This window comes from Falco cherrug, chromosome 4, assembly GCF_023634085.1.
Source record: "Falco cherrug isolate bFalChe1 chromosome 4, bFalChe1.pri, whole genome shotgun sequence".
NCBI lineage: Eukaryota > Metazoa > Chordata > Aves > Falconiformes > Falconidae > Falco > Falco cherrug.
In genome coordinates this window covers 51,228,603-51,786,930 of record NC_073700.1, presented here as the reverse complement: position 1 = coordinate 51,786,930, position 558,328 = coordinate 51,228,603, and the positions used below count along the sequence as shown (strand labels likewise).

The following is a 558,328-nucleotide window of genomic DNA, read 5'->3' as shown; positions in this document are numbered from 1 at the left end:
CCATGACATCATCCCTCCCACGGCATCATCCCCCCCATGGTGTCATCGTCCCCATGGCATCATTGTCCCCACTGCCCTTTGTCCCCCCACAAAACCAGAAGCAATGGCAGCGGGGAGGCAGGGAGGGAAGGAGCTGTAAAAGAAGGGCCTTGGGAGGGGGTCAGCTTCCGAGGGACCCCCCTGTGACAGTCCCCTGCTCAGGGGGGGTCCAGGCACTGGCCTCTGCTGTGCCACCGGCGCTGTCACCAGCAGATCAGAGTGGGGACATTGGGGCATGGGGACACAGGGCCCCCTGCACCCCAAGAGTGGCCAGCCTGGGGTCACAGCTGCAGCCGCAGCTCCAGTGGTCCCATGGGACCCTGGAGATGTCTCCCCTGTCCCCCCTGTCCCCTCCAACCCTGCAATATCCCAACGGTCCCATGGGCCCATGCCCCACATGCACCCCTGTGGGGACCCCACAGCTGGTACAGGCTCCTGGGGACCCCCTGCCCCCCGAGGTGTCTCACTCTGTCCTCCTTGAACCCTCAGGAGTCAGGGTGGGCATGATGGAGAAGTTGAGATGCCACAGGGAACTGATGGGGATGGGGACGGGGACAGGGTGATGGCACCCACCAGGGCAAGATGGCACCCATCACCGGGTGCCCAGCACCAGCCCAGGGAGGAAGCATCCCCCCTGCACCCCTAAACCCCTCCCCATGCAGAGGTTCTGGTGTCCCCATGGGTATGCCGGGGGATCCGGTGGTGTCCCCAGGCTGTGGCACTCACCGGGGTGAGCTCAGGGTCAGTGCTGAGCAGCCTGAAGGCACCTCAGGGTGCTGGCTGAAGGTGTAGTGAGGGGGGCCGAGAGGGCACTGCCAGCACCAGCACCCAGGAGCTCAGCATCCTTGTTCCCATGGCCATCCCTGTGTCCCCTTTTATCCCCCCGCCCTGGGGCTCTGCTCCTCCCCTCTGCAAACAGCCCACGGAGTGGAATTTTAGGGGGGAGGACAGGAGGGGGACAGGTTGGGGGGGGCCTGAGTGCGTCCCATCTGCAGATGGTGACATGTCTGTTCCCCTCGGGGACACAGCCCCACTCACGATGGGTCCCCAGCCCTCAGAGCCCCTTGGGGGGACTGTGGGGCCCCATGGGGACCATCCCCACTCCCCCCAGCAGAGACCAGGGTGCCACCGGGCATGTTGCAGGGACATTTATTGGAAGCGGGATGCCCGGGCGAGGGGCAGGGGTGGGGGGCACCCGTACAGCCCCGCTCAGGCTTGGGGCTGCTTGAGGTTGAGCTTGTCGCGGATCCAGATCCTGCTGCACTGGAAGAAACCCCTGAAACGCTCCTTGATCCTGGCAAAAAACCCCGCGAGCCTCGATGTCTGGAGGCGGCCGAACTGGGAGGAGGAGAAACAGCAGCGTGGGACCTCGGGGGGATGCGGGGGAGCCTGTGTGACCCCCCTGGGGATGTGCCCCACTGCAGCCAGGGCAGGGAGCTGGTGGCGATGCCAGTGGCGATGCCAGAGGTGACGGTGCCATGTCCGGCACCTTCTTACCGTGCGGGGCACCCGCTCGCAGGAGAGCTCCGCCGTGGGCTGCCGCAGCTCCAGGAAGACACTGCCCCGGCACCAAGCCACTGCCTGCGGAGAGGCAGGGGGGGCATGGGGGAGGTGAGGCCGAGGGGAGCCTGAACCCCCTCGTGCCTCAGTTTCCCCATCAGCCACTCCCCAGTTCCGCGCCAGTGGCATGCGGCAGGTGGTCACTGCCGGCCACTCACCCTGGGCCAGCGGCCCTGGCAGGTGGTCACCGCCAGCGGTGCACGGCACGAGGTCTCCTCCACGGTGAAGCTCAGCTCCTGCTGGTGCTGCAGGTCCGCGGCCTGGGAGAGGGGACAGGACCTGTCAGGGACCCACGGCACCGCTGCCCCCACCATGGGCTGGATCAGCCCAGAGAGGGGCCACATCCAGCCTGGAGATCAACCAGGTTCAGCCCCAACTTGGGTGGGGCCCAGCCCCAGAATGGGCCAGATATAGCCCAGAGAAGGGCCAGTTCCTGCACCACCCACACTCAGGGCACCTCCCGGCATGGAGGAGCTCAGCACCCACCCAGCCAGGCCGGGGCTGGGTGTCCCGCAGCCGCAGGACATAGGGACTGACAGGCCTTGTGTTGAGCAGCTCCACGGCTGCCGAGACGGCGTCCTCGTAGCTCACAGCCCAGAGCCCCGGTGCGGATGGCAGGATGGATCCATCCAGCCCCAGCGTGGATCCCTCCGGCCTTCGCGTGGATCCCTCCAGCCCCACCGTGGATCCCTCTGGCCCTGGCATGGTGGCTCTGGCCAGCCCCAGCAGCAATAGCAGCGGCACCACTTGGCACGGCCTCATCCTGCCCACTGCCACCCGCCGTGCTGGGCAGCCCCTTTATGGCAGCTGCCTGGGATGTGCCGCCACCGCCAGCATGGGTGGTACCGCGGGCGGACGCTTCCCCCTCTGCCACTGGGAAATTCCCAGTGGGCTGAATCTGGCCAGGAGCCAAGCCCATCCCACTGTCCCAGCCCTAGGGACAGGGGCTGCCAGCCACTGGTGCTCAGCAGAGAGGTCACAGGGTTTGGGGTCCCCCTGCCATGGTGGTCCCCGCAGGAGGGCACTTTGTGCCCGGGGAGGGTGACAGCGAGGACAGGTGTGATGTCAAGGTGCCACTAGAGACAAGCCTGGGGGCAGCACGCTGGTGTTGGAGGGATGCTGTGCTAGCGACATCCCTCGGTCTGCCACCTCGGTGCGGGTAGGGGATGGCGACCCACGCTGTGGCAAGGACACAAGGGTGACTGATGTGTCTCAAACCATGGAAGGACTTGAAAACACTACGCAGGAATTAGGGCTTCGGCCCCACCCCCAAACAGGTGGCGGGATCAGTACCCAGCTGAAGGGCTGCTACCAGTGCCTGGGGGGCCAGGAACGCCCATGGGACCCCGGGGTGCGTGAGCAGTGTGGCCATCAGGTCAAGGGAGGGGATCCTGCCTGGAGAGGAGCAGACTGTTCAGCCTGGAGAGGAGCAGGCTCGGGGGCCCTTATCGATGCCCACAGGCGCCTCCAGGGCGGTGGCAGGAGGACGGGGCCAGGCTCCTGCCAGGGGTGCCCAGCGGCAGGACAAGGGGCAGCGGGCACAGGCTGCACCACAGGCAGCTCCTGCGGAACCTGGGGACAAACTTCTTTCCCCGGAGGGTGCCGGGCGCTGGCACAGGCTGCCCGGAGAGGCTGTGGGGTCTCCTTCTCTGGAGCCATCCCAACCCGCCGGGACGTGGCTCTGTGCAGCCTGCCCTGGGAGAGCTGCTTCAGCAGGGGGGTGGGCTGGGGGGGCTCCAGGGGGCCCTTCCAGCCCCGGCCAGGCTGCGATTCTGTGATTCTGGGTAATGGCCACAGCATGGGCAGCAAACAGGAGGAGCTGGAAGCCATTGTGCAGCTGGAAAACTAGCTGCCATCATGGAATCACAGTGGGATGACCAGCACAACTGAGTGCTGCACTGGGTGGCTACCAGCCCTTCCGAAGGGACAGGCCAGGGGGGAGCATCACCGCAGTAGCCCGGTGCCTTGGGAGTGTTTTGCATCCCTAGAGCTCACCAAGGGTGCCCGTCGGGTTGTGTCTGTGGGTCGGAACGGGAGGGCCAGCAGGGCAGATGTCCTGGTGGGAGTCTGTTACAGACCAGCAGCCAGGACGAAGAGGCAGATGAAATGCTCCACACCAGCTGGGAGGAGTGTCACCATTGCCAGCCCTTGTCCTCATGGGGGGCTTCAACTTCCCTGCTATCTGCTGGAAATACAGCACTGCAGGGAAGACAGAGCCCAGGAGGACCCTGCAATGCGTGGAAGAGACCTTCCCAACGCCAGCCAGGGAAAGTGCCCCACGGGACATGTTTGTGAGCAGAGGAGGACTTATGGGAGATGTGATGGTTGGGGCCATCCTGGGCACAGTGACCTCGAAATGATGGAGTGTTTGATTCTCAGAGGAGGGGGCAGCAGCACAGCCACCTTGGGCTCCTGGAGGGCACGGTGGGCTGCGGGGGAGCCTGGCTGGCAGCACCTGGCTGGCAATCCTGACGGGCCAAGGGGGGCGGGGAGGCTGCGTGGTCTTCAGGAAGGACATCTTCAAATGCAGAACCAGGTCGTCCTCATGTGCCAAAAGACGAGCCAGTGGGGAAGAGCAGCCTGGCTGAGCAGAGAGCTTTGGGTGGAACTCAGTGGAAAAAGAGAGTTTATGAGCTTTGGAGGAAGGGGCAGGCAGCTCGGCAGGGCTGCACCGGTGTCCTGGGGTTGTGCAGGGACAAACCCAGAAGGGCCAAAGTCCAACTAGAACTTAACCTGGCTACTGCCGTAAAACACAATAAAAAATGCTGCTACAAATATGTTGGCAACAAAAGGAGGGTGGAGGAGAGCCTCCATCCTTCATCGGGTACTGGGGGGAACATCGTGACTGAGGGTGAGAAAAAGACTGAGTGGCTTTAACGCCTCCTTTGCCTCACGCGTTAATACTCAGAGCAGCTGTTCTCGGGGTACCCAGCCCCTGAGCTAGGAGATGGGGATGGGGAGCAGAATGAAGCCCCCACAATCCAAGAGGGAATGGTTGGTGACCCGCCCCAGCACTGACACACAGCAGAGTGTGGGGCCAGGTGGAACCCCCCAGGGCACCGAGGGGCTGGCAGCAGCACTCACCGAGCCACTGCCCATCGTCTCGCAGCAGCTCTGGCTCATGAGGGGTCCCCAGTGACTGGGGGTCACCCAACGTGACACCCACCTCACCTGCAGGAAGGAGGATCTGGGGAACTACAGACTCTCAGCCTGACCTCAGTGCCGGGCCAGGCCCCGAGTGCCACCACGTGACACATCCAGCACGACCAGGCGGTCAGGCCCAGCCAGCGGGGATTCATGAAAGGCAGGTCCCGCTCGACCGACCCGATCTCGGTCCACGACAAGGTGACCCGCTCAGTGGATGAGGGACAGGCTGTGGGTGCTGCCCGCCTGGACCTTAGTGGAGCCTTTGGCAGCATCTCCTGGAGAAACTGGCTGCTCACGGCTTGGACAGCTGGACCCTACACTGGGTGAGAAGGTGGCTGGCTGAGCAGTGGGGAGCGGAGCCACGTCCCGCCGGCCCGGGCACACGCGGTGCTCCCCGGGGCTCAGCGCAGGGGCTGCGACTGGGCCAGGGGGCCGGGGGCACCTCAGTGTGTGCAGGCACCACCGAGCTGGGGGGAGCACTGACCTGCGGGGGGGCAGGGGGCTCTGCAGGGGGTCTGGGCGGGCAGGCCGGCCGAGGGGCCGAGCCCAGCTGTGTGGGGGTCACCCCGGCCCTGTGCTGGACCCTGCCCAGGGGTCACACCAGCCCCAGGAGCTGCGGGCTGGGGGCAGGGGGCTGGGCACTGCCCGGCGGGGAAGGGGCTGGGGGGCAGCAGCTGGGCACGAGCCCCCCCATGCCCAGGTGGCCAAGGGGGCCAGCAGCGCCCTGGCTGGTGTCAGACACGGTGTGGCCAGCAGGGCCGGGGCAGTGCCCGTCCCCCTGCGCTGGGCACTGGGGGGGCCGCCCCTCGGATGCTGGGCTCAGTTTGGGCCCCTCAGCACCAGCCAGACCCTGAGGGGCTGGAGCGTGTCCAGAGCCGGGCAGGGGGCTGGGGAAGGGGCTGGGGCACCAGCCTGGGGGGGGCTCAGGGGGGAGCTGGGGGTTCAGCCTGGAGAGAAGGGGGCTCAGGGGGGACCTTCTCGCTCCCTGCAGCTGCCTGACAGGGGGGTGCAGCGAGGGGGGGTCGGTCTCTGCTCCCAGGAACAAGTGACAGGACAAGGGGAAACGGCCTCACCTTGCCCCAGGGCAGGTTTAGATTGGGGGTTGGGGAACATCTTCCCTGAAAGGCTGGTCAGGCACTGGGACAGGCTGCCCGTGGAGGTGGTGGGGTCACCGTCCCTGGGGGCGTTTAAAAGACCTGTAGATGTGGTGCTCAGGGACATGGTTTAGTGGTGGGCTTGGCAGTGCTGGGTTAATGGTTGGACTTGATGATCTTAAAGGTCTTTTCCAACCCAAACAATTCTCTATGGAGTCTGCCTGCCCTAGGTACCACAAGCCACCATGCTGGGGCAAGGTGCACCTCAAGGTGACCACCAAAGAGCTGACCCAGGTTTGATGGGGAGGTAGGGTGACACCACGTTGAGGTTCTCACTCCTGTTCTCCCCCAGGGCTGGATAAAGAAGCCACCCTGCCCCACGGCCGGCTGGGGCTTTCTAGCCCCCAGGGTGGTGGTGGTGGTGGTGGTGTTTTATGGCTGGGCGGAGCGGTGAAGACATCCATCCCTCATGGCAAACAAAGTGGGTTTGACCAAACAACAGCCTTGGGAGCGGTCACCCTCTCCTAGGCCAAGCAGGAACCTCCAGGAAAACATCAAGGAACCCTGCCCAGAAGATGACCCTCTGTTCAACCCCCACCTGCTCCACCATGCACAGCGAGCAGAAGCCCAAAGCCACCCAACAAGTTCAGATCTGTGTGGCCAGTGGAGACCATCAGGTATGTTCTCCCAGCAGCTTGTAAATCAAGCAGAGACAAGTGTACCCAGGTCAGAGCTGGTGGGTGGCATCCGGGAAGTCCTCAGGGACAAATGCTGTCAATCACAGACCCATAGGACAGCTTAGGTTGGCCCTGGAAAGATCCAGGTGCAACCAGGTCCAACCTTCCATGAAGAAGGGACCCTAGATAGGATTGATTATCTTGCAAACCATCCAGGTTCGTCCTGAGGACCTCTAGCGATGAGGACTCTACTGTGTCCCTGGAAGGTTCTTCCAGGGAACAACTGGTCTCACTGTACAACCCAAGTTGAGATGAAACCTCTCCCAGTACCCACTGCCCCTTGTCTTGTCCACGTGGCTCCTTGGAAGCCTCCACCATTTGAGTACTGGACTACTGTGATGAGGTCCCCTCACAAGTCTTCTCTCCAGGGAGGAGAGACCAAACTCCTTCAGCCTTTCCTCCTACAGCAGGCTCTCCAGCACTTTGACCATCATTCTGACCTTCCTCAGGACCCTCTCCACTCTGTCTGCTTCCTTCTTGACTTGTGGGGACCAGAACTGGACACACCAGAGGTTGTACCCAACAAGAAGGTGGTTGGGAACCATCAGCATGGACTGAAAATGGGCTCAAAGGACAGGCCTGGAGGGTGGTGGTCAAGTTCAGGGGGAGGCTGGTCACTGGTGGTGCTCCCCAGAGGTCCACACCAGGTCCCATCTTGTTTCACATCTTCGTTAACAATTAGGATGATGGGACAGGTGTACCCTCAGCAGGTTTGTAGCTGACACCCAACTGGGAGGAGTGGTTGAGGCAGCAGAAGGTTGTGCTGCCACCCAGAGCAACCTCAGCAGGCTGGAGAGATGGTCAGCAGGAACCTCACGGGGTTCAACAAGAACTGCCACATCCTGCACCAGGGCAGGAACAAGCCCAGGCACCAGGACACAGTGGGGAATGCCCAGCAGCTCATCACATGTGGCCCTGGGGGTCTCAGAAGACACTAAGGTGACCATTAGCCAGCAGAGGAACCTGTTGCTCAGAGGGGTTGTGGGGTCTCTGGTTTTGGAAGATACTCAAAACTCAACTGGAGGCAGTCCCTGCCAGCCCTTCCGCGCTTCTTCAACTTGAGACAAGTTTTTGGAGGAGGCAAATTCCTCCCAAATTCTCCAGTTCTTCCAAATTCCTTCCGAATTCTTCAATTATGCAGCAAATTGGGTTTGGATGAGACACCCAGCACCAGAGGTCCTTGCTGGGGCTCCTACCCCTCTGCAGCACAATGTCAAGGTGACCAAAGTCGGTCACCTTTTATCAGAACCAAAATCCTTCCAGCTCTCAGGAGGGAACATGTGGCCGAGCAGCACCCACTCCCCACAGGGAGACAGCGCTCAGTGCAGCGGTCCGGGTCCCACGGGAGGGTGTAGGGCACGCGAGGCCTCTGAAGGAAATTTTTTTCTCTTTTCCTGCAGCTCACACTTAGGATTTAGCGGCCACCAAAAACAGTTATCAAGACCTGCAAGTAGTATTTTTAAGCGCCCTGTGTAAACCCCTAGCAGGCTCATGTATTTCAGAACAGACATGAAACCCTGCCAGGCCATTTTGGGAACAAAAAGGGAAAATTTAGTGAGTTCTGGTCAGGGTAACCCCATGCTCACACAGCTACTGCTGCCCTTCTCAGGGCAGCACCCCCCACCAGCTGGGAGGAGGATCAAGTAAATCCCCAAAACCAAACACCAAGGCCCCGAGCCGTGAGAAATAACACGCTCATAAATCAGTCTCTCACTTTATTTGACCACCACCCCATTGCGTTGCCCCTCATTCCTGGCATCTCACATATTTCTTTGTCGTTTATTTGTTCCCACAGCCGATCCCTGACCTGTTTGGGCAGCGATACGGTGAGGGAAAGCGCCGCGGGGAGGCCGGGCAGCCCCGGGTAACCTTACCGGCCAGGCCTCAGCAGCGGGGGGAGATCACGGCCAGCGGGGCTGGAGGGGGGGAACCCTCCCCGCCAGAGGCCGGGCAGGCGGAGGGGCTACCGCGGAGAGGCTCTGGGGGGCTGAGGGGGGAGGGGCGGCAGCGCGGGGGCACAAGGGCCCCGCCGAGTGGCAGCTCCACAGCAGCCTGGCCGCGCCCCCCCCCACTCCCGCAGCGGGGCCGGTCCCGCCGCTTCACAAAATGGCGGCCTGGGGAGTGAGGCCGGGCCCAGCCCGACCCGCGGCCTCGCGTAGGGCCGCCCGCCGCGCCCGGGGCCCGACCAGCCCGCCGGGGCAGCGCCGAGCGGCGGCGGAGGGCGACAGCCACCGCACGCCTCGCACCGCCCGCCCAGGCCCGCTTCGCGCCCCGCGCCGGAAGTGCCGCCGCCTGAGCCAATAGGCGCTCGGCGCAGCACGATGACGTCAGGGACTGCGCCGGCGCTGCCAATGGAGAGTCGCCGCGGCGTCTTGACGTTGTCGGTGTGCGTCGGCGCACATGCGCGCGGGGGCTCCCTGCCGGCCCGGCGTGCGGCTGGGGCGGGAGAGGTCAGGCCCGGGGGGTGGCGGGCTCGGCCTGGGGGCGTAGGACCGGGCCCGCGGGGTGGGGGTGAGGGCCCGGGGGGCGGGGGTGAGGGCCTGGGGGCGGTGGGCCGGGCTCGGGGCCGTAGGACTGAGCCTGGGGGACGTTGGGCCCTGTCCTGGAGGGGAGGGCCGGGCCTGGGGGGCTCTAGGAGTAATCGGCCAGGCCCAGGGGGGCTCTGAGGGGATATAGCCCCATGAGATGTGGGCCGAGCCCGGGGGAGTCTGAGGGGAATCGCCCTGGGAGGGGTGGGCCAAGCCCAGGGGCTCTGAGGGGTACGGGCTGGGCAGGGAAGGAAGGAACCCAGGGAGAGCGGTGTTTGCAAAACTGAGAGTAACTGGGGAGATGGGGCTGTGTCCCTGGAGGTCTGGGTGAGGCCCAGTTGAGACTGGTGAGGGGCTGGGTGTGCTCCAGACCCGCTGCCAGCCACTGTGGAATGGCTGTGTGCTGCCTTGGAGAGCAGTGCTGGAGTTTGGCAGCTCCTAAGAGGGGGTCTGGCAACAGGTTAGCCCCAGCAGGGAAGCACATAGCCTCATCCACAGCAGTGCTTTGCCATTCGATCATCAGAAAGCTTTCACTGCCTCTTCACATCCAGTATTGCTGGTCGAAACAGTCTGTTCCTCAGAACCATTACCAGAAGCTGGCTGCTTCCTCTTTTTTTATCTCTGAAATTCTCCTGCTCCTAAAGTGTCTCTTTTCCTTTCATAGAGTTCTTGAAATGTGGCGCTGACCACCAGCTGGTTACCACCCCCGACCTTCCTTTCCCCCATGCCTCCCACCATGGCAGCCCGCTTGGTGCGACGCTGCTGCTGGCGGCACTTCAGTGCCTTCATCTCTCCCCCCTCGGCAGTCCCAGCCTCTCTGCTGGTGCCATCTGGGAAGGTGGCAGTGGCAAGAGCTCTGCCTCAAGCACCTTTTGCTTCATTTCATACTTCGAGCCCTTCCAGCTGGGCAGATGGATTCTCGGTTAAAGAGCAGGTGGAGGACACCACCAGAAACCCAGAGCACAGAGTGATCGTGGAACTTATTGAAACAGCCACGAGCCCTCAGGACCTCCTCCAGCTGAGCGAGCTCCATGTTCTTAACAGCAACCAATCCTCCCTAGTAATTACTCAACTTTCCCGGCTCGCAGCAGAAAAAAACCTGGAAACTAAGAGCATTCTGCAGGATGAACGTTTCCAACAGCTCATTGGCATCATGGATTCCCAGGTAAGTTCCCTCCTGGCTGCAGAAGCGTTTTGGGGAAAGAATACAATGTGGAAAGCAGAGAGTGCTCCTGGGATTGAACAGCGCGGGCAGCTGGAGCCAGCTGCTCATTTAGGGTTTGTACTTCTCCCTTTCCAAGTGAAAAATGAAGTTGAGGGGACCAGGAGGTGAAATTACCAGCTCTAGGCAGGATACCTGATTGCTTCTATCTAAAAGTGCTGCTTCTCATATTGGAGACAAAACGGAGCAGAGAGATCATCTTCGTTAAAAGCTGCCTTGCTCCTGCTCCTGTGAATTTTCAGTTCTGTCAGTAAGATAAAGCTGCATCTTTGCCAGTTAGTGGCAAAGGTACATCAGAGCTACTCAGGCAAACAGCAGAGAAGCCAGCAGGTAAGATGGGGCATCTGAAGGGAAGCAGTGCACTGTGCCTGGCACATTGTGCTGTCAGACCTCAGCAACCCCATCAAATTCAGCATCATCTGCTGTGGTTGCTGCTGGCTCAGCCAGCTGCTGCAGAAATACCTGCAGCTTGTGGGCCCCACATCATGGGGTTACAGGATGGTTTGGGTTGGAAGGGATCTTTGAAGACCATCCAATCCCAGCCCCTGGCACAGGCAGGAACCCCTTCCCCCAGCCCCGGTGGCTCTCAGCCCCGTCCAGCCTGGCCTTGGGCACTGCCAGGGCTGGGGCACCCACAGCTGCTCTGGGCAGCCCGTGCCGGCGCCTCACCACCCTCACAGGGAAGGATTTCTCCCTCAGCTCTGATCTCCATCTGCCCTCTCTCAGTGTAAAGCCATTCCCACCTTGTCCTGTCGCTACAGGCCTTGGTAAAAAGTCTCTCTCGGTCTTTCTTGTAAGCCCCCTTTGTATACTGAAAGGCCACAAGATGGTCTCCCTGGAGCGTTCTCTTCCCCAGAGGGTAGAGTAGAAAGGCAGAGCCCCCTCCCTCACCCTGCCAGCCACGCTGCTGGGGATGCAGCCCAGGGCACGGGGGGCTTTCTGGGCTGCAGGTACACGTGGCTGCATCATGTCCCATTTTTCACCCACCGGTACCCCAAGTACTTCTCTGCAGGGCTGCTCTGAATCCCTTCATCCCCCAGCCTGTGCTGGTACTGGGGGTCACCCAGACCTGTGAACCTGCCTCGTTGAACTTGATGAGGTTCCTGGCAGGGCTCTCTCTTGGGGTACAAGTGTTCTGCAGATGCATCATATTTCTCCTGATCCATGATCTCTGTTCCTCAAAACCTGACAAAGGATAGCAGAGAGGTAGGATTTGTCCTGAGGGTGCCCGGTTAGCTCCGTTGAGCTGAAATGCTTCCATGCTGCTGTGTTTGGGGTGAAAGTACTACTCCAGCTGATCTACACGGTCCTGTGTCACTATCACCGCAGATCAAAGGGGTGCCCGTGTCCCTGGGGACCCCTCAATAGGGAAGGGATGCCCCAGAGCTGGCAAAGCCAAGCTGGTGCGCTGCAGGAGTGATAATGACAAGCAAGGCAGTGTGACCGAACTGTAGGAAACTGCCAAGAGGGATGTGGCTAGGGATTTTGAGCTGTAAAGAAAGCAAACTTGCTGCAAACACTATTATCCTTCTCCAACAAGCTGTTAACTGCAAACGCAGTCGTAGATAACCAAATGTAAGAGGTCACTGTGTAGATGCAAAGACACTCTGATGGAAAAAAACTAAAATTAATTGGCTTGCAATGGCCTCATGGAGAGGAGCCAGAGATTTTGAGCAGTGTATGAGGTGTGGGCCAAGACAGTATTGAGGGAAGGGGCTCTTAACAGACTGTGTGGTGAGTTTTGTACATGTGAGTGGGTGACAAAGGCAAGGGATCAGCCAGGGGAGCCATCGGGTTCTCATTGTGACCTTCCAAGTAACCCCAGGCAAGTGACAGGAGCTGCTTGTTTTCTCAGCTGCATCCTGGTCTGTGATTTTTCAGATTTTAGCAGAACAGCCTGGCAGCACTCAGGCCGTTCTTGTGCTTAGGGTGCTGAACCATTCCTGAGCACCGCTTTAGGAATTTGCCATGGCAGTGGAAGTGCTGGAGTTTGGACAGGCCAGAGTGTTAAGCCTTTGTTTGTCCAAACCCGCATGGTGTCTCCTGTGTGAAATTTAACATCTCATGGCCCTGCCTCCCTTGCCTCCTTGCACGGTCACTCTGAGAAGCAACTCCTCGTTTCTGAAATAGTTTTGTAATATTGGGATGTTCCGTCAAGCAAGCGCTGCGCTCTAGCGGGGCGGCTGGCACAGTGATGCTTTCTGAAGGGCCCGTTAGAACCGATGTTGTGCTAAGGATCAGGTTTGGTTTTACACAAATCAGAAGAGCTTTCAGGCTGGAATTGCCTTTTAGTGCTGCATGGCAGCAGCAGAGCACAGCTGGGGAAGCTTGGGCTGGAAATAGAGGTGCCTGGCATTCCCTGATGGGTGCTGAAAGAGACAGAAGCTGGAAGATCAATGGCTGATGAAAAACCACAAGCTCTGCCTTGCATCAGCTGCTGGTGGGAAAGCAGCCGGCAGTGGCCAGAGAAGTTCAGTGGGCAGTGTGGGACTGGGCAAATCCTGCTGCTCTCAACAGTGGGATTAGTGCACAGCCTCCTTTCAGTAACATGGAGAGAAATCGGGGCTTTTAGGGTAAACCTGAGGTGCTGAGGTGAGTCAGAGTCCCGTGGCATTCTCCTAAGACCCTCAAGTTTCTGCCCCTGAGCTATAAGACTTCCCCACTACTCTTAGTTTTACCAGCCCCACCAGCTTAAGTGCCTCTAAAGGAGCGGAAAGTCTAGTTAAATGTTTCACCCAGCTGGTGGCAAATCTGTGTAAGTTCCTCCTCTGAGGCAGAGAGAGTTCACCACCCCTATGGCAGCTCTGTAAGCGACGTGCGGTTACCTCTCGAGGCTCATCCACGCTGCTGGGATCAGTGCGTGCCTTCAGCTTGTGGTACAGGCATTGAGGTTCCTCTTCCTCACCAGGGCACCAGGCTGCTCCAGTCTGTATCACGACTGTGCAGGAGCACAGGTCTCGCGTCATGGTGAGGGACAGCTGGATGTCCTCGGACTGAGGAGGACTCTTGCTTCCAGCTCGACGCTGTGTAGCTGTTTCTGGAGAGAGAGCATTGCCTGGTGTTTGGTGTGGCTGGCAACTGAATACTCTCGTGCTGTCTCTGATCAACACCTTTCTCTTATTTCCCTTTGCTGCCAGATTTCTCAGGTGTGGAATAACACTTTGGTGAACCTCCTGAAGAGTCTCTACTCTCTGGGGATGGACAGAAACAGGAGGGAGATGCAGTCGGTGGAGCAGGAGGTGCTGTGGCGACTGCGACGCCTCACCTTCAAGCAGCTCGCCTCTCTGGCAGAGTTCTTGGTGATCAGGCTGGGGAAGGAGAGCAGGCTGCTGAATGAAGTCATCAAGAAGCTGGAGCTGCGTTGGACGGAGCTTGAGGGCACCCGAACTGTGGTGATGCTGATGAGCAAGGTCGGGCACATCTCCCCGACTCTGATGGACCGGCTGGAGGACAAGGTACGGGCTGGGGCTCTCCTTTCTGCCTCCGTTCCCTTCAGACAGGCCACCTCCCGCAGCTGATGACAGTGGGAGGGAGAGCCCCGTCCCCTTCACCCATCCTGCATTCTACACAGGCTGCGCTCGTCGCTGCTCCAGAGTACTTCGGTGTGTGGTTACGAGTTGCTCTTTAAGCAGCTTCCCATGCATGGGTGCTTCTATCAGGGGTTTGCATCTGAGGAGCCACATAGGTGGGGGACCTGGCGCTCACCAACCCCTTCCAAGTCCATACTGGTGCGAGTGGGTGCTCACACTGGTCTGCATTGCTGGAACGTGGGCTGAGATGATGCATTTTACTTTGCAGCTGTGGCAGTTCTGCAGAGAATGCGCTCAAAGTTCCTTAGCTGGCAAGTGGTAACTTGCAGAGCCAGCATAATGCAGCTGCCAAAAATGTCATCCTTCGCTTCCCTGTACAAGCCAGGCTGTGAGGGGAGCTAAGACAAGGAGTGTCCATACTGTCCTTGCCTTCTGGCTGCCCTGGGCACCTGTCATCTTCAAAGGGGACAGGTCTGTCCCCTCCGGTGCTCCATGGGTCCCTATTTCTGTCGCTTGCAGGAGCAGGGAAATGTCCTTTGGGTCAGAGCCGCTACAGGAGCCCTGACTGCAGCTGCGTCAAATTCAGTCCTCGTCCAACCCGTGCTGGGGACTGGCCAAACAGCTGCCACAGCAACAGCTGTAGCTCGTAAGCCCCGCTGTCCCTCTCCCTGGACTCCGGGCATAGATAAATGCTACAGACACAGGTGTGTGACGAGGCAGAATGCTGTAGCTGGATCTGGTGGGGGTTGTCAGCCTATGCAGAGCCCAGACCGGCAGTGTTGGGTTAGCATCCTGCAAATGAGATGGAAATTACAGTGGAAAGCGGGGTGCTGGTCCGGCAGCGGGTGCCTTTCCTCTGTCGGCCTTTGCCTGACAGGGTGTTGCTGTGCCTGGGTGCCGGACACTGAGGTTCTGCCAGCTGAGGGAGGCAGAGCTGGCAGCAGGGAGATCCTGGCTGAGCTCTGGTGAGAGGACAAGGGTCTGCTTCCCTTTGCCCTCTCTCTGTGTGAGCTGCCACGCTCACTGCCAGCCGCTTAGCCTCGCTGCATGCTAAACACTCGCCAGTTACAGTCCCCATCACCCTTGGAGGGGCTCAGCCCGTGGCGACGGCGCATCCCACTCCGTATAAAGCTGGTATCTGCACCTTGCTTTCTGCTTTCCCTTTACATTCCTGCTCAAAACGTTTCTTGGCAGGCTCTGGAGATTGCTGAGCAGTTCAACTCTGATGACATCCGGAAAATAACACTGGCTCTAGCCTACCAGAACCGGCGCTGCGTGCCTCTGCTCCGAGCCTTGTCCTATCACCTGATTCAGAAGCACTCTGAGCTCAGCCTCAACGTCCTGATGGACCTGATTTTCGCCTATGGTAAGTGGTTCGGTTGTACTGGGACCTGCTGGACCTTACGTGTGGCAGAGTCCAGCTGATTCTGGGCACTCAAGCAGGGATTTGATAGCGTTGCTACCACAGCCAGATGAAGGAGAAAGGCTGGCAGGGTATGTTAGGGTGGACCTAGTGTGTCAGCCAGTGCAGCTGGGCAATTTCCAGCTCCAAGCACAGGCAGAGTGAGCCCAGGTACGCTGTTTTTCTTCCAGTGTGTGGAAGGAAGGGGACTTGCAATGAGAGAGTGCTTTGGAAGGGTGGTTGAGGCTTTAGGGAGCCCCTCTCCCTGCAGTGTAGGCAGCTAGTGAGCCAGGATCCCCACAAATGGCCCCAAATCCTTTCTCACCTCCTCCCGTGGCCAGGGATTTTCTTGGGGAGCCCTGGCCCCTGTTACCTCACTTGCAAAACGTTCCTGGTAGCCTTAGTGAGTTCAGGGCTCTTCTGGTCAGAGCAGGATCTGTAGATGGAGACACTGGGGCTAAAATCTGCTACTAGCACTAGGTGGAGGCTGGAGCCATGAGCTGGCGCTGGGACTGAGAGCTGGTGGGTGCGGCAGGACACGGCAGAGACTTGGTCTGACCAGAAGGAATGGGGCCGAGGCAGCTGGGGGAGGCAAAACGGCTCTCTGAGCCTCCTTGGCTCCTAATGAACAGTTTTGTGCTTTCCCTTGTGCCACCACCACCCATCCAGGCACGGCTCCCATGCCAGCTCCTTGTAAGTGGCTGCCGCTTTCTCTTTGCTTCTTTAAGGAAAACTGAATTTCCACCAGCCCCAGGTCTTCCAGAAGATAGCCACCGACCTGCACCCCCACGTTGCCACGATGGCGCCCATCGAGGTGACGCGCTGCATCAGATCCTTCGCCCTCCTCAAGTGGCTCAGCCTGCCACTGTTTGAGGCCATCGCACAGGTGAGGAGGAGAGGGTCTGGGGGGGACAGGGAAGCCCCCGCTGCCACCAGTACAACAGTACAACTGTTATCCACCCCAGTTCCCAGATGGGAGCAGTTTCCCCCCACCTCTCCAGAGATGCTCTCTGGGATGTCATCACTGTTTTCCCTACCCAGCCAGCGGCTGTAATTGAGTCTGACAGGACTCGCTGTTCGTCTTCTGCTGAAGTCAGCACTGGGAATCCGCACTGAGCTGGGGCCAGTCTCAGCTCTGTCTGAGCCTCCAGCCCCGAATGCCAGCGCCGCTTCCCTCCCCAGGTGCCTTCCCAGCTCTGCCCCAGTTTACATGTCTGCATTTTTGCATCTGTACCAGACTGTTAACAGAGCTCTGCTTCCACTCATGGCTTTCCCTTGTGCCAGTATAAAATCCCAGGGAAGGACTAAAAGATCTTTGCCTTGCGTTTTTCCCATCTTGCCACGGGGCTGGATGCATCCTTGGCTGACGCTTTAAATCTTTTCCTGTCTGTACTCAAGTAGGACAGATCTAAACCTCTGGTTTTGCCCCCTGTATCTTCCAGTATGCCCTGGACAACACCAAGCAGCTGCCTGTCACCCTCTTGTGCAGTATCATCCTGTCTTTTGCTCGCCTCAACTTCCAGCCCAGCGGAAGCGAGGACTTCTTCAGCATGGTAACCTTCCTCCTTTCCCCCTCTTCGTCAACCTTCCTCCCTCCCTAGTCAGCAGAAAGGCAGCAGCAGATCTCCTTCTAGCACGTCCCCGTGTGAGAGTGGGTGTCAGATGGCTTGAGCCAGCTGTAAATGGTGTGGGAAATGGGAAGGGGGAGCCCAGAACTCAGGCCAGGCTGAGAAACCTGCACTGCACTGCCCTGGCTGCGTGCGGGGCAGTAGCTGAGCCGATTAGTCCGTGACTGGCTTGAGCCCCACGGGCTCACTTTTCCACCAGACACAAGCAGTGTGTGGGTGTTTACGTTCCCTCCTGAACTCTGGTTGCTGTAATTAGCTCTTTATAATGAGGCCATAGGTGTTGATGGTTGCACGCCCGTTGCTGGCAGAGCTGTGTGGCTTCTCCCAGCTGTGCCAGGCCCCCAGTCTGGTAGTGCTGGGGCTGCTCTCCCGGCTCTGGGGAGCTGTCGAGAAGGATAGAGGCTGCCGCAGGCAGACATACTCGCTGTCTGCCTGGTTGGGGGGAAGGTTGCTGCATCCTGGGGCGAGGAGGCTTGATCAGCTGGAATAGCCGAGCAGAGGGGGAGCCTCCTGCACGGTTCGGCAAGAGGCTGGCAGGAGGTGAGCATGGAGCAGACGCTGTCCTTGGCATCCTCCTGCCTTCCCTGGCTTGTGGAGGCAGCCAGGCTGGCCTCTGAAGTGGAGGAGGGAGTCACCTTGACCTCCCTGGGGACAGATTTATGCTGATGATTTCCAGAGAGGAGCTGCATTGTTGCTGAGTAAGCGGGCATTGGCCAAGCACCAGGCAGAGAGGGAGCGTGGCCTGCCCAGCCCCCCTGCAATGGATGCGCAGTTTGAGAAGGGGACCAGGTACACGGGTGTTCCTAACCAGCAGCACGCTGCACCCCACCCCAGGGCAGCCTCTCCCTCGTGGCCAGGCCAGCCTGGGCAGCAGGTCTCCTTGGGGCTGTGAGAAGGGCAAGGTGTGGAAGTAGCATCCAGGGCTCTGGGCTCCCCCTGCCAGCATTACTCGTGGTCACTGTGAAGGGGCATTTTGTAGCAAGTGCAAAAGTACTCGGTTTTGAGGCATTGTGGAAAAGTTTTCCTGGTTTAAAGAGTAGAAACCCCTGCAGGGTATAGAGCTTCAGGCTCTTGCTGTGATTCCTGGACAGGCACAGAGACACCACTGATACAGTTTCAGACCCCTCCAGCTCTGCTTACAGCAGGTTTCCATTGCAGACCCCGAAGGGGTTTATCACCTCCAGCCCTCCCTTTTCTGAACGCTACCCTTGTGGCAGGGCTGGCCGCAGTAGTGCATTACCCCTGGCTGCTGCAGCGACACGGCAGCAACACAGCATCCCGGTCCAGCGACCCACAGCTCGTGAGCTGCAGGGCCATGTTAGAGCGATCTTAAAATCTTTCAAATGACCCAGGGGAGAAGTACAGCTGTGGAGGAGACAGCACCCATCAGGTGCACCATAATGCTTCAGGGATCTGTCAAGCTGCCAGACCTGCGTGTTGACCACAAGATCAAGGCATCAGCAGCGTTACGCTGAGCTGAGCTGTTTGGTTTCTCTCTCTGCAGGTCCACGAGGAACTCCAGGGCCAGCTGAACAGCCTGGAGCCTCACCTGCTGACGGACCTGGTATGGTCGCTCTGTGTGCTGCAGCAGGCCAAGGCTCCCTACCTGCAGCGAGTGCTGGCGCCTGACTTCTGCGCTCAGATCCGAGGTGAGCCGAGTGTCTCTGCCGGTGGGACGGGGACCGAGAACCTCAGACCTGGGACAGGAGTGGGGATACTGAGCCTGGTCTGTCTAAATTTGAGTTAACAGGTTGTTAACTGTTAACCAGGAGGGACTCTCCCAGAACTGTGTCCAGTGGTGGGCTCCCCAGTTCCAGAGGGACCAGGAACTACTTGGAGAGGGCCCAGCGGGGGCTGCGAGGCTGATGAGGGGACGGGAGCCTTCCCCACAGGAGGGAAGGCCGAGAGGGCTGGAGAGGAGCAGACTGTTCAGCCTGGAGAGGTGCAGGCTCGGGGGCCCTTATCGATGCCCACAGGCGCCTCCAGGGCGGTGGCAGGAGGACAGGGCCAGGCTCCTGCCAGGGGTGCCCAGCGGCAGGACAAGGGGCAGCGGGCACAGGCTGCACCACAGGCAGCTCCTGCGGAACCTGGGGACAAACTTCTTTCCCCGGAGGGTGCCGGGCGCTGGCACAGGCTGCCCGGAGAGGCTGTGGGGTCTCCTTCTCTGGAGCCATCCCAACCCGCCGGGACGTGGCTCTGTGCAGCCTGCCCTGGGAGAGCTGCTTCAGCAGGGGGGTGGGCTGGGGGGGCTCCAGGGGGCCCTTCCAGCCCCGGCCATCCTGTGAATCAATCTCACTGGGAGTGGTTCTCATGGATCCCCCCCCACAGCTCTGTGCAGGGCAGCAGCACCAGCGGAGCTGGGCTAGTGAGAGCCATGGCCTCCAGCTCCAGTAGCCCCTTGGATTTGTGCCTGCGTGTGATGGGGGCGAAGGAGAACAAGACAGTGATGGCAGAGGGGATCCACTCAAGCCATCCTCCTCCATGCTGTGCTGCTCGTGCCTTCACTGCTCGTTCCCTGTGCTCTCTTCTGCCTGGCTCCCTGGGTTGGGTTCTGCCCACTGGCTGCTCTTCTGCCGGCCCCTGGCCCAGCCTGAAGTCGAATGTTACATGGCTGGAGCAGCGCTCGCAGGGTTGAAGCACAGCAGGGTGACACGTTGCCCCCGACCTTGTGGTGGCTATCACATGCCCCGATCACAGCTTGCAGCTCTGCTCCAGCACTACCTGTGTGCTTCCCCCAAGACCTCAAGAAGAGACAGGAAGGCTTGGTGTCTCCTGACAAAACGGTGACTGCTGGGGATGTGCAGCCCTGTCAAATTCAGTCCTGGCCTCCTCTGTGGCAGGGACTGGCCAGCCAGCTGCCACAGCAACCTCGGTAGTGTGTGAGCCCCACATCCCCCGCTGTGGGACCCCAGGGATAAAATCACACCACAGACATTGGGCTCCAATGGGGCTGCCCCCACCAAACGAGGAGCCTGTTTGGCTCGGCCAGCTCGTGGTGGCTTCCTGCGAGTGCCCAGAGCTGGAGCAGGGCCAGGAACTCCCCCGGCGTTTGGCCTCTGGAGATCTGTATCTCCATGCCAGCAGGCTGGGACCCATCACGGGGGCATCAGAACCTGGAATCCCCATCGGACAGGCTATGCAGGCCACTGGATGAAGATTCAGACCCTGCTATGGGCCATGTCTCTAGCTCTGCTTCTCTCCTCCTGCCAGGTGATCAGTCCCTCAAGGCCCAGAACTTACAAGTGAAGCTCATTCACATCAATGCTGCTGCCAAGCTGGAAAGTCCCGGCTATCGGGGGCCATTCCTGCCACCGGAGATGCTGAGTGCTGCGGAGCCAGCGGGGGAGAAGGTCACCATGCTGCAGAGCTATCTGCGGGAGGCATTGGCAGGGGTGCTGGGGAACCAGGAACACGGGCGCTTCGATGTCAGCACCATCTACGGCTGGCAGATCGGTGAGTATGTCCTCTCCTCACCTCCGCAGGCAGCAGCGGGACCCCACGGGGCTCTGCCTGGGGGAGGGAGCTCAATTTGAGGGCTCAGATACGGCTGCCAGGCTTTATCCCCCCTCATTCTTTAGCCTCACGCCCCTCTGCCTCCTCATCGCAGCTGCCCTGTCTTGTTTCATCTCCTGCCAGAATCTGACTCTCAAGGCAGAGCAGAAACCACAGCCCAGGGCATGGCTGTGGGTAGCAGATGCGGGAGAAAAGCCCTTCTGCAGCCGGGCAGCACCACGGCTGGTGCCCCTGCCCTCCCTGCTGCACCCACGGCTTTTGCAGCCCACCCAAGCTCCCCCAGCTCCCTGTTCTCCTGCAGCCCTGTCAAATTCGGTCCCTGCCTCCCTCCATGGTGGGGACCGGCCAACCGGCTGCCACAGCAACTTCCGTGGTCCACGGGACCCACGTCCCCTTACTGTGGGACACTGGGGGATAAAATCACACCACGGACATGTCTTCTGCCCAGGGAGATCTATAGGAAGCAGACGGTGCCCTTTGGCAGTGTGAGGAGGGTACTGTACCCTGGCTGCGTGTGCGGTGCTGCTCCATGGCTTCAGCAAGGATGGGGTTTTGGCAAGGGAGCATGGGACCTCGCGCGCTCTGCGTCACCAGCCTCCGGGCAGATGGTGTGAGCAGTGTCCAGGTGGGTCTCAGGAGTCCTTCTGTTCCCTCCTCTCTGTGCAGATGCCGAGATGGTGGTGAACAGTGAAAATAAACCTCTCCCCCTGAAGGACTTTGCTGCTCCCCATCTGCTCTGCTCAGAAGGGACAAAGCCACTGCCGCCGGGTGCCAGGAGGTGGGTCTGGGCTCAGCTGTGCCCCGCCGTCTGGGTAGGAGCTCGGGGGGAGAGGAGGGGGAGGGCTGTGCCTTCGTGGTGCTGAGGATCTGTGGGCTCTGCACCTCCTGGTCACCGTGGCCAGTGGCTCATGGCAGAGCTGCAGGGGTTGCCAGCGTGCTGAGGATGCCGTGCCCAGCTACGTCCCCCCCTTGCTTGAGAGCAGGAGAGAGTGGGAACAGGACAGAAATTGGGGTAGAGCTCTGCCAGTGTCCCTGGGGTAACATTTTGGAGCCAGAGGCTGCTCTTGCCAGCCAGCCCAGTGGAGGCACAGCAGGGGAGGGGGGCACATACTGGTCATGGCAGTGGTTTTCTCTCTGAAGAGAGCTTCTGCCAGGGCTGTCTACTACAGAGCCCGGCTGTCTGCAGGGCCCTGGGGACTGAGCTGCCTCTTTCCTGCCTGGAAAAGGCATCATTGCCCGGCTCAGCTTGCTGCCAGGCCTGGGCTGTGGATAAATTGTGCTTGAGCTGCTGTCCTGGTGCTTCTCTGATGGCTGAGAGGCAGGATAATGGCTCCAGCAGGACAAATCTGTGTCCCAGTGGCGTGGGGCAATTGGCAGGGCCTGCAGCGCCAGGACAAGGGGGAATGGCTTTGCGCTGAGAGAGGGCAGATGGAGATCAGAGCTGAGGGAGAAATCCTTCCCTGTGAGGGCGGCGAGGCGCCGGCACGGGCTGCCCAGAGCAGCTGTGGGTGCCCCAGCCCTGGCAGTGCCCAAGGCCAGGCTGGACGGGGCTGGGAGCCACCGGGGCTGGGGGAAGGGGGCCCTGCGCGTGGCAGGGGTGGGACTGGGGGGGCTTTAAGGGCCCTTCCAACCCAAACCAGTCCATGACTACAATCCGGGCACTGCTGCCAGCCCCACTTGGGCTGCATATGCTCAGCCTCACATCTCATGGCCTCCTGTTCCCCCGTGCATCTCCCAGGGTCGCCTTCCTCCGGTGGGAGTTCCCCAACTTCAGCAACAGAAGCAAGGACCTGCTGGGTCGCTACGTCATGGCCCGGCGCCACATCCAGGCGGCCGGTTTCCTCGTGGTGGACGTGAGTAGTTGTGGGGAACATCAGGGGGTCTCTAATTCCATGGAGATGGAGGAGCGGACACCATCCTGAGGGGCACACCAGCTTCCTTCTTGCTCCCCTCCCCTTCCTGATGGGTCTGGGTCCCACACAGCAGGGCAGAGCCCCACGTCAGCCTGGAGCGCTCCATGGTGCCCACAGCTCCCTGTGGGGTGGCTCAGCACCCTGCCTGCCCCAGGATTAGCTGCCATGATCCCCTCCAGGCCACCTGTTAGGCAGCCCGGAGGTGGCAGCGTGGGGATCGGTAATCGAGGAGGACAGCAGACAAGGTCTTAGGGCGCTGATCCCCTGCACCGAGGCCCTGGGCTCCAGTGGGGTCATGCGTTATTTAGCTTCCCGGGGGTAATTATAGCTCTCCTGGCAGGCAGCGAGCCCTGCTGTCCTGCGGGCTGCTTGGGGGGAGGAGGGTGATGGCTGGGTGCTGCCTTCACAGGCAGGGAGCCGTCCCTCTGCCCTGCGGAGCTGGGTCAGCCCCAGCTCGGCTGAGCTGTGTGCCAGCAGCATGGCTCCTGGGCTGGAGGGCCACGTGTCCCCCCAGAGCGGCATCGCCGTTTCCCCAGAGTGGTCTCCCTAGCCTGTCCTCTGCTTCCCCATGAGGGCCCCGAGCTTCAGCACCTCCCCAGTGTCCTCCCTGCAGCCCTCGGCGCTGCTGCCGTGCTTTGAGGCTGATGCGAAGTGAGGTTTGAGGTTCACCGGCGCTGGTTTTCCCAGGCACTTGCATAACCCACCCCCCCACAGCCCCCGCGCTGGCTGGCTGGGGCAGGGGGGAGGTGGGAGGAGGAAGAGGAGGGGAAGTATCACTTCCTGCAGCTTCAGCCTTGTCTCCTGGCTACTAAATCCAGAGAGGGGTGGGCGGTGGGATCCCCCCAGACAGGGCTGCTCCCTCGTGCAGGCTGCCGGAGCACTGCCGAGGAACGGCGTCCCGGTGCCGGTGTTTTCACGCAGCTGGAGCCGTCCAGCCAGAAAGCAAGTGCCAGGCTCTTGAACCTCTTCCCCAGCCCTCGTGCCCTCCTCCTGCCTCAAATTCACTCCAAATAAACATTCCACCTGGCTTTCGCCAGGCTGGGGCTGCTGGGAGCAGCCATGGAGAGGAGGATGGGATGGGCCAGCGGTAGGACCATGAAGCCCTGCACGTCCTCTGCATCTCACATGAAAAATTAAGGAGGTTTTGGTGCTCAGCGTGGTCCCCGAGGTGGAGGTGCTGCCCTGAATCAATCCTCCTCTGCCACGGGGAAGGGTGGTCACCGGGGCTGGCCCCGCAGCCGCTCAGCCCGTACCACTTTGGAGCTTTGTGCCATCCCAGCTGCTCACAGAAGCCCGTTGTTCGGTGGTGGTGACACGGGCTAATTTGGGGACAGTCCTGAATTGTCTGCATTTTGGTCCCCTGGGTGTGGACGCCACTGCTGTCATATCTCACAGCCTTGTCAGATTTGGTGCCCACTTATGCCACGATGGGGACTGGCCCAATGGCTGCCACAGCCACGTCCATGCTCTGTGGGCCCCCTGTCCCTGCCATGGGACATCAGGGATCTAAATAAATTATGGATGCTCCTTGGTGGCCAAATGCTGGGCTCTGTTTGTGTCTCAGGGGCTCTGATGGCGTCTCCTCTTCTCCCTGCTGCAGGTTCCCCACTATGAGTTCCTGGACCTGAAGCTGGAGCGGCAGCGGACAGCCTACCTCAGAGACAAGCTCAGCAAGGCCACGGCCAAAGCCATGGCGAGCTAACCGCACCGCTCTGCCGGCCTCTCCGGCAACACCTCTGTTGGAAAACCTGTTCAAATAAATGCACCGCTGTACAGTGCCACAGTTGGGGGGGCCCCCGGTGGCACACCGCGACGTGTTTTCCTGGGGGGGGGAGGTGGCACTGCACCGATGCTTGCCAGGACCCTCATCCCCACAGCTGTGGCTCAGCTCCTGGAGGAGGCAGGCCGGAGCCAGGGTTTGGGATGAAGAGCCATCCTGGCTTCTCTTATTGCTGTCAGTGGGGCAGCTGGGGGGCAGCGCAGTGTGTGGGGAAGGGGGCCAGGCTGGCTCCTGCGCTGTGCCGCTTCCACCTAGAGCGGCGGGACCCATGGAGTGGGCACGGGAGGGCCCCTGTGCTCTCTAACTGGGGAGGGTCAGATCCTGCTCTGGGTGCTGAGCATGGCCCAGTGACTTCATGGCTTCCCCCTCTTGCCCCAACAGGCGGTGTCCCCCGTGTCCCGCAGGACACGTGCACCTGGGCTGGGGGGGGGACAAGGTGGGTCAGGAAAACCCTCGGTGCCATGACGCACCGGAGCCGGCTGCCAGGAAGGGCTTTGGGCACGGATTAGTGGCCATCTGGCCACCGCGCTGCTGCCGGGGCCCTTGCAGCCCCTCCGGCTGAGGGGCACGGCTTGGTCCCTCCAAGCTGCCCGTTTCCCCTGGGGGGGGGGGCACACGGTGCGGGGAGGAGGCCGCGGCGGCGCCGGAGCTGCTGAGTCACGGCGCGGGGCTGCTCCTGGCACCGGTGTCGCGGCCGGGTTGGCCCCGGTGCCAGCCGCGCTGCGTGCCCGGGGTGGCTGCCAGCCCCGCGCCGTGCCCGGCGGCGGGCGCCAGCGCCGTGCCTCAGTTTCCCCCTCCAGCATCCTTTGGGGGGGGGGTGTGGGGTGCAGGCAGTGGGATGAGCCGGGGGGTACCAGCTCCAGCCAGCCGGGGTCTCCCCACCGCCAACCTCAGAACGCGGGGTACCGGGTATCACACACACACACACACACACACACCCGTTGCCAGCAAACCATCCCCATCCTCACCACGGAGACGAGAGAAGGGCCGTTCCCATGGCGACAGCGGAGGTACCCATCCTGCCTCCTCAGCGGTACCCGGGCGATGCCCTGGGGACGCGCAGGGTGGGGGCACCACGGTCCCCCTCCCATATATGTGGCATCACCACCGGCAGCTTCAGGAGGGCTCTGCCCACTGCCCCCCCCAGCAGTCACACCCAGGGTGCCACTGGGTGCTCAGCACCCATTTTTTTTTTGCTTTTTGGGTTTTTTTTTGGGGGGGGGCGGGAATGGATGGAATCCCGGCTCCATCCTCTTTCTTATCAATCCCAGCCCAGCTGGGGAAACTGAGGCCGGGCCCCCCCCGGCGGAGCTGATGCAAGCAGCGCCGGGGTGGGTGGGCCCGCGGGCCCTCCCCTCCCCTCCCACCGCCGCAGTGCCTGGCACACACCCCGCTTTCTCCCTGCCGAGGGGGGGGGGGGGGGGGGATAATAAAAAAAAAAATCAGAAAAAAAAGGCGGGGGGGGGGGGGGAGGGAGGGAAAAAAAAACCCTGAAAAAAAAAAACCTGCTGACATCATCTGGGATGACGGGGCTGATCCCGGCGGCCCCCCCGCAGCCCCGCTAATGCTCCGCTCCCGCCGGCGCAGCCGCCCTCGCCCAGCGCCAGCCCCAGCGCCAGCCCCAGCGCGGCGGCAGCGGCCCCGCGGCCCGGCCCCGCCATGCCCGGGGAGGCGGTGAGAGCGCAGCGGCCGCGGGGCGCCGCCGGCAGCGGGAGCGGGAGCGGCGGGAGCGGCCCGCAGGGCGCGGCGGCAGGTGAGGCGGGGCGGGGATGTGGGAATGGAAGACGGAGGGATGCGGCGATGGAGGACGGGGGGTGCGGGACGGGAGGATGCGGCGATGGAGGACGGGGGGTGCGGGACGGGAGGATGCGGCGATGGAGGACGGGGGGTGCGGGACGGGAGGATGTGGGACCGGCCACAGCCAGCGCCCCCGGTACCACCCCGGGAGGTGACTGTGGGGACCCCCCCCTTCAGCAATGACCAGCCTTAGGCTGTCCGTCCCCCCCCACACACACACACACGCACCCACCGGGAGGCCTCAGCAGAAGCAGGGGAGGCAGAGGCTGAGCCCCCCATCCAACCCCCCCGGGGAGCACCGGGCGGGGAAACTGAGGCACGGGCGGCGCGGAGCCGCGGCCCAAGGTCACCCCGCACGCGCGGCCCCGGGGACAGCGGGGAGGAGGCGGGGGGGCTCCTGTTGTCACACCCCCCCCCGCGTGCCTCAGTTTCCCCCCAACGGCTTGGGGGGGATGTGGGGGCTCAGCCCACAAAGGGGCTGGTTTGTGCAAGGGGGGGTGAGGGCTCCCCCGTGCCCGGGGCAGCCGGGGGGGTGCAGGGGCCTTAACCCGCCCCCCCAGCTGCGGGGGGTCTGGCCAGGTAGCGGTGGGGAGGGGCAGGGCTAAGGGGACCCCGGCCCCCTCACCGTAGGGGGGAGCCAACCCCCAGGCGATACTTCGGGGAGACACAGCCTAAGGGACACCGTGGGCAACACATCCCCCAAATTACCCCCTTAAGCGCCCCCAGGAATGAAAAAGCCCAGGGGAGGGGGTACCCCTCTGCTCACACGTGCCCCGGGGCAGGGGGCTGCCCGCTAAATGCCCAGGTGGGGCCCCGCCCCCTTTCCAGCAGCCCCCGCGGCCCTGCCCCGCCCCCTCACCCCTATATAAAGTCCCCGGGGGGGGCCATAGGCTTCTGCTGGGTTGGGGGCTTCGTCCTGGTTGTTTCTGCCCCATGGATTTGCCCCTGGGGGTCTCAGGTAGTGTGGAGAGTGAGTTGGGGGGTTCTGAGGAGCTTTTTTGGGGGGGGGGGGGTGCTGTGTTGCTCACACCTGAGCGGAGGGACCGAGCACCTGCAAACCCGGTGCATGGGTGAGCGTGGGGTGATGCTGTGAGGGGGGGATGTGGGGTCCCCCTGTTGCTTAGGGCTACCTCGGTCTGAGCCCCCTGTAGTGCAGCTATAGCCTTGTGCCCCTAGAGAGGGGCTGAGGGAGGGGGTGGGCTGTTGCGGTCCCCCCCACCCCACCCCCAGAGTCACCTCTTGGTGTCACTGAACCCTGTGGCTGGCCCCTAGTGCTTTGCTTTGGGTGGGGGTAGCCAGTTCTCCCCCTCCCCCCAAGTCATCCCTGGCATCATCAAGCCCTGTAGGTGCTCCTCCTAGGTGCTCTGGGTGGGGGGGCACCCTGTTCTGGCCCCCCCGCGTGGGGGGGGGTGCCACCAGCCTGGCTGGGTGACCCTCCATAGCAGCACCCTGGCTGTCCCCTCCCTATTCCTGTGCTCTCTCTCTGACCCTGGGGGGGGCATGGTACTGAAGGGGGGGTCTCCCCTCTCTCCGCAGCCCCCCTGCCGGCCACGGGCCCCCCAACGATGCCTGCCAAGGAGGAGGCTCGCCCACAGCCCGAGGGGGCCAGCTGCGACCCTGGCCCCCCTGCTGCTGTGCCACCCGACGAGACCTGCTGCCCCCCACTGCCTGCAGACCCCCTGGACACCCGCATTGTCATGGGCGAGGAGACACGCTCCCCCACCGCCCCTGAGCTGCTGGGGGGGCCACCCCCGCCTGCTGTGCCTTGCCCCTTCCCTGCTCCCACCAAAGAGCCCCCCCAGGGCAGACCCCCCACCGCCCTGGACCCCGACCTCTTCTTCACAGCCCCATCCACCCCCATCCGCGTCACGGGGTCCCGGCTGCTGCAGCCCCCCCCCGAGGAGCAGACGGATGGGGAGAGTGAGGGTCTCTGCTCCCCCCCCACCTCTCCCTCCGGCTCCTACATGACGGCCGAGGGGGGCAGCTGGGGCAGCTCTGGCACGGCCAGCACCTCCCCGTCCTGCTCCCCCAACCTGGTGGCAGAGGCCGAAGCCATGGCGGCGGCTGAGGCTGAGGAGGCTGAGGCTGAAGACCTGGTGGTGCTGCCCTGCCTGGAGCATCCCCCCGCCTTCACCCCGCCCTCTCCAGAGGATGATGATGAAGAGGAGGAAGACGGACCCTTTGCCCCGCCGGGGGATGAAGATGATGATGATGGGCAGACGCTGGAGGAGGAAGAGGAGGATGAGGAGTGGGAGCTGTCAGGGAGCGCAGGTCTGATCCCGGCGGCACTGCTGCCCTTCCGCGGCAGCCTGCTTTTCCAGGCCGAGGCGGTGGAGATCACCCCGCTGCCCGCCGGCACGGCCCCCCTGCCCCTCTCCGGCGAGGAGGAGGATGAGGAGGAAGAGGAGGAGGAAGGTGGCAGCACTTCAGCCTCCTTCCTGCACTCGCTGTCCGAGACCTCCATCACTGAGGGGGTGGACGAGTCCTTCGCCTTCCACGACGACACCTCCGCCTCCTCTGACTCGGCTGCTTACGACGGCGAGGAGGACGAGCGGCTGTACGGCACCGAGCGCCATGCCGTGGGGGCTGAGGGGGGGCCCCCCAGTACCAGCACTGCTCCCCCTGGCGCCGTGGCCTCGGGGGACGGTGGCATCGAGCTCCACCTTCATGCCGGGATGGACCTGGCTGTCCCCCCCTCGCCAGGGGGGTCCCCCTGGCATCGCCGTGCCCAGGAGCCGGTGCCTGCCATGGAGGGTGCCAGTGCTGAGGGGATGGAGCTGGGGATGCTGGAGCAGGATGGTGCTGGGACCCCCCCGGCACACTCCAGAGAAGGCAGCGTGGAGCCAGACGGCGAGACCTTCCTCACATCCTCCTCTTCCTCCTTGGAGCTGGAGGAGGTCTCAGCCCTGGAGCCTGATGTCCCGTGGGAGCCAGATGCTGTCTTGGGGGGCTGCCCCCTGCTGGAGCCCCCCCAGCTCCCCGAGGAGCCGGAGGTGATGCCAGGTGCTGAGGAGGAGCCGGTGCTGAGGGATGATTCCAACGCGGCAGTGCTGGGAGAGGGGCCTGGCATGGAGCCAGCAGTGAGCAGCAGCATCCTGCAGCCCCCCAGCCTCTGCTCCGGGGAGCCCTGGGACCCTCAGACTGACAGCCTGGGGGATGTCACCATGGTGCCAGCCAACGGGGAGCCCCAGGGCGGCCATGGGAGTGATGGTGACAGTGACAGTGAACTTGGCACTGTGAGAGTGGGGAGCACTGAGCTGGCAGCCGCTGATGGCCATGATGAGCCAGACACTGCAGCCACCAACCTGGCACCATCGGTGACGCCCAGCCCACCAGGTGAGCCAGACACCACAGCCGCTGACCTGGCACCATCAGTGACGCCCAGCCCACCAGGTGAGCCAGACACCACAGCCGCTGACCTGGCACCATCAGTGACATCCAGCCCACCAGAGGAGCCAGACACTGTGACCACCGACCTGGCACCATCAGTGATGTCCACACCGCTGGACGAGCTGGATGCTGTGGCTGCCAACCTGGCACCTTTGATGTCCAGCCCACCAGATGAGCCAGACACCGTGGCCACTGATCTGGCACCATTGGTGGCACCTGGTGTGCCAGATGAGCCAGACACCGTGGCCACTGACTGGGCACCATTGGTGACACCCAGTGTGCCAGATGAGCTGAACACCGTGGCCACTGATCTAGCACTGTTGGTGGCACCTGGTGTGCCAGATGAGCCAGACACTGTGGCCACTGACCTGGCACTATTGGTGACACCCAGTGTGCCAGATGAGGCAGACACCGTGGCCACTGATCTAGCACAGTTGGTGGCATCCAGTGTGCCAGATGAGCTGGACACCGTGGCCACTGACCTGGTACCACCAGTGATGTCCAGCCCACCAGATGAGCCAGACACCGCAGCCACCAACCTGGCACCATTGGTGACGTCCAGCCCCCTGCATGAGCCAGACACTGTGGCCACTGACCTGGTACCACCAGTGATGTCCAGCCCACCAGAGGAGCCAGACACCACAGCCACCAACGTGGCACCATTGGTGACGTCCAGCCTGTTGGATGAGCCAGACACTGTGGCCACTGACCTGGTGCCATTGGTGACGTCCAGCCCCCTGCATGAGCCAGACGCTGTGGCCGCAGATGTGGAACCATTGATGATGCCCAACTCACCAGATGAGCTGCACACTGCAGCCACTGTCCCTGGCCTGGTGCCATCGGTGACACCCAGCCAGCCAGATGAGCCAGACACTGCAGCCACTGACTTGGTGCTGTCAGTGATGCCCTGCCCACCAGAGGAACCAGATGCTGTGGCCACCAACCTGGTGCCATCAGTGATGCCCAGCCCGCCAGATGCTGCAGCCACCGACCTTTTGCCATTGGTGACACCTAATGAGCTGGACACTACAGCCACTGGCCTGGTGACACCCAGCCCACCAGATGCTGCAGCTGCCGACCTGGTGCCATTGGTGACACCTGATGAGCTGGACGCTGCAGCCACCGACCTGGTGCCATTGGTGACACCTGATGAGCTGGACACTGCAGCTGCTGACCTGGTGCCATCGGTGACACCCAGCCTGCCAGATGGCATCATGGCCCCATCCCCACCTCCACAGGACATGTCCCCCAGTGCTGCCAATGAGGAGCCAGAGGATGGGACCACCTCGGCCAGTGAGTCCCTGGAGCCACCAGTGATGGTGTGTCCTGCAGTGCAGGGGATGACGGTGCACATCCCTGGGGACATGGGTGAAGTCCCGGAGGAGTGGGATGCCACCACCGCCTCCTCAGAGGAGTCCTCCCCGGAGCTGCTGGAGACGTCCCGCTCCCGCACCGACTCCAGCTTCTTCACTGCACCTGAGGACAGCGCGGGGGAGGCGGCTGTGCCCCCCAGACCCCCATCCGAGGAGGATGAGGATGCTGCCAGTCGCTGCCTGGCCCTCTGCCTGACCCCGTCGCCCCCCACCATCCCCCCCTTGGTTTTCACCGCTTCGGAGCGGGAGGTGTACGTGGGGGTCCCCCCGGCCCCCCTTGAACTGCTCCAACCACCCGGTGCCTTTTCGGAGAGCGGGGCGGCCTGGCAGCGCCGGGAGGACCGGCAGCGGGTCACCGCCATGTTACAGGGCTCCTTTGGGGACCTGCCAGCCCCTCGCCTCCTCCCCAGGGCCCCGGAGCCCCCCGAGTTCCCAGCAGAGCCCCTGGAGGGCCCCCCCAGTGATGGGGGGAGGGAGGAGCCCCTGCCCCCCCATGAGCCCCCCACCCCCCAGCCAGGCGATGAGCCCCTGGGCCAGACTGCTGGGGACACTGATGCCAAAGTCCTGGGGGCGGACGCCCCCCCCAGCGAGCCCCCGGCACCCCCCAAGCAGCAGGAGGAAGAGGAGGTGATGGTGGGGGCTGAATCCAGCCCCCAGCCCGCTCTGGGTGCCGGTGAAAGGGGGGATGCTCAGCCAGAGCCCCCCCCAGAGCCAGTCAGGGAAGAAGCCCCCCCAGAGCCCCCCAGCCCACCGTGGGCCCCCTCCCCTCTGCTCCCCGAACTCAGCCAAGTGCCTCCTCCTGCCGCCGCGCCACCGTCACCGTGCCCGGATCTGGCCCGCGGCCCCCAGGACACCTCAGGGCTCCCCGCCGGCGAGGAGCGCCCGTCCGTCTTGCCACCCTCCAGGAAGCACCTCGAGGGTAAGAGACCCCCCCTGACACCTACCCACCCATTGCTGTGGGGCTGGGGTGGGCATCATCCATGGTGGGGTGCTTGGGGGCTCCCTTTGGGGGTCCCAGGGTGGGTGATGGGGTGGTTCTCACACATGTTGGGGTGCTGAGGGTCCCCCTTGGGGGTCCCGGGGGGGAGGTGGAGTGAGCAGGCTGAGTTCAACACCATGGAGGGGGTTCTGGGAGGCGGAGGGGCACCACCAGCTTGGCACCCCTCATCCCCCCTTAGCTCCTGCAGCCATCCCTGGCTGCTGTGGGGTGTTGAGCGGGGCTGGGGTGGGCATCCCCCATGGTGGGATGCTGGGGGTCCTCTTTGAGAGTCCCCGGGTGGGTGACAGGGACAAGCAAGCTGGGTTCAACCCCACATAGGGGATTTTGGGGGGCACCAGCAGTTCAGGCCCCCCCCTGCTATGGGGTGTTATGTGGGACCAGGGTGGGATCACTGGGTGCTGGGGGTCCCCTTTGGGGTGTCCCCAGGTGGGCGATGGTATGAGCAGGGTTCAGACACACATAGGGGAATTTGGGGGGGCGGGCACACCACCAACCCAGCCCCCCTGCAGCCCCCCAGCCTTCCCCCTGCAAGGAGAAGGAGGCCCGAGGCAGGCAGGTGGGGATGGGCAGCCGGGGGCCCCCCCGGGGGTCCCTGCAGTCGGAGTCGAGCTCCTCGAGTGAGGCGGAGACCCCCTACCCCTGCCCCGAGATCCAGCGCCTGCGGGAAGCCGCCGGCATCGCCCTGCGCCAGGACAAGCAGCCCCCGGCCCCCCACCGCTGCGAGGCCAACCATAAAGGTAAGAAGGGGGGGCCCTAAGGGGTTCCCCCATATTTTGGGGGTGGTTAGAGGGGCAACCAGCTCCATCCCACCCCTCTGCTTGGCCCCAGGGTCATGTAATGAGTCGGAGAGCAACGACGAGTCCATCCCTGAGCTGGAGGAGCCTGAGGGCTCGGAGCCGCCGCCGGCCCAGACCCAGGTGTGTGTGTGTGGGGTCTGAGGGAGCTGGGGGCAGTGGGGACCCCCCACCGAGTGGTGGGTCAGGGGCTGCCCTCACCCACCCATCCCTGGCAGGCACAGCTCACCCACTCACTGGGCACCGGGGAGGAGACCGTCAGCAAGGCGAAGCAGAGCCGGAGTGAGAAGAAGGCTAGGAAGGTGGGACAGGGCCCGAGGGTGGGGCTGGGGGTCCCTGGGGTGCTGGCTGTCCCCCGTGGCACTGGTGTCCCCACTCCAGTCCCCACATGCGATTGGGGTTTCCTCATCCTGGACCTTGGGTGGGTGAGGGGGTCCCCCATGGCACTGGGGTCCCCATCTTGGTCCCTGGGTTGGGCTGGGGACTCCCAGGTGGGGCTGGGGGCCTCTGGGTGAGGGTCCCCCATGGCACTGAGGTCCCCATCTTTGTCCCCAAGAGGGGCTGGGAACCCCTGGGCGGGCTTGGGCATCCCCTGTAGTACTGGGGTCCCACCCCCTGTGTGTGTCTGGGGGTCCCCCATGACACTGGGGTCCCTGTCCCATATCAGGGTTTGAGGGAGTAAGATGGGCTGGGGGGGATTACCCCAGGCAGGGGCAGTTGTGGGGGTGTTGTGGGGCTTCCCCCCACTCTGGGGGGGGCTCCCTATCCTGGGTGGGGGCCCAGCATTGCCCCACATCCCTGCTTTCACCGTTGTCCCAGGGCTCTGGGGTGTTGCTGGGGGGATGGAGCCCCCTCCTTGGCTGCTCGGGGGGGGGGGGGGGGGCACAGGGTGACCCCTGTGTGTGTCCCCCCTCCCCAGGCCATGTCCAAGCTGGGGCTGCGGCAGATCCATGGTGTCACCCGCATCACCATCCGCAAGTCCAAGAACATCCTCTTCGTCATCACCAAACCCGATGTCTTCAAGAGCCCCGCATCCGACATCTACATCGTCTTTGGGGAAGCCAAGGTGTGTGTGTGTGGGGGGGGCTAAGGGGTCAGGGGGGTCCCATCCTTGGGGCTGGTGGCCTGTGGGGACAGGTGGGTGACCCTGTGCCCCTCTGCCACCCTGCTGCAGATCGAGGACCTGTCACAGCAAGTGCACAAGGCAGCAGCGGAGAAGTTCAAGGTGCCGATGGAGCACTCGCCCCTCATCACGGAGACGGCCCCAACTCTCACCATCAAGGAGGAGAGCGAGGAGGAGGAGGAGGTGGGTGCTGGGGAGGGGGGCGGAGGGACCCCTCCTGCGTGTCCCAGGGACAGTGAGGGGGTGACGGTGCTGTCCCCTCAATGCAGGTGGATGAGACGGGGCTGGAGGTGAGGGACATTGAGCTGGTGATGGCCCAGGCCAACGTCTCGCGCCCCAAAGCCGTGCGGGCACTTCGGCACAACAACAACGACATTGTCAACGCCATCATGGTGAGTGGCTGGGCTGGGGGGGGGGGGGAGGGGGGGGTTACAAATGGGGGTGTGTGGTGTCTGCTGCTTGTCCCAGCGTGAACTGGGGGTGCTGCAGGGGTCTGTGACACTCTGCTCTCCCTCTCTCCCGCAGGAGCTGACCATGTAGCAGCCGGGGGTGTCCCGGTCCCCTGTATAGATGCACAGTTACTCCCCCCTCCAGCCCCCACCATCCTTCCTCCAGCCCCCCGCATCCTCCTCTGAGTCTGTAACGCTCAATAAACGGCCTCATGTATCACTTGGATCGCACACCGCCTCCCAGCGTGGTGATTTGGGGGGGGAGGGAGCTGGGCCGCCCCGTGGTGCCGGGGGTCTGGTCCCTGGGGGTGCTCAGGGGGTGGTCCTGGGGCACCCTGGTTCCCAGCAGCGGGATGGGGTGATGGCTGTGGAGAGGCCAATGCGGTGGGACAGCTCTGGGAGCCCCACGTGGTGGCACCGGATGGGGTGGTAGAGGCCAGGATGCTCTGGAAGGCATCAGAGCTTTGCCCCCCGTTGCTAATTCAGAGGCGCTTAAGGAAGCCAGGCTTTGGCAAGGGCCAAGGGAGGTGAGTGAGGCCTTTAGCAATGAGACAAACCACGGTTGGGTGCAGAATTATATTTACCGGTAACAAATACCCCGTACAGAAGGCAGACACGTACGTACATCCATCCATCCACCACCCCTGCTGGTGCCGGGAACGCTGGCGGCAGAGCCCCGGTGGCAGCCACTGTCCACTCGCTCTGAGTGCTGCAGCGCAGGGTTATTTCCAGAGTTAAGTCCCATTTCCCACTGAAGTATATGAAAACAACAACAACAAAAAAAAACCCCAAACAAAAAACCAAACCACTGCGAGCTGTTACAGCTTGTTTTATAGTTCTCCGTATACAATCGTGTCAAAAATAGGGCTTTTCTTTTAATTCCAAATTTCCTTAAGTCTTTAATGACTTGAGCAGCCACATGTGCAATTTTTTAATCTGTAAATCATAAAAAGGCACTAAAGCTCCCCCAGCTCTGTGCTGGGCTGAAGAAGGAAAAAATCCTGGTCCCTGAGTCCCAGGGACACTGGAGCTGGGGGACAGAGCCGGGACCATCTCCCCCTCCTGCAGCCAAAACGCGTGCCAGGAGGAGGAAACCGCGAGCTGCTCCGTCCAGGTTTGTTCCTAGGGAAGATGCTCTCCTGGATGGATGTGTCCTGGCCAGATCTCTTCCTTCAGTTGCTGGGGGACCCCCTTTGGGACGTCCCCTGCCTCTTTCCTGCTCTGGAATTTATCAGCCTCGAAAAAGGAAGGGAAGGGCTGTCTGTCGGAGGATGTCCAGGCTGTGTCCCTGCCCTGTCCCTGGCACTGGGGTGCCTTGACAGTGTGCCCCCCTTAAAGTCCTGGGGGTCCTTAAAGACCCCCCAGCTGAAATCAGGTGAAATGGGATGGCAGCTGCGGGCTGGATCGTACCGAGGGCCGGCGGCTGCGATCCCGGGAAGGCAGGTAAGAAATAGCTGGAGCAGCAGGGCTGGGGAGGGAGAGGATGGAGGGATGAAGGCTGCTCTCTGCCTGGGCTGGACAGACAGGATGGCGGTGAGGAGACACCAGTAAGGGTAATGGTGAAGTGGGGAGTTGCTGGCAGGGAGTAAGGGGGCTGGAGTGCGGCCCCAGGGGGGTTGCGCAGGGAGAGCCAGGGTTGAAGGCACTGGGGGGCTTTGGGGACAAGGAGCAGAGGAATGCACAGGAGGAGGCCGGACCCCCCCAGACTGCTGAGCCACCGGGGCCAGCCAGCCCCCTCCCTGGTTCCAGCAGCTGGCACCTGCACAAAGGACCTGGCCAAAGCCACTCATGGGTGCCAGAGACATCAGCAGACCCCTGGGTGCTGCCACGGCTGTCCCATCCCTTCTCCAGCCCCACCCTTTGCCTGGCTGTGGCACCAGGATAACTGGGGACCCCCCAGACCCTTCTCTCAGATGCCCCCCTCCCTCTGCAAACAGCATCTCCCTCTGCATGGGAGTGCTCCTCTGGCAGGGGATACAGATTAAAAAAATAAGTGTGTATTTATAACGGTATGTAAAATATATACAACATGTACAGCACAACTTGTGGCCCCCCCATGAAATTTCCGACAGCGGGTCCTGGATCAGCTGTCCTGTCCAGGTGGGGGCCCCCAGGGACAGCATGGTCCCCAGGGAGCCCCAGCAGCCGCCCCATGACATCCCACCAGCACCACGAACCCCAGACCAGGTGCCAGGGAGGACCATGGGGTCTCCCAGACTTTGGGGTGGGGGGTGCGTGGGGCAAGTCCTTGTGCTTGGCAGGAAGGTGACGCCCTGGCAGGCACCAGCAGCTGCCTGCCTGGTGTTGGGGGGCCAAGAACAAGCCCAGTGGTGGGTAACACATGGGCTGTGCACCCCTGTGCCTCCCTGGGCCCCCCCGTTATTCCTGAGCAAAGCCGGGGGGATGGGGTTTGCGGGCCAGGCTGCAGCAGTGTAAGCAAAAAGCTCACGGTGCAGCCGGCGGCCGCCACCACCATCGGCAGTTTCTCCTGCGAGTCTGGAGCCGAAATGCTTCGACAACATCAACAATAGGTTTAAATAATTCACATTGTGGTAAACTTCATTCAAAAACAGGGGGAGGAAGAAGAAGAGGAGGAGGAAGAGAGCAGTTACAACAGGGATACCATGTGCAAAACTGTAAACCAGGCAGAGGGTTGTAGCCGACTTGTCTCCCCGCTGCACTGGCAAAACCAAACCAGAGGCAGCTGCAGGCCAGGCTCCTGCCCTGGGGTCCTCTGCCGCAGCGTGCCAGCCTGGCGAGAGGGCACTGGCTGCTGCCCAACAGCCACTTGGAGCCGTTAACGAGGATGGGAGAGTAATTACATCCTGATCTAGCCCCAAAACCTCTTCCAGAGCGACGGTCACTGCTGCGGGGTCTCTCTGGGAGGGTGCCAGAGTGAGCCCCCCTGGGTGGGGAGCTGCCGGGGCCGTTCTCCCCCAGCTTGCTCTCAGGAGGAATCGCGGTCCATGCTGCACCCCAGGGCCTCGATGTCGTTGCTGATGTGTGAGATCATTCGGTCCCACTCGTCCTCCTCCGAAGGGACGGACTGATCATCAGAGCTGCCGGCAGCGCCGTTGCCATTGGTGGTGGAATTGGAGGTAGTGCTCAGCGTCCGCCTGTACCTCCCGAAACTGTCTGTGATGATGCCCCGGCCATCCTTCACCCCGATGGTCTCCAGGAAGTTCTCGAAGTGTTGGCTGTCCTTCTCAGGAATGAAGGGGCGAAGACCTGGATCAGGGAAGAAAACACGAGAAGGAAACAGTTATCATCATCGTCATGAGTTCTGTACAGCACAGGCACGTAGGGGAGACACCCGGGGACAGATTTCCACATGGATTTGCCCAGCTGTCTGAAATTCCCCAGGGATTCTGAGCCTTCCAGCAGAGGCCAGCTGCAACGCTGTGCCCCAGCTCCCTGAAACAGCCCAGGGTTTGGTGGAGGAGCCTGTTTTGGGGGGCTGGGGCTCCCAGCTCACGGCCACATTTCCCATTTACACCCCTGAGAATGGCAGCTGCTGCCCACTGAGGACAAAATCCTGCTAAAGTGGGATTTTCTGAGCTCAAAAGGCTCATCATCTAATTCCTCACCGAAACATATTGCCCAGCTTTACTGAGCTTATTGCTCTAACAGCACCAGCCCTGACGCAGGCCCCCGAAGGAGCACAGCCAGGGCGGCTGCAGGAGCATCTCTCCTGTCTCCCTCTGTGCATCCCACCATGGGCCAGCATCGCTGGTGGGGTGGCTGTCACCTGCTGCGAAGCAGAGAGGGTCATTGTGACACAGGTTAGACATGCTGCTTGTTTTATTGGTAAATTACCCTTTGAGGATTTTAAGTAACAAACTCATTTCTCTTTCTAATTAGAGGTGTTTCTATATTTTTATATATATATATATAAATATATTTATATATATATAAAAAGCTAAGGCTATTTAAATGTCTTTTCCTCCAGATGGGCCTGATTGTGCTCCAGCTGCAACCACAGAGCTGCTGCCAGGCTGAGCATCATTCTTTTCCCTCCTCTGGCCACGGTGTATGTCCTTACTGGCCAAAACTGAGGTGCCCCCCTACTCCCTCTAGTCTGTTCCAGATTTAAGACTACAGTCACTACCCAAACTGCTTGGAAGAAAACCTGGGGTATTCAGAAACTTAAAAAAAAAAAACAAACTTTTACAGGTTTCTAGCACAGTCTGGGCAGAAGATCTGCTTCTCCTTACTTCTCAATCTCGCACGGATTGTGGGGTGCCCGAGGAGAGCACGGCACCAGTGCGATGGCTCAGGTTGGGAAAAGCAAGTCGGCTCTGCTCTTCAATGGCAATATAAAGTCAGCCTCCCAGCACAGCTACCTTGCTGTCATGCCAGCTTCAGCAGCGGTGATGTTAAAAGCAAGCTGGTTGCGTGCGCACCACAGAAAGAAAATGCCTTTGTGCTGGCGGAGGCGCCCAGCTGCGCTGCGAGATTCCCAGAACAAAGGAAAGAGAAGGGGGCTGGGGGAGCCCTGCCTGCCTGCGGCCAGAGCACAGGCACCCACTCCGGCCCACATGTGCCTGCCCCAACTCCACAGGCTCTTGTTACTGATTCTCCTTCAGCTTATAAATGCCAAAATCAAAGCAGAGAGTCTGAGCAGGAGTGACGTGAAGAGCCTCTGACACTCCCAGCCCCCTTTTACTGAAGGGGAACAGAAGAGTGCTGCTCCCTGGCAGGGCATGCGCCCTCCCTCCGGGACTGTGAAGCTCCAGGGAACGCAGGTGCCCAGGTGAACGGCACCTCTGAGGCCAGAATCACCTGGTGTCAGGTGCTGCACCTGGGCAAGGGCCAGGACAGTTGCTCCCAGCAGGCACAGAAAAGCCTGGTGTCTGGGCTGGAGAGGGCACCAGGCTCCCTGTGCAGTCAGGAGGGAGAGCAGCCCTGAGGAGAGGGACTGGGGGTGCTGGTGGGCGAGAAGCTGGACGTGACACGGCCACGTGTGCTCGCAGCCCAGAAAGCCCCCCGTGCCCTGGGCTGCATCCCCAGCAGCGTGGCCGGCGGGGCGAGGGAGGGGGCTCTGCCCCTCTGCCCCGCTCTGCTGAGACCCCCCTGCAGCGCCGCCTCCAGCTCCGGGGCCCCCAGCATAAGGAGGGCACGGACCTGTTGGAGCGGGGCCAGAGGAGGCCACGGAGATGGCCAGAGGGCTGGAGCCCCTCTGCTGCGCAGCCGGGCTGGGAGCGCTGGGGCTGTTCAGCCCGGAGAAGGGAAGGCTCCTGGAGACCCTGGAGCACCTTCCAGCAGCCAAAGGGGCCGGCGAGGAAGCTGGGGAGGGGCTTTTCCCAAGGGCCTGCAGCGCCAGGACAAGGGGGAACGGCTTTGCGCTGAGAGAGGGCAGATGGAGATCAGAGCTGAGGGAGAAATCCTTCCCTGTGAGGGCGGCGAGGCGCCGGCACGGGCTGCCCAGAGCAGCTGTGGGTGCCCCAGCCCTGGCAGTGCCCAAGGCCAGGCTGGACGGGGCTGGGAGCCACCGGGGCCGGGGGAAGGGGGCCCTGCGCGTGGCAGGGGTGGGACTGGGGGGGCTTCAAGGTCCCCAGCCCAAACCATTTTGGGATTCTGTAATGTTGAAGCGTACTCAAACCTCTGAGACCAGCGGCTGAGCTACATGGACCCAGGTGTCCTCAGGAAAGAGGCATCGCCAAGGAGAGGTGGGTTGAGCTGTTGCTCCTTGCTTGGTGACACCCCAAAGAATCATTATGCCATCCACACCCAGCCTTTCACCCCCCTCACATCCCGCCAGACTGCCCATGGTGCATCAGCTATGGGCACCAGGCATGGGCCAGGGCTCTCCCTTTGGTCGGTCACACATGACTAATCCCTGGCAGCTGCTACTCACCCAAGAGCAGGAACTTTCTGCTGTCCCCGTAGAGCTGCTTCAAGTTGATGCAGAATTCATGGATCGAAGCCCCATTGCGATACTCGTGCAGGAGCATTGCGAACTGCTGGATCTCTTGGGAAGAGAGTTTTGTTCGGAGCTACGGAAGAGAAGCACACCGCAAACACTGCTGATTTTTAAGGAGGAAGAGATGATGGGAAGCCCTGGGAATGTTGGTGATTAGATTTATTACTGTTTGGTAAGAGCTGCAGTAATGAACCAGCTCATCCTGATGGAAAAGCAGGACAGGCTGGTGCAACCCACTGCTGAGCTGGCAGCTTTCAAATGGGGACAAGCTGCGAGCGTACGCAGGGCTGTGAGTCACGACGTGATGGACCTGGCATGCCGTGGATGGCGTGACATGCCTTTACATGGTGAGAGGGGACAAGGGGGTGGGGATGCTCCTGCAGGAGAAGGAAGTGAGCCCATATTCAGGTCCCACAAGGCCTCCAAGCACAACTTGTATGAAAAGGAGGAGAACGAGGTGTTCCTACACAGCATAGGCACATGTTCCACACGCCAAGGCAATGAACCCAAATCCCAGGAGTGCCAACACCCTAAAGGGAAGAAAATCCCTCCACCCTGTCCTGAGACCCAAGGACACCCTACCGTCATCATATAGTCCTGGAGCAGCTCTGTCGCCGTGGTGCTCAGCTCGCTCTCACTCACTGTCTTAATGTGTGGAGACTGTTGCGTGGAGAAGGAAGAGGGGGAGTTGTCACCTGCATCCAAGGTTTCTGGAAAGGAACTGAAACACAAACAGATGGTGAGTCCTCCAGAGCTCCTTGGGTACCTTCTGCCTTGCTGTCACTGGTGGCTGCGGCATGGGAGAGCCAGAACAGCAGAGGCACGTGGAGAAGCGCTCTCTCTGCGATAAGGCTGGCAGCCTTCGGCTCGCAAGGGCATCTGAAGGCTCCCACACAGCCAGAGGACTTTAACTATATTGGTTTGGTGACCTGCTGAAAACTAAGCCCTGTGTGGGCAAATATCCCCTCTAACTGCTTTCTTATCTTGGAACAGTGCGCGGAGAAGTCTCAAAACACCTCATTTTGGCATTAAATGTGAAATTTTCAAACAGCATCAGTCAATTTTAAACAACTGGTTTGTGTGTCAGGTTTTCAGCCCACAAACGCTATCAATGTTTTCAGCAGTCACCGACTCAGGAGGCAAAAAGTTTCCAAAATAAAGGGTTTTGGGGGAACCATTTCTTGCAATTCCAGCTGGACTTCATCAAGACAAAGCAGCCGGACGAGCATCGTGGCCCTGCTTTGCTGACGCAGGGGACTGTGCATACATGGTGTACACGACCTTCTCTGGAAACCTGCGGTGGCAGAACAATCCAGCCACGGACGCTGCGGAGGCAGGGACCATGGCACTGCATGCGGACAGTAAAAACACCACCCAACGTTTCAGCCAGACTGAGCAGAAGCTTTTCAATGTGCAGACTGCAGCAGTTCCTGCTCTAGGGGCTTTAAACCTGGCAGTGAGGCTGCACTAATACGCCCAAGCGCCCCGTGAGTTCAGTGTACCGCATTTAACTTACAAAGTGCTTGCTTCCGTTTCATAAGGTTCCTTAACATCCACTTTTGTAGAAGAGTCATCTGCAAGGAAAACATTCGAGACATGGAGTTTGAGAGGCAGAAACTGGGTGCTCTTCCCAGCCCATGACCTACGTGCACAGATGTCTGACTCAGCTTTCACAGCTGGAAGGTGGGAGGCAGTGGGGACGGGGCTGGGCTGTGTCAGGACCGGATACAGACTCAGCAGAGATGCAGAACCGCAAAGGGCCTGTTTTATTAAGTGCCTGCGTCCAACAGGAATAGAGAGGCAAAGGGTATGGGGAAAAAGGATTGATGGCTGATGTCCCATGGCCCAGCTGGGGAGACATCTGCAGGCAGGAGATAGCCCTCGTGCCCATCCAACTCAAAATTAAAGCAGAGGAGGGTGGGTTTTTTTTTAAATACTTCACACAAGGCTGGGCCAGGCTGGCTCTGACCTCAGAGCGTGGCAGAAGAGAGGTGATGGATACCAGTGAAGATGGGGAGAGACCCTCACGAGGGCCCGGTAAGAAACAAGCAAAGCGGGAGAGCACAGACTCACCACTGTGTAAGGACATGTGCCGCGTCGGTGTGGATGCCCCATCAAATATTGCTCTGTCCAAGAAGTCTATCGTGGACTCAGTGTAAACTATCTGGAAGACTTGGCTGAGAAGTGAGCACAGCTCCTCGGCAGTCACCTGGGGAGGGAGCAAAGAAGGGCTGGTGCAAGGCAGAAGAAACCACAGCGGCCCTTCTCTTCGGCTCCCTATGGTGGGCACACCACGTGGGACAGCAGCGTGCTGTATTTGTGAGGGGGTGGTCCTCCCAGTGAGGACAGGGAACTCACTCATCCAAGATCCCAGACACTGCTTGACCCACAGGGTCTCCAGGGCTGGAGGTGACAAACCTCAAATCTCATTAGCTACCTCCCATGGGATTTTTCCTTGGTGTTACAGCAAACAAACTCCTGAGATATATCCCCCCTCATCACCCTCCCATACTGCCAGAGGAGCGTTCCAGCCCTCTTCAACTGGCTAGACCCAAGCAATGGGAGATTGGATGCTCCATCAACTCGCAGCTATTAATTAGCACACGGATTTCATACCGGTGCTCTGTCCTACTCCTCAGTTCAGTTCCCTGAGCTTTTCACTACATAACCTACATCCCAAATACGTGCAGGTACTCAAGACAGTGTTAGAGCCAAAACCAAGGTGAGCAAAACTCCACCCTGAAGGAAAAGGGTTCCTGCTGTAGAAGTGGGAACACGCAGACCGAGATCAGAATCTCTGGATGCAGACACCGGATGAAACAAATTTCCAGGTCAGCATCAGGAAATGCCCTGGTTAGTAAAATCCTGTTGTGAGACAGATTCACTTGTCTTCACAGATTTTCTGCTGCTGGAGAAAGCTCTGGGCAGCAGGCACCACCACCAAGGGACAACCATCTTCTGATACCCTCTCGTGTCCGAATCAGGTCCCGGAGCTGGGGCAGGGACCAGGTTTCCTCCTCCAGGTAAGCATCCTGTGCTCCAGCAAAGCCCAATCCACACCCTGCAGTCTTAAAACCAGGCCTATGTGTGTCACACAATGTATGGCCAGGTAAGTACCTGGTCACGTAACAGAGGGGACACTTGAGGGGTGTAGGATGAGGCCACCCTGGGGCTTGTGGCTCTCAATCACCCAAGAAGTTGTGGCAACCCTGGTCTAAGAGTCAGAAAACCTCCCGGTAATCTCAGTCCCAAGTTTTTGGATTGGAGGGTGACTCTGGAGGCAATCCCGATGTGGGATGGAGTTTTAATCAACTGTTTTGAGTCTTACTTTGTTCTCCGTAGCCAGGACCACCAAGCAACAAGCTTCGACAGGAACCACTCCACTCTCAGACAGTGAGCTTGAAGTAAGCGCTTTGGAGCTCTCCGCACAGAGACTCTGGCTTGGGGAGATCCCAGGGTCCTGAGCTGAGAAAGAGGAGAAGTCATGATGGAAAGGCTGAGGCAGGGAGAGAACAGCAAGGAGTCTTTGCACGGCAAGCTGTCCTCTGAGCAGGCGGCTTGTGGGGAGAGCAGAGGATCCCACAGCCAGGAGAAAATGCCCTGGAGGAGGGAACTCTCAGAAGCCCAGGAACTCTACCTGAACGCTGCCCAGGGACAAAGTCTCTGAATGGAAAGCCTGTAATTTAGAGCTGGTTTCTGACAACTCTGTAAATCACTGGCTTCATTTCCATGGCTTAGTCAGTCTCAGAAATCCATCAGCAGAATTACAGTCTTCTAAGTCACTTACTCATTTATTCTATAGACTGTCCTTTGTTGTCACGGGGTTTATAATCTGGTAAATCTCTGTCATTACATCTTCTAAGTAGCTCAGTGTTCCCCAAACACTCCAGCCCAAAACCACGCAGGTTTGACACACGGCAGAGCTGCTGGGGACAGACTCGAGGCCCTCTCCAGGTATTATAAGAAGTGAGGTGTGTCAGAAGCGGTAGGTATCACCCTGGTTATTCAACATGGGCACTTAGACATCGAACTTCATGGCAAAATCCTCCCAGCAACCTGTACAAGGGCTGCAAAGAGCAGGGCAGGTCCAACACGCATGGGGACCAGGCTGGAGGAGCTGCCTCTAGCTGCTCTCCTTGCTTTTCCTCTTTGCTGACATCCACAGAGGACCCCACAGACTGGAGCAGGATGGGCAATGCAGAATAAAACTGTTACGTTTTCCTGCGAGTCAGTAAATGATAGCTCTCAGCTGGGGGTTGGCAGTTGCCAGAGGACAGGCTGCGGGGGGAATTTCTAAGCTGCGCATGAACTTGCACTTCATCTCCAGACTCAACCCAGCCCAGCTCCAGAATCCTTCACCTCTCCCAGTGTGCTCACTCCTCTGCGAGTCACAGCACCCTCAGAAGACACATATATCCCCAGTCCTTCCTCCACCCCCGCCAGAAAAGGATGGATTAAAATAACATGAGGCAGGAGACAAGATATGAGGGAGAAATCCTTCCCTGTGAGGGCGGCGAGGCGCCGGCACGGGCTGCCCAGAGCAGCTGTGGGTGCCCCAGCCCTGGCAGTGCCCAAGGCCAGGCTGGACGGGGCTGGGAGCCACCGGGGCTGGGGGAAGGGGGCCCTGCGCGTGGCAGGGGGGCTGTAATTAGATAATCTTTAACGTCCCTTCCAACCTAAACCGTTCTAGGATTCCGTGAAGGACACCAATAGTTTTGGTCTGTGCTCACCCAGTGTTGCCTGTGTCCTGTTTCTGGTCAGGCCAGCTGCCGTCCCACACATGGGCAATACCGGCTGCTGTGGGCTTCTGCCCCACAACCCCAAAACACACGGCAAACCCCAACCACAAGGCTACAGCCTGCCCGTGCCGGCCACAACCTACCTGTTTTCAGCACAACCAAATGAGAGGAGTCATCTCGGATGTAGGAAACAGATGCGATGTCATGGATGGGGACCCTGAGGATGAGATCTTCTCCATCCCTCCACACCAGCTTGATGTTGTAGGCAGAGAGACTGATGACAGCATCGTGTTCTTGGGTCAGCTGCCCTGGGAGCTGGTGTGCTCTCTAAAATAAACATATTTACACTGATTTAATGAATTATTTTCCCTTTCATAACCGTCTGGTAACGGGCTTCCCTCCCACATTTGTAACACCAGGATGGAGGGCACCAGTTAGACCAGGAACAAGCTCCGAGGAAGCTCCATAAACATCTTTTTTTCCCATGCTGGATGTTAGAGAAAGAGTACGCAGAGCAGGTCATTCAACACGCTGAGCACTCACCTTTGCATTATCGATCAAATGTAGGATTTCCGTGCGGCTCGAGGGATTCAGGTACCCCGGGATGGATGTGAGTTGACCTAAATACTGGAAAAGAAGAACCAAACCGTTAACAGCATGTGCACGCTAAGCACGCCCCTGAACACACCAGCTACTGCAAGAAAGATGCCATCAGCGCAGAGCAAAGGCATAGTGGCCCAAGACCCTATTTAGAGGCTGCTAAATGCACCTATATATGGAAGATCTCTCATGCCTTTATACAAGCCCCAGCCATGCAGGTGTTACCTTCACTTCTTTCTCGATGTAGTCATTCAGCAGCACATCTGGTTCAACGCGGTCAGGCAGGGACACCACCACCGTATGCAGAGGCCGTCTCTCCGTAACCTTCTCCTGGGCTTTTTTATCCCGACCTTTTTCGCCCTTTAGGAAGACTCGTTTGAAAGGAGACACTATTCCAGGCTGAGGAGGGAAAGGGAAACACCAGGGCATTGAGGTCAGGGGTGAGAGAGAGAGTTTCTGTGCCAAAAAGGGGGGGAACCAGCAGCACCCACTGCCCAGTGCTCCTCCAGCCCATACATCTGTCCTTGCAGCCTGGTTTTACCAGCCCCAACCACCCCATGGACAGGCTGGTTTCAGAGCTATGAATCCATGAGTGCATGATCTTCCACTGAAAATCCCTTTCCTGCAACATGCTGGGAAAGACCGCAAGTGTTGATAAGCGCCTGCTACCAAAATGGGACGTTCTTCCCCCAAAGTCACAATGCCCAACCTTTCAGTTAAGGATAAATACAAATATATATACAGACCAAGAGCTGTAAGAGTGAGCAAGCCATGGCCACATGCAAAACTGGCAGGAGGAATCCTCACCTCAGCGCAATTTTATATTTCGTCTAAGCATTTGCTGCGAGCAACTTGATGAAGGATTGCAAAAGGAAAGGCAAGAGAAGCTGCAAACTTGTCTGAGGTCTCTGGGGAGACCCACAAACAGAAGTAAACACCCCAGGAGACAGCCTCCCCTGGGAAAAAAAGGTCTGTGCAGTTCCCAAACCATTAAGCGCTGGGTTTGGAAAAACACTGGAGCCAACGCAAGTCCAGCTGGTGGCAGCGTGCACCCACAGACTCCCAGCTACAGAGGGAGCATCACCGCCGTCCTACCTCGGCGCTGGGTGGACAGCCCAGGGACGCTGCACACCCAGGGACTGTCACCAACCTGTAGTAGATCCCCACTGAGCTCTGCACCAGCCTGCCCGACGGCTAAACGACTGGCAGCGTGGGCAGACTTCTCCAATTCCAAGTTTACCAGCTCAAATGGATGCTTTGAAGCAGCCAGATCCAAGGCTCTGCACCCACAGCAGTGTTGAATGCCCACTGCGTGGTGTGGAGCAGGAAGGCAGAGCTCCTTGGTGGCCTCGCTGGCTGCCCAGCCACCACCAACACTCAGCTCCAGCTGCCCAGCCCCATGGCAGTGATGCTCTCTGCTTCCCACCCCTCTGGGCAACCATGCTTTGGCTTTGTTGATTCTCACCGGCAAGAAAAAGGACTGTACAATCTGCAGAGGCAGAAAAGAGGTTTTGAAAGGCAAATTAATTAAATATAAACCAAGAGCTCCTGCTCAGAAAAGCGTGGAGTACTTTGCAACCTCAAAGAGCAGCAGCCTGCAGCAAATTGAGCTCATCTCTTGCAGCCGCCCACTGCAGGACCTTGCCTGGGAAACCACTGTCAAGAACTGCTGCAGACCCTTCTCTTGAACTGCTTGAGACTTGCTATGGGACATCATATTTGGTGGAGGAGTGCCATCACCGCGTCACCTACTCCCAGCAGTGTCCCTCCCTGCACAGCAGCTGATGCACTGTGCTCAGGAGCACGCGTGGGACCTGCTCCCATCAGGCAGCTTCAGCCTCTCCTGTTGGCTTTTCTTAATGTAGATGAGCATGAAAGATCTACAGGAACAGGGCAGACCAACAGAATTTGAAACCATTGGACTAGGATGGGAAAGTGGGATGGAAAAGCTCCTGGTTGGTTTACCGGCTCCCCGAGTGAGCCAGGCACTACAAGGACGTTGGGGACAGGCTGGCCCTGAAAAAGCGTCCCTTGGACCAGGGAGATAAAAATAGAGAGAATTTATAGGACAAAAGGGATCGAAAACACAGCTATATGATGCTGACCTCGTGAAACAGCTCTGCCTTTAGAGCAGCAGGACCAGCACCGTCAAGCACCACAGATTTCATCCCTCTTTTCTGTCAGGCTCCTGAAATGGAGCATCAACCCAGCTGGCTCCTGCCGAGGGGCTAGGACTGCTCCTGGCTCCAGAAAGAAAATCCTCAACACAACAGGTCTGTTTGCCAAGACCAGAGCATGGGGCTCGACCCCAGCTCTGCCCCCCCCCAGCTACAAGGGTATCCAACCCCAAACCTCAGCTGCTGGTGCATGAAGACCTCATTCCCTCAGCCTCCTTTAGGAATCAAGAGCAGAGTGATGCAGAAACCTGCCGCCGGAGTCAGGGCTGTACCACAACAGTCCCCCAGACGCTTCCCCCTCTACCAGCCACGGTCCGGCAGCTCCAGCTCCGTTCACGTCTCTGTGTCAAGGCTGCCGGATCCAGCCCAATCCACATGGAGCAAACCAGAAAGAAGTCTCGCTTTTCCCTTGAGGATGCAGGCAGCCTCCATAGGGCTGGGAGAATGCTGTGACAGGACCATCATTTCTCCTTGAAGGAGGATTTGGGAGCCCAAATCCATGGCGGAAGCCTCACCCAGCGTGATGCAATGTGGAGCAACAGCTTCTCCATTTCTGGGAGCCCATATAAAACCAGCACCTACCTCGTTCTCCATCAAAGTACCCAGCCACAGAGAGCAAAACCAAACCGTGCCAGCACAGAGCCTTTGGTGGCTCACCAGCAGCACCTCCCGAGGGGAGAGAGGCTGCTACCCTCGTCTCAGGGGCTTCCAAAGCTCGCCACCCGTCCCAAAGGACTGGCAAACGCATGAGCTTTCAGTTGCCTGCCGGCTCGTGGCCAGGAAGTGCAATAACCGCAGTTTCCTTCTGTTACACGCAGCAACAGCGACAAAATAAAGTTGTTAGTTGCGAGGTTTATCAGCAACGGGGCCCGGCACAAGGCAAGGTGAGGCACAGAAACCTGTTTTTCAAAGCTCAATCCCATTCCTGGCTCCCAGCCATGCTGTCCCACCTCCTGCACCCCTAAACCCCAACATCCTTTGCCGCTACAGCCTGGACTTGCACTGGGATGGAGATATCCCCAGCCCACAGGGATTTTTAACCCTCGTTTCTCCTCTGAGTTTCAGAGCTATTTTGTTCTCTGACATCTATTGAGACCAAGGGCTGTAAAGCTTTTTCAGGACCTGAATTTTGAGTCCTTAAGTTTCACCTGTGAGAAGCAAAGCTTGGAAATGAGGTTAAGAGCTCCCTGCTGGAACCAAGGCCTCCCAGAAGACCCTTTGGGAGAGTGCAAAGTGTTCAAGTGAGTCTTGCTGGGCTCAAACATGAGCCCAAGAGTCAGGCTCAGAGGATTAGTGAAAACAAGGTGCTAATTTCACAGATAAGGCAGAGGCTGGTCATTTCCCTGGTGATATCCACTCATTGAGCAGAGGCGTTGAGGAGGTTGGTTGGAAACACAGCACCTGAAGACCCGCCAGGAGCCAGTCACCTGGCACTTGCATCAAGCAGACTCCCATCTTAGACACAAGCAAATCCCACCAGCACGCTGCCTAGTTAGTAGGTCAAGGAAGAGAAGGATCCCATCTCTCCTTAAAATCCATAAAATAAAAGTTTGTTTTTCTTTTTTCCCCCACTCCTTGCCCATAACTGCAATCCCTGAAGGTGATCTCCCAGCCCACCTCCCTGCGGTCTCTCTCCAGTCTGGAGCCATCTGCACCAGGACAGCCTGGGCTGTAAAAGCCACTGGGATGGGGAGCGGGGCTCCGCCAAAACAACAGCTTGTCTGGGAAGGGCAGGTCCCCCGTGCCAGGGCACTGGCCAGGCACTAGCAGCACAGCGCAGGCAAGAGCTGCCAGGAGCTCGTTCCCACATGGTTTGCTTCTCAAACACATTTATGTCTTGAAGTCAGGAGAAAGCAGCAGGAAAGGGGTTACATGAACACCTTGTGCCAGCTGGGACTTGGCATTTCATGGACAGAGGCAGCTCCTGGCAGAGGATGGGCCAGTGTGGTCATCCCTCAGGGTTTCCTGCTGCAGTCAGCTCTAAAATTCAGGAGGAAAACAGTAGTTTCATCCATTTAATGAGGCACTTAAGCCTTGACTAATTGAGAGAGTGTCTCACGGCTGAGCTTAGCCCACCAGGCCAAACCAACAGGGAAAGGCATGCCAGTGGGCAGGGGAAGGGGCTCTATGAAGAACAGCAGATGGGCTTTGGCTGGATTTTTTTTTGGGAGACCCAGCTCACCTGATCTACATTCATATATGTTTGAACAAAGAATGCTGGTGAGAAACTGCGGCGGAGCATGCCACACCAGTGTCCCCCCAAAACCCACAAGGGCCAGGGCACATGTCTCTAGTGAGTGCCAGGGCCTGGCTGCCACCAGGTTCCAGGGACACTCCTGGCCATGGCGAGCCCTTCCTTGGATTTGGTAGCCCAGGTAAAAGAGGTTGCCTTGGCCAAGCTACCTGCTAATGCTCCAGGGGCTGAAAATTCAATGGAAATAAGACAAACTCTCACGAAAAAGCCCAGGAGACCAGACTTAGCCTGGGGCTAAGCCCCCCAGCCTAGATGGGACACAGCCATGAGCTGCCAGGAGAGAGATGGAGACACAGCACAGTCCAGAGAACCTCTCACCATCCCAAGCTTGCATCTGTGTCAGTGTGATTCAGCTCTCCGACACCATTTCTCCTGTCTGAGGCCAACAAAACATGTAACGGGTTTCACCAACTCCACCAGCTACATTAGGACCTGCCTGCAATTCCCTACCTCTCTCTGGCACCGGAGACTAGCCACTGCTGAGGTGTGAGGCAGAGATGACAGAGGCAGCTCCCTGCAAGGGCTGGCACTGCTCCTGGCAGCAGAATAGGCCCAGGGAGGTTGTTAAGCCAGTTAGTACTCAGGGAAGACAGTCTGACCCACCATCAGACCTTCAAGACACTGAGCAGGAAGCTCCATGCCCTCCCCTCCCTGAAAGCTCTCAAGGTGACCAGGGGCGTGAGGAGTTAAATCAAAGGAGTTTGCGACCTCATTAATATGCCAGTAAAGCTCTCTGCGCTCCCCCAGCATCTCACAACATGGAGACTTCAAAAAACACTTTATTTGGTGCCCCAAATAAGCAGCCCCCACCTCAGGCAGCAAGACAGGGGCTCTCTCGACGTAGAGCACAGCAGTCCCCAGTCCTGTTAGAGGTAGGATGACCGATGACGTGCACCTTCCCCCTGCTGCTGGGAAAAAAAATCAGTCATCTAGATCAGCAGCAGCACCCACTTCATCAGAGTTTGCTCACCCATCCCATGCTCCCCTGCAGCCCCTAGCCAGCTCTGTCCCCAGCCTCTGGAAATCCCAAGAAAGCCATTTTTGGGAAAAGAGAGGATTTAAGTTTCATCTAGATCATTATTACTCCAGCTGGAGCATTGGGAGTTTTTAGAAAATTTCTTGTGCTGCTTTCACTCAAAGCCTGGCTGCTTGTACCAGTCTAAAAATCACTGAGGTCATGGACAGCTTCTTTAAATACATTCAACACTTTGAACTGAACACAAAGAACAAGCATCCCACTTACTAGGAAACAGCTTCTTAATCCCCTTGCATGGATTATCTCGAATGCAAGTTTGTAAGGCTAATTCTCCCCCAGCACGTCTGCATCATGGAGTTTAAGGGAACCCAAGCTCTTAAAGGCCACCCATTGCTGCTGCTGGCCAGTATGCTCTATGTCCCCAGGGACAGCCTGCACCTCCAATCCAGTTATCCTGCTCCTAAAGGGACACACTCACCTGGGTAAGGGCAGCACGCTCTCCTAGAGAGCTGCCGGCAGCACCCCAGGACCAGGCTATGCTCCTGGGCAGATGGGAAAGCCAACCTCAAGCATATTGATGATGCGAAGGCTCAGCAGAGGAAGTATCTGCACAAAGGGAGCACGTGGTATGGCAGCAGGTGAAATAATTAACTAAGCCCAAAGGGGCTCTGGGTCAGCTTACTGTTAGCAGAGGAAACTAAGAAAAGGACTACAGTGGTGCATGTGGAAGGACAAAAAGTCACAGGGAGGTGCCTGTAATAGTAAAAATGTGAAACCAAGCAAGAAAAACCACATTCAGGGTGTTTAGAGAAGGCCTGGCTGTTAAGAAAAACTCCAGCCAGCCTCCAGCATGGCAATGCCAGAGAAACACGGGCTCTACAGGTTCGGCATCGCCTGGGCACAGCTGGAGCCCAGGCCAGGCTCTGCAGCGCTGGCCGCTGTGTTCTGCGAGCAGAGGGTAATGAGGACCTGTGTGAATTCTGACCTGGGAAAGCCAGACACATGATGAGTACATACTCTGTATCCTCAAAGTAAAGCTGCAAGTGCACAGCCCTGCCAAAAGAAGGGTTTATTACTTATATTTCTTTGCTCCACAGATAAGTGCTCCACAACACAAGCAGGGCTAGGGGTCTTGGGTTTTTTCTCCCAGGAAACCCAGGCAGAAAATAGCCTGGGTTTACCCCAACCTTCGCATTTGCTGTTCTGTCACACCACCTCAGCACAAACACAAGCACCCAACACAAAGCTGCAAACTACCACAGGTACATCCTGATGAAGCAGAGATTTAGCTCCAAATGACTTCCTATTCCTCAGCCTGTTGGCAGAGGGAAGCCGTAACAGCCTTGTTTTTCTCTGCCTGACCAAGGTGGGTCCCCATCCAGGTGGTGAAACACTCAGCAGCTCCCTCCAGCCCGGTGCAAAGCCTCTCAGACAATAGACCACCAGCTCTCCTCATGACCTGGCAGTGATGGAATTACAGCACCAGCTGCTAAAAAACCATCTTAAATCCCAGCAAATGCCCTGCTGCCTCAGGAACAGGCTGCAGACCTTGCACAGCCCGTAACTGCCAGATTTCCTCACCCTTCCAACGTCAACATCCGGGTCTGTATGGCAGCATCGTGCACCTACAGGCACAGAGGCTTGGCCAGGAGTACTCGGGGGAAGCAGAGGGCCAGGACCATGTCCAGTCAGGCTTTGGGCATCTCCAAGGATGGAGAACCTGTGAACTGTGGGGCATCTCATCCAGTGTTTGACCATCATCACATTAAAGAAGGTTTATTATGCTTGAATACAAGTCCCTGTGTTTCAGTTTGTGCCTGTTGCCTCTTATTCTGACACTGCAAAGAGCCCAGATCCTCCTTCCTTTCTTCACTCCCCCTATGAGGTGTTTATATACTTTAATAAAATCCCCTCAAGCCTCCTCTCCTCCAGGCTGAGCAGTCCTAGCTCTCAGCCTTTCCTCATACAAGAGATGCCTTAAGCCCTTCACCATCTGCTGAACATGCTCCAGTATACCCCAGTCTCTTGTACCAGGAGCCTAGTGCTCCAGGGGATCACCTCTTGCCCCAGAGGAGCCCAGGAGGCTGGTGGCCAGCCCTGCCATGAGGACATGTTGCTGGCTCACCCTGGAGCCTACCAAGATCTTTTCTGGTCCTCAACCAAGTACTGGGAGCAGCTATCGATGTTCAGGTAGATGTGACCTTTTCCAGATCATCCCGTCCCTGTAATTAGGTTTATTTTGACTTTGCCAGTACTCAAGCTCTTCCCCAAAGCAGCCAGTTACGTATGTGAACTCCTGTGCTTGCTACACAGAGGACCGAGCTGCTCAGGAGGCTGCCTTAGATGTTTGGCTTTTAGATGGCAGTCAGAGCGCAAGCCAGAATTCACGCTCTACAAGCAGCTCAGCAATGCACACAGCAAAGCCAAGCAGTTTTACCGTTGTTTTGACCAGCAACAGCATCCAGCCTGCTGCCAGCAGCCACAGCCCTGAGCAAGAGCAGGGCCCTCTACACGCTTAACTCCACTGAGATGGTTTCATAGCAGAACATTTGGTGCAGACATGCACAGTAGGAAAGCAGCTTTCAATAAGATGGGCTGGTGCCCAGGACCCCCAAATGCACCATTCAGATCCCACCACTGCAAGGAAAAATACACCGAGAGCTCAGCAGCTCCACAGGAGCCACAGAGCCAGCTTGGGAACCCCCTCAAAGCTCCATGGGGTTCTGGACTGAAGATCACCCATGGGACACATTCCTGTTACATGCCCCTTGCTGCTTCCTCCTCATCCCACTGCCAGGTTCAGAGCATCAATGCCACAGCACACCAGCTGGCAACATCTTCCCACAGCCCTTTTATTCCACCTTCCTCCCATTTTTGTCAACAGGAAGCATTTGACGGAGTAGTAAACTGGCACTGGGGGACTGATTTGCACAGGAGGTGCAGAAAGATGAGGATGTGTCGGCATTCACTTTGAGAAACTCCAGACAGGGTATCTCTGGGTTCAATGCTGAACTTGGCACAACAACAGTGCTGCAGAAGAGCTGCTCTCCTCCCCACAAAGATATCTGGATGCTAAAACACTAAATCAAACTATTATTCAAGAGATTCCTTTATGAAGCTGCAAGCTAAGAACAGCTTCAGCTTTTTATCAGCTTTAGCTAAATGCTACAGCAAGGATTTCAGAGGGGGGTTCTGGATAATGATGCCAGGCACAGAGTCAAAAATTAATCAAGACCAAAGCTGCAGGCAAGGTGCCAAGACTATGCAGAGGAGGGTAGGCATTGCAGGGCTGGATACCACCCATCCTCCTGACCTTTGCTAGCTTCTGTCTCTCTGCAAAGCCACGGTCACAGCCACAGACCCTGCTCCCTCAGCACTGGGAGGATGCCGAAGCCAGATTTGCAACTCCAGCACCTGAACATAGCACAGAGGCACTGCAAAGTGCCCTCGACTTTGTCTCATCACGCTGAGTTCCACTGATGCTTGCCAGGATGAGACTGTTGGTGTAAAGGATCTTTGCAGCCCATCCACAGCGTCCCCCATCAGCAGCAGGCTGGCCAGAACAGCATTTCAAACTTCACCTGCATTAGTCCAGGTGCTTAGCCACAGCTTTGCATGTGGAGTGAGAAACAACGTACACAAGCGTCCTCTGGTGGCTTCCACAGTGGGCAGAGCACGCTCCATCTACAGGAGCATCATCCAGGCAGTGGAGTCTCCATTGCTGCTGCAGACTTCAGCCTCCTCATGGGTGAGATCTACCTGTGCCTGAACTAGACAGTTAAGCATAGGGAACATCTAAGCAAGGAGGATGCAAAGGATCACCTGGGGATCTGCAGCTTGACCTGCAGCTCTTACTACATCGTGCTGTGGAGTCTTCTTGGACAACTCTGTTCCTGTGTCTGGCAAAGCCAGCGACGTTCAGCTTTCCATCCGTTTCATGCAGCTTCTCCGGTGCAACACCTTACTGCAAGCTGACCGCCAGAAAGGGCAGTTGTAGCAGTGTCCCCTCCTCTCTCTGAGGAGCTAAACATCTGAGACCACAACCCAGCATGCTGGGCATCAGAAAAGGGATAAAACTCAATTCCTTTGATGCAGAGGCTACAGTCCTCTTGCAGCCTTGCCTGCAGAATGGATAAGGTGCAACTCTTGCTTTTTAGTGCCAGGTAAAAATAGCTTCATACCCACTAGGGCATGAAGGAGGGGCTCTCATTGAGGTCACTGTCCTTCCTCACCCCACCCTGCAGGCAGTTTTCCAGCTCCATTTGTGCCACATTAATCATCCACCCCCCTTCTAACTGCCACAGCTTTCCTCCAACCCAGCCAGCGCAAAGATCTTCTTGGAGATCACTTTGACCAGCTTGTAGGGAAGTCTCTGGAGGCGATCCTGCCACTCTGCCCAGCAGTTTTCTGGTGGGACAGCCCCTCACATAATTCCACAAGACCTGGCTTCACCTTCACTGGGCTAAGTTAAGGAACAAGGGGTTCCTGCTGGCCCCAGGACCTCTCACTCCTCCCCAGCTCCCAGCTGGCTGGTGTGGAGCTGACACTCACCAGTGTGGAATAAGTAAGAAATTTGTATTTCAGCCAGAAACGCTGCATTTGATTTCAAACACACACATTATTAAATCTAAGTAATGTAAGAAACACAATTCTGCTAAAAAGTGAGTGGCGCCCACATCCATCTTAAAAAATCCCAAATAACATAGCAGCTCAAGACTAAGGACAACAGTTGCACAAAACCCACTTACAAAACAAGGCTCGGCTCCCAGTTTTCACATTTCAGACTGCCTTGCCAGCTAAGCCAGGCTCCAGACTCCCTGACAGGATTTTCCTCTACAGCAAGAGGAAAGGAATTTTCCCCAGCTATTTTTAGCAGAGCCTTGTTCCTCCTCCCAAAGAGATTCCTAACACCCGGCTCAGCCCTCCACCCAAGCTTTCATCTCTGGGCATGCAGCTGAGCCAGACTGAGCTGATACATCTGGAGCAAGAGGCTGGAGGCAGAGACATGCAGGAGGCTCGCCTTGACTCAGCTTAGCAGTTTGTAGTGGAACTTCCCAGCAAGCAGCTTCACACTGAATTCAAGAGGGAAGGGAAGGCATCACAGCCTCCGACTAAATCCTCATCCTCCTCTACGCGCAGTGCTTCCTTGGGCTTTACCCCAAGTCATTTCATATTGTGGTACAAGCAGCTCAGGATCTCATGAAATAACAGGTCACAGGCTTGATTTAACCTCTTGCCATGTCCCTTCCTGGTTTCAGGAATCCACACCTGCAGGACTGAACAGAATTTAAGCCCATCTTAGATTGTTAGGTGCGAATACTGCCATTAACACAGGACACTAGATCATTTCAGTTCACACATTAAGCCCCCTTCTACTCAATATTATTAACATCAGCTGCTTGCACAATAAATGTTTATTTATGCCAAGGAACGAACCTTTAGATCTAGTACCCTCTTTACAAGCAAGGTGCAGGGGAGCGATCCCCGATTTACCTGACACATTTTTATCCAAACCCAGATTAAGTTCCAAGTTAAATTTAAGCCCTGTGGGCAAGAGGCAAGAAGCCAATGACTTCTTGCTGGAGCAATCCAGACCTGGCATGTCCCCACTGCCTCTCCTCTGATTATGTTGATATGGAGGGGTGCTAGCGGTAGCAAACAGCCTTCTGCTGGTACCAGCAGCACCCACCAAACAGCTGGTCAGAGGAGGGTCTTCAAGGGGCACAGTGTCAGCACTGCCTAATGCCTTTCATCTCTAGCACTTAACTGATATTCGTGGGGCAAAAGGGTGGCAAGATCAGCTTATTTGCAGCCTTCATGGCCCCTGCAGCCCGCTTTGGAGGGAGAGTTACTGTTTTCCACAGTTTCCAGGGGGTCTTGCCAAAATTCAGAGATCAAAAAGGTGTCAGAGTGCAGAAACCAAGTGGAGTTGTAACACAAGAAAGCACTGGAGCTGCCTGGCCACAGGCAAGTCTGCTCATTTCTGTTACAGAACCATATTTTTCCATTTCTGGCTGGGAAACATGAGCTTACCAGCTTCCCTGAGTCCAGCTGATTCCTTGGGATGTGACATCTTCCCCCTCCCTGGAGGAGTACCAGCTCCTCAGGTGAGCCCAGAGGAGTGAGGTGAGGAGGAAAAATGAAGCTCACTTACACTGTTCTCCTTTCCCTATTTCCCGTGTTTAGCTACACATACTGCTGTTAACACTGGACACTAGATCAGTTCATGCATTAAACCCCCTCCTACTCAATAATTATGAACATAACTGCTTGCATGGTAAACATTTATTTATGCCAAGAAGTGAACCTTTAGATCTAGTATCCTATTTACAAGCAAGGTGCAGAGGAATAATCCCTGATTTGCCTGACAAGTTTCTATCCCAGGTATCCAAACTAAAGAATTTTGAACACACTCCTTTCAAATTTGAACATTTGCTTTACATCCCTAAGGTTTTTTTCTGTCCAAAACTAAACCTCCAGGGTCTTCTCCTTAAGTCCAGCTTCTAGAGTCGCACTAAAGTTGAGCTGCATGCAAACAAACCCCCAAGGAGAAGGTTACCATATGTCCAGCTGCAAAGCCTCAAGGTTTTCCAGCATCAGAAACAGCTCCAGGAGGTCGCTCCCACCATCTCTGTGCTTCTCTCAGCTGTGCCAGCCCAACTGGTCACACAGCCAACGAGGTGGTGGAAGCAGCCAAGAGTAATGCAGCCATTTTAATTGGTGTATTAAACAGTGCTCAAAGAACAGAGTCCCCCTCCCCACCCCGCTCCCGAGCTCCCAGCCCTGCACAGGTCAACCTGAGGCAGAGCTGCGCACACCTGTCCCCAGCGAGCCTCTGCTCCGCAGCGTTCAGCACCAGCATTGTCCCAACTCCCACAAGCACCACACAGGTTTGTGGTTCACAGGCCCCCCCAGCGAGCTCAGCCAGAGCAGTGCTGTTACTCAGCCCTTCGCCCACGTGAAAGACTCTTGCAGAGATCCACCTGCATCAGTCAACACTTCAGTACAAGCACCCCTGAGATCACACATGTCATCCTACTTTCCAGTGCTCCCGGGAGCCTGCTGGCTGCAGGGATGATTTAAAGGAGCCCATCTGCCTCTGCAAGTCTTGGAAGCAGATGTGAGAGGCCACCCATGCCGGAGAGATCAATACCCCAGGTCCAGGAGGTGGATGGCCACCACAGGGAGATCAGGCAGCAGGGCACAGGCAAACAGACACCACCACAAGGCAGCCACAGATAAGGTGAAGTTCTGGCTTACTGGTGGTTTTCATCCGAGGTCTCTTCCCACTGGCAGACCACCCAAGATCCCAGTAAAGCCTATAGCTTTGGTTCCACAGACATGGAGGAAAGCACCCAAGATGGTTTTGGCCTAAAACCAGCATGCAGCCTTTTGGCATCTCCCACATACAGCCAAGGCAGTGGATTTGCCTTACAAGAGTTTGTGCACAGGTGAACACAAAAATTAGGTTTATGGGAAGACCGACATACAACAGCAGATGTCACCACCATCGGGGACACAAAGCTTTGAGAGCGAGGATCACAGGACTGACGTCACCAGGCAGGACAGTAAGGGCTGTATGGCTGCAAACAGCATCCACATCAACACACAGCCTGCAAAGGTCTTCCCTGAGCTACACTGGCAAAACACATGCATGTCCCAGCATCTAAAAGCAGGTAACCTATTTATCCCAAAGCTCAACGGTGTTTGACACAAACTTTACCCTTGCATAGTCTACAAAACCCACACCACTCTTGATTAACCAAAAGACCGCTGAACCTCAATGCAGTGCACAAAAGCACTTGAGAACACCAACCACTCCAAGGCCAAAGACCCAAGAGCTGGAGAAGGGAACGGCGCAGCAGCCACAGGAATGTCAAAGCTCCCCCATATCCAAGCTGGAGGCCCATCCTCCAGCACAGCCACTTTAGTTCCAGTTTTCAGCAGATTATTCCTATTCTTTGCATACTGAAAGAAGAAACATGAAACACCCAGACCTGCAATCATGTAGTTTATGGCTGGCTGCTGAGGATTGTTTCACAGGGAAATACCCTTTGCATTGACTTGGTGTAGACCACCTGACAGGTTTTTGTCTAGAAGATAAAGGATCTGGGGAGATTTCTGGTAGTAAGAAATAAGGCCTGGTTTGTTTTAGCCTGTTCTCTGAGATATGCTGCTATTCATTTTCATGAGTCCAAGGAGCCAAACCATCTGCATTAAGAACACTGTTTGCAGCTGATGGGCCTTCAAGCCCTTCTTTCCTTCTCAGGACACAGACTACACACAGCACTAGGGACACAAAGGGACTCTTTCCCATAAAAACAGAGGATGCAGAGTGACACCAGCTCCTTCAGGAGTCCTCAGAGGAAAGGTGATTGATGCTCCCACACAGCAAAAATCTCCTCTGCAGTCAGACACCACTAAAGAGAGTTTAGAAGGGCTGCTCACCCAGGTGTGGAAGCCAACGGACTGATGCTGCCAGCAGCCAGGGAGCCAGCTGCAGGAAGAGATCCCTGAGCTGCTTTTCCATACCAGAGCTGCTCAAGGAAACCCACAGAGGTGCTCAGTGTATCCTCTCCCTGCTTGGCTGCTGCCTTAAGCTGTGCAGCTAAAGGGTGGCGAGTTAATACCTGTGTATCTTCAGCAAAAGCTATCTAGAGACTGTTAATTTGGGCAGCCCACTCAAGAACAAGTTCTCCAGATCCCAGCTCAGGATATCCGTCCTTTTAGTCCTATTGAAGACATAGGGAATTCACAGTGTCCCTGGGGAGCCCCAGCACACCCCAAACCCAATACCACATGGAATCATGATTTACAACGCAGAGGAATAGAGGAGTCACATCGGGCAACCCTGGTTTGCATCAGCATAGCTCAGGGATGACTTTCCAAGATATTTTAAGACACCCTAAAACTATCTCCTCCTCCCAAAGCCAACCTCCTGTGCACAAAGACCTCTCAGCCAGTGTTTTCCATGAACAAAGCCAGCTGACTATGCAGTGGCACTGGTTTCCCCATTGTAATCGAGCACTAGTCCCAGGCAGGTCCTGCAAGGAACATCTCCTGAGATGACAGCCAGCTCCCCAAGGGCAGAGCTGCTCCCCTAAGTCAGCACTGTTCCAGCTTCAAGGGCAACTCAGCTTTATTGAAAGTCTTCCAAAAAGCAGCTCGCAGCCTGTCTGGACCCACACAGCCAGGCACTCCCGTCAGAGCCAAGGCAGACTGCTCGTCTCCCTTGGATGGAAGCAAGCATTGTTCTGACAGGTTGCATTTTTTTCAGCAGTAAACAACAAAAAGCTTTTACCCACAGGGAGGCACCTCAGCCTTCCTTCTTTCATGCCAGAGACTGAAGACTTTGTGGCATCTTTGAGGAAGACTTGGCAAATGCAGCTTTTACTGGTTAAGTTCTTCCTTGTCTTCTTAATATGGACCAGCCCTTTCTGCCCAGCCAGACTACCCACACCACGCAGGGTGGCATACCCTGCCAAGCTTGACTGTATTTGAAGCCACTACACTGCAAGATAAATCACTTCTCAAAGCAGCACCGATTTTTAAAAGAGATATGGAATACAGTCCCCACACTAGCCCAGCCATCCCAGCATCTCCTGCAACACCCAGAGCAGGCTTATCTTCAGTCTGGCACCTTCCTCTCCACCAAAGCTTTTGGTCACCACACCACACTCATCCCACTACAGCTCCTGGCTTTACCAGCTCTGTCATCTTCTTTAATAGCAAAATCCACAGAAACGTGCCTATCAGACCCATCCCCAACAGCCCAGCACGCTGTCACACCCGGTGTGGGGTAGAGAAAAAGGATGAGACCTTACTCTTCAAGCAGCACCAAGCTGCCAGACCAGGTCAAGTCATCTCAGGTGACTACCGAGGCTGAAGGCTCAGAATTGCAACCAGGTCCTCAAGCTCCCCCTGTCTAGGGCTCCATTCAACCAGCACACCACACTTCCCAAGCTACACACCTACCAACACATACAAGAGCTTAAAAAAGGGGTCTCTGACAGTAGTGGGATTTCCTAGAGAAACACAAACCACATTTGTTGTGTTCAGCTCCTGACCTCCACCAGCAGCTACTGCCTGGCTTGTGCTACATGCTGGTGTCCCCCACCCTCAAACACCTCCTTCCAGCGCTAGGTCTCACCCCAGGCAGCCGCAGGTCTGCTTCCCTCAGCTCGCCACTGCTGCACCCAGGTCTTCACAACGCCTCAGCAGAAGACAAGTCTTTGGCGCTCTCCGTGCTGTGTACAAACCGATGTTGCCCTAAAGCCCTTCCTGCTCTGTGCAGGCAGCCCTGAGCTATGCTGATACCCTGACAATATTACTAATGAACCCCTCTAGCACAGTGCTAACGAGGCCTCAGCTTTTGATTCCTGCAAGAAAGGGATGTGGAGCCCTGAGCACTCCCACCCAAGAGCAACATGAGTAATCGGTGGTTGGAAAACACTCCTAAGGAGAGATCACAGGAAGCATGCTTTGGGAAGCGAGCCCCTAGGTCTACTGTAACAGTGGGGTCCCTTCAATCCCTGCCAGCAACATCAGAGAAATGTTGTTCAGTAATTACCCTCCCAGTGCAAGAAGGGGACTGGATCATCTCCTTCCAGCCCACTGCTGAGGTCCTTCAAGTCCTGCTCCTCCTCCGAAGACTCAGCGACAGGCACGACCCCACAGTCCCATTGGGATGGTGGGTCATGAAGGCAGCATCCCACCACTGCCAGCTCTTCACGTCAGCTCAGCCAGGCTCCAGAGATTTTCCACATTTTCTGCCTCTTGTGCACGCTGCTCTCAAAAGAAGCTTCACACTTCAAATTAAACCAGGAAAGGTGGGCATTTCCTCTTTTCAATGAAAAAAATTACTTATTTTACTAAAGAAGGTTACAAAACAAAAGTGGGGAAGCACTGAAGTTCACTTAGCCCGCTGTCCATATCTAGTGGCATGAAGTGACTTTCCACATTGGTTTTTAGAGCTTACTATGTTTGCTTCAGTTAAGACAAATCTGCTTGGCAAACTTTTACTGCATCAGCACAGAAAGGGTTTGGTATTATGTGTCTGGCTAGGTAAACAGGAAAGTACTTTGGGAGACAGGGAAGCCTATTAAAATGCTGGTGACCAAATCTGCAGACAGAGACCAGCTCACTGAGGCTAAGCAAAGAACCTGAAGGACTTCACGGAAAACATAGCTGTTAAGTATCTCTACTGAACAGTACCAAAGTCAGTAAACCAGGATAAAGTAGAGCAGAATTTTATGCAAGTTAAACTAAATTTGCAGAGACATTTCAAGAAGTCTCTGATCTCTCTTTTAAAGACCTGGGCTTACCAGATATTCCCTGTGTCCTCACCGGGCCAGGCTCCCGTGCACGCCCCATGTGGATTTAGCTATCCACTGAGCACAGATACAGAAAGTGCTACTAAAACAAACTCCCAAAGCTGTTTTGAAATTAAGTAGACAGAAGCCATGTTGCAAGACAACAGCTCTCAGGGACATGAGCATACACTTCTGGAGGGTAGGTGACAAGGCAAGGGGGTAGTGCCCCAGCCCACCCTCTCCAGAGCTCATCGCCCTCTGATACAGCAGCATACCTGCACATGCAATGGCAAGAGCCAAGTTAGGAAGCAAAGCAAGCCAGCACAGACCAAAACTCATGAGGGTTTTTATGGTAAAAGAAAGCTTGACAGACTCAGTAGGGACCCACGCAGGCTGTAGGATGAGAAGCAGGGAGATGGAAGTGAGAAGCCAGAGCAAGAAGTCCTTGCCTGGCTCAGCTGCAGCTACCTGACCCAAAAATTCTCTGCAACTGCATCCGCTGCAGCTCCCCTCTGGAGAGGCAGCATGAATCAGCTGTCTCTGGCTGAGGTGAGGCAATACCTGAAGGATGCTGATGGTTCAGGCAGGACAAGGCTTCCCGACCTCTGGCACATGCATAAGACAGCAAGGTCCTGAGCTGGCTATGGGCAGAGTCCAACGCCTACAATTTCGCTCAGCCTGGCTCCTGACATTTCCTCTGTTAGGAGCCAACCGCTTGAGAATATTTATTTACTTAAAATTTTGCCAAGACTTTGAGAAACCAGCCATTTAGGGTTCCTTTTACCATCGGTATTCCTGCCCAGAGGAATTCAGTTGCAGAGGGGATAAGTACAAGCTCTCATTACGCAGAGCCCACAGGCAGGTCAAGCAGGCTCCGACCCTTAGGCTCTGCATACTCTGGTTTCAGCAATTAGCTTGGCAGTTCCATTGGTTTCCATAAATCATTTCACTGCTTCCCTGCCAAAGTTCATTTATTTCAGGGTTGTGGGGGGGGGTTTTGGTTTTGTTTTTTTTTTTTTTTTAATTTACAGTGCTCTCTGTCCTGGGAATACCCGGGCCGACCCACCTGAGACAGCAGCTGCCTCCAGCCCACTCCAGGTCAGACCCTGACCTCCCATTTTGCCCAGTTCAACCACCCAGAACCAAGATCTGCGTTAAGGAAATCACACAAGCTCCCCTTACGCTACAGAGCATAATTAATCCCATTTATTTCATCCCCTAGTTCTGCTTTTACCTGCACTTAAGGCACTGTAAGACAGTGACATCAGGATGGCCAGGGCTGCTACAATAATTTTACAGAAGCTCATCTTCCCTTGGAAGTACCAATGGAACTGATGTGGTGAATTTCGGTTATCCTACCTTGCCCCTGGGGAAGCCTTAATGTGTTAAATGCAAGATTAAGACAGGAAGCAGCTGTAGTTTGAGATCAAGAATGTGAAATGAGTTAAAAAAATCATGTGTCAGGCTCCCTGTGAAGTCCTTCACTAGTGTCTGTGCTGGTCCCATCAGCATGGAGTCACCCAGCTTCTGGAGAGGAGGAAAGGGCAGCCCCATGCTGTGCACCTCAGGCTGGAGAAATAAGCTGTTTATAAAGCAAAGTGCAGCGTTTGACTCCCGTTCTTTCATCTCCCATCAGAAACAGGTACACAAGCTCTACAACCAGACCACCCAAGTCCCTCATCTGAGTATCCTGATTAAAGTCCCATTTCTGGCTCACCCTGTTGAACGGTTCCAGAGCTCTGCCAGATTCACAGAGGGGATTTGCCAAGCCGCATGGACCGTGTCCGCAGCACATCTTGCAATGTTGTCTGCCTGTCATCGCCTCTCTAACAGCTGCCAGTGCCAAGCTGCTCACTGAGATCTACCTCCTCAGTCAGAAGCTTGTGCTTCCCTGCTGGAGGTGCTGCCTGGGACACAGGTACAGCATGGCATGGAAACACACAACAACCAGGTAGAATTCTCAGACTCGGAGGTGAGCATCATGAAGCTTCTTTGGAAAGAAGAAAGTGGAACAAAGTCACCCAAAACCTAATGATCAGAGGGCTGGAGCCCCTCTGCTGTGCAGCCGGACTGGGAGCGCTGGGGCTGTTCAGCCCGGAGAAGGGAAGGCTCCTGGAGACCCTGGAGCACCTTCCAGCAGCCAAAGGGGCCGGCGAGGAAGCTGGGGAGGGGCTTTTCCCAAGGGCCTGCAGCGCCAGGACAAGGGGGAACGGCTTTGCGCTGAGAGAGGGCAGATGGAGATCAGAGCTGAGGGAGAAATCCTTCCCTGTGAGGGCGGCGAGGCGCCGGCACGGGCTGCCCAGAGCAGCTGTGGGTGCCCCAGCCCTGGCAGTGCCCAAGGCCAGGCTGGACAGGGCTGGGAGCCACCGGGGCTGGGGGAAGGGGGCCCTGCGCATGGCAGGGGGCCTGGAACTAGATAATCTTTAACATCCCTTCCAACCCAAGCTGTTCTAGGATTCTGTGATAAGACAGACAGGGGCAGACATTTTAGCAGGGTTTGTAGTGACAGGACAAGGAATAACGGTTTTAAACTAAAAGAGGGTAGATCTAGAGTGGACATAAGGAAGAATTTTTATTTTTTTTTTTTATGATGAAGGTGGTAAGGCACTGGCACAGGCTGCCCAGAGCAGTGGTAGATGCCTCATCCCTGGAAACAATCAAGGTCAGGCTGGACAGGGCTCTGAGCAACTTGATCTAGTTGAAGATGTCCCTGCTCATGACAGGGGGTTGGACTAGATGGCATTTAAGTCCCTTCAAACCATTCTAGGATTCTAGCAGCAAGAGAAATTCAAATGGATGCTGAGTTAAGCATCAAATGCTCACCTTTGCCAGGTGTATTGGCTACAGAGAAGGTTGCTCCTGTTCTGCTCTATATTCATTGACTCTCAGCAATGCTTCGGTCACACAGAGCTGTCAGGATGCTTACTGCTACAAAGAGCATCTTGTTTCCACCTTAACTTTGGCTAGAAAATACCTGCACGGGTCACAGGACAAACCATTGGAGAAGCCATCAGTGGCTATCAGCAGCACTAGAACACAAGACCTCAGGCAGATGTGAATGCATTGGGCACCATGAACCACAGCTGCCATGGCAGTGTCAGCACCCAAACCTAAAACAGGCCAAGGAAAACTTTCCAGTTATCAGCCAGATGTGGCTTGGCTTCCAGCAAACTCCAGCTGAAACCCAGTCTGGCAACCGCTCCCCAGGTAGCGGCACACCTTCCTACAAAGCAGCATTTGCTGCTGTATTTTTAGCACCTACCATGGGCTGAGCTAAAGTGAGTCCTGAAGACCTTTGCTGAACACAGGGCTTGAGGCTTCTGAAGCTTCCCAGCAATGCCAACCCACCTGCATCCCCTGCAAGTGTGTTCTTACTACCTACAAGGATTTAGTGGCAGAGCATCATGAGGTACAAGGTTGCGCTTATTTTCATGTCTGGTCAGTATTAGGAGAGCACTTCACTGTGATCACTGAGAGCATGACAAGACCTGTGTCACCCCTCCTTACACACACACCCCCTGCCCAGCTCTGGAGCCACATTAAACTCTTTGGTTCTGCAGAGCACACTCTTCTGTGATTGACTTTTCCCAGCCCCCCCCCCCCCCCTGCAACTAAATCCTAGGGTGAAAGAATCAAAAGGCACTGAAGGGTGATACAGCTTTGTGAAAAGCAAAATAAATGGGGATTAAGCCTGTGCAAGAAGGAAAGGCTGTCCTCGGAGCAGTATGCCACAGGAGGCTGGAGAAAGGATTAGAGCTCTGCAGAAGAGCCACCACTGAGGAGTGAGTCATTAACCCTTTACTACGTCACTGCTTCAAGACTTGTCATCCTGGTGGTCCTACAGCAAGCCTGGGGGCTTCCTGGTTGCACCCCTGAAGAACCAGGCTCTGCAGCCTGCCATAGGTCCACAGAGATGAGCCTCAGACTGAAATACGTCCCACAGTGTCACAGCACTCTCCAAACTATAAAGCTGCAACAAGGTCTTGTACTGTCTCATACCATCACACTCTTCATACCAGTCCCTCTGCTGGCTTCGCCTCATCCAGGGCCCACTCACTCCTCACTGCTTCTTCCTCCTCTCTTCACTGACTGCCCAACCCCTTAACCAGCCACAGCTGCACCTTACCTACATCAACCAACCCGCCACCCCTGAAGCCAGCCCACAGCTGTATATTATCAATGCTAATTAACCCAGCTTCATTCCTCTACACCACAGGGCAGAGCTTTGTGTCTGCCAGCTCAGCCAGCCTGCTGAGTCCCCATGCAATGAGGCAGCCTGCTGGAAATACAGAAACTGCTCAAGTTCAAGGAGATGTGTGGGCTAGACAGATGCCATCTCATCCCGGAGCACTACTCTTGTGTGGCTTCAGGCTTTCACCAGCACAGAAACAGGCTGCACCTCTGAAACAGAAAACATTATCTGCTTTCTGGATGTTACACACAAAAAAGGAAGACAGATGCTCAAACGCAGAGTATTAGGTGTTGCTCTTCAAAACACAGCTAACGGGGGCTGTGGGGTCAGGGATACCTCACTGTTTTATTTGGGGCTGGAACCAGACTTGTCTTGGGTCAGGGCTTCCATCATGGCAAGTTTTATGGAGTACACTTTTGAAAGCTGGTATCATTACTTCAGCCAGCATCTTGTGTGAACAATGCAGTTTTAGGAAGCTTCAGCTTTGTCTGCCATTCTCTAACCAAACAGCAAAGCAAGTATTTACCCAATTACATGGTAGAGTTATTTTGTACCAAGCAAAACCCACAACAGCAAAACTATTTTGACACAGGCATGCAAACCCAGGAAAAATCTGGGTTACATTAAGCTCTGCTGCAGGACCTGTCCTTTCCCATGCTGGCCTCAGCAGCAAAGCAGCAGTTTGGTGTCCAGTGAAGGTTACTGAAGGCTGAACATCTGAAGTGGGACCATTAGCTTCCATGATTGTAAAGCCTTAACTGGAAATAAGCGACCCCTCTCATTCCCCAGCCCCAGGCCACAGCCATCGCTTGCCCTGGATGAGCTCCCCAAAGAGATGGTCCCACCAGCCTGACACCCTCATGCTGCTCCATCCTCAAAACCCATAGGGGCCACAACCAGGACATGCATGGAGGTGGAAAGCAGCAGGGGTAGACACACCTGGGTAGCAAGAAGCAGCAGCCAGGACATTCCCTCTGCCTCCCACCACCACCCAGGGGAAGATAATGCGTTTAAGCTGCATGTGAGCATCAACCATAGCTTTCAGAAGAGGCACCTCCCCAGCCTTGGAGGAGATGCCTCACTGCCCTGCTGGTGCTCTGTTTGGGCGAGTATTTCCATACATCCTTGCAGGTGAAGGCAAATACAAACCAAACACACCCCCAGGAGCTGTTGGGAGCCAGAGCATCCAATACAGGGCACCTGATTACACAGGCCACGGCCAGCTGGAAGGTGTTTCCTATAGCTGGAAGTCAGGATACTGCTGCAACTCTGAAGCAGAGCTTTGTCCTCCCCAGTGCCTCCCATCTCAGGGAACTCTCCTCCAGTCACCGCCGCTATTCATATCCTGGTGCCAGCTGGCACCGAGGAGGACACAAGGATGCACAGGAAAACTGAGGCGGAGCTGTTAGCTCCTGCCAAGGCAGAGCCACTCAGGGTCAGAGTCTGTCTTCATGGTGGGGTGGACATCACACCCCAGGAACCTGTCTGGAAAAGGGACACTACTGAGGTGGCAGCGTTAACTGAAAACATTATGCAAGGGTAGCACCAAGAAGAACAGAATATTTCAGGTTTTCTGAAGCCAAACAGCTGGGCAGAGGCAGAGCCTGAGCAGTACCCAGAGCAAGACAGACAACACACTGCCCACCTCACATACTCAGCAGACTCTCGCCTGCTTTCACCCAGGAAGGCACCACATTTCTTGGAATCACCACCCCAACACGAGGGTCTGATCTGCCCGTTGTATGGGGACAGGGGAAGACTGGGAAAGCCAGAAGGTGTTGAAGGTGGGGGTGACCACAGGCTCAAAGGAGCTGTGCAACTCTGACCAAGCCTCCTTCAGCCTGGACAAGCAGCAGGCCCAAGGAGATGCCACATGCAGACACCTGCAAATCAGCGTGGTGGGTGTATTTATATCACACTGATAGATATGACCTGCCCACTGCCTCTCCCAGTTCAAGTGGGGGGAAGTGCCACTATCCTGAGTGGGGTCAGCCCAAGGATGGAGACAGGCCGCTGCCCAACAGCACGCCATGGAGAACCTGCCACAGGACAGGGTGCAGAGCAGCTCGTGAACCTCAAAGGTCAGCTACAGACATGGCACAGGCTCAGTACATCCCCAATCTGATAAGGGAAGCAAACTGGGAAGACATCCCTGTTCCCAGCCACCGTGCCAGTGCCTGCTGATGGCCCTCACTGGTTTTAGGAACAGCCTCCCTCATCCTGAGGCTGACCACAGCCCCGACAGCAGACCCACTTATCTAGTGGCTGCCTAGAGGAAAGAGCTGTCCTGCTCCTACCACAGCATAAGCCTGACAGTGCAGGAAGCCAGGCAGGCAGAAGATGAGCCCTGGAGCGAGTGCCAAGGGCAAGACAAAGCAGGAGCTGGGGCAGAGGGAAATGGGGCTGCCCCTCCCAGCACCCTCACCACCACAGGCCACTGCCCTCAGCCACAAAAATGCCAGGCATCCTGTGTTCAACCAAGCTCAAGTGGCCTCTCAAGCTTCCAGTATCCCCATTTTGAGGACATGCACCATGTCCGAGACATTGTGCTTCCTCTCCAGCCCACCGAGGCCTGGAGCAGCAGCACACCATCATAGCCACATGACTGTTGTTGGGTAGGATGATCCCACCTCCCATGAATCCCAAGGTCACCTGGATATGACCAGTGCATTAAGAACAGCCCTGCCACAAAGCCCTCCCATAGCACCCTGGTCCTCAGGACAAGCTCCTCCTGAGGAAGCACCGTGAGGTGTGCTCCAAACCCACCTACACCCACAGCTGCTCATCTACAGCCGCTCTTGGCCATCCAGCCAGGAGGTGTAGACCTAACCAGGAGAGGGGCTGCTGAAGATGTTCTATGCCACAGCTGCCACCACCTCCAGCAGCTGAGGCCCCAGAGCAGGAAGAGGTCACCCACCACACAAGGGGAACTCCCCAACAGCATCCCAGACCCTAGGAGAGGTAGAAGCAAAGCTCCACACTGCAGAGCAACACCAACACGTTTTTTTTCCCCAGAGTCCTCCAGTCTCTCCTGACACCACAGGTCCTCACTTTGCTCCAGACAAGGTAGAAGGTCTCCAAAAAGGGCACCAACGAGACTGAAAAACCCCACATCCTATATGGAGACAGACTCACACTGGACTTCAGCTGGGCAAGTCTCAGCTTTCACAGGCCTCGCTCAAGAAGCACAATTAAGCTTAGTTTAAGTAATTTTTAAAATTCCTCCTTGCTGCAAGTTGGACAAGTACAGCTGTGTGGCACCATGAGGTCCACCAGAACCATCCAAACTTTCAGGCCAAGATTCAGCAGCAGCAAGAGGAAGACGCCACCACCCAGAGTGGGCCACGAGCCTTGCTCTGTTAGATGCCAGTGCCAAAGCCCCATCTCTCCTGCCCCTTTGCCCCCTGCAGTCAGATTTTACCCCACATTAACCCCACTCTGGGCTCCAAGCTGAAACCCAGGATGATCACACTTCCATTCAGCCTCTGCTCCTTGTATTCCAGAAGATTTTTGGCCTCTTCCAGGGGCAGGAGGAAGCACTGAGAAAATGAGCAGCTCCCTGCTTGTAACTGGGAAGAGGCCAAAAGCAGCCAAGAAGAGCAAGGACAGGACTGTCCCACTGAGCCCCGCGCCCCACAGCAAGCCAGGCACCAGCAGTTCAAAGCAGAGCAGCTGCTAAAACCCAGTCTAGCAGGTCTGCTGGCTTCCCCAGGAAGACTTAGATCATGAGACAGCTCTCAAAATGAAAAGCCCGTTTCCCAACCCAGAGGCCACCCCTTCAGAGGGAGCAGGAACACCAAATTTAGTCTTTATTGAGCTGCTGAACACAGGCAGAGATTTTAAATGCAATTAGGGAAACGCTGAGTTGCACTTGGGAGTTTTCCCAAGCTTCATATGAAACAGCACTGGGGTTTGTAACTGCAACCATTAAAGTTTAACAGGATAAGGAGTGGAAAACTGGAGGATGTCAAATTGCTGTATCCAGATCTTTGGTTGTTCTCACCTACATGAGCCCCACTTGGCTCACACAAAGCAGTGCAGCAGACAGATCCAATATTAGCCATTTCAGACAAGTCTGTTGGCTGGAAATGTCAGCTAAGGTACATGGCAAATGATGTTCTAGCTACAGAGGAAGACCGGAGACTGCCCTCTGGGCAGGAGAGCCAAAGACAGCCTCAGAAGCGCTGTTCTGGCTGAGCTCACCCAGCTTCGTGGTGGCAGCCAAAGTGCCCGGGCATGTGGATTAAAGCACAGAGCTGGAAGGGCAGTGCCTTGACCAGCAATTCACTACCCATATGCCTCCACTTTGGGAGCTTGGTGCGCCTTGAGCCTTGGTAAGAGGGGAGAGGCAGTGTCCAGAAGATCTCTCACAGCTGGATTCCAGATGTATTTTAAACTGCATCATTTTAATCAGCACAAACACTTCAAGCTAGACCTGTCAGTGAGAGAAGCTCAGAAGCCAGGCTCCTGTTTTAAGACCTGCAGGCACCCTCACACCAGCACCATGCTGGAAGAGGCAACAGTTGCTGCTGAGCTGTCCCCCAGTGCCAGCACACCAAACTGCACCATGGCAAGGGACGAGGGCAGCTGGCCTTACCCTGCCAAGCCCTTCCAGCAACTGAAACCCAGCCCTCTGGTTTCCTCATGCTCCCCCAGTTACCCACCACTGGGGCAGAGCCTGGGCAGCTTCTGCTGTGTTTCCTCAGGTCACATCAGCTGGGGACAAGGGACATGCCAGGAGCAGAGAAGGTAGCAGTGCTCGACACCTGCTGGAACTGTGGACTCTGCAGTTATTCTGGATAAAGCTTTCCATATTACAGCTCAGGCTCCTGCACAGGCGCAGAGATCAGAGACAGGGACTAAACACCCATTGTCATAACCTTCTGCAGCCAGGCTTCAGCACAAGGTGTGAAGCAAGCAAGCAGCCACTGTGCCAGACCATGGCAGCTAGAGCTTTATCACAGTCGCAGCCTGCCTAACTTATCCCAAAAGGACTGGGGATCAGGTCAGGGCTGCTGCATCAAGTCTCAGACTAGCAGAGAGCAATGGGTGATGGGCAGCCTACAGGAACGATCTCCACGTGGCTTGCCTTAGCTGGGAGTACAGATCTAGGCTCTGCATGCAAAGCACCACAGGATCCAAGTACTCATGGGTGCTTTCGTTAGCCTAAAAACCTCCCAGGAAGCTAAAAATACAGATGCTGCATTCACTCGAGTGGCCTAAATAAGTGAAGTCATGGAAGAACCATTCCTGCAGCAACAGTCTCAAACATGAACATGGGTGCAGGGCTTGTCAAAGCCCAGCGGTTATTTCAGACAAGAACAAGCTAGATATTCAGGATAACGAAAGAAGCTCAAGTGATTTGTCCTGCAAGCAGAAATTCCCACAAAACTGTGACTCCAAGCTCAGCCCCTCTGTATTTATGTTAAGGCTAGATGCTCGCCCTGTGCCACCCAACTTCAAGACCCAGCTCTGTCTCAGCTATTTAATAACCACCTCGCTGCCCCTGAGAAGCTTCTCGGCTTTCTATTCACCTCCACACATACCAGCGCAGAACCCGACCCTGCTGCCCAAGGCCTCTGGTGTGGAGCGAAGCACACTTTGGAGTTACAAGCTCAGTTTTGGCAGACATTTTGCAATGATCTGCACAAGAAGGAATTGCTGGACTGGCCAATATCCTCAATATTAACCAGCATTTTAAACCACAAAGAATTCAGTACCACAGATACTGATCAGTTTTACGAGGAAGATCTGGCAATTGCAGAGGCAGCTGCTGTAAGAGGCCTGGGAACAGGCGAAGTGAGCCAGCATCAGAGATCTAGGGCATACCCGAGATGGAAGAGTCAGGAATTTTATGCAAACATCTGATACCGCCCACAGAGAATTACTTCAGGAAAACCATGCAAGGATTTCACACTGCATCACCTGCAGCAGCCTGGCAGCCATTGCACAGATGTGAGATGTTTCCTGCGACACAGGCCAGCAGGAAAATCCTCTCTACAGGCAAATAACAACAGGGCAGCCAAGAAATCTGCCTTCATCCTCCCTCCATCCCTTCTCTTTCCAGGAAGGGGCATGCCAAGAACAGGCATGCCAAGAACATCCATCCTCGCCTGAGGCTCCCAAGCATGAGACCAGCTGCTCTTCCAGCCCCAGGCAGGTTCCCACAGCCCAGCTGACTGCAGCAGCAAGTGCTGAGGAAGCCGCGTGGCCTCATGGCACAGCCAGAGGCAACATCCTCCAAGTCGATCCATCCTTCCTCACAATATCAGAGAGAAATGTGTGTTTTGCCCCAAACCTGTCTGAGACACAGCTCTCACAACCACAGCCAAAAGCTGGCTGGACATGCTCCATCCCACCACTGCTGTATTCCGGTTGGGATAACCCCACTGGCATGAGCCACCAGAGGCAAAAGCTAAGGAAGACAAGTTCCTGGCAGGATTTCCAGGGTTCCACTTTAACAAGTACATGCTTTGTCTAAAGCTGCAGTCAGCCCCAAAGCAAGGCTGGGATTTTCTCCCTAGTCCTGACCAAACCTGCCCTAAGACACCTTCAGAGAGGCGTTAAACAAACTCAGTTGCCCCATTTCAGCCCATAATGCCACTGGCAGAGGACCAGGACCTGCCTTCTGGAATGATCCACAGCATATAAAAGACACAAAGAGTTTTCCCCTGCAGCTGGGAACTGCTGTGGCACAGGAGATTAATAAGCCCACCTCTGCAGCCAAATTAACTGCGTTTGATAGTAGTCCAAACTCAAAAGAGCCGCAGGCATCTGCTTCAAGGGTTAACTAACTACCACTATGATGGAAAAGTACACTGAGAAAGTACTGTAAGCCCGTGGCTTGGCCCAGGAGATGCTATCCCTGTGCAACACAGAGTTCCTCAGCTGCAGCCCCACTCCTGCGGGTCTCTGCATGTTCCTTGTCCATTGGGATCACCAACAATGCAGCAAAGAAGCAGATCAGGGGGATTGGAGCGGCCAGGTCTGGGGTCACCAGTACAGGAGAGACTGGAACATGTGAGAGCTGGCCCAGAAAGGGCCATGAGTATCCATCACACAATGAGAGGCTGGGAGAGGTGGGATCATCCAGCCTGGAGAAGAGGAGGTCGGGGAGGGATCAGATCAGTGTGTACAAGGATCTGGTGCAGGAGGAAAGAGGAATACAAAGTCTTCCCAGTGACAGAACATGAAGGAACAGGAACACTGCAAATCCTGTTCATAGAAAGAAAAAAACTCAACAGCTTTCTTCACTGTGAGGGTGAACACAGAGCAGGTTGCCCAGATAGACTGCTAATTTTCCATCCTTGGAGCTACGCAGTACTCCAGAGGGCAGTCTGCTCCCAGCAGAAGACTGAACTGGGCCATCTCACCCCGACACCTCAGCCACCCCGAGGATCCACAGGTACAAGAGTTAGCTGCCTCTTCTCACACTAACACAGTCCCAGGTTACACCAGCCAGCACAACAACGCTCTCTTCTCCTACCACCCCGGCCACACAAGTAAACAGCTCTTCTGGAAAGCACCATTTTGCAAGGCAAAATCTCCCAGGTTTTTCCAAAATAGCAGAGAAACATTTTTCAGCAGACAAGAAATGATTCCGCTCCTACAACATATCACATCTTGTCTACGTATTTGAGTTGCGCACACTTCTAGCCCTGCAGTCACTCCCTACCACGAAGGGGCATTTGCCTACATCTATAAAGTTACTCTACAATTATCCACGGCCCCAGGAACAAGCACCTGGAGTTGTTTCTTCTTGAAAGGAGGAAGACAACATATCCTGATGAGTAACTTCTCTTTCCACCTGTGCTGCTGATCCTGCTGCACCACACGTGGTTCACCAGACATCACAAAGGGACAGTCAGTGGTTTTACTTCCCAGATCTGGCTCTGTGGGAAGCCTGTACAGTAACTTCAGAAAAAAACCAACCATTCAATATTTCTCATTCTGTGTGTATTCTGTTCGTTTCAAACCAGTTTCAGCAGGAGACTCTGCTGCCACCTTCCGAGATCACCGTTACTGCAAGTACCCCCAAAACCGACTAAAAATAGCTTGTTTCCCCCCAGTTATGTCATCAAAGCAAGGGAAGGGTTGTTTCTTTTGCAAAGAGCCAACCCACCCCCAGCTCAGGGAGCACCACTCTTAGCAAGTGTCCCAGCCTCAGTCCCCAGCTCCAGCTTCACCTCCTCCACACAACATAAAAATACGTTTAAACATGAGAAAGTAGAGCAGCCTGTTTGCAGTCAACACAGACAGAGCTTGCTGACCTTTGAGGCGCTTACAGTGCTGCAGTCCTGACTGTAGCTGACTGAATATATGCATATAAACACATAAACCAGATGCATGTGTGTATAGCATGCCCAGTTTAGTGCCACTGTCAGCAGACAACAGGCCAGCACTACTACAGAATTCATTTTAAGGTGCTTCATTGATTATTTGCCTCATTTATTGACTGGGGAGAAAAGCAGAAGGGTAAATCAGCCCCTGACCGGTATCAAGGCACCAGCAGAGTGGTGGGAGCCAACCCATACCGTGGTTGAAGACAGGGCATGCCTGGAAGGCAGCTGACCCACAGCAGCGCTCCCCCCAAGCCCACCACGAGAATTTTAGCAGGAAGCAAGGCCCCGGCCCCCACAGCAGTCACAAACACAGGGAGGTGCTCAGCTCAGACAGGGCCACACCTGGAACCACCACAGGGAGGGAACAAGGATCAAGAAGCCAAGAGAGGGTCCAGCTACCCCTGCGAGGGTTCCAGGACAAGGAAAGCCACGAGTCCAGCGCCAAAGGGAGCCCAAACAGCCTCAGCCCAGGGGATGATGCAGCACCCCAGGCCCGGAGGTGAGGGAGGACCCCCTCTGCCAGGGGCACGGCAGGACCCGCCAGCTACCCTCCACCTCCAGAGCAGCGAGGAGGCCCGGTGACGGCCCATACTCACCTTCTTGCCTTTCTTGCCCTCCTCCTCCATGTCTCCGGCGGCGGCGGCCCCGGCCCCCCCCGGGGCATCCCCGCAGCTGCCGTGCTCGCCCGGCCTGTGAGCGCGGCGGGGCCCAGTAGCTCGACCTCACTGGCCGGCAGCAGCCATAGACCAACCCAGCTCCCACTCCCGGTCGCGACCCGCCCGCAGCCGCCTCAGCACCACCAACAACTTTTCAATCCTGCCGCCATCTTGGGCGGCGGCTTCCCGGCGTGCACCGCGCTCCGCCCGCCGCCAGGAGGACTGACGTCAGTCCTCCCCGGCCGCGCGGGGATGGCGGGGCGCTCCGCGCATGCGCCGACCCCGCCGCAGCCTCGGGTTGGCCCCGCCCACTGCCGTTAGCCCCGCCCATTCAGCAGCAGGTTGCGCCCCCTTCGTAGGTCACCGCACCACCAGCCCCGCCCATCCAGGAACGCCTGGAGCGGCGGGCGCTGCGGCCCCGCCCAGCGCTCTAGCCACGCTCCGTCCCCAGTCAGGCTCCGCCCCCCGCGGCGCTGCGCATGCGCTGAATCCCTGCCCCGCTGCTGGGTGGTGCTGGCGTGCGGCGTGGCGTCACGCGCCGGCGTAGCTCCGCCCTCAGGCATGGCGACGATTGTGGCAGCTGTGGTGTGGCGTGGCGCGGCCCAGCGCCATCCGCCGCCATCCGGGGCCGGGGCTGCTCCCAGGGACGGGGGGCGAACTGAGGTCTCTCTGCGACAGTGCGGCGGGAGGCGCTGCACTGCCAGCGGGCTCCGCCGCCGTGAGGTGCTGTGGGCGTGGTGCATGCTGGGAAGAGTAGTTCTCCGTGGGCCGCATGTGGCCGCCCGCAGCCTAACCGGGGTGGGGCAGGGGGGTTCTCACGGCGGGGAGCCGGGATCCGGGGCCGGGGGGGACTCCCGGGGGAAGTGGGGCTTATGGAGTTGGGGGGGAAATCTCATGGGCCGGGGGAGTTCCCTGAGGTTGGGGGAGGCCCTGGGGCTGGGGCTCACTGGGGGAGCGGGGCTCATGGGGCCGGGGGTAGATCATGGCGGGCAGTAGGGCTCCCTGGGCTGGGGGGGGGCTCCCAGGGGGGAGCGAGTCTCATGGTGCTGGGGGGATGTCCTAGAGCCGGGAGGGGCTCACTGGGGAAGCGAGGGGTCCTGGCACCGCGGGAGGCTCACTGGTGGAGCAGGAGGTGTTGGGGCCGGGCTCACTGGGGAGCGGGGCTCAGAGGGGTGTGGGGGGTGTTGGGGCCGGGGGGGCTCGCTGGGGCAGCGGAGCTCATGGGAGCGGGGTGTTCATACTGGGAAGTGGGACTCCCAGGGTTAGGGGGGTTGGAGGGAAGTTCACGGGCCTGGGGGGCGCGTGTCCCTGGGGCGCGGTCCCTCCCACCCCCCTTAGCAAGCCTTCCAGCGTGGGGGGGCCTGGCGTGGCCCCCACCGTTCCTGCAGCGCTTGCCAGAGCAGCCCGGGACGGTTTGAGGCCCCTCCCTGCCCTACCCGGGGAGCGGTTATAGACATCCCGGACACCCCCGGGCCGTGGGGCAGCAAGGGGGCTGCAGGGCCAGCTGCCACCACCCTGTGCCGCTCATCCTGTTCTTCCCCATGCCAGGCTCCTGCTCTGATGCTCCAGAGGACACTCTTGGTACTCCGGAGGATGGATGTAGGAAGCTGCTAGGAATGAGAAGGTGGGTTCAACGGGCTTGTCACTGTAGTTAGCCTGTTTCTGTGCAATTAGCAGCTGCTGAGGCCATTTTCCCCTTGTTAACAAGGGGTTCAGTGCTGAAATCTCACGGGACAGCTGCGGTGTGGGGCACAGAGCCACTCCGCAGCCTTATCCCACTGGGATTTATTCAGCAACTGCCACCTGTCCTGGGGAATGGTTCCCTGCTCTTTCCCCTGTCACTGCAATTAGCCTAATTCTGCATAATTAGCCCTGCCAAACCTCCTCAGCGACCCAGCAGCCCCACCATGGGGCTGTGCCCCCTGTGGCTTGCGGTGCCAGTTCTGGGGCCACTGCATGCCATGAGGCTGCGCTCCCCAGCTGTTCCTGGGGCCCCCCTCGCTCTGCTTGTGCCATCGGGCTCAGCACCACAATGCCAGCAAGGCCTAGCCATGCCGTGCCACCCAGCTGGGGCATGGGGAGCCCCGCTGCCGGCAGCGCCATATGGTGGCATCCCAGTGGGTTTCTTTGGTGTCGGGTACCCACGGTGCGTCCTTGCCGCAAGCCTCCCAGCATGGGGGGGGCCTGGTGTGGCCCCCACCTTTCCTGTAGCGCTTGCCAGAGCACCCAGGGATGGTTCGTGGCCTCGCCCCGCTGTGCCGGGGGGGGGTTGTATACATCCCGGACACCCCCAGGCCTGAGGGAGGGTGCGGGGACCCCTGGGTGGTGCCCAGCCTGCTCCGCCAAGCACAGCAGTGCAGGCTGCTGCCAGCGCTCATCCTGCGCTTCCCCCATCCAGGTTCCTGCTCCAATGCTCTGGAGGGATGTAGGAAGCCACTGGGAGTGAGGAGGTGGGTTCAATGGGCCAGTCACCATAATTGGCCTAATTCTGTGTAATTAGCAGCTGTCAAGGCTGTGTCCCCTCATTAATGAGGGGCTTAGTGCCAAAATCCTGCAGGAGAGCTGCAGTGTGGGGCACAGAGCTGCCTGGCAGGATTTATTCAGCAACCACTGCCTGACCTGGGGAGGGGTCCCCTGCCCTCTCCCTGGTCACCATAATTAGCCTAATTCTGCATAATTATCAGCTGCTGAGGCATTGTCCCCTTGTTAACTGGGGGCTCAGTGCCAAAATCCCACAAGCAGGGTCAGTGCTTGCCAGGGCAGCCTGGGGGCGGTTTGAGGCCTCTCCCTGCCCTCAGCACCCCCCATGTGCTCCTGGCAGCATAATTAATCCTGCAAATTAAACATACAGGCAGACAAGCAGCACCTGGCTGTGCAGGTGGAGGGAGGAGCTTCCACCGGAGCACGGGCAGAAGGCAGCACAGTGTGTCCCCCACAGGACTTCCACCGGGGCTTCGTGCCTGGGACCACGATGCCGCAGCTGCAGGGGGGAACGACACCAGCGTGGGGACCAGCGTGACAGCGCTTCCGGCAGTGCAGCAAGAGCTCTGCCGAGTCCCGCTCATGGTATGAGGAGTGGCACAGATTCAGCCCTGCTAAGAGCCACTGGTGTCGGTGGATTCAGTATTAACCCTTGACTTCCCCCCTTGTGACTCTAAACCTTTTTTTTTTTTTCTTTGATTTTAGGTGAAAATCTGGTAGATCGCCCCATTTTCGGGAAAACCACTGGGAAAACCAGGTGGCAGCCTTCCGGCAAAGCCTGCCGTGCTCCTCACTGGCTCGGTACGATTGTTTTTTGGCTACTGGGCTTTACTGGGAGTAAACTGTTAAAAACCTGGGAATATTGGCGAGTGCCAGTTTGCCATAATAACTGTGAGTGGAGCTGTGGAGTTGATAGCCTGGTGATGCCGCGGTGCGGGGCTGTTCTGTGCCTCAGTAGTGCTGTAATCCCCATTGTCTTAACACTTCCCCTCCCTTCTTTTCTAGCTGGATACCAGCATGGAGCCCATCTCTGATGATCTTCACCTTGCCTTGTCCTTCCCAGAGCTCCCAGTTACACCAGAGTTTTAACTGGGGGGACTGGGATGAGAGCGGGTGATGCCAGCATCTTAATAAATAATAGATTCCTCAGTGGGATTTTGGCGCGCTGTGGTAACGGGCAAGGGTGTGGGTGGCCCCAGCGATGATCACCGCCAGAACGGCACCGGAGGGAAGTTACCACCCCATAACCGCAGTTGGGGGGTGGGGACGGGACAGGACAGGCGTGATGGCTTGAGGTGACCTAGCCCCACAGCGTCCACCCCACACATCCCTCACCCCACCCTTCCCATGCACCCCACTGCGGGGTCCCCACCCTTTGCCATGGGGTGCGTGCTGCCAAAATCCGCCTTGGGGGTGGGGGGCTGAGTCCCCACCCTACAAATGTGGGTGTCCCTAGCCCCATGGCCGCCCCACTGAAACCCCATGGGAGGTGGTGACACTGCGCCCCCCGCGCCTGCGCCGCTGTCTCGGCGGTTGTTGGCGCAGGAAGCCGGTGCAGCGTAGGGGAAGTGGGTGCCTGGCGGGCGCGGCATGGCGGAGCTGGAGGGTCCCGAATTTGGCAAAGCTGACTTCGTCCTCCTGGATGAGGTGACGATGGAGCAGTTCCTGCAGAACCTGCGCCTGCGGTACGGGGGGCGCACGAGGGGGGGCTGCACGGGGGGGCACCCCAAGGCGCTGCCGGGGCTGGTGGTTCCCACCGGTGGGTGCTATGCTGCGAGACCCCCAGCATCACCCATGCAGTATCATCCATGCAGTGGCTGGAACGTGGGCGCTGCCAGGCTGGGGTACACCAGGCACCCCGAGTCCTGCATGGTAGCACCAGACTCCAGCTGTGCAGGAAACATCTGGGCGGTGCCGCGTGTCCATGGGGGGGAACTGAGGCACATCGTGTCCCCCCTGGAGCAGGTTGGGGGGTGCAGGGTGTGGAGGGGCTCACAGGGTGTGCAACCACGTGCTTCCTGTGCTCTCCCCGCTGCCCCACAGCACCGCTCAGTCCCACAGCAGTGGGTGGCTGTGCCCCATGGCGTGGTGCTGCGGCACCGTGTGTGGTAGGGTGTGCATCCTGCCCTACAGCACCCTGCAGGATGTCATCTTTCTGCACAGCACCCAAGGCGGTGTCCCGCTCCATAGCTCAGCACCTTGCAGGGTGCCGCCCTGCCCCCCAGCACTCAGCAGGGCGCCATCCTGCCCCCCATCACCACACCCCGCAGAGTGCCACCCCACAGTACTATACCCTGCAGGGTGCCATCCTGACCCACAGCACCCCATAGGCTACCACCCCATGGCACAGCACCCCACAGCACTGTACCCTGCAGGGTGTTATCCTGCTCCCCAGCACCACTCCCTACAGGGTCCTCTCCCAGCCCCACAGCACAGCACCCCGCAGGGTACCATCCTGCCCCACAGCACTACATCCTGCAGAGTGCCACCCCACTGAACTGTACCTTGCAGGGTGCCACAGCACCCCATGGCACAGCACTCTGCAGGGTGCCGTCCTGCCCCACAGCCTACCCCACGGCCACCCCTGTGCAGGTTCTTGCAGGGCCGCATCTACACGTACATTGGGGAGGTGGTGGTGGCGGTGAACCCGTACCGGGCGCTGGCGCTGTACGGCCCGCCGGCAGTGGAGCACTACCGTGGCCGTGAGCTCTACGAGCGCCCACCCCACCTCTTTGCCCTGGCTGATGCCGCCTATAAGGCCATGAAGCGCCGTGCCAAGGACACCTGCATCGTCATCTCAGGTAGGGGCTGGTGACGCTGGGGGGCATGTGGGTGGAGGGCACCCATGGGTGGGTGCCCTCACCCAGCCCCTGCCGTCCCTGCCAGGCGAGAGCGGGGCGGGCAAGACGGAGGCCAGCAAGTACATCATGCAATACATCGCCGCCATCACCAACCCCTCCCAGCGCGCCGAGGTGGAAAGGTGGGTCTGGCCCCATGGTGCCAGCAGGAGGCTGGGTGCCAGCTGGGGGGGGTCCCTGGTGGCCCTGGCTGTGCGGCGAGAGCCGGGGTATCCAGGGGTCCCAGGGTGGGGGGGGGCGGGCAGATTCTGTGTGCATCAGTGAAGCTGCAACACTGCGATGCTGCGGTGTTCTGTGCCATGCTGTACTGTGCATGTGGTGCCACGCCGTGCCATGCTGTGCCATGCAATGCTACACCATGCTGTGCCTTTCATGCTGTGCTGTGCCATGGCTGCCACAGCATGCAATGCCATGGCACACCATGCCGTGCTGTGCCATGCCAGAGTGCTATACTGTAGCACTCCGTGCCGTGCCGTGCCGCCCCAGCAGAGTGAAGAATGTGCTGCTGAAGTCCAACTGTGTCCTGGAGGCCTTTGGCAATGCCAAGACCAACCGCAATGACAACTCCAGCCGCTTCGGCAAGTACATGGACATCAACTTCGACTTCAAGGGTGACCCGACTGGCGGCCACATCCACAACTACCTGCTCGAGAAGGTGTGGGGCTGGTGCGGGCGGGTGGACACTGGGCTCACCAGCACTGCCTGGCACCCACCTGGCTCCTCTTCCAGTCCCGAGTCCTCCAGCAACAGCCAGGAGAGAGGAACTTCCATGCCTTCTACCAGGTGTGCCGGGAATGGGGCAGGTTGGGGTGGGGATGGAATGGGATGGGGATGGAACGGGGACGGGGACGGAACGGGGATGGGGATGGGGATGGAACGGGGATGGAACGGGATGGGCATAGAATGGGATTGGGATGGGGATTGGGATGGGGATGGGGAGAGACAGGACTGGCTGCAGCAGGGTAGGGGGACACACAGTGGCACCAGCCAGTCCAGGTGACACCGGGCCGGGGGTCCCGGCCCCACCATGTGCTGACCCCCCACCCCGCAGCTTCTGCTGGGCGCACCAGCGGCACTGCTGGCCTCGCTGCACCTCTGCCGGGACCCTGGCACCTACCGCTACACCCAGGAGGGCACCCCGGGCAGCGTGAGTGTGGCGGGGGGCAGGCTGGTGGGGGGCTGGGGGGGCAGGCTGGGGGTCCCGGCCCCTCACACCACCCCTGGCCCCTCATGCTGCCCCAGGCCTGCGGAGACGACGCGGCTGGTTACCGAGCGGTGGAGGAGGCAATGTCCATCATCGGCTTCTCCCAGGAGGAGATGGGCTCTGTGCGCCGGATCCTGGCTGCCATCCTGCATCTGGTGAGACCCTCACACCAGTACGGCCCCCTGCGCATGAGTATGGTCCCCCATGCACCAATACAGGGCCCCACCATGCACCAGTACAGCCCCCCTGCGCACCAGTGTGGCCCCTCGAACACTGGTACAGCTCCTGACCACCACCACTGGTATGGCTCCCCTGCACACCAGTACAGCCCCCACAAACCAGTGCAGCCCTGTGCAGTGCAGCACAGCTCAATGCAAACCAGCACAGCCCAGCATAAACCAGCATAGCCAGCACAGCCTGGGGCAAACCAGTATGGCTCAGGACAGCCCAGCATGGCCCAGCTCAGCCCAATGCAAACCAGTACAGCCCAGCGTGGCCCAGCCCAGCCCAATACAAACTACTATACAGCCTGTATGGCCCAATACAAACCAGTACAGCCCAGCGTGGCCCAGCCCAGCCCAATACAAACTAGTACAGTGCAGCGTGGCCCAGCCCAGCCCAATACAAGCCAGTACAGCCCAGCACAGCCCATGGTGCGGGAGGGGCTGATGCTGGACTTGCGGGTGTCCCCCCCACATTCACCCACCAACGTGGTGGGTCTGCTCCAGGGCAACATCGGGTTCATGGCAGAGGGCGAGGTGGCAGCAGTGGAGGACACGGCGCAGCTCCCAGTGCTGGCCGAGCTGGTGGCCACAGCACCTGAGAACCTGCACCGGGCACTGCTGACCCGCACGGTGGCAGCCGGCGGCGGGGAGCTGATCGAGAAGGGCCACAGCCCCAAGGAGGCTGCCTATGCCCGGGATGCCTGTGCCAAGGTAGGGAGGGGGACATGGGGTGACAGGTCTCCCCCCAGCACCCATGGGTGCCCACCACCCTGTCCCTGTGTCCAGGCCATCTATGAGCGGCTCTTCTGCTGGATCGTGGGGCGCATCAACGCTGGCATCGCCACCCGCGGCTATGATGCCCGCCTGTACGGCAAGAGCACTGTCATTGGCGTCCTCGACATCTATGGCTTTGAGATCTTCGACACCAACAGGTGACCTGGCCCAGGGGTGGCAGGAGGGACACTGGAACACGTGGAGGGACAGGACCTGGAAGGAACAGGGTGGGGAGATTGAAGATGGGAAGGGCTCGTGGAGGGGACAGGGGACACCTGGGAGGGACACAGGAGGTGAGAGGACTCAGGAGGGACACATGGATAGGACAGGACCTGGGAGGGACACAGGGAGGGAATGGCATCCAGGAGGGACACATGGAGGGGACAGGGCTTAGGAGGGACACATGAAGGTGGCAGGACCCTGGGAGGACTCAAGGAGGGCGACAGAGCTTGGGAGAGACATGTGGGGGTGGGGATGCCCAGGGGACATGCAGAAGGGGACAGGACCTCAGGGAATACATGGAGGTGACAGAACCAGGACCAGGAGGGACCCATGGAGGGACGGGACCCAGGGGGGGCGGCAGCAGGGCCACGCATCTTGGGGAGCACCCAAGGGATGTGGCAAGGGGGCAGCTGGCGGGGCTGTCCTGACCCCCTGCCCACAGCTTCGAGCAGTTCTGCATCAACTACTGCAACGAGAAGCTGCAGCAGCTCTTCATCGAGCTGATCCTGTGGCAGGAGCAGGCCGAGTACCAGCGGGAGGGCATCACCTGGCAGAGCGTGAGGGGACGGGGGGGACAGGGGGGGCATCGCCTGGCAGAGTGTGAGGGGACGGGGGGGACAGGGGGGGCATCGCTTGGCAGAGTGTGAGAGGATGGGGGACGGGGAAGACGCAAAGGAATGTGGATGTCATGGGGGAGACATGGCGGGGACATGGGGACAACGCTTGGCAGATATGAAGAGCTTGGGAGCAACAGTGGGAAGTGGCGGGGCACGGATGCATCACCTGGCAGAGCTTGGGGGACATGGTGGGGACATGGGGGACATTGCCTGGCAGAGCTTGGGAGACAGGGGGACATGGGTGGCATTGCCTGGCAGAGCATGAAGGACACAGAGGGACTTGGCGGGGACATCACCTGGCAGAGGGCGAGCAGCTTGGGGGGACCTGGGGGGCATTGCCTGGCACAGCGTGGTGGGGACATGGGGAGCACAGTGGGGACGTGTATGTCATCACCTAGCATGGCGAGATTTGGGGTGTATGGGGGCAAATCAAGGTGCCTGGGGGTGGCAATTTGGGGTGCCCACCCCCCCGCCCTCCCTAGATCGAGTACTTCAGCAACGAGCCCATCGTGGAGCTGGTGGAGCAGCCCCACCGTGGCATCCTGGCGCTGCTGGACGAGGCCTGCCTGGCCGCGGGGACCGTCACTGACTCCCTCTTCCTCGCTTCCATGGACACCCGTCTCGGCTGCCACCCCCACTACACCAGCCGCAAGGTGCTTCTGGGGGGGATCAGGGGCAGCAGGGGTTCTGTGGCAGGGGGCTGACACCCCCCTGCTCCCCAGCTCTGCCCCACAGACAAGACCATGGAGTTCAACCGGGATTTCCGCATCAAGCACTACGCAGGAGATGTCACGTGAGGGGACATGGGGGGCTGTGGGTGTCAGTGGGTGGCCCTGGGGCTGTGGGGCACCATGAGGGACCTTGGGTGGACATGGGGGCCACTTGGGACCATGGGGCTGTAGAGCACTTGGGGGTCTAGAGTTGACCATGGGGCTGTGGAGTTCCATGGGGGGCCATGTGGGAGCACAGAGGGGGGGTCTTGAGGGGCTGTGGGAGGTGGTTTGGGGTCATGGGGGACCATGGGCGACTGGTGGGGGCTCGGCTCGGGCTGTGGGAGTGTGGGTGGCCATCGGGGACTGTGGACATCATGGGTGGCCTTGGGGTCACGTGGAGCCTGGGGAGGGCATGAGGGTCATGGGGTGTGGCCACGAGGGACCATAGGGCTGTAGGACTTTTGAGGGTCTAGGTTTGACCATGGGGCCATGGAGAGCCACAGGGGGCCACGTGGGAGCACGGGGTGGGGTCTTGAGGAACCGTAGGGGTGGTTTGGGGCCATGGGGGACCATCAGTCTGTGGGGAGCCACAGGGGACTGGCGGGGGCTCAGCTGGGGCCATGGGAGCATGGGTGGCTGGTGGGAACTGTGGACATCATGAGTGGCCCTGGGGTTGTGGAGGACTGTGGGTGGCCTTGGAGCCACGAGAGACCTTGGGAGGGCCATGGGGACACCCAGGACTGTGGAGGGCCACAGGGATGTGGGGGCCCTTGGTTGATCGTGGGGCTCTGAGGACCCATGGGGGATTGTGTGGAGCCATCCAGGACTGTGGGGGGACCATTTTGGGGACTGCTGAGGTCCATGGGGTCTGGGAGGTCCCCAAAGGCCATGTGCAGCAGGATGGGCTGTGGAGGACGTGCCATGCCATACCCTGGGGACAGTGGCGACAGGCTTGGGGGACTCTGCCCATGAGCACTGAACCCCACAGCCCCCTGGCCTCCATGGGTGCCCCCAGGGCCACATGTCACCCCATCACAGGGGTACCCCCAGCAGCCCCTGGCTCACCATGGGGTGGAAGGGCAGCCCGGACACCAGGATCCCACAGGGTGCAGCTCCCCCCCACCCCCCAACACCCCAGGGAGGCCAGAGGAGCCCCCCAATGTGCTGTCCCCCTCCTTCAGGTACTCAGTGGAGGGTTTCCTGGACAAGAACAAGGACACGCTCTTCCAGGACTTCAAGCGGCTCCTCTACAACAGGTTGGGGACACAGGGGACATAGCTGGGGGGTTGGTAGCACAGCTGGGGGGGGGGAGCGGTATTGCCAGCACCACGTCAACACTGTCCCCAGCGCGGACCCCGTGCTGCGTGCCATGTGGCCCGATGGGGAGCAGAGCATCACCGAGGTCACCAAGCGCCCGCTGACCACCGGCACGCTCTTCAAGAACTCCATCGTGGCCCTGGTGGAGAACCTCGCCTCCAAGGTAGGGGACTGGCGACAGCCAGGCATGTCCCCTGTGCCAGCCTGGCGTGTCCCTGCACTAACCTAGCATGTCCCCAGCCCATCTTGGTGTGTGCCCATGGCAGCTGGGCATGGCCTCAAGCCACATAGGCATGTCCCTGTGCCAGCCTGGCACATCCCCAAGCTAGCCGAGATGTATTTGAGCCAGCGGGGCATGTCCCCAGCCAGCCCAGATGTCCTTGAGCCAGCGGGGCATGTCCCCAAGCCGCTGAGCCCTCCTGTCCCTGTGCCACCCATGCCCGATGCAATGCCCCGAGCCCCCCAGCCCCGGACACCCATGGGCTCAGTGCCACCCACAGGTGCCACCATGGTGCCATCCCCTCTGTGTCCCCGCAGGAGCCCTACTACGTGCGCTGCATCAAACCCAACGACCAGAAGTCACCGACGCTCTTCGATGAGGAGCGCTGCCGGCACCAGGTCTCCTACCTGGGGCTGCTGGAGAACGTCCGGGTGCGCCGCGCCGGCTTCGCCTACCGCCAGCCCTACCACCGCTTCCTCCTGCGGTATGGCCTGCGCCCCCCAGGACACCCAGCCTCCCTGGGACCCCCAGCCCCCCGCACCCCCTGACCCTGCTCTGCCCCCTAGGTACAAGATGACCTGTGAGTACACGTGGCCCAACCACCTGATGGCCAGCGACCGGGAGGCCACGCAAGCCCTCCTGGAGCAGCATGGCTTCCAGGATGACGTGGCTTATGGCCACACCAAGGTCTTCATCCGCACACCCCGCACCCTCTTCTGCCTGGAGCAGGAGCGAACACAGCTCATCCCCATCATCGTCCTGCTGCTGCAGAAGGTGGACATGGGCAACATGAGCTGGCTCGGTCTCCACTCCACCGGGGTGACACAGGGTTGGGGGACGCCCAGGGTGCCGGCTGGGTGCTGGCGGTGCCGGCAGAGCGAGCAGACAGCCAGGGCTCTGCCTACATGGGGAGCTGCTGGCACCACAGGCTTGGAGTGGGGCAGGTGGCTGCTCCGGGCAGGGTGTAGGGCACAGGATTGTGCAGAGTGTGGGCTTGGCATGGGCAAAGCATGGTGTGGGGCAGGGCGTGGGGTGTGACATGGGGCATAGTACGGGGTGTGGGACATGGCACCTGGCATGGGGCAGGGCACTGGGTGTGCTGGGGGACATGGCGTGGGGCAGGGGTGTAGAGCATGGTGTGGGGCATGCTGTAGGGCACAGTATGGAGCACAGTGTGGGGCAGGGCATGGGGCGTGACGTGGGGGGTGGCATGGGGCACAGCACGGAGCATGGCATGAGGCAGAGAACCAGGCCCTGCATGGGGCTCAGCTTGGCACAAGGCCGGCTATGGGGCTGGCTGTGGGACAGCCCGTGGGGCCGGCCAGCACAGGGCACAACCCAGGACATTTCTTCGGAGCAGGGTGTGGGCCCCACTGGGGTGGTTTGGAGGGGGGAGGGGAGCAGCATTTTGGGGGCCTCCTTGTGCCGGGTGCCCCCCGGGTGCCACAGCCGTGCTGCTGATGGCACCCAGGGGCAGCACCGGCGCTGACGGGGCACTCACAGGCCTGGCGTGGTGCCCTGGCACGCCGGCGCTGCCGTCACCTGCGTGCCGCCTACACCATCATGGCCTGCTACAAGCGGCACAAGGTGAGGGCGTACCTGCGGGAGCTGCTGCGGCGCTTCCAGGCTGTCCGCGCCCTCCCCGATTTCGGCAAGAGTGTGGCTTGGCCGGAGCCACCAGCCGTGCTGCTGCACTTCCAGGATGCCAGCCAGCGCCTCTTCCGCAGGTACCATCCCAAATCCTGCTCCGCTCCCGAGCTGGGGTCGGGATGTGGGATGAGGACAGGGATGTGGAACGGGAACATGGGACGGAGACATGAGATGGGGACATAGGATAGAGATGTGGGATGGGGACAGGGATGTGAGACAGGGATATGAGATGGGGACATGGGATAGAGCTGCAGGAGGGGAATGTGGAACAGGAACATGGGATGGGGATGTGGGACAGGGACATGGGATGGAGACAGGGACTTGGGACAGGGATGTGGAACAGAAACACAGGAAGGGGATGTGGGATGGGGACAGGGACACAGGATGTGGACGCGAGATGGGGACGTGGGATAGAGACATGGGATGGGGATGGGGACATGAGACTGGAATGTGGGACAGGAACGTGGGATGGGGACATGGAACGGGAACATGGGATGGGGACATGGGATGGGTATGTGAACATGGGATGGGGATGTGGATGCAGGCAGGGATGAGGTACATGGGATGGAAATGTGGACATGGGATGTGGATGCAGAACAGGGAAGTGGGATGGGGACATGTGACAGGGAGATGGAACATGGACATGGGATGGGAAAGTGGGGTGGGGACAGGGGCATGGGATGGGGACACAAGATGGGGATGTGGGATAGGAACATGGGATGGATAATGCGGGAGGGGGACATGGACAGGGATGGGATGTAGGATGGGAAAGTGGACATGGGACAGGGACGTTGGACTGGAATGTGGGGTGGGGATGTGGGATAGGGACATGACATGGAAAGAGGATGCGGGCCGGGGGCATGTGAGCCAGGGGTGCAGGATGTGGACGTGGCATAGTGACATGACCGTGCCATGTCCCCCCGCCGCAGGTGGCGAGCACGGCAGATCATCAAGAACATCCCACCCTCTGAGATGGGGCAGATTCGGGCCAAGGTGGCCGCCATGGAGGTGCTGGAGGGGCTGCGGAAGGACTGGGGCTGCCAGCGCAGCTGGGTGCAGGATTACCTCTCCTCGGTAAGGGCTGGTGGTGGGTTTGGGGGTGCCCCATGGTGCGCCCCAAGGTGCCATCCCTGCCCCAGGGTGCCACCCCCACCCCATGCTGTGGCTCCCCACAGCCCAGTGAGAACCCCGGGCTGGCGCTGCCCTTCGCCCGCCGCCTCCAGACCCTCAAGGACAAGGTGCATTTTGGCTCTGTCCTCTTCTCCTGCCACGTCCGCAAGGTGAGTCAGGGGGATCCTGCCCGGCTGCCACGGTGGTGTCACCCCCCTGGCATGTCCCCTCACCTGTCCCTGTCCCTGCAGATCAACCGCTTTGGTAAGAGCCGGGACCGGGCCATCCTCGTGACGGACCAGCACCTCTACAAGCTGGATCCCCGGCAGCAGTACCGGGTGATGCGGGCGCTGCCCCTCAGCACCGTGAGTGTCCCCAACCCCACTGGTGACCCCAGGCCATGGGGAGACAAGGCCACCATCTCCTACACCCTTGCCCTGGTGAGCCTGGGATCAGGGGGACCCAGGTGTCCCAGCTGTCCCACTCCCACCCAGAAGCTGGAGATCCCTCTGTGGTCCCTGTGGCCAAGCACCAGGGCCATCCACATCGGCATGGTGAAGTCCCCTGGAACAGAGGTGGGATGCTGTCCCCACTACACTGTCCCCAGCTCTCTGGCCATGCTGTGCTGTCCCCACAACACTGGCTGTGCCACACTGTCCCCACCATGCTGTCCCCACCATGCTGACCATGCCATGCTGTCCCCATGACACTGGCTGTGCCACGCTGTCCCTGCTATACTGTCCCCACCATGCTGGACACAGTGCCTTGGCCATGCCATGCTGACCACGCCGTGTCCCCAAGCCCCCGAGGCAGCCATGGCTGTGGCAGTGATACCCAGACATCCCCACAGGTGACAGGGCTGAGCGTGACGAGCTGCCAGGCACAACTGGTGGTCTTCCACACCCAGAGCCAGGAGGACCTGGCCGTGTGCCTGCACAAGATGCAGCCGGAGAGGGACAACCGGGTGGGCGAGCTGGTGGGCGTCCTCCTGGACCACTGCCGAGCGTGAGTTGGAGGGCTTGGGGTTGGGCGGGGCTCATTGGGTGCTGAGACACACCCCCCCCCCCCCCCCGCTGATGCTGGGATGTTGTAGGACCAAGCGGGAGCTGCAGGTTCGGGTCTCTGACTGCATCCAGCTGAGCCTACGTGGGCGCCGGCGGCTGCTGACAGTGGAGACGCGGTCGGATGCAGCCAACCCCGATTTTGGCAAAAGCCGTGATGGCTTCGTGCTTTACTGGCCCGGGAGATGAGGGGGGTGGGCAGTTGCTCCGTCGCCGCCCGGGCTGCATCCTGTCTGCCCACACCCTGCCCCCCTGGCCTCTGCTTTGGACCCTATGGCCCCACTGCAGCCCTGTGACCCCCAACCACGTGTCCCCCCACCCCACGGCCCCCGTGGGACAATGCCAAAGCCTCTGCGTGCACTGGGAATAAAGAGCTGGATGGGACCCCCACGGCCCCACCCCCCACAAGCATGGCTGGGACCCTCAGGACCCCCAGCAGCCCCAGCATGGGGCTGGGGTCCCCCAGAAACTCTGCCCAAAGTTTGGGGTCCTGCTAGCCTGGGCATGAGTGGGGAGCACAGGTCAGCTGCAATGGGGTTGGGGTGGGGTGGGAAGGAGTGGGGGGCATGGATGGAGGTGGGATGGGACTGATGGGATAGGGTGGGATTGATGGGTTGGGATCAGTTGGGATGGGATGAGATGGGATGGGATCTATGGGGTGGGGTAGGATGGGATTTATGGGATGTGTGAGTGGGACAGGATCTCTGGGATGGGGTGAGTTGGGACCTGCATGATGGGATGGGATCTGTGAGATAAGGGTAGGATTGATGGGTTGGGATCAGTTGGGATGGGATATATGGATGGGATGGAATCTGAGGTGGGCTGGGATCTGTGGTATGGGATGGAATCTGTGAGATATGGTGGCATGGGATTTAGGGGGTGGGAAGGGATGGGATCAGATCAGGTGGGATGAATAGATGGAATGAAATCTCTGGAATGGGGTGAGCTGGGACTTATCAGGTGGCGTGAGAGGGGTGGGATGGGATCTATGAGATGGGGTGGGATGGGGTGAGGTGGTTGGATGGGCTGGGATCTATGGGATGAGGTGGATGGATGGGGTGGGATGGGATCAACTGAGATGGGATGAATGGATAGGATCTAGGGGATGGGGGTGAGGTGGATGGGATCAGATGGGATGGGATGAATGGATGGGGCAGGGTGGGCTAGGACCTGTGAGGTGGGATGTGGTAAGATGGATGGATGGGATGGGGCAAGAAGGGCATGGGGTGGGATAGTAAGGGCAGGGCAGAGCTCTCCCCCACAGTGCCGGGGGGGAAGCTGGGACCTTTCAGCACCCCCCGAGCTCAGGGTGCCCAGGAAAGGGGCCAACCTGCACCCCCAGCTCTCTGCCAGGGGCTGACAGAGCCCGTGCCCGCCCCCCCCAGCAGACCCCCACATGTCCCCTATGCCAGGCACCCCCTGCGCACATGTCCCTGTGGTGCTACCCCACAGCTGGGGGCCCTGGTGCCCTTTGGAACCCTTGTGCAGAGGACCCTGGCTCCAGGGGTCCCTGTCCTCATGTCCCCAGGTCCTGATGTCCCTGACATCTGGTGTCTTCATGCCCCCACACCCCAGGTCCCAATGTCCTCGTGTCTTGGCTCCCAATATCCCTGAAATCCAGTGTCCCAATGGCCTGGGTCCTGATGTCCCCAATACCTGGTGTCCCATTGTCCCCTTTGTCCCAGGTCCCAATAGCCCTGACACTATGTGTCCTGACATCCCTGGGCCCTGGGTCCCCTTGTTTCAGACACCTGGTGTCCTAAAGTCCTCATGTCCCTGTGTCCCAGATCCTGATATCCCTGACACCCTGTTAAGGGAAAGTTGAAAAGAACTTGGAAGAGAGAGTTCAAGCCTTGTGATCGAGGCCGCAGCCCGTGGGCGGTGTGAGGCCAGTAGCGGCTGCCCGGCACGTCAGGCCCAGGGCTTCTTGGGGTCTGGTTGCTTGGGAATGCAGCCCAAAGCAGGTGGTAAACTCCATCTAAGGCTAAATACGGGCATGAGACCAATAGCCAACAAGTACCGTAAGGGAAAGTTGAAAAGAATTTTGAAGAGAGAGAACACACGCCCTGGATGAGGAGAGACTAGGAGAAGGCAGCAGAGGGATTGACATGAAGAGTATGTTGGTATGAGATGGTAAAAGACCTTGTTGCAGCCAGCTAGCTTGGCGAGTGCTGCAACACCCTGTGTCCTGACATCCTTGTGTCCTGGATCCCAATGTCCTCATGTTATTGTCTCCCTGACACCCCATGTCCCTGTGGCCCTAATATCCCTGACACTCAGTGTCCTGATGTCTCTGTGTCCTGGTGCCCCCACGCCCTTGGTCCTGATATCACTGTGTCCCAACATCCCTGTATCCCAGATCCCAATGTCCCAACGTCCCTCTGTCCTGAATCCCTGCGTCCCCAAGACCCAATGTCCCAATGCCCTTATGGCCTTGATGTCTGTGACACCCATTGTCAGCATGTCCTGGCTTTCTGATGTCCCCAGGCCCCAATGTCCCTGATACCCAGTGTCCCTGTGCCCTCGTCCTGTGTCCCAATGTCCCCGACCATGCACTGGGGAGCAATGAATCAGAAGAGGGATGGGAAAGCTGCGGGTGGGATTCCTCACGGGTGGGAGAAGGTGGCTCCAGTCCCACTGGTATCTGGGGAGCCTTTGGCACTTGGGAAGCTGCTAATGAGCCGAAGAGCTTGTCCTGTGCCAGAACTCATCAAGCAATTAAAATAACGGGGTATTGCAGGAAAAAAAAGCCACCATCATTGTGCTAATAACTGCATTGTCAGAACAGACCCGGCACTGTTCTCCTGTGGGAGATGGGGCATCACCGGGGGCCCGCTGGGGCATGGGCCTGCAACCGAGCGTGTAAATATGGAGTGTGTAAATACACCTCGTGGTACTGGGGGGGTGCAGATCAGAGGGAAGGGCTGAGGAACTGGGTTAACCAACTACACCAATTCAACGGAGAATGCTTTACAAGTATCCAAGTCTTCCAGCTCGGGAAGAATTCACATTTCGATTATTCAGTTAACCTCTCGGTTGGCAGATAGCTGAGCCATTCCCACCAGGACCCGGAGGCTTTCCCGCTGGAACAGGACACATTCCTTTGCCCGCCCCGGTCAGATGCTCCAGCGGCACTCACACAGGGCAGAACAGGCGAGGTTTCATTTGGCACTGATTAATGTCACATGTTGCTTGCCAGGAACTGTGTCCGGGGGCAGGAGCCGGGGTGGGGAGGTTGGTGAGGGGATCAGTCGGGCACCAGTGGAGTCCAGTGGCCCCAAACGGGGCTCCCAAGGCCCTCCCAGCTGCCCCCAGCCCGCACCGGGGCCCAGCCCCAGGGGAGCCCCGGGCTCTGGCCCAGGCCAGGCCTAGGCAGGCCTGGAGCTGCCCTCAGCTGTGGGGCCGAGGCCTGCGGGGTCACTGCGGGCAGGACCCCACGGGGACAGGCCCCAGCAGCGTGGCCGGGGGCTCCCGCGCCCGCAGCGGGCCAGGCCCGACTGGGGGCGGCCGTTGCCATAGGAACCACCTGTGCCCTCCCCGGGGGCGGGGCGTCGCCATGGGCATAGCTGTTTGGCCCTATCACCGAGCGAGGCGTCGCCATGGCAATGGCCCCTGCCCCGCCTTCAGGGGTGGGCGGGGCGTCGCCATGGGAATGGCGATACCGGAAGGGGCGGGGCGGGGCGCGGCCGGAGGACTCGGTTTCCCGTGAGGCCCCGCGCGCGGTTCCGGCGGGCGGGCGGTTCCGGCGGGCGCAGGCCGGGATGGAGGCCGTGCCCCGCATGCCCATGATCTGGCTCGACCTCAAGGAGGCCGGGGAGTTCGCCTTCAACGCCGCCGTCAAGAAGGTGGGGCCGGGGAAGGGACGGCTGGGGCCTGTGGGGGGCCCGGGGCGGCGGGCGGGCACTGTCGGGGCGGGCCGGGGGGGCTGTGAGGGAGGGAGTGCCTGGGGGGGAGGCGGGGGTCCTGTGCGGCCTGTGTGGTGTCTGTGAGGGAAGGGGGAGCTTGGGAGGTGTCTCGGGGGCCTGTGTGAGGTCTGGGAGGGGGGAAGGGGCGTGGAGGGCTTTGCGGGGGGTATGTATTGTCGAGGGTCCTGTGAGGGAGGGGAGTGCGTGGGGTGTGGGGCAGGGGGTCTGTGAGGGAAGGGAATGCTCGGGGGAGGCACGGGGGATGTACGTGAGGCCTGGGAGGGGGGAGAGTGCTTGAGGTGTTGGGCCAGGGGGGCTGTGAAGGAGAGGAGTGCATGGGGTGTGGGGCAGGGGAGCCTGGGGGGCTCCGTGAGGGTTGCTTGGGGTCTGTGAGGAAAGGGAGGGCTTGGATGGGGTCTTGGGGTGGTGTGCGGGAGGGGAGTGCTTGGGGAGGGTGTTGGAGGGCCTCTGAGGGAGGGGAGTACCGGGGTGCAGGGCAGGGGGGGGCCTGTGAGGGCAGGGAGTGCTTGGGGGCTGTTGGAGGGGGTGAGGCCTGTGAGGGAGGGAGTAATTGGGGGTGGTGGTGTCAGGGGGGCTGTGAGGGAAGGGAGTGTGTGGGGTGGGGGCTCTGTGGGGGTGTTTGGAGGGTGGGAAGTCTTTGAGGTGCGTGGGGAAGGGCAGTGCAGAGGGTTGAGGATCTGGGGGGACCCTGGTGGAGCTGGGAGTTCTAGCAAGGGATGGGGTGAGTGGGCTGTGGGCCAGGGTGTTAAGGGGTGGGGAGGACTGGAGCAGGGCTGCTGGGAGCACTGGGGCAGGGAGGGGCTGAGGTGTGGTAGCTCATCACCTGGCTGTCACCCTGTGGTGGCTTTGCCCTGTATGGCATGGAGGGAGCAAGGCCGTGAGCACATCTGTGCCCCCCTCGGCCCCATCCCCAGCTTGGCCTCACTTCCCTCACTGCCTCCTTGGGGGGCAGGGTCAGCGTGGTGCTGCTGGGGGGCAGAGTTTGAGATGAGAGGAGTCCTCAGAGCGCTCCCCATCCTGGACAGAGCCTTCCCCGGCCACCTTGGGGTCAAGTGGTGAGCTGGCAAGTCGGTCCCCACCACATGTGACTGCACTGACTCCCAGTGCCACAGCTGCCCCTCCTCGAGCCCTGCCACCGGATCTGGCCTCCCCCAGTTGTCATTAATGCTGTGGCGGGTGTCGTTAGCGATCCGTATCTGCTATGGCTGATCCTTTGTGTCTCCTTTCACTCTGCTCCCACGAGCTTGTTTGTGTAAAAAGGGGAACCGAGGAAGGGAGAGCTGGCTCTCCTGCTGCCAGCAGCCCAGGCTGACCGATCATCAGTCAGTTAAAAGCTCTGATCCCTTTGTGTTGCCGTTGGAGGAAGGTTGAGAGTACAGTGGGTGCGAGACAATGAGTTCCTTCCTTCCCAGAGGTCACCTAGGGCCATGGGGGACACAACCTGTCCTTGCTGCCCCAGTGGGGATCAAACCAATCGCTTAGGGGAGATGCAATACTTAATTAAGCTTGTAAACAAGCTCCACCTAACTGGTGTTTCCTAGTGCTGCCTATGGATGAAAAGCGTGATTTGTTGACGTGGAAGGAGAATGGAGGGTGGGAGTTCTCCTGTGTTTGTGTCACCACCTACTTTCCACCACGCTGTTTTTTTGGTTGCTGAGGGGGGGCATCCCGTCAGACCCCAGCAGCATTAGTGTGGCTGGGACGTCCCTGTGCTGGGAGGAAGGCATCGCGGGTTCGCTGAGCTGAGTCATGCTGTGCCAGCTGGGATAAGGTGTGGCAGCCGTCGGTGTGGCTCCAGCCCCACTGTGCCTGCCTGCGAGTGCCAGGGGAGCCGGCGGTACCGTGGGCCGTGGGGCAGCACCTCACGGGGAGCTACAGCAGAGGGGACAGTGGCCTCCAGATCTGAACTGGGCCTGGAAAAGTTGAATAAATTCCTGTCCAGAGCCTTGGAGGTTCCTGAGCTGGCTGTGGCTGGGAAGCACTGTGCTTGCTGACAGCATTGCAATCCGAGGGATCTTGAAACCCTCACTAGAGGCAGGTTTTGGGGGAGCTCTGTCCCCACGGCTCCCTCCACAGCGGTGGGGAGGTGTAATTCATCACTGAGCGCCTTCCTTGGAGATCCAGAGCATTTTATTTCTTAATGAGCATCTTCTGCCAAGCCTTGGCACCCCTCCAGCAGGGGCTGCGGTGCTATGCTGTTCCACATAGGCAGGCACTACCCCGTTTCGTTTCCCTTTCTGCTCTGGCCGCAATGAGCCGCCTCCTGGCCAACTGCCAGCGCGACATTCCCCTCTGACCATGGCAAGAGGCTTTGCTTTCATTCAAGCACAGAGGGGTATTGGGTGTGAATCTGGGAGCGACTTCAATTCACTCTGTCCTGTTCACTGGTGACAGCTCAAGACCTCATGGCCGCTTGATTCCAGTTTTTCCACCCTAGCTCTGAGGTCCCTGTCAGCTCCTGGGGTGCACTGGATCGGTGCCTTTCCCCAGGGTGTTGTCTCCACAGGACCCTGAGCCCTGGCTTTGTGTTAAGCTGAGGTTCAACAGGAGCCGGGCAAGATCTGGGGGGGTGGGGGTGGGGGGGGGGTGTTGTGTGACAAACAAGCTCTGAACTAGGAGATGCAGGACCCCATGCCAGTGCCTGCCCCTTCACACTGTCAGACCCGCCGCGAGGGCTTCCCCCAGGCCTCTCCAGAGAGAACTGCTGGTTGTCGCTCTGGGGCTGGGAAGGTGCTGCAGGGTGTCTCACTCCTCTCTTCTTCCTCCAGTTTGTCCTGAAGAACTATGGGGAGAACCCAGAGAACTACAACGAGGAGCTGCGGAAGCTGGAGCTGCTGCGGCAGGTAAGCTGGGCTCGTCCCAAATTGCTTGCAGCCCTGGTGACATCTCCCAGAGCTGAACTGGGGGAGCTGTTTCATCATCTGCCCCATGCTTGAGGATGCAAATGCTGGCTCCCACCACCTCCCTGGACTGGGAGCTGTGCTGGAGCACTGCTGTGGCTGCTCCTCTTCCTCAACTGTAGCCCACGGAGGAGGCTTTCAGCAGCTGGGTTGCATCTTAGGCTCCTCATATGATTCAGGCTTCCCGAGGAGCATGCAGGGGTTGGGCGTTAGGGCTTTGCTGATTCCACTTCCCTGAATTTGCGAGGTTTTATGTTGAATACCAGTTCCCTGTTGGGTGGAAGAAATCACTTTGTCTGGTTGGGCTGGTGCCTGAAGTCTTTGCAGGGAATAAATCAGCCCTTCACGCTCTGCTCCAGAGCCTAAACAATTGTGTTAGTCACTGGGGTCACCAGTTTTGGGGGTGCTGAGCTGGTTAGAGACAGCCTCAGCCCCAGACAGCTGGTAGCTGAGACAGGGACAGTAAAACCAGGTGGTGACAGTCAGAGACTGGCCCTGAGCCAGGACTGGTGCTGGTTTGTGTCACACTGAAGGTTTTGTAGCAGGGCCATAAGCCTGATGCACAGAGTGTAGCTGGGGTAACTCATGCTGGCACCGGGGTCACCTCACCAGCGTCTCCAAAGCATAGAGGTGGCCTTCCAGTAAGGAACAGAGGTGGGTGGGTGCTTCAGCACCCACAGCTGGGGATCTGTCCATGGGCTTAACTATGAACCTGGAGGCTGGGAAACCTTTTCTGGGTCTCTTGCTCTTACAGCTTTGCCATAGCAGTGGCTCCTGTGCCCTGTCCAGGACACCCCCATTTCAGTCACTCCCAAATTCCTCCCGTTTTTCACCCTTAGGAGCCTGTGCTGGGGAGAGCAGAGACTTTTCCCAAACCGGTTGCTCTAGATCCATAAAGTGGCTCCCTCCAGCCTCGTTTTTAGGTGAACAGACCTGTTTTTCTAGCTGTGTTACATCAGTTTTTTCTGTAAAGCCTGGCTCCTTCCTGCAGTGCTCCTTCATCCCGAGGGAGCCGGCTGATGCCCAGCTCTGGCTGTCCCCTTTGTGAAGGCTCCTACTTCTGCCTGCGGATCTCACCACAAATCAGGCAGGCTGCCTGATGTTCCTGCCTGACGTGTTACCCGTGAGCCTGTACCATGTTACCTGTCCCCAGGGCAGCCTCTTCCTCCTCCTCTCTCCCCTCCAGAGTGCTGTCAACGTGCCCAGGGACTTTGAGGGCTGCAGCACGCTGCGGAAGTACTTTGGCCAACTCCACTACCTGCAGAGCCGCATCCCCATGGGCGCCGAGCAGGAGGCGGCGGTCCCCATTGCATGGTGAGGAGGAGCTGCTTCCCTGTACCCTCTTTCTGGCATGGGACTCAGGCTTTGCAAATGGGAGGATCGGCTCCCAGCGGGAGCTTCCTGAAATGCAGATGCTGACCCAAAGCAGAGCATCTGCTTCCTCTTCCCTGCGCATGTCCTTCACCAGCATCTGATATGCTCCTCCCTGCCACCCAGCAGCTGTACCTGGGTGTCCTGGGGACCTCTTGGGAAATGGCGTCCTGCCCTGGGGATCTGGCAGGATGTCTAAGCCCAGCCATAAGGCAACATGGTTGTCTCTGAGGGGATACAAGGCAGAGGCAGGACAGTGTCACCGTGCAAGGTGACAGGGCTGAGATCACCCTGGGCAGCAAAGATACTTGGCTGTGTGTAAAGGGGATGTCTGCGCTTACAAAGCCAAAACAAGCCTGCCATGTGGAGATGCACCATTCCAACCGCCTCTGGCACCTTGATTTGATGCCCAGGGTGATACTGGGCATGAGGGCCCCTTCCCTGAACCTCTGAGGGATCATGTCGCCTGACAGAACCATTTTCTGGCACATGACCTGTGCCCAGGAACACCAGTAACTCCATCTACAGCTGCTAACCAGGCTTCTCTCCTCACAGGACTGAGATCTTCTCAGGCAAGACAGTGACTCATGAGGACATCAAGTATGAGCAGGCGTGCATCCTCTACAACCTGGGTAAGGGCCTGGGAGACCGGCTGCCCTCTTGGTGCAAGGGATGTCCCTCCTCTCTGCCCGGCCTTTGCTCCACATCAGCATTCCTCGGAGCGGCCAGGCAGCAGCTCAGCCTGCCTGGTCCCACCAGCAGCCGTGGCTTAGCGGGGTTGTGCCTCTTCCCCTCCTCCATGCTGCCTGTGGGGCTGGGTGCTCAGCAGTGGAACTGCATGAGAGGTTGACTTTGGCTTTTGTCAGAAGCTCCTCTCCTTTCCCTTCCACTGTGAGCATGCCCTACATCTCAGTCAGAGGTTGCACCGAGGAGGCTGACATCAGGTTGCAGCATTGCAAGTGCCCTTTCTAGCATGGTGACAGCCTCAGCCAGGCTTTGTCCAGCTCATCCCGCATCTCGTCTCCTCAAAAGCAGCAAATGGATGTAAAGCATCAAATCTAATGCTTGCCCCCCTACCCGTGCTCTCCAGCCATGGGCAATCATGGCTCAGAGTGGGGCTTTTTTGGTAGCCCCTGAGGGGAGGTGATGCTCAGCCCCTGGCCACTTAATGCACCTGAAAATACTCCCATCCCGGGCGTTGCCGCTGTCCCTTTCACTGCAGCTCAGGAGGTGGCTGTGCTTTCCCAGCCCACCATGCACAGAGCAAAGCAGTTTAGTTTAAAGCCCAGCCCAGCGCTGCTCCCTGAACCTTGAAGAAACACGTCTGCTAAGCCAGGAGGGTGTTTGCTATTTGCTTTTCCATACTGAGGGTTTGTTTCCAGCCTGGGATTTGTCTGTGCCAAACAACTTGCATGTGCAGCCTTTCACTCCTCTGGTGCCCTGTGAGATGGGGACTCTGAGTACTGCAGCTCCCTGTGTCCCGCTGGCCCAGGGAGCCAGCTGGGTGCTGCTGGGTGGCTGTGGCCCGCTTGTCGCAGATTTGGGCTTCTCCAGGAGCGGTGAGTGGCTGCTGGCAGGTGCCCTCACCCTACTGAGCCGCCGTCCTCTTTCCGCAGGTGCGCTACACTCCATGCTGGGTGCCATGGACAAGAGAGTGTCCGAGGAGGTAATGATCCCCTGGGTCCTCCCTTAATGACTTTTCTCTCCCTCGTGGTTAACAGCCACCAACCAGTAGCACCAAGTACTTTTTCCACCGTAACACGGGTAGTTACAAGCATCTCAACATCAGACACCAGCTTTGGATGTCTGCTGTGACCTAGTGTGGCTGTAGAGTGTTAGGAGGGGCCACCCCCTTCATGGCTGTGTCCCCCCCTGCCCCATCATTGCTGTCCCTGCTGTGGCAAGGCTCTGCCACAGAGGTCAGAGGGGGGAGGTCTGACGCAGCTCAGGGCGTGCATAGCTGGGGAAAGCGCCGAGCTGTTTAGAGCCCTGTGATCCCCAGGGATTTGCTCCGGGTTTGTGGCAGCTGCTTTCTGGGGTCTCGGAGGAGGCACAGGCAGCACGGGGAACATCTAACCCCTGCTGAGCTGGGGTTTATCACCCTAACCCTGCTGTGTGAAAGGAGGTTGCTGCTTTTCCAGTCTGACCGAGGCTCCACGAATTTGGTACATGCCTACGGATGTCGGCTGGCTTGGCGTGCGTGCAGGAGGGCTGTGCGCACCTGACACGTGTTCTGTTCTCTCAGGGCATGAAAGTTTCCTGCACCCATTTCCAGTGTGCTGCCGGGGCGTTTACCTACCTGCGGGATCACTTCCCTCACTCCTACAGTGTAGACATGAGCCACCAGATCCTCAACCTCAACATCAACCTCATGCTGGTAGGAACTGGATTCTGCCTCCACCAGGGTGCTGGTTGCACTGGGACGGCTCCTTGCACACCTCAAGGGCAGCTGCCACTCAACTGGGCGAGGGGCGTTTGTAGAGTTGGGTGCTCCCTGTGGAGCTCAAGTGCTTGGAGCTAGCTGAGGTGGGACCCCGGTGCCCCTTGCCAGGGTCTGTGCTGCTGTAGGCAAGAGGGGCTCCCACCTGCAGGAGGGAAGGAGGTCTGGGGAGGCAGCGGGGAAGTGGGAAGGCTCTGTACCACTCTGCTCATCCCTGGGCTGTTTGGGCATCCCTTGAGGCTGGCGTTTGCTGGGGTCCGCTGCCCTGTCAAGGAAGGGGCTGTAGCTGGTGGGTCCTGCCAGGGGTCAGGGCCTGGCGCTGGTTTGGATACCGGAGTTGTTCCAAGGTGGAGAGGAAACAGAGTATTCCCCTCTTGTCTTTGGTAGGGCCAGGCACAGGAGTGTCTCCTGGAGAAGTCCATGCTGGACAACAGGAAGAGTTTCCTTGTGGCCCGGATCAGCGCCCAGGTGAGCTCCTGAGCACTTTCTGCTGTGCCAAACTGGCTGATTCAGCCTCAGCGCTTGCTGTTCCCGGCACAGCCACGCTCCTGCTGCACAGAGTGACGCGTGGGCTTGGGAACATGGGGAGGGTGTCCCGCATCCTGCATGGCGTCAGTGCAGTCAGACAGCAGCATGGGCTGCTTTCGTTGCCTCGGGCTTCAAGCACAGCCATCAGCTCCTCAAAGGAGAGCTTGAGATGCTCTAGAGGGAAGAGAAGCCATCCAGAGGGGCCTTGAGAGATGGGCCCCTGTGACCCTCATGGGGTTCAACAAGGCCAAGCACAAGGTCCTGCACCCAGATCAGGGCAATCCCCAGTGTCACCACAGGCTGGGCCGAGAATGGATTGGGAGCAGCCCTGAGGAGAGGGACTGGGGGTGCTGGTGGGCGAGAAGCTGGACGTGACCCGGCCACGTGCGCTCGCAGCCCAGAAAGCCCCCCGTGTCCTGGGCTGCATCCCCAGCAGCGTGGCCGGCGGGGCGAGGGAGGGGGCTCTGCCCCTCTGCCCCGCTCTGCTGAGACCCCCCTGCAGCGCCGCCTCCAGCTCCGGGGCCCCCAGCATAAGGAGGGCACGGACCTGTTGGAGCGGGGCCAGAGGAGGCCACGGAGATGGCCAGAGGGCTGGAGCCCCTCTGCTGCGCAGCCGGGCTGGGAGTGCTGGGGCTGTTCAGCCCGGAGAAGGGAAGGCTCCTGGAGACCCTGGAGCACCTTCCAGCACCCAAAGGGGCCGGCGAGGACGCTGGGGAGGGGCTTTTCCCAAGGGCCTGCAGCGCCAGGACAAGGGGGAACGGCTTTGCGCTGAGAGAGGGCAGATGGAGATCAGAGCTGAGGGAGAAATCCTTCCCTGTGAGGGCGGCGAGGCGCCGGCACGGGCTGCCCAGAGCAGCTGTGGGTGCCCCAGCCCTGGCAGTGCCCAAGGCCAGGCTGGACGGGGCTGGGAGCCACCGGGGCCGGGGGAAGGGGGCCCTGCGCGTGGCAGGGGTGGGACTGGGGGGTCTTCAAGGTCCCTTCCAACCCAAACCGTTCTGGGATTTGGACCCTCTGTGTGAGGTAGGTTTACCGTGGTGATGTCACTAGCCCTGGCTCTGACCCAAAACTCATGTGCAAGTCCCCCATGGCACATTTTGATGTGCTGGCTGGGTGATCCGAGTCCTTGGGCGCAAACACCCGTGCTGGTGCATCCTCTTTCCCTTGCTGTGCTCGGTTCCACCTAGGATCCAAATTTTTGTGGGGTTTAAACACCCATCTCTCTCTCCCTAGGTGGTGGATTACTACAAGGAGGCCTGCCGCGCACTGGAAAACTCGGAAACAGCCTCGCTGCTGGGAAAGATCCAGAAGGACTGGAAGAAGCTGGTTCAGATGAAAATCTACTATTTTGCTGCTGTGGCCCATGTAAGTGGGGAGACAAACTGGGGGGCTGCTTGGCTTTGGTGGGGGGACCTGGCCTTTGCTCCCGTCCCAGTTTGGGTTGCTCAGTCGTGGTGAGTACCCCTCAGCAGCAAAACACCATCAATAAATGGGCTCGGGCCACTGTGGGATTTTATTGCCCGTTTCAAAGATTTCCCTGGAGTTACAGAGCTCTGCGTGTTTTCTTGCAGCTGCACATGGGAAAACAGGCTGAGGAGCAGCAGAAGTTCGGGGAAAGGGTAAGCAGAGCCATGTCGGCCTGTCTCCTGATCCAGGCTAAGGATTGTGTCCTGCCCTGGGGGGTTGAGTCCTGGCAGAGATTGTCACACCCACGATGCTGGGTACCCACGCCCTGGGGACATGAATGTATCACCAGCGATGTCCTGCCTCCTGCAAGCGTTTGTGGGTATTCTTGGAAAGCCCAGTTATGCTGTAGGAAGCTGTGGGGACTGGTGGTGCTGTTCCTGTGCAAAGCAAGGGCATCTACTTCTGCACCAACCCTAATTCCCAGTCTCTCTGCAGGTCATCTACTTCCAGAGTGCTCTGGATAAACTCAACGAAGCTATCAAGCTGGCAAAGGTGTGTTCCTGCCCCAGCTGGGCAGGGTTTTTGAATTGGGTTTTTGAAGCCACTGTGCTGGGCTCGAGCTCAGGCTGGTGGGATGCCAGGCTGGGAAGATGAGAACTGGTGTCAGTTTAGAAGCTTTCCTTGCCATTCAGAAGCTCGGCAGACCTGTGCTGGCTTCTCAAAGCATCACTTTGCTTCCCTCTGGGACGTCCAGCCAAGCCCAAGGCCCTGGTATCTCCTGGCTGCTTGGCCTACCAAGGTTTTAGCAGGGTTGTTTTGGTTTTAGCTGTGCAGGAGCACATGGGCAGCGGGTCTGCAGCGCTCAGCCCTGCCACCTTGGTGGGCTCCCCACAGAGCTACTGGTGCCTGCACTGGGGAAGCGCAGCCCGGTGGCATGTGAAACTGGGACACAAAGGATCTGGGGCCTCCAGGCATCTGGGTTCCTTTATGGGGCACAAGGAGAGGTGGCTGGCAAGGCTGCTGCCGGCTCATGGGCACGCTCGGGCTGTGGTCACAGCACACAGGGCTGCGATCAGCTGCTGGGACAGCGACACCTGTTCTCAGCCTGTGCTAACTCACCCTCGTTTCTGCAGGGCCAGCCTGAAACTGTCCAGGAAGCCCTGAGATTCACCATGGATGTGATTGGTGGCAAGTGAGTCTGTGCATGGGGCACCGTCCTGCTTCTCTGGGTGTCAGAAATGCCCAGTGGCTGGAGCAGCCCAGGGAGTGTCCCCAGTGTCCCCCGACACGCAGAGCCAAGCACCCCGTGCTGCCTGAGGCTCTTGAGACATGAGGAGGTTGCTCTTTGCTCTCTCTGGAGCGATCCCAAGAGACCCAGGGCCTGACCCCACTGGGAGTGAGCTCAGGGAGCCGGGGATGCCCTCCGCTTCTCATCGGCGTGGCATTGCTGCTTGTTTCTAGGTACAATTCAGCCAAAAAGGACAACGACTTCATCTACCATGAAGCTGTGCCTGCACTGGACACCCTGCAGTCTGTGAAAGGTGAGGGTGGGCAGTGCCCTCTCCTGCCAGCTCCTGAGGGGAGAGGGGCACACAGTGAATCCACAGGGCTCTGGGAAGCCAGTGGGGCTTCACGCCACAGTGCTGGGCTTTCCGGGGATATGCCAGGAATGGCAGTGTTGAGAAGGAAGAGCTGTTTTGGGAATAATCTGTTCACCATGGAGGTTTCTGACAGGCACATGTTGTGTGTTCAACCCCCAGGTGCCCCGCTGGTGAAAGCCCTCCCCGTCAACCCCACTGATCCGGCCGTCACCGGCCCCGATATATTTGCCAAACTGGTGCCTATGGCTGCCCACGAGGCCTCTTCCCTGTACAGGTGTGTCCGGGGCCGTGGCACAGGGGGGGCACGGCTCCGGCCGGAGCGGGGCAGCCTGCCACAAGCGGTCACGGGGCTGGGCGTGCAGATTTCCAGCACTGAGCTCCCCAAGGAGCCCGTGCCACCACCTGTCCGCAGGCTGAAGGGAGCTGGAGGGGACCAGACAGGCCGCAGCGGTTTCCTTGGGGAACCACCGCCGTCCCCGAGTTGTCCTCGTGCCTGGCTCCTGTCCAGCGTCCCTCCTGGCAGCTGGCGCTGGCCTTGCTGCCCCGAAGGCCCAGGGATGGGCGAGGCTCTGGCCGATGCCCACAGGGCTCGGAGTTCTCGTGACTTACAGTCCTGTCGCAGTACTGAAGAATTATCTTTTTTCTCTTCTCTGTCGCAGCGAGGAGAAAGCCAAACTGCTGAGAGACGTGATGGTGAAAATCGAAGCCAAGAATGAAGTGCTGGAGTACGTGTGAGCCGTGCCTGCGTGGGGCTCCCTGTGGCCGGGCACAGGGCTGTCCCGATTATCCCCTCGCTGGGCTCCCACCCCAGCCCCGATGCGAACACGTGCATCCCTGATCTGTTACCCTCGTGCTGAGCATGAGCAAGTCCCAGTTTGCCCAGCTGTGGGCAGACCCTGTCCCCCAGCAGGTTCCAGTCCTGGTGGCTGGTCCCCAAATTCACCCTGCAGCTTTGCATAGTCCATCGGGGACAGTACCGTGGTGCTGCGCCCTGAGCTGGCTGCCACTTGGGATGGGGGTGACCTGCAGGGGGGTGGGCAGGCTGTGCCACCGCTCAGGGGCTTCTTTTCTCGCCTGCAGCCAGTTCATGGACTCCATGCAGCTGGACCCTGAGACTGTGGACAACCTGGACATGTACAGTCACATCCCCCCCATCCTGATGGAGAAATGTGCTGCGCTCAGCGTGCGCCCCGACACCGTCAAGAACCTCGTCCAGTCCATGCAGGGTAGGGACATGGGGACCCATGGAGGAGGACCAGGGGTGTCTGGGCCAGCCCTGGGGGCAAGCATGCTGATCCTCAGTTGGCGCTTGGTGTTGGGAATGGCCGCTCTGACGGCTAAATTTTTGCTGACATGAATTCCTGAACCCCGAAGTGTTTTTCCCATTGGCTGGTTGTGGGGGGATGGTGCTTCCTCACAGGCTGGGCCAGCGTCACCTTGCCGGTGGCTGCAGCCTCCCAGGGGCCGCAACCAAGGAGGTCAGTGCTGTCTGGAGCCCAGTGCAGGCCCTGAGCCTGGCGCATCTGGGCTGGGTGTCCTTGTCTCCTCTGGGTGCCCACAGCCAGATTTACTCCTTGGGCTGCTGTGCCGATGCCTGGCTGCGCGCTTGGAGCGGGTGGGGGACCAGGAGAGCTTGGGAGTAGATGGTGGTCCAGCCCTTGGGCAGCTTCCGTGTGTCTCCCCTCCAGTGCTCTCCGGTGTCTTCACTGATGTGGAGGCTTCTCTGAAGGAGATCAGAGATCTCCTCGAGGAGGACAAGGCCCAGGAGCAGAAGCTGCAGGAGCTGCTTGGGAAGGTCCCACCACCCCAGGGGTCCCCCCCACCGCCGTCCCCAGGGCTGGCTGAGGTCAGCAAGGAGTGTTCCAAGTACATGGAGGTGCACGAGAAGGCCAGCTTCACCAACACCGAGCTCCACAAAGCCATGAACCTGCACATCAGCAACCTCCGCCTGCTCAGCGGGCCACTGGAGCAGGTCCGGGCCGCGCTGCCCTCGCCCACCCTGACCGAAGGTGAGCGGTGCGTCGTGCCGGGGGGCTGCCTCCCCCTCGTGCTGCCCTGGGCCTCTGCTGGTGCTGCATTGGCATTGGCCAGCTGGTGGTCCCTTGCGAGCTGGGGGGTGGGGTTCTCCCCCTGAAAAATGTGCGGAATGGGACCCTGGTGTGGGGGCAGAGGGGGCACAGGCCTGGTTACTGTGCCGGCAAATGCCTGGCTTCCGCCGGCTGTGCCAGGAGAAGCCACGGGCTGGGTCCTTACCCCTGCAGTTCCCTCCCTGGGCTGGCAGCATGGCCCATGAGTGGGCTCAGGCTGGGGAGGCTGCGCCGGGCTCGGTGGGGTTTGGCACGGCTGCTCAGCCCTCCCTGTCCCACAGATGACAAGCAGGTGCTGCAGAACCTGAAGCGAATCCTGGCCAAGGTGCAGGAGATGAGGGACCAGCGGACATCCCTGGAGCAGCAGCTGCGTGAAATGATCCAGAAGGATGATATCACCACCTCGCTGGTCACCACCGACCGCTCTGAGATGAAGGTGGGTGCTGCCGCAGTGTTGAGGGAAGCCCTTTCTGGTGCCGCACGTCCCGGTGAGGGCTGCAGCAAGAGCTCCACTCCCTCGCAACCCACCCCGAGCCTCCCCAGCCGCCTGCGGCCCCTCAGGTCCTCCCCTCTCTTGTCAGAAACTCTTTGAGGAGCAGCTGAAGAAGTACGACCAGATCAAGGTCTACTTGGAGCAGAACCTGGCTGCCCAGGAGAACGTCCTGAAGGCCCTGACGGATGCCAATGTCAAATATGCGGCTGTACGCAAGGCGCTGGCCGAGGTGGAGCACAAGTGAGTGGTGTGCAGGGTGGCTGCAGCGCTAGGGGGGGAGTATTTCCTGGTGTGGGATCTCGGTGCCCGGGAACAGCCCTCGCACTCCCCAGGGGAGCGATGTGGGGTCACTGCCAGCTCTGTCCCCGTCCCACCGTGCTGCTGGGGGCAGTTCTGCACCCGGTGGGTTCCCCAGGAGTGGGGACACCCAGCTTTGGCCTGATGTTCAATCCCTGCTCAGCCCCTCTGCCCTGTCTTTCCCCAGGTGGAACACCACCGTTCAGACCTTGGTGGCCTCCTACGAAGCCTATGAGGATCTGATGAAGAAATCGCAGGAGGGGAAGGACTTCTACACCGACCTGGAGGGCAAAGCCGCCAAACTGCTGGAGAAGGCCCGGGCCGCCTGCCAAGCCGCCGAGGCCAGCAGGCAGCAGATCTTGGAGAAGTAGGTGGGGCCGTGCCCGTGGTAGAGACGTGCGGGTGGAAGGCCAGGCTTGGGGTCCCCAGTGTGACACCCTGGGGGTGGGAGGCACCTTTGGGTGCTGCTGGGTGATCCAGGCTGTGGCCATGGTGCGGGGGCTCCCTGCGCCCGAGGGGGCGGTGGACATCACCCCCTAGGCCCGCTGGGTGCTGAGCTCCGCTGCCCCCCGGCAGGGAGATGAAGAAGCAGCCGCCCCCTCGGCCCACGGCCCCCAAACCTGCGCTGCAGAAGAAGCCGCTGGAGCTGGACGGTGGCGGCGGGCTGGACGCCGGGGAGCTGCCACCGCTGGGCTCCCTGGTGCTGCCGGAGCTGCCTGAGGAGCTGCGCAGCCTGCCGCCCGACGTGCTGGCCGTGCACCTGGCTCGCCTGCCGCCCCCCGCGCTGGCCACCCTCGCCCTCAACCCGGCCCTGGCTGCTGGGCTGCGGCCCCCCCGGCCCCGAGCCCTTCGTGGCCCAGCTGGCCAGTGCCCCGCTGCCGCCCTTCACCCCTGCCCACCTCCCGGGGCCCCCTGTGCTGCCCGGGCACTACCGCCTGCCGGCAGCGCCCACCTCGGCACCGAGCCCCTTTCCCCCTGCCGGGGGGGGCCCGGTGCAGCTCCTGCAGCCCTCTGCCCCGCAGGTGGCCGGGCCTCCCTCCAGCTCAGCCCCCTCCGCTGCCCCCCAGCTCTTCCCGGCCGCCCCACTGATCAGAGCCCCGGTGCAGCCCGGCTACGCGGGGCCACACATGCTTCCCCCGCGCTCGTCACCGCAGCATGCCCCCCTGCCCGGCTCGGCTCCCGCTGCCTCCTACGGCCTGGGCCAGCCCGGGGTGCCCGCGTCTGGCCCCCTCAGGCCCCCCGCCCTGGGGCTGCCCATGGGTGCCCAGCCAGCTGCTGGTGGCCCTGAGCCAGCCCCAGGCACCCGGCCGGCTACCACCACGGTGGACAGCATCCAGGCCCCCATCTCCAGCTGCACCGCGCCCCCACGAGTCCCCAGCCAGGGGCCGGCCGTGCCCCCAGGCCCCTTCCTGGCCCCTCAGCACCCAGCGGCAGCCCCAGCCCCCTTCCCCTATGCCCAGGGTGGGCTGCAGCCCTTCGGGCAGCCGGCTCAGCACCCCTTCCCCCCCGGGCAGCCCCCGCACGCCTTCGCCCCTGCAGCGCAGCTCCAGCCCAGCGTGGAGATGCCCACCCGGGCCCAGGGCCCCCAGCAGTTCCCCCCGCCCCCCTATTTGCCCCCGGGCAGAGCCCAGGTCCCGTTGCAGTTCCAGCCCCGCGCCCGGCCCCCGTTGCCATCCCAGGCCCAGTTTGCCCAGCAGCCCTTTGCCGGCCCTGTGGGGCAGCTGCCCCCAGCAGCCCCTGGGCAGCCACCGCTGCCCCCGCAGCTCTACCCGCTCCCGGGGCAGGACAAGCTGCCTGGGCAGGGCCTGGCCCCGCACACGGGGGCCCTGCCCTTCCCCAGGGCCCCCAGCCAGGCCCCACCCCCCCCCCCAGCCCCTGCACACCGCGCTGGGGGGGCTGCAGCCGGTGCCCGCCAGCTCCCCGGCTCTGCCCTTCTGCCCCAGCGCTGCCGCCCCCAGCAGCCAGCTGCCCCCTGGGACCATGGCTCTGGGCCCTGCCCCGGCTGCCCCCGCCAGCCAGGCTGGCCCCCACCACGTCGCCCCCTCTCCCAGCCCCGGCCTGAGCCAGGTGCAGGGCGCAGTGGTGGTGCAGGGCCCCCTCGTCCCCTCCCCGGCCCCCTCCCCGCAGCCAGCCTTGCCCATGCAGCCCCTGCCACAGAGACCCCCGCCCTCACTGACGCCGGGCACGGCTGCGCTCCCCCCGGGGCCTGGCGAGGCCCCCTTCCAGCGGCAGAGCTCCTCCACCGACGACCTCCTGTCGTCCAGCCCCGAGAGCCAGCACGGCGGCTCCAAGGCGGCGGTGGGCCAGCCCCTGCTGCAGCCCACCAAGGCGGACGCCAAGGAGGGGCAGAAGCCCAAGGCGGTGCAGCTGATCGAGAACGACCCCTACGAGAAGCCGGAGCGAATCTTGCGGCTGCTGGCGGAGCTCGACCGCTTCCGCAGGCTGGTGGAGGGGCTGGAGCAGCCGGGGCCTGGTGGCGGTGCCGAGCTGGATGCCGTCTGGAAGGAGCTGCAGGATGCCCAGGAGCGGGACGCCCGGCAGCTCTCCATCGCCATTGCCCGCTGCTACTCCATGAAGAACCGGCACCAGGACATCATGCCCTACGACAGGAACCGCGTCGTCCTCTGCTCGGGCAAGGATGACTACATCAACGCCAGCAGGGTGGAGGACCTCTCGCCATACTGCCCCACCATCATCGCCACCCAGGCCCCGCTGCTGGGCACCGCTGCCGACTTCTGGCTGATGATCTACGAGCAGAAGGTCTCCGTCATTGTCATGCTGGTGTCGGAGCAGGAGCTGGACAAGGTAGACGCTTCCCTGGACACGCGGCTGGTGGAGCTGGCTGGGGCGGGACTGCGGTGTCACCCTGCAGTGGCTGCAGGCCTGAGGGTCCCACGGCAGCCCCCCGGGGGTGGTGTGTGGGATGTTGCCAGGGGTACACAGGCCCACTGCTGACGGTGTTGCTGTGTTCCCTCCCCACAGCAGAAGGTGCTGCGGTACTTCCCTGCCGAGCGGGGCCAGCCCGTGGTGCAGGGCCCCGTCACCCTCATCCTCACCAGCCTGAAGGTCACCCCCACCCATGTGGAGCGGATGATCACGCTGCAGTACCGGGACCAGAGCCTCAAGCGCACCGTCATCCACCTCCAGTTCACCTCCTGGCCGGAGCTGTATGCCATGGGGCGGGGGGGCAGAGGGTGGGCCGCTGGCATCCTGCGGGACCCCCAGCACTGCCCCATCTCTGCTGGAGGCAGGGGTGCCTCAGGGCTCCAGCCCCAGCGTGGGGGTCCTGAGGGGGTTGACAGCAGGACCCCCACACCTGCCACGTGTTCCCTCTGCAGGGGCCTGCCCGACAGCAAGGGGAGCCTGCTCCGCTTCATCCAGGAGGTGCACAGCCACTACCTGCACCAGCGCCCGCTCCACACCCCTGTGGTGGTACACTGCAGGTGAGCGGGGCCGGGGGGCTCCCGTGGGCCTGGGGGTGCCCCCGCTGTCCCTTGGGCCCGTCACAACTGGAGGGGTCTCTCCGCAGCTCTGGGGTGGGCCGCACCGGGGCGTTCTGCCTCCTCTATGCGGCCATGCAGGAGGTGGAGGCGGGCAACGGCATCCCCGACTTAGCCCAGCTGGTCAAGCGGATGCGGCAGCAGCGCAAGCACATGCTCCAGGAGAAGGTAGCGGGGCATGGGGCTGAGACCCCCCCGGGGCTGTGGGGCTGCTGCCTGCAGGGCCTCATCCTGCTCCCCTCCCCTGCAGCTGCACCTCAAGTTCTGCTACGAGGCCGTCTTGCTGCATGCCGAGCAGGTGCTGCACCGCCACGGCGTGGGCGCCCCCGCCACCCCCAAGGCCACCAACAGCGCCTCCCCCAAGGTGGGTGCAGGGTGGGGGGCGTCCCCGGGTGCTGGGGGGCTCCGCTGCTGACCGGGCCTCTCTCCCGCAGCTCTACTTCCACCAGGACCTGCAGGACCTGGTGCTGGGGGGGGACATGCCCATCAGCTCCATCCAGGCCACCATCGCCAAGCTGAGCATCAAGCCGGGGGGATCCAGCACTGAGCCCGGGGCGGGCTGTGGGCCGGATCCTGCCCCCCTGCCAGACACCACCGACCCCGAGGTGCTGCCTGATGGTGTGATGGACGGCGGTGGTGCCCCCAGCCCCGAGCCCTCCCCACCGGGGCCACCCATCCCTGAGCCACCTGCTGACATCCAGAGCAGCAACCATGTGGCGGAGAGCCCCGAAGCACCCGGGGGGCAGCCGGTGGCCCCCCCTGCCGCCCCCTCCTCTTCGTCACTGGAGCTGCTAGCCTCCCTGACGCCCGAGGCCTTCAGCCTGGACGCCTCCCTCAAGGGCAAGCAGCGCATGAACAAGCAGAACTTCCTGCAGGCGCAGACAGGTGAGGGGCTGCGGGGACCCCGGCCCAGCGACGACCCCCTCAGCATGCTCGACCCGCTCTGGACACTCAACAAGACGTGAGGGGGCAGCGGGGCCCCCACCCCACCCCCCCCCCGAGCCAGCACTACAGCTGCAGGCGCTGCCTGCTCCCCCTGCCTGCAGGTACTGCCTTCCCCAGGGGGGGATGGGAGCACCCCGGGGTGTGGGGGACACCGGGGGGGGGCGGTTTGCCATCCCCTGCGCCCCCCCAGCCCCTCTGCTTTGTACAGGTGTAACACTGGCACTTGCCATGTTTGACTCCAGTTAGAACTGACTTTTTCAGCTCTTTGCTACTAAAATAAAGAGTTAGACCCGCAGCCATGCTGGGCCCGGTGCTGCCGGTGGCGTGGGGTGCTCAGCCCCTCCGGGTGAGGAGAGGTCGCCAGCGGCACAGCCAGGCTCGGGTTAGTTCTGTTTAATGGAGGTGTCCTCGTACACATTATAAAACACGATCTGGTACAAAAAGCGTCCCTGTACGGTACAAAGCGTACAGCCGGGCTAAGGCCACCCGAGGTGCGGGGCGGCGGTGCCGGGGGTCCCGGCCTGCCCCCAGCCCGGCGCTGCCTCTACAATCACCAGGCTGCAATTAACAGACATCATCGGTGTTTACTGGAGGGCGGTGAGCAGGTGTTAGCGGCGGGCTTGGCCCCGGCTCTGCTCGCAGGCAGGGTTGGGACCACCAGGCTCATGCCCCCTTCCTGGAGGGGGCGGTGGGGCCTGTAGTGCAACCGGGGAAGGGGGGCCGAGCCCTGCCGGCGGTGGCGGGGGAGAAGCCCGGTGGTGGGGCTCCCTGCTGCAGCCCCTAGCCTCGGGTGGGGGGGCTCCCTGCCCGGCTCCTGCGGGGACCATGGGGCAAGGGCTGCCAGCCTGAGGCCTCTGGCCCCACAGCAGCAGCAGGAGGAGGAGGAAGGTGCTGTTGCCGCAGGCTGGGTGAAGGAGGAAGGGGCAGCTGCATGCGGGAGCAGGGCTGAACTCCCTGGCTCCGCCACTGTGGCTTGGTGGAGCAAGGGAGGGCGGGCGAGCTGCTCCCGCGCTCTCCTGCCATAATAAATAAATATATACAGCATATAAATAAATAGGGCAGGGACTGCTGCAGCACAGAGCCCGCGAGCAGCGGGGCAGGCCCGTGGCCAGGCCAGGCGGGATGTGGCCCTGCCTCTGCTCTAAGGCACATGGAGGCTGAACCAAGTGCCCAGGCGAGGTCAGCCCCGGTGGCACCTGCCGGGTGAGCTGAGCAGCCACAGCCAGGCTGGGCTGTGACCAAGCTGGAACGCGCTGAGCCAGAGCAGGGCCCAGCGGAGCTCTGCTGCCCCAAGGTAAGAGGCCCCGCTGCCCCACTAGCCCTGCTGCTGCCCCTCCCCAGGCAGCTGGCACCACCGAGCAGGGTGCTGGGGCAGAGCTCAGCACCTTGGGTGCCCCCGTCCCTGTGGCTCCCCCGTGTCCCTCCGCACCACCCTCGCAGCCCCAGGATGCCCCAGTGACCGTGCAGAGGATGGGGGAAGTGGGGATGAAGACGCCGGCTCAGGCCCTGCGGGCTGCAGGTGATGAGAGTCCACTTTACGAGGCGGGGAGGCAACGGAGGTGCGGACAGAGCAATGGAGCTGGTGTCCCCGTCCCCTCAGCCCCTGCCTTCGACGGCAGCAGGGGCCTGGGTGCCCCATCCCACCTGCCTCCCTCCACCTGGGCTCCAGCACCTGCCCCTCCTCAGTCCAGCTTCTCCAGCACCGAGGGCACGTAGACCAGGCTGAGCTCGCTCCCGAAGTTGCAGACGATGGCAGCATTCTCCAGCACGAGGATCTGCCGTGCTGGCTGTGACTCATTGCTCTTCCCGAGGTAAACAGTCTGGAGCAGGTCCCCGTAGCCGATGTCCCAGAAGGAGACGCAGCCCTGGCCTCCCGTCACCAGGAGGTTGTCGGAGATGACGCCCAGGCTGGCGCCACAGCCTATCTCCTGCGTGGAATGAGGGTATGTGAGGGAGCCGAGCGCAGGCAGACAGCCGGGAGGGAGCTCCTCTGCCGGCCCACGCCGCTTCAGAACAGGCCGATTAGCCACAGCCCCTCTGCCACTGGCCCCGCAGGCGCAGCCGTGCTGGAGCGGGGCCACGGAGCCGGGCGATGCGCACCGGCCGGGCAGCGGGTTCGGTCTTTTTGGAGCTTTTGCACATTGCATTGACAAACGGGGAAGTTTAACCGGAGCTCGCTTCAGCCCACGCACCCCGCAAGGTCCAGACAAGCCGAGGGGCACCCTTAACCTTTCCCTCGCAGCTCCCCCGCTACCAACCTGCTGGATCGAATAGAGCTTGATCCCTGAGCTGCGGTCCCAGATGCTGATCACATCATCCAAGCCGCTGCTGATGACACAGGAGGTTGTGCAGGTGAGGGAGGTGACGTCCCCTCGGTGGGCGTACATGTGGCTGACCTTGCTCCCTGTCAGCACGTCCCAGAGGCAGATGGCACCATCCTGGCCCCCGCTTGCCAGCACCATCGTCTGCAAGGACACGGGCAGAACCAGTCAGGGACCCCAGAGGACGGTGGGCAGCCCCTCCGTCACCGCGGGAGCTGCTCAACGCCCTGGCCCATCCCGGATACAAGCACCTCCCGCTCCCGAGCTGCAGGGAACAGAACCCCAAGCCCGCCAGGTGCAGAGGAACTGAAATTCATTTAACGGAGCTGTGAGGCGTATGGGTGTGGCGCTGCTGCTTTCTAAGCACTGCCCCTATGCAGGACACGCTCGCTCGGCCAGGCCCTGTCGCTGCCCTTGCTCGCTAGGCCGTGCAGGCTCTGCGCCAGCTTGGCTAGGTGACATTCCCAGAGCTGGGAACATTTCCTAGGCCGGTTTCAGCCCCGTGCTCCGGGCTCCCTGGCCCCAGAGCTGCGTTCACAGGGCAGTTCGGGTACAGCGGGACTGGGGCTTCCCTGCTCCACAGGGGGCAGGGAAACAAACAGCCCCCAGGGAAAGGGACTGCCGCACTCAGGTGAGCTGGATGGGATTATCCCAGTTCGGCCTGTAAGGCGCACAGTGACAGTGGCCCCTCCGCGTCCTCAGCGAAGCACTATCAGTTCCTCTGGGTGCAAACCAGGCGGGGTCCCAGCCAGGTCCCTCTGGCTGAGCCAGCAGCTGTACACGCTGGCGCTCTGCCCGCGCAGACCAGCTGCACCCTACCTGATCGATGTACACCGCTGTGATTGCTCCTGAGTGACCCTGCAGCGTGAACAAACAGCACGAGTCTTCCAGCCGAAACACCTGCAGGGCAGAAGAGGCAGATGTGTGTCCCCAGGCAGCCGTGCCGCAGAGCGACACCACCTGAGCCTTACCGCTCCTGCTGCCGAAGCAACAGCCTGTGCTTTGTCTTCCCTACTGCCATCCCTGCCATGCGGCAGGGACAGAGCCTGCCAGCCATTCAGGACAGCAAGGCCACTGGACGGCAGTGACGGGGCAGGGAAGCAACATGCACAGCTGAAGGGGACAGCCGCTGCTGGAAGGGATGAGGAGAAGACAGGGGACACCCCAAAACTCAAAGCCTGCTATTCATATAGTCACCCAGCCCTGAGCAAGAGGATCTCGCGCTCTGCGTAGGACGACACCTGAGGCAGGGCTCTGCCCTCCAAACTGCTGAGGGGCCACATCCAGGCGGATGAGTACGACGCAGGAAGCTCCAGGAATATGCTGGATTGGACTCCAATCACCTTACCCCAAACACTTGCTGACCTTTGTGCACGTACACACGTCAGCTTTGCCCCCTGCCCGCGTATAAGACTGGCTCCCGTCAGCACCCAGAGGGCGGGCAGGTGCCCAGCAGCAGCTCCCGACTGTGGCCGAGGAAGCCTTACTCTGAGAGTGTGGTCCTGGCTCCCTGTGACCAGCCGTCCAGCCGCCGCCTTCAGCGCCGTGATGGGCTTCTGGTGGGCGCAGGACACGGTGTGGGTGAGCTGACACATGATAATGTCGCTGCTGCTGAACATGGGGGAGGATGGGATGCTGCTCCTGCTCGGGGCTCCTGTGGTGAGACACGCAGGTAAGTCCTCGCTGCAGCAGACGCAGCCTTACAATCCAAAACTTACTATCACCTAGAAACGGTGTGGGCTCAGGGATGCCTGGATGCTGAGCTTTAAGGAATTTGAACCTGGTCCTCCAACAAGCCAAACACTCGGCACTCTGGCTGACACCAACAGGAGCTACAGCCACTCATGAGCTGGAGGGAGGGTCTCTGATAGGGTCCTGGGCAGCAGAACTCCCTTCTGCAAAGCAGCGACTCCCAAAGTCTTTATGACTGATCCCCCCTGAAGCCCAAGAGCGCTGCAGTCACCCGGGTCAGAGGCAGGACAGGCAGTGGGACATACCACTTTACACCCCATGGGGGAAAGTCAGTTCCACAGCCAGGCCTTCCCTGCAGAGCCTGCTCCACTTCTGGCCCTACAGCTTGCAGGCCCCTGGCCACCCCTCCAGGAACGTGAGCGTTCTCCCAGAGTAAAGCTACGGCTGCCTCCCTCCAGGCCACTCCAGAACCAAGTGCCACTGCACTGCAAACCAGTTACCGCCACAGACTAGCGCTGTGTGCGCTGTGATTGTGCTGAGGCCCCGGGCTGTATCGTGACTGTGGGGCCACCAGCTGTGTAAACAGGCGAGAACAGACCTTGCTGAAGGAGAAAGCGAGACAGGGGAGAGGGCAGAGGTGTGTCTCAGCCTACAGCCCTCTGCACTGGGGAAAACCAGCACTCGAGAGATGCTCTCCCTGCATAGGGAATCCCAAAGTATTCCTCACCTCTCCTCAGCCCGTTCAGCAGCTGGCAGTTGTGGAGTGGAGCATTATTACAAAAGCTGAAGCAGGTGTAAGGAAGAGCCAGCTACAAGACGGCAAGGGAGGAGGAAAAGGCCCAGCAGCGCTCAGAGCAGTGCACGGTGTGCTCGGACACTTGCTTACCTCGGAACTGCAGGTGGTTCAAGGACGTGTGTGTCTCTAGTGAAAAGAAATCTAAAGAGCCATTCAACCGGGCAGCAACGATCCTGAGGGAGAAATGCAGGCACATAAGGGGAGGTCCTTCCCCGCTCTCACAGGGTGCAGAGCCCTGAGCCCAGACACCTTCCGAGGCGGAGCACAAACCACGCAGGCTCCCCCTGTGAGGAGGCACTCCTGACTGCAAGGAAGAGGACTCGTAAATTATATTAAACTCAGACAGCACAATAAACTGGCCGACAGCAGTGCCTCTTGAATAACAGCACACAGAAACCAAAGGCCCCATCTCCCAGCCGTGAATTATTCTCGATATTCAGCTACGAGAACGACTGAATATCTGTATGAAGAAGTGAAGCTGCTGGAACAGATCCGGACCCAGGAAAGCTCACTCCACCATGCCCAGCTTGAGAGGTGGCGTGGGAAGAAGAGACTTTCCAGCTGAGCCTTTGCTACCTGGAGCTGCTGGACCTCCGTGGCAGGAGGGCGGGAGCTGGGGTCCTGGCTTACACTATGTGTCCTCCTCCCCTTGCAGATCACCGAGCACAGATGCAAAATTACCTGTTGTTCAGGAAGACGAGCGCTGTGATGCCAGATTGACCTTCATCATTACTGCTGCGGAGGGTCCCCTCGATAGCATCCCAGACCTGGAAGGAGAAGGGGCTGCTGCAGTGCTGCTGGCTGGAAGGGCATTGTGCACCGAGGAGCCGTGACCCTGTGCTGGGCCACAGAGAACCCCGGCCCCCTGGGCTGTCTGGTCTTACCAAAGGCACCTGGAAGGCAGCTCCCACTCAGCACTAGTGATTACAATCATCAGTGTCCTCCTATCTTACAGTGAAGCAGCAAGTTCTCAAGTGAACACCCTCTTGTTTGACAGCAGGAATGATAAATAGAATTCTTTTCTTCAAATAAAATCCTGTAAGAGCTCTAAGGACCACAGTGCCAGGTGCCCTCTCCAGACACAACCCGCACTGCGTGCTGTGCTCAGACCAGAGGTCTCTCCAGTGCTCACATGGGGCTTCCCGCAACAGGAGGGACATAAGATCACACTATCTTCTTTTTCCTTCTAGTGTTACTTCCAGTAAGTGGTATTTTAATCAAAACTTCACAACCTGCCTGCCCTTCTTCCTGGGGTCACAACAAATGCTTGCCCCAGTGCACCACACGCTCACCCTGGGCAACCCCGTTCCCCGGCCCGCAGCACCACTCCTCACTCCCTGTCAGCCCCACATCCGCCCTGTTCTGAGTGCGAAGTGCTCTGCATTTTGAAGCAGTATTATGATGTGGACTGAAGACAAGATCCAGCAGCAGAACTCAGTCAGCATCTCAAGGCAGGTGCTTAGGAGAAGGCAGCTGAGCTCACAAGCATACTTACAGGACAGAAAAACCAATGGAGTGGCCTGCCTGTGTCTTTTTGTTGGGAAGAACGAGAGCCACTCACATGCAGCACAGGTCAAAAATAATTAAAAAATTTATTTTAAAACATATCTTTGTTTAAAAAAAACCCCTGCATTTGTTTTGAAGCAAAAATTCTAACTTAATTTCCAAAAATTAAGTTAATATTAAAATAATTCTGAAAGTTTGTCATTGGAGATTTAAATTACAGATTAGAATTTGCTTCAAAACCTGTATCACTCCTATAGAATTCCTATTCATTCTACTTTATCTCATGACTGACCAGCCACGCTACTCAATGGCTTGGCAATCTTTAAGGTTATTCAGTCTCCAGCTGCTGCTGGCAGCTCACCCCGTGCCTGGGCTGGCAGCCAGCCTTGCTCCTCACCTCCAGCTTTCCGTTGCTCCGGCCGGCCACAATCAGGTTCCCTTGCAGGTCCAGGCTCCAGACAGAGCTCTCCATGTCTCCTCCCCAGGAAGGAAGCAGCAACGTTTTATCAAATCCCGTGAAAGACTCATCCCCCAGGCTCCTTCTGCGGCTGCTGCAGCCTCCCTCCTCGGTTCCGCAGCCCAGGGAGCGGGGGCTGCCGCTCCCCTCACAGAAACCAGCCTGTCCATGCGGGGCGGGGAGGCCAGTGAAGCTCCTGCAGCTGGAGGTGCCGTGCTCTTCGTACACCTTACCCACCAGGCTGCTGAAGTCATACCCGCTCTCCTTCTGGCGACTGCCCACAGCGCGGAGCCGCGTCTCTGACTCTGCCACCTTCACCTGTTCGGAGAAGTTGGTGTCGATGAGAGACGTCAGGTCTGGCTGGTCACAGAAAAGTAGAGGCTGGGGAGCGCTGAGCATCCTTTTGAGCTGGTGAGCGCTCTCAAAAGAGTCATCCAGACCATTCTTGCCATCTGGACTATGATCCCAGTTTTCCTGGTAATCGAAGATGCCGCTGCTGTCTCTTCGCAACCTAAAACACAGTGATAAAAGCTCATTTATCCCCCCTCAGCTCATTTCTTACAGAGGGGCTTGCACCAGCCGCAGAGCGGCACCTGTGGAGGGGTCTGCCCGTGGCTGAACGATGTGGTATGGACACACGTACCTCGGTTTGGGAATAACGGTGAGGCAGTCACCAGTCTGAGCATCCCACACACGGATCTGGCCCACCAGGCAACAGCTGACAAGCAGCATCCCATCACTAGCCAGACATTCGATGTCCTGGGAAGGAAAAACAAGCACAGCTGAGCATCTAGCACCATCGAGGCCTCTGCATTCTGACAATTGCCTTGCATGTGGTTGAGAAACTGTATGGATGATAAATTTTATGTCAAAACTATGTGGCTGGCTTAGCAACCATAGGGGTACTCTGACAAGATGGGTACATCTTTGCCCAGAATCCTAGATGTGTACTAGACTGCTGCAAATCAAACAGACTCCATCTGTCCTCCCTTTCCCTGACAAAGTACAGCCCAAAGAGATGGCAGGATCAGGAACGGAGGTGCAGCTTCTCTGGAGGACATGGCACAGCATTTCAAACTGCCAGACTGGATGCTCGAGTGCTTTGTTTCATCTCAGAATGGGAAGAAACGTCCTTCCCCTCAAGAAAAAATAGAGTGAACTGAGCAGCAACACACTTCTGTGTGAACCCACCGATGCTTTTAGCACTGGAAACACCGTTTTACAGCTCAAACGTGCACTAACTTTTGGGAAGCAGGAAAAAAGGATCCAGTAGACATTAAGTATCAGGAATCTAGAGCTACTGCAGCAAACACGGCTAGATCAGCCCAGCCAATAAAAGCTGACAGCTGGCTACACAGAGAAGGTAGTAACAGCAGTTGCAAAAAGCTCAGAGCAATTCCCAGGAAGAAATGGAAAAGTGCTGCAGGGAACTCCATGCTACACTATCCTATAAAATAAATACATACATACATATATATCATTTGCCCCGGCTGTTAGCCTCCACAGCTGCACTGCACTAAGGCTGCGTAGCTGGTCTGTCCTTCATGGAGGTAGTTATTTAAATAAAACAAAGAAAACAGAAGATGCATGGTACAAGTCAGTAAAATGCCTTGCTTCTAAGGACTGTCTCGTCCGACCTACCATGAGGTGACCTCTGAGAACCAAGGGGACGATCTCAGTCTCAGGTGGGGAGTAGCCGTAATCGTCACAGGGCAGGTCCCCCCTCTTCCTCCTGCTGTGTGAGAGCCCGTTCTGCCCATAGTTCTTGGGGCAGAACACCCTGTACAGGCAGAAGAGCAGGAGGACCAGGATAATGCCTGAGGCCAGACCCAGAGCAGCCACCCTGGTGGGAAAGACAGACACAAAGACAAAAAGAACATGAGATAAAAGATCCAATTGTTAGTCCGTGGATCGAGTCTGACAAATACTGGGTAAGTATTATGCATGTTGCTGGTCTAAATTTTTCAGCTGAGAAAAATTTCCAACAAGCTATAGTAATTTGTGGAAAACTGAAGTGGTTTTTTTTAATGGGAAAATGTCAATTTCAACAAGGATTTCAGACTTTTCAGTAAGAAAAGTACATAGCAACTAAGACTGAGAAAATCAGTAGCTGGGGATCAGGATAACATAAAGTGCATTCAACGCAGCCAAAGAAGTGCAGATTCAGCCGCCAAGCCGTGAGCTTGGCCTCGCAGGAGGAAAGGAAGGTCCCTGCTTGCATGAGTTTGATCTGACACCCAATAAGCATTACTGCATCATGACATTTATTCCCAAAGACAAACTCCTATCCCTGTTAGCCAGTGATAAACCCCATAATGTATTGTATGTGCTAACAAGCTGGGAGGGACACACCACCTCCTGCCAGGGGACTCAGCTGCTGAGAAAAATAGTGCCGGGAGAGATTAATTTAACGCTGCGCTAGAGTGTCCTGAGTGTTACAGGGTTTTGTGCTGAAGCTTTATAAATACTTTTTGGTCTCCCGCCAGGAGAAAAGCCAAACAGCCAAAGAGCAACCTGTGTCTCCAAGGGAATTAAGGCATGGTCAGACCCTGGGTCAAGGACTCTCTCACTTGTAAAGAGTGACATCCTGGTGCCCTTGCAGCTTGGATGAGGCTTGGTCAGGCTGAGCTTCAGCGTCCAGCTTCCCACTGCTTGCAGATAAGAAGGGGTGGTAGCGGTTAGCCTCCTGGGGATGCCGCACTTCTAAGGCCTCTTGTGGGTTCAGGTACAATGTGACAGGGATTGCTGGAAGGATGCTGATGTACCTGAAGGAATGGAAAGATGAGAATAGCTTAAGAACAACAAACACAAGAAGAAAGAAGAATCCTCATAGGTAAGCCAGCTCATCTTCTCACTAGCAGCCAAGGTAGGTCTTAGTACGTGCTTCCAGTCCAGTAGTTTTAGGTGTTCTGAAGAGCTGCTCTGAAGTATTTATCTATAAAGATATTTCCCAGGTCTTAACCCTTAACTCTGTGGGAGAGGTTAAGAGCCAACAGTGGAAAAAAACTACTGATGAGATCAAATGGATCTTACACAGATTTAAGTAAGGATGTAACGATCTGGTTTCCTGTGCACTGCAGGACAGGAGATCTCACCAAGAAGTTTCTTAAGCTCAGATGTGTCTATTCCTCACATGTACCATCCTCATCACTTACAGATCACAGAATCGCAGCCTGGCCGGGGCTGGAAGGGCCCCCTGGAGCCCCCCAACCCACCCCCCTGCTGAAGCAGCTCTCCCAGGGCAGGCTGCACAGAGCCGCATCCCGGCGGGTTGGGATGGCTCCAGAGAAGGAGACCCCACAGCCTGTCCGGGCAGCCTGTGCCAGCGCCCGGCACCCTCCGGGGAAAGAAGTTTGTCCCCAGGTTCCGCAGGAGCTGCCTGTGGTGCAGCCTGTGCCCGCTGCCCCTTGTCCTGCCGCTGGGCACCCCTGGCAGGAGCCTGGCCCCATCCTCCTGCCACCGCCCTGGAGGCGCCTGTGGGCATCGATAAGGGCCCCCGAGCCTGCTCCTCTCCAGGCTGAACAGTCTGCTCCTCTCCAGCCCTCTCGGCCTTCCCTCCTGCGGGGGAGGCTCCCATCCCCTCATCATCTTCATAGCCTTCAACTGATAAATTGTTTTATAAAAATTCTGAGCTTCACCTCCAGGGTGAAGGAAGACAACAAGCTAATTACACACCCAAGAGCACAGAGAGAAACACAACCCTTATTCTCAGACAAACAGCCCTGGAGAGTTTGGTAGCTCTGCACCGCGCAGGAGGGCAGGTTTAATAGTCTCCTCCTGCAGACACATTTGGAGTAAGCTGCATGGAACACAAATTATCTAACTCAGAAGGACGAAGGACAGAAGAAAGAATAACGCTTGGGGTCAGTTCCACAATTCCAAATGCCTGCAACACTCGATGTCAGCCCACTTGCCTTTTGGCCAGAGTGATATTGTAGTAGCTGAAGAGAGATGGCCAGTGTCTGAAGGAAAGCTTCCTCCAAATCTCCTCATCCTCTGCTCCCCAGGTAACCTCTGCTTCAGCTCCAAGCTCCATCTGTCCACTCCCTTTGCCCTCTGGTCCTTGGGCCCAAGTGTGCTGGTTTGTTTCCAGCCTGCTCAGGGACTCCAGCCCTGACTTCTGCTCACGCTGCTGCGTCTGGTTTTCCAACAGCTGTATAGGGTCCGATGGGAAGACTGAGAGATCAATCTTGGGGTCTCCAGCAGGCAGGACCCCTCCAGGAACAGGCATAGCAGGCAGACCCGCTTCACCCAAAGGACTCTGTTCGGTGACCTGTGATGTGAGGTAGGTGCGGAGACCAGCAGGATCTGTGTAAACCAGGATTCCAATCCAGATCACCGTCCCAGCCTGCACACGATGAGCAAAGAGACAAGCCTGTTTAGTACACGGCCTTCACACTCCCGACACCTCCTCAGCTGTCTGAGCCCATCAACAACATCCCAACCAAGGTACGCCCTGCACTCAGTTAATAGTCTTATTCCCGGTAGACACTTATCCCCTAAGAGGATTGGGAGAGGTTGCGCAGCACACACAAAAACCAAACGCGACTTTTCCATGAGCTGTCCAACTCAACCTGATGGTAAGAACCCCATTCCTCCCACACAGATGCAGAGCAGGGACGAGACTGCTTGCTGGCAGCTGGCACAGCACCTCTGCCACTCTCAGACAGGGCAGGAAAGGCTTCATTCAGGGTTCTGGCTCAGGAGCTCTGCAGGACCTACTGTAGCAGCCATGGCTCACAGACCGATATATTAATTTAACTTGAACTGCCATCGATGTAATTGACAGTAACAGACTGGACTATGGTTTGTAGAGCTGAGGAACACACAAATTCCTCCACTTCCATTACAGACATCCAGAACAGGAAGTGGGGGGACAAGCAGGGGCAGTAACCAGTGTAACTGCTGCAGTTACACCTGCAAAAGGAAAAGCCTTAGTCTTTCATGTAGCAAAATACCTCCATGTCTTTAGTCCACATTATCTGCAGAAAGAAAACATGATTTCTGCTCTATAAAAATCTTTTCTCTCCACTCACATGGTCCTTGAAAATCTGCTCATATAAAAGCAGATTTTTGTCTCAAAGCAATTATCAGAAAATTACCCACTACCACCCAAACATCATGCAAGCGGCAGAGGCCTGGAGCCAATGCATGCAGAACGATGTTCTTAGGGAAGTACTTCTTGAACTGTGTTTACCGTGGGCAGCATAAATCTTACAGGGGAACAAGGACGCATGAAAACATTGGGCTTTCCCTCCCCCAAAGCCTATTTGGGCTGGGTTCATGTCCAGCAGGAAGGGGCAGCAGGTGACAGACACCACATGCCGTACCATGATAAGTCTCTGGGCCAGCCGTGTCCTGGCGAAGAAGTAAATGACCCGCAGCCTCTTTGGCAGGCGCAGGTTCCTGAAAGATGACGGCTGCAGGGTGATGGTGTGGGGGGTGGCAGGTCGCATAGCTGGCTGGCGTTCGTAGCGCTGAGAGCGGCTGACAGGCTTCGCTGGGGGCATGCAGGCTTCTGCTGGCAACCGTTTGTTCAGATCAGCGAGCTGCCAAGAGAAAAGCAAACGTGTGAGAGCCGAGGTGGTGAGGTCCCTTGAAAGAAATGTGCACGCATGCCTGTGTTTGAGTTCCCACCTTCACCTTGATGTCAGTCTGTCCCAGCTTCTCTCCAGCACACACTCTCTTCTTCATTCAGCTGTGGTCATCTGCTTTGTGACCATGTCTCCTTCAAGCCCATCTACCCTAAATCTGCACGTTTTTATATACCCAAGGATGCCTTGTTTCCTCAAGTGTCCTGTCCCCAGTCCCTGCATAACCAAGCAAGTACTGCCCTGGAACTTACATGACTCTGTTTTTTCTGTTTAGAAAATGAAAAATCACGGGCTGTGCTTCCTTTAATCCTTCCGCAATAGCAGAGAAGGAAAATCCAAGGAAAAACCCTCGGGGTTTTTTTTTTTTTAAAAAAAAAACAAACCAAAAAAAAAACCAAGAAAAAAGCGTTCTTGGCCCTTCCTTACCTCCATACGGCGAATGTCAATGGACAGCACGGTAGTGAAGAAAAACATCTGCAGAAAGAAGTCAGACACCAGGCCGACCACAGCGAAGAGGCAGAACTCCTGCAGACAGGACACACTGATTAGCTACGGCAGCTGCGGAGACAGCGGTAAATATTTCAACTTCAGAAAAAGGGAAACTCAGCAAACTCTTGCCCAGAGTGCAGGCCTGAGTCTATTTTACTGACAAATCCTATTATCGATATTTTGTAATAGTTGAGAGTTCAGTGCTAGAAAAGTCCATGTGAGAAGCCAAGAGCGTATTTATCCGGATTCGCATTCCTTGTTCTTCTTAGCCATAAAACATCAAAGCACCACAGGAAAAACCAGCAGAGGATGCTTTCCCAGTTCACAAAGCGGTGGCAGGGCTGCAGCCAGAGCTCTCAGCCTCCTGCCCACACATTCAAATCATAAGGCCAAACAGCCCCCAACGGTGACAGTTTCCTGAACTTTATCAATAAACCTCAGCCCTGATTTAAAATTCCTCCAGGAACACAGGTTGCTCAGGAACCGGATCAATCACTCTCCAACCAAAGACAAACCGACCGCTGGAGTCACTGCACATCTACGTACTTGCTTGTAGCCGTTCTCCAGGGCCCCAGCTAAACCATTTCTGTTTAAATCACACTTCTGGTTAATGTGTGCTTGACGGGCAAATTTCATTCCTATGCCCCTGGAAGAAAAGTTCCATGCCCACTCTCAGAGAGTTCTCTGAACAACAACCACATGGGAAACGTTTGCAAAAACCGGTGTTCCTTAAACTTCTTGTAATGCTCCACTTCCCCAGCAGGTGCCATTGCAGAAATCAGGATTATGACACTGCCCAGCGGCAGAAATGCTGTTGACTCCCCTATCATCCCGATAAAACAATGTATCTCTTACCCTAATCCCCATTACTGCCAAGCGCCATCCTCTCTCCCCCACTACATTCAAAACTTCCCAGCAACATAGAACTAAAATATTTTTGAGAGGCGTCTGGCTCCCCTTGGAGGTACAAATTTCTACCAGGACCCAAAAAGGATCTAGTAAACATGGAGAGCTCAAGAAAGCTGAACGTAAGCAGGAGTAAGAACCTTGGGCTAAACAACAGATTAAAGACTCTGGCCCTCACCTGCAGTACAGAGCTGGCAAACACCGGCTGCCTGCCTGCTGGTGCCTCAGGTGTGGCATGCTCACTGCCTGCACACCAAGCCAGGGCACATCCACCTAAGAGGGGGAGGAGAGAGGCCACAGAGATTCATTTCTTTTGTTCCCCTCCTTCCCATGTGTGCCTCAGCTTCTTGCATAAGGCTGGATGTCCATATCAGCACAGGGAAATGGAAAGGGAGAGCATGAAAGGCTATCCAAAACCTCTTAAACCCTGAAGCCTCCCCATCATGTCCAAACTGTTCAACATAAGCAATCAGCTGCTTGTTGTCGAAAAATCGGTGTGATATGAAGTGAGACTACCCATCAGGTCAGCTGCCCCTCCCGAAACCTCCCAGCAAGAGCAGCAGGTTCCAATGTTTTTTTTCTCTTTAGCCCCTTCCACAACATCTAGCAGGAGAGGGAAGTAGAGGGATGAAAACACAACACAGGTTCCTCTCTCAAGGAGAAAACCAGAAGGAAATCAACAGCCATCTGGAATTCACCCAGACCTCTGCAAACAGGCTCCACAAATGGCAGGCTCTGCATCGAGAGATACTGATTCTGTTAATACCTGCACTTGCTCCGCTTAGGGTCAGAGACATCTGACGCTGCGCTAGGCCTGGAAATCTAAAATCTTCTTACACTTGGATACCGCACACCCTATGGCAAACCCAAAGTGATCTCAGTGGGTGCAGGACCGGGGTATCGGTGTGTGAACTTCAGCACAAGGTAGTGGGTAAGGGGTGGGAAGCACAGGAGGAGCCCTCACAGCATGCAGCCCTGCAGCACCTCAGGACCAATGGTGACACTGTGCCAGGGGAAGAGGGCTCTGACCCACCGCAACACAAGGCCAGTTCACGGCTGCTCACAGTTACAAGGGATTTAAAGCGAACGCACAATTCTCATCTGAACCCAAACTCTATTTTAGGACAAGGAGAGCCACGGAAAACAGAAAATTCCCTTCTACTGAATGCGCTGCACTGCCAAGGGGTAACTGAGGAAAATGACAAGACCCATCACAGCCGCTGGGGCAGGTGAAGCCCTCTGCGCAGGAGCGCCTGCCTCCCCCGGCGCTGCCTCTGCCGGCCAGCACCTGACCGACCCAGCACTGCCCCGCTCCCCGGCAACCTGGAGCAAAGGTCCCTGCCAGATTTACGCAGCCTGGCTCTCTTCCTGCCAGTGTCCTTGGACTCCGCAACGTGAGTACAGCACTTATCTGTACAGTGTCCTTCACTCTCAGGGATGAAGACAAGGGGCAGCCAGCCCCCACACAGCAGCCAGCAGACTTTAACAGCATCCAGCATCCCTGCAAGAGCCCCCCTCTGGAGAAAGCAAGCATCCAAGGACAGAGAGGACTGCATGGAGCACAGAGAGTGGATGTCACCACAGGTGTCAAAAATACTGCAACAAACAGGAGTACTTTAATTGCAGTAATATGGGGGTGTGGTGTGGTGTCCCTTTTTCCCATGGCTCTACTGACACTGTTACATGGCTCTGACCCGTCCCTTTCATCACACTCCTCCAGCTCCTGCCATCGGTGCACCCTGGCAAGCTCCTCGACAGCAGAGTGCCACACGGAGCGAACTTCCCAGCGGTACCCAGACACCAGGGCTCCTGGCACCACACTCGCTCCACACATACTGTCAGGTTTCACTTTCTGAGGTCAAGCAGAGGCCAAAAGGTGCTAATACACCATACAAATGAGCCTAATTTGGACTCAAAGGGTGGATCATGCCAGCATTTGAGCTGAGCAATCTCTGCAGTAGGCTTCAAATAAAAAATATTAGGCCACAATAGGTAGCCGGCTGTAGCCTGGGGAATTCTACTGTAGCTCCTGTCTTGCTGCCCTCTTGCATATAGAGAGAGAAGCTCAGGAACGGTGACGCTCAGCCTACAATGCTCCAGTCCAACCTGAACGTTTCATCTTCTTGGATTATAATACGTTCTAATCTGCAGACTCTACTGGTGAGCCCCCAGTGTTAAAGCAAGGGTACACACAACCCACCCCTCTTCACGCAGGTCACGCATGGCCAGTGAGCACCTAACGAGTGCCCAGAGCAGTCTCCAACTATGTAGATGCTGGGGTGCTCCTGCCTTCGCTTGCTGACTGCGCCTGCTAGAAATTTCCAGAGACAACAGGCTGACACCTCTCTGAAGCCTGGCTGCAGAGGTGCTATGGAATTGGTGATGAAGATTTGTCTAGATGGTGCTTCTCCTCATGTAGCTCACCAGGAACAAGCCCTGCTTGGTCAAGGATCAGAAATCAAATGGGTCAGCTTCCTGATAAAACTCTGCAAGCACAGTCCTGAAAAGAGGACTGTACAGCAGAGAAAGTAACACACTGTGATCTATTTTCAGTGCAACACAGACCGAATGACATGACCCCTGACAGATCATTCTACCTTGAGATTTCAGTTCACCCACGCATGAAACAGAGACAGTGCTATCTGTGGTTGTAAAAACCTACAGATTTCAGTCTGGTGAAAGAGCCCCAAATAGACTGTCCACCCTAATTCTTGAAGCAGATATTCCGCAGCAGGGTTTTGTTTTTAACTTCCATCCACTTATAAGGTGAATTAGCCAGCTCACAAAAGGGCACTTGAAGGTTGGAATAAAGGCATGCCCACAGCAAAGGCACTGGGCAGCGTTAAGTTCTGTGGTAGGAAGCTCATTTCCACAAACACAGGGAGCATGAATGGATGGGGGAGAGGGAAATGACTCCCTGCTCCAGCTCCTCCCAGGGCTGTCACAGCAAAGCGAACAGCCCTGTGGTCCAGGGGTGACAGCCATCATGGCGAGTCAATGAGAGAGGCTCTCCAAACCCACACATCCTCTGTGCACCTGTGCTCATCTGTGGTGCCGGCAACTGGAACAAGCAGGGTCTAAGCACCAGCAACTGGAACAGGTACCATGGGGGCACAGGAGCCCGTGTGTCTGGGTCACCAGTGACACAAGCTCATCGGAGTATGCATGTCAGGCTGCGATCACTAGTGACTACTGATGAGCAGGGGGAGTGGCCTGGGAGGGGTGTGTGTAAAGCAGCTGGGGAGAGCAAGGATGCAGCTACTGGATGAACTGAATGTGTAAGCCCAGCTACTGGAAGGATCCCAACTGGGGAGAATGGGAATCCAGGGGTAGCTGCTGGACAGAAGGCTAGCTCCTGAGGGATCCACATTGTATAGATGTACATATTTCCCACTAAAAGACTCCTAATCCAACCAGTCAGAGAGGAGCAGAATACTGCACGCTGCATTCCTGCAGTGCCTCCAAGCCTCTGTCCTGCAAACTCAGGCTGATCAGCCATACTCACCTGGATGGCTGGGACAAGGGTGAAATACCCGATCAAGATGATCCCAAGCTCTGTCGCCATATTCTTCATAATGGACCAGCTCTCATTGCTCAAGCCTGGAGAAAGGACATGCAAAGCCAGGTAAAAGGAGACTGTTCACCAGTGGACAGACATGAGCATAGCAAAAAGGAACTGATTTTCCTTCTTTAAAATTAGGCATCTATAGATGACAGGCAAAAAAGGCACTTTCAGGCAAAAATTCATCTGACCTGTTTTGAATATTGAAGTCAAAGAACTGGGCTGTAGACTCCCAATGTCTTCATTAGCAGGATTATCATTAACTACAGAGGGAGCTCAGGATGACTTTCTCAGCTCACAAAACTCTCCCGATTTAAGCAGTCCGAGAGTACTGCACAGGGCAATACAGGGATTCAGAAGTGTAAAGGACCAATGAGTTTTGAGTCCTGTTTTCGATCCTGGATACAAACCACCTGTATTTTCAAAGCTAGGTAGATTTTTCTAGCCAACACTCCAGAGTCTCTCTTCCCTGACTTTTAGAAACACCTTTTAAATTTGCAAACTCCCTTTATCCATGGTTTGTGCACACTCAAATCCTCATGCAGGTACAGAGTGTATACATAATAGAGAAGATAATTTTGTCACAGGCTCAGCAGAACTTCGTATGACCTGTGGACTGCACTTAGGATATTCATGACACAAAGACAAGGTGCTAAATAACTATACCAGGAGATAGAGCTCTCCCTTACTCATGTTTTAAAACTTGTTTAGCTGATGCATCAGTCAACAATCTCAAAAAGCAGTGCCCACAGTTACAGGCTTATATTAGATCTTGGAATTAACGAAAACAGTACAAAACGACTAATAGAATACAATTCACATTCAATACACACAGCTCTTGTTTCCTTCACAGAGCAGAATTAAGATGATTCCCCATCTCCCAGTCCTTGGGTTGCCCTAATTTGCTTTCCCTTAACAGTTTTCCAGAGCAGGCTGCATACCTTGGGCAATGCGTAGCTTCACTTCCAGGTCAACGGGCGTAGAGACAACCGACTTGGTGAGAACCAACACGTTCTCTAGGCCAATCACTACAACCAAGTACGGAAATATCTCTCTAGAGGAAACAGAACCAGAACTGAGAATAAGATCCTTGGTGAAAAAGAAGGGAAGAACGAATGTTAAGCAGCAAACACACATCCTAAAGTCAAGGTAACAAAACACTATCCAGTGCTCTTAGCCGAATCTCTTCTCATAAAATACTGCTCTATGATGAGGTAAGGGTTCTGTATTTCATAGGCCCTGGACAGATATTAATATTTTTGCAAAGCTGCGTGATTTTCTGGAAAATGGCCACCGTAGACCACCACTAAACCAGTCTTAATGCTTCCCAGTTTGGGACAGCACCCCTCTAAGAGTCTCTCCAGCATGTAGTACAAAGAGGTGCAAATCAAAAAGGCAGGCTTCAAACACCACTGCAATAGACTCAGTAGGAATCAGTCAGCAAGAAAGCATTGCAACAAGAGGGTAGGGAGCACGTCCCATCATCAACAGTGAAAATTCTGATAAATCACAGCTAAGCGTTATATTATACAAAACCTTCCCCAAAAAATTCTCAAGGAAGAGCATGGACAGTGCCTGGTTTAGACACCCAGTGGGCACAAGCTTCCACACCTTGCAGCTGCTGTGAGCAATCCAGTCTCAGACAGCAAAGGAGACACATGAAGGAGCTTCTCTGTTTGGAGGAGATAAATTAACATGCATGGAGCTCTGTTCTCCAGCACTCCAGGCAGCTCAGAAGACACAACACTGAGAACAACATGAAATGTACCTATGCTTTGTGCATAAATAAATTCTGCCAGGGATGGTTTCTACCCAAGAGTCAAGAGAACACACTGAAATGGATCTGCCCTTCAGAATACGTGCATGCAGAAAAGACTACCCAAGGTCACCACCATGAATTTATCCAACTCTTTTTTTCACCCCTAAATTTTTTTCTCTCCTTTCAACTACCTGCAGTCCGGATCAGAGAGAAAAAAGCTGTTCTGTGCCAGAACATGGTAAATAGCAAATCTCTTCATTTTCCTTCAGGTAAACTTAAGCAAAACCAGTAAAGCTTTCCCGGCAGAAGGGTAATGGATTTGTGCTGTGCTAGTATGTACGGGTCCAAAAGGAGAATGTGCGTGCATGCGCACACACCCCTTGGCACACCACTAACAGCCAAGAGGGGTAAACAACAGGGGTTCAGAAGAACACCACCTGCTTTCTGTCATTACCTGCCATAACCCCCAAGGACAACCCTCCCAAATGCTGTTTTTGATCGCCTATGGCCATCTGACATGGGCTTCAACAATGTTTGCACAGATGTAGCTGTCAGCAGCCTGTACCTTACAAGCTCAGCTGGGGAAAAACACTGCTAACTCAGCTACTTCATTCCAGTTGATTCCTTGAACAAATGGCAAGCCGAAACAGTAAGAGCTCCATTGAAAGCAAGACTACATAAAAAAACCCAAACCCCTAACTTCACGCACCCTTCTCCAGGTATCCTAACTAAATTTTAGCTCTAACAATTCTGCAATGCATTGGTCCCTTCACCTCCTGTTTTAAAGCTGTGCAGGCAGTGGATTTCCATAGTGAGTGAAAAAAAAATAATAGATATAAGCCTCTCATGGGCCACTTCTTGTTAATGTCAAAGAATCCAAAATTTAGCAAGCACAACTCAGTCCTGCCTTTATGTAAAGCATTTTCAGTTCATAACCTGTGTCACTCCTCCAAGCAGTACTTTAGGACAGGAGACAGATGTGAGAAAAGCTCTTTGTAATCCTTAGGGATGGAAATCTCTAAATAAAGAGAATGTAGCAAACATGAGGGAGACCTCTGGTGCCCAGCACAGCAGTGTACCATCCTGCAGAGCATGTTATCTGCAAGGGCATGCTCTTGCAGAGTCCTTGCAGAGTCATGTCCTTATACACAGTCCTGCAAGACAGGCAGGGGGTCTAGCACCATTTGCAGAAAAGCTGCAGTGAGCCTTCAGAAGGCAGTACAAATACGGAAAAGAAAACTCATAATTCTCTCATCAACTATGTCCTACTTAAACCGTAGCTTCTACTGCAGGAGATAATTAACTAATAGTCCCAGGTTATGAGTTTCAATAGTCCTTGACGAGTCAGCAGTTTTCATGTTAAATAACTGGCAGTTTAAATGCAACGAGACATCAGCTTTTCTTGAAGAGCAATGTGACTGTGCAGGACAAACACAAGCTGCTCATGCCCTGCAACTCCAAAGCCTAAGTTCATTTGTCCCCATTCAAAGCGAGGCAGATGGCAAGAGATCCTCATTGTATTTTCTGCCATACAGTGCCAAACACTGAGAAAGAGCTTACAAGAGGAAGAGCAAAGGGAGATGCCATTATCATATCCATCTACCAAAACATTTACACTTCACTTACTGCTTTGATGCCAGAAGGTGCTGCATCATAGCATGATCCAGCATCCCAGAGAGTCAAGAGAAACACTACTGTTAACTCATAAAGAAAACAGATCTTCTCTGACTCCATATATATTTCGGAACAGAAACAACCTCTGGTTTATCCAAAATGTCTGGAAGATTTACCAATTTATCACACCTAAAATGCAATTGTCCACATTTGAGCTAGTCAGTTTAGGTCTTTTTTGTATAGGCCACAGGGAGTAGTATCTTATCGTTTCAGATTGTGATTCCTCTAACCTAGCTGAGATGCCAGCTTGTGGGTTGGTGCCTTGTGCTCTGGGCTCTAATCTAAAGACTCTCCCAGTCCACCAGCACAGAGGAATCCCACATCTAGTGAACTCCTGGCACTCTCCTCAACTTCACTATTTATTCTTTCTTCTATCCTGCACAGATCTTGTCACCTATTTCCACTTAGTTTTCTTTCCTGTAAAGTAAGACTAATGCCTACCTCACCTATAATCATTTTGCTACATTATAAAAATTGAGTGATACTGGTTAAGATCCAGCACAGATATCCTATCTGTGGCAAGCAAACACTGACCTCTAAGCAGCAAAGCTTTATTTTAATATCTTACAAAAACCAGTGAGGGAAAAAGGCTTATCATAAATACAGGTACCGTTCAAAATGAATACACCCACATCTGGAAGGCTCTGCTGTAAACAAAACAGACAAAAAAAGGCTGAAAGGCTGATCAAAGTTTAACCAGACTGCAGCCTAAGCTGGCCAAATCCTAGCACGCCGCCACTGGTATATGACACACCAAGAACACTCTGTTCCCACCGGGGAATCATGTAACTAGAGGGAAAGTGCTCCGGCAGGCACCAGAGAATCAGGAAAAGGTCACTCACCAAAAGTAAAAAAAACCTCAATGTCATCACACCCCATCACCACAGAATCCAAGGGTCTTCCACCTAATCAGACATAATCTATGAAGTACTGCAAGAATTAAGTTTCAACCCCACACAAAACTGTCCATGCAATCATTTAATAATTTCTAGAAATAAGGACTGAATTAACTCTTTCTATCCTGTAGGAGGAATAACTAGGTTAGTTTAGCCCTTCTGTGTGACAACAGTAAGGGTGATAGCAAAGGCCTTGGTCATTGCACTAACCAAAACTGTTGCCTTGGATTCCTCCCACTCATCCGCATCCAAGTATCACCTTTTTTCTTGCATTAAAATCATACAACTCCCAGTGGATCCTATCGGGTTTATTTGTACAGCTCACAGAATAACACTGTGATGATCCACAATTAAAAGTTCCAAGACACCACAGCAGTAAAACCAGAAACAACACATATTTCATTTTCTGAAGCCGATTATTCATAGCCCTTTTAGGCTTCTAGGAGAGGAATTCTTTCACTTGTCTCTGGCTTCTGGTAAACTATCACCAGCACTGAGGAGTCTTCCTTGTGGGTCAAGACTTTTCATTGTTCCTATGGTATATAGCTGCAAGGAGGAGATGGGAAGAAAATGGTAGATATTTCCTTAACTACTTAGGAAAGGGAACTGAAAATCAAAAGAACAATCCTGAACTGAACTTTAATTAATGAGTAATGGGTAGGTGAGGTGCCAGTTAGAGCATTCTCAGGGGTTTTCAGCTTGGCACAAATACAATGCACGGCAGTAACCACATCAGAAATCCCAAATGCCAACTCTAACACATACAGGAACCCCAGTTAAGAGAAGAGCTGACAGCTATCAGCGGTGGGGGCAAAGTCACCCAGGTAGCCTCCCAAGCACAAATAAACAGGTCAGTTCTGCCACCTTTAAAGATTTTTCTGAGTAAATGTAATAAACCTCCATCAGCCAGAGAAACAGTAACAAGCCCTTCTGGATGCTATGACAAGTCACTGCAGGAGGAATGTATGTTGGAGCCTATGTAGCTGCCAGGAAATCAAGTTATGAATAAGACGTTGTCCCAACAACTCCCTTCTGCTTTAGGCAGAAAGAGCCAACAGCTAAGCAGTCAGGCATCCCCAGGAAGACTGAGACCCAGTCAGGGCAATCTGCTGGCCAGCAGAGACACATGGCCCACATTCAGCCCAGGAGAGCATCTGATGGTGATTCTGCACAGCAGTGTGTAGAACAGTATCACATAAGCTTATTTGAAAAATACAAGGTCTTAAAGATTAAGCATTTCACAACTGTTTTCAAGTGATTTCACCTCCCTCTACCCTTCTTTAGGAAGAGGCTTTGTGATGGAAACATACCCTCCATTAAGAGTAGGTGTCAAACCAAACAGCGTGCACAGCCCAACGGACATGAGCAGAGAGCTGAGCACTGTCACGACTGCTGCCAGTGCCAGACCCCATTTCGACTTCACCATGTCAATCTTCCCTGAAAAACAGAATGCAAAATCTCAGTTACCAAGCAGAAGAAAATTACATATTAGTAAAAAATTAAGAAGGGATCCTCATCCTGACTTGTATCAGCAGGTAGCTTAATAGCCTGCAACCCAGAAGTCATGGTAGTTCAGTCTCAATGTCTGAGATGCAGCTCCCAGCTCCTCCCAGTAGGTACGAGGTACTGTAACAAGGGTGGGACAGAGGCTAATGCACGGCCTGGAGCTCCCAGCTAGTTCCAGTACAGCACTGTTGAAGCATGAAAAAAGGAAAAAATGTGGCTAGTAAGGTCTAAAACCACCAGCTCAGAACATGTATTTGACCTGTCTGACAACAAATTCATCTCTATAAACTGGAAAAAATGTCATTAGTATGGCATTTTACAGCTGCCCAAGACAGCAAACACCTCAAAATACATCACAAGGAATAACACCACACTGGCTAAGAGGGACAAATTAGCCAAAGTCACATAAACAGGACTACTAATTCTCTACATGACAGTTCAGGGTAAAATTTCACCAACACCTTTCCTGCTGGAACAGGAGGGAACTGCAGTGCTATGGACAGGAGTCTCTCTTATCCGCAGCCAGGGAAAGGGCACCGCACCACTGACCCCTTACATATATTCAGCTGGCAGGTGTACAGGTGACTTATTAGCTTGCTCTCCCCTCAAGGCTCTCCACCCCACAAACCTACGTGTGGAGAAGTAGATGTAAGCGAAGAGTATAATGTAGGTGGTGACGAGGGGTATCAGCTCAGCAATGCCAATCTCTTCCTTGAAGTGGACATGAACAATGTTCTCTTCTCGCAGTGTGCAGTTAGGGCTGGGATGCAGCAGCTTGAGGCGAGAGCGGAGGCTGCTGAGGAACCTGAGGTGAGAAGCAAGCAGGAGGATGTCACTTAACACTGTACCCAGCAACCAGCACACAGTTCCAAGGAGGAGCTCAGTGGGTACAGAGCAGGTAGGAAGAAACTCCATAGGTCCACACAGACTTCACACAAAAACACTGTTCTCCCTAGGCCTGACTCCTAAGTCTGCTCCTCTGTAGACCAAACTACATCTGTCACATACGTACTGTGGCAATCTCACAGACCTTGATTTCTACGAAGATTCAAAGACAGCTGTGAAGACTCAGCAAAACTGTTTAAAGCAAAGGCTCATCATCCAAAATCTTGGCCCTGGGGGGAACAGAGCATGCTGTAGTCTCAAACATCCCCTGAATTTTACATAAGGATATCTGATGAAAGGTGCTACTGACAGTCCTTGAGGCTGAAGGGTGCCTGCATGGGCAGCAGCAGAGCAAGTTTCAACTACTGTGCTGCCAATTCTGTCCTACGCATCCCTTGGGGAATTCTGTGCAGCACTGCGCAGAGCATTTAGTCCTCAGATCCACTCAATCCAAGCCAGCTTTGCCAGCAGTGCCAAAGGGGTTTCACAGTTTGTACCAGCTGAATTAGTGCTTACTGGAAAGCAAACAACTCTGTGTAGCAGGAACTGGGTCAAAACAGACCTACTGGGCCTTGGCCGCAACAATGACAGCTCTGTGTGCAGATGCTCTGATGAAGCCATCATCAGAGGAACTCCCATTGGCAGCTTTGGTTATTTTATATATATATATATATATATTATATATATATATATATATATACACACACACACACTTCTTTAAAGAAAAACTGAGAACTGATAGTATTTTATTTCCTTAAAACACAGCAAGTTTTCTCCTAAAAACAGCAACTTGTTTTTCCACAGCACATTCAGAAGATCCTAACGTACTCTATAACACACATGAAAATGGAGATCAAAGCAGAATATAACAATAATCAGAGCAGAGAAAACAGCAAACTTGCCAAGAACTGAACAAGGGATCCCTAACACAGAACTAGCACAGCTAAAGCTCCTTACCTGGAATCATATCGCTGGAGACCCAGTGTGACAGTGTATGATACCACTCGCTTCCTATTATAGAGGTTCACCCCGCTGTACTTCCCAGGGAGTCCAAACAACAGATCTGCAAAACCACAGTATGAATGAAACATTAGGATAACAACAAATAAACAAAAAAGATGGGATACAGGAGGTGTTCATTGTGAAGAATGCCAAATGCCGAATGTTCTTATAGGAAGTGCTTTCTCAGTGCTCTGGTGAGACCTTATTAATGTGGATAAATATTTTATGCAGGAGAGTAAAGCAGCAGCATCTCTTCTCAAGGGTGCCCACTGATGGGACAAGAGGCAATGGGCACAAATGAAAACACAGGAAATTCTCTTTAAATGCAAGAAAAATCTTCCTTCCTGTGGGGAAGTTGTCTGTCATCTTCTTCCTGACTGGGCAGTCTGCAGCAGCCAAGGTTTGCCCTCTAACCCTAACCCATAAGCTCTCAACTAGCTCTCTTGCTCCTAAGCCAAGGTCCACATGTGCCCGCTGCTCACTCACACAAAGGACAACTCCTCACCCTCCCGGCATGTCCTTCCTGAAAAGCCTGTGTCTCCCTACCTACAGCAGCATTCCAGTATTGCGAACTACCCCACACCACCTCTGTCAGCTGGCTGAGGTTGTAGCCCTCCAACTGCACACATTTCCAATTCCTCCTCTTCGCTCCCCATGCTCTGTGTGTTAGCATACAGGCACGTCAAGTGGGCACCCAATCCATCCTTCAAAAGAGAAGACTGGCATCATCTTTAAGGATGAAGCCAAAAAAACCTTGGATGCTTGGTTTTTGTGCATGTCAGTGTGTGATTTGAACCAGAGGTTCCAGGAAGACTTCGCATTGTAAAGGACTATTTAATGTCTCCACTGTTTAAACTTGCGCGCTAAAATGCAGACTTACAAAAAACCACCCACAATGAGAACACTGTCACTGTTCTCAGGATCTCCCAGGATACTGTGGATCACTATCTCGTTTGTGAATGAGTTCTCAAAGAGAGGCTCCATGCGTCCAAACCACAGCGTGCATGCACTCTGTATGTTCAAAAAACAACCTTTAAAACAACTTCCTTTAGGGTTATGAAATCACTTTTCAGACATGACACATGACAGGCTTTCTGAGATCTATAAAGTTCCTTTAAAACCAAAGGAACAGCACTTTCTCTGGCCTTATGGAACCACTAAACAGTATGATCCCAGACACAGCCAGAGGTGGGTTTTTTTAATTAAGAGAGAAAAATACTTTCATAATATCCAGTGTCAGCTTGGGCTATATGCAAGGAGCTATCAGTGAATGCACAAGAGGCCACAGGATGAATGTTCATTTATCTGTGACAATGAGGCAGTCTTTGAGTACAACACACAGTAGCACGACAGAAAAAGACAGAGCATATGTAGACTAAGGGGAACAAAAAGACTCAGACAAGTTACCCGCTATTTTTACACCTACAGAAAGGAGTCTGAGTGAATTAATTCACTTTCCACAAATAAGAGAACTGGGGTCAAATACAGATATAAAATGAGAAACGACATATATTTGGTAGCTTTGCTTCAGATGCTGTGAGTAACAAAATGCCACCCAATTTGGTAATATTGCCCATCTAGATGTTGCAGATACCAAGGACAAAACAGCGATGCAAGCTGTAGGCATTCATCACAGCTTCTCTGGCACTCCATTGTTTTACCTTTGAGAGTAGCTGATGTTTGTAATGTCTTTGGTTCATGCTGGTGGATGGTTTTGATAATATCTGGGTCAGCATTAAATCGCTCTCGGTCATTCTGCCAGAAGTTCCCTGGAGACAGTAAGAGGCAGCCGTGTTCGGGGAGCAGATTCCGCAGCTTCTTGAGGCCAGGCAGAAGATCTGTTACCTGAAGGCAAACTTCCTCCAAGCTTTTGACACCAGAACTGAAACACAAATGTTAGACACTGCCGTGTGTGTTGCAGCTCTCACCAACAAAAGGCAAAGGTGCCGAGATGAATACCCCAAGGACCTGCAATCACCACGTTACTGCCTTTGTTCTTTATAACCAAGGATCGAGAGCCTCGGGCCATAGAGCAGGATCCCACTGCAATGGGTGTACAGACTCTAGAACCCCACTGCCATTTCTCTGCATACTGTCTGGCCACCCAGCTTTCACTCTTTGCCCATCTTGCGTGCCTCAATTTTCAGTTCCGCATTTAAGATACCCCCAGTTGACAAAAGAAACTGTCTCCCTGGAATTCTTCAAAGACCTTAAACTCCTCTGCATACCTCTTTCCCCACTGGCGTTGGGACATCTTACAGAAATCTTTATTAGCCTTCCTGAGGTGGCGCATTTAAGGTGTACAGAGTGCTCTAAGATGTACAAAGGATTCAATATCAGCAGCTGTGCAAAATGTTTTCAGAATTCCTCTGCATTGTATGGAACAGAAAAAGCCTTACAGGTTCAGAAGTTAATAGAGGTGTAACTGGTATGAACTGGAACTTGTGTTTGTTCCCCCAACTTCATTTTAACACAATTACATAATCCTTATCAGCTAGTAAAGAAGCAAGACTCAGCTTGGGCTCACAACGGGATCTGATTGCGAACGTTTAGTGCCCAAACCTGCCAGTGCGCTCTTTGGCTAGATAAGAAAGAGCTGCTGGTCCAGAGGAGAACAATTCCCTCAGCATGAGTTGGGCAACCGGTGGGATCTGCACAGGACGGGTATATTTAACAAAGGCTAAGTTAAGACACAAGAAACCAGTCTTCCCTGGCTCCAGCCTCACAGATAACAGAGAAGGTGGCTCCAGAAGACAGATCAGTTAGAGTCCTACTGTAAAATGCCTTCTCTAGAGGAGTTTTTTTTCTATAATGACTACAAAGAGCAAACGTGGAAACCAACGATGATTTGAGCTATGTCTTTGTGAAAACTCCCTCCAGAATCTATACCCTGTCACCACATGGCGAGATACCTAGGAACGTCACAGCTATCAAAAGAAAATACTAGAAAACATGCTCAAAAATACTGTGTTTACAGGAATAAAAGCTTTCTGAAAGATAATTTAAAGGAACTGATGCAGTGATGCTTCTGATAATAGCTCCAGGAAGAGTAAGACAGCTCTTCTTTTGTATTTCAGCTTTACCCAACTCTGAAACAGAACAGTGATGACAGTTTATACTGCAGATAAGCCTATGTACAGTCATTTCTGAAGCAAACACATGCAGCTAACATCCCTACCAGTAGGTTGTGGAAGCAGTGAGACCTAAAAACATGAACTGAAGCAAACTACAAATTTCAGGTCACTTCTGGCTTTTTACTAATGATGGCTGCTCAAAGTTGTTAAGCACTCGCCTTGTGTTTCCCATCCAGTTATCAATAATCTTCAGCTCCTTCTGTACTTTAGTATAAAAGAAGGCCTTTTTTCATATTAAGAAAATCAGTTGCACTTAACTTTGATACTGAAAAAAGCAACTGACAACAAGGAACTTCATAATGACTTTTAAGATACCTTCACTATTTGTCTCAGAGTTAGATGTTTCCTGAAATATCCAAGTCTGTCACCAAAATGGGAGCTCTTATCCCAAGGTTTCGGTCTAAGTGCTTAAGTCTTTTCCTTCTGGTGGCTATGTAAGATTAATTTTGCTTCCACGCTGCATTGCTGTTCATCAAGGGCAACACCAAGGGGAGATAATGAGAAGACAACAGACTCCCTGGGAGTAAGCTGTTTCTAACTGCAATTGGCAATTACATACAGATTACTATCAAAAGTCACACATATGATAAAGGAGAAGACAGACTGAAAACACAGAAAGAATGTCAGTGCCAAGGCTTTGTGAGCTGGTAGGGAAGAGCTCCAAATTTAACAGCATAAACGGCATTTCTAAAAAATGACCACAGAGAAAGCAGACAGCTAGCTTGCAAGGAATGGTTTAAAACAAAGGACAAATCACCAGGAAAAGTAGTAAAGCAGACACTCAAAAATGAAGCAATGAAGAACGCTGTCAAGGAAGTATGAATAAACAGTAAATCTTCCCTACCCATGTGAGTTAGGGGACAAAGAATAAAGCAAGCTCCTGGCTGAAAAGCTAGGAGATGATCAGACTCTAATCCCACCATTTTTCACCACACTTGGCCTGTTCTCAGCATCATTATTCCCACTGAACACAGAGAGACAAGTAAGGAAGCCTTTTGGTCCTTAGAAAGTAAACACAGCCAAGAATCTGACCACAGATAAAAACTCAGAACTTGAAGGAAAACTTATTTCAAAAAAACTCAGAGGCAAATTAATGTGTGTAAAATGCATTCTTGGTTTACAAAGAGAGAATATGCCAAACTAATCTGAGCTGTCTTTTCTTTAAAATGCCTGACTTCTTGGATGGGGAAAGCACAGCAGATCTCAGCTACTGGGGCCTCAAAGCTTTTGATGCAGCACCACACAGAAAATGCTTTAGTTCAATTCACAGGAAAGACATGAAAGTTAGCACAAAAATCGTGATGCAGTAAAGAACTAGGTTATGAGGGAAACGGTCATGTAGCTGCTGAAAGGAGAACCACCAGTATCAAGGAAAACAAAGTGGAATTTGTCACAGATAGTTCAGAGAACCAGGGTTTTTATTTTTTTTTTTAAATAACCCTGGAATAAGATATGGGGACATCTGCCAACAACACAAAATAGAGAAACACTGTTAATACAGAAAAGGAACAGAGTATCTGAAATGGATGATGCGAGGGCTGGAATAAATTTAATCCCCTTTCTATTAACAGTACAAATTACAAGATCATGCACTTGGGGACTAAAAACAGTTTCTGCTATAAGGCAGGAGCTCATCAGCTGGAAATGACAGAGCAGGACATGGGAGACATTAATCAATCACTTCATAATGTGTGAAATTGATGTGACTGGCCATGAAAAATGGACCTGCAATCTCACTGTATTTCAGGAGGGGCATTTCCACAGAAAATAACACACAAATGAGACTTCTCTGAGAATACTGTCTACAGTTCTCATCTCCCACATTCAGGAAGGAAATGCTAACAGTGCCAAGAGGAGGAACCAGGATGACAAACTGAATACAGAGCTGTCTTACCAGGGTAAGCCAAGAGTTTCATATGTTTAGCTTAACAAACAAGGATTTGGGGTGGGGAGCATGAGTTGTCCCTGTAAATATCTGGAAGCAGAGGAAAACTGATTTTGTACAAAGACTGTGTCAGGACAAAAACAAGCAGGTATAAACTGGTCCTAAATAGAGCCAAAGTGAAAAATCAGAAGAAAGTTCCTGACCACCTGAAATTCTAGATCTTCACAGCAGGCACAGTAGGGTCAAATGAACTTGCTTTAATATGAAGCTTGCACACTTAAGAAGGGATTATATGACACTACTGTCTCCTGTAACGGGTATAACCTTGGAAGCTTCCAGACCTCTCTGCCTAGGACTCTGACTGGAAGGTTCCTGACAATTTTAGGTGGCTAGAGGAAAGGCAAGTTCTCTAGCACAAAAGGCAAACAGCTCTAAGCACTGGATGGATATGATATCACTTGTTAGCAGTAACATCTCTTTTTTTTTATTTTTTTTTTTTTATTTTGAGAATCTTACAAAATTAAAGCTAATAATCAGACATGTGTGGTAATTTAGAAGCTAGGTGTGTACAACAGTGGCCAGTCTGCCTTCTACACAAACTTCAACAAACAGTAATTACCTGTCTCTCAGGGCATGGTTTCTGATCTCCTCCACTAGCTGGAAGACGCGGGAGAGGGGTGAACGAAATACATCAACAGCAAGGAAGTTCTTCTGCCATGGGGAGACTGTAGCTTTCACAAAGATCTGCTGAATGTAGGCCACGGGAGCACCAACATACTGTGGGGAAAACGAGAGGGAGAATGAAAACACACAGTGAGTGGGAAGCTGCTTAGCAGAATTAGACCACAGCTTGGCAACCTTTCAGGAAGGGGTTTGCCAGCCTATATTTTCCTTTCCCAAATTAGAGGTGAAACATGACAGTACCAACCTCGCAAGAACAAAAAGAGTCTGTTTCTCAAAAAGGCAAAATGCCACTGACCATTTTGGCATCAGTCCGTTGCACTTCTTTGTGAGGCAGAGGCTCCCAGCTCCTGCTGAATTTGGTACTGGGATGAAAGGCAGGAGCAGGGACTCACTGCCTCTCACAACACTGCAGATCCCCCAGCCTGTGTCGATTCTGCTGGGTGCCGTTTGAATCTTCCTGGTCTCTGTACCCAGGCTGCTGACCCTGCTCTAGGGACTGCAGCACCGACGTGCTGTGGCAGCCAGAACTTTTGTGCTCTATTAGCTGAACTATGCAACAAAGCAAAGGGAAGATTTAATCAGCCAGCAGCAGCCTAAGTTAACAGCATAGTGCAAAAAGCTCTCAGTGGCACCAGGGAGCGTAGAAGGCAGCAAATTATTTCACTCACAGTGAGAAGAGCACACAAGCAGAGAGAGCAGATTGCTGGAGGCATCAAAAGCATTAAGCCAACAGGTAACTTCTACTTAAGAGACACCCCGGAATGAAAAAGAACAATGCAGGTTACAAAGGATGATTTTAGAATTGTTTCCTGATTTCCTGGACTAGGTTATTAGCCTTCTTGGGAAACATCAGGACTCCCCAGTTTGCTCATGCAGAAGAAAATTAATTTCTTACCCTTAACATAAGGATATAAGTCTCACTTACCTGCACGATACATACCAGTCAATTAAAAAAACCTCAAAACAAAAAAACCCCTCACTTTTAGATTACGCTCAATTCACTAGGTTCTTTAAGCATCCCTACACCCTGTAGACCAGACTGTAATAGCTAGCTCCACAGGGAGTGTCTTTGGCTGCCCAAATTAAAATTCAAACAAAACCCACTTGATTATGACCTTAAGAAAAAAGCGTGTGTCTTGAAGGTGAAGCCTAGAGTACCTACACCATCAGAAAAAACCCTGGTAGATGCAGTATTTTTGAAACCAAAGGAGAAAAAATTGCAAGAGCTGAGGAGCTGGACAGTCTGCCGTCCACCTCCAGGCCAGACAGACATTCCTACTCTGACAGCTAGTTACTGATCTTTGAAGCTGGCTGACAGCCAGAATCCAGATCCTTTCAGAGAGAACCACCACCATAATTATTGGTAGCACCTCTGCAAACAGTTACAGCAGTAAAGGCTCACCAAACCCTATCCTCACCTTTCAGAGAAGGCCAAGGGCAGGAAATGTGAAGCAGGGTCAGCAGGAGGCTTGTCCTCCTGCTCTAGGGAAAATGCATGCCTTCATATGATATTAGGAAATTGGGGGCCGTTATCCCAGAACCCATCGTTAAACTTATTTAAAACCTAATAATGCTTTAAAAAATGTACTATTTACCTTAGATACAATTACCTTTGAAAAATAGGCTCTTAACCAGCATTTCAAAGCTTTTAACTCTCCCAAATGCCTAGCATCCATTTTTCTGACAAAGCAATACAAGACAAATAAAGCCTAAACTTAGCAGTTACACAAAGCACCACCTCCCCACAAATATTTTCCATTGATTACAGTAACGTGCAGGTAACACAGCAGGGATGGCTCACCCCCTCATCAACCCCCTCCAGCACACCCCGCCCCTAGAGCACAAGACTCACCCAGTCAGGACGCTCACTGAGATCCCCCTGCTGCAGACTCAAGTCTGGAGAGGGTGGTGAGTAATCCTTCACAGGGGTGCTGTACTCCACAGGTCCTGTTCCAGGCAGTGGCAGCTTCAGCAGTGGGTAACTATGGGTAAGACATAATTAAAAAATATTATGCTTTTATTAATTTTTTTTTTGTTAAATTAGGCTTTTATACAGAAGAGCTCAACAAATGAATGGGCCATGAAAAATGAGCTTGCTCCAGCATAAGCTGAACTCCGCAGGACAGGAGACACAGCTGCAATACAAGAGGGCTTTAGCTTTCATATGAACTGTTTGATGTGTTTCAGCAACACAAGAGGTAACTTGGTCTTCCTCCTTTGGAAAGGGGCAGCTAAAAGTTCCAGAAGAAAAAGAAGGGAAATTCTTGCAGGACCTCGCCTGAACTACTCTCCATCACCTGAAAAGTTAGCAGTGCTAAGAACAGTAAGAACAGCCATGTCTCAACTGTTCTGTAGCCTGCACAAAAAAAAACCCCCATTTGTTATACTCAGATGGCTGCTTTCCTGACCCAAACCCTAGACTAATTACCTAAATCTCTTCATTAAGATTTAAACTATTTCCAGTATTTTTCATTAACTTCATTGGTCCTCAAAGCACTTTTAATAGCAGCAATGAGAGACACCATAACAGCTACAAAATATTTATCTTCTTTCGCCTTTGCTACTACAATCGTCAGATGATTGTAGCAGCTATCCCACAACAAAGGCTTCAAACCATTTGCAAGTTGAAAAAATGAGGTTTCAGAGAGTTTAGAACAGTGGGTTTAGCTCCAGAGGTTCTCAAAAGTGATTAAAACCATATCAGAATTGAACTGGTGGAAAAATCAAGCCTGCTGTTATAGAGGTATCAACCAACAAGCTGGAACTGCCAGCATCAAAACAAACTTCTTTTTGTTGTCTGATGCACAACAATCTATCAGGCCTTAAATTTCTGATGTATTTTCCTGTTTATAGCTGAACTTTTCTTGCAATATTGCCAGGATAAATATAAAGGCTGTGGAATTGTTTTCGTGCAACATTGTGCCCACTTCATTAGAGATTAGCTTGAATCATCAAAAGCCATGGACAGGACAAGCAACAGCTAAAGACAAAGCTCCAGACCAAACAACAAAAGGCTGAAAAAGAACAATGAAATCAAAGGCAAAGCTTCTTGGATTTATTCTTTTATTAGTCTGACAAAAATAAAACATCTAATTATTATCATTTCATTGTGCAATGCAAGGGAAGAGAAAAAGGAATAATAAAATCAGGTCATAACACTTCAGGTGAAGATGCCCAACAAAAGTCACAGTCTGGAGACACAGCAAAGCCTCTTTTCTCTCACAAGCAGCAATCAGTTTTAGCCCTTCTGAATGACATGTGGCACCTGCTTGTCACAAATGATCTGCTGAAAACAAAAGCCTGGGGGAGATACATCCTGTGTCTGACTGAGGCTGAGACAGACATTAATACAACCGAGTATACATGATAAAGAAAGCAGAATGAGATGAACAAGTGACTGTGGAAGAATGATTTTTTCATTAAATGACTTTGATGTTGATGACTGTCCAGAAATCTAAGGAAAATATTTTCAAATTATACGACATGCTTATCCAAAGATGGATTTCCCTATGTAATCACCTGTCAGTTTTAAGGAGTCAGAACAAGAGTCTTTTCTAGAATTTAACTCATTCAAATTTAGAGGCACTGACTCTAACAGACAGCATGCTGCAGGAGTCACAATGGGACAGGCTGGTTTTGCCTCACCAGCACTGATGGAGCAGCTTAGGCTTCAGAAGCTTCTCTTCTGCAGATTGAATCTGCATCTCTAAGACCAGGCTACTGCCAGACAGGCCAACACAGGCAGTGCCCACGCTGCACCGCTCAGGAAGCCTCGATACCCAGAGGCTGCAGAAAAGGCTGAGAGCAACACAGCTGACGGTCCGTGGTGAAGACCTGTCTACTGCCAGAAGTCATGGTTATGTCACCAAGTAAAAGGTGATGGAAACGCTGAGCTGTTCCGGATGCTCAACATTTCACAAGTACTTCTTCCTAGTTGAGCAAGATTGCTAGGATGCAATCCTACCTTAAAAACTCTTCCCACTCTTACTGCCTTTCAACGCAAAAATGCCCCAAATCCTGGCAGAGGTGTCACTTGCATGTGGATTCTTTTCACTTCCCAAAGACCTGCTGGGATGCAAGGATTTGGCCTTCTTATTAATTGCCAGGTGGGGAAAGCTAACTTCTGTAGCCAGAGATGAAGGTCATTTCAGTGGGTGCAATGAGCTTAGCCTACAGAAGCAAGAAATTGCCACCTCCCAGAAGATGACTGCATCCCTCCCTTTGTCCCAGCCACCCACAGGTAGCCTAGGGAACAAGCAGCCACCCCCCCTCACCCTGCTTATTCACTATAGCACCCCCAAACCCAGCGTGAGCAGGGGGGGGGTTGGACCAGATGACCTCCAGAGGTACCTGCCAGCCTCGCCAGCCCATGCCCCCACAGCCAGTCCAGTGCAGGCCACCAAAATGGTGACATGGCAGGAGAACACAGTGCAAAAGGAGATACTGGGTTAACTGGACTCATTCAACCTGGAGGAGACTGAGAAGGGATTCTAAGATGTAGTCTTCAGCTAATTAGTTAGTGGTTATAGCGAAGATGACCCCAGACTTGTCTCAGGGATGTACAGGGAAAGGACACAAGCTGCAGCAAAGACAATTCCAAGTAGACATAAGGAAAAAACCTCTTCACAATAAGAGCAGTCAAACACTGGAAAAGGGGCCAGAGTAGCAGTGGACTCTATCGCTGCAGATATTCAAAAGTCAATCACACAGGGCTCCAAGCCTAAATCAGGGGTTAGCCCTGCTTCGAGCAATGACCTCCATCATCACAGACCCCCGCCACATGGAAGGGGTCTCTGGAGGGCTCCAGTGCAAACTCCTGCTTAAACCAGGGCCCAGAAGAGCAGGTTTCTCAGAGACACATTCAGCCTGGGTTTGCGCATCTCCAAGGACTGAAGTCCCACAGCCTCTCTGGGCACTTATTCTAGTTATATGATAACCCTCATAATAAACGCTTTTTTCCTTGGATCTATTTAGAATTTCCCATCTGTCCATTTTCTCTTGTCCTTCCACTGCATACGCTGAGAAGAACCTGCCTCCTTCTCTACACCCTCCCAATGAGTAGCTGTGGGCCAGCAGTAAGATCGCTACTTAGGGCTGAAGACAGTTGGTCTCCTCAGCCTCTCCTCCCCCCGCCATGGTACTCCACAGCTTCTCGTTCTGATAGCTTGGCTGGACGTGCTCCAGTATGTCAATGCCTTTCTCATACTGCAGAGCCCCAGAGCAGATGCAGAACTGTGGTTTCACAGAAGCCAAGCAGAGGGAAGACTCCCTTCTCCTTAACCCTGCTAGCTACACTTGCTGGGGCAGCCCAGGATGCAGCTGGCCGTTCCATTGCAAGGACATGCTGCCTGCCTCACGTCCAACTCGCTGCAAAGCTGCTTTCCAGCCTGTCCTGCTCCAGGGGCTTACTCCATCCCAGGCACAGCACTCGGCATTTGCCTTTTTGCCTTTGCTGAGCTTCCCAACCTGTCCAAGTGTCTCTGAATGGCAGCTGGGCTCTCCACCGTACTGACTGCTCTCCCCACTCTGGCATGATCTACCAACTTGGTGAGCACATGCTCTGCTCCCTCATCCAGGTCATTAACAGCCCTGTTAAACAGACCTCACCCCTGTTCCTGCACTTGGGGGTTAACATGAACTGCTGGCTGAGCTGTGGGGCAGAGGGACAGGAGAACAGCTGCGAAAGGTGAGTGACTGAAATTTCCACAGCTGTCTGCAAAATAACAACCTGGCCACAACCATAGATGTTCAGTCAGTATTGAGCATGTCACATCAAGCAATTCCGGATTCGGTTACGCCTCTTCTGTGCTCGAGGCCGTAAGGTATGACCTTAACATGTCAGCTTACATACCACAGAAACTTGGAAAAAAACCAGATTTCTATGTTTTAAAAAAACCTAGCCTCTGGAGATGGTTGCCAGTTGCTCCACAAAGTTGGTCTCAGCCACTAGCATATTTACACCTGAATAAAACTACTTCATAACCAAGAAACATGCCTGTTGCCAGAGTGGAGAGGGGATGTGTGCTGACTCCTCCTCTACTATTTAATGATCTCCTCCGACATACACACCTGCTCTTTGCAGTAGCCATGGGTTTAGCTACTGAAGCTACCAGAGAAGCTAGGAAGGAGGAAAGTTCATCTAAGCAACGACAATCCGTATACAGCTGCCAGTTGGCTCAGGGTTCCATGAGGCCTCAGAGAAAGATCCAAGACAGGACAAGCTGTCTGCTAACAGCTAAAAAGAAAGTTAGCTGAAAATCCTTATTTGCTTTTTCTGTTGTTAAAAGAAGTTTAATTTTCTGTAGAGGGGAAAAAGCAAACCACTCCCATCCTGAAGTACAAGTCACCTCCCAAAATACAGGATGCAACAACTCACAGCACCTTAATGGCTATTTTTGAATGACCAAGGGGGTTTGGTTTTGTTTCATTGTGTTTTATTTTTTGTGTTAGGATTTTCAAACTTGTCCAAAAAACCTGAAAGCACATGCAGACGCAATGCAGGGAAGAGTAAATGGCACTTACTAGAAGACTCAAAGGCAACAAAATGAATGGAAGAACAAAAGGGAAATTTCTGACAAAGAAAAAAAAATAATCTACGGATGTCTGTACGTGGTTGAGGACTGTATCCTACTGCAGCTGTCAGCAAACCAAGGCAACTGACACTCCCATATTCCACCATCTTCTTCAGGCCTGTGGTCAGGGTAGATCTGTTGATATCTAAATCAACTTCAGCATTTACCTGCAATTTGATTAAATCAGTAATATGGGACAGGATTTACACTTTAGGAAAATATCTACATGCTCCCTCTCATCCATATTTTTAATCCATCCTGACATTAGGCAAGGAAAAGGAAAGTAGCACCTAACACTGCAGTTATTCAAACTGTTTGCCTCTTGCTCATGTGATAAAAAACAGCATTAGATTTGCTCTATCTAGTCTAAAATTTTCTGCAGGTCACACTGATGGGCTCCTTCAGCTTCCTCTACACTTCCAGGCTGATCAGTCAACAAAAGTCATGTTGCCAAGTAACACAGTTCTTTTCATTTCCCTATAAGCTAATGAGTCCTAATTCCAATACTCATCATTGCTCAAGACAATGAGGCATAACACTTTTCAGTCATGGCTGTACTCTCACACGTTATTACTTCCATCAGGAGCAAGAGCTTTTGTCTTTGGTGATAATGTCTTCATATTTTGAAAGAGGGTAGATTTAGATTAGATATTGAGAAGTAATCCTTCCCTGTGAGGGCGGTGAGGCGCCGGCACAGGCTGCCCAGAGCAGCTGTGGGTGCCCCAGCCCTGGAAGCATCCAAGGCCAGGTTGGATGGATGGAGCAACCTGGTCTAGCTGAAGATGTCCCTGCCCATGGCAGGGGGTTTGACCAGATGACCTTTAAACGTCCCTTCCAACCCAAACCATTCTAAGATTCTGTATTTTACTGAGACTAGAAGAGCTGTGTCAGCTGTGGTATTAGAAGACACCAATGTGCGCCCATCAGTAACAGGACTTCCTAGCAGATTGTCTGGCACACTAAAAAAAAAAATAAAAAAAAATATCTGGAACTATTTATTATTATAATCCTCATGTTGAGCAACTACCTTCAGAGAAAAGGCCCCATAGGAAATCCATGTTTAGAAGATGTAAATAAAAGGTTAAAACAGACCCTGCTGTCTGTACACATCCGTTTAGCTCCTGTAGTCCTCACTGCAACATGATCTAGACAGTGCGGATGGCTCATGGTGTTGTTTTGCAGCAGAGCTCAGGAACAAGACCTACTATTGGGACTCTTTTTCAAAAGCTCCCTCATTTTGAGCCAACTACAATGTAAATATATGTCCCCATGAGGGAAGCAGGAGCATATATTTACTTACAACACAGTGATATTTGAGGATTCATGTTTATGAAAGGTTTTGAGACTCTCTGATGGAAGAACACACACAGCACACGTTCTAGATTACACTTTCTGTAAGTTATTTTAGTAAGATGCTAAAACATTAGTTCTTGAATTTATTTGGCCCTATATAGGCATGTGATACCAGCTGATCTTGTCAGCGATACTTGAGACAGACTGACAGCAGAAATAAAAAAGGACAGAGTAAAAAAGAACCACTCAGCCATACAGAGAAATTCAATGTAACTACTTCAGACATCAGTGTCAAAGCACGTTTTAAGTAAAGAGATACTTAAAAAAACACCCAACCAAGAGCTGCTGCTGAGTTGTCAGAAGCATCCTGGCTTCCCACAGACACTAGATGCTGCAAGGACTGCCAGATGCGGCAGGCCTACATCATTTCCAAGTGCAGTTCTTACCAAAGGTGAGAACTGCTCCAAGTGAGTTACAGCGAAGCGATTTCTAGCACTAAGGTTTGATTCTCCTCATATTTCCCTTTGTTAGAGATTATTTTGACCATCAGGGAAAGAGGTGAACACCAGAATGGAAAGCACAGAGAAAGGAAGAAAGAAAAGTAGGATCTAAAACAGATGACAGGAAAGCTCAAAAAGAAGTTTTTGTTTTGAGAAGGTTTATTTTTAGCTGCTCACTTAACAGTGCACCCTGACACCCTTCTGCAAATCCAAAATAAAGGAAAAATAGATCATCTACAAGTTGGTATCACTGAATTCGAGCAAGTGTGCATTTTAGTTACCAAGCATGAGGTAAATTCAGGCAAAAAATGTTCATCCAACTACTTTACATATTTTCAAGACAGCTTAGAAGGCCAAGATGGAGAACTGCCAGGTCAGCCTGAGGCAGCTGGCAACTCAGCAGAACTGCAAACCCTACAATTGCATATTCCTCCTTCTCAGAATCAAAGCGGAGATCCGCACCACCCCAGAACAGTCTTCAGCTGGTAAATATGAAGGGAAGTAGAGAGCTGCCAGGTCTTAGGTAACAGGGAAGGTGGTGATACGTTGCCTTAAAATAGCTACCACCTCCATTCTGCACACTGCAGAACAGGCTTTTAGCCTGTTTCCAGCCTAAACTAACACAGAAGATAGAGCAACCTGAAAACGCATTGCTAATGAGAGATGAAATTTCATAAAAAGGGTCTTGCCAGAGGTAGAGAAGGCCAGATATCCGACAGCGAGTTCCCTTTTTAGCCTCGGTGAACACATACACAATACCCGTTTCTGAGTAAGTGATGTTTGCTTTGCTCTGTTTCCCACTGATAGGGCCTTCAAATATCTGCACTGCCAAAGTAAAGATTCCCCTTGCTCTGTGCTGCCGGTTTCTTTTCTCTGCAAAGCAGAGCAGAGGTCTCATTACAAAGAATTTGCTTCTAATTTCACCACGTGATCCCACAGGAGGCTGTATTCTCTGTGGATTTGGAACATAAAGAGTCTGACTGCAACTCAGCTCCTGTGGTTATCACACAAGATACAGTACAAACCCATCAGATAATGGAATGTTCTTTTAGAAAGATATATGCATACACACACAAGAGGGCTCTGATTCCAGTCAGTTCTACAATTCTTTAGTAGCAGAAACTAGTGCTTCAGTAAAATAATGACCACCTGCAAAGAGTCACCCTGTTTAATTCCCCTAAACCTGCTTCAGAGGGTGAACTGTTTGATGTAAAATTCTTACTTTACCTAAAAACTATTCTTCACAACTACACAGGAATTTCAAATTTACCCTGATTACCACATTTATAGATATCATCTGTTCTTCTCTGAGCTGGGGAGGAGGAACTACTCCTGTGTCAGATAGACTTAAGCAGCACTCTCATTCTACTAAGGAAAAAAAAACCCCAAACATGCAGATCCACTTAAGTGGGATGACGAAAATGAATGCCACCTACAAAAGGATACACAGTAAAACAAAAAGTTAACAAACAAGCCCTACATCTACCAATAGCTAGTTCAGCAGAAAACCCTCCCTCTGAAGTGAAGAATCACTTGGATTTTGAGGCTTTATGACTAGGGAGTATGAGTCATAGGGATTTTTGCTTTTGCTTTGAATATTAATTTATTAACAAAACCAGATATGCTCTCTTGTCTATAGGTGACATTAAAAATTGTGTCTACACAAAATACTTCCAAGGTTCCAGACAGAATACATTCAAACAACCTGCAACAGACACTCTGTGGTGACTATACTGCCTGATCCTTGACTCCTGACCCTTAGAACAGGAGAAATACCTGCACGCTGGCTGTTGTCACATCAGTTGAGAACCAGAACTGATGATAAATAAATTGTAGACTATGTGGTTTATTTCAGCTTTTAAAAAATTCATCTGAACCCAAAGATGGTCAAGTTTTACTAATATGTGAAGGAGGAAAATGAGAACAACTGAGTTAACTGCTCTGCAGCAGAATTTTACAAGCTATCCTTGCATACAAACGGAGGAAAAGCCTGTTTTACCTCTCTCAAGAACTCAAGATGTAACTCCACTGTTGCTTGCTTGAACAGTGTAAGTACTTATTAACCCTAGTTTAGGCTGAAGAATACAGAATGCTTCCTTTTTGCTTTACTACCTTCTACTTTTTCCACCCATTTCTTCAGGGACTGGGACTAACCTTCTCAGCAATGTCAAGGATGTTATTAGCTCTTTCCCTGTTGACAAAAGTCAGTATGAAACTGCTGGATCACTTTTTTATCTTCTTTCCTCATTAGAAGGACTTGTAGTTCTTACTACTTAATTGGTCCATGCTTGTTTCAGACATTAATCTACATCACTATGCCAGCAGTGCTGAGGGTCTCTTACCAATCATGCTGGACAGAAACACCACCTAAATGAGCTTCTACTTCAAAGCTGGGCCTTGGTTATTTTTCATCAGCTTCTTTCTTGAAATTTCAGCACATTTCTCATGCATTTTTGCAGTGAGGTGGTCGAGATGAATCAGTGAGATCTGTCCTAAGAAAATGAAATTCTTCTGAAGAGCTCAAATTCCAGCAGTAAATCGGTGCCAAAGACCATTACTCAGACTCCTCACAATATGACGACAGGAAAAAATACAGATGTGACACTTTGTGGCCATCAGTGAGTTCTTCCCATAAGCAACTCTGCAGCAACTCCTGCAGACAGCACCCAACCCACACTACATGCTGAACACGCCCCACAGCTGCCAGTTTTGCATTCTGGAAGGCTATTCACATGGACGTAGTCTTAAACCAAATATACATACAGCTAGCTGTGCTGGGTCAGACCAAGGCTCCATCTGCCCAGCAGCCAACAGCAGGTGCATAGGAAAGAGCAGAACAGGGCAGACAGGTTACGCATGAAATGCCCAAGATTACGTAGTTCCAGGACTTACCTTCAACCTAAAGTGGGTTAGTACATTAGCTAAAAAGTAATTTTCCCATGTAATTCCTACAATACTTTCAGTATTTCCTGCCCCGCCCCCCCAAGTAGCCAGCAGTCAGAGGTGACTGTTGATCACTTCCGTTTTCCTCTTATTTCATATCACTTCATATATTCAGGCATCCCGATTAAAAAAGAAATTTGAGTCTTTTTGTTGGCCTTGGCACCCTGACCCCCCCAAAACTATACAATTTTATTATATCTGATGAAAAGACTTGTTTAGAAGGATTCTGGCACAGTACAGCCTGAAAAAGGTACCAAGTATCTTGCGCCAGGTTTACATGATCATAGTCCCTACCCATTTGTTAAGGGATTAGCGTTAAATAGCTATAGTTGCATAAACCACAGAGCTAACAACTGCTTGCAGCCACACACCACAAATATCAGATTATTCCACATAAAGCAAACAAGGAAGAAGCATCTCAGACTTCTAAGGATACTTGTCAAATGTTCACAATAGAGAGCCGCCCCTGAATTTGAGCTCTGGCAAGAAAATACCCAAACTATAGCACAAGCCAAGGAACCTGAAACGTACAGTACAGCTGGTAATGTAACTTCATTTTAAGTAGATATAATAAGTTTTATTACTCATTTTAAATGAATGAGTAATATGTGGGCTGCAATTGCCAAGCTACCTAGCCAAGAAAAGAGGAGTTATTTGCAAATTATCCAATAGCAAGGATGTATGATCCCTTTAGCACTGCTTTCTTTTACAGCTTGGAAAAAAAACACAAGACAGAAGGAAGAAAGCATGAGGGGAAGCGCACATTCCTAGCACCTTGATAAATCAACTGGACTTACACTGGAGAAACTAAAAAGGGAGATAGAACCAATTCTCCTATGTAATTTTGCATTGCACAGCTCCTTTACGAATTTTACAGGCAGACTAGAAAGCACGCAGACAGAACAGAGAGCTGAACCTGGAAATCAGCTCCAGAGATCACCTAGGCTAAACCTGCCTGGAGGAGGATCTGCCACAGTGGGTGCCTCAGGGCTGTGTCTGAGCATCTCCAAGGATGGAAACTCCAACACCACCTCTCTGGAATACCTGCTCCACTATTCAACAACCTTAAAGTAAAAAAGTATTTTTTCATGTGTAAGCAGGATCTCCTGTGTTTCAGCTTTGTTGCCTCATGTCTTGTCACTAGGCACCCACCAAGTGGTAAGCCTGGCTCTGTTCTCTCTACACTCTCTCTTCATCTATTTATATATGGTGGTAAGATCCCCCGAGACTTCTCTTCTCCAGGCTGAAGAGTCCCAGTTCTGTTAGCCTTTCCTCACAAGAGATGCTCCAATCCATCATTTTCATGGCCATTTGGTGGACCTCCTTGATTAATTCCATGTCCTCCTTCTAATCGGAAGTCCAGCACTGGACCCAGCACTCCAGGGGTGGCCTCACCAGTGCCATGTGGAAAGGAAGGATCGCCTCCCTCAATCTGCTGGCAACGCTGTACCCCTAATGCAGCCAGGATACTGCAGACCACCTCTGCCATGAAGACACAGAGCTGGCTTGTGCTCAATTTGGTGTCTACCAAGACCTCCAGGGCCTGTTCTGCAAAGCCACTTTCCAGACAGTTGACCCCCAGCCTGTACAGATGCCTGGTGTTATTCTTCCTTTCACATTCCCTTGTGTTGAGCTTAGAATCACAGAATCGTTGAGATTGGAAAAGACCTTTAAGATCACCAAGTTCAACCATTAACCCAGCACTGCCAAGTCCATCACTAAACCACGTCCCTAAGCACCGCATCTAGGTGTGTTTTCACACCTCCGGGGACAGTGACTCCACCACCTCCCTGAGCAGCCTGTGTCAGCACCTGACAAATCTTTCAGTGAAAAATTTTTTCCAATCCCCAATCTAAACCTGCCCTGAGGCAAGGTGAGGCCATTTCCCCTTGTCCTGTCACTTGTTCCTGGGAGCAGAGACGACCCCCCCTCGCTGCACCCCCCTGTCAGGCAGCTGCAGGGAGCGAGAAGGTCCCCCCTGAGCCCCCTTCTCTCCAGGCTGAACCCCCAGCTCCCCCTTGAGCCCCCCCCCAGGCTGGTGCCCCAGCCCCTTCCCCAGCCCCCTGCCCGGCTCTGGACACGCTCCAGCCCCTCAGGGTCTGGCTGGTGCTGAGGGGCCCAAACTGAGCCCAGCATCCGAGGGGCGGCCCCCCCAGTGCCCAGCGCAGGGGGACGGGCACTGCCCCGGCCCTGCTGGCCACACCGTGTCTGACACCAGCCAGGCTGCTGCTGGCCTCCTTGGCCACCTTGCCGGCTCAACGTTCAGCCACTGTCAGCTGACACCCCTCAGGTCCTTTCCCACCAGGCAGCTTTCCAGCCACTCTGTCCCAAGCCTGTAGCATTGTGTGGGGTTCTTGTGACCCAAGTGCAGGACCTGGCACAAAACTTCATAAGGTTCCTCTCTGCCCACACATATTAGCCAGTCTCCCAGTTTTCATCCAGTTTTCCCACTTTCCAGTTCAGGATATATTAAGTTTTTATCATCCACAAACTCACTGAGGGTGCAGCCCACCCCATCATCCAGGTCAACAGTTAAAGAGTCAGACCTCAGGCTCTAAGAGGAATACTTGAAGACCTGAACCCCAAACTAAACTTCCAATAAATATTTCAGTGTGTCCTGTGCACAGATATCCTGTCAGAGTTCAGTCTTACCACACTAAAGTGCTCAAGTGTAGAACGGCCAGACTCTTGGAATAGTTTTGACCTAGTTAGTAATGCCACTTCTCAAGCCAGAATTAATGCCTAGTTAAGACCAGTTAATACAGACCAGCTCAAAACAGGAACTGAAACAACCTCAAAAATTGCTTCTAAAGTGGGAACACTTTATCTACACTTTGATTTTTTTTGGCAAGGTATTCTTGCTCTCAGAGGGTAGCACAGTATTGTTAAAACCCTGCCTCTCCTAGGGCCATTTTTTGCTTTTCTATTAAGTGACAAACTCATTAAAGGAAACAAGACTATTCACTTTATGCCTGATGGTGTCTTGGACAAACTTCTGCAGCCTAAAGGGAACCAACAGCCACAGAATCCTCAAATATCAGCACCGAGTAATGCAGACACTTCCACAAATACACAGTTACCAGCAGCTACTCTGTCAAACACAACCTAGCTTGAAGCTTCAGAGACTTAATGGAAACACCTTAATTCACACTGCTTGAACATATGACTAGCACGGCAGGACAGATACCAGTTCTGACCTAGTGGTCACAAGGTTCCCAAGAAGAATGAGGACAGCTGCTAGTAATCCTAGATCAGATTCCTCCTGTCTGGGAAACCACAAGTTTAGGAAAAGGAGTAAGCACGCAGTTTTTGTATTGAGCTCTCCCAAAATGCAGCACTTGTTTAGATAAATGTTTTATACTGAAGCAGTTGTCTTGTACTCCTGCGTTTATCCCCAGGCAACAGCACCTGAAAGATAACTGAAAAGGGGAGCCTAATACCACTGGTAGCTCTGAGAGCAATTCGTAAGCAAGAGTAGCGCTGTGGCATGGGGACTCAGGACTCTTGGTGGAAGTCCATTTTGGCTCACGCAGGCCTGACATGTGAAAGCAACATCCAGCAAAGCTGAAGGCAAAAGACAGAGCCATTACTTGTAACCATATTAACAAAACTAAACTGAATGTAGAATCCACTTGCTTAGACCTTGTAGAAGCTTCATATTTCTGCAGAACAAGAGATCTGAAAATAAAACTATTATCATTGACAGTTAGAAGAATTCATATGAAGCAGTGAAAAAACAGAAAAGCAACACCTTGGTTCCTGCTCACAAGCTTGAAGAGTCACAGGCATGAGAAGCAATCTCACAGGTTTTGAAAACACAAAAATCGTCGCTTCCATAATTTTTAAACTGTATATGTGAAAGAAGTCTGCCTTATTCATAGCGGTGCTCCAAGAAGAATTTACATCTGTACTAAAACAGGTGGAGCTTTTCTAAAGGCAGAGTAGATCATCACGTAGGGTTTACTTTGACCAAAAAAGACGAGATGCTTAGAATTAACCTGAAGGTAGAATCTGTATATGCACACACATGTGTCTGCACACAAATCTGAACACAAAAGTCTTCTCAACACCAGCAATAACAACACCTCATTGGAAATGATTAAGAGACCTGTGTAACATTTCTGAGAGTGAAATTACATTCAGTTGCAACTCATATCCCAACTAGAGTCCATAAGGAGAGCAAAGAATTTGCAAACACACACAACACAAGTGAGCCAAGGCAAGAGTTGAAAAAGAAGAGTGCAAGCTTAAGGGAGAACAGAACAGGCAACTATGGAGAGAAAGATCAACTTTCCTTCTCCCCATTTTTAATTCATGGTTTTGGAGTTCACCACCAGGAGTTAATTCTATTTTATTTATTGCTTTACTTCACTTACTCAATTAGGTTTTCCTATTTACTCATTAAACCACAAGAAGAAATTTCATCTCTCTTTTCTTTTGTCCCACAAAAAGGCATAACAAAAATCTATGAAGGTAAAAAAAAAAGCAAAAAAAAAAAAGCTTCTGGGATAGCCCACAAGACAGGGAAACCAGAGCATGTTCATGGCGTTGCTATGAAAACCCCACAAAGCAGCAGCACCCTGTGACAACAAGTACTTTGCATGACTTACCAGCAGGCCAGAATACAGAGACCAGTAAAGAGGATGATAGGAATAGGGTAGGAAGCACACAACAACCCGTGGTTGTAGAATGCCCGCGATATCCTCTCGCGCAGTTTTTCAGTCAGGGTCATCCTCAACTGCCGTCACCTAGCTGCCATCCCGGAATACATCAGGGGGTCGGGCAATTCCAGCATGTGCAATGCTTCAGCAAAGGCACTGTGTCCAGCTGGAAGTGGGAAAGAAAGGAAGCTCGTGAGAAAACCAGATAAATAAAAGAAAAATAAACATTACCAACTTGTTTTAGAAGACTTGCAGCATTCTTCTTCCTTCTCTCAGAAGGGAGAAACACCAAGCACTCATGAGCCTAGAGGTAATTTGATCAAGCTACTGGATTTTGCCTAAGGGAAGGAAGGGCAGAGAACGGCCACCAGCGGAAGAGACATCAGGCACCACTGCTGTGACCCGCTGGTCAGAGAGAATGCGCAGGAACGGAGCTAGGAACCAAACTGTCTGAAAGGGAGGAAGAAAAGGAGCTTAGCAGTGAAAGAATTAAGCAGTACTCTGAGGAGATGCCAAAATGCCAATTAGAAAAGAAGGACTGAGGCTAGCTGTCAGCAACGTGGTCTTAAGGGAAGTGCTCTTGGACACAGACTGAAGCACTTTCAGTGCTTTAACTATTAGCAACACACCAGTAACAAGAGAAGAGACCAGAACAGGCTTTACAGCTAAGACAATCTAAAGAAAGTTATTTTTGCATGGGGAACAAGGGAGGGAAGCATAAGCAGCCACAGTTCAGAAGACTAAGCCAGAGTATGCTACACAGTAAAATAAACTAATGCAGATACTTCTTGTCAAAACGTATTTTGACTTGACTGTAAGACTTTTGACTAGGATGTTTACCAAGGACAAACTGAATCGCAGATGTCAGAAGCAGTCAACTTAAACTTGCGATTTGATTTACAAAGTATAAAAGATGCAATATAAAAAGCCCTAAGAAAAGGTTAAGATAATATATTAAAACAAAACACGAACCAAATTTCTAGGAAAGATGGAGCAGAAGAAACTTAGTCTCTTTTTTTTTAAAATCTCAATCTAAATGGTGTGGTTCACAACAATGTGCTGAGAAGTGAGAGGCTTGAATGCAAGACAGAATTTTTTTTTAAAGTTCAAAGCTATGATTATCCAAGATTTTTACATTTTTATCTGAGAGGAAATAGAGACCTTTTTCCTGGCTTCTCCAGACTAAGACTGGGACAATAAGACACCCAAAGCATATGAAATAAGCCATTTTGTCCACAGGAAAATACCATTAATGATTGCACCAGTGAATTCAATACAAGACCTAAACACAGGCTACCCACTAAAAACAGGTGGTCATTTTGAACAACTTGCCTTCACCATCTTGATTATAAAGAATACTAGAGGAGAAGCTCTGATAAGTTCACACAAGCAAGAAATCCATTAAGGGTTTTTATGCATATCTGGCTTAGCAATTCTGTAAGCCTCAAATGTTTAGAAGCTGGGGGAGGCACCACAGGCGCTGTTTTGTTTCATATTCTTTCCTAAGAATCCATTTTCAGCTATATGGGAGAAAGCATATAAAGGAAGACAAACCCTAAGTACAGCCATTATGCTTTTAATTTCAGATTAAATTTTATTTAATGCCCACAGGATTGTTTTACAATGATCTACCTATTTTTTCCCTCACCAGTAATACAACTAAAAATAATCAGACTCCTAGCAACAGAAGCACCAGAACACTGGCCTAATGACCAAATGGAAAACCTGAAGAAATATTTTTGCTCTTATCTTTTAGCAAGGCACTACATCTTTCCATAAGAATCAATATCACTTTCTTGGCTGTAGGCAATTTCAGTATGCCAACAGTCCAGCACCAGCATGAACATTCCAGGATTTTGGGAGAGAGGAAGCATGAGAAGTGTGTTCTTGCTGCCCAGAGACCTTGCAATGCAAGGGGTAAGGCTGACAAGCAGGCCAAACCACTACACATCATGGTCATGCAGAATAGAAAGGTTTTGTCTTATAGTCATGTGGGGAACCTAGAATACGGTACCCCGCAAAGCAACAGACACATGGTGTGGAAGGAAGTTGCAGAGACTACATCAGAAAAAGCTGGGGATTTACCCTTTAGCTTGTTTTGGTCCAGTAGCAAACGTGACATGTTTAAATCAAGTCCAAGGCAAATGTAAAAAAAATAAAAATTGTTTTTAAAGGTGCACTGAAATCACCAGAAACATGGACTATCTATTCTAAGTCTCAGGAGCAAGTAGAAAAATAAATAAATTTTAATTTAAAATTCCAATGGCAAAGCCCTCTTCCAGAGCTGTTCAGAGTGGGAAATATGACAGGAAATCCCCACATACACATGCCTACTCATGTACATACTCAGACTACTGAAAAGAATAATCAAAAAATACCTTTTGAATATATGGCAGTAACTGAAATGAAAAAAACACCGTCTGAGTTACCTGCTTGTAACTTCCTTTCCAGTTCTGGTATGCTGGAACAGAAAAATTCAGGGATTCACCTCACTGGTGATTTTTTTCAGCATGAGTCTTGCTAGAGCTATGTTATGTTGGGACTCACAGGATCATATCCCTAATCTAAGGGCAGAGGACAAAAAGCAAACATGAAATAATCCTTAAAAGCAAAGCCAGCACTGAGCACACCACAAAACCTCTGGTTATCAGCACCCAGACTCCATGGCTGTCCCATCACAACAGCAGATCTGATCCCTTATGACAGGACACAAACTAACCTGATTGCTCAGCTAAAGCAAGCAGAGAGGAGGAAAACACAAATGTGCCTCATATCAGCCTCATGCACATTAGAAATGAAAGTTTATGAATGCTGCAAGTGCAAGAATTGCAATTATGGTAAAAGCTTCAAGCGCTAAAAGGTAGTTGGACTAGATGATTGCTGCAGGTCCCTTCCAACTGAAATACTCTATTCTAATCAGTCACAGAAGTAAGGAGCAGGCAAAAAAACCCCACCCAAGCCTAGACTACTTAAAAATTCAAGTGGATATACCTAACATCCACAAAATAAAGCATAGGTCTAACATGAAGAAAAATTCTCATCCCTAAGAAACCAGTTTCCTCACATGCTGTGCAGACACCATCCTGGCTTCATCCCCACAGTTTAACTATGTGGCATTTGATTCTCCACCTTTACCTTCAAGTGCAAATAAACTGCCATTTCTCTAGAACGACAGTTCCTCCCCACACCTAACCAGTGAGCTAGGTGTGGCAGTCTAGAAAGACATGACCAAGCAGATCTGATCTTGCTGTAGGGCTGAGTGTCAGGATTGGACCATCCCTTCTGATCCCTGTTCTATGAGTAACTTGGGAACAATATATTCTACTTCCGTAGCAGAAAGATGTCGTGACCAGCTCTTTGACCAGCCTTACATTCTAACAGCAATTCTGGTTATTAGCACTGCACTGGGAACCATTTCTACTAATTGCAAAGAGAAAAACTTCCTATTTACTTGCTTCACTTGATGTGAAACACCAGCATTCATTAAGGAGAAAACATTAACCATTCCAAAGGTAATATTTGCTTATTAGTTTTTTGGGTATTGCAAATTAAATTCCAAAATCTTCATTAGCTCTATGTTACAACAGTGCGCGTAAATGTTAAAAGCGGGAACCGCTTCTGTTCAAAGTAATTTTTGCAAACAAAGATTAACTAACTGAAAGAAACCCTCTGATTTTAGGACAAGTGCTAAAGGCAAATCCATTCAGAGTTGTTCTTTTTGCACAACTGCAAATCCAAGTCAAAGTCTGGCTGGAAACAAGAGGACATCAGGACATTTCCTTAACCTTGCAACACAGTATGCTGCATTCATGGTTCACTTCAGGTACAAGAGACAGATATACAATGAAGTTCAGATAAATCATAGGAAACAAAAGCAATCAGCAAGGTTTAGCTTTTAAAGTATCTTAATTTCTAAATTAAGTTACACATCAAGCAATTGCTTAGGCTCTCTAGTCATTCCTTCCATTTACACAACTGTAAAACATTATTATCGCCAGGATTACACAAATTCAGCTATGTACGAGTGCTGCTTCAGTTAAGATGCTTTTGCACATGCACACACACATCCAATTCCAGTGTTTCACTTAGCTGCAGCACTTCCCATGGTAACTATTACCCAGGGGCTGGCTGGGGCACGCGTGGGGATGGGGGGCCAAGGATCAGGGTCTGTGGAGGGAGCATAGGTGTGGGAAAGACACCTTGTACCAAGGTTACTCATCCATGCCTGGAGAGACAGATGTTTTTTCAGCGCAGCCTTGCAAATGTTTCAAGTGAGATGCAACACAAAGGCTAGGGGCACAAATTTGTCACAAAGTGGAAATTCAGAGCTGCAGCAGTGCTGCAGGCAGGAAATGGATTGTAATAATTCACAACACCTAGTTACATTAATAATTCTATCTTGTAAACAGAATCTTTTCTCCCATTTTTGTGTTACATAAAGGAGAAAAAGCAATTGCTGAAACAATCCGATTGCCATCGCTTCACTGGTAATTTGCTACAAACCACAGCAGATTACATTGTATAAGGGACTAAGTACACCTCACAGCCAGCGTGCTACAGGCACACGTACATACCACAGCTCAGACATGCACGCACACCACAGCTTGGCTGGCAAGAAGGTCTTGAACCCAAATCCTGAAAATCCTAATAGCATGCGACTAGTTGACGCGGCAGCAGACGCCCAGTGAAGATGAGACACCAGAGCCAGCAGGCTCCCTGTGCCCAGCGTCCCTCGCTCTCCTGCCCACAGCAGCTGAGCAGCCAGCTCCTCCAAGGAGAATTTTCAGACAGTCTGGCTGCTCAGCCACACAGGTCAGAAAAGCACACTGCCTGTGTCAGCTGGCATGCCATTTCCTTCTGAAGCCCCTTCCCTCGCCCACAGACAGGAAGGGAAATATGACTAAAAACTGAATTTTTCTCTGACACCATGTTATACACCACTTTTTCATACTTTTTTGGGTGTACTACACCCTCTGCCTCACACACACACACTTGCAGATGAGTTTCTCCAGTAGCCAAAAACTCTTCTCATACATAATACTGCAGCTCCAGAACGAGGGCTTCTACCATCTCATCAAGAGAAAACATAATCATTTATTTGCTGTTCATTCACAATGCAAGACAGGTAGAGAGAATATTAAAATGTCCACAATACTTTTAAAGCCCCAAGGCCACCCTTTGTGAAGCTGATCCTTATCCTGATCAGCAAGTGTGTTATGTTACATACCACTTAACACAGTCCATGCTGACTGCTGCCATAAGATAAAACAATTTTTCAGCTGGAATTAAGCACCAGCATCAGCACTTAACAGCACAGCATCACGCCACCTGCTCCCTGCCTCGCCAGCCTTCCCTGCTGCTCCCACAGCATATGCCAGCACAGCAGCTCTTCATCCATACCCCTCAAAAACTAGTTCTGGCTCGCCATAACTTCTAGCTAGCTGACAGGAGGTCAGGCTCTTCTATTTCCCACCTGTCTGAGAGCTGAACAGATGATTCACTTCTATTTCCGAAGCTTTTATGTAATGAGGAGGCTTGCGGTGGCCAACTCTGCACCAGACAATGAAGCTGCACTGAAGCTGAACGCAGGCAACTTCAACAGACACAGCAGCCTGGCAAAGGCTGGCAGGGACCTCAGGACATTGCGCAGGGTGACCTGGGGCAGGTTGGGCAGGGCCGTGCTCAGTCAGGTTTCAGCTATCTCCACCAGTGGAGACTCCACAGCCTCTCTGCAAACGGTTCCAGTGTTTGACCACAGTAAAAGAGCAGATGCCAAGGTGTTCTCCAGAGGTTAGTCCCACATCATGTTGTGGAAAGCCTCTACATGGAAAGACTTGCACTGCCACTTCAAAACATGCAGCAGTGCTTACGAAGCACACATCTAATCGGTCTTAGTATGACCCTTTTGGTAACCCACTATATGGTTCTACAAGCCTCACTAAGGTTTAAGAAATATAGCGCAAGATCCCTACGTACAGAGAGCAGCTTTTTCATCCCCAGCTGTACCAGCACATGAGGTTTGCAACACTCAGACACAGAAATCTTACATTTCCTTCCTAAATGAGTATATGACCAAGTCCAAACTAAGGTAATATTACACTGCGCATCTTGGCTATTCCATAGCATTACAGATCCTGGAACAATTATACTTTCTTGGAAAAATCCTACTGGTGCTGTAGTTTGCTGGCACTACTGCAAATTCTTCCAAAAACCATGACATACCAGCAAAGGAAAAAGTGTAGAATTTCTTCTTGCTGGAAAAATAAACTCAGCCTTACAGACGCTGAATGATATTACTTTTCCCCCAAGACAAAAGCTTTTATCTCACTTAACAATAGTTACATGTTCCAAATTCTTTACATTTCTGCCTGAAAGCATTTTACCGCCTTCACAGAAAGGCTCCCTTTCCCACCGAAAGCGCAGGAAAATGCAGCTGATAGCAGCAGCTCAGACAACATGAGCCCACTGTAAACTTAGAGGCAAAATCACCAAATTTATAAAATCTTTTCCCTTTACTATAAAGAGTAACCTGTTTTTTTCAAGTATACTCAACATCTCAGTTTTCCATAAAATGTTATTGAATCAGGCCTTAGCATTAGGTGTCACAAAAACATATAACCAAGCTAGTGAAGAGTTGGGGAGGGATGGACGGGGACACAGGGGACACAACACACAAAACAAGAAGTAAACACTGTTCTGTAGTAATTTTTCTTGCGCTTCAATACATACAATAATTTGCTCCATCTTGTTGTCTATAGCAAAGTCCTGTATCTAAACTTTCAACATTAATTTTAACCCAGCATTTTCCATTTAAAACACCAAGCTTGGTAAAGCAGGAATGGATCCAACATGGTCCCTGTGTTCCCAAAAACCCCCACCACCATCCGCATCGCCTAACTGGGACGTAACATTTCAAACGCAGGGCCTGTCACTCCAACGCACCTGTTCTTCACGAGGGGAACAGTACATGACATCACTCTAGCAGCCCCAGATGAGGTGCAGAATTTCAGAAGCTTTTGTACCAATGCTGTGGATTTGGGGGAAGGACAGGGGAGGAACGAAAGGGAAAGAACAAAGAGTTTACTAAAAATTAGGATTTATGAAGGTCACTCAGTTGTTGTCTGCTGTTGCCAACAGAGCAGATCAATTTGACTGCTGTTCTCTCAGCACCTGAGGGCAAGGCGGGCATATGGACCATTAGCAATAATTCACCCTCCCAGTGCTGCAGTCATTTGCCAGGTATCCATCAATCCAATGCAGGCTCCCCAGAGACAGCAGAATCAGAGTAGCAGCCTTCTGCCTTCAAAGTTATCACAGAATAAGTGGGAACAGCAGGATCGATGCTGCTAGAGACAAAATTAGACAGACTACTTCAAATTTGTACTGTCAAATGAGAAAAAAAAGTTTTTATCTAGGCTCCAGTTAAGATCTTGAGCCACAGAACAGGGAGTCCATAGAGGAAAATGCCTCTTTCATATCCATGTGTCACCTCCTCTGCTTCCACAGCCTACGGGGACATATTCACACACACGGCTACAGGTAATTCATGCATTCCTGGGCTACACCCAGGACACACAATGCAGAAATGCAGGAGCAACCAACAATACTGAGTGTACTGTCTGATTTACAGTCTCTACTCGACCTGCAAATATGTCTCTGACCTCTTTTTGGTCCTCACTACAGCTATGATTTCATAGCACCACCAGAAACTCAGCACCACAAACAGCCCCTGACGACAACTGAATTCAAAAGTTTCCCTGCAGATGCAGAAAACAGCCCGATGTCAGATCACTCACACACCAGCAAAAAAAGAATAAAAAACAGATTTTCTTGCCCTTTGTTGGACTGTTGAGGTGGTTCACAGCCTCAAGATGTTAGAAGCTATCACTGCTGCAGTCCCCTCTGTAACATGACTGGTGTCAGGTGCTGCAGCAGCTCTCACACCCCGTAATCAGCAAAAGGAAGAAGGGGAAGGAAGAGAAGAACAGACCTTGGGAACCCAGTTCTCCCACTCTTCAACAAGTGTGGATTCTGCTCCAATGAGGGCCAGGGATGAAACATTCTTCTGAAGATTTCAGAGGTGGGAAAAACAAGAAGTATGCTCAAGACACTAACCTCCCTTCACAGAAATGCTACACAACCAGCTCTAACACTGAGTTCCTATTCTCCACTTGCATTCCCATGAGAAGAATAACATGCTTTGTGCTGTGTAAGGACACAGAGGTCACGGGGGAACTGAATACTTCCTATGGGAAAGTCATGACCAGTGCACTAAGCTCCTGGAGGCTTGTGTCTGAAATGGGTTAATCCTGACACCACTCTTTCAGAAAGAAGGCTCCAGAACAGCCCATATGTTCTCAGTTGAGTATTCTTCATAGAAGAGTACTTTTCATATTCAAAAAGTAGAAACAGTTCAATAAACTAAATTTCTGGCTGCACTCTACCCATTCCAGCTATACGGCCAAAACAACAGTCTGAACTGAGTTTTTGAACCAGGTTTCAATACACAAAATGTGCTTCTAGCCCAGGATAACCAGGCACACGCATCCTCAGTACAAGTTGCACTTTCCTCTGGTCAGAAACAAGCTAGTTTTGACTGAAGCTGAACCTCCGAGTTCTCAACAGTACAATGTTGTAATGCAAGGATCAAACATCCCCCACATCCTCTTCCCTTCTTGTTTAGCCTTCTCTGAAGACACCTCAAAGCTCTTCACACCTGTCTAACATTTGGGCTGCATGCTCTAAACTTGCTTGGCAACTCATTTCCTTCAGTCAACTAAAAAAATCCCAAACAAACCACCAAAACCAAATAAAAGTACACTTGCCAGGAACTTGAGATGTTTGAAGATCAAGGAGTTACACACATCTGCATACAAAATTCTACACAAATTAACAGTAGCCACTCACTTCATTCTCACCTTTTTGCCCATTTTCCTTCCCCTACAATATTCATTTATATTTTGAGAATTCAAAAATTCAGAAGTTATCTGAAACAGACCCCATTTTACAACGGTATTTAACTCATTTTACAAATTATTAATCATATCTTGAAATGCTTGAGTAGCAACAACGACAGAGAAACACTGCCACAAAGGTTCAAAAAGAAAACACTTGCATGATCTTTACATCCCAGATAATGTGTTATCTGCTACCAAAGAAGGGATTAACAGTCAAAATAAGTTTCCAAACCTATTTTCAGGACATCTTTTGAATTCTTCTGCCACAAGAGAAGAATCTCAGCTAAACTCCTGCTTAAGAATAGTAATTCATTGAATGTAGCTTCTATCAAACATCCTCTCTTGCCTCCTAAAATACTTCAACAGTGCCAGACAACAATTTATTGCTGTGGATGAGATGACCAGGTATTCCACATGATGAACCACAGAACACAGAAGTTTGGGATATGTAACAAAAATTGAAAGTATCCAAAATTAGAAGAACCTCACAGCTTCAAAGTTTACCCTTCTTTTGGCATCCTGCCAAAGGAAGCTTACTGGCTTTAAGTGTACTAACAGCTTATCAAACACAAGAAAATATTTCCCAATCTCTTCTTCATGACCACAGAGTTCTTGCCCAACCTCATTCTTGTTAGCAATGATCTGGCCTCCACTGTCAATTTACTACACAGAGCCAAACATGACATAAGACAGCTTCTCCCTTAAAATACGGGTTTAGTATCACTTACTACAATTTCACAAATAGTATATACCTCACGCAGGGTTAGTGATGAAGATACATGATAGAAAACCTGCAAAATTAGTTTAGGACAAGGGTTAGTCAGAGAAGACTAGGTGCAGGACATGCACCACAGAGACAATCCCCAACTTCTATTTCCAATTTTGAAACTAAGCTGTTGAGCAGATTTTGGACAAAAGGCTTGTCCTCTCTAGGCTCATTTCTCCCTAGTCTGTAAAAGGAAAGTCTACTTTTTGATGGAGTCAGTATAATTCTGTGAAATATAAAGCTAAGAATCGTAATTCAAAAGCCAGTACTGTAAATATTAGAAAGACATGCATCGAACTCTTACTTTCTTCACAGTCTCACCAGAATGTGCTTTTCTAACAAACGTGCCAAGCAGCATGTCTATTTCCAGCCAGGTAAAGTCTCTAAGCCCTCCAAAAAGCAGCTGCTTTATCTGTCAGTGAACTACCCAGAGGATTTCTAACCAAGGTGGATTTTTTCCACAATACCAATCTATCAGCTATACATCAGTATTTTTTTCAGGCCTTAGGCAACTGAGTACTAAACTCCTACTCTAAAGAGCTAAGAGGGCAAAAGAGACAAATCAGACTGTAGTGTTTGGCTTTTAATGTAATCCTTGAATTTTTTACTACGGAAAATAGACATTTACTTAGATAAATAGATGCCCACAGTTATAGCACTATAATCAAAAACTACCAGGAGTTTTGGAAAGGATATAAACTCTCAAGTGCCATGGAGTACACAAACTTTAAACAATAGTAGTTAGAATGCCTTTTGAAAACTTCTTCAAACACCTTGTAGACCTCCTCCACCATCTATTAGCAAAGACCGTAAAGAACTCTGAAGTAGCAATTCCTTCATGTTACCAAAAAAGTTACTGAGTTTGGAACTCACCATTCCAACACATTTTACACTGAACTTCACTATTGACAAGATTAAGACCAGTTCATTATTCAGTCCACTGAAGGTTCTTCCAACGTTGTTTTTGCTGTATGGTTAGTTCTGTAGCTAGTACCTTGTGAGCCAAGCTCAGCACAAGTGGTGTGGCTTTAGTACACTTCTCCCTGTCAGTATCATCATGGCAGGACATGCAGAACCAGGCTGTAGTCTAAGTCCTTAAAAGGTTGAACAGAAATAAAAATCAGAGACGTGAGCTATCATCAGGTTAGACAGCATTAGGTCTGATTTCCTTTATACGTGGCACCACCTCAGCAGGATCAGACCCAAGCAGTACTTGAACTAACTCTCTATTTAAAACTCCCAACAAGCAAAGCACAGAGAATCAGATTTGGACAGTGGTTCTGCTTTTACAAGAAAATCTCATTTGACAACTAAAGTTACATCTTTACAGGAATAACAGAGTCCCAAATAAAAACCCAATGCTTTGCATAACAGCAAAGGGATTAAAAAAAAAAAAGGAGTGAGGGGGAATAGGACATGAAAAACTACACTAAAAAAGTGTGCTTATAAAAACCTTGTGGGGAATTAGAAGAAAAAATTTGGAGGTGACAGAGGCTACTTAGCGATATTACATGGGAGGCTCCTAAGAAATGAAACAAAAAAATCAGTGAAGAATTGAAGATGCGTCCAAATAAGGAAAATAAGGAGAGAGGGTCTTGCACACTCTGTACGATAATATTATACAGCAGATCAAAAAGGAGTCTGAGGAACTGCTAGGAAGAGGTATAAGAACTAATATTAAATGTTAATTCAGATACCATGAGCAGCAAGTCCTCCAGAGAGTCTGTAGGGCCCACAGAGGAAGAACACAGAGAGAACAGAAAAACACTGAAGAAAACTAAATAAAATTTGAATTTATCTTCATAGAGGGTAAGTTACAGGGAGGGGGGAAGCTTCCATGCTGAAATCCTTTTAGGAGGGACATCAGACTCTACCACAGATTGGCACATCAGAGAAGGGAAGGGGTTACAGAATGAGAGGTTACACCAGGCAGGGTCCCAGACCAGAGGGTATGGCTGCAGGAGATCCAGTGGATCACCAACACCAGACAGCTAAAGCGACAGGTAACCTTTTGTCCCAGTATGGTTGCTGAAAGGAGGGAAGTATTCTTCCTGCTTTTGCTAGGGAATATCTGGGAAACTACTGATCACCAAAGCATATATTCTAAAGAAAACAGTAGAAAATAGCAAACAGAATTTTTTGCTGGAAGGAGAGTTACCACACATGAAGGAAGTCAGCTTCACTAATGTGTTAAGACTGACTTCTCCAGAGGAACAAACAAGCACATAGATCAGAGATCCAATTTAGAAAGTCTACCTAGACTACTAAAAATGTGCCCAAGAAAACTCCTTATATAAAAAACTAAGGTATCATGCGATAAAGGGGTCGGGCCTTCATGTGGCTAGAAGCTGAGTGTAAGACAGGTGAAGAAAGAATTGTAACAAACATCTGATTCTTTTAACAGAGGGAGGTAATCACACAGTCCCATAGGGAACTGCGGTGTTTGACAGATTCACAACTTCCCTGGAAAAAAGGTGTAATGTGGACATAAATAACACTTTCAGTTGTCCATTATTCACAGGGCAAAGATCAGGCTGACTGAAAAGCTGGCAGAAATAGCTCCACACCAAGTGACCGGGTAGCAAAATGACAGATTAAGTTCAATGCCAATGAACGGTACATGATGCATACAGGGTAAATAATGTTACATATATAGGAATGCATTCTTGACTGGCTATAGCCACTCATGAACAAGAGCCTGGGGTCCTAATTGCTAATTCTCTGAAAACATGAGCTCAATGCAGTCAAAAAAAAAGGAAATTGTATATTACAAATTGTTAAGCATGGAACAAAGAACAAACAGAAATCATTACATTAATAACTAAATCTGTGCTATGCACACACTGAGTGCTACACACCGTTCTGGTCATTTTTCCTCTTCCTCCTCATCTCAAAAAGAACATGCAGGAAAATTAGGAAAGGTACACAGAAGTTCAACAAAGATGATCAAAGATACAAGGCAGCTTCCACAAAACAAAAAAGTACCGGAAGACTTCAATCTGGAAAAGATTTTTAAAGCAAATGGATACAAAAGACTTCTCTAACAGAGATGATATGAGGAAACCAAATAGGGGAGGGTGGCCTCTTTCAGTACAGGAATAATTCAGCATCAAATGTAACTACAAAGTGGCGACTCAAAATAAACACACAGTTAAGCTGTGGAAATCTTTACCCCCGGACATTATCTATATCACGTGGGTTAAAAAAGCAAGTGGACAAATTTTTCGATGAGCAAGCTGTGAAGCACTATTCAGCGCAAAGCCAAGGCATTCCTCTGGCTGGAGAAGCCCCTCGGCCACAAGCCACTTCTCTCGAACACTGCACTGCCTGCCAGTATCCAACGTATTTGTCTCATTTGTACACTCTTCCCCTGTACTAAATACTGTTCACACTCAGAAACCAGACACTAACCTAAAGAGGCCGTCAGCCTGACCCAGCAGCTGTCCTTATGCAATGCATCTCATGTGACTGCTTTTGGAATAATCTTCTTTTTGTTTATCAATATAGCTGCTTTACAACAAATGGCTAGGGAATCACTTTCTCCTAAAAATACCGAAAGACTGATGCAACACCCACACGCAGTTACATATCAGAGCTTTACTGTTAAATCCAGCTATAGAAAATCCACCTTCTACCTCAACAAGAGTATGCTGGCCTGTGGCAATACACCCCAACTGGGCAGCCAGGCACAAACACCCAGGAGTTCAATCAGCTTTTCACTCCCTGGCTGCTTGGGAAGTTCCCGACTCCAGCTGTAGAGAAACTCACTCCAGGATACAAACAGCAACCTACAAAGAGCATCTCTGATCCTTTGTAGGATATACCTTGTCTATATGAATGCACTGATGAGGCATCTTAAACTACCATTTTAAGATTTCTGAAGAATGGAGAAAATTAATTTCCATAGAAATACTATGTACTCCAAGTGTTAATTAGGTGTTCTCTACCTTCCTGTAGGCCTTAATCAAGCTCCCTTGCTGTAATATAAAGTAGCTGTGCCTACATTTGTACTTCCTCTGGAACACAACGTCATCTGCTTGGCTCTTTCTGTAAGAAATCCCTGCAGCCTGCGCATCATTGCAGCTCTTTATGCAAGACTTCGGAGAGGAGCACACAAACAGTTCACCCAGCACAGTCCTCAAAACGCTTGTCTTTCTACTACAGCTGCCATTGCTACTCATGTCGTTTTCTAAACCTCTCTAGAAGATAAAGTTTAACATCTTATCCCATGCCTCCTGTCTGCAATGTGAAATATGTAAATGTTTTTGGACGATCTACCTGGCCTTGTGCAAAGCATTGCACACTGTCCCACACAACATCCCTGTCTCTAAACTGGAGAGACATGGATTTGATGGATGCACCACTCGGTGGACAAGGAATTGGCTTGATGGTCACGCTCAAAGAGTTCCATCAACAGCTTGATGTCCAAGTGGAGATCAGTGACAAGTGGCATTCCTCAGGGGTCTATACTGAGGCCAGCACCATTTAACATCCTTGTCGATGACACGGACACTGGGATTGAGCCACCCTTGGCAAGCTTCCCAACACTAAGGTGTGTGGTAGGTTGACACACTGGAGGCAAGGGATGCCACCCAGAGGGACCTGGGCAGGCTGGAGAGGTGGGCCCCTGCGAACCTCATGGCGTTTAACAGGGTCAAGTGCAAGATCCTGCACCCAGGTCGGGGCAGCCCCCAGTATCAGGCTGGGTGGAGAATGGGTTGGGAGCAGCCCTGAGGAAAGGGACTGGGGGTGCTGGTGGGCGAGAAGCTGGACGTGACCCGGCCACGTGCGCTTGCAGCCCAGAAAGCCCCCCGTGCCCTGGGCTGCATCCCCAGCAGCGTGGCCGGCGGGGCGAGGGAGGGGGCTCTGCCCCTCTGCCGAGACCCCCCTGCAGCGCCGCCTCCAGCTCTGGGGCCCCCAGCATAAGGAGGGCACAGACCTGTTGGAGCGGGGCCAGAGGAGGCCACGGAGATGGCCAGAGGGCTGGAGCCCCTCTGCTGTGCAGCCGGGCTGGGAGCGCTGGGGCTGTTCAGCCCGGAGAAGGGAAGGCTCCTGGAGACCCTGGAGCACCTTCCAGCACCCAAAGGGGCCGGCGAGGAAGCTGGGGAGGGGCTTTTCCCAAGGGCCTGCAGCGCCAGGACAAGGGGGAACAGCTTTGCGCTGAGAGAGGGCAGATGGAGATCAGAGCTGAGGGAGAAATCCTTCCCTGTGAGGGCGGCGAGGCGCCGGCACGGGCTGCCCAGAGCAGCTGTGGGTGCCCCAGCCCTGGCAGTGCCCAAGGCCAGGCTGGACGGGGCTGGGAGCCACCGGGGCTGGGGGAAGGGGGCCCTGCGCGTGGCAGGGGTGGGACTAGGGGGTCTTTAAGGGCCCTTCAACTCAAACCATTCTTCTAGATTCTGTGTCACTCATGAAGCAGTAACTTTGTCAGATCCATCCTCAGTGTCATTTCTGAAGTTTCCAAGTACTACATATATTATGGACTAGCAATAAAGATTAAAACCTCCCCAAAGTAGCCCTCACACCTTACTAAAGCATGCAAATTACAAAAAAAAAAAAAGCAAGATAAACACTTCAGCATAACCATGAGCTTTCTGTGAAACACACAAGGCCAGACAGACACTTCTGCACTGAAGGACACAAGCTTTTTCTTCCAGTTCACATGCCTCATGCCTCATTCTGTCTGCAGTGAAAGGCCCTTCACCTACTCTGTTTATCCTGCCCCAGCAGTCACCCAGTCACGGTCAGAGACTCGCAGCACAGAACAAACCCCATTAGTAACTACAGAGCATGGTGAGGGAAGACAGGGCTAGAAGGGACTGCAAGGGCTCCAGTTCATGCACCTCACTTAGAGCATTAAGAGCTACGCTCAAATTATTCTCAACAGATATTTATCCAACTTGTTCTTAAGCATTTAATCAGAGACTCCGCAGCCATCCTAACATTCTCTAGTACTTTCAATCACTGTTTGTAACATTTTACCTGTGTCCCTCCCTGCTATTTAAACCGCTCCTTCTGTGCCACTCTCTGCGGGCAGCCTCAGCAGCACTACCTGTAACTGTCACTCCCTCGAGTCTCCCCTCAGCCTTCTCAGCGCACACAGCTTTCCCTGACCATGCTTTCCAGAGACTGACTGCTCCTCTGTATGTCCTCTCCACTTGGTTCATGTCACCCTTCCAGCGTCATATCAAAGCCATGTCACAGGGAGTCCCAGCGAAGCCCTACTGGCACTGGGTGGAATGGATTACATCATAACCTGCAGTTTATTTTCCAGTTTATATACCCAAACAAAACTTCTGCCTCCTTTTCCCCACAGGAGAACCTTAGTCACCAGTGTGGGTGAAAGGTTCATTTAATGATGGATTATACCTATTCAATTATTCTAAGGCCTGCAGCTGGTTATTTTTACTTGAATTCAAAACTTTGCCACTGTTCTTATTGACATGTAGCCAATTTTTCAGGCAACATTTAAGTCATCAAGTCCACATCTCAATTTTTAATCCTATCATATTTGTAGTCCTTCCCTGCTTTATGTCACTTACAATTTTAATATGCATCATCTGTTCTACCACTCAAGTCATGAATGAAAACCCACAGCCCTCAGTAATGCTCCCAGTACAGCCTTCCTTTTTAGCGAGATCCTTACAGGTACTCCGAGTACCTTTGTTTCACTGCATCTGTATCCATCGTATAGCAGCATGTTCTTAAGCTTTGTTTTTAGAAGTCTCACCTAACTGGGAATCTTACCAGGGCAAAAAAGCCCAAAACCTTACTGAATTCAAGATACACGGAAGCTTTTGTTTCTGCAGCCAGAAACAGACCCAACATCTTATCCTGGAAAGAAGTAAACTCACTTTGCCAAGGAAACACCTGTGGCAAACCAGCACTTGCTGTTACGTGCTTCCTGTAATCCTTAGGTGCTTACAAATCATCTGACTACTCACTGCAGGATTTTAAGATGACTACTACTCACCACTCTCTTCTTCCCACTCTTCCACCTACACAAACTGCTTGCTCTTCTCTAGTCTTTCAAAGCATCACCTATTTCCCATTTCTCAAAAGATGCCTACTAAAGCTTTTAAGGTTTTTTTAGTCTGTAGTTTAAGTACACATATGAAAATATCTCACTTAAATGACTGCTTGAAAACCTGCCCTTTTTGCTAAGCTGTCACCAGCATTAGCTGCTCACCAGCTGACTTGGGTCTTCAGCAAGAGTCAAAAGCTATGGAACACTTCTGTTTCAGTGACACTGGACAGTACTTTTTCCTCTATGTTCTTTCCTCCACTATCTTCTTAAGACATTCACAGAATAATTTTTGTATCCCTTGATGGCCTCTGATAGTCAGGCTTGATTTCTACCTTGATCCTTCTTACACGGTCTTGCTGCTCTTCAAATGAAAAAAGGAAATACCTCTAAGTTTGAATAAGCCACATATTGCAGGAGTGATGAAAGCAACGTTTGTAACTAGTGCTTTAATGTGATTTCTACCCAGCTCCAGCACTGCTTTCTTGAGACAAAGTTCATGTAACTGAGAAGCACCTATAGCAGTCATTTATCATCACAATATAACAATCGGAAATTCACTGGGGCTTTTTTTCCTCAACAGTTTTGCAACTGCAATTACTCATTTACCTCATCAAATGAGTATCTGAAATGAGCGTGACTTCTTTCATGTTTATCTATGGCTGGGGCTCCCTTCCCTGCAAAAGATAAACTTCCTGGTTCAAAACTCTCCTTCAGGACAGAAATCAGAATTAGTTGTTAGTGATCTGTACTTAAAAAAAACAAAGCAAAGCAACAAAAAACCTATTTAATTTAGGTCCATATAGTCTGACTGTATGGTTTTCGGTTCTATTTCTCAAACAGATGTCTGTATATCTGAGTCACCTCTTCTACCGTAACTATTTTTTAAGAGGTTGTGCCATGATAAAAGCTTAACATCCATACCTCACTCAACAGTTCTACAGGGTAGGGCAAGTTAAAGAGGACAGTAACATTTTTCAAAAGTGTCTATAACAGGCGAATACATTCCTCAGAAGGAAATGTAGTCCATTGAGCAGCCCACTACACCACCACTTACATCGCTACTTCAGTCCTGGGTGCGACAGACACAGTGGGCTTCTGAAACCCTTCCCCAGGAAAACCACATCTGTGTAAATACTTCTAGCAGACTTCTGCATTTTCCACAGACTGCTCCACTTCCCCACACAAAGGTGCAGTCCCTCCACCATGCAGAAACCGGTCCTGGTTCTGACTTTAATAGAGGAAGGACAGAAGAGTTATTTAAGTTACCTTCCTTCTGCTGAAACTTGCATTGCCAGCACACACATTTCAAACACCTTCTGCATTGCCACTATTTTCATCACTGCTCCCGCAATCCTTTGAATTTAGTTCAGCAGCTAGCTTTGGTGATCTCTGTTGATGTAACAGCAGTATGATTTTTCTGGTCTACCAAGATCACAGCCTATATTGGGTCAATTTGCCTCCTAGGAGGAAATTCCCCCCCAAAAAACCCTCAGAAATAGCTTTTGAATAAGCTGCTTCATTGAATTAAAAACACACCAGTATAACTAAGACCAGTCATCACTGACAGGAGCTTCCCGACCAACTGTAATTAGAGTTCGATCAAACTAAGTTTATGCATTAAATACTATCATTTTCCTGATAAATATGTTGTGGAAACGTAAACCAAATCATCTTCCCATTTCAGGAGGAGGACCTGGTTAGTGTAGTACTACTTGGGCACCTTCTGACAGCTACCAAGCGAAGGGTTTCCAAAACCTCTGGGTTTGGCAGAAAAACAAAAGTCTACCTTTGGCTTTTCGGGGAAACACGCTTCCTTTTCTACACAGACCTTCTCTACAACTCCCAAACATTCCAGTTTCATGGTATTTTTACTCTGAACTCTTGAGGGCCAGAAGTTTTGCCTGTGTCATTCACCTAATTAGCAGGGATCCTCTCACAGGCAGGATGCTAAGAGTGACAGAAATAAAGGAGACAAACCACTTAGTCCATGAAACAGAAAGCAAAAAGTAAGATGTAAACTTCAGCATGTATTTCCTTCCATTGTTTCCTCAAAAACAAAACCACCAAATCTGTAATTGGAACACCTCTCATTAAAAGGAAGATGGCACTTTAAGATCTTTCAGACCTGAAAAGCACCCCGAGAAGGCACAACGAAACACAAGCACCTGTAAGGTGACTCACACAGGATTGATTTTCACCAGGTTCTAGGTTACAGAAGTAACACTTGGCAAGCATGCATAAGCAAACTACCAGGACTCCCAACATCCGAGAAGGCAGCTTTTGTCATCTTTAGCATCACACAGAACTAAATAATTTTCTTTCTAATGATCACCAATTAGAAATGTGGGATCAGCAAATCGCTAAGCTCCTTCCTCCCAACAGCGAAACAATCCCCAGACCACTCTGTTGAACAAGTCTGAAAGCCTGACTTGGACATTGTCTTTTGAAAACAAACCAACTATTATTCCCATTGCATCTTTATCACAATGGTCCATACAAGATTAATTCAGTTTTTACCAAAGAAATGCAACCCTCCTCCCCTCCTCATTCACCACCCCTCTCTTGCTGCGGCTGAAACTCACTCTTACTGACAGGAGCCTTAGAATTTTATTTTCTTCCCAAGGGAACCCAGTTAGGCAGAAAGGACACCAGTTGTTTTGAAACACCAGGGCCTGTGTCTTCACCTGAGAACACAAATTAAAAGATTCACTTGAAGACAACCACCCTTAAGTCCCTGTTCCTCCACCTTCTTTTTGATATTTTGGCTGTGGGAAGCAATAGCTCACAGACCTTGAAACAGAAGGCTGCACTGCCACAGAACTGCCTGGCACTCCTTAAGACCTTTCTTTCTCACCCTTTAACGCACCATTTAAGTTTCAAAGGAATTACAACACAAGATATTACAGCTAACGAATGCTTGTAAAGCTCAGTCTACACCTACCTCTGGTCTCATTTTATACTCAAGACTAAATTCCTCTGAAAAAGCGCTATCAGTTCCTCCTTGCTCAAACAGCACCTGGCATGGAGGATCATGCTCCCCATCACAGGACTCCACAATGCCACAGCACGCTGCAGAAAGTCCTTTATAAAATGGGAGAAAGCTGCTTGCAGCTCCCTGGAAAGGCAGTCAAGGGAGGGCTGTCAGTTCCACAAGCCCAGCACAGAAAATTGGCTGCAGCAAGAATAGAAAGGATGATTCCCAGGTCACAGGATGTGCTGAAATTGCTATACTGATGCTACTCCCCTTCCACTCATTAACTACTACATTCTGCTATAGACAGGTAAAACTATTTTTAGTTCCCTGTTACTTGCTGTATTTTTTTAAACTCTTTGCTCTTCTAGGAGGGAAAGAAGAAGAAAAATAAAAGACTTTTCTATTAATAATTATATGAACTCTGATGACAGACAGGCCTAACAACGCACTGAATGAAAATCACATTGAATAACTCAACAGCTGTCTTCAAACAGAGCTCAACAAATTCATTCATCACTGAGATTTTGACACTTAAAAAGCTATTTTAATGCTCCCGAGACAAAACCTGATTCTTCTTTGCTCTTTTGTGATGTTATATCTGAATAACATTTGGAAAAATAAACAGTATTGTACCAAGTTAAGTTCTGTAACTGAAAATACTGAGCAGAAGAGTTTTGGTGGAAGGACTCAGGGGCTAACAGCACAGCTCTAAACGAGTCATACATTCAATGAAAATCCCGGGTGTTTTCCTTTCTTCTGAATTCAAGTCAGCTAATCTCTTCTCTACATTACACAACAGCTCGTGTAATCCTACATTTATCACACTAGTACACTGTCATAACAGTTCTAGGTTTGACAAAGAGTGAGATCATACCTCATCTTTGCCCCTTTCATGAAAGGAAAGTTCATTTGTCTTTCAACAATCCCAAAAAATAAGCAGACGTTGCGTTCAGGAAATTTTGGCATTACAGCAGTAGTCCTTTCCTTGGGATTCTCCCAAATACACAGCCTCACTACTTCAGGGTTCACACAGTTCCTTGCTCATTACATTAGACAATAATATAAAAATGTTCATTTGGTCTCATACAAAGAAGCAGATTCCTAAGTATAGTCAAACTCCAAATACAATGGTGATTAGCCAGAGTGAAAGATACTTGCAGCACCATGCTGTCACCAGAGAGCAAAGACCCCATAAAACCAAAGCAACAGAACACTTCTGGTTCTGAGGCAATTCGTAACCACCAACTGACGTGCCAAGCAAACCTAGCAGAGCATTTTACTCCGCGTTCATGCATCCCCTTGGTGCACCGTTATTTCTCTTCTCTTCTATAAAGCACGTTCTCCTGATTCTGCAGCGGAGGTGATTAACTCTTTCCTTCATCTTACCCTCTTCACTAGCTTAGCCCCATCCCACCACCTCTGACCCACCACAACTTTCTACATCCCTCTTTCAGATGCACTTCCTCATGCTTTCCCTCCCTTCCTCTCCACTCCCCGCTCTCCTCCAGCACCACAACACCTCAGGCTGATGACTCCCGGTTTCCTAAGCAGTAAACACTCTCTGTTTTGATCTCAATTCCTTCCGAGCCCTCCCGCAGGCAGCGCAGGCAGAACGGTCACCACTCCAGCCCCTCTGCCGATCCTCCTCACCACCTCCCCTCCCTCCCCACAGACACCACTGCCTTCACTATCCTCAGGTGCCAGGTGGGTAAGGTTGTCCCTTCCACGTATCTCCGGAAAGCTCTTTGCAAAGAAGAAAATTAATATTTTTTTTTCCTAAAAAAACCCACTCACCCTCTCGCTAATTATTACAAAACACATTTATGAAATAAGACGCAATACCCACACGCACCCCCCCAGAAGGAGATATCCACCCCTCTCCACTGCCAAATCCAACAGGCACCTGAAGTACCGCAGGGTTGAGGCCTCCTTTGTGCACCCCAACGGCAAAAACCCACCCACGAGAGGCGGGAAGCCCCCCCACCCCCACCCATACATCCAGGTGGGGGCGGGGGGGCCCCTCCTCAGGCTTCCCGCCGCGGGAAGAGAGAAGGAGAGGCCTAGAGGCCGCAGGTTCCCCTCAGGAGTGAGGAAGGGGGGGGTCTCGGTGGGACCGTTAAGGGCCGGGGAAAGGCGGGAGGGGGGCGCGCGCCCGGCCCGCGCGCGTGCGTGAGGGGAAGGCGCGCGCCCAGGCCCAGCGGGAACCGCGCTGAGGCGGCGGGGGGAGGGGGTGTGTGTCGGTTATTTAAAATAAATCCGGTATCTGTCAGGAACCGATCGCGTTCGCCAATACCTCTCACCTCACCGGCGGTGACACGGCTGCTCCTCGCCCTCCGACCTTTGACCTCTTCCGCGTGAGTCCGTCTGAATTATTAAAATGTTTTGAGAGGGGCTTTTTTTTTTTTGCTTTTTTAAAAATTTTTAATCTTGGAGGAGATATAGTTTCTTTTAAACCTCTCCCCTTTCTTCCTAACCCTTTTCCGTTCAGCCCGGCACCGGTTTACCCACCCCCTCCCGCCCTCCCCCCGTTGCCGCCGCCGCTGCCGGGCCCTAGACGCGCGCGCAGCGCCCGACGCCAGCCACGCCCCTCCGCCGCCGCCGAGACCACGCCCACCAAGTCAAAACACGCCCCCGATGCCGTAGCCGAGCCCCTCCACCGCCATCCCTTCTCCCTCAGCGCTTTGGCCACACCCCCTTTTCTCGTCGGGCTACGCCCCCTTCGGAAAGCGGAAGCGGCTCGGGGGCGGCGGGAGCACGTGAAGCGGGTATAGAGGGACGAGGCGGGGGGGGGGTTTAGACCGGGAGCGACGGTGTGGCCGAGGGGAATGGGGGTCCTGGGGTAGGGAGAGGGGGTGGCGTGGGCAGTGGTCGACCCTGGGGCTCTAGGGCGGAGCAGACACTGGGATGGCAGGGCAGAGGGGTCTAGGTGCTGCGGGACAGGGGGTATGGGGTGGGGCTGGGCACCGGGGGCAGAGTGGACCGGGAGGGAGCGTGTTGTACCGGGAGCCTGGGGGGCGTAGAGGTGGCTGGGATACCCGGAGCTGCGGGAAGAGGAGTGGGCCAGACACCAGGACCCTGGGGACAGCGGCACATGGCTTGGGCCGGGCCGGGAGGGATGCTCCCCTGGAAGGAGGGTGAGAGGCAGGGAGAGTGCCGAGGGGAAGGGGCAGGTGGTACTCATGGACCCAGGGGTCTTTTATTTCACCCCAGGGGTGCCCCCCCGTTCCTGCTAGCATGGCTCCAGCATGCAGTGGGATGTCACGCATCCTGGGCACGTGGCACGGGAGCGGAGACTTTTCCACCGGTGCAGAGGGAGCCCTGGGCAGGCTGAGGTGTGCAGCAAAGGATGCAGCAGCTCCGGTGCCAGCAGGGGCGGAGGGCGGTGGTGGAAGGCAGCCAGGCTGCTGCTGCCACACAGCCAGCCAGCCCGGTGCAGGTGTCACCAGCCTGACAGTCACCCCTGGCACGGCACCCAGCTGCCAAGCACTGCTCCTGAGATCCTGGGGGAGCCCGACAAGGAAAGAGGCAGTGTCAGAAAGGAGAGTGGCCCTGAGAATTGCAGAATCCCAGAATGGTCTGGGTTGGAAAGGACCTTAAAGACCCCCCAGTCCCACCCCTGACACGCGCAGGGCCCCCTTCCCCCAGCCCCGGTGGCTCCCAGCCCCGTCCAGCCTGGCCTTGGGCACTGCCAGGGCTGGGGCACCCACAGCTGCTCTGGGCAGCCCGTGCCGGCGCCTCGCCGCCCTCACAGGGAAGGATTTCTCCCTCAGCTCTGATCTCCATCTGCCCTCTCTCAGCGCAAAGCCGTTCCCCCTTGTCCTGGCGCTGCAGGCCCTTGGGAAAAGCCCCTCCCCAGCTTCCTCGCTGGCCCCTTTGGGTGCTGGAAGGTGCTCCAGGGTCTCCAGGAGCCTTCCCTTCTCCGGGCTGAACAGCCCCAGCGCTCCCAGCCCGGCTGCGCAGCAGAGGGGCTCCAGCCCTCTGGCCATCTCCGTGGCCTCCTCTGGCCCCGCTCCAACAGGTCCGTGCCCTCCTTATGCTGGGGGCCCCGGAGCTGGAGGCGGCGCTGCAGGGGGGTCTCAGCAGAGCGGGGCAGAGGGGCAGAGCCCCCTCCCTCGCCCCGCCGGCCACGCTGCTGGGGATGCAGCCCAGGGCACGGGGGGCTTTCTGGGCTGTGAGCGCACGTGGCCGGGTCACGTCCAGCTTCTCGCCCACCAGCACCCCCAGTCCCTCTCCTCAGAGCTGCTCCCAACCCATTCTCTGCCCAGCCTGTGTTGATACTGGGGGCTGCCCTGACCTGGGTGCAGGATCTTGCACTTGACCCTGTTGAACCCCATGAGGGTCACAGGGGCCCATCTCTCCAGCCTTTTAAGGTTGTAGTAGGAGAAGACATGTCTTGGTGAGAAACCAGAACAAGAAGCAAGGAAGAAGCAAAGGAAAGCAGCAGAAACAAGACAGGGGGAAGGCAGCCCCTGCTTGTTCATCTCCTGGGGCTGAGCGCCCCCCACAATCCAGCCTTTTGCAGGGCCTTTCCTGCCGCCATCGGGCTCTGATGCTTTCTGACAGTCCCCACTGCTGGCAGCCCTGCCCGATACCATCGCATCCAGCGCTCTCGCAGGGGACCTGCACCCCTGTCCCCCCAGTCCCAGCCTCGGTGGGCCTCTCTCCAGTTGCTGCCTGGCCAAGGCCCCAGTCTGCTCCCACTGGGGCCGAGGAAACAAACACCAGAGACCTCAGGCCAAGCCCTGCCAGCTTTATCGGCCAAGGTGCAGAATTACACAAACCCTGGCTCACAGAGCTGTGCGTAGCAGCAGCCCTGAGCACGCTGATGTTGGCTGGCCCTGCACAAGGCCACCCTGTTCTGCCATCAGTTGCATCCCTCCTAATCTCCAGTTTCTGTGCTGCCTTCCCGCAGCGTCAGCTGCAGAGCAAGGTCTCGGTTTAGTCATGGCCGCACTGAGTGGCCTTGGCTCAGCGGCAATGCCAGATTGGCCTCCAGCATTCACATCCTGATGGCAAATGCCAGCTGCACATGTCGGGCAGGGATGCAGGAAGCACTGGGCTTGGTCCTCGCCATGAACCACCGCAGGTTTCCCCTTCCTTTCTCCAGGAGGCATCTCCCAGACACTGCCTGTCCAAGCCCGCACCCATGCACAGTGCTGGCAAAGAGTGGCTCGTTCAGAAGGGCCTCGGATCCTGGGGAAACGTCCTCCAGCACGGGGACACCGGGGGGTCAGCGTGCTGCTCCCTGTGTGGTGCCCAACCCATGCACCCCAGGGGGACGCAGGCTCTAAGCCTGGGGCAGCCTCTGGTTTCTCGCTTGGATGCAGGCACTCGTTGAGCGCCGAAAGAACAGGGCAAAAACCAGCAGCAATGTCACATAGTCACCCTGCTGGTTTCGGATGAGAGGCAGAGCCTTGGAGCAGGGATGTTTTGGGATCTCTCCACGGGCAAGCTAATCATACAGGTATTACTTCAATTATACACCTTTATACGCCCATTACACGTGCATTTTAAACAGCCGTAGTGCCTGCAGCGACCGGTGCCAGCAGCTCCCTTCCCCAAAATCAACTGGTTGTCTCATCCTCCCTTTGCAGACTGTGACCGCGGACCGTCCCACGGGCACTGCCACCACACTGGGCCAGCAGCCGCAGCACTGGGCTCTGCTGCTTCCACAGCTGGCAGCTAAGAAACGCATTTTACCCCAGCAAGGCACAGCGGGCACCAGCCCAGGGTTTGTGTGACGTGGCAGGCCAAGCCACCTGCCTCTGCCAGGACAAGGTATGGTGCTCTGTACCACGGTTGGGCTGGGCACCATCGGCTACCAAGAACCTTCCCGAAGAGACCCAGGCTCTGTATGCAGCTCAGGGGCACTGGGGACCCCAAGCTACAGTGGAGTCCCCAGCTCTGCCTCCACATGGAGGTTGGACAGGGGTTTGGGCACAGTAAGCTCTGGACCCAGCTGCTTCCCAGCGCCACAGCTGCCAGGCTGGGGACCCCAAGTACCACTGGCACACCACACCGCGGATCCAGCTGCTGGCCTGGGCCACACACACAGGCAGCTCGGGGCTCACCCACCAAGGATAATTTGGTCCCGCGATGCTCCAGGGCTTGGGTCAGGCCCAGGAGGCACCACCTGAGCCCGGAAGGTGGGAGGTTGCTGGGCTGGAGCCACGACTAGGTGCTGTCAGCAGCATGGAGGCCCACAGGTTACGTTGTGATATAGCAAGGTTGAGTGATGCTACAGCACACGTGGGGCCTCATTCCCCATCCCGAGTTCTTTGGTGCTCGCCACAATCCCCAGAGCCTGCCCAGCCTCCCAGGACTGCTATTGATAAGTAGCCGCAGCCTCCACATGTGCCAGGCTCCCTGAACTCAAGCCAAAGGGGACCGTTCCCAAGCCTGGGTCACTGAGCCCCACAGCATTTCTGTGTGGGAAAAGCAGGAACACGTCCCACTGCCGGAGCTGCTACCCCAGCTCTGGAGCTGCAAAGGACCTAGCAGGTCGCTCTTGTCTCACAAGCATGCAGGATGTTATTTATGTCCCACTGGAGCTTCTACCAGGAGACCTCCAGGTCTGAGCTCTGCTCCCAGAACTGCCCTGGCATTCGTGGGGAAGGTTAGGGGGACCCAAAGCCACCTCCTCACCCAGACTTGGGAGATGCCCATTTCTCTGCCCTGTCAAGGAGCCTGTGGGGAGCACTTCCCATACAGAGATCCACAGTTACTTAATGACTGCACCTTTATCTAATTAAAATTAGTGATTATTAGCCCCCAATAATGCTTCAATACAGGCAGGTCATATAACTGCTGGTAATGGATTCACAATTGGGAAGCAGCGGCTGAAACAGAAGCTCATGTGCCAGTGTCTGTCCGTCACCCAAAGCCAAGGATGACCTTGGGAAGCCACACATTAAACACACCCGGGCACTGGGGTTTCACGTGGAGAGAGGGAGAGTAACAAAACAAGGAATCAGCCAAGCAAGGCAGCCTCTAGGTCTTACTGCAGCAAGGTCTATGTGTAGCTATAGATTTTTTAATGGTGTGGAAGATGGGAGTTGAGCAAATCTCTCCCATACTAGAGCTGGGAGAAAGGTAAGAATTGCAACACACTCCTGGATCATCCCTGCCTCCACCCGTGCTGTGTCATCTTGTTAAACACCAGTGGGAGGGTGGGGTGATGCCTCCACGCAGCAATGCCTGGCACTGCGGTGCCCTAACACACTGGGAAAAGGTGAGGCACGCCTAGCCCGCAAGGCATCCCCCCTGCCTGTATTTACACGCTTTAAGCGCCATTCTTGCAAGTTTTTGCTCTGTTTCTTGGCCTGCATACGTTGGGAACAGGGTGGGAGGACAAAAGGGATGCAGCAAGCTTTCAGCAGGCTAATCCCCTCGTTGGCATGCAGTTCAACAAGGGTTTAAGCTTCCCTCCTGGGTCAGTTTGCTGCACTGCTCCTGGAAGGCACTGGTGAAGCAGCCGGGCTGGTTTGGTGGCATATCAAAGTCTAGAGGTACCAGGCTCCCCAGCCATGCTCTGCATTGCTCTCACAGCGGTGTGCAGTATCACAGCATCACAGGACTGCAGCTGACAGCCCTCTAGCAAAAAAGGTGACATTCTTGTCCTGAATCTTATACTGGTAGATCTGGACGAGATCCTGCTCTGCCGTCAGCTCCAAGGACACTCTCTTAATTATTTTAATCTGCAAAGGGAAAGGAACAGGAGTATCATCCCTTTGGCTACCCCAGTCACAGCACCCTCATGCCCATGCCTCTTGCTGGCCTGCAGGGAAAGGGGATCACTGATTAAAAAAAAATAATCATACAGCTGCCTGTAACCAGTCCCTTTGGTGGCAGCCGCTGACAAAAGACCAGGCAGGAGCCAAGCCCCAGGGATTCAGCTGCTCTCCCAGCCCAGAAGAGATCGCTACGGGCCAGGCTGAGATCCACTGACAAAGGCAGTTTGGGGAAGCTTCCTACGAAATAGGTATTTTTCTTTGCCATCACCTTGGAGCAGGAGACAGCCTGTGCTGCAGCTGCTGTATAAACTCTTTCCAGATTCCAGAGATGGGGGAGTCCCAGGTGGCAGGATGGCCCCTGAACATCTCCGCAGAAGCAGAGTCACAGCCGTAAGAGCCCAGGTGCTCCAGCAGATCCTGGTGACCGCAGCAAGGCTGCTTGTTAGTCCTTAACCATGCTGCAGACCAGGCTAGCCCTGGGCCACCCCAGGGAGCATGTCTTGCCCACCCTCGTGCCTGCAGGCAGTGCTGTATGTGACAATACCATGTGCAACCTCTCCATGCTCTCCTGTGCGTTACCTGCCCATGAACATCCTTGCAGAAGCCAGTCACCAGCCCCTCTACCCACAGGATCAGGTCACTGTGATGGCACAGGGAATTCACAACCAGTTCATTTTCCTCATCTTCTGAATCCTCGTTGCTGTGAACCAGCACCACAATGTTCCCCTGGAACGAGAGCACCAGGCAACGATGAGCCCCTGGCTGACTCCTAATCCGCTCAGCGTAAGGAAGGGGAGATAGCAGGGCATTTGTGCAAGCTCCCGTTGCTAACTAAGCTACTTAAGACATCCCCCAGCACAGCAGCTGGTTCTGAGCTAAAATCCACTGGGAAAATAAACAGCAGATACATATATAAAACTCTGAAACAGCTTGCTGTATACAGATTGTGTATACATATACACATACACACACATATATGTAATGTGCAGCCTAAAAATAAATCAAGCCTTTGTTACGAGGCAGCCGTCTAGTTAAACCAGTCTGTCAGGCCACGCAAATGGCAACTCTGAATGAATTCAGAGCAGCTAAATAAAGACATGGCCAAATGGACGCAGCCAGAGCTGTAATGCTGGAACCTTCACAGCTCTCACAAGAAGCAAAGAGCTTCCCAACGCAACACCAACTCTATTAAAAATATATCCCAAGAGTCTCTGCTTCAGCCCATGCAGGTCACCAAGGACTTAAAATAACATGAAATTCCCAGTCAATTAAAATGTACTTTAAATCTTCAGAACATCTTAGACAGAAATAGAAGTCTGTTAGCATGATTTATCATAATTTTTAGCCGGTTTGGAAGTAAATATTCTCAGCAAGCAGAACATTCCTTGTCAGCATTTACAGCACAAACACCTTGGCACCATATGAAGTTCAGGATAACAAAACCCGACACCATCTTTCTCACTCAAGCAGAGAGAGAAGTGGCCAGGGTGGGGGACGCTGCAATGTAAATAGCAAAGCACAGATGTAACTAACCATTTTTGGCTGTGATGCTCTCAGAAGTTAGCACATCACTGGGGAGATCTTCACAGAAGTGCTGCGTTGTCATATGCCCTTAGAAACCAGCCAGTGCAACACAGAGCGATGCTGAAGATCGGTGGAAGCAGAGACGTACGTGCCCTCCAAATGGACCTTCATTTCTGTCCCCTGTGAGATTCACCAGCCCCTCACTGCCTTCGTAACCTGCTTCCTTCCCTGCCCTCCCACATGCACACAAATGTAGGTGTGAGTAGAGATCTCTGGAGAGACAGGAGCTCTAAGAAACACTCCTTTATACCTCGAATCCCTGCTCACACTTCAGGGACAGAGAAAGCCCTTCTCTGCACAGCACCTCCTGGGAAACCAGTTGCAGAGGACCCTACACAGGTACTCCAGGGACTAGCACAGCTCCCTGAGAGTAGCCCTACAGCAATGATTTGAATTTCTTGGGTACCTAAAGCCTTCCAAAAACCTCATCATGCACAGGTGGAAAAAGAAAAGTCAGGCTTTGCTCCAGAGGCTTTTCTGTACAGGAGGCTGCATGCAGAAGGAGCAGTACCTTCAGCTGGGAGCAGACGGTGACTCTGCAGTAGTGGATGAAGTCCAGCACCGCCACCGGCCTGGCACCTAGGCTGAGCAGGACACTGAGGTCGTCCACCAGCAGGACGGGGCCCTTCCAGGAATCGCTGCCAGCAGGGGTCAGGGACACGTGGACGAAGTCAAACAAGGCTTTGAGGTCAGAAGCACTCTCACTGGAAAAGAAGGAGGTCTCAGCCGGCTTGGCCCATGCATGCATTGTGTGTCCCCCTCGTCACCCACTGACCCAACGCAGGGAATGCCAGCCTGCACCCTGCCTGCCGTGACAATCACCAGGTCCTACATTTCCCTACAGTCACTGCTCCTTTACTCATCTGTGTGTGGTGAAACCCTCCTGCCCCATCCTGCCTGGCCTTGGGCACTGCCAGGGCTGGGGCACCCACAGCTGCTCTGGGCAGCCCGTGCCGGCGCCTCGCCGCCCTCACAGGGAAGGATTTCTCCCTCAGCTCTGATCTCCATCTGCCCTCTCTCAGCGCAAAGCCGTTCCCCCTTGTCCTGGCGCTGCAGGCCCTTGGGAAAAGCCCCTCCCCAGCTTCCTCGCCGGCCCCTTTGGGTGCTGGAAGGTGCTCCAGGGTCTCCAGGAGCCTTCCCTTCTCCGGGCTGAACAGCCCCAGCGCTCCCAGCCCGGCTGCGCAGCAGAGGGGCTCCAGCCCTCTGGCCATCTCCGTGGCCTCCTCTGGCCCCGCTCCAACAGGTCTGTGCCCTCCTTATGCTGGGGGCCCCAGAGCTGGAGGCGGCGCTGCAGGGGGGTCTCAGCAGAGCGGGGCAGAGGGGCAGAGCCCCCTCCCTCGCCCCGGCAGCCATGCTGCTGGGGATGCAGCCCAGGGCACGGGGGGCTTTCTGGGCTGTGAGCGCACGTGGCCGGGTCACGTCCAGCTTCTCGCCCACCAGCACCCCCAGTCCCTCTCCTCAGGGCTGCTCTCAATCACTTCACTGCCCAGCCTGTGTTGATACTGAGGGTTGACTCAACCCAGGTGCAGGACCTTGCATTTGGCCTTGTTGAATCTCATGAGGTTCCCATGGACTCACTTCTCCAGCTTGTCCCAGTGCCTGATGCTACTGCATTCCAGCAATGCCCGCTCACATGGACCCAAAGGGGGGCACAGTCCCACAGCACAGGGGTCTGCGGGGTTTCAGCACCTGCCCTAGGTCTCACCAAAGGCCCACCTGCCCCAGCAGGACTCTGAAACAACAGAGAGCCAGAAGCATACAGGAACTGAGCAAGTACTTGGCAGTGGTTACACAGGGCAGTATCTGCCAATTTAACAGCCCTCAGTGTAATTTTTTCTATCATCGTCAGACACGGAGAAAGTGAAGTGAGAATAAAAACAAAAGCCAGCACAGTTAAAGCAGCGCTGTTCTCTTGGATGAGAATAAAACTCATAATAATAATAAAGGAATAAAATTGCTGGGATGGAGTTGTATTTGACAAAAACTGTTTAGTGCTGAAATGAATTTTCTCTAGACCTATGACACACTTGGCCATGAGGGCAGGGGCAGAATTTGCCCTAAAATGCTTGAGAAGGGGAACAGAATCCCTCTTTGAGCAGCAGGGAGAGACAGGGTAGGACAAGCACAGCAATGTGTGTGTCACTGGCATTTCCCTTCACTCAGGTGTCCAGCTACTGAGTCCTTGGGCCTTGGAGGGAAGCCCAAAGGGAGACGGGGTCTCAGCCATGGACCTTGCTGACGCTCTCAGTGTTGGTTGTGGTGGCAGGAGACACAAGGAGGGAAATGCTCTGTGCTGGGGGCCCTGCTGAGCCCCAGAAGAACCACCAACTGGTCAGGTTTACCTTATAAACTGAAGAGGACTGGGCTCTCCTGACTGCTCCTCCTCCTCTCCAAACAAGAGGTCAAGGCAGGACTTGAGGCCTTCCAAGAAGACAAGTTGCCCCCGTTCTTTGGCAGCTGTCAGACTGACTCCCTCAAGAGAAGAAAACATTATGTTGCAGAGTGAACAGCTTAGGAGGAATGGTGCAAACAGAACCAAGCAGATCGACAGCTGATTTTTATCAAGTCTCTAAATGTGCTAGTAAAAGTCAATGCTTCAGTGAGTCCTCCACAGGGGGATGAAACAGGCAGTTCAGTTACACACAGTGTTGGACACATTTGCTCTCCTGTATTTTGCCAGGAGATAAGAAAATGAACACCATGATTTGGGTACTTGAACATCCTGGAATTGCTCCTGGGAAGACAGTCTCATTGTATGGGAGAAAAAACTCCAGAGGATGGGAGAGGGTGGGTACAGGCTTCTCCAGACTGCCCCAAGAAACGCTACTGTGAGCAATTTCTTCGCCCTCTCTTCTTGGGTGGCAAAAGCCTTTGGTTTCCACTATCTCTGAATCACTGTTGTGGGAATAATGACTGGCACAACCCACACACCTGAGCAAGGCATGGCCTGGATCTGGAGAACACCATGGGCTGGGCACCCCAACACTTGCACAACACCTGGGATTGTGCAAGCAGCCTCAGCCCTGACTCCCTTCGCAGAAGAAGGGACCATGACAAGCTGCCTGGGGATGCTCAAACTCAAGCTGAGATTTCCTGCTCTCAGCCCCCGTTGATGATGAGGCCGACCTTGAGAGCCACACACTGGGCACGTCCAGCTCCAACAGAGAAAGCCCTGGCAGAGTTGCAGCAGAGACGCAGAAGACCCCAGCTGCAGATCTAGTTCATGAACTCTTGTCTCATCCTCCTTTCTTTCATCAGCAAGGGCTACTTTTGCCAACCATTCTATAGCTCCTCAGCTTAACTGGTAACTGCATCAGTTTACCTTTCAAGGAGAAAATTTATTACCTGTTACTGACGTGATTGTGCAAAGACATCTCATGCACATTATCTTCAAACCTCACCCAAACTGTGCATTTTCCAGCAGGAAATTTGCTTGGCAAAATTGCTACCCACATTTCACAACAGGACTGTGATTTCTTAAAATGGAACCAAGAAGCATTAATGCCAAGATTTGCAGCGTCTCAGCAGCCTGGAAAAAGGGCTGTTGTGCAACGCAGCAGGTAGGTGGACAAGATGGCAAGACAGACGGGTTTACAAAGGGTTCAGGAAGATTCAGCTCAATGCAGTATTGCTTGACAGGCAGAACTGGTGAGCCAGAGGCAGGGAACCAGAAACAAGGATCCTGAGAAAGCAGTTCCCATATTCCCTGAGAGAAAACATCCCTTTGGGATGCTGCAAGATTGTGAGAGCCCTCAGAAGAAGGTGGCTGAGCAGGACTGGTCAGGAACAGAGGTGAGCCCTAGGGCAGAAGCAGGAGCCCTTACCTTAAGCCAGGACTGGCTTCTGTCTGAACGCTGGAAGAGGCACACACTGGCAGTGCTGGTGCTTTTGACCAGGAACTTTTTAAGCATCACAGAATACACAGATTTTTGCTTATTTCCTAAGCAATCATGCTAGGAGCTGCAAGACAGTTGAGCACAGAGTCTGCGTGGCCCAGCAAGGGAAAGGCTTGTTAGCAGCTCTTCCTCCAGGACCTCGAGTGCTGAGCAGAGCACTGCGCTTGGCACTGTCCCAACACCTTCCTTTGAAAAGACTCTGGAGGTTTTCCAAGCATTTCCCAGTCCTCACGGCACCCCTGAGAGTCACCATGCTCTCTCTGCTCACACACGAGAGAGAGTTGCAGCAAAGTGATGTGTCCCCTTCTGTCTCCTGCTTTCTACCCTCTGTTTCACCTGCTTGACATTCCTGTTATCCTGACATGAAAATGTTTTAAACCCCCTTCCCTTTTTTTATTTTAAAAAAATAATAATTGTACAGCCACATCTTAAGCATTTGATCAATGAGACAATCCCTACAAGGGGCTGGGCCCAGCTGCTTTGTGAGCATAGCATTTCCACATGAGGACCTCCAGAGAGAAGGTCTGGGTAGATAAGAACGAGGTCCTTTCCAGGAAGATTAACCCTGAGCTCCTGCAAGGCTTATCAGTTGCCACACGTTCAGTGCTAATGAGAGGAAAGACAGATTTCCACTGCTTTCCCTCCCCGCTGAAATGTGAGGGGGAGAGATCCATTCATCAGGGCTGCTGCCAGAAAACGCTGTCTACGGCAATTAGAAAACAACGGATCGGAGGCAACATCTTCCATCATGGCCACGGGATATTCTGACAAGCATCCTGGACTAGCAGAGGCTATGCTAGGGCGAAGGCTGTCTGATGTGCCCACCTCAGATCCAGTTTTTAAATCAGCTCTGAGCTTGCCCTTCTTTTTCCTGGTCTTCCACACATGCTTCTGGGAGGAAATTGGTCCCACCTGCCATGCAAACTCCGGGAAGGAGAGCCTCAGGCAAGGCACCAGCCCACGATTTCAGACATATCCCTTTTGTCTTCAAGCACCTTCTCAATGAACAGCATCAACCAGCAAGTGTTGCAGCACACTCTTGCCTCATCTAATCCACATTGCCTCCGCCCTTTTCCCCTTCTCCCAGGCAAGCCAGGAGCAGTAATTCCCATGAATGACTCTTACAGAGTGCAGGGCCCTTTGCTCTCCCTGCATACTTCCCACCAGCCCCGAGCCCAGCAGAGGCTGATGTGGGCTGCAGGCAGAGGGATTTGGCTTTTGCAGGTGATATTTGCTCACTAAAACCATGCCAGAAAGCAGGGCAGGAACAGAGAGCTAAGGGAAGCCTCTTGGGCAATTGCAAGACGGAAAAATTTCTAGCCAAGGACAGAAGAACCTTTATGTGGCAGGCCAGGAGCGGGGAACAGCTGGCAAATACCTGACATGCCATACAGCAGGGCTGGTTGCAAAGCAGTCTCACAGACCTCATCCCCTTGTGGATTTCTGGAGGCCACAGGACTCGGCACTTGCTGAAACACTTTGCTGCAGTCGTGGCTAAATTCACTATTGATGCCAATAATTCAGGAACTGATTTTAACTTTGCTTCAGCCACTTCTTCCTGCACACACAAACTCTATACTTCGTATCAGCAAGAAAACAGTGTCCCCTCTTTAAAATACCCAGCAGCTTAGTGCTCTTACACCAGGGCCTCCCTGGATGACAGAGAGAAGGGCCACAGCATGACAGGAAGGCAGCCAGGGTAATGTGCTTGTAGGTCAGACAAGGAATTCAATCCCCCTCAGTGCCATGATGTTCCTGGATGGACTTAGCAAGTCCAGTCTCATTTTCCAACTGGGGAATTAGGTCCCCCAGAGAGACAGCATTGGATGGAGACCTGGACACAGCCCACCGCAGTTATCGACCACAACAAACCTCTCCTTCTCTCCCAGCTAGCAGCCCACCTGATGTAACCTCAGGACGCATCAGGACAGCTCGGAGACAGTGGAAAAAGTGCTCAAAATGACCAATGGCACCTTCCTGACTGCCATAGACACTACACACGTCCCTGCTGCAGAGCCATGGTGTTGCAGAGCACCCAAACAGCATGCATTACCAGCACTGAAAGCTTTCATTATCTCACACTACCACACTCCATTGTCACTGAGAGCACATAGACATTATCTCTGGCAATCTGTCATTTATCGATCAAGCCCAGAAATGCTTCTGAAAAAGCAGCTCAGCATGACAGGAGCTGCAAGCTCTGCAATGGAGCACAATTGTTCTTGTCCATCTGGGATGCTGCCAGCCAGGCAGCGTGGCGGCCCACCAGCCTGCCAGCAGTGATGTCCCTTCGAACCAGAACCGCCACTTGCTGCTGGCCGTTTCATAAGAGAAAGCAAAATATTTGTGGGAGAGAACTAGTAATGGAGCATGTGAGGCAGCGGTCATTAGCTCAAACAGCGAACGCAGCTGTGGTACAAAGTACAACAATCTGTGATCAGGCAACCGGCCAAGGTCTCTTCTCAAGTCCGACTACCTGCAGGGGAACACAGAGGTGACCAGGCAATGTCCTCTGGTCTGTGAGCTCAGCGCTGTGGCAGGGGACAGGGGAGCAGACAAGAGGGAGACCAAATGGGGACAAATATGTTTTTCCTTTAAAACAAAAGAGGGTGGGAACATCAATCTGGTAAGCTGCCCTGGTGCCATTAGTCTTGCTACAGCCCCCATGTTCTCTACAAGGTCACGACAAATAACATTAACTGTCCCTTAAAATTAAGTGCAGATCCTCATGAAAAGAGCGGGATTTGCAGAAAAGGAAAAGCATGAAGCCAGTATTGCAGAGCCAACACAGCACAAAAATCCAGGGAAGCTTTTTCCTACAAGTAAAAATCCATCACTGCATTTAGCTAACACCTAAGGAACTGGTTCTGGACTGGTAAGACCTGGCAGCGCTGTGGGGAAGCAGCACATAAGGCAAGCATTACTTCAATTATGTATAAATATTTAGTATATCACCATATATCAAGTGCTACACGGACCAGATCCACAAAACATTACTGTAAAGACTGCATAATACAACCCTGGCTCCAGGACCCTTCCTCCCAGGCCTGGTACCACCCCATTCCCAGCAGAAAGAGGAGCATCACTAAGTTATGAAGCTCTTCCAACTGCAGTCTTTCTTAAGTGCGTAATCTCCCGCTAGGAATGATTATACATGGGAGATCGAACCTGTGGATAGGATAACATAACGCAGGTGGCTGCACACAGACCAGATTCTCCCAAATTCCTGGAGGAACTACAGCCTAACCCCTGCAACTCTCCTGGCCAACACAGAGAACCAGGCAGCTGGTCTTGAGCTTGCCATGGAGAAAGAGAACGTGATGGGAGTGATTTGGTGGAGCACGCAGCTCACCTCACTGCAGCATGACACAGCTCAGGGTACTGCCCGAAATCAGTGTTTGCTGCAGACACGTAAATGACATCCCAACTGGTCTCCCGTAGAGATGTACAGCAGCAAATTCTTAAGCAAGTCTAGAGTGAAACTATGCTGCCAAAACCCACCTTTACTGAGCCAGATGTGTTCATTTAGGCAAAGAAGGATTAAAGCAAAGACAAGATCTTACTGAAACTCGGACAGATATAACTAACTGACGTTACAACCTCCAAATCCTCAGAACTTAGAAAGAATTCACAACTGACCACACAGGCACCTGTGAAGTTATAATGTAAGACTGACTCAGACTTGAAACCAATGGGACATTGTATTGTTCTTCTTATCAGCTCCCTTCACATCAGTAACCTTTTTATTGAAGCATCAGACAGCAAATCATTTCAATTTGCATTGCACACGTGCTCCAGCTAATCCTCATGTTCTCTCCCTTCTCAGACTCTCTCACGAGGGAGATGACAACAGCACCTATTATAAGCATACACACAAGCTGCACATCAGGAAATTTCACCACATCAGGAAACACGCCAACAAACGCGATTCTGCTTTTAGAGCAGGCAAGGATCCCACCTTTAACAGCTGAATCTCCTACCTACACCAGTTGCTATGCCCCGTTTTCTGTCCCACTTAGCAAGTTCCCCACTAAGATTTCCTCTCTCTGCAATCAAAGGCCAGAACTATTCAGTGCTTGCAGAGGCTGGTTTGCTCAGCAGTGGGGAATCTGCTCTGCAGGGGAATCACATGTTGAGTATCTGCCTGTGAATTAAAGCTCCAAGTGGAAATGCTTTGCTTGCTCAGTCCATTTTATTTTACTCAGGTCTGAGCTCTCAGAACACTGATCTTTTGAAAAGGTAAAAACTGGGTAGTAAATAAAATACAGTTGTTTAGCAAGCACCGAAACTCAACCCACATTTACAGTGGGGAAGACACCGTTATTGCAAGAGAAGGGAGAACCAATGCATGCACGCCCTCATCCCCTCGGCCCCAGAGGGTCACCTGGACTTCCCAACTGCAGTATTTCACATCTGAGCACTGTACAAAAGCTGAGAGATGTGCTTTAAAGCCAGAGCTCAGACTGATTTGCTGACACTGCAAATGACCCTGCCTACTTTGTTTCTCCATTTCCTCATTTCAGGGTACACATAATCCTTGCCTGACTCACCACGGGAGGAAAATCCCTAAGGATGTACTTCAGTGCTTGTGGCTTCTCAGACGGCTCAAACTGATGGCTTGGCCTAGAGGCATACAGGTGTCCTTCTGAATCTACAGGCGATTCAGGTAACCACAAGGTAACCACAGGACAAAGGACGAAGTCGCCTCAGGAGCTCCTGTGCCATACAGCCAGTGCATCCTGCAGGTGTACAGAGAGGCCCTAAGGACACAGACATAACAGCGTTTTTTCCCTCAGAGCACTAATGAAACTACATCTACCAGCCTTGGCCCAGCACTGGAGAATGCTGATCTCCAGAATGTCTAAGCACAAAGAAAGCAAGCAGCTGTTCAGCGCTCTGCCCTCTCTGGGGCAGAGCCCCTGAGGCCCTTGCAGAGAGCCTCGTAGCCAGGTTTTTTGCCCTGTACCACATCCCTTCTCCAGTGGGGTTTCTCCTGGGGATGGATGCTCTCCATCCCCTACCGCAGGAGTGGCAATCCCGACTGTCCCTGTCAAGATGTGGAAACTTCTGCTCACATGCAATTCCTGATACCCATTCTCATTCCTCTCCACCCAACAGAAACTACCTGTACCTGTAATTATTAACCTACGCAGAGACACTTACCAGCTTCTGTGCTACGATGTTGTAGTGACTGAAGGACTGGAGCAGGGCCACAAAGCAAACCTTACAGCCAGCTGGGTGAGAAGACAAAAAGACACATTACCATTTCAATTTTGCAAGCTGCCATCATCAAAACACATAAATCACAGTGGCCAGGATACAAATATGTCTGGAAATGCCTTGAAGTGAGACAAGTCTAGGCAGCCCCTCACTTGCTCATGGTTGGGCTTTCAATTTTCACCTTCCTATAGGATTTCCACAATAGGGAAAATGTTAGTCAGTTTAAAAAGAAAGGAAAAGAACAAGAAAAAGATGATATAAAACAAGTAGGAGGCTCTTCTTCTGTCTCGTGCCATCCTGCCCTGATATCTCCTGGCACTGTTTGCTGATATTACTTCGAGGAGGCCAACAGCCGACCGTGACACGAACTACTGAAACCACTGACGTGCCAAAAATTCCTGTTTTGGCTCTCATAGGGCAAGTGACCTGGACTGGAAAAACACAGAGAACAAGCAATTCTGACAAAGACACCTCACTAAAACATGATTTTGGAAAACCTGACATGTGACAACATGGCCTTACGGTTTGAGAATAAACAAACTCAGTATTTTTTTCTCCCTGTCGAAGAGCAGGACATGGATTTTAGGTGGAACAAGTCAGCGGCCCCAGCTGAGCCTTCACTGACCCACTGACTCCTCAGAAGCTCCCAAAGGTTTTGAGCACTAAGCAGGTACCTGGACAACATGGGGGTGGCTGCAGACACAGAGTAGCTGGCACCCAGGTCCTGGGGTAGAAATGTGAGGGTGACAGCAAGCACACCTGCCTCCTGATGTATTAATAATCCCAAAGGGCTGCCTACCCACAAGAGATAGTGAGACTTCCCAGGCACGTGGGCAGCTCTATCAGGTTTGCTGCTGTAAACTCCCAGGACAGTGCTGCTGGTTAATCACAGAATCACAGCCTGGCCGGGGCTGGAAGGGCCCCCTGGAGCCCCCCCAGCCCACCCCCCTGCTGAAGCAGCTCTCCCAGGGCAGGCTGCACAGAGCCACGTCCCAGCGGGTTGGGATGGCTCCAGAGAAGGAGACCCCACAGCCTCTCCGGGCAGCCTGTGCCAGCGCCCGGCACCCTCCGGGGAAAGAAGTTTGTCCCCAGGTTCCGCAGGAGCTGCCTGTGGTGCAGCCTGTGCCCGCTGCCCCTTGTCCTGCCACTGGGCACCCCTGGCAGGAGCCTGGCCCCGTCCTCCTGCCACCGCCCTTAAGATATTTTTAATAATAACAATAACATCAATAATAACAACAACAACCACCTGCTCTTTGCTCTCCACAGGCTTTCCTGCAGTTTTGCTCTCTTCCATTAAGTAAAACCATTTTTTAAAAATGGAGTAAAGCCATAGCTGAGGAAGCAGCAGTTATGGGGGCAGGATGCACACAGCTCTGTCACCTGCACGGCACTCTGAGCTAAGTTTCAAGGCTGACAGGTCCATATTTGCTCGTCTAGCTGCTTTGCCAGCAGAAAGCTGGAAGAGTCCATGAGTCCAGCACTTGCTCTGCAGTGCCTGGTAGGTTACTCACAGGTGAAAGTGTTAGCAGAAAAGCAATCAGGCAACTCGCCAGGCTCTTTGTTTGTTTCTTTACTGACTACCAGCTATCTACTTGTTAGTTGTTCCTGTTCTTTTTAATTACATTATAAAAAACCTGGCTAGTGAAGGAATTACAGTCAACACCTCACTGTCAGATGCCCATGTGATTTACAATGTTCACAGCACTAATGACAAAACAAGGTGCACAGACATTACAAGATGTACCCAAGGATACAGAGCAAGTTCCAAGCACAAGTCAGGATTGTAATCCATAAATCTTGACCCCAAAGCTTTGTGCTACTCTGGGGATGCCTCACGCTCTGCAATACCAGCTTCTGCCCATATAGAAACACTTTACCCTGAAGGAACCTCGAAGGAGCAGGCAAAGGCAAACCCTCGCCTTGGAGAACTCTGCTGCTGACATACCTCTGAGGTAGAAGGAGAGAAAGTGGTGCACCAGGAAGCTGCCATCTGTTCTGGTGTCTCCCAGCAGCGTGAATTTACCCTGGAAAAGAAGCAGCAAAATAACTTAAGAGAGAAAGATGAGGGCACAAACTGTTCCATCTTGGTAGACAAGATGTCTGCTCAGGCTAGGGGAAACTCTGCAGGTATTAGTCAGAGAAAGAAGTGGACAAGCAGCACTCCAGCCACCTGTCCCTTTACAAAAGGATGCCAGCACTTCCTCTGGCCACATCCCACAGGGAAGCATCAGAAGATGTTGAGTTCACCGCTTTCTGAAAGACATGCCCACCAGCTAAAAGCTCTTGCGCTAGACTGAGACCCGGCTGGACTCCCATGTTCTGTGCCCACCAAGAGCCACCTCCCCACATGGCAACAGGCAGCTGCTGCAGGGGACACCGAGAAGCAGCACTGCGCTTTCCAGTGCCCCAGCACACCCAGAGCACAGAGGTATTCATGCCCCTGCTGATGGATGCCCTCATCACGGGTGGCTGTGAGCAATTCCCACTTCCCATCTTTGTCCCCGTCTCCTCCGATTCAGTCATCTTTCTACTCCAAGTGGCACAGATGGCAGGGGTACAACAGCCAAGCACTCTGTTCCCAGTCCATCCTCCTGCTTCTACAGCCAGCATCGTCTGTGCACTTACAATGGCAGCCCTGCTACAGCTGCTACTTCTCTTGCCCCAAACAGCCCTCCCTGTCCCCTGTTCCAGGCCTACCTCAAACATGCCACGTTCAGAGCAGAAAAGCTTATCACCAAAATATGTGTACTGGAGCACAGCTCCCCGCACAAAGTACATACACCTTGTTTTGATCATGCAAGAAATTAATTCCGTTCATCAGTGCATGCTTGTTATCAGTACCAGTCTCATCAAGGCATTTGTTTCCATTAAAATCTTAGTCAAGATGTTTCTTTAATCGATAGAAATCATAGAAGGGCTGCTTTTAATCACAAAGGACTTATTAATGCCTCCCCTAACCTCTGCTCCGCACCCCCCAATCTATTAGAAGAAAAGAAAAAGTCTTTTGCAGCAAGAAGCAATCTATCCATAGGCCATTCACAAGCCATCTATCAGAGTTAACTCCCCAATGCTGAAAACGTGTTATAAAGCGGTGCTAATAGAATGGCAAATATTGAACACATCTGCAGGGAATGCAAAGCAGAAGCCAGGGTAGAGAAATGCCGCTCTGCTTCAGCCAGAGAGTTCTTTCCCACTCAAAAAAAAGGATTATACTTCTGTGGCCATTACAGTAACAGGAGGCACCACCTTGGTGAGCACCTCGCTGAGATGTATCCTCCATGGCTAAGTCTCTCAGAGGAGTCTCTGAGTGCAAACAGCACAAGCTTAAACATTCAGCAGTTTATCTTCCACATGACTCCATCCTCTTCAGCTTCCTTCTTCCCTGCAATGACCCCCTGCAACAGCAGGCTGAATGCCACCCCACGTACCCTCCCTTGCCTGCCAGCTCTCGAAAGGCTCTCTCCTTTGCTCCCACATACACTGCACAGAACACCACAGGATGCTATCATTCAGAGCATACATTACTTCGCTTTTGCAAACCTTCCAGTTATCAACCCTTAAATCCTGTCAGCCCTCACTTCACTGTCACACTGCAGCTGCGTACATAGCACTCAAGACTCTTCATTCCTCACACTTAGATGCCCAGCTAGCAAGGGGTGGCAATGTCCAAACCGTGCATCTCCAGAGCACAGCTAGTGGAAGGAAGGAAGGCAACAATTCCAGACAACTCCAGCATCCTGCTTGTGGCCACAGAACTGCCCCAAAGCCTTGACCAACACCAGACCTTGGGACACAAATACAGGAATTGTGGTTCTACCAGCAAAGCCAGCAGGAATCTGTGAGGCCCTGGAGGTCCTGAGGGCAGGCAGCTTCCCCATGTTGCCAGGCAAGAGGAACTCTCCTGCTGAGAAGCAAGTAAGCCCCAGCCCCACCACCAGGACCTCGTTTGCTGGCATGCAGAGACCCCGCAGCCCCCAATCTGCCACCACAGACACGTGGCCTGATTCTCTTCCCCCTTCTGTGCATCCTTCTCAAGCCCAGAAAGACGATGCTAGCGATGAAGCACTTCCAAAGGCAAGGCCTTCTTGTAGCACCTTCTCCATCTGTCTGCCCCAGCCCGCTCCCTCCACACTCTGCTTTCACACTCTTTCCACCTGCAGGCTACAAGGCAGAAGCTGCAGCTACTTGTTAGAAACTGCCAAAATCCCTTGGCAGGCCAGCAGCGGGTGTCACAGGCATTCAGCGGTGACATGTCAGAAACACCCACACAGGCGGCAGCTTCATCCACCTACCAGCAGTGAAGGCAGTCGTCAGCACTATGAAAATGGCACAAACTAACCGTGGAGATGCAGAAATTGGGATGGCAGAGACAGGAAGAAGAGATTTGCAAAGGGCTGATGCTTTTTAAGCACAGCAGGACACCAGTTTCCAGCCAGCCACAGACAGATACCTCGGCACACACCATGGGCTGTGTCTCCCCAGGGGGAGAGCCCAGCTCTAGACTGCACGGCTCCATGCAGTGATCGGTGGTGACATGGAGTGGTGCAGAGGGGGACTTGCAAAACAAGAATACTCATGATTTACCACCAGTTTACTCCATCTCATAGTGCATGAACTCAGCCTTCCAACTCTGGCATCAGGAAACACCACATGTTCTGTAGCCAGCCATATTCCTGCTGCCAGACACCTCGACAAAGAGGAATCTGGAGCACATGGTGGGAAGTCCAAGTCCCTGGCTGATGGGAGAGGAGGAGCCAACTCTTTGTAGAGGAGCCTTTGGTTCAGCTCCTCGGTTGGATTCTGCCTGGGCTGCCAAGTGAAAACCCAGGATCCTGAGGCCAAATCTCCTTTGCTCTGCAGCATTTCCTATTCCCATCAAGGTGAGCCCTCTGTCTCCAAAAACAGGTTTGTGGGTGACCCACAGGAACCACAGGGACTTGGGAGTTTACACAGCCTCAGCATTACCCTACCCTTTACAGAGCGACAGCACCACCACCGAGCCTTAGCCAACGACCTCTACCAGCCCAGCCGTGCTTCGAGGCTCTGACCTGGATCCAGCAGCTCTCTGCTGGGCCTCCCTCCTGCAGCCCAGCCCTGCCCTGCTCCGGGCAGGCTGACATAGAACCACCTGACACAGAATTACCCGACATGGAATTACCTGTGGTGCCTTCCAGCCCAGGGAGAAAGCCCTTCCCTACCTGCATCATCCACCCCACAAGGAGATATGGGGGAAAACTCAGACTTTCAAAATAAATTACCACCCCAAACCAACTTTTATTATCTACGCTACGACCTATCAGGTAAAACATGGACAAATGTGTAACACAGGAGTATTTTATTAACTTTTCACCTGAAGCATTTCACCGCTTATACAGGGCAAGGGCCATTTAGGTACAGCGCCATTTCATTACTACAAAAACTATATGGGTGGGTTACACTTAGTTATCCCAAGGGAGAGAAACCTCCAGAACGCACCACAGGGCCCGGAGGAGCGTGGCTGGCGAGTTCACCACAGGCAGCGACCACGCACCGACACACCGGGAGCCGAAGCCTGCGGGGACAAGGCCCGGCCCCTCCGTAGCGGCGGGGAGCGGAGCCCCGGCCGTGGGGGGCGGCGGGGCCGGGCGAAGGAAAGAGCCGGAGGGCCCCGCTCCCGCCATGTCCCGCTCCCGCCGCCCGAGGAGGCCCCGCCCCTCCCAGCATGCCCCGCGCGGCTCCCGGCGCCCCGCGCTGCCCGGACTACAGCTCCCAGCAGCCCCACAAACGCTCCCCCGCCGTCACGGTGGCCCCGATCCCGTCTGCCCGCCCTCTCACCGGCTCCGGCCGCTGCGGGCAGACGCCCAGCAGCTCGTTCAGCTCCGCGAACATGGCGGCCGGCCGCGACGGACGAAGGGGACCCGCGAGCTTCCGGGCGGACAGAGGCGCTGCGGCCCCGCGCATGCGTTGTGCGCTGTCGGACAGCGCCGCCTGCTGGCGGGGCGGGCAGCTACGCCCGGGCTGGGCTCAGCCCACCCTGCGCTGAGGGGGCCGCGGGGTCACCTGCCCCGGTGTCTCGGGGGTGACTCCGGCCTCCCAGCGCCCCGGCTGCCCTGGGCCGTGGGTGTCACCTGCCCCGGGGCAGGCCCCCGTGCCTCTGAGGGTGGCTCGGCCTCCCAGCGCCCTGGCTCCCCTCACTGGCCGGCTCCCCTCTGGCGGCCCGCGGGGCATGCGACATCGCTGGTCACACTCGCCCTGGGGTCCACCGGGCCTTCCCTGCCAGGGGGTTCGGCAGGGCAGCCCCCAGCCCCGCCCGGTGCCTTGGGTCCATCCTGCTACAGGACTGGGCCTGTCCCAAGGTTGGGCTCCATGAGGACCCCTCAGCCACCCCCACCCCCACCCCCGGCCTGCCCCAGCCCCTGGGCCGCAGCACAACCCTCCATCCCGCTGTCACTGAAGGCGCTAAGTGGGACTGGATCCCAGGCCCACCAGCAGCGACTGGCCTCCAGCTGGATGCGGCGGCCCTGGTCGCTGAGTCACGAGTCATGAAGTGGTTGGGGTGGGAAGGGGCTCACCGCCCTGATCCCTGGCCCAGAGTAGCCCCTTTGGGGGCTGCGGTGCCCGGCATTTACACAGCACAGAAAATATGCCTTGGGACAGCAGGATATCGGGAGGGATCTGTTACTCTCTTAATATTCCCTATTAAGTTATTAGCACACCTGAGTGCTGCTGAACATTAATTTGGCACTCTCAAAAGAAAGAGACGCAGCAGTTCCCAGCTAGCAGCTGAGTAGTAACAGCAAATTTACAGCCTGTAACCACAAAAAACTACATTATTTAGTGTTATTTTTGCCCGCATGCATGAATTTGCATATTTTGGCACCAAATTCACCTCTCCGTTTCATTGCCTCATGTAAGCTTTTGTAACCTTTGGTTTCTGTAATGCAGAGGAGGCTTGCCCAGCTGCGGGGAGCCCTGACGGAGCCCTGGCTGCGCCAAGGGGCCTGGGGAGAAGATGCACCAGCCTGGCACTGTCTCGTCTGCTGTGAGCATTAGGGGGCATCAAACGATGCTAATAAATGGCAAGTGCTGAGCAAGAGAGAGAAGATGCCTGGGTGCTTTAGTGTGGGGCTCTTCAGAACCACAAATTATCCCTGCTGAAGGTTTAGGAGGGTGAATCAGTGGGAGAAGGGGACAAGTCCCTAGAAGAGGGATCACCCGAGGACCACCACCAGCTCAAGAAGTCCCTGAGCTGCAAAATCCTGGGGCCTGGGAGAAGAGCTGTGGGAACACAAGAAGCACTTGCTTTGCCTCGGTCTTCCCTCACCTTCTGGTTAGGATGGCTGATGTGGAAAAGGCAGTGGGCTGCATGAATATTTGGTTGAGCTGTCACGGCTGTTCTTCTCTATTTCCTATGTTCATATGTGTATTATCTGTAAAAATTATCATCCTGTTCTCCATCGTTTCTTCAGAGTATTTAGTAATATGCTGGATAAAGGCAGGTCTCAGCCCAGACCCTCAGATATCCCGACATCGCAGAAACCGATAATTTGTGTCAGCCCTTTGCTTCCTGTCTTTTAACCAGTTATTTAGCTGTGAAAGGACTTCCTCTCTTACCCTTTGATGGGTTCATTTCTGTAAAAGCTTTAGCTGAAAGCTTCTTTAAAAGTCCAAATCACTTTGCCTTTGTTTTCCTACCCTTTCACAGAGCTGGGAACCTAGGTCTGGTCTCAGGGAGTCCAGTAACCAGCTAAGTCCCTGCTCTGTGTTGGTGCAGCCAGAGCCTTAATTCCCTCACCACCCTTTGAAATAGTCTGGCTCCTGGCCTCCTAGTTCACATGGTTTGTCTGCAGAGCCCCATTCTGCAACACAGACGACAGCAAAGGGAGTTCAGAGACGGCGAAGAGCCTGGAGATGTTCCTACCTGGGAGCTCTAATAGGGCTGCATTTGTATGCTAGCGAATATGCCATTTTCAGACCACCTTTTGTCTGCACTGTCACATTTCTCTCTCTGTAGCACTTTTCTTCCAGTTCCTTCAGGAGCTGCAGAGCCCTAAATGCCTTGTAAATGAAATGTAAAATCCTCTCTTTTTCTCTTTGCAGTGGGAAGGGGACCAAAACCGCATGCAAAGTACAGCTGCATCTCTCAAAACACCTCTTGTCCTTCTTAATATATTCCTTCTCACATTTCATGACTTGTTACCGTGTGAAGGCAGTGAGAATTTTGCTGTTAGAACCGTTGCCCCTTCCCTCCCATCTGCTTCATGCTTATTTGCAGTATTTACAATGCAGCAAACCTTTTAAGTATTGCCTAGTGGAGCCATATGGCATCCATAGGTAACAATGCTGCTTACAATTAAGCTCCTCTGCTATGTCAGACCAGCGGGTAAAAAGCAATTCATGACCAAGAGTAGAAAAGAAAAAAACAACCGAACAAATCAAGACAATTAATCTTGTGGTGTTTGAGGTAATTCCCAAGAGCGTGGCAGGGAAGGTTAACTAAAAGCACCAGGCTTCTTGAAGTGAGTGCGTGGAAAACAGTTTTTAGGGAGAAGGCACTTTGATTTACCTTCTTTGATTATCTCTTTCTGGTGACAGAGATGCCTGTGTTACTTATTGCTGAGCTATCTGGGATATTCCCGTCCCTTTGGATTTTAATGCACAAATCAAATTACAGCACAGCAAAAGGAGCGTACCAAAGTGGGAGGGTTTTCTTGTCTTCGCATAACTTCGTTGTTGCTGATATAATGCTAAATGCTTTAGTAATGCTTTGAGTCATAAAAGATCATTAGTGCTTTGAGGCCAAAGAAGGTTAATAAGAGAGCAGATGTTGGGCTGACTCAATGGCCGAGTAAGAAAAGAAACGGGTAAGTTGTCCCTTTAACTCAGCTTGTGTTCGGGGGATAAATTCAGCCCGCTCAATGCTCGGGCCTTGACATGGCAAAAAGCAGCTGGAAGGAATAATGGATGAGCTGAACCAGGTGCCGAATTTCTCTGAAGAAATGCAAGAGCCAGGCTGAAAAGAATTTCTAAGCCAGCAGGTCCCTCCTTGTGACAGCCAGTGGGAAAAGGGAGCCTGGAGCCCAGCGCAAAAGGCAGGGCTACTCCCTGGGGCGGCTGCTGCCTGCTCCTGCCATTGTGGCTCTTGCTCAGATGTGTCACCCTGCCGTAACCTCGGCCCTCACCCCTCTGCCATTAACAGCGCCCTTCTCAATAGGAAAACTCGGGGAAAACTGGCTTCTTTTGGTTGCGCTAGCAATGCAGACATCTGACTTTTTTTTTTCTTTTTTCCCCCCCCCAGCTTGCCTATACTTTGCAAACACCAGAGCTCAATATGGTTAGCTCCTCATTTCAGACGTCGCTGCCTGTGGTGGTTGTGTTTGGACCCGCTCTCCCCACTTCTGGCAGCCAGCAGATTCCCCTGTGCCTGCTGGAAGTGGGGCTCAGATATTACACCGACCAGCACGGGACCTCGCCATCTTCCTTGGGGACTGGCTTAGAAACGCAGAGGGTGAAATAGCCAAGCAGCACCCAGGGAGCGAGGAGCGCTGGCTTCCCCCTTCCTGCCTCCTTTAGCTTGGCAGTGGTTGGGAAAAGTGCTGCTGAGAAACAGAATCCCACAGGTATTTACAAAGCCTCTAGTCTGTGATTCCCCGAGGCTGCAGATCACAGAATCATACAACAGTTTGGGTTGGGCTGTGGGGACAAAGCACCAGGGAGGAGGTGGGGAAAATAAATATGAATTTAGATGCCTGAGGACACGGTAAAGCAGCTGGGACACCTGAGCTGCCTTTAAAAGGCACCTACAAAAGAAAAATGCAGAATGGCATCAGTGCATATGTCTCCATCTTTTAGCTTCTCCTCACACTGGTTGCATGAAGGTAGATACCCACTTCAGGCTGGGATTAGTCTCACATCTGGGTATTTGCTGTCCTGGAAGGCTTTAGAGGAGACTGATATGACTGGGACAGAAGGAATACAAGGTAAATGGAGACAATAGATAGGAAGGGCAATGATTTTTATTCTTTCCCTTTTCAAATCTTACTTTTTACCTATTTTTATACGTATATACATATCTATCCCCCCGTGTATGTAGCAACTATTAAAAACACAAGAGAAAACAATTAAGAATTGCCATTCTGTCAGCCCCCAGTGACAAGAAGATGAAGCTCATAATCCCGTTCTGCAGAGGCAGCAATCTGGCAGAAGGACAGAAGAGCAGGCCTGACATTTCTGATGAGGAAAAAGCAGAAGCATTGCAGGATCACTGAGCATAACACTGGAGGGACCCAGAGAGGTCGTGTAGATAGAGCAACACCTGCCGCCAGGCAAATCAGCTCAATTTAAACCTTTCTTGACAGATGTTTGTCCAACCTGTTCTTAGAAACCTTCAGTGACGATGGCTCTGCCCCCTCTCTTGGCATTTCTTTCCAGTCCTTCGTTATCCTCACTTCATACTCTTGCTGCTAATGTCGAACCTAAGTATCCTTCGTTACATTTATCCATGGTTTGTTTGCTGATTGCCAGTAGCTGTGAAGAATAATTTACTGCATTCATAAAGCGAGGAGGAAAAAAAAAAGAGTTTTGATTCAATTTTCAGGTCACCTTTAAAATTCACTTTACCATTTTGAAGCAAAATGCCTGCTGGCTATTCATGAGGGGTCTCTAGGCCTTTTCCAGCAGAGACTGAAAAATCCCTGGGAAATGTGCTGAAACCAGCAGGGATCCAGCAGCAAATTCGTCTCAGCAGGGAACCACTGAGATCCTGAGTTTGGCTGTGAGCAAAAGGGGATCAAAGCAGGCAGAGAAAAACGCTGCCCTCCTCTTCCAGATGCAGGTGTTTGGTTCTCTAAAGACATCGCTCTCTGCCAGGTCCTCTGCCCTTCCCACCCACCGTCATCCCTCATCCTTCGCACCCCTTAGCCTTTTCTGACTCTGTTCCTCATCTTGCCCCATTTTGCTTTTCTTCTTGCCTCTTTGATCACCCCTTCCACAGCGCTTCCTTCTTGTCCTCCCTCCCAACTCTTGCTCACAGAGCTCTCCCACAGCTCCTTTTTTCCTGCCCTCTCCTATTTCTCCCATCTCAAGTACAGCATAGTCTCAGCAGCCTGAGGATGATACAGACAACTTCAGAGATCCACTTCTCTGCTCCATATCTGTATCCCTGGCCTGGGACACCACTTCTAGCAGAAGCTAGAGCTCTAAAGCTACAGAAGAATCTCCTCGTCTTCTCTCAAATCCTTCCTGAAATCTCCTCCTTTCCAGTGTCTACACAAAACCCAGCAAGTTTGGTTCATCTTGTGCTAAACCCCGCTGTCTGCCATGCCAGTCAGTATTGTCTCACTGTTTCTTTGTACTTCTCTACCTAACAGATTGTCTCCATCTGCTGTCTCTTGCCTTGCAGTTAAATTCTGAGCTCTCTGAAGCAAGAACTGTATTTTCAGGCTGCATTTTTGCAACACCTAGCAAAAGGCGATCTTCATTCAAAACCAAGACTCCTAGGTGCTTCTGCAGAATGGCTTCTAATTCACGCAAATTGTATACATAGAGCTGAGCAATATTCCTGAATCAAGAAATACTGGGGAGTGAGAGAAGCAAAAAGTCAGGTGTAAAGCGTCTAGCAGATAGAGAAGGCAGACTAGCTGACCCTTTCAGCCCCACTTCTGTCCACGCAAAGTGGTGTGCTGGAAAACGCAGGCTCATAGGAAACATTGATGAGAGGAAGCCAGGGGATCAACAGTCCCCCAGCCTCCCTGCCTGGGAGAGTCAACAGCTCTTGCCACCCTCAGATGCATCTAATCTGCTCTTGACAACCTCTGCAAGGAGAGGTGCCCACCCTCCCCAGGCAGCCTGTCCTTGTGGTGCTTCCTCCTTACAGTTAGGAAATGCTCCCCGATGTCTCTCTGAACTGTCTCTTCGAGCAACTGAAGCTCACCATTTGAAGTTCACCTCTTTTGGGGGTCTTCTGACATGCCACCACAGACCCTGGTTATTCCCAGCCTTTTTGAAGAAGGCCTTTACGCCCTTTGAGACTGTTCTCATGTCTCACTTGGTCTTCAGTTCTCCACACTGCCACCCCAACCCCACAGAGACTGTCTTTTCTGGATCTCTCACTTTCCTTCTTGCTTTCTCTGAACCTTCTGCCATGGGCTGCATCTCTCCTGAAGCAGCATGCTCCAAATTGGACCCCATCATGTAAAACCTTATCCATCCCTTGTGCTACCTGGTAAGTGTGAGGTGGCTTTAACTGGTTTTCTAAGTACCGTAGGATGAAGTTCAGAAAATGCCTAACCAATCTGTGTACGCTGCTCAGTATTCTCACTTAATGCAGTTAACACTCTCTAGGTGGAGAGCACAATGTCTTACTTATTGTGGTTGGCATCTGCCTGCAGCTGACGTTTTTAAAGACTGGTTTTAAAAACAACAACAGTGAAACCCTTGAATTCTCAGCTCCTTTTTCAGAAGCCTTCCCTCTTCACTGAGTCTGGACCAACTCTCCCTTGCTCATTCTCCTCCTGCTGATGTAGTCTTTTCTTCTTCCTCTTAATGATTCTTCCTATTTCCATCTCAATTTGTGCCTTGGCCTTTCTGATGTTTCCCCCACATGCTTATGCTACTCTTATAACTGTCCTTAGTAATTTGACCTAGTTCCCACTTTCTGTAAACTTTTCTTGAGCCTGAGGTCAGTGGAGAGCTTGCGACGTCGCCAAGCTGGTCCCTACTACATTTCCTATTGGGATGGCTTCTGTGTGCGTTGTTTGCATCGTTTCTTTGAAGAGCTGCCAGTTTCCTTAACTCCTTTCACCTTTAAACTTGCCTCCCATGAGATCTTACTTACCAGTTCTCAAAGGGTCTCAGGGTCCCTTGTCTTTATTTCTCCTTGCCCTCCACTCCCTGCAGGAGGGTTGGGAGCTCGGTCGCCTCACACTCAGTCTCGGCCAATTTGCCTCCTGCCTTTACATCTCAGACCCGTCTCCGGTGGCTGACTGGCATCACTGCACTGCTGTTCGGGCTGCCTGTGCCCTGCTGCTTCCTCTCCCAGCAGAACCAGTTAACCCAGCCTGCGTGCTGGCCAGTGTGGCACAAAGCAGTGACGAACAGGGGCTACCATGGTTAAAGCCATCCCCAGGGCTCCACTAGCACCAGTGAACGTGTGCCCAGCTGTCCTTTCCCACACTGAGCATTTTACAGTTTATGAGGTTAAGAGGATTTTGCTTTTCTCCTCTCTTTAAATCCAACGCAGAGTCAGTTTAGCACTGGATTTGCTCCCCGTTAGAGTGAGACTGAGAATAATGGAGTAATTGATATTTCCCCTCACTCAATACTGAGATCCTGGTGCTTTCTGGCTTTCCAAACACCAGTTAAGGGCTCCTACAAACCAGGAGGCAGCCCAGCAATGGTGGGAAGTCCTGGACATCAGCAGAGGTGCTCCCACAAGCTCCTCATGGTGACCTATAGGACATGTCTCCTCCCAAATGTGCCTTTGGGTCACTGGGAAGCATCCTGAGCTCCCCCTGCAGCTATCCTGTCCTGGGGGTTGGCAGAGCAGCTCCCAGGGGTGGTCCAGGTGGATCAAGAAGGTTTAGGAGTGGTCCTTCAAGCCTGACCCTCCTTTCCCCAGGGAGGCTGGAGGTGGGACAGCAAGGGTGGGATTCACCTGACCACATGTAGATGTGTAGGACTGGAGCATGTCTGGGCTGCAGCTACAGTCAGAGGGAGCCAGACCGTACTGTGATGGAGGACGTGGGTCAGATAAGCACCGACCAAGGGGGAGGAGACGGCCAGCCTCATCTTCCCAATATTCCTGAAAGGCAAGGGGAGCACCTGGGCTGTGCCTAAGGTGAAGTGGGTGCCTCTGCCAGCGTGGTGGGTGCCAGGACCCTGCAACGACAGCTGTGGCAGTGCTCAGCATGTGTAACACCAAGGCAGCAAAGAGATGGTGCTGGAGGGGACACGGTCACAGAGAAACCACCCCACCAGCTCCAGGTATCAAACATCCCCAGCCTCCGCTCCCAGGGAATGCTCCCAGAGCTCAGGGAAGGACGGCCGAACCCTGGGTCCCAGAGCAGCACCATCCTGCACCAAGGGCGATGAGCATGGCTCAAGGCTGCTCACAACCTGCCGGGGACCACAGGGCCACCGCCCCGACCCCTTCTCCCCTCCTTCGCTCTCCTGGCCAGGGCTCGGCCCGTGAATCGGGACTCCAGCTATTTTGTTTCAGGCAGCCGGAGCTCATCAAAAGGAAGAAAGGCTCCTTGTCTCGAGGTCGCGGCTCTAATCCTGTTATGTGTCTGCGAGAGAAAGGAGGACGACGGAGTGAGGAGGACAGACCCGGTGCCGTTGCCAATTCCCTTCCCTTCGCACCCCACGTCCCGTGCCAGCCCTTGCCCAGCCACAAAAGGCCGCCTCCCTACCCGACAAACTAACCAAGCATTTAAATTTAATAGCTGTCCACAGCCTCCCGTTTCAAAGCGATTAGGCGTTTGATTAAAGCCCGTGTGTTGCTTTGCTGGCTGGGAGGCAAATTCCTCTGCAGGGCCCATGAAATCGGCTTCAGTGACCAGCACAGCACACGGCGGATGCTCTTCGCCGTCCCCCCCTGCTCTCCCGTCAGGCGAGGCGCTGATGGGGAGCCTGGCCCCTCGGGTAACCCCAGCTTTCCCCTCCATCCTGATGCACCCGTGCGTGCAAACCACGCTCCTCCCTCTTCGGTGCTCTAGCAAAGCCAGAGCAGGAGGAGAGCCCCATGGGCTGGGACGTGCCGTCACCTGGGCACAAACTGAGGCACGGTGAGGGACGATGGCCACTGAGCGAGATGGGGCTCCAGGGCTTGTGGCCGGCTGGAACGAGATGGGGAGCGGACATTGTGTCTTCATGTGAGAAACGGGAGCGCGCCGGGTAGGTGAGTAGGGTCCACAGCGGGGACACAGCAAGGAGGGGAATTAAGGGGTCAGACCAATACCCCAGAGCAGAGGGACAGGGGAAACCCCAGCTCTCTTAATGTGTGTGTTATGAACAGGAGCATCCCTAGACCTGCTTAAATCCTCGTGACCCAGTTTTGCCGGGCATCCCAGTCAGTCCCACAGCCCATGTGGGTGAGCAGCTGCAGCCAAGGTGCTGGACCGAGGATGACACCCATCCCCTCGACTGCTCCTCATGTCCACCCCTCACTGCTCGTAACCGAGGGGTTAACACCCAGGAGTTACCACCCCAGCTTTGTGGAGAAGCTGGTCCCCCACTGCCCTTTGCTGCCTGCCACACCTTGGCCATATGTTGGGCTCCTCTGAAAGGATGAAAAACGGGTGGCAAAGGGCAGGCAGCTCTGGTTGCCACTTTGCCCACCTGGGAGGCTCCCAAGGTGGGCACCTCTGGGTTGAGCCAGGGCAGATCCGTGATGGATGGGTTGTGCCAAGATGGATGGGCTGTGCTGGGATGGATGGGTTGTGCCAGGATGGATGGGCTGTGCCGTGGTGGCAGCACGATGGGGGGGCTGTGCCATGTCAGTCTCACCTCCAAGGTGGGCACTATCCATGACGGATGGGTTCTTCTGTGCCAGCCTCACCTCCGAGGTGGGCACCATCCATGATGGAGGGGCTGTGCTGTACCAGCCTCACCTCCAAGCAAAAGAAGGAGCGTGGCAGGGATGGCTGCTTCCCCGGATCACCCAGCAGCTGAAGGCTGCTCCATCCCCAGGAGACCTGTCTGCTGCTGACCAGCAAAACAGGAGGGAGGTTCCTCTGTCTGGTCAAGAGACCAACATTATGTTGGCTGCTTCTTCCCTGCAAAAGAGATTTTCTTCTCTCCCCAGGCAGCATCCAGCTGGACCCACAGGCACTGTCAGAAAGGATCCCAGTGAGGAGCAGGCATTTTCCAGAGCCCACCGTGCAGCTGCGTGTTCACCGTTTGGACTTGCTCCCTGGCTGCCCCATCCCACCCCATGCCTGCCCACATCCAGGCCTGCTGCCTCCCTCCAGGACGTGGGGTGGCCTCCCCCAGCCCACAGTGCCCCTCCCCTCCTCTTCCCTGCAGCCCCACAGGCGTTTCTCAGCCACAACCCCATGTCATTCCCGACCCCCTCCAACATCCCCATCCTTACGCATACCTGTAAACATTTCTTCTCCCCTTGCTTCTCATACGCAAGCATGGGTCCTCTCCCTCCAGTCACAGTAATGCTCATCCCACTCCAGCTCCCTTTCCCTCCTGCCCAGCCCACGGGAAGCTCGTGCCCAGCCTCTGCCCATGCCAGGACAGCCTGCCTTTCCATGAGGCTCTCTTGGGGATCAGCATCTCCTCTCTGCGCAGCCAGGCTCCTGCTCCCCCCCAGACAGCTCTCCCCTGGCTTTGGCCCCAGCCGCCTTTCACTGCTGTGTCCGTGCTGCCCCGATGTTCTACCCACGGCTTTCCCTGCCGCACCGCTCCATGCTGGAAGGGGAATGGCAAAATCCAAAGCCCTGGTGATGCCAGTCAGCCACTCACTCTGCTTTGCGGGATCTCTGGGATCGCCTGCTGGCTCCCACCACCACCCCTCATTTTTTAATCTCCACAAGTGAGCTGAGAATTAATTATTTAGCAGCTCACAGAAAGCATCGGGAAGGTCTAAAACATGCTGAGCTGCAGCTTTAGCTCCTACCTACCCCGGGGAGATCGCCGGCTGCATCCCTAACGTACGGCACGCTTAATATTGTATGTTGATTAATTGCTTCATTTCCTTTCTCCTGAGGAGCCGTGAGTTTTGGCTCGTGGATGAATCCGTCTCCGGAAGAAATCAGCTCCTGCAGGAAGCAAGACAGAGCCCTGGCCAGAGAGGAGGGCAGTGGGAATTCTGGGGTTCCCTGGGGGGAGACCCCCCTGCGTGTGGGGTCCCAGGGCAGGGTGGTGGCAATCGGGGGGAGCTGCTTCTGATTTACACCCACAGAAGCCAGGCCAGCACTGCCAAAGCTGCTGGGATGGTGATGCCGGTTTCTTCTCCGAGTGAATGGAAACAAGGGGCTGGGAGGGTGACAGTGCTGGAGCGTTTCAGCTGCAGAGCCCAAAATCCCACCGACATCCCAGGCAGCTCCATGGAAGGGCGGCTGTTGGGGCAGGAGGTGGCTGGGAGCATGCTGGTGGTGACAGCTACACCCCGTGTGCACCTACACCTTGCAGGGGGACCCCATGGTGGGGACAGGGATGGAGCAGACCCTGCGAGCAGGTTGAAGCCCAGGTACCTCTGCCAAACATCCCAGGGTGTCCCACCTGTAGCCCAGCGTGTCTGGGATGGCAGCACCCTGCAAGGTCCCCGCTCTGGTGGGATGCATTGCAGAGCCGGGAGGTGCCCAGGGAGGACAAGAAGGGGGACTGGGCACCCGCCACCCCCCCGGACGATGCTCAGAGGGGACCCCGGGAGGCTGTGTCTGTGTCAGGAGATCGCAGGCACCGGCAAGAGGCTTAACTTTAAAAAAAAATGGTTTATTTCAAGATCTTCCTTTTTTTTTTTTTTTCTTGTTTTTACTTGTATTTCAAAAAAAGTGGGGCAAAAGTACAAAAAAAGTCAGTTGCGGAACGGTAAAGGTTTAGAAATCACAGCGCTGAACTAACCCAAGCGAGATACATGGAGCACAAACCAAACACCCCCACGACACGACGTGGCCAAAGACCATGTACAGCCTTTGGCTTTGTATTATTATTAATTAATTTTTGTTTTCCTCTGTACAAAACACACCAAAGCATGCCACGGAGCGGGAAGAAGAGATACCAGACGGGGAGGAGACAGATTTGTACAGCAGGGGACGGGAGGGCTGGCTCCCGCTCTCGCCTCCTCCTCCTCCCCTGCTCACGTCAGGTTGTTCTGCAGACAGTTGAGCTCACCAGCGTCCTGCTCCCCTTTGCCGCTGCCGTCGTGCTTGGGCGATGTCGAGTTGTGGATGTTAAATGGCTCCTCATCCTTCAGGCAGGATTTCAGGGAGTCCTGCAGCTTGTGGGGAGCACTGGGGTCATCCTGCCAGGAGAAATGGGGGATCAGGAGATGACTGTGCCATGGGGGACACTGTTGCAACGCGGAGGTGACCTGCTGCGGGGACCGGGTGGAGGCACCAATGTCCCCAGCAATGCAGCATCCTGACCTGGGCTGTGCCTCCTTGCAGGCAGCCCCTGGCAGCAGGCAGGGCTGCCCAAAGGTGAATATAGACGTCTCAGCACGGGGGGAGCTGGTGGGCGACAGGGTCCGACCCACTTGGGATGACTCGCTGCCATTCCCTGCCACGGGTTCCCCACCACCCAGCACCCAAAGCCGCTCATCGACAGCACGTGAGAGCCGCATGGCCACGGGAGCCGTCGTCCCCCCCCCCCCCCCCCCTACAGCCACCCCTGCCATCCCCCCTCCACCCAATTTCTCTTCCCATTTCCAGCCCAGCTCGTCTCATCGTCCCCACGACAATGAGCAGCTCCCCGAGCAGCGCTTGGCAGGAGGCCCGAGGGGTTGGGTTTATTGGGTTTGTTAGCGTACAGCTGGCCCTGCCCTGCTGCTGTCCAGATCCGCCAGCGCTAAAGCCAGGGACGCCTCTTCCCGATGTGCCCCCGCAGCTGCCAGGAGCATCTTCCCCTCGGAGCTGGGCTGCACCCCGAGTCTGTCCGGCATCCATGGGGAGCACGGCCCTCCCAGCACCAGCGTTGGGCAATGTCAGTGCCAGGTAACGCTGGCTGCGTTGGGTAACGGCAGTGCCGGGATTGCCCCGGCGTCGGCGTCAGTGCTGGTGGGGCAGGATGAGCCCTGGAGTGGGGGACTGCGAGGGGAGGATGGGCCGCAGTGGTGAGGCACCCATTGGCATCATAGAACTTATGGTGCTCCCGGTGCCACATGGCAAGCAGGATGTGGATGCAGATACCCACAGGCTGGCGTCACGCAGCTGTGCTCACATGAGGATAGGAAACCTCCATCTTCTGAGCAGTGACCACGAGCGGCACCCAGCTGGTCCAGGGCTCGTGCCATCAGCTCCACAGCAAACACAGAGGGATGGGCACTGCTGCCGGGCATCGAGCTCCATCACCCAGCCGAGGGGCTGCACCGCATGTCCCCAAAAACCCCTTTCCCAGGGATGTTGACCCCACTGCCCCTCCACATCCTCAGTGTGCTGCGTCCCAGGCACCATGTGCCATGGTAGGAGCGAGCCCTCCCCATCCTGGAGGGGATGAGGGACGGGCCAGACCCCAGTGAGATGCTGGGGAGCAGCACTGATTTCATCCCAAGGTTCATCCTCTCCACAGCGGGGAGCAAGCTGGCTCCGGGAGCCTCCTGCCAGGGCGGCTCGGCCGAGCGGCGGCGGACGCTACGGCTGCTAAAGGTGGTTGAAAGACGGGGAAAACCGGCAGCGGGCTAAGGCAAAGGCTAGAGGGACCTACGCTCCTCCTCCGGCTCACGCTCGGCAAAGCCCTTCGCTTCTCTCTGTTTCGATTTGAAAGACAGGAGGTCGGATGGGCAGCCCCGGGGGCCGCAGGCGGCTGCATCCTGACCACAGCAGCAGCATCCTGGAGTGTTTCATCCTCCAGCATCACCCGCCACTGCTGGCCATCGTCCACCAGTCCTGCCCCAGCGACGCCGCAGCCAGGGAGCATCATCTGCTGCAGCCACACTGCACTGGCTGCCCCTCCCTGAAAATGCCGGCACAGCCACCCCTGCCACCCGTACATGGAGCCAAAGCCGCCAGGCAGCTCCAGATGGTGCTTCCCCGGGGAGCCAGGCGGGCAGAAGGGGACAGGCCAGGGAGACAGCAGGGTGACACCGACTCTGCCTGGCCCAGGTCTGGTTCAGGTGGTCCAGGCAGGATGCGGCACGGCAGGACCAGGCAGCGAGGACAGAGCAGTGGCTGTGGTGGGATGGGGACAGGAGGGTGCAGAGGGACCCCCAGACAGTGCCAGGACCACGGGTGGGGGGACAGACAAGATGTTACCAGACAGAGGGACAAGGGTAGGACAGCAAGCGGGAGGGGGGCACAGTGCCATGAAGCCTTCTTACGTTTGGGTGGGAGCCCTCGGCGATGGTGGAGAGGGAGAAGTTGTCGTTGTGCAGCTCGGACGGGGTGCGGTATCTGCTGGGGGAGAGCAGAGCGCAGCGGTGAGACTGCAGACGCTGCCAAGCAACCCCCATGCCCTCAGCCATGTTTTGGGGTGAACCCAGTGTTGGGGTGTGTGGTAAATGCTCCCAGCACTGGAGGTCTGGGGGCTAAATGTCCCCAGGGATGGAGATCTGGGGCTAAATGTCCCCAGCTCTGGGGGTTTGGAGCTAAGTCTCCCCAGGGATGGAGGTTTGGTGCTACAAGTCCCAGATCTGGGGGTTTTGGGGGTCTAAATGCCCCCAGGTCCGGGGTTCTGGGCTAAATGGCCCCAGAGCTGGCAGTTTTGGGGGTCTCAGTGCCCCCAGATGGAGGGTTTGGGGCTAAATGCTGCCAGCCCTGGGAAGGTGCAGGCAGGTGCAGGCAGGGCAGTGCTGAGGGCAGCCCAGGGCAGGCAGGAGCCGCAGGCTCCCAGGGCTGGAGAGGGAGACCCATGGGCTGGCACCGAGTGTTGCTGCTAATTACACTTGGCACGTCCAAACACTAATTAACAGCTCATTAGAGAGCCAGGCTGGGAGGGCATTCTCCTGCCCAGCTCCAGGGAGGTGGGCAGGGATTGCTGGGGCGGGGGATGACCCCAACTTTGCCCATGCCAGTCCTGTCCCCAGGGACACAGCAGGGACTATTTCCAGTGGCCCCTGGGCAGTGTGGTGAGCCCAGCCGGTGGCCCCCCGCTCCCAGTGAAGCAGATTAACTGGTGCCAGTCAGGAGCAGCTTTAAAGGATTAACGGTGGAGCAGGAGCCACGACCCCGCAGGTCACCCGCCTGCGGGAGCTTTCCCACCCACCGTCACCTTGTGCCCATTGGCACAGGGGGTCCCAATGACAGCACACGGGGACAGGACTGCATCCAGCCCCAGTGCCACCGCCGGGAGCTGAGCCCCCGCCCCCCCCCCCCCAACACCGCCGCAGCCACCGAGGTGCCACCCCAGACCAGCTGGGGACAGTGTTTGGGTGCCAGCCCTGCCCCGATGCCACTCACTTGGTCTTGCGCAGCTTGCTGTTCTCCGTCTTGAGCAGGTAGAGCTTCTTGGCAAAGAAGACGGTAAGCATGAAGAGCAGCAGCACCACGAGGGCAGCCGAGCCCACGGCCACGCACATCACTTGAAAGTCGGTGACGATGGCCTCACAGCGAGTCCCCTTGTGCCACGTGTAGTCCTGCGTGTTGCACCTGCAAGGGGAGGTGGTTAGGGACCCCCACCCCAAAATGTGTCACCATCCCACAGAGCTTCCTCAGGGGACATCGGCATCTGTAACTGGGGAGATTACAGGTGTCTGATGGGACCCCCCACCCCCAACGCTGGGGTCAAGTGAGACAGGTCACAGTGGGGGACACCAGGAGTGGAGTTAGGGTCCCCCCAGGCAATGCTGGTCCCCTGCACCCATGACTCCCAGCCCCAGCAGTGGTGGGGAGCGGGGTGGCCAGCGAGGATCGGGGGGACACCCACATCCCCCCATGCAGGCGGGCTGGGTGCCAGCTGCACCACGCGTGCCGAGCCGTACGGGACAGCCGGCATCGGCCCTCCCCGGGCGCAATCTGCCGGGGCCGATTAGCGCGGCGGCCCCAGAGCCTCAGCTGCAGGGCCCTGACCTAATTCCTGGGCAGCCACCGCCCGGGGGGCAGGGAAAGACCCTCCGCCTCCCAGCGGGACTGGGCTGGCAGGCAAAGGGGCCTGGGTGGGTGGCACGGGATGGAAAGCCCGGGAATGGGCTGCACAGGGATGGAGGAACTGGGAATGGGGTGCATGGGGATGGAGAGACTGGGAAAGGGGTGCACAAGGGATGGAGAGACTGGGAACGGGGTGCACAGAAACGGAGAAACTGGGAATGGGGTGCACAAGGGTTGGAGAGCCCAGGGATGGGATGCATGGGGATGGAGACCTCCCACATGCACCCCCCATCTCCCCACAGGACCTGGGGCCCCCGTGCCTGTCCCTTACCGGCAGAAGGCCCCGTGGCTCTCCACCAGGTAGCACTGGCCGCCGTTGTGGCAGTAGCTGGGGACAAGGTCGCAGACGGAGCGGCAGGAGCTGTTGTGCCGCACGTAACCGCTCCGGCACTCGGTGCCATTGTCGGGCTGGCCCCGCTCCCCCGGCCGCGGCCACGCCGTAGGGCTGCCCCCCATGACACCAGAGGGCTGCGCCGGGGCCACATTGCGGCGGCCGGTGGGGTGGGGGTCCCGCGGCGCTGGCTGGGCACCAGGCATGGCCGAGGCAGGTGGCCGGTAGCCATTCTCGTCCTCCAGCCCCCCATCTTCCTCCTCCTCTTCCTCATCCTCCTCATCCTCCTCCAGCTCATCCTCCTCATCCCCATCGGCATAGAAGGAGGTGGTGGGGTAGAAATCGGCTTCGTCAAAGGGCGTGAAGTCATCGTAGAGCTCGTGGAGGGCCCACGGCGTGGCTGCTCCCTCCGGCTCCCGCTGCTGCACTGAGCCAGCCGCCCCCTGGCTGCCCCCGGGGAAGCCCCCCAGTCCCTCACCCCCCTCAAATAGGTCGTAGTAGTCGACGTCGATGATCTCCGAAGCCGTCCGGTCAGCCGGCGGCTCGGCTGGGCTCGGGGTGGCGGTGATGGGCTCCTCTGCCTCCAGCCAGGTCAGATCCGTCCAGCCGCGAGCCCCCTGTGCCGGGGCCGGGCTGGATGTGGCCCCCCAGAGCTCGGGGGGACGCCCTGAGTCCCCCGCGGCACCTGGCATGGGGCTGGGGTCACCCAGCACGGGGTTCCGCGGCGCAGCTGAGCCCCCGGCCGCCAGCAGCAGGTCAGATTCAGCCGAGTCGGTGGCGAGCGGCGGGCCGGGGGGGGTCGGTGGGGTGGCTGTGAGCTCCCCCAAACCCCCCGGGCCGGGCAGAGACGCTTGCGTGGGTCGCTCACCGCTCCCTGGCTCCTCGGGGCTTCCAAGGGCCACCGCCACTGTTCCCCCGTCACCGGGCCAGGTCACTGCTGCCTGGCCATCCTCCGCCATGCTGGCTTTGGGGGGCAGAGCACTGGTGTCCCCCGCCCCAGCGCACCCCACGCACCCCTCCAGCATCACCGCCGGGTCCATGGTGGCAGCCGTGCCCCTACTGGGGGGCTCTAGCTGGGGTCCTGCCGGGGGCTCACCCCCTGCCGCAGCCCCCCCGGAGCCGGTGCCGTTGCTGTTGCTGGGCCCTCCCAGAGGATCTCTGCTCGTTGGGTCCCACCGCGGGGGGCTGCTCTCCAGGGAGCCCTCCCAGCCTCTCCCGTCAGCCTCGCTGGTGTTTTGGGGGGGCCACTCGGATGCTGGAGCAGGACAAGGAGAGAAAGATGCATCAGAGGTGCCCCCCACACCCTGGGGAGGCCACAGCGGCTGGTTGGGGGGTGGGGGTCCCAGCAGGTCCCCACCTGCTCAACCTCGCACTTACCAGCACCATGACAAGACATGGGGGGGGGGGGGGGTGTCGCTGCACCCCAAGGCTTTTACAGCCCCTCCCAGGGCCTGAAGGGGCAAAGCCCCCAGCGCCATGGGTCCTCCTGCACCCACAATGGCCCCAGGCATCGCCCCAGCTCTGTGCCCCCCCCCACGACACGGCCCCTCCCAAGGCAAGCTGCCCCAGCCAGACCCTCCAGCTGCCCTGCAAGGGGATCCAGCCCCCTGCAAAGGGATCTAGCCCCCCTTGCAAAGGCATCCAGCCCTCCTCTGGTTCCTGCAAGGGCACCTCATACACGTAATGGGATCCAGCCCCTTGTGACAGATCCTGTCCCCTCCCTGCAACAGGATCCTGCACCCCCCCACCCCACCCCCAAATAGATCCAGCCCCCTCTGCAAGGGGATCTAGCCCTCCTCTGGTTCCTGCATATGCAGCCACTACACACAATGGGATCCTGCCCTCCCCACAACGAGATCCAGCTGCCTGCAAGGGGATCCATCCCCCCCTACAAGGGGATCCAGCCCTCCTCTGGTTCCTGCAAGTGCAATCCATTCACACAACCGGACCCAGCCCCTGCAAAGGGATCCAGCCCCTGAGAAGGGGATCCAGCTCCCCCCTGCAATAGAACCCAGCCCCCTTACAAAGGGATCCAGCTCTCCCTGGTTCCTGCAAGTGCACCCCACAATCACAAGAGGATCCAGCCCCCTCAAGGGGATCCAGTCCCTCCTCCAAGAGGATCCAGCCCTCTGCTGGTTCCTGCAGATGCACCCCATACATAAAGGGGATCCAGCCCCCAGCAACAGGATCAAGTCCCCCCCACACCCCAGCAAGGGGATCCAGCCCTCCTCTGGCTCCTGCAGATGCAGCCCATACACACAAGGGATCCAGCCCGCGGCAAGGGGATCCAGCCCGCCCTGCAAGGGGAATCCAGCCCTCCGCTGGTTCCTGCAGACGCACCCCGTACATAAAGGGGATCCAGCCCCCTGCAACAGGATCAAGCCCCCCCACCCCACCCCGCCCCGGCAAGGGGATGCAGTCCCCTTCCAAGGAGATCCAACCGCTTCCAAAGGGATCCGGTACCCAGCAAAGGGGAACCAGCCCCTGGCAGGAGATCCCCCGCCCCGCTGCCTGCAGAGGAATGCAGCCCCTGCCCGGGACCGCGGCCCCCCCGCTCCCCCGGGGATCCAGCCCCCCCTCCCCGCGCCGGGATCCGCCCCCCGCCCCCCCGCCCTCCTACAGGTGATCCCCCCCCGCCGGGATCCCCCCCCCGCTCCCCCCGGGGCAGGATCCGGCCCCATCGCGGGCCGCAGCCCCCCCGGTTCCCGTGTGTGCGCCCCCTGTTCCCCCCCGCCCCGCTCCCGCTCCCGACCCCCCCGAGCGACCCCCCCGCACGCACCGAGGGCGCCGAGCGGCAGCAGCAGGGCCAGGGCCAGGGCGGTGCGGGGCCGGGCAGCCGCGGGGGCCATGGCGGCATGGAGGGACCGCGGCTCCGCCAGCGGGGCCGGCACCGGCAGCGGCTCCGCCCGCGCCCCCCCGCGCCGCCGCCGCCGCCACCGGGGGCCGGGGGGGGCGGGGGGGCCGGGCTGGGGGCGGGCGGCAGCCGCCGGCTCCGCCCGCGGGACCGGGCCGCGGCAGCGGGACCCCCCGGAACCGCCCGGCACCACCCGGGAGCCCCCGGCACCGCCTGGCGTCCCCCGGGACCCCCCGGCTGCCCCGGGCCACCCGTCCCTGCACCCCGCGGGGGCGCGCTGCGCACCCCACTGCTCCTGCGGGGGGATCCGCACCGGGACCCCCGCACCCCGGCATCTCTCATTGACACCCCCCCAGGCTGCTCCTGCAGGGGGGGAAGCCGCGCCGGGACGCCCCGCACCCCCCATGCACCAGCATCCCTCGCTGCCCCCCCCGTAAACTGCGCTTGCTGGGGGGGGAACCCCGCATCAGACACCCCCCCCCACCCACCCACCCCACCCCGCACCCTGGGGTCCCTCACCGACAACCCCCCCAGCTGCTCTTGCATGGGGGAGCACCGGGACCCCCTAGCATCCTTCAGCGGGACGGGGGACCCCTACCGAGCCCCACTCGTGCCCGGGGGGGCCGGGATACCCCCAGCAGCAGCGGGGCTGGGGCAGAGCACCGAAGCCCCGGCACCGACCGGGGCCCGCGCCGCCGCGACCCGGGGCCCTGCAGCAGGCGGCGGGAAGGCAGGGGGCAGGCAGGGTGCGGGCAGGGGGCAGGCAGGGTGCGGGCAGGGGGTGCTCCCGGCCCGGGCGCAGCCCCGCGGCGAGGCCGACCCGCGCCAGCGCTGGACGGGGCCGGGCGGGGGGAGGCGGCGCGGACGTGACCGGCCTCGCGATGGGGCTGGGGCGGGGGACGGCGGGGGACGGCCCCGGGCGGGAGCCCCGTGGCACCCGCGCTGGGGCGGGACCGAGCGGGCACACGCGGGGCCACGGGGGCACCTGTGGGTGCCCAGGGGCACGGAGGGACCCCCCGCGCCCCCCGGGGCACTACAGAGCCGGGCAGCACCCAGACTGCGAGGGTGCCACGGCCAGCCCCCCCGCCCCACCCCGCTCCCCCCGACGCCGCAGCACCCGCCACCCGCCCCGCGGCCTCCCAAGGTCACCCGTGTCCCCTGCCTGCGGCGCAGAACGTGCTGGTCGGGCCTGCTCCCGCACCCCATCTACATCCTCACCCTGCATCCTGCATCCCACATCCTGCATCCCACAGCCCACACCTACATTCACATCCTCACCCCACAGCCCGCGTCTGTCATCCCAACACCCCACACCCCATATTCCACATCCCACATCCCTCAGCCCACATCCCACATCCTGCATCCACATCCTCACCCAGCATCCTGCATCCCACATCCTGCATCCCAAACCCCACATCCCTCATCCCTCATCCTGCATCCCTACCCTGTATCCCGCACCCCACATCCCACACTCTGCAACCCGCATCCACATCCTCATCCCACACTCCGCATCCCTCACTCCCATCCCGCACAGACTCAGTCCCGCCAGGTCCATGGGTCCCCTGCGCCCCCCCGCAGCCGCGGTGCCGGGAACAAGCCCTGCTCTGTGCCCGCCCGGGGGTCCGGGGGGTCTGGGGGGGCCATCCCTGCTTAACATTCCCCGCGCCTCCGCCCCTCTGTGCGTTTCCAGGGGGATGGGCTGGAGGCCACCGGGATGGCGGGGGGCACAGCCGTGACAGCCCGGGAGAAGGGTGAGGGAGAGGCACCGGGGCCCATGTGCTGCCCATGCTCCCCCACCGGGCGCCCCCCCGGCTGTGGCAAAAGGCTGAGGGACAAGGGGTGGGATGCTGGGGAGGGGGATGGTGCTGAGCCAGTCACACAGGGCAAGGAGATGGAGCTCGGGCAGGGCAGCAGCACCCCCCCTGCACCCAAAGCTCCCCAGCACCCCCCCTGCACCCAAAGCCCCTCCTCACTGGGGCAGGGTGGGGGCGCACAGCAGCCATGCCTCAGGGTGCTCCTGCTCAGGCGGTTGGCACTTGCTGAGCTGATGGAAGGTTCCAGCCCTGGGGGTGTGTGGGGCAGGCAGGGATGCCCGGAGACCCCCGGGGCCACCCGCTGCTGGCAACTGCCGCGGGTCGCCCAGGACCACGCCAGGTCTCGGGGACGGCCACGACTGGGGGCCGTGCTAGCCCCTGGGGTGTCCCAGAGCGCCAGCTCCCCCTCGCTGGTGGGGTGCGGTGGCCCTGGCCCATGTCACCTTGCAGCATGGGGGTCCTTGCCCAGGAGCACCCCCCACCCTGGCCCTGATGCAGGGGGGACACCCCCTCCTTCACCGGGGCCACCGGCTGCCATCAACCGGGTACTGACACCCTGAGAGCTCTGGCTGCAGCCAGTGTCCCCCTGGGGTGGAGGGGGGGACCTTGCCCTGGAGCCGATGGGATCCCTGGGGTACACGGGGGTGTCGGCAGCCCCAGCCTGGCCGGAGGCTGCTCCCCCAGTCCGGGGACGCTCCCCATCGCATCTCCCTGCAGACACCTTTGCACGGGAAGAGCCCCCTACCCCCTGGCACAGCCCCTGCATCCAGCCCTGCATTGGGGGCTCCGGATCGGGCCCCCAGCAGGCAGCTGAGGTGGGCACGGAGGGAGGGAGGGTCTCACAGCCGCTGCTTCGGGGGGACAGTGGCTGGTGCCTGCAGGGGGTGGGGGTGAATTCCAGAGCCCCCCACTCCCACCCCCTGGGACACGCAGAGCCTTAACGCATCGGGCTTCGACCCGGGGCTCGCTGAGGCAGCAGAGCCTGGGGCTGGCGTGGGGCCATGGTGCCTACAAACCGCCTCTGGTCTGCCTGGGGAGGGGCAGCAGCAGTGGGTTGGAGGGGGCAGCTGGATGGACAGATGGATGGATGGATGGACAGACAGATGGACGGATGGATGGATGGATGGATAGATGGATGGATGGATGGATGGATGGATGAACAGATGGATGGATGGATGGATAGATGGACAGATGGATGGATGGACGGACGGATGGATGGATGATGGATGGATGGATGGATAGACGGATGGATGGACAGACAGATGGATGGATGGATGATGGATGGACGGACAGACAGATGGATGGATGGACGAACAGATGGATGGATGGACAGACGGATGGATGGAGATAGATGGACTGATGGACGGATGGACAGATGGATGGTCGGTGCTGACTTTGCTCCCACAGAAGGCATGGGGCAGCAGCTCCCTCCTCATGGCTGGGCCGGCCGCTGCCGCAGGGCGTGTTTGTTTGGGGAAGTGACTCAAAATATTTAAGGTGAATTAAACGACGGTGATGGTCCATCCATAGGACACGGTGTAGCTGGGGAGGGATTGTACCCCAACCCCCTTCTCTGCCCGGTTCCGCACCAGGAGCGGAGCTGGCTCACGGGTCTTGCCCTGCCTTGGGGGTCCTGAAAACCCAGCGGAGGGGTTTGCCCCCCCCAGCCCCGCTCTGCTCCACGCTCCCACCAGTGCCCAGCTCTGGCTGCCGAGCAGGGCCTGCCTGTGTTGTGGGGAGCCCTCAGTTCAGCCCCACATCCCACCTGGCAACTCCCGGCACATGCCAACAGCCGTGGGGCAGCCCCACACCGGCACCTTCCTCCTGCTGTCCCCAAGGGGGACGAGTGACAGGCTGGGTGATGGTCAGGGACTCCGAGGGGACAGACAGAGGCTGGAGAGAGGCACCTTCCCATCAAGGGAGCACATGGGAATTGCCCGCTCCCTGTGCTCATCGGGGTCCCCTGGGCTGCCTCCAGAGCCCTGGGATAGCAGGGGTCCATGGTGGGGCCGGCACTTCTGCAGCAGCTTTTGTTTCTCCTGTCACCTCTCCCTGGGGTGCCTGCTTCACATCGTCCCTCCCCGCCCAGGTACCGCAGATGCTCAAACTACCCTTTTCCCGATATTTTTAATTAACAAGTAGTGGAAAGGTCCAAAGAAAACCCGACTTCAGGAAATGCAGAGTTGAACAGACCAGACCGAGGGTGGTGGCTTTTGCCCCAGCTTGGGCACCGCTGGCCTTGGCTACGCGAGCCCTTCCCTCCCTCAAAGCATCCTCGACAGCGCGTCTGAGCCCAAGGTCAAGCTCAGCTCAGGCAGGCACGGTGGTAGTGGGACAGCTTTGCCCTTGATTGGGGCTGGCACGGCCTGGGGCATGGCTCCGAGGTGACAAGCTGGGATGCGACACTGAGAGCTGCAGGAAGCCGCTGCTTGCTTCAGCTGGAAGACTGAAACCGAACCTTCATCCTCCTCCGCACCCACCCCGGCCCCGCTGCCCTCAGCCTTAAATACCCCATAAAAACACCCAAACCACTTCTGCAGGGAACAAATTCACCCACCACGCACCAGTCACCCACCAAACTGTTCCCGACACTGAGTTGATCTGAAAATTGCTGTAATTTGAAGTCTTCGTAACAGAGCTATGTTTAGGGTTGCACGCGCAGCTTGGGGAAGGATGCTGGCAGACTGGGGAACGACACAGGGCTCTGCAGCCTCCACATGCCCCGCAGCGCTGGGGCTGGTATCTTCAAAAAGAAAAGAAAAAAAGAAAAAGAAAAAAAACCCTAACACACACAAAAAAACCACCAATCAAAACCCAAACCCAAACCCCCTCCCTGACCTGCACAGGGAGCTGGTGCTTTGGGCTGAGGGATTCGGTGTCGCCAAGTCCCATCGCTGGAGCAGCCACCAGCCCGGCTGGACCTGCTGGGGGGCAGAGCCCCCGCTCCTCTCCCTGCAGCCACCGCCTTCCAGCCACACTCCCCTGCGGCTGCAGAGGGAAAAGGTGGGAGATGTTTAACACTGGCACGTTGCAGCTCTGAGCTGCAAAGACCAAGAAAAAAACCTGAGCAAAGTGGGCCTGAGCTGCTCCGGGGGCAGAGCCCGCAGGGCGCCATGGCCCCAGGACCAAGCGCAGCTCCTGCCAGTTGCATTCAACACCTTTTGTGTCTGCGAATGTTCACAGAGTCTGCGAGGAGCGATAAATAAAAGTGTCATGGACCGGGGCCAAGCAGCAGCAAGTGACAGCACCTTCCCCACCTCTCCTTCCTAGCTTACGAAACCAGTTTAATACTTGCAATTTTGCAAAGAGGGCACCAAACACTTCAGAAATGCTCTTTATCTTCAAGGCTTTGCTCTTATTACAGCTGGAAATCAGGATGAATCAAAGTGGCTATTTGACAGTTAAGGACAAGGAGCAGTGACACCTCTTCAACCCGACCAAAAATGAAGGGAAAAGGCTCAGGAGAGCAGACAAGCCGAACCCCAGTGGTGCAGAGTGGTGAGCACACACCGTGTCCCTCTCACGACAGGTCATGGGTATTTAATGATGAGGGAAGCCAAGATCAGAGCAGCCAAGAAGACCAGATGTGCAGGTCGCAGAGATCAGCCCTGCGCTGAGCATCCTCTGAGGGCAGAGCCCCCCTCTGGCTCTGTGGGTCTTCTACAGCGTCCTGGTCCCCAGTGCTGGGAGGGAGCAATGGATTTCCACGGAACAGATCCTGCAGGGATCTAGTGGCTCTTCCAACAGCATGCAGACTAGTGCCCCAAGAGGAGACATCCCTCAGGGTCCCCAGCAGGACTCGGGCTGAACCTGCGCTGTGGCAGGTGCTGGCCTGGGAAGGACCCGCTCCTCCGCATGGCTCGGCAGCCAGATCTGGCTGGGCAACCTGGGTGCTGCTGCACGGCGACCGCCAGTGTTGCCAAACATCCCAGTGCCAGAGACCCGGCAGCAGGCTAGGAAAGCTGCTGGTTAATCACAGAATCGCAGCCTGGCCGGGGCTGGAAGGGCCCCCTGGAGCCCCCCCAGCCCACCCCCCTGCTGAAGCAGCTCTCCCAGGGCAGGCTGCACAGAGCCACGTCCCGGCGGGTTGGGATGGCTCCAGAGAAGGAGACCCCACAGCCTCTCCGGGCAGCCTGTGCCAGCGCCCGGCACCCTCCGGGGAAAGAAGTTTGTCCCCAGGTTCCGCAGGAGCTGCCTGTGGTGCAGCCTGTGCCCACTGCCCCTTGTCCTGCCGCTGGGCACCCCTGGCAGGAGCCTGGCCCCGTCCTCCTGCCACCGCCCTGGAGGCGCCTGTGGGCATCGATAAGGGCCCCCGAGCCTGCTCCTCTCCAGGCTGAACAGTCTGCTCCTCTCCAGCCCTCTCGGCCTTCCCTCCTGCGGGGGATGCTCCCATCCCCTCATCAGCCTCGCAGCCCCCACTGGCCCCTCTCCCGTAGCTCCCTGCCTCTGGAACTGGGAGCCCAGCACTGGATGCTGTGTCAGGCACCAGGTGGTTTTTAATCACAACTCAGAAGGACAGAAAATGAGAGAATTGGAAAAAAAATCCACCCCAACTTCCAAATGATCGCCCTGCAGTTTCCCATTGCAGCCTCCAGACGACACGGTGCTGCCCGGGAGCTCCAGGGTCCCCGCACGGTGACCCCGGCAGTGGCAGGAGGTTCCAGTGAAAGGGGACATGCCCATGCAGACAGCACACGGCCGGGCAGGACACGGCACAGACAAAGGGCAATACTGTTCCTAGAGAGCCGGGCAAGGGACCGGCTCCAGCAGAGCCAAGCCTTTGGCAGGTCACCCAGATCCGTGCTGCCACCCAATTGTCTGGGACCCAGCGTTTCTGACTGGGATTTGGGGGATTAGTGCATGGGATGGGCGCTTCTGGCTGGCAACACCCATCGGGGCCACCCCCATCATACCCACTGCTATAAAACCTGTGGGACTGGAAAAGCCATTTCCAGCCTTGCCAAATCCTGCATTTCCAAGTTTCTCGTGAGAAAGGTGCAGGAATTGAAGTAAGTGTCTGAGGACAACACAGACTTGCAGACCCTGAAACCCCAAACTCCTTCGGCGTCCTAATGTGCATTTTTGCCTTTAAGTCAGCCAAGGGGGGAAAAAACCCCACAGAACAACCAGCTTCTTAGGAACCCCGTGGTGGGGCTGGGACCACCAGACAGGTCCCGGCAGGGAGCTTTAGGAGACAAGTGCTGGCAGGGGAGCGAATGCCCATACCCGTTCCATTGCCCCTCCGGGCGCACTCACCCGCGTGTCAGATCGCCTGGCTCCGGCAGCATCAGGTTCTTCAGCTGAAGATGCAATGCCCCCCCGCCCCCCCAGCAGTGGGGATTAGTGGGGGACAGCAGGTTGTCTGGGGGACAGAAGGGCTCAGCACTGAGCAGGTGGGCTCCCATTCACCCTAATGACACCCTGGGCTCCAAACCACCCTACCACAGTTTCGGAGCAGATGCTGAGCCAGTGTGGAAGAGCTACAGTTTAGAGCCCTGGCCGAAACACATCGTGAGGCTGTGAACAGAAGGGATTTGCTCTCTGTAGCCCTGTGCCAGCCTGTGCCACCCCACACCACTGCAGCCTGAGCGACCCCAGCCCCTCACCGGCTGTGGGATCCAGCCAGCCACGCGTGCTCCAAGCTGCACCTCAGGCTCCGCTCAGCACCACCTTCTCATCGCTGTCACGACAGCAGCCCAGCCTTAGCCCCTTCTGCGGCCACAAAGGCCGGTAAACAGAGAAAACAGTTCAAAAACTGGGCTGTGATCCACCGTACTCTCTGCATTCCTTAGGAAAAAGGTCTTCGTTCGAGGCAAGAGGAGGAAAAACAAGTCACGGAGGGTGCGGCAGGATGGGACGAGCCGTGCTGAGGACATCAGCAAAGGCACCAAGAACCTCCGGCCCTTCCCACCTGCCCCAAGCAGCAGCAGCACTAAGGGGCCCACCAAGGCAGAGCTCAGCACCGGCCCCCAGCCCCGGAGGTCCCCACCCCCCTGCCCTTCCTTCTTCAGCCACAGGGAAGGGGGGACCGCGGGCATCACGCATACAGGATGCCCAGGAGGATGCTTCTTGCTTCTTCAGAGGAAAAGGCTCTTACTTGGTGAAGCAGCAGGAGCATTTAGAATGTAATCCAGATTGGATTCCCCGTTTCAGTTTAATCAAAAAGGCAAACTATCCTGGCAGCCTCTGAAGCCCTGTGGGAGAGGACAAAAGATCTGAACAGGCATCTCAATTAAACAATTAACAGCAAAGCCAGTACGAGAATAGAGGAACAGTGGGACCCTGCGCGGTCAGCGCAGCCAGTCCTCCTCTATGACAGCCTGCCCTGCAGAGGACTCCTTTCAAGTGTGGGATTCGACTGGGAACACAAGCCTGAGCAATCACCCAAGCTCGCGCAGCAAGGCAGTGGGAAAGTAGGAACCAAACAGAAATAATCCCGTTAGGCCTCAAAACACTGTTTTAATCGTCCACATTCATTAAGCTTTTAAAATCTGAAACGCCGTTGTCCAAAGCGGCAGATCGCCGAGTGCACTGTGAAGGGCCTTCGCCCACCTGCGTCGCTCTGGTGTCCCCAGCCGGCCGGTAACCAGCCCCGGCTCCACACCTGCCCCATCGCAGTCAAGACGCAGCCCCAAAACAGACCTGGATCGTATTCAGAACTCCCACCCACACTACACAGGGAGGGGAAAAGGAGACTCCAGACAAACCGGCACAAGCTTTGTACAAAAACCACTTTTTTTTTTTTTATTTCACAAAATTGGGTGGCTGTGTTGCAGGAATAAAACCGGCCCTATACATAGGATCAGATGAAAAAGTCAGCACATGTATTATTTATACAGAAACACAACAGTGTCAAGAATTCAGGTACTCTGTAGGATCATCACTAGTACAGTAAAAAATAGTCTCCATCTGGATCCTTTATATTTGAAGTTGATCACGCTAAAAACAACCTGAGGTTATTCTAAACTGGACTACGGTCTGAACCAGAAAATCCCATGCTCACCCCAAAGACCTGGAGGGAAAGGTAACATTGGGGATGAAATTCCGCTGTGGGAGGTGGAAGGCAGGCAGGCCCTGACCGCTCTCTGCTAGGCACTGTGGGTTCTGAGAGCTTGGCGGTGGGAAGCATCGCTCCTAAGCCCTGGAAGTAACCAGGCTGTGGCAACGGGCTGAGCGCGCAGCGGGTGTGCGGACAGCCCAGAAATGGTCACTGCACCATGCTCATGTGCGCTCAGGACCGGGGAAGTTCAACCATTAACATTGATGAGGCAATCACCTGAGTGCTCTTCAAAGCAATTTTTTTTTTTTTTTTTTTTTTTAAAAAAACCGTTTAAGTGGTTCTGTAGTTTCAGGTTATTTGGGAGACCTCTGCCCAGTCAAGCCTTAGCCCACCCCTTGCACTCGGTTGCTGAAGGCCACCCTCTAAATAAACAAGCAGCCTACAGAGCTCTGGCATGGAAACCTGTCAGAGCCTCTTAACGCCAGGAAGAGAGCAGAGAACCCGAACCACAGACAGCAGAGGACTTTCTGCAGTCAGTACCGATGAGCAAACAGCAGTCCTGGCAGCCTGGAGGTGTGTGCCGGCAGCACTGCGCTGCTGGTCCTGCTCAGCGAGCACTCCCGATGTGCCCACTGCAGCCGTGCCCGCCCCCGGCCAAGGCAGCTCCACGAGCAGCGGCGATGGGTGCGCTGTCCCGGGGACATGTACCGCGGCCGCCAACCCCACCTCGGCTGTCTGCAGGAGGTAGTTCTGGCATTCGCATCTCAGCCATCCCAACCCAACCCCGTATGCTAGCACTTCTTCGCTATCTACTTTTTTTTGTTTTGTTCATTTTAAAAAGTAAAAAGTATATGCTCCAAAAAGAGGGACTAAAAATCATGGTTTTATTCCTCAGTTGGCTACTGTACCAAACTACTCGGGGAAGGTTCAACTACCACCTTCAAAGGCAAAAGAAAGGTAAAAACCGGAGCAAGAAAACTCCTACCATTGAGTGGTTTTATTCCAATTGATTCACTCCTGGCTTCATTCGCACTGGATCAACATTTTCTTTAATAAGTTAGCGAGGCAGCCCCAGGACTTGGCTACTGTCCTTAATGATCAGATAATCGGTAATGAACACGGCTGGCAACCCTGCACCTTCTGTGCTACAGCGCACCCTTGGTTTCCTTCTCTGCTCAAACACTGGTTTGACATCCCATCTTGATGCTTTGCTCTACCCGGAGAACCCAAAACATTAAATCACAGGCAGAGTGGGCATGCGCTACATCCTAAAGCTCAGTGAATGCCTCCACCTTAGAAGCGTGTGGATTTTTTTTTATTTTTATTTTTTACCCTCCTCAGGAGAACCCAAAGCTCAAAACACCAAGACGAAAGAAACCAGACCCGAGCACGCTCTGGGAGGCAAGCAGACCAAGGCGTAAAGGACTTCCCACCAGCAACATGGAGGCACTACTGGCATCTTTGATCTAAAGCTTTCCCAAAGGAGTGCCAAGTACTGCCAGGTTACGAGCGGTGGGGAGAGGAAGGAAAAAAGATGCTGTGTATATGTGCTTGTATACGTGTATGTATATGCGCACATACATGACTGGGGCAGGCCAACGGGAGGCGAAAACCTCCCAAGGGAACAGAAGGTAACTGAGGAATTCATTTTTGGTCACCACTACGTTGCTGTAGAAGTTCCTTCTTCCTTGACTGCTTAGGGAGTGGCTGAGGCCGGCGGGGCTCCTGCCGGAGGTGGGGTCACCCCTTCCGGGGGCGGAGGTGGCTGTGCAGGAGGGGGATCTGCAAAAAAAACCAGCAGAGAAACAGTGAGCAGGACACTGGCAGGGGCTGAACACAGAAAAGGAACCAGGTGCCAGCTCCCAGATGTCTGTGTGCCACGGGAGACGTGGCTGGGCAAGGAGAGAGCAGCAGGGACTGGCCCCAGAGATGGCCACGAGCGCGGCTCCCCCGTCCCTTAAGCTTCACACGAAGCTCCACTGCGTGTTTTATTGTGCTTTTCCACAGCTGGGTGCTGTGTGGACTCTGAAAGAAGAAGAAAATTCTCATTTTTTTAACAGAAAAGATGACAGGCATGCAGCTCAGTGGCTGGCAAAGTTCACGTGAAGCAACTTTCTGAGCTGGAATTAGCATTTCTCATCTCCCAGCTCTGTGCTTGAGCCTTTAGATTATGGCTCTTTTCAGTTCAAAATAGATGGAACAATAGATTTCACATAAACAGAGCCTGCACTTAAGCTCTGAACAGCGTATGTAGGTTAAAGCAGAGGAATCTACAGATGCAGCAAGTAGTAGGAGGAAAGAAACGAAGGATACAAAAGGCGGGCTTTCGTGCACAGAGAGGAGATGCTAATGGAACATGACTGACTTGTTTAGTAGGGGAGAAAAGAAAAGAAATTAAGATAAGGGAAGACAGCAAGCAGGAATACAACCTGACATAAGATATTCCCAGAGGCAGAGACTCAGGAAAAGAGAAGGAAAGCTTAGTAAAGCTAGAACACCAAAAGAATAAGGAGCAAACGTGTGAACAAGAATAGCATTGGAATGGAGTATTTCGTGCTTGTGCTGGTTCACACCAGTGAGTCAGTGCTCCTCAGCCACTCGCTTCAGCTGAAGCCAAAATGGGATAGCTTTTCCAAATTCTTTTTTGGGAGAGGTACTACAAGCGATTACAATTCCTGCCTGTCTGGTCACAGTTACGCTGCACAACGTTTCTGGGGTTACAGCTGCTGTGCTGAAGCAGACCAGCAGCTTGTCTCAGGCTGCAAATAACAGACAGTTTTTTCGAGGCAGATTTTCGGCAGAGCAGCCCACACCAGCCACGCCAGCTCCTCCTCTGCTTTCTGGGCTCGGCCACACTGTCACGCTCATTCAAGTATCACCCACACAGTGGCTACTGACTTCAGCTGCTATTTTTTTGGCTGGCATAAATCAACTCCATTTTCGGAGGTGTACATATTTATGCCATCTAAGGAATGTTCCCAATATACCTTTTGCTTCTTCCTAATTAGAACTTCCTCTCCCTAATTTCACAGCGCTAAGTTTTCTGTACAGTAGTGTTGAACTGAACTACATTCTGACCTCCACTATTTCATGATTTAGATATAGTTAATTCCTGAGCCTCTACTGTGCATTCATTCTTCCAGACTAAGTCAGGAGAGGTTTTTGATGATGACCACAGAGCCTCAGTGTCATTAGAGAGAAAGTAAGAGATGTTATGAATAAAATAAAGGACAATGAGTATGTTTGGATGCCTAGAGGGGAGACAAGCACTTAAAGCTTCAAGCACACCTCTGGCACCAGCCTTTGACAGCCACCGTGCACAGATCCTATTATTCCTGCAGCAGATAAAAGAGGTTTCAACTGTAAAAACTTTTCCAGCAACAAGGTGAATGACAGAAAAGCCACACCAGGTATACTCAGAAAGGTTTCCTGCAGGAGATCCACTTACACATGCCATTTGGAGCTGCTAGAGGAACGCGAGGTCCAATTAGATTTCCCGACATCGGTGACATGCCAGGTGGGGGGGGCCCGGCGCCGGCTGGGTGGATGTTGGCTGACACACTCGGCATCATCCGGCCCGGCATGGGCTGTCCAGGCATCATTGAACCAGGCCCCGGCATCTGACCTGCAAGAGCAGCCAGGAGACAGGACCGTGAGACATGTGAAACACAGAGGTGATCTGAAGAGCAAACCAGAGCCCAGTTGTTCCCTGAGCAGCGAGGGGAAGGAAAAAAAAGAAAACAAGCCTTGTGCATGAGAGCTGGCTCTGTACTTGCCCCGAACCCCAAAGGAAATGCCGTTTCATCCCCCCAAGCCAACCCCCTCCCTCAGAAGGGCCACAGGGCGCTGAGCTCTCACGAACGTCGGCACGAGCAGTGAGCGGAGGGGAGCAGCGAGCAGAGGGGAGCACTCACAGCCAAACCCCAGCGTTTCAGGGGAACCCCTACGAAAAGGGCATTCAACAGCAACAGGAGTGAAGGCAGGGGACACAAACTGCACTACAGCAACAAGGCATCAAAATAAGGGCACTTGATGAAAAAGAGCAGCCGCAAAGCCTGACGGATTAAATTAATGGGAGAACTGGAATCATACAGTTAAGAATTTGATGTACAGAAGTTTCTACTCTTAAACCCTGTGTTCTGATGTGAGGGAGGGTTCCAACGAGCCTTCCTGACAGAGCAGCTCTGTAGGAGACCGTTATGTTCCAGCTGCATAAAGGAACTGTCAGAATCACCCAGCTTTGGACACCTACAACTTGCTGATTGATGCTTTAAAACCTCATCTGAAGACATTATTTTACATAATCCAATTACATTTACTTTTACACACTTATATAAAGTTACACTATTTCAGTTAGAAAAGCAGCTATTAGCCACAGATTGTAAAGGCTGCCTTCAGAAGAGCTCATTCCACCCCAAACCTCAGGCAATTATGTGAAATAAAGTGCAACGACAGAACCCTTGAACAAAAGAAAAAAAAAAAAAAAAAGGCTCAACGTACATGAAAAGCATCACAGCCACACCAGCTGTTAAAAGCCAAGGAAGTGGGAGCGCTGGATTTGGGACCAAGGCAACACTTTAGCATAAACACTATTAACTCTTACTTATGTTCAGCTTCCAAACAAGAGCTTTGATTAGTATTTTATTGCTATCTGTTACTTCCATTTTCTAGGATGTCAGGAAATTGCACCAGCTCACAAGCTCTTGCCTGAAACAGGTGGGTTGCAGATCCTGGCGAGCATCCTCCAGCTGGAGGGAGGACCGTGTGGCTCCACCAGCAACTCTGCACAGCCCCAGCCGCCAGGAGACAAAGCAGCCTAAGACAGAGCTTGGCCGAAGAGGAAACACTGGGCTGCTCTACGCCTGAATGCTTGGGAATTTATGACCTAGACTAGTAATAATCTGCATTTTAAAATAACCCTGGTGATGAAAAGCAAACCCTGCTCTTTGGGAAACCGTCACTACTTTAGTGCCTGCACAGACACCTCTGCCTGAGGGCCACGTCCCACCTTCTCACAGAGGTGAAGTCCACCAGCCATTCCAAATCCTTCTCCATCCTTGCCCTGAAGACAGCTCCCTAGCCACTGAAGAGCGCTCCAAGCGTGCAGGAATACCTACCCAACAACAGCCCAAAAAGCAAAAATGCAACAGAGATGAACTCGCTCCCCTTCCCTGGTGGCTGGTGCCTTTGCTAACCCAGCAGGTCTGCCCTGCCCAGCCACAGCCCTCCAGAAGATGCACATCTCTGATACAGAAAGCACTTGGCAGATGGTCCCTGCCTGCAGCTCCATGGCACTTTAAACCGATAACCTGCTCTTTGAGAAAGACAGGCTATCCTTGCCAAAGGGCAGGGCAGGATGACAGCGTAAACAAGTACTTGCTTCAAAACTGGAGCCACGAGAAGTCCCAGTGCAAAAGAATCTAACCCACCACAGCACAGTGGCTTCATATGGTCCTGGAGATCTGTGGCAGAGGTGCTGATCCACCTTAAATTCACAGGGACTCCGAAGCACCAAACTGTGAGAAGGCAGAGCCCCGTGTGCTGGCCGGGCTGCCTGGCCACAGCAGCAAGGCCAGCACCACCAAAGCATCAGGTAGGAAGCTCTACCGAAACCATCAGATTTCTCAAACGTTTACAGAAGAGCTCTGAAAATTTATGCCTGGCCACACTCCATTGCTGATCAGTGGCCTGCAGTGCACATCACGGCATTTCCATCACTATACATTAAAGAGCAGCAGCAGCAGCCAAGCAGAAAAGCTGTGTACATTGGAGCCTGTAATCCCCTCCTTTGTCCCCACTATTAGCAAAATATTTTCTGCTTTGGTGATGGTGAATTGGTGGTTTTGAAGAAGCCCCTTGGAATCCTCATGCCTCCAGCCAACAGCCTAAAGAAGAAAAGGTGGGACAGTTCCTAAAATGACATGGCCTGCCTTTGTGGGTAACTCAAGGTGACCAAGCCCCATACACAGGAGCTCCAGTGGCTGGTTTCCCTTTTGCAGACAAGTTGTGTGGGACATTCCTCACCGTGGCCCATTCCCCTCGCCCTCAGCAGCAGCAGGCTGTACGAGGACAGAAGCGTTATCGCCGTCACAGAAGAACCTGGGTTGGAAAGGACCTCGGGAGGTCTCTGGTCCAACCTCCTCTCATAGCAGGGTCAGCTCTGAGGTCAGACCAGGTTGCTCAGGGCTTTGTCAGGACCCAACTGATACCTAAAAGCACCAGGAATGGAGCCCAAACCACCTCTCTGTATGTGTTCCAGTGCTTAATCTCCTTATATCCAGTTGAAACTGGATAGTGAACAGTGTTCCAGCTTGTGTCTCTTACTCCCACCACAAACCCCTAAAGGCCTGTCTGTCTCCTTGACAAACCCTCCTCACAGGTAGTAGAAGGGCTACCTTAAGGGTAGGTCCCTCCAAAGCCCTCCCCTCCCAAGGCTGAACCAGCCCAGTCCCCCCAGCCCCTCCGAGGGGAAAGTGCCCTTGGACCATCTTTGGTGGACCTCTGCTGAACTCACTCCAGTTTAATCCATGCCTTTCTTATACTGGGGGGCCCAATCCTCCAGATGTGCTCTACCAGCTGCCGAGCAGTGGGAGGATAATCATCCCCCCGGTCTGCTGCCTGCCCTCCGGGGATGCTGCTGGTCCCTGCCAGCTCATGCTCAGCCCGCCGCCCACCAGGACCCCCGGGGATGCTGCTCGGGGTTAGTCCTCCCAGCTGCGGGACTCAGCATCTGTCCTGGCTGAATTTCACTTGGCTTCTGTCAGCCCGTCCCTCCAGCACATCCACAGATAATACGCAGATAACCGAAGATTTAAGCAGACACGGCATGAATTTACTGCTGCCAGCATCTGCGCATCTGTTTTGGTCCAGCTCACTCCGAGATGAGGACTGGGCAGAAAGGGCATGGCAGGCAACATGAACACACTGTCACTGAAAGCAACAGCCAGGCACTGGCTGAGACTTAAAGACACAGTAATCTATTAGTATTAGAAGTGGGTTAAGAGCTACAGGACCAGCGCCGCTGACAGACAAACGCCGCTGGGTTTGCGAACAGCCCAGCCGCTGCCCGCCTGCAGACCCTTTGCAGTCGGTTCTGCGCTAGTGCTGAGCTTCTGGGAAACTTCACCCTGCAGCTTCAAACACACGCGCGGCAGACAGACAAGCAAACAGCTCCCCTCATGCTGCAAGGCTGCCTACGTGCAAGGACCCAGCTGGGGGCACATACAAGCCCAGCCCAAACAGATGAGCTCTGGAGCACAGCCTGTCTGGATACGCGGCCGCAAAGGGCAGCTGGTCAAGCTCCAGAAGTCAGGATTTTCCCCAACGTGCATGAGGCAGATGTGGGAACTTCTGACACACCCGATGCTATGTGATGACCGGCAGCACTACAGTCACAGCATATGAAACAGCAGCCTGGATTTCAGTTGCTGGAAGTTCTGGGTGAAATATTAAAAACAAAATGTGTGAAGAAAAAAAAAAAATCCCATATCAGTAGTAATCTCAATTCCTACAGAAGGGGGCTGATCTGGCCACTTCAGTGCTGATGCCCTGTTCTCTTCACCTGTGAAATGTCCCGACGACTTCAACTCAAAGTAGTTACTTTCCAGGAAAATTTTCTATTCTTCTGCTCCATTTACCTGTGCAAGTAGTCCTCCAAGAGTAGCTTCTATCTTCAGCAGCTGCTTTTGCAAATATAAGCCTATTCCTGTGAGCCCAGAGCAGAGAACCACTGCAGGCTGGTCTCGCTTCATAGGCAACGAGGGAATTCAAGCATCTGCCTCACCATGCTGACAGGCTGCATAATCCTGGTCAGTTTAAAGCCCTCCAGTGGACTCAAAATAATATTTAATGGAGAAATGGACTCAGCCTAGAGACTTCGGCATACAACTACTGCCCGTCAAGGTACCTGGGAGAAGGTCTGTATGGTGGAAAGAAGCAGACAGCCTATTACATAGGAAGTATGGGAAAAGCAAGTAGGAAGCCTGTATCTAGTATCTATTTGAATCCAGGATTAAAGGTGGCCACCGCAACGCCTACGCTGCCAGTAGTTCCACCGTGGAACTGGCTAACATCAACTTGCAGAGGGCAGGTCGGTGCCTACGGACACACCAGTTCAAAGCAGCCCCCCCCCCAGGCACTGAGTGTCGACACGCCTGAGGTGTGTGGCTGGGGAAGGCTCGATCTGCTTCACCCCGTTTCTTATGGTCTTCATGAAGCATTTGCTGTCAGACCAGAGCCAGGATGTGAGCCACTGGGCTGACCCAGCGCACACACTCAGAACCTACTTGCAAAAAGGCAGGTTTGCCAGAGAACAGAGCAATGGAGCTGGCATACCTGGCTTTAACGCTGGAAACTGTGTCTGGATCTAGACTAGCTCACACAAGCAAGATGAGCACTGCTTCCTCCTCTGCCCTATCCTCATCCTCGTCCCACGCTTTGACTCCAGTGTTGTACTCTGAAAGGGCACCGCACAAGAACAGTGGCCACTTGGTAAGTCAAGAAAACATTACGATGCTCTGAAGAACCCTGGCTTGAGCAGATCTTTCATTTTAATGAACTCCTCCATTTCCAGCCCCCCCCAAAAGGACCAGTTGCAGCTACCGGCACGCAGAGGCAAAGGCAGACCAGCAGAAGCAGGTACAGGGCAACCCAAAGTGCTGGGGGCAGAAGGGCAGCGGGGGCTGAATCTTGCCAGAACCAGAAACTGGGGATAAAATACGTCCCAAAGATGCAGAGGGCTTTGTAGCCAAAGATGATATTCACAGCTATGAGGGATGTTATTTACTGGCAAAATTAAGGTTGATTGGGGAATAAAAAGTGTAAAAACTGGAACACCACAGCTGTGTTTCAGAATACCAGAAAAGCTGAGAACGGAGAAATTCCCAGGCTGGGAGCTGCCACTTGACAGGAGCCTCAACCTCTCCAAGTATAATTTGGCCGTCCTCCTTCCAACACCACATGCCTACAAGAGTCTTGCTGCACTAATGAAGTGATTAATATTAAAAAAAAAACTCTTCTGAAATACCTAAAGCTGGGTCAGACTTACTACAGCCTGGGTGGCTTCACATGAGGTCCTAAGATCTGGCACTGGGCAAGCATTCTGTCACACCTGCAGTGACGCAAAGATTCAAGGACTGTGTTTTATATTCCAGTCAACCACAGTCAAGCTAAAACCACCACGAAACAGAAATTAGATGAACTTCAAAAAAATTTGTTTTATGATAAATTCAAAGCATGTCATGACTCCGGACCTCATAAGAGCGCTCGCTGGGAAGCACCCTCCCACACGGAGTGGGCTGGCTGCAGAGCTTTTTTTTTCTCTCTTAAATCTTGGAGATTGAAAAAGAGGCGGCACTGCAGTTTTTCTGAAGACACCCGTAAGCCAAGAAGCTCCTCTGTGTTTGTGTGCAGGGCTGCCTGCCCATTTTTTGCCTTCCTGGCCCGGTATGCAACTATTTTACCTTAAAGCTAGCTTCGAGTACTTGCAGAGGAACAATCCTATCACCTCTCTATATACCAGAACTCCAAAATGCTGAAGCAGAGCAGTAATCGAGCACTACCCAAACTGGGATTAAGCAAGGGGAAATGACTACCACCACTATGGCAAAAAGCAAGTCTTATTTCTATAGGGACTGTGCGGGTTTTTTTCTCATTTTACAAGAGATACCGCTTCAAGACAGCGGCTCAAGCATAAAATGTGGAAGAGTGACCTACATAAGGGGGAGAGCTTAAAAAACAACAGACGCAGGAAGAGATAAAGCCAAAAGGTTCAATAAAATGAGATTTAGCAGACTAAAAAAATCCTTTACACATTAGAGATGTAGACATTTCCTCATGTGCGCTCTGAAGCATCCCACTATTAGCAAAACTGCCAATTGCAGATTCACATTACAGGGAAAAGGCTCAGGAATGTTTTTTAAAGGATCTTCAAGGTATTTATTTCTATTAAATAAGCCTCTACCTCTATTAAATCTGCTGCTTGAGGGGCACTGGAGTGGTAAAACAGTTTTAGTATTTTTGTTTCACTGTAGCAGCTGACGGGGCATGATGCACAGAGCTTGGAGCCGATTCCAACCCTCCTGCACACCTCTCCCTATTCACCGTTCAGAGAGGAGCTGCAAACGCAGCCGGTGCTACGTGACGGGAGCCTCTCCTTCGGCCAGGATTTCAGACAGGAGCAAAGCAGGCTGCGTGCCGACGTTCCTCTGGCATCTGCAGGGGATGTGCCTTGCTGAAATCTCACTCTTCTACTACTGCATTCATTGTTTCACCATCCTGATAGGGGAACAAGCGGAGTTCCAGGGAATGCCTGCTAGCTTCACTGCAGAGCAGCTCCGCAGCACTGCAAGGTGTGCTCCTTCCCACTGGGAACGGTTTTTGGAAGACCTGGAAATCTGCACTGCTAGCCCCCCTCCCAGCCACAGCCCTCCCTTCGGCACGTCCTCCCCCAACACGCGCTGCAGCAGACAGTCCCTCAGCCAAGAACTGTGAATAATTAACCACAATAACTCATTTAGCATTGCATCTTGGGGGAGAGGCAGAATTTCCACCTCGCTGACAGACCCCGCCGTGGCTCTGTCACTCCCCTCCGGTGTGGCTCACTGGGCGACGACAGCCGAGGCACCGGCATGCCGAAGTCTGACACCTCCGACCGCGCTGGGCTCTCTCCCATAGCCCCCCAAACACTGCCCAGCTGAGGGCTCACCATCATTTTCACACAACAAAACATGTACAATGGAAGATAACTTTGTCAAGAAGCTGCTTAGTGTCTCACACCAGCAAGGACAACCGTTCTGCAGGGCAGCACCACCGGTAACCTCCAAATATTAATGTATCTTCAATAATAAATTTTTGTCAGGAGTTGGGAGCTGCTCAGACCTACCGGAGAAGCTCTGCAGATGTTAAGACAACAGCACAGTGCAAGTCACTAAAATATCATCCAGCACTCTCAGTGGAACTGCTGTCCTGTGGCTGACTCTTATTTATTATTCCAGCCCATAATGCCTCTTGCCTGGCTGGGTTTTCATGCAGTCACGAATATACCACAAAGCACCCAACGCGGATTTAATGTTTCTGTATTACCAACCACCGTAACACCTTGCAAACCCCACAACCATGCACGTATGACAGCGCTGTGGATGAACACTGCAAACCCATTTACCGCCCATGTGTCTCTGCTGTCCTGTCATCCCACTGCTCCCTGCATGTCTCCTGCCAGCAAGCTCATTACGTATGATGGATAAAAAGAAAGCACTGACAGTTCTTAGGAAATATTTACTAAAAAGGAAGCAAACTCAAAATCCTTATCTGTACCAAAAAAATTCTGGAACTGCAGACAGTCCAATAGGAAAGTAAATCGCATCCGGTAGGCTCAGTTTAAACCCAGAAGTTTTAAATAATGAAATGCACAACACTTACTGGAAAAAATGCAAGCTCCAAATCACTCACAAAGCCATTCTTTTGACTATTTCAACCATTGTCAGAAAATTATGCAAAGTATATTTGGGGAAAAATGAGTTATTGAAGTTACTCAACCAGCTGTAGTGCAAGGTGCGTCCTTACCTCCTCATTCCATTTCTGCTTTGGGTCAGAAGTTATTTACTAGTTGAAAATGCCCCCTGAAGGGAAAAGTTAATGACAGCTATTAATACCTATCTATCACTCTTCCTCCAAGAATTTAAAGTTTCTTGTATTACACACCAGAAGCACAAGGCACTTATTTCACAGATAACCTGAACAGTGCCCAAAGAGAAATCAATAATGTGCTTCCAATGATACAACCAGCAGCAAGGCTGGTAACACATGAAGAAATTGGGATTTTTTTTTTTTCCCCCTGTTGTAATTACAAGGTACAGTTTTTCACACTGAAACTGGAACCCAGTTTTATTTTTCTGTTTTGAAAGTCTTCCCTCCAGAGAAAAGGAGAGAATAAAATAAGCTCAGTCAAAAAAAGTGAAAGCAAAAATGTGTGAGAGGACCTAGCAACGGGACTCGTGTGAAATCAGTGCTGGTGTCTCAGAATGTCAACACACTTCTGGTCAAGGGGGCTGAGCAGAGCCTCATCACACCCAGGTCCCAGAGGACCACCTGAAGGCAGCCGGACGCAGAGCGCAGGCTTGCACTGCAGGAGGCATCAAGTGAAACCCCACGTTGTGGCAAACTGGTAACAGAGCCCTACTTCAAGCTCAAAGCTTTAACCACCAATCCACGTTGCCTGCTACGACTGGCAAAATGACCACTAACTCAGACCCAGAAAGAAAAGCCCTGGGAGAAGCAGCAAAAGCTTCTACCGCACCTCCCTGGCTATGCGTTGCACGCTGTCCACTGGAAAATGTTTGCTTTCTGTGGAATCTGCCCACCACTCCCCTCTCTGGAGGGGCTCTCCTGGCTCCTCTCCCACCGAACCTGCCCGGGGGTGCTGGCCTCTGGGCTGATTTTGGCTCTTCAGTGTGTCCTAAGGAATTCTGCAGCCCAGCAGAACCGGGCACGGCCATGCCCGTGAGAAGTGGCTCACTGCTGGAGACGTTCCCCACCTGTGTCCAGAGACCGACAGCCAAGCTAAACAAAGCTCTTCTGGAAAAAAGCTTCACTGTTAACTTCTAGCTAAGAGATGTGGCTTAACTGCTTCTGCCTCTGAATCCAGAAAGGCTGTAAGCAGGATTTATTTTTTCCTCCCCTTCCATTTATAAATGTCTTTTCAGATCTTTTCATCACTGTGCTTCCTACCATCTCTTCAGCTTTTGCCAATCACTTTAAAGACATCCAGCTTAGCATGTTGTTCACGGTCTACTGAACCAACAGTTACACTTTTAGTCACTATTAAGGTCAGAAATATGTTTGAAAACCTCAGTGAGGACCAAGGTAAAGCCTGGAGTTAAAGCCACACAGCGGAACAGGCAATGGTGTCACGTGTTTCCCCCTGCAGCCTCTGGAAGGCTGCCCACCTGCCCACCGGTGCCCGTCACCGCAAGCTGTGTGGGGACCTGTCTCTAACACCACCTGAACGGGTCAGTTCTTCCCGCAGAGCTGCTGGACAGACCAGCAGGCAGCACCTGTCTCAGTCTCCAATAACATCTTTATACCCGAATGAAGAATAACCCCGTGGCATTCATCACTGAGGTTCCTCAGAACTGGCAGGTTGTTAGGGGAGAGAAGCTGGGAAGTCCTCCTTACAGCCGCATGCCAGGCTCTGCACTGGGAAGCTGTACGCCAACAGCTCTGAAGCCAGAGATTCATTGACAGGACTAAGATGGGCAAAAAAAGACCTTTCAGATTTTTTCTGCAAGTGTATCTCATCCTTCCCTAGCAGGAAGAACTTCATTACCTCCCTCATCCAAGGTTCAGCATCTCCACCAAGAGTGCAGGAGACTGATGGGCAGGCACGCAGTCAGGGAATTAACAGATTTGTGTTTTGTTTGTGGTTTGTTTCAAAGGATCCCAAATTAGCACCTGAGCAGGAAAAACTGCTGCTCATCTAATGTTTGTACAGGTCTGTCGTGAAAGTATTGGACTATTAAAGCTCCAAGATTCACAAGTCCAATAAATACACCACAATTGCCCTAAAAATGTGAAAGTCAAGGAAATACATAGAATACAATAGAAGTTCTGTAGTACTTACCACAGATTCAACGTGACCAATGTGATGCAATAAGGGATTATCTTTTAAACTTATATAATACATGGTGTGTGAGCGTACACAAAATGCAACTGCTGAGAGTTTCAGCACGTCAGGAAGATTTCTGGAGACTGCTGCATGCAACAGAGGGTATTTCCAGCAGAGATTCCCTCTGTGATGATGTCCTGATTTGTCAAGGAAAGTCAAACTCCAGACATCTTAGAACTACCTAAACAGAGCCAGTTTGTGAGTGACTCTCTGTGCGGACTGAAGGGTCCCTAAGTGACTGTTTACACCCCCCCAGGGCTGGCTCTGAGTTTAAGTGCTGAACTCACTCGAGGAAACTGGGCTTTTCCATTTTCTCCCCTGCCCTGAAGTTGCACAAACTCCACTGTGAAGCTGAAGGGCTCTGGCACTTGCGGACTTCCCAAGCATTCCTAACCAACTTCCACCAAAATGCCTGAGGAAGAGAGGCTGTTCTGCTTTCTAAGCAAGATCCATTGGGATGTGGCAGACAGACTCTCTTCATATTTCAAAATATCTTCGTGTTTGAGGGGGTTTGCCTTCAGACTCTCCAAGGACCTCTGAATTCTCACCTTCACAAAAATACCAAACTGGCAAACTGCCAGGCTGGGTGAAAGGCACGGCCCCAGCCCCGTACCTGCAGGGCACAGCACAGCACCAGGTGCCTCCCTGCCGCTGGAGCCTGCATGCTGCGCCTCATCCATCAGCTTGCTGCTTTCTAACAGGAGGGGTGGTGGCGGTGGAAAAAAAAAAATCAACCTATCAACTAACTTTAATCAAATTTGAAAGAGACGTACTAATTAACACATACCACACTCCCCACAATACACAATGAAAGGGATCACTGGGGATATAGAGGGCCTGGATGATTACGATGGGGCTGAAGTAATAAGGTATTATGTGAACCAAGGATGTGAATATATTAGAAATCAAGTTTTATTAGTCCCCTAGTGAATACAACAATGCATCTAATCTAGTTACATTTTCAGTCTCAAAAGCAGCTTGTAAGTAAGAGCTAGTCTAATGATATGCAACAATTCCCTTCTTTAATCTGTTTTCAATTTGCTATTTTTCCATTTCACAGAATTTTTCTTCATTCTACAGCTAAGTGAATAGACCTAAGTTGTCAATACAGCATACAACAGACAAATCTAGCTGTGGTATTATTTGAATCTAAAAAAAAATAGACCATATTTTATCACACTCCCAATTCAATTTCAGCAAAAGGCAAACCAGCTCCCAAAACAATGTCAGCATTTTTTTTCCCCAGAAGTGCACAATGAAGCCATGAACTCACTGACTCTGGTCCCTTAAAAAGATAGTTACCTTAAGCACCTAGACAACGAACTCTTACTTTCCTGTCCAATTAGCATTACTCCACATCTGTTGATTGAATCAAGTTTTATTATGGCGGAGATTCACGAAGTTGGATTAGATGACTCACATTTTCATGCTCATCTGCAAGTCCTGCTCATCTATTATTCACTTGATTCTTTCCCAAACCATACACCTAACACAGGTCCTTTCCCAAGATGAGCACCCAACCGCCTGCATGCTTCCCGTTACCAACTCCTATTTTTTGATTACAACACTCCAAACCTCTTGGCTTCTTCAGCAGCAGCCTATGCATAATCTTCCAAGATATTTTCAGCTAATAAACGATCGGGTCATCTTTTAGGTAAGATTTTGGTCAAACAGCTGAAAATTGGCAAAAGCTATTCTCCTTCGCTGTGCTCTAGCCCTACCATCAGGTTACTACATCCTAGGTGGTCTATTCTAGTTCGAATTATCATTTCAACAACATTAGCAAGTACAGGAAAGCTGCCAATTCTAACTCCCATAAACAGCTTCACAGCAAAAATGCAGGATTTCGTAGTCCCGATCCCTTTTAACAGTACAATAGCTTAAAGGTGAGACTGCAACTACTTGTTAGCAACTTAGTTACTTAACAGTAGGGCTGTTAGTTTTGCCATTAAGCACAAAGAGTTGTTTTGAGTAAATGGCAGGAATATTTTTTATGCCCAGTGGATGCTGTTCCTCCTCCTCAGGCAAGGCACAGTCACATCATCACCTAATTTCTCCACCCTTTGGTATTAGGAGTATCTCCACCCTTGGAGATATGCAAACCTCCAAGGACAAGTCCCTTGCAATCTGATGCAACTGGCCTTGCTCTGAGCCCCAGGCTGGACTGGAGACTTTCAGGTGACTCTCCTGACCAACATGGTGCTGCCACTCTCATCGGGCATCAAGCGCTACCAAAGGGTAGAAGGCAGGAACGGACTGGAATCAGGTGTCCTGCCAAAAGGAAACTGCTTAAGGAGCTTCCTCCCTCTGCTTCTTGGTCCAGTCCCTTCCCCCAAGTTATTTTTTTACACTGCTAGGTGTGTCATGAACTAGAAAATCTGAGGGAACGATTGCTTTTGAAGGAGCACCACTGCTCAGATCACTTCACGTAAAAAAAAGTCCAAGGAAATAAAAAAAAAAAATCTAAAACCATCTGAAAGTGATACTCAGGGGCAGCTTGGGTTTCTTTGTTTTGTTTTTGTTTTTTTCTTTTTAATTTAGAGCTTGACTGTCTCCAGGGATGGAGACTCCACAGCCTTGCTGTGCAATCTGCTCCATGGTTTGACGACCCTCACAAGAAAAAAAGTATTTTCCTGTGTCTGGGTGGAATTTCATGTATTTGAGTTTGTGCCCATTGCCTCTTGCCCTTTCACTGAGAAGAGTCTGGTGCTCCCTTTCACTCCCTCCTTTTGGGTAATTCATACCTCCTCCCCAAAGTCCATCCACACATCTGGTACAGGGGCAAAAGCTACAAAACCAAGCTGCAGTGCAAGCAGAGCTCTTCCTTCTAGCAAACCGCGTTTTATTACAAGCAGCACCATTGTAAGACACTACGTAACACAGACCACCCGTTACACCTCCTCCAATCCTACCCAGCAGTACCTCTTCCTCCCATTTTACTCTGTCACAAACGGTGATTAACGTAAGGGGATTTGCTCCTTGCAACCCTTACCTGGCTGTGGTGGGTGAGGCGGTGGCATCTGGTGGTGCATCATAGGGTACGGTGGGGGCTGCTGATGGGGCAGTAAGCCTGGATGTGCTGGTGCCCCAAGGGGGTTCATCCCAGGCCCACTGGAGTGCTGGTGAGACTGCTGTGGGTTCTGACTGTGCTGCTGCTCCATTTGCTGACGAGCCCTCAATTCAGCATATTTCAGCTGCTCCATGTGGAAATTCTGGCGCTCCGTCAGCAACTGCTGTCTCTGCTGCTCCAACTATGGCAGAAGCAGAGGAAAAAGGCAACGTTAAGAACTATATATTTAAGATGTGTTTCTACAAATCAAGTTCCTATCCTACTGATACACAGCTGCCTGATTTCCAGCATGTTTTAGTAAAGGGTCCAGGCTGTTTTCAGGCTGGAACAGATGAACTCACCTTGTTCATCTGCACCTGAAGAATCGCACAGTAATACAACATGGTACTCAATGAGCACTGTGCAGAGCATTCAGCCTCAGCACAATTCTAGAAGAAACTGTAGGTTTTCCTCTCAGTCTTCTGCATGTTGCAATGAGGGAGAACAGGAAACTGAAGAGGTTTTTCTAGGGCAAGCCCAAAGCAGAACATGTGTGCAACAGCACAGGCTCTGTGGTTACAGGTAGGACCCTACTCTGTACCTTTAAAGTGTAGGACTCGGACACCATGACAGCCAAACAGCAGGGATGTGCACTATTAAGAAGAGTATTATGTAAAAAAGCTCATGTAATTTAGTCCAATTAACATAAAATAAGCTACTTCATTTAATTATGAAGCCATGTAAAGGATAAGCTAGCCCAAAATGAAAAGACACAAAAAGCTACAGAAAGTATTTCTTACTATTGGGCATTTATATGATTCATCACTCTCCTCATTAAGTAAGTGTATGTCATTTGACTTATTTAAGAAATCACAATGCATTTCTACATCTACTACTTTTAAAGAAATTTGACACATGGATTTGTGTGACTAGTTTACAAATATTTAATGGGTATTTTAAGATATACTCCATAATTTCTCTGAAAAGCAGGTTGCCAAGGAGACTTCCACATAGCAGAAGTTCTCCACAAATCCCAAAGCTCCATCAATACTTTGTGTAGCGGTTTGACTGCTGACAAAGCACGGATGAAAACAGAGTACTACAGAGCGCGCATTCACCAGGAGAACCAGATGGGGACAGAGCTAATGAATAATACATACTCCTTGTTGGGGGCTGGTTTTCTGCATGTAGGGACTACAATGTGATTATTCATGCTGCCATGACTCCTTTTTCCTTGACCATTCTGATACGTTAGCAGGAAGAACTTAATAAAATGAAGAGGCACATACACCAATGGTGTAATCGTGCATGTGTGGAAACAGATTCCGTAGGTGGCAGGCAGTTCAGAGAAGAATTACTGCAAATGACCCAAACCAAAAGCTTAGGCAAGAAGTACAGCTACACCATACTTTTCATATTCTTTTTATACTCTCTTGTATTCCTGCTTTGCTCTCTTCATGGTATCCTATCCTGCTACAGTTAAAAAAAAGTCTTTACAAGTATCTCCAAACAGCATCCAGCACCTGAAAATACACTTTGTAGGAAAACCAGTGAAAACCTCCCTTCTACACATTCCCTCTCCTCAGGATGAGAAAAGACATTAGGACAGAGGAATAAGGCACAAATGCAAGTTATAACATGAGCTGGTCTTAAAAATGATGCAGAGCCCAAACCACCCAGTTCTGTCCCAGGCTCCTGCACGTGCTGCCACCACATCACCAGCAGGTTCACGGACACAACCTACAGTCGCACCCCCAGGCTCGCATTCAGACAACTTGCAGCAACATGTTTTCTGGAGGGCAGCCCAGCAGCAGTTTGCATTTGCTTTTCCACTCTCCAGGCTCAGTCACACCTGCCATGGCTGTCAGGCAAGAGTGAGGTACCTTAACAAAGACCAGCACGCATCCATTTGCCACAGGATTTCCCTACACAACCCAATTCAGGAAATTAGCCAGAATTCAGGGTACATATGCATGAATACTACACTCTTTGACGACCTTCAAATTTGCAACAGCATGTTGCTGCGCTGCTGCAAAACGATTCACAATTAGAAGGGAGTATTACAAGCACTTAACGCATACCCATACAATACGCATCACTGTACTACAGTTTCATCTTCAGCATGCAACTCCTTCCTAAACAGAAAAGACAGCAAGGTTCTGGGTCAACAAGGCTCCTACCAACACAATCCCTGGTTATACAGAGTTGGCAGCGCTGAAATCACTTTAGCTTAAACGCTGAAGTAAATATGTATTGCCTAACATCTAACACCCTCCAGTCTGCAGCGCAGATTTCTTTCAACACTTAGAATCGCCTTACCTTTACTATAAGAAAAAGCCAGTGCAGCAAATAAGGACATATGCATAAGTGTGCAGTGGCACGAAGGATTTTTTTTTGCTTTTAGTATTTCACTAGATACCCACAATGACAGGTGAAAAGACTGACTTCAATGACCAGGAAGCCAAGGGAAAAATTTATATGCATATTTTCAAGAAGGAAAATGTCACATGCCTCAAAATGGGAAAAAACCCAACCCTGCCACTTACAGAATATAACCTCCAAAGAAAGAAATCTACAGAGAACCTTTTCAAAATAGTTAGGCCCATTTCTTCAGCTGCCAGTCAGTGTCAGAGGCGAACACTACACTGAAATGGTTGAGGATGCTGAGCAATCTAGAAGTTCTTGCTGACATTCTGCTACAAAATAACACAGTTTGTCAAACTATCCATGATTAATGCCAAAATGAGGATGTAAATTCCATTAAATTTACATGGGAGGGCAAATGTGAAAATCCCTGGACTTAGGAGTCAATATCTTCAACACATCTAGAGTAATTGCCTATTGACAAAAGAGGAAGCCACACAACAGAAAACATAGATGACTGCTGATTAAAATGAAGTTCTGAGTCATCTCGACAGTAGCTGGAGAGAAACCACTTCTCTGAAAGCCTGTTGAACTATAGATGAAAGAACACTTCGTAATTGATGTGCAATCCAGCCACGGACAGGCAGAGGCAGCTTCTGCCTGATTTTAGGGTTACACAAGTCTCCAGTAAGGTGTCATTAACAGTCCTACAACATAAATACAGCCCTGCTTGGGATGCACCCTATATATACTCTCTTAAGTGTCCCCACCACCGTCAGCTGGCTAGACCTCAATCAAGACTCGTGGCCAGGCTTACAGCCTCACTAAATTGAGGACAGAAATTAAGAACCTTCTCACTTAGTTTGCCCAGCTCCTCCTCCTCAGTAGTATTTCATCATTGGATTTCTCAACTCTATTTTGATACTTTTGCGGTCCCCAGGAGCAACCACCTTTACCCACCTCCTGCCATCACTGCTTCTCTTGAAGCTGCTGTTGCCCTCTCCAGCTCAGGCCAGCCACCACCATCACAAAATGAGAAGCTCTTACTGCTGAGCATGCATTCCTTCTGTTACCACATCTCACTCTGAGGACTTCCCCAAGAGCTACTGAGAATGCCCTCCAAAAAAAACCTGAACGCTTGAACTACATGATTAAAACCGAGTCAGGAAGGAAAGGCAGCCGGAGCTGGTTTCCCTTCCCTTAGGGAAGTAAGGTTTCCACTCATTTCACTCTCTTTACAGGGAAAAGCCATTCTTATGTCAGATACCATTCATGTGATAAGGTCTGCATAAAAGCTCCAGACCAATTCCACATTCACACTTAGATGACAGGAGTAAGGATTAGGAAGCAAACCTAGGATACCACCAGTTTGCTGCTTATGGTAAAGAGAAGATGCTAGATGAAGGAGAGGGCTCAGATGTGACTACAGGAGGCAATTATGAATTCTAGCTGAAGGAGAAAGACCTTCGATAAAGGTGAGGAACAGCTGAAGTTGCTAGTTTTCCAGCTGTTAGCATACACAGACCTTTGCAGTAAATGATTTAATCCAGAATCCCTACTTACTGCCTCTTTCTCTCTGTCCATAATGGTTTCCAACTCCTCAAAATGGCGAAGTTTTATCTCCAGCTTCTTCATCTGCGTTTCCACCAAAAGGGCAACCAGGGACTTGATCTTTCTTTCTTCCACTGCTGCTAGGTGCTGAGGAGAAAAAACAGGTTTTTGCTTTACGCACATTACACAAAATAAAGTGCTTTAAAGGGAACAAAAAAGCCAATTATGCATCTAGCTTTAGCTATCCTATTCCACTTCTGGACAGAAAACAGGGCATTGCATTATCAATCTTGTGCTTGGAACCAGAAGCTCTTGGAAGATTATTAAGCTTTTAATCAAATAAACAGGTGTCAAGTTTTAATACAAGAGGTATTGTGGATGCTCAGTACTCATAAGCAATCCAGCTTTGCCGCGAAGCCTTCCGAGTGCTGTGCAAGAGAGAGCACTTTCAGTGGAAATGCAAATGAGGGAGCAAGGGTACGTTCTACCGAGTCAGCTGTAGGTCATCCAAAAAGCTTTCACCAAAACACACACAGGAGGCTTTTACCTGGAACAACTCACAGAAACCCTGAGATGACTCTTGCCTGCCTTTGCCATTAAAATATTTTTTGCGCAAGTAAATGAGAAGCTATGTATCTAGTTAAGCACATTCCCATTACATGCAGCACCACACCACTAAACCGTAAGCTTTCTTGGCACAGCAGTTCCACCTTGGGCTACAGAGAACTTGCAGAGAAATCTACACAGATATTAGAAGAAACTGTTAAAAAAAATTACATCTCCAGTTTCCTTTTATAACCAGGTTGCACAGTATTCCTACTGCAGAAGAAAGTTGAAGGCAAAACTGTATTTAAACTGCAAAAGTGAAATGCAGGAAAAGGCAGACAGATTTTTTTACAAGCCTTTAGCTTTACACCATGTACATATACACACTTACCCATAAATGATATAGGATATATATGCGATACATGAGACAGCCTACAAAAGTGTTTCACATTCTCCAAGTGTGAAAGGCATGTTAATGATGCCTGCTACTAGCTTTTGTTAAAAGCCTGCTGTTCAAAATGAAAACACACTTAAAACACCCGTCATGGGTACTGCTTGGGAGTCTCTGTGTTAATAAAGAATGTTTCCCCGACCATAGTGTCCAAGCAAAGCCTTGCTGACACATCCAAGGGCTGAGGGGGAAGGAAGGCTGGCTTTTGAGAAGGGAAAGGTGAGGGGTCGAGAGGAAGAAGGGAAAAAGAAAAAGCTGGATCTCATCCAGCCCAAGCTGTCAACAGAGACTCATATTTAGCAAGCTGTGCCCCAAACTCTGGCTCAGAATTGGGAGAAATACTGAGCTGGAGAAAAGCAGCATTATAAAACTCCCTGGTAATCCTAACTCTAAACAGAATTCCTCAAAAAACATCTGGTATTGTTTCCATCACTAATATGTTGTGTCATTTGACAGCCTTCACCTCTGGTAACCCACCAGCAATAAAGCAAGTCTTCAGTAAATGTAGGCAACGTACATTCAAGACTCTCACTAACTTTAATTTAAAATCGGGTACAGTTTGAAAGAACCAGAGCAATCCCCCAAGTTCATTCAACAGCACGCCATGGTGAAATTCAAGGTCAGTTAAATTCCGACTAAATAGTGCTGCACACACTTGAAATAAACTAACTGAATGGCTGACAGAACTAGAAAATGTAATGTCAATTAATACTGTGTAGTAGAACAAACTCAACTGTATGAAAATGAGTGACGCAAGCACCTCTGTTGATACACGGAGCCTTCTGACAGCCACTGCAGCTTGCTTGATGTGTGCAATTTTAATAATGAGACAAGATTATTGTAAGATCAGCAAGGTACACAATTAGGTAAAGGACAGGTCTCAAAATGCATGTCAGAAAGGAAATCATCATTGAAGCTCTTCCTAAAGAAACCCAAAGAGACTTCTCCTTAGCCTGGCATTACCCAGTGCTTCCACATTGACAAAGAACAAGTCATTACAAACTCTGCAGCTGACAAGAAAATAGTAAGACAGAATTTAACAGTGATTTAAATTGCCTGATAAACACATTTACTTCGCCCATCCCCTAATCTTCTTAAACCCAGCATTAGTTGTGAAATTAGCTAGTCACAGGAAGAGCATGACTGTGACACCTGGTAGAGACAACTGTAAAACTAGGCCACAAGAGAGCTCTGGAAAATGGAGAGCATCCAAGGACTTCTCATTGGAATGCTGTGCTAAAGTCTTCTCATCCACATGCAAGAGCTTCGCTGGAAGCACAACAGGCAGAGAAAATTACTTACTTTCTTCCCCCTTCCTATTTTGTGAAAGGAGACTAGATGCTTCACCTAGCTCTTGTTTTGTGAGGCCAAGAAGGGATAAGACTGCCTTTTATGACCGAAACAGAAGAAATAAAGGTGGCAGATAACTCAGAACTATATAAATTAAGGCACACCATGGGAAAAACATCGTCCTGTCACGCATACATTCAAGCAGGAGACGACGGAGGTCCTACAGTGACCTTCTACAGCAGCAGCACACAGGAACCAGTTAAAAGACAATTTGATTTGCCTAGAAACAGAAGACGGGATGTAGCTGCCTGCAAAAAGAAGACACATGATTTTAGGCATAGGGTCCCTTCTATTCCTGAATTTTACAGTTCTAAACTATAACACACAAAAGAAGGGGTTGATAACCAAAGCCTTTTCAATTCGGTAGGCAGAGTGCTGCAACGGTACAACGGGTAGTGGCTGAAGCACATCAGACTAGGAATAAAGCTTAACTGCAAAGGTTACCACCAACAGAAAAAATTATGTACAATTACAGGAGTTTTTGCATCACTGGAGTTCTGATATCAGTGTCCACTAGAAAAGATATACTCAATCACAGCTACCTCAAAACAGGAATTCAGGGAAGTTATGAGATCAGTGTTATGCAGGAGGTCAAATTACAATCAGAACGGTCCTTTTTGCCAGTGTAAGTGATGGATCAAGAGCTACAGCAGCAGCTCTGCAGCTCAGTCACAACCGACAAAAGCTGAGAGCAATCTGCAAGAGAGAGGACATTTTCTATCAGGTGCTACTTACACATAGAAAGAAAAAAATAGCTTACACTGATTTAGGATTCTGAGAAGAAAATGAGGAAAAGGGACTTGAATTCTAATATTGCCTGTACAAAAGCCAAACCTGTAAAATGTTGCTTTATTCTATACGTAGTAATACAGAGTCTCACCCCTAAACGTACACATTCCTTGGATACCATTTCTCACAGCACAACTTACTGGTGAAGTCACTTATCCCAAAAGTAAAACACACTTCAAGTGCCTGCCTTTAACCCCTGTTTCTCCTTAGAAGCTAAGTGCAACATTCCTCTGTTGTAAAATCGTAAGGAAAACAACTTTGTACCAGCTCTTCACATGACCAGGTCTGGGGTTTACTATGAAGAACTGAATTACTCTCTCTGACAAGACAGATCTCACTGAAAGCCTTAATATTGTCTGGGGTTTTCAGTGGAAACAGAAATCCCTGTTGAACTTGAATTGTACCCTAAAGTGTGAACATCATAATTATAATACATTACTTCCTGTAATACAGAGACAAAATACTTCTAGAATATCATTATTGTTATTATCACCATAATGAAAGCGGCCATTAGCCAAGTCCCTTCTCGCTCTAGCACTTGTTATCACCAAAGGAAGGAAAATAGATCATCTTTATTTGGAACAAGTAGCCTTCCATAAAACAGAGATTAAATTTCATGTCTCCATATATACATATATGCGCGCAGGTTTTTTTCCAGCTTGGCTGAAAATATCTGTAAGTCTGATGAACTGAAAGTAAGTTACTGTCCATACAAGAGCTTGGTGCTGGAACACCACGGGTTCAGGTGCAGACGGGCGAAGTGATGCACTACAGCCAGTCAGGACTGCGCTTGACCGCAATGATGAACCTGAAATTTGTCTGCCAAGTGGGATTCCACGCAGGTAGGGTGCCTGGCTCTGACACTAAGCAATGCTGAATTCATGCAACTCGTGATTTTAGAACTGGGCTTGAAAGGAAGTAACAAAAAATATCCTCAGATCTCACGGGTTCATAAAGGACAACACCTATCATCACACCATCTTCAACATACGTGACAGTTGGGAAATAAAGCCTAAAGTTAAAGGGGTAAGATTCAAAGATCAGACTGGAAAAGTCAGTATGACACATGCAATGCCTTATTATGCCCTGGAAATCCATCAGGAAACATACACCATCCATGCTTTGCTTTTTATAAAGGACGTGACAGGGAACAGCACAATTTGAATCTAAAAAATATGTGACTAGAGAACAGATTTTGAAAAAGGTATTCTGAGAGAAGTGAAAGCTGTCTGGTTCCTGCAAAAAGAAAATGAAAGAAAACAGGCAATTAATAATTATATGGTAAAGAAAAACTATTTGATAGGACACAGATTCAAACCACAGCTCATTAAGAGACTACAGACAGACAAACAGAAGTTTAATGATAGGAAGACAAAAACGTCCGTTTAACAGACACACAGTACCTCTTAATAAAAAAATGTTTAAAAAACTGTAATGCTAGGACTGAACATCACACTATTTTTAGAAAACAGAGTCCAGAAGGCTTGTGTGAAGTCCACAGCACAAAAGGCAGCCGAAGGGTTTGATCACCCAGACCTGCGCCCTTGGCACTACAGGCAGACCTGTCAAGCAGAGAAAGGGCTTTCCAAGAAATGATAAACACATTTTGGGGATATTTCTTAGGATATTCATCGACCTCACAGTCATAAAAGTAGCTGTCTAAATTAAAATTGTATGCTATTTCACTTAGGGGTTCCAACAGAAGAAACTGAAGAAGGCACTTGTGCTCCTTCAAGGTATAGAGATTAGAAGATGGAATTGCACAGATCTGAAACAAAGGACCATTTTCAGAGGAGTTCCAATGCGAATGGGAAAGCAAGCCAAGGGACATTTGTACAAAACAGACCTTTGCTTTGGTGGCAGCTGAGGCAAGGGCAGCAGCTGCAGCTGTAGCTACGTTTCCTTCCGAGATTTCATGTTCCACTTTCTTCTTCCCAGCCTCATTTTCTTTGTCTTTGCTTGCATCAACGTTCTCCTTGTTCTCTTCTGCCTCCTTTTCTTCTGAAAGAGATTTCCCGCCAAGTCTGTTATGTGCATTCTGCCCTCGTTAACAGTATCGCGTCAGGACAGGAATTGCACTACGCGCACTCGCTATTAGTCAAATTAATTCATCCACATGCTGTCACATTTCTACGTTATACTACTGCTGCTCGTCCAAACGCTGACAGGGGAACAATTCCCATCTAAGAGGATCTGATCCAACAAACAGGGCAACTTTAAAAGCTTTTAGTTTCCATCCTGTCAATTCATCCGCTGCCATCAGCTCACGCACCAGAACAATTTCAGCTGCATTTCCATAACAACAAATTCTACATTACACCAAATGCAAACACTTCTTGTTCTACCTGTGCTAAAATACTGAATGTAAATTCCAGGAAAAAACAATATATTCATGTGGCACAAGGGAAACATGTAAAAATAATTAAGGAAAATGTCTTATGTGGAAAAAAACAGTACTCAGCCTGTCAAAATAAAGGCTCCACATCACAGGGAAGCTCGACTAACATTAACTTCTAAGAGCAGAAGTGAGCAGTCTCATTTCTTTGCATCAAAAATGATCAAATGGCACGCGATACAGGCAAAATAAAATAATTTATATGACCTACACGCACTCTGCCACTGCAATTTTTTCACCCAGTCACTACACACAGTGAAAGAAAGCTCAGCTGAGGTCTAAAAAGAGTTCAAGAAAGAATTTACTGGCTGAGCTTTGCAGTGAAATTAAACTAGAATATTTACTACTGAACCATGAAGCAGCCTGACGCACAAGAGGAAATATTTCTGCCACAGCTGAGTTTATAGACTATTCCAACCACTTTGGAGGAAGGCTATTAAAGCTAACACAGCTTGAGGAACGGCTGGGAACCATTACCTGGCTTGGTGTCTGCAGTCACTTCACTGTCTTGCTCTTTTTCTGGGTTTCTCTCATTTTCTCCTTCTTGTACTTTATCGCCTTCCTCAATTTCACTCTCTGCTTTGTTTTCAACCTAAATGGGATGAAAGATTGTTTGAAGGATGAGAGATATAGAAGACATTTACTGTTAACTTCATTTATAGCTTTTGAATTAATTTACTATCATAAAGGAAGACATTAAATTTTAAAGGCTGACTGCTACTTAAGCCCATTTTGACAAATCGTAACTAAAATCTGAATAAAACAAAGTAACCGCTATACTGCCCAAAGTCTGTTAGATTCAGTAACCCAGGCCAGCTTGGGTTTATCTGAAGGTACAAGAAATCCTCAGCTAGGAAGGCAGACACGGACATGTTCTGCCCCCATTTATTCCCGTACTTTGTGCATAAGCACTATACCCTTTCCAGTGCCTACGTTAACAATTCATACAGCACTCACCTATCTGCACAGCCTCAGATTCTGCAGAACTCATGGCCACAACAGCCTGCTGTGGCAATAAACGCTACCACTGAGTTACGCACTGCAGGAGGGTGCTTCTGTCCGGGAGTCTGTGGCAGAGTGTGAACATCATTTTTCCCTCAGAGACACTCCAAACTGACCTGAATGTTTCTCATTTACTCTGCTCCACAGAATAATTCATCTTTTCAAGCTCTGACGGAGTCTTATATCTAGCTAAGTGCACCTGACTATTTATGAGGAAGGCAGCAAAAGAACTACCAGAAAACAGTGAGGAATAGCACCAAGACTACGCGCAGCAGCCGTTAGGTCGGTTTTATCTCGTTCATTTGATGAAGCAGGCAACGCAGAAGTATGACCCTGTTGCTGCAGACTCAACAAGCACCCGCCATCATTTATTTAGCAGGGTGATGTTTAGATTTCAGGATATTAGTTTAATTCCAGTTCAGGTCTGAAACAATCACAGCCAGCGCCATTATTGTAGGCTATCTGAAAAGAGGTGCTGGGTTTGTAGACATGGTGTTATGAAAAAGTCCCAAACAATTGCATTCCTGTAGGCATTAATTATTGCTTGAAGGAATTAATTTCTAAGTATCTGATCTTTACGGGCAGGATGCATCATACCTAATGCCAGGAACACACAATACACACACATCTATAACCAAGAGTTAGCCCAGACTTCTTGCAAGAAGTTTTATTGACCAGCTCAGCAACAGGCACCCTGGTTCTTCGCCTCCCACATCCCCCAGGCTGCACGTAACTCGCACAGCCACCGGGGAGCTACGATGCAGCTGGGGCCACAGCTTCACCCAGGTTCACTGCCCAGCTCCACACCCCGCACTCAGGAACGTCTGCCAAACACCGTGAGTAACCCCAACTCACCCATTTCCTGGAAAGTCCTATCTCTCTGATCTCGTCTGAACTGAAACTGCATTTAACTTTGGAAAGGCTATTTGTCACAAGACAGACTTTTCTAGGGCAAGGCTTCAGAGTGGTGCTTGCTTTAGCCCACAGTGTCTTTCTGCAGACTGAGTCTCTTAATTCATTTGGTATCGCCCAGTTTACGTTTCCTCCCAGTCCAACCTTTTTTCCTCAGGTGTGGAAAACACCACGCCAATGTCTCATTGTCATTTGTCTGGCAGAAGAAATGTCTCTGTATGGTTTGAGACTACATCACTTGTAAGAAAACAATGCACTATGGAGACTGAAACCTGTTCCCTATGGACGTACATTGACCAGCACACTACCGTCTACCTTTCTTATCGGGCATTTTAGAATGTAGGAATTTGGGTTTGCAAATGTCAGAAGTATCTTTTTCAGGACCAGTGTACTGAGCCAAGCTTACCTTCTCAGACTGTTGCCCATCTGCCTCAGTTTCCATCTTTTCTTCTTCAGCTCCATCTGAGGAAACAAATAAGTATTCAGAATCCCCATAACATCAATTTATCACACTCAACATTTATTTCAGGGTCAACTAACATTTTCTGTTCTCTACTAATAGCGGTTTAAAGAAAGTTGTAACACTAAACTCCTGGAAGACTAAAAGCTTATTAAACTAATTTTAGTTTCAAAGATCAAGTTTACTTCCAAATTTAAATTTAACTGTTTTTTCTTTTCAGCCCAACAAGCAAGATAAAATGTTAAATTATCTATGCTCTGCTGAAACCTCCAGTCTATCCATGTAGTGAGAAACCACCAAATCTATCAATTCTAGCTAAAGGACAGTCTGATGCACAGTTCTGCAGTATTCAAGTCAGGGTAATTCCCACTGGTAAGTCATAGTATTATAAAGTGTTTTTCTCAATACAGCCAATTTGATTCTGTAGATGGTTGTCAGTTACGTGATTAACCTAAATTATGGTACTGCCAGACTTGTAATTCCTCTTTAGCACAAGATCCCCTGAGCTGCTTTCGATGAAAGGTCCATCCAGAGGCATTGTCATGCGCTGCAGGTCAGCTGAAGAATTAAATTCCATTTTGCAGGTGGCACAAATCCCAGAATTCTCCGAAGCAGACTTCAAAATTATTCAACACCAGCGTAACATTACACACGTTTATTAAAGCACTAATACTGTTCTTAAACACTAAGGATCTCTTGTCATTTCCGGCCTGAAAACCACCGCACCGGTGTGACGTGAAACCCTGCACAGCAAAACTTCGTCCCACACCCTTCGCACCCGCTGCTCTGCACAAACACCACGGCCAACTGGTTCCCCAGTCCTGTACGGCTCTTTGTGCTGTTCCTCCAAACACAGCTCTCCCAAAAGCACTGGGAAATTGTACCCAAGCCCTCACAGCCACAGTCAAAGCAGATGTCTGAGACAGAACCGAACACGGAAACTTAAAGAAACTGGCCCAAAAGGTGCAGCCCTGTGGCAGATACTCCTGGAGGGTGCTCCTGCTCAGACCTGGACTGTTCATTCTCTTGCTCCTTCCTCAGCTGCAACGATACCAATATTGTGGGTTTGTACTGAAGATTTGATCAAGGCAACGATCCAAGTTAAACCCAAACACTTTATTTGCCTCCTCACTGAAAAAAAGCTGTACTGCAGCTCCTCAAGAGCCCAACTGCAGCTGCCTGGTTAGGTGTCAAACCAGATATGAATCACATCTGAGCGCAAGAGCTGGTTGTTGGTTAGAGATAAAGCAAGAAAAGCATAGAAATTACCAGCTGAAAGCTCTGAGTTCCCCCTGCATCCAAACCACAGCCATCCCAACAAACAAGAAACAGAGCCGGACAGGGGGCTGGAGCACCAGTTCAGTGGTGTGGAGATGGGGGGTGTCAGCCTGGAGAGAAGGGGGCTCAGGGGGGACCTTCTTGCTCCCTGCAGCTGCCTGACAGGGGGGTGCAGCGAGGGGGGGGGTCGGTCTCTGCTCCCAGGAACAAGTGACAGGACAAGGGGAAACGGCCTCACCTTGCCCCAGGGCAGGTTTGAATCAGGTATTGGGGAAAAAGTCTTCCCTGAAAGGTTTGTCAAGCGCTGCCCAGGGAGGCGGTGAAGTCGCCATCCCTGGGGGTGTTTAAAATACACCTAGATGTGGTGCTCAGGGACTTGGTTTAGTGGTGGACTTGGCAGTGCTGGGTTAGCAGTTGGACTCAATGATTTTAAAGATCTTTTCCAATCCAACAGATTTTGTGATTCTATGAACGAGCACACCTCATGCCAACATGATCACAGGGTAGCCTGCTCAGCTTCCAGCTTTTTAAAAAGCATGCTTTCCAAGATACTCTGAAAAAACAGAGCCAAGTTGCACCTTCAGGGCTAACGCTAAAGAAAATTAGCAGCGGGCAAGCTTTTAATTCTCCCCAGTGTCTTCAGGTACAGCTGACAGGTGGTGTAAAATGCGTAGGGCTCTCCATACAACCACCAGTTGGGTTCTCTGGCCAGTAACAATTCCCTGGACTGCTCCAGGAGGTGGAGCCTCTGCCTTACACCGTGACCTGAATTTCAGAGAAATCACATGACAGCACCTCTGCCAAGACTGGCTCCAAGCCAAGGTGCCCATACAGGAGCCATGAAGTACTTCATCATGGAAAAGGAAAAGCGTGCCAAGCACATGCTCAGCAGGAGACCTCTGCCAAGAGCAGAGGCAGCTCACCTATACCACGGCAGCCTCCAGGTCTGAGCTGGTCATCAAAAATCTCCACCATCTGGTGTCTGACCAAAGAAGTCATCCTCTCAAGTATGTAACATGAGCTATGTGGGCACTCGGCAGGTTCTCCTATGGCCGTGGAAGTGCACTGCTGGACAGCACCCACCGCCTCTTACACCTTCCTAACTGGAGCCCAGAACGAGTTTGCCAGACACCAGTAAAAACCTGCCCTTGACCACAAGCACCTTCAGAGTGTCCTACCACAACGCACAGAAAAACCTCGGCTTCAGCATGCTACTACTACGTGCTTCCTGCTATTGCTCGTTTAGTTTGTTTTTCTGGCTGACCAGACTGAGCTCTTCAAGCTTGTAACCTCTTATTTACTGTCTGTTTGGCACTCAAACAGCTATTACAGAGATGTCTGAAGAGTTCTGCCAAAACAGAGCCAGGCACCCTTGCGTTACAGATTGCTTTTTGACTAGCAGATAACCAGTGATCATCCCATCTAACTTCAGCATCTACAACCGAGGACTAGGTAAAACAGTCTGACCGGTATACAAGCAAGACCAAAATGAGGAAGGAAAAAAAATTTTAAAAAAATTTAAAAAAATCACTGACACCATCGTTCTGAATGCATGCACTTCATAAAAGAAGTGACTGTTTTAAGAGCAGTCTTGTGCTTAGGATGCATCTCTCACTCCTAGTCCTTGGTTCATTCGGGAAGTTATTCCCTTACAAAGCATTTATTTAAAACGTTCCCACTAATGATAGCAGGCCTCTTGGATAAGAGGATAACAACAAACATACTGATGGAGAACACCATGAAGGTGCCCGAGTAACATACTACTACTTGCTGATATTTTGCATATGGATTGTTTAAAAGTCCAAGAAATCCTGATTTGCTGCACCCAGCTGTTCTGCAAAAATGGACAAGAAAGAAGTGTCAGCACAATCGCGTACTCCTTGTCTAGGATCTTCATTGCTGTTCTGCAAGAACAGAAAAACTCAAGTACAATGCAATGTACAGGGACATTAAAGAAGGAGCTTATTTAGATGAGACTCCAACACATGCTGCCATACCAGTATAAAACTGCCGGGGAAAAGCCCTGATCCATCTAAGCTTCTGAAGACATTAGCTGGTGCAGGGTGTTCATTTTCCACCAGTAAAATGAAGATTACTGAAAAAGAGGTGTACAAAGTGTTTTGCTTTAATAGCAATAGTTCTGTAGAAAAGTTTTTTTACAGAAGTCCCTTCCATATATAAGAAAATCATACCAAAATGTCTGACAAAGATAATGGTTTTCCCTATGGGTTATTTTAAGTGATAAACCTACTTATCTGGAGGTATCCGCCACCATAACTCAGTTTATGGAGACTGGGGACATACTTCCTCAGAAGTTTTATCTGAGTTAGGATTTAGTGACCCAGTAATGTCACAGGGAAAATCTAGATTAGATTTGTCAAACAGCTATTTCAAGCCTAGAAGTAGAGCTCCAAACTGGGCTTAAAAATATCATCCCTCCTAGAAAATGAAAGGGAAAGCTTTACAAAGAAAGCTTTATTCTCTTCTTCAGCAAAAAAAGTGGAGCCAAAGCACAGAGCACTCCAGGTGCACTTGGGTTGGTAGAGTGGAAGATTATGAGTTCAAACTAAAAGAACACTGCACAGGAATACACAAGTTTTCATTCCCAGGTAGCTTAGCCCACGCAACAAGAACTTCAAGATTCCTAGTGTTGGGATACAGCATAACTGAAAGAAAAAAGATCTGTAATTTTGTATAAACAACCCAAAACTTAACCACAGGACAGAAGAAGTGAAGACAATTCTCAAGTTCTGCTTCATGCAAAACTCCAAGTCAGTGAAACAGGCCATAAAAGCTCTAATCTGTGGACAATCTTAAGCCAAAAAGGAGAGAACCCTGTCTCTTAAAAGCTAATGACATGCTAATTTTCTCACTCTTTTGGAAGATGAGAACCTGGAGCTGAAGTTCTCCAGGCTAGAATCAGGCTGAGCAGAGACTCAACTCTCAAAATCCTATGTCAGCAACAAGATACAGCAGCCAGCAGGTACCACCTCACCTGCTGGAGGCTCCCAGCCCAAAGGAGCTCCTGCAGACACCTGCGGCTGCACATTTACACTCTGAGTTGGGGGGTGGAAATTCCCTGGAAGGTTCCTGTCACACAGCTGCATGTGATATGCTCAGGAATGCAAAGCTTCACAGGTGACAATGCTCCTCGCTAGATTCTGAATTGCACTTGGAAAGCTGTAAGGCAATAATCATGTAAGTGGCCCCTACAAATGGCATAAAATAAAGTCCTACAAGACACACACTTTCCTGCTCTACTCAGTTTGTTCTTGTGTCTTTCGAGTAAGATTGAACGGTCTTTCCACTCCAAACTCAGTTTCAAATGTGGTGGCTTTTATTTTCTGATTACAGCGTGTTTCAAGGTTTCCCACCTTAAGGTCAAGTTTTTCAGAAAAGCAACATCCAGCAATGTGCAGGTTGCTGCGGCAGCTGAAGATGTAAGTGCAGGATGAGTTTTGGTAGGTTTATGATATACTCACTACACATCAAGCATCACAATGGATTCTAAGTGTTTGCTATCAGTTCTGTGCAAGTATTGGGGTGAGTTTTATAAAACATTCCTTTTTTATTTCACAGAATCCCAGAACGGTTTGGGTTGGAAGGGCCCTTAAAGCCCCCCCAGTCCCACCCCTGCCACGCGCAGGGCCCCCTTCCCCCAGCCCCGGTGGCTCCCAGCCCCGTCCAGCCTGGCCTTGGGCACTGCCAGGGCTGGGGCACCCACAGCTGCTCTGGGCAAACCTGTACACCAATTAGCAGACCATGCCAACAGCTGTTAAGTGACTACTGCTGCAGAGGAAGTTCCAAGGCAAACAGGACATCCCAGAGACTAAGTGTTTCCCAGCCACCCTTTAGAGAGGATTTTCTCAAAGAAAAAAAACCAGATAGAGCATCTCACTGTAAGGAAAACAGTCTTTGGACTCTCCCTTGCATCATAACACATTGATGGACACTTTGCAAACCAAAGTGTTCTTTTCTATTACAAAGGGACACATTCGGCTACCAAGAGAGTCAGAAGGTATGTATGTGTGACAGCAAGATTATTGTGAACATCCTGATTTAACTCTGGGTTTCTAGTCTCGGCAGTAATAATAAATGCTATTTGAAAATTAGGATGACAACTTTAGGCAGGTTGTAGCCCATGGTTTTTGAAAACTGTTTTCTTTTATTAGTTACTAAGCTGTTATTTGCAGTGACAGCACTATGCCTCCACAGTGCCCACTGCCATCAGCCGTTCTGCACTTGTGCACATCGATGGGACCACGCTGAAATACTACATGTGTAAGGAAAAAGAAAATGAAAGCTATCAATTATTAGTTTGGGGGTTAAATAGGTTCAACTGACTTGAAGCAAGTTTTTGCTTCTGAATTACAGGCTGTTGAAAGTACCTCAAAATAACTACAAGTCCCACAAAAATTAATCTAGTTCAAATATGAAAGGATTAGGGAAAAAAGCCAAAACATTTCTGACCTGCATGAGAATGACAGAAATTACTCCTGTCTTTGTTACATACAAACACAACCATAGTGATTTTCCTGTATGATCTAAATGAAGTTAATGAAAATACATAACAGACAATGCAAACAGGAATTGATTAGTGGATACACACGTCCCTGTTACGAAAGGGGAAGACCTAACTTTAATGAGAAAAGATCCTGTAATCCCTTTTACATGGCACCAGCGATGCCCTTTAACCCTCTTCAGCAGGTTTAGTATTATACCTTGCAGGATGCGGGGGAATCAAATTAACAGTATTTCTTAAACCAGCAAGAGGCAGATGGTTGCAAGACACCACAAGACATCTTTCAAGAGGGAGAAAACTTGCAGACCAGGAAACGTCGCCTCTCCATGCACCTCTTCAAACCTGAAGCAGCAAATATTTTCTGTCTCTATGGAAGCTGGTTCTGTTTTGCCTATTATCTCCAAGAACACAGAGCCCCAAGAACACTTAGAACTGAATTCTGATGAAGCCTAGTGAATTCACAGAGAAGTTGAGGTCAACAAGGAAAACTGTAAAACATTTCCATGGTAAGAATTTACTGCATTACCAGCAAACAGATACTTGCAGCACAAGCAGCTACGTAACCTTTGCTGTCATCAGAAGAACAATAAGCAAACCCCCACATACAAATGCACAGAATCACTAGTGAGAGTTTCAGCTCGGCAAGTAAAGTTGCCCTTCAAGACACCCTAGTCTCCTTTGCTTTCACTAAGGCAACACATACAACCTGTCAAAACTCAGGTCTGAATATTAATATTTAATTGAGAGGAAACATACAGCAGCTATGGAAAAATCCTGGGTCTGAATACCATAGTTATGCTATTATCTAAACCACAACTCTGCATCTCCCCCAGAAAGTCAGGACTCCACAATGCCCAGTTTCCTCTGTTTCAGCTTCCCACAGCTTGCAGGCGTACAGCACAACAACGAGGTGGGCTTCTGCAGAGAAGGCTGGCGAGTTCACAGAAAGCTGCTGCAGCTTTCGTGCGAGCTGCACGAGTCCACTATCCTCCAGCGGTGCAGAAGTAGCTCACAGGCACCTGGATACACGCAAAGTGAGTGAAGTACTCCCAGTCTGCTCATTTTAGCAATGCCTGCATTATTTCAGAGTTAAAGCACACCCTGGAGACCACAAGAGAAATCATCTAGCCAAAAGTGAAGTAAACTAGCTTCTTGCAGGTACATATACTTGGGTATAGTTTTCTAGTATGCGTATTTCAGAATGATACACAATAATCCATAAAATGTTAAATTTAATCACCCATTTAAATTGCAGTTGCAGCAGAGCCAGTAAGTGAGGTGACCATTCCCTCTGTTTACTGTCACAGATGAGTTACAGCTTGAAGCACCCATACACCCGTGCCAGCAGAAATACTTCCAGTGAAATACTTGTTGGACCAAGACCTAAAACGCACAAGTAACTGCCTGCAACACAGGCACTTCAGAGATTGCCTTGTGCCTCATTCAGTGCACATATATGCAATCAATATAGTTAATCACCTTTGGAAAGCCATTAAGAAAGTGCACATACTCAGTGAAGACTTAATTGAAACTACTAAGTACCACAGGTGTGCTTAATCACTAGCCTAAAGAGCTAGGACCCCTTGCTTGCTCTCCTCAATTCCTTTTTACTAAAGCAGATGCAGCACACCTTCACCTATCACTGCAATCTCCAGTGGGGCACTACCTCTGAAAGAAGAGACCATGCCTTCCACGCTTACCACAGCATATGAACCACCTGAGTCTCCTCTTAACTCTACCGAAGCCTTACTATTATCAATTTAAAAGGAACCACCACCAGCTTTTAGAAAAAATAACAATGAAGCCTTAAAAGGGGAGATTCTTGGATATTAGCATAAGCTCCTGCAATCTGCTCCAGTTATATTTTCCCCTTTCGCAGTCCATAATGCCTACAATTTACCAATACTAAGAGTTTTTAAATTATGGAGCTGTGACATACTTTTATTTCTAAAATGTAAACACTGATGAACTTTAATTATGGTACGGAACCTTAAGTAGATATTTTTCGTTCTCCACAGTGACATTTAAATATAAAACTTCAGGTCTAGCCATGCAAAACCCCAGCTCCATTTCAGCAGCTGCACACCACAACACTGTACTTCAGCGTATTAAACACACCTCTGCGAGTGCAAGCTATGGATTCCCCCGTGCCTCCCAGTGCAAAGCTGTTTTGGAGGTGGAAGGCACCACAGATTGTTGAGTGACCCAGTTCACTCTTGCTGAGCAGCTCCCCCAGGGAGAACCATCTGCTGTTGTCCTAATTTATTCCATTAGTCACAGCCCAATACAAATCGCATTAACTATAACAGGACAGCATTACTTATAGAACTCACCACACAGCTCATTCAGAAATAATCGTGTTATGGTCATCTGCTCTCCAGCTCCCCATATTAGATGACAAGCACTTCAGAACCTCTATTTGCAACTTGTGCACAACTTCTCCTAGAAAAAGGGCTAACCTACAAGACTAGCAATGGTAACCTTCCATGGTCATGCTGCAGGATTAAGAATTAAGTCCCAAAGTAGCATACATGGTATAAAGGTCCTGAACATACTGCAGTGACATCCGTACCTGGGAGAATATGGAAGAGAGAAACAAAACCCCAGGCAAAAAAAATTAACTTAAGCTGAACTTCTTTTAAAATAACTATCAAATTAAACTTAGTCACAGATGGAGTAACACCTAGATTTGTTTCACAACAGACGTGAAAAACACCAAAGCCTTGCCCGTTCAACAGAGCTTCAATGCTTGCTGTCAGCTTTGCACCGAGCACTGCGGAACAGGGAGCAGCAGATACTCCAGATGCCAGTGCTCCCTTTTCAGCATGCACCCCACATCTTCCCAAAGCACCAAGTCTGTCCTGCTGAGCGTAGAACTGAAAAATGTGACAGGATTGCGTGGTCTGTTCATGTCTATTTTACAATCTTCGTGAGTTAAGCAGTACTTTTAAATCTAATTTAGAAGTGTAGTTTTACAACGGACATTAAGTACTACAAACAGCAGACCTGCCTCTTCACCTGTACGACTAGCGGCTGAGAACTGAACAGCACTGAAACACAAGGGGCCTGTTACGATCCCAACACACAATCTGGCATCTTGCTCGTGTCTCTAGTGGGGTGAGAGCAGGTCAACTATGAGATGCACAAGCACAGCCCAAATCAAACCTTCCAGTCAATCTAGATTACATTCTGTTCAGTTTTACCCAAAGCTATATGTGCCTTTAAAGATCTAGTCACTAAATTCACTAAAATGATTTGTGATAAGCTGAACAAAGCAGCAGCCAACAAAGCCGGCAAGAAAAATAAAGATCTTCTGACAAGACAGTAGATCTGTACCAAACTGAAGAGATTAAAAGTCTTTGAGAAAGTCAGTAGGTACGTAGCAAACTGTATCTACTATCTGTTAAGGAGAGCCAAAACAGAGTTAAACAGAAAGGGGCTACACAAAGTGGTTTCACTTCATAGGGAGCTGCACAAGTATGCTTTTACTCTCCATAGTAATGGATAACAAGGTTTCAGGTAAGAGACTTAATACCAGAATATCTGCTGAATACTACAGAAGATAGCTCAACTGAAACTGAGCTCTAAAGCTTGAGTTTGTTAATACGGCAGTGTAAAATACAACAACCAGAGCCAGGAACTGTGACATAATCGTGTACCAGCCCAACATCTAACAAAGAGCTCCTCTTCAGCTGCCACCGCAGTTAGCAATCTATTCAGAATAAAATACTAACATTAAAACTGATTACCAAAAGGTGTGATATAACATTACAGATTGAGCTGCAGCACAAAGAGCCAGCAAAACAGTTTGCTGTACTGTAACTATAATGCTAGAAAGGCAGCATCCTCTAATACCCACAGAATCGGCATGAAATGTTCTGCTCTGGTATTTTTGCTCACTCAAGTCTGTGCACCCCAGCAATGGCATTTCCATGTAGTGAGAGTAGGAAAATAAATTTCTAAAATTAAAGCTAGTCACAAATTCATTAATTCAGTGTCAAGAGTTAATAATCCTGCAGCAAGCAGAAGTGGAATGACCTGTCACACTCTCCTCAGCCACAATTTCCATCTCCTGCTGAAGGTGAACTTACGGTTTATTACGAGTCAGAAGAAAATGCCTAAGGAAACTCATCTGCAAAAACTTCTGCATTTTGATGGAGAGCCTACCGATTTTTTCCGGCTCATCTGGACCTGTTCCAGCAATACAGCTGCTCTCTAGTCCATATGTTGGATCCACCTTCCCAGAGGCTCGTGCTGCTTCCTGCACCTTCTTTACATGAGCTTCAACAAGCTCCAGTGGTACCTCCTCTCTGACTCGAGAAAATTCCTCTGTTAAAATTTACACAGAAAACGTTACATTATGAGGATTTCATGGCAAATCAAAAGTTACAATTTTCTCCTGTCAATGTGCAGGTAAATCTCGTGACAAAGTGAATTCTCAAATATATAAGTTCCTTCTTTTCACATTAGGTAGTTAATTTTCTCTTTTGAATGTGGTAGGAAAGGTTCTCTTGCCAGTTATATAAAATTGTCTTTTGTGTGGGAAAATAAGGAAAAAAGTGAAAGGAACTATTTCATCAAGTTTCTTAAAGGACACATAACTACAGCAGATAATTTTGGACAAGTAAAACCAGAAAACTGAAAGTTCAGCATTGTGCATTTACCCATAGCTAAACTACTGACAGTGGTCACAGTAACACCAACTATGAGGTGGCACCTGCAAGTACTATCAATAGTCGGTGAGCACAGAAGGGAAATGCAAGCCATCTTTAGACATTCAGTGACCTTTAAGAGCTACTTTAACTCTGCTTCGGTAACAACAGAACACAAGACCCGGTATCAGTAGACCTGTTTTCTACACAACTGTAAACTTGTTTTTTACCACTTACTGCTCATCCTTAAACTCTAGAAACAGTCCACTTTAAGACCAGACTAACAGAGAGCAAAGTTGTAGAGACCAGGTGAAAAAAATTGCCGGGGCCAACTCATACCTAACGCAGCCTTTGCTGCGGCTGATGCCACCCGGGGATCCACCACTGATGCCAGGAAAGCCACAGTACTCATCACTGGATTGCCGGACTGGCTGAAGGGCACGGGCTGGTACGCCAGCGGGCCCAGGGACGCGTCGGAGTTCTCCAAATAGGGGTCTTCGATGGGAAGTCTCAGAAAATGGAGAATGCACTCATCTTGGGTACGGCTCCCAACGTGCTCTGAGACTTTGTTCCAGTCATCTTTGTACATCTCCAGAGCCTGCAAAAGACAAAAATCATTGTATATATGTCAACTGCTCTGGGGAACACACCCACCCACCCTTATTTCATGCAAAAATACTTTCAATACTAGTTATTTTGGTGATGGAACAATAAATCGGGATCAGACAACTGTTTAAAATCATATTTTTCCTGGAAGCAAAATTATTCTGCATAATAAATATGAACACCTCACTAGGACATCAGTTAAATTTAAGCTGCAGGGATCATCACGAGTTTTATGCTGTTACTCTACCAAAAAGTATTGTCAAAAGATTTGGGATTTACTAATAATATTTGCACAGTCAGTGTTTCCCCATTTTGCTTCCACATGAAAAGCTTTACGGAGGAATAAGTTTGCTTATCTCACCAAGTCTCACCTATTGTTCTAATTCCCATAAGTACTCCCCCTGAGGGCACTCGTGTGTTCTCTCACTTCTGTCTGAACGCACTAGGCTCTCTGGGGCAGGAGCAAGATTTATTTCAAACATACATACTAGTCATGACTGTGAAGTCCAGTCTTTACATCCAACAGATGTTATGAAAATCTAACAGCATCAAACCAAGATACCAGAGGAAATAAAGAAAATGTATTCTACATTACGAAGCCAGACGAGAGCAGTTCTCTAGCAAGAGTTAACCAGTCTGATTTCTGTTATGCTTTCAGGTTAACAAATCTTTATTACGTAGAGATAAGCCACCCGATAAAAACTTCCAAATTAAATCAAAGATTTTGTAATGCAGAATTTCAGACGCTTTTAAAGCTACTTAACAACGAGCTACTGAAGTCCCTGCATTAGTTGTTGAAAAAATAACAAATTAGTACTGTAAAAGCCCAAAGTGGTAGCCTAATACATATTATCCTGTAACAAGTGGGTTTTTTTCATGAAAACTGTTTTAGTTATTTGAGCATCTGGAAAGCATAAAGCATTCCCCTCAACCATTAACTTTCACATCACTGAGATGATTCATGGTCCAGTCACTCAGAAAAAACCAAAAAGCCATTTGAACTCTGGACAGAATACATTAAACTTGAAAATGAAAATGGGATCTGCAACTCACAGGTGCAACAGAATTCTTCTGGAAATATTTAATACCAGAGGTCTGAGCAAGGCTGGTAAACACCATTCTGTTTGAGTTGCAGACCCCGCTTTCGTTTTTAAGTTTAACACATTTGGCTAAGAAGTCAAGCTGGGTTTTTTGTTTGTTTGTTTGTTGTTGGTTTTTTGGTTGTTGTTTTTTTTTTTTACTTACACTGTGCTTACCCCACACATACATAAGGGCAACTAACAACCTTTTGCATTGCTTCACAGCAAGCGAGCAAGCATTTCAGCAGTAACTGGTGGAGGGGGAAGCACAGAGTTTGAAGGAGGCTGCTTGGAGGATCCCTATGTGGATTTGCCATCAGTCAGGCTGCCTTGGACTTGAAGGCACCCGTCTGCAGGTATAATATATTTCAGAACACACAGAAATCCTCCTCCTCCTTAACTAAGTACTCATGACAACGAGCTTCCCTAACTAAGCAGTATGCCCATTTAAGCATGTCTGCTAAGAACAGAGGAAGTTAATGGCTCTCCGACACCCGCAGTCTTTCCCTTCACGTAACACGCAAGACTGACTTAACCTTCCACATGCTCAACAGCAAGATGCTGGGCTGTATGTCGGACATCATGAGCAGGTCACATCCAGTGTGCCCGAGCAGTCACACAAGTACCCAAGTTACTATGCTAGATGTTTCAGCAGTTATCAGTGACAAGCAGAAGACAAACTGACGCACCAGCCTCAAGTGTTGAGTTCCCTGACCTGGGACGGGACATTTCCACAAAACAAGTTACTATACATACGACAGTTGCACACTCAGAAGACAAGCGCCTGCAGAAAGCAGTCAACTTCACCACTACGAAAGTAATTTGTTAAAAAAAATCCAGGAGTTTCCAAACATACTGTTTTCTTCACAGCAGTTCTAGAGGAAAAGTGTTTCAGTGTTTCTGCAGCTAAAACATAAGCTATGAGAATTCTTCAAAGGCAAAGCAGTCCACCTGAACAGGACCCTTGGGCATGTCACAGATGCTGAAGATCAGCTGGGGAAACATGGAAATTGAGTAGCATTTTTGAAGATGTGGAAGCAAACTAACTGAAAGGACAGATGAATTAAATCCGAAGGCATTAGAAATCCAACAGGCACTGCACAAATTTGAGAAAAAAAGAGCAAGCTGCCTGCAGCAGATGGAGCTTTTTAGCCCCCTGATCCAAAAGTGATTTAGGCTTTACCTGCCTGAAGTTTTAAGTTTTTCTCATAGCTAGGGCTCGCTGCTTAAACTGGCTGGGGAGGAGGTAAACACCCCTAGTTTATCTTCTGAAGGCCACTGGTTCCCTGCTCCTTCCCTTCTCTTAAAACCCTGGGTGCAAGACTAGCTGGGCGAGCAGCAGATGCCAGGAACGCCGTGCTCCAGCAGCACGTAGCTGGATGGGAAGCATACCACAGGAATCGCTGAAGATCATGAGCTGGACAGCAGGAAAGGTTCTGAAAGAATCATTTGGTTTGGGAACAAACCAAGGACAGACTACATCGGGCTGCCTGGCCCGTACCACAGGAATTAACGGCCCCTAACTGCTTCTGAACCGCTCTCCTGACCTCTGTCTGATCTTGCCCAAATCTTTAAAGAAATCAGAAACCAATTAGTTCACTAGGTCATATTCATGGGGAAACATTTATTCAGCGTTCAACCTTTGTTTCACTTTCCCTAATTTAATCTCTGTGCCCTAAGTTATCATTGCCTATCCATTTTTAATCACACTAGCATATTAGATGAGCTCTGCTTTTCACAGCCATGCAGGGTTTTTTTGCTCATTCTCCTTCACTGCTAGTTATTCTCCTGCTAGACGAGCTAGCTCTCACAATAGTTGTCCTTAAAATAAATAGCTGAAAATGCACTTAACTATGCAAGAATAGAACTCTGTGGAGATACGGAGCCGCAGTGTGGCAGGGAAAATGATTCTGGGAGGGAAACAGTATTTCCTCCCCCCAATTTATTCAGTCAACAGGCGGAAGGACAGTAATTATTTTAGCTAAGATTTATTCTTTGTAACTTAACTGCATATATATTTGCTCAAAGCTACCCTGAGGATTTAAATGGACTGAGCTGGCTTGTTACAGCTGAATTACTTACACTTGAACTGATATACTCTTTACTGATTTATTCATAGGTTAAAATCACAAAGAACAAAAACATTATTAATTTAAACTCACATTAAATAAAATTGTAATCTCAAGGCTTAAGACTTGATTTATTTTTTAAAATGAAGACTGTCACCTGCGTTTCATTAGGCTACTACTTGCTATATATGACCATAAGCTACAAATATACAAAATAATTAATTTTAAATACAAATACTAGGAAGCGAAGAAGTCAGCATATCAAGCTATTAGTCTTGTTTCTCCATACAAGAACGCCATGAAGGACATCTTAGCTGTTTTCACCTACAGGCAAAATTTTTCCAAGTGCCAATAGAGAAGTATCAGCTCAACAGTGCGTATCAACCTAAGGCAAAAACTCCCAGAACTATTTTGGCTGTTTCACGCACACGCTTCCCTATCTGTGATGGCTGAAGCAAAGTATGCTGCTGATTAGGCACTTTGGCCAGCTCAGAAACCACACACAGAAGCCGAGTATTGTTCAGCGCTGTCAAGCACTGTCAAGATCCATTGTCCATGCTTTTCCTTATGAAATTAACTTTTCAATGGGTTTACTGACACATGTAAAGACAAAAAAGCCAGAACAATCACGCAATTGCAGTCTGCTTTAAGCTCTCTCCAAGTAAAACCAAACAAAATACCAGTTCCAAAACTAGAATTCTTATACCAGAACCCTGAATTGCACAAAAGGAAAAAAATAAAAATTAACCACCCAACCTCTACACCAAGAAAACACTCCTGTAAAAGAAAGCTAGGCAGATGATAATTTCTTTACAGGAACTGGCAGCACATTAATTATTTCAGACCACTGAGATTTTTCTTCTGACAAAGCACTATGAAATACAATGCTGCCCTGATATCAGTGTGGAAGACTAGAACATAATTCTGCAGTGCATCTCATGCGATGGTTTTCATCCTAGACTGGAACTCCAAGAGACCTGACAATTACCGTGCGGTTCAAGAGCAGCAGATGAAGCAATCTGGGGACAAAAACCTGATCGCGTGTGCTAGCAGTTCTTTGAGCTCATTTTTACAGTACCTGGTTTGAGTCATCTCATGTCTATTTCTTGTAAACTTCCAGAAAAAGCTTAAAGAATACACCAAGTGCAGCTATAGGGCAAAAAGAACAAGTAGGTGTATGGATTAAAGTGCTACCAAATAAAGAGCTTCTCAGAGCCCTTCTTAGTGGCAGGAGACAGTAAACTGTTTCTTAACAATTTAAACTTCAAAAACTAGTTGCTTCCCTAACATGCTATAGCATAGCCAGGAACCTGTAAAGATTATCAGAATTTCGAAGTACGTATCTCAGTGGCAGGTAAACCATCACCTGAAGGGCATTCATAGTATTCGTAACTCCTCTTTAATGAAAAGCCCCCTCTGCACTGCAAGATCTGAACTTGAGTTTATGCAACAGTTCTTAAATAATTTCTAGCTTGCAGGTACAAGTTAGATAGAACTGAACCTTAAAGCACATGAAGCTCCTCTATTACACAGATGTTCCTGCCATCTCTTTTGAGTAGTAACATAGCCATGATGGTCAAAGAAACCAAAGGTTTCAAGGGTGAGCTTTAACCTTTTACCAATTTAAAACCCATAACCCACAACAGACAAGCATCCTTGTATATAGATAGCAGCCACTCTCCTCCTCCAGCCACATCAGTTCAGTCCCAAGAGATTGCTTCCCACTACAAACTTCTTTGCTATTCCAGTTTCTGTAAAAGCATGTGTATGTCATCTAACTCCCCTTCAAAAACAATTATTAACCTACATGTAGATTTTCAAAGCATGTAACACCCTGCATGTTTTGGTTTCCTATCCGCCTTTGGTTTTGCCCTCATGAACTTACTTCTAATAGCAGCAATGTCTCTTGTTCTGTCCATTCTCTTCCAGCACTTGCACCTTTACTCTACAAAAGACAGGGGTGGGGTGGGAAAAAAAAACAACAGACATGAAATACAGGTCCTTTCACACAGAACTTTTCAGAAGAAAACATTAAGAAGGCGAAGAATCTGTTATTTAATCCACCCAAACGTGTATTTTTCACAACCTTCCTACTACAGCTAACCAATCCCTGGTTATCTCTCACAGTGGTTCAGTTCACACGATTTACTCACGTAGCTAAGGTACACAGGTGAGTACATTCCTGCAGTCTCTGTGGAGGCTGGGGGTTACAGATCCCACCTTCCCAACATGCCTAGGAGAACCTTTAACTCCTCTTTTATTCCAAGCTAAAGCAAAGTGATTTGGTACCCTTTTTCCCTGGTTATCTTTGCTTGCACAAATAGCAAACAGCAAAGAGGATTTTCCTAAATATAAAAACCCCAAGGAGTGCTGATGGTATTCTGGTCAGCTTGACTTTGGCCAGTAAAATTAAGCCAAGAAGAGAGCAGTTTACACAAAGCATCCTACATTTCAAAGGACAGCAGCAACCAACAGACACAACAGAGTACCTAACCCCCTCACCAGGTGCCATACCACTGAAGGAGGCTGCTGTCCCTTGAGGAGACAGTATTACTCCATCCAGGCACACCTGGGATTCTCTCAGCTTAAAGGGCACCTTTTTCAAGAGAACAGGGCTTATGTCACCATAACTTTAGTCCCCATCAAGCCTCTGCTTCCAAGGCAGACAGACTGGACTGTGTGAGGTGCATGCTGCTCTAAAAAAAGTTTGTCTGTCTAAAAGTTCATCTGTAACTTAATAAAAAAAATAATAAATCTTTACAAGTGAGATGAGCTATCTGAAAAGACAAGAGTAATCACAGGAAGATAATCTGCATATTTAGCAATCACTTGCTCCAAGGATTGCTGCTTCCAGATCTATAGCTCATGGTTAACTCCTGAGATTTTCTAAATGCTACAAAGCTCTTGGTGAAAATTTCCCCTTCCATGATTATGACACCCTAATCCATTTCGTGCCTAATAAAGATAAAAAGCTTGTCACCTGCTTATGGCAGAACATTATCTAGATTGGATGTATCTGTGCAAGACGACAGCAAAATGAAAAGCATATTTAGGATTAGTAAATCTATCCTATCTCAAGATGCATTTCAAACAGATCATTAACCCAAACAGAACATTAATCAAAGTGAGTCATCCAGCAGCTGATCAGTTCTCAGACAGGCTGGTATGAACAGCCGAAAAAGCAACGGCCATACATAAAACAAAAAGGGAAATCAACCTCTGCTAACAAATCTGCTCAAGTCCATTGGTATAGATGCTTGTAAACAGAACCAGAGTTTAGAAACAGTAAAAAATTTATTAATTTGGTGAACATCCCTAAACTAAGTGAAAAAGTTATTCCATGAAACGTCATATGGAATCAGGCTTTATAAAAACACACTCATCTCTACAACAACTCTGTTTTGGTGAGTTTTTTAAACAGTTATCTGTTAGCTGATAAATAGTATAAATAATAGTGTATAAGTAGTGTAAATAGTTCTCTCTCAGGTTTAAACAGTGATCTCTTAGGACAATGAACCAATGACACAGATCAGCCTGACTTCAGTACATAGAGGCAGTAGTCGGGAGAACTCTGTAGACTCCCAAACTGAAGGCTATGCTGAAGCAGTAACACGGCACTCCTGCAACACCTCCTGCTACCAGGTACACACAGGCTATCAGGCAGCAGGAAGAAGGCAAGAGGTTACGGAATTACCGACATCATGGCAATGTATCTCAAAACTTGAACTATCCAATACAATACATTGCAATGTCAGTGCTAAAAAAAACCCTGCAACGGTTTTGTGGCACCTTTTGTACTGAAGCAACTTCCTAGTTCTCTCAGTCTGGCAAAACCTGCTCGGACTTGGAAAACATAATAGTTTAAGACCCTGCCGAAAGATCTCAGTTCCTGTGCTGAATTACTGGGTAGTTTGTTGATTCTGAACCATTCAGGTAAAATATGCAGTAACATGGTTTCAGTGTCTGAAGACTGACAGTACTGACCAGCCTCGGATAGGTATGTGTCTATTCCTACAAAATCAGGTATCTGACACAGCCATGTAGCTTAGTGTCATACACTAAGACACAGAAACCTAAAACAGGAGTGTAAGAGTAATATAAGCCATCTCAATATCATCTAGTGGAGAACAACTGCGGAAGAAGGCTTAACAGAAGGTGCAGGGGAAAAAAATCCCAACACACGTGCCTTTGCTAAAGTCTTTTTTGAGTAAATGTCTGTGCGAAGTCCAAAGTTCTGCAGATCAGTAGGCTTCTCTTTGTTTTTCTCAGGAAAACTCAACATCTGCTGAGCAGCTGGAACCTGTGAAAAAACATCACAAGAGAAAGGTGAGAGGCAAAAATCGAAAGTTATTCAAGGTTTTCAGACCAATGTTAAACAGAACATGGACTGAACAAAGAAGTTGAATGTAAGTCTAGAGAGACGGCTTTGCATCGTATCACTTGCATATAATGCCCATAGACTTGGTTTAAGAGATTCCAACCACCTGAAACTCTCAGGTGTCCTAGATGGACAGAAAGGGAACATTTAATGAGATCATGTGCAAGTTATTCTGCTACCATGTTAATGACATTGGCTAGAGCTCAGGCAAGCACACATTAGTGCAGCCTGCAGGGCTCACCTGCGGAGTGCGGATATGGAGAGGCATAAGTCCGGAGGGTGTATCGGCCAGCACATTGAAGTGAGGAGTAGGGGGAGGGCCCATTGCCATGGGACGGCTTTCTGGATCCACTTGGTAGTTAATGAGACCCCACTGCTCCAGAAAAGCATGTACTCTATGAAACAACGTGACAAATTACAATCTTATTAACTAAAGCCTTGCTCATGCTTGACACTGCAGAAAGGAGAGAGCAAAGGAGGAATTTTATGTTTCTGGATCAAACATAGATCCAGAATCTTCTACAGTCCTCCACTAATCACAAATGGCAATACAAACCACAAAGCACAAGCTTTGTCCAGATGTGACTGCACTTTGGCATGTTGCATAAAACAAAACATGACATCTTTGGTTACAGATAACAGGAATTACTCCAGGACAAAAGCAAAGCAAAGCTAGGGCTGCGTGCATAGAACCATTTGCACACAGTGTACAGATTGTGAGGGCTGCACAATCACTGACTTGCTTTCCTCACCTATCTAGCTTTTCTTCACTGAACCAACATATAGCAAGCCCCACGTTTCTAGGGCTCTGCTGCACCTCACAGCTTAAGACTGGTGAAACATAAAACTGACAAAACAGAGCTGCAAAACTGGAATTCCTGGAAAAACTCCACACATGTACTGAACAGCAGAACCTAAATAATCACAAGTTAAGATCCAAACTCCGCAGGCATGGCTCAGCAAGCAGGCAGAATATTACAAATAAAGAATAGCATAACAATCTGGCTACCATAAAAATGGGGAAACTGCTAATCAACAGCACAATGGCTGTTGCCCACACCTACGCTGTTGTACTAGAGCACTTCCACACCTAATGTAGCTCCTATTTCTTTTTGTTAAAGTGCGGGCAGTGGCTGAAACATCCGTGGCTTTTACCTCATGACAGCGCACACATCTCCAGTCAGATTCCTTCTGCAAGCAGTGCTCGTCAAGTACTCTTGAGGGTTTAAGCGATACGTGTCAATCATGAAGTTGCGGTAAGCCAGGTATCTGGAAGACAATTCATAGGTAGTTCATGCATATTAATGTCTAAAAGTTTAGAATACGTATTTCAGGATTCAAACACCCGTATTACTGACAAGCAAACATCAACAGATAGTTTTTATTGACGAAATTTAAGAATCAGTATCAAAAGCAATAGGTAAATAGAATTTTTTTTATATATATACTGAATATGACCCATCTCTTCCAGATTGTTTCACTCTAGACTTTATCTGTGTTTGGATCAGCAGTACATCAAAGCAAGCTTAAATTGCAAATCATGCAAATAGCTGCTGTAGCTTGGTCACTAACCAAATACTTGTGGAACAGACTACTAGCTGCAGGAAAAAATTAGTAGGGTCTGGTCTTCACATGGCAACAGACTAAATGTTTGTCAATCACCTCTGTGAGTCTGGAAGGAAAAAAAGCTGTGCACAAAAGCAGAAGCAGTACACTGGCTAGAACGTTACTGCTCCTACATGCAGGCTTTTTAACGCATAAAAACATCAGCCAGGAAAGGTCAGACACCAGCAAAATGTACAAAAGATCTTTGGAAAGCAGAGGGCAAGAACCCAGAAGTCAGCACAGCACTCCCCACTCACTGAGCTGGGAACAGCTAAGGCAGAAATCACCCCCATGAGACCGCTGTATTTCAGTGCACAACAGTCCCAGCAAGCAGGTTTTGGGGTTCAGCCCCTTTCCTGCACTGCAGACACTGCTTCACAGGCTTTTTCAGTAACTTCCTGCAATGTATTAATGCTTCCTAACACAAGTTGTTCAGAACAAAACAAACTGCCATAAAACTATGGCTAGCCCTGTTCTTTAGATTGAACAATACCAATCTGCCAAATACAAGTTAGTATCCCATGCAAGGATGTGTTCACAACAGTTTATCATGAGCAGATTTCTGCCTTCAGAAAATTCAAGACGGGGATGCCTCACATGCAGCGTGCAAAAGCAGCTGGTAACCAAGAATGAATCATACAGAGGTGGAACACCAAGGCATTTCACAAGCAAGACATAAGCAGACAGATGCTGCAAGTACACATTCCTGCCAAAATCCCACATCTTCATTCTGAGCAAATTATAAATGAAGCTTGCTGGAAAAAAGATATGGAACTAGGTGATGGGATCTTGCATGTCCAATGTTTGGTAGGCGAGAAAAAACGGAGTTTCTTCCATAAAGGAATACTCAGTCACGCTTCTAAATGCTCCTGGAGAGAAATGGGTTACTGTCTGCTTAAGAACAGGTACTTTAAAGCAGTCTTGGCTGCAGAAATTAGTTTAATATTTATTTGTTAAGGTCACATTACTAGGTGAAGAGAGAAGCCTAAGACAGAAACACCCCTAAAGGTTATCCTGCAGGGAGTTGTTTTTGACAACGACATGACTCATCAGCTAAAACTTGTCAACAGTGAGAGAGATATGTCAACTAATATTTAAAATCCAATTTAAGACAGAAACCACCCCTCAGGCACTACTGTCACAAGAACAAACCTGTGTGAGCTTCTGAAACACAGTACTTTGTCTGGCCTGAAAACTAAGGTGGAGGCAAAACATTTAAATAAAAAAGGGAAATCCTTCTGAATGGAAAAAGGAAAACACAAAGCCAAGACTACAAGCTATTCCTACAATCCCTAAATGGCAAGAAAAATACATCTCCAGGGTAACAGCAACATTAGGAGGAGTCCCTGATCTGCTCACTCCCAGGCAATAACCAGCAGCAGCACACGGATGAATGTCAGGAGACCTGATCTTTTAACGTCAACTGAAAAAGGAAGCATGGGCCTACATGTGACAACCACATCAGTGGCAAATACAAAAGGTAAGTATTTTTCACAATTCAATCTGTTTGCAGTCTTCCACACCAAGTCCTAGAAACCCCCAAACACAAACGTGCCAAATAGTAAAACTAATGGAGCAGAGCTAGTGTCAAATGCAATTTGGAATCACTATCATGCAGCTACAGTTACCGCTGCAACGCCAACATGTACAGAAGTTGTGAGTAAAGACTACAGACTGAAAACCACTCAGGGTGCCAGGGGTCTCAGGAGGTCTCCAAGCCAATCTCCTACTCAAACCACTGAATTTTGACCAGGTTGCTTACAGCTTTGTCCAGCAAAGCCTGAAGGACTCCAAAGAACAACATTCCCAACTTCCCAGGGCCCCAGTCCAGTGCTTCATCTTCTTCAGAGTCAAGTACTTCCCTTATATCAAAGGCAGAACTTGCTGTGTTTCAGTTTGACTTTTTTCCCCTGTCATGCACCTCAGTAACGAGCCTGGCTCCATCTTCTCAGTAACCTCCTCGCGCATTGCGCAACTGCTACAAGGTCTCCCAGTACTCCTCTGAGCTGAAAAAGTTTAGCTTCTAATTTATATCTCAATCTTAGCTCAGAAGCCTCACAAAGTCATGACTGAGGAGAGGAGATTCAAGCACAAGAACACTCTGAAGTCTGCCTTGTTTACCTGCTGGAAGAGCAATTACCACCACCATCATTTGGATTAAGAAATGGAGGGAAAAAGTTAGTTTGAAGAAATGCTGTGTATGAAAAATGCACAGCTTTGCAGATGTTAAGACAATGTGCTGAGAAGACATCCCAAATGCTTCATTTAGTAGTTAATTCAAAAAACTGGTTTAAAATCCCCAAGAGCTGTTTTGCCACTAGACCAGGATTTGGTATCAAAATAAAGGGAACACAACAAGCCTAATTCCACTGTCCAAGTTGACAAGCATACAAGTGTTCAATTTTTTATTATTTTTTTTTTGGATGAATTCTCAGGTTTTGGGATTAAAATTTTAACAGAAACAAGCACATTGCCCCAAAACCTGATGTTCACTATCTTCTTGTAATCAATCACCTTTCAAGACTGCTTTGAATAACCAAATTTGCTGTGATTAACAGAAAATTCTCAGGGAAGGGGAGGTGTATTGTCACTAAGGCACGTAACAAGCCTTGCAGTAGATTCTCAAGATAAGCATTTGATGCAAAATCAGCAGCTTATCTTGTTACACTAAGTCAGATCAGAAGTTAATCATTCGATGTATGAAAAACACTGCACTACCTCAAGACAATAATCAGTCTTTCAAAATTATTTTAAACAGCTCTGTGTGTGTAATTTTCAATTAAGAACACTTCAGTTCTGCAGTAGATACCAGACCCCACAAGGAGACAAAATAGGTACAAACTGGATCTAAATTCAACTGAGACAACTCCACCTAGGCTTAACAGGCACATCCAGAATTAAAATGCCACCAGAGGGTTTGGAGCAGCTATATAAGAAAAAATATTTTTCTTCTCGCAATGCACAACTCCAGGTCTCCGATTTAAATTGGACTACCTAATACTTGAGAACACGGTTACATCTCAGGCCTGCAAAGATATATTTACTGACCCTCACCTGCACTTTCAGAATTACCCATCAGCTGCTGAGGGAACCATGAAATCAACACAGATAACTGTGCAAAATCCATTCCACAGTCTGACACAGCATCCTACAACAAACTCAGCAATCACCGCTTACACATGAAACTCCTGAGTCTCAGAAATACAGCATGGCATGAGAAGAGAGAGAAAAATAAGGAGGATTATTAGGTTTCTACAGTATCATGAAATTTTTCAGATGTTTTTGGAAGACGATCATGTCTTGTACCGCATAAAGCTCAAGAATTTGTTCCAATATTACCTGGGAGAAATTAGGTTTATTTTTCCTGGACAACCACTATTAACTATTACTTAGATATTTGAACTTTTACCTCTACTTCAATAATACACAGACACTACCAAACTACAAGCAGCAGTTGTACGGGTGCTCTTTCCTTCTTTCATGCCCCTACAGACAGTATCAGCTTAACACATGCACAGCTAAAATGACCACAGGATTCATGAAACTGGAAGCTTCTTTATCTTGCCACACTCTTATACGCCTACACTCATATTTTACTTACATTTCTGGAGTCTTGGACTTGTTTTTTCCGTTGAAGAATTCAGGAAGAGCGCGACGTTCAATCACATGAATACTGTAGCAGAAACAGACAATTCAGATACCAAATATTAAGTAATCTTGAAGTACTCTGCACACCTCCAAATGACTATTTTCAGGGAGAACATTTATAACAAGGGTTTTTGTTTTTTTTTATAGAAACCTTAGTATTCTAGCATGACCCTTTGAAATTTGCTTATTTCACCAAACAAAGCTGCATTGAAAAACCATCACAATTCAGTCACTGGTCAAAGCAAAACTACACACCCAATGCCACCCTGATCAAACTCCGACAAGTACCGAGCAGCCGCCCATTTCCACCTGTACCTTCCCAAGCTTCTGACAAAGCATCTTTCGCCTCCAGCCTGTTTAGTGCAAACATTCGGCGAACCACCAATACCCCAAGGAACTGACACCTTTATGGCACATACTGCCAAGATGGCAGTGCGTGCTTTGAGTCCCAGCCCAAAGCTGGATCGGCAGCACTTATTAGTGCTCACAAGTCAGGTAAGAGACTGGCTTCAAAGACATAGCTAGTACCTCCCTGGTCAACCGGGAAAATAAAATCCAAAGTATGGCTATTTGGAGCAACAAAACACTGTCTTAAAAATTACTTCTTCCCTTTGCGCTCCAAGGAAGACATATGGAGCAAAAACTGACCACATATAGAAGAGCAGAACTAACGACACCTGAGATGCTATGCGTTACATAAAATAAACAAAGGTAAAGATCACAAAAAGTTAAGCTTTAGTTATTTTGATACATTTTTTCCTTCCATAGTTGTTTCAGATGAAGTGTTTAAGTTTAAATGTTCTTTTAGTAGAATCTTTCATTCTGCATGTACTACCAGCCTGACAATGCAAATAGCACCACAGAAACTTAGGAAATCACATTCTCGTATTTTCTAAATAAAGGGTTGGAGGAAGTGATATGATTTATCTTAATAAGGAAATTTGCTCCTGGAGTGTTTTAATTGCAGGGTGATTGCACCTGCGGAATACTACCAGCAACAAATGAACAAGATAATTTTGTTTTATCCATGGCATATAATGGGATATATAAGAGGGTTTTCACTGCAAAGCAAAATTGTAATGCAAGCAAACAGCCAGAGTACATGGAACTTGATTAGTCAACTCATTTTTTTCTTTTCTAAGATCTTAATATGAAAACTCTTTGAGGGACCTAAGATTTAACCCATCTATTACTAAGTGAGGAAATAGCTTCAAGATTATAAAATGGAAAAGTTGGTTGTGTTTTTTTAAAAATGCAGGGCTTGTCAGAGTAACTTAAGACAGAAACTCATAGAATAGCATGTACTGATGCATGCTAAAACCTGGAGAACTACAAGGATCTTTTAAGAATTGCTACTTTTAAAGGTAACACAGAAAAATATATTCTTGCCCTCCTCCTGTATGTTCAGCTTTTCACCTGCCATGCAATTGTCCTTTTACAATGATACCGCTTCCTCTTAACTTGTCATTCATAGGAAAATACTCTAATTTGAAGATGAAGATTAACCAATAAACTGTTCAGATTTTAGTAATAAACAAATTTTCTAGTTCTTACAATGAAGTTACCCAAAGCTCAAGATATTACACTGAAACTATACTGAGCATTAAATAAAATCTATCTTTTTACTAGAAAATTAATTTTAGCAAGGACTATTCTAAAACAGCAGTTTATAAAACATTCTGAGAGAAGTAGATTAGAGTTATTTTTCAGTTTGCTTTAAATCAGTTGTGACTGGACACATTAAGGAAGGATTTGCAATTCGGGAGGTTTATTTTGCAGCGGTTTGTTTTTACGTTTAAATAACCCAAGAAGCACCTTGCTGGCACAGCAAGGGCCACAACACCTGCAGCCAGGTGGGACAGTGCTACACCTATGCTCTCTAGTTCTCCAGAACACAAAACCCCGTCTCAATGAAAAAGACATGCTCTGAGACAGAAAAATGTCAGTCTCACAGCTGTTTGGTTATTTCAGCCTCAAATCCAAACCAGCTTAACATGCTGTTTCTGGAGCACTAGAATCCAAAAATCAAAGCTTCTTCTCACATACCCTGCTACCTTGTGGATGTCCACTGTTCACACCACAGGGATAATTTACGGTTGCCTTTTACAAGGTCAGGCCAGCTACACCTAATGCAACATGAAGTTTAGTCCGTATTTCTTCACAAATACTTCATTAGTCTTTTAGCTGTGTTTCAGACTGGTTTAGCTCTCAGGAACACCGTTGGAACTACTGTCACTATTACCAATCAAGTATGCACCAATCAAGTTAGTAGCCAACCATTATCACCCAGTCACTCCCAAAAGCACTTGCACAATAGCCTGAGTCATCTCATGACAAAACGTCATTGCTGTCATAATTTTCTCAGTAGGTATGTATTATTGTACCTTCATTTTACAACAAGGAATTGAAGCACAGAGGCTACAGATACACCTACCCTCGTTTAAAGTAAGCCTCAATTAGCTCGAGCTACGCAAAGTTGCCTTGCCTGACCCACAGCAGATCCACAGTCCTTTATCCCTTTTTGAAGTGCATCAGTGGAGCGTTTCATTCTGTGTGTGTAACAGAACTACACCTCGAGCTTTTCTGCTCACAAAGCAACTGGAGCACCTAGAAATTCAGACTATGTGACCCTTGCTTTTCTGCTTTCAGGATCATCTCAAAGTGGGAGAGCAGGGGGACTGAGAAAATAGATGGTTCTATTTATGGAGATTTAGGTCAACTTAAGCACCTGACTCAAGGCACCAGAAGTCTGCCAGAGCTGGGAACTGAACCGAGCCTTATGCTAACAGTGCAAATCCCATCTTAATTCATTATTATAAAAAGATACCCACTTTTGAAAGTTGCACGTGAAGCTTAATCCTCAAGTGTCATACCACATCTTTTTAGATTCCAGCCTAAACAATATCTCAACTCCTAGAGCTAAGACAAAATGCATGCTCAAATGCTTTTCCAGACAACTGACTATTCCTTACTCTGTTTCCAAAGCAGTTGTTACTTAAAAGTACTACTAAGAGTTTAACTTGTAGCATGACTTTCATTCCCAGCTACTCGCTTCTCTTCCCACACCACAGAAGTCTGAGTATACAGGGGACATTAGGGTTACTATAGTCAGTTATATGCTCATAGCACATCACAATCCTCTGACTCCAAGGAGGATTCCAAAATGAAACGAGCATCCTCCCTGTATAATCAGTGACTTATGCTCCAAGTCAAGATCTGAAGCAAAATAAAAAGCCACCAGCTTTCAGAAGTAGATACAAACATAGGAAGATCATACAAGGACTAGCAAAATAGGAAAGAGAAAGGAATTATTTTCTCACAGGGGAAGAATAAAAATCAATGCAAAGCAAAAAATGCTGAGAAAGTAGACTGAAGACCTATGCTGTTTGTTCTCTTCCTCATTCAAAATCCCTGAAAACTGTCAGAATTCAGCTCAAAAAGATTTTTAAATAGAAAAGATGTATCCAAATATGGGAACTAGGCCTACATAAAAGTAATTTCTTTCAGCTCTCAGCTTGATTTATGAGTAAACCACCAAAACTCTGAAGTCTTCCCCCAGTTCTCAATTACTTTCTTACCAGTTGTAGTCAAACCAAGATGCATAGCTTGGAATAATGATGTGGTTGGTTTGTTCTGTGACGTTATCTTCACCTGGATCAATTGACCGACTTTGATCACCTTTGTTAGGATCTTCATCTTCCTGTATCATGGAAGGGAATACAACAGTTAGTAGGTTGCAAGACACATACCTAACAACTCTTAGCCAGCACAAAGTTAGTCCCAAACAGGTGCTTTCCAATCCTGTGCAGAATAAACTCCTGACACAATCTCTGGTCGGGGCTGGGGGGGGGTGTAGGGGTGTGTGGGGAATCTCAGAGACCAGAGAAAGGGTAATTTTGTGTTCATAAAAATATTAAAGGAAGCTTAACGCCAGTAAGTTTTCAGAGCCAGCTCTCAAATCTCAAGGACATACTTGGCAGTATAGTTACACCACGGTTTGCACCCTGTTTACAAAATGAAGCATGCTCTAACTACAAGAGAAAACACTGCGTTCCAATTCTGTAGTATACTGCAACCACGTGCAACAAACACAGCACAAACCTAGAGTACTTTGTAAGCTGTGAGCCTAGCTCCTGCTGTCATCTCCAATTACTGACACCACACTAGTTCTTAATATTGTCTAAGACGGGTTGTATTTTTTGCTACTCTTCCCACATTCGTCTTCTCACTCCTCAGAAGAGCATTAAAGGAAATCAGACTCATTACTTCTAGTTTCACTGGGAGACGACTCTTGTCAGCAGTAACAGTTTCATGTCTGCAAAACTGCGTCTCATTACACTAAACTCTTGCTTGGATAAACTCGCTTTGACCAATCTTAAAGCTGGTCTTGGATATTTCCCTCTTAAGAAGAGGGGATACTAAGTTCAGGTTGTAACTCTGCATGTCCCTGTGTTTGTTCCCACTCCAAGGGCGAGCAGAGCCATGAGTCTGCTCATACAGGGCTGCTGTGAAGACACCAGCAAGCCACATTTTAGGACATTCCTAAGCAGATGACAAGCCCTGGGTCACAGTCTGTTGCTTCACAGCAGAAGCCTCCTGTGAACATAAGATATTCTGCAACTTTAGTTCCAGCACATATTCACCTCCTGATCCAAAATGATACAGCAAAGGGCACAGAGACAGTACTACAAAATCAGGGTCAGGACAGATAAACTGCACAGAAACCCTCAGGTGCTAGTTGAAGAGCCTGCAGGCAACTCAACGTTAAACAGCTTGCTCTACCTCAGTTACTATTTCAGAGAAACAGAAAAGACTGATAAAGTCCCAAATGTAGAGTCATTAGTATCAACGATGTATCTTTTCCTCGGACTAAATTCCCCCAAAGACAAAAAGGTATCACGCTAAATAGATTTAGTGATCTGACAAAAGCTATTCAGAAAAGAAGCCCTTCCTCTCACTATCCCCTCAACTTCCAACAACCTTTTCCTTTCAAAACACATTCACTAAACTAAGAAAAAGATCAGGGCCCCCCAAAAAACACCGTTTAGCAGAGGACATGAAAAACAAACCTCTTCTCATCTAACATGGAACAAATACTAAGGTTGCTGCATCAATCCCACGGTTCCAGGTCATTCAACACCCAGGGATGGAGAAGTCAGACCAGGAAAAAAAAAAATCATAAAAAATTCCCATATTGGAAAAGCCTGCTGTTGCATTCCTTCTGAGTTGGTTTCCCTAACTTGGAAACCAGTGCTTACTTAATAATTGCATTTTGGCAACCTCGGTTCAGACATCTCTCTCTAGACACTTAAGCCCACCGTTCCTTAGTGTGGTACCTGCACCTGAACCTGAAAGAAATGCTGCTCACTAGCTAGTCAGTGCTTCGCATACCTGGAGTTATCTTTCCCCATTTTAAACCATGAGAAAAGATTTTTGAGCATTTCTGAGAACACATACACAGACTGGACATATGAACTGAAATACTGTAACACTAGAAATATGTCAGTATGTAAAGTCAGATTTTCTTAATTACGTGTATAACACTAAGGACACATCCAAACTGTATGAACCTAACATAGACGTGATCTTTTCCTAACTGCATGATCAAGCAGCCATCTTATACTAGACAAGTTGTTAAAAATAGCACCTGGCATGCCAACAATGCAATTCAATACAGAAACTACCCCAGCAACTCTATTAAAATGATCAGGAAGGCTATCCAGGATTTAGATTTAGTCCTGAAACCTACAGAAAAAGCATAACCTTTGAGAAACCTTGCATCTGAAAAATGCTTCTTTGAAAACATTCTGCATCTCTCTCCTCGTTCTCATTTTTAATATACTAATTTAAAATTACGAAATAACCTTACAGCATTTATAGAATTTTTCTAATAGCAAAACAACATTCCTATCAGTAACTAATTTAATCTTACCACTTGAAAAACATTACAGGCTAAGTTACTGAGGATGAGGTTAAGACCTTGATAGGACAAGGGGGAATATTTTTAAACTAAAAGAGGTAAGATTCAGACTAGACATAAGGAAGAAATTTTTTATGCTGAGGATGGTGAAATACTGGCACATGGTGCCCTAAGAGGTGGTCAATGTCCCATCTCTGGCAGTGCCCAAGGCCAGGCTGGACGGGGCTGGGAGAAGGGGTCCCTGCCCATGGCAGGGGGCTAGACTGGGTGTTTTTTAAGGTCCCTTCAACCCAAACTGTTCTATGATCTCAGTTTCTACCAAACTCAGTAAGAAACGGCTGCTATTACCTTTCCTCCAGTTGCCACTGTCTCCTCATCCTGTTCATCTGAAAGGTAAAACATTGAGAATTACACTAATAAAAAGCATCCGACTGCTCATAAGCTTTTCTAGCAATGGAATTGCTTAATTGGAAAAAATATTTTATTTGTTTTGGAAGGGAAGTGAGGAGGAAAGCAAAGTGGATCACACATCATTAAGGCAATCTCATCCTTATGCAGGCACTCAACTATCCCAGACAAGGGAAGAGATAAGAATACAGAGAAAGGATAATTAAAAAAAAAGGAAAATTCTGCCAGGAAAGAGCTTAAATGTCCTATTTTTTAAAAAGACTACAAGGGAAGGCAACTCAATACGTTTCAAATCCAATGTATGTGAAAACTGAATTAATTCAACAAAAGATAGTAGAATTAGAAATTCCTTTTAAAATTGAGATTTGCCTGCAAGCAAAATTACTGTAAAACTTGGGGGAGGGGGTGCTGGAGGGTGTTGTGTGTTTGTTTTACCAAGGTCTGCTACTGTTCCTCCTTTCACAGGTGTGTTTTCACTGTCCTTCTTTGGGTTCACTACAAAAGCAAGCAAAATTGAAACTCCGATGAGTAACCATCAGACAAGATAAAAATTATTGAAGTCTAGCATGCTGTCTACCATCTTATCAATAAACAGTTTTGTTGGTCATCTTTGCAGTTCAAAAGAGTTCATCTGTGCAGTCTGAGTACAACAGACCATTTGTTTGATTTCTCTGTAATTTCACATCTGAACACAAAGCAGCTTCTATTCATGTACTTCGTGGACTAAGTACTGTACTTTTTCCACCTATACAACACTTAATAGTTCTTATATGCCAGTTAAAACCAGGTAAAAATCAAACTGTGTGACACGCGAAATAGTTTGGCATCAAGGACTTGATAGAAGGAATTATTTTTCTGACTTATCTTTACTTAACAGGTATTGCATAGATCAACACTTTTCTGAAAAGGATTAAGAACTGAATGCATTTGGCATGTTGCTACAGTCTTCAGTCATTTAATGTGCTTATGTCTGGTACTTGGCATGCAATTATTTTCCTCCAGAAAACTCCATCCCCCGAAACATGAACTCTGTATAATGTGTGAGAACAACCCTAAAACAGGTGAAACTAAACATTTAAGTGGATTTTTGTAAACTTATTTCAAAAAGCCAAGAGAAGGTGAATCTGCTGCCCTTCTCAGCTGTCACATTCAAATCCCTTGACTAGATAAAACTTAGATGGGCACAGACCATCTGGCCCCATGGCCATAAAGTATTTCAAAGATTTGTCAAAATACATACATATTTTTCAGTGCAGTTCAAGCTATTGTTTTAACATTCAAAGAATCCAGTGTATGCATAGTTTACCATTTTTGGGAAGTACTACTTCTTCTATATTAGGTACTGGCGTGGGATCCTCCATGTCCTTTGTAAGATCTTCTTGCTCATCTTCTTCCTTCTGCCCTCTCCGTTTCCCATATAAGGCTGCTTGTCTAGAACAGATCATACACAAATTCTCTGCCAGCTGCAACTTCCAGATGTTCTCATCTTGATGTTATTCTTCAGATACCAGGATTAAAGGACTGGGTCAAAATACTTATGAAAACATGAATGCTGTACGAAGTGGTGCTGGTGGTTAATGAAAAAATATTCTCTGTATATTACTAAAACAAAGTTAAAATAAAAGGTCTTTTCCACTGTTTCAAGACTGAAGACCACCACTGTACATACATCTTGATTCCAACCCGAAACCGTCTCCAGCATGTTGGCAGCACTGGCATACGGTGAGATTCAAGGGAGGAGCGATTCACTGACGTTCGTCCTTTTTGAGGTGGCAATAAAGGCACGTGCCGTGCAGAAGAGGCACGGACCACTTCAAGGCACGCTGCCTTATTTAACAAAAAGGGCTGGCTAGTACGAGCAGTTCTGCATACAGAGGGAGCCAAAGGCAGAATCACCCACACCTCTCCCTACTCATCTAAGCTGGGCTTTACTTTTGGGATAAAAAAAGAACTAGTTGATAGTTGGAATTACTTCTCACCTCAAATGATAAATTTCCATGTTTGTCTTACGAAAGCCCAAGAGGTCTATTAAACAAGACTCAAATTTTTAGCACAAAAGTGCTCCCCTCCACTTCCACACATAAATAAGCTTTTATTTAGATACAATATTGGCCTTTTTTTTTGTTAAGAGATCAAACTAAGCATTGGGAAAAATCCTGATCTGCAGGACACAAATGCTACTCTGTTAAAGTTGCATTTGAGAAGTGGACTTTAAACCAGCTGGCTATGTAGATAAAAACTCCTCAATTAAATGCAGTAATTTATGGGGCCATACATCAAAAAGCATACATATACTACACGACTGCACTAACAGAACTAGCTTGAGTTATTTTAGAAACAGCTGAGTACTATTTCATTTGATAAATTCTACTCTTGATGCAGCAATGAACCCTGTCACTGGCTCAGATAATGGACAACCTGCACTAGGTTCTCCTCCACCCGCAGGCAGCACAATTCTACAGAGGAGTAAGGAAACTGCGTATGCTGCACAAGCAAAAATCACTCAAGTCTGTTGTAGAGCTAATGATTGCATTCTAAGGCGAGACAAGTGAAAGGTGCCAGAGAGATCCCCATAAGCATTTCTTCAATAAAATTTGCCTCAAATTGCAGGACCTGGACACTCACCCTTTCTTCCCTGTCTTTTTTCTCGACTCCACGGGAGTTGGGGGTGGAGAAGGAGAATGCTTTCTCTTCCTTGTACTTGCTGCCGCTTTCCTGTCTCTCCTTTCCGGACTACGTACAGGCTGTTGAGAAGCAAAGTGGTTAGCTCATCCCAAATACTACAGTTATTGAAATGCTGTAGGCTACTCTCTTCCTTAATACGTCCTACACCAGAGAAGCTAAAAGCAATAATATCGCAACATGCACCACATCCAGCTCCACAATACTTCCATTTGTCAACATGAAAGCCCCTAAGTTTTCTACAGCCATCCTCCACATCCTGCAATGGCTATGTGCTTAAGAACTGTACTCTTAAAGCAAGATTCAAACGCTAGTGTGCAACTCGTTCAGTGCACACTATCCAACAGGAGAGAATCCCTAGGGAGCAGCCTGGTCTCAAGGTTAAATGAGCATGTTTTCAGAGTCCTAACTAACTTCCTGCATTGGGAGAAATAAAAAAATTAGTTTCAGCAAGTACAGAGAATTTGGAAATCAAATATTAACTGATGCTGTTTAACACACCCCTGGCTTCATTTATGAGAAAGTCAAAGAGGGTCCTCTTCTCTCTTACTATCCTTGGGAAGGGTGGGGGGCATGGAAATCAAAGTGCACACTTACATTTCTGGATAAATAAAGTATGTCAGAAAACAGTTAAACCAGACTGTGTTACCACAGGCACCTCAAACTGCTCAACCGGCTTAGCTTTAGCAACTCTGAGTCTCAAAAATTTGACTTATGCAGACAAAAAATATCCCTGTACCAACAGGTCACCCATTAGGCAGAGAAGCACTTACCTCTTCATTTTTCATAGAGATTCTCTGTCGAAAACTCACTGTTTTCCTGTTCTCGTCTACCTCATAATCCTCTTCGTTCATCCATTCATTGAATATATCTGTGTCCAAAATCCACTTGGCATGAACCTAAAGAACAGAACAACATCTTGACACACCAATGATTTTGGAAAAAAATAACTCCACGACAGACCTCACAGGATTAAGGAAATACTTGCAGCTTTGTTACCAGCATCTGAATATCCAAGTATCTCGTAAAGGTTTTACACATAACAGATGACAGTTTCATGAGGCAATATAATAAAGGAGGAACATGACCATAAGGCTACTGAATGTCATGTCTGTTTCTCAGTTGCTTTTAATCACTCTGAAGTTTAAGGTCAGCTCTCATAGTTGGGACAACAGCTCTGTATTAAGAAGCTTACTTCAGACACTGAAAATTACCATAAAAATCTTCTAAATATACAGATCACCTGAACAGACGTGCCACAAACAACCAAAAAAATTAAGAAGAGTTGTCTATATCTTGGAAAGAAAAGATTGACCATCTTGATTTAAAATACCCATCTTCAAGTAAAGTTCTAGTTTACATAGCTGAAAATAAACTCTTGGGCTTTAGAATCATAGAATCTATGATTTATACAATCTACTATGTATTACTATTTATAGTAAGATTTAGACACAAAAAGCATGTGTTCCAGTTATTTACAGGTGACTACCTGAAGTAAGTAATGTTTCAACAGACATCAACTTACTTCCTGACCTGAGCTACTTTTTAATTCTGCTGTTCAGACTGACAGCATACACAAAGAACACCAGTGCCTGTTATGTATAAGAGAGTAAAAAAATAGAACAATAAAGAAGTAGCTACTACTGTTTCATGGCAACAAAGAAAACTAATTACTACATGAAGAACCTAAGTAAGGCTGCTGATGTCAGTTTGACTGCTCGCACGTTCAACAGATTGACATGTGCTGACTTTCTGCATCATTACAACATCAGTTAAGAGCACAGTTCCTAATAAATTTAACCTTTCCATAGAGAAAGGTGAGATATGACCCTCAGGGATTCTTTACACAGCTACTAGTTTTCTCATTCATTTCCACGTTGGCTCTAACTGCATGGACAGTTGCATTCATACACTAGAATTTGTCAGCAATGCCAAGGCTTTGGGAAAATGTAGTAAAAAAAAAAAAAAAAAAAAAAAATCAAGAAACTTGAACTGTGCCCCGTACTAAGAGCATACAGAAGCTGGTATCTACAGTGGTACTGAGCTAAGACAAACTTGCTCAAGACCTTCTGTAGCAGTGTGAAACCAGGGCACAGGGGAGCCCACAGCCACACACGATCTGTCAGCCAGACCACGGCTCTATTTTGATCCCAACAGCTGAATCTGCTGGAAATGATGCTGCCATTACATTAACTCAGAGAACAGACAAGATTTCAATTGTACCACAGACTTCAAAAATTTGGATTTGTTCTCTAAAGCAGTTACTTGATTTCCATATTATCTAACTACTAATATTTGTGGCCATTTCTATGCTACAGAAAAAAAATTAACTTTCTGAAGACAAAGTATGTTTTAAGCCCTGTAACACGTGTCAGATTTCTAACCTGACAGTTCTTTTCTCTAACAACAGTCTTCCAAAAAACCCATGAAGATACGGCTTTTTCCCCACATCCCCTCCTTAAACACTGTATAATGCCGCTGTGCTTTCTAATGAGTTGTCAGGTTTCATCCCAGAGATGGCTGTACTTCAGCAGTAAGGAAGGACTGACCTCTAACAGAAAACACCTCACTCATGTCAGGCCAAAATAAAAATGGTAATTTTGGCACTAGCAGGGATTCCCAAGTCTGTCCTTTTCCCTCACAAAGTATTTTTTCAATAGCATTCCTCCCCATACCAAAGAAACATTTTAGACTTTTTCATCACAGCTCTAGAAATACCACTCTGCTTTTCCAGATATATGGAAGTACAGCCATTGTTACTCAGCAGCACATTAAAACATCCATCCAGTAACACCTGCGCATAAGCTACACCACTATGGCAACCCTGGGAAACTGTTCAAAAAGAGACTTACCTTCCATGGCTTTTCAGGAATTGGAGGATCCTCAATTTCAGCATCTATTTCATTGGCATGAACCCAAGTGTCATAGCTAATGAGAGGAGGCAAGAAAAAACAAAATTGGTCCCCTGGGCTGTTCATCCAGAAAGATCACCAGCAGGAATATTTACTCAGCAATTTTGACAGGTGCAAATCATACTGCTGGGACAGAATAGTGAAGTATTTTCACACAATGAAAAGTTAAAGGAGTAAGACACACTGAAAAGGGAGGGGTCCAAGACATGTAATATACATTTTTAGCTTTCTGAATTTAAAAGCTATCTGTGTGAAATCAGCTCCAGCTTAAAATTGGAAACCTACTCTCTAGGTTCAGCGGTATAAATGTAGTTTGAGCACCTGTGCAAACCCCATCATTAAGTTAATTAACTTGTTTCTGTTCTTGTGAGCTTAAAGCAAGAGATACTGGATTCCTAGAAGAAAGGAGTATGCATCCTCTCTTCAATGCCTATTGCTCTAGAAGCCATTTATTATTTACACTCACTTTTCCACATGCTATTCCATCCAAAGCCCAACTATAAAAATACTAAGAAACCACACGGTAACAGCAAAAGCCAAAACACTCTATAATCAACACGAGGCACGTACTAACCAACTGGCGTGTTATACAGAAGGAAAGATGTGTATACAGCATTCCTCATGTTTATACCACCACTTATAAATACATATACACATACACAGAGTCAACACAAACTTGACTGCTGATGAAAGTATAAAAATGTTTTCAAGTTCTTTATCTGTATGAAGAAAGAAACTTAAGTAATTGTTGTTTGCTCTCCTCCAGTGAAATATGGATATGGTTCTTGAGAATTCTGTGCATGCACAGCCAAGCAGATTTTACTACCCTGAAAAAGTTATTTAAGTAGAAGTCACTGCTGGGTTATCAGTCTTTTGAGTTTTCCAGAACCTGGACTCAGAAACCAGTTATTACAAATAAATTTATGTTACTAACAGTAAATACGTTATCTTTTAAAATCTTCTAACACCACAAGACAGCTTTCTCAAATGCATGCTCTCAGCAGTCACACTTGACAAAAGGCAACCCATGGAATGAAATCTCTCTTTATCAAAGGCAGTTCAACTAGGTCATTAGAAGTTCTCCCTTTTAAAGTTTTATTAACTTTATGGAAAGGCTCACGCCACCCTCTGAAAGTCTGGTTCAATTTGCAACCTTTCTAGTGGCTCTGCAGAAACACAGACTCCCCCTTTCCAAGCTCGCCCACCTACCAGGATCACAAATAGGCATGCATATTTCAGTTTTAAACCGATGATTAAGTTTTTTCAGGCTTTGGACATTAAGATAAAAAGCAGATACACTAAATTACTGCGTGGTTATACTCTAAGACAACCAGTGTTTGTCTGATAATATGAACAGTGACGTACAATCACTGAGAATCAAACCAACAGGAACACAGTACTGTGTACTTGGGTTACATTTTCAAATGAGCCACTGTGGGACAGGCCTGAGCCTGGCGTGCTGCAGAACAAGGGAAGAGCACAGCTGCAGCCCACAAGCTGGGACACTGTCCGTGCAGGTTTGCCACTGATAACTGCAGAGCACCACTACCAGGAGAGGTAAGGCTCAGCAAGCTCAAGGAGCAGCTTGTTTGAGGACATGGATTTTCCTACTCACAAGTTTTTATCAAGGCTTTTCCTTCAACAAACTTAAGTAAGATTTGGGGTCTTCATTCTTCCCCCACCTTTCTTTACCTGTCTGGAAAAAATCCCCAGTGTACCAGCACCTGCTTGTCTTTTTTCATCACAGGTCTCAACCATTCATCTGCAAAGGGGAGAGAGATCTAGCATCAGATTCCACTTGTAAAGCACATTAAACACTATTTTGCTTTTCCATCGTCAGTCATAGTAAAGTTATTGCAACCACCCCTGATAAAAGCCTGCTGCAGTGTCACTGCAATGGCCTGGCCTGCCACAGTAACACACCTGCCTGCATTACCTTGGCCGCGTCTAAACTCACACGTGCTCTGCCTGTATATGACAGACGTTACATTAGTAAAGTCATTTTAATGCTAAGGATGATTACATTTCCTTCCCTGGCCACACACATTCATATCCTAACACACTTCAGATTAAGATTCAAAGACGCCTGAAACAACGATCAGTTTCTCAACAGGAGCAAGAGGCATTTCTGGTTGAGAGGCTGAGGCACCATCCTCTGCCAGCTTGTCCTGTCCCATCCCATCTCCCAAATTCCTTGGCTGCTTTGGCCTGGAACTCAGAACAGGACACAGCAAATCCTCCAAGAGGACATTCAGGAAAGACAGCAGGAATAACACAGGGAGACAGACACAGAGACACACCCCAATCTGTCACTTTTTTCAAATTTCTGAATAAATAACAAAGACTAAACTCCCAAATGGTTTCTTCTCAACTGGTAAATATTTCCCCCCCATCTTTCTGTATCCTTGTTAGGCATCTGAATCCCCTCATTAACTTCTTCTACTGATTTCTATTTATTTAAAATGACCCTCTTCCCAGTATTGAATTCTATTCTCAACAGGTATTTAAAAAAACAACAGGGTTTTGAAGGAAGAATGTCAGGGCAAGGGGTGGTGGTAAAACAGATTTTAATAAAAAACTTCCAAGAGTGTAAGAAAACTTGGATTTCAACTTTCTTCTTTCACAGCAGTGCTAATAAGGACTTCAAGTTACTACAGGCTGACTGAGCAACACTAACACTTTGCTGATTTTGCAATAAGGCATACACTCAGTCTAACTGGCGTTTTAAACTTTTTTTCTTTCAAACTGCACATCTGACACAATGTAATAACCTACCCCCTGCAACCCAAATATTGAGAATATAGCCCAGAGCAGTGTTAGAAGGCAAAGCCGGAGAATGTGAACCTGTATAGGGTTACACTGCTTGGATTTATGGCTGTTTTCTCATCTTAGTATAACCAAGGGTTAAGAGCTCTATTTAACACATCTGCATGTTTGCTGACTACAAAACAGATGGGACCTACTACGCTCAACCCTTTTGTGAGAACCTGAACTCGTTAAAAATAACTACAAGCCCGTGTCTACCAGCAGGACAGGACACAGGCGAGCCCTGGGGTGGGTCAGGCCCTGGCCACTCCTGCACAGGGGGACACTTCCACCTAGCGGCCTGCAGCTGCCAGGCCTCACCAGGAAAAGCCCGTTTACGTCAGTGAAGCTCACATGCGACATCATCCACTAGACAATTAGATGTGTCTAACATGAAAAAAATTAAGAACAGGTTTTTTGTTATTTACTGAAGAACGCAGCTGTTGAACTGCTTTTGTGGAACCTATGTATGTCACAGAGGCAGCCAATATATATTTATATTTATAATAAAGCCAACAATCTCTGTTTACCATGTCTACTTGTTATTGCATCTACCTTGTCAAACCACATAGAAACCCTGATTGGTGTGGGTTCGGCTGGGCCCTTAAAGACCCCCCAGTCCCACCCCCGCCTCGCCACCCTCACAGGGAAGGATTTCTCCCTCAGCTCTGATCTCCATCTGCCCTCTCTCAGCGCAAAGCCACTACCCCTGTTGTATCACTACATGCAATGTATGTACCAGCATTCACAACCTGGCACCTGGATAGATGAGAACACAGCAGACAATTTTTCAATTCTCATTTACTTTAGCATCTATCTACCTTTCACACATCCAGTTGATTCCTAATAATGTTTCACTCAGCATTCTGACCTGTATTTATGCACTTGGGAGCCACCACAGAAGCAACAAAATAAAACTAAAGTTTCCATTAATATTTATTTTAAAGACCCCTACTTCTGCTGTCCTTCCTTTTAATTTTTAACCTAAGTTAATTTAAGTTCTTCCAGACACTTAGCTTTGATCTCCTGCAGCCTACAAGTTATTTGGGACAAACAAGATGTCCACCTGTGTTCAGCAATAAATAACACCTCAGTTTCCAGCATGAACACTGAAGAGGAGTCAGCATTAACACACCTTAATCAGAAAACACCGTGTCAGTTAAAAACATGAACGTTACACCCAACAGCTAGAAGCAGGACACACAGTAACTTTACTTGGAGGCATTAACCTTAGAAACATTTTTCAAGTGGCTCTCAGGAGCAGGCTAGGAATACATTGTGCCTGTGCTAAAGCTCCTGTGACTGCTACAGAATGTAGTTACAAGACTATTTCCAGTTAAAAATTGGAAAACAATTTTACCATCATCCATTGAGGTAGGACTTGGATAAACATGGTGGGTAGCCTTTGATTTCTCTTCAGTTACTGTTCCCTGTGGGAAAAGTGGATGAAAGGAAGAAACTGTATGAGAAACCTTCAGCACATTACCCCAGACTTCTCACAGCCCATACAACCTAGAAATATTCAAGGCTAGCTTCAATGCAACTACAAGAACGCCACCTCTAAGGAGTGCCAGAAAAAGACAATTATTTTAAGATTGCTGCCAAACTACTACACCTCTCACTCTCTTCATCTCAAATGCTTCCTCCTCCTAGTTCGTTCTGCCCCAATTCTCATGGTAAATTGTTTAACTATCAGTTCATACAAGCCTATTGGTGAATATTTTGTATGAAAGCATCTGTAACTTTTTTCCCTCATTACGTACACACTTTGGTCCAAAACAATTTCTAAGTATGACAATTTAAGATTAAGTCTAAAAGAAACTTAACTAGAAATGGCTGCCTTGAATAGAACAGCCCTAGTGCTCAAGAAAGGCTGTATTGTCAAGAGACAGAATAAACACCCGTTCTTTCAAGAAAGCCTCCTAAATCATAGAACAAAGGGAGTAAATCAGAACTACACTAACATGATACCACTGTGTGTCAAAATACCCAAACATGAAAACACTTTTTCTTCTTGCTGGCTTAGCACGTCACTTTCTCAACATATGAGAAGCAACAGATGTACTTCTCATGCTTATGTAGGTGCCACAAACAGTGCGACAAAGCAATTTCTCTGCATATGGGTACAGGCCGTAATTATATTCCTATGGCATCTACAGGCAAAAAAAAATTACTACATGATCTGTTAAATAAATACCTAACACTGCTTAGTGTGACCAGTCGAGAAAACCCTGTCCTTCCCTCACGTGGAGAGCCATAAGGATTCTCCCACATGCTGTGGGGACACACCTCCAGTCTCCATATATGAAGAGTCATTTCCAAGGACAGCCGAAATTCACAGTCTGCAGAATCTTCTGCAGGAGTTATGTTTTGAAACAGTTTGTATGAAAATGTTATTCACAATTTACATTCCACAAACACTTGACAGATTTATTTAAAGGACTTAAGAGCACATGGGATAGTCACAGCCAACAATATGTGAATACCTTATTTAGAAGACAGCATCAAAAGAAAGAAAATTCAAAAAAGCATGAAGATGCATTGCATTATGGTAACAATATTCAAAGACTAGTCTGCTATCAGGGGCCAAAGAGCAAAGAGCTCCTACACCAAGAGTTCATAGAACTGGGTAAAGGGAGAGGAGGTGCTCTGAGCAACAGCAAAAAGGAGAGCTGGAAAGTAGGAAGAATTTAAAAATGCTCCAAAGGAAAGAGCCCTGGTGTGAATAAAGAATCTGCAAAGTGTTTAAGGAACAATGTTAATTCTCCTCCCTTCATTTCCCATGAGCTAAAGATCCTCTTCTATATATCTAATTTGAGCTTTGTGAATTAGATCAGTTAAGTTTCACCTACTTCCTATGGAGCTTTCAAAACCCCATCAGACAACAGACGAACAGAAAGTCTCTCTCAGATGCTAGCCTAACTGAAAACAAAGGGATGGGTACTTTACACTAGAACAGCTTTCAGAAAAAGGTATAAGCAGATTGTAAGGCTTATTCCCTGCCTCTGCTAAACTGAATGTGATTAGAAGCTAAAGACGTAACAAGATGGAAGAATTCTCTAGTGACAAAATGTTTTTCTTGAAGCAGACAGACTTTATGCTAAATCTCACTCATTACCTGTTTTCAAGTTCCTAAATTATTATCCTGGCTCTTCTCAAAAAATCCTCAACATTTATAAAGAAAATCAGAAAAAGTGCAACTACCAGAAACCGTAACAGCATCTCCATCAGCAGAGAGAGCAAACATCTTACTGACAGCTCTGTTTATAAGCCCAGAGATGACACTGGCACTGTGCTGGGACGAGAGACACGCAACTCTTCTGCAAGGCTGCAGTCAGAGCAGCGAGGGTGGGAACGCCAGGGAGGAGGGAGCTACCAGTACTAGGGATGGGGTGGAGGAAAGACAACAGCAACAGGTTAAACAGAAAAAGTCAAGATAGCGAGCAAGCACAGACATCAACACAAATGCAAGATGAGAATTCAGAGGGAGGGCAAAGAAGCAAGCCCAAAAGGCGGAATTAGGGACAGTCTCTGTTTTTAGTTCTTCACATCCCTTTACACACAAAGCTGCCTTACTGAGAAGTCCCCGAAATCATTCACAGATATAGCATGCTTTGAGTTCACTGTAGACTTCCTTTATGAAAGGAAAATTGAATCATTAACTCCAATTTAAGCAATAACAAGCATCCTGAATCAGCTGAAAAACTACAAGTAACTTGTGAAAAATTACACAACTGAAGTTGGGATGATGATTTATAATCCCAACACAGGAAATACATTTAATGTGGAAAAGAAACACTGTACTTTGGCTACAGCCGTGAATTATCAAAACACAAAAGGCTATCAAGACCATCTAGAGTTCACATTCCAGGATTTTTCTCTCAAGACAAGTAAAAAGACTGTTTATATTCTTAAGAGACGAAGCTTAATAGCTTGTTCAGCTCATCATTTCCTATATTAAATTACAATGTGAAGATGTTGACTCTTTTGGAAATATGCTGACTACGTAACAAGCAGGAGTGCTGTTACTTATGCTCTGTTCAACACAGGCAAGAACAAAAGCAAGTAGAATAAAGCAAAAAAAAAGTAGCAATCATTTTAAGACTAAAGCTTCCTTATGCTGTTCCCACATATCTAGAACAGCTGTATTACATGCTACCTTCTTTGGTCTCAGATTTGGACAAACAATGAGCTTCTGCTTTATATATGCAGGTATTCAACAGCAAATCATCTAGGGCCTGCAGCCAGCTCACCGAGACACCATAACTACTTTTTACTTCAACAGCAATTTCAGATTTACTTCTAAAACAGTTACGACTCCATCTCCATGCGAGGATAACTACTAATGGCATTTTACAAATAGTGAACTTCTGGTCTTAAGCGACTTGCTGCTGCCGCCTTGTGTTGTCAGACAATTCAGATGTAACTGATAAGCTGAAGTCAGGTGAATACATTTTATCTTACGACTGACAAAATGTTTTAAGATATGCTATTTAACAATTACCTGGTGACGTTTGACAATATCCTTCAATTTATTAGCCAACTTCAATTCTATATCTGGAATGAGGTAGATGGTTGGTCTGCTCAGACAATTGTTCTAGTGGAGAGAATAGGAAGTTAAATAAGAAATTAGTAGGCCACCTGTGACATAAATCAAAAAATCCCATTAAGATCAGCAATGCTTGAGAGAGCTCAAGAGGAACACGTGGCAGCTTGTGCCATGGCACACTGACCCTAGCTCCAGAGACCCCTGCCACTGCAGTACTTCCTCGGCACACCTCCCCGCCGGAGTCTCACCCAGGGTTTCCTTCTGGTCTCTGCAGATCTGCTGTTATCACAGATAAAGGGAACGCAACCCAATGCAGCTGTTCCCACATTCCTGCTTTCACATCTTTAATGGAAACCCGGTCTTTGATTTCAAAGATTTTTTGATAGGCTCTGGAACACTTCACTTGAAAGGGAACTGAAGTTCCCTGCGTGTCAGCCTCTGGATCTGAATCTGTCCTGTTACACTGACATGCAGATTCACACATTTCTACAGTACTGACAGGTACACACTCGTTTCATTTTGAATTCTAACAGGTACTCTATTACATACTGAAACCACCATGCAATAACAGAAATTTTAGTATAATAAGAGTACTGTTTATTTTTGCTGTCCTTCCTCCTACCTCCACTTTTAATAAGCTCCTGAAAGTCACATCTTGACTATATTATATACTATATATTTTTTTTTTGGGGGGGGGGATTAAAAAATTCTGTCATACACAGCAGTTTAAAAAATTTAACTTCAAATTAGTCTCCACACAGCTGTTATCTGCTGTCTTATGGTAACAACCTGTTCGATAAAACAAGCAAGACAGTCTGAAGTGTACCCTAACCTGAAAAAAAGTCAAACCGTTATCAGGCTGAAGGTCTCAAAAACGTCAGCAATTGCATGGGTATGTACAGAACGGTTACTCAGTCCTAAGTGTGACACTTTCACAACATGACAGAGTCACTCGGAATGCCTTCTCCTACCTTACAAAGAGGTTTTTTTCACCCTGTCCATATCCACAGAACATCAGTGAAAACATTCTGAAGTTTTAAAGTAATAATCGGACTTGTGACTAAAATGGGTGGAAGAGGGAGGGAAGAATCTAACACTCCTACAGAAGTCCTGGACATAACTCTTCACTGGGTCACAGCTTAGGTACGTGAAAGGCTAGCGAATCCCTTTCCCAAGCAAGCGAACACAGTCCTGTACATGAGTTTCTTGCCTGCACTAGTGTTTTCTCGATGTTCATGAACATCTCCACGTTTCGATCCATTCGGGATGGATTCTGCAGGTCAAACCTCCGCCTGTTAAGGAAAATTATTCAAAAATATTAAATTCAACTCTCCTCCACTCAGTACTCAAGAATCTTTCACGTTCCACAAGAAAAACAGTATATCATGGTAGCTACACAAGAACACTTAAAGCACAATCACAAATATTTTTGCTTCACTTGGCAGCCCTCACAAGCAAGAAAAATCACCATGAACTAAATCAACAAAATGCAACTGATTTGTGAAATGTTTAGGAAAAATGAAGGTTGACATTGTCCAACAAAACCCTCTAGCAGGGCTGTGCATTCCACTACAGTCACAAAGGATAATTAAACAGAAACATAATCAAATGGATTTCAACAACTAGATGAGAAAACTCATGAACAAGCTCTGGCATCTCTTACTTCTAGTTGCACCCATCCACCAGTCCCAGACTCTAATCCAGGAAAAACACAGCAAGCCGTCTGCCTGCTATTTTCTAAATTAGTCATCTATTTGCTAACAAGCCACCCCACACAGCACACAGGTAGTCAATAATCCATGTAAGCATTTCATGATCATCTTTATTGGACTCTGGTACTTTAAAGTGTGCTACTGCATTGACAAAGCAAGCAAAAGTCTTGAAATAACAATGTAGATTTAAGAGTATCAGAAATGGGGGGCATAACACAAAATCTGACCTTCTACTGGGAAGAACCACAAGAGCCTCCCAGAGGCATTCTGCCCTATCCGCCTGAGCCATACACATATTCAGAAGTCACAGATGAATCAACTCAGATGAAGAATTTGAATGGTGACCCCCAAGAACCTGAGAGGTGGGACAAGAGCAGCACTAAAGCCAGTCCCTCGCCAGGGTCAGCACTGGCACCACCACGCAGGCTCATCCCCACTAGCCAGGGTAAGTAGTGCTGCAGGAGCCTCTCAAACATTTTGCCCTGACCCTTAACAATTCAGCCTTTTCCAAAGCACAATGGTATGTTTAGATAATCAGGTAGTTGACTTTTAGATGTAAAACACTGCCTGGTGTACTTCTGTACCTCCCAAGTTTTGAAAAAAAAGCTGTTGCTGGAGTCTGAAAATGTTCTTAACCGGAGCGTTGAGTTGGTGTCCAGGAGTGGCAATACTGGCAGGAGGAATTTCAGTGCATAAAATAAAAAAATACCCTGTACACTGAACACAGTGAAAAGGCCATGCACATAATTACCATGCAGTGACTGATAATGCTTTAACACCCCAACTTAAAAGACAAGAATTTATTCCAGTGCCCAAATCTAATGACAGTTTCTTTTAAACACATGCTTGCCTCCAGTAACACGTCAAATCACTTTTTAAAGTTTATAAACATACGATGAAGGTAAACCAAAGCAAGATTGATTTTTAGTCACAAAACCCATTACGACACAAGGATGACATCACATCAATATTACACTACTGAACAAGGACACTTCAGCTGAGACCACCATGTTCTCCGTCACTTGAGGCTCTCCAGCACTCAGAAAGAAGCTGCCCATGCAGGTGGTGCTGGTAAATATGCTGCAGTGCTGGGCAGCACCAGAAATATTGACTGCTCATGAATGACAGCTTCTATGCTAAAGCAGTATCACAGTCTCTTCCCTTCACACTAAGGGCATGGTAAACATGTCAAAGATAATACCCTGGAATATTTATTAGAATAGTCTTTTTAATTTTAAAATAAGTTTATGACCGCTTTAAATAGCGTTGTGCGTGTTGAAAAGTTTACACTGACTTCCAGAAGTAGGGCCAGTCATCAAGAAGTCTGTCAGTTCACTGCACAACACAATTTAATGAAGTATTATAATAGGATTTTAAGAGCCAAGATCAAGCAACTGCTCCACTATGCAGCCAGGGACAGCTTCATAGTCTGTATGCAAAATGCATCCTTCTCGGATGCAATAGTTTCAAGGAGGTGCAGAAAGATAATCGCCAAATAAACACAGACTAACCTAGAGACCTAATAAAGTCTTCAGCACCTATGAAACAAAGACACTTCAGGCATTGAAGTTAGACCAAAACTTTTTACATTTGGTTGCCTGAAGTCTGCATTACGTATTCATTTAATGCTATATATACGTCCCCAAATTCCTGCCTGCTTTTGAAATCCATACTTTAAAAGAGAAGCATGTCAACACATTAAGAAATAGCACTTTTCTCAGTTGCCCATTTAGGTATAACAGCAGTACTAAATTTTTCCTATCCTTTATTTAATTGATACCCTCTGACAGGTTTTAGCAAACAACTACTTGAATTGCAGTGATAGACAAGGTATGTCCAGCTGCACTGGATAAGTGCATTTTTCAGACATACCTATTATGACGAGGAAAGGTACTTCTCCTATAAGACAGATCATTCACAAACAGGTTAAGCAAGAGCGACAATGCATACCATTAAAATAAATTTTTTACAAAATCATAGTTCAGGCAAAACACCACATATTATTTGGTTGAGTCAGTGAAGGATACATTCCAAGCTCTAAGTCTGATCCTTAGAGTTAAATTCAAGTATTACTTCCCTCTACACCCCACATGCACAAACACAAGACACTACCCACACTAGTTTTGAGGAATCGGCAAGAGAGTGAGAAGAGAGGAGGCGATCACCACATATCTGTGTTTTGCTGACAAATTTCAACGACTGAAAACTAAATTCGTTTGGAAAAAATGGAACATTTAAGTATTCATTAAGTAGGAGCCATTTAACTCCTTTATCTTAAAGCAAAGAGGTAGCAAGACACTCCTGAAATATACACCACACACAACACTGTAACCATGTGTCACGTCCTAGGTGCTGGCAATATTGGAGTAGGAAAAAAACCTGACAGCAGCTTACTCATACCAGCTTTCCGATGCACCCACCTCAGGTATCAATTTAGCTGATACGAGTACAAACAACTCCTAAAAACAGCCAACCGTACCAAATCAATTTATTTTTGCCTTTTAACTTGCTCTTGAGGATAAGAGAAATACAATCAGTTCCAGGGATTCTGTTACAGGTCTGCACAACATCAGCGCAGAAACTATTTAAATTCACGTACAAGAACAATCTTTGCTTACTTTTACTTATTGGCTTTTCATCCTCAGATTTGTTACAAAGTTCTCAAATGTAGTAATTCATGCTACCGCTGCTTGGAAAGAGGATTATAACTTAGAAACACACAGGTCAAAATAATACTGCGATGTCATGTGAATAGTTTTAATACTAGAGTCTATAGCTCCACGAGCAGCGTTTCTAACTACTTGTGCTCCCCATTTATGGAGGTGATAAGCAATGGAAAACTGAGCATTTATTACTATCTATATAATGCTTCATGTTTCCCCAACTAACTGAACTCTATACTCACTACAGTAGCAAAGATTTACACCTTATAGGTGAGGAACAGCGATTCTAAGTTACCAGTTAATTTACTCAGGCATACAGCAAGTAAACAGCAAAAAAGAAGCCTCAAGCTTGTAATTAACTCCCAGCCTACAGGCTCAGGACCTTACACTTAAAGAACTTATCTTTAAATAAAGAAGTGGGGGGGGGGTGTCTTTAAAAAGCTACCATCAGCAAAACAGGAAAAAAAAATTGCCTCTTCCCATCTCCGACTCCCTTGCCTACCCAATTCTCCAGAAAGTATTAAAACTTTTAAGTAGTTTGCATAGGCATTTCATGTGCTTGATTTCATGCAAAAGGTGTATAAATAAAAAATAAAAACTTACCAGCCCTGTTCATTCTTATATTTGTAAGCAGCACCAAGAATGTGACATAATGTACCTCCAGCTTTGAAATCCATGAAGCACTTTGCCTGGAACCCAAAACAGAAGCGAAAACAGTGACATTGACTTCTGTGTAATTAAACAAATACATTCTTGTTCACTAAGTTTTAAACATCTAAATTACCAAATGCATATAAGTTTCAGATTTATTACTTTGGAGTTTTACACTCTCCTTTAAGGATGTTTCAAGAAGATTAAATGCATTTGGTTTAAGTAGAATTCTTTGTGTTTGCAAGAACAACCTGATACATCTGAAAACTCCAAGTCCTTCTTTATGCACACCGCTTGCAAAAAACCTCCTTGCATAGCTGTAAAACAGAAATCCAAACTACTGTCTGAACACCCATTTCACAGTAAATAAAACCTACAATCATAGCTGTCAGTTAAGAGGCTCTTCATCTGTATAAAGTAGACCAAAACAAATCATTAGAAATGCAAACCTAAAACCCAGGCTCTACGCTCACTATGGCTCCTAAAGCTCTCCATTCACATCCCTCGCCCACTGCAACGGCAAGCTGATTGTTCAAGGTCTGAAAAGGTCACCGTGTAGATCTGCCCTGAAATACTAAATCCAACTCATTTCTTCACTATCCATGTTATAGACTACAGCTGAGTCACATGTTTGTAAACAGGTACTCCGGATTCAAGAACTGAAATTCAACTAGGAGCACGAGGAGACTGAAAAGCTCTACCGAGTCCCACCAAGTCCCTTCTCTAAAAGGTTACTAAAAAAGCAAGACCGCTCCCTACACAGAAAGGTACATTTTTCTGATAAACTACAGTTTTGAATTATCTTTGCTGTTTGACTAATACCTCTGGTTAGGATGTTTGCATGTGCTCGGTTAAAGCAAGCTACTGTCAAAGTCACCCCCAAAACAGCAGGCAGCCAGACAGCACAGCTGAAGCCAGGACCAGGGAAAGGCACCACCAGGAGCTACTTCAGGCACGGCTCGTGAGTACGGACACACAGGACGCTGGAGGCTCTCCACACAGCATCGGGAACAGGAGGGAGAAAAATTTGCAACAGCACTGGTGAACTAACCAGGGATACGGAAAGCAACGTAGGATAACAGAGCAAATACAAACTGTTTCTGTCCACCAGGCCTCCTCTTTACAGTTACAGACTGGTTTCCAATGTAACTAATAAACTGATCCACCAAAAAGCGGTATTTTTTTCCCCCACCTTTCTCCTTCAGTTCTTACAAAATGTAAAAATTCATTTACAAACATGCACTCAAGTCAGACTACCCTGGAACACTTCTATTGACTGCAGTGCCAAACTGTTTGCGGCAGCTTTTATACAGGGTCAGAAGGACTTCAAATAGATCTGAAGTCTGGGAAACAGACCTGTTTACCCCAAGAAGCCTTTTTAAAAGCACGCTGTTCTAACAATACACTGAAATGACAAAAAGAGGCAGGTCCAGCACCTAGCTAGGCTTCCACAACAGATCCGTGTATTCTGCCCCGAAGCCCCAGGGAGGAAGCCCCCCTACAGGAACACAGCCCCACACCCCCAGCCCCACAGTGCATGGCTGTGCGGAGGGGCACTCTGAGCTGACCCCTTGCCATGTTGCTCCATGCGCTGCAAGATGCCCAACCACTTACTGGAATAGGAAATGAAACCTATCTCCCCATGCGCATGCTAAACATCCAGCCCAAGATCGGTCAGTTTTGTGTTTCTCAGTAAAAATAGAAAACTTTTACAAGTCACAAAGCAGAATTTGGGGAGCTCTCTAACAGACAGGTTCCCGGTACCAGCAGTTTTCTGCTAGCTGCCTCCTGCTGGAACTAGAGAAAGCACAAAGGTGGAGCCACTGCAAAGACAACAGGATTCCTAGAGTTTTTCTACATCGGAAATGTTTCCAATCTAGCTTCTACCTCATTTTTTAGATCAGAGCAGGTAATTTTCTTTCAAGTCCATTATATTACACCTCAGGAGCATTTCCTAACACAGAATGAACACCAAATTACAGACAGCCTTATCACTGCTGACAATCATTTTAAATTCATTTTGCAGCCAGGCAAAAATGGTAGCATGGGATCTAAATGAAACATTGCCTTCCTTGGCTCCAGAGCTGCTAATGGAAAACAAAGCAGTTCTGTGAGATATCGAATACACCAGTGTCCAAGAACAACATAAAAAAAGATCCTTCACAAGCATTCAACAAGAACAGAACTGCTCCTGGTCTACCATCTGTTTAGAGCCCTACTGCGCACAGAAAGTAATAAAGAGAGCTCAAAGCTGCCATACGGGTACTTGCCAGTTTATGAGCCACATGCTTTTCAGTACTATTCTTAGCAAACTGAAGTCCTCTGCAGATGAAGCAGTCTCTGATCAGAAGCTTGAACGAAACCAAAATGTTTTAACACATGAAATTATTTTATTGCCATAAGACTTGGCTCCAAGAATACAAGTGTTGGTTTACAACCACGCAAGCAAACGCTGGCTGCTCTAAAAAGAAAAATAAACCTCAATACAAAAACAGAAGACCCACAGTAAGGAGCGTTTCTGCAGCACTAGCATGGAAGTTGCTGTTACTTATCTTCAGCTGTCCTACACACATAAGGTCATCCAGAATCGACCTTTCCCTTTTTGCTGACACGCCAGACATATCGCACAACTTAATCACACAAGACACAATCACCGCAGCAAAGCTCACCTCACCTGCATTTTGGGAAACTGTTGGTCCCACTGCTGTACCCAACGTTAACCCACATTACATCTTTCCATGACAGGGCCAGAGCTTTCTGCGCTCCCAGGGCAGTTCTGGAAGGCAGCCCTGCAGCCTGGCACAGGGCTCAGTGATGCAGGAGGCCCCAGCAGCACAAGCAACTGCAGCAACTCAGGCAACTTAGGATATTACTACCACACCCAAGAAGTTCAGCCAGTATTTAACCACTAAAAACTATACAAATCTTTTTCATAGACGTGTCAGTTTTTTTGAAGTGTCAGCAGACTCTAGCAAGACACTCCCGTTAAACTGTGGTAATTTCTATTAGCATAAAAGCAAATAACTTAACAATTGGACAAAACCTGTTCAGCAGAAGACAAGCAGCTGTCAATAAACCAGACTCCCTTCAATATTTTTACTCCAAATCCATCATAAAAAGGCAATTAAGACCAACTGGCCTTACGATTTGCCATCTTAAGGGTTATTAACTTAGTACAGCCTTTATTTGAAACATGCAAAACTGCCTTTAAGAGAATTAATCAGCTTTTTTAAGCATCAGTAAGGTTAGACAACATGCATTTAAATGCAATAATGAGAAGACACGCACAGAAGTCAAACTAACAAACCTTCATTTACTCTAGGTCTATTCACACTCTGTACTGTCCGGCATCCCTGCCAAGGACAAGAGCTTAAACACAGAATTATCAACCTTCTCTCAAATAGATCAGGGTCTATTTCATCCACTCAAAGCACCAAGCAAAACATTTGGATTTCATTTCAGAAGATGCAGTCTGCAGAGATGTAGATGCAGTCCAGGTAAACCTCTGTGAACTCCAATACTGATGGAAGAGACCAGCTTCCCTTTGCCTCCGACTGCTCCAGCACTGCAGAACAGACACCTCAGGGAACAAGTGTGAGGGACACTGGCTGGTACTTGGAAAATAAGCGCCAAGACTCTCGTGTGAACTGGAGTAACAACCTTGGTTTGACATGTTCTCACCAGCAAGTGATCCTGGCGAGCCACGTCCTTGTGCTTTGCCAACAACTGCAATTCCCAAGAACAACACTTAACCTCAGACAGGCTGCACCGATAAGGGGAACAGCATCACACAAGTGACTATAAACGCCAGCCTTTAGCGATGGTGTTGCGAGCAAGTCACACATTGAAGACTTCTGCAGTCATCCACAGGTACATAGCACTCAAAGTTTTGATGACTTGGGGTTGTTTCTTTTAGACAAGCGTGACCTCCTCCTCTTCAGCTTCAGATCCTCCCTCACCAGGAACATGGTAATAATGAACAGCCAGTTGCTAAGACAGCCACGGACTTTTAACCTCTTTTAGTTTCATTCCGTTTCTTTTCAGTGGAAGTCTGCAATAGCTTTTCAATAAATTTTTGGAGATCAGCAATGTCACTTAAAATGTCCCTTCGCCCTCCCAAGTCAGACACAGTCCTGTAAAACAGAAGCATTCTGCACACCTTCGAAGTGCTATGGTAGAATAACAAAGCCTCCATTGCAGCCTGAACCAGTAGCAAGCATAGTGGAACACAGGAACAACATATTTACAATGCCACTAAAATCTTTATTACTCACTCTGAAGATAAGACAAATTGATTTAAGACTTGAGAGCACTCAAATGGTTTTATCAACTTGTTGAATATCGGTATTTTTACAGTCTACACTGCCATACCAAAATAAAGCACTGCCATGTTCCCTCTGTCCCTAGAGTTCTCACAACCACCAAGGCAGCAGGCGATCAGAATGGAAGAGATGGTGAGCGACACCTCAATGGCATCTTGTGGTGCTTCTGTGTGTTCCTAAGCACCAAGAGATTCACACAATAACTATGGCTGAAACCTCCTCTTCTGAAGAAAACGCGTGTGAATTCACACTCCTCACAAAGGAAGCTGCATAAGCAAAACATCTGGGGAAAAAATCACCACAAAAGAGATACTATTCTTTACATGGTGGACCAAAGAAGACGGGGTACTTTCAATAGTTTTCAGAACAACTGCCATTTATGACATTGCAATCAGTTACAAATATTTCGAACTTGGTACGTACATCTAAACAGAACGCTAGACTGCATGACCTTACATTCCCAGTAAGCATTGTGCGGCAAAGACAAGCAAAGACCTTGCCGTAGACTTCCCCAGTGCTTACACATGCATTTTTGACAGTTGTCTTGACCCACAAAACCTGCCCCAAGTTGACCAACTGGGTGCTTCGATACCATGCTGCAGTCCTTGCCCTTCTCAACCAAAATCCTTCTGCTACTTTGTCCTTCCCATTTGCTGCATCCCTGGTCCCTCTTTTCAGTGGTTTAGACTTCGCACTCATTTGGACAAGATTCATTTGGTGGTAGGCAGGGGTTCCAAGCACAGTGGGACTGGCCTTTGAACACAATCACTTGGGTACTACGCTAAAGATGTGCCAAGTTTCAATTTTAAATAAGCAACCCTTAAAATGTTGATATTGTTTCTGTATACCAGTATCTCGAGTGAATGGAAAACCATCCTGGACTAATTAGGTAACTATGTACTATTAAAGAACACGGTAAAGCCACTTTTCAGTATTATATAGCATTATAGGTTTGAAGTTTTATCAACAGAAAACCCCAATTGAAACTTGCTTGCTTTGCAAAGTACGTGCTATTCCATCAGTTTAGGATGCAACAGTCCAAACAGATTTTACTAAAATTCTATGTAAGCTTGTAAATTTTAAGTTGAAATTAAAGCCTTTCCACCACATTCAGGAAATCATTTCCAAATATACAGAAAATAAGCTGTATTACATAGAAAATCTGCTTTTAAGGAGAAGCGTGCTATTTCACCCCTTCCAGAGGACACAGAAACGAAAGCCTTGGACTAAGCGCTGATCTCCCTCCAAGTCTCCTGGAAGGAAACCAGTGGCACAGACACTAGAGGAAGAACGAAGTATGCTGTTGTAATAGCGGTGGGTTAACTCCAATACTCACAGGAAGCTTTGTGAAGGCAGGATTGGTGACATGTTTTCCAAAGGCATCTTCCTGGAATTGCAGCAGCTGCACCACCAGCCCAGCCAGTGTTTTATTGGTAGGAGCATCTGCTTGAACATACTGAAAGACAAAAAAACCCAGCACACGCTTACTTGGGACAGTGGATAATAAAACATGTAGACTGGCCTACTAATTCCCCAGACCCACTTTATCAGTTGTAGAGCAGAGTTTTAAGATTTAAGGATCACTGTGTGTCCAGGAAGGACGGGGGTGTGCGCACAGGAGAAGCACCAAGCACAAACATTTTTTAAGCTTTAGTCTTAAAATACAACACGTATCTGTGAATCATTATCAGCTCATCATGGCTGGTGGTGTTTTACAGATAGAGATTAACTACTTCAATCTGATTTGTAGTTCCTAATAAAGGAACAAACTAATTCTGGCCTACACATACACAAAGCTTTCTACAGTAACTTTACAGACTCCTGTAATCAACTGCTACACATTCAACCCCAGAGCATCCATTTGGTACTACGCAGCACGTCACATACGAAGAGGAAAAACCAATCCAGACAACCACATCTGCAATACTCTGCGACAATCTAAGCATTTCCCAAGGTGGCACCTCTAATAAAATGCATATATGTAAAAGGGGAAATCACAGCATGGAATATAAAAAACCTCCCAAGGCTGCTGTGTTTTCATTACTCCTAATATTACAGGATTCACTTACTGGATGTAATCTCACCATGCCAGAAGACTACTAAGAGTAGAACCAACATTGATGTAGAACATGCAGCAATATTAGCTACCCGAGTCATTTACCTTGATAATGCTATGAGCCACAAGGTCTTTGCTCTTCCCTCAAAGGATTCTTCACAAGCCACTTAAAAGATTGAGCCAGAGCCCTCAAAGGTTTAAAACAGCAGCGTTAAACTGCAGTCAACCTCACTAAACTTTCCAAAGCACTATCTACACAGCAGAAGTTAAGAAAAAGACACAGACTTTTCCATGACAGTTTCACAGTATCTGACTCCGAGATGCAAGCTCCTTCAGCACTTGAGGGACAGGGACACGCATCTGAGAAATTAAATCTTCGCAACTCGAAGGACACAGATACCTGTAAGATTCCCCAGGTGTCCTGCCTTGTGTATAAAACCTAATCTAGAAATATGAGCCTATAAAGAACAGAAAGCTGAATTTCCAAAGCCGCATTTTTCTTAGTCCTCTTCCCTCCCCCAGGAAAGGCAGGTAATTGTGATCGTTTTATCCAATTAATAACTCCTATCAATTCACAACAGCTACCACAGAGATATGATGAAGCAGCAATAACAGTCGGTCTTTATCACTGCTAGAATCCAGCTGAAGATAAAGACTTCTGCTCTTAGGCTTTTTTAAAAAACCTCTAGACCCTCTCACTCCTCTCAGCTAGCAACTATTCTTTATAATTTTTGGACTGGAAGCTCTGGGTGCTGCAGCTGGATTCACCAGAGCAGTTTAAGCAATCTTTTGTTGGAATTACTGATCTGAGGATGGCAAAACGGAGTGTGCGACTCGCTCAGATGCCCCAGTTAATCCAGCATCTTTACTGAAAAACCCATCCCAGGCTCTGCACTCGCTTACCAGGTGCTGCAGCTCAGCGGGCAGCATGCCATTCTCTTGCCTTTGTTACAAGTGGCAAAATTCTCCCACAGGGAGGCACAGGATAATACTTAAACCGCTACTGGTAAATTTGCCAAAATCCTTTTTATCAGTGTCCTGAGGGTTGCTAAACCAAGAAGGATGATTACCAAAATGCATGCAGTGCTGTGTATTTTTGTATCTGTTAACGGAAGATTTACCTTGTACTATTTTTTGTATAGTTTAAAAATAAGTGACTATCATACCCTACATCCATGCACATCCTGGAAATCACAGCTAACAGCCCTCAATCTCCCATCATTTCGCACATTCAACCTTTTGCACCACCACCTTATGCAAGTCTGAATAAAATTCTGAGCTTTTAATTCAACTATGCCAATTATAATGCAATCAAACAAATGTAAATTGAAAGGTGCAGGCAAAACAGATATCTGCTAAACTACAGATTGAGGATTTGCAAAAATATGAAAACAAAAGCACAGCAAATCCAAGTGTCAGACTTCATATTAAATAATCCCATTCCTATTAGCAGGACAGCTTTGATTTTGAACACTTTCACACGTCATACACATTAAATATGTTCAAAAAGCAAAGCCACTGGTTCCAGCTTAAGCCCAGCTTAAGACAGATAGATATTTTTCCCAGTAAACAGAGTACACTGTAGTAGTACAGCTTTAGTTTTGCATGGGAGGCCTACTCCAGGAAGATAAAAGATGCAAAAGCAGCTTTTGTATATCTTATCTGAAGCTACACAGCCTTCATTCTGGCAACACTGAACACAGAAAACCATAACCATTAAAACTCATTTAATGGGGGGGAAAAAAACTCTTTACTGCTACATTTGCTTTTTTTGTACAGGATAAAAGTCTTAAAGTTTTCTGCAACATGTTTAACACTGTATTTAAAATTAATAAAAGCACCCCAAAAATGCATACAACGGAACAAGGCAGCAAGCATTGATGGCTTCTACTACCAGTAAAACAGAAGGATAAAGCAATTCTGTGCTTGTGGCCATCATTTAACACGAAACAAAAAACTCAACCACCAACCCAAACCCTTGTAATTTCACTAATCTACCTCTCAACCCATACCATCTACTTAAACTCACAGCTTCTTTAGGGCACTTAGAACAAAACTGCCTTCAGCATAACCCCCTAGCTAAGGTTCTCTCAGTTCCAGTTTCAGGAGCCAATAAGTCACAGGGACATAATTCATGAAAATGATAACCAGAGACAGAACGTACTCTTCACACAAACAAGGCAACAAAAACAGAAAATGAAAAGCAATAAGGAGATAGTAAAAGTTTAGGTTTCTTTGTCACCCATAAACGAGTCACAAGGTAACACTGCCTGCTGTAAACAAGGTGGCTCTAAACACTGATGACTGCAACCTCAGTCAAAAAACTGAACCCAGAAGTGGTGGTCTTGCAGTGACTTACTGTGTATTTTTTTCAGACGTTTTCCTTCAGGAGGGGACACCAAACACATTTACATGAGAAGACACCTTGGAAAGTATATTCTTAGACATGAAATTTTTCAGGCACTTACTCCTTTACTTGCAGATCCCACTTTTACCTCTTGCAAGAAGCACTGCCAGCTGGGAGCTATCAGAAAGGAAGATAACATCAGGAACCCCGACTCATTATTTTGTCAGAGGTTCCCCCTAAACAATAAGGGGGGAAAACCCACCCACCTTCAAAAGGAAACACAAAAGACTCCTCTCAATTGCTTATGCACACTAACCAGCAACACAAACAGATGTTTAAAGCATCAAAATCAGTAAGATTATTCCCTGATCAATACGCAGTGGGTTTGAGGGGACCACAGAGGACCAAAGTCACAACAGATATGCAAGTTTTCCATCAGTCTCCACAGCAGACAGAAGCAGAAAATGATTCTGCAGCAAATAAAGGTTTTTAAACAGAGAATTCCAGAAGGCAGAAATGATGCTCTGTTCTGATACACACACCTTTGGCATAAGAGGATTTTGTTCAAGTGCTGAAATACCAAAGCCACATTGACACGGCAAAGATTTTTCTACCGTTTCCACGTCCATTAGAAATACAAACCCACCCACACGTCCTTACAGCAGCAAAGATGTATGGTCAGAAGTCTTAGACTGTAACTCAAATCATTCAAGAAGTGAGAGTAACCACTAGCAGAGGAAATCACTGCCCTTCACCAGCAAGATCTGCCATTGCAGCTGCACTGGAAAGCTTCTGTCACAGACGTTAAGGGACATTCATACACCTGGTTTTGATGTGGTTAGTGACCTGAAATAACCACATTATGGCTCTGCATTGTAGCCCTGTTGCACAAATCCTTTCCTTCTCCTAAACAAAGAACATTTCAGCTCAGATCACTGAATAACAGGGAAAGGAAAACCAACATTAAAATACCTTGATCTAGGTTATAACCCTTGTTCCTTTCTTAAAGGCGAGAACACAAAAGAGCTGCAGACACTGCGAAAATGCTCCCTCAGATTAAATCAAAGTCAGTCACTGAAGAAATACTTGATAAGGTTAGCACCGACAGGGGAAGTCGGAGCCAGCAGAAGGAGAACTACAAATCCTCTAAATTCAGCTCTTGGCTGGCAGTGAACAAGCAGGTGGTCTCCAAACAGACATCTCTGGCTGCAACAACTGCCATTTCATAACAGCTGCCAAGAAGCAGTTCGTCCCTCCTCGCTGTCGGGCTGAGGCTTATTAATAGAAGGGCATAAAGGGATCCCACACTGCTGCCCGCTGCTATCGTCCTGCAGTAAAACAGATATGCTCCACTGGCAACAGTCCAACACCTTGCAACAGCACCACTCCATTAATGTGGAAAGAAAACTTATTATCCTACACTTGCTACTAGTGCAAGCAGGTCCCAGATACCCCACAAACCACCCAGACTTCCAAGCGATGATACCTCCTCATACCCTGCACAGTTCGGTGTCCATATGGGCAGCCCACACCATCTTAAATGGTGAATTAGAAGACAGGACAATGCTCCACTCGCTCTTTAAAAAGCAAACCCAAACGCCCTCCTCCCTGCCCCCCAAAAAATCAGTTTTCCAACCTCGTCTCACAGGGTAGGGCACAGCTTCCAGAGCCACCGAGTAGCTGAAGCTTGTACAGGCCAATAAATTGAACTGGCCACAATGAACACACTGGGAACAGTTCTTAGGGACTACAGCTGCAAGGCCAAGGCTAGTTTCTGCATCCTTCGTATACATACTCAAAAAAATCCCAAACTATCTTAGGAAGATATTTTTCAATACAAGAAATAACTGGTTTAGGACAAGCCATTTTAATAAGAGCGATTTGTTGCTGAATGGTAAAGGAACTATGCAAACAACACATAATATTAGAGATCACCAAGCATTAATACAATAAAAAGTGAATTGCCCAGTTTACTTTTGAACTATAAATTTCTGCTTCTAGCGGACACCTTGATGTCACCAGTTAGCCTACCCAAATGCTATGAAAGCCCGTTGTATCCTCCAGGCCTGGAAAACCACAGCATAAACCCATTTCCAACTCACAAGGAAGAAAGGCTCAAACACCTGTACTGCCGTCCAGAAGGAGACGACCTCCTGCAACCCTCAAAGCAGAGAAATAGCTCAGAAAGACTTCCCTACATCACACGCACACAAAAATAGGGAGCGGGAAGAAGTTTAGAGTAAGCGATTAAGTTTTCTGTCATTACGTTTGTTGCCACTAACAGCCCCTCCAGTGTTCCTTCCGTCTTTACAGGCATCCTCCACCCAAACACCTGAGCCTCCCCAACACAAGCTCCTGACACATGCCGTCTTTCTGCACATCCAGGGAAGGGCCTTCCTCACCACGAGCACTTTAGCCAAAAAAAAAACCAGACCTGAAAGGTTTGTGCCAGGAAAACCACATCACAGCAACGCAGGGCTACAAACCCCACACTGCTGCCTAAAACAATTTATCAAGAGGTTTCTGACAGAGACAGCACACCGCCTAGGCAGCCCACTCCTCCCTGTCAACGAGTTCTTCCAATATCCAGTGCAAGTCTTCCACACTACTACTTAAACCTCTCACTTTTTTAGGTCTACCCTAGAGACATGGAAAGCTCCCAGATAGTTGAAGACTTGCCTAATCTAGAGACAAGAATGAGAAGATTTGCAGTTGCAGTTCTCTAACTCCCTCCAGGCCCATTGTGACTTCTGGATCCTTGACCAAGCTCACTGCTGCTCTGGGGACTCAGTCTGAGCAGTCCCCAACATCCCCGGGCTCCCAGAGCCAGACACAACGCCTACTACAGCCGACGACTTCACTGCCGAGACGTAGGCGTATCCATTTTTAAGGGTATAAACTGCACAAAAGCCAGCTATAATCACCATGCACTTTTCTGAAAGAAGTCACGCCCCTACAGCAAGATGAAAATAGACACAAGGTAAACTAGAGTCCGTTTGCCACACATGAAAAAGGAATTAACACTTCTATTTAGAGTATTAAGGATACATCTTTAAACACCAATAGCATCAGTTTCCTTGCCTCCCCAAACAAATAATTATCTGGTTTTTCCCAAAGGATTTTACACAGCAGTATTTTGAAATTCACTTGCCCAGTAAAGGTTTCCTCTTAGCCCAATTCTAATTACCTTCTAGAGTTTAAGAAATAAATCAAGCCATCTAATTTTTATAACCAGTAATACTGTGTAAACCAATTATAATAAAGGAGTTTTTCTTTGGCACACAAAATGAAAGCTCCCGTTCCAGAACTACACGTAAAAGGCCCTGCCAGGCCAGTCCGCTGAGAACCAGCTTGTCTAGATAGTTTTGATTCACAACAGCAAGGGACAATAACCGTTAATGCTTTTAAGAAGGTGACTCGCTCTTCTGCCGAACGGCAGATGCCAGTTCAAAGTTACTTCAAAAGTTTATTGTGTTCTTGTGGGTGTTCAGTTATGAAATGAAAGAACACTTCTCAGAAGTCTAGAAACAGTGGAGAAGCACAACCAAAACTCTGTCAAACTGGAAATATATTTTTGCGTTACAATTTCCCCAACAGCATAAATAGCTTAAGCTGCACACTTGAACGAGGACCTCCACCCCGCCGTGCGGAAGCCGCTGCGTGCGGCTGTGGCAGAGCAAGCTATGTGAAAGGACTGGTAACACACACCTGAACACGTTCTGGTTTTTAACCCAGACCAGCTCAGACACCCGTTTCAGAGCACGGCCACGTAACTAATCCCATCAACGGCACCCGCAGCACAACGGGCAGACCTGGCGGCGGGTTACTGACACCAGCGAGTGGAGGGATGTGCCACAAATCGCAGGTAAATATAGAGACTAAAGCACCGCTAGGCTGTCCAGCATCTCCCCCTGATATCGCCCAGCCCCAGCTAATCCTCTCGCCAGGATTGCTGCAAAGCTGTCTAGACAGATGTGTCTGTCTTCTGGAAAGTTCACATCAGGTAATTTTTCAAGGCTTAGATACCGAAAGAAAGTTACAAAGCCGCCGTACAGGAAAAGCACTGGAAAAGGCGGCACGGGAACAGGGAGCACAGGGAAGGGGAAGAACAACACAAGGGCAAGGAGCAGCGAGAACCGGCAGCGAGCTGGCCTGGGCTGCGAGCCACCCGCGCAGCACCGTGCCCAGGGGAACGTGCTCCCGAACGGCTTTTTTATTTATTTATATTTCTTTTCTTCCTGTTTTCAACACACTTGACACCTCAGGGGCGCGGTTTAAGCGCAACCCGTGTGAAACGCTGGCGAGCTGAGCCGAGGCTTGCCCGCACACGAAAGTTCGGGCTGCGGCTCGCCTCGGCGTGAACACGAGGGGTCCGGGAGAGCGCAGCCCAGGGAGCCCCCCCCGACCCGCCCCGCCGAGGCCGCGGCCCAGGGACCTCCCCGCCCTGCCCCGGCACGCCCCGCCGAGGCCGCGGCCCAGGGACCCCCCCCCCGGCACGGCACGGCCCGCCGAGGCCGCGGCAGGAGGCGCCGGGCGCAGCGGCGAGGCCACGGCTGACAAAAGCCGGGAGGGTCCCCCCGCCTCACCCGGGCTGGTCCGCTGCGGAACCCGCCGCCCCTCCGTGGAAGGGGCCCCCGAGCGCCCGCGCCGCCCCCTGCCCGCTCGCACCTTCTTGTAGTGCTTCCCCAGCCAGACGCGGACCGAGTCGAGCTGGGACACCGTCTCCGGGCTCTCCCAGAACTTCCCCGTAGGGCCGCCGTCCTTCCGCCGCGCCACGGCCAGCACCGCCAAACCGGGCCCGCCGCTCACCGCCACGGCCGCCCCCGCCGCGGCCGCGGGCCCCGTCCCGCCGGCCGCCACCGCTGCTGCCATTGTTACCCTCGCCGAGCGCCGCCACCGCGGCCCTGCGCCTCCCACCCGCCTCACGCCGCGCATGCGTCGAACGCCGCAGGCCCCGCCCCCTCGGGCATGCTCGAGAACCCACTCCTCCCCCGCCCGCTCGCCGCCGCCGCCCGGTGCGCCCCGCTCCCACACCGCGCCTCTTCCCGCTCCCGTCCCGCCGCGGGCCGCCCCCGCGCCGCCGCCCTCAGCGCCTGCGCCCCGCCGGGCCCCCCCCGCGCAGCCCCGCCGCCATCTTGGCGCATGCGCGGGCGGCCCTTTTCGCTCAGCGCGGGGCGGGCGGTGCGCGCGGCCCCTGCGCATGCGCGGCCTCCCCTGCCCCCCCCCCCGCCCCCGGCCGACACGCACGCGCGCTGCGCCCCGCCGGCCGTTAGCGCGGGCTCGCCTCAGGCGGGGGGCGGGCTCGCGGCGCTCCCCCCAAACACACCTCCGAGCCGGTGAGGGGGCCCGCGCTGCCCTCGACCGCGCCGGGGTGCTCAGGCGTCCGGCGGCGCCGTCCTCCCCCGGCCCGGGCCGGTCGTAGCCCCGCGGCGCAGGGGCGCGGGTGGCCGGAGCGCCGTTACCCGTGCCCCGGTGTCCTGCCCGGTGCCAGCGCCGCGCTCGCCCCGCGACTGGGCCCTCCGTGCTCAGCCCCCCACAGCGGCACCGGGGGCGCGGCCCTCCGGGCCCCCCCGGCACCCCTCGGTCATCCTGCGGGCCTTGCGCTGCCGGAGGCGCTGGGTGCCTGGGGCAGGGAAGCATTTTCCTGTTCAAAAGCAACGCTGGCCTTTTGGTCCTGGCCCACTGCTGGCACTAGTGAAATTTTTAGCAGGCTGAAGTTTCTGATGCCACCTTTTTGGCACTGGCTTGCCCTTGCATAGGAAAACACTTCCCTGCTGTGGAAGGAGGTACAGTGGACATGTGTTGCCCTTTTATACTTGCTCCTCTATCTGAAGGACAGCAGACAGCAAAGCATCAGATAGGCGATAGGACAGCTCGTCCTCAGGTACAGCAGCAAGGATGTGTCACCACACTAATATTTTTTTCCTCCTGTACTTCTGAAGGCAGTTGACCCCTTGCTGTAGGACAGACGGCCCTCACATTCCTATGCAGAAATGAAATGAAGAAACAGCTCACAGGCTTCAGGCACCAGATCAAGCTGTTTATTCCCTCATCAGGCACCACAGGATGTAGTGGAGTGCTGATACTGGAGCCTCAAGCCATACAGCTGCATGCATTCAGCCTGCAGTGATTGAAGCTCTAGGCAGAAGCAAAGGCATGACACCTAATAAGTAATGGTTTGGTGGGGAAAAAAAAAGTGGAAGACTTTGAGAGAGCCTCAACTTTCAAAGCTTGAAGAATGGAATCTCTCCCCTACCCAGTGATGAGCACTGAGGACAAGATACCTCATGTGAAAAGAAGGTGGAAAGCAGCAAGCATAGCTGTAATTTGCCAACATACCTGAGCTAGAAAGGGCAGCTCCTCCAAAAGTCTCTTGAGCATATAATTATGCAAAATTAAAGTGAAAATACCATAATCAGGAACAATTCTTTAGATGGGGTATAGGGAGATCTAGTATGTGGCTTATCAATGAGTTTATCGTAACATGGTCTGCAGGACTGTGTGTTTGTGCAGCTCTAGGTGCACCAGCTGCAGCACAGGAGCAGAAAAACATTGGGAGCAGAAATTCTTGAAGTTGTGAATGCAGTTATGCCCCTCCTGTCTTGGAAGCCCAGGAAGGAAGTATAAAAAGGAAAGGAATTAAAGAGAGAAGGTAGGCAGGACTAGGAGGGAAATGAGGGAGGAAGCTGTACCTGAGTGAACACTACACACCTCGCTGTTTTGTAAAAGCTCCCAGAAGATAATGAAATGAACACAGAATCTGATTTTCATGATTGTAGGGACTAAGAAAAATGTGATTCAGTTACACCAAAGATGATGGCCTTGGTCCTTTTCCCTTTTAAGTGAAGTTTTATGCTGTTAGGGATAGCTCAGGTATTGTGAAACAGGATTGGTCTGGACCTTTAAAGGGAAAAATATGAAATCATTCATCTGGTGAGAACCAAGAAATATTTCATGTGCTGTGTAAGAACCATGAGATACCAAGGATGAGGAGACTGCTACTCTGGCCCTGCATTTCAACACCTCATGTCATCTGCCTTTTCTTCCAAATGTAGAGTCCCCTCTTACCCTAACCTGAGGTGCTGTGAGTCTGTGGGGTAACATGACCCCCGATTTAGATGTGGTGCTTTCCAAAGGAGGAAGATCTAGCTTTAGCCTAGCTTCCTAAAGAAACAAGACGTAGTCACATTCTCAGTGTTCCAAAATTCACAAGATTTGGGAACACTGAGAATGTGATCTGCTGGCCACCTTCAGTCACGTCTGACACACAAATGCTGTTCTCTGGACAGCTGACCAAGTCATTTGCATTCCAGAAGTACATCCTCCCTCAGACAGCAGAGGCATTCCAGGAACACTGTTAAAGCCAGCAAGGGTGTAGTGTCTGGCTACACAAAGGAGGAAGATGACCACCAGCACTTCAGGACTAGCTGGTTGCTGGTGAGGATTTTATAAGCTTGTTTCAGGGGACAGTTGAGTGTGCAGGCACAGGGAGAGCTGAGAATACAAGCAGAGGATTTACGAGCCGAAGCTTGCATGGAGACCTTGACTTCAGTGGATAAATGCAATTGAGTAAAATGGGTGCTGACATATATAATTACCCTACGGGCAGTTTTAGGCCTTGTGTAGCTCCACAGCAGTGAAACAGTTGGATCATCTTCAGTGGTGGCAGGAACAGCGCACAACTTGATGAAGCAGCTGATGAGGAAAGGCTGAAGGTTTTACATGTAACTTTAAGGCAGCCTTAGAGAAAGACAAAGCAGCAGGTTAGTGATAGAGCTTGACTGAAGGGAGCTGGTAGTACTCATGTATCCTCATGGATATTTAGAAACTGACCGACCTGTTGCAATGCTCACAGCAGATGGCAGCCTAGGAGGAAGAGAGACAACTCACAAGGAAATACACAGATTCAGGCTGTGCTCATTATGGCTTCAAAAATCAAGTGGTTTAAAATATAATGAACCTATCTGCACCAAGTCTTCACTGCTAGGTAAATTCAGAAGTTTTATTTATCTTTTCATAATCATATCTAACGCAATGGAATGAATCACTAGGAAGCAATTTTCCCCCCATCTCCTTAAAAACATTTAGCTTTGCTGAGTCTCTACTAATGATTTGTGAATCCAACCATTCAAAACACAAAAACTCAAAAAAGCAACAGGCAACCCCCCCTGTATATAATTATGAAATACAACAAATTTTAGTAAAGAAAATTCAGTACATTTCCATAATTCCCTCCTATATTCAACTCCAGAAAAAAAAAATAGTAATGGAAGTTGGGGGCTTCACCAATTTCCATATTTTTCAAACCAAAATGAAGCAGCAGCAAAGTCCTTGGTCCACACAACCAGTAACAGAAACCTGCACCAAGGTATAGCAGTGCCCCACTTCACTCTGCAGCTTTTTGTTTGCTATTTGAACTCTCCATGGTTTCACTCCATCTGAACACACTTTGGTACAAATGAGATCAATTGCCCCCAGCTCACAGGTTTCCAGACTTCGGGCAGCGCAAGGGAGCACCACTGCAACAGTGAATGGCAACCCCCGAGTCATCCAGCTCCTCAGCACAGGGCATCACCAAATCGTGCCATTTACTTTATGGAACGTAACCAGGCAGTACCTGGACATTTTACTGCCAATTTATCAAACATTATCAGAGTGCCAAAAAGCTCTTCATCAAAATCACAATCCTCATACAAAAACATCTGTGGCCTTGCTATAGGTTGCAAGTATTCTCCCTGAACACTCTAACTCAGAAACAGATAACTGCAAAAAAGAATGCTTCTGGAGAATGACAAAAGCAACGAAACAATCAGAAATCCAAACTTCAAAGACAGTTTTGAAAGACAGTGAAGTTAGTATACTCCCTAATGAACTGGTAGTAAGAATGTTATTTTTCTTTCTGCTCTAGAATGTGAAAAAAACATCTTTTGTGCAAGTTAATTATTTTCAAGTGAGAAGTTTTAGTCAAGGCTGGAACATGGCTCATGGTCACCTTCATACAGATTCAAGTTACCCTTATTAGCAGTATTAGTTCTGATACATGTAGTTGGGACATGTAATCAGGGCAATCTGGTTTGAAGCTCCTTCCCTGAAAACAGCTCACCACCCTGCTCACCTTCAAACAGCCACCAGCTAGAGGTCCCTTTCACAGAATGCAGGTTTTTCTCAGCTGTATGGCTTCCCAGTGGCTTGTTACCACAATCCCTGAGACAATGTCTTCATTCCAAGGAGCAAACTTATCTAAAAAGATACAAAGTCAGCAAACTGTATCAATTTTGTTACAGCAATGTTGTTACAGATAGGGTAGTGCAAGACAATTGCGTGTTATGACATGGAGCTGCAGTTTTTTGAAGGAAGCAGTTACAAAACTTCAATTATGCAGGGCAAGGGGAACCTGACTTTCATGTACTTGAGATTAATTTTTCAAAGCTGCAGTTACCATGCAGCTTTCTCCTTCCTTCTTCCTCACCAGGTCTCTGGTTCATATCAAAATCACAAGTCTTCCTCAGACCTCTGCAGTGTTTGGAAATTGATCTGGGAGTGAGCAAGCACCACCTTGAAACCTACTTCTAGCCACTGAAGGACCCAGTACTCACCTGGTAGGCACTTTTGTAAAGGTCAAGACTGAAAAATGCTGTTTTCTTTCTACTGTTGGTATTCCTTTTACCCATGTCTCCCTTCCTCTCTGTATTACCCAGCATTACTCTGTCTGTGGCAGCACTTAACCTTCTTGTGACAAGGCAGCTGAACCTCATTTTGCAGACCTGACAAGAAATTGGTCTTGCTAAAAAGCACTATCCTTTGGCACCACAGCTCCATCAGGTGCCTAAACCCCTCCTGATCCAGAAATCTCCTCATCTGCTGCTGAAATGAGGTCTGACACCTGGCAGTGCCACACTCCTGGTGCTCCGCTGCACCAGTCCAGCGGACAGCCTTTTGACACCACAGCATGCGTAGCTAACTTCATACACGCCACAGGTCAGGTTTATCATGGTTGATGAGCTTCTCTGGGTTGCAGTGCCAGACCACAAACTCTTTGAAACTTCTACTGCTGTCTACTTGCAGATGTGTGTCTGAAAACCACATCCCTGTGAAGCTGGGTATGACAGTGCCACAGAGGCAAGCCTGATGCCCTGCTTACTGCCAGGGACCCAGGGCTGAAAGGCAGCCTGGTCATGGCCATCGTCATTCTAGTGCTGGAGAAGACCTTGGTAGGTATGCAGAATATGAAAGTGGAAACATGCAAGGCTCCCAAGGCTGTACATTCTGTGGAACAAAGACAAGAGAAGGGAGAAGCTGCTGAAATTAAAAGCCTACCATCAAGTACTCTAAGAATTCTAACATACCCATCTCCTCCCCGTCTGTGCCAATCTGCTGAAAGACCAGCAGATTCAGCTTGTCAGGATGCCAAAGCAAAGCTGAATTTGAAGAGCAATCAGCACTGCGCTACTCACAGTGCTTCCAGGTTCACCAGTTCAGCTTTCCATTGGTATCAAGACAACTGCCTTGCCACCTCCACTGACATTCCTCTGGTTTTGTCGTTTCATTATCTGAAAAGGCTTCCAAAGTAAATGCTGTGCACTTCAGCCCAAACCAAGGACAGATCGGGTGCAAAGTGTAAGACTGTGCTTGTAAGATCATCCGTAAGGACAAGAGGAAGTTCAATTCCTCTGGCAGTATCAGAATTTACTCTTTAACAGAGTAAACTCCCTCTGCCAAAGCAGCACCCCGCGATGTGGGCAACTGCCTGAGACTATTCACTGTCACATAGGTGACTCAGTCCCACCTACTAGAATAATTGACCCAGAATTTGATATTACTTATTTTAGAATGATTGAAACTGACATAAAGAAGAAGAATATGTCCCACTGTGAATCCTTTAGCCAGCCCAAGCCTCAGCAGGCACACAAGTAGCTGTCTTTTTCACAGTGTGAAGCTCAGGTAGTTTTCATAAAATCTACTTTACATACCAGTAAAACTGTCTCTTAGAAAAGAACACAGCTGACATTTGTTCAATATAACCTCACCTGTACTGCTCCATCAAGCATTTCCAGGGAAGAACTGGTACCTTCGCTGCAGGACAGCGCCAGTCTTGTCCTACTGTGTATGGAGAGGGACCACAAACTGTTGCAAGTCTCAGGGCTGTGCAAGCCAGTAGAAGAGTGCACACACAGATGAAAGCAATTGAATTCAGTAACAGGAGATGCTGTCTGAGGCTGCCCAGCCCATCAGCTGTCTGCTTTGTTGGAAGACCTAAAGCAAAGTAGTATTTGGAGAACAGTCAGTTATGTATAACAGAAAACCCAAATAAAAATAAGATCACTGTACAGCGCAAAATGTAAGCTTTATGCCCTCTATACAATATTGCCCAATTAGTACTTCAACTAAATAGCCTTTTCTCTCCTATCATGTCTTCAAGGAGCATCTCAGGGCTTCTTGGGCAATCGCTGTCCATTTTACCAATACTGAGCACAGAGAGAACAACTTATCATTAAGAGAGATTAAAACTTTGAAAAGAATTACAATAAAACCAAAAAAACATTCCAGCTACTACAGATGACCACTACAGCCAAAGCTACCTGGAGGTACGCCAGCATTCTCCCTCAGTGTGACTGCACTATTTTGGCCTTTTTCCAAAAGCAAGGATTTCTAACAATATGACCTGTCAATCCCAGTCTACGGCTCAACAACTTGTTAAAACATTGGATAATTTCAGCTCTGCTAGAGGAAGGGATATCAAAAGTACAAAACTCTCAAAATTTGAGAGCAGAGACAGACCTACTGCTGCTCTACTGAAGGAAAGGCAGAGAAATATTCAGCTTTTACCCATGCAAACAGAACATGTGTACCTCTGGCCACAGAATAGATTGTTCTTTGTTCAGGCAACAGATAAAAAGGGACATGCAGAAAATTAACCAAAAATTATCTCCATAGCCGTAAGTTCTGTCAAATTTATTAAGCCAGAGGAAAAATGTTTGGGAAAAGTATAAAGTACTACAGTTAACACAAAGCTTTCAACACAAGAGCCTGAGCTTAGTGTGAAGCTATTTTAACAGGACTGTGACATGCTGCATTACTATCCTGCTGACTAGGCCCTATTTTAATCAGTTTTGCTTCTATTATGTAACAGACTAACTATATGAGCAAACTGATTTCTTCAATTAGAAGGAAATTCTTGAATGAAAATCTCTACACAGTTTAAAATTAAGAACAAATAAAGCCACCTGTGTCTGCTAGGACAAACAGTATCTGCTTCCTCACTTATGGGAAGTAGCTGCTGCCCAGGAATCCCAGCAGGCTCATTCAAGATCTTAGTATTTGGAGTGATGACTGGAGTATGTCTCATCAGAAGTACTGCCCTCCAACTAGGAAGAAGTCCTGCCTGAGTACTTAGAGCATGAAGTCTTGCCTGCAGGCCAAGCCTACTCTAAGAACTCAGTAATATTCAGTAATTTTACTGAATTTAATTTCAGCCCAAACTGCCTGGGAACCAGCATATGCACATCTTATCACTACCTCATTTTCATACTTCTCATGATGTACTGAATTAGGAACTTGTTTGTCAGCCTGACTTGTCAGAAGACAGATGCAGGCTGTTGTATGCACCACAGAAATAGCTGCCAGGGGCATTAAATCACAACAATGAAGGGGTTTGTTCTGCCTGCAGCAAGCAGCAGTGACCCACAGCTGACTTTCCTAACAGCCGACATGCCACCACAAGCCTCAGCCCTGCTGGCCTTTCATTGGCTTCACATGCAGCTGCAACCAGCAGAACTGAACAGCACTTCACAGAGCAACTTTGCTTACTGGGCTGGCAGAATTTACTAACTGGAAAAGACTCTAGAGCTACTAACATGCCATTTGCTTGTTCTCAGAATGGCTACAGACACTTGAGACACTGACAAAACTTTTCTTACCTCAGAGTCCGCTTAGTTGAAAGGCTCCAGTTCCTCAAGTTCTGCTATCCTCCAGCTGCAAGGGGCAACACAAGCGGACATCCCCCAGCTCCTCTCTAAGGCTACTCCTCCTTGCTTAGATTGATTTGCTGCAGCTTTTGTTTCAACTCACCATGGCTGAGCTGCCAGTGAAAGCGATTCGGCTGGCAGAAGTGGCCGAAGGGGTCTTTGGGTACAAGGACAGTGGGCGGTATGAAGAACTGTATTTATGTGTCTGAGGACTGGGAGCAGGAGAGCTGTGACCGGCTGTTCCTTCAGGCTGCTTTCTCCCATCAAACAATGAACCTGCTAATAAAACATGGACAGAAAACCAAGGTGAAGTCACTGACTTAAGACTCGTTGGTGACATTGCCACTCCCGTAAGGTCACCAAACCCACCCTGGAGCAGAGCAGAGCAACCATTGGCATTGGAGAACAAATGAGAGATCTAGTTCTGCGAGGGTCTTTGAAAGTTAAAAATATACAAAAAAAAAAATCATTCTGCATTACTCCACCATCCATTAGAACATACTCTTCATGGTAGGTGTCTATACCTACACACCCCACGCATGCTGCCCTTAAATAATAATGTTTTTTGTGTAGCCTTGCAGCTAAGTATTTGAAAAAGGAAGGAGGTATAGAAAGATAAATCTGTTACAAGTCAAACAGCTGCTGACCAGCTGACAGAATCTATACTGGCGTGTTATTCAAGCATCCTCTAGTGTTTGTCACATCTATTCAACATTAACCACCTGCTTGTTCTACCCTCATTACATCCAGAGCTGATTATTGGAAGGATGGCAAGTCCAGAACACTTCTCTTCAAAAACAACATCCATCCCCATTCAAAGCTAAGTAAACTCAGCTCAGACCGATTAAAGATACCATTAAATCAAGTTGTAGCTCGGATTGTTAAGGCCAAACACACAACTTGAGGCTGCTGATGTACTTTCAACATCAAAGTTGTTTCAAGGGTTTTGTTTGTTTGAGTAGGTGAAAAAACCAAACACCATCTGGTTTGGTTCATGATAGTTTGCATCAGGAACCACAGAACATAAAATGTATTTCAGATGCAGCAACTGTGTCCCATAAGAACATCAAGAACATGGCCAGCTTGCAGTCTGCCATTATGTTACTTTCAAAAAATGATTTGGCATAAACCCATGCCTTTTAAAGAAAGCCAAATGAACACAACCCTACTTAATTTAAAAACTAGGATGTATTTTAGCTGGGTTTCCCTCTTCCTCCCTGGAAATTGGCTTGAGTCTTCTGTCACTTCTCTTAAACTACTGCAGACCATTTAAAAAAAAATAATCAACTCTAATGGGCTGATGAAAAAAATTAGGCCTTGCAAAACTAAGAGCAGCATACAACTGGAAGAGCAATTTCTATCACAGCAGGGGAAAAAAAAAAAAAAAAAAAGCATTTGCCTGGCAAAATTCTGGCATATCTGCTCCGATTCCAAATAAAGGTTCATAAAAGCTTTTTTTGGGGGTTGCTTGTTCCCTTGAAAGAAACACAAAGAACTGCAAGGTTTATTTATTTTTAAAAACTTAGTTGAGGCCAGTATTTCTGTGTCCTGCCAAGGGCATCACAAATTCTGTAGTTTGTAAGATGTTGGACTCAGTCACTTAAACATTACTATAGGAGAGAGTTCAAATTATCTTCCACTGGAAGACAGTGAGCTGCTTTCTCCACTCTGCCTTGACTGGTTGTCCTCAGGTTATTGATTAAAAGCCTATGTTTAATTTTTAAACTTCATCTCAAACTCCATTTTTCTTAACTTACAGGAGGCAAGTAGGAGCAAAGAGTGTAACTTTGGGAACGTGCCAGTAGCTGGATCTTGTTTCTTTCCAAAATGGGACATCTTCAGAGTCTTGAGTTCATGGCTCAGCAGTCTGTGCAATCTGTCCTCTCATAATAAGGTTTCAAAGTGCAAGTGGAGAGGCTTGCCTGAAATCAGAAGAACCAAGTTACTTCAGTAAGCACAATTTTCCTCTTTTCATACACACAACACTGCATACACACTGTTATCAATTCACACCTCTTAGTACTTCAGCAAAAGGAGGAAGTGACACAGCTAACTAAAGTAAGTGTGGTTGATCACAGGCTCTCTTGCCCACGCGTGTTGTGACAGAGTGAACATGATGAGCATGTCCCCTGAAAGAGCAGCCTCTGCCCTGGCCCTCTGCCAGCTACAGTCCTACAGCCAGGACCAGACACTTTGCCACTGAGCTTCCTCACCCTTACGCTAACCTGAATCACATCCAGCTACATATTACTTGGCACTTGTTTGCCTTGTTAGTTAATGAGTAGAGATGAGCTTATACTTTTGAGGGGTGTTTATGATAAAAATATTTTTACAGAGATGCTGTCATAGTCGCACAGCAGAAAAAGTATTTTCCTCACTGTCCCTTAACCTACTCAAAAACTCCTTAGTGCACATTCTTGCTCTTCTGCAGTTAGAGGCACTAGCAGAGCTACAGCCACTATCATCCTTCAGTTAAACAGAACTAGGAATAACAAAGACTCAAACAGTGAATTCACACTCAAAGTTGGTGCTAGCTGTCTACCAAGCAACTACCCCACAGCCTGTCAAAATCAGCATTTGATTTTCAGTCTTTTAAGTAGCCCTCCTGGGTGGGGGCTTAACAGGAACTTACAACAGTTGTTCTGCAAGCCTCCAGCATTGTAATATTCCTTGCAGAAGACACAGAGCTGATCCTCAAGAAATGATCTAGCTCACATTAAACTAGAGATGGCAACTGCCTCGGATGCAGGCGAAGACACAACGTGGTTCCCTAGGCTTAGAAGTCTCCACAGACTGCACACCTGGACTGAAGATGCGTCTGGTTATGATGCAGAACATCACTAGACAGTTTTTGTTACCCTCTAAAAACACTCTTACAACACCGTCAGCATGTTGTTAACCTCTCTGCATGTGAGGAGGAAGAGCAAAGAGGGCTGTGGCACAGCAAGGGATCCTCTTTAATGTTCTAAGATGTGATCTACTCACCTTGAGAAAAAGGGAGTAATGTGGTGGCAGCCAGAGTCCAGGAGGGCCATGTGCTCTTCCAAGGACATGGCGTTGTCTGGACAGAGCCTTTGCAGCTACACAGGATGCAGGAGTTGGGCCATTCACAACTGCACTTCACAGTGAGATGTTTCAGCAGCCAGTGGAAGAAAGGAGACCAAACATTTAAAAAGGGAAACATGCTTCAGAGGTTTAAGTACAACTGAAGTTCAGACCCAGTATCTCCAGTCTGCTTTCCGCAGGTACACTAGTTTCCATTCACTAGAAAAGCAATGCCAGCCAGTTTTGAGAAACTGGAAAGCATCTTTAGCATAATCTTTCCCCAGCACAACTGGGGAAAAACAGAAACCCCACCCAAAAAACCCAAACCCATAACCAAGCAGCAGATTTGCAGGGTGACAAAGTCAGGTGCCAGGATCAATGTTAAAACAGCATGCAATGTACTGCCACAGGCTGTTGTTTCTCCTTCTGACCATGGATGAACTACCTTACCAAAATAAATCAGTGTGTTAAGGGACACATTCTGTGTGATTCTTTACAAGTGTTTCCAAGCCAACAGAGCTGCTCCTCCGCAACTCCAGTGAAGCCGTAATACTTTATCACTTTCTTTCTAAAACTTCACTTTCATGCCTTTTCTTTCCCATCCTGTTCTTCCTTAAAGGCTTTTTGTAGCTCTGAATGCTTCCAAAAAACTTGACTGAAAACTTAGGTTAGATGAATCCCCCACCAGCAGCATCTAGCATGCTGACCAATATTGTCTTATTTGTCACTTTTCCTCACTTGCCTCTTTACAGCATTAGCTGCCACCACAGCAGCCCTGATGTCTTTGTTCAGCCTCTTCTCCCCATGCTGTGGCTAAGACCCAGTGCCCCTTCCTCAACAATGTATCAGGTTCTACGATATTGGTCAAACCAGAAGAGGGAGCATTAATAATGCTTTTGCCTACAGCCTAAAGCAGACTTTGAAATCATCTGGCTTTCATTGTGTGGGCCTGCAGAGATCAGACCAGGAAAAAGTAACACAACTTAGAATCGTTTTTGTCTTAGATCTGCAGCTTGTTAAGTATCTGTTAATTGTAAGCCAGTATGAGGAAAAGGCTACAAAGAGGCAAATAAGATACGAGTGGTGTAACGAACTACCACTTGTCCACTGATGGATGCTACCACACATGTTCTTTGTCATAATTACTGTATTAAACATCTTTTAATCATCAGGTAACTCACAGCTAGGTGTCCAAGGAGTGCCGATTTCAGCTCAGCCTTCAAATAACCACAACCAGCTGCACTCAGTCACACACCAGCTTGCAAGTCTTCACTAAGATTATATATTTCTGGGGTGTTATTTTTGGGTGGGTGCTGGTGATTAGTTTTCCCTGGACAATTCCAAGGTAATCAACCCCAAAAGGTAAGTATTAGAATGTTGCTGCCCATGCTAAATTCTGAGGTATACTCTGGTCATTGTTACCACTTGACTTTTAAGAATGGAAACATAGAATCAGTTTCTAAACCACGGTCATGTAGAGAACTCGTGGCCTTTTTAATATATCTGGGAATTTCTTCTAAAATTCTACATTAATTTTAGAAAAGTGCTCTGAAAATGCTGTACTAAAACCAGAGTCCAACATTATGATAGTTTTTGTTAAAAATGAAACCACACATTCTAAATAAATACACAGCTGAGTTTAGTAACCACATGGCAAAGCTTTCACTTACCTTCCTGCTGAAGTGAGACACTGATGTAGCTTAGACAAGCTTGCTCTTCTTGCATCTGCAAACTGGGTGGATTCTAGCAGCGACACAGGTATTGTCCAACACGGCAACAAGGTTAAGTGGGTTTTGTTTACCAAATCTCTCTCCAGCATTCACACTGATCAGAGAACTGCTGCTGGCAGAGCCAGCACACAAACTGCAAACAAATGAAAAACAACTCTCAAGAGCAAGAGTAGTAAGTTGTAATTCTGTATTTATTATTGTGGCTGTGACACCGAAAGACTCCTCAGTGTTTATGTCAGCAGCTCATGCTTAGTAGTTTTGTTCTCATCACATTCCTAGTCTTTCTACATTCTCTCTCAAGGGGTAGATTTCTGAATATTTCATCCTGAACAGAAATGGATACTGAAGGGTCTTAACAGCTATATTTACATCAGTTAAGGGCAGAAAGTCTTAAAGCAAACACAGAAAGTTGTATACAGAGGAATTCCAGGGCTCTTCCTCTCTTCTGACCACTGAATAAAGCTCTGCATTAAGAAACTTCAAAAATACATGGCAGTTTGTGTAAATCAATGCTTTGATATCTACACAAGATACAGTTTTCCTTCCAAGAGAGGCAGAAGCTTCAAAAAAAAAAAAAATTACTACATTAATGGAAACAAGACAAGCAAGCCCCTTCAGACTGTTTCCAAAACAAGCAGAAGATATTTTAACTAAAAAAAAAAAATCTGACAAAACTTTGGAACCATGTTACATATGTCTACTCATTTAGGGGTGATCAAAGACAGATCACACTACACTGCACAGGAACTATCCACTGGTACTTATTTTTATGAGTTCCAAAATCAAAATTCTGATTCTGAGTATACGCTCAAAAACCTTTGGTCTCTTCCCTAAGAAGGTCCAGCTGAATTCCTAGTATCTGAATAATTCCAGTTTTGGCACTCAATTTCATGCAACCAAAGTTCTCAAGGATTTTTTCCAGAATCTGCCTATTGGGGAACTGCCACTCAACGCAAGCACTCAGCCAATTCTTACAGAAGAGTAAACAGCACTGAAAAAAAAAAAGTCTTAAAAGCATTTAAGCACCAGAACAGAGCCACTTCATTAATCTCTTAAGCACAGTCTCTTCAAGTCAACTTGAAGAGTTACAAGTTCTGTAACTTGTAAAACAAACATGTAAACACCTTGTAATGCTGTGTTTGCAAAAACGGGCTACAGTGATGCATGCAAACACCCTACAAGTTTGAATTAACATGACCAAACCTAAACAGAAGAGCAAGGCTCATGTCACGGAGCAGAAGATGACAGGCCCAAGTACTAAGGTAAAAGAGAAAGGAAACACATGCTGTTCAGTGCTCCTCGTTCCCCTTCCCACCAGCCTAAGCTAGAGTCAAGAAGTGATCACTACAACTCAGCGGTGCATTTGCAACATGAACGTTTGCTGTTAAATCCTGCTCCTGGTCCTGGCAATTATCCTACTGGTCGCTGGCTCCTGCTTTCACACCATGCTGGAGATGGTTTCAGAGTGTGCAAAGCAGCAGTTCTTCAACCTGCTTGCAGCACAGCAGATCAACCATCCATCACTCTCTACAAAATCAGAACTTTGCCAGCTCCAGCAGGTCAACTGGGAGTGTCACATTCTTTCTAATAAAGCTATTAATAACAGCCCGCCCTATGAGCGGATGCATGTTCCCAAGAAGGGAATACAGAGGTGCTGCTCCCAAGGGGCGAGTTCAAGCTTCTTTACTTTTTCCTTTTCAGACCTTTCATGGCATCAGCTGTTAGAGCCAGGCACTAGAGACCTGGCCAGAGCTTGCATTATGTAAACAGCGACTACCTGGCATCCCTGCCATCCCAGCTCTTCAGCCTTTTAGTTTTTCACAGGCAGAAACATGTGCTACCAATTCAGTTTTTCTCAAAATTGATAACTTACATATAATAAAATATACAATGCCCTACTTTGCAATTAATTGCAAACGGATCAAACAAAAAATTGCATGGAATACAGAAGCAGAAAACAGTATTCCAGCTGAGTTTATGATTATTATTACTTCTTAAAACTTCCAGTATGAAACAGAGACCCAATACACCACACTGCAAGTAACTGTGGATTAAAACATCCATTTAAACAGATTTAGACTTTTATAATTTGGTCTAATACTTTCAGAATCCTCTGGATTTCTAGAGTATAAGTCAAGAGAAAATGAGGGTTTTTATCTGCAGAATTAGCCCAGAATAAAAGCAAAACTACTAAAGAATCTACCTCCAGAAGATTAGCAATATCACTGCTTGAAGCTCAGGACTAATCTGCTAAGAATTTGTTAACTTATCAATCATTGTACCAGAAAGGCAGAACTTAGTGTCTGCTTTTAATAATCCATACTTTCTGCTCCCTCATTCTGCTGCAGTTCGATCAATTCTAGGCTGAAACCACCACTGTTAAAATGCAGGCTAGTTTTACCAAATGAGTATGGCAAGAAAACCTTTGCTGGAGCCATCTATGAAAGGAAGCAAGGTGTTCTGTAAGAAAAAACACAATGGTTTATTTCATTAGACAACACACATCTGCCTGAAGCCTCTGCATGTCGCTATTAGCCCAATTTCACCTCCCCAAGGCAAAAACTCAACCAACCGATCTTAAGTGCATCGGGTACCTCAGGAGAAGGTGCTGATGAATGATCACACTGGATCAGATCAAAGGTCCATCTTGCTCAGTATCCTGTGGAGCAGCTGGGCTAAAAAGGGACAAGGAGAAAGGGGTGCAGAGCACACCTTGGTGCTCATTGGGAATTCTTGGAAGTGGTTCCATGCAGCACCATCAGCCTGCCACCAAGAGGGCACTGAGGAAGGAGGGCACAGCATAGATGCTTCCCATTGCCAGGCATGCCTTATCACAAGCAGGTAAGCCCAGGCCACCAAGTCCCAAGGTGCCTGTGAATGCCAGGAGGGTGAAAGCAGCTCCCTGCTATGCTGGTACGACATAGGCAAACCGAGGTTTTACTTTGCATGGGACTGCCTCTGTCTGTGCTTGAGCTGTTCTTCTCCCATGACGATGTCAATAGCAAGAGGAGGATCTGCTTACATTAACAGAAGAACATGAAACAAAATGCAGTGGCCCTGACTGGGAAATCTACGGAAGGAGTGTAAGAATTGGGCAAGTACATATGATACATACCCCAGTGCTCCAAAGAGTCTCTCGCAGCACCTTTATCTCAAACCACACTTAGAAGTGGTAGTCCCAGTGCATTCAGCAGCTTTCAATGAAACTTTTTACTATGCAGCAAAATGCAGACTGCATCCTGCTTTTTCAGTAGCTTCACAGAAAACAGAACGGTGATGAAGACTACTTTACAGACAACATAAGGAAAACCTTACAAGAAATAAGAGTGCTAAGCACACCAAATTTTACTTGATTTAATTTGAAGTGTCAACCTGTCTTCTTGGGCATTTATGCCTCCTTAAACTAAACTTGCTCATATGCCTTTTGCAGATCCCCCAAAGTCTGCATGCATCCAGGACTGGAGAACAAAAGCCTTTTCTCTAGATGTAAACAAAGCTGACCAGGGAAGGGGAAGCTTCATTTGAGCCCCTTCTTTGCAAGGGATGAAGACCTGAAAGGCAACTGAGTCGCAGCCATCCACTTATGTGAAAGAACTGAAAAAGCATCATGCATCTGGAAAGGACAAGAGCATTTTCTGCAGAAATATCAGGTTCCAAACACTACTTAAATATGTCAATCCTTAAAAAGGGTCTTTCAAACCGTCACACACAATGTGGGTCAGAAAGCCTTCAGCACCAAGACTCCAGCAACAGCTTAAGATCAGAAATTAAAGTTTCCCTAAACAGTTTTTTCAGGTTTTTTTTTTTTATGACTGCCAACTCCATCACTTTCCACAGAACTTGCACCATAAATAAGGAGTCACAGTAGATTTCTGTGGTAGGGTTTGGGTTTTTTTTGTTTTGTGGTTGTGTTTTGCTTGATTTTGGAGGACTCTTAAGAGTACACAAAAGTACGAGAGTTTTTTTAAAAGCAATAAGGTAAAACAAATTCAGTTATCACATGTCAAATACAAAGTACAAGTAAACTGACATCAGTTGATCCATTACTATGAGGAAAAAATAGTACAAATGAGTTTTAATACACTATTTTAATGGAATTTTAAACAAAGTTATGTGATTTACAAACTTGCTTCCACAAACGATACCACTGTTGATTTAAGACTTAGCTTAATGAAAGCTTCTTTCTTTGCTTCTATTACTACAAAATCATGTGTTTCTTCATTACTTGCTTCTGCATATTAAACAGGAAACGGGAGGGAATGACACCTTCTACCGGGCACCTTGGGATAGAAGATGAAAGCAAGAGCCACTTACTCTTTTTGGAGGTCACCAGTGACATGGAACCCCATCGACCCTGCTTCTTCATTATGTCTCCAGACTGCCAGTCACCACCAAGGTCTACTGGGCCCTGGGCATAAAAAGTGACACTGAATTTCACTCATAGAAGTCACAGCACAACAAGTATTTCTGAAGTATGCTCCAAGAGGGAAGGAAACAACTTAGGAGTTATGATAGCGTCATTAATTCAAAATGTAAATGTTTTCTCTGAACTAGGGGAAGCAGTTTAAGGAGGAAACATTACTAGGCCAATATCAACGTGGTCTGTTTTTCCCAGAAGAGCTGTCCACAACCATGACTCAAAATTAACATGCTGCTTTCAAAGTCCTCCAGCTCTGCTCACAGCTACAGGGAAGTATAACAGAGATCAGCAAAAAGGAAATCAAGGTATGACTGTGCCCTCAGGAAATTACTCGCCCAGTATCATTGGTCACAGATTGGCAGACATCAGCAACTGCTATCATAGACTAGACTAATCAGAGAACAGACTGTTTAGAATAACATGGCAGTAATTAGTGAGAACTACTCAAAAGATGATAATTGCCATGAAGACCACCATCCTCTATTCACACTATTTCCTTTCCATTTTTATAACGGGTGAGGAGAACTGGCCACTCTGCAGTTCAGTTTCTGCTGCCCCACCACAACATCCTCTTCATCCTTACCAGCACACGCCTTGTGGCATACACACAGTGCTCTACACACCAACCGATTCCCCTTGACAATCTTCTCTGTACTCAAAAGAATCTTAATAGTTTCTCACACCAGAAAAAAAGTCTCTTTAGTAAAAGATTGGTAGAAGTGGAAAGTTAGCATTCCTTACAGGGAAATGTAGTGTTATTCACAGTGTAGTCTACACTTTGTAGCACCTGTGGTATAATTATACAGTCTTGTGAATGGAAGAAAATATTATGCAGAACCATTAACTCATTTCATGCATTTGCATTCATGTCTGTTTAAGTGTCATAATTGCTTCGGAACAGTAACTGCTTTACAGTTAAAGATAATCATAAGCTAATTTCATTAAAGAAATACAGATAAGACAGATTCCAGTTACTCAGAAAAGATTCAAAGCACCTGAAAATTTAGTGTCTCCTCCATCTCATTGTGTTGCACTAGAGCAGGGGTCCTCAAACTACGGCCCACGGGCCCGATATGGCCCCCCAGGGTCCTCTATCCGGCCCCCGGTATTTACAGAAACCCCACACCCCACTAGGGGGTTGGGGGGGGAACCAAGCAGCCGCAGATGACCTCCTGCCACTCCATCTGCACACCAGCCCCCTGTTTAAAAAGTCTGAGGACCCCTGCACTAGAGGCTAACATTATGAAAGTCTAGGGCCCTTAGGAATCATTATTTTCCATAGCATTAGAGCTAGAATCATAGAGCAATTTAGATCAGAAAGCAAACTTGGAGGTCACCTAGTCTAAGCCCCCACTCAAAGCAGGTCTGACTGACCCTCTTGTGGGCAACCCCAGCCAAGAACGCCAATAAATTAAGGCTTTCCTCACCTGACATCTCGCAGGAGCACATATAAAAAGTGTATGAATAGCAAAGCTCTACAGGCACTGCTCTTGATCTTTGTCAGAGACATTATACTGCAGTAGAATAATAACTTCTAAATCTATCAAAAGTCACCCAACATATTCAAATTGTAAAAGCCGATGCAAAAAAAGTGCATTTATCCAGAGAAAAGAAACACATAAGCAATAAGGACAATGACTAAAATAGTTTTCCTTCCAGAGAAAGGGTGGGAGGAAGGAAAACACCCAAGCCAAGTAAAAAAATCCTGATGTTCTGCTTTCCCCCCCCCTCAAAGTCTAGGGAAATGAGCTGTGGAATTTACACTGAAAGTCAAACAGATTCAAATAATTCTAAATCGGAACACAAGAGTTATTTCAGAAGCACCTTGAAAAGATTAACTCTAGTGTTTCCAGAGACTTTTGCAGTGGGCTAAGAGGCTCTTAAAAGGGGAAACCCCAAAACATATTTCAAGTTTTGAAGATAGAAAGCTTTAACTTTTTTCCCAGGAAATCTAGTCACATAGAAGTCAATATCATTCTAGTCAAGAAATTAGTATTCATCCTACCCATCTTGTACCATAATGTTTCTCAGATATTAAAGTGAAAATGTAAAAAAGGTCACAGCCTAAAAAGAAAAGCATAGAACTTGTGCACACAGTGTTCTGATATTTAAAGATCCATGTGCTTTCCAGCAGGCATCAAGGCTTGAAATTTAAGTGACACCTGTGAGCATTTCTGATGGTACCCTGGCACTATAACAGTTCAGAAAACAACACTTGCAAGGACCAACTTAGTGGATTACACCACTGTGGAGCCCCATTCCATTAACGAGCTGCTTTGCCTGGACAAAATTATGAAATTAACCCCCATCCCCCTCTCAGCTAGCTCTTACTATGATCTTTGTGAAGCAGACAGAAGTAGACAGCCCTCAAAAGATAAAGGTAACACCTCCTACTAGTATGGGACTACCTCAAAAGCTTTTCCCCTTCACCCTTATTTCTACAAAGAAAATGCCATTCTGCTAAAGACACAGCCAGTTAAAAGCTTCCAGAGAAACTCCCAAGTCATAAAACAGAAGGCCAAAATCACCTTGGCAGCATGAAGTTGCTTGTAGATATGTGTCTGCTGTCTTATTCAATATTCCAAATTGGATGTAGTTGCAGGCTCAAATCTAACGGCAAATAACAGCTGCTCTCTGGCACTCTGTGTGACGATGTCTGAGAAGCAAAAGTTTACTTGTGCTTATTGTTTCAGTGTTTCAAGGCTAAAAACAATCCAACAGTAATTAAAGAAAAATTTCACTATTAAAAAGTTATTAAGAGTTTGTGGCAGATACAGGACAAAGGATTTCCCCCACAAATTCTACCAATATCCAGCCTTAACTTACAACTCCAATCCTCAAGACAGAGTGGTCAATACAATTCTTCAACCGCACAAAAAGATATATTAAAAAGAAGCATGTATCATCATTTTGACTGTCACAAGCCTATGCAGGAGTCCAGATCTTTCTAGGTAAGTGCAGAAATTACTTCTCTGCAGATTCAGCAGGTGGAAATCATAAAAAGAACTGCCTGGAGGGACAAAGCCCTAACTTGTGCTGCTGGCCGCGGAACAGGACTAACCTGTATTAGTGACACTCCTCATAGCTGTTTGACACACAGGTTCTTAAAAACTGCTGTCAACAGAAAACCCATATTCCCTTCAGGAAGGTTCTCCAGTGCTTCCCTATCACAGCTGCAAGATTTTTAATCTATTGCTTGAATCTCTGCTGCTGTAACAGATGACCACCACACCAGCGCCATGCAGAACACCAGATATCAAAACACCCACATAGATAATACTTCATTTATACTCCAAGTGAGAGCAAATACTGTCTTCACTACAAGTTGCTGTTTGAACGAAGGTTTACCAGCCAGGGCTGCACCACATGCTTTAGTGGGCTCAGCAGCGCTGTGCTTAAGCATCAAGCACTGCACAAGAACCTTGCCAGCCTCCCCAACAGCATCCCTGCTTGTCAGTCACAACCTTTAGGCTACAGACAAGCAGTGACAGCCTGCAGCATGGCACTAAGCAGCTGTCATACCTAGCACAAAGGACAGCCTGTGGCGCCTGCTATAACACCTGGCACACGCATTATACCTAAATGGGGGGAAAAAAAAGGACACAGATTAGGTCCCATGTCTAGTAAGCAGTTTGAACTCTTGCTAAAACAGCAAAATCACCTTGCATACCAACAAGGTTTTTTCCATAATTTTAGTGTTACAGTTACACTGCTTACTAAACAGTCCCACAAACTACTGTATCACTACAGACTGAAGCACACAGGCGGTTTATTGACAAGAGCTTTTCCACAGAGGAAAATATCCGATACAAGTACACTCTTGATCCACAACGGGGAGTTTTGATATGCAGCTCTGAACTCAGTGACCTCAGGCTCTGGGCAACTCTCCATGACAGCACTGTGGAAGGGAGAGCCAGGACTGCAATCACATAACACAGGACAATGTATGCCTTTGCGAGCTGCAGGGGATCCTACAGCAAGGTCGTTCTTATTAAATCAAAGAGTTCTTCTCTTTCAACACCCCTGTGGTCCCAGAAGTGGGATGGTTACCTCATATGCATTAGCTGAAAGTCACACAGGCAAGGTATTTGTTTATTTTACAAATCTGTGCAGAGGAGGGTGCTAGGTGATAATTCACAAAGCTAGCACACCAGTCTTTACATTAGATTTCTAGACATACTCCCATTATACCCACTCCCCTCAATTATCATTGCTTACAACCTTCCTCACTTTAGTTTGAAGGTATAGTCAATCTATTTTTACTATGCATGTTCTCAGGGTGGCAGCCTTCTCTTACAGGTGGGTAGTTTTTGATGAGGAGGTGTGTTTTCCTATTAAAATTAATGTATAATGAGGATGGTTCACTTAAAGTTCAAAGCATTTTAACAACTGTTGCCAAATTTCATGGTTTGCTAACTAGGTTCATCAATGTCAGGCTTATCTCCAGGCCTATCCTTTTAAGTTCCTCTTCACAGGCAACTAATTCCTATTTTATTTTGACAGATACCCTTTTTATGGTGGGTTTTTTTTACCTTATCCTTTGACCCATGCAATGCTTCATCTTACATTACCTGCTCCCATAAGTAAATTTACAATCCTAAAACAACTCTGTGGCTTAAACACTTTCTCAGAGTTTTGTTACATCTAAACAAGTAGCCTAAGATAGATTTTTGTAGCTCACAAATACTAAATACACTTAGCATTTGATCTGAATTTATGGAGATCAAAAGAAGCACACATTCAAATAATCCTCATAATACAAGCAAAATAAATGTACATAATAGTACTTCAGTCACTTTAGAGCTGGAAAAAACAGCTAATCCAAACACCACTTAGTAGTGGAAGTTTGCAGAAGTTCTGGTATACACTTTTTGCTTTTGGCGCAACAGCTTCAAAAATCTTTTAGTGCAGGCAGGAACATGCCTGCAAAAACATAAGGATAAAAAAAATAATTTAAGTTTAATCTTCTGTTCTTAACTCAAGACCACTCACCTTACAGTCTGATGTAATTCAACTCAAACCTCCATCGCCAGCCCCATGGTGGGCTGGTTGGTGGTTTTCCTCCTCCCTTCAGAAGGTGCCTGACCTACTTTACATCAACAGTATGATGGCTAAAGAACAAGGACCAGATTACAGTTAGGGTTAAAACCTCTTTTGGGAAATGTTAAGAGGCTCCTTTTCATCCGTGTGGGGAGTCTGCTGTACCTGCATAGAATCAGCTGTGGCTATAGTTTAAGAACTCTAATTTTAATTAAGAAACACATCAAAGAATTTAGAGCAATATATCAAATGTAAGAACAGAGCACTAACTAGTGAAAAAAAAAATCAGGTCTCTCAGATAAAGAAAAACTTTGAATTTTCTTTAAATTAAAGCTTCTGAAAACAATTAGGAATCAATATGTGAGCAGAAAGATATAACTCAGAGGGGGCCCCAAGCTAATAAAGCAACTTCAAAGAGACCAGTTAGCACATCAGTGAATGCAGTTCTTCCAAGTGACAAGTTCATGGCAAAGAGAAACACTTTGTAATGAGGTTTTTCCACAGGAAGTTTAGCTAATACACACACCTGTACAGGGAACAACTTACACTGATGCAAAACCTTACCAACCCAAAGGCAGTTTCTTCAGTTTACCTTCCAGTGTGAAATCTGTTTTATTGCAGTTATTGGATACTAGCATATTCCTCTTCCAAAGATCAGGATTTACTTTTTTTTTTACCCTCCTCCAAACATACTACAGTGAGCGCACGCTGTTTCAAATGCCTGAAGGTACTGGAACATCTAATCTGTTCTCTCTCCATCTTCAAGTGTGGCAATGCAACGTTCAGAAATTCAGGTGAACAGGCCTACTTTACTAGATAAAAACAAGTACTGTTCTAAAGTGACCAGTAAAAAAATGTGTAAGAGTAATTCTGAGCCAATGTCTAAAAGGAAATTAAGTAGTAGGAAACAGTTTTCAGGCTACAGTTCCATTCAGAATTGGAGCATGACTAGAAATCTTTCCAATTCCACTCTGATTAAACAAAATTATAGATTATAACCAGGAGAGACAATAGAAGGACATTAAGTGTCCTGGAAGTTATTCAGCCTGACAGAAGACCACTGCGTCAGTTGGTAACACAGAGCCATAAGACAACGAAAAGCAAACTGAAGGCTTCCTCAGAATTGCTACTTTAGCCTAATAATTCATAAGCATACCAGTATACAGTGTAATATAAAAATCTATGATAATTAATTGCAATAGTCTATGTTCGTGAAGTCTTTATTATTTAGGGCTAGGTTAAGGGTCTCCCTTTTACGTGTCAGCTGACTACACTTTAGCACAGAGGAAGGCAAACGTGACTCACACCAGGTTGCCTGCTCGGCTTGCAGTCTTAATTTTTCTTCCTGAAGAGCATGGTATACTAACTTCACTTGCTTTTTCTTTTCATGTCTTTAAGATACGGGCTAATCTTTCCCAATTGTTCTAGAACAGTTAACTGCAACAAATTCAGCATACAAATGAATTCTTTGTATGTACCTTGCTGATTCTCTCAAATCCAGGCAAGTCCCCAGAATACCTGGACAAAAACAGTATGATGCAATTAGAGCTTTAAACCCTAGATTTCTGCACTGTCAGTGCTTTTCAGATTCTAGTTGTACAGAAAATTAAGAAAATGCCTGTAATATGAAAAGGAGTGTCTGTACAACAGCAAATTATTAGTACCAAATTGCTCTTGGGGAAAGTCATAAAACAAATTAGATCAGATACCAAGCATTCCAAAAAAATTGAAGACAACCTGTGGGAGCATTCATATGGATAATTATATTAAATTTACTACTATCATTATGCAATCATCACAAACAAGCTGGGATGTATCTTTGACATATCCCAGCTTCCCACAGCCTTGACAATAATTGCTATACTTTAGTACCAAATCGATTAAAGCTTGGATAACTGTCAGATAGGTGGGTTTTTTCTTTCCCTAGGGAAAGAGTAGCAAACACATAGGTAGTCAAGTCACACACACTGAAACTGAGTTCAATTAAACTGATGTATTAGGTAAGCGACATGGTAAGAACTGATATTTAACAGCATGCAGGGGAATCCATTTTTCAGTGGATTGACGAGCAGTACACTTCTAGGGTATTACACAAGAAGCAAAAAAAACCACCCCAAAAAATACATGAAGTGGCTTGGTTCTCTCATACTTTTAAATTAAGGTACCAAGTTTCCCCATTTTATGCATATATAGTTTAACAGAGCTTACAACTTGAAGAACATGGGATATTGTAGCTGCTAACAGCATAGCATTTGACAGAGACACCATTGGTGGATCTAACTATCAACACCTTATGCACACCTGCCTCACCAGGAGCAAAGCTCAGACAAAGCCAGCACCAGATCTGGCTGTGGACAGCATTCCCTGACAGTATCCGTGCAGGGTTACAGCAGAAAAACAAAGATCAACACATACACACAGAAAATGCATAAAAAAAAAAATCACCTTTCATTTTAACCAAACCTACGAAAGTCCTGTTAATAGACAAACACCTCTAAAGCCTTTCACAGAACAGGCCACCAGATATTGACATTCGCCTGATCAAGCAGAGCAGGTCACCACGCTCTGAATTAGCTCCAACAGTTCCCAGTTCCTCCGGCAATGAGGAAAGTGAAAACAGTCCTTCCCTTCTCCCTTCCAAAACCTCTGATCTGCAAGGGTTCTTGCTTTTAGTTTTCCTCCAGCTATTTTTTACTAAAACTAAAAAGCCTATGCACTTACTGATGGTTTCTTTCTCAAATGATATATCTGCTGCCACTATCAAGGTATGAAAACATCTGCAGATGGTAACCTTTCAAATAAATAAAAGACCACAAGCTAAAAACTACCTCATCTGTAAATATTTTAACGAACAAGGCTGTTCACAATGATGCAGTAATCACAATTGACTTCTTGAGCTTGGATACCAGACTTTTGTTTTCAGGAGATGTTTATCATTCTTGTGTTATTTCCAGGAGACTTTCTCTCTTCCTTCTGAGAAGGACTCAAGCTCACCAGATCTAATGTTTTAAAAATATTGGTTTCAAGATGAAATGGAAGGACCTGCATAAGCCTCAGGTGACATAAGAATTAGCTGTTCCTCTCTACCTGGAACTGTGTGTGAGATTATTGGCTTGGGTTTTTTTGAGATTGGGTTTTCATATAGGTACACAAAACCTAACAGGCCATATTCAGATTACTAAAACAGCTAAAGTTTAAAAACATCTCATTAAATTAGATGAGAACATGGGTCAAGCTTCTAGCGTTTAAGCAAGGGTGTAGAAAGCTCTGCACCCCACAGCCCAGGAGAGTGCTAAGCTCAGCAGAGCACCATTCAAAGAGGAAATTAATATTTTTATTCTTTGGTGACATCTTTCACTAGAAAGTTTTTGAATGTCCTTACAACCGTGAGTAGCACAATCCTCACAAGCTGATGACTCCAAATGGGATCACTTGCCTCAGGGAACATAAGCAGAAGATAAATCTTCTGAGCATGCTGGCTGAATCTCATCTGCCCAACAAGCTTCAGCCATGACACAATGGGAATGCAGAAGCAGAAAGACATTGCCTAAGGAACTTCACAGAAAAAAAAAAAAGAAATCAGGCATGCCCAGATTTTAACACACTAAACCTGTGACCACAGTCATGTTAGGCATAAGCATATGTACTCTTCTGCCAAGGGAAGAGATTTCCTAAGGCTAATTCTGATAAATTCTTTCAAATCTGAGAAATGCTTTCACTTCAGAAACACTCGCATTTCCCTATTCTCATTTCAAATCACTGTCTACAAGTTCTTGACAGGTTTGAACCAGTCCTTACATATTCATAGGCTGAAGTTCTCTCTCATGCTCAGACTAGATAAAAGGGAGAAATTTCTTATGCTGAGGGTGGTGAGACACTGGCATAGGTTGCCCAGAGAGGTGGTTGATGCCTCAGCCCTGGAGACATTTAAGGTCAGATCAGACAGGGCTCTGAGCAATCTGGTCTAGTTGAAGATGTCCTTGCTCATGGCAGGAGGGTTGGACTAGGTGGCCTTTACAGGTCCCTTGCAGCCCAAACCATTCTAGGATTCCAGAATCTGAATATTGCCTTGTGGTAGGGAGGTCGAGATCAGAAGATTACGATGGTTCTTTCCAGACAGAAAATTCACATGCTTTTGCCATCAGTTTATGTACGTTAAACACAAGCTAAGAAATTTCCAGATGTAGTTGTCCATATCTAGCCTTGCACGATACTGGGAGTTACTACAGTATTACCAGGAGTCATCAAAATGAGAAAACAAGCATTTGACACAGATTAGTTGAAAAAAATGTGCAATTTCAAAACATACTGATTTTGCCAGATCATCTGACACAAGAAAGAGATCAATGCACAGGACCATATTTGACACTTGAGCAGAAATTATCTACTATCACCAACCACCCCCCCTTCAAATCTTATTTTAGAGATTTTTAGTTTAGCTAATAATGCTGCAGTCCATGAAAGCCAACATCTATGTTTATTAGAAGAAATATGATTACACAAAGAATCTAGAAGTAGAGATATAAAATAAAAAGCAAGAATCTGCAATTTATTTTCAAGCTTCTGTTGGATCTGTTCCATTCTCCAGACTCTGCTCCCTGCTCCACTGCCTCAGCTTCCCTCTGCTTGCCCACGCTGCCCCTTCCTCAGGGGAACATGCAAAAAGCACCAACTAGTCCAAAACCAAACCAACACCAAACACCACTTGCCATACATTTATTTGCCTGGACACCATGAGCAGCCACTTGCCTTCAATTAAGAGCACAAGTTTAAACTGCTCCTCTGCACACCCCATGCTCTGTGGATACCTTCCACAGATCCAGAATCTAAACTACAAATTATAACCAGGCAAGGTTTTTTTCTGTGAGAGAGGGGAAACATGCAAAAGCTAAATACATCACTCAGCCAAACATAACCAAAGCACGCAACACAGCAGATTTGTGAATGTCTGCATGAGTGTACACGCAGAGGAACATGGAAAGGCAAGCTTTGCACAAATCCCCATTGGGATTTACACTGCTCCAATAACAAGGACACACACACACACCCCCCCCGACTGTGAGGTCAACTTGAAAGCCTTTGCAATTAAGAGATATGAAGCAGCTGAGAGGACATAATAAGATGAAGCCAAAGTCAAAAGTAAAACAAGAAAATCACATGCTACTTATTCTGTAATTTTCAAGCCATTTCCCACACCAAACATCAGTATTCCATTGTTTCTGCTCTACATTATAAATTGGGAATAATGACATAACTTTAGCTACACCGTTTTGTGACAGATATTTAGATTAAGCAACTAATTAGGATTAAAGAGCACATACAGAACTGTAAAGCCTCCAAAACAGCCGTAGCTGTTCATAGCTCTCTCAAACTAACCATCTGGGTTGTAGCTATTTGCTATAAAGACCAGGTACCCCAGAAAAACTCACAGCAGTTACAACTTTTGCTGCAGATTAGTTAAGAAATAGTCATTTCTTCACACCCATGTTTAGACAGCACACAGTTTATGCAGCAAGTAGGTTGCCCAAAATACGGCGAAAACACTGAACAGCTGCCTATCCAATCAGCATCCCACTCGCTCAACAAAGCAGGTTTTTTTCAGGAAAGAGACATTGTAACCTAAAACAATTCTAACATTGGTATCTTTTAGAATATTCTTCTGCAAGTTGCATTTTTCCTGATTTTTTTGCTTAATTTTGGTCTTGTAAAGCAGGAAAAATAATTGAAAAGACTTCACCTTACAGGCCTTTGCTACAAATAAATATAAATGTATAACACTGTTCTGAAACATTTTGGTTCCCCTGAAAATCCAAGCTGAGTTACATTCAAGGGAAACTAAGTGGCAGATCAATAGGAAAACTGTATACATACAGAATGTGTCTAAGCACCACAGTAGGTGTGCCATGAGAGATCTGAACAAACAAGCCAGAGGAAGATAAAGAGGATCAGTGTCATGCTGGGAAAGGCATAATTTTGTCAAGTTGCTATTTTGGATTTATGCACAATAATTTTTTGATCCCTTTTTGGCTGCCAAATAACCAATTCAGTTGTTTTGTTTGGGGTTTGTTTTTGTTTTTTTTTAATAGAGGGAAGCAGAAAGGTAACTATACAAAAATTTAACTCACTGGCTGATGCCTTCTCTCTGCCACAACTTCTTGGACTCCTGGCAAATAAAAGCTTTGAACAAAGTCCATTGTAGTTTTCTTGTCGTCCTCTATTCTTATATGAATTACTTTCCAAAGGGCTGCCACTTTGTTGCTGCTCTCCAAATGCCAAGGGAGGCAGAATGGGGTCACTTCTAGTTTGCTGATGCTCAGGAAAGCTCCGAGGGCCAGGGCAGACAGGAACGCAATGGTTTACTGGGAAGAGAGAGTGTGCAGAATTACACAGATTTCAATCTGAACAACCTCCAGGTTTTTAAGTTTAACGAAGATAATTAGCGCATAAGACATTTATTCATCATGGACGGTAGGTTACAGTTACAGAGTAAGTTACAGTAGGAAATGGTAGAATACGTAAGTCTAAGAGACAGCTTTCTTTACTCTCCTTCCCTCCCCGAGACTGTCATTCCACCTATCAGTTTCCACTGAACAGGTAACCATTCTCTTTGCTCTGAGATTACTTGAACATAACAACTTAGAAACTAACCAAGGATCTCCATAACACAACCAAATTTAATACATGTCTATAGCAAAGTCATGTCTCCTCTCTTTAGAAAACAGCAAACCTCCAAACACTTCACAGAAAATCCCACAAGGTATGAATATTACTTAGAGGACCTGATACATACACTGAACCACTCAGCAGATATAGCTAGCAGGAATAAAACATCACCTGGCTTTACAGCCTGTGTTAACTTAAAATTACCATACAGAACCACTGCTGGTTTGGGTCTTTCCTAAGAAGCGATTAAGTCTTCCCAAAAGCCACTAGTAGCCAAGCCCAGCTCCCCTCTCCTCCACCCTAAGAGCTCCTCTTGGCAAACAGCTAAAACCCACAAACACCAGCTTCAAGAGGCAAAGTGAGAGAACAAAACACTTTTTTCTACAAACCTGACAGTTTCACACCATGAACCGGTCCACCTGGGAGCCAGATGCATGGCTGTGCTCAAACAGGTGTGCAAAGCTGGGGCAGACCACAGGCCCTCCCTTTCACCTGCAGCTAGCTCTTACCTGGCTTCTATCAAATTACATTATTTAATGCACCACACTGGTAATACTTTTGGATCGAAGGTTAGAAAAAAAAACATAGCTAGTTTTCAGACTACTGACCACTTCATACACAGAAAACAAAACTGATCATTTCGAAAGTCCTGCACGTTTGCTGTGAAACACAGACATGTAGCCCATCCCTGAGATCAGCAACCCCGTCACATCAAAGCTGATGCGTACTGCTTTCTAGTGCACTTCAAAAAACATTCCTATTGAGAAAGCAAGTTGGGTTTGGAATTATACAAAAAGACCATTATCAGTGCAGATGCTGGGCTTTAGAAAATCTATACCTTCCTAAAGATAAAAACTTCCTTTTCATGTTGTTTGTCCCACATGGTAGTACCAATTTGGTTAGTGCCTTTCTATGAACATTACCACAAGCCAGCACTATTATACCTTCACTTATCAAATTGGGGCCAAACTTTATCCATCCCCCGGACCCAGTTACACCACGCAACCTAACAAAATGTTGTTTCTTCCCACAAACCTGACCTTGCTCATACCCTTAAACCAAAGTAGATACAGCAGCGTTACACTATGAAGTGGCACGCACTGCAAGGGCTGTTCAAGCAGCTTTTGAACATTGATACACTACGAAAAACTGATAAAATATTCCTGACAATATACACAACACTGAAGAGAAAGCACCCTAAAAGCACGTACAGGAAGAAATACTTGGTGTACAAGTTTTTAAGGGAGGAAAAAACCATAAAAAGCTCACAAGGAAGATGTGGAGGTGAATACAAAGCAAAGCCTTACAACCCTGCCGCCTTCGGGCCCACACGACTGCTCTCCCTGGTGCTCCAGCCACCCCCGCTCTCCCCCACAGGGCTTCGATCGCCAGCAGGCCGCGGGGGGACCCGGAGATCCCCAGGGAGCGTCCGCCCCCCGGCTGTCGTCGTCGTCGTCCCGTCCCGTCCCCCCCCCCCGGCTGCCCCCTGCCGCCCAGGCCCGGGCCCCTTCCCAGCCACCCGGGGCTCGCTTTGGGTCTGAGGAACGAAGCTCGGGGGAAGCTGCCAGGTGACACACAGGGACCACAGAAAGGTTTTCTCACACTTTTACCAGGAAAAAAAGCGCCGCCGTTCATAAAACGATGCTTTAGACTCACGCAACCCGCAATCGCACGCTGGAGTGCGCGGGCTCCTTCAGCGACTCTACAGAGCCCGCAGGGGACAGCCAAGAGGTGCCTCCCGGGGAAGGGCGCCGCATCCCCGTACTCACGCTGAGGCGGCCGCGGCGGGGCAACCAGCCCGTCGCCGCCCGCTCCGCTCCCTCGCCGGAGCCGCTGCTGGTGGCGTGGAGCCGCAGGCGCGCTGCATCCCTGGCCGCCAGCAGCCGCAGACCGGGCCCAGGCCGCCGAGGGAGCCCGCCCGCCACAGGTGCCGCGCCAGCCCGGGCGGCTGCTGCCAGACGTGACGCTCTACCTGCGGCGCCCGCAGCCAGCGGCGGAGGCGCCACGCCCGGCTCTACACCGCAGCCTGACAGCCCCCCGCAGCGGCTGCCCACGCGGTGGGCAACAGGCACAGCCCGGGGAAGGCAGCTACCGCTCCTGTGCTGGCCCAACGGCGGGGAGGCAGCGGCGCCGCGTCTCGCTAGCAGCGCGGGGAGCGCGACCATCTCCTGCAGCCAGCCTGCCCGTACCCGCGCCTCAGCAGTGCGCAGGCGCCACCCCCACCGATCGCCCATTGGCTGCTACAGCCCGCGCTCCATATCCAACCAACCAGAAAGGGTAAATAGTACCAGCATGTGCTGGAGGCGGAGCAATAGTAAGATGGGCAGGCAGATGAGCCAGTCATAACTGTCAGTCCGCCCCCAAGTCTATATAAGGCGCGAAGGGGACCGTGTCTCTTCCCCAACGGGTTGGTAGCCATCTTGTCCAGCTGTGGCAGCAGATGTACCGTTAGCGGCGCTCGAGAGCCCGGCTCCGCGTTCTGCCGCTAGCAGCGATCCCTGCGGCCCTCCCCGGGCAGAGCGACACAAAGCACCGGTCAAGTACAAGGCCAGTTTCCACCGCGGAGCGCTTCCTCCACCCCCCACTCATTTTTATGTGGTAATCCAATTATAAAAACATCTTAACCAGTGATTAATCGAACCCAAGTAATGAAAAATCAGCGTTCAGCCAACTCCCTGAGGGCTTTCCTTTTTGTCTGGGCATGAGGGAATGAGGCACTTCGCGCTCACAGCTCAGGGCTGTGGTGCTCGTAGACCGCCCTTTCCACAAAGCAGAATTCTCTGTATTGGCAGCTCGGAATAGCTGGCAAAACTGGAATAACTCAACACACTTAAACAAAAAAAGCTAAGATTATAATCCTTCACATCAGTGGATTTCTGCATTGAGTCAGGGAACGGCTCTGTTGGCAGAGGCTGTGGCCAGAGTTGGTGTCTCATGGATCTGTGGTGGTCTGCTGTTCCTAGTCTCTTCCAGCCAATTCAGTCTTCCTGAATCATCCTTCTGTAGTTCTCTATACAACAGCACCGCAAGGCAGAATACCAATTAAGCAGGGTAAGCGTGACAGTACTGGGAGAGCAATCTGTTTTATAGAAAATAACACCTGAAAATCACCCAAAGAAGTTGCAGAGAGCTCCCAAAGCGCACATACCACCAGAAGAAACGTTAAGATTGAAGAAGCAGTGCTTCCTTCCACATGTGTTCATCAGAGGTGGGATGTTTTATGTTATTTAAAGAAGTGACAGTAATACTTCTGTTTGAAGTTTTATTGAAAAATGGTTACAGGATTAGCTGTTGTACCCTATAGTGTTTGTTTAGGGGTTTGTGTCAGCCTGATCTACTGATGTAGCAGATTGAGAATATGCTAAACGTGTTCTTTAATACCTGATTAAATATTTTTGCCAAAGCAATAAGTTAAGAGCAACATTTAAGAATTTAATGTTCACAATTATCTGATGTGTCCATGCAAAACCTTTTCCAAAAGGTTTACTTTCTACTACAGCTGCCGCTGGAAAGATATTGTCATTGTTGCTCATATTTTTAGACCAATGTAATTCAGAAGAAAATTGTATCCTATACAACAAATTAGTCCACAAAAAGGTGCTTGAGACAAGACAAAAAAATGGAAAAGAAGACCATTTAAGAAGGTAAAAAGTTGTTTTTTTCCAAGATCCTTAGTAAGCCAGTCCACTTCCAAGAAATTAAGATTTTTCTATTTCTAATACTGATGTTTAATTGGGAACAGATTATAAAGTTACTTCATACAGTAAGATATCACTGGGTGGTTTATAACTATTTCATACTCGGGGTGGGTGGGTGGGAATCCATACATTTTTTTCTTGACCAGCACAGAACTTAGCCCATGTAACTTTTTTACTACTCCAGAATTACCCACATCCTGTCATGTCTCATCATGAGTGCCACAAAGATAGATTAGACATGAAAGCATGGAGTTTCAAATAAAAAAATGAAGATGTGATGTATTATCTGCTGACAATCCAGTCTAACAACTTCCATTAGAGGCACTTTTTAGATTAGCTTGACTGCACAATTTTCTTTCACAATTCTTGGACTTAATTTAAAAAGCCATTTATCAGTTTGCTCCAGTATCTGCTTTTCTGACGTTTAATGTGTTATCCAGATTACTGGCAGCTTTAAATGGTACAGTAGGGAATTTTAACATCCTCCTTCACAGCAGAGGGGATCAGAAAATGATCTTTCCCAGTTGTGCTGTTGATTACAACTAGTGTATGAGGCCAAACAGATTTTCCTTTTTTGGGTCTGCGATTATTTTTTTTAAACCAGTTTCCTGCTTCTAGTGTCTTTAAAATACTTCTGTTGTTGTTGTTGTTAACAACTTCAGTGATTTGTTCATCAAATTTTATTTCAGAAGTTGAATTTTTCTTATGCATTGCTTGTTAGCCTATGTTCATTGTCTTCGGTAGAGTCTATCCAATTATGAGACAATTCAGTCTTAGTCAAAAGCACTCTTGAGGCATGCTGTTTAGCTAGATTGGTTTACTTGCTTCTCTGCCTCTTCTTTGGGTAGTTATGCTTACTTTCTCAACAATTTGGTTTCTGTAATTCATCCCTAAGCTAAGTGCAATGATTTTGTATTTGACTTTGACTAAGCTACAGCAATTTGCCTTTAAGATTCCACATCACTGCAGCAGCCATTGGTAATATCCTATAGAGATAAAAAGAGAGATTCCTGACTTTCTAATAACAATTATGAGCTCAGCAACTGCCTTAATGACAACTGACCTTCAGAGCAAATACAGTAACTTTTCAAGTTAACCCTCACATCTTTTCCAAAACCTAACCTTTTAATATAGAAAAACCCTAAGAAAGCTTGAAGTAAAATGGAAATACTTTTTCTGTATGCTACCATATTTTTCAGTGTCTTCCAGCTATTGTGACAGAAAGAGAACCAATCAGTCTGAGCGTTTCTGATAGTAAGCTTCTATAAAATTACCTTAACATAGTAGTCATCCCTTTGTCTTTAGGACTACAATGAGGAAAAAAAAAAAAAAAAGCCAAGTGTAACCACACACAGAATGGTATGAGCAAGCCAGCAACAAGGTCTGATGTAACTGGATTGTAAAGGTGTTGGATCTTAATAGGTCTAAAAAGAATATCAACTACTCAGTTAATTAATTGAATGAGAGCTACAATGTCTGGGGTATAATAAAAGACAGTAAATGAAAATCAAATTAAAAAGGATGTTTTACCAGAATTACAACAAGACTTCATCGAAAACTGAACTCATGGAAAACTGAACAGTTTTCAGTCTCAAAACCCAGAATCTTTGTGTATGTATGTGTTTTCTTTGGTACAGTGTTTTCATTATTTGTTATGAACTTGATTTGGGAAAGAGACATATCAACTGGACGTGTTTCTATTCTCCTTTAAGGATGGACAACGGGGGTGTCTTTTTTTTTCCTGAAGCAGCACTGTCCCTCAGATGGTGCTGACTCCTCAGCACCTTTTCTGATAACTTTTAAACTTGCTAACTAGTTTCAAATAAACTCAACTGAGGCGTTTAAAAAATGCAGATACTGAGTTCTCCTGTGGAAATAAGGAGTAAAACCAGCCCCCTTCCCACCTGTGGTGCTGTGAGGCTCAAGCAGTCTGCACGCAATGGTCACATAGGGATTTTCATGGTTTTTGCGCTACTTGCTGTCTGTTGAACAGCTGATGGCGAAGGGACACGGGCAGAAGGGAGGTTAGTAGAGGAGGAGCACTTTAGCGACATGGCTGGGGAAAATACATGGATTTTTAGGTGTCTAGATGAAGACCTAAGGTATGCTGGGTGGCAGATGGGGCAGGAATACCGAGAGGAGCTGCAGTGGTTGCGCAGTAGTTTGGTTAACTAGAGGGCAGTAGACAGGAGTCTGTTTTCTGTTAGTTCTGCTGGACATGGTATTTTTAAGTTTGGGGGTTTAGTTTTTTGGGGTTTGGGGTTTTTTTTTAACAGAAATAGATTACTAGATAAACAAAGCTTGGGAACAAAAAAAGAAAAATCGAAATAATGTCCATGCTTTTAATCTTCATTTTACAGCTACAAGGAATGATAAACTATATTTAGATCTCGTCTAAAACCAGCCTTTGCAGCAGCTCTTAGGTTACTTGGAAAAGAGACTACAAAGTAATACTAGTAAAAATATTGTAATCAGTAGGAAGCAAGTAGAGAACTATAATTAAATGATCATGCTTTAGATGGCTTGACATATTCTGTACAAAGTCATTGTATTAAAGCAATTTTCCATTCTAAGCCCCCAGAAACAAATTGCTTTACTTGTTACTTAACAGATGACTTTCGAATGATTATGCAGGCTTTTTATGCTAAGCTGGTAATAACAGCATAAGTTACTCCTCTTATCTTGACACTTTCTTTCATTGTCCTTCTATTTATCTGTAAATGCTACAGGGGAATGAAGATTACCCATTAACCTTTTGGCCTTCAGGGCCTTCAGAAATAACTGGACCTCTAGCTTCATCTTCTGAATAAAGATGCTGGAGACCCCTAAGCATCTGCTAGAGATGCAGATTTTCTATGTTCTTTGCCATTTCCTCCCACCCTACATATGCCTTCAGTCTGCCTTAACTAGACTTCTGGTTCTGCAAGCAGGCAGACAAATTTGGGGGAAATTCCAGTTTGACACTTGCCCTTAGATGACTTCACTTCCATCACGTTTTGGCTCATGTGCTTTGCACAACTGACAGGAAGATGGCTGTGGCCTGCAGACCACAGTAAGAAACAGAAATTCAGTAAGCTTAAATCATCCTGGGCATCTCAACACTTCTCTATGGAAAAAGCTTTTAAGTAGTAAGAATGTTTTCAAATGCTGTTTCAATCTCACTGAAACAAAGCTTTTCTTGGGATTAGTACTCTGAAAGGTTTATTTCATAATATTTTATTTCATATGTGGGTGATACGAAAAATCACATTGATTAGAAATGGCCAGAAAAAACAAGTTAAGACCTCTGCACGCAAATAAGCTGTTAGGTGGTAACTGCTAAAACCTGTATCAAAATCATGTTGAGTTCAGTCTTAAATTACCACACAGAATTTAAGACATTAACATTTTCTGTAATGGTAAGCCTATCTTCTTCCATGTTTGCCTTGCTGTCCACATTGCCAGAGAATCGGTAGCACGATGGCAAATCAAGCACACCCAGCCTACAGCTATTTTTCCCTGATAAATTAAGCTACCCTCATGACACATTTTCTGTGCACCATTAATGAAGCTCACAACTACACCCACGCAACTGCAGCATTCCATAGAAAGCAAAGATCCGTTTTGGCTCATTCCTGTTGAGAACCCAAGTGTAACAAGTCCTTGCACACTCCTGCTGTTCTGGCTCCTAATGGCAGCAGAAAGTGAGGGAAACCTGTGAGACTTCCATACTATTTTATAGGTTGCCACTCAGTATCTTCAGGCAGTGTCTGGAGCTGCGCACAAGCGTTTAATTAAGTGATTAGTACAAACCAGGGCCTTTGTAACGTGGGGGACAAACTCTGCTTCTCTTTGCTCACATTAGGATTACTCCAGGGAGAAGCAGCGATGAGCCTTGTCCTGCCCCGAAGGAGTAACTAGCCCAGTCCTGGTTCAGTCCGTAGTAAGCCCGCACCAGGACAGCAAGTACCTGTGCTGTGGATGTCCAGTGGATCTAACTCTAACCAGTGAATATTTAAGATCAGGAGTAAGTTTCTACCTATAGATACACACAGCGTGTTGGTTAAATATTAACATGGTTGTTAGGGCTGGTGGCGGATTAGTACCTCGGTATGTTAGTGCCACACGCTGCCCCGATTCGGGCAGCATTGCGCAGTTCCCCTGGCGCGCTCCGGCACTGCCCGTGGGAGAGTGCCGCGGCCGCCCAGACACCGGGACCGAGCTTCAGCCCGGTCTGAGCCCGCGGGGGCTGCACCCCCCGCTCGGGCAGCCCCGCGCCCGGCTCCGCAGCCTCCCCGGACAGGCACCCGTCCCCCGGCTGCACATGGCCCGAGCGCCGGGCAGCCCAGCCCGCGCCGCCAGCACCGCACTGAGACGCCACAAACGGCCGCGGCCCGTGAGGACGGCGGGGGGTGCGGAGGCGGCGGCAGCGGCCGGGGCCCACCGAGGGCCTGGGGCCTACCGAGGGGGCCGGGGTCCCGGGCCCTCCGGGCGGAGCGGCGGCTCCAGCGCCCCCGCAGGCCCCACCGCCCATTGGCGCCAGCCGTTGCCGTGGGGACAGGCCCCGCCCCGCGCGGCCTCGCACTCCCGTGCCTCTGGCCGGCGGAAGGCGGCTTCACATCCGGGGGAGAGGGCGGAAGAGAAGGCGCCGGAGCGGGCGGTTGCCCCGGAAGCGGATTGTGGGGGCTCTTGGGACTTGTAGTCCGAGCGGCGGCGGACCGGCGCCAGAGAGTTGGTTGTGAGGAGGTCGGTGTCGGGGAGCGGGACCGGCGCCGCTCCGCCCGGGGGGGCTCGAGCCGCGCGGTGCGTGGCGGGACCGCGGCCCGGAACCCGCGGTCGAGGCCCGGGGGGTGCCGCGGCCTGAGGAAGGGTGGCGGGAGGAAGGGGAAGGAGGGGGAGGATGGCTCCGAGCCGGAGCCGGGCGGGCGGCGTCGGCGGCGGGGGGACCGGCGGGGCTGAGGCGATGGGGGCGCGGCGGCGGGGCTGAGCGGCGCGCAGCCCCCGGGGCCGGGGCGGGGGGGGCGGCGGCCAAGCCCGGGCGCGGTGCCCGCCCAGGGGGGCGGGAGTCCCGGCCCAGCGGGAAGGGGCCGTGCGGGGCCCTGGGCCTGTGCGACCGGGCGGCGCGGGGCGGGGCGGACGGGGATGCTCCTCGGATGGGGCACCGGCCCTGTGCGGGCGGGGGCGCGGGTTGCTGTCCGCCGCTGCCCAGCACCGCCGCGGGCAGCCGGGAGCGCAGCCGGTGGGGGCGCGGAGCCGGCCGGCCGCGCTACCGGGCGGTTCTCCCTTCGGGTCTTGGGCGAGTGGCCAGCGGGGAGAGCCCCGGCTGGGACGGGGAGCTGAGCCCCGCGTCGGGAGACAGCATGGGGTGATCCGGAGCCGGCCTGTGGAGCCGGGCTTACCCCTGGCTCTCTCATCTGTGCCGTGGGGAAGCCTTCGCTCTTGTTACAGAGCTGCTTTCCAGCATGACTCGCAGTCCTTTTCTTAGTTTTGTCTCTTCCTTACTTCCCAGTAACTTCTTCTGTTGTCACCAGTGGCACCATTTTTTCCCCGGTGTTCATTGGAACCATCACTCTGGGTTTCCGGTTTAGTCCACAACGCCTGGTCTCATGAGCAGTTGGTACCCAAGAGCATTCAACACCCAGTCCTACCTCTAGCACATTATTGTTCCCGCTTCCAGCTTGTCGGCAGTGAGAATCCTGCAGAATTAAGATTGGTAAATAAAGGTTTCTTGCACAGATCCGCTGCTTGTTTGGCCCAAATAGCTGAAAGTCAAACTGTTTTGCTTTGCACAGACACCAGTGTAGGTTATCTGTGAGGGTGAACGATATGTAAAACAACACAGTTTCTCATTTGTTCTCATGACAGAGCACTTGGTATCACAGTAGACAGTAATCAAGAATTCTGTGATATTTGCTGCATCTCAATGTTCTTTCTTCTTGGGGATGCGGTTTTCTCTTCATACGTATGTGTAGCTATTTTCAGGGGGACCAAGGAAACCCCAAAAGACCCAGTTCCTCGGCCTTTGACATTTTAGCTGGCAGTTTCCAGTGCTGCGTTCACTGGGTTTTTCTCTTTGCCTTTGCAGTAGGGGCATTAGGTCTATTGCTAACAAACTTTTAGTGTCTCTTTTGCCATCTGGGATTCTAGTATTTTGCCAAGCGTGAGGCATGAGGCGCTCTGCAGTCTGATGGCATCATCATGCACGATTGATTTTCATTCCAAATGTACTGTTGCCTTGTCTGTGAGAGTCCTGTATCATTGTGTTCTGATGCTTAGTAAATGCAGTGTCCTATGAGGCCCCCCATCTCTCTCCTGTTATCAGAGTGAAATATATTTTGAATCTTCCAATGTGTCACCCTTTTGATGATGTTCATGCGTCTCCTTCGTTTCTGTGAATGGTGAAGCAGCTGCCATAGTTGAACACCTTTAGCTGTGCTAAAACTGCCCAGTTCAGGATCCTCTGTATTTAGATCCACCAGATGTGGTCCTGAGTAATCCAGTGATGCTGCTGCAGGGACTGATCTCTTAATGACCTGTACCTTAAACCTAAGCTTATCTAGCCAAGCTTTTCTCTGCTTTGACCACGTTCCCACTGGAAGCTCAAGCTTAAAGTACTTGAATTCCTCCATGCAATTTTAAAGGGATCCCTCATCAGTGGGATTCTGATCATGGACTTTACCTGAGTTCATCTTTCTACACGTTCGTTCTCTTCCCTGTCCTGTCCCCACTCCCAAGCAGTCTGGCTCTGGCTGTCTTAGCCTTGGTTGGTGGTTGCACGGTAAGGGTCCCCATCTCAGCTGGGGATCTGCAGGCACAATTATAAATAACAACTTTGGTAGTCTTGCTTGTCAGTGGGGCTCTCAGTTTTTAGTCTTGTAAGCTTATCCGTGTCACTTTTTCAATTTTTTTTCTTGGTCTTGAGCAGAAAAGACCATTTTCTTCAACTTCATCTTGTGTTTATTTTTGGAAATGCCTTTCTGCCCATCCCGGTGTAGGTTAGATGTTCTTTGTTCTCTTTAATACCAATTTGTGCTCTGTAGGTAAGCCTGCCAGTTTATCTGCCTGAATGGTACATTGCCCTAGAAAGCTGTTGTAGACCAACTTCCCTGTGTTCTCTGGAATGCACTTTGTCTGTAAGCAAACAACTTCCCCATTTTTGTCATGCTTAAAAATTTGGGAGGAAGATGCAACCAATACCTCCATATCTTAGGTTTAAGAATGTATTGCAACATTCCCTGTTGTACTCCTGTTTGTCTCTTTCTGATGACTTGAGTGTTCAAGGACTTACTGTTTTGTGTTGGAGTAGTATTGAACTTGTATAATTCATCAGAAATACTGTTGGCTTTAGGATGGTGTGTACCTAGACTGAGATGATCCTACTGCTATGTGGCCCGCTCTTTGCACTTTCAATTTGCATTCCTCCTGTGACTTAGCTCCACGGTTGAATGCCTCAGCCGTAAGAATCTTGCTTAACTACCACAAAAGAGTTTTCTAACTTTGTTCAGTGCAATGAGTTAGCTATACCAAGGATGTTTTCCTCTGCCAGTCTTGACAATTACTACAGGATGTATGGGTTTTCATTTTTAAAGAAGTCACGGTAACTATGTTTTTATTTATTTAGTCATTGAAAAAGACAAAGTGTGGACTTGTCAGTAACAGCAGGTTTGTTTTCATGTGCCCGTAGGGAGGTGGCTGGCTGAACAAGGTGTCATGTCCACAGAGTTCTGTTCTGAGAGTGATGTTATTTTAGGCCTTGTTTGCTGTTGCCGAAGTAAACAGTAATTTTGTCATTAGTTTCACTGAAAGCAAAAATGAATAATTTGAAAGCGCAATACTTGTAGGATATTAATTGCGTGCACAGGAATAGCTGTTAATGTGGATAGTTAATGTTAGTGTAAATGCAGACCCTCACCCATCTGAGCCAAGTTTGTTAGAAAATCCTTGTTACTATGTTATCAAGAATGCCTAAAATGTATTTAGTATTTGGCATGACAGATAAAACGACCCAAAACAAAGTTGATTTGGTTTTTTTTCCTAATTTGAGTGAAAGCTATTTTAATAAGAAATTAAACCAGGAAGTTTAACATAATTTCAGCAAAGCACATTATCAAAAGTGTATCTGTCTCCTCTTGTTTTTCTTTTAAAAGGGGGAATAATGGCAGTAGTCTACCTACTTCTGGTGTTCTGACTTTCAAAAGTTTTAAAAAATATCCCCAAATCAGTATCACCACAGAAACAAAGCACTTCCGAAATCTACAAACCACTGGTTGAGAAGACACTTCCTCCCTTTGGGTGTAAAGCAGCCACTTATAACAGGATAGCGACCAGTACAGGTGTGATTCAGATGAAACAGATGGAATATAAACACCAATATGAAATTTGTTGAGGACCATTAGCTTTGTGTTGTGCCAAAGACAACTAGTTTCAGAAGCATGAAACACTTGAAACCTCTCAAAGGAAATATTAATTCTAACTTCCAGTTTCTTTTTGCTACCTCTTGCTTTCCCAGGATTCAACCCTTTTCACTGTGATGGAGATGTTCTCGCTGAATTCCCTTAAAGGTAAGGACCTGAAACAATCTTCAACTTACCCCTTATTTTTTCCTTTGTTCAGAGATTTAATGCTATAGCAGATGGATGATGAAAATTAATTTGTAAGAAACAGTACTGTCCTCTGTGTTGGATAAATGAGAGGTTTGTCCTACAAATGCCTTTGTCAGACTTCCTTTTCAATGCGTTAGGGACAAAAGAGGAAGTGGAGATAACTGTACCTGAACTAGCGATAGCTCTGCAGCGTAGGATGTGTGTTTTTATGCTTGAGACCGCTTTATTTCTGAGGGGAGCCCAGCCTGCAACACTTGCACTTCAAGCCTAAAGCGAGGGTGGTTGCTGTAACCAATGTATATCAGTTCTGTCTTGGTTAGTGTAGCATGTGAGGTAAATGTTGCAAGTAAGCTCAGTTACATTAGAGTATCGCAGGGAAACAGAATTTGGAAGGAGAGAAGACTCCTTCTGTTACCCAATAGATGACAATGTGGACTTGTTTGCTTGTTAGCTTAAAGGCTTTTTCCCCCCCCCTTTTAATTTTACCCTCCTAAACATACCTGCATCCTTTTGTACCAGTTCAGTAAGCACTTTCTCCTTGGTGTTTCATACTTTAAATACCTGTCAACTGTTATTGTGTCCTTTTTTCTTCCCTGTCATTGCTTTGCCTACCTCTTTCTTTCGATCATATTTTTTTCTTAAGAAATCCCTCCAGTCACTTGCTGGCTTTTGTTCTCTTTTGCTGTTCGTTTCTGAACTCTGTTATTTAGGCTTAAAATAAGGTGCGTGGAATGGGATAAAATATTCCAGATATGGCTGAACCAATGATGGATCACTACCTCCTGTCTCAGGGAAGTCATGCTTCTGCTTTAGCGCTTGGGGAACACAGCAGCGTACCAGCCATTTTTGTAACACTGCCACGCTAGTGAGTCACCAATATTGTGGGTTCTGTATTTAAAACAAAAATTCCCAGAATGCTTTATAAGTCCAGGGCAGAGTATTATGTACAGAGTAATTTTAGTTGGGAATAAAAACCCTCTCATTTGTTGAATAGCATGACCTGGGTTGGAGTCTGAGAGAGAGAGAAGGAACTTTTCCTGTGAGGGCTAGTGGTTTGTCATGGCCAGACTGGGTTTGGGATTCTGGGTGTTCTAACACTTGTGTTCTGGGGGAAAAGGAAGTCTTTCACATAACGTGGCTTGTTAACGAGCTTCTGCATAGTGCTGCTGCCTCTACAAAGGCTTGGCTAGAGAAGATGAATTAACCACAGCTCATCGAAGTGAGCCTGAACTGGCAAAGCCTGGGAAGACGGCTTTAAGCGATTATTTATATGCTGTTTAACGCTCGTCTCTGCAAAATAAAGATATTTGGACTGAGTATGTGGAATCTATGGCTTCTGAAATTTTTTAATAAATTGAGTCTTAACTATATATTTTCTGTGCTCGTAAGATAATTTTTATATCATACAGTGACAAACCACTAGCCCTACCCATGTGAAACTTTCTGTGCACCAACACACTCTCTTGCAGCATCTTCTCCCAGATTTCTCCTTCCCATTGACTGTGTGTTTCCAAGACTTTCCCCAGGCATGTACTCCATCTGTTTTCTTTTGTTTGTTTTGCTTTTAATCACTGTGGTCTCCAGCCATGGTTTTCATCTCCTTAGGGCTCTTGTTACCTTTTGTGCTTCTTCTCTGATGTTCACGACTTGAAACAGCTTAGTAGCTGTGATTGTTATTTTCTTCACTGCTGGATAGCTTATTGCCTCATCTAGATCTTGGGAAAATGCTAAATAAACCAGCAACTATATCAAGTTAAGTAATTTCACAGTAGATTCATCTTCCTAGAAGGATGTATTAATGTTTACATACCATTTCCAGCCACCCTTCCTTTCTAGTCCTCCTTGAAGCTTTTGTTTCCAAACCATCTGAAGTTTATTTCTGAAAGTAAGAGTTCGTGCAACATGCTCTCAAAAGATTTACATATAATTCATTTCCTTAAATTGAGTTGTCTAGCAAGATTGTTCTCCTTTTTAGTGGACCAATGCTCTTAGAATTTGTAATCTAAGCCTTTTTAATTAGAGTGCCAGAATAATTTTCATATCTTTCAAAAAAAAAAAGGGGGGTGGCAGTGGCAAAAAAAGCCCGTTTTGTGTCTTCTGGTGCTGCTTCAAGATCTGGGTTTGTTTATTTTGTTTGCTTTTGTTTTTTTGAGTAAAACATAACTGCACAGATAAATCACTAGCTAATTCACAGACGTTCTAAAAAGGGTGCAGATTGGAAAAGGCATATTTGGTGTAGTAAGTTGGGTTTTTTTTGTGCTCATGCATGCTCCTCCAGAGTTGTTTCTTACACAGGGTTTTCTTCTTCTTGAACCTTTTCTTGTGGAATACAGCCTTCATAAAACTTAAGTGTGTAATTAAATTAGTTAATCCTTTTGTGGCTTATCAAAGATTTATCTTTCTCATGTAAAAACAAACAAACAAATCACCCACCACCCATCCCAAAACGCCACCCCCCCTTTTTTTATCATGGTGCTTAAACAACCATTCATGTAAATTTTTGGTTTACACACAAAATATTCACTGAGCAATAAGGTATTTTGATATAAAAATGATACCCTGGTTTAAAGAAACACACAACTTAATGGTAGTCCAGAGTATACGTTGCAGCCAGAGATAATAAAATGTATAGATATTGCTTAGCAATTACCTAGGTATCTAAACATTACCTAGTCTGCAGGTGTGTCTGTTAGGGTGCAGGCAGATTGTATGCGTAGCTGAAGACAAGAAACCCAAAACAACGTTCAGGTACCTGTTTCTGAATTTGCCCTTCTGAATCAGTCTTGCAGTCACTTGTATTAGTACAATCGGAAAGATCGCTCTGCCTTTAAATGCGCAGGGATGGCAAATAATGTCTAAAGGAGTGAAACCGAGAGCGGACGAATGCTGTTGAAAGCATAGTAAAAATTGCACGTGTGGGTTTTTTCCTTTTAATTAGAGAAGTTTAGTAATGATTCTAAAATAAAATCCATGTGTGGAGGTCTAGCCAGTGGACTGTGTTTGCAGTATCACCACCAGGTTGCTCAGATCTTGGAGCAGATGACATCTCTCTGTGGTAACCTTTCTTTGAACGCGTGTGAAGACATCCTGGTTTTTGGGGTGTGTGTGTGTGACACCTACGAAATATTCCCGAAAGCCTTTCAGCCAACCTATATCCATAATGTGTGGTGTATCTGTGTGCGAGTGTGTGCTTTGAGTTGCTGCGTTGTTTCTGTTGGACGCACATGTGTCAGGAGGGCCGATGTCCCCAGGCAGGGCTGGTAGAGCTCGATGATGCAAGTGCCGTTGATTTTTTTTTCCCCCAAAAGAGAAAGAAAATATCTTTCTGCTGGTTTAAAGCTTCAGCGGGCGGTGCGAGTCCTCCGTCTTCCCACAGCGGCTGGCACCTCTCCGGCAGGAGCGCGGTGAGCTGCCGCTCTCTGCCTCCACGTCTTCTGGCAGGGACGCAGATTCTTTTTGTGGGTTGATTTTTTTCCTTTTCTTTCCCGTTCCCTGTGGTTGGCTTTGTCAGTGCGGTCCCGGTGTGGCGGGGGGGAGACGCTCCCACCCGTGTGGGCTCAGCGTCTCCCCCGCCCGCGGTTCGCGGCGAGGGGTGCATCCTGCGCTACGTCCTCCTGCGCGCCGGGGGGCGCCGCGGCGCGGACGAGGCCTTCCCGCAGGAGCGCCCGGCCGCGCCCTGCCTGAAGCCGGCGCCGGGCAACCTCAAGATGGCGGCGCTGGGGCTGCTGCTGCAGGCGGCGGCTGCCTGCGGCTCGGCCGGGCCGCTGCGCCTTTGCCGCTGTTACCGGGCGCCGCCGGGGACGCGCGGGCTCTGCACCCGGCTGCCGGCGCCCCAGAGCGCCGGCGAGGCGAGGCAGGAGGAGGAGCCGGGCGCTGAGGAGGAGGACGCCGCCGCCATGGTGAAGGGTGAGCCGGGGGCGAGGCGGGGCGGGGGGAGGAACCGGCGGCGCCCCCGGTGTGCGCGGCTCGGCGGCCGGGGAAGCGGCGCCGCGCCGGCCCGCACGCAGCGGAAGGGAGGAGCGAGCCCCGCTGCCCGGTGCTGGGAGGAGGGAGCGTGAGCGCGCCGCACGTCCCTCCCCCCGCCTGCAGCCGGGCCGCGCCGCCCGCCGGCCTCCTCTCGCTGCGGGCGGCCGGGCTAGGCCGCGTCGGGCCCCGCCGGTGGGAGGGGTGGGCGGGCCGCATCGCGGGGAGCGGCGCGGCCTTGAGCCCCGGCCCTGGGGACGGGGCGCCCCGCCGGGATGCGCGGCAAGGGAGAGGAGCCGGCCAGCTGCGGCGGTGTGTGCACGCACGGCTGCGCCGCCGCCGCAGGTAACGGGCCGGCGCCGGGAGGTGTGGCGGGGGCGGCCGGGCCGGGCGGGCAGTGCCGGTGGCCGCCGGCGGGCAGCGAGGGCCGGGGCCTTTGTAGCAGCCCCCGCCGCGCTGCGCGGGTGCGCGGCGCTCTTTGTTGGCGGGCGAGCGGGGATTCCCCGGCGAGCGGCAGCGGCGTGCGGGGCCCTTCGGCTCAAGGTCGCCCGCCGGCAGCCGGGCCGGCCGGGAGTCCTCGCCGCTTCGACGCGCCCGCCGCGGCCTGACGCGAGAGGAGTCGTAAGTGGGTCTTTCGCTAGAAATCCTGGTGGATCGTGCACGCCCATCCAGCATCGCCAGGAAAACCGCTCTGCCCTCGGCGTGCAGCAAGTCGCGTTAGTCAGGGCGGGAGCGGGCTGCGGGAGCGGGGAGCATCGCCCTCTCTGCCTCCCAGCCGGGTCCCGCTGCCGGGGCTGCGGGCGGCGCTGAACGCGGTGCGAGCAGCTCTTGTCAGCAAAAGTCCTGATGCTCGCAGCGCTCGTGAATCTGGCCGGGGCTGATGTCTCTGCTGAAGCCTGGAAGGTTTCTCTTGCTGCCGTCGGTCCTGCAGCCTACAGCAGAGCTGTGTGCGGGAGGGCACGGGGCTCAGGCGTCTGAAGGGTAAATGCTTTCCTCCTGTTCAGAAGGAATCGTGGCTTTTTCAAAAGAGTATTTGAAAGTGTGTTTTGATGTCGTGTTTTGACAATTGCTTTTTGTTAGATTATGAAGAGTGAAGAACGCTTCTAGTTCAGCAAGATAGGAGTAATTTTGTGCCGGAGGTTACTACTTCCAGGCTGTGACCTGAACTGCTGCATTTTCCCTTTTAAAATCACTGGTTTGTTTGCAGTTTTATTTGTTAGGCTGTAATCTTCCACTTTGGAAATTCAGTTTATTACATTAAAAATTCTACTCTTTTTTTTTTTTTTTTTCATTTTTCCCCCTGCTCATCCTTCTGTGTTCTGTGCTTCCTTCCTACTCTCTAGCACTTCTTTTTTTATTATTATTGTTATTATTGTTTTCTTTTTGTCGATCCTGAATTCTTTGGGTCTTGGTTCCATTTTCCTTTCAGAAGCTCTGCTGAGCTTTATCTTGTAGCTCAGAGTCGGTCTTTAATGGTTGTGTTCAAGCTGTTCAACAGAGCAAATTATCTGACTTTGAAAGTAAATGCTAAACCGCCCCAAATTATTGTTTAATGAGCTGGTTCAGGTGTTGCCTGAGAAGTAGTAGACTTTTTTTTTTTTTTCTTCCCCCTTTTGTACTTCATTCCTCACCATTCCTCTTTCTAAGGTATGTTTTCAGAGAGTACTTGAGTGCTTTTATCTCTGGGTTTCTGTTCACACATCCTTCCAGTGTATGTGGTGGATTGACTGTGGAAGGCTCTTCTGGTGACAATTTGGCAGTGCTAGAAGATTAGTTTCAGATGAGCAAATAAAAAGTTTTCAGGGTCTTTTTGTAAGTCTGTCCTGCCTGTACAGCGGCTGCTTGATCACACAGAGATCATAAAAGTTCTTTTAAGAAAACTATAAGGGCAAGTTCTAAGCCTTCAACTTCTCAGTTGATGGCTTGTTAGCTATCCTCATTTGACTGCTTTTGTTATTAGCCTTGGATACAAATATGGAAAAATCGACTCTCAGCTGAGGCCAGCTTAAAAATGTATTGGCATTAATATTTAAGGCTTGGTTTTGTTGGCCTAGGTGGTGGGATTTTGGAGCAGACTCTATGATGCAGAGCTGCTTTGCCTGCTCAGTCAGGTCTGTGGCACTTTTCGCTTGTTGCTGAGACTTACGTGATCTTGACCTGTGTTTTGCTCCAAGAAAGAATCTTTCTCTAATTAATTTTTAAAAATTAAAAGAATTAACTTTGCCATCTCATAGTATCACAGAATAATTTAGGTTGCACTGAAGCTCTGGGTGCTGTGTGGTCTGATCCCTTTCTCAGGGCAGGCCCAGCTGGAGGGGGTGATCAGGGCTGTATCCAGCCGAGTTCTGAGTGTTCCAGGGATGGAGGCTGGCCATCAGTCACTTTCATTCTCTGATGATCTGACTTGCTTTTGAAGAAGCCCTGTCAGTTTTACCAATTTTTAAGTTTGTTCTTGTTTAGGCAAGAACTGCATGTGTTTTTTATTACTGTATATGGTTGAAAGGAGTCTTGGTGAGGATTGCTAGATGATGGTTTAAAAAAAAAACCCAGCAAAAAAACCCCAAATCCCCCAAAAGTAATAATATTTTGGTGTACTCCAAACTAAACTGCCAGGTGGAACCTCTCTCTCCCTCCACCTCTCCCTAGTAAAACATGTCTAGGCTAATTCCTTATGAAATGGATATTATGGAGCCACAGGGCTTTCTTCCCTGTGAATTTTTGATGTGTTTGGAGCATTCTTCGCTGACTTGAATTTATTACTGCGGGGGCTCATATCTTGATGAATGTTGTATTTAATAGTTTGTCCTTGCTGCTCATTTGTTGCTTCTCCAGGGATAGCTTGTTTGTTGCTTCTCCAGGGAAGAGAATTTGAGGGAAGATAGAAACTGTCAAAATGAATGTAATGCTCCTCTGTCTTCTGTGAACAAGACTATGGGCATTTGTTGTCATCTTGTACCTGACAGTGTCTTTGCTTGTCAGGTTTGTTGCCTTTGGCCACTACAGCTGGGAGTTGTTTGTTTTTTCTTTCTATTTTTTTTTCTTTCAGTGTTGCCTGAAATTATGGTGGACTTTCACAATCAAATTAAGCTAAAGCACTCGCTGGCTTTGTGGAACTTAAAATAGTTAATTGGCTTCTTTGATAACCCCACCCTCAGTTGTCTGCTATCCAAGACAGGCTTTTAATGTTTGTTTGTGATCTCAGAGCCATGGTTTGAACATCATATGTAGTTCTGGCTTGATAGGAATTGAGTATAAAAATCAACTCTGTTTTGGGAGTATTAGGTTATACTCCTTGCTTCTGCAGGGCTGTGACTACCGCTAATATGATTTCTACCCAAATATCCATTCTCAGCAGTGAGAGAGCTAAGTGTTTGGAGGAAGATGCCAAGAAATCCAATCTGGCAGGGAAGGAAACATTCTGCAAATCCAGTTCTGCAATTTTGGATTGTTTCTTTAAAAACTATGGGTGAGGCATGGCTTCATGCAAGATAAGAACCTTCCAGTTCTCAAACTCGGGATAAGAATGGGCTGAGGGTAATCCATGAAGCCTTAGAGTCGCTGTTGATTCGTCAGATGGTGCTGCTGAATATGGCATTGTCAGCTGTGAAGAATACATTGTGTCTTGGTTGGTAATTCAGAGTCTGATCTGCAAGCCAGAACTAGGCTTTGTTATTTAGAGATCCTATTCTTTGCTCTAGAATGGGTTAAGTATTTAGTCTTCACTGGGGACTCACCTCAGAATGTGAGAAATTGGCTCTGTCATGAGGTGACTGCATTGGGGGGGGGGGGAGGGGAGGATAGAGCAGAGCATTTAAAAAGAATGTGCTTCTTGCTTCTGCCTGTTACTTATCACAAAATTTCTCAGGTTATTGTTTTTGAATGAGGAAGCAACTAGAGGCCTAATAATACAGGCTGGTGCTAGAGGTTGTTTCATTTAGTGGTTTGTGGTTTTTTTTTAAATTTCTCATTTATTAAGTGAATTTAATAGTGCATTTGGGAACTGTGTTACTACTCCTCCCTCCATGTGTCCCAGCAACATAGCATGGAATAGAACTGCAGAATGCCAAAATCTTAGTCACTTTTCCACTTTTCTTGAGCAGGTCGAAGTCTGAATATAGTGGTGCTTGCTGTATGAGTAGGTAGAAGTGTCACCGATTTGCTGTATAATTACAGAAAATTGACTTGTAGGTCTTTGTTAGGCTGAGACTCTTTTCCTGCTATCCATAGAAGGTAAATCACAGACAAGTAGTGTTCATAAACCACAGTAATTCCTGCGTATCCCCCTGTAATTGTCCAAGAGTTTTGCCCAAGTAAGTGTAAGCAGCCTGTGGGCTTTTTTTTATTATAACAGAAGATGCCGCAGCTGACTGTCATGCACAGGAGAGTGGCAGGAAGCCCATTGTGTGGGGCTTGGTCTTTTCAACATCAGTACAGTTGAAGGAGATTGAGCAGGCAGCAGTTTTAATCTGTTCATTTTGACACTGCCCTCTAAATACCAGCTTGTCCTCTACATACCAGGTTGAGAAGCAATGCCAACCTGAGCCAGCTCCAGCTGCAAGTCGGAATTAAACAACTGTCGAATTACAATGCGGCCTGTCTTCAAATGATATCCAGTTCTTCACATCTTTATCGCAGGTTACAGAGGTTGTATTTCAGTATCTCTCTGTAGATGTTAAGGATGGTATCTGGTCCATTTGGCTTCTGAAAGTGGATTCTCTGAGGTTCAGGTGGTTCTTCTGTGGTTTGGAGGAAGAAGTTTCAAAACTGAGTGTCACCAGTAATTTATTTTTTTTTTTTTCTGAACTCTGGATCAGTGTGCTGGTGTTTTCTTTTTTTTTTTTTTTTCTCTGAAGAGGGTGATACGATCAGCAGCATGGGCTTTTGCTCTCCCTCACCTAAGTATGCACAGTCTGACAAGTGCTGGTCTGCAGTGGTGCAACATAACTCTTTTGCCTTCTCTAAAACTCCTGCAATTTCCCTGGTGGTCAGCTTTCAGGTGAGCCCTCACGATACATCCTTGTAACTTCGATTTTCCCTAGCTGTGCAGCTTCTTGGAGAATGTCTCTTGTGTGTGCCTGTATTACAGACCCTTTTTCTTCAATGCTTGCTAGCTTCTTTGAAGCTTGTTACTGTGTATCTTCATTATAATGACTCTGCAATTGGGAGTTTTCGGCAAAACATGGTGGCAGATCTTGGTGATGCTCTAATGAGTGTGGCTATCGGGCCATTTCTACTTGGATTTGGTAGCTCAATCCAAAAGTCCAGATTCTGGCAGTACCAGATCTTGTGTTGCTGACTTCTGATTCATTGCTGAAACTTCCCCTAAATAGCTGTAGAGAATTTAGAACCCTTCTAAAAAGTAGTGCTCAAACCGGTTGGTGGTCTGCAAGAAGATCAATGACGTTCCGACTGCCTGGGGAGCGTACGTTTGTGATGTTGGCTGAACTTAGGATCAGAGTGCCTTAGCTGTGCTTGCTGCTGCCGGAATGGGAGATCCTATTCCTCTCCCCTATTCCTTTGCACTGTTTTTGGGTACCTGCAGGACTGTGCAGTTGGCTGACTTAGGAGCCCTGCAAAACCCAGTGTACTTCTTTTTCTGATTTAGCTTTCTGTTGGGTTAGAGCTGCAAATCATCTCTGTGCATTTGGGTTTGTGCCAGAGCTGGAGCAGTGGTAGCATTAGAGCCTGGGAGAAGCAGCACCTACCTCTCGCCACAACAGTGAGCTGTTGGTTCCACCCCTTTGTGTAGTGTAACTACTTCTGGAATTGTTACCGTGTTAAATTTAATCTGATCTTGTCTGGGCTGCTGCTCAAAATAAAGGCTCTCCCCTACAGTGTGGCAGTGATGCATGTGAGAGGGGAGTTAGAGCAGCATCCTTGCTGGTGTTGGCACCAGGGAGGAGGCTGGGACATGAGGTGAGCGTGACATTGCTCTGTCTGGGGGCAGTGTGATTTGTATTATTGTTATTTTTTTTAAATGAGTGATGTGAAGTGATCATTAATATCCCCTTCCTGCAAGCGCTGTAGCCTGAGCAGTATTTCTCACCTGCTGGGGCAGGGGACCTGTGCTCAACTAGCCAGTCCTACCAGCCCGCAACGCCTGCTGCCTCTGGCGCTGCTTCTTAGCTTCCTGCTTAGGCTGGTTGATCTCCAAATACTGTGTTGGCAAACTTCTTTCCAGGGGGTTCTCTGAGCAATTTAGTACAAACCCATATTCCCAGCCTCTAACCCAGCCATCTCAATAAATTCAGGGAGAAGTCCCCAGGGTTTTTTCACATTACTGCCAATGGCTGCATCTCATGTGTAGCTTGTGTGTCATTGAGGCCCTTGATTTAACCCTGAGGTGACCTGCATGGTTCAGGAGGGGGATACAAATACCAAAGTCTGTTCAAAATAGTTTTTGCTCATTTTGTTTTCAACATTGAAGAATGACAAACAGAGCTGCTTTTGCCTCCATAGTGAGGAAACCACCAACTCCATGGGTTAATCTGGGCTTTGTATTCTGGGCTATGATATTTGTATTCAGGTTCAACAGGTATATGTAGTATGTAATTTTTTCTGTTGACACTGTGTCCTTTTGGGGCGAAAAAAAAGTCCTTCCAAACTGTTAGGTGACTGTTGGCATCACTGGATCATGGAGTTGGACTGTCAGTGCTGCAGTTTTAACTAGAGGATATTCATGCTTTTGAAAGAGGGGGAAACAAGCTGTGTGTTTCAGAAGCCTGGGACAAACAGTATGGTTGTCCATTTTGGATTTGCAGTGTCATCTTACATGTGGAGCTCGGGAGACTGCACTCCTGTGTACCATTTTGCTGATGCCTGGAGACATTGTAGGTGAACCACTTAATACCTCTGCTTACTTTTCTCACTGTAACCTTAGAGATATTAATGCTCACAGAGCTGCAGTGAAGCAGGTGTTACAACATGTCTTTGAACAGGACTGCACAAGAACTATAAGATATTTAGTTCCTCTTTTTTGTTTGGTTTTTTTTTGTTGTTTTTTTTTTCCCTCCAGATTCCAGAGACCTATTAAAGGAATTTCCACAGCCTAAAAACTTGCTCAACAGTGTGATTGGACGAGCCCTGGGCATTTCTCATGCAAGGGACAAGCTGGTGTACATCCATACTAATGGGCCAAGAAAAAAGGTAATCCTGTTGTGAGGGGATGGGTGGCGGGTAGGTATGTTGCACATAAGAGTGGGAAGTGAGCCAGGAATACTGCTAATCCTGGAAATAACTCTTTAATAGAGAGAATTATAGAAGCGTTTTAATTCAATGTCAATGTTCTGTGATCATCTCTCAAACAAGAAATAGTCTCACTTCTTCCAGTTTCTCTTTATTTTCACATACTTTAATAGGTATATAAATGTAGGTCCTGTCCCTCTCCTTTTGTGTGTGGAAGGATGGATTTTTTTCTTCTAAGTAGCTCACTGTAACTGGCTTTTTTTCAGGAGAAAGACACATAGTCTGTACGCAAATGTGTTGGGCAATGTACATCACTACCTCAGAAAATTGAAGTTTAAATGCTGTATTTTATATCTTAGTAGGCCTAGATTTTAGTGTAGATTCTAATAGAACAAATGCCAAAGCCTAAAATGTTCAATTGCAGCCAAGAAAGAAGAATTTGTTTGCGATGGCGGGAGGCTTGTAATACTACTTAAGGGCAAAATGAAATACAGACTCTGTTGTTGTTGTTGTTAAATAAAATGGAGGAATTCCAGGCAAACAGTTTGCCAAATAGATTGAGCTCTTGGTGGGATGTGAGAGGCCTAGATCCAAATCTGTGCTATAAACTGAGCAGAAGTTCTTAACTGATGGGTGCTCTGTGTTCGGGGGTTTGCCTCCTTTTATCGTCTAGCTCTCATTCTAGAGCTGAAAGCAATTTCCAGCTGAAGTTTGACTGTAATGTATGTTCCAGGAGAAGCTTCAGTTCTGATGGATTAACATTTTCCAACAAATTTCTGTCTAAAATTCCCCAGAGTTTTTATTACCATGCCCCTTTTAAAGTGTCCCTGCATTCTAGGCAACACGTTAGTAAATGGTTACTTTAGAGTTTCTTTATTGTTTTATTGTTTTTCTTGCTTTTCCTTGATGAGCTGTAGTACAGTTTCCTAACGTGAATTTCTGAATACCATAACGAATGCCTTATCATTTTAGTTTGCAGAATCAGTTCATGTTTTTGCTAGCACTTAAATAGAGTTAATGTTGAGGATAACTTTAGATTAAAACAAAACAAAATAATAAACAAAAACCCCAAAGGAGCTCTTGGAGAAAACAAGGCTTGGATCTCAACCTCCTCCTTCCCTTACCTTCGCCCCCGCCCGCACAAAACCAACCACCCAGAGAAGTGTGTGGGGATGGAAGGACAGGTGAGACAACCTGGATAAGTCTGGGTTGGAAGTGAGCAAGGTTTTTTTCATGAGCACCCAGTAACTTGGCCTTCATGAGACAACTTTTTTCTCAGCAGGTCTGTGCCTTTTCATGCAGAGCCCCCAGGCAAAATGCGTAGCAATTTCCTACGGTAAGATGAGATTCAGGTGGCAGGCAGCCAGCCAGATGTAGACTGCTGAAGTCGGGAGCCTTTTCTCTAGCCTTATAGGTGGGGTTTTCCCAGCAGACCTAAACGCCACCTTTCATCTTTGCTGCAGAAACAGGAGAGAATTCCTTAGGCGTTTCCCTCCTTTGAGCCTTGCAGAAACTCAGCTACAGCATCTGCACGGCCAGGAGTAGAGCGAGTTCTTGGTTTGGAGTGATTTTTTTTTAAGAAAGGGCAGGGTTCAGCTTTCAGCATTCTTTGCCTCTGCAAGTTTTGCAGCTGCTCTCATCCAACTGTACTGGTATAAGAGGAGCTCTGGCGGTGCTGTTAGTTCTTGTAATAGCTTGTGTTGGGCAGCATATGCAGAAGGCTGGATTCTCATGTGCCCAATGAGTATGGTCGCTGCCTGTGTAACTGTGATGCAGTATGCTGCTACTGAAAATTACAGTGAGGAAGCAGTTAGGAAGAATTGCTTGCCATTGCAACTGGACATGTGTTGGAAATCGCATGTTGGTTCTCAGGCATGGTCTGGTGTGCTGCAGTGTACGTAGGAGCAGTTACTCTGAAACTGAATTGTTCTTGTAATGAGCTCTTGGCATTTGATTCCTCTGAGATGACACACTGCAGCCTGTGAAGCCCAGAGTATGTGGCACTGTGCTGGAAGTCAGCCTGGCTTTTGGGCCTGGCTCAGCCATGCAGCTTCTATGTGACTGTGGGCACCTTGTATCCCTTTTCCAGGCTTTTCTTTCTATGTTACTGGAATGGAGCTTCCCATAAAGGGACCAAACAAGCAGTTTGTTTGGGATTTTTCATTTGTAGTTCTCTTTGCCTGGAGTTCAGAGATATTTGAAGTAGATATGCTCCTGATGGAGGAGAGAGTTTGTTCTGTACTGTCTCACTTAACTGGTTATCTTTGCTTTTCAGAAAGTCACTCTGCACATAAAATGGCCTAAGAATGTGGAAGTGGAAGGCTATGGGACCAAGAAGATTGATGCTGAGAGGCAGGCAGCAGCTGCAGCATGTCAGCTTTTCAAGGTGAGCTTATGCTGCTCCTTAGCTTGAAGAAACAAGCCTTTGAGTGTGCCAGCCTTGTCTGTTTTGGTGGTGTGATTTCTGACTTTTATCTCTCTCTTTGCCTGCTCACTTTCTTAGTTGGCCTGTCTGTTAATCAAGAGTAGAGGGCGAAGCCTTGAGCTGTCTGAATCCATCTGAACATAAAAGTCCACTTGCTTCAGCCAGGCAGGGACTCACTACATTCTTTGAGTTCTGGTCTTTGTGCTTTATGTCCTAGACCTTAATCAGCTTCTATCTTAGTCTTGGTGTCTGTGGCAAGTCGAGCTTCCCTCAGGTGTATTTGCTGCCACAGTTCACTAACTCGCGCTTCTGTCAGTCTACCTGTGTGTATTTTGTAAGTGCAGATCCTTCAGGGGCTTTTCTTTCCTCTTCCTGTAAGCCATAATGTGGCAATTACGTGTTCTGTTTACAGACTATGTTCTGTCTTACGAGCCACTTACTTACGGCTGGACATGGTTGCTATCTGTGCACAGCCAGTGTCAGACAAGTACAGTACGGTTACAAAGGTCACTCTTTAAGGTAACGGTGTTCCATAGCTGCTATCTGAGGATGAGATGCAGTTTTGTCTTCAGCTCTGCCACTGACTGTTGTCTGCAACCTTGAGCAAGTGAGTTTGCTCTTTGCTTTTGGAGCTTCCCTTTCATCTGTGGAGTAGGAACAATGATATCTTCCTGCTAAGGAAAAAGATGCTGTGGATGGTCTAACAAGAAGAGAGCTTCTTGATTTGGTTGTAGACAGAGAAAGCTACATTAAGAAGTGACTAGCCTTCAGAAGTTAAGAATTGCAGCATGAAAACTGGCAGTTTCTTCAGCTGCCCCCTGTGCTTAGGCTAGCTTTTTTAATCCTGTGATTAGCAAGACTGGTTTCACTGACTGATTTCGTTCCACGCGAAACATGGTTAGTGCTCATTCAGGTAACATCCACTGGAAATATGTGCTTATTTTATCCTCGCTAGTCAGTGTGCAATGAAAGCATTGTTTCTTGCTTCCTTTGAGAGCCTGGAAATTTTCAAAGGAAAAAAATTCCTATCTATGCTTATGATATATTTTTCCCCAGATTTTGGAAATGACTAAACTGTACTTTAGAACTTAAAAAAAACCCAAATCTGAAACCACAGATTCAGCATACAAAGCGTTAACGCTGGTGCTTTTCCAGTTAAACCTATAACCTAATGGAAGGCCCTCATGATGAGAAGCCTTGTGCAGTCATAGCTATAGAAATAGCTACTGATACTGCTTTAAATAAACAGTCATCACTTCAAGAAAAGTAGTAGTATCTAATTGATGTAGAGAGTGTGAATGTAGTGACTTTGAGTACAATAGCTAGCAAAGTGAACTCTTGCTGTCTTAGGTGCTCCTCAGCACAATATAATACAGCCTTGTCTAATATGGGGCCATTGGGAGGCCTAGAGATGTAACTTCTAACTTATTGCAGCGGTCTGGTAAGATGTAGCATGTGTTGCACTGTAGATATGTCTGGAGATTCATGTGAGGTGAGGTTCTAAATGTAGGTGGTAGGCCAGCAGTAATTAGGAACTCTTCTGTTGCAAAAAATGCTGGGTTAGGGAGGTCTTGGTACTGCTTATGCGAATAACTGTTCTTGTGAAATGAAAGGAAGGAGAAGAATCATTCCCTGAATTCTCATCTTGTGTTATCCCAGATTATAATTGTTTAGACTAGCCTTTCTAAAAAGATAAATTTCATGCTCTGAGGTGGGTTTCAAAACTTCAGATGCTAAATATAGTTAGTAGTTTGTAAAATAGCAATAAATCTTGACGCACCCTTTCTAACAAGCTATGTGATGCTAAGCAGTTGTGCTTTGGGAAGTATGTTTAGTGAACAGATTCCCTTTCTTAAGAAAAACGGCAGAAGGAAAGCTTTAAGTTTCTGAAAGTTCTTTTTCTTTCTGTCTTGTTTTGTGGGATACGAAGAAATTGCTCCTGTATGTGTCTCCTTTGCCAGATGTATTTTGGTTTTCTGCAGTAACCCAGATCTGCCTCTTTACTGCAGCTAACAAGGGGTTTTTCTCTTGTAGGGCTGGGGTTTGCTGGGGCCGAGAAATGAGCTCTTTGATGCTGCAAAGTACCGGCTTCTTGCTGACCAGCTTGGCTGTCCTGACGAGAGGTGGTGCTCAGAGGGCAAGTGGCGCTCCAAGTCCGGACCTTCTCTCGCTGACTTGTCAACCTGCTGGCGACGGATGGAGCCAGATGATTCCATCCAGCCCATGGAACAGGGCAGGATGCCTAAAGCAATGAGGAGAGAAGAGCTGGAGGAAGGGGAGCTAGAGGAAGGGGAACTGGAGGAAGGAGAGCTGGAAGAAGAAGCAATCGATGTTTCTGATTATCTACCTATGGCACATCAGGATGCTCGAACCCCAGGCAGAGATGCCAGGTACGTCTGCCCTGATAGCTGCTAATCCAGGGCAGTAACGGAGAGACTTTTCTTTGTAGCTGATCACAGAATCCTAGAATGGTTTGGGTTGGAAGGGCCCTTAAAGACCCCCCAGTCCCACCCCTGCCATGCGCAGGGCCCCCTTCCCCCAGCCCCGGTGGCTCCCAGCCCCGTCCAGCCTGGCCTTGGGCACTGCCAGGGCTGGGGCACCCACAGCTGCTCTGGGCAGCCCGTGCCGGCGCCTCGCCGCCCTCACAGGGAAGGATTTCTCCCTCAGCTCTGATCTCCATCTGCCCTCTCTCAGCGCAAAGCCGTTCCCCCTTGTCCTGGCGCTGCAGGCCCTTGGGAAAAGCCCCTCCCCAGCTTCCTCGCCGGCCCCTTTGGGTGCTGGAAGGTGCTCCAGGGTCTCCAGGAGCCTTCCCTTCTCCGGGCTGAACAGCCCCAGCGCTCCCAGCCCGGCTGCGCAGCAGAGGGGCTCCAGCCCTCTGGCCATCTCCGTGGCCTCCTCTGGCCCCGCTCCAACAGGTCTGTGCCCTCCTTATGCTGGGGGCCTCGGAGCTGGAGGCGGCGCTGCAGGGGGGTCTCGGCAGAGCGGGGCAGAGGGGCAGAGCCCCCTCCCTCGCCCCGCCAGCCATGCTGATGATGCACCCCTGCAGTTCCTCGCAGCTGAGCTGCAGCTTCCCGCGGTGCTGGTGTGGCCTGCAGGTGGGCCAAACAGTGACTACTGTACCGTTCTTTATGCGAGCAATGGTGGGGCATCCTGGTCTTTTACCTGGCTGTCATCACAAGAGAATGCATAGGCGTCTTCTCTGGAGTCTTGCCCTTTGGATAGACTGCTACCTACTTGTTACCTGCCTTTCTTATTATTCTGTGCCTAAAGAGATTTCCATTCCCAGAAGTTGTGCGTGTGCACTTTGACCTTTCTTGACCACCCTAATTTTTGAAGGCAGTATTAAATCTGCTTCTCTTCATCATCCTAGTTGCTTGCTTGACTTTGTATTTTATGGGCACAAATCTTGGATTTTTAGTAGTCAACAGGAGTAAGATCTGTAAGATCCTGATGGTGATGGTTGTTTTTAGGGATGTTCTTTGCGTTTGGAATTACTTATTTACTAAATCTGTTAAAATCTGTTGATGCTACCTGGTTTGCAGTGTTAGTGTAAAGCTCTGATGGCTTTCTAGTAGGTGGCTTTACGGTGCTGTGTGATTGTTCCATGACTGACAGATCTTAGTAGCAAGACACTGCTTGACTTTTCAGATGACCAAAATTATTTGTGCCTTTAACTACCGAGTTTCAGACCTCAGTAGCAGACCTGAATTGAGGTAGGTCTGAGCACAAAGTGGATATTTGCATATCAAACTGTTCTGATCTTCCATCTAGCCGAGGAGGGAGTTCCATTGAAATGACAGATGACAACACTGCCATCCGTGCCCTGACACAGTTCCCACTTCCAAAAAATCTCCTGGCCCAAGTGATTCAGATTGCAACCTCTTCTTCCACAGTCAAGGTAAGATGCTGTTTGACTCCTGCCAGGGACAAAGCTGAAAGACTCCAACTGGAATCACTTTGAATGTTTTTTTGGGGCAGTTGAGAACTGGGGAGAGAAGGGAAATTAAAACTAGGCCTAGAAAAATCAGCCTGAAGAGCATGGAAAAGGCTTTGTGGTGAGAATTGGGGAAATGTCTTAACAGAAGCATGAGGAGTATTGTTACTTGAAGCCAGAGCAATACAGGAGCTGCTGTCTGAATGGAGGAGAATATTTTTTGAGGTGATACATTTGCATTTCCCCATACATCTGCAACAAACACAAGTTTGTGTTAGTTGGAGCAATGTGCAATTTCTGCACTGACGGAATCTTTCCACAACTCAGTTCTTGTCAGTATCTGGTGATCCTCCTCCTTGGTGCGTGTCACCCACCGCCTTTCCAGTCCTCATGTGCTTAGCAAACAGTAGCTGTGCTCCACCCCATAGGCTCTCAGGGACGTTTTCCACACAGCTGTATGCCCTCATTTTTGCTTAGCCAGTGCCTTGTGAGCTGGGGGCGGGCAGAATTCAGTGAAGTTAAACTTGTTCTGGTGCACTGTTAAAAACAAACAAACAGAAACCCCAAAACAAACAAAAAAACCCACCCCAACAACTTAAGCTTTGCTTAGGAATATTGGGCTGTATTTGAAAATGCCTGGGTAGTTATGTAGACTCTTCACACCTCCCCAGAACTGATGTTGTTTCTGCGTCTTTTAGGAATACATGCAGTTCCGTACAGTAGGCACCAAGACCAAGATCTGCAAGCTCACGCTCCGCTGGCCCTGTCCGATGACTTTTGCTGCCAAGGGCCGTCGCAAGGTGGAGGCAGAAAACAAAGCAGCAGCCCTGGCCTGTCAGAAGCTTAAGGTAAATACACGTGGCTCCTACATTCCATGTCTAATGTGTCTGTGAACAGAGCTCCTTGCACCTCACTTGCCATATTTGAGCCTAATGGGGTGATGCCTGAAACTTGCTGATCTTTGACTTCATGCTTAATAAACATTTATTTCCAAACCTTGGGATTTGGTCCAAATTGCTGTTGTACCCATCTAGTGTCTGACCTGTGGAGGCTGTTGTGCTTGTTTTGAACCCTCAACAAAAAGTGATGTGTAGGGATCACCCTGGCAGTGTTTGGCTTGTCCCCATGGCTACCTTGCTGCTGTCTACTAAGACAGACTGTCTTATCGTTCTTGTCCGTGTACTAACCCAGACACATAGCTGCAGTAGTTTCGCTGCAGACTCTAGAGTCAGAAGAGGGGAAGTCCAAGAAAATAAAGTAGGACTTGTTACTGAATTGACACAACATAACAGAACCATAGCAAGAGAGTTAACAGCCCTTGCAAGAGGGTTTTGTCAGATAACTGTGGCTGCTGTTTCTTTGGTGGCTCTGTTTAAGACCTCCTTGTGAGTGGTGTTGTGTTGGGGGCAGGTAGTGGTTGTCTCCAGTGTGTCTGTTTCACGGGAGCTGAGATGGGATCATGTCTTGTTTCTTGCTGTGGCAAAAGCAGGAATGATGGGTTTGGGATATGGGATAAAGAGTTAGTTAGCCTCTCTGAACATGTAGGACCCATGTACTCTATATCCCAGCACTTCGTATGCAGCAGTCTTGTGCCTGATAGTGGTGTTTGCCTCTTCCTCTGCAGAGCCTTGGCTTGGTGGACAAGAACAACAACCCCCTCAGCCATGCTATGTACAACATGACTTCACTCCGGGAGCTTGGTGAGAACCAGAGGAAACCCTGCCACATCAAAGTGCCCGAAGCAACCCTACGCAAGATTGAGAACTATCTGAATCATGTAAGGCTTGCTCAGCGGTCTGAGAATCACCTTTGGCTGATCCCATGTAACTTCAGGAGTTGCATGTGGGTTGAAAGCCTCACATCGAAATGTTGAGGGAATTCATGGCTTAATAGTTTGCCACAAAAACTGATCAGTCTCTGCTGACCTTTGGGTAAGGGGGACCCTCACTGGGCAGTGGACTGTCTCTGTATTCACCTTTGACATTTGTCTGTATTATTTGGCTTTTGAGAAGTTACGGAGTGCAGCTTTGGATTGCTTATAGCCTCCCTATGAATGCTGCCTTGTGCAGGTGTTGGTTCCATTAAACTGTGGTTGTGCCTTGTAGCTTTGCAAGGGTGAGGTGCCGATACCGGCACATTTCCTTTGGGAGTGTCTCCATGCACATTTCCTTTGAGAGTGTGTCTCACAGTATTGTACATCAGCAGCGAGTGCAGCTCCTCAGGCACCTGGTGGTGCTTTCACCCAGGAGATCCCTCTTCCTGGTGGACCAGGGTGAACAGACAGCCACGGGAGCTGAAGCAGGGCCAAGACAGGGTTCCTTAGCAGCATTCACTGTCAGAGCAGGAGTTAGCACTAAGGTAAGATGAGGTTGAGCATAGCTCAGGTACAAATGTGGGTAGCTTGTTGAAGTCACTGAAAATAATGCCTGTGTTTGGAAGTTGGCATGTCGCTGGTGGAGTACTCTTTGGCCTGAACAGTAGAGATCTTGGGCGATCTTTACGGTATTTTACAGATACTGTAAAATAAAGGAAACAACAGTGGATGTCCTAGAAAGCCAAGACTGCACCTCAGACAGCAGCTGCTTCTGAATGACCTGCTGTGAGTGACTGGACTAAGGGCTAGAAAAGTTAGGTAAACGGCAGCATCTTGGAGGAGTCTGGTCTGCCTCCCGTGCTTACACAGACATGAGCTGTCACACCATGTGTAGAAGGGATGGCTTGCGACTGAATAAGGCTGAATCCAAAAGTACTGATTTGTAGCTGAACTTGTAATCCTGCGAACATCTGGGCCAATGCTTTGATTTGTGTTCTAGACAATTCCTGACCTATTACTGCTCCTTTTAGTTCTTCCTGTGGGATGTGTGACTTCTGTTTTTTCTTTTGCCAAGATAAAATACCTCTGGCTTAGCTGAATGCTTATGTTTTGTGCAAGTTACGTGTCTGAGCTTCCTGAGGGAGAGAATGGTGGTGGTGTAACTTGATAGTTTCCAAAAGTTGTCTTTGAGAGGCCGTTGCATCATTTGCATGCAGCGTAGCCACTGACTTGGAAAGCTTAAGTTACTGTTTTGTGCCTGTCACTTCAGGCATCAATGCTAATAGCTCTCTTAAAATAGGGGACACAACGAGGAATATGTAGGGAGCTGCTCGAGTTAATTCGCAATTTAAATAACCTCAATTCAGAACGTGTCTGAGTTACCTAAAATCTGAAGAGACTTTGGCAAAGCTTCGTGGTCACTGCAAAGCCAGTCTGTTCCAGGCACTTGTCTCTTTCTGTTCTTCTCAGGACTGGTACTAATCTTTTTGTCCCTGCCAACTTTCTCCATCTCTCCCAGTATCCAGTGGACATCAGGGAATCCAGGCCCCGGATTGCTGATGACATGATGAACCTGAGCAAGGAATCTGGTGCGATAAGTGATGCAATCACGGGGAAGACATATATACCCATGTTGGAAGCAGAGGAAGTGCGCCTTAGCCAGAATCTCCTTGCCCTCTGGAAGAGGAGAGGATCCTCATGGCAGGAGAGCCACCCACTACCAGTAGATCCTCACAAGGACACCATCCTATCAGCCATCGAGCAGAACCCTGTGGTGGTAATAGCAGGAGATACAGGTTGTGGGAAAACCACGAGGATCCCTCAGCTCCTGCTGGAACACTACATCCTGGAGGGACGTGGCGCCCGCTGCAACGTAGTGATCACCCAGCCGAGGAGGATCAGCGCCATCTCAGTCGCCCAGCGAGTGGCACAAGAGTTGGGTCCCAACATGAGGAAGAATGTGGGCTACCAGGTGCGACTGGAGAGCAAGCCACCTGCCCGGGGAGGAGCCCTGCTCTTCTGCACTGTGGGCATCCTGCTGCGGAAGTTACAGGGGAACCCCAGCCTGGAAGGTGTCAGCCATGTCGTGGTCGATGAGGTCCACGAGCGAGATGTCAACACTGATTTCCTGCTCATCCTGCTGAAAGGCATTCAGAAGCTTAACCCTGACCTGCGCCTGGTCTTAATGAGTGCCACGGGAGACAATCAGCGTTTCTCACATTACTTTGGGGATTGCCCTGTGGTCAAGGTGCCGGGTTTCATGTACCCGGTGAAGGAGTACTACCTGGAGGAGATCTTGGCCAAGCTGGGCCGGCATCGGCACCGGCACTATGAGATCAAGGTGGGTACGCAGTGTGATGGTTAAGCTCTTTCCCGTGGATGAGGTACTGACTTCTGGCATGTCAGCAGGGGAGGTTTGGGCCTGGCACTGGTCCCTCTTTCCTGTGGTTGTTGACAGCTTTAATTCCCCCTCGACCCTTGTGAGGGAAAGTCAGCTCAGTAGAATCCCCAGAGTATTCTGATGAATTTATGGATAAAGATGACTTCAGATATGGGTCTAAGTTAGTTTTGTCCCTCTTTAGCGTGAAGCTTGTTTATGTTTGAGTAAACTAACAGCTCGTTGTACTTGTGCGTGTATATACATAGATGCAGACTTGAGTGTTTGTGTGCTCTGTGCAAGCCTGGTCCCGAGACTAGGGTGGTTCTGGCTTACAGGAGTCTGTTACCTAAGTGCTCCCTGTCCTGCATGACTGAATTCCCTGATCGCTGCTTTTTGCAGCTAGTCATACTGAACCTCTGGAAAATGCCCTCCAGACACGTACTCTTTGCTGTGGGTAATCTTACTTCAGTTGTGGGTCAATGGAGTCACCAAATCGTTGAGGCTGGCTGGGCCCTCTATAGACGTTTTCTAGCCCATCTTGCTGGACTAGGAGCTATCAGCCAATTTCTCCAGCCTGTACAGGTCCCTCCCTATGGCTGAGCAACCACCTGGTGTATCAGCTGCTTCTCCCGGTTTTGTATCATCAGCAAACTCGCTGAGGGTGTCCCATTGCCTTCAGGGCCGTCTAATTGTTCCTGTTGAGCCTGGGATTTTTAGCTGCGCTTTCTGAGCTGGCCTGATAGGTATGTTCCACTTTACTGAGAGATACAAAAGCTGCTGTTCTGTGCATAGTGAGTTTGAAGTCCCAGGTGCATATGGCACAGTTTTGTCCCCAAAAATGTCACGTTAATGTTTATTCCTTGTTAGCTGCTGTTCAATAGAGGTACACAGGTCTCAGTTAGCTTCCAAGTCCAGAGAACGGATAAGGGACTGTATATTCTCACTGCACAGCAGAGGAAACTGGCAGCCGTTGTTACCAGAGTGGGTTCCAGATGGAGCCAAAACCAGACTCCTGGGGTTCCTGGCTCCTAGTCCTGCGCAGGCTGTCCAAGTACAGACGTTTGCGTGCTCCAGAAGATACTCTGGGAGGCTGTGTGTCTTTCTGCTGGCTGCTAGATTGCCGCTCATGTATCTGCATGTGTTGTCCTGTTTTATCCAGCAATCGGATGATGAATGTGTCCTTGATCTTGATCTGATCACAGACCTCGTGCTCCAGATTGATGCCCATGGAGAACCGGGTAGGTTCTGCCTTGCTCCCTTGCTCTTTCCTTTTGCTGGCAGGGTGGAAAGCGAACCCTGCAGAGTCCCAGACCCTTTGTGGAGGAAACATGATGCTGAGCTGACATCTGCAAGGCACCTTGAGTTCCTGTTAACCCGGTTGTCTCATGCCATGTGGCAGGAGCCAATTCTGAGTCTTTGACTAAGACAACAGTTGTCCTCAGTGTCCCAGCCATAGTGTCCTGAGATACAGCTGTTCCTGCGGGGGTGAAGAGCAAGACTTGTCTGTGCTGCAGCATTTACAGCCTTGTGCTGCACAATTTCGTTATTTTTCTGTATTGGAGGCCCAATCTTTGTCTGGGAGGTGGTGTTTTTGTGAAGAAGGCATGACTCTTGGATGACTGCTAAATGTTTTAAGTGTTTCAAAGCTAGCAGGTTTTCACTCTCAAACTACAGGTGGCCTGGTTTCTTTCTGGCTTTAAATCCTTGCCCTAATGAGCTCACAGAAGCAGGTATAGCATAGCAGTATGGAGTCTAGACAGCGTTCCCCTGGGTCTGACTTCCCATAATGGCTGTATCTCATTTGCTCATGACAAGTATGATGCAGGTTTCCTTAGAGATTAGCTGGCAGGGGGCATCCCAGACCAGGGCTCTGCTTTTATTTGGGTTTCTTGGGCTAAAGATTGCTATGGACTTAGGGGAATAACGGGTGTCCCTTCTGTGCAGCAGAAGCAGTTTCTTTGTCTCCAGCTGGGGAAAAGTGTTCGGATTTCTAGGTTGCTTGTTCTTAACTCTTCCTCTGTTTCAGGGGGGATCCTCTGCTTCCTCCCTGGTTGGCAGGAAATCAAAGGAGTGCAGCAGCGTCTGCTAGAGATGCTCGGATCTCAGAACAGCCGGTACCTCGTCTTACCAGGTGAGATGGCAGGGCCAGACCTTTTCTCCACAGAATTCAGGAGAATGGATAGGCCGGTTCACTTGATGAGCTCTTTAGCTGTTGCACTCGGGTACAGAGCAAGCTTGTATGCCCTAACGTACGTACCTGTTGTGTAATCGTGTGTGTTAAGCATGAATAACTCCTCCTAGCAGAGACCATCCAAACCTGTGTGTGATCAGAGAAACTGGCTTCCTGTTTGCCTCCAGCAATTCAGAATTAGGCAAGGAGGAAACTGCTAAATTCTGCACAGCTGTAGCTGCATGCAGAGCCTACACAGAAAAGATCTTCAAGACCTGTTTTGGGGGATGGAGGTGCGCTCTGTAGCTCAGCTTTGATTAGTGAATTTAACATTCTCTATCCCAGGAGGGAAATTTATAACAAAAGTCGGTATTGCTCTGTAAGGCTGTAAGACTGTGGGGGTTGGTTTGTTTGCGGGTTTTTTTGCTTGTTTTTTTAATGGTCCTCCCTATTCAATGCCAAATAAGGCCAGCCAGGAGCACAGCTCAGTTGCTAATAAATGTAGGTGTTCTTTGAAAACTGTGTGTTCTTGTGCTCCCCTGCTGTTCTGTGCAGTTGCTGGGAATCTCTTCACATCGCTGATCTGTACTAGGGCAAACGTGATGTAGAAGAGTTACAGGTCCTTGCTGGTAACTGGTTTTGACCAAGTGAAACTAAATGACAATGAGGATGCCCCATTCCCCTGCCCCACAGACCTTTTCAAAAAGGGGGAGCTGCAGAACTGGACTGTGGGAAGGACTGGGACTCTGCTAGGGGCCCAGGGTTATTCTGGTGGTGCCGTTAGCCTCTCTGGGACGGGAGGTGGTCAGAGCTGCTGCTGATGTTGGGCTATAGGTTGAGGCAACTGAAATGAAGCCTTCCCAGGTGATGTCTGGAAAATTTTTCCTGCGGTCTGGCTGGCAGGAAACTGCTGACAGTATTTACAAGTGGTGTCCCCGTTTCTGGAAGCAGGAGGTGATGGTACAAGAAGGCTGAGAATCTCTGCCCACCTTAGCCTTGTACTGCAAAGTAGCTCAACAGGGCAGGACTGACGCTAGTTTTATTTCCTAGTGCACTCCAACATCCCCATGATGGACCAGCAGAACATCTTCCAGAGGCCTCCACCTGGCGTCAGGAAGATTGTCCTGGCCACCAACATCGCTGAGACCTCCATCACCATCAATGACATTGTCCACGTGGTGGACAGTGGCACACATAAGGAGGAACGCTATGATCTGAAGACCAAGGTACTGATGCTTTCTTGCCTCTAAGTGAATTTGGGAAATACTGGAGCTAATGGATGTTCTCAGAGCAGTGTCTGAGATGCTGTTAATGGGAGGACAGAGCTGCTTCCCTTTTGGCACTTGAGGCACTGGTGCTGTGTCCCTGTTTGGGGACAGAGTGTTTGATATTGCCTTTACCCAAGCTCCCTGCCAGGCTTCCCATTGACTTCTGCTGGGCAGGCAAAAGTCTGGTATCTTCAAAGAAATTTAAGGCAAATCCATCTCTCTGATACGCCATCTAACACCTGTAGCTTTTCCATTTGCTTTCTGCCTTTTTGTATGATTTCATCGTAAACCTCTTTCTAGCCAAAGCAGGGCAGCTTTGACCTGTTACGTACAGCTCCTGTTTGAAGTAATCTTGACCCCAGTGCCTTAGGCTTTGTTACCCAGCTTTTAGAGGGGGAGTACGCTGCTCTCGGGCCGTGTTTCTGGCGGTGCTGGGCCCTGCGAAGGCCCGTGTGCTGACACTTCCATAACAGCGCAAAGGCTGCTCTGCTGCTGTTGCTCTTGGAAGAAGGCATTCTGGCTGCAGGCTGCTGCCCCTTCCTTTCCCTGTGCCAGAACATCTCGCAGGGCCAGGTGACAAGTCACACCTTGGAACAGTTGCAGTTTAAAACCAACCCTTTTATATTTGCCCAGTTTTAACCCAATTTAACTCCCAGTGCCAGGCCCCGTGGCGTCTGTGCTATCAGGCAGCAGGACTGGCATGGGGCAGGTGGGCATGGCACTTGGCTGGCAGCTCCCAGCCGGGCAGCGTGGGGAGCCCTGGTGAGCACCCTGATGTGGAGCCAAGGCTGGTGGCCAGCAGATGGCATCAGGGCCTCAGCCCTGCACCGGGTGGCTCAGGCTGTCACTGCACTGAGGTAGGAGAGGGGGAGAGGCTTCCCTTGCCCTTCAGCAGGATAGCTTGTCAGCTGGCAGGAGTCCGAGGTGTGTGAACTGGGTGGAAAGCTGCATCTAAACAGGACAGAGAGCCCTGAGAGCTTTCATGCCTATCCTTCTTCTCCTAGGTGTCCTGCCTGGAAACAGTTTGGGTGTCCAAGTCAAATGTGGTGCAGAGGCGAGGGCGTGCTGGCCGCTGTCAGTCGGGATTTGCCTATCACCTCTTCCCTCGCAGCCGCCTGGACAAGATGCCAACTTACCAGGTTCCAGAGATCCTACGCACCCCACTGGAGAACCTGGTGGTTCAGGCCAAGATCCACATGCCGGAGAAAACAGTAAGCACAGTGCAAGCCCGTGAGACTGCAGCTGGCTGAGCCAGCGGGGAGCAGCCTGCCCGGTGCCCGTTCCAGAGACATGACATGATTTGACCGCAAACATGAGTAGGAAAAACCCGAGATGCTGATGGCTTTATTTCTTGCTTTCTTAAATGCGGTGCTCTCTAGGCAAAGTTAAGACCAGGAAATGTACAGATTGCTTAGATTACAGAGCACGTCTAAAAGGCACTGCAAGAATGGAGAGGGCTGAGCTCATATCCCTGTAGGCAAAGAAAGAGGGAACAGTGTTGCAGTCTGGGGCCCTGGGGCAGGGCAGTGGGCTCCCGAGGGCTCTCCCACACTCCTATATGGGAAACATGCCCTTTCTTTTTTTCTTTTCCCTTCCCCCTCCTGTGATGCAGGCAGTTGAATTTCTCTCCAAGGCTCTGGACAGCCCTGACATCAAAGCTGTGGATGAAGCAGTGATCTTGCTGCAGGAGATCGGTGAGCTAATGCTGTATCCTGGTGTGGGTGTGATGGAAACATGTTTGCTGTCTAAACATGGGAAGCGAGAGTTGGCACAGGATCCTGTGGGACAGACTGGGCAGGATTGTCCCGAGACAGGGATGGCAGCTGATAGGGACTTCCCAACTGCACATGTTTTGGTGCTATTTTATTTCCCACGCTGCTTTGCTTGAGAAGTGAGGAGAACTTCCCAAGGCTTAAAAAAAATAAAAGTGGTAGGGGGGTGGGATCAGAGAAGGAACGTTGTGGTCTGGAGTTCATAGCTGGGGTTTTGTTGTCACCTGGCTGTTACAGCCTTTTCTTTGGCTTCAGGTCAGTTAGACCTGGGAGGTTCTGGCAGGCGGCTGCAGGCAACTATGCTGTGTGCCTCTTCTGGAGGTTACACCAAATCTTCCGAGCCTGGTAGGCGGGTTCCCCTGACCACCACGTCTGCCCCACTCAGAGCTGATGGATGTGCCCTCGTGGGGGCTCTGTTGCAGGAGTGCTGGACCAGCGAGAAGCCCTCACCACTTTGGGCAAGCGCCTTGCCCAGATCTCCACAGATCCTCGGCTGGCGAAGGCCATAGTCTTGGCATCCATCTACCGTTGCCTCCACCCTCTGCTTGTCATCGTTTCCTGCCTCACCCGGGACCCCTTCAGCAGCAGCCTGCAAAACCGTGCAGAGGTGGACAAGGTGAGAAGCTCTTCCCCGGGGAGGGCAGAAAGCAGGTAGGGAAGGGGCTGACGTGTGTGTCTGTCTCCCAGGCCAAGGCTGTTCTGAGCCGGGAGAGCGGGAGCGATCACCTCGCGTTTGTCAGAGCTGTGGCAGGCTGGGAGGAGGTGCTGAGACGCAGAGACAGTCGTGCCAGGGATAACTACCTGCAGGACTATTACCTGTATGGCCCCAGCCTTCGCTTCATCAATGGTGAGTCTCAGAGTCCGGCTTCTCCCCTCTGTCCCCTGAAAAGGCTGAAGCCCTGGTGAAAGAACGTGGTGCAGAAATGGGGCAGGCCGGGCAGGTGACTGCTGGACTGGGCACGGGTTCGGGCTTTGGCACTCGGGAGCGCGGCTGTAACCCTGCGTGCCAGGGAGGCCATGGGCAGGACAGGTCCTAGCGCCGAGGCTGAGCTCCGAGGCCAGAGCTGGTGCTGACCTGCTGAGGATATTTCATTCAGTGGGGCGAAGGAGAGGGTGGCTCATGCCCTGGGGCTGTCTTCTCCCCGTAGGCCTTGTCAAGCAGTTCTCTGAGAACCTCTATGAAGCCTTCCTGGTGTCGTCCCCGTCTGACTGCACCATGCCATCGTCCGTATGTAACCAGTACAGTGAAGAGGAGGAACTTGTCAAGGGAGTCCTCATGGCTGGGCTCTACCCCAACCTCATCCAGGTACTGGCTCCTCGCTCTGCCATCACTCTCCTGGGCTTGAGGGCGCTGTGGGGAGCACAGGGAAGCGTCGAGGTGCCAGACACACGTGTACTCCCTTGGGAGCCTGTGTCCTAGGCAGGCTGCCTGATTCTGCATGCTGCTCCGGTGCTGTCCCTCACTCCTTGTGAGGAGGGGCCACCCCAGCCTGCACAGGTCGACACTTGGCTTCTTGTAGCTCGGCCTGGGAGCCGTCGAGGTGGCATCTTCCTCTTCCTGCTGCTGCCCCTTGCATGGCATTTTGTGACTGCAAGGTCTGGTCATCCCCATGTATTTACTCTGCTAAGACAGCGGAGCGTCTGGGTGTGGAGGAACATACTTGTCCCTACACATAGTTAGGAGAGAGGGTGGTGGAGAAGGCCAGGCTGCGGGCAGTGCCGGCCGCTTGTGCAGGTGTTTGAGATGCTCCTTTCCTTTCAGGTGAGACAAGGCAAAGTGACCCGTCAAGGGAAGTTCAAACCCAACAGCTACGCGTATCGGACAAAGGCTGGCACTGTTCTGCTCCACAAGTCAACAATCAACAGGTGGGTGATCCAAGCACGTGACCATGGGAGGGTGGGGACCCCACACCATGCACTTCGCAGCACCAGCCGGCTGTGCCGAGTGCCCTGGCTGTGCCGAGTGCCCTGGCGCTGCCTCCGACACGTGCCCCAGTGCCAGTCTACAGCACGTCCTGCCTGCGGTTGATAAGGCTGTTCCCTGTGCAGGGAGGCATCCAAGCTGTACAGCCGCTGGCTGACGTACTTCATGGCAGTGAAGTCCAACGGCGGGGTGTTTGTGCGGGACTCCTCCCAGGTCCACCCGCTGGCCGTGCTCCTCATGACCGACACGGATATCCATGTCCGAGGTGAGTGTTGCAGCAGCTGCAGGGCCGATGTACCCACCTGCGCATCCTCTCATGCCGCTGCGGGCTGCTCTGGCCGCGCCTGACACCCCAGGCACCCCGCTCCTACCGCTGTCCCCCTGATCCCTACATCTTTTCTCGGCCGGCTGTCTTCCCCTGCTTTCTCAGCCTCTTGCTTTGTGCTGGGTGTTGCTGCAGCGGGGCCGCGAAGGCGATGATTTGTGAGCTGCTCCCGGCTGTAGCTGCCAGGGGGGCGCAGGCAGAGCTGCTGCTGGGGGCTCGTCCCTGAGGAGCTGGGCTGGTCTGCAGCCTGGCCGGGGTGCGGGAGGAGGGAGCCCTTCTCCCTGCGGCTGTGTCACTTTAGCCTGTGGGGTTTTGGAGGTGCTGCAGCTGGTCTCGAGCTGAGGGGGGCTGTGCCGTCAGTCGCCCGCTGTGGGGGGATCCCGGTATGAGGGATCAGGGAGCTGCCTGACCCGTGGGAGCCATTTCCCCTGGTTGAGTCCCTGGACTCTGGGCTAAAATGAGTGCGGGGAGGACCCGCGCCGCCCCTGGTAAGGGTGGTGGAGAGGGCAAGTGGCCAGCGCAGGCTGGGACAGGTCAGAATCACAGAATGGTCAGGCTTGGAAGGGACCTCTGGAGACCATCTAGGCCAACCCCCTGCTGAGGCAGGTTCTCTTGGAGCATCCAGGTGGGGTTAGAATGTCTCCGGAGAAGGTCAGCACCATTCCTGTTTCTCACCTCCTCTCTTCTTCCCACTAAGATGATGGCTGGCGAGCAACGGTCTCCCTGACAGACAGTGATCTCCTGGTGCTGGAGGGAGACTCCTACACCATCCGCCTCCTGCGTGATTTCCGTGTGTCGCTCTCCAAGATGGTGGAGACGTGCCTGTGCTACGAGATGGCAGCCATCCCTGGGGACCTGCACCACCAGCACAGCCAGCTGCTCGACATCCTGGTGGATCTGCTCAAAGGCCCTCCTGGCAGCTTTGGCGCTTAGGCAGAGCTGGAGGATTGTGTGGGGACTTGTAATTTGTATAAAGATGTTCACAAATGTTTATTTAAATAAAGTTCTATTTATCCCTTGTGAAGTCATCTCTCTCCATCCTAGAAGATTAATGTTGTCTGAATCTCCTGCTGTCGGCTCCGTGCATGGTCACCGCGTAGGAAGAGCCAGCGCAGTACCACCTGGAATGGACTGGACGTGCCGATGGACCCTGCCGCGAGCTCCGTGGACACCCACCTCCTCTGCTCGTACCAGCGCCAGTCCCTGAACTGGAAAGCAAGGACGCAGCTGCTGCGGTCGCCCCCTGCCCCATCCCCACAGGGCTGGGCGGGAGCAGCTCTGGCGCGGGAGCTGCCGCCGGCTCGCCAGGAGGACGGACGTCTTGGCTCGTGGCTGTGCCTGCTCCAGCGGCCGGGCCGAGTGTGGATCCGGCGCCTGGTGCAGGGCGGTGATCCTTGTCTTCACGCTCCCCGCTGCGCTGCGTTGCCCTCAGGACCTCGTCGAGGGGAGGAAGCCCTGAAGGTGCCAGACAGAGGTGACGAGGTGCCATTCCATGCGGGATCTCCGAGCCTCACTGGGGCCCTGCCACCCCACAGCGCGATTGCAGTGGCGTTACTAGTGTGAGATGTGACTTGTTCCTAATCCGCCTGTACTTTCTGTCCTCTTGCGTTGTTTTGGGGTTTTTTTTGGTTCATTTGTTTTTTTTATGAATTTCTTGTTCTCCCTACGTCAAGGAGGCCGGATCCCTGTAACTTGTGCAACACAGGACGTGATTGTAGATGCCAGTCGGCCTGTGAGCGCTTTCTCCTGCAGGAAGCCAGGAGCATAGGCATAAAATTCTTTGTTTTCTATGAACAGGGACCATATTTCTGTGGAAGGAGGATTGTGACAGGCACAGCACTAAATGAGAAACCTGGAGTTTAATCCCAGTTTTGCCTTGGATTCCCTGTCGAATGAAGACAGTGACCTACCTCACAGGGCTGTTGTGAGGCTTCGTTGGTGTTTGTAACGCATGTGGCCTCGGGCGGACGGTGCGGGAGGGAGCGAGCACTTCACACTCGGTTTGCAGCGGGGGCTGCTGGAGGGGAGGCGGCGGCTGCTTTCCCCAGCAGCTCCGGGGAAGGCGGCCACAGGGCCTGGGATCGTTTGTTTTTATTCACCATTTCTTATGCTCTTTGTATCTAAATCAGGGCGAGGGCTGAGGCTGCCCAGCCGTGCTGTGCTGGGGGATGGAAGCGGCCCAAAGACGGCAGCGGGGCGCGGGCGCGAGGAGGGGAGTGAGGGCTGAGGAGTTCCTGCCCTGCAGCGTCGCCCTGCGCTGGGACGGAGCCGCCTGTGGCGGGGGCCGCGGCTGCGTTCTCCCGCTGTTCTCTCCCAGGATTTAATTTACTCATCGCGGGCTTGCGGGAGCTGGGGCCTGTGCCATCGGAGCTGGCAGACTGCAGCGGGGCCCTGTGAGAGCCCCGCAGCACCAGTGGCTGTGGGCGAGAAGCACAAGGGCGGGGGGCTGGTGGCCAGCTTGGGGGACTGGGCTGGGGGTGCCCAGGAGCCCCCAGCCCCGCTGCGCCGGGCTGGGGTGGATGCACCAGCGGGGGGCCCTTGGGCTCCTGCTGCCTGTGTTCACTCGGAACTTTTCATCTTCATTTCACTTGCTTGAGGTTGTCACTATTATTTGACCAGTGTTTGTTTCTTTTGGCCTGTATAATGGGCAGTATGGTTTTCCCTTCCAGCAGGTTTAAAAAAAAAAAAAAAAAGAAAAAGAAAAAAAAAAAAAAAGACTAAGCTATTGTCTAAATGGTTCAGAACTAGTGTGATATTGGGATACTTCAGTGGCTGTTATGTGATACTGGATCTTTTTACAACATAGATTAAAGACAATAAAAAGGGATAGAGTAGTAACTGCCTCTGTCCTCTTCATTCTTTTTTTTCTGTCTTTATTTTTTTTCCAGCTTGTTTTCTTGCTCCTTTTCCTGGGATGGGACAGCAGCGGTGGCGGCTTTTCCTCTGCTGGGAGAAGCCTTCACTGCCCAGCTGAAGGGTCTTGGGGTCTGTGTGTGTGTGTGTACCCTGGACACCCCCAGCTGCCAGGGGTGCCTGGGGTCCCTCAGCCTGTCCCGGTGCTGCGGGGGCTCCCGGGGGGGTGGGGGAAGTGCAGGGGGCCTGGGCGCAGGCAGGGGGGCTGGGGAAGGCGCGCTGTGAGCTCCCCCAGGTACAAAACCTTCCTTATTATTTGTTAAGTGGGGGCACCTGCCACGGGGAGGGGTTGGCTCCGGGGTCTCGCTGTAGCCACAGCCATGTCCGGGCCCCTGCGCTGGCCATGGAGCCAGGCTCGGCTCCCAGAGGAGGCAGGGGCGTGGGCAGAGGGGAGAAACGGCTGCGTGGGTGCCCAGGGGGGTGGCGGTGGGTGCCAGGTGCCAGCCAAGCCCCCCATTGCCCTGGGAGCCCAGGGTCTGAGGAGCAAAGCCCAGGAATGGGGCATCTTCCCATGGCTGAGGGCATCAGAGACGACAAAGTCCCTCACCCCCTTCTCCATGGCTTCTCTGCCCCACAGGTGCCTCCGGCTGTGCCAGCGCCCCCCGCCCGGCCATCCCGCCCCCCACAAACTGAGGCCCAAGCAGAGGAGGAACATCTAGAAGCTTTATTTCAACCCTTTACAATAGTAAGAATCACAACATCAAGTCGGGAAATGCTGCTAAGGGGACGACGGCCACAGCCCCGCGTGGGAGGGCGACAGAAAGGCAGAAGCAAACCGGTAGGGATCCACTGCGGGGCGGGAGGGGTCTGCCCGGCCCCCCACCCCCCCGAGCTGTTGTCTGGGCCCTTACACCCAGCACTAACCCCCCGGCCCAGCCCCCCCTCCCTCCCCTCAGCACCACCCCACCGCGTACAGGGCCAGCAGTGGCCCTCACCCCCCGTGCGCCCGCTGCCGCGGAGGGGAGGGTGCTGCTGCCGAGTAACCCCGTGACACAAAAATAATACTACTAGTAGTAATACGTCACATTTAAAGAACACTTTACACACTGCTCGCTCCTCACAACAGCCCGGTGAGGTAAGTAGTAGCGTCCCCACCTCGGCGATGGGGGAGCTGAGGCAGGGAGGGTAAATGACTTCCTGAGAGCACAGAAGGAGCCAAGAGCCGGGTCAGCCTGGTGGGCCCTGCACCCCCAGCCACACCGGCCACTCAGGTCCGACCCCCCCCCCTCATGTCCACCACTGCGCCTTTACCGGTGGTACCTACGTCAGGGGTAACCGAAGCTGCGGGCAGTGCTGAGCGCTGGGGTGGGACGGTCACGACGGATGCAAGGCAGGAGCCTCGTGTCTGCTCTGACGCGTGACACCGGCTGGCGGCCAGCAAGACTCGAGCACGGGAGATGGGAAAGGCGCCTGCGGGCTCTAGCGGGGTGTCGGGCGGTGAGGAGGGACAGATGGAGCAGCTCCCGCTGCTGCCTCCCGAGCAGTTCCCTCCAACCCTGCTCACAGGCCGCCCGGGCCGGGAGGGCCGTCGGGTGACAATTGCTCCTGAGCCTGGGGGCTGCTGCCCCCCGCCAGCTGCGGCTTCTGCAGGGCCAGCACCGGCTCAGGAGGGGCTCGGCCAGTCCCCCCCTCCCCATCCAGCCACCCCCGAGGATGTTACTGACATCAAGCTCCTGCCACAGTTCAAGAAAACTAGAAATTCTGCCTAAACAACACAAACACACAAGGGTCCTACAGCCCCACTCACACACCGATGCTACATGGGGGACAGCGGTGAGGGTCAGCGTAGAAAACTACATTCACTTTGCTGCAGGGCTCTGACCCAGGGCAGGCACGTGCCAGGCAGCGACGCCACCATGGCTCCCGCCTCCTGCTCCTCTGGCCTCAAGCCCACAAACTTGGTTACTTGAATGTACCTTAACTATAAAAAGCCCCAAAGTAACTGCATATGCCACTGATGTGCAGGGAACCACCCCAGCTGAGCAGCCCGGGCAGTGGGGACACCCTCCTGCCTGCGATGCTGGGGTCCTGGGGGGACCCCGCGAGGGCCGGGCAGGGGCTCCCAGCCAGCCCTCCCCGCCGCACCGCAGCCCCACCGCTGCCTGTGCTGCCTGCTCCGCGCCTGAGCCCCTCAGGCCCCTCCAAGCCAACGCTCACCCTGACCGCGACCTTGGGGACTCAGGAAAGGTCTTTGCTGAGCACCTTGCCCGAGGCAGGCGCAGGCTCCGGCACGGAGCACCGGTGCCTGTGCTCCGGCATGTGCCGCAGCCAGCGGCGACCAAGACCACCAGCGCCTGCCTGCTCCCCTCTCCCCGAATCCATGCCCTGACCCCCCCGCACCCCACGCTGCCGCCCCCAGCGCAGTCACGCAAAGTGCAGCTCCAGAGGAAGCCAGGACCCACAGGAGGCATCTCAGGACACAAGCGTGTACATTCAAGTCGCATCCAATTCAGACCACAACTCTTCTGCCCCCGCCCCCCGCCCCCCCCAAGAGAATCCGCTACCTCTAGCCCTAGGCGAAGCCAAAGGCGACCACGGCTCCTTCCCCTGCTCTGCCCGGCTGGGCGAGCGCTCGGCCAGCTCGCAGCTCCGCAGCCTCCACTTAAGGTCTCAGCACTAACCAGCTCACTCCCACTCTCCAGATAGGAAACTAAAATCATTTTCACCACACATGGATCTCTTCCCAGGCTAGCAATATGTACAGCCGTTTCCTTAAAATAAAAAAAGAAAATCCATATTAAAACTGAAGCTGTCCTAGAAAAAAACACACCAAACGAGTGTATCTGGATTTAGTTTGTCAGCTAAACACAGGCACAACAAGTGTTAGAGAAAGTGGCACAGAAGCGCGGGGCGGCTGGTCCGTGGTCAGCCGAGCTGCCCGACGGGCTGGGAAGGTATGGGCACGGTCAGACGGGCCTGGCCACCACCGCCGCCGCGGGAGCCCCGGCTGGGGCTGCCGCACAGTCAGTACGTCACATCAAAGCAGTGCAGGAGGAGAAGGTGGTGTCGCTGTCCCTTTGCAGGGCATCAGGGGTTTGCTTTCTTTTTGCCCTTTTTTTTTTTTTTTTTGCAGTCTCAGAAGATAAAGTGCAATTTTGCCACTTGCCTTCCCTCCTGCAGCGCCTGAACCACGAGCCGGCTGCCTCCCGCTGCCCGGGCATCGCACCCCCCGGCAGGGCAGCGAGAGGAACTCGACATTTCAGCTTCCCTTTCCTCTTTGGTTAACCACAGCCACTGCCGGACCTGCCATCCCTGCCTCGACCTACAGCCGCTCACCAGCACGACTGCGGGCAGGGACACGGGGCCCCACACCGCAGACCCTCTGCACAGCACCTGCCTGCCCCCCGCCGCCATCCTGCCTGCCCTCACCCGCAGCGGCTCCACAGCACAGCTTGGGATCACCCAGCCCCTGCCTTCTCCTGAGGCCGTCAGCCTGCTCTCCTCTCGGTCTCCTCCGAACTTCCCCTCAATTCAAGTGCTGGAAAAAAAACCAGACCAAAACCAACCGCAAGATTGACAAGATCAAACTGGTGTTTAGAATTTAGCAGTAAGAGAAAGAAGGAAGCGTCAGCGAAAGGGCAGTGATATATACCGGAGGGCGGCATGCAGGTGAACGGGTGGTCGGAGGCAGCACCATGGGACCGGCCGGAGTGCTCCCGAGCATCCCAACACAGCTCGGCTCTTTTAAGAAATGAGGTTTCTGAGCCCAGCCCAGAGCCCAGGGCAGGAGGGCAGCTTCGGCCCCCTCCCCAGCTCTGGCCTTCCCCTCCGCAGAGCTGGCCAGGTTCGTGCCAGCCGGTGCGGGGTGGCGCGGCAGCAGGGATGGCCGAGGCCACTCAGCACACACAGCACCAGGGCAGGGAGCGACCTGGTTTGGGATCAGGGGGATGTGGCATGGAAGGGAGAGGTGGGGAGGAAGAAGAGGAGAAGGAGAAGGAGGAGGAGGAGGAGCAGGAGGAAGAGGAAGGGAAGCACTGGGAGTTTTCTAGGGTATATATAACCGCCCCTTTCAGGTGCAAATCTGCATTGCTTATTTAAATTTGTATTCAGAGGAAAAAGCACTTATGAAACTAGCAGACGACTTTGATGCAAACTAGTACATTTTAATGCCATTTTATTAGAAATCATGCAAACTTTAATATAAAAAATACAAGTGCAATAAGAATCTTTGTGTGTAAATACAGATTCCGGGTTATCGTGTCATTGTCAGCTTCCCAAAGAAATATTCCCACAAGCATGAGAAGCTGCAGGCTTCCCTCTGTCCCCTCCTTGAACAACCCCCCTTAGCACATGCCTGGTTCAGTTCGCTTTGATCCCAGTGTTTCGTTATTCCGCCTTTTTTTTTTTCTTTAAATTAGTTTGACGACCCAAGAACACTTTTTTTTTTTAAATTTATTTACATTTCATTTCTTTAGTGTCATTTGCAACATGAAACGAGGAGCTCGCACCTCAGAGAGTAGGTAAATCTCCTTCCTAGTCAGAGCTGCAACTCCCCGGCATTAGAAACCTGCCTCCCCTGCCCCAGCCAAGGGCTCTGGCCTCCCTCCCAGCCCTCCACAGACCTTCTGCGACCCCTGCCTCACGCCCCGATGAGAGATGCCCTTTCCCTGCTTCCCCACCTCGGCCTCCCACCATACCTGCTCGGCCTGACAATACAGTTTCCCACACATCAGCCTCTGTTAAAACCACACACACGCACGCCACAGACCTGCTTTTGCCTCGGAACTCACGGCCTGCGTCAACCTGCAACTCCACCACGAAAGCAGCCTCCTGCCTTTCCTCCAGACCTCAGGCCCTAGCCAAAAAAGATCAGTCCCAGGGCTTTGGCTGCAGTTAATAAATAAACCGCCTTTGCCTTGCTAATGCGCCAAAGGTGCTAGGCATGCTCCAGGGCTGGCGGTTTGGCCCTACAGGAGGTTTTACCAGCATCGATTCAACACGTCTCGCTGCAGTCAACACAGGCTTCGTCTATCTGTTACAGCAAGTTCTCCTTTAACACATTCTTGTGCCTTTCGTTTCAGACATGGCTTAATCCCATGAATTTGCTCCATCGTTTTAAAATATTAAAAAAACCCCAAAAACAAAACAACAACAAAAAAAGTTACAATTGCTGGATATGTCAATAAGAAGCCAGCACTGCAGCAGCAGTTAATGTCTCTACTCTCCTACGGTTAGGAAAAGAAGGAAAGAGATAAGGAAACTTAGCATGGGTTTGTAGCACAATAAATCATCAAACACATTGTCACAAAGAATAAAAGGTTAAAGTCAACAGTTAAAACAGCCTAACGTGTGTGTATAATATATATCATCATCAAACAGGATCAGCGGAAACTGAAGCAGCAAAGAGGAAAAGGTTTGTTGGTGGTTTTTTTTTTTTTCTCTCTTAAAAAAAAAAAAAAAAAAAAGACAGAAAGAAAGATCACAGCTTATCCCTATCAACTCTGGCCTGGCTTCAGCCACCAGCAGCATAGGCATGCTCCTCCCCAGCCCCCGCCGCCCAGGCCCTGTGGGAGCCCCCGGGTGCCCATCCCCGCACACGACATTAACGCTCACTCTAGCATCCCCCTAAAAGCCAAAGGGACGAGGCGCGGAGAGGGAGGGAAACCTTTTCCAGCCAAGAAGGGACCACCAGAAGCCTGGCACGCTCGGGCAGGGGCGAGCCTCCAGGGTGCTTCGAGAAGTCAGCGCAGCCGAAAGGGACGCTAGCCCTGCTAAACGCTGTCCCCTTCCCACCTGAAGCCAGACGCCGGGTTAAGAGAGCCAAGCTGCGTTACTCTGGGGGGGGGTGGGGGGGGGGGGGGACGGGGCTGGGAAGGGTCACAAGCCTTGCTGAGAAAGCGCTGCAAGGGGCGCTGGCTGTTGCAGCGGTGACAAGGAGGCGACTGAGCCCAGGCTCTCGCTGACGGATGTGCTACGCCGGGGGGAAGTGCTGCTGGGAGGGTTGAGGGGTTTGGAGACGACGATTTCTGCTCCGTGGTCTGTGCGAGCCTTGGCCTTCTCACGGAACATCAGCTTGTGAGATTCAATCTGCAGCGACACAAGGGCAGGTGAGAAGGGGAAGGGCAGGAGGAGGAAAGAGGAGAGGGGACAGGAGGGGAATGGAAGACGATACCATAATGTCATCATTAGATGCCTGGAAAATAAAAGGCAATTTTCTGAATTAAACAAAGGTCAAAAAACCCCCCCCTACAGACATCGATACAGACAGTTCAACATCCAGCTTACAGCGGTGTGACCAGTGCCCAGGGGCGGCTGCTCTGCCCTGCTGCAGTGCTCTCCCCACCCCACCCGGCAGCGTGCGTAGAGAGAAGGCGCAGGCACTTACTTGTTTCTTGTATCTGAGTCTCGAAGCTCTGAATTTCCCTTTGGTCACCACCACTCAGGGCAGTGGGCACTGCCGGCCCTACGCCATTCTCCCGCATCTCACTGCCTGCCTGGGCCGCTGTCACCTCTCCGTTCTGAGGGGCTGGCGGGAGCTGCGCTGGCTCCGCGCTCCCCTCAGCCTACAATGAGACAACGGGGTGGGGAGGACGACAGCACGAGTCAATAGAAGATGGGGGTGCGGGGTGGGGGGGTGAAGTGCGGGTTCCCGGAGTCCCCTCCGCCCTCCCCAGCTGCCGAGGCACACGCAGGGACGAGGCGGCGCTCGGAAGTGGGAAGCAGCCCCTCTGCTCCCTGGGAAGCCGCCATCCTGACCAGCCTTCCAGCCTCTCAGGGCACTTCGTCCCTGCAGCACCATCGGCCCCGCGCCGCTGCCCGCCAGCTCGGCCGAGCGCAGGGTCTGGAGCTCAGCACCCGCTGCCCAAACCAGCCTGCAGTGCCGCAGTGCCACAGCACAGCCGTGGCAAAGGCAGACCAAGGCAGGCCGACAGGACTAACGCCCAGCGCTACAGGGGCAAAAGCAAGCGGGTGCTTTGGGTACGTGACAGCAAAGCAGCCTCCCTTCTCTGGGGACACAGTTGTACACCAGACCCCAGCGACGCACGGTGGATCCCAAAACAGAAAGGCCAAGCCTGCACTAAGGGCCCCGTCTTCACTTGACACAGGCCTACGAACTGGGAGTGCAGTCTTCAGAGAAGACCCTGTCCTGGTCTGTTCTCCTACCATAGCTGGTCATCCCACCTGGACCACCAGCTGCTACCGGCCTTGGAGAAGAGCGAAGTCCTACTGCTGTTAGAGAAGAGGCTAGTAACGCTGGCAGGAGCCTGCTGAGAGTGATGCAGAGGTGCCTGGAAAGACACTCAGACACCCCCAAGGCTGCAGGGCGTGGCAAGCAGAGAAGATGTCACGTTGGACCAGCCCAGATCTGGGATGGAGCAACTTACCCAGCCAGGACATCATCCCCCTGCTGGTATGTTCAGTAGGGAGGAGGTGGCACCCCCCAGTCCAAAGGGGCTCTGCTCTGACCCTGTGCCCTTGCCCTGTGGCCACCGGGGACTGCCTTGGGACCTTCTTGCTCAACTGCCTGGCCTTCCTCGCGGGGTCCCAGCCGTGAACCGACAGCAGCACTGACCTCCAGGTGCTGTCCCAGGAACCACAGGGACCTGGATGATCCCCAGCCCTCGGTGGAGGGGAGCTGAGCCAGAGCAGCCAGCCCTTCACCAGGTGGGTGCCAGCCCTGACACGCCACCTGCCCCTGCTCCAACGGCATTTGTGGGGTGCGACAGGGAGGGGATCCAGTCTCTGCATTGCCAGGCTAAATATTAGAGCCCCCCCAAATACTGGATGAGAGTGCTATTGACAAAAGGCTCTTTGCACCTATGGAGATGGGGGGAAAATACTAAAACAGCAAACAGAATAATTCCAAACAGGTCGATTTTAGAAGATTTTAGAACCTCAGTGAACACCCTGGTTACCAGCAAACAGCATTGGTATATGGCCTAGACGCTCCAGTAAACTGGAACAGCCAGGCACCATTACAGAAAGCTCCCGATCCCTACCAGCACCCAGCAGCTTCACCTGTGCCTTTCAGCTTTTCACTGAGCCCCGATCTGCCAGGCTGGAGCTTACATAAAGGACTGAGATGCGAGAGTCCTGATGTGTCCCCAGCAAATATTCTGGCAGTCACCTCTTGCCTTGTTTTAATGGGGATGATTAAGCACATGCTAAATATACTTGTGAATTCTGCTGCATGATCTGCTCTTTAGGACCGGGATTATTTCTTTCAGATTCACATTGCATTTAGCACAATAGCTCAAGCCAGCTGAACCCGAAACCCTTCCACAACACAAAAGTGCTCAAACAAAACAACACTGCGACAACCGAGGGAACTCAGCGCTTGGGAGGGCTTTCTCCTCTGTCTGTCTGTCCTGCTGGGGGCAAAGACTAAGTCATATTTTAACAGTTCCAGTGCCGTTCACAGGATTGTTTTCTGTGCTTCCAGAGCCGCTGGTGCATTCAGAAGCAGCGGTGTTTCACATCAAAGCCCCCGCGCTAGCAACTATCTAAACATCATCCCCAACACTGCTCCAACTGTTACATGGTGTAATAGGTCAGGCCCACGCATCCCTCACTCGGTCAGCCGAGCGGGGGTAATTCCCCCCCCCCCCCCCCCCCCCCCCACACCCCCCCCCCCCCCCCCCGAAGCACAGATGCCGCATTCCTGTAGAGAGCTGCAATTTGCAGAGCCCAGGCTGGGGGCGGCTCCTGCTCTCCCGGGGAGCAGCGCTGAATCACAGCAGTGAGAGTGCAGCAATCTTTTCTTATCCTCACACCAAGGGCCTCCGGGCTGGGCTGCAGTACAGCTCAGGGCTGAAAGCGCTCCGAGAGCTGCAAGGTGCCATCTCCCCACACTCAGCACTTTGATCTCACCACCTTTACCGAGGGGAGTAAAAGCCAAAGGGGGGAAGGGCCACAGGCAGCTTCCCTGGTGGGCTTCCAGCTTACGGAGCGATCCCGGCTCTCAGCCTCAGAGGAAGGACGCGGAGGGGCAGTACGAGCCCCCGCAGTAACACCTAGCAGGGAGCCCATCCTGGCAGGCCACGAGGCGGTTTGCAGCTCCTTCCTTTTCAACTCATACTTACTCCTGGGGCTCACAACAGAGGCCGCAGAACTAAGTAGATGGCTGTAAAAGGCTGGGGGCGGAGAAGCTGCGCTACGTCAACAGCAGGACAAGAACAACCAAATTTAAACCCTACCCTGACGTGCCAGAGCTTGCTGCACCCACCTTCACAGTTCCTCCTGCTGGCAAGTGTCCCACGTTGTCCAGAGAACCCACTTTGGCTTGGGCCTTCTCCTTGAAGTTCAGCTTCTGGTTCTCAATTTTGACATCTCCTCCCCCTAGAAGAAGATTGCGCAGGAGTGAGGGTATCGGTGCCCCCAGAGCCATCCCACCCAAGGTCTGTCCCTTCACAGCCTTCCCTGGGAAGCCACTGGCAACCCAGTGCCCTCAGAGGGACAAGGCCAAGATTTAGTCTCTCCAGTCAAGGTTCGGTTCCAACACTGGCTACGTCGGTGGCTTCCACCTGTGCAGGCCCAGCAGCGCTGCAGACAGGCAGGGCTGCACAGCCAAGCCCCAAAGGCTCCCGCAGGTGTGAAACACCACACACGCAGACGGATGGGCTGGAGGATCCCTCACACCAGCGGCCTCCCCCGGGCTGCTGGAGAACCCGCCTCCCCTGGCAGAGGTGTGAGGTGCCGCTTCCACCCGCTCCCACGCTGCTGCGCTGCCCACGGCTGATACCAGCTGCCTGCTCCCACCCGCGTCCCTCGGCAAGGCCTCTGCCAGCTCAGCCCCTCTGCGCAGCTGTTGGTGCCGGGACACGTTCTGCTCCTTTTGTGAACTGCCTTCCCTCGCTCGTTACCTGTCCCCATGCCGACGCCATGGCTGGCAGCTGCCTGCCTGCCTGGACCATCAGCTCCCACCCGACACAGGCCCATGTGCCACTGCTGAGCTGCTCCGGAGGCAGCACCGGGCAGGGAGAAGCCATGCGTGGCAGCTGGCTGGACACCTCAGGAGAACACCAAGCTCAGACAAACAACTGTAGATTTCTAGCAAGATTTTTCTAGATTGAGAATAAAATTCCCTTTAACAATTCAGACTGTGTGTGCAGTCCGCATTCCAGCGGGTTTCTCAAAAAAAGCTATTTAAGTCTTGCTAAGCACGATTTTGCTTCCCAGTGGCATCATTAAATCCTCAGCCCTCAGCACTCTGGGAGCTTGGCATGGCCTATGATGGAAGCCAACTGCTTTGGTCTAACAAAATCAGTTAAAACATCTGACAACAGATGGATGGATTATTCTGCTTTAATCAGCCCTGGACAAGAGCGGTTATTGTCGTGCAAAGCTTGTTATTACAGAGCACTGAGGTCATGTTTGTGGCACCACGTCCTCAGAGCGGGAGCACTTTCTGAGGCACTGAACCATGTGCTGGCTGTATGAGGTTGAACTGCTTTCAACCTAACAGGCTGGCAAAAAGGTTGCAGGAAACTCCCAGGAGCAGACAAAGACAAGCCCTGTAATAATGGTTTTTCACCTTTGGTCGGTGAACTTGTCCCTCGGGCATGGATGTTTGACTGCCAGGAGTTTCCCTGTGCAGGTGACTGTCCTCAGATACAGACAAACCAGCAACAGTCGGTGAACTGACCCTACTTCAGCATGCTGCGAAGGTACAGTTCAAACAACCTGCCTACAGCCACGGCAACCTCAACTTGAGACCCCCTACGCTTCAGCTGAGCGGTGGGGGGCTGCTCAGCGCTCCATCAGCAAACCCAAGATGCGCAGGAATTCACACCGATAATTGCTGTGCTCTCAACAAGGACCAAATAATTTCTGCACACTCAGCCCATAACATGTCATTAAAAGAGCCAAAAGGGTTTTATATAAGACAGGAGCTGCTACTGAACCGAAGGCTAAAAAGAGCCTTTTATCTGCTTTGAAGAACTGGAGGGAAGTTACTTCACCCTTCCACAGCACACACACGTTCAGAGCCCCAAAGCCCCTTCTAAGTACGGATGAAGCTTCCAGACTCCCGGAACAGTCACAGTAAGTATCCACTTTTTTTTTTTTTTTTTTTCAAATGGGGAGGGAAAAAGAGAACTGAGTCAAAACAGTAGATTATCTTCACAGGCATGGTGAAATCCCACATCTCCTAATCCCCTGCTCTGCTCATGAAACCACCAGGAATGGCTCAAGAAGTTCCAACAGCACTTCCAGAAACACTCCCCAAAAGCCAACCACGCCTTAAGCGATTTCAGTCGCAACCCAGGACTGAATTTAAGTGATATGCAGTATCTACAGACAGATCATAAGGAAACAGTAAAATTTCTACCTGGCTTATGCTTGATATTTGCTTTAGAGCCACACTTCGAGGACACTTTGGAAAGGTCAACTTTCTTGTTCTGGATTTGCACCTAAAGAGACAAAAAGAGACAGCTCAACACAGAGAAATGATTTCCTGGGAACCTGGAGGCCAAGTGGCCATCTCAAACATCAGGTCACGCTTAATGACCCTGCACCCCTTTTCTACCGCATTATTTTCTCAGTTTACTGATTTCCCAGTCCCTGTGTGCCAGCCGCTGCAGCCAGCCGCGGCGTTACCTAAAGAGGTGGTTAATGTGAGCAGACAGAAATTGAGACCAGATAAAACCGACAGATGGACAGTAACCAGAAACAGGAGTCTGGAGCTCATGGCACATCCATGGAATTCAAAAGCACTTGGGAGAGGGACCAAAACCAGCCAACCCCACTGCCACGACCCCCAGGCTGTTTCTGCCCAGTGCTGGCTCTGCCTCCCAAGACATGGGCCATTGCCGGGGCAGCTCCAGACAGTCACCAGGGCAGGTGTCATCTCACGGTTCTACTCAGCCACTCTCCTGCTGTAGGACCAGAGAGGTGCCACCAGCCCCAGCTTTTGCTCTCTACCATCTTCACGGTGCGGATGGACCCGTGACTGACTGTCCGGCTCTGTCTGCAGCCTCCTCCCGCAGCCTGTCCTCCCTGCTGGGAACACGGCACCAGGAAGGATCATCGTGCCCAGATGGAACAAACTGCTGGAAGAAGCCATCCTTCTCCAGGGCAAAACACTGGGAGCGAGGAAGCTACTCCCCAGCATTATTTCCTTTAACCTCATTCTACCAGTGACTTGGTACCAGCACACAAAACCCTCAGTGAGAGGGTGTACGGGGGCGCAGTCACGAAATCATGAGATATCCATGACTCAGTAAATGACCTTCTGCCAAGCCACTGAGCCAAATATTCTAGCATGGTGTCTGCAGACATCAGTTTGAATTTGGGGAAAAGCATCTTCTCTGGGGTGGAGTGAAGACATCACAGGTTTAATGTTTTTTTTCTCAAAAAAATACTTCCTCTCCGACTCCTGGACCAAGCGCATTGTACAGAGCCCCATTTCTGACATCCTTACAATTCCTTCTGCAGCTCCAGGTGGATGAAAAAATACAAACACAGGATAATTTATATCCGAAAGAACTTCTGGTCATCTGGTCTTACCCCCTAATAAAGTGAGATTGTAACTTTCCAAGGGAAAAGTCTGAGGGCTGTTGGTAGTAACGTTAAGAGGATCACCTCTCCCAACCATGCCAGCAACCACCAGCTGGCACCTACGTGCACAGACAGTTCTGCTATACATCGCCTCACAGAGAAAATGAAAATCTTTCTCTCTGAATGTGACAAGAATTCATTCACTTACCAGCTACTCTAAAAGCTTATTGAGAATTATCATGATAATTTGCAATCCGTCTTTCTCAGGAAGCATGAATCCTCCCAGTACTTGTGAAACAGGATGAGTCAAAGCCCTGATGTCTTGTTTGCTCGGAACGAGTGGGACAGCACAGATCAACCCCCCGCTCCGCTGTTCCGTGCTCATGTACCCTGAGCCAGTGACACTAGACGCTCCGAAAAGGTGAGATCACGGCTACGGATTCTGATTTCCTTGAGGGTTGCTAGTGAAGTTACTACAGCTTTTATAACGAGCACTTGTTCACTTGGAACTAGAATAAAGCTAAATTTATTTCACAGAATGCGTTTTAAAACAACAACGTTTGTTACCCGCTAGGGTAGACAGACCCGGTTATGACTCCTCAGGATTTCACCTGGAGATCCAGTTACACCTAAACGGAAGCGTATTCCTTGTAAGATTTCTAACATCGGCCGTTTTGAGTTAGCAACGAGAGACATGTTTAAAGGCTTGGGCTTGCATTTACAGAGCCCAGTACTCAAGACTCTGGTGCCAGAAATAAACTTCAGATCTGAAAGCTTGATACTGAGGCTTGGACGGGAAGTGTGATCTCCATTCCCTTTTTAGATTTTTTTGTCTCTGACCATTTCCCAGTCCATCTAAGCAGGTCAAGCCAAAGGGTAGAGAAACAGATAGACATTCCAAATCACCTTGCTAAATCTTCCACAACAGGCACACTACCTGAACTTTTTAAAATCCACCTCTTTGCTGTTACTTTCTTTAAAAGGAGAGGGGGGGAAATACTAAAGCATAACAAGCTTTTACCTAGGAAACCTAACTATGTTTGTATCAAGATATTTCTGGCAAATATAACACGGGGAGGAACAGTATCTACTGCTTTTGAACATATCTTTTGGGGTATCTTGGAGGGGAGAAGAAATTATCTCCATGCACAGAAGGCAAAATGGGTACCCAATCTGAGCGTACCAGCTGGGAACCGCTTCCCTTAGGTAGGGTGTCCACCACTCTTACCAAAGCAATCCTGAGGCTGAATCAGAATTTGCTAGTAACCACAGCTCTTGTCTACAGGATTCCTATAAAGCTTTAGCTGAAGCCACAGACTAGAACAACGGACTTTCCAGACGCCCCCATCAACAGCGTCGTTCAGGAATTAAACATCGGGAAGTCTTCTATCAGAAATGATCATGGTAACTGTTTGAACAAGAAAATGTTTTGGAAGAGGACGATGATATTACAGTGTCCCAAAGGGAGTGAGCAGATATAAAAACAGGTAAAGGGAAACGCTTTTTTAGGAAGCCAGATTGGCCGCTGTGTCTCATCTACTCACATTGGTACTGCCTGTGCCGGGTTTGGGGGTGCTGGATGGCTGGGAATGACTGCCTGAAGCTGGTTTGGGGGCATTTGGAACCTGGAAATAACAAGCACTTTATTCTCCAGTGTCAAAGCAGAAAGCCTACGTAGCTGAGCAAGGAGAGAACTGCAGTGGTAAAAGGAGAGTGTGGAAGAAGAGAAGAAAGCAGGCACAGGCTCGTCCCCTGGAGTTGGGAATGTCCCCAGGACAGGACAGCAAAGAGGAAAGGACAGGTTTGGTGAATCATTAGAAGAATAGTTCCCTAATGTAGTTAATCAAGCAAGGAAAATATTCCCCAGATTTAAATCACATTTCTGTTGGCCTCAAAAAAGGAAAAGTACATTAGACTCGTCCACTAAAAGGCTACAGAAAGTAAGAGTGGCAAAATGGAAGTGGCTGATAAAACAGCTCCTCTGGGTGCATGAACAGTTACGTTACCACAGATGCTCTTTAACAGTATAGCCAAAGGGACTTCTGCCACAAAACACCGACCAGGTGTAAACAGCCTGTTCCCAACCTGGGGGACAAAGCCAGATGAAGTATGCAGCAGGAACAGAAATGTGCACAACTAAAAAATATTACGAGAGCACTTAATTGACATGATGGTCTCGACATCAGATTTTGTTGATTTCTCCTGCATGGGTGTTTCTATGGGAAGCTCCATACACATGTGTATGCACTCCTGTAAGCACAGACAGCAGGTAGGAATGGCAAATCCCACCCCTGGTGAGCAGCCACAAACTGGAAGGCAAGAGGGCGGCAGGGGCACGTGCCTAGCAAGGGAAGTCAAGCCTGGTTAAGTGAATGCTGCCCGTGCGACTTCAACATCTGTCTCTTACCATCTTGGCAACCAATCTACAGGGAACAAGTTCGTTAAAAACCCAGATTTGGTTGCCTCTTGCAAAGATTTAAGGAAGAATTAGTCACGCAGAGTGAAGGTTTGGCCAGCTAGACAGACACATACGTATTTTCCAGGAAAAGTAGCCATGGCAGCCTGCGCCACGGTCAGGTCCTACGCAGTATTTGTATCTGCTGAACCAGACATCAAGCAGAACAACTGACCACAGAGCAACAGTACATCTGGCCCCAGAAACTGATTATTTGAAGGGAGTTTCATTGATGCTGGTTCTCAGGCACTGGGCACAGAGAAAGCATCACAAGATAGCTGGACATCACTCCTCAGGAACCCGGCACGTTTAAACACCAATGGAAAAAACTTCCTTGGGCTTAAGTACTTCAGTGTAGTTTTGAAACCATCCAACCTTTGTTTCTCTGCAAGCTAGCCCTAGTACACATGGCCTAGCACAGATTTGTTAAAGTAGCACAGATTTGCCTGCAAGGAAACAAACCCGCCAAGCTACAGTCACGTTTTCAAAAGCTTTAGTATCTAGATAGTTAAACAGTTATTTTTGCCAGATGCGTTCAGTATATAATACTCCAAACCAAGTACGCAGACGTTACAAGATTAGCCTTCTATTTTAATGAGCTCAACTTTGCTGCTAGGGATACCAGTAGCCTTTAAATTTAGAAATTAATCGCTGCTCAAAGATTAAGACCTGAAGTCTTTTCCTCCTCCTTTTTCGAAGTCTCCCTTCTTGTGAAACAAGAAGTGAAACCAATCTGACTCAGGCTCGCTCTGTTAGCCAGGGAAGAGTAATGGGCGCTTCCAGGCCACAGTTTGTTTAATCTGAAAAATCAGATGCTAAAATAGGTCAGAGGCCTGACGAGGTGCCTGTTGGCTGCAGAGGGAACCCACGGTGAGCTGCCTCCTGGGGTCAGCCACGTGGACATCCTACATTTGGTCATGAATACCACGTAAACCAGCCGAGAAATATTTGTAGTACGATGAACCAAGACGTGCACATTCAGCCTAGCATCCCATGGGGAAAACCCCCACAACCCTCCAGCCTACGTTATTTCCAGAGGCCCTGAAACTGCCACCACACCTTTCTGCCTGAAACAGAGCATTCTTCAGACTGACATAAAAACATAGTACAAGAGAAGGAGTTAGTAGAAAGACAGCTTGCCCAGAGCCCATACTTACATTCCCACCTCCAGGGACATGCTTAATATTGTCCTTGGAACCACACTTGGACTGAACATGGCTGTAGTTCGCTTTTTTGGAGACTATCTGGACCTGGAATGTTACAGAATGGAAAACAACACAAGGGAAGAGGACTGGTTAGAGTTGTCATATGGCAGGCTGGAGTGGATGCTCCAACACGGTGGATAAACAAAGAGTTGTGTTAAACTCAATCCAACTTTAGTATTGGGTGTGAAAGCAACTGAGGAGAAGAGTGAGAAAAAAAGTGAACGAAACAAGAGGCTGCACAGACAGTGTTAGTGCGAGAGCGTAAGCGCTACCGTGAGGACCACTACTCCATGTACCCTACGGGTTAGCATTACTGGCGGGTACCTGCCTGACGCAGGGGCTGGGCCGTGGCCCCCGGGACGCTGCCAGGACCCCTGGTGAGAGCTGCCCAGAGCAGGCAGTGCCCGCTCAGGAGCGGAGCCATAGCCACCACTCCCCGCCATGCTATGAAGGTGTCTGCGCTTGGGCTCCATCTGCCTGCTGGGCTCCAGCCCCAGGTAACATCCCTCCCAGCCTCCGGGCAGTAGAGCCTGGCCTGAGAAACAATTCCGATGAAGGTGTCAAACCTTCAGTTACATTTTATCAGATGAGTTTTACGTTAATTGGATTGTTTCTCCGTTAAACTAAAGTGACTTGGACTTTTTCAAAATACAAAAGGAGTATGCTAGGTGAGCTTTTACTCACAAAGTAGTAACTGAGTTAGAGTAACAAGCCCATGTTTACAAAGGTTAGTCACGACATGTGTTTAGTCTGGGAGTTATTTAACACAGCACAAAACGTGGCAGAAGCTGTATCCTACTTTCTAGAAAGAGGCGATAAATTCAAAGCACAAAAGGAATCACCGGAACATTCTCACTTCAGCAGGTTTCCAAAAGCTCCTTAGCCAGTTTGAAAGACTGGATTCAGTGCAACAGCAGCTCTGAAAAGGTGCTCGTGCTGTGGAAGCGTGCAGGGGGTCACTGACTTCTCTAGAGGTACAAATCCCATCCACTCATTAACAGGCTCTGCCTTATGATATCTGAATTACATCCGCAGCGCAGGCACTCCCGCCTTGCTCCCCGTCCACTCGCGCTGAAATCGTGCGTGACGACAGCGCCAGGGTAGCCCACCGCACGGTGAGCGCCTGGTGTGCGGAGCTACCGCATTCTGATACAACTGCGTTGGGAATACTGCAGGGAAGATATAAAGTCCTTAATACTCTGCAGTCTTAAACCTGGCAGCTAAAGCTCTCTCCTCTCAGTTGCAGACCAGTGCTGGGTACGAAGGACTGGTTTTAAGGGAAACTTTTGACGCAAAGTTAAACCTACCTACCTAAAACAGGGAGGACTCTGCTCTGAAAACCATTGACATTCACAGCAGGCAGGGAAAAGACACCTATGGCAGTGATCTCTGAGTATGTTTAACCAAGAACATCTTAAGAGTTTGTAAGAAAGAACTGGAAGAGTGTCTGTGCAAGAAACAGTGACACTGACAGGAGAAAGCAGAAGAGTTGAAGAGAAGGGAAAGTGACTCAAAATGGAAATGTTTTCCTTCATCTCCCACAGAGAAAAGTCTGAAATAAACTCACTTTCCCATTGGGCTGTTTTGGGGCACCCTCTTTTGATACGGTTGTTTTAGTAGTAGCCATTTTAGAGACCGCACTGGGTTCAGACTTTCGTGCAGCAGCGGCTGATTCTGTCTTTTTCTCTATTTTCCCCTAGATGGAGACAAACGGATGATTTCAACCAGCAAAAGGAAAAGTGTGGGCAGGAGAGTATGGGAACACAAGCCACCCAGATCAATTCAGTGGAGCAGATGACCCAGGAGAACTTCTTACATGCTGCAATTCTCAGGCAAAGTATAACCCCATGCCCGGGAACAATGAAACGAAGGGGGTGGAAGGGCAGCAACATCACTCAGACACAGGATGAAACAGGCACCCTGTGGCCATAAAGCAGTAATTAAGTTTTCAGTGTCTCAAAAAACTCATAGGTGCCCTTCCTCGGTATCTCCTTTCCCCAGCAGTCACGTTGGCAGGTAACCAAGTGACCCCAGTACATTATATTCTGCCAAAACATTAAACCCAACAGCAGTGCAGAACCACCTCCTTCACACAGATCTTTGAGGCAAAGGCATCCACTGGCTGATTTTCTTGGCCTTTGAGCTCTGAGGGCTCTGCTGGATACATACACACTGTACTTCCAGTTCTGATTTCGCACCCATGCACCGATCTGACTCAGGCTTTGAGACCAACAGCTGATGTAGATTTTGGCTAATCAAATGCAGGTGGACCCAGCTAATCCAGCTATGCAGAAAATTGAATGAAAATTTACAGGTGTTAGAAAAATTCAGCAACTACCTGAGAATATCCATTCTTCTGCTAATCTAGATCCAGGTAAGTGCAGCAGAACCTGCATTTTTTTGGGGGGGCTCAGCATAAATCCTGTATCTCACTAACCTACCACCAACAGAACAGTAAACAATAAAACCCCAGCACTCCTATACCATTCTCAGATTCTAAAAACATCTCAGCGTAAGTAAGACTACAAAAAGGACAATTTTCTTGAAAGTACAATTGTTAGGGTTTAACAATTCTATGAAAATTTAGAAAAAGGACAGTACAATTAAATGTAAGAACAAATTCCCTTAAACTGACACAATGCCCCTGTAAGCGAAAAAGCTCTGCAGTCCTCGGAACCCTAGCGTGGTTTAAAGTAACAGAACAGTCTTACATGGGTTTTTTGACCAGATGGCAGAAGGCTTTCTGAACTTGTTTGGTTTTAAGCTATAATATACAGCATCTGAAAGGGCCACCTTCCTGGCTTGCCTCAAAGCTTTTAGCAGACTTGGTCTGTCATTTCCAAAAACTGTTTTGGGGAGTGGAAGTTTCTGTCCTCTAGACCTCCGAGGGCTGTACTACGGCATTGTGTAACAACGATACTCTAACTCTGAAGAATAAATCCATGCTGTATCGATGCTGTCTGTGACACACACCACCGCAGCCCAAGAATGCCCTTGACTTTAATGTGCCTGAGAGGAGATTAAGGCTCCCAGCATGAAACGTGCTCTCTTGGCACTAGATTAAAGTTATATGCAGAGTTATTCATTACTGCAGACCTGCGGCAAAGATAAGTGGGCAAATCTGTTCCACTTGGTAGAAATTAAAGCCCTCTGACTATGGGCAAGCTGCTAACACATTTGGTCAGGCAAAGATGGGTGTATCTGTTATACCATACCCAATAAAGGTTTTATGATTATACATATCCACAAAATTATTTAAACCCTCAGAAGAGGGCTAGAGGTATATCTCTAATCCTTCATCATTTACATGGTAGATACTCCCAGTGAAAGTGTAATTTAAGACCACTACTGATTGAGAGCCTCAAGCTGTGTCCATGCGTGTGCTTTTCCCTACAAATCATCCAACACTACTCTCTTCTTTCCTGGCGGCCACCCCAGGTTACCCGAAGAGCAGCACATGTGGACCCATTTCATTTCAGCTTTAGTCCTGACAAGCCGAACACAGTCCCCGTTCCTAGACCCGGGCAAGATGCTGTGGAACTTGCTCCTGAATCCAGATTTCCTGCGTCATAGTGTGTTATTCCACCTCTTGTACCACTCAGCAGACTCAATTCCTCTATTCAAAGGCAAAGTTTTGGAATATAGACAAGATTTTGAGCTTTCATTACCAACTAGTTTCTATGTCAGGATGTACGACAGAAAGACAGAACCTCAGTTTTGAATTCCTGTACGTATGTCAGTAAACACCATGAAGGCTCTTAGGGCGGATTCCTTCTGTACGCTACTATTGCTGCCTTGTTAATGCCTTGTGCATAAACCAAGAACCCAAAGAGGAGCTCTGCAGAGCATAAATGAGAAGAGCAGTGAGGATACAGCCACCAAAATTAGCAAAGAGCACCCATAACGCTTAAGAGCTACTGTTCCAAAGCGCTTATTGTTATGAAGCTTGAAGAAACTTACCTTTCCTCCGCCAGGCTGATGCTTAATATTATCTGTTGATCCAATTTTGGAACGTACATTTTTCAGATCTGGAGCAGAAACGCTGCTGGTCGGGCGAGAAGGCTTGGAAACAGGTTTAGTCGGAGCCTTCGCAGTTGTTTTTTTAGCATCTGCTGTTGCAGTTGAGGTTGTGGTGGGTTTGGTTGCAGCAGGCTTGGTTTTGGGACGACTGGTGGCTACTCCAGGTAAGGTGGGTGCACTGGAAGTGGTGGTAGGAGTTGTGGCGCTACTTTTTACCACATTCCCAGTAGCGCTCTTAGGGCGGCTCAAGTCTGCTACAATTATCACAGTGATAGTTGGAGGGAAGGGGGGAAAAAGATGGGTCAGAGGCCATTTACACAAACTTCCTCAGAGTCCTAAAGATGTACCCACTGCACCTGCTTAATAAACACCGCCCTGAACAAGGAGGGTTTGATTTAGATGGAAACTGAACAGTTACCTGATGGCGACTTCGCAGAGGTCTTCTTAGCATCTGCAGGCTTTGCATCAGTCTTGATAGCTGCCCAACACAAAACACACTGGTTAAGCATTTCCGAGCAGGAGCCAGTTTGCACAGATGAGAAGCCCAGATCATGGCACAGCTTTCGCTGGAGGTCAGGGGCTCTCCGCAGCTCCTCACACCCTGACAGCCCTCTTTACCCACAGCCCCCATTTCTAACATGCTGCTTGAAAGAAAGCATCTCAAGAATTAACGGCTCTGTCTGAACACTGGCCTGAGGCCCTCCTCCTAACAGCAAAACCCACTGGTCTTTTCCAGCAAGAGGATCAGTTCACCTAAAGGACCATCACTCAGTGATGCAGCACACCTGGGGTATGGTTTGCATTTTGTTTTTTCTTAAATTAGCTTTCTGAATTTGACAGCACTCACTAAGATCATTTTAACCCTGCCCCAATTTCATTTCTCAAAAAACCCCAAAGCACTGCTCCCTTTCTTTACTAAGTAGTGAAAGCAAAACCACATTTGTCCATCTATAACATCGGTCTCACTGCCGGATCAGTTCTAACCCATGCCAATTTTTTTGCACAGACATTATTGCACATATTTCGGTCCCTGTTATAGTTGTATAAAACCAAAAAAATCAATTGCTAAACTGAACTACGCCTTTGGGCAAACACCAATGATCGTGACCTGATTACACTCCACATACAGAGGACAGTCTAAACCAGGGATGCATCTGTATTTCTCAAAGCAGGAGAGAATCATAGAATTGATCAAGGCAAAAATCACGGACTGAAAAATGTAAACAGCATGTTCTTTTAAGGAGCTCTCTGATAATGACATTGTAGCTTTTTTTTTACTATCAGTGATGAACAGCTTTGGCTAAAATCTGCTTCATTTCAATATCCAGAGGAAGGCAACATTGAAGTCTTAACAATAAATGAAAAAAAAAAATATCTAAGTTAGAGATTATGAAAACACCCATTTTCTAATATTTAATTTCCACTAACAGTCTCAGATTTTTAGATAAACTCAAGTAGCTGGCAGGGTACTTTGTGGAATAACCTATACAGAAAAGAGCAAGCACAAGAGGCACATGACTATAGGCCAGGCGAGTCTGGATCATTCCATCCTGACTTTGCTAAAAGCATTCAATTAAACACCAGATAAAATACTAGCTAATGAGATGAAACACATCTGAATAATTTAATAAGGCCTGAAGGATAGAGACATAATTAATACCAAACACTTCAATAAACGTCCTGTCAAACCAACCTAAGCTCATTTCTAGAGACCACAACTTTAACTGGGAAAACCATACGGACAGAGCAGACTCAGTTTTCTATGAAGGCAGAAGGGCTAATATATTACTGTAAGAGAGAACGAGCTGTTATTTCTGCTGGTGTCAGTGGGGGGACAAATGCTGGAATGCTTTTGTCTATGTTACGAGCCTGTGATGCTGAAAACCTGGAGAATGGTAAGGCCACTGGGAAAATGATCTACGATGGCAGTCAAAAACTTTGACCTTTTCCTGATCTGAAGGACAGAGAGGTGGTCTTGTACAAATGTAAGAGTTATTTTCACAGGGAGAGGAAAAAACTGAAAAACTAAAACTAAATAAAAATCAAGCACCACGTAACTCATGGCTCTCGTTTTGTAGAGAAAATGACTGACATTTAATACCTGAAAAAGTGAAACCAGGTAATTTCAAAACAAGCCACTACAAACACATTTTTAAACAGTGAGAATGACTACACGCTTGAGCAAACCACAAGGAAGCCTGCCTTTTGACACAGGAAAAGCAAGAGCAGATGTCCTCCTGAAGTATCGTCTTTACCCAGAAACTGATTATCTGGCTCAGCACTATGTAATGAGAAACTAAACTGTGATCAGAAGGATCCAGGTCTCCATCACCTACATCTGTGCATCCAGCTGAAGCTGCACGTGCTCTACCCAAACCGAACTGGCAGTGTTCGGCTTGTTGCGACCCCCCTTCAGCCCCCACAACACTGTCCGCCCTGTCACCCCCTCACCGTCTCCTCTTCCAACACAGGACTCCCTTCTTTTACCATTCACGACTCCTCTGTGCGCTTCCAGATCCAGACAAAACAGCTTTAAGTCCCGATGGAGTTTTCTCCAGCTGACCTCATCTCTCCCTCGCCCACCCAGTTCTCACTGTACTTTGGCAACGTCCCACCACCCTCGCTGGTGCAGAAGCCTCTTCCTCTGTACATCTTGCCACTTGGAACAACCTTCCTGCATCTCTGCATCATTGACTCCATCTCTTTTCAAATGTCATCAGAAAACACTTCTTTGTTTGTGTCTCAATTTTGGAAGGAGAAATTTACTGAACTCATTAAAACGTATTAAGCATTCTGGGCTGCAGTTTGCATAAAAGACCACACAAAATGAATTTCACAATGATGTCCAGAGGATCAGTTCAGATACACAGCTCTTCGAAAGCGCAACACTTCCTCTGCACTTGATTAATTACTTTTTCCCCATGAGCATAAAGTATGCAATGTACATCTAGCCCAATATATTTCAACATAGTTAAAACATTCCTATTCTTTTGGGAAGGACAGGTTATGAATTCATGCTTTGGGACTCATAGAACAAAGCAACCAATATGTATTATTAGTTTTATGTGTTTATTGGCAAATTTTGCCAATGAGGTCTAGTCATTTGAAAAGACTTGAGAACATTTAACTGTATTTTTATCTGACGTTAAATCTCTCAAGCTCCATTAAAACGAGTGAAAACACTGTTTTCAAGATGCTAATATGCTGCTCATATTTTGTGCTGTGTTAAACTCATGGGAAGTTCCCTATTTAGCAACAGCAGGAGTGGGATACAGTTTTCTGATGAAGCTGATGTAATTTCAGCTCCAAATCCTTTCCGCACTACTGAAACACCTCCACTTCTGCTCAACCTTTTTTGTTTTTCAGATGCACTAGTTTGAGTGCTTCAAGTCCTCTCCTGGAGATTCATTCTTCCCAAGTTTTAAGTTGTTTTTTCATGTTTATTCTGTTACTATGGAAAAATGCAGAGGTAATAGCACTCCTTTTCATAAATCATGCAAGTTCTGTAATTGCATTAACCCTGAATCACACAGAGCTGATCCAAGCTGGCCTTGCAGGTCATTCAGACTTGGTTTTGGAAGTTTTTCTCCCTGGTGAGAAAAGTCTGACCTATGGTTTCAGTACCTTGGCACAGGAAGGATCTTGTCCTGTGTTGTATTAAAAGGGTTGAGATTCCAGCTATCGCTCAGCTTCAGGTCAGCTCCTGACTGACAGGCAGGCCAGCTTACACTTCTCAGAAGTGCTGCTTAAGAGCAGCTATGCTTCTCACAAATGGCTGCACTTCAAGGTTTTGGTTTTTTTTTTCCTTATTTCAAATCTGAAGATGGCAAGCTTGCTTACCAGAAGACTAATTTGAATAAACTGAGGGGGCCACAGAATCACCTAAAGACAGGAAAAAGCAGCCAGCATACTGGAATATGTGAGAAAGACATCACAGTGTGAACCAGTGGTGCTACTCAAACAAGAACTGGCAGCTGGTTACAAAGAGAGATCTCCTGAGCTAAAACCAGAGCCTACTTACATGTGGGCCGCTTCGGTGGAGAAGTAGCAGTATTTTTTGCAGCAGTGGTTGCAGTGACCGGTGATGCTGCTGTGGTCCTAGGAGTAGTAGGGGTGCTCCTGACAGTAGTTTTAGGACAGGCAGATGATGGAGTCTTTGACAGTGAGGTCCGCTTCTCTGTGGTCTTCGCATCTGCAACCTGGAAATGAGCAGGCTACGTTAAAGCCAGTATTTCACTGACAGTCTCTTCAAAGTGCTTGCCAACAAAAAGCCTGAAATGAACGGAAATTGTTTAAATTCTTAAGCACATAAGCTAGGCACTTCTGAAACATTATAATGCAGATGAAGCATATAATTAAGGCATGCACAAGCAACTGGCTACGTTCAGTGCAGGACACGGAGCACAGACCCTGCTGAGTATCAGAACTCCTCCAGATCTGTTTCAGCATTAATGTGTGGAGGCCATTTACAGATACGAAGGGGGTTTTGATTTCTGAACAAAATGGAAAACATCAGTCCACTAGCAACACTCCTGGGAGAGACTGCTTTCCTTCATGAGCAGAAATGCATCCTGAGCTTAAGGCAGCATTCATTAAAACACTGCGGACATAAGAATTAAGTGTCTGTGGTTCATTCCTCACTTGGAAAACTATTCCTTGTCTGTCCCTGTTAAGTCACTTGTTTGTAAACTGACTGATCTCTTAAGTATGACAACAGCAAGTTAATGCATGGAAACAAATGAGAAGATTTTGAGTTCATTAAAAAGGGATTGAGAATCATACAAGAACTTAAAACTGAAAACACTCATTCACAGGAAAAGTACAGATTTGCACCTGTGCTTTCACACTCTTATTTTATTTAGTTTTAAAAGACACTCAAATTCAGTTATTTAAGCTTAAATGTATAGGAGAAATGCTAGCATTTAGACATCAACAGAAAGCTTCTGAAACAGATTTTAACGTTCCCTTTCAAATCTGAACTCTCCTACTAAAATTTCGCAAGTTAATGTAGGGAAGATTCAAGGGACATTTCCCATTCTTAACATTACACGTGGATATCCTACTTCAGCTTTAAGATGCAACACTTAAGGACTGTCCAGAAATCTTCTCTTACTGGAGAATTCCAAATCTCCAATATTTCATCAGCACAGAAGTGTATTATCAGTTATCTCTCTACAGATTTTATAATGGCCAGACATCATAAAGACACAATTTGTGGGAAATACTGAAGTGTTCAAACATTATTTCCCCCCCCCCCTCAATATTACTATCAAAGCTCTCCATTCAGCTTTCCCATGCTCTTGTCTGGATTTAAGAGTTATCCTATGTTTGTAGTGTATCTACATTTGAAAAACCCTCCTCCTTTAGTAATGGGAAGAAATAATTATCTTGCGCACTTTGTGACAGTTCACTAGGAAAGGCACAGTACTACAGTCAAGTTTAATTCTCTTCTCTGTGACGACACAATTAATGCTTGAGACCTGATGCCCTAAATGGGTCAGTGGAAGCCAATACCGATAACTACATGGCTCTCACAACGCAGTGATTCACAGCCCTGATCTCATCCTCCCACGGTGAGCACCAGAATCGTTTTGACTCTTGGGTAAGGCAGCTGGTAAGTTAACGTGTAAACAAGTTCTGGGAGCTCCCACACGAAAGCAAGTAGTTTCTTACCTTTGGTTTAGTCTCTTTTGGAGTTAAGGTGGAGGGACGTGTAGTACTGGTGGCTGGGCGTTTAGCAGTAGTGGCTGGAGTAGGACCTGCAGTAGGGCTCGTGGGTTTTTTGTTTGGGCCAGGCGTGGCAGAGGCTGGCCGCTTAGGGCTGGTAGCGGACAGGGGCCTGGCTTTCGTTGCTGCAGGCTTTGCAGATGATGTGGATGCGGCAGGCTTTATGTTTTTTCAAAAAAGCAAAATCCAGTATAAAAACAAAAAATACAACAAAAAATAGCGCATTGTAAACCAAAACATTGAGCTGCAAGAACATAAAAATGATATTTTAAATGAAACAAACAAACAAAAAAATAATTAGCTTTCTGTTTTCTGAGCAGAATGAGAAGACCAAAATGAAGCAGCAGAAGAGGGCTGCCTTCGGAGCCCAGTGGAGTTTTGCCATTCAATTCAAAGCGAACAGGATTTATTCCAGCAACATCTAAAGTGACAGAAGGAATCGCTGGTAAAGCTGGGATTAGTAATTGGGTGTTCCTGGCAGCTAGTCCTACGTGCAATACACAGCACATTGCTTTCCAATTACATGCACACAACGGATTGCAAGCTCTAAATCCTCATCTGATCAATTCTAGTGGTCACCCGTCCGCCGCCTTCAAGGGGACCAAGAACCCCCTGCCCCTACCACTGCTTGAAGAATTTGGGGTTGGATTTTGCTGAATGCTGCAGGGTTATAAAAGCAGGTCTCTCATGCTTCATAACCAGCCCTAAAATATGAGAGTACCAGATCCCGAGCAGGATCTCTGAATGCTAATTGTAATGCAAATAAACGTGTCGTAAACAACTAGTAGAATACCGGTGTAGCAGAAGTGTTCTCATACATGTTTAGTACTTCTACACCAACACCAACCAGAGAATTAATTTAAATAAAGCTTACCACACATTTATTAAATCCACTTTCAGTCACATTTGCTGCAGGACAAGTTGTTTGCAACTTCATAACTGAGTGTCTTTGTTGCAGTAAAATGGCAGCTCAGAAAACAGAACCTGTGTTGCCACAGCTGAAGCAGCAGGAAAGCAGCAAAGAAAGGAGTAAGGAAGCTGACCATGAAACGACACCTACCTTTGTCTTCTTCTCAGGGCTGGGAGGAAGCTCTTTGTTGGGAGGTGCTGTGATATCGTTCCCTGTCACAGCTTCAGCTGGTTTGGTCTCCTCTGGTTTTGCTGGGGGGGGGGGGGGGGGAAAAAAAAGTGTGTGTGGGGGAGACTTTGTAAGTTTGAGGTTCTTTTTTGAAATACAATATTTTTAGTGTACTATTATTCAACACAGTAGCAGGAGGAGAGAGAACTGAGAGAGTTACAGGTTGGCTATTTCTGGAAAGTTTCCACAAAACCAGAACACCTATAGGAAGAAAGATTTTCCCCGTAACAGGACAGGTTCATCCAGGTGCCATTAGCATCCAATTTCTCCTATTATTAGCAGGAAAAGACAGATAGCAGATGAAGAAAACCTCCGGTTTAATTAAAATAGCAAACCTTCCCAACTTTCGAGTTATTAAAATAAATTGTTGGAATGCTTATCGTGAAGATCTGACCTCTTCCAGGTTTCACACTATGACTTACCATGACGTAGGATGCTATTTCAAGCTATCCCTATCATTATGGCTGTTTCTTCTTGACCTTTCTTCCACCCACATCCAGGCACTGCAGCTCTCTGGGAGCAGGGAGGATTCCCGGCACCGAAAGGAGCCCGACGGCTAACGGGAAAGGTCGCACAGGAAAGCAGGATCTCCTTCTAGTGTGCGTGGATCATACTGACCCTTGTTAGTGTGGAAACCATCATGTCATGCTGTGCATGCCGTGTTTCACAGCACAAAGCTTACACCCGGCTGGCAGGTTTTGGCTGTGATCGCTCATTTTTGCCATTGCCACCAAAGGGTGTTATCCCGAGGAGGGACAGCAAACCCACCCGCTGCTTCAACAGCAGCAGAGCGGCCACCACCACTTCCTCATCTCCCTTTAAAAACCGGTCTCAAAAGCATTGCCCAGCCACCAGCACGATAACTACTGTCTTCCAAAGCAAACAATACAACAAAACACTAATTTAGTAGCAGCTTCACCAAGTTTTCTCCCTATACCTTATAAATCCTACAGCGGAACTGCCATGCTGCTCTGCACCATGAGACGTGCAAAAGGCAATTTCCCTATAAATAGCTTTTAAAACGCTACTTCTCCGCCGTGTTGCTGTACAATTGCATTGCTATGAGTTGTCTTCCACTGCAATTCCTGCGGCATTTGAATTTTATGAAGGATACGGTGCAATCAACCCATCACAAACGTATGCGTTTTCCCTTGCCATCTGGGGATGAAAATAAGCGTTATCTGTGTTAGGTGTTTCTTTTTATAACAATACAACAGATTGTAATGCTGCAGCGCATGCTAAGGGCCCACCAGGCAATAGTGTAACAATTCCAACAGTATAAAGGTTGTTTTCCATGTCTTTTGAAAATGATTATATTTCACATTTTTTTGCTTGTCAGTCACGAAGGGAGCATCTCAGAGGAAAGTTCAATACTGGTATAAACGCCACTGTTGAAACAGTCAACACAAAATAAGTCTGTGCTTTCTGCCTGCCCTGGAGATGCTCAACAGCAGGACGGTTTTGTTGTTGTTTTTATTTTTCTGACTCCAGAACCAGTTTAGTAGCCTTTTTTCCCTTGCACTACTTTAGCCTCTTCCTAGCTATTTAGCTTCCAAGCCATACTAAATGTTTTGCAGCACTGGGTTTAGCATCCTAGGCATACAAAACAGACTTGTGAAGAAAACAAGCATCAAAATGTACAGGCTGGCCACTGTTTTTAATGCAAAATTCTCAAGAATCATTCATGTTCAGTTAGAAAGCCCTTTTTTTTTTTTTTTTTTAGCTAATTTACATTGGCTCCTCTATATGGGTTTTCTCCACTGCATTTCAATAAACCTTTACATTCTCCCTCATTTAACTTGTCAGTTTTATCTACAGCAACACCAGAAAGAGCAATTGTTGTCAATGGTTCTTCCTTCTGAATAACAAACTTCTGTCCATTCATTGCTCCCTGCTCCCGGTACCCCACGCCTAGGGATGGCTTTGTTTTGAATCCTACCAGTCTTACCCCACGCCTAGGGATGGCTTTGTTTTGAATCCTACCAGGCTCAAATACCTCAGACAGCAAGGTGACTTTCCATCCGTTTGGAAGTCACCTTACATGTATAGCCTGTCCTTATTATTTCAGCTAATTCAGCGGCAACGTTAAACCTCTTGCTTGGTGACAGTATCACAGCATCCCCGCAGCAAGGGGAATTCATCTGCTCAGGGAGCCTAATGCAGGTCCTCAAAAAAACCTCAACTTCCAAAGTTTCACGATTTAAAACTCAGCAGCTTCCATGCTTCCAAACTAATGACAACATGAATTTCCTGTTATCTAATGAAATACGGGCTACTATACAAGAAATTTGGAGCGAATAACTTCAACACACAAAACAAATAGGGTATTTTTTTGATGTAAACCTGAAATGTAGCGTAACCAGGCTGATGGAGCTACACTGCAGGATAGCACACATAGAGGTTAAACAACTTATATCTGTAAATAATAATAATAATGATGAACGCGGGAGAGCTGGGTAGGGAACTCCCCTGCTCCAGGGGGCACAGGGCCATAATTCAGGTTCCACCTCTCACAGCCTGTGATGCGCCGGGGCACACAACCCAGGGGATCACAGAAGGATAGGTTTGTTTTGTGCTGCCTCAATTTGAGAAACAACCCAGTGTGCTCATCAGTACACTCGCTTTCATTCATCGTTTAATTATGAAGGCGCTCTCTCCTACACACAGCAGAGAACTGCCTGGGAAGATTTCCTAGTTACAAGGGAGTATTAGGAAAAGCTGCCAAATCTTAATCAAATTTGTTCATTAGTCTGCAAGAACTATTTAAGAGACTTTTCAGTTTGCTTGTTCCTCCAAGCATGGCAGCAAACCTCTGAAAGATATTTCAAAGACATGTTGTTGGGAGCTCTCGCAGGCGCTGCTCTGCCCCGAGCAGGGCTCCTCCTTCGGCCGCTGCAGCTCCTGGTGTTCGCTGATGGAGAAAATCCAGCCCAGCTGAGTCAGCACCCAGAGCTGAATTACTCCCGGGGGGGAAAGGGGGACAGGGGCTTGAAGGAGAGAGGGAAGGACATTCCAATCTGGCATCTTCCTTCGATCAACTCAAAGGCATAACCCTGCAATCGGGTCCTTTCTCCCTGCTGCTACTGACTGCAACGGCAAGCTGCACCATGCTGCTTGGTACATCCATCCTCATCCCTTGCTCACCCTTCATTACTCACCAAGTATGTTTTTATCGGTGGAAATCAAACTTTTTTTGTGCGTGTCAGTTCACAGTACTGTGAGGCACCACTGCTTCACAATTTCTAAGAGCGAAACTAGAAGAAATTATTCATATCTCAGTGCACCGGAGAAAACAAGTGACTCCACAATAACGACTGAACCCGTGAGCTCCGGAATTTTGTTTGGGAGGTTTTACAGGTATCAATTACAAAACAGCAAACTTGGCAAGTGGTGCTTATGTCTCCCCTAACAGCAGCATCAAGTGCCTTTCAGACGTGCTCCAGCCGGCAGAAGGAGGGATGGTCGGGACTCCTGCTGTGCTGTGTGGAGGAGCGACCCCTGGGTGGCCCGACACTTCTTACATGGACACTGGGCTTCCATCACTTCGTACTGACAGTACCTACCTGCCTCCAGGTGGCTTTGGAAAAAACAGGCCAGTTCTAAGAAAAACACTGAAGAACTACCCTGCACATCAAAGACAACTGCAATGGTTTCCTGGAGAAAGTTTTGCTCTTGTCTGCAGCAGGAGTTTGACACCGGCAGATGCAGCCCTCTCTCATACAAAAACCTGCTGAAATTCAGTGATGTTATAATTCACTGAAACCCCCATCCCCCAGTTTGAACCCTCTTGCTGGCTGAAGTCCCAGGTGACCCCCTGTGCTGGCCTCGCTCAGTGGCCCGTCTCCCAGTGCTTCCCAGGCTGCATCCCCAGCATCACCTGTGTACCAGCTGCCTCTTCCAGGTTCCTGCATGGATGGAGCTGAGCACAGCAAGACCTACACAAGGTGTTGGTGGCAGAAACCGGAAGAGTTCCCTACTGACCCTGCACCAGCCTTGCCAGAGCGCTCGCCACTGCGGTGCTGGGTCAGCCAAATGCTCGAAGACAGTCCCAAAGCTGTAGTAACACCCAGCCAAGGCCATGTGCAGGAGCTGTAGCACTGAAACCACGTTTGACAAAGGCACACTAGAGCCAACAAGTTAAAAAGTCTATTCTTAAAATAAATTTGCCACCAGAAACCAGATATTTGCCATTGCTGGATGAAGGACCCAGCAAACAAGACCACATGGTGTGTCAGACAAAACTGAAGCCAGAGGGAAGAAGACTCCTAACAAACAAGCAGCGGTGATTTTTCAGAATAAATGGCAAAAATAAGGCCATCTGTGCCAAAACTGACACTCAAAAAACCCTCAAGCTTCAGCTCCTTGTGATGAAAGGAAAAACATTCTTCCTATAGGTCTTAAAAATTATGGAGAACTTAACTCTGCTTTGTCTTGTATAAGCAGAGTGAACCATAAAAAAACACTAATGAGGAAACTTATAATTCTGCCTCCAACAGTCAAGTTTAAATACTGTGACGCAAATAAAGCATGTGGGGCCATCCACATAGCCGTGGAGTAGGCTCAGTCTCCTGAACGGCAATTCATCCTGTTTTTTAGGTGTGAGCAGCCACTCATAACAAGCTACTTACACAAGAATCCTGGTGTCTGAGCAGACTCTTAACGTATTTTATACTTAACCTCTCACTTCTATACGTGCTGCCACTCTCGGTGGCTACTAGCAGCAGGTGAGCTACCATTCGAAGAGATGTCACATGATATAAAACAATCAAAAGAGGTGAAGAGGGCAGATGGAGATCAGAGCTGAGGGAGAAATCCTTCCCTGTGAGGGTGGCGAGGCGCCAGCACGGGCCGCCCAGAGCAGCTGTGGGTGCCCCAGCCCTGGCAGTGCCCAAGGCCAGGCTGGACGGGGCTGGGAGCCACCGGGGCTGGGGGAAGGGGGCCCTGCGCGTGGCAGGGGTGGGACTGGGGGGGCTTTAAGGGCCCTTCCAACCCAAACCGTTCTGGGATTCTGTGATGGCTTTAAAAATGTCTTTTTCCCCCAATAAGAACACACTGTAGAACAGCTACCTCATCAGCTGCCTAAGACCAAAGCTGTCCTCCAAGGCTGAACATGAATGTTTACACAGACTGTCTATTATTTCTTTATAAAAACATCCCTGTTTGAACAGCGAGTCCCTCTCCCAAGCTTCCTATGTAGCACTAACACGGCTCAAGAGAACCTTCCAAGGAGCCTTCAAGCACGTCTTACAACCTGTTGTTCAGCCCCAACAGAAAACTGGCATCCAGTAAACCACAAGACTCTGATGTCAAAGCTTTTCCTCTGGTTATCTTTCCTCTAAGGAGACCTTCTTTCATTAGAAGGAAGCTAAGGAATGGAGAATTTCCCCATCACATCACAAGGATGTACAGAACCTCCCTCTGAATGAATTAAAAAAAAAAGTGGGATAAGGGAGAGTTTGGTTGATTTTAAGCTCTGCTGTCTGAAAACCACAGGCGCCTTTTAAAAAAGGCCAAGGAACAAGGCAAACCAAACTCAGCGTTTTGATGGAGTTTTGCAGATGCTAACGGGGGCTCTTCCTCAAAAGCAGCAAGAAAGTGGGGGCAAAAGCTGCTGAAGCCTGTTTGAAAACAGAACAGCTGGGCAATAGGAAATGACAGCAGGCACTTCTGAACGAGGCAGCAGAATAACACAGCAAGGAATGGCAGGTGACACGAACTGCCACACCGCTCCTCCGAGCTTTTCTAGCCGAACACAAAAAGGACTGCAAACCCACATACTGAAAGCCAAGACAACGCTTCATGATTTTAACCTTGAACTCATAACTCAAAATGCGATTATACCTATTACCCCGGGTTACTGTGAGAATTCAGCAATCTGCCTGCATGGATATAGCAAAGTGTTCAAGTGACACAGTCACAGAGCAGTGAAGGTTTGGAAGGGACCTCCGAGGTCACCAGCCCGACCCATCACTCAAAGCAGGTCCCAGCAGATCAGGTTGCTTACAGTCATGGCCAGCATAACTTCCAAATATAAGGAGGAACTTCTTCAGTGTCAGGGAGGTCAAACACTGGAAGAGGCCCAAGGAGACTGCAAGATCTCCAGCCTTGGAGGCATTCAGACCTGGAAGGGACACACAAGGCCCTGAAGCAACCTCATCTGCTTACACGTGGGTTTGAGTCGGGGGTTAAACTGGAGACCCCCAGAGCTCTGTTCCAGTCTGTACTGCAGCTATGTAGTGGAGGATGCCCACACTGTATGCAATTAATCATACGGCTTCTTGAAGGCAAGTCCTGATTATAAGTAACTATATATAGATTTTGTAACCATAAGGAGAAAAAAAAAAACCACCCCACTCTCCTCCTCCTCCTCAAATAAATCGCTCTCCCCATCCTGTGACTTGCAGTCTTGGAGACTTGTCCAACAGCCCTTTAGCCCATGTAATCATTTAACATTAGAACAGCAGAACAATATAGGTTGGAAGGGATGTCTGGAGGTCATTTAGCCCAATCTCCTGTTCAAATTATACCAGATTGCTCAGGGGGCTTTCAATCATCTTCAGAGCATCTCCAAGGATGGAGATACCACATCTTGGGACTTCTCCTTCAATATTCTATTAGCCTCATGGTAAAAAAAAAAAGATATAATAAAACATCACAGTCCATAAATTCCTGGCACAAGATGTTTTACAGCTTCGCTGTAAATAGCTGAGAAGTCACCCAGCATCATTTGCTTTCATCTGCTGCTGCTATTTTTGTTTGATGACCCATATTCTTATGCTAGAAAAACTGAACAGTCTTCTCTTGTTCACAACTTTCATGTCATTGATGACTTTATAGACAGTAGTCACAATCATCTCCCTCTCCAAGTCCTCTCTCTTCCAAGCTAAAGAGTCTTAGTTTATTCAGCCATTCTCCATATGAATTTCTCTAATACAGTGCCTTTATTTATCATATTTCTACTTCTATTATAACTTTTTTGAGGCAGAGGACAACACACAGATTTACATACTGCATTCAAAATGCAAATACATAATGGATTTATAAATTGATATAATTTTTTCTAGTTTGTTTTCTCTTCCTTTCTGAATTCCTAAAACTCAATTTGCTGAAGGAAAGCCACACGAAAGCATCCTTGTGACAACTACATCCTATAAAATCCTTACAACGGTAGCATTATTGCTCCTCCTCGGCCAGAACAGAAATGAAACCATCAGGGTTACAGCTCGTGTGAGGTGACGCTGAGCTGGAACCCAAGAGGAGAGGCAAACACAGACCTTCAGTCTTTCAGATCCCTTCAACCATCAGTTTTGCTGTAAAGCGCTCTCGTGAAAGCGGTTACTGTGTGTGAAAAAACCAGGCTCTAAATCTGAAAAGCTTCACTGTTCGTGTTTCCTTCCCCGAAGAAGTAAAATTAGGAAAAAGTACTTATAGAAACATACCCATATCTTTTTAAAGCTATACCATGTTATCGCACTGTTTTAAAAATCATGCAACTCAGAATGAAAGCCTATGCACATTACTGCTCAAATATCATGCAGCAACTTATACAAGAATAAGCATTCCCAAAAATTCATTCTCCACATGAAAAGGAACAGGTGAAGACCCCAGTATAACATAGCTTAGGCTCATCTCAAAAGGCCAAAAGTAAGCATTTCTGTCTTCTGGTACTGCACTAAGCAAAAGCTGAAGATGAAGGACAGCAGTAATTACGTACTGAACTCTGGAAGATTTTAAAGAATGTTACATCTTGTTTCTCCCTTTACTGACTAGTTAAATAAGCATTTTGGTGGTACCTGAGTTGGTATCACTTAAACCCCCTCATTTCCCACCTACCCCACTTGTTAAGGCACTAGCTCCTGTTTTAGGGGTCTGAGTTTCACCTGCCTTACCCCCGGCCACTGATCCAGGCTGGCTCATTTATGTGCTTCAAAATGGAAGGGGACTTGCAGCTGCATTCAAACACGCTCCTGAACGAGGCCAGGCACTCATCTTCCATATCAGCAGCAAGGGATATTTAGCAGGCTAAGCTGAAATAAAACATCATTCAATGAAACAGCTCCATAATTCTCATAGGGATTAGAGTAATCAACTGAAAATCCATTAAGAGAAATAGATTAAGCAATAAGGCAACGACCATCTTTACTCTCCCTCTTAAACGTAAACAACCTTAAAACCAAAACCAGACCATGTTAAATACTGCTTTCACCAGCAATGCTGCAGAGGCATGAGCTCCTTCCTCTTCATCCATCACCACCCAGAAGGAGCTGCTCCATCAAAAAAAACACCATCAAAGAAAGCCTTTTTGTTTAAGGCTCTTAAGACAAAAGTATCTACAAATATAACAAATCTCAGTTTAAGCAGAAATACAACCCTTATCTGCTTTCTCCTCTCCAGAAAAGCCTAAATAAAATATCTCCTGCTTGACCCAAATACAGAATAGCTAAGCATTTTATTTGGCACTGAACGCAACTCAATCACTGTGTACATTTTCACTCAAGAACTGAGGAATAAACCAGATGTCCTCTTTGCCTGCATTTTGTAAACCTAGGTTGATTTGTTATGACTGTCTTCTACGCAGGAAGGTAAATCCTAAATCAGACTACTCGCCATGTTTATCTAACACTGCACAAACTAAAACCAAACAGTTATTTAAAGTAATGAACATACTCTTTTTGATGGTGATACAGTGCTAAAAATTTGATGCTGGGCATAAAAAAAGCTAACAAAATCATGAGCTTTTCCCTTTTCATTGATAAAAGTGGAAGCACATTCATAAAACCAACAAAAAGCTCTATTTCTGCCCATGCCCCTGACAAACCAAAGCGAGAGCGCCAAGCACACCTCCCAGCCAGGCTAAAATACCAGCAAACCCACACAACTGAAGCCGCCTCCGAAGGGATAGCAGGTGGGGAGCGGGGAGAACGGCTGCCCCAACTCCTGCTTCGGGCTGTCCCTAGGGCTGCTGAGTGCTGCTGAAACCTCCCAGCATTTCCAGCTGGCTGCTCGAGCTGGGGCAGTGCCTGGGCCAGGCGACACCCGGGGTATTTCCAGTATCCAAAGGCATAAAACTGCGATTCCATACTGTTCAAAATGCAAAATAATTACACACACAATCCTGCCTCTGAACACTTAAGCACAAAGATAAGATGTTTCCAGTGATCCAATGGGTCCAACATTAAACACTTGCATATCATCCCGTATCAACAACAAGCAACAGAGAGCCCAGCCTGAGGGGTCTTCTCACGCCTTACACCAGCTGATGTACCAGTGGCCTTGGACTTCAGGCATGACATTTTACATACCCTTAAGCTACCCAGTGTACCTTGAAGACCCATCCATAGCAATTCCCATTCTCTAAGTCCCGCCACACTTGGCACCTCGAGCTTGCAGCAGGAATTTCCAGGGATGAGCAGTGTGTGGCCATAAACAACACCCCTGTACACAGCCAGCACACGCTGCCCTCAACGCCTCTTCTGCTCCTGAACATCTCCTTGCTCTTCTCACAGCTCTCCCCAGAGAAAGGGGAAGAGGAAAACTCAGGCACCTGCTGTAAGCCACTGGCCGGTAGTTATTGCTATTTTTGAGAAAGCACAGTGTGTGTTGCAAAACAGGGAACCTGCCTGATTTATGTAACGATTACAATACTTTCAGCATCAATTTTAAACTCTCCCTGAGATCTCTGAGAGAGATGCCAATGTTTATTTTATGTTTAAGGCTGAAGATGCATACACCAAGAACTATCCACAGCCCATATCAGGCACTGTTTTAGCACCGGTCCCTTCATTTCCCCCTCCTGCCCGCAGCCTGCAATCGTTTCTTTCTTCCTTTCTCATTAAAAGCATGACTTCAACTGGCAAGGAATCTTCCAGACCACTAACATTACCTGAACAAGTATCATTAGTTCATTATGAGGTAGCTGGGCTGCTATTTCCTAATCCCATAATTAACTTTAATCTATGTAAAATGAGGCAATAGGCTATCACAGCCTCACTCAGTCATGTTGGAAGTCTGGGATTCTGTATTTACCTTTGCGGTATAAACCGCAAAGTGTTCTGCTGCAAAAAAACCCGCAGAAGATTCAGAAGTTATGTTGGACCGCACACCTTGCTTATAGATTTGTAAAGAAATAGAATCAGAAAACCAAGACTATTTTTCTGATGCACACACTGAGCCGCTGAGTATCAGAGAGGTGATGGTCCCAACAGAGTGTGGTCCAGTGGAGGCTGGAATTCCTGGTATTTCAGAGCAGAAAATACTTCAAGTTGGAGGAAATGTAAAGAAAATGAGAAAAGGCAGAAGGTGAGGGCAGTGAATGGCACTGCTTATCTAAGGGACACCACTGGAGGTGACGAGGTATGTGCAATGAAACACACAACAGCTTGCAGACAAGGTGAACATGCATCAGAGCTACTGTTCAGGGCAGGAAACAATGTGACCGCTTGTTTTGGTGAGAATCTGCAGTAATTGCTGAAGGAGTAAGGGACCAGAACAAGTTCCGCAGCTCAGCTCTGATAAGGACTAATCCGCAGCCAGGATCTCCTTCCTTAAAATACCTGTTGTGGGTACGTGAGTTTTGAATGGGTATGCCTTTCTGACAATTTTTAGAATGAAATTTAACTAAACATGCCATCATACTAACACCAAACTATTTGCAAGAAAGAAATGTTTCATGTACAATTTTAGGGCACCTTAAAAAAAGCACAGGAACAGCAGATGCTTAGCAAAAATCCCCCCAACCCTGGGTGCACAGGACCAAGGAAGTCCACTTTTGGCAGAAGTTCAGAGAGATGCCATTCAAATGACGGGAGTCAAGCTGGACAACTCCTTCAAGAATTTTTAGGATGAAAGAAAGTGCAAGTGGCAAAAGCTGCCACCCCAAATATAAGTGCTGGGTTTAGAACTAACAGATAGGCAGAAAAATAGAGGAATTAACAAAAAGAAGGAAAATTCTGTTTCTGTCAGATACAAGAGGTACGTTGGCCATTCTGCACTTGTGCCTTGTGACTGGAAGGAGACCTGCAAGGTGAATGCCACGACTGAAGCAGGGGAAGCTGACAAGGACACGTCAGGTAAAGGGTAATTTAGCCGTGAATAAAATGCAAAGGACAGATTTAGAATCAGTTCCATACTTACAGCCAAGACAGCTTGCTTGGTTGAGTTATTTTTATTATAACCGCCTCTCTGCTTATTAACAGTGGAGAGGAAGCAAAAGCTCATCACAGAGAGTTTGAAATAATTTCAGAAACATCTGAGGAATTTTTGTCCGTTTTCTCTTGTATTCCAAAAATTCTCTCTCAGCTACACATATATAAAGCAAAGAAAACATTTAACTGCACCTGCTGCTATGTTTTCTTCCAGGAGAGAATAAATCCAGAGTTTATTTCTTACCAATGCATTGTACAAAACAGAACAAACCAAACCTAATCAGCTCTTAATTTTGAAGAAGAGAGTAAAAAATTAGTTACAACTCTGTGGTGTTCTTGCCCCAGGGAAGCCCAGGAGCCGTCTGCTACCTCATTTATTACTGTATCAGTTCACACTCAGACCTATGGTTATATGGACGATAAACTAGCTTTTAAAATAAAGATTATGAGAGCAAAATTTTAAACCTAGATACTTAAAAGAAAGCTTGGCAATATGAATTAGCCATCTGCGAAAAACAATCCAACCAAAAGACTCCGAGCACTCATATCTTTCAGTGACCTTTACATCACTGATGCTCAGCCCCCCTGGGGACAACATGTCAATCCACTTTAAATTATGTTTTAAATGTTTTTCTGATTTAAAGATCCCACATATCTGTGTTTTGAAACGGCTGCCTCTTGAGCTTGACAGAATTTGCCAGCCTAGCCAAATCTGGTTTCCTGGTTGTCCAAAATATGAACTTCCTTGCTAATTTGCCTCGTCGCAAATAAACTTCAGTTGCAGAGCAGGTGTCAGCAAACCCCACCGCCCCAGAAATTCTGCGGCGTGGAAGGTGTGCACAAACACAGCACTATTTTTTCTGTTCCACCTCTATTGCAGCATTGCTTTTATTGATATCATGTTTAAGGTGTCAAGAAGTTTGATGACCCTTTCGTGTTTACGTGCAAAATTGAGCACAGGCAAACACAGAGCCACACAGATCCTGCTCGTGCCCAAGCAAACACGTCTCCAGGTGTCCCCTCCAACTGTGGCTCACAGCCAGGATCACTGGATCGCTCTGGCAACTATCAACAGGAGAGCTGATGGCTCCTGCCTGCGTGAAAAGATTTGACATCTCTGCTCAGGCTCGGCAGGACTGATGCCTGCAATCTATGATGTGCTGCCACCAAAACTGGCACTCCATCTCACGGCTGCCAAAGTTATTTAAAATCTGGACACCAAGTAGACCGTAAGGAACAAGGTAACACTGAGCTAACGAAAGGGGAAGGCGATAAGACATGTTGGCACTTCAGAGAGGGGTGGTTCATAGTGCCCAAACCTCATTCTACAGATCTCCGACTGCCAGTCTTGGAAATTGAAGCATCTCACGATAAATGAATAGAGAAAAGTAAAACTCTAATTAGACACAGAATATGACAGTGTTGAAAGGAATTACAGACAGCTGGAAAAGGAGGGATGAGCAGAGCCTGGCGCAGGCATGCAGGGGCTGAGTGACTGACCGTTGGGTGTCACTAACGCACCGCAAACCAGAGACGGTGACTGACCGGGATTGTGAGCAGAGCCCAGTATCCTGCTCCGAGCTCCGCATCGTGGGGGAGCTCTGCTAGCACCCCGCACCCAGCATTCTGGAGCTCCACCTGAGCAGCGCATCCCTCTGCACATCGGCATGTCACTCTCAGCCCAGGGTATGACAATATCAAGTGTTAGATTAGTCTTCCGAATGTTTAGCAAACCAGTTTGCTACAGAAGTCGTCACTGGATGCAAAAATACTCAATGCAAGTCTTTTGTCTTTATTCCCCAACACATTTTCTTTCCTCTTCCCACGCACAGCTCTTGTTAACGCAGGGAACAGACAAAGCACATAGACAATCCTCGCACCCATAATCTAGGAAAAAAGCAGGTTTATTGCTGGCTGAAGCTGGCAAGAGGGACAGAGATGTTGTTTCAGGCTGGAGAACAAAGATTAACTACTCTTCTCACAGATTTTAAATCCGGGAAGACTGACCTCATCCATCACAGCACTATCGAAACAACAAACCACTACAAAGTAAAACAAGCTGCTATTCACACGTCGCAGTGGGAAAGGCTCCATTGTAACTGGGGTTTCGGGAAAGAGGTTACAGAAAGTAACAGGGAAATTCCACTTGGAATCTCAGCACTGAAACAGTCAGGAAGAGCGTAACTACATACATCCTTATACCGACTTGCTCCTGCTGCCTCCTCAAACAGAAATACCAAGAGGCACTAAAAGCTTAATGGGAAAGCACAACCTGCAGACCTTTCTGACACAGGTTGGAAGGTTTTAACTTTGATAACGCTGCTCTAACAATACAGCTTGCAAATCAGGAGGGCACCTATGCTCACAAGAGGGAGTGGCAAGAGGGTACTGAAGAGAGACTGCTGTGGGTGCCACAGATTTTAAAATCTATTAGCCAGGTTTAGGATCCCAGCAAGCAATTAACAGCTGGTGCTGCAAGAGATGCTGTGGAATCAGCCAGGCATTTGTTGGTTTTTTTACATGTTTTTCCTCCATTTTCATCTACCCAAACCACATCCTTTGTTCTAACTATAGGAACCTGAACCACGCTACTCTTTTCAGGTGTACTGAGCTGCCCCCCCCTCTGCCTGCAGCCTGTAAAGTCACTTAGTTGCTTTCTAGCTACTGTCTGCTCACTCCCCAGGGAGGTAAAAATTAGCAACATACCATCACGTGGTAAATCTCCTTGCTTGGGAGACGGAGAGCTCTGCATATTGCTGACCTCAATTTCTTTTCTTTCCAGTGGAGCAGTTTTGGTGGATTCCATCTCGGTGCATTTGCTTTTGGGAGCATCAAAGCCGGCAGCTCCATCGGTGGCATTTCTCTTCTCCCTCTTCGCCACCACCGCCTCCTCCTCCCTCTCTTTGTCCTGGCTGCTGATTTCAGGGATTTGCTCCAGCTTGCTGTGATACAAGCTTGGGCTGCCCAGCTCTTTCTTGACCGAGTTGCTGCCACTGTTCCACTCCTCTCTCTTCTTGGCAGCCGGCTCCTCTGCCAGCAGGGACTGATGCTCCTTCACCACCAGGCTGGGCAGCCCTGCGCAGCTCTGCTCAGGACCCAAGCTGCAGACAGATGTTTGCTCTTCTGACACGGTCATTGACCTTTTCATCGGTGCGCCCGGCTTTCTGGCTGTGGGGCTCGAGCACTGGGTCAGGCTGCTATTAGGAGAGAGCAGACCAGTAGCAACGTCTTCTCTAAGCACTGGCTCAGGGTATTTATCAGCCAGGTTAAGGGTTAGGGGCACTGACAAGTGAGAGCACTCTGACATTGCACGCCTCATTGCCTTCCTTTGGTGGGCAGCCCTGTTCAGAAAACTGCCGTCGTCTGCACAGCTCAGCTTGTCTTCCATCTCTTCCTCCATTTCAGCGGTATTGTTAAAGTGACTACTTTTGGAGTCATCTTGTGCAAGCTCTACGGTGGTAGTTGGAGGTTCTGGCTTAGGTGCTGTTGAGGAGGAAGAAAAGCTACTCTGCACATAGTTGTCATTAACGACCCCAATTACACAATAGCTGGGGGCTCCATCTTTTTTCACGGTTGCTTCTTTAGACCCCGAATCATTGGGCAGGATAGGGTGGAAATTTGGATTCCAGACACTGATTTCCTGTTCCTTCACGGATTTGCTGGGAGCACTCTCCGACACAGACAGATTGGGCAGGTTCGGGGCTGGCTGGCATTTGGTCTCCATTCCAGCCTTCCCGGCTGCTTTCTCCTGATCGGTGATGGCTTCATTTTTACCCAGCCCTGGACTAGGTTTTTCAGGTCCTGCCTGTCCCACATGAAAATCTGTAGTTTTAGGGTTTGCAAAGTTCCCTTCTGCAGGAGGGAACGTTTCGGAAATCAAAGACCAGCTCTCAAGGTGACCTGCAGCTGCCTGGTATTTTTTGCCTTGCACCTCAATTTCTCTTTTGTCTTTCTGAGCTATTTTTAGCTCTTTGTCTAGTTTTCCTTCAAAGAAGCAGAGCTTGTCCTCATCCGTGAAGCCAGCAGTCTTAACGAGCCCATCCTTAATCGGTCCCCCTGAGTTTACATTCAAGCCAATCTCATTAAGCTTCCCCTCAGTCCTCTGCCATTCGAATTCAGTTTTGCCGAAGTCTTTCGGGGACTCCATGCAGTGGAAGGCTTCCGAGAAGCTCTCCGTGTTCTTGCTTTTGCACAGCTGGCTGTATTCAGAGAGCGATGCGGGCTGCTTGTTCGAGAGAGACATCTCCGATCGCTTTGCCTCCTCCCGTGGCTGTACAGCAGCGCTGAGCGAGCTGAGCGCGCTGCTGGTGCCGGTGACGACACACCAAGCCCCCTGCATTCATGACAGAACGCCCTCCCCACCCCCTGCCTGCCGCACGCCTCATTTACTGGATTCAGCCACTAGTTCGAACGAAAACGGCAGGTTTTGTTCTTTTGCAAAAACCCACACCAATAAATCAAGAGAAATACACTTCTGCAACAGAAATATCCATCTCTGGCTGGACACCAGTGGGGTTTAATCGTCTCAGCAAAATGATTTTTCTGTGAGCAGTGTTTCTTGGGTTGTTACACGTTTTGGGAAACGTTGCCATCTCCTTTTTCTCTGTCAAACTCTATTACAATCAATGTGTTTAGAAGTATTAATTCCTGCTGAAGAACCACTCTTAAGGATACTCAGGAACTCAGGTCAGCAGTTTTCCTCCCCTTAAAGAAAAACAAAACACAAACCCCCAAAACAAGCCCAGCTCCAAACATCGCAGCGCAGAATGATCTCTTTCAGCATAAGGGCTTTGTTTTCAGTGAATTTCAATATATTCTTTTGGAGTCACAACAGCAATCACGAGCATTGCTGTAATGAGGATTTCACAATTCACAAACCGTATCGCTCACACAAGCAAGTGGACAATGCCCAAAAGGATTAAATAGGACAGGGTGGGAGAGGTTTTGCAGTCTTAAATACTGTAAACATGATTTTAAAATATTTTTGTTCAACTGTGAACATATCTGATAATATTTTTGAGCTGATTTTTTTTTCTACTGCACTTGATTTACACCTAGCATTTCATACTCTGTGTTCACCTGGTCAAAACCAGCCTCAACACATACTAAGTGCACTACTCAGCCATCCTGCGAAGCCTCTACACCCAGCATCCTCCACCAGGCTTTTCTAACTGTGATTCTTGACTTGGACACTGCTTCCCTGCTTAAACTGGGAGCCTACCCAAGAGGGCTGAGGTTGCTTCTAGCCAGTCAGCCGCCAGTAGCTGGGTTGCTACGATTGCATTAGCCCCAAACTGCAGAGTCGTCTTTTTTCTTAAGTGCCTGGTACAGATTAATCCTTGACTAAAGCAAATTTTCTTCTTTGAACCAGGGTTACAATACTTTACAGACACTGGCCATTACGGACATCAATAGACTCCAGTCTGGGAGAAAATTTTGTCCTTATAGCTGATGCAGTAAAAGGACTCCCCGCTATAGCTTAACCGAGCATGAATGTATTTTTACACTCAGAAACTGGAAGCTACACTACGCCCCCTGAATTTAACCTGCTGCTGACAAATGCTACAATCCACACATTTATCCACTTGTATTTAAGCTTTGGATTTCAGACACTGCTATATTTAAAAACAATGACTAAGGAACTGTAAAGTTATATGAATCTTTCATGACACCCTCTAATTAACCAGAATAGTTCCACCCACAGGCTTCACTTCTCAAAAGGCCTCAACAATTTTTTCTCTACTTTAAAATATTCATAGGTGTCTTGCTAGTGGAAAATGGGACCTTAGCTCAAGGCTTGCATGCTCTCTCCTAAACTGATGTAGGACTGTTTGCAAGTGCTTGCTCATGCTAAAAGTATTTAGCTTGACCCCCAAACTGGCAGACCTTGAAGTCATCTCATCCCATGTAATTACAGTTACTCCTCTGCCGCTCAGTCAATTCCAAACCAAGATTTTTGCAGCAAACCTCAGTCCATTAGAGATCACCTAATACACTTCAAAAAGAGCAAGGGCAAGTTTGTAAAGTTGTAAAGCTACCTGAAGCCACCTAGTAGGTTTTTATTTGATTCTTTTTTCCTAAAAACAACCCAAACAGCTACCATTTGTAATAGACAGAGGAGAAAATCCTCATTGACTTAGGGACTGGTACCTCAGAGCCCAGTATCACAGAAGAAATTTGCATCCCTGGAAAGAAAAGCCTGACTCATAATGTCAATATACAGCCAGTAACAACCAACACTGCTACTTTATTTAATAATTTTAAAATGTAGGAAGTGAACCATATTCAACACCTGGGATACTCAGAAGCAGGAGAAGCTATGAAAAAATCTCTAAAGTCATCTAATATTTAATCTCTCAGGATATTAATGGAGGTAATGTAGAGTTCATACACAGCTTCTCAACAGCTTCATCCTGCCCATAGCATGTTGTTTCCAATTCTCATTCTCAGTTCCCGTGCCCTAACCTCTACCTTCTAACAAATGCATTTTTCTCTTTAAATTTATTAATAGTCTGCTCCTGAAGCTATGCCACGGTTGTTGTGCTAAGCTTTCAGCAAGACCAGGAATCGCCACTCACAAGACATGACCGGCAGTCCTCACACCGGAGCTTTCGTCCCAGCTGTTCCTTTAGATTCTTACAAACTTTAAATTTTCTAAAGAATTGTAAGAGAAGCTAGTCAATGAAGATAAGCAGAAAAGGGTGGGAGGATGTTCAGAAAACAAGAGCTGGACAGATTTTGAAAAACCACTCAAATGAGGAAAGGCCCATGCTAAAGAGGAGTTGGTTTTGAAGGGCCAGTCAGACTCCCTGGAAGGAAGCACAACCACTGCTTTTACCCTTAGCTCAACTTTGAGGAAGATTTCATACTCTTCAAATACCAGATCTGGGGTTTCACAATCCTTTTCGCTCTCCACCATATTCCAGAATGTGTCCGATAATGGCAGGGAAATTGTTAAAAGCTCTTGCAAGTCAGACCCTGGTCCAGCTTCTGGACGTAGAGTCTCACCCACTGCCTGGAGCTTCTTGCAACCTTCCAGTGGCAAGACAGCAGCCTGTTTCACAAGGAGGAAGGTTATATTTTGCCTGTTCCCATCCTCTTATCATCATTAAATCCTGTGTTTTCTTACAAGTACAGTTGACACAAATAAGCCTGTCGGGGAAGCTGAGCACATACAGCACAAATTTCAGTACCAACATTAAATACATCTGTAGTCTTTTTATCTGAGCTGCGTAGATGTATTTCAATGCTTATATGGTATCTATGAACAGGAGCATTTTACAAAGGCAGGCATACCCAAAGGAAGTGCTGAAGAAGCTGCAAAGAATCCCTATCCACTTCACCGGGCTTTACCAGGTAAAATGTGGCTGCCCAGGCTGAGGCAGTGCCAATAACCAGAGCAGGCTAAAATCACTACATCAACACGTCACGACTTAATACCCAATCTGCAAGCTTCCAGCCTCAGCAGATGAATCAGCCTAGTGTTTCTATTTTTGCTTCACTCCCAAAGCTATTACTTATCCCTTCTAATGCCTCTGCTTCCCCCCCCTCCCCAATCTAACACAATCGTTTCTGTGCAGTCCTTTGCACTGGTTTCTAAGGCAACATCACTTTCCAGGATGATGAGCTACTCCTTGCCAGCATTGCCAACTAATGTGATCTCTAATTAAGTGTTATTACCAATAACAGTCAGTGATCAGACTGATCAGAACCATCATGGACACACTCTGTCTATATAAGCCAAGGCCTTAAAACTGCAATTTACACACTTGCTCATCTGTAAGCTCACACACACACACATTGTGTGCTCAGCCCAAAACTCACTGTGTGTGAAACAAGCATCAACACATGAAGCCTGAAGTCTGACACTACCCGCTGAACTCGCACGCTTCATTTCATCTCGCAGGCTGGAAGGAGCCAGGCTAAAGGATAAAAAGGTGAACCAGAATATTTAGTGTTCTGGCCATCATAACTTTGTGGTACAAACTTAACATTTCACAGGTGTGGAGCCATATGATACTTAAACAAAGCCTCATGCTCTATAGGACAGGATAATCACACATCAAACCCTGCTTACTTTAGAATTTACATATAATACATTAAAAATCCTAGTGATCAGCCAAAACCAAAATTAAAACACTCCAGAGCGTTTCCTACTCAAACTCTTATCAGTATTTGGCTATTGTAGGAGTATTTGAAAGTAGAAACTGAAAAGAAGCAAAGCAAAATCACCTGAATGATACACAAGCAATGAACCAGCAAGGAAAGATAATGCTTGAAACTCAGATATCCCCTGAAAGTTAAACAACATCCCTAAGGAAATGTGTTCAACATTCTTAACCTGGCAGAATTTACAAACAGAAGTGCATTTGTTTTGCTCCCAGCTTTTCTTGAAGGTCAGAGTGTCAAGGATGAGCAGGAACAGAAAATAAAGAAAGAAAACAAAGCTTAGGAAGTCCTAGCCAAAGAGTATAGGGTGCCAGCTTAAAATGAGAGTTGCTGCGTGAGACCTTCCAGCTAAAGAAACCACCAGTGTTAATGTAACATGCAGTACAAAACCAACCAGGAAAAAAAAAAAAAGGAAGACAAAAAAGACGGGCAACAGTTACAACTGTTCTGAGCAAGCCTTATAAACGGCACATTCCGAGCCCAGCACTGGTTCTACAGAAGGCAAACAGGCCTCTCGGCTCCCACTATCTGCAAGCTACAGATCTGCAAAAATGTCCTCCAAGCTCAGCTCGTCTTTTAATTACAATTAGGAGAATCAAACACACGCGTGCAAAAATGTAGGGGGGAAGCATTTAATAGTGAAGTTCTCTTGCTGTTTCATAAATACTTTTAATACCGGCATGAGAATTGGCTGGTGACATTGGTTTTCACTTCTCTCATACACCTAAGCAGGCAGGTCTTAATTACTGAAGAGGCTGCAATGTGATGGAATTCTGAGCACTTCAAAAGCATTATTAAAGCACCACTGCTGTTATGAGGTGCTTGTCCACAACTGCATCTGTGACGGTGACTTCAGGTGAGGTGGATGCACACCCACACAGCACACTGCCCCACCGTGCTCACATAGCTGATTAGCTCAGATTAGACAAACCCAATTACAGTTTGGGGTCCCAGAGGAGAATTACAGCCATTATATGAATGAAAGGTTACTGTGGAAATGCTAAACCGACTTAACATTATAATGACACCAACATAATGGGAACCAGTCAGGAAAAGAAAATATTTAGAGAAAGGGCTTCATTGTGGCTGTAAAAGAAAAGCAAATACTGTCATTAAGCAGGGATGGCATTTCTTCCTTGTGAACGTATCTTATTTACACACAAGGGATTTAGAGCTGTCATATTGAGAAATATGTACTGTATTACACGCGGTGATTGTGCCAATGGGCTGCAAAGACAGCTTGTCATCAGCTCAGCTGAAAGGTCTGGCGCTGGAAGGGTGCCCGCAGAAGGCAGCGACAGAGGCTGTGATGGAAGCTTTTGAGGAAAGGGGGTAACTAAAGCATCAGATGACCACTTCCACAGGCCTCTCCATGGTTGGGAGAATAATTCCGAAGCATAACTGTCTAGAACACAATGGGGTTATGCAATAAGCTCTTTCCCCTGCCAGCACCAAAGCCCACAGCATTAAGTACTGGAGCATCGCTGTAACAGATGCACACGAAAATGGCCCTTTCCTGAACAGCTTATGCAAATCAAAAACCATAAGAAGATACAAAATCCAAAACACTGAAACAAATCAATTTCTTTTTTTCAAATAGACTATTCTTTAAGGATAGATTGGAGGAAAAAAGAATCTTTTGAAAGGCTCAGTGTTGAAATACAGCTTGAGGACCAAAGGGAAGAGGGATGCTAGCAGTAAATCTGAACCAAAACGCTCAGCATTGGATGAATGAAAACCTTCCGTTTTTTCCTCCGTTAACCACTCCTCAACATCAGATCCCCTGCATCAGCCAGGGCACCTGCTTGGAAGTACAGACTTTAGGACCCTGGGGTTTATACATAACTCCCAATTTTAGTTTTAATTCCACACAAGAGGTAGCATAAAGGCTCAGTCACATTTTAAAGGCTGGTCTGACATGTTTTGGTTATCATCTCAGCTGCCTCCTGACATTAAAAGGTGTAAAATAATTTTCCAGAAGAATCTAGGGCAGTTCTTACAATGGCAACAACAAAACCCGAGAAGCTGAAATAAATCCAAAAGATAGATAAGGGATTAAATTCAAATTGCATGAACAACCTTACATCCACCATTTCTTAACTTTAAGCTGCAAAGTCAAAATTAGAAAAAAAAAATTACAGAAGTTTGCAGGCCTAATTTATGAAAGATACATACAACTACTGTCTGTGTGAGAAATCTGCAGCATCACAGTTGCCATGACTCCCAAGGGAGCTGTATCACAAAGCTCATACCTATTTTAGTAGTACATACAGGAGCTGATGCATTTAGGAAAGCCGTCCTGTTGCTCTAGAATGCATAGCGTAAGATGACATGGGAACCTGGCTAAAGAGATTTTAGTTACCAAACTTCAGCAGACAATCCTCCAAAATACCTACATGCATTATTCTGATAGTAGACCTGACTGCTCACCAGGTGAATGAAAAATAGCTTATATGGGCGGATGCTAGGTGTTGCAAAGTATGAGCTTCCCAGTGCCACCTGACAAATACAGATGAAGCGCTGGCCACATTTTGGGGACCAGTGAAAATAAAAAACCTTTATATTTTCAATTGTTATCTTAACAGCAGGATGAACAGGCACGTAAAGGGTACGTACAGTCCATGGCCTCAACAGCTTAGTGAAAAACTGGACTATAACAGTGATCTCCTGGATCCCCGTAGCTCCTTCTCCGTCCAGTAAACAAGCACACTCATGTTCACGGTCCTGAATCTCAACACCTTTCCCTTCATTGATTATGGTTTTAACTTGTGTTCAGCTGATGCATGAATTCACTCTTTCACCCTCAGATTCAGCCTAAGGCACTTCCACACCAGTTGGGCCAACTCAGGGATTCAGCCCGGGCTTTTGCTGTTGTTTCACAACTCACTGAACAGCTGCTTTGCTATGAGCCGGGCGGTGGATGGAAGGAGAGACAACCTCAGTAACGTCTCTGGATGGCAAAGCAAATCTGCTCCTCCACTGCTAAGAGCTCAACTTCAACTTATGCTTTGTCACTCAGCCCAGCTGTTGCACGGTCACCATGAGACTGCCCAGAGCCATGCCAGGGGCTGGGGCTGCTGCCAGCCTCAGCACCCTGCACCCGACAGCATTCGGATTTAAACTGCCGTAGGAACCTGTCAACCGACATTTCCAAAACAAGCTCAGTCATTCAGAGCTTCTCTTAAAAAAGCCAAACTGTTGAGTCTATGAAGTGCTGAAGGATGAAAAGCAACCGAGTATTATCAAAGTCCTGCGCAAACTTACAGAGCCAAAGTATGTACCAACTTACTCACAGGCTGAAGTGCTACTTGAACCAGGAATCCTTCAACTCCGTACCCACATTACCTGTGCAAAACATTCTGGAGCAGCTTTTCTTTCTTGCTACTAAAATTCCGCTCCCTTGAATACAGCAGTTAGCAAAGGAAAATATAGACTTCTAGTAGACAATGGAAAAGCTTTAAAGAAATGTTTTTTTTAAAAAGATGCTGCCTTTAGCTTTTCCTTTATTTTGTAGCATCATGCACCAAAGAACATTACTTCTGCAGGCACAAGTTCATGCAGAGAACACTGCTTTCACTAAAATAGAACTACTTCAGGTTATGCAACACTCATTAAAATTACAAAACCTCTCAAAAACCTGACCAGCATGTTAAGGCGCACTTGAGCTCTATGTTTGTTAAGTTAGTGGCTGCATCATGCAAACTGGCAGCAAGGAACTCCACAGAAACAGGAACAAAGTTTCATGCCTGATGACAAGGCAAGAAACTAAGAGCGCCTAAGGGCAGGGATAAACTACCTCAGCCCGTCTCAGCAGACTGGAATTCACAGCGGTGATGCCAGTTCTTTCTGAGGAAGGTTTAGAACAAGCAGAAGTACAAGAATATTTTTTTGTTTCATTTCTATCCATACTACATTCCCCATTTCACAATTCCTATGAACATCATTAAATTCTATTACATTAATCCATCTCATTTCCTATGAGCACAGTGATCTTGTTCCCCAGACAACAGCTAGGGTAAACAGTCCAAAACGCTTACCAGTCCATCCATTGCCTCACTACAGAGAGAATCTTAGAATCAGAGTCAGTCCCGTTATTGTTTTGTTACAACTCTGCTTTAGTAAAGGTGATTATTCTAGAAGGAAGCACATTCTGTAGACTTAGCAGTTCAAGGTAGCTTAAAGTACAGTCATTAACCAACTGCAGGAGGAAAAGTAGGTGGTTGTAGTTAGCCTGAGGTAGGATTAAAACCAAACCCTGCAACGCGACAGCGATCCAGAACATTTCCTACCACAGGAACACTCCGCTCCCTGCCCGCCAGTGGCATGCAGTGCTATTCAGTGATCCCGATGATTCACCGTGGCACTGCAGATGAAGGTCACTTTCAGTCCCAGATGACAAGAAGCTAATATAACTGAACACCAAGAAGTGCAAGTTTACTTAAATATTCTATGATGTATATGTCAAATTAAATCTTAAAAAATAATAATTGAAAAAAATCAAGGGACCTGGAACTTAGACCAAGCTGTCAATCCTTCAAACTCTGGGAATTAGCACTGTGAGACAGGCAAGCAGAACTAGCAGCCTTTTAAGATCAGCCAAAAAACCAGTCATGCCACACTCGCTTGTGCCACATAGGATTAACAATTATGTATTCATGCCAATGCACTGACAAACAGCAAGGTCCTGCACACAAGCTGTCTGGATTACTGCTGCGAGCTCAAACCGCAAACACACACCTTTTTCTTGCCTCTGCCGGCTCATACCAGTGGGTTTCAGCTGCCTTTGTTTCTCTGTGTCTGGAGCAGCAGACCTGGCTGGCAGAGTCGGCACCCCTCTTGCCTTTGTGGGTCTCATGTAGCCTTTTATCTGTTCTGCTGCTTTAACTCTCTCTTTCTTTGCCTCCTTCACGGCTTTTTGTTCACATTCTTCTTCTTTTTCTTTAGTTGCATCTTGAGGTTTATCTACTTCAGTCTTCAACGCCGCAGCATCCTTCAGGTGAGCTTCCCCAGCGGAAGCAGCATCCTCTTCTGCAGGCTGAGGATGACCTTTATGGTCACCTTCAGGACCAATTTTGGTTGTCTGGGCAGCTGTCAGGTTTAAACCTGCAGCCTCTGCTTCAGTCGCTTTATTGTCCAAACTGCCCAAGCACTTCAGCGAGCTCTGCTCATTCTTCTTGCCTCCATCCAGCTCAGCTCCTTCAGCTTTATTCTCCATCGACGCTTCTGCCACAGCCCGCGGCACAGTTGCTTCTGCGTTGCTCTCTGGTGTCACTGCAAGTTCTGGGGAAATGCACCCAGTGGCCTTCTCTCCAAAAGAGATGGTTGCTTCTGGTTTCTCTGTCCCTTTGGCATCTACAGGAGCTGGTCTGTTTTTTGAATCTGCCACCTTCTGAGGAAGGTCTGAGGAAGTGTTGTCAGTGTTGTGCTTTTTATCAGTGGTTCTTACTTCTTTATCACCCACCTTTGCCCCAGGAGAAAGGTGAACTTCGTCCTTCTTTGATTTAATGTCCCATTTAACTGAATGATCCAAAGAAAGTGGTTTCCCTGCCTCACTGCTATCCTGGGAACCAGTCCCTTTGGTTTTACCATCTTTCTTTGAAATCTCTTTTCCAGGCTCTTTGTGCCCCAGATTGATCGGTTGCTCACAAGATTTCTGCGTCTGTATTTCCTTCTTAGCACCAGCTCCGGGCTCTTTGCTGCTTTTCTCTGCTACTGCTTCAGAAGGAGGAAGCCCCTCACTTCTTGCAGCCTCATCTGCCTGCTTTGGGAAGCCAGGAGAAACATCACCGGTGTTACTGGGGCCAGTTACTGCAGTCTGAGCAAAGGGTTCAAAGTGGCTTCCTTTATTATTCCAAAGCATTTGAGGGCCAGTAGGAAAGTTTTTAATATTTCTGTTTTCATCAACAAAATCCATGTCTTCCATTCCATATGCCATCTCAGATCCCCTGGGAGGCTGCACTTCAGTCCTCTTTGGTTTTGTCTCTGGAAAAACAGGCTGTTCAGGGGCATTTTTAGCCTTTTTACTGCTTCCATCATAACCCCTCTTTTTAGATCTATCAGTTACTGCAGCCTGAGCGTGAGCTGCCGCTGCTGGACGCTCTAGGATAGCGAGTCTACCCACCTCCCTGCACGGAGCAGGAGCTTCTGCCTCAGGTTTGTCAGTTACCTCCACGTTACAAGGAGGAAACAGTTCCGCACCTGCTTTATGCTCCAGAAGAAATGGCTGCTGTAAGTTAGCCTCCGTCTTTTTGCATTTGTCTTTACTACTTGCGTGTGATTTTTCTGGCTCTGGAGGACTAGCAGGAGCTTGCACTTTAGTAGTATCAGTTAAGTCATCTAGCAGACTTGCTAAAGTACCGGAACTAGTCTCTTTGCCTTTATCAAAAGGCTGAATTTGATTAATATTTCCCACCTGTTCACCTACTGCAGGGGCGTTACCTGGACCCAGTGCAGCAGGATGCTCAAGACTATTTTCAGCCTTTTTGCCTTTCACATCTCTGCTTTTTTTCTTGGGCTTCTCCATCACCGGTTCCTTGGTTGGGCTATGTGCTACGGCTGCGTCTCTCCTGTGCTCTGGGAGAGGCTCGGGTGTACCTAGCTCCCTACCTTTACTCTTGGGCCAAGTTTCTTTAGTGTTGACTATTTCTGGCTCTACTGTCTCACGACCTGGAAGAATTGGCTGATTAGAGAAACTTCTATTGCCACACTGTATTTCAGGCTTTTCCAGCACCTTTTTGGTTATACCTGCCTGATTCTCCAGCAAAAGCTCTTTTTCAAAACCAGACACGGGATCTTTACCAAAGGTCCTGTCTTTTGTGCTTCCAGCCACCTTATCTTTGCTCGGAAGATTGCTTGTTTCCACCTCAGCATCCAAGACAGCTGCCGGCCCCAAAGGACTTTTTTGTTTCCCATCACTACACCTCTTCCTAGGTTTGTCTGCCACCAGTGTTGCATCAGAATTTACCACAACTGATTCACCTGCAGAGATAATTCCAGCCTCTCTGCCTTTATTAACCAAATCAACCTCTTTTGTTTGGCTGAGTGGGCCAGCCATAGCAAGATGTTTTGCTGCCTCTCTCCTACTCTCCTGCAGGAATGGTTGGTCTAAAGCACCCAAATCAGCTATTTCCTTTTCCCCAGTATTTTCTTTAGGCTCCTCTGTTACCAGTTCAATTGGCCTTTGTGTTTTAGTTATATCTGGTGTATTCTCCCTAAAACACTCAGCAGTAATACAGCCCCTCTCTCTGCCTTTATCACTGACTTCCTTAGTTTTATCAATTATTTCAGGAAAACTACTTGGATCCATCTTATTGTCAAGAAAAGGCTGCTGGAAAAAACTTTTGTCACCTTTTTTACTTCTTCCATCACTACTTCTCTTTTTTGGCTCGTCTGCAGGATATGCATGTGTAATGCTTACTGATGGATGTCCTCTAGAAGCAAAACCTCTGCCTTTATCCGGGTAAGCTATTTCTTTTATCACCTCATCTGTCCTCACTCCACCAGTAGGTTCGCTTAGATCCTCCGAAAACATAATCTGCTCTGAGAAGCTTTTTATTTTTTTTACTTTCCCTTCACCACGCTTTTTTTTAGGTCTGTCCATCCCATATGCAATATTGGGATCTTTTCCAGTCTGCTGCTCTAACGCAATAAATCCTTTCCCTTTGTTTTTATCAGGGGAATCTGCTACCGTCATTCTGCCCACTGCTTCAGCGGAGGTGGGAAGTTTGGTTGCATCAGATTTATCCGACAGAAGAAATGGCTGCTCTGAAAAACCATCAGCCTTTCTGTTTTGCAAAGCAGTAACTTCCTTGGGTTTTGGTACAACTAATGGTGTAACAGGCGTTTTAGTAGTATCTGTTGGGGTCTTCAATACCCCCCCTGAAGTACTAAAGTCAATGGCCATGCACTTATCCAAGGACATGGTTTTAGCTTCATCGGCTGCCTCTGGCTCGTTAGGAAGCTTGTCCAACCGCGCTGCAGCCTCTAGAACAGCAGGCTGTTTGCAGGCTTCATTTTCATCCCCTTTGCTTTTTTCACAACTACCTCCTTCCTTTGCTGCTGCTTCCAGTGATCCACTGGAAGTCTGAAGCTCAGGATGGACAGTGTCACTGAATGCCTCACGCCTGGGAGATATGCATTTAGCCTCATTATCTTTATCAGAAAGGAGCAATTCTGAAGGTTTGGTCTGTAAAGCAGCTTCCACTTTGCTTAGATGGATCGCTTCTGAAAGAGGTGCCATCAGGTCAGCACTTTTTGACTCCTTATACTCCCTCTTCTCATTTTTATCAAGAAAATCTTTCTCCATAGGCTTGATTGGCCCCTTTGCTGTAACAGATTCCCCCACCTTAGTCTTGCCTACCTGCTCCACGGGAACTTCTTTTCTTTTGCCTTTAGATTGCAGCATCAAACTACCATCTCTCGTTTCTTCTGTTTTCATGACAACCCCATTTTTTGCATCCAACACAGATTCTAACGGTGCACTGGGCTTTGGGGCCTGCTGTCCTGGTGCTGGCACTGAGAAGGCATTTTGTTCACCCAGGATAGGACTTCCAGTTGTTATTTTAGCGTCCTTTGGCATACCTGAAGCTCTGCTTCCTGAGGCAACTGACTGCTCTCTGTGAGTTTCAGCAGGCATTACAGGACACGCATCTGGTTTTCGCAATTCAGCAGCAAACGGAGAGTTTCTAGGAGCTTTTGAGACTGTTACATTTTCATCCCAGAACTCCATTGTTCTTGGCAGCTGGTTTCTCTTTTGTTTTGGTTTCTTTTTCTTTTTCTTCACAATGGCCAGAGAACCTTCCAAATCCCAGCTCTCCCTTGGCAGATCTCCGCAGCTCTCCACAGACTCCGACAGCACACCAGATGGCTGCTCAGTCGCCTTCTTATGTGAAAACCTACTGCGAGGGGATGTTCCAGCAACACATCTGAGTTCCACTACAGAACAGGGGTCTACTTTTGGGTCAGTACTCTTCTGTTGTGGGATACCTATTAGACGTTCCTCTGGTACATCTGTAATGGGCACTGGTGCAGGTTTTGCTCTGCCAAACCTGCGTTCACTTGATTTGTTAGCTTGCCTTATTTGTGCAGTAGGTAGACCTGGAATACAGGAAGCCTGCTCAAACATCAAAGCAACTATTTGCTTCATACAAAAAAAAAAAAAAGTATATCTATATACACACACTATATATATGTGATTTTAGACATCTAAAACATTCCATACATTCATATAGACAGAATTTCCCAGCACTGATACCACACTAATTCTAAAACCACCTCGGTAAGGCTGGGATAGACATTTATCCGCACCACCTATTTCAACTACTACTGATAAATAGGTCAATGCTATTTAAAAATATAGTAATTCCTGATACATGCTCCTACCCCACCAAAAAACCAACAGTTCTTGTAAGGACATGCTATAGCTTTTTAAAAATGCATTAAGGATCCATTTTGTCTTAGCAAGACAAGATAACAGACAGGCTTTTTATATCTCTAGCTGGCATCCTTCCAAAATGTGAAAATAGAAGTTTAGCGGAAAGATGAGACCGGGGAAGAGAAAAGGGGCATAATGGGGAAGAGGGAGCAAAAGAGCCAAGTTTCCCACAGCACCCACGGTGAAGCAGTGGAAGGCAGAACCTCTGTACCAAAGTCAGTTGCTGTACTCGGTTATCAGCAGTGCTAGGTTTCCTTAGCTACAAGCCACTGATTTCAGAGAGAGCATCAGTCATTTGTCAGTTAGCCCTGGCCCACAAATCAGCCTCCAGTCACAAGTGTAAGCAATCACAGCTCATCAGAGAGGCTGTGTTAGTGGAGCAGGAAAAAAATTACGTTTTCCTTTGGTAATTACAAAACTCAATTTAGAAGGAGGTCTTCACTAGGAGTATTGTAATAAGAATTAATGGTCCTTTTTAAACCCAAAATAAAAAGCTAGCAGTAACAGCAAAAAGATGGTGAGCTTTCAAAACCTACAGCAGAAAAGAAATAAGCTAGTCCCAGTGATAAAGTACTAGTAGCACACATATTTAGGCTCTTAGTTTGGTGAGGGGAAAAGAGTATTTAAGAGGGCAGAGATAAGAGGCAAAGTGCAAACAGAATCACCAATGAATGCAAAGAACCACACAGCTGCTTAGTGCAAAAAAGATTTCTGCTTGCTCAAGTGGCAATGCAGTCAGTAGGAAAAGGTGAATAGTTCACAAAGGATATTTCCATTCTAAAACTGAATTATTATTTATATTCTACCTGTGGGCTCCTGCAGGGCTTTTTCTTGCTGAGGTTCTGCATGTTGGACATGGTTGTGTTCAGCCGCCTCCTTTTGTTTCTCTGTAACGGTCACATCCACAGCAGTAACAGATTTTTCCGGAAGGAGGTCTTTATTTTCTAGTGAAACAGCTTCTTTTGCTTCTACTGGAACTGAAATACGAAAAAGACGAACAGAATGCTTCAGTTCTTACGAATGCAAGCAACCTGCAGTTTAAAAGCAAGCCACTGGAAAGGGTATAGGTCTTATTTTATTTTTAATAGGAATGAAGTCTATAAGATATGGCAGTCTACTACGTGTTATCTCCTCACAATCCCATTTTAAGCAGCAATTTTATATTTTGGCAGACATGCCAAGGTGGAGGTAGAACATGAAGCAAAGACTTTCCTGGGGCTTAAGCACAGGATGAAGGTTTGGGGTTTGGTTTGGGTTTTTTTTATCTTCATCTTTGTAATTAACCAAATTCAGACTATACTAGCTTCCCCTTGGAATACAAATCCAGAATATACTCCATTATCAGTCTGGAGTCCCTGTCTAATGCTAATCATCTAGTATTCATATATACCTTTGAATACATTCAAGCAGATACTACAAAAATCCTACACATAATTCTGTAAGTTTTAATTTGTAAGACATAATTATGTTAAAGAACAGTCCTACATGTAATTAATGTTATTTCAATTTTAAATAGGAATAAAAATTATGACAGACATTGGTACAATGAGGAAGAAAAAGACAAGTTAAAGAATAGCAATTTCAAATGTTATCTATTTATATCTATTTACATCTATTTATAACAGTGCCCATGTTAGCATGCACTAATAACCTTCTTGAAATTAAACCTTTGTTGCTTTTTCATTGCTAAGGACTGGAGAACAGTGGCAGTGAGAAAGAACTTAGGTGGTGGGGGAGAATTAGCTGATAGCAAAGTGCTGGCTCCAGTTTTGTATTGTGGTTGGCATTCCTCACCTGCAGGCTCTGAAATATGGTTTGTCTGTTCTGGAAGATGCTCTTCATGGTGGCTGGGAGGTGGTCTGCTGTCTTCAGCTTTTTCTAGAAGACCAACGCAAGCTTCTGGGACTTTTGATTCTTGTTCTACATTTGCAGTTGCTTCTGCAAATGGAAGGTAAAGAATAAAAATGCGTATTGTTTTTAACTTAGTTTACATTAATCAAGGTAAAAACCAATTCCTCACCTAATTATTATCTTCCACAAGAAACTAAAAGTTTTCCTCACTTTCAAAACAGTGGTAATCTGTTTTTCAGATCACTTTCTACCAGCTTTCCCCTCCTGAAAGCCTAAGTATTCTGCTAAAGCACATCTTTCCTCTATTGCCTGGCGTTCACTCTTTCGTTCATCCACCTGTGCCTCTCAGTTACTACATTCTAATAGAGGGGGTTTTTGTTAAAACTTCTCACTTCTGAAATTTACTCTTATCATTAAACTAAAGAGTTTTAGAAGGTAAGAAAGAAAATATCTCGCTCCAACTCTTCCTGCAATCAATCCACACATACCGCCTCTGCCCAGAACTATTTGCTATAATTTGACAGCAATTTTCTCTTTGAAAGGAGAGTGTCCTTTGAGAAATCTACACAGCACAGCAAATCTTCTGTCCACCACATGGAAAAATGAAATCGCCCACCTCACCACTTCAACACCTGTAGTCGTTCCAAGGAAATGTCACAAAATTATCAACAAAGCCTATCAGTCTATTCAGAAACCATTTTCAAGATAAGAAACTTTGTTTGAAAACACTGTTCTACAGGATCTGTTGGAGATTTCAGTATAAACTGAACACATACAGAGGATGATAGCAGTACAAAAATAAGTACTAATAGGATGAACTAAAATGTCTCTATAGCTGTTGTAAAAACATAATCACTGCTAAGAATGTCAAGTAAAAAAAATCATCATTAAGATATTCTAGTTTTATGTTTTACAAGTGAAAAATCCTCATGAAGCAATTCCTCTGTATCTTGACAGCAGAACTGAGCTCTACTTAAGATGTTTTGTGCAAGGCATATCATAATCTTAACTACTAAAAAATATGCTTTTTAGTTGACAGTCTTACAACAATTGTGCATCTGTGTAGCCATCACTACGCGCTACTGGCAGTGTTGCTGCTAGCGCTACGCCAACTTACAGTGGCCTTCTCCCACCACTTGCCTTCCTACTTCAAGCCCGAACAAAGCTTTCAGGCATACATACTCACCTGCAAGAGGCTTGTCGAAGGGTGACTTGTCTTGCTCAAGAGAAGACTTAGACGTCATCAGCTCTTCAGATGCAACACTCTTGGTGTCAGCTGCAGGGACAGACTTAGCTTCTGCAGAGGCAAACCTGGAATCTATGGTGGAAGGAGGCTTGGCTTCTGCTACAGCAGCAAACCCAGAATCCATAGCATGATGGTGGTTGACTTCTGCTGCTGGGGCAAACTCTGCATCTGTTGCTGGGGCAAACTCAGAATCCATAGCATGAGGAGATTTAGTATCTGTTGCTGGGGCAAACTCAGAATCCATAGCATGAGGAGATTTAGTATCTGTTGCTGGGGCAAACTCAGAATCCATAGCATGAGGAGATTTAGTATCTGTTGCTGGGGCAAACTCAGAATCCATAGCATGAGGAGATTTAGTATCTGTTGCTGGGGCAAACTCAGAATCCATAGCATGAGGAGATTTAGTATCTGTTGCTGGGGCAAACTCAGAATCCATAGCATGAGGAGATTTAGTATCTGTTGCTGGGGCAAACTCAGAATCCATAGCATGAGGAGATTTAGTATCTGCTGCTGGGGCAAACTCAGAATCCATAGCATGAGGAGATTTAGTATCTGCTGCTGGGGCAAACTCAGAATCCATAGCATGAGGAGATTTAGTATCTGCTGCTGGGGCAAACTCAGAATCCATAGCATGAGGAGATTCAGTATCTGCTGCTGGGGCAAATGAGAAATCCATCGCATGGTGAGATTCCACATCTGCTGCTGGGGCAAACCCTGCATCTTCTGCTGGGGCAAACTCCAAATCCATAGTATAATGGGACATGGCACCTGCTGCTGGGGTGAAGCCAGTATCTGCCGCTGGGACGGATGCATCATTGACAGCATTAGGAGGTTTGGCTTCTGGTGCAGAAGCAAACGCAACATCCAGAAGAGGGCTGGCTTCGGCTGGAGGTGCAAATCCAGCATCCAGAGCTCCAGGCGGCTTGGTGTCTTCTGCAAGGATGGACCCAGCTTTTTCTGCAGAAACAGACATGACATCCGAGGCAGGAACACACGCTGAATCTGTTACAGAAACACAGATCACAGGAATCAACGAAAAAATACAGAATGTAAACACCCAACAGTGCAGTTTTACGGCTAGATAAAATGGGGCTTTCACTCCCTGTCTTATCTTCTTGTCTTTCAGCATCACCTATTCCCCACCTTATGCCAGTGCACTCAAGTTGTACTAACTAGTCTTTATAACACTCCTCAAGCACCCAAGTGCTTTTCCTACTACAGCTTTGCGTGCCTTGTTTTGTATCTTTGACTACAGTGTCAGACATCTGCCTGCTCCTAACACACATCAGCCAAAAGATGCATTGTTTTGCTTTAAAAACTACGTGATGCTACACAGCTGGCAAGAGACCAGAGCTGCTGGATCCACTGTGAGGAGCAACGCAGTCCAACAGAATCTATATAGGAATCATAAGAAGGGGGTTTTCCTATATAGCAGGACACAAAGACTTTTGGTGTCACCTTTGTAAGCCCAGCTGTGTTTTCCAACAGCACGTGAAACATTCCTGAAACATTCCAGAGCCATACATACTTCATTTTAAATACTGTTTATGCTGTTCATGGGTGGTATGATGGTGCAACCAGAGCAGGAGCACCGGCACTCTTGACACAAAAGACTGCCATCCAGTGAATCACCAGCTGCCCTTTATTCTTTCGTGCCCAAGTTGGCCTCGTTCATTTTTTACATATCTACTAAACACTGAACTGTGGTTTTAAAATAACATTTGTTAGCTCACAGTACAATCAAACCACTGCATTTGTTAGCGTTTTCATAAAATGCCCTTAAAGGAGTTTTTTCAGTCAGTTTTAGTTTAATATTTCAGCTGTCTAGAGGCAATTTTTTACAAATTATCAAAAGCTGGAAGCACTAGAATTCTCTTCTGCAGCTATTAATTTCAAGAGCCCCAAGCACTACCCATGCTCTGTGTAATGCAGCACAGTGACCTGAACATCTCAGACATGTTGCTGAGTAGATGCTAAAAAAACCAAAAATGTCCACTGATTGTTTGAGTTACATCTAAAAATATCCTCCCCAAACAATGGAAAATATATTAAATCTTAAATTAGATACCTAAACTGAAAAAGGAAAGAAATCAGAAAAATGGGAAAATTCCCTTCTAAAAGAGCACTTCAGGATCCATTTAGATAAAACCAATATTCCAGTGAACCAAACCAAAAAGATCCATTATGCACTACCCCTCATTTGGTTTTGCCTTTTTTTTTAAAAGTAATTATCATGATCGTCTCCAAAACACAATTTAAAGATTGTGATTTTACAGAAAAGTAAGACAGTAAATAGATATATATTATAAGTGGTATGGATGCTCCCTGGTGAATCATGGCATGTACTGGAATTAACACAAAGAAACCGGATAAAAGACTGGTACAAAAATGTACAAAGAGTCTGATGGTATCCATAAACATCTTAAAAACTGTCTGTTTTAAAGATTCTTTAAAACAGAGTTTTTAAGGTATTTATATACAGTATCAGACTCACGGTACAACCATGTTCTTGACACACCTTAATTTTCTGGAGCTAAAATTTTGAGAAATTAAAGAATCATTAAATCAGTTACTAGGCTGTGACAAGAGCTGAAAAGTCACACAGACTTGCTATTTTTCACCAACACAATTCAGGTATCGTAAGCCTTTAGCCACAACGGGATTTGTTAACACCTTGCTGTGCTTCCTTCAGAAGAGGCAATCCCATGTCTTTCCACCATTATATGGTGGCTCATGAGGGGCTTGAACCCAGCACCAGTCTTTAGACTGGAGCAACTTTACCTGATGCCACACCTTTTGGTCCACCAGCAGCATCAGCCTCTCCTGAGGGTGCTGCTACTGCAGTAGGAACGAAACCAGGAGCCGCTGCCATGGGGCTTTCCGGCAAATTCACCTTTATTGCTTCTGTCATGGTGGAGGACACTGGGCATACAAAATTAAGTTTCATTTAGTACTCAAAGATCTTAGCAAACAGCCTTCTCTTCTGGAGCTGCCAGGATGTGAATCACCCTCTCAAGGCACTGCCTGGTCTGTGCTCTGTGCAGCAGCAGCCTTGATGAGTAAGCTCCCCCACTTCAGCATCCCAGTTGGGTCGGACAAAAACAGAATCAGTTTTTATCACCACTTTTCAGAAAATTAATTCGCGCAGTACCTAGGAAAACACTTGTGTCTTGAGAGAAGCTGAGGAACATTCAGTTACAAAGCACTCCAGCTCTACCCTGAGCCCCAGCAGGGCCACCAGCTCCAGAACCACTTTCTACCCAGAAGCAATGTTAAACTGCTCTCTTCTTAGCTTGTTCACCAAAATCAACAATGAAGATCCCATTAAGGATCAAATATAGTAATATACATGCAGCCACCACGGAATCATGTTCCAATGGAGCTTCAAAGATTTAACTGTAACCAGAATCTAAAGGTAATTGGACAGAAATACACAGGTTTGCAATTAGAATTTAGTTTACAATTCTGTTCATTACACATGAGCCAAAATTATGTTTGTTGGTGCCCTCAGCTGCACTGACCCTTAAAAGCAGTGAACTCGAGTGCTCTGACTTGTCACTCAAGTCGACAAATTTGACTTTGGATGTGTACAAAAATTAGAATCCTTGACAGCAGTAAAGTTTCAAAGCTTCTTTTCAAGAGTAAATTTTATTCATCCTATTTATTATTTTAGTGTCAAGTAATACTTGAACACACATCCCAACTGGAAATGAAGGTATCTTCACTATAACGGAGATGCACAGAATGGAGACACAGTCTGGAATCCACACAGCTTGCTGCTGAACTTACTTTATTTATTTTTTTTCACACATCTACATCTGCTAACTTAATTCAATCCCCAAAACCCATGAAAAGGGCATGCTTTCAGTCAATTAAAGCCTTGCTACACGATATGCCCCAAAAAGGGCATGCCGCTGATATCTACTGACGCTTGGTCTTGGAACTGCATATATTAAATTTGTTACCCTAAATAAAACAGTCTATAAATTGCAGGGTTCTCCCCACCCCTTAACAGCACTAAACCAGAAAACGTGCGTTAAGTAGCATCTCTCTAAAACACATACTTCTGTATTAAACTGATTTGAGAATCAGAAACAAGTGTTTTTCTTGGTCAGGTCCCACTTCATTACAGCCTTGTGTTTCTTGGAAAAGGCAGACAATGCTCTGCTTCTGCTGTGCAAAACTTTCTATAGACAATTCCTGCAGATCAAGTGAAAAATATTTTTACCTGGTGGCTCAACAAAGAAAGAGGCATCTGGTCCCTTCACATCATGCTGAGCTCCCATCCAATGTTCTTCAGGCATCATGGAAAACAAACACATTTAGTCCTGCCACTGACACCAACACAGCTCTGTTTTTTCAGTTGAAGATATTGACTCTGCTGTTTTACGAGCTCATTCTCAGGAAACATTTCAGTTCCCTTTAAGAACGGTACCAGAGCATCACATTCTTCTGTGATTACAGCTAGTGAAAGCTTGCATCAGAGAAGAGCCATAACCAGCACTGACCCCAGGGCCCAAGCGAGCAGGTTCTTCCCTCAGTTTTTCTGGGCAGCTGGCTCTAGGTGGCCCTGCCTGAGCAGGGGGTAGGCAAGATCACAAGATTGCAGAATCGCAGCCTGGCCGGGGCTGGAAGGGCCCCCTGGAGCCCCCCCAGCCCACCCCCCTGCTGAAGCAGCTCTCCCAGGGCAGGCTGCACAGAGCCGCGTCCCGGCGGGTTGGGATGGCTCCAGAGAAGGAGACCCCACAGCCTCTCCGGGCAGCCTGTGCCAGCGCCCGGCACCCTCCGGGGAAAGAAGTTTGTCCCCAGGTTCCGCAGGAGCTGCCTGTGGTGCAGCCTGTGCCCGCTGCCCCTTGTCCTGCCGCTGGGCACCCCTGGCAGGAGCCTGGCCCCGTCCTCCTGGCACTCACCCTTAAGGTATTTGTAGACACTGATAAGGTCCCCTCAGCCTTCTCTTCTCCAGGGTGAACAGGTCCACCTCATAGGGCAGATTCTCCTGCCCCCATCATCTTTGTAGCCCTCTGCTGGCCCCTCTCCAGTAGCTCCCTGTCTTTCTGGAACTGGGGAGCCCAGCACTGGACACAGCGCTGCAGACATGGCCTCACCAGGGCAGAGCAGAGAGGGAGGATAACTTTCCTTGATCTGCTGGTCACACTCCTCCTCACACACCCCAGGGTCCTGCTGGCCCCTTGGCCACGAGAGCACACTGTAGGCTCATGGGCGACTTGCTGCCCACCAGCACCCCCAGGCCCTTCTCCACAGAGCTGCCCCCCAGCAGTCGCCCCCAGCCCGTGCTGGTGCCTGGGGCTGTCCCTCCCCAGGAGCAGGACCTCACACTGGCCTTGGTTGGACTCCATGAGATCCCCTCTGCCCAGCTCCAGCCTACCCAGGTCTGGCTGAACGGCAGCACAGCCTCTGGGGTAGGGGTACCAGCCACTCCTCCCTGTTCTGTACCATCAGCAAACTTGCGGAGGGCACACTGTCCCCTCATCCAGGTCACCGATGAATAAGCTGAACAAGACCAGACCCAGCAGTGACCCTGGGGAGCCCCAGGCCTCCAGCTAGGCCCTGCACCGCCGATCACAGCTCTCTGAGCTCTGCCATTCAGCCAGTTCTCAGCGCACCTCACCACCCACTCATCTAACCGTAACATCTGGAAGATGACCTCTGTCTCCTTCCAACCTCAACCATTCCATGATCTCCTGACATCTTCAGAACATTCACAATGAACCACCAATCATCACTGTGAATAGGATACCTTCTAATCTTGACTCATTTTATGTATCAACGTAAAGATTCTTTAGGATTAGTAAACTGAGATTTTCCAGCTACCAAGGCAGACAGTAACAGCGAAACATCTGTTTCTTACCTTCTTCAGCTTGCAGAAAATCTGCAGTTGAATCCAGGCCCATGAAGGCTGATGGATCTAGAGCCTCTGCAGGAGAATACAGGGGCCCCAAGAAAGGTTGTTCAGGTACCAGCACAGATCCATGTGGTGCTAATGAAATAGAAGGCCATTCATTAATCACCACACTAGCCCTAATGACTCCCCTCTAAATTTTGACATCTATACACTTGGAAAATAAACTTCTGTTCTGCACACAAGCAGTTTAGATAAAGTCTGTAAGCAACCCTCTCAGCTTTTCTTTACAAACTGCACTGTAAATTATCTGTGTACATATACTTTTCAACAAGGTATAAGACATTAAACACTGGCAAATTATTTCCCTTTTGCTTTCTGCTTCTGCTCCCGTGAATTCTTTTGTTAAATAACCACTTAAACTCCAATAGTCCAAAAACTGAGGACCACTTTATGAACAAAGTTCATGTCTATTCAGGTTCTACCCATGAAGACAAGAGCCATCAGTCATGCCTGCTTTAACTCAACTTGTCTAGTTGTCCTATTTCCTTCTGCCTTCACTTCAAAGAACCTTCCTGGAAGTAGCTATTGGAATGGCTTTAGGCACAAAAAGAAAAAAAAAAAATTAATTATATAATCTGTGAACTTATCAGTTTAATAATTTCCAGCACATGAAAGTCAACAGAGAACACAGCAAACACTGACTATCAGGGACAAATGCCGAGGAGGAACTCACCATGGATGTCTCTGGAAGCATCAACATGGTCTGTAAACAGTGGCACATTCTTCATGTCAGTAGGGAACAGTAAGTCAGGCAGATTCTCCCCTCTGTGCGTGCTGAAGGGGTCTGGCAGGAGACAAAAACGAGGCCAGCGTCACCACACAGGAGGAAGAAACGGTGCAGTGAGATGATTTAAAAAAACAAGAAGAAGCTGCACCGGATCCCACCACCGGACTTTGGAGGAAAAGCTGCAGCATTATTTATCAGGGGCAAACACCTCAGAATAATCAGAATTTATGCTCAACAGTAAAACTGCTTCCTAGGGAAAACTGACTAAAGTTTAGATTATGACCTTTGCATGGAGAACCTGTCTCCTCCTCTCAAGGAGGAAGCATCTGCTCCTGACCTGGGGGACACACAACTACCTGGAGCCAGGAACAATGGCTGAGCTCCTGAGCAGACCCAGGAAGGCCTCTGTAAGCTGCATGCTCTCCTCCCCAGAACAATATAGCAGTATAAACTGACTGATGGGCCAGTGTTTTAACCAAGTGACGAGCCAGAGAGCAAAATAACACATTTCCCCGTGTCCCGGGCAGGTGAGCAGCCTTCGCCCTTAGTTCCAGACCAGACGCACTGGTGGGGCTCTCAGGATCTTCCGTCCATGTTTGCATGTTGTCTGGTGTCAGCTTCGGTTTGTCTAAGGTGCATTAGCTTTGCTTTGCTTTTGGACCATGTTTTAAGTGGATATATCAATACCATCTGCAAAAGATAGTATCCAGCAGCTGAGGATGCACCAAGAGAAAATTCCTTTTCTGCAAGTTTTATTTTTTGTGTGCACACATCTCCTTTCCCCTCAAGTAATCACCATGGGCATTCAAACCAGATGGGACGAGAGAAGTCCCGTGCTGGCTTTTTTAAGGTGGATTACTTGCTGAAATGCAAGTCAGAGAGCAGATAGGTGACCTCACTGACAGAATAAAACAAAGAGAAGATGACCCTCCCATGAGTTAGTCACTGTACCATAGCCATCAAGGGCAAAACACTGCAAGGGAAAGGAAATGTAACATCCCATTCCTCTCTCAAGTTATCCTGTAGTGTACAAACCTTTGGATGTGTTTTATGATCAATAATTCCCAACACATCTTGCTGGCTTATGCCACATATCCATCGCATTTCCCTCCAGACAGGCACAGCCAAGCAACAAGAGGTTTTGACTGAAGCGGCCTCTTGCAGACGAGTGACATTTCTCATGACTCTCTCACACGTGGCATTACCCAGGAGGTGAGGAACTTTCTGTTCCTGAAATGGCTGCCACACACCAATTTTCAGACACTGCACAGATTTCTTCCGGTTAAGCACAATTAAAGTTGTTAAAACTTTAATTTTTATTTAAAAAATAAAGTTGCTAAAACAGTTGAAGGCTGCTATTCATTTTTATGTCAGGCATGCTATCTGTGGGGATGACGGCCAAACTTCAAATGTTCACATACCCACAGTGCTCCAAGATGTCAAGATCAGGTGAGCTGCATGAACTCTTCTATAAATCCATCAGACTATTTAAGATGCCAAGAAAATGTCTTGCTTCAGAGTAAATTGTAGGAAATTTTAATTTCAAGCTGTTTAAAACCATATTACCAAGCTTAAACTGCCTTTATTCCAATTAAAAAAAACAAAAAACAAAAAACAAAACCAACCAAAAAACCCACCAAAAACCCCCCAAACCCACAAAAAAGCATCATGACTGAAACCAATTTAAAAACTAAAAGAGATGCTGATGATCTACCCTCTTTGTCCAGCCGTTAGATGATGTGGCAAAAATGTGCGACCCAGATTAAAGCCCATCTCTGCTGCAGAGGGAGAATGGGAAGAAGTGGAAGGAGTTATGGCTGAACTTTTGTTTCCCATCTCCAAAGACCCTCCACAGACTTGAAGTGGGCCTGTGCCCTACTCAGGGTTTAGGGTTTTGTGACTGGTAGCGATGCTCCTCTGCTGCTGACAAGGTGATGCTTCTAGCAAAACACACTGCAGCTGAAACGGAAAGGCAGGTGGGTAAGGATGAACGGTATGGATGGGATACAGCCAGTTCAGGGAAGTACCAGTTCTTGCCTGAAGTGATCCCTTATAGTAATTCTCTACTTGCTGAAAATGTGCAGGTTGTTTAGAATATTATGAAGCCAGACATTTGTTAAGAATCTGGAAGCACTGCTTCTAGACAGCTGGAGGCAAGATCAATAAAACATTTACGGAAGTTTCTTTTTAACTCGCTTCCACCGACACTAGTATCCTTCGCTGTTCAGAGACGTAGTTCCGATTTGCCAATGATGGGGGGCTAAGAGAAGCATATTACTGCAGATCGCTTAAATAGGAGCTCTTCATGCTTAGATATTTACCTGTAGTTACAGTAATAAATCATGACACACTTGTGATTAAGGGCTTTGCAGCACCTTCAAAGCTCGCAAGCAATTAGATCATCTTTGAGTTTTATTCATTCTACATTACAGTAACATTTTAAAAACAAGCCCTTCATTACAGACAGTGTGTAAAATAGATATGTACAGTTTTGCTCACAACTGTTACTTTAATAGGGTTGGGTGCCGCTGCCAGATCCCAACACAGTGTTTGTAACATACAACAGCAAAGCCCAGAGCAGACTCAAACACTCTTTCAGCTGCCCACAGAAGTGGCAGAGCTGGCATTTCCCATGTTTCTCACCTAGGAACAAGGAATTACAGCAATGCTGGTCAGGAGACCGGTTACACCACTGACCAGCGAATTCTCTCCTTGGGAGGGAAATCATCGTACAGTTTCCCAAAGCATGTGTATAAAAATATTTAAAAAACCCATAGACTTTTCCAAGTCTGCTGTTCATATTTTTCTCCTTCTGCTGACAAGTCATTAAAGCTTGTCTATCCCCTCTGATGCCTCTGCTCAGTTATGGGAATTGACTAACCTCTAGGCAGAATCTCTTGCTGACACAGAGCAGTATGGAAGAATACTTTCATACCAAAGCATACACGGTACCTTATGCACATACAGGTGCGCAAGGTACTCTGAAGACACAAAACCTAAGGAAATGTGGTTTCATGCAACCCATAACCCAGAGATTCACATTTTTCAGGCCAAAAGAATACTGGGTGGTGGGCTAGGTATGCAAATTGCTCCTAATCAACAAGTATGTCATCTGGCTATTGAGCACAACTACATCAACATCCCATTCTTTCATCTAACAAAACAATGGGAAGGAAAAAATCCAACAACTGTGTTTTAGAAGCTAGCAACTCTTTGTTCCAGTCGCTCACTCCTGTAACAATATGTAATTTCTTCACAGAATCTCTTAGTCAACATGAGATTCAGATACCAAGAAAATAATTTAGTAAGCAGGTCTACAGTGCTCAAGAATATACACAGAAAAAAGTTTCATCTTGTTCCAGCCAGTATCTTTCCCAGGTTTATTGCCTGTTATAATCTGGGCAGCACATCCATTTCTCATACCCTCCAAGAGCTAGCAAGTAATTTTCCATAAGCTTTCTCAAGAATGAGATAAAATTAGGTGAAAGTTGTTGGGTGAAAGGGTATCTTTTTGCAGGAGCAAGTTACACAAGGTTCATCTAATTTTCAAGAGAGTCAGCAGCTACACAGGCTGCCTCTGGAACAGACCGACCTGCATTGCAGACACAGCTACGTGACAGCTGGAACTGGCATTTCTGAGAGCCAGGGAAGACTGGCTTTTAGCTGTCGACAATTTTGGCAAGGTTTGCAATGAAAACCACAGCACTCTAGAGCGGTTAAACTGTGGGAGTCAACCAAAAAGTGTTATCACCATGTGAGCCAAGTCAGGGGGAAATCTGCACACCCACACTATGTGCTCTAACATGCCGGACTAGCAACTCTATTTTTAACCAGGTAGACTGTGCTCCAGGGCACGTTAGGGGCTTGATGTGCTAAGGTAGCTGGTGTCAAAATGTCACACCTTTTAGGAAAACAGAGCAACACATCCTGAAGAACACAGGCGTGAGTACAAGGCAAGAGAACAAACCCACCCTCAGGGATAGACAGGCTAGGGCTCTATCGTGCTACACAACTGATGAAATAACGGATGCTACAGATTTATGAGTAATACTAATACAGTCATACCAGCCATCTCCATGGGTCTGAATACGGGCTGTGATTCAAAGCACAGGTCTCTGTCGTCCATCGTCCAGGACTCATTGCGATCGAGAAATTCTTTGTAAGACAGCTTTTCATCCATGATTTCTCCTGGGAATACTGAGATTAGAGAAGAAAATGACACAGTCAAAAGTGAAACATTAAACTGAAATATTTAAAATAGGTTACGGCATGATATGACATTCAGGGGCCAACAGTAACATGAGCTGTTAGCCAAACCAGAGACCATGAATATTCATTTGTTCCTGTTTTGATACAACTCTTCAAATATAAGAAACAGAGTAATGGGAATTTCTGCATCTTGATACACATGTAAGATCAAGAATGGACTCACACATCAGAGTGCTGTCCTGCTTTCAAATGTCACACAATTCACACCAGCTCCTCACACTCATCTTTAGGGAGATTTTTCATTAACGTAAGAGCTGGAACGACCCTCAACTTGCAAGGCGTAGCGAAGCTTTCCTGTCTGTCAATACAGAAACGCTGAACACAACTTGCTCATCAGGTCACAGTGGGGAGGAGGGCAAGCCAAAGCCCCATACTCTCCTGCCCAGGCATCAACTCGTATGCACCAAAGCTGACCATATTTACAAAAATGTTAGCACCACCACAGACATACAGTACCCACAGGATGGTTTTGCTCTCTATTTTACTAGGAAGACAAACTCCAAATCATTTAAGTGATAACTTTTCCCTAAATACTTCAGAGGCCTTTATTTGTGTACCTTTATATTTCACACTTAAACCTAATCTTCCCCCAATTTACAATAAAGACAATTCTCTGAACACATAAACACCTGATGGTTTGTATCTGACCAAGGAAAACATTAATCTTTCTTTGTTGCCCATGTTAAAAACAGCTGCACTGAGACTAACAGCTTTCAGCAATTTGAGACGTTAGTAGAGTCAAGTATTTTATTACCAAAGCTTTGGTAGGCACCTTCCACAGCCTACAAATGTCCCACAGAAAAATGCATGGAAATAAAGAAGAAATTAGACTACATAAAACTGCATAAATAAGGTTTGTCACAAGGAATATTGAAAATATACAGGTTAGCCTCTTCCTGAAGTCCTTACAAGCAGCTAGAAGATATGTAGAAAACTAAAGCAAGAAAGCTCAGCTGTGAACTGAGACACCCTCCAGCAGCAGCACTAAGACACACTGTGGGCTCTCCTCTTCCTCACCTTCTGTGCCTTTTAATCTTTCTGTTTTTAATAACATCTCCACTTTGTTCCAGCCTATTCACTCCTCCCAGCACGGCACCTTGGGATGAACTAGTGGATAAACAAGAGTCTGTAGCATCCCTACACTCCTGCCACAATACGCAGACGTACAAAACACTGCCAACAGCCCCAGCTGCACCAACATCTTCATGAACAAGGGGATTTCACCTCTGTCCTGGGAGGCTGGGATTTAGAGGTCCCTGAGAGTGCTGCAGCCCTCTAAATCCCAGTACTGTGCCCAGCTCTGGAGTCCTCAGAATAGGAGCGGGGCCAGAGGAGGCCACGGAGATGGCCAGAGGGCTGGAGCCCCTCTGCTGTGCAGCCGGGCTGGGAGCGCTGGGGCTGTTCAGCCCGGAGAAGGGAAGGCTCCTGGAGACCTTATGGAAGCCTGTCCATACTTAAAGAGGGTTTATAAGAAAGATGGGGATAGACTTTTTAGCAGGACCTGCAGCGACAGGACAAGCAAGGGGCAATGGTTTCAAACCAGAAGAGGAAAGATTTAGATTGGACACAACGAAGAATTTTTTTATGCTGAGGGTGGTGAGACACTGGCACAGGCTGCCCAGAGAGATGGTTGATGCCCCAGCCCTGGAAACAAGCTGGACGGGGCTCTGAGTGACCTGATCTAGTTGAAGATGTCCCTGCTCACTGCAGGGGGTTGGACTAGATGGCCTTTACGGGTACATTCCAGCCCAAACATTTCTGTGATTCTATTCTGTGAAACAAAAGCAGCAGCTAGTTGTAATGGCTAGGACAGGAAAAAGCACTAAGGCATAAATTAAGCTCTCCTTGCAAATAAGAGACGTATCAATAAGTACAGCATATGAAAGCTAGCTATAAATACAAAGTTTGATTTACACTTAAAATTAATGCACAAAAAATCCTGATCTACAGCTGTGTCAATACTGGCTACTCTATTGTAGCTCCCTCGTAGTCTCAGCTGTTACTGCAAAACACCCAATTACTTCAGCTTTCAAAGACACTGCCAGATCCTGCAGTCATTTGAAAGAGACCAAAACATAAGTCCTAAAGTTTTCAAATATGACAAATGCAGTGGCAAGGCTCAAACCAAATAACCAGACTAATGACTTTTAAGATTAATTTTCATTTTAAGAGACCTGAATTTGTCGACTCTTCTATTGACAATATTGGACTTTCAAACTGATTCCAGTTTCCAAAAAAATATTTTTTTTTCTTTCTTTCTTTCTCTCAGACCAACTCTTTCTCTCCTTCCCCAATGGAATATGCTATGCGCTCTTGCCAATACACCTCTTTATGTTTTTAATATTTTTACCTTCACTTAGGCTAACAATATTACTTGCAAGACTGGAGCTCAGTAAAGGAAATTGATAGTGTGCCTCAAAACATACCCCTGAAGACGACCCTTAATCCAGTGCAAAACTGCAGTTAATAAAAGCAGAACCAATGTTAACACACAGAAGGAACACAACAGAAGCAATAATTAAAAACACAATGCTGGTATACAAAAGCAACAACCACTGCCTTTTCTAGAAGGGTGAGGTACCAGCTAGCTGCAGAGAATTCATAGCAAGGTGGAACAGAGATTCACAGAGAGACTGTAAAAATTATTAATAATAATAAAGGGAGAGAAAGCAAGAAAGATGAAAGACGTCTTTTGTGCTTTTTTTGGTCTGTTTACATCACAAAATAATGAAACAATACCAGTACAAATCAATCAGTGGTTACGGCAATTTGATCAGATATTTTGTTTTTACAAGAACTGGAGAGGATTCAGTTAAGTTAGAAACACAGCAAAATCTCAGATTAGTACATAAATACTACTTCTCATAATTAAACGCTGGAGTTCAATGACATGCAGTGTCCCTGGGGTCTAAAACTTTGCAAGGTCAGAGGCATATGACGGTCTGCATATTCCTATTTTGAGTCATTAGCAGCAATACACTTTAGCAGGGACTTCACAGATAATCCCCAGGAAAGGCAGAAGAATTAATGAGCTTTAACTCCCTTCAAGGCATTACATGAACTGTGGCGTGACAGACAGGGCAGAGGACTAGGGTAGCATTTCTCTACCTAAATTCAGAGGGAGGCAGCAATGGTGTCACCAGGATTCAGTTACCAGCAGCTGGGCTCCGTTGGCGGGCAGTGGGACACGGGCTCTCCCAGCCCACGCTGCACCCCAGCTTGTCTTCCTGCTCTGGCCAAAGCCCTGTGCTTGGGTGCTTCCAGCTCCCAGGTGCCCTGGACAGGGATGTCCCAGCTGTGCTCCATTTCCAAGGGGGCTGAACAATGTTGTACCAGATGTGCCATGCTGTGGCTGCGGTGAGCAAAAAGGAACTGGATCTTCAAAGGGAAATGAGACAGGCTATTCACAGGATGGCTCGTGGCACCAGTGTTTGAACTTGAGTGTCCCACAAGAAACAACTGAACAAGTAACTTGCTGGAAACATGGTTTTTTTCCTACTGAAATTCAAAATGCAGAGAACGCTGCCTACCAGCCCCAGGCTGGGTACTGACACACCATGACAAGATGAGCACTAACTACAGGAAACAATATTATGTTCTAACAGAAGTTCGCAATAGTAGAAGAGTTCCTATTCAGACTGTAATCCAACTAAATAAAAATAAAATGCATTTATTTTTTACCCTTATATGCACTCTGAGGGTCAGAGAATGGTGATTCAAAGTATAATTCTAGTAAACACAAGATCTTCTACTACTTCGCTTCCATGTAAACACCACCAAGAGAAAGCACTGAAGAATAGCGTTTGAATAAATTCAGTTTCTGACCATCAGCAGAATTATTCCTACCTCTTGTGCTACAATCCTGCAGATGCCACAAGCACCCAAAAGCAGTGCTGATTTGGCAGGCGGACAGTGCTTTTCTGCCAGTGGCTTTTAGCTATTATTCTGCTAAATGACTACATTTGACATGGTTGACTTGGAATCCCAGAATGGTTTGGGTTGAAGGGCCCTTAAAGACCCCCCAGTCCCACCCCTGCCACACGCAGGGCCCCCTTCCCCCAGCCCCAGTGGCTCCCAGCCCCGTCCAGCCTGGCCTTGGGCACTGCCAGGGCTGGGGCACCCACAGCTGCTCTGGGCAGCCCGTGCCGGCGCCTCGCCGCCCTCACAGGGAAGGATTTCTCCCTCAGCTCTGATCTCCATCTGCCCTCTCTCAGCGCAAAGCCGTTCCCCCTTGTCCTGGCGCTGCAGGCCCTTGGGAAAAGCCCCTCCCCAGCTTCCTCGCCAGCCCCTTTGGGTGCTGGAAGGTGCTCCAGGGTCTCCAGGAGCCTTCCCTTCTCCGGGCTGAACAGCCCCAGCGCTCCCAGCCCGGCTGCGCAGCAGAGGGGCTCCAGCCCTCTGGCCATCTCCGTGGCCTCCTCTGGCCCCGCTCCAACAGGTCCGTGCCCTCCTTATGCTGGGGGCCCCGGAGCTGGAGGCGGCACTGCAGGGGGGTCTCAGCAGAGCGGGGCAGAGGGGCAGAGCCCCCTCCCTCGCCCCGCCGGCCACGCTGCTGGGGATGCAGCCCAGGGCACGGGGGGCTTTCTGGGCTGTGAGCGCACGTGGCCGGGTCACGTCCAGCTTCTCGCCCACCAGCACCCCCAGTCCCTCTCCTCAGGGCTGCTCCCAACCCATTGTCACCCAGCCGGTGTTTGGGCTTGGCACTGCCCCAACCCGGGTGCAGGACCCTCACCAGAGAGGACACAGAAGCTCCCCAGGCCTGGCTTTACGGCAGCTCTGCTTCCTCTGGGCACAGGACGGGGTGCAACTGTGCACAAGCAGCACGCAGGAGAGGGAACGTGTGAAGGCGATCACCCCTCACATTCAGCAGAATGCAGCCTAGGTAAGGCTAGCTGATCGCTGACTCTGAGGGTAGGTTAAAGGTGACAATTTAAGCAGAAAATATTTTATTAAGACAGACAATGATTGTTTAGATTTGCAAAGTACTTTGAAGATAAAGTGCCACTACGTGTGTCAAGAGACATTATTATTTACAATTATTTGTGGTACAGGATAGCAAGGGATTTAATTATGTTCTATTGTAAATTCTTCCAGACAGAAGCCTGTCATTTGTTTGTCTATAAAACTCCATTTAAAGCAAAAAACCCAGAAGACTGTGAATGTCCTTGTCAGTGCAAGGAAGAGGCTTGAGAGCAGTTAAAAAAATTTGACGTGAACTTTCTCAAAGATGAATGTAACTGATGTTTGGATTGGACCCACGCTAAGCCTGATCAACTGTACAGCACACATTGACTGAAATCCAAATATTTTAACTAAATCTGTTAATACTAGACCACAAAAATGGTATATTGCCATTATTAATAGATCCTCACAGGGGAAGAACATAAAATTAGGGTCCCAGCGAACCAGAAGCAAGCCAGAAGTATACAACAAGTAAAACCTCTACTTTTTTTTTTTTTTTTTTTTTACAGTGGACAGGTTGCATTCGTGCCTTTAAATAAAGGGATGGGAAATCTCCCTCAGCCATACACCTTGCTGGAAAAGGAATGAGCAGGACAGTAAGGCAGCAGAAAAATAAGAAGTGTAAAGGGAAACATTTACATCCAACATCAGATGAAATCAAATTGCTATAACCGCTGGGCAAAACTGCATTGCTATTTGCAAATCTTTAGCTCTAGCAAAAGCCCTAAAAGCCAGGTGGAAAGAGGATCCAAAAGCAAAATCCCCAAAAAAAAAAAGGATCCAAAAAAAAAAAAGAGGATCCAAAATTGCCTCTGTCAAATCATCAGAACTATAAAAAGACTTGCATATTTTCATAACATATGCTAATCAATAAAAAACCAAAAAAAAACCCAAACCAAACCAAACAAACAAACAAAAAAAACCCAACCAGAACAAAACCACCATTGCTTTCCAGCAGAAAAAACGACGTAAGAAGGAACCCAGTCGGGTGCCCGAGGCAGCCGGGTCAGGAGCAGGCACAAGGCTCCCGAGACCAGAGCAGCCGCTCATTCCCCTCTGCCAGCGACGTGCCTCTGCTTAAGCTGATCTTCACCATGCAAGTGCCAGGGACAATGCAAGCGGAGAACAAAGATTGCTGTATCAGAGTAAGCGTTAGCAAAAAACCCCTTGCTATTCCCAGTCCAAGTGTCTTTCAACACTACGGGCCATACAGCTAGAAAGTAGACACTTCCAGCTTCTGTGCCGTCCCCATCCCATCCCAATACTCCGTTCCTCCTTATCCAAACAAGTTTGGTGGAACATGAGAAACATGATCTCAGAAACACGGTCCCAAGGACTGTAGAAAAAGAGGATTTTTCAGTTCCAAACCCAGTTCTGCAGACCCTCCTAAAAAACACAGTCTATATGTGATCTACAAATAAAAGACATAAAAGCAAACAAAAATGACTAGCCAAACTCTTACGATAATAGATTCTGAAAGCACCTATCAATATGTTTCAGCAGCAGATAGTGTACTTAACACAAAATGTAAATTTGACAGATCCCACAAACCTGGAAAGTAATTTTAGCAAGCATTAAAGCTTGCTGATAGTTGAAAATCCGGTTACGACTGTTGATAATATAAACCAACGTAGGATTACAGCTTACAAAGTTTGCTTAAAGAAAAAATACCATTAACAACATACTTACAAAGCAAAGTTGCTTCTGAAAGTAAAAATATGGATCCCATGCAAGTAGCACCTTCCCTGAACTGATCCCACAGCAGGTTCCCGAGAAAGAGCACAAAACATTTAGTAGGGCTGCTGACAGCGTCGATTTGTTTGTTTTATCATTTGCTCTGCAAAGATCAGCTCGGTCACATAAACCAATTCAGAAGCTAATCCATACAAAACAGCACTTTTGACAACCTACAACACCGACGCTCCCAACACGGACAGCCTACTGTGCTCAGACCTCTGGAAGAAAAAAATATCTGTACCCACTAACATGCAGGACATCACACAGTGAACTTCCAGCAAGGAGCACTCTTAGTAGGGGATTACCATGATAAAGCCTTTTCGCTGCAGGAGATGCTAATCTTGATAGGTCACCGACCAGATCTCTAGCTAGAGGTCAAGTATCTTCAAAATTAATGAGTCTGCAGCCGTGAGATGTCCCTGCCAGCACCAAGTCAAGCAAACAGAAAAAGAGAAGCTTAAGAGTTTCATTCATATAGCCGATCTTAAAGCTAATTTGACCAGATCACTGCACTGGTTTAGTATCTTAAATGGATGCCAAGTTTGCCTTGCTGAAATCGCCACCAAGACCGACAGTTTTGCCAGTCGGCAGAACAAGCCATGCCCTGCAATAAATTCTCAGCAATCTCAAAAGACACTAAGTCCATACCTCCTCTGCACAGTATGGTATACTACCACCTTTACAAGGAACTTTAAGAAGCATTGTTAGAAAGCAAGTTTGGCAACATGCATATTTTTTATATTCTGCATGAGATTTGGAGCTGTTTTGGTAGCACTCAGTCCCTGCGTGAGGCTCTGCTCTGCACAGCTGTGCTCAGCAGGCTGCTACGGAGAGTCACCGACACGAGCAACTTCCAACTCCCACCACGCAGATTCTCAAGATACTTGCCTGTGTGTCGTCTCCAATTTTTTTTTATGCACACAGAGGGGTACTACCTCTAATATGCTAACCAGAGGTGTTATATAGGATAGGAGGAGGCATGGAACATCAGGTAAAAAACCCTACAGGCAGCCAAGACATTCTGGGTTCTCCTCCCCTCGCTCAGGACATCGATGCATTACGCAGGGTAAGGGATACAAAAGCCTCACCTTAAAGCTTTACACAGTACCTCTTCAAAGATGCTCAGCGCTCCCCTTGTGCATGCTGGCTTTGCAGTAAACAAAGAACCTCACAGGAGTATCTCCTCAGTATTTTCTTACGTTTCATTGTTTTGCAACATAGAATATTTTTCTACTCCAGTTCAGAGTGCAGGGTCTTAAACCCACTGGAAATTAGTATTACAGACAAGCTTCACTAATACCCAAATTCTAAGGCATAAACACAGACAGCTACGTGGAAAAGGATGTAGATCAGCCTACCAAAGGAAGTTTGTACCTTTTTATCCAGGAGGATAAGAGCTCAAGATTAAAAGAAGGTTTTGCATTTAATAAATACATAAAGCATGAAGCTGGCAGCCTTGCTGGAGAAGAATTTATCAAGACTAGAGCTGTCAAACTGGTTACTTCCTGCCCAGTGACTTTCCTCTTGTCAAACTGAAATACAGGCAACTCCATTTAAACTGGGTTTTTGTTTGTTTGTTTTTAAATAAAAATCTGAGGGAAATTGAACACTGGACAGGTTGCCCTGAGAGGTTGTGGAGTCTCTGTCCTTGGAGATAACTCGACACTCAGCAGACAGAGCCCGAGCAGCCTCCTCTGGTTTCCTTGCTCTTAGCAAGGGTTTTGGACTCAAGGCATCCTTCCAGCCTCCTAAGCCTTCACAGGCACTTCAGCTGCTGCTTTTGGAGAAAAATGTTTCTGCCCTTGAAAAAGATAAAAGCTTAACTACCAGGAGCTAGTGCTGAAACCAAATCTGGCTGAGCTTACACTAAATACTTTAATTTGCCGCAATGAGAAGCAAATTAAGATCCACCATTGAGTCAGATTGGAGAAAGAAGATCAGCAATATATTACAGGAATAGAGGGCATTTCAGATGGCGCTGACAATTCACAAAGCATTTTACTGCTTTCCTGCTGAAATTCCATGCTGTTATATAATCCAGATTGCTAAAAAAGCTCAGTGCGTACGACTGTCAGAACCAGTATCTCCTGACTTTAAGGATGCAAAGTCAGTAACTTCAAAGTTCAACACAAGGTTCACATTTTTCCTTAAGAAAAAAAAAATCTGCAAGGAAAATAAAATGCAATTGTTACAGTTTATTGTATAGCTTTTTTTCCTTACTTATTCTTCCCATAGAGGCACTTCTTCAGCAGCAACTGCTTCACGATCAACTGAAAAGAAGAACCAGCGATGCACAGAAAGCACACCTCCCACCCTCAGCTCTAATTGCTGTACAAGCGATGTTTGTTCTCATGCTCCTGTTTCCTGCTGGGAACGTCAGATGCTCGGGAAGTGAGTAATCCATTAGCGCATCCCAGACATTATTGGGGAAGTCTCTATCGATCACCAACAACGCTCTGGACTGCCATGCAGGACAGCTTCCACCACATACTCTCTTGGGATTCCTCCATCTAGAACCGCACTTGATAGACTCTACCTTTTTTAATAACGAAGGCATCTGAAGTCCTCTTTTTAAACACAAGGCTCTCTAAAGACTTATTTCCACAGCATTGCCATAGGCATATATAAACAGAACAGCTCTGCCTAGGAGATTTCTTTTACCCATGAAGTGTTACTCTGAGCAGGTATCTGCTCGGTGAATTAAAAGGACTATACTTGTGTTTTCTGCAGGAAGATGAGGATTACAGGAATGCTGCCCATGTTACCAGGCATTTTAAAAATGGGCACTTGAAGCATGGTTCAATATTTTTAGTTTTTGCTGTTCTTGGGCTTTTTGTTTGTTTTTTTCTTAAGTGAGATTTTGGAGAGCTAAGTGATACAACTCAGACAGTTTTACTGTTTTCTTGGGCTTCCTTCCTAAAGCTAAGGGCCTTCTGCATATACTTCAAAGTGAGTATTTCAATCCAAAGCCATGCAAAAAAACCCACAAACCTGTTCAACAGGCCCAACACAAGATGCAGACAATATAAAAGAACATCTCTACATATAGAAAACCCAAAGCAGTAACACCAACACTGAGTCAGCTAAATCACTCCCCCATCCCCTGGCCTTGGATCCAGCCTCACTAATTGAGAAGAACAACGTACAAGAAGGTATCTGAACATCTTGAGCAGGCAGCCTTGCCCAAAATTTATGAAGCTGGAATAAGCAAACTTCTGAGGCTAAAGACTCACAGCACGGGAGCTGCCAGCTTCTTATGATGGGGGGTCCTAAACCCAGTATGCTGGCACCAGAGGAGAGCCCAAGAGATGTGAGGACCAGGTGGTGGAACCTCACCCTCCATGCTGCCAGCCCGGCCACAGCTCCTGAGCTGAGACCTCGTGCTTGTGGATACGCAGGTCTGCGAGTGCGAGCAAGGAGAGAATGATAGCAAGTGAAGAGAGTTTTGTTTGAAATAAGTATAGCTGACCTTTCCATAAAAGTCTCACACCGAGTTGTGTTGCTTTAACATCCTACAAAAGCCTCCTGATTTCAGAGCAATCTGGAAGCCACCAGCACAGCATGATGCTGCAACAAGGCACAAGGAAGGAAGCCCCAAAGAGTTTTTGCGGTGGACTACAGCCCCTCCATGCTCGGTACTACCCCTAGCAGGGAGAGTGTGTCCCTTACACTGTCACCACAAGCCAGTGACACTGCAGTTTACAGCAGCAAGCTGTGACCCAGAGTGCTGTCATCCCTCATTCTGAGCAGGAAAAAGTTATTTCCCCTGAAAGGGCTGTTACCAAATTTAAACAGCTTTGTACTGATTCAGGGAATGCTCTGGTTCAAACACATAATTCTATCTCCTCGAGCAGAGGCTGGAGCAGCATCCCAGACGTGGCAGTTGCACATGTTGAGAAGACTGACTGCTCTAGATTAATCCAGGGTCAAAATAAGTGCACAGTACTTCAGAGAGAAGCCTTTGAGAAGAGCTGAAGCAGCAGCAACAAACCAGCATAAGGATTCGTTCAGCAAAGGTCAGTGCTGAGCTTAATGCTCAAGCCCTTCACACACAGATATACAGAGGCATGAACTGCCACCCTGGAGGGGCGTACGGGCTTTGCTTTTCAAGGAAGACAGGTTTGGGAGTCCTTTTCCTCCAGGCAATGGAAGTAGACTCCTGAGCAGGGACACAGGTCTCCCCCAAACCTCTGGAGTTGTGGGTGGGGAAGGACGAGAAAACATTACTACAGGGACACGATGCACCACAGATGTGCCACCCAAAAGTCTGGGCAATGAGCAGGAACCACGGGTGCTGTGCATGAACAGGTGGTGATGTTCAAGCCCTGGCCTCGAGACACGTGCTGCAAGGCACCTCTGGGGTACATGGGCACCCCATGGAACTGAGGACCAGAGGACTGCTCAGCAGTGAGCAGCCCAGGCACAACCTGCAGTCCAGCTGAGATGATGGGCCAGTCCCTGGGACACGTTACAGGGAATCCTGAGCTTCAGCTGGATGGAGGTTAATAGCTAAAGAGGGTTCAGGACACCATGAACACCGACAAGCAGCTAATGCACACTGCAAGTAGGGACTGGGACTTTCAAAGCACAGCGCCCCCCGCCCGCCCCCAGGAAATCCAGGAGCCAGAGAACAGATTTAAAAATAAACAAACACCTGAGGTATAAAAAGCCAGTAAAATTCTTGAAGAAAACATCCCCTACATACTACCTGATGATGATTTGGTAACTTGTGTTGAGGAACTCCAACCTCCTCTAAGCTTTATTCTTCTGTACCAAGACCAAATCACATCTACCCAAAAATATCATGAAAAATAAGCCTGCAAATTTCTCTTCAGCTAGACACAAAATGCTTCTTTTATCTTTAAGATAGCACAGGATTTCTTCTTACCCATGCCAGAGAGATTAACCAATTACTGTTCTCTCCAAGAAAAATATTTCATTTTTGAGATGTCTTTTCATGGGTCAGTTAAACATCACACGTTCCCCATATCCTCAGACCGTCTTCCATTTGCCTGCTTGAGACAGACACTGGGCAGAGCAACCCAGCCAAGTCGTCATCAAAAGCAACTGGAGCAGAATAACTGCCTCTACCTCCTCACACACACCGCTCCTGCGAGGACGTGGCCACTGCTTTCCTGTGCCGTGCTGCATTTCGGTTGTGATCTGCTAAGTTCCCAGGTTCTCTCCTGAAAACCTCCAAGTGCTTCTCTGCTGAATTCTTTCTTCAAATGTAATCGGGGCCAGAGAAGAAAGTAAAAATAAATAAAAGTACTTACAGTCTCTATCAAATGATCACAGTCTCCAACTGTATTCTTTCAGAAGTCAATATTTACAGACAGAAACACATACAGGAACAAGGTCCATACACCATCACATCTCAAGTGCCCAGCCAACTACTTGAAAGCGATCCACTCGTAAGTACTTTTCAAGAGCTCTTTCTCCAGCTGAGGAGGACACAAAACTGGCTGTCTCTTCTCAAAACTTTTAACAAGCAAATTGCATCAAGGGCACATTCTTACTCACCGCACCTCATCTTACCTACACCTCATCTGCTACCTTGCAAACAAAATCAGCCTGAAAGACTGTTCTCGGAGCAGTGCCTCCTGTTTATTACCCTGCTGCTCTCTAGCTGGTTGTAAGCTCATGGTTTCATCATTTCTTCTAGTATCCTTTCACTAATTCAAATAAGGTTGCCAATTAGTAATGCTTCATATCTCTACCCTGGGTACGGTGCTTGCCCTGTTCCATTACCTGGCAGCTCCTGCCCCATCGCCACGAGTTCCAGACGGTGCCGGTGGGTCGGAGGCTCACCTTGCTTGTACTCTGCTGTGTGCCACGGCTTGCTGTTGAGGCCGACGCTACCCCCTGTGAAACAGTGCTACTTCCCAAACGAAATAATAAAAAGCTCAACTGAAGGACACAAGGCTTTGAATACTGCAGCATTTTTTGCATCATTTTCTCCTCCACCCCTGTTTAATAGTTTTTCTTTCAACCTTTTCTTATGTCTAATAAATTAGAAAGTCCCTTCATTTTGACTTGTGTACTTCAGTAGCTGTAAATCACTATGTACCATAATTTGTGTAGTTTTTAAATCTCTTGAGCTATAAGTCCTAGCTTCCATTATTAGTTTCCTCCTTTTTTCCAGGCCCTTTAAAGAACCCCTGACACAGCCACCTTCATAACAGTCTACAAACGTCTTGCCTATACACATGAATCTTGCCTTCAATAGTTTTTTAGCATTTCATCTTCCCAACAGATTTAACCCATGAGATCCCTGACTGCCAAGATAATTTCAATGCACTATCATTTTCTGCCTGCTGCTCATACCTTTACTTACCTAAAAATAGCCAAACCTATCATGCTTGCTTGCTTTCCACCTTTCCTTCTATCCTTACCTTCATTCAGCTCTCATAAGTAAAAACATGCATAGAGACAGCACCAGCTTACTTATTAACCCTTCTCCTAGTTAAAAAAATCTAAAACATTTATTTCAGATATTTCTAGACCATAAGTCAATACTTAGCCAACACTTATCCCCAAATCCAGACGCCCAGAGCTGTTAGCAAGAAAGCCACTCGGAAGACTAAGAATGTATTATAAATATGCATGGAACCTGGGAACTCTGAGAAATTTTAATGTAATACTGCTCTGTGTTCAACCGCATGGTATCAGTAATTCCATCCCCAGAACCGGCAGTGTTTGATTGCTGCTTAGATTCAAAACGCTTCGTTTCTTTTGACCTACATATTTTGGCACTTTCACTCTTTCCCCGCTTGCTTCACATGAGATCCACAGGAACCATTCACAAGTGACATTATATATTGTCATTCTCAAAACATATAAATACGTACAGATACATATATGTATACACACACACACACAAGTGTGTGTATATATATATATATATCTTTTCCACTGCTTCCTGAACCCCATCTGTAGATGCATGCACAGAGAAGTCCCCATAAGCTTGTTCTGCAGAATGAGATAGTGATAACGGAAATAAGTGCTTAAAATAGAAAATTTCCCTTCAGCATTACAGTCATGTTTGTTTAATGCTGAGATTATAGCCCGTTTCTCAGCCTATGTTCACACACGTTGTGGTGACCTACTTTCCGCTTTTAAAATCCCATGGCAAAGCAGCGAGCTCACATGAGGAATCAGAAGCAGTCAAGAGAAATCTGCCACATTTGTAATATAGTTTTATGGCCATTAATCCCAGCTAGTGTCAAACTAATGACACTAGGGACATCAAAGAATGAAGCCCTTTATATAATACTAGAAGAATCTACAATTCTATTACTGTTTATTCAGGAAGCTTCTGCTTAGAGAATGAGAAAAGTGACATGCTGTCTCTGCTCTTTTGAAATCGTTATAATTTACAGTCTTGTAAAGAGTCAGCCAGTTTTCTAGGAATTTTTTAATTCCTCACTAAGGAGTTTTTGGTGGTTTGTAGTGCTAAATAAACCTTGTCAATACTATTTTCTCTCTTTAAAACTAATACAAAGTACCTGAACAAGCCACTTGAGATCGAACACAGCCATGTGATGGAAGCAGTTCGCCTAAAAGAAAAGGCTGCTGCAGCTGATATTTGCATGGGAGCTCTCACCTACATCCTATAGACCCAAGATGGAAAGGAAAGAAAGAAAACAAAAATATTACCTCAGATCTCTGGTCTAATATTGAATTGTCTCACCTAGATGTATTTGACAGAGTCGGGTCTCAGGCAGAGAGCGAAAGCAGAACCGCTAATGCTCCGGCTGTTTGACAGTAAGTAGACTGGACATTTCCAGGGTTATCAGAAGACTTTCATGGCCCATGAAGCTCCAGCCACATCCAGAACCGCACTGAATGCACTGCAGGGCATTTCTGCAGTCAGGGCAGACAAGTCTTCTGTTTTGTTTTCAATTTAGGAAAAATACAACAGTGCACAGAAAGTCTGACCTTGAAACACAGCTGGGCAACTGCATTGCACCACATCTTATGAGCTGCCCCCCGCTCTGCAGAGGGATGGCAAGGTGCAACATGTGTCTGTTGTGCACTGGCAACCAGCATACTCGCAGCACCAACTGGAAAGCACATTCGAAGGCTGCAAAAAAAGTGCTGTACATCATTAGGCGGCAGGTTACCCCCAAGTATATCAATGAGGAAAAAAAGAGAAAACTCAAATCCCCCTCCCCATAATTTTATGTAGGTATGGTTTGAAACACAAAATTTTAATTAACCACTCAGTTCAAAGATGCACACTGAGACATCCTGCTCTAGTTAAGTTTGTTTACTTCATTGAGATTTAGTGCCGAAACATTTTTATGCAGCAGCCTTGGTAGGGAAGGCCCCACAATGATGGCATCCGTGGAACTCAGTTCACCTTCAACTAACCATAACCCTGAAGAGCAAACAGCAATTTATATCATAGAATCCTGGAATGGTTTGGGTTGGGAAAGACCTGAAAGATCTTCTAGTTCCACTCCCTTGCAATTACTCCTTCAACAAGCAGGACTGCCTTTCAAGGCTAGCTTCTGAGTAAATCACTTCAATGAATACAAAATGATAAAGAATGAACAACCTAAAGAATAAGTAGTAAAAAAATTGATGTGACTCCTAAGACCAGCTCCTCTATAATCAACACAAAAAACACAACTGGTAGTTGAAACCAATAGAGCTTACATATTTATATATATATATATATATATATATACACACACACACACACACATATATATGTATGTTTCTTTTTAACTGAAAGTCTGATCAGCTAAATCTAATCTTCCTCAACTCTCAGCTACTAAACTGGGCAACTCTAATTGGGATCTTTTACTGATTACTTGGTTCCCATTTATGCTGAATCTGAGACTATGGCTTTAGTAGAATATTGCATTAAACTATCTGAAACTTCAAGAACTATACATAAAAATGCAGAGTTTTCTTTTTTTTTAAGCAGAATCAATCATTTTGGTTGTTGACACACTTGATCAGTCCCTAAAACCTTGCAAGACTGTTTTCATGTGAGTGACATTTTGAAAGATAAGCTGTTTGCATCATTGAAAAAACAGGATAGTGTTAACATAAGAGATGTAACATAACCAATTTCCTAGACAAAACACGGAAGACTTGACTTAGCTGAAAGCAACGTATTTTTATCTGTAGCCAGGGGAAATGTTAGAGAAACTGGAAACACAGAGAAATGACATAAAGGTAAATAAAAAACTGACTAAGTGAGAAGTGGCAAGGCAATGTCAAAAGGGATACTGTCTTGCTGGAGGAACATAACTAATTATTAGTCTCTGAAGATCAAGAAACCAGAATAACTCAGGCTTAAGATTTTTATTTTTAATCTTAGAAATGAGAAAGGGTCCTGATGAAATGAAATGAAGTGAAAAGATGAAGTCAGCAAACTGTCAGGATGCCATCCAGGGAAAGTTCAGTGATTTTGAGTATCAGAATGGTAGACATGAGACAAAGCTTGCCATTATGAAATTCAAAGTCATGCAAGGGACCAAAACAATGAACTAACAGGATTTATGCCATAAACAGAGAGTTCAAAGAGAAACACAGGCTGTGCTAACTACTCAAATACGGAAAGATTGAACTGTGTGATGAAGAGATGAGGGAAGGCAGGAGCCTGACAGGCAAGGGATGTCTGTTAAGAGAATGGGATGCGTTAAGACCACAGCAAGATTTCTTCAGCAAAACACACCACACAGCTCTGATCAGTATCCCGGGATCAACAATAAAAAACAATGACTTGGGACTGGAAGATGGACAAAAATATTACAGCTTTCTTGAATACCATGAAGAAAAGACTGAGTTCCCAAGAGGTTTAGCTCAGCAAAAAAAGAAGGGAAGGGAACTGATGCTTCTCTGCAAGTTTACTGGGGCAATAGTTAGGGAGGTGGAAGTGTTTCCTCAAACTTAAAGGCAATATTTGCACAGAACAACTTTCTAAGTAACCTTCAGGGAGTGGAAGCAGTGAAACAGTCCACGAGCCATGAAAGGAAAACATCTTTTTCAAGGGGTTTATTAAAGAAATCACTCCTCTACCTACAGTAGTTAGTATCTGGGTTTGATTACCCAAGAACATCTTTCCAGGCTCATGCTCACTTTGCAGCACTATTAATTTAAACCAGACACATTTCAAGTTTATTAATAAATACGCCTGGTGCTTCAGTCACCAGCAGTAAAGGCGGCACAGGACAGCCTCAAGACACACCAATGTGCAGCTCAGTGAAACACCCTGCCAGCAAAGGCACCGCACTGGGCTCGCCACTGCAGCATCCCAAAGTCTGACCCCAAAGTCAGAGTTTATATGTCATCCCAGTGAAACAGGTAAAAGGCTGGCTAGCCTTTTCAAAATACCGTTTGTGCCTTAGTTTCTCAGCAGGATTGATGACTTCCATAAACATCGAATAGAAGGCAGGCTGGGTTAAGTTACTAAAACTTAACCATGTAATTTTGGGCTGTAACCAGCACATGGAGTAAGTCTGAATTTTACAAAAGAGACAAATGTAAATACAACAAAGAGTTGTATTTACTTAATTATGTATGAAAATCTGGCTTCTCTTACTACTGTATTTTACACTAAACACACTGCAAATAAAAGTATGCTATAAGAATAAGTTAGATGCTTGCCTGTGTGTTAACTGCATCCATGTGACACTATCACTCTTTAAAACATGTATCTGGAGGGACTGTATTTTTCTGTAGGTTCAAACAGTAAATGGAAATCAGCCTTTCAGTTCTTCACTATTACATTTCAGATTTGTGCACTCAGTTGGTTTGAAGAAAACCCACAATATTATACAGCTTTACAATTAAACAAAGTCCATGGTTTGTAGAATACATTCACACTCAGAACAGAAACGTCTCGGCATGCGATCAGCTGGAATGTTTTAAAGGAATAACCTGAAAGGGAAGAGAGCCAAGGTGGTCTCAAGAAGCCAGCCCAGCAGTGCACGTGCCTGTTGCACAGGGTTGGGCTCTAAAGACTCTCTCCCTTAACCTAAGAAAGTTTGATCCCATCAACAACGTTCCACAATTGGCCTTTTTAACAAGTCATTCTGGTTTCCCCTGTCTGGCACCATCCCCCTTCAACAATATTTGCCAAAAAAACCCTAATTTCAGATTACCTGGGTTTGTATTTGGTTTGTCTCTATGCTGTAAGCCGTAACTGCAGCAGGAGCAATGGCAGGAAGTAGGATGCTGCTACGGTAGCGGTCCGGCTGAACTTGGAAAGGTGACAATGTGACACCATAATACTCCAATACAACAAGAATCCTATTTTAAAGCCACATTTTAATATTAAAGAAGCAGAAGTATCTTTTCTCAAGAGAAAACATTCTTACTTCACATCTCAGAGACACTTGACTAAACTGAATAGCCAACTTCGTATTATCTGCGTGTACTGGAGATGGAGATCAGATGCTTGTTCTCTGCTATCAGGAACGCCCTTGGACTTTCTACCCTGTTGACAAATTGTGTTCTACAGCAGCGCATCTTAAACTGGCACCAAGAAAGAGATTTTAAAGAACAAAAAGCTGTGTACCAATTAAGGCAGGATACGTGGCATCATATCAAGTACCCAGACACCTCTAACCCTTCTCCTCTGCCAAATCCCACTAACACGGAACAGTTCATACAGCCATTACAGAGAGATGATGAGACCCACAACAGCTTTCTGCTGGAAAACACTGTCACATCTCAGGTCCCAGTGCTCTGCCTGCCAGTTTCTGGTTGGGAAGCAACAACTGTAATGGTTGGCTCAGGAAACCCAAGTTATCCTGCCAGCCTTCCCGCTAACGTACCATGTGGCATCATCATTAAGTACCAGTGCATCTTCCTCTTGAATCTGGTAAACAGCCATTTAACATTAGAAGTTTTAATCTGCACAGAAAAAAGGAGTCCAGACGAATAAAATGCCATTGCTTAGTCCTACAGTCATCTCTGAGGAAACTACCAACCCTCTTAAATGCAAGTCACTGTTAAATCTCCAGCAGTTCAGAAAGAGCAGAGAAAGACAGCATGTTTAGCCAGACTCTGGTTTTTCAGGAAGCCAGACTAACCTGAGGGCATGGGAAAACTAACTTGTCTCAGAGAACTACAGAAAATTCTTTTTCAGAATAGACAGGTCAAATACAGTGTGCTCTAGTTAACAGGAAAAAGGTTAAATAACATAAGGAGTTACATGACAAAACAAAATCAAGCATCCCTTCAGGACAATTTCTTCTTTGAAGTGAATTATGTTTTGTTCACTTCCTAGAGTCTCAGGTCACTTCCGTGCCTTGCCAAGTCATTTCTAATTCCATAGTTGCCCACAGCATCAATTGTCTACGGAATTATCTACAGCCCTAAAGCTATATGATCACTCTTAAGGGAGCTGTTAATCTTGCATAGTTTAATAGGCATTGATTAAATGTGAACAGCCAGATGCCTGGTAAGAAATTTCGATTTCTACCCAGCCACCTCCAGGAAGTAGCTTATTTTGCCATGCAGTGCTGCCAAAATGAATGGCCACATTTATGGAACAGCCTCCTCGACAAACACCACAGTGTCTCTGTGCTAGGGAAACCACGCTCCTACCCGGCTCGTTACAGCAGAACGGAACACCTTCCCTTGAGGAGAGACCAACTCTGACCTATCGAGTTGAGCTTTTATCACATCAGATGAAGGAAAGGATGTACCACACAGTATTCATCAACACAAATGGAAAAAGGAAGAGCACATACTTAAAATAATAATCAAACATTGGATTTTGCAGTTTTCAAGAGCAGGGTAAGCCTCACAGCAGCACCCAAAGGGAGCAGAGACCTATTCCGAGAGGACCAGGCAGAGCTCCTGGGGCCAGGAGAGGACAATGGGATCCTGAGCATCCCTCATACCTTGTTTCAGAGTTTGTAACTCTGGAAAGTCACTAACCTTTTCTTTTCTGATACTCGTTCAGCAATAATTCAGGTAACTTTTATGCTATACTGGGCAAAAGCCTGACTATTTCAGAAACACAAACTCTGCTGAAGGTTTACTTGGTATTTTATGGGTTGGAACTGGCAATTAACTGCCCAAATTGTACCAAAATAGCAGCAAAAAGGGGGATTGCTGATAAGCATATTTATAATATCTTTATTTTTCAGTGAATTACTCATGCAAGACTATGTGAGCTGAATTTGTTCAAAAACATTTCCATAGAGAGTAGTTTTATGGGCTTTAATGAGGAAACACTAGCAGGCAGCTTGCTAAGCGTCTAAGCTGAATTTCCATTTGTTCGGCCATTTAAAAAGCACACTTGCTCTGAGGCGTCAATTTACTCTCACTACCAACCACCAAAGACCTCCTCTCCCCAGCCTCACCCACTGTATCCAGATACATTTCTTAACTGCAAGATTTTCTTTTTCCAGAAAAGCTCAGATTAATCCAAGATTACCCTTGCTACTAGTCAACACCACCAAAACGAGAACACTGCGATAGTAACAGATGCAGCCTAGCTATAAAAGATAAAATGCACAATATAATCAGCCTTAGGCTATTTTCAGTGATGGGACTGAACTGGAAGAAGATTGAAGAGCTAAGGCCTCCGAGTGAGCTACAACTAGAGCTAGGATTAGGGAAGTTTCCTAACCCCCAGGTTCATATTTGGCCCATGTCATATGACCTCTCAAAGCCACTCCGACATCCCAGCACACAATTCTTTCTGCATTTTTTGTAAGCAGGACAGACCCCTATTAAATCAGACTTTACAAACAGAACCCCCAGGTTCTGAAGAACAGGAATTAGAGGTGAAAAAAGGAAGAGCTGTAACGAGAGAGCTGCGGACCATGAAGAGGTGGCAGCTGGAGCAGCGCAGCACCTTCCACACACTCCCACCTTCCCTGCCGCAGCTCCCAGCCCGTGTCAGAGCCCCTGGCCACCCACCCAGGCCTGCAGGTGTGCGATGACTAAACCACCACAAAGATGCATTCCTACTTGCTTTTTGCTGTTAGCTCAGTAGCTCAATCCAGGGGCTTGGCCACATTACTAACTAAAGGCAAATATTTAGATAACTGATCTAATATGAAACATAAATTCTTATTATTAAGCTAAACACTTAACAGCAAAAAGGGAGCAATAAAGCATTCAGACTAAGCTTAATTTTGCTATGTGTTTTACAGTACTATTGTCTTCTTTTCCTTTGACAAGTCTCTCAAGCGTACATAGCATATAAATTCCAGTAATCTAAAGGGTCATTGCAAAAATCGTAGTACAAACTATCAGAATAAGCGAGAAAAAAACCAGGATGTTGTCTGAGGCAATGAAGGCAGGGAGGGGGGGATGAACAACTTTTCAAGCTGCAGTTAAGTTCCAGAGAGACAGTCTAATTAAAGGAAAATTGGGGAACGTTAAGTGTAGGATAAAGGCATGACTTTGGATGACAAAGCAGCAAGAGTAAGCGGTCCTACTTGTTTGCAGCAATAAGCCTCAATCTCTCTTTTGCCTGCCTCAAAAGCTCTTGAAAATACTACTCTATTTTAAAAAGGCTGCCTCAATGTCCAACTGTTTACAGGATTAAGTGTACAAAAATATTCTGGGTACACAAACAAAGTTCTGAGAAATGGCAATCAAGCTAATTTTGTGTAAAGGCTAATGAACTTGCAGGACAGACTGAGAGAAAAAGGGATCACGTTTTCTATTAGATATTTGTCCACATTCTTCTTCAATACTTCTAAAGCACACCTCCACAAATCAGTTGATTTACATGCAGCAGTAAGAAATTAAATTCAAGGTATAAGCTCAAAAACTCATATTCTAAGTAACAACTACTTGCTCAGGAAATTCAGGCTTCATAAAAACCACATTAATTCATCCAGCTGTCAGACGCTTGCTAGAATGACTCGAGCATACAAAAACTAAAGGTTTTGTATTACCATTTTTTAAATCTCACTAAGCCTTACCATAAAGCTCTTAATAGACTTCTCGACATATGTACTACTTCATTATAAGCTTTCTTATTTTCTATTCAACAAGTCAAGTCAGGATACATTCCACTTTTTAATCAAACTTTAGAAGCAAAAAGCGAAAAGCCAAAGTAGCAGGTTGCTAGGAAAATACCATTTGAGAGAGACACAGCCATGGCAACAGCATTTTTTTTAAACAAAAAGATCCCTCCTTTTACTTGTAGCCATCACTGGGGCTTTCAATACATTCCCAGTAGCTGCACCAGCTCCAACACTTACTGTCCTTCACGTGTCAGCAGTCTTTTAGGAAGCCAGAGCGATACTCGGTACAAAAGAGTGCTGGCTTTCTGAAAAACTCACACCCTTGCTAATTCCCAGCTCTTCCCTTCCTCATCTCAAGAGCTTTGTTTCCCCACGCCACGACAGTGCCATGGCCCAGTTGAACGACATGCTGGTGCCCCCAGCCTGGCAGGGAGCTGTGTGTGGGCAGACTCCCCTCCATCCCCGGAGACACGGAGCATTTCATAAAGCAGCTCCAGTGGGCCTGCCATGCTCTACTTTCTTGCAAATAACAGAGCTTGTTACACAACTACTTAAGCTGATTTGATACAAGCAGCAAACAAGACTACGATCCAAGAAGAAAAGCTTCTTTAGCATGTCATTTAACGTATGTAAAAAAGCAGACTTTTTTTCAGAGTAGACTGAACCTCAGGATCTAATCAGCATTCTGAGCCAGCCAGCCTAAGGGTTATCTTACTTCAACTCTTTTTCCCTCACGTATTAGCAAGCACCCAGCAGGAGCCAACTCAAACTTTGCTGCTAGACACAGCACCTACACTGGAAAACATTCCTTGGCAGGGAAATACTACAAATCATGCATACGCTTCATTGTATAGATGGGCCACACAACCATCTAAGTATTACATTGTTCAGAGTACATGGGTTCGCCTTTTTTTTTTTGGTTGTTGTTATTGTTTGGAAGCTTTTGTTTAGAGTGTTTTGTTTTGGTTTAGTGTGTGGGTTTTTTCTCCATCACACTACATCATGGTGCAAAACTGCAAACAGAAAGGACATTTTGAATAGTTATTACAGAAAATTACTTGCTTTAAACATGTCTGATAAAGCAGAGAGAAAAAATAATAACAGTTATGAAAAGTTTGATTTTGTTCATCTAAAAATTAATACAGAAAAGTTTTCCTCTTTAATAACTGATTATTTTTTTTCTTAATTGTGAAATCCAGCAAGTCATCAGAGCCAAAAGACCATCCTTTCAGCCCTCATATTACCAGTGCTATCATCAATAAAGGGAAAACAATACGGGGTTTTTTGCTATTTTCAGTCTTCACTTGGCTTCTCAGTTACTTACTCACTGGACTAGGTAAGAGTCACTCGAATTATTAAGCAAATATTTTCTGAACCTGCAGAAAAAGCTGTGACTGTCAAAAGCGAAGCCCTTCCGGCCAGCCCGGCTGGCTCCCCCACCACAGCCTGCCGCTCCCCGAGGGTCTTAATCTGCTCTCTGTAAGACATCAATAACATGAACTGGCTGAATCTTTCTGTTGTATTTTAAGAGATCAAAGAATTTAGGCCTAAACAGAGCTCATAAAACCAGACAACTAGCACATTTAAAAGGGTTATATCCAAGTAACATTGCAAATGCACAATATCTTAACTACTCCCTGCTGCAATGGGCTTGAGTAGTGCCCAAAATTGTGACCTTTACAACAGTAAAAACCTTGGTATGACACAGAGTGTGCTTTAAACATTTAGTAAAATGATTCCCTAGTAATAACCCAGCAATTTGCTGAATCCAGTAGCCCAAAGGCAATGCAGTACTATCACGCAGGCAAAAAACCCCTCTCCCAATATTGGGGTTTGACACCTGCTGAACAGCTTCATGCCGTCGCACAGCGAGGTGGGCAGGAGAGTCTCCACCAACACAAACCCCCTTAACAGAAGCCTCCTATAATCCAACCCACGTGAGACACAGCCGAAGTCTCACCTAATGTGGATACCTTATCTGTAATGAAGTCACCACCCCCCAGCTTCTTCCTGCCCAAGAGCTGTATTTCATCATTGATCAGATATGACTTCCCAGCCCAAAATACCCACTGCTAGCGGTGTCCATTTATTCCCCTACTATTGCATTTGGGAAAGTCACAAAATTCAGTTTAGTGAAACACTAACTAGAGGACTGTTGTGCAAAAAATGAAGATAGCGATGCAGAGAAAGAAAAAAAAAAGCAGCAGTGGCAAAAATATATAAAAAAAATTATGCTTCTATTCCACATCAAGATAGGACATCCATAGCAAAGAATAACTTGCTGTTACATTATTTCTTTTCCCAGTAGAGTTCATTAAAATTACCAAAACACAACTTTTATCACAGAGCCAAGGCTATTACATTTAAATTAGACCCAGAAAGTTTCAGAGAAAGCATGCTATTTACAACGTACATAAAAGAGGCTGTCTGCAGCCATACACCACTCTTGTTGGCCTGATGTTTCTGCTCCAGCCAGCTGCCACGAGGGAGATGCTGAGCAGGGCATGTGCTCTCCTAGGGGCAGACGACGCGGGCAGAAAAGAGTGGGGTTTGGTGGCAGCCAGCAGCCGCACTCGCTGGATTTAAGACACTACGTAAGACTTGTTTTGGGGTCAGAACTGAAATTTCAAAGTATGTTCAGACTTGTAATTAGTAAGTAGTTTGACCTTGAAAAGTTATTTCTATTTAACTTATATACGTTACTTCTAGGTACATAGACATATAACAAGCAAGTTACAGGTGAGAAAGCTATTGCTGCCCAAGCGAGGCATCAGGAACAGGGAGAAATGTCTGTACTCTGTGAAAACAGACACAAGACCATCTGAGGTATTCCTGGATTGCAGTGTGAAGCAAAGGCACAGGCAGTAGTCTACAGTTCAGAAAAAGGGGTAGATTATTGCACACAGACCCAAATAAGCTTTTACGGTTTGTCTCCATGAGGTGACAAGCCCTCCAAAGATGCTAACGGCCACTCACTCCTTGCTTCAGCTGCTGGTGCAGGGACCATGCTTTAACTAAGCCTAAACAGCACAAAGTACTTGCTTTCACAAAAGGCACTTTTCACCTGAATTTCTATTTGCTCCTCCGAGCAATGACCTCCAAGACAGAAGGCACGGTGTGTGCGCCCCTCCGCAGACAGGGACTTGGCACTCCCAGGTAAAGCAGACATTGAAGAGGTGGCAACTTCTGCAGAAGATGTCATAGGAAGGCGTAACAGTGCAAGTCTTCATAAGGAAACTGAACACAACAGCTGTTATTCCAAGGGCTTGTCATCAAGTGTGTATGTGTCTATTTAGTGTAATGCACGTGGGAGTCTCCTCTGCTCAGATGGGCAAAGAAAACATGAGTATACCAGGCAGGCAGGGGGCTGACAAGCAAGCTGCATTTCTAGAATCTTCAAAAAAGGTTGATTATATGTCCTCAGAAGCAGTCTGATTTTTGTTACAAATACATATGCACAAGGATGCACTTCTAGGTCCTGGGATTCTGAAATTATCCTGGAATCAAAATAATCTGCCTGTCAATGCCTAACAAAGGTATCATGAACAGACCAACTTACAGCTGCTTGTTGTCAACAGCATTCAGACACCCTCTAAAGAAAGGGGAGGCGAGCTGATCAGTCAGCAACTACCTATACTGGAAGTGAATTTGTCAAAGTTTTGACTGATTTAATTTCACTGAATGTAAAATAGAAATAGGGAAGTGTTCAGGGTTGTTTGGGTTTTTTTAGTTTGTTGGTTTGGGGGTTTAACCAAAAGAACATTTCTGGTAGGAACTATGCCGAACTTACCCCCAGAAAATGGGTTATTGAAAACCTTCAGATGTAAGAAATCAAAATCAGGTATTTATGGCAAAAGAGTGATCAGTTTGGCATGAAACTTACTCACTGAGGACTACCCTGTGTTGCAGAAGTCAAGGCAGTGGTCACTAGTGGTCCTACCTAGTTTTATGAAAACAGCAAAACACCTCAGAAGTACACCACAACACTTAAGCTTCTTTCCTCTAAAACTTCACCTGCAAAAAAGGTTGGTGTTAGCAGCAGCTTGCTCCTCCTCTAGAGAAATAAATTTCCCCTATTTAGTCTTCCAACAGCTCTTCAAGGAACTTACTCTCTTGGTATCAAGACTCAGAGTCATTTGGGGGGTTGACTAGATGATCTTTAAAGGTCCCTTCCAACCCCAATCATTCTATGAGTCTGTGATTTCAAGGTGCAGATGAAACCAGTATTCTGAAGTGAATATTCATGAAAATATCCAAAGTCTTAAAAGAAAGAAGGATTTAGAAAAATGGCAGCACAAATTACTGTGGTCAATACACATCTACATCGCTTCCACATAAATGTGACTATTCAACTCACCAAGATGTGGAAAACAGAGATTCAAGGACTGAAAGTTCTTAAACTCAGTATTTTAAGCACAGATCTGTATGATTTTAATGCCAAGCTGCTGCAAGACATGACGTATACTTAAAGAACCACTGTTAAGCAGCTCACAACATACCTTTTCGGTTCACAAGGACTCAAATATCTGTCAGGTACATTGAACTAGTTGGCAGTCAGACAATACAGATGAGCTTATTAATAAAATGTGCATTTAAGTGACAGATCTGAGCCCTGGTGATCTCATGAGTCACCTTTCACTGTGACATGAGTGCTCAGTGACTTTGTTCCCCTCCACGACACCCCACCGAACACTCCAGCCATGTGAGAATTACAGACTTTGCTCTAATCCGGGGCATGGAAAGAGCTCTTCAGAGCGCTTGGGTTTTCTAAGCAAAGTCCTGTGCCAGGCAGAAATCTACCCTGATGTCTCTTGTGCTTCAACATCTGGGAAGTTTAAGCTTTCAGAACAGCTCGTGAGTAGTGCACGAGTTAAGATTATGCTAACTGCTGCTCAACTCCTTTGCCAGCTGTAGAAAGCCACTAAGATTTTTTGGTTGAAAGTGCACTAGCTCCTTCAGAGCGGGCACAAGGGGCACCCTGCAGAGCACAAGCCTCCATCCTCCTCATTCTCCCTCCAGGAGCAAGGGGGAAAGCCGCGCACCCCCTGGCAGCGTCTCCACCTCCCAACCAGGCTCCTCACCTGGAGTCAAGGAGCACAGTGACCTACCACCCCCAACCTCTGCCCCCCCAACTCAGCCTCATCGACACCCCCACCGTCACCTTACCCCCATCCATCTTGGGCCTAAAAATAAATCACCCCCAAAAGATCAAAACACACACACACACACACAAAAACCTCTTAGTCATACTCGTCTGAAGAACTAAACAAGCCTTCTGAATTATTCAGTTTGCTACTTTTTTTAGACTGAAGCAACAGAAAACACGAACTCTCCTTTCGTGAATAAGGTTGGATGGAGACTCACTCTGAAAAGCTGAAAAAGCTCTCCCGTAAGTCCAAAAAGCATAAAAGCCTTTATAAATAAAACCTTGCACCAAATGGGAGATATGCAGGCAGGTGAAAGAGGGGAAAACAGGTTTAATTAGAAAAAGCACACCTTTAAGTGTCCTATTTACAAAATGCTAACTGTAAGGAATGATTTTTTTTAGGGGGTTTGTGGGTTTTGTTGGGTTTTTTTGTTTTGGTTTGGGTTTGGTTTGGGTGGGGGTTTTTTTGGTTTTGTTCGTTTGTTTGTTTTAACTTTGTGCACTAGCAACTTAACTAACAGCAAAAGAGGGTCAGATAAAGAGCAAAAATTAAACCTCAGCTGGGGTGGCAGTTAAATGTTTCCACTGTATACATCATATACTCAGAAATACTGTTAAGTGCAGATTACTGTTCCCACAAACATGTCATTTTTCTGTGAATGCTCACAAAAATCAAGCATCTTAAGCCACAAGAGGTACACTGCCACAAACACTAGACATTTACTGGCTAGTTCATACGTGTAGATTTAAGGACCTTCTAAGTCTAACATGGAAATGAGCATCCACCTCATCCATCCCCAGTTCCCTTTTTAATCCTTGAGCATCGTGGGCAGTACTCCTTTTTTCTGCAGTGCCACCCCCCAACAGCAACAAATTCATGTGGCTCATTGAAATAATTTCAATTTTAATGTATTAAGTAAAGCAATTTGACAGGCATGTTTTCAAACATCTGTCCAGGTGGCAAACTATTCCAGTTTAAGTCATTTACCTCTTTCAGAAATAACAGCAGAGCAGTTAATCAGGCACGTGCAGCTATCTGCAGACAGTAACTGTGAACAAGCAGCAAAATCCAAGGAGATTCTCACCACAGTACAACTATTGAGAGGTTAGTTTGAGATGTTTATTAGGGTGATTTATTCAACAGTGATACACAGCTTCACATCATACAAAGCATTGGAATCATTAAGAAAAATCAGAAGTGATAACAGACAAGTTTGTAAGCACAAGTTATAGTAGGTTTTGCAAAGATATAGTGTCATCTCCAAAGACTGGAGAAAAGTATGGATAACATGAAATTTAAACAGAGGAACACATTTGGTAGCTACCTGGCTTTCTGAAAATAAAAACTGAAAAATCAAACACACACTCCTATATATTCATTTACCACACTGAGTTTTCAGCAAGATACACGTACATATTTTCTGGGAGTGACAAAAGATACAACACTCTGCAACGACCCTCCAACATCCCCTACCTCCCCCCCACCAAAGCATACAGCCTCCCAGGACAAGCACCTTACGTTTCTACCCCAGAAAAGAGCAAACGCGTGACATTGCGGAGCTTTTGGTAAGAGTCCTGTACGGAAGAACCACCACAAACACACAGAATCAACCGGCTCTCTTCCTCTATCTACAGTTCACATTCAAATTTGCAAACATTATTATAGTTAAAATAAACAGGGATAAAAATATGGGGGAGAAAAAAAAAGTGGTAGTGCAATGGAATGAATTATTCATGTTAGCAGCTGAGACAGTGACTGAACCCCCGGGGATGCCCCTGTCTGCATTAGCGGTCTTTGCTTTGGTCTGCTCGAGACACTGCTGTGCCTGGTTAGCCCAATGTCACCAAAGTGGGCCAGGCAGACTGCTCCACAATGCCACTGCCTGCCTCGCAAAGCGGCTGACCTAGCAAACTGCTGTTAAGTGCTAGAAACTCCTCTCCAGCCAATACCTTAAAGCATTATTGCATTTCAGTGTAATAAAGGATCTGTGGAGGGGGAAGAAAGTCTGATTTTCAGTTAATCTGAAACCTTCTATTATTCAGTCTAAGAACTTCTCTCTGCAATTTATTATTTATTCTCTACTTCTAGGGCACAAACAGTTAAGCCCGTTTAAGGCAAAAAGGTGAGAAAGAACGACTTGTGGAACCAAGTTATAATGCCTCCAAACTAGCTGTGATGCTGCCTGGCTCCAAAATCAACAGCATCTAAAAGGAAAAAAAAATAGCTACAAAGAGGTCTTGAAAAACAAGGCCAAGCACACAATCTTCTTTTTTGGCAATGGACACCAAGAGGAAAGCACTTCCCAACAAGAAGAACCGAACACCTTTCCCTGCCTCACCCACCGCTGGCTGCTGTCTCACCTCTCAGGGTGACTGAGCAGCAGACCCGGTGTGCAAAGTGCGGCTGGAGGATGCCGGGCAGCCTGCAGAGCTGCATGAGCAGAGCCCCCCACACCCCAAAGGGCATTCGTGAGCCTTTGGAGACTTGTCAGAGGTGGAGGCTGAGATGCACCACTTGTGCGGCATTATTTCCAGTAAAACCAGAAAGACAGAGGGCAATCTGTGACAGCTATACTTGCCAGTGGATCCTGAGTCCAAATTACCATTGTTGCCCTAGTCCATGGGGAAACGCTTATTTTTGTGCCTCAGTCAGGACCTGGTCTCCAAGGCTGCTGGCCTTAAGCAACTGCAGGGTGGCTCTGCCAGGTCGGCACATTGGACCGGCAAGGGGAGAGCCCAGCTCTGGCAGCTGAGAGCTGGTAGGCAACGGGGTTTTCTCAGAAGTGACAAGCTGTCTTCCTCAGAGAAGCCAATGGTGTTGCTTCTTCAGAAATTGGCACCACAAGGATGTCAGCTACTAATGCAGTTTTGAATGGTAGGTAAAGCAATAAATTGCTACCAAATTAGAGAACAAAAGCCTTGAGTCCTGATGCATATCACTGCACAGGCTGATGACACACAATTCATTGCAGCAACTCTGGCCACTGTCACCCTGGGTGGGGAGCATGTGAGGTCTCAGGTTAAAAAATACATAAATAAAATGATCAAGACTGGATGGGTCACTATTTGAGGGAGATCTTCAAAGAAAACCTTCCGGTAGCATTAACAGTAGTATTCACTCAACGTGCAACACTCTTCCAGTGAATTATTAGTAGACCAATATCAATGTAGCCATGGGTACGAGCAGGGTACAAGGAATATTCAGGCGCAAGCTACTCTCTTCACAACAAGAAAATACCATTTTTAGGCAAGTGAAGGTCTTAGTATGCTAGCTTTTGGCAATTTGGATAATCACGTCCTACCTCTAGCCTGGATTCAGATTCAAATATATCCTGTACTTTTATCAGGTGGTGTAGGCAAAGCACCTTTAGCTACACAGCACAACTATCCTCAAACAAAATGTTCACTCATCTACAAAAGTGCAGGCTAAGCTTGTCTTATCTAAAATACTAAGTAGTCTCTCTACATTATTTCCTTCTTCTGCACTTTATGTGTTGAATGATAGTAACTAATACTTTTGTGTTCAGAAAGTTTTGCACCTTTATGGAGACAGCAGGAATTGCAACAGACTTGCTGACCTCTTGTAGTTCTGTTCAGGGTTAAAACAGGCCCATTCCTTTTGGTGTTGCTGGAAACCTGCACAGTTATTTCAGTATATATTTAACAATTTAGTCCTACAACTCTTGTTTCTCTCAGTTTTTGAAAGGACAGATTGTTTCTCATGGCAGGTAAAATTTCATCCAAGGCTGTCATTACAAAAAACCAAAAGCTAGAGGTAGGAAGTTAAAGAGAGGCAATTTTCCTTCTTTCTTACAAGGCTCACAGGAAGCAGTATGACAGCAAAGCAGCTTCCTGTGGCAGGAATTTGGGGTTGATCATTTTCCTTTACACTCCCAGTTGATGGCAAGTGCTTGAACCGCATAATCCACCTCTCACAAGCCAGAGACAATCTGCTTGCAGCTCAGGAAATGTGTTTTGGGTTTTTTTTCTAATCTGTTTCTCAAGTCTCTATAGTAAGTGCTGTGATGTGAAAACACCTGTTTTGAAGAAGACAACATTACCAAAGATAAAAACCTCACATGAGAAGGTTTCAAAGCAGCAAGGGTAAAGGCAGGTTAAACTCAGCATTATTCTAAAAGGCTGCGGTGAGTATGGGAAGAAGGGGAAGGAGCTGCAGTCATGGTGGACCCATCCGCTATGAAAGCACAACTTTAGTATCAAACCTTCCATTATTAAGCATCCATGAAAAAGGATATAAATTAAATTTAAAGTGGTTGAACTAAAAATGGAGCTGTAGTTGTGATTTAAAAAACAGTGGGAGTGCTGAAATAGTGCAGTTAAAAACCATCATGCACATTTGTGCTTACACAAAGAAAGGAAGGTTTCAACAAGCACTGCAGAGCAGAGAGGGAGGAGGAGGAGGGCTGATCGGCCGACAGCACAGCTACCCTTTTGGCTTCTTCTACACGTAAAGTCCAAGGATGTAAAGCAAGAGCTCTGTAAAATGCTGAAGATTTTAGAAGTGTAATGGCAGGTAGAAAAGTACACTGGTCTTGTATCAGTGGCAGCCCCAGTGTTAGGAGACAGTCTAGGCTTCTAGGAGGAGAAAATAGAAGAGAGGAAAAGAAGTAGGAGAGGGAAACGGGATGGGGAAAGGGGCAAAAAAGCGCAAGTCATTAGTAAACATGAACATTCAGGTAGCATACTGCACAACAAGCAATATTTCATTTAGTGCAGCCAGGAGATTTGCCAAAAGCCAGATTAGAGACATGAGGAATTTTACTTTTAGAAGTGTCTGAAAATATATCGCTAGTCATGCTATGGCACGACATTGTGCTACAGGCAAAAGTTAGCTGTGATAAATCAAGATTAGCGACAAACAGCTATCAAGAGAGCAGCAGCTCAGGATGCTGCTTAACAGCACAATTTGCACTGAAAACAGTGACAAAGTATTTCTGCAACCCAATCTCAGATGACAGAACGAGAAGCAGGCTGGTTGGAGAGAAAGTCCAGCTAGGGAAAGTATGAACACTGAGTAGCGATACTTCCCTAGGCTACTTCTCATCTGCCTGCAAGATAATGAAAAGAATCTTGGAACAAGAGGTACCCAGATTAAACCATATGATCATCCTTGATGGATTTTGTTCCAGAAATTTGTCTTTTTTATAAATATATAATTCCTTTGAACTCTAGGCAAATATCCTGCAATAAGGAGTTGCAAATGTTGCACTGTTTGAAAATTACGCTTTTTAAAAAAAAAAAACCCTGATGTTAGACTTTCACTAAGTACTCCCTAACCTTTGCATTGTGCAAGTTAGCAGTTAGTTCCCCAACTCAGCACCTGCATGCCATCAGTGACGATAAACCATGAATGATCCCCCCCGGAATTGCATCAGATGTGCCCAGCTCCCTGCCCAGCACGGCCCCCCGCTGCTCCGCCATTTGTCCTTATTAGGAAGAACAAAACCAACAGAGTGCGGTTCAGCCTGTGTGCCGAGCACCCCAGGCAGAGCTCCTGTCTGCAGCTCTCAAGTTCCCAAAAAAACAGAAACCCACAAACCAAATAAGCAATTGTCACATCAGGCTCAGCACTGCCAAGAACTGAGCCCTTCAGAGAGGCTGCCAGCCTCTCCCTTCCAGGGAAAGCAGGCAGGCACAGAGGGTTCGCAGCCTCACCGCTGCAGGTGTGAACCCCCAAGGAAACAGCCAACATCATTCAACCATTCACTTTTTTCCCTTCAGGCTCTGAAATACCGTATCACCCCTGCATCAACGGTTTAAATACATCACTGTTACAATGAAAATAATTCAACAGTTAATATATAGGGGTTTGCCCCAAGTTACATTAGTTTTGGACTTAGGCCAGCTACTACATTAACGGTATTTTGGAGCAGGGCACCCAGTCAGGAGGCAGCACCGGCTGCCAAACAAGCACCAAGATTTCAGCCCTAATTCTAGCCTCTGCGTACACATACGCCAGCTGTCTGTAGATAATGCTGTGTGTCATAAAACAATAACAAGTCATCACCCTGTTTTATTTGATAGGTGAAAAAAACATGTAGCAATGCTTCCTGTGATCTAGACCAGAGATAAGCAGGCATTTGTATTTTCAAACAGCTTAACGACATCTTTCCCCAATACTTTCCTTGAAGTCGGTTTCAGAATCCAATTCAAACACAGCTCTGCTTTTACAAGCTCTCTCTGTAGCTCTTAACACTGCGTTTTGTAGTAAAAATCTGGTTTCCTCTAGTATCACCTTCCTTAGCTCTCTCAGCAACTCCATTCCCCACCTCTGCACTGGGCCCACATTGCACATCCATAAGAATCATTTCAGCTTTAAAGAGACAGATTAGGGAACACGTCCAGCTGAAAACAAGCAAGCCAGCCAAAACTTGAAGGTGGCTTTGGGCCAGGAACTAAAAGCTTTAGGCAGCACCACCTATTAAATGTAGAACCAGGCACTACTGAAGTCTGTCACCTGGTCTGGAACAACTCGCCTGCATTTCTGCGGAGCATCAACTGCTCCTCAATCTGGAAAAAAAACTCCCCTGTCTGATCAGAAGTCAGCATTTCTCCCTTGCTCTCAAATGTATAAGCACGGATATTTCAAGCATTCCATAGAGAAGGGGGTAGGGAGAAAGAGTGTGTGAAGTAGTGGTGTTGTATAAATCTTCTGTTATTCTAGAAAACCTAATTAACTTGATGCCCATGACTCCTCATCCTTTGACATGTTGTTTCTACCACTTTGATGTCACTTTTAGACAACCTTTAACAAGAAAAAAAAATACCCAACTCTGCCCACAAAGATGGAACATATTAATAAATTAAAAAGCTTCAGACACATAAAAGTATCTTTGATCAAAGTTGCTAGCATTCAGTGTGTGAAGAGTTAAACCTCCAGAAAGCTTCTATTAAGTAAATAACAAGACACTTTTTAAACACAACTCCTAAGTTCAATAAAAAAATCCCAACACACTTAGTCATACCTGGTGTATCATAAATCTGATTTTATTTCTATCTGGTTTTAGTCATACGTATTAAAAAGAGAGGAATTATCCTTAGGAAGGTTCAGAAGTGTTCTTAATTTCAGTTTTATATTAAATTATAGAAGATGCACAGCTTCCTTTTGACCAGGTTTACAATGGCAAATTAAGTACAAAGATCAATTTTAAATTCCCATCCTCAATAAGGACATGAAAGTTGCTCACACTCTGAATAGAATGATAGCAAAGAAGTGTTTTAATTCATCTCCATCTCGACTCCCATACATTCATCATCATCTCCTGGATTATTTTTTTTTCTTGGGGCCACACCTATGGACTAGCAGGGATGCTAATGCTGGGACCTTCCAAACAATGTTAGCAATGATCTGTCCTGCTAAAGCTGGGCTAGAGATAGTGAAAAGCGAGACCAAATAAACGGCTCTTACCAATGCCAGGATGACAATCAACTTCGGAATATTTTATCTTCAAGAAAACAGAGGCACTATGGGATGGCCTGTCAAAAATCCACACCCTCCTTACCACAAAAGGAAACAATCTACTGGTTCAAGCACACAGTCGCAGAGTTGGTACTGCTTATCCTAAACAGTTCAGTTGGAATTTGGTAGGAAACCCAATTCACAGTAAAGGAAGTCTCATAAAATGGAACCAGTGTTTGTCACTAAACGTAACTGCTAAAAGACAGCTAACCTCAGCATATCAGCATATGTTGGGCTGACTGGAAAGATCAATTATTTTCCAGATTCCAAACAGGTTTGAAATATCAGTCCATATGAGCCATGACAAGTTTCTTGCAGACAAAGCTATCCTAATGCATTATGAAAAGAGGTTCAGAGGACCTCAATTTCATCTTTGACATTACTAAAGCAAGTATTAGGAGATGTTTACAGAATCGCAGTTTGAGGTGGAAGGAGAAGCTGCAGAATAAACAGCTGCTACTGAATTTACACTGCTTTAAGTATAAAAAACTGCATCAAGGGATGATGCACTCTGAAGAAACATCACTGTCAGCCTCATGGGGAACAGAAGTCATACTCACGCGTTAGGGTACGGTTCAGCTGTGAATACTACAGTCACTGCAAAGCCATTTAGGTACCGGTACCCTAGATGCTGCCTTCCCAACAGTGACCATGGAGAAAGCATACGTCTTCAGAATGAGGCCATATGCAATTAAGCAATTTCAAACCCAAAAGAGAATGAAGTCCTATTTTGTTTCAAATTCTTTGAGAAGTTCACCAAAACCAGAAACAACCCTCTATGAAGAAATAAGACTCAAAAAGATGACATGTTTGGTCACAATGAAGTTTTACTGCTCCAACAGCAAATAAAGAAGTTGACGTGTTTCCTTCAGACATTAAGCACGTACCTGTGCGGTGATCTTCTATTCCATGGTCACCATTTTCTAGAACTGTCGGCCCAGTAGCTGAAGTATCTGCAAGAAATCAAGAGAAATCTTAGCACTGGATGAAGTTAATCTTAATCCAAAACTTAAACGCAATATTGTAAGGATAACACTGTAATGTCATCAAATACAGAAAAGGGTTATTTTCCCCAAAAATTATTTTTGAAATATTAAGGCAGTCATGTGGCACCAAGTCAGTGTAACTTAAAACCCAAAAGGAAGAGGTCTTCAATCACAGAAAATCTAGTCCCATGAAGGAGACTCAAGACATAACAACTAGAATCTGCTTTATCTATTTATACCATCACTTCAACCTAAGCTTTCCTAAAGGCCAGCACTAGACCACTGTGACTCTGGATTTCCTTCAAGCAAATAATGCTTAGCGAAGATGATAAACTTTGATGGGCTTGGTGGATGTGAGGCAAGAGCAGCTGATGCTGTTGACCTTGACCCTAATAAGGCTTTTAACACCATCTCCCATAACATCCTCATAGACAAACTGACAAAGCATGGGTCAGACAACTGCACAGTGAGGTGGCTGGAAAACTGGCCAAACAGCCAGGTTCAGAGGGTCATGGTCACTAGCACAAAGTCCAGCTGGAGGCCAGTCACTAGCGGTGTCCCCCAGCAATTGACACTGGGGCCAGTACTGTTTAGCATCTTCATTAATGGCCTGAACAATGGAGCAGAACACAGCCTCAGCAAGTTTGCAGATGATACAAAACTGGGAGGAGTGGTTGATATACTGGAGGCTTGTGATGCCATCCAGAGGGGCTTGGACAGGCTGGAGAGATGAATGGAGAAGAATCTCACGAAGTTCAACAAGGGGAAATGCAACATCCTGCACCATGGCAGGAATAAGCCCAGGAACCAGTATACACTGGGGGTCAACTTGCTGGAAGTCAGGAAAAGCCCTCGGGATCCTGGTGGCCACCAACTTGAACACGAACCAGCAACGTGCCCTTGCAGCACAGAAAATCAACAGCATCCTGGCTACATTCGGCAGAGCACTGCCAGCAGGTGGTGATGGGGGTGTGATTCTTTCACCCTCTCCAGCAGTGCTGAGACATGTGGACTGCAGAGGCCAGTGTTGGGCTCCCCAGTACAAGAGAGATGGAGCTACTGGAGAGAGGCCGGTGAAAGGCCATGGACAGGATTAAGGGACTGGAGTGTGTCTCATGATGAAAGGCTGAGAGAGCTGGGACGGCTCACCCCGAGAAGATTTGGGGAGGGATGTGTACAAGCCCCTGGAGGCTGCAAAGAAGCCTGAGGCACGCTCTTGTTCTACCTCCGGACTGCATTGACAAGAGCTAACAGGTACTAATTCCCCAGAATTGTCATGACTGAAGTGAAGCAGTATTTGCAAAGTTTCTTGCAGACAAAGCTATCCTAATACTATTAGAAAAAAGGATCTGAAGACCTCAGTTTCAGCTTTGATAGCACATTGCTAAAACAGATATCAGGGAGAGATTTAGAGAAGGGTAGTTCAGGTGAAAGACCACCAATTAAAAAAAAAAGCACATAAGATACTTACCACCAGGAGATTTAGTCTATCTTGGTATGACATTGTCAGATACAATTGTAACAGGCACCAGGATTTACACACTGAACTTGGAAAACACGGCAGCAATACAAGACCTGGTGATAGCTGAGGCAACGTGGACTCACAGAACCGAGTTCTAAACTTGGCTTTGCCGCCTGCTCAGCGGGCCACCTTAGAAAAGCCACTCTGCTAACAGGTAGCCATGTCCAAGTACATGATGTTTTTGAAAATGCTGCTTGGAAACCATCTTTGGGAATAATTAAGGAATTTAATTAACATCATGTACTTGTTTTTAAAAGCACTTGTTCTAGTACTCAAACAGTTCTTCCTAATTATCAACATATGCTAGTGAAATTCTGTATTCACCCCCTAATCTCTCCACTGAGCTGCTGAGGGTCAATAACTATAATTGCTTAGGGAAAGTGCTTGAGGAATGAATATTACAAGGTGAGTATTACAGGGCCATTTACCTAAATTGAAGGTATCGCCCTTGCACCAAGCCTTAAAATATTTTCTAATACCTTAAATAAATTCTGCTTAATTTCTAAGAATTTATCCCATTTTCCAGTTGTGAAATAGCAAAGACAGGTCATTGCAATAATACTGAGTAGTATTAGTTAAGCTTAAGAAGCAGGGCAAGCTCTAACAGCAGTTCAGCTCCTTTGCCCATCAGTTCTGCTTACTGTGAAGAAACACTCAGGGCAATGGCCTAAACAATTCTGTAAATAAATAAAATAAAATCACTCCCAAAGAGACACATATTCAGTTACCTGGAGTTGCTGCTGTCCCTTCCCTGAGCTGAAGCAGTTTTAAAACAAAGCAACATTACCGGTGTACTTTAGACACAGCACTTTAGGGCTTAATCCAACCCCCAGTAAAGCAAAAGGAAAGCTTCCAGTTACTTCAATGGCTCATCCTGGTGTTTTACAAAAATTCAACATGAACTTGCCAGACAGCTTATAGAAAAACATACACCTACATCCTCCTAAAAGTAGCTGAAAAATAGTACAGGAATCCCTGGACCTGTTTCTTAGCAGTTAAACACACCAGCTCCTCCTGCTGTCAGTTTTTACAAGGTCTGGTATTTACTGTAAGGGTAGAACTGTCTTAACTACTAACTGGGGGAACTACTGCCAGCCACTGAACGTACTCATCAGTTCAGGCAAGGAGAAATCAGGGTCATGGGATGGTTTATACAACACTGCTTCAACAGTCACCAGAAGGCATGCTGGTCTTACAACGAGATCTCTGAGGAATTACGTAGAGGAGCTACACAGGTCCCTCTGAACTTTCCAGTTAACAGCAAGGAAGCTTTGCCCAAGTGCAAGAGCTACAAGTTTTCTTAAGTCCTGCTCAAGTGGGCATCATAACACTGGTTTAATGAAGGTAGGTGACAATATCACTGTAACAGGGGCTGTGCAAGTTTTCTCTAGTCTTCACTTACGCTGATTGTCTCAAAAAGTATCTCTTGGTAGTGGGGAAAATAAACAGCAACTGCCACTACCATGACACACAAACTCATTCCCATCTCTTCAGTATTTAAACCATAATCGAAAATTTGAGTGCAAATTCTGTTTTAAATTTGACAAAATAATCACATATTGCTTTCAGTTTAATTCAAACCTGATGATTAGACCTGGCACAGACAATACAGCTCTTGAAACATTTCATAGTCTGGTCCTGATGCCATGAACATTATTCATGCATTAAAAACAGGACTCATCTTGATCACAAATATGGCTAAACACCACAAATTTGGTCTGCAACTCTGTGGGCATACTTTAAGCACTTGCTTCAGGTTGCAAAAATTATTCATCTGTAAGACTGGTCTGGCAGCACTTGGAAGGACCAGTCTGTGTGTACCTGAGGTAAGCTTTGCACTGCATATAGTCCACTCAGCAGTGCTTCTGGCAATTCAGTGCATTTCAGCTATTCAGAAAATAAACACTTCATCTGTAGAAAAGTTTCATTTAGAGATTGATCTCCTAGGCAGCAAGTGATCTGAGCCAACTGTCTTCTATGAAAAAGAACCCCACCCTCTCCTACACCAAGGGCTCTGCAAACTTAAAATGAAACAAACAAAAAAACCCCTACCAAATTATTAGTCAGGTCTACCAAACACTATGGTAGATGAAAACATGGACAGCTCAAAGCCAGCAGTGTTTCTGGCTTAACCATAGAGTTGACAGGGCTCTCGATCTGCAGCTTCTGGACCTTAAAGCACAAGTACATCCCTCCAGAAAAGCTTGAGAAGCTTCACCTTATTCAGTCCCCTGTATTCACTCACTTGGCAGGTGCGTATGCGTGTGTGCATGTGTGTAAATAAGACATATGTATTGAAAATCCTACATTTGCTTCAACAGCACAGGAATTAGTGTAAAAGAATAGGTTAAAGCCATTATAGCATTCCTCTCCCTCGCCATGCTGAGCAGTAACCGCAGTAGCTGCTCTTCTCTGCGCACATCCCACTAGCTGCAGCTGCCTGCTTCTCTGCCATCAAAACCACGATGGTGGGAAGCGATCTCAAAAGCTCCAGCACTGCTGAGGAACCTGCAAGCACGTCTGATACAGTCAACACCTTTTAACTTTCTGAAAAAGCTCTTCAAACACACAGGGATAAGCAGGACACCATTGCATATGCAGGGTCTCTCCAAATCAGACACTTAGCCAGGTGAAATCTAAAGATTTTAGGCTCAACAGTGGGTCCCCAAATGAGCAGAATAATCAGAAATGCCAGGTCTTTCCTTCCGTACTTCTTGGGAAGGCACAAACAAAAAGCAGGTAAATTAGCTTCCTTTATCATTGTTGCTTTTTTGGAAGACAAGCTTCCAGAAACTCAGGTCAAATCTAACAACTCCACCTAGCACTAGTAGTTTTCATTTTTATGCCTCTGAAGGTCAGCTCCTTTGGAGCAAATCAAACATGTTTTAGTTAGCTAGAGTGCAAGTGGGAAAGCACCCAGCAATCTTCTCAAGGCCAGGTCTCCTCCCCTCATATTCTAAATTGTATAAAAACAAAAACATGTCAAGATGTTGTAACTACATAATCCTCATCAGAATCACAAGATAGTATTTGCATCTGGCCAGGGGATCAAAGGATTGTTTTTATATAAACAAATTTAAGGCAGCATTTGCTAAACCGATAATCTCAAGCAAATGGACAGTGTCAATATAAAAAACCCTAATCTCCAGCAGTGACTTGGCATAGTGCACATGGAAGCATAAACACAACGGAGCACATTGCCACCATCACATCTGCAGCTGCTCTGCAGTACACGTATCTGCGGGATGCCAGAGGGCAAAAAAGAAAAAAGTGCTCTTGGCTGGCCAGGGTGGGGTGGACAGGTTGTGGACAAGAGTCACTTTGCATGTTTTATCATCCTATCGCACATTTGCGTGCACAGACTTTGTCAAACACAACTTTGTGAGAGAGCTTAAGCAAAAAAAACACAAGTGGGAACAGAAATGCTAATAGTGTCATACAGTCAAAACTAGCTGGTAACAACTAGCTTAAGCTATTTCAATTCATACATTTAAATATTCTGTCTCAAAATGGCTTCTGAACAGCAGACAAGCTCATCTCCTAGTGTCACACACACACAAAAAAAAAAAGGCTTATAGTTTTGCTTGCCCTTTGGCATTCCAAGATGACACAGATGCTTGGTTTGGATTCTCAAGCTTCTCTCTCTAACCATGAGAATTAAAGAGAATTTGAATTTAAATGGAAGCCAAGGTTTGCTTGGGTTTGTGTTTCAGGAATGCCAGAACTTTCAGAAGCACATGCATACTGTCAGATGGCACTAACAGAAGCACAGCTGCACAGGCAGGTCTGGGGTCCAGAAGCAGGAAAAGGACATCTGCCTTATGAATTTGCACCAAGATCCCTCTCACCCCATCTCACTCTCACACCTCTCCTGAAACAGGGGGCTGAATCTTGCAGGTTTGATCACCTTGCCTGATCACTCGCTGCCTGTGATGGGATCAAGCCCAAGATGGCTACAGTAGAGAATCGCAGCCTGGCTGGGGCTGGAAGGGCCCCCTGGAGCCCCCCCAGCCCAGCCCCTGCTGAAGTAGCACTCCCAAGGCAGGCTGCACAGAGCCGCGTCCCGGCGGGTTGGGATGGCTCCAGAGAAGGAGACCCCGCAGCCTCCCCGGGCAGCCTCACTTCCTGAGCTTACCTGTGAGGATGTTATGGGAGACAGTGTGAAAAGCCTTGCTGAAATCAAGGTAGGCAACATCCACCACTCTCCCTTCATCCACCCAGCCAGTCAATCCATCGTACAAGACTACCAGGTTGGTCACACATGATTTCCCCCTGGTGAATCCATGCTGAGTACTCCTGATAACCTTTTCCTCCATATGCTTAGAGACAATACCCAGGATAAGCTGGTCCCTCACCTTTGCAGGGATGGAGGTGAGGCTGACCAGCCTGCAGTTTCCTGGGTCCTGTAGAGAACCCCAAAGGAAGTTCACTACCTGAGCAATGCTAAATCAGTGTAAAGCAACTGAGCTAGAAAAAGATTAATTTTGCTTTGTGAACTGTAACAGCTAGATTAATTTCACCACTTTAGTTCATAAAACATGGAAAAAATTTCAAGAACACTCTGGCTTATCAAGACAATACTTAAGACACTCCTTCCTCTGTAAGAAAACCGATGCATATTACATAGTTAAGCAACCCAACACAAGATCCGGGCAGCTTTACAACACACTGCGCTTTAAACAGAAAGTGCCAAAAAAACCAAACACAACCCTCACACTGAAATAGGCTCCTGACAGACTACTGGTGCAAGGCCCTATGCTGAGATGAACCTGTAGTTTCTGTAGCTGGGCAATGAGGTGCTGGGAAAGCAGCTGAAATCTGGGGCAGAGCGTACAAAACACCCACAGCTTAGGAGTGCACCTTTGGTATCACCTGGGTCTCTCTGAACTATTTTTTAATGTTTATTTTGCAAGTGCCTGACAGATCCGAGAGTGCACTCAGATGATGCTTGATACTTGGTTTTGTACAAAACAACAATCTTGGGATTTATATTAATCAGAAGGTTTAACAGCATTGGGGAGAGAGGTTGATGGACTTACAGGGAGAATGTGTTTAACATATCATACGAGATAAAAATGCAAGTACCTTCACACCATTTCCTGACTTTATTTAATCCCTCAAACTCTGGGGTATATGGAATATTCTCCAACTTCAGTTTCATATGTGACAAAGTGTCTAAACTACCTTTTGCAAAAGCAAACCCTGCTGCCTTCTGCAAGAAAGGCGCTTACTCCTAGTGCAGAAAGGGAGGTAAAAGTAAAGGGAGATTTGGTTTAGCTGCAGGTTTCGGGCTCTGGGGCTGTGTTTGGTTCCCATACAGGGAGGACTGTGTGCTCAGCTGTGCAGCGGTGCCTGTCCGGCAGCATGATGCAGTGCCAGCAGAGCCATCTCGTGGCGACTGCCCACTGCAAATTAAAAGAACTTTATCCCCCTGCATCATTCTCAGTATTTGCTTTCCCATTTAAAAAAAAATACAAAAAGTATACAAAGTTAAGACTCACCACCGAGTTTGTGAACAGCGAGTGCAAGAATGCAAAACGTGTTTATTGTTTACAAGGCCATGAACCATTATGCCGCAGACTTAGTTTTGTACCTGATTCCTCAACAGTAACACAATCAAACATTTCAGCTCACTTGAACTAAAACATTTCACAGGAACATCACTGCCTGCGGTAAGCTATTAAAGCACAGTATTTTCCTTTCAGTTGGAACTTGCTCCCACCCAAACATCTCTTCCTTTGCACTTTAGGACACAACCCTTATTTCACAGGAACACCCTAACAAGAACTGCTGCTACAGCCTCCATGACTTTAATAGGAAGCTCCACAGTATCCTCCAAACTCCTTGGAGCCTTGGAACTGCTAGGGAAAGCCAGCTGCAGACAGCATAGCACACACCCAAAGTGATCCTTCAGTGTTATGTAAAGCCCACAATGTCATAAGAGGATTACCCCAGAATTTGCCAAATTATGATGTCCAGCCAGGTGCTAGAAAGAGTCAAACCCTTTCTCCTTAAGCTATGCCTTTCCAATGATATTTTAAAAAGTTAACTGTTATTACAGTTTTATTCTAGGACAAATTTGTAGGTGGCCATACAACTGCTCCTCACATCTCTTTCCTCTTTTCCATCTCTCTGCATTTCCATGGCTCACCCAAGTCCATGACGGGGGCCCCCATCTGATTGTTAAACTTGTCTAATCTGGCTCCTGGGTTTAGGAAAAAAGTGAAAGAAAAACCCTGAGCAGAGATGGAATAGCTCGAGTCTGACGGGACATGTGATTAAACCTCTTCTGACTGGGGAAAGACAATCTCAGTAGCAGAGACAGTGCTGTCTGAACACATTCGTGCCTTTTAACATAAATAAATTAACAAGAGGGGGCTGAAAAGCCTGATCCATGAGAGCTATTCTTTTCCCTCAGGAAAGAAAAGCTATTTGCAGTCGTACTTGGAGCCAGGGACATAGAACTCTTGCTGCCTTTCACATAGCAGTCTCCTCTCCCTAAAAACTTCGTGTTACACTCAAAGCACTGCACTAGAGCAACACCTAACACCCCCATTAGGACCTTGTAATATCTCACCCAGGCTCATTTATTCTATACCCTCAATAAAAGCAAGTCTATTAAGCTTTACTGTATTTTTTAAAAACAGTAATGAGCACTGAATAGATCGCATGGAAGAAATAGGCATCCTTATCACTTCAAGAAAGAACAGATTAGACAAGATATAACAGGATCAAATCCTATAAACTGGCCTATAGTAAATTGACACTGTTTTCAGCTGCACAGCTCGACAGTCCTTCCCTTCCTGCTACAAGGTAGGGAAAATGGTAAATATTATCTTATGCGCTCATGGCAAGCAAGCTCTCCAATTTCTCAGTTAGGGTCTTGTTTTCATCTTGCCAAAGATTTAGATAATGCTCGTAACTGTTCTCCAGCTATCCCAAAAAAGGGAAAAACAAATCTCCAAACCAAGAACAAGAAACTGCATCCCCCCTTGACATGTGGGAGGGAAATGAGTTCTGCTCAAGCAGACAAACAAGCAGCTGTAGAGCCAGAGAAGGCACTGGGGAGGGGAAGGAGGGTTAGAAAAGCCAGGAGAGGCAGAGGAGGAGAAGAGGCTGGCCCAAAGATAACCTGCGTGAGCACTGCCACATCCCTGCCTCAGCTCTGTATGCAGGAACCAGCAGTTTTCACATAGGGCAGTTCAGCGAGTTTTAATTACTAAGCAAACCCAAAAGGCCTCATTGTACCGGCTTCAAGAACCTGAAGTTATTTGAAATAGTGAGTTACGATTGTAATGTTTAAGGGATAAACATTGGGGAGGACATGAGAAACTTGTTTTAAAATTCAATACTATATAAAGATTTTAACACTGAGACATTCTGGTGCTGAGATGTTTTAGAATCTGTAACTTCTAGAACAAAGCATTATTTCAAAACATCCTTAAACCATATGCAAAGCATTAACAAGTCTTCATGTTTCTCTGTTACTCCTACTTCTGCAGTGCTAAAATATAAAACACCTACCACTAGAGGTACTATAATTGAGCCTTTTTCAATTGAATATTCAATTGAAATATTCAGAATACACATCTGAATTGACCAAAGCTCAGTTTTATAATCTTTTTGCCTACTTCCATCCTTCCTACTTCTTTGTTACCATTTAATGAACTATGTTAGTATGGACAATTCAAAATCACATTTTCTGTATTACAAGGCACCTGATACACTTCTAAACAATGCAAATAAGTGTCGTAAACAGACCAGAAATCCCCACTGTATAATCCTCCATTCTGTAGTCCTGGAGGTCCTGTTTATTCTGATGAGTGATCATGACAGTTCTACACATCCCACTTTCATCAACACTTGATGAGCACCACGATTAATGCAAAAAAAAAAAAAAAAAAAGGCAAAACTTTCTTCTGAAAGAAGTCACCAGGTTACCTGTTCAGGAGCAAATGTTTTCTTCTTTTACGCAGCATAGATCAAGGCCAAAAAATAATTAAAACAAAACAAAACAAAAAAATCAAGGCACTAGTTGTCACTTAGCTGGCTGGGGGAATACCACACAAAGAATTTAAATTGCTTACCAAGAAAGAAATGTAGTGGACGACCCCCAAATCTGTTTTCCTTTTTACTCAGCTAGGGAAGCAAGTTTCTGTTTAAACCTCTCCTTTTTCTAAGTAGGTTCTGATAAAGCTATTAGCTCTAACAAACATCAACTGGGCTAGCAAATGTTCATAACAAGCAGGCACAACGCTGCATTTTACTACATATGCACATAACCAGCATACACACACAATAAGAAATCAAAGTAAGTAGACCCTTAAATCCATGGGAGAACCAAAGCTTTGGCTATTAAACGTTTGCATCTGAAGGTCACAGCATGGACCTCATGGAGATGCTGATCTGCAGACCTCACCAGCAACAGCTAGTCATCAATCTTTACACCTTGGATTTGCCATTACCCAGAGTGGCGGTATCTTGCACAGTTTCTAGCATTTTGAGATGAAGAGTGCTGTATATATCAGTGTAGCAGTCCCACACTATGGACAGTGCTTTCTCTGAGAAGCCCAAGGCAGCCCCACAAAATATTAACAAATAATAGCATCTTCTGTGGACCAGCAGTAAGAACTTATTTTACAGGCTGAAGGACTGAACAGAAGGTAGAGCAGAAAAGCAAAAAATAGGATTTGATCTCAATCTTTCCTTTTAAAATAAACTGCTCAGGTTAAAACTACCTACATGTAAGAGTCCTGTTTTAGCAGGCCTAGCAAAATTACAATAAGCAGAAGTGTTCTCTCATGCTTAAGTGGTGCAGCTTTTTGGTCTTGTGCTTTAGACACTTACGTTCCCCCTGAATACCATCTGCATGGGGTTTGCTTTTTGGCTCCTGGCTCCCAGCTTTTTCATCATCATCATCCAGCAGAGGAACATAGTCTGTTTTATCTACTGTTTCTCCAACCACATCATCAAATTTCTCTGCTTCCAGACTGGCAATGAAGTCCCTTTTCACTTCTTCCTCAATCTCAGGAGGCGGCTCTGTCAGAGCATCCGCAAGACTCAGGTTGTGATCCAAGTCAGCCATCCTTTAGCACCTCTGCAACCTGAAAAGTGGTGTGGGGAAGAAGAAAAAGAAACATTTTAATAAGAAACCTTTTAATTTTACTCAGTTTGATGTTGACAACTGTGTGCCTTCTGCACCCTAACACAGTAAGAAATACTTGCTTTTGAGCTCAGTAATTCCCAGATGCTTACAAAACCCTTACACCAGTACAGAAACAAACAGCTAGATCATCTAAAACAGGTTTTGCTGCATGAAAGTTACATTTCATGTGATGTTTTGTCAGAACCTTGTGGGGGCAGGAGGAAAAGGGAGCGAAAAAAAGAAGAAAAAAGGAAAAAAAAAAAAGAAGAAAAAAGGAAAAAAAGGGGGGGAAAGGTGGGGGGGGAACCCCCAAAACACCATACCTGGCTATCATAAACACAATTTACATTGATTTCTGCCTTGCCCCAGATCTCAGAGTTAATTACACATCCCCAGCAGCAGAAAGACAAATGACGCAAGTGAATTTAGTTCTTGGGTTGGACTCCACCCAGCTTCCCCTATGGAGATTAGGATTTTACATAATCTCTGATGTATATTCAGTGATGCTTTTGATCCCTCTGATAGGGTCCCACAGCATGTTTCTGTCCTCAGCAAACCTTGCTAATACCAGCAAACCCACTCTAGCCCTGGGATTTGTGCTGGAAGGTAAATTTTTAATAATGCTGACATGAAAAAATAAAGTACACACACACACTATACATAAAGCTATAAATTGGAAACCAAGTAAAAAGAATCATCATTTATCTCTTCCTTCCCAGTTCATATCTCAGCATAGAATCTAATTTCCTGGCACTAAACAGAAAAACTGAACTGATTCATCTGTTTTGTAGGTAAAGCTTTCAGGTTGGCATAACAAATACACCCATAAACAATTATTTATTTTTTTTACATGTCATCCTTCTGAAGTTATTATTAGGAACAGCAGCTAAGAAATACTGAGGTGAATTTATAGAAAGCTGTCGAAGGCAGCAAAACCCACCACTTCTGCTTGACAAAAGGCACATTTCTGAAGCTTTCAGAGCAGTGTTAGTGTTCTGTATGCACAACATAACTATCCAGGCAGCAAAGACACCAAAAGCTCTAATCAAATATTTTAGCCATTTGCAGAAATTGTCTGGTACAAACTGTAAAAACCAAAACCATAAAGGGCCATTAGAATCTAAATAGGCATACATACAACTCCTACTACAGTAGCTCAGCTTCCTTTAGTTTTGGTCTACGTTTGGAAGCACAAAGCGATTTGATGCTGATCTGTATTACACTCACTACTAGATGTACAATCTATGCCGAGACTCTCCATGTTAATGAAAGATTTACTCTCTCTTAGGAGTCTGGCAAGCCAATGCAGCAGTACCTGGTCGGGAATCAGCAGAGAACAAGTACATGGAAGTGAAGTTTCAAGTTCCAACAACAAATTCATCCAAACAAAAAGATACACGGAGCTTAGGTAAAGTGATTCAACATTTTACAACCAATTCTCACTATATTGCACAAGAAACACCAAACCACATTAAGAAGGAAAAAAAAAAAAATATTGAGCTGAAGATACAGAGCTGCATGAGCAAAGAGGCCCAGACACACTCGCAAGGAAACACAATGGGCATTTGTATGTGCTGGTTAATGAAGGGCTGGATCCAAGTGGCCACTGTGCAGCAGTCCAGGGTCACCGACTTACATGGTGATGGCAGAACACAGATCCTCTTGTTCCGAAAAAACAAAAGCTCCTACTCCTTGAACTACAGGAAATTCTTTGTCAGCAGTATATGGCCACTGACAACATACCTACAGGTTCAAGCCTCTATAAGGCAATATTTCAAATTCTTCATAAACAATGGCATCACACTGATATTGTTGTTTATGTAATCGCATGCAAGTATATTATGGAAACTAATTCAGTTAAAGCTATTCTTTTTTTCTTTAACAATAAAAGGTCAAACTTCAAGCCAGATCAGACTTCAAGCAGCAACTGCAGTTTTTGTTGGTTTAGATAAAGGCCTCGAAGAGATACCACTTCATGGAAATCTAGAGGTGAAAGGTTTGGAGTCTTAACCCTTTCTGCAGGGTCAGTTGAATGAATTATGATTATTATTAAAAAAAAGACAGACATCTTTAAGTAAAAGAGACTTACAAAAAAAAAAAAGGTTTCTTTCAGATAGTCTTGACTGTTCTCAAGGCATGCCATCGTACAGATCTGCACACAGTTGACCACATTACCCTTCACTGAGTTTCAAACAGGGAAGTCACTTCTACAATTTTTATCTTTGGATCTGCCAGTCTCTTCAAAAGTAAGAAATGTGGCTCTTGAATAGCCATGTTTCCAACCACATCCTCCCTTGCTTTCAACTTGAAAGTGAAATGGTATCTTTTGGGTCAGTCAATCTCAAAAAAAAAAAAAAAAATTGGAGCTATGAACATTTCATCCTTTTGAAATTTTCATTTAGCATAGGGAAGAAAAGCTATTTAAAATTTTCAACAAGCTGCTTCATGATGCTGCAAGGAAATGCAAGAATTAAGGCTGCAGTCAGAATGTAGCTACAGAACATCCAGTAACTTGGGGAATAAGCAAGCAAAGGCTGGAGTGAACACACCTGATAATGAAAGAAAAACCCAACTCCTCTTCTTCACAGCAGGCATGCCAGGTTGGGCTGAATCAGGCCTTGCAGATTTCACAAGTCCTTCATGTTCACCGTATCTTATCTGGTTCTGCACCAACGCCAGCACAGCAAGGTTTACCCATCAAGAACCTGAGCTTTATGTAAATGATATTTAGGAAAACCTCTCATTTTAGCCTCACTCCAAATGCTCATTGGCACTAAGTTCAGTTTACAGACTGTAATCATCAGCTCACAGTTTTCACACGTTCACTTCAGATTAAATATTCCTGCTATTTTAGTTTCAGGAACATGAGCAGCCTTTTAGGAGCATTTCCTCTTGACAGTTTAATTTAGGGTCTCTGTCCAAATAGCAAGACATTGATATCCTCCCACTTTAATGGAAACTACTACCTGCCTATTTTAGAGAGAGGCCCTTTTAACATTTAGCATCCTCTCTTCTGCATTATCCAAACGCAGTAACCATCTACAGCCAACACCAGACAGCACAGAAACCTGTATGGCCACAATCATAGGTTTGCAGGCAGAGCAGCTTTATCAGCAGTGTTTAGATGGCCCAGAAATTTAGTCCTTGTTCCACTGAGACAGTCAGCCACCTTTCCTCTAGACCTAAACAACTGCACTTCAATTAACAGAGCAAATGCCTGTGGAACCCCATGGGAGCCGGACCTGCCGTGTAAGTGGGGTTAGGGAAGCACTGATGAATTCTGAAACTCAATTCCAAGCTAATCCCACCCAGATCATCCTCCAACATAAGCATATTCCACCACAAGCAACTGATGGATTCACATCATGGGTTTTTTGGTCTGCATTAATGTGGTAGCACTTTATGAAATAGTTGCCATAAAATAGCATTGACAATGTCACTATTTCAGACCTACATAGGAGCTAGGACGCTACAGGAATCTAGTTTCTGGGGGAAAATAATAACGTTACATAGACTTATCAGCAGGACATTTCCTTGTCTATATTTAACTTCACAGGGAATGCAGAAACTATGTATAAAAAAAATAATACTAAATCAGAGTAACTAATAAAAGCCATTTTGCATTTTTGTAGCAAATACAGAACTGGTCTCTCAGACACATAAGAGTGCCTGGCAAATAACCGGCTGCCCTAACACAAAGCACCACACTGGCTGCAGGAAGCCTTCCACAGCCCAGGTAGGGTCAAAGGAGAGCCAGAACCCCACTAGAATTGGGACTAGAAACAATTTCTCTGGTTTCCACCTCTGGTGTTAGACCAGCCAAACTACACTAACTCCCAGGCTCCCAGTTTGATCTAGGGCTTATAGAGTTAACTAAGCTAAAAGGAAAATAAATATACTGCAGTCTGCTAAGAGTAGAAAGCAGAACCTGAAGCATATTCATGTGTTGACCAGCTTAGCAAGACAGATGCTTCCCATACCATTTTTCATTCGTATGGAACAAAGTTAGCTACGTGCAGGAAGCATTCAAGAATCTTCCTCAAGATGTACCTTAATACACCGTACGTTACATCACTGTGCAAAACAGATATTAATGGAGTACAAGGGATATGAATTCTGACATTAACTTTAAAGATGAAAGGGCAAAACTGAGGAATGACTGAGGTTTCAGAAGGCAGCAGTTTAAAAATTTATTAAGTAATTCTTCAGCTGTGACACAGCTGCCTAGATCCTCTTGTTTGTTAAATAACAGAGGGAGTAACAGCAGCAATGGTGTAACACCAACCTGTATGGCTTAAGATTTCTATCTCTGCGAGAGCCTCAGAAGACAGTCAAGTCCTCCCTGAAGAACAACGAGTAAGTATTTTGCTCAGAGGTAAGGTGTGGAAAGGAGCAGACCACTATGTTATCAGTCCCACACCGACAGCTGTACTACAGACAAGAAAAAGTTCTCCTGTAGCTAGATAGTCCTCAGTCCATTCCAGGAAATCTTCAAATTATGCCACAGCAAATAAATCATATTCCCTTAATTCATGCTTTAAAAAAATAATAATAAATGGTTTAGACTTCTTCATGTTCCAGCAACAGCTGATCTGTTGTACCTAGTATTGCCCCATCTGTTCTTTTTTATGCTCAGAATCTTTGTGTACCCAGTGACTAACCCGTTTGTTTCAATAAATTAAATCCACTTTCTTGTTAGCTAATCTGAAAGATACAGAAGAGTTTGTTTTAATCTCCTACCCATATCACGACCCCCTATCCGGGCATATTGTTCCAAAGAGCTCCTGCTATTTACCCAAGTCAATTTGTCTCTCCCTTTCAAAACAAGCTCCTTTCTGGGTGTTCCCACCATCATTTGACCACACACACACAGCTGAAGTTTGCAAATATATGCAGAACTGGTGCTCTGCAAACCAAGTTAGAGAGTCACAGACTTACAACACCCTAGAGATCCCTAAGAAGTTAGTCCAGCACTTCCTTGTAGAGGTCTTACTTTAAGTGACTTAGTAGAATAACTTTGAAGAAACACCATCTTATCCAGCCACGCTCTGAAAGCAGAAGGAATACGAGCCACACTTACTTGCATAAGCCACTGCCTCTAGCTTCCCATCTTGGGAAGAGTGGAATTTATTTCCTGAACTTTGTATTTCCATTTTGTAGCTTCCTTAACTGCACTGTTGTGTACATGCCTCTGGGCATGCACCATCTTTGAATTTAAAGTTATGATCAGTCTGACCCAGATTTTGTGCATCTTGTCTGAACAGGGAAAAAGGGAAGAGCAGGCAAGTGGGGGCAGGGGATGCTGCCCACAAGAAGAAAAAAAAGATATACCTGAAAACCTGTGAACTGTTTAAACAGATTCATACTTGGCACATGGCGTTGACTGACTTCCCTTGGCTTTTTGGCAGAGGGAATAGGTGATTTTTTCCAGAGCAGCATATACACGACAGGTACCAGCCCTGCCAGTTATGCAAGCAGAGCGCAGCGCTGCTGCCTGCCAGCCCTGCAGTGACACAGCACCTCAGCCCTCCGCAGAGCCCTGCCAGGCTGCTGCTCTCCTACAGCCTGTACCTCTGCCCCAGACCAGGTGATCCGCACTCAGCCTCTCTTTTTCCACTTAACACTAGTCTTGATAGTTGCTGGCTGTATCCGTACCAGCATTAACTACATATTCTCCTCTATGAAAACAAAGTTCAAGCAACCTTCATACCAAAGGGGTAGGAGAAATCTATTCACAAAAGCAGCACATCAAGATGAATAAGAAACAAAGCAACATCTCCTCACTTTTGCTTGTTTGTTTGTTTAAAGAAGACACTCTGATATACATGCTGCTCATAAATCTGTGTATTATTTTATCAGATCCACTTGCTCCTTTAAAATTAGCTCCTAACTACATACAGAACAAAATCCCCGACTGGAAGAAACAGTGACAGCTCAGTCATGATTCCCATTTCTCTTGTCCTAAGTCAGCTTGCTTTTCTTAGACGAGGCTCTCATGAGCACTTCACAGTGCCTATTGAGGCGTTAAGAAAACAGGCTAGCAGGGAGCAGACATATGCTAAGTCATCTTCCTTCACCATATCCTGAAGGGAGTCCTCTGTGAAAAGGATGTCTGCATCTATCTTTCAAAAGAAGAGGACACATCAATGAATAAAGTTGCTGACATTTCTTACATTCCACGGCTGGGCACAACAAATCTATGACCCAATTTAATTTTTTATCATTTTTTTGGCACATTCTGAACAGGTAGGATTAATTTATTGGGTTTTTTTAAAGTTAAAGACAGTAAGATCCCTGCTTTGTTTCTGTGCTCCGAGCCACAGGAAATCACTCGAATTACTAGAAGCTTCTTCTCAGAAGTAATGAGATGCAGGCCAAGGGTATTAAAGTCTTTCCAGCAACACACACAAATTCATGCTCAACTCACTTGCTAGGTAAACCAGTGCAAGGGCCTCAAAATGGGTGTCCTGAATTATAGGCTTATATTCAGGAATTACTTCCAAAAAAAAAGCAGCGATGTACAGTTACCATCTCACTAGTCGAGGGAAGGCTGTCTGGTCCAGATACTCAAGACCTGGTTAGACAAGTGTTAAGTACCGGATACCACATACATCATCATACCACTAGTTAAGTGTAAGACTATAGATATATCCATAGCAAAAAACAAACACTGATTTTAAACTTTGAACAGTTGTTTGAACCAGAGCGTAGGCAGCAGCCTTCACATAACTGACAAGCTGAAGCAAACAGCAGCAAGCAGTTTCCAGCTCCAATCTGCCACACCACTCATGCTGCCAACTGCCATATCACACGAAGCGTCCGCTTACTTAAGGCGTCACACAAAATATCTTATTACTAATTTCAAATGGATATTTGGACTTTCAGCAACATCAGGATTTCAGTTAAGAGCCATGTCACACAAAACCACGTTCTCCTTCAGACAACACAAATACAATAAGAGTTTCCAACTATGATGTCTATAGCCTAAGCAATTGCTTCCCTCCTTTATGAAGGCCAAAAGTAGCAAGTGCAGAGAAGGCAGATTTGGAGTATTTGCTGGTTTTACACCTGAACTGCTAGAACAGACAAAGACACCTGCAGAGTTGTTTCCCTTTTCAGCCCAAATTCTCCAACAGCCTTCTGGCTAATTTTAAGTATACAGAATATACTAAAAAGTCCCAGAACCTCCAAGTTCCTATAGATAACAAGCCAAAAAGCACGCAACTAAAAAGGGAATAAAGTTCCTATTACCTCCACAGAGAAAAACAAGGACAATGCAGGCATTTGCACCCTGGACTACCAAGCTGCAGTACACACTATCACTCACACTGGCAGAGTTTGGCAACCAGTGATGGACATGAGGGTACTGCAGAGGGCTAGGGATGGGGCAAAGTGTCCCTAATTTACACAAAATTCAGTGCCACTGAACTGCACAGTAATAACCCTAAAACAACAACAAAGGCTTGATGCAAATCTCAGTTCCCTTCCACAATCAGTTGACAGCCACACATAAGATAATCAACAGGATGTTTTAACTTCTCACTTTAAATGGGTTTAACGAAGTTGTAATTCAGCTTGCCGACACAATTTCAAAGCCAAGGCAGAGCTTCAGCCACTATTGCTTCCTCATAATGGGGTTTGCTCAGAGTAATTTCCTCTTCCCTATCCAATACCTCACTACTTCCACTTACTAGGTCGCTAATAACCTTTCCCTCAGCTTTTGATTCCGACTGCTATTCTCATTTGAGCTTTTTTCCCTTGTAGCAAAAAGCCTTCCCAACGAAACAGGTTAAATGAGCTCCAAGTGACACCGCACACACACTGAAACAATCCTGGAGATCCTCAAGCTGTCTGTAGCCTGTTCAGCTGTGAGTAACTGAACTTGAACATCAGGAACACAAGGAACAAAAACAGATCCAAGCAGAAAACAAAATGAGAGCTCCAAGCACTGCTGGTCTCTTACGAGAGAACAGTTTGAATAAATCTGAACATGAGCAAACACAGCAGAGTGTGGGGCCAGGTGGAACCCCCCAAGGCACCGAGGGGCTGGCAGCAGCGCTCACCGAGCCACTGCCCATCGTCTCGCAGCAGCTCTGGCTCACGAGGGGTCCCCGGTGACTGGGGGTCACCCAACGTGACACCCACCTCACCTGCAGGAAGGAGGATCTGGGGAACTACAGACTCTCAGCCTGACCTCAGTGCCGGGCCAGGCCCAGAGTGCCACCACGTGACACATCCAGCACGACCAGGCGGTCAGGCCCAGCCAGCGGGGATTCATGAAAGGCAGGTCCCGCTCGACCGACCCGATCTCGGTCCACGACAAGGTGACCCGCTCAGTGGATGAGGGACAGGCTGTGGGTGCTGCCCGCCTGGACCTTAGTGGAGCCTTTGGCAGCATCTCCTGGAGAAACTGGCTGCTCACGGCTTGGACAGCTGGACCCTACACTGGGTGAGAAGGTGGCTGGCTGAGCAGTGGGGAGCGGAGCCACGTCCCGCCGGCCCGGGCACACGCGGTGCTCCCCAGGGCTCAGCGCAGGGGCTGCGACTGGGCCAGGGGCACCTCAGTGTGTGCAGGCACCACCGAGCTGGGGGGAGCACTGACCTGCCGGGGGGCAGGGGGCTCTGCAGGGGGTCTGGGCCGGCAGGCGGGCCGAGGGGCCGAGCCCAGCTGTGTGGGGGTCACCCCGGCCCTGTGCTGGACCCTGCCCGGGGGTCACACCAGCCCCAGGAGCTCCAGGCTGGGAGCAGGGGGCCGGGCACTGCCCAGCGGGGAAGGGGCTGGGGGGCAGCAGCTGGGCACCAGCCCCCCGCATGCCCAGGTGGCCAAGGGGGCCAGCAGCGCCCTGGCTGGTGTCAGACACGGCGTGGCCAGCAGGGCCGGGGCAGTGCCCGTCCCCCTGCGCTGGGCACTGGGGGGGCCGCCCCTCGGATGCTGGGCTCAGTTTGGGCCCCTCAGCACCAGCCAGACCCTGAGGGGCTGGAGCGTGTCCAGAGCCGGGCAGGGGGCTGGGGAAGGGGCTGGGGCACCAGCCTGGGGGGGGCTCAGGGGGGAGCTGGGGGTTCAGCCTGGAGAGAAGGGGGCTCAGGGGGGACCTTCTCGCTCCCTGCAGCTGCCTGACAGCGGGGTGCAGCGAGGGGGGGTCGGTCTCTGCTCCCAGGAACAAGTGACAGGACAAGGGGAAACGGCCTCACCTTGCCCCAGGGCAGGTTTAGATTGTGGGTTGGGGAACATCTTCTCTGAAAGGGTGGTCAGGCACTGGGACAGGCTGCCCACGGAGGTGGTGGGGTCACCATCCCCAGGGGTATTTAAAAGACGTGTAGACATGGCACTTAGGGCCATGGTTTAGTGGTGGGCTTGGCAGGGCTGGGTTAGCAGTTGGACTCTGATCTCAAGGGTCTTTTTCAACATGAACGATTCTGTGGTTCAAGCAAAGTCTTGGGTGGAACACATGTATATACATGTACTTGAGTATGGAAAAAAGCCTAAGGAAAAAAGGCAAAAGACGAAAGTGAACACAAGAGCCACAAGAAGACTGAGCAAAGCTTGACTGCAGTACACTTGTTCCTCAACTTCCCACTTAGCAATACAGCTCTAAGGTGTGAAAGTGGCACATTGATTTACATGTGGATCCGAGGAAAAGCAGCACAGTATCTTCCAGGTGGGTTCACAAACTTTCCCAAGCACCAGCAGCAAAGACAAACTGGGAACCAGTTATGCTCTCAGCTGGGACCCGTACTTCAGAATCTGGAAAGTTTGAGGCAATTGAAGTGACCCTGCAAAGATGCTCAGGATGGCTGCAGGCGGGGGGCTGTGAGCACTGCAGGTGGTGAGCACGGCCTGCATGCCAACTGTGCTTCGTTAATACTATTAGTCACTCACTTTCATGGGCATGTTAATATTTTGAATAAACAAAGAGCAACTGTCAGAGCAGAACGGAAACTACCACAGCAAGGCCAATAGACTACGACAGGGAAAGTCATCTGAACAAAACACTCTAGCTGACAATGGCTGGGTTGTGTTTTTTAATGCTATACCTTTAGATTTTCTAAACTGCACCTTCAGAATTTCAAAGCTGATGGCTTTAAAAAGTGCACTTATTTCAATTTCATAATGCCTTGTACGAGTCTACATAATTCTGGGTTTTATTAGTATTTCCAGAGAGTACCATCAATTTGTAGGGTTTCATTACTTAAGATATGAGCCATTTCTCCACTATTTAAAGTAAAGCATTACTTTTTCTGCTAATTGATACTGCAAATATACCCAACTTCTACAACTAGACTGCAAAGGGTCTTTAATGAACATTTCTGTTGATAAGCCTGAAACATTTTCATCAGCTAGACTTCCCTTAAGAAAGCAATACTAAAGCCAATGAGGCATGCTTTAACCATATTCAGTTATTCAGATGGCATGTGAATTAGCAAAGTAAGGCAGCAGACAGTCTGCCAGTATTCATGCCACTTGAGTAATGTTAAAAAGATTCTCTGTTTTCTGGAGATTTGAGACAACTTCTATTTTCTTCCTGCCCTCCAGACATTCATAGCTTGGAGAGTTTACACTTCATGAAATGATAAAGTCTACAAAGATAACTGGGCAGAAATCCTGAACTAGCCAGAGGAAAGCTGTAAAGTAACCTCCTCTCTCCACATGTGCATCTCCTACTCACTGCCAACATAAAAGCCATAATTAAAGTCAGCCTGTAAGCTGACAGTCCAACATTTTTCAGGTTTACTAAAGCTATATTTCAGTTTATAGCCACTCTTCCTAGATGTGGACATTCACTTACATTGAAGTTATCTGTACTTGATTTAACAAAAAACAAGCCATTTTTCTTTAAAGCAAAGGGACCTCAAAAGAAACTGCAGGGACCAGCACAAGGCCATCCAGGGGAGGTAGCAGCAACAAGGACAATTCAAGTCTACTTGGGTTCTCAAACACAGACAGACAAATTGGAAACCTGAGGAAAACCAGCTTGATCTGTCTTTCTGAATAAGATTGTGCCCAGCCTAACAAATGAAATGATCAGACATCAGCTTTTGCATCTCCATTATGGCAGATACATCTCCAACATCAGGCAGATCTACAGAGTGCATTTGAGATATGTTATGCAACTCACACGCCACCAGGTGATGAAAAGCTCCCAAATACAAATAAAAATGTCATTGGAGCTGGCTAGAAGGAACACTATTCTAACAGCTACTAAACACTGAAAGACCTCATGAAAGGATTCTATATATTTACAGCTGTAACAAACAAGATTACAGGGCTGCTCCACCCTCCCCAGGGCAGAAGCCTTGTGATCCACAATGATGTTTTTCAAGAAACTTTAGCCCTGTGCCAGCAAGGATAGATCAATGCATCACTCAACCTTTCCACCTTTGCACTTGCATCTCCAACAGACTCTTCAAAGACAAACTCAGTGCTCTGTACTGCTCATTTAAAATACAAGCTTTGCATCAGCCAAAAGAATATGCTTTTTAGTCATCTCTGACATGAGGAAGTTGGGTCACTGCAACATTTAACTTGGCTTTAATTTAGTACAGGTATCAACCACATCAGATTTCAACAAAATAGAGGTCTCTGGTGATCCAATCCATGACAATACAGGCCAAAAACCTCTCAGCAGTCAAAACCTCTGCTATTTTACAGAGTGCCATTTGCTGCTTGCCATCTTGGTGTTTAATGCATCCCACTAAGCATTTGCCTCCCAAGCACAAAGACCAGCCACCCACAGAATCACAGGATTGTTCAGGTTGGAAGAGACCCTTAAGATCATCAAGTCCAACCGCTAACCCAGCGCTGCCAAGCCCACCACTAAACCATGGCCCTGAGCACCGCACCTACACATCTTTTAAATACCCCCAGGGATGGTGACTCCACCATGTCCCTGGGCAGCCTGTTCCAATGCTCAACCACCTTTTTGGTGAAGACATTTTCCTAATATCCAATCTAAACCTCCCCTGGTGCAACTTAAAGCCATTTCCCTCTGTCCTATCACTTGTTACTTGGGAGACAGACTGCACCTCATGACAACTTCCATTCAGGTCATTGCAGAGAGCAAGGTGGTGTCCCCTGAGCCTCCTTTCCTCCAGGCTAAACACCAGCAGTTCCCTCAGCTGCTCCTCGTAGGACTTGTTCTCTAAACCCTTCACCAGCTTTGTTGCTGCTATTTGGACACGCTCCAGTACCTCAGTGTCTTGTAGTGAGGGGCCCAAACCTGAAGGCAGTATTTAAGGTGCGGCCTCCCCAGTGCCAAGTACCGGACAACAACCATGCAGCCAGGCTCCTGTCAAGAGATCACCTGCAAGGGAAGGAACGTTCCTGCAAATTCCATCCTGTTCAACTTAATGTTCACCTCCTCCATGGAAGAAAAGCAATGCTGCCTGAGCAAAGTTGCTTGGAAAGGACTAACTGCATTACCTCTAGTTATTATGGAAGCTCTCCAGACAAATTGATCTCTGTATGCAGACCTGTTATTAGTGGAAAAAAAAGAAATAAATAAATAAATACTAGTTCTTCAAGACTTCGAGGAATTTGTATTCTAGTGGCAGGTAAAATGCCTATTATATGCCCCTTATTACAATTATTTTTAATTAAGTAAAAGCAGTTTAAAAATAAAGTCTACATTCAGCACTTATGCAAAATAACAATAATTAGCTGGAACTAGATCTCTGTCAAAGATCAAGGCAGAAGGAATACCCAAATGAAAGAGCACAGAAACAATTCTTGTTTGTGCATGCCTAAATATATACATATGCACACACACCTATGGGTGGCTGTGTATCATGGAATCCTACCATAGATGGAAGGGCCCTTAAAGACCCCCCAGTCCCACCCCTGCCACGCACAGGGCCCCCTTCCCCCAGCCCCGGTGGCTCCCAGCCCCGTCCAGCCTGGCCTTGGGCACTGCCAGGGCTGGGGCACCCACAGCTGCTCTGGGCAGCCCGTGCCGGCGCCTCGCCGCCCTCACAGGGAAGGATTTCTCCCTCAGCTCTGATCTCCATCTGCCCTCTCTCAGTGCAAAGCCGTTCCCCCTTGTCCTGGCGCTGCAGGCCCTTGGGAAAAGCCCCTCCCCAGCTTCCTCGCCAGCCCCTTTGGGTGCTGGAAGGTGCTCCAGGGTCTCCAGGAGCCTTCCCTTCTCCGGGCTGAACAACCCCAGCGCTCCCAGCCCGGCTGCGCAGCAGAGGGGCTCCAGCCCTCTGGCCATCTCCGTGGCCTCCTCTGGCCCCGCTCCAACAGGTCCGTGCCCTCCTTATGCTGGGGGCCCCGGAGCTGGAGGCGGCGCTGCAGGGGGGTCTCAGCAGAGCGGGGCAGAGGGGCAGAGCCCCCTCCCTCGCCCCGCCGGCCATGCTGCTGGGGATGCAGCCCAGGGCACGGGGGGCTTTCTGGGCTGCGAGCGCACGTGACCGGGTCACGTCCAGCTTCTCGCCCACCAGCACCCCCAGTACCTTTCCTCAGGGCTGCTCTCAACATGACATTCTTTAGATAGAACAGGGAGACTTAGGAGGCATCAATAGTAGTCTGTCATGTGTCATTCTTAAAATCAAAGACGTAGACTGTGCTAAAGGGGAGATCATTTCTCACTTGGCAAGTATCTGACTGACAGAAAGCTCCTGGATAACCTCTTAAAATGGTGTTGTGAGAAAAAAAGAAAGTCAAATCAACCAACCAACCATCTTCCATATAACCAACACTACTGGGTAGTTACTTTGGACTAAGTGTCCAAGAGGTTGCAGGCTGCTCAGAGGTTCTAGATTCTCCATTTTTGGACATCTTCAAAACCCAACAGCACACAATCCTGGGCAACCTGCTCCAGCTGACCCTGCCTTAAGCAGAGAGGGGCTGGACTACGTTATGTCCAGAGGTCCCTGCCAACTTCAGCTATTCTGTGATTCTGATACTCTTTGAAGACCACTGTTATTATTTTTGAAACCAGTGAGCCTATGAACAGAACAAGGTATGTTCAGAAGCACTTGCATTTTGCATCTTGACAGCAAGCCTTAAAGGCCTAAAGGCAAACCAAAACTGTCCCAGCCTTGCTGGCCACACAGTTTTGGAGAGGATCCATTTCTGTCCAAGACTCTGAGAGAATCAATTAGTGTCAAGAGCACACAGTAGCGTGGTCCTACAGTAAGTATGCAATTTTGTTCATGCAGTGGCTTTTGCCAAGAATGGAAACAAGACAAAGCGATGTAAAAAAATTGAGGAATAATTCTGGAATTTGCATCTCTGATACCTGAAAATTTGAATGAACACGATCGGCCATTGTGTAACTCCCTTGCTCTTAATCTAGGAGCTAAAATTACTTTGGGTGCTGTGAAGCTAGCTCTAGGAGTCCTAACTACTCCTGCAATGGAAAGGCAGCCACCAATCCTGCTAACTAATATACAAAGGTCTTTTTTCTGCTGCTTCAAAAGACCCACAAGTTATTACTTGTCTGCAATTGCTTCAGTTTGTCTACAGTGCAAGGCCAGAAGTCAGTACAGTAGGAAAAGCCTGACTTGCAAAACCATGAAGACAACCAGAATTAACCTAGAAGGCCAGCTCTAAAAGCAAGGACTGCATGTATCCACACAAGACAGGCGTTAAGCTTCTTGCTACGCCTCACCTTCTTCCCGCATGGAAATATATGTGAAAATGCAGCTTTAAGATAAAAGCAAATATTATCTAAAAAGCTTCCACATCTTGTCACTACTCACATTACTCAGGTTTTTGTTAGCACACTGCTACCAGAGTCATCCTGGCCAGCTGATGGGGCTGAAACAACAGCAGTCACAGGGCTAGGAAATGCTGATCCTAACCATGAGCACCACAGTCCCACACAGCAACATGTGGCCATGGGCAGGGATGCCACAAGTGAGGAGGGAGAGAGCTATATGAAGTCAAGGGGGTTTTTCTTGGTCAATTTTGCTTGTTTTTTAAAGCTCTGGGCTGATATTTTCCTCCCTATAGTTATTTCCTAGTAAAGGATTAGGATGTCAGGGGGAAGGAGTGGACAGGCACAATGCCTCTCCATCAGCTGGGAGCAGCTTTCCCGTTATTATTCACATATGACAAGAATATATATATTCTGCACCTTCCCATAATCACCGCAACAGGCAGACAGTATATCAATGGCAGCTACAGATACGTAATAATTCAGAACTCTCAGAGCACTCTGGATAAATATATTAATTTATTATCCGACTCTAGTTTGGACTACTAGAGTTCTTCCCTTAAAAGATAAAATACCCTCCTTTTGTGGGTGACATGAGATCATCTACACTAACTTGCAACATTGATTTTTAAGTAAACATGACTGCATCATGTTTTACTTATGGATTCACATACTCCCCTTAACAGAACTTGGTTGCAAAGTATTGCTTTAGCAGAGACATGAGAGAGGTCACAAAATAGGCCAGTTATTGTTCTGAAAGTGTTCAGAGCTGCTGCTAAGCCTGAGAAAGCTGGACTTACCTGTTACTGTTCCAGCTCCCTCACATCACGGGGCTCAAAGATGATGTTCAGAAGATTTACTTCTCTGGAACACAGTATTTACATGGCACAGACTGGCCCTTCCTTGTTCCAAAGATCTCAGTATGAAGTCCAGCGTGCATAGACAGTTGTACTGTGCAGTGAGACTCTGGTCGCTCACTCAGATTTCAGAGGTTCAGTTGCAGGCTTTCCATCATTACACTCCCTTTTGGCCTTAGTTCAGGTTCTTTTCTGCTCAGAATGAGGAGATACTTTTTGCAGAACTTGACTTCTCTATGCAGGGAAGTAACAAAATGCAATGGCTCCAGAAGGAGATGGACAGGAATTCTAGGCATGAAGTACATGCCTATTTTATCAGTACATTTAACAGCAAGAGCAAAGCCAAGGCAGCAACTCTCTTGCTACCTAGCTTTGAAAAGCCAAATTCTGGTCACTGAACACAGACAGAGAAAACTCCAGACACCCAGGAGAATAACTCTACCACATCCCTGGGAATGACACTTAAATTGTTCCGCATTTGTCTAAAAGCCTAAAGTGAATTTTGCAATTTCCCCACAGTATGTACCACTAAAGAGTTAGCACAAGTCCCTTTAACAGCAAGGGCCCTAAGCCACCTAATAAACCACTTCCACCAACAGAAGATGTGGCACAGCCAAAGCTGACCAGTGCTACCAAAACTGGCAAGAGTGAACAGTCATGAACCAAAGGTAAAATTGTTCAGACTTCCCTCCTGTCTAAATCACAAACAAACCCTAAAAGGACAACAAATGGAAGGAAGCCCACCCAAACCAGTCCTGAATGTTTGGAGATGCTGACTTGGAATCAAAGAAAAGTCTTTGAGCAAGTAAGGATGGTGGGAAGGGGGGAGGCTCGCATAGGAAGAGGGCCTTACATTAGCCCAGCCACAACTGGACAAAAACCAGAGCCAGGAGGCTTTAGAGTGTCAAGCTGAGAAAAGCAAGAGTGATACAACTGCAAAGAATCATTCCAGCAGACCACTTCCAACTCTGACTTCACTTGCACCCAACCCCCAAAAAATACATGGTATATATTCATGCCTGCAAAGAGTGTTTTACTATTGTTAATTATACTTGAGATAAGAGAACACCAGCCTCCTGAATGATTCCCTTCCTTTGGGCAATTTCACTACTATTAACCACTCAGCAAGATGGGGTAAGACTGTCCAAGTCAGATTGCTACATTATGAGCTGTACCATTTCCAAGCTGATAAAAGAGTCACATTAATAAACTTGCCTTAAGTTACAGCAGGATAGATACTCTGCCAGAGCAGCTTCATGGGGAGTACAAGAATAACTTTCCTATAAACCCCAGCAGGGATTAGGGACTCTAGAAGATGGGGATTAATGGTTTTGGCTGGCCTTCAAAAAAGCCACATGGAAGATGAGTTCATAGATAGTAACTGTGAGGGACTTTCAAGTGTCTAGCTCTGCACAGGCCTACAAGCATTGAAATGAGACCTAAAAAAGCATGGTATGTCATCTCTAAAAGTCATAAATTATTATTTAAGAAAAATAAAGGATTCTGCCCACCTTCTGCACAGACTTTCAGCTCTAAAATGACCTATTCCTTAACTACTTTAAAAAAGAAACTCCCCACAGTCACACTTCTTTGCTGGTTTTCAAGCCAGAAGACAGGATTTTCTGTGCTGCTCACCAGACGAGGCAGCACCGAATAAGGAGAGTTTCATTAATCATGGCGGGGAAGAATCTCCTTTTTTCACTTGGCAGAGGACAGAGGGAAAGACACCCGAAGTGGGGGCAGGGTATGAAAACTCTGGCTGTTAGCAAAGCACATTTCTTTCTATGTTGCATATTGACTGCTAAGCCACAAACCAAACAGGCAAGGCAAGCAGCTGTTCCTGTCAGCTGCTTTCCTTTAATAGCACATGCATCAGAAAGGAAAGTAGCTTGTACCCCCCTAAGAGCAAAACCCAGAAAATACTGGCTTTCTGGCTTTCTTTTACTAAAGAGTCCCTTCTCTTGGGAGGAAGGGAAGGATGGCACATTTCTAATACAGTAGCTCAGTCAATAATTCCCATTTTTATTACTTATTTTGTACCTCCTTATTCTTCCTGCAAGATCATCTCACTGCTGTGGCCTGGAAAAGACTACTAATGAACGCACAAAAAGGGAGAAGTTTCACTAATAAAGTTCACCTCAGTCACTTGGTCCTCATGTCAACTTCTCTAAATTCATCTTACTCCACATTTGTCTTATATATGCAGCTCCCAGAATAACCAATCTTGTGCTTACATAAGAATTTCTGCTTTAATTTCTAACATGATTTCTTCTGTTACTGCTTGTGAAGAAAACTGTACAGTATGAACACTGGAATTACAAACCAGGAGATGAGAAAGAGCCCAGTCATGCTGTAAAATAAATTTTTCAGAGATCCAGTCCAGCTTAATTATGGTTGTAATACCACTGTGCAGCCCCTCGATGCATTCGTGAACTGTCAACATTTTGTCTTATGTCTATACACATCTGAGAGGGTAGCGGAGAAAGTAAGACCATAGAGGACAGATTCTAGAGTTAAGGTAATCAAACAAAGCTCTCACTGAAGAATAATATAAGGAGACATTAAATAGCATTTAATGTGTTACATCCATAGCGTATCTCATACATACACCAAGAAGCCCAATGTAGTAAGTCTTGAAAAATACCAAGTTAAACTTCCTGTAGAACAGCAGAAACAATTCAAGCTTGCGGAAATGGGCTGGCAGAAAGAGGCAAGACTTAGGCCCAGCAACTCTGCTCCTTTATTTCACAAGGGCTCTCAAGAAGGATAAAACAAGTCATAAATGGCACTGGAAAGACCTTATCAAGTAGAGCTCCTGGAGGCCAACTTTGTGGCTTCTCCTACTCAAATACACAATCTGATGCCCACAAGAAAGGCTGGGTGCCATCTGCTACAAGCAAACTGACTCTAGAGAAGCGCTCCAAGATCAAGACATTAGTCAGTGTTACTCAAAAAAGCAAGATAAAAGTTGAGCAAGAAGCCTAAAACATCACAGGTTGGGGAGAGCAGCAGCTACAACCATGAAAACAGAAGCAGCTCGTTTGGCGACCAGGTATGCACAGTCACTCCTTCCAGGAACTCCGTTTACATAGAAGCTTTACTCCTTTACCTATATTGAATAATTCTAGTTATGTTAGTGACTATATTGAAGTAGCTACTTTATTTTTAATTAAAATAAGCACCTCTGACAACATAATTATATAGCATGAGAACCTGTCGATCAGGACACAGAACTGGTAGCTTCAAAATGAGAAAGGTGACTAGTAAACTATTTTCATCAATGACAACTCATCATCAGCTTGAGGTCTCAGAATCAGATGAGTGAAACAGCAAACCTGTCAGTGCTTTTTCAACTAGATTTGCAAAGAGCAAACAATACTTTAAAGCGTTCCACTACTAGAAGGTCAAAAAACTTTCGAAGAATGAAACAAAACACACTACACTAAGAAATTAATTTTAGCTACTTGCAAATTCTGCAAGATCTTAGCTATAGCAAGTAAGTTAGTTTAAAGACTCATTAGTTTCCCTGGAGAATCATGACCTCCTCTCAGGCTTTTGAGAACCGACAGATATGCCCCAAAAGGAACCCTGAAACAGAACAGACACATTGGAGCTAGTAGAGAGGCAGGGGTTTGCCATTTGGAAACCACAACAAAGCATTATGGAAGCAGACATTTAAAAAGGAGCAGCAAATGCTCTGTTAGTGCCCTGCCAAGGTTTTAGAGCGTCAGCCAGATCAGAATTTTGCGACCATGTAGGCAAACTAGAGTCAACGTTCCCATTTACCAAGCATTAGCAGCCTTTTGTTTGCTTCACATGTGTTTGCTTTTCAGGCCAGGAACAAAATTCAAGTCTGTATTTCCACAGAGGCCACTCAGGCGCTCAAAAATTCATGAAGAAATGAAGTCCCTAGACATATTTAGGGTGGCAAAGTATACCTAGAAGATTCAGAGCTGTGGAGCCTGCTCCTTCTTACTCTTAAGAACAGCTTTGGGATACCTTTGTCTGTCTTTGCTTTAGTAGTGTGTTGCTAGAACATGCTTAGGAAGGGCCTGGCTTTTTACACCACCTCTTGCAATTCAGTGCATGGATTTTGTTCATCTTGGGGCAATTCCACAACACATATAAAGGAGATTAAACATACTCCATGTTACTAGGAATTACTTCTAAGTAGGGATATTTGTACCTACACACAAGTGAGAAAGATAAAAATCAGAAGTCCTTTTAAAACAAGGTAGAAGCATACAGCTTTAAAGATGCCAAACCTCTGCATCTTTAAACCAAAGGCACCTCTGCAAGCAGAGCTGAACTCTTTGACTACAATAGCTCAACGAAAGGATTTGCTAGAAGCCTGCAAAGTAAACATTGCCTGCTTGTGATCCAAGAGAAAAAGGCATTCCTATTTTGTAATGTAACAGCTCCAAAACAAAGAAAGGTAGAAAGATAATATTTAGGTTCAGAATCATATGTGAAGCAGGGAAAGGTCCACTGAGTCACTACAAAACTCCCAGAGGGGAGAAAACACACTTTTCTGAAGGACCACAGAATACATGTGCTCCATTACCAGTGTTAAGGCACCACAGGCTGGCAGAGCAGTGACCTTCTCCCTCAGCAAGGGAATTGCTTGCAAGATAACATTATCTCAGCATCCATTACTGCTTGTGCCAGAACATAAGCCACATGCAGGCCCACTTGAGGCAACATTACCAGACACCTACACAAGTCCCTGTACCTCCCATGCTACCAAGAGGAATAAAAGAAAGAAAATACAGGTACAGAGAAGTGCTCAGAAATTTGCTCAATAGCCCATTAGTAGGTATTTCAGCTGTAGGCCAAGGCCCAATATAAAACACTGCTAGACCAAAAAGTTAAGCAAGTATGTTCACATGTCATTTCTAATGGTATTTACCAGATCCTTGAATTATAAAAACAGTCCATTCTGAAAGCACTATGTCATCCTGGACTGACAAACTCAATAGCAAGGAAAGCTAAAGGTTACGTGCCAGAGCCTTCTGCCTCCTCTGGACTTGTAGCTTATCCCTTTTAGCCAGAGAGGGATGCCAGCCTAGCCCTTAAGCTGCTGCTGTTATTCTTTACCAGCACGCCATTTTAATTCTCTCAAAGCAGGGAAACACTCCTGCTCTCACATGATGTTTATTCTTAGAGAGGATCCCAGGGATTTTTATTTAGCTAAGTTCAGTCATGCAGTTGGCCAAGTGCCATAAGAGCATCACAGAACTCCTCCGTTCTGAAAAGGGAGCAGCATTAGTGCAGTACAGACATATTAACAGCATTATAAGTGGCAGGTTATGCAAAAAAGACCTGGGTAACTGAAAATAAATAACTCTCTCCAGAAAGTTATTGCTGCCATACAAAGTTCATGACAGACTTGTTAGAAAAAAAAGAAGAAAAAAAAAAAGGCACAACAGCCATAGGTGAGGTCAATTTAACTGCTTCCACCCATCAAACAGCTGAACCCAGTTTCTCCTGACTAGTCTACCATTTCAGCCTTTCCATTGCCCTGAGCTGGTTTTAATGAAAAAATTCCTGCCTAAGAAAGCAACCAACACTAGCTACTAGTGACCCAACTAGAACAAGAACCACTATATTTAAGCAACAGCTTCCCAAAATAACTGCAAACTTAAGTCTGGGAGAAATACACTCAAGTCAGTGAAGGCACTGCTCCTAATTTGTTATATTTTTCTTCTAATAAATGTGTTCAAATGTTGCAAGGATGAATGTGTACTTAGTCCAATTAAATGGTGACTTGTGTGACTTACCTGGTTGGGTAAGGTGGAGGGGGGAAAATAAATAAAAAAAAATGTCCTGTTAGCCAACGCTTGCACATCAGGCTGGACCATGGGAAAATGATAAAAGAAGCTACAGCAAGAGGCCTTACGTTACTTGTCAGTCTCAAGGAACATATGTGAGAGCAATTGTTTCTCTTTGCGCATACCCTTTGGGTTTTGAAATCTGCTGGGGTGGCAACAGGGGGAAGAACACTCATTTCTGACATGAGTTAATGCAGAAGAATAGTTTCCAACTTCCAAAGTGTACGCAGGAAGCCAGCAGAGGAGGAAGGGAGTAACTGCTGCAGTTCAACCACTATTGTATTTACATTTCCGTACTCTTGATAACAAATACATTCAACAACAACTGAAAAACAAGGCATTGGTTAGAAAACAAAAGCTGAGCTTTCCATGGAAGAAAGAGCAATAAAACAAATTTCAGGTCTCTCCCCGATGTTATTGGGTATGGTCTATTAGTTTCTTTAGAGAATTATTCACTTCCTTATTGCAGGTATGGCTGCAATATCCAGTATAACAGTATTGTGCCCTTTGACACAGGCAGTTTCCCTTACAAAAAGGGAAAGATAAAGCACAAAATAAATAATTTTTCAATGTAGTACTGGGAAAAAAAACACCAAAACCCCTTTTTTTATATTGTAATTAAAATAAAGGGTTCTGCCCACATCACTTTAAGGAAGTAAAACCGCATGTGGTAAAGTAACATGGTAGCATTACCTTCTTCCCAAGGGTGTGCTCTTCAAGGGCTAAATCTTCTCAGTATTCTCAGCCTAGAAGGTCAGTGCATACTTCCTTAACCAACCCCGTTTTAAAAGGGTGAATGGTAATGCAGCAGCCCCTCATCCAGCAAACTGCAAAATTCTCTTGGAGGACAAGCAATCTCACTTGGTTTGCTGAAGCACAGCAGCAGAGGAAGTTCTTTCTTATTTGCTTGCCTTATCCAAGCAGAATTCTCTGTAAGCAGAACTCTGCTGCAGGAGGGGAGCAGAGAGTCACATAGAAGGAAGTAGCTGCTGCTTGCTATCACAATTATGTCAGCAGCTGCCCCCCATCTCATTCACTTGTCATCAATAAATTTGATCCTAAAGATGTGGGTTTGCACATGTATAACTGCTCTAACTGAGAGGAAACAAAAAATATAAATTAATCCAGCAGGTAATGTAAAAAAAAACTTTCTCCCCACCTACTCGCAAGTAAACAATACAATAATCAAATCAAGTTCTAGGTGCCACAAGTCATAGTCAGTATCTGTAGTTTAAGAAAGCAAGTAAGATGACCGAACACACAACTGTATTTGGCTGAAAGAGCTCATTACAGAATAAGCAGGAAGAACTCATTTATTTCTGAGTGACAATCCGAGCTGAACAGGTCATTGTTTTGTAAAGAACCCAAGATACTCCCCAATCGGGTCATCCAACAAGAACCAACCAGCCAGGGCCAGACTTGCACAAACACTTCCTCCTTCCTGCCTGCTCTCCCAGGCTTCTCCAAAGGACACTGGGGAGGAAGTTGCCTTTATTCATCTAGGCAGTCAATGAGCATGGGTTAAATGTTCCTGGATAAATTACTTCAGGAAGCATTTTTAGCTTCTGAATACAGTCTGTGGGAAACACCTGTTTGGTTTCCATGTCCTGAAACCACAGAACAACAAATGTTGAGAGGTACAACTACCATGTATCCCTGGGACTGTATGAGGCAGCTTACATTGTAACTCATTTTTGTACAATGGAGAAAGGAAAGGATGAAAGTTACAACATAGCAAACTCACCCCCTTACACAACATTGGAGTTAGTAACACGACCAAGTAAATTGAAGTATGAGATCAATTCGAGACATCCACAGAGTCTGGCAGACATTAAGACCACATTGGTCAAAGCTAAGTGAAGTAGAAAGGGTGAGTGAGAAAAGAAAAAAAAAAAAAAAAAAAAAGAGGCCAAGCCTGGAAGATGCAGGAAAGGCAATGCAGTGCTCTTGCCCTCCTATGTCATTTCTCTGTTCAGCTGCGTATGATACTCACTCCCTCCAGGAGAAGGGGACAGTCCACCTCCCATGACCTCTTTACCTCTGTTGAGGCCACGGTTAAAAGCACGCACAGCATTCTGGGCACCTCCCCTCCCTTCATCCCACCCAGGGGGAGATTAAGCCATCTTATTTGGCTTTTATTCAAATGGCTTTTGGAGAACAACTTAAGATGGTTTGGCAGGCAGCCACAGCACACAGTATAAACAACTGGTGGTGTGGCTGCCCCTAACCGAGCCTGGTTCCAGTCACATCGTGAATGGATACACAAGAGCATCAGCCCAACCAAAGAGACAGGACTTGGCACCTACAAGACTACCTCTGCACCTGCCATTTCAGGAGAATAAAAGAAAAAAAAAAAAAAACATTTTAGGGAAATTTTATCGCACATCTATAACAAAGTTTTTGGAGACATGCAGTGCTACTGACTTCACTTCAAGACGGCTCTAGTAAATCATAGTAGATACAGTTGGTGATGTAAAAACAAGCTGTAATTGAACTACATTCGACTCCTCTGCATTCCTTACAGCCAAGTATCATTGGATGGTACTGGCAGAGTGACAGTGACAGCTTAGTAGTCATTTTTGTACAAGTCTGTGTCCTGTGTTTCACTGGTTCACATTCTAGGCTACCTTAAGGTTAAGGCAGAAGGACGCATTAGTTAGCGGAGTAAACAGGCTGATGCTGCTCCCAGGACTTGAAGAAACAGGCAGCATTTGAGAACAACCACTGTCAAAACTGCGATGTAAAAGACACCTGCGTACTTCAGTCCATACAAATACCATGAAGAAATTGTATTCCTTCACTAAAACATGTTATCTGAGCACCTGCACCTCAAATACCCTCTGACTGCAGACGTGATGATAGACCCCAATGGAAGTGTAGTTTTACGGTGCCTTCCACAAGGACAGCTAGGACAAGAAATCTGGATGATCCACTGCTCCAAATTCCTAACAAATCAAATCAAACTTGGGGGTTTTTTTAGCCTAGCTTGCCCATTTTAATGTTTTGTAGTCCTCTGATAAAAAGATTTGTGACCAAGTTAAATAAGACATCTGCCCTCTGCAGCAGAAAAAAAATCAAGAAAAAGTCCAACTGTCCAGAAAGGCCATCCCTCAAGTCACACACCAGCCCTGCTATCTTGAACAGCAGCAGGGGAATGTTAGAAACTTTAATAAATACCCAAGAGGAAGGATGCAAAAAGAGTAGTAAATAGAGTGTTTAACGTAACAGAATGGAAAGGTAAGTACATTTCAGATGTTTATTCTGCAGAAGTTCGTCACAGAACTCTCCATATAATACCTTTTAAAGACATGCAGACTCTCCCAGAGTTGATTTAACACTCTACTTGTCATAGCCAGGCGTGCCTGCTCTGCCAAGCCTTGCTACTGAACTTCTGTCAGGGATTTTGACATTTCAGAACTCTAGATAGTAGCTGTATTTCCCAGAACAGATGAAGTTTTGGTGTGTACACATAGCTGTATCAAACCTTTGCTTTAATGAAAGATTTAGTGTTGTGTCATTAAAATAATAGTTCATACCTCAAAAGCAGGTGTTCCCTTTAGCCGGTCCTTCAGTCCTCAAACTGCTTATCTGCAAAATACAACACAGGCACAATTAAGAGGAAGCCATATGATTACAGAGTACTTGGATGTAAACTAACTAGGGATGGCTAGGAGATGATTTGTGTTACTCTAACTAAAACTTGAGAAATTTTGTTGTAGCCCCACTACAGTCATCCAGGCACCTTTCTTTAATGCATGTTCTTCAAGAGGAATACTATCTAGCTATTGCTATTTCACATAAGCACTTGCTCAAGCTATTACAGATATACCATGAAAATTGTGAGCAACTTTTCCCTCATTACACATCTTAATAGGTTTTTACAAACACACCATTAAAGCTGAAGTAATCCAGGATGATTAGAACATCCTTCCACTAAGTAGTATTTCAGGTGCTCATATACCAGCTTAAAAGCTCTCAAAGTCACTGTTAGGCATACATCTGCATAGCCACCGGTGACAGCCAGGTCTGATTCACCAGTTGTTCATCTCCAGATAAAAATCAAAGCTAAAAGAGGCACCAAAACATCTACGGTCCAATTTATCAGCTAATACTACGTAGAACCACTGTGCAAAGCACCCTAAAGGCCTTCATATGGCAGAACTGTCACGTTTTAGTCAGAGACAAACAAGTAGGCAAAGGTGAAGCTTGCTTTCTTTCGGTAAAGGCTGTCCCACTCCAAGCCATTTTCTGTACTTCCAAACTTCAGAGTGGACTCTCTTGCAAAGTTTTTAATACGTTCTCAAGGCAAAACCTACAGGTATTGCTAGACATGTTACTCAACTAGGAAAGCATACGCTGTATTCTTTTAAGGATTACATTAATGACAAGTGGATTAATATTTTAAGGGGATCCAGATTTTTTAAAAGAAATAAAGAAATTTGGAGCTGCCCTGCAGTAGACACAGCACATTTTCCATGATTTCGGTGAAGCTGTACCCACCAGCTTTACCAGGGAACCATCTCCTTATCTACTGGGTATTGGGTCCCAAACGTTCCTATACAGTATTTTATACTATGCTCATTATGTTTCTTTACTGTGAAACCAGTACAGCTACAAAAAAAATTCTATCAAAATGACACTCCTTATACTCTATGCAGTGCTCTGCAGAAAAGAGCATTAAGTTGCACAGTCAAGAGTCAGTTAAATATTTCAATCCACATAGAGAGATGTCCAACTCATTCTTCACCACAGCCAGCAATCAAGCCTGTCTCACAACAAAGAATCATCTCAGCACCTGCTTATTAACGCAAAGTCATATAGGAACACTAATGCTAGCTCTTCTCCCTACAGATGGGCATTTCACATTACATGGAAGTAGAATGCCTGAGCTTTTAGTTAAATGAGAAAACAACCCAGTGAAGAGAGTATCACTTCAGCTTTAATAAGTGGTAAAGCATTCAGGAGTGAGAAAAACCTTCTGAAAGAGTCCTGTTCCCTTCAGAAGGGGTGGAGAGTTAGTAAGTTAATTACGGAACAGAGAAATAGCTTGTGTATGATTCAGATACAAATATTAAGGATGAGTTCTTGCTTGTGTGATAACACTAATGCTCCCCTTTCTAACAGAAGGAAGCTCTGCTAAAATAGGTCATTAACCCACATTTTCTTTTTCCACATCATTATTTGCAGTTTAGCCACCTGGTGGTAAATTGGGGCATTGGGGTCCTTCTCCCCAGCTACTTCCCACTGCTGAACAACCAGATCACATCCAAAGGCATCCAGCCCTAATTGCTCGGCCCAACTGCATCTCTAGTTGCTCTTTAAATAAACCCTGAAGGAATGAATCCTATACTACCAGGGTGGTTTTAACTACCCACAGTTGTAAAGATTGCTTTTTCCCCTTAAGTATGGGGTGTTCTTGAATGACAAACAGAAATGCTAAATAACCTTTTTTACTCCAAATTAACAGATTTACTAAAATTGGAGGTGTGGCCACAAAGATTTTTGTGTTAGGTCTTACAGTAGTCTAAGATAGACTCCACCTTGCCCCCTCACATAATTGAGGAAGACTCTGACTACTTACAGAAACAGTGGTGAAGGGGGGGGGGGGGGGGCAGGGAGAAAAGAAAAAAAAAAAGTCACCTATCATCCACCCAGCAGATACTGGCTCACGTGCTCCATTATTAGCCACAATTGTTTTCCAGTTTGCAGAAATATTTCTGAAAACCGTTAAATGGTATCTGTCTATACATTGCAACCCTGATTCTAAGTTTGCAACTTTATTTCTCCCCAATGCAATTTTTATGCAAGTGACACTGAAACACAACACAGAGGAAAAGCAGTTTATTATTTCGTTTGCATCCCACGCCACACCCACTCTTCATTTTTATCTTGCCTACGCTATCAGAAAGCAGGTAATGCCTGGTATGCATACTGTCCCATCGTGTTTGCTATCCCTATAATATCCAGTTCCACATCCTGCACCAGTAGTTCTTGTTCCTCAGCTCTTCTGGTTCCCAAGCTCCTTGCACTTTTACTACTAAACATTTCAACAGCTTCTCTAACTTCAACCAGTTTTCTACACAGATTTTTCCACCCCACCAACTGAATTACCTGTAACCCATTAATACACTAGACTACTTTCTGCTTACTACCCAGTCTCTTATCTTGTCTCTTTCTCACCTGAGAGTTCAACAAATCCACCCTATCTATAACAGAAGAGTTATTCTTAGGAGTCCCAAAAGCATACATACATTTCAGTGCAAACATTAACTTTCTGCTTTTTATAATTTTTAAGGTTCTTACTACTTTAAGTAGCAACTACTTGTCTCTACCAGTTTCCAGCAGCAGCCCTTTTGAGGATGGAGTAAATTACCACCTCTCTTTGGTCTGTGAGAAAAGCATGCAACTTACCTTGGTAAACCACCCAAAAAAGATGCAAGACAGAAGCAAAGAAGTGATTTCCCCTCCATCCACCTCACAAAATTACTGTGATTAGACAGGCTCCAGTTTAGGTAACGTAGTACTTTCTGTATGAACAATGCTTGTCTATCTGTGTTTATGTTGCTGGACTGCCAAAGAAAGAGGTAATAGAGCAAACCTCTAGTGACACTCCAGATTATCACTCTTACCCCAGCTAAATGGAATGCAGCACTTCAGTGCAATTAAGTTTATAACAGAAAGTATGTGCAATTTGTTGTATCAGGTGCCCTTATAGACTCCCTCAATTTCTCTTAACAAGCAACACTTTGTTTTCTCCTCCCCAGATTTGTAAGACTGCTTCCCATATACTGCGAAAGCCACTCGATCTTTTAGTTTCCTGTTGTCTCTCACCCTACATACTTTGTTTCCAAATCTCTAGATAAACAGCTTCCTTTAAATAGCTCCCCGTCTTAAGTATGCATGGTACATGAAGATCACTTGATATGAAAAGCTAGGAGAGGCGGCACACATTGCAGCTACAGCATTCCACATGCAAAGCAGTATCACGTTGTCGAATACCATGGGTTCAAACACAAAGTCTTGAAAACCCTGAGCTATATATACATGGTGACCATGAAACCCGGAGATTAAGGCATCTCAGATTTTCATCCCAGTCCTTTCCTAGAGGAATAATACTAGCAGCAAATTAACTACAATTTGATGCAAAGAAACCTGCCTTTATAGCCACAAGTCTCTATGCTGTCTCCTTGCCTGTACCAGAACTTACCAACATCCTAAACCACGAGTTTATTAAAGAATATATGATGGACATTTCTTCATGGGTACCATTGTCAAATATTCAATGAATTTTTGTTAAGCATCAAACTGCTGTTCCAACACTTACATGAGGCATCTCAGATAAAGCTGACAGTATTTGAAAGAGACTTCTTTTAGGTATGATTCTACACTTTTGAGCAGAGCTTCTTCCAAGAGAGAGGGAAAGTGCTGAAGTTAGACTAATAATTTAGAGTATTCAAAACACAAGATGTAGTTCCACTGAACTCTTACGAGTGAATAATCTTCTAGGGAAACATTCATGAACAGCAGGTCAGACTTTCACGGTAAGTCACGCAACTCTTACTACTTGTAGAAAGAGATCGTACCTCCCAATTGCAGGTAGCACACAGAATAATAAAGGTCTTCAACCATAAAGCAAGCAGATACTCTTCAGCAATATCCACGTTTAATCCTCATTGAGGAGGACAGGCTTTAAAAAAATAGTCTTCTGTAGCAATTCAGGTTGACAAAAGTTAAACAGTGAGGTTCATATAATCAGACGGTAAATAAGCAGCTGCACAAGCGTAGCTGTTTCTATAGCACCATGGATTTTCGTATGTCAAGAGCGATTTGACTAAAGGAATGACATGCAAAGATTCTAGAAAGTTGGAAGAGTGACTCATGGACTGCCAAATCACTAGTACCAAGGACCAACCAAGGACCTTCCAGAATGATCCTGGAAGGCTAGAAAGTTCAGCAAATGCTAATTAACAGTAAGTGCCAGCAGCCAGTGGCCTTTGGTTAGTTAGCGTACAACCAAATAGCACAGGGAGGGTGGGAGAGAGTACTCAACTGTGTTACTAGACAGAGTACACCTGACAAGAAGCTGAAAACACCCAGAGAAGGCAGAGATTAAATACTCTGACAGAAGTGATCTTCAAATCTTTCTACAGATCTTTCAGATGTGTCTAAGCAGAAAAAAACCCCACACCTACAAAACCTTAACACACAAACATCCAGATCCACAAAATGCAAAAAAAAAAAAAAACAAACCCACAAAAAACAAAGGCAGAAAATGCCCTTGGTGAGAAACAACTAAGTGCATTCCTTTTCAAGAGAAGCTGAAAAAAGTGATTTAAGCAAGACCAACGTATCTCTTTTCACAGTTGAAAAACTAACAGGACTAAATTAGCTGAAGTTAGCTAACACAGTTGCATTCCCAACAGCATCTCTAGCTTCCTGTGTGGATGAGTAGTTTTGGTGAAAGCAGTTTTAATTTGGATTCAGAGAATGCAAATTTAAGGAGCACAGCAATTTCTGACCAGTTCCTTCCATGAACACTGATGCATAAGAAAAACTGTCTTTCACATTCAAGTTTAATCCTCTTCTGAAATATTTTTTTTTGAACAGTTCATTGAACAGTAAGCCTTCAGTCTAGCCAATTACATCTAAAAATAAAGGTATTAAGAATTCAGGAATTCTTCCTACTGTTATAGTTAATCAATACAGATCCACTGCAATTCCTGTCATATGCTTTGTCAATGCATATGCCCATGCCCATGCTTGGACAGCATTACCCAACAACCTGCCATCTTTTTGGGTAGTACAGACCAGAGACAGATATTTTAATGATCTGAGATGTTACCGAGATCCACAGAGCAAAGGTTCAGTTGCAAGCACATCAGAAAAAGGAGCAGTGAGAACCCAAGTCAAGTCCCAAACAGAAACAGAAACACCTCAGTTAACTATATGCAACTGAAGCTCCTCCAATGGCTTGTTTTGCCTTAGCTGGGGCTAATGAGGACAAAGAAAAAGCATTTTTCTTCACCAAAAGGGTTGCCAAGCACTGGAACAGGCTGCCCAGGGAAGTGGTGGAATCACCATCCCCAGGGGTATTTAGAAGACATGCAGACATGGTCCTTAGGGACATGGTTTAGTAGTGGGCTAGGCAGTGCTGGGTTAGCAGTTGGACTCTATGATCTTAAAGGTCTTTTCCAACCTAAACCATTCTGTGATTATTCAAATTTCACTTGTGCTCTAATGAAAGACTGCTCAACAGATTGTGCTTCCTGCAATCAGAATTTCAATTTCACAGTTGACTTAAACATGCCCAGGACCACAGTGACTAGGAAAGGGCTGTACTCACACTTGTACAGCCTCACTTTTTAAACCAGGGTGGCTACCTGCAAACGGCTCTTGAGAATGGTCCTGGTCCATGCTAGCTCCTGAACAGCATCCACCAGTGTCTGGGAGAGTACTGTTGCCCAAGGCCAAAGATTGCAAGAGGAAATATTCTGAAAACAAATCAGCACAGGCGCTGTATTCCAGCACTACCAGAACTCACCGAGCATCATGTAATTCACTAGCACCGGTATAGCTGGAGACACAAGTCTAAGGGAAGCTTTTACTTGGCAAGTTGTTCGATATTCACATCATCCCAGCTTTCTGGGAAGTCCACTAGTCCAGCTCATCCTCATCCGCCACTACAAAAGAGCGTATCACCAAGAAAGTCTCCCTAGCCCACTACGGTAAGAAACAGGGTTGTCTGCCTTTTCAAAAAAATCTCTCATTTTTTGCTCATCTTTAAATAGTCTTTTATAAAGCCTCTCTGCTCTAGATTGCTCCTTTTAGCTAAACCAGATGTCTGGCAGATCTGTTTTTCACAGGTTGTTCATTAGGATAACCAGCAACTCTCCACATACCCTCCTCTAGTTTTCCTCTAGCCCTTCACAGTGTGTGCCACCCAGCCATGACAACAACTGCAGCTAAAGTAGAGGGTGATTTCTAAGGCAACTGCCTCTTCACTCAAACTGACTCAATTCTTATACCTTAAAGGTTGTTTAATGAACAGCTGGAAACATGAAGTGATCGTAAGTTTTCACCAGTGTCTAACCTATGACTGCCACCTCTTTAACCTGAATTACCGCTAAGCTGACTGACTCCCCAGATCCTTGTTCTCCCAGTCTCTGTACAGTGATATATGTAGCTTCATTAGCTATATTTTCCAAATGGAAACTCTTGCTCTCACTTTGCAAAGAAACTTCTTCAAGCTCAACCATATTCAACCCATAGTTAACCGTTCTTTTTTGTTGCACAGAGGCAGCCAGCACCCATTTCTAGACAAAGGTAGAGGACGATAAGGAAGAAGCGTAAGACTTCTCACTGTAAGTCATAAAAAGCACTGAGGTCCCATGTCCAGCAAACAAGCCTCAAATAGGTTTATCAGTACCCAAGTTGAGAACGGCCCTGTGGAGAAATACTCAGGGTGCTGGTGGCCAAGAAGCTGGACACGACCCAGCCATGTGCGCTCACAGCCCAGAAAGCCCCCCGTGCCCTGGGCTGCATCCCCAGCAGCGTGGCCAGCGGGGCGAGGGAGGGGGCTCTGCCCCTCTGCCCCGCTCTGCTGAGACCCCCCTGCAGCGCCGCCTCCAGCTCCGAGGCCCCCAGCATAAGGAGGGCACGGACCTGTTGGAGTGGGGCCAGAGGAGGCCACGGAGATGGCCAGAGGGCTGGAGCCCCTCTGCTGCGCAGCCGGGCTGGGAGCGCTGGGGCTGTTCAGCCCGGAGAAGGGAAGGCTCCTGGAGACCCTGGAGCACCTTCCAGCAGCCAAAGGGGCCAGCGAGGAAGCTGGGGAGGGGCTTTTCCCAAGGGCCTGCAGCGCCAGGACAAGGGGGAACGGCTTTGCGCTGAGAGAGGGCAGATGGAGATCAGAGCTGAGGGAGAAATCCTTCCCTGTGAGGGCGGCGAGGCGCCGGCACGGGCTGCCCAGAGCAGCTGTGGGTGCCCCAGCCCTGGCAGTGCCCAAGGCCAGGCTGGACGGGGCTGGGGGAAGGGGGCCCTGCGCGTGGCAGGGGTGGGACTGGGGGGTCTTTAAGGGTCCTTCAACCCAAACCGTTCTGGGGTTCTGTGAAGTTCTAACAGGCTGTCCAACACTAAAAAAAAGCATCCTTCTCTTAGCCATTTCACCTACACTACACCCTCTCAGAATAGCAGTAACATAGAGAACACCGATGCTTTCCCACAGCCTAATCTGGCAAGTCTTGAGATGGCTCAAGAACAGGACTGTGTGTTTCCTTCCTGCTTTCACAAATGACACTCTCTCACTATGTAGATCCCTATGGAGAGGCCTATACCGCCGGCACGTATGGACTGTGGTGATAAGGGCAGGGGAAAGCTGTGCAACTGCAGGTCACTTTTCAGACATACTGTCAATTGACTTCACTGAGCACTTAAAAAAACACCCATCAAGCCACTGTGTTTTGTTACAGGATCCACACAGAACAGCCAGTGCTCTTTAAATTGAGGTTTGCTTGGTGCTTGGAAAAGGGTTGTTTTTACAGGGACTTGAGGACTCAAATGTGGCATTACTACTGACCTGTGCTGCTTCACCCTGATTTGCAACTGCCCCAATCTTGACCTGAAAGTACCTTTAAGAGGGAGATTTAGGATTTACTTAATCCTCGGATTTTCAGTTTGGAAATGTATTTATGACAGATTTTACATGGAATGCTTTGGAGGGAAAAGAAAAAACCGCCACACACAAAAAAAAACCCACCACAAAAAAACCCACACACAAACCCCACCAAGCACCAAAACTAAGCAGAATACACACTGGCAGCCTGACCAACACCCTGAGTTAAAACACTCTGAAAGCGCATGTTATTTAGTTAAAAATAAATAAATAAAACAACCATAAGATATCTCCATGCAAAAGGTCATTTATATAGACCAAATTCTCATGCCCAAACGTTCACTACATAAACACCAGTATCTGAGCAAATCAGTTGAACAGGTTTAATACCCTGTGTATTTTAGGTAAAATATCCAAGATGTTTGGGAACACTGAAAAGGAACTGAACTAGGCATTAACCATGCCCTTAAAGATCAGTCACACCACCACATCAGAAGGTGAGCAAAATTGTAAAACAAACCCACTACACAGCAAATTCAGTATCTCCTCTGTTTAGTGATGTATTTTATGAACTAGTTGCTCTTTATAGACACAATTCTGTGAGCAGTTCCAAGTTAAGGCCACACATTTCCATAGCAAACATCCTGAAAGAGCTTCCATCATGGCTCTATCTTCTGTCCTAATCACACTTTCAAACATAAGAGGCAGCAACATTTTCAAGAGACAGAGACGCTCATCCCTTCCATGTATAATCAATCACCAAGAGAGATGTGTCTGCTTTCTCAAGGTGCAGAATGGCAGCACAGAACAGAAAGAACAAGGTGGGGGCAACCAGGGGAATAAACAAAACAACAACTCACATACATAGCACTTAAGTACTAGAAATCAATGTGCTTTCCTGCTTGCTTTTTGTGGAATCTGCTCCTGAACACAGATGCTGCTTTACAGGAAATTCTATCTTCCTTCACCCCGTATCTATTACCTCTGCACACATGAGCTTCACAGGTTAGTTTCCAGTGCCTTGTGTCTCCATTACAGAAATTGGAGACAAAGTTGAGCAGAATGGCTCTAAAGGGTACGAACAGCAGGATTGCTGTCAGAACAGCCAGATAAGGCCTTATTAGAAACACCTAACACTCCTCATTAGTCACAGGTGAACAAAAGCATCCCAAGGGCAAGTCACATGCACACTATTTCTTAAAATAGATGGAAGAAAGAAAACAGCATTTCCTGCATGTGCAAGACGGCCTGTATTAGAGGTAGATGGAAATGATAATTCTCCTTGTGTCCAACATTTAAGTTTAGTCCATGTCAAAATTTAGTAGTTAATGACAGAATTTGATTTTGCTTTTACATTTTCCATATCAGTTTTGGACTGTAATTTAGCCAAAGAGCATACAGAAGATGCTTCATCAGCTCTTATTAGACAGAGGGAATAACTTTTTATTTTTTTAATGGTGCCAGACAGCAATGCAATTAGTACACCAAAGATTAAAAAAACAAAACCAAGAAAAACCAGAAAAGTTAAGCTTTATTTTCCATTGCACAAAGATTTAGAGTCCCTGCATCATCAATAGACTTCTCTCTGCATTTTCAAGTGCCAAAACATTACTATGGATCAGAAGGAGGAAGGCAAAAAAAGCATTTAAACCCAGTGCACAGACACATGATCATTGCTACTTAAGTGCTAGAAATCATTGAGCTTCCCTACTTGCTTTTCTGGAATTAGCTGCTACTAAACCAGCTGCTGCCTTGCACATTCGTAAGAGAATCTCCACTGATGTCCTGTCAATGGAGAGGACCAGTTGATGGGAACCAAGCCTTACTCTGCAACAGCGCAACTGCAGAGGCAGATTACCCTTCTGAATACAAAGTTAAAACTGTTCAGGGCTAAAGTGATCTGCTACATTTTACAGCTGAGTATTTCAAATCTTGCTATTTTAGAGTCTGGATTGCACAGTGAAGAATTACAGATCCTCACTGTAGTTCCATAGCATGTGAAAACATACACCACTGAACTGTAACAAGCCCTGTAGACAAACCTAGCAGGGGGTTTTCTGGTTGGGTCAGGGTGGGTTTTTTTCACCCCCTTCTTCAAGCTAAAAAGCCTTTCTAGGAGTCATGGCTATTCAGTAGCACAAAGACTATATACTTCACCTGGTATCAAAATATTTGCTTTGAAGCTAGAGGGCATCTTCTAACAGAAAAGTTAATGACCTTGAGTGTCACTACAGACACAATATAAAGCGTTATATCAACTAAAAGCAAAACCATTCAGAATACAACTACATTCCAAAAGTTTTCAGAGGACTTGTTGCCCAAAAGCTTTACATGGAAAAGATCAGATTTGCAGTAACAATTAAGCAGTATCTGAGTCCTGAGATACCAAAACTATTACATGGTGGAACTCCTGATTACACATAGGCTTTATCAGGACCTCATCAAGATCCCAGCTTGAAGTCGCCCATGAAACATCCCACATTCTTCTGGTTAATTCAGGGTAAGTCTCAAGATACCATTTCACCTCTCCTCTGCAGCAACACCTAACTGACCGGGCCAAGTTGGAGCTGGCACTTCAGGTTAGGCAGAGCTGAGAAGTCAGGCCTGCTCTGAGTGATCTCCAATACACAGACCAACCCCTCTTGTCACCCTCAGAAGAAAGTACTGGGGCCTTAAGAGGGTGCAAGGGAACAAAAGACAACAAACATTCTCCCTTTATTATCATACAGCACCAACATTTAAGACTTCCAGCTAAAATCAGAGCAAGCACAAGTGGATTTGTTCTGTAAGGTGTAAGCAGAAAGTGATACTCATAACAGGTGAAAGGGAAGAAGGGGAGATATAGGTGAGAACAGTGTAGCCCGATAGGGTTATGATCATTAATATTTAGTTATTTGCCTCTTAGCTTACACATCACACTTCCAAGACAAAGAAACACATCTTACCCAAGCTTTTGGGGTTTTCCATATGTCTTAACACATTGATGTTAAAAAAAAAAAAAAAAAGTCCTGTACAAAAGAAATTGTTGTTTCTTCCCAAGAGAAGCAGTCCTCAGGACTTGGATTGGAAACAAACAAATAAAATAAAAAACCAAAGGCTATCTGCAAAAGTTAAGTTTCCCTCTTTCACAAGTGGGTTGAAAAACCAGGCAGTTAGACTAAGACTCAACGCCAGTTTGCAAATAGATTAAACATTTGGTTTGAGTTGGAACATGTTCACGTATTCTCCATCAAAACTATGCCTTTAATGGTTTTAAAAACAGAGTGTCACTCAGCAGTTCAAGACAAAAGTGGGTGGCCTTGAAATTACCTGATAAATCCTTCAGGTGTTTATTCACAACTGTAGAAGAGTAATTAAGGTTTCTAAAGCTAACAAAAAAATAACTGGAACACAAGAACACCAGTAGTTTCTCATTATACAACTGCCTCCAAAACCAGATTTGTTCAATCCAGCGTGAAAAAGTGGGATGGAGTCTTAGCACCCAACATCAGTTGACAACAGGTTCCGACAAGGTGCAGACAGATGTGTTAAACCAGAACAGATCAACAAATTGTTTCAAGATCCGAGACACGATATACGTAATGGTGTATTTGACACAGGTAGGCTCCTAAATAATACCCTGCAGAAGATGGCTGCAGAGCAGAGCACCATGGTGTAAGACTATTCATCTGACGCTCATTCTACCCTGCCCTAATACGCTGCAATGCATTGTTATACATTAGTTTTAATTTGCATTTTTTAAAACCTATCAGTAGTTATGGGCATGGCAAAACCAGAGGTATGGAGGATGTGATACTCATGCCCTTTTATTTTACTGCATTTTTACAAATTGCTGTTCAATCGCAGAAAATAGAAAGTGAGGTGGAAAAGAACTGCAAGAAGAAAAACAAAGGGGAAAAAAAGGAACAGATTCAGCATCTTACAACATTCCTTCCCCTCAGACTCCATATTATTTTGGTGAAGGCAGAGGAGCAGCATTAGTCTGTCTGTGTTATCACAACAATGATATCCTAAACAAAGGGAGCTTGGTGGAGCTGTTTTCTCAGATACTTGTTCTGTGCTTATCTAGGAAAGCGATACCTGCTCTGAAGACTGAGCAAGAACAGCAGCAGTTTCCTCATCAAGACCAAAAGCAGTACAACATGCATTACTTTACATCTCAATCAAGCAAATCAGTGCACAGATGTACTGCCTTAAAAATTTTGAATAATGTCTTCAGAAATCAAAAGCTACATGACTAACATAAATATTGTACTAGGGCCGAAAAGAAAAATCCCTTGTGAAAATGCTTCAGATGTACCAATAAAACTAGTTTCCAAGCAGTATGCTTAACCCATCTATTTCCATTTCTCACAGCTATTGGAATTAAGTTCTGCAGAGCCAAGGGATGCGCAAGGACCCTACACACTGGCAGGAGAACACGCATACATACTTGATGTGTCATTTATTCAGCACAACAAGGCCCCAGCTGACCAGTGAAACAATCCTGAGAGCTGCTCCAAGGCCAAAAGATGTAACTTTCTAACAGAATTCCCTCCCTCCTCCACACAGGGGCCTCGAATCCAGTAACCCCGTCTAGCTCAAGCATGCAGGCTAAGTTCCTTGGGAACAGCCGAGGGTTGCACTGCAACTAGGAGCAGTGACCCCAGCTGCACATCCCTGTTGCTCTCTGTGCCGAAATAGCTAGCCAGCTGCTCCACAGGACAACTTAACCTCATTGAACGAATCAGAAAGCCTTTTCAGTTTAACGTGTAGGTTACTACAAAGACCAATTCAAAAATAATCATACCATCCTGCTTTTAATCTGAACTTGAAATTTTTCAGCTCAGACTCATTAAGGGTCGGGGGGAGAGCTGCTTGTATGTCCATCCACAATTTCACTCCCCTCCTGGCCGAGCCCCAGAGAGCACAGTTCTGCTGCTGGCCATAGAGCAGCTCAGAACAGCACCGGCAGCACGCCGACTAGACAGGCACAGAGATGCACCTGCTGGCTCTGCCCACACGAGGTGCGTGGCCACCAGCTTCTGCTTAAACATACGAGGCTGGCTTTTGTAGGAGTTACTTATGAACTGGACCTGTTTGCATTTTGGGTTTTGTTTGTTGGGGTTTTTTAATATTTATTTTAAGCTCACTGGCAAGATCCAGCAAAGCTGTTTCACTGTCTGCTGTTTCGACAGGCCAGTATGTGAACAGCAATCCCACACCTACAGGCTCTGCTCCCATATAACATGTTCACCACTAATGAAATGTAACTAGGAGGTGGGGATACAGTGAAACTGGCCTCTGCAACATGCCTGACAGCTACTAACAAAACAAAAAGTTGTATAAACAGCTCCGTTCCTATGCCACCCAGGGTTTGGGGATTTCTAAGTCAACAACATCTAGGGGAAATGTACTCACTCCTGCTGCGTTCAGATTTAGAAGCTGTTATGACTCTAAAAATTACTAATTAACTCTTTCATAATTTTTAAGACAAATTCCAACTAAAAGGAAGACAAGTTTAATACATTGTCTCATATACAATTCCATTTTTTTTTTACAGTTCTCAGCATTTTATTAATTGACACAAATATTTGAGTTTCAGCAGACTCTATGCTTTTTAATACTGTGTTTTAAACTGGAACCAGCATGCAGCTCTCAATGGATCCAAGGACAACAAGTAATCATATCAGGGTGAGAAACTCAAAGAATAAAAACAATGAATACTACAACTTCTAGTTTTTAAAGTTGACTTAGAATGAATCAAACTCACTTTATTTCTGGCACATTACTGAATTCTAACTCAGCAAGAAAGGCAGATAAAACTGTCAACTCGCACAAGCGCAGCAGAACTTGAATCACTGCAGTTTGCTCTGTTTTTCCAATTAACTGCATGTTTTAAAGCAACAATTTTACAATTTTTAAAAAGGAAACAGGTAGAAAGCATGTGGCATTTCACCATGCACCAGTTCTAATAGCTTTCACTACTAAATAAAACCCCATTGTTTCCAGAATTTTTACTGAAAGTCAATAATCTCATACCCAAACTCTGATCATGCAGACAGCAACATGCGAGGAGATGGGGCGAAGGGTCCTCCTCTCAACGGTTTCATTTCAAAAGGCCAGAGGACAGGACTTTAGTCATAGCAGCATGACTACATCGACTGCCAATATTTAGTAGTGAACATATCAGGGTTTACTCCTGAGTATGACTACGCAGCAGCTACAGGAATCATTGAATGTTCTTGTTGTGTAAGTCTGTGACAAAGCTAATCTAAAGGGAATGTTAGATAAACGCTCTAACCCAGTTAAGAGATGAAGTTTCTTACTCAGGCAAGACAGAAATTCACTGCAAATACAACTGGGTGAATTGAATACAGAAGGTGTATTGATTCACTGGACTAAGCTTCAAAATAAGTAACTTAAAACTATACAGCTAGGGATCATTGTTGTATCATCGTTAATTTAAATCTTTCATATAGTCTTAAAATCAATAGGATTGGCAGTAAAGTAAGTACATCAAAAATCACAGAAAGCTGTCATCGTTTAAGCCACCTCAAACATTTGCTCTTGTATCTGAACTAAAGTGCAAAGCTCTACAGACTGCAACTCCTACCTGCTGCTGCGCCACAACTCCATCTGAACGTACACTCGGCTCCCTCTGACACGGCCAAACAGATTTCTCTGTGGTCAGCCGATGCAGCATACTTTTGTTTCAGCAAATAGTTTGAGCATTGCACAGTGACCAGTTGGTCACTAGGATGAGATCATTCCCAACAACGAACTTACCAAAAAGCTTTTTGTTACATGCTGTTGTACTTCAGAAAGTTAGCTTCACTTTATGATTAATTAGTAAAAAAGATGTTTTACAGGAAGATTCACTTTATTATTCAGAAAATATTCAGTACCCCCCCTTTTTTTTTCCCCCTCTTACATTTAGAATGCTTATAAGACATTGTTATATTTTTTTAGCCAAATTATTAGAATCATAAGGGGAAGACTTCTGCCAAGTATCAGAGGAGTTTGGGAAGGGCTTTTTATTTTGAGGTTTTTTTCCTTGGTCTTTGAAAGAAGAAATACTTTCAGATTCTACAACACCACTTCAATTACACTTTGCACTCATTCCAAAAGCGACAAGAAAATATCCTGAACTGCCCAGATCTGGCCTCAGGCTGCAGGAAGAGAACACACCAGTATGTAAGAAGAAAGTTTCTGTTGTGCAAGGAACCCTTGCTGAAGAACAAGCAAGGAAAAAAAGAAAGAAAAAAAAAGTAGTGACCATAATACACATACACCCCCAATAAAATCCAAATACTGTTCTTGAGCTCCTGATGTTCAGCTCAGAGAGGTTGGTTGAGACACTTACTTTCAAAATATCAGTTCAAAGATTACATAGCCTGCTCCAGTGCCCAACAGGCTCTAGACAGTCAAGTCCTCCATACAAAACTTCATTCAGCATTTGAAGTTCTGATGTTGTACCTGTCTGAGGGTGCTGGCAACTGATTAATCTAGATCCATAGATCTGGCATCCTCACATAGGCCTCCAGAACAGCTGATCCCACATACACACTCAAGCACATGAAACATGCACAAGCAGCATCAGGCTGAAAGAATATCAAAGCATCTACAGCACCACCATTTTAAGTGAAGTAGGCTCCACACCTTGCATGTTGGAGATCCCAGTTCTATTTCCTCCTCAGCCTGAAAGTATTCAAACCCATCTATCCCACTTCTGGGAAGCACACTACCAACCAAATATTTGCTGCAAGCACTTCATGCATAGGGGGTTAATTTCTACATATAAGCCCAAATGCACGAGTTGCACATCCCAGAAGACCTGCAAGACTGCGTCTGCTCATCCCCCTCCTAACCAAGCACTCACGGTTTTGACTTCTCTTTCAGGAACTGTTCCTGTGTTTCATTTAAGAGGCTTGCTGCATAAAAACAGAAGTAATCCTAGGTATGTAAGCCAGAACCCACAGCTCCTGGCACCTGAGCATCCTATTTACTCTGCTACAACTAAGTATGCCATTTTTCAAACCTCCTTCAATATCTTCCCCATTATTTTATTCCAGTCACACAAGAATTCTCATCCTGGCCACAAGAAGCAAAAGAAAACTGGATGCAGAATTAAGATTTGCCATTGTAGAGCACACAACTGAAACAAATCAAAATACAGTGGCATTTATTAATGGCTAGATCATAGAACAAAGGCAAAAAACTTGAAGTCATGTAGTATTTAGGAATTAAAGCAAACTTTGATTATGTTCTGTGAAATGATCAATTCTGCAGATCTCTAGTGAGGCACAGGCTGTCTATTCTTAACTTGCTTTTCAGAAGGAAACACAGATGCCTCAGAAAGTTTTGCCCTGTGGTTGGTTTGTTTCTTCTTTCATCCAAGCATCTGCTGCCTGCAGTTCATTCACCTCTGCAGCTTTTCAGCTTTAGTGAGACAGAATGAATGAGTCAATTAACCTAGAATTTACACAAAGGAAACGTGAAAGCAAGAGACTGCCTTTAATCTGATCAATCCGGTGAGCATCTCAAACACACTGAACTTTTCTTTCTTTAAATATATATTCTAAAAAGAAAAAAAATCAGTAGACTAACAAAAGTAATTTAGTAAAAACTAGTTAAGAGAGAGAACAATTCACAGAATCTCCAGACTTAAACATAAGACTTGAGTCAAATCCATAAACTACAGCCTACATCCCTGTTTAGTAGATGAAAATGGGCCCCTCAGTATGCAACCCCTGTTTCTGGTATTATGCTTCTGAAAAGTATAATACAAAGCATGTCATCTAGAACTTTTGGCTCCCGTACTTTGAAAGATTAGAAGAAAAACTCCTAGCAGAGATAAGCAGGGACATAAGAACGATTACCGTGACCTCCAAGCTGCAAGTGTGGTATGTTGTGCTGATAGGACAAAGGTAACAGTGGTAACCGAAGATAATGTTTCTTATTTGGAGATACTGAGACTTTTGAGCTGTGTTATTTCCTCAACACCACCAGCACCTGCCTGTTTATAGAGATTATTTGCCTTCTAGGAACAAAAGGCATTTTTTGTTGCAGTAGGTCAGCGCTGGTAGTGTGAAGAGACTCTGAAGAAGTCGTATTATGCATCTGACCACATAGAATTGCACACGATTCACACACACACAGGCTGCAGTGCAAAAGCTGCTATCAACACCTAAGGCTCCAGCGCAACTAGTTAAGAGGAGACAGCCTACATTTAACTGTCACCTGAGCATGGAAAATGAGAACACAAATAAAGCACAAAACAGAAAATATGCTACAGCACATAGATGAACCTTTTGCCTGACTCTGTGGTAGTTTTGATGTTTTGATTTTTTTTTCATATGCTATCAAAGTGGAGAAAGTAATACTGCCCTGCTGATATAAAAAAAAAAACAAAACAAAACAAAACAAACAGTGACTTACTTCACTCTACTCCTCTGCTGTTCATGTTAAGTTATTTGCTTTTATTTCCCCCCTCCCCATACATTCCATTTATTCCTCTGATCCAGAAATTTTTTTCTACTCCCAATCCCACAAAAACATTTAGACTTCAATCTAAAGCATTAACAGGACTGCTGAAAGAAAACTACTTTGTAAGAGTCCAGTACCAGTAAGTCAGAAGTGCAGCTGGTGGATATACACCTTCCCTTTGTAGTTATACCTCCTTAATAACCCAGTAACATCTTTCAGCTTAATCCAAATCTTATGTTTCATAAATAATTAGATCCAGCAAGCTTTAATTTGAAAGTTAAAGTAATCTAAGGAAAAACAAAGGTCCAAGTCACTTATATACAGTTACCTTTCTTTAATGGTATGGGTTAAAAATTCAGTATGGAAAAAGATGCTACTCAAGGTGATCTGTATGTGATAGACAAGATATTCAACATCAGTAAGAGACTACTTCTATTTTACTTTTATCTTTCAGAGGATCGTTTACAAATCTGTGTGTAAATTTATAAACTGAGGAATAAAATTGTGAAGTTTAACTAAGAATACAGCTGTTTAGAAAAATGCATAGGTTTACAGTTGTACAATCAGGATGCTCTACTGCATTTCAACTTAGATTAACTATTTTCATGCACCCGTATTACCCCCTTCACATTTGCAAAGTAAGATCAGCACAATGTTATTTCAACTCTATTTTAATAATTAAACAACTCCCACTGAAATTTTAATGAGATGTTAGGGATATATAAGCCCTCAGTCTGGATTCCCCCCACCCTCCTTGAGCATTCAATAAATTGATATCGCTTCAATTTTAAAAAATGAACAAAAGTGAAATTAATGGATACCACAAATGCCTACTCTAGAAGTATATAAAAAGAACAAATGCATTTTAATTCTGTACAGTTTTTAAAGAGCAGGTTTTGCACTATGTAATTTCCTGTTCAGTTCACGTTCAACCATTTGATTACATCAGCACCTCAAAATGATATTTAGAAGATGTGAAGCTTGCCAGATAATTTCATTTGGGAAACATAACAGGCACAGTCAGCATATTTGGCTGCTGAAAAATAAGGCTATAGATAAATTACATACTAGAGAAAATAAACATCTCCCAGACTTGAAAAAAGAAAACCAGTTTAGTTTTGATCAATCTTGGGCATTTTCATTGTTTCTACAGGCGTATCACAGATGAAAAGCAGTTGAAGATCCTTTCATAAACAAACCTGCAAAAAGGCAGCCAGTAACTACACATCTCCTTGTTCCGTGGGAGAGCAACTTGTCCATGGGATCCCAGGTAAACAAGAGAATCTGGGCTTAGCAAGCTACACCATCTGAAGTGGGTGTTCTGGGGTGAGCAGTGGGCATTTAGGTCCTATTAGCACAGGAGAGAGACTATTGCTTTCGTTAAGATAGCTGATCAACTACGCCAAGAACATTTCTCTCAGACAATGTGTGTTCCTCCCACTCCGCACATGCAATTTCTTCTGACAAAGAAAAGGATTTTAGAAGACAGACAGAAGGATAGTCTCAGCTGATGATTCCAGAATAGCTGGCCAACATCTACAAGTTCAGGTTTTAAAAACTGCAATTCTCAAACTGGATTCCACACATGGACTTATTACACCTACAGAAATCAGTATATCCCTTTTCACTTCTACACATGACAAAATGAAATTGTGCCAAAATTACACTGCTGTTCAAGGGTACCCCATGTCCTGGAGCTTACCAGCATATCTGAGCTCTGCCAAAAATCTAGATATGCTGACCTCAGACTGTACCCCCAAGAGCTATAAACACTGCTTTTTCATATATGCAATCAGACCAAAGTTGTGGCCCAAGAGAAGTAGATACCCCCACCTATTTTCCTGAAGATGACACTTTAAAGTGTCAGCACTATTTCAAAGCTCAACACTTTAGCACAGGTTGCTGAGGAAGCAGGAAAGAGAAACAGAACTGGAAACTAAATTAATGGTAGCCTCATTCCCTCCTTCCTGCCTGTATTTCTCCTCTGAGGCAAGGACAGACAAACTGCTACAAAACAAGGGAACAGCATAATAGAAAACAAATCAAAAACACAATGAACAAGAACAATTCTCCCATTATACAACAAAATGTGGATACCTGAAGTTAATAAATCTTAAATTTCTTTAAAAGAGCCATATACAAAAAAACTGCAACCAATACTCCATTTCCAATCCATATGAACATCAGACCTGGAAGAACAGCCAGTCACAGTATAGAGTGTATCATCATGTACGCAGCACTGAACTTGAACTCCTCCGTCTAAGAGGAGACTACGAAGGCGCAGCAAGTTTAGCAGCCCCCTACCAGAATCCAGTTGGCTTCCCTGCAAGTTTGTATTGCTGCCTCTTAACAATCCCTACCGAGTAAAGGGGATCTGCTTTAGAAACTTCCTATGCCCTACCAATAGCATAAAAAGCCAGTTTTGACTACTGCATAATTCTCTGCAAGACTGCCATATCGGTAAGGGGAAACAGAAAGTGTAGGTGGAAGAAAGGAATTCCCTGGTCTGGCATTATTGGCGGGGTGGAGGGAGAACACAAAACCACACACAAAAATGATAAAAAAAAACTTCTCTTCAGGTCTTCAAATCAAAAAAGCAAAAGCCAGCATGGCTCTTGGAGATTCAAACTTGAACACATATCAGGGTTCAGAACAACACAGCAGCTTATTGAGGCAATTAAAAGTCGTTTGGAAAGAGTTAAATCTTAAGAGGAATCCTTGAAGTGCACTGTACCACTTTGTCCTTAACATAACCTCCCTTCCCATGCTCTGACCTAGTCACTCCCTTACTTAATTCCTTAAATGTATTCCTCTCACTTTCCAAAGAGATTTCAAGTTACTCCTGAGCATATTTTCTATTGTCCTATCTAACAGCCAGTTACCAAAATAACTTTCCTATTCTCCTAGTGTCACTTTTGGACCATTTCCTACTCTCATTATATAACCGTAGACCTCTACTTTAAAAGGGAATCTCATTTTATCACAGGAAGTCAATCCCCCAGGGGAAAAACATCAAGTCTGCAGTATGTTTAAATAAGACACAGCATCAGCTGATGCCAGCCAGAGTTAGGATTTTTAGGAGCACTGTATTAAATTATGTGCTCCAATCAACCCTCAAACAGCCGTTTTAAAAGGTCTTTGAAGCAAAAAGAAAACCATCCTACGTTCAATACATTCAGATAGCCTACAAACAGGATTTGGTAGGTGAGAAACACTTAAGGGAGGAAAACAGCAGCACAGGTCATCTGCAAGTTTAGCTAATAAGGACACAAAGAATGGAGAAAAAAAAAAGAGGAGAGCAGCAGTAGCAGGGTAGCAGAGTAGAACCTGTAGCACAAACACAGCTCATGGTAATTAAGGAAAAAACCAAATCAACGCTTTAGAACTAAAGGTCTTTGTAAAACATATACGAAGATTTAATGTACAACATGGCTATCTGCTGTGAGTTGACAAATTCCACTTTTCTTGTGTAGTGAATCACAACCATTTACTAATTCATCATTAGCTGAAAATGATTCCAGGAGCTCCTGCCAGCAGAAAGAAGCATGCGTTAACTGCAGACTAGATTAAAATGAAAAAACCCTACTGAAGTTACTGTCTCCAGCAATAACCTCTACTGGATGCAGAGGAGCCTGCAAGAGTTATGTTTAGAGACAAGTATAGAAGGATGTGCCCATAGAGCGAATCTTTTAGCAATACCAGCAATTACTAGTAATTTGGCAAGTTAAAAATCTTAGCTGGAAAAAACTAAGCTTGAAATTACAAAGGTTTCTTTACATTCCCCAACTCTTAAATTCATATTTATTCATTCTAGGAGAGAGAAATCTCACAGAAGCTGCCAGCAAAGGAACACAACACATCAAAACAATACCAAATACCGTGAGTTAGAGTCATTATAGTTTTAAGAACAAGACAACAACTGCTGATGCAACAAAAGAACAGTTGATCAATTTTTTTAAACGCCATTAGCATCCACAGATCTGAGGTAAATACACAGCTTACTGGACAAATTAGGTTTTCAACAACCAGACAATGCCGTACAATACTCTAAATTCAGATGTAAAACTATTATTCCTAATAAAACCATCATTACTTTTAAGGGAAAATACAAGCCTAAGAATGCTAGTTCAAGGAAAATTATAGGATCTCTCTTTAAAAGTGAATTCCCAAGCTGAAAATAGTTTGAACTAAAAGCAAATAAGCTACAGTTACATCAAGCCACTGCTAATGCAGATATACATCCCTATAAATCCAGTCAGTCATTCACCAATTACACCAATGCAAGCTACTAAGAGGGTCACATCAGGACAAATTTGTAATCCCCAATGTGACACTTGATCCCATTGCCCTACATGCTCTGTCCAAATCCCAATGAAAAAAAAAAAAAAAAAAAAAGAAAAAGTACATTTTACCTAAAACACCAGTAAAAAAAAAACCCAGTCCTCAGAACATGAGATGGACATATCCTTTAACTCTCATGTCGTAAATGCTTAAATAGGTTAAAATACAGACTAAGAAAAAATAATATATGCTTTAAGCATAAAGATATCCTGAAAAAATTAACACTGCAGATTACGTACACTGTCGCTTCATATGTAAATGCAAATTTGTAACATAAAATATAGCTTGAGCCACCCACAGCATCCTACAGAGTTGCCATCATCATGGTGTCACAGTATTACCCCCCCCACCCCCCCAATACGTATACCGGGTGACAAGTGTTATGGCATGTCATCCCAAAAGCATTTAATGCAAAATTTAAACCTCAAAAATTATTACTGGTTTTGCAGACACCCTGGTGATGATGTCCCATCATTTTGTCCAACTGTCCTGGTGTAGGTAGAAAGAACTTACACTTCAGAGCTGTGTTCTGCAAGTCTCAGCAGGAATGCAGACACTCAAATCATAAGTACCAATTGCTGTACTGACCAAACATTTCCTCCAGAATCTCAAGATCATTTTAAAAGTCTCCTATTACATCCCACCTTTCTTTCCAGAGGTTTCTCTCCGCCTTTTCAGAGAGAAAAGAAAACATTAGCATGTATGATATTATAGTCAAACTAACACTTCTGAAGCTGTGCATCAATAACTATGTCAGGAAACCAACAAATGTAAAAATATTTAAGTTACTACTGCATATCTAAATCCCTTTAAAATCCACAGCTCCCACTTAGCAAGAAGTCCAAATCATCTACCTATCAACACCTAGAACCCTTTGTCCAATTGCTTTGATTCATGACCAAAAAGAGAAAACTATTCACTCCTACCACAAGAGTCAAAAGGAAGGAAGAGACAGTGACTCAGTTCTGTCTCATTCTTTGCCTCTCATGTCTGCAGAGCCTGATTCGAAGCCTCTGCTGGAGCTGGCTTGTGAATTTTTGTCTTTGCTCTTCCAAAGTTTCCAATAAATTTCACTACTACTAATTAGGTACCTATGGACAGCAGGAAAACTGTTCTGAGATTCCTTAAGACCAGTACAGGTAAGCATAGAGTTATCTTTAAAAGGAGCACTACACTTAATAAAGCTGTAGTACATAAGTGGCCTTTACAGGGTCAGAAGACTGAGGAAGTAAAATACTCAAGGTTAAACACAAAAAACAAGAAGGGGCCAGAAAAGATGAGATAGAAAATAATAACAATCGGCAAGAACAAAAAGTTCCAAATTCAATATTCATGTGTTTGGCATTAACATCATTTCAGACCAACAGAAAGGGACCCTTAGTGTAGACAGCAATCAGGTTACAGGCAGGAATTAAGTACTTAGAACTGTCATGAGCAGTGCTAACAATTACACTTGAAAATGTTTTCTGTAAGCTGCTGTTTGCAATAGTGTTTTCCTGAATACTTCTAACAGCATTTCAAGTCTAACATCACCAATAATTTCACAAGACTACTAAGGCATAGATCAAGCCATACTTACCCACATGGGAACAGAGCACGTGAGAACTTCCTGAGCAGACATCATTAGTCACTGGTATCAAGAGCACCTACTAGACTGGGCGGCCCATGATAAACCTATGATAAACAGCCTTTTACTGAACAGCAGACCTCTTCCTCTTAGCACAACAGAAACTCAAATTTAAACTACTAATAGCTAGACGCTTAGAAAATGCACTGTACTTTCTAGAGGGGATTAAAGGAAAACTGTCAGTAAGGCACAACTTTCAGATTTCCATGAACATCCTGGCAGTTTAAGCCTTTCAAATTCAAGGTATGTACAGTTTGGAGTTGGATTTTCCACCCCTAATCCTTAATGCTTTGCACTGCTCTCATTCAGTTATGCCACTGATTGTGTTTCTCTATGGCATTTCCCCCAACAGAAAGCTGGTTTTATCTATGCCTGGCATCTCCTTCTCCAACTACTTTGTTCTACTTCCACTTTATTAGAAGTGATGCAGCACCTAAAAACAGTGCTAGAAATCCCACCTGATCACCAAACCGCTGGAACCTCAAGCTAGTTTTGTTACTAAGAAAAAAAAAAAAAAAAAGACATAATATGAAAACAAACTCTCAGTATCACACTCCCAGAAGGACAAACTGCCGGAGTATCTATAGCAAAAAGCTAGACATACCCCAGTGGGCTGGTAGGGGATGAAACCCAGCACATTCAGGAAGCAGCACCCCCAGCATCAGAGGGTTTTCACTAACAAGTATGAATTGATCTCAATTCTAGCACTTCAGCAGTCCTAACTCAAGATTATGTAAACATACTTTGAAATTCATCTGATAAATCCTCCCGTAGTTTTACTTTGTTTAAAGCAAGCATCAACACCCTAAATTCAGCTGAAAAACAGCTTTTCAGGATGATGTAGCTCTAATGCAATTTTGCAAAAGGAACAATGACTCACTCCCAGGCGGGAACGTGCTGGAAGTGTATGACCT

At 48.6% G+C, this 558,328-nt stretch overlaps 14 protein-coding genes, 1 long non-coding RNA gene and 6 other non-coding genes across 48 annotated transcripts; 12 read left to right on the top strand and 9 right to left on the bottom strand.

Moving 5' to 3' along the window:
- Positions 1-1,248: 1,248 nt before the first annotated feature.
- Positions 1,249-2,304, bottom strand: LOC129735878 (cathelicidin-B1-like). The gene is made up of 4 exons (XM_055707623.1): positions 2,086-2,304; positions 1,758-1,859; positions 1,537-1,620; positions 1,249-1,377 (listed from the first exon to the last, which is right to left on the bottom strand). Exons 1-4 carry the CDS (start codon positions 2,302-2,304, stop codon positions 1,249-1,251), a joined length of 534 nt encoding a protein of 177 aa, XP_055563598.1.
- A 6,635-nt stretch (positions 2,305-8,939) lies between these two features.
- TBRG4 (transforming growth factor beta regulator 4) lies at positions 8,940-24,096 on the top strand. The gene is made up of 11 exons (XM_055709551.1): positions 8,940-9,027; positions 9,770-10,270; positions 13,465-13,782; positions 15,052-15,223; positions 15,988-16,145; positions 16,702-16,812; positions 18,392-18,536; positions 20,098-20,340; positions 21,067-21,178; positions 22,139-22,253; positions 23,914-24,096. Exons 2-11 carry the CDS (start codon positions 9,830-9,832, stop codon positions 24,013-24,015), a joined length of 1,917 nt encoding a protein of 638 aa, XP_055565526.1. The 5' UTR covers positions 8,940-9,027; positions 9,770-9,829; the 3' UTR covers positions 24,016-24,096.
- On the top strand, positions 10,721-10,848 carry LOC114016739 (small nucleolar RNA SNORA5). Its single transcript, XR_003561390.1, has one exon. It is a non-coding gene; the product is annotated as a small nucleolar RNA SNORA5 (small nucleolar RNA).
- LOC114016735 (small nucleolar RNA SNORA5) lies at positions 14,424-14,561 on the top strand. Its single transcript, XR_003561386.1, has one exon. It is a non-coding gene; the product is annotated as a small nucleolar RNA SNORA5 (small nucleolar RNA).
- LOC114016740 (small nucleolar RNA SNORA5) lies at positions 19,687-19,824 on the top strand. Its single transcript, XR_003561391.2, has one exon. It is a non-coding gene; the product is annotated as a small nucleolar RNA SNORA5 (small nucleolar RNA).
- On the top strand, positions 20,697-20,837 carry LOC114016737 (small nucleolar RNA SNORA5). Its single transcript, XR_003561388.1, has one exon. It is a non-coding gene; the product is annotated as a small nucleolar RNA SNORA5 (small nucleolar RNA).
- On the top strand, positions 23,704-23,840 carry LOC114016738 (small nucleolar RNA SNORA5). The gene has a single exon (XR_003561389.1). It is a non-coding gene; the product is annotated as a small nucleolar RNA SNORA5 (small nucleolar RNA).
- A 1,499-nt stretch (positions 24,097-25,595) lies between the features above and the next one.
- NACAD (NAC alpha domain containing) lies at positions 25,596-34,243 on the top strand. The gene is made up of 9 exons (XM_055710241.1): positions 25,596-25,846; positions 27,427-31,572; positions 32,163-32,390; positions 32,482-32,570; positions 32,666-32,749; positions 33,367-33,513; positions 33,622-33,753; positions 33,840-33,962; positions 34,096-34,243. Exons 1-9 carry the CDS (start codon positions 25,753-25,755, stop codon positions 34,108-34,110), a joined length of 5,058 nt encoding a protein of 1,685 aa, XP_055566216.1. The 5' UTR covers positions 25,596-25,752; the 3' UTR covers positions 34,111-34,243.
- A 344-nt stretch (positions 34,244-34,587) lies between these two features.
- LOC129735969 (uncharacterized) lies at positions 34,588-36,541 on the bottom strand. Its single transcript, XM_055708932.1, has one exon. It carries the CDS (start codon positions 36,539-36,541, stop codon positions 35,192-35,194), a length of 1,350 nt encoding a protein of 449 aa, XP_055564907.1. The 3' UTR covers positions 34,588-35,191.
- Positions 36,542-36,551: 10 nt separating this feature from the next.
- Positions 36,552-75,392, bottom strand: CCM2 (CCM2 scaffold protein). 3 transcript variants are annotated; one of them, XM_055708930.1, is made up of 10 exons: positions 75,131-75,392; positions 45,507-45,680; positions 45,225-45,308; positions 44,825-45,008; positions 43,271-43,407; positions 42,016-42,151; positions 41,459-41,516; positions 40,525-40,663; positions 39,877-40,015; positions 36,552-37,247 (listed from the first exon to the last, which is right to left on the bottom strand). In XM_055708930.1, exons 1-10 carry the CDS (start codon positions 75,158-75,160, stop codon positions 36,967-36,969), a joined length of 1,362 nt encoding a protein of 453 aa, XP_055564905.1. In that variant the 5' UTR covers positions 75,161-75,392; the 3' UTR covers positions 36,552-36,966. The 3 variants fall into 3 exon arrangements, with proteins under 3 accessions (XP_055564905.1, XP_055564906.1, XP_055564904.1); XM_055708931.1 differs by lacking the exon at positions 75,131-75,392 and adding an exon at positions 48,041-48,281; XM_055708929.1 differs by lacking the exon at positions 75,131-75,392 and adding an exon at positions 47,387-47,673.
- Positions 75,393-76,403: 1,011 nt separating this feature from the next.
- LOC106631377 (uncharacterized) lies at positions 76,404-78,826 on the top strand. The gene is made up of 4 exons (XM_055706862.1): positions 76,404-76,814; positions 78,042-78,256; positions 78,377-78,472; positions 78,677-78,826. Exons 1-4 carry the CDS (start codon positions 76,732-76,734, stop codon positions 78,703-78,705), a joined length of 423 nt encoding a protein of 140 aa, XP_055562837.1. The 5' UTR covers positions 76,404-76,731; the 3' UTR covers positions 78,706-78,826.
- On the top strand, positions 76,526-76,658 carry LOC114016736 (small nucleolar RNA SNORA9). The gene has a single exon (XR_003561387.1). It is a non-coding gene; the product is annotated as a small nucleolar RNA SNORA9 (small nucleolar RNA).
- A 207-nt stretch (positions 78,827-79,033) lies between the features above and the next one.
- Positions 79,034-90,182, top strand: MYO1G (myosin IG). 2 transcript variants are annotated; one of them, XM_055706830.1, is made up of 22 exons: positions 79,063-79,356; positions 80,264-80,472; positions 80,558-80,651; positions 81,019-81,184; positions 81,259-81,312; positions 81,581-81,676; positions 81,772-81,888; positions 82,462-82,668; positions 82,744-82,889; positions 83,396-83,510; positions 84,053-84,223; positions 84,293-84,363; positions 85,465-85,539; positions 85,631-85,763; positions 86,138-86,304; positions 86,387-86,594; positions 87,324-87,547; positions 88,400-88,544; positions 88,646-88,750; positions 88,832-88,945; positions 89,431-89,585; positions 89,674-90,182. In XM_055706830.1, the coding sequence occupies exons 1-22, from the start codon at positions 79,262-79,264 to the stop codon at positions 89,828-89,830; spliced, it is 3,024 nt and encodes a 1,007-aa protein (XP_055562805.1). In that variant the 5' UTR covers positions 79,063-79,261; the 3' UTR covers positions 89,831-90,182. The 2 variants fall into 2 exon arrangements, 1 of the variants encoding a protein (XP_055562805.1); XR_008731681.1 differs by lacking the exons at positions 87,324-87,547; positions 88,832-88,945; positions 89,431-89,585; positions 89,674-90,182 and having other exon boundaries at positions 79,034-79,356.
- A 3,127-nt stretch (positions 90,183-93,309) lies between these two features.
- On the top strand, positions 93,310-110,877 carry PTPN23 (protein tyrosine phosphatase non-receptor type 23). Its single transcript, XM_055706816.1, is given in 28 exon segments — positions 93,310-93,486; positions 96,336-96,410; positions 97,654-97,781; positions 98,394-98,470; positions 99,455-99,504; positions 100,084-100,215; positions 100,666-100,746; positions 102,037-102,168; positions 102,375-102,422; positions 102,706-102,762; positions 103,344-103,402; positions 103,672-103,751; positions 103,971-104,085; positions 104,471-104,536; positions 104,892-105,037; positions 105,500-105,820; positions 106,180-106,334; positions 106,480-106,631; positions 106,876-107,055; positions 107,265-107,517; positions 107,519-108,522; positions 108,524-109,493; positions 109,671-109,855; positions 110,027-110,131; positions 110,218-110,356; positions 110,439-110,531; positions 110,534-110,552; positions 110,623-110,877. Coding segments are annotated over 28 exon segments (5,019 nt in total). The 5' UTR covers positions 93,310-93,402; the 3' UTR covers positions 110,736-110,877.
- Positions 110,878-111,511: 634 nt separating this feature from the next.
- Positions 111,512-180,080, bottom strand: SCAP (SREBF chaperone). Its single transcript, XM_055706864.1, has 23 exons — positions 179,872-180,080; positions 157,800-158,016; positions 143,734-143,863; positions 141,817-141,974; positions 137,840-138,060; positions 136,134-136,239; positions 134,924-135,096; positions 134,096-134,222; positions 129,398-129,510; positions 128,400-128,494; positions 123,926-124,024; positions 123,236-123,454; positions 121,820-122,253; positions 120,476-120,670; positions 119,547-119,748; positions 118,549-118,664; positions 117,846-118,416; positions 116,624-116,709; positions 116,033-116,115; positions 114,942-115,108; positions 114,274-114,354; positions 113,392-113,598; positions 111,512-113,061 (listed from the first exon to the last, which is right to left on the bottom strand). Exons 2-23 carry the CDS (start codon positions 157,919-157,921, stop codon positions 112,816-112,818), a joined length of 3,951 nt encoding a protein of 1,316 aa, XP_055562839.1. The 5' UTR covers positions 157,922-158,016; positions 179,872-180,080; the 3' UTR covers positions 111,512-112,815.
- Positions 180,081-183,038: 2,958 nt separating this feature from the next.
- ELP6 (elongator acetyltransferase complex subunit 6) lies at positions 183,039-201,953 on the bottom strand. The gene is made up of 7 exons (XM_055706856.1): positions 201,819-201,953; positions 197,950-198,028; positions 195,948-196,018; positions 189,231-189,361; positions 187,400-187,592; positions 185,884-186,030; positions 183,039-185,268 (listed from the first exon to the last, which is right to left on the bottom strand). Exons 1-7 carry the CDS (start codon positions 201,942-201,944, stop codon positions 185,140-185,142), a joined length of 876 nt encoding a protein of 291 aa, XP_055562831.1. The 5' UTR covers positions 201,945-201,953; the 3' UTR covers positions 183,039-185,139.
- An 11,519-nt stretch (positions 201,954-213,472) lies between these two features.
- On the bottom strand, positions 213,473-221,023 carry CSPG5 (chondroitin sulfate proteoglycan 5). 4 transcript variants are annotated; one of them, XM_055706840.1, is made up of 5 exons: positions 220,846-221,022; positions 218,007-219,321; positions 217,049-217,237; positions 215,971-216,046; positions 213,473-213,957 (listed from the first exon to the last, which is right to left on the bottom strand). In XM_055706840.1, the coding sequence occupies exons 1-5, from the start codon at positions 220,913-220,915 to the stop codon at positions 213,793-213,795; spliced, it is 1,815 nt and encodes a 604-aa protein (XP_055562815.1). In that variant the 5' UTR covers positions 220,916-221,022; the 3' UTR covers positions 213,473-213,792. The 4 variants fall into 4 exon arrangements, with proteins under 4 accessions (XP_055562815.1, XP_055562816.1, XP_055562817.1 ...); XM_055706841.1 differs by having other exon boundaries at positions 213,475-213,957; positions 215,971-216,043; positions 220,846-221,021; XM_055706842.1 differs by lacking the exon at positions 213,473-213,957 and adding an exon at positions 214,349-215,400 and having other exon boundaries at positions 220,846-221,023.
- Positions 221,024-229,446: 8,423 nt separating this feature from the next.
- Positions 229,447-320,148, bottom strand: SMARCC1 (SWI/SNF related, matrix associated, actin dependent regulator of chromatin subfamily c member 1). The gene is made up of 28 exons (XM_055706822.1): positions 319,799-320,148; positions 312,064-312,183; positions 306,358-306,443; positions 302,590-302,671; positions 301,335-301,427; positions 298,191-298,260; positions 295,718-295,787; positions 293,966-294,041; positions 291,887-292,012; positions 291,057-291,175; positions 289,738-289,862; positions 288,867-288,926; positions 288,372-288,409; positions 285,682-285,803; positions 282,057-282,128; positions 278,006-278,119; positions 277,092-277,245; positions 276,659-276,772; positions 274,358-274,417; positions 269,058-269,316; positions 268,234-268,395; positions 258,213-258,268; positions 256,370-256,484; positions 255,344-255,498; positions 250,374-250,508; positions 246,390-246,648; positions 233,183-233,359; positions 229,447-231,516 (listed from the first exon to the last, which is right to left on the bottom strand). The coding sequence occupies exons 1-28, from the start codon at positions 320,063-320,065 to the stop codon at positions 231,431-231,433; spliced, it is 3,372 nt and encodes a 1,123-aa protein (XP_055562797.1). The 5' UTR covers positions 320,066-320,148; the 3' UTR covers positions 229,447-231,430.
- Positions 320,149-323,111: 2,963 nt separating this feature from the next.
- Positions 323,112-350,858, bottom strand: LOC114016719 (uncharacterized). The gene is made up of 10 exons (XR_008731687.1): positions 350,763-350,858; positions 348,456-348,689; positions 339,819-339,946; positions 337,185-337,278; positions 332,811-333,003; positions 331,081-331,359; positions 329,853-330,017; positions 328,048-328,374; positions 326,158-326,383; positions 323,112-325,396 (listed from the first exon to the last, which is right to left on the bottom strand). It is a non-coding gene; the product is annotated as an uncharacterized LOC114016719 (long non-coding RNA).
- A 6,453-nt stretch (positions 350,859-357,311) lies between these two features.
- DHX30 (DExH-box helicase 30) lies at positions 357,312-391,456 on the top strand. 6 transcript variants are annotated; one of them, XM_055706820.1, is made up of 20 exons: positions 357,312-357,416; positions 361,180-361,231; positions 372,252-372,382; positions 374,697-374,807; positions 376,881-377,236; positions 378,618-378,744; positions 379,479-379,628; positions 380,405-380,557; positions 382,113-382,934; positions 384,133-384,211; positions 385,000-385,104; positions 386,194-386,369; positions 387,416-387,622; positions 388,024-388,105; positions 388,606-388,799; positions 388,871-389,030; positions 389,332-389,489; positions 389,946-390,049; positions 390,233-390,372; positions 391,130-391,456. In XM_055706820.1, the coding sequence occupies exons 2-20, from the start codon at positions 361,201-361,203 to the stop codon at positions 391,363-391,365; spliced, it is 3,522 nt and encodes a 1,173-aa protein (XP_055562795.1). In that variant the 5' UTR covers positions 357,312-357,416; positions 361,180-361,200; the 3' UTR covers positions 391,366-391,456. The 6 variants fall into 6 exon arrangements, with proteins under 6 accessions (XP_055562795.1, XP_055562796.1, XP_014138004.1 ...); XM_055706821.1 differs by having other exon boundaries at positions 357,312-357,473; XM_014282529.3 differs by lacking the exon at positions 357,312-357,416 and adding an exon at positions 358,184-358,383.
- A 2,538-nt stretch (positions 391,457-393,994) lies between these two features.
- On the bottom strand, positions 393,995-533,964 carry MAP4 (microtubule associated protein 4). Of its 17 annotated transcripts, XM_055706803.1 has the most exons (24): positions 533,907-533,964; positions 508,728-508,984; positions 498,260-498,325; positions 462,887-463,018; positions 458,768-458,878; positions 458,041-458,169; positions 456,400-456,465; positions 454,953-455,093; positions 452,112-453,173; positions 450,869-451,012; positions 449,881-450,051; positions 444,379-448,737; positions 420,251-420,351; positions 419,137-419,349; positions 417,485-417,662; positions 413,882-413,941; positions 413,404-413,717; positions 411,011-411,139; positions 409,396-409,488; positions 404,615-404,696; positions 402,512-402,624; positions 399,671-399,848; positions 399,458-399,478; positions 399,234-399,372 (listed from the first exon to the last, which is right to left on the bottom strand). In XM_055706803.1, exons 2-23 carry the CDS (start codon positions 508,963-508,965, stop codon positions 399,471-399,473), a joined length of 8,088 nt encoding a protein of 2,695 aa, XP_055562778.1. In that variant the 5' UTR covers positions 508,966-508,984; positions 533,907-533,964; the 3' UTR covers positions 399,234-399,372; positions 399,458-399,470. The 17 variants fall into 17 exon arrangements, with proteins under 17 accessions (XP_055562779.1, XP_055562775.1, XP_055562774.1 ...); XM_055706804.1 differs by lacking the exon at positions 399,458-399,478 and having other exon boundaries at positions 393,995-399,372; XM_055706800.1 differs by lacking the exons at positions 399,458-399,478; positions 399,671-399,848 and adding an exon at positions 521,447-521,496 and having other exon boundaries at positions 393,995-399,372; positions 533,907-533,958.
- Between the last annotated feature and the right edge of the window lie 24,364 nt (positions 533,965-558,328).

Bases quoted from the DNA above. Each gene is read 5' to 3' on its own strand.
- LOC129735878 (XM_055707623.1), bottom strand. From the start codon at position 2,304: ATGCCAGGGCCAGAGGGATCCACGGTGGGGCTGGAGGGATCCACGCGA. The intron at 1,621-1,757 runs GTGAGTGGCCGG...GCCTCTCCGCAG, and splicing joins GCCAGGGCCGCTGGCCCAGG to GCAGTGGCTTGGTGCCGGGG. The intron at 1,378-1,536 runs GTAAGAAGGTGC...TCCTCCTCCCAG, and splicing joins GCGAGCGGGTGCCCCGCACG to TTCGGCCGCCTCCAGACATC.
- TBRG4 (XM_055709551.1), top strand. From the start codon at position 9,830: ATGCCTCCCACCATGGCAGCCCGCTTGGTGCGACGCTGCTGCTGGCGG. The intron at 21,179-22,138 runs GTGGGTCTGGGC...TGCATCTCCCAG, and splicing joins CTGCCGCCGGGTGCCAGGAG to GGTCGCCTTCCTCCGGTGGG. The intron at 22,254-23,913 runs GTGAGTAGTTGT...TCCCTGCTGCAG, and splicing joins CCGGTTTCCTCGTGGTGGAC to GTTCCCCACTATGAGTTCCT.
- NACAD (XM_055710241.1), top strand. From the start codon at position 25,753: ATGCCCGGGGAGGCGGTGAGAGCGCAGCGGCCGCGGGGCGCCGCCGGC. The intron at 32,750-33,366 runs GTGGGACAGGGC...CCCCCTCCCCAG, and splicing joins GTGAGAAGAAGGCTAGGAAG to GCCATGTCCAAGCTGGGGCT. The intron at 33,514-33,621 runs GTGTGTGTGTGT...ACCCTGCTGCAG, and splicing joins TCGTCTTTGGGGAAGCCAAG to ATCGAGGACCTGTCACAGCA.
- LOC129735969 (XM_055708932.1), bottom strand. From the start codon at position 36,541: ATGTTGTCGAAGCATTTCGGCTCCAGACTCGCAGGAGAAACTGCCGAT.
- CCM2 (XM_055708929.1), bottom strand. From the start codon at position 47,449: ATGAAATCTGTGGTGCTTGACGGTGCTGGTCCTGCTGCTCTAAAGGCA. The intron at 45,681-47,386 runs GTCAGCATCATA...TTCCCTCCTCAG, and splicing joins AGGCAGAGCTGTTTCACGAG to CCTGGAATAGTGTCTCCTTT. The intron at 42,152-43,270 runs GTAAGACTCAAA...CTCCCTCCCCAG, and splicing joins TCCTGGCTACGGAGAACAAA to GTGACTGCCGAGGAGCTGTG.
- LOC106631377 (XM_055706862.1), top strand. From the start codon at position 76,732: ATGCCAGGCTCCTGCTCTGATGCTCCAGAGGACACTCTTGGTACTCCG. The intron at 76,815-78,041 runs GTGGGTTCAACG...TTAAACATACAG, and splicing joins AAGCTGCTAGGAATGAGAAG to GCAGACAAGCAGCACCTGGC. The intron at 78,473-78,676 runs GTACGATTGTTT...CTTCTTTTCTAG, and splicing joins CCGTGCTCCTCACTGGCTCG to CTGGATACCAGCATGGAGCC.
- MYO1G (XM_055706830.1), top strand. From the start codon at position 79,262: ATGGCGGAGCTGGAGGGTCCCGAATTTGGCAAAGCTGACTTCGTCCTC. The intron at 84,224-84,292 runs GTGCTTCTGGGG...CCTGCTCCCCAG, and splicing joins CCCACTACACCAGCCGCAAG to CTCTGCCCCACAGACAAGAC. The intron at 89,586-89,673 runs GTGAGTTGGAGG...GGGATGTTGTAG, and splicing joins CTCCTGGACCACTGCCGAGC to GACCAAGCGGGAGCTGCAGG.
- SCAP (XM_055706864.1), bottom strand. From the start codon at position 157,921: ATGACCCTGACTGAAAAACTGCGCGAGAGGATATCGCGGGCATTCTAC. The intron at 119,749-120,475 runs GTGAGAGAGTCC...CTTTCCCACCAG, and splicing joins CAGGATGTCACTCTTTACAA to GGTGGCTGCTCTGGGTCTGG. The intron at 116,116-116,623 runs GTAATTTTGCAT...TTTCTCCCTCAG, and splicing joins CTCGTCTTCCTGAACAACAG to GATCGTTGCTGCCCGGTTGA.
- ELP6 (XM_055706856.1), bottom strand. From the start codon at position 201,944: ATGCGCGGGGCCGCAGCGCCTCTGTCCGCCCGGAAGCTCGCGGGTCCC. The intron at 198,029-201,818 runs GTGAGAGGGCGG...CTTCTTTTCCAG, and splicing joins GCCCGCAGCGGCCGGAGCCG to GGTAAATTCACGCTGCTGGG. The intron at 186,031-187,399 runs GTACTGCTCCTT...CTCTCGTTCCAG, and splicing joins CCGTCTGCTCCCAGCTGAAG to GGGAACATTGTGGTGCTGGT.
- CSPG5 (XM_055706840.1), bottom strand. From the start codon at position 220,915: ATGGCCCCCGCGGCTGCCCGGCCCCGCACCGCCCTGGCCCTGGCCCTG. The intron at 219,322-220,845 runs GTGCGTGCGGGG...GTCCTGCTCCAG, and splicing joins GCTGCCGCTCGGCGCCCTCG to CATCCGAGTGGCCCCCCCAA. The intron at 217,238-218,006 runs GTAAGGGACAGG...CTCCCCTTGCAG, and splicing joins AGCCACGGGGCCTTCTGCCG to GTGCAACACGCAGGACTACA.
- SMARCC1 (XM_055706822.1), bottom strand. From the start codon at position 320,065: ATGCGCGGCGTGAGGCGGGTGGGAGGCGCAGGGCCGCGGTGGCGGCGC. The intron at 288,927-289,737 runs GTAAACTATGCA...TTGCTTTTGTAG, and splicing joins AGTAGTACTTCCCAAAAATG to TGAACCCAAAGAAGGACAGT. The intron at 278,120-282,056 runs GTAAGTAAAATA...ATTGTCTTCCAG, and splicing joins AAGTCCAAGACTCCAGAAAT to ATACCTGGCTTACCGCAACT.
- DHX30 (XM_055706817.1), top strand. From the start codon at position 364,981: ATGGCGGCGCTGGGGCTGCTGCTGCAGGCGGCGGCTGCCTGCGGCTCG. The intron at 388,106-388,605 runs GTGAGCTAATGC...GCTCTGTTGCAG, and splicing joins GATCTTGCTGCAGGAGATCG to GAGTGCTGGACCAGCGAGAA. The intron at 389,031-389,331 runs GTGAGTCTCAGA...TTCTCCCCGTAG, and splicing joins CAGCCTTCGCTTCATCAATG to GCCTTGTCAAGCAGTTCTCT.
- MAP4 (XM_055706799.1), bottom strand. From the start codon at position 508,965: ATGGCTGACTTGGATCACAACCTGAGTCTTGCGGATGCTCTGACAGAG. The intron at 456,466-458,040 runs GTAAGAAACAGA...TGATGCCTGAAG, and splicing joins TTTTCTGCAAGCTGAAGAAG to AACATTGGATGGGAGCTCAG. The intron at 419,350-420,250 runs GTAGGTGTCGTT...AAAAACATAAAG, and splicing joins GCCCTGAGAAGAAGACAAAG to CCTGCCGCATCCACATCATC.